Source organism: Camelus bactrianus, chromosome 17 (genome assembly GCF_048773025.1).
Source record: "Camelus bactrianus isolate YW-2024 breed Bactrian camel chromosome 17, ASM4877302v1, whole genome shotgun sequence".
NCBI classification, from domain to species: domain Eukaryota; kingdom Metazoa; phylum Chordata; class Mammalia; order Artiodactyla; family Camelidae; genus Camelus; species Camelus bactrianus.
This window is the reverse complement of record NC_133555.1, coordinates 2,166,252-2,669,602: the sequence shown is the minus strand read 5'-3', so window position 1 is coordinate 2,669,602 and position 503,351 is coordinate 2,166,252. Positions and strand designations below refer to the sequence as shown.

Below are 503,351 nucleotides of genomic sequence, written 5' to 3'. Positions count from 1 at the left end.
TCTGCCATGTCCCCCGGGCCAAAGCAGGCTGTGGGGCCAGCCCGATCCACATGTCGGGAAGGAGACGCTCCTAACGGGGGGGAGCAGCACAGCCACCTAACAGTGGGCGCGGGACGGGGGCACTCGCCCACAGGGCCCGTGTGGAGACAGTCGCACCTGCTCTCCTGAGCAGGAACAGCCTCAGCATTGACCACACAGTGGGGACAGGGCCACTCCGTTTGATGGACCCTCCCACCCCGAACCCAGAGCCTTGGTTTCTCCACCTCCACCAGCTTGGTCCTGGAGTCAGTCTTAGGTTTTGTCTTGTCCGCCCCCTCCATCAGCAAGTCACACGTGACTGCTCTCTGTCTGCACGCCCACCAGCCACTGGTGTGGCTGAGTCTGCCTGAATTCTTACCACACCCAGTCCTCTTCTCCCAGGTCACACTGCTGGACCACGCTTCCCCTGTCCCTTGCACTTGGGAGTGGCCACGGGACTAGGCTCTGGACCATGAAGCAGGGGTGGTGTGCTTGACGTCTGGACCCATCAACATCTCCCACACTCTTTCCCTTCCACTGGCTTGACACAGCCACCCAGAGGGGTCATGGAGTGTGGGCAGTGGAGCCCCAGAAGGAAGGGCTCTGGGTCCCTGAATGGCCACCTGGAAGAGAGCCACCTGCTGATCCAGAACACCTAAGGGCAGGAAATACATGCCTCTTGTGGGGAGCCACTGAGATGTGGGAGTTCATCTGTGACAGCACAGAGCCCTGCCCTCACTAGCCTCCAGCCACAGAGGCCTCCCTTCTGTTTTGCCTGCCCCCAGGCCTTTGCACATGCTATTCCCTCTGACCTTTGCATGGCTGGCTCTTTCTGGTTAATAAGACTCAACTCAAATGCCAACATTTCAAGTATGTACTTCCAACCACCCTGGCTTCCAGCCCTATTCATCCACTATTTTTTTTTCTTTGTGGTATTTTCCACTATCTGAAATAATATTTCTCACTTATTAGAGGGTGTACAGTATAGTGGTCAAGAGCATGGACCGAGGAGCCAGATACCCTACATTCAGACCTGCCTCTGCTATCCACTGCTGTGTGGTTTTGGTCAAGTAACTTAAACTCTCTGTGCCTTCATGTCCCAATTCGTAAAATGGGGGCAGAAATAGAATTATCACAGTGATTAAATGAGCACAGTGCCTGGTACACTATAAAGGCTGAGGAAGTGTAAGTTTTGAGTATTACATGTTTATTAAGTTTCCTGAGTGCAGGAGTTCATCTGTCTTTGTGGCCACTGGCTCTCCATAGCTGGGGGTTAATATTGGTTGACTGAGAATGAATGACAGTAAAATGGACAACCTAGAAGAAATGGACAAATTCTTATAAATGTACAATCTCCCAAGACTGAACGAGGAAGAAATGGAAGATATGAACAGACCAATTACCAGTAATGAAATTGAATCCAGTCATTAAAAAACTCCCAACAAATGAGAGTCCAGGAACAGACGGCTTCACAGGTGAATTCTACCAAACATTTAGAGAATAGTTAATTCCTATCTGTCTCAAATTACTCCAAAATATTGCAGAGGAAGGAACACTTCCAAACATTCTATGAGGCCAACATCACCCTGATGCCAAAACTGAACAAACATATCACAAAAGAGGAAGATTATAGGCCAGTATCACTGATGAACATAGATGCAAAAATCCTCAACAAAATACTAGCAAACCAAATCCAACAATACGTCAAAAGGATCCTACACCATGATCAAGGGGAATTTACCCCAGGGCAGCAAGGATTTTTTTAATATCTGCAAATCAATCAATGTGATATAGCACATTAATGAACTGAAGGATAAAAACCATATGATCACCTCAATAGATGCAGAAAAACCTTCTGACAAAATCCAACACACATTTATGATAAAAAAAAAAAAAGTCTTCAGAAAGTGGGCATAGAGGGAACATACCTCAGGGGGAAGGGTATAGCTCAAGTGGTAGGGCGCATGCTTAGCATGCACGAGGGCCTGGGTTCAATTCCCAGTACCTCCATCAAAAAACTAAATAAATAAATGAACCTGATTACCTCCTCCCTGCAAAAAAAAAAAAAAAAAAGAAAGAAAAGAGGGAACATACCTCAACATAATAAAGGCCATATATGAGAAAACCAAGCCAACATCATACTCAACACTGAAAAGCTGAAAGCATTTCCTCTAAGATTAGGAAAGACAGGAATGTCCACTCTCACCACTTTTATTCGACATGGTACTAGAAGTTCTATCCACAGCACTCAGAAAAGAAATAAAAAGAATCCAACAAATTAGAAAGGAAGAAGTTAGCAGATGACATGATACTATACACAAAAAAACCCCAAAACACCATGAAAAAACTTCTAGAGCTCATCAATGAACTTGATGAATCTGCAGGATACAAAAGTAATATACAGAAATCTGTTACATTTCTATACACTAACAATGAAGTATCAGAAAAAGGAATTAAGGAAACAATCCCATTCACCATCATATCAAAAAGAATAAAATACCTAGGAATTAACCTACCTGAGGAGGCAAAGGACCTGCACTCCAATAACTGTAAGTCACTGATGAAAGAAGCTGAACATGACAGATAGAAAGATACACCGTGTTCTTGGGTGGGAAGAATCAACACTGTTAAAACAGCCATGCTATCCAAGGCAACATACAGATTCAATGCAATCCGTGTCAGGTTACCAATGACATTTCCCCTAGAATTGGGGAAATTCTAACAAAAGATGCTAAAATTTGTATGGAAACATGAAAGACTCCAAATAGCCAAAACAATCCTGAGAAAGGAGGACAGAGCTGGGGGAATCACGCTCCCTGACTTCAGACTCTACTACAGAGCTACGGTAATCAAAAGAGCATGGTACTGGCGCCGAAACAGGCACACAGATCAATGGAACAGGATAGAGAGCCCAGAAGTAAACCCACACACCTATGGTCCATTAATCTGCAACAAAGGAGGCAAGAACACACAATGGAGAAAAGACAGGCTCCTCAACAAGCGGTGCTGGGAAAACTGGACAGCTACCTGTAAATGAATGAAATTAGAGCACTCTCTAACACTGTGTACAAAAATAAACTCAAAGTGGATTAAAGACCTGAATGTAAGACCAGACACTATAAAACTCCTAGAGGAAAACATAGGCAGGACAATCCTGGGTATAAATCACAGCAAAAATTTTTTTGAACCAGCTCCTAGAGTCATGGAAATAAAAGCAAAAATAAACAAATGGGACCTAATTAAACTTAACAGTGTTTGCACAGTTAAGGATACCATCAACAAACAAAAAGACAACCTACAGAATGGAAGAAAATATCTGCAAAAAATGCGACTGACAAGGGACGAATTTCTAAAACATACAAGCAGCTCATATAGCTTAATATAAAAAAAAAAAAACAAACAACCCAATCCAAAAATAGGCAGAAGACCTAAACAATCAATTCTCCAATGAAGACATACAAATGGCCAAAAGGTACATGAAAAGGTGCTCAACATCATTAATCATCAGAGAAATGCAAACTAAAACCACAGTAGTACCTCACACCTGTCAGAATGGCCATCATCAAAAAGAACACAAATAACAAATGCTGGTGAGAATGTGGGGAAAAGGAAACAGTTGTGCACCATTGGTGGGAATGTAAATTGGTGCAGCCACTGTAGAAACCAGGATGGTGGTTGCTCAAAAAATGAAAAATAGAACTACCATATGACCCAGCAATTCCACTCCTGGGTATATATCTGAAAAAAATGAAAACACTAGTTCAAAAAGATACATGTACCTCAGTGTTCATCACAGCATTATTTACATCAGCCAAGATATGGAAACAACCCAAGTGTCCATCAATAGATGACTGGATAAAGAAGATGTAGTATACATATGTTTGTTTTCATTTTCTTTTTCATTAAAGGTTATTACAAGATATTGAATATAGTTCCCTGTGCTATACAGAAGAAATATGCTTTTTAATCTATTTTTATATATAGTGGTTAGTGTTTTCAAATCTCAAACACCCAAATTTATCCCTTCCCACTCCCTTTCCCCCGGTAACCATAAGACTGTTTACTATGCACGACTAGGATGTTATCCTGTACACCAGAAACTGACACATCGTAACTGACTATACCTCAATTTTTTAAAAAAGATTGCAACAAGAATAAATTGTACAGCACAGGGAATGACAGTCATTATCTTGTAATCACTTTTAATGGAGTATAATCTGTAAAACTACTGAATCACTATGCTCCACACCTGAAACTAATATAATATTGTAACTCAACTATAGTTCGATTAAAAAAACAAAATTTAAAAAGAAACAAAGATGTACACACACACACACAATGGACTACTACTTAGTCATAAAAAGGAATGATTTTTGCCATTCACAACATGGATGGACTTGGAGGGTATTATGCTAAGTGAAATAAGTCAAAGAGAAGTACTGTATGATATCACTCATATTTGGAATCTAAAAAATAAAACATACCATTGAATATAACAAAAAGGAAACTGACAGATATAGAGAACAAAGGTGTGGTTACCAGCAGGGAGAGGGAAGGGGGAGGGGCAAGACGGGGGGAAGGGATTAAAGGGGACAGACTGTTGTGTATAAAATAAACTACGAGGACATCCACACAGCACAAGGAATAGGGCCAGCATTTTATAATAAGTGTAAATGGAGCCTAACCTTTAAAAATTGTGACTCACTACATTGTACACTTGTAACTTATATAATATTGTACATCAACGATATCTCAATTAAAAAAAAAAACAGAAAACAAAAGGATGAATGAAGATCTGGAGGCTGTTCCCAGACTCATCAGGCCCCGGCCTAGGCCCAGGCTGGTGGGCGGTGGGCTTGGGCGGGTTTCTAGAGCCCAGGGGCTGGGGGACAAGAGGTGGCCTGCCCTGAGGCCTGCCCGCCTGCTGCAGGCGGATGGCAGTACAGGGACTGATTGAGCCCCTTGACGTTGCCATAGGCACATCTGCTCCAGTGACAAGGTGGCCAAGTGGTTGCCATGACGATGCTCCTGGCCCCAGAGGAATGTGCTGGGACAACGGGAGAACTCTGCAGCCACGCCGGCCCAGTCCCCAAGGCGGCGACCCACCTCTGACCCAGAGAAGGTGTCACACCAGTGATGTGAGCTTGCACGCAGACCATGGTCACGCACAGACACTGAGCAGGAGACCCAGAGGGACCTGCACGCCCGAGGGCCACACGCCAGGGGAGAGACCAGACACCCCCAGGGGACTGCAAACACACATCCGCCCTGGCTGGAGCCCCTGGCAGACCCCCACGAGAGGCCCTGAGAGTCGCGCACAGGCCGCCCCAAGGGGCACAGGGTCCCACTCACAAGACGCACACCCACTCAGAGGCCAGACTCGGACTAGGCAAGCCGTGTCACCTGGGAGGCCACGGCTTGACCTCCGCCGTTCACCCGTGGTGCCAGGCCCGCAGCGTGCGCGCGTGTGTGCGTGTGGAAGAGCGAGCACCTCTGAGGCCTGCTGCTGCCCCCGCAAGGCCCCTGCTCTCCGCCCCAAACGCAGGCCTCCGACCACCGCTCGTCCCTTTACCTGGAGAGACGGGGCGAGGTGCCGGCGTGCCCGGCGCCGGGGTGGCCTCGCAGCGAGGTGCACGGGTGGTCCAGGCGGGGCCCCCGCGGCCGCGAAGGCCCCCGTCGACCGGAGCGCGGCCGGGTCGGCCCCTCGGCCACGCACGGCGGGGGCCCGGGGGCTGCGGGCCTCGGCCTGCAACGAGCCTCAGACAGTGATTCTCAGGGGAGGTCCCGGGACCTCCTCCGGGAGCCAGGAGCCCGGAAGGGCGAGGCCCTTGCACGGGAACACGAAGGCAGCCGCACCTGCCCCGCGCGCTCCCACGGGCGCCGCGCGGACTCTTCCAGCGGCTCCGAGACATCGCGAGAGCGGGAGCGGCCCGCTGGCGGCTATTAGCCGCGCGTGCGAGAGGTTCGCGCCGCTCACAGCGCCGCTCACAGCGCCGCGCTTCCCGGGCTCATTGCGCTGGTTTGAGAACGGCTGTTTCTCATTAAAAATGCATCATTTATGTAAGCATAGTGGGTTCGTTATCACTGAAAATGAATGCAGAAATGTTTCTATTTTTTCTCGGCTTTAATTTCAATTGCTGTAAATTTTGCAAGATAATCACATGTGCAACAGCTCTAGGTCTCCAATAATTTTTAAAATTGCTAACAGGCCCTGAGCCCCACCCCAACCCCCGCGGCATTTGAGACCTGCTGCCTTAGACACGTGGCTGGCAGCTGATAATAGTGTCTCCGCTCACCCGAATTCAGTAAATACTGTAAACAGGGAGGGTATATCGAGCCCTTACTCCAGGCCCTGAGCTGAGGGCTTCCGAAGGGCCGAAGGGCTGACTCATGGAGCCCTTACACCACTGCTAGGCGGGAGGAGCTGTTAGGATGGAGGAGGAAACCCAGGCTGCGTTTCCAGGGACCTGATGAGGGGCAGGGCCCGTGATTGGCAGAGTCAGGACTGAAGCTGAGGCAGTCCGGTCGGAGAGCCCCTCGGCCTAAACCCCACCGTCTCCGCCCTCCCTGTGCCTCCCTTTCCAAATAAGATACAGGTGCCCGGTTAAACTGGAATTTCAGATGAGCAAAAAAATTTAGCACAAGTATGTACAAAGCGTTACATGGGACATACTTACACTAAGTCATCATTTATCTGAAATTCAAGTTTAACTGGTGTCCTAGAGTTTTATTTGCTAAATCTGGTGACTTGAACTGTGTCAGGCCTGCCCTGGGTGCTCAGGGCCCCTGCCTCCTGGACATCTGTCCTGGGCAGCATGTCCTAGCCACTTTTTGGCTGTGCACCTTGGGGGCAGAACCTCCACCTCTCTGATCTGCATTACGGCCCCTCTCCCTAGGGCAGAGAGGAGGGGGTGGCAGGAGCTGAGTTCTTGTGGGCACTTTTCATTCTAGTAACATTTCTCCAAAAATTAAGTGTCCACAATGTCCACACACCCACCCCTGCATCCCACACCCCAGGGCTGGTGTGGCCAACACTGAGAGGTCCTAGAGCCACTGCAATCTGCCTGCCCCACCTCTCCCCGCCCTGGAAGACTGGGAAGGGCTGTGTCCTCTGCAGCGTTGCTCTGACCCTCTTGGGTCTCCAGGGCTGAGGCAGCAGGTTCTGGAACATTCACAGGTCCTGGGGCCTCCCCACCACAGTGACACCCATTTTACAGACAGGGGAGCTAAGGCGTGGTGCCCAGGGCTCATCATTTAGCACTAAATTAGGTGCCAGGCACTGCATCCTGAAGCACTAGGCCCTCCTTCCTGCCCCCTCCCAGGACCACCTTCTGGCTGGAGCTGCCCCAGCCCACCTGCCGGCCCAGTGCGCACACCTGGACGGGGGCAGAGAGGTGACTGACGGCAGACACTCTGACGCAGCTCTTGCCCTGGAAGGCAGCCAGGACTGTACGTCCGTCAGGGACGCGGCAGTGCTGAGTCAGTGCACACACCGGTGGACTTTCTCACTTAATATATAATTACTTCCTTGAGTAAGATCCTTTCTCCGCCAGCCTGGCCCCCTCTCTGCTGTTTCAGTTTCTGCCTTTGCCCTCTGAAAAGATGATCGATTGATGCAGTTAAGCACCAGCTACAGGCAAAGAAGGCCCAGGGTGGCAGGGACCCCGCAAAGTGCACTCGGGAGAGAACTTAGATTGCAGTCCAGACAGGGCAGTAGAATGTTCGAGAGCACAGGAGCTGTGTGATCTTACACAAGTTGCTTAACCTCTCTGGGCCTCAGCTGCCTCATCAGTTACCGACTGGCAGTGCGGGCCAGGCCCTTTTCCAAGCACTTCACACACAATCTCACACGTAATCCTCTCCACAGGCCATGGGGACCATCATCAGCTTTGGTATATGTGCTTACTGTGGCTCAGGTCCCCCAGCTCTCCGAGCCCCAGGCCCCCTTCTGGGCACACTGACCACTGTACTTCTCTCTCTCACAGCCAGACTGGGAGCAACTCAAGGACAGGGACCATGTCTGACCTTGCACCAAAGTCCTAGCACCCACACAAAGCAGGGCACTCTGTGGACACTAAATAATGCTTAGTGGCTGGATGGTGATTCATTCATTCATTTATCGCCAGCCTTTTGCTTTCTTCCCCACTGGGCTATGATGTCTTCCAAGTTAGGGATTATTTCATTCTGCTCTGTGGACCACGTTCTCAGCACCTGCCCAGCCCGAGCAGGCCCTAATAAATGCTTGTTGACTGAATAACAGAACAGGCCTTTGCACATGCTGTTCCCTCAGTCTGGAATGCTCTTCCCAGACATCCCCATGGCTCAGCCCGTCACCTTCTCAATTAGGCCTGGCCACCCTACTTAACACTGAAGATGCCTTCCTCCCTCCAAGACTCCAGCCTCCCTTCCCTTACTCCTGTTTCCAGCTTCTCACTCACTCTTGTGTTGACTGCTTATATACAGTCTGTGTTCCCACCACCACCAGGAAAAAAGTTGTTTTTTTTTTTAAACGTTGAGCTCTGGACTCCCCATTTTGCATAATTTCCCCAGTGCCTAAGACCGTGCCTGGCACGCAGCAGCTGTTCAGTAACACACACTGACTAACGGAACATGTCCTGTCCTGCCGGTGACTGCTCTGTGGTGTGGGGCCGGCTCCTTGGTCCCTCCAAGCCCCGGGTGTAGACTAACAACAGTAACAACAATAACAGTAGTAGAGGAGGTTGGCTGGGAAGGCAGTCTCTGACGCTGCCTGTATCCTAACTCTGTCCACCGGGCACGTGCAGGAGGCGCGCTCCTCCCGTGGGACTGGCTGTGTGGCTCGCATGGGCCAGCCTGAAGGCGAAGTGATGAGTCTCGCTACCAGGGGGCACTTTAAGAGCCGGAGCAGCCCCTGTCCCCTTCTCTCCACCACAGTGACTGGCAGGGTTCCCGATGCTGGCTGCTCCGTCAGCCTGACTCAATGACGCTGAGCAAAGCCATAGCTGACCCATTCTGGACACGTTGCATGAGTGAAAAATAAACTTTTGTCGTATTAAGCCGCTGGGATTTGGGGCTTTTGTTACCGCAGCATAACTCAGCCTCTCCTGACTGATGGTCCTGACGCATGGGATTCCGCGGTCTGCGTGCTGCCCCGCAGGGGGTGGACCCGCAGGAATAACAATGACACCGGCTTATCAGCGTTGTGCGCCTAAAGCCCCGGCGGCCCCGCCGTGTGACTGGCACCGCTGCTGCCCCGGTGGCCGTCGGGAGAGGCAAGACACTCGCCCGGGAGGCGAGGCCGGCGGGCAGGCCGTGAACCAGGCAGCCTGGCGCCAGTGCCGGGACTCCTCACAGCGAGCCAGCCTCCGGCGGTTCTTGTTTCTGCCTCTGATGGTCTTAAAGTTCCGGCCACTGCAGCCCGGCTGCCAGCTGGCCGCCCGAGGGAGGCTGACGGCTCAGCGCCTGGCCTCCCCGGGCTGGCTGGGCCCAGGCTGAGGGCGGGGAGCGCCAGGGCCGGGGGTCTTGGCTGAGGCAGCTACGTGGGTGAGGGTCTGCTGCGTGGAGAACAGGCACCGGGACACGGCTTCCGGCTGCGGTGAACCCGCCACATGCCCCGCTCATCTGTGTAGATCAGTCCAGGCTCCTTGCGGGGGGGGGGGGGTCTCCCCTTTCTCACACTGGGCTCTCCATGAAGAGCACCCAGAGCTCTCAGCCCCCGACCAGGAGAGAGTGAATGTCTGCTCACCTGGACCTTCTGGTCAAACTGTCGGGGGACAGAGGCCCAGAGCAAAGGCCTCACGGCTCCGTTTGCCTGGATTTAACTTTTGCAAAACCGGCTTCTATGGTTAGACAACCCCCTTTGAGAAGACTTCCTTATTTAAATTTGGGGTGATGGGAGGGTTGCCCCATGTGCCTGGGGAGTGGGGAGAAGGGAAGAAACATCAGCTGGTCAGGAACTTGACATGAGAAGCCTCACTTATGCTCCTGAGGTGGGTCTCACTGTGCCCATTTCACAGGTGGGAAGCCCAAGGACCCTGAGCAAACGGGCAACGTGACTGAAGTCGCGGGGCTGCTGGGTAGCAGAGCCAGGACTCATAACAGGCTCCTGAGGCGGCCAGGGGGCACCCTGCAAGACCGCCTCTGGCCCGCCTCGCAGCCACCACCCCTGCAGGAGCCGCCCCCTTGACGGGGAGCTGGGGCGGGAGCTGAAACCTCCCAGGACAGCTGCCTCTGGGGTCAGCCTGAGCTCCCGGCACGCAGTGACCTGGGCCAGGGCGCCCACCTGCCAAGCCTCAGTCCCCTCAGCAGCACAGTGGGCACAGCAGGGATTCTCTGCAGAGGAGTGACGGGGCCAGGTGCACAGAGGGGCTCAGTACCTATCCACCCCAAGTGCTCACGGGTGATGCGTACCCAGCACCTGCAAGCCCCACCGCCCAGACAGCACTGCAGGTGCCATCAGAAGGAAGTCCTGGAACAAGTGTCCCAGAGCAGAAGTGCTGAATCACCTGGGGGCGGCACTTCATCTGCATAAGCCCTAAGAGTGGCTCGTGATTGGCTCCACCGGCTGCCACTCCACGCATGGCACCAAGGCCCTCCATGCCCACGCTGGCACCTGGCAGAGCCCAGCCCCCTCCCTCCCCGCCCCGTGGATGAAGGTGAGACTGCGCTTCTCTGGTCACTGGTGAGTGTGCCCATCTCTGCACGTGCTTCCAGGCCTTTTCTGTATCCTCTGCTTTGAATGGCTCACTCACACCTCTGGCCCCTTTTCCCACCAGGGCCACTACCTGAGATAACCTTCCTGAGCTTCCTGCCTGATCAACCTGCCTGCTCCCCTGGCACCATCCCCTGAGGAAGCCGGCACTGGCCCCACATCCGCGGGGCTCCCTGGACTCCGGCGGTGCCCTGCACTCGGCCTCTCCCTGCCGGGAGCTGCATTCTCACCCGTCTGCTCCTCTGCCTCATTCCTTCATCCACTGAATTCCCATCATAATCGGAATAAATCCAAACTCCTTAGCACAGCCGGAGGGGCCCCAGGGTCTGGCTCCTGCTGAAGTCCACCTCTCCTGAGTGGCGTCCAAGCTGCCTTTGACCTGCCACGCTCCTCCCCACCCCGGGGGACTCTCCTCCTCCCAGGCAGGGCCCTGTCCATGAAACCTGGCCGCAGCTGCCCCGCCACGGGCCACTGCAGACTTAGGGAAAGCAAGGAGCTCGCCTCTGTGGCACGAAGCCTCCGAGATGCCGAGGTTTCGTTATTACAGCAGCTGGAATCACCAACTGGAGCAGTGGGACTGGGGCCGTGTCCATCTCACCTGCAGGGGGCCGTGCCCAAAGTCTGGTGGAAGTGCCCAGGGGTGGGATAAAGGGGCTCTTCCCCCTCCTGTGCCCTCTCCAGGCACAGGAAGAACGCCCTGTTCCTTTATGCCTTCAGTAACTAAAGGTCTAAAGTAAAAGACATTTTCTTCTATGCATGGCTCCTTCAGAATCCTCCTCCCAGGAGGGAGACCCCAGGACCACGTCTCCTGCGTCTGCATGAAGGCAGACTCACCCCAACCCAGGCCGGCTTCCCAGGTTGTTCTGCTGACGCCACCACCCACACACGTAGACCTACCTCCTTTTTAACAGTTGCGGAATCTTCCATAGCGTGCAGGTACCCAAATTATTCCATCCGCCTCCCGTGATGGACACGGGGAAGGATTCCACTGGTTTCTCCCCCATCACAAACAGCATGGTCACAAAGACCCGTGAACATTTCTCTTTCTGCGTGGGTGTGAGTGAGTCTTGCTGTGAGACTGCCTCCCAGAAGTGGGCTTTCTGGGTCAGACAGTGGTAGCTTTTCCACTTTGATGGGCCCCCAGGAAGGGGCTGATCATCTCACAGGAAGACCCTGGGTCAACCATGGAGAGTCGCTGAAGTAGCGAGCCTTCCTTTGCTGGAGGAATCCAAGGGATTCTAAACCCCCCCAGCCAGGGTGCTGCGGGGGAGGGGCGGCCATCCACCCAGGCCTGGGTCGTCCTGGACCGTCTTTCACCTGTTCCCACTCGCAGGTGTTATTTTTGTACAGACCTTTTGGGGGTGACCCCGGCTGAGACCTGCATGAGGTGCCTTTGCAGCCACGATCTGAAGTTCCCTCTCCTGGGGGACCTGCTGAGCCCAGCCGAACCCCAGCCTGAGGATGGAACTCCCCCGTCCTCCCCCGGGACTGCCTGGGAGGCCCACACGAGTACACACAGCCTTGTGGAATCAATGCCACTGGTTGTCACAGATGTTCAGAGGCAGGGGTGCTAATTTATGCTGACAAGTAGGAAGGGGAACATGGGAGGTAAGGATGTGCAGGCTGGGGAGGTGGGAGAGCCCCATGCTGGGTCGGGCGAGGAAACGCATCCCAGGAGAGACTGAGCAGGAAGGGGACTGCAGGACATTTAGGGGCTCCCGGCAGTGAGACATAAGGAGCTTACATCAGGTTTTACTACAAGATCCTATAATGCTGTTGAGAATTTCCATCATCAGTTTCCTGTATCCTACAACTCTCCTTTAAAACGCTCTGATGTGTGACTCCGAGCCTCTGATTCTGTATTAAAGCTCCCGGGGCTGGGGTGGGGGGTGCGGGGCTACACACAGCAGGTGGCTTTGGAACGATGCTCCTGGAGATCAGATCCAGCTCCTGTGAGTGGTGAGACTGCGGTCGCTCTGCCTGACAGCTCCATGCCTCGCTTTCCTGGCTGGTCAGTGGGAAAGAAGGTACTGCTCAAGGTGTCCCAGGGAAGGTTTGAGGAGCTGACATCCATGCACTGCTGTGAGGGGGCCTGGCACACTAGTCTCAATGGCCAGGAGTCCAAGAGCCACGTCTGGGCACTGAGGCCTGGGCTGTCCTGAGCTGTTCTGAGTCTCCGGTCCTGCAAGTGTCCGGGGCTCCGGGGCCCAGGTCCACCGGGTGGCCAGCCGTCCGCCACAGACAGCTCCTGGAGAGCAGAGCCAACATGCGGAGGGAAGGGCTGCGGGAAACGGGCCGCTTCCTCCAGCAGCACACTGCGGACGGCCAGCCATTCTCAGGGCTGCTCCTTGGGAGTCCTCCTTGGGTGCCTGGCCAATGTTTGGACAGCTTGAGGGGCACAGGGGCCGAGAACGGGGAGACGCAGAGAGTTAGACCCGTCCAGGCCAGCGCGGCCCCATCCTGTCCATCCCCTCGGCAGGGCGCTGCCGGGCAGCCTTCCTGGCCACACGCTCAGCAGCCAGGCCCACGGGGCCCCCAGGATGTGGTGCTGGGGCTGGGAACATAGTAACGTCAATAATAATAATTAGTGTTGATTAAATGCTTAGCAGGGAGGGGCCAGGCACCATTCTTAGCGAGGTACACAGAGTATTTCATTTACTCTTCATAACACTCCTGTCATCACTGCAGTTTTACAGATAAAGAAATTGAGGCAGGATTGAGTAATTTTACAGCCCAGATGGTCCAACTCTCGGCTCTACTCTCAATACACCACATACTGCCTTTCACAGGGTGATGGTAATGATACCAAAAGATGGCATTTTCTGAATAATCTGTTGCATGTACCCCATTAGGTGGGTATCCTTATGAACCCCATTTTTCAGCTAAAGTAAACTGAGGCACAGAGAAATGGAGCCACTTGCCCAAGAAGATCCAGTTAGAAAAGGCAGCAGCTCAGATTCAAACCTGTTTCCGTCCAGGGCCGAAACCCATGACGTTACGATATGTATTAGCTTCCTCTCGCTGCTGTGACAAGTGACCACAAATGTAGTGGCTTAAAACCACACAGATTTATCTACTCTCTTACAGCGCTGGAGGTCGGAAGGCTGAAGTCACTGTCACTGGGCTGAAGTCAAGGTGTCGGCAGGGCTGGTTCTTTCTGGAGCCTCTGAAAGGAGAACTTGCCTCCTTGCCTTTTTCAGTGTTGAGTGGCCACCTGCATTCCGTGGCTCCTGGCCCCTTCCTCCGTCTTCAGAGCACATCACTCCAATCTCTGCCTCTACCACCACATCACCCCCTACCTTCCTCAGATAAAACCACTGCGATGACATCGGGCACACCTGTGTGATCCAGGACCGTCTCCCCAGTTCAAGACCCTTAATTTAGTCACATCTTCACAGTGCTTTTGCCACACGAGGTAACATACTGATGATTCCAGGGACTTCGACACAGACATGCTTGGGGCTCACTCTCCTGCCTCCCACACCGAGCTTATGCTCCGTCCTGCTGTAGGGGAGGCAGTGATCTCCTTGTCCGTGGAGGTATGGAAGCCCATCTTAGGCCCACTCAGACCCCTGGGGGTGGGAGTCCCAGGAGCTTAACTCAGCCCTGAATGTCTCAGTACTCATTCTCAGCTCACCTTGCACATTTCAGGATGGAGAAACAGAAGCATCCCTGGCCCCGAACCTTCCTACACTGCTGGTGGGAACGCAGTTTGGTGCATCCACTGTGGAAAACAGTATGGAGATTCCTCAAAAGACTAGGAATAGACTTACCATGTGACCCAGGAATCCCGCTCCTGGGCATATATCCAGAAGGAACCCTACTTCAAAATGACACCTGCACCCCAGTATTCATAGCAGCACTATTTATAATAGCCAAGACACGGAAGCAGCCTAGATGTCCACCAGCAGATGACTGGATAAAGAAGATGTGATATATTTATACAATGGAGTACTATTCGGCCATAAAAACTGACAACATAACGCCACTTGCAGCAACATGGATGCTCCTGGAGAATGTCATTCTAAGTGAAGTAAGCCAGAAACAGAAAGAAAAATACCATATGAAGTCGCTCATATATGGAATCTAAAAAAAAAAAAGAACATAAATACAAAACATAAATAGACTCACAGACATAGAATACAAACTTGTGGTTGCCAAGGAGGCGGGGGGTGGGAAGGGACAGATGGGGATTTCAAAATTTGTAGATACTGACAGGCATATGCAGAATAGATAAACAAGATGACACTGTATAGCACTGGGAAATACATACAAGGTCTTGTGCTGGCTCACAGCGAAAAAGAATGTAACAATGAATATATGTATGTTCACGTATAACTGAAAAATTGTGCTCTGCACTGGAACTTGACACAACATTGTAAAATGACTGTAACTCAATAAAAAATGTTTTAAAAAAAAGCAGCAGCAGCAGCACCCCTGGCCCCACCAGGCCCCCCGCACCGGGCCTGCACTTCTCTCCAGGGGCTTCACTCCCAGGGCCGTGTCCCTGTGATGTGCATCAGCCCTCACTCCGCCACCTGCTGCGAGACTGCCCAGGGCCCAGCTGGGACCCCTCCCTCCGGCGCCAGCACAGCGCACGCCCCACGCAGGTGCATGGAGAGACCAGGCAGCAGAGGCTCAGGGGGCGCCTAGGGACGGTCTGGGCGGGGCCTGGGCGGGGCAGGTGCCCAGCAAGCGCGCCCGTGTTCGCTCCCTGCCAGGCGCTAAAGCACGCCACCCCAGAGAATGTTCTGCACCGCCTGGTGTGGCAGCCACAGGCCACACCTGGCTACTGAGACTGGAAATGTGGCCTGAGGAGCTGCAGTTTCCATTTTATTTTTCTTAACTATGAGTAGCCCCGTGGGGTGAGTGGCCACTGTATTGGACAGAGCGGCTCTGAGGTCGGCCAAGGACCCGGCTCTCCCACAGACTCAGACTCTGTGCGGGGACAGGCCACAGTTTGGGCTCAATTCTCTCAAGAACCCCAAGTTCTGGCCTGAAAGGGGGCCTTTTCAGCACCACCCCCAGCCCCCTGAAAGATGTGGTTGTGTTGGGGGCTGAGCCTGGTCCTCCTCGCTGTCCCCCTGGAAACACCCTCACACCTGCAGTCCCACCTGTGTGCAGCTCCGACAGGCCTGCCGCCACCCCTGCCGCGTTCGCTGAGGGCCCACTGTGCGCTGTGTGTGCACACGCCGGCCTGCAGCAGCGGGGGAGGCACGGTCACGATCTCCGACCCGCAGGTGAAGAGAGGGTTCGCCCAGGAGAGCCCGGCCCCGCCAGACGGCACATCCAGGCCTCCCACGTGCTGATGCAGAGACACTTCTAGAGCAAAGGCGCCCAGCTTCTCGGGGGGCAGGAAGAGACAGGATCGGGGCCACCTGAGGTGACAGCAGCACCCCCAGTCTGCTTCTGGGGCCGGGTGCCAGCCCGCCCAGAGCCGGTCAGGGGCCCGAGGGGCCGCCGCAGGCGGAAGGCTCCGTGGGCAGAGGAAGGGCAGCCCCTGGCCGGGCGGGCCCAGTTCCATCCAGGGCCGGGAACAAAGGGCCTTCACGGGGTGTAGCCCAGGCCAGGGCAGAAGAATGGTCAGGTGCACCGAGAGGCGGGTTCACGTGGAGGGAAAGAGGCTGCCGTGCGGGCCCGGCTGGCACGGGGGCCCAGGTTCCGGCCGCGCCCCCCGGGCGGCAGGCAGGCGCTGGCAGCCAGTGAAGGACCCGTTTGTGCGCCGTGTCAGAAGGGAGGGCAGGCCTTTTAAGGGGGGAGATCGTGTGGCCCGATAGCTCGCCGGGGCCTCTCCCTGGGGGGGCCGGGCCCCCTGTGAGGACTGTCGGTCATTGTTAGCCGCCCTCGTGTGAAGGAAAACGGGACACAGGTGGTCAGCTGATACCTGTGCGATCCGGCCACCGGGACCAGCTCCATCGGCTGCGGCTCCAGTTACGCGGCCGGGACAGGTGAGGGGGGCGCCCGCCCCGGGAAGGGCCCGTGGAGCTGCCGGCCCGGCTGGAGGCCGCCTGCACGTCCATGCGGGCGGGATGAGTGACCCTCCCCGGGCCGGGAGACCCCTCACTCCGAGAGGAGAGGATGCAAACACACCCTCCAGGACCACGTGGCCACGTCCATTCAACGATCAAAGTGGAAGAGGCAGTCAAGGAGAATGTAGGGAAATTAAACTGTGTGTGGGGAATGGAGGAGGCCGCGCCTGGAGTGTTTGCCAGTTTCCAGGGTGTAAATGCAGGTAGGCACCGGCCACAGCAGCTGCTGACCACTCACACTGACCCCCTAACCAGCTCACGCGGGCATCCGTGGCCACTCAGTAATGGCAGTCATGGCCCAGCTGTTAAGGTATTTAGTGCTGTCAGCATGCTCAGTCCTCCAGTGATAGCTGTTCCAATAACTATCACCTCCATCTTACAAGCAAGGCACAGAGAGGTTGAGTAATTTGCCTGAGGTCACACAGCTGTGACATGGCAGAGATGGGATCTGAGGCCAGACTGTCTGGCTCCAGAGTCTGTGCTACTGACCACTACTGTCCCCTCCCCGCCCCGCACAGCGTGGTTGAATAACTGCCATTTACTGCAAGCTAGCGATGGGCTGGCCACGCCACTGGGTGAATTCTCTCACTGACCTGTTCCACCAGATGATGGCTCCCATGGTCACTCCCATTTTACAGAAACCAAGACTCAACTGTGGGATGTGACATGCCTGGGGCATTAGGCCGGGTCCTGGCCAGAAGCAGGAAGCATAGCCAAAGGGGTGGTTACTATAGGGGCCAGTTCCAGAGGCTCGGGCAGCGGCTTCAGCAGGGCTGTGAGGCACCCAGGGGCTGGCAGTGGCGGGGAGCTGTTCTCTCTGAGGCCTGAGGGCCAAGGGCCAAGGGCCAAGGGCCACAGCAGGAACCACGCATCAGTGGCCACCTTCAGCCCTGCAGGACGGGCTGGGGAGCCCCACTCACCCTCTGACCCCATTTCAGGCAACTGAAGCCAGCAGCTCACCCAGGCCTCCAGTTGGCACCTGCAGAGTGGAGAGTGGCCAGCGAGTTGTTTTTAAATGATTTTACAAATTAAAGATGCCCTGACAACATTTTATATACGTACATACATAAATATGTATATATGCATATGCTTGTGAACATGCACATATGCGTGTATACATGTGCACACACACTGCACATGTGTATCTGCGATCATCTGTATACACACGTGTATACACATGTGCGGACACGCTAGGTACATGGGTGTGTAATGATGCGTGCGTATGTGTGCACACACATGCACACACACACTCCTATACATACACACGTACATGTTTGCTTCCAGACTTTGTGGATCTCCCCTATTACTTCATGGGGTCACCTGAGGGCCAGGCCCTGGGACAAAGGAGATGGAAAAAGGGCTGGACGCAGAGGTACTGAGCAGGGATGAGCCGTGGGTAAGGCCGGGACACAGAGAGGAGGCTGAAACTCAGGAACTGTCAGAGAGGACAGGACGAGCTGCAGACCAGACACACAGTGGCTGCAGGGCCAAGGGTAGGGTGGGGAGGCCTAGGCGGGACCACTCAGGAGCCAGAGCCAGGTGGCCGGCAGATTCATGCGGGTCCAGGCGGGACACAGATGTCCCCTCAGTGGCCGAGACAGAAGAGCTCCGGATGGAAACACCACATACAGGGGTGTGAGCAGGACTCCAGGGCCCGCGGGGGTCAGAGCAGTGCTGGGCTGGCCACAGGGCAGAGCCGTTGTCATCCTGGGCTTGAAGGGCGGGGCAGGATGGTTCCCAGAAAGGGGCTGGAGCCACGGGAGGGGACAGCAACTGTCAGTAGAGGAACACAGCCAGCTCACTGACCCTGGACGGAGGAAGATCGGGAGTGAGGGCCGGCCCAGCTGGCAGCAGTCAGAGCATCGAAGAGAAAGATCTTTGGAGCCATTTAGACCAGGGCTGAGTGGGCTGTGGCCCTGCAGCTCCCTCCTGTCCTGGGGGCCTGTGGCCTCAGAAGCCTTGGACCAAGCATGCTCACAGACAGGGTGTCTCACAAGCTGCCATGAGCTGCACACGTGCGGGGCCAGGTCACCTCCGTGTGACCCATGGGCAGGATAGCAAGCGGAACCCAGATGTTAGATCCAAATGGAAGAGGTGACGACACCAGAGTTCCAGGGCCACGTGGCTGGGCAGGCGCTACGGGCTTGGGGCTTAGCACGACCGACACCCTGGATGCCCGGGCGGCCACTGCCACTGCTACCAACCTGAACGCCCTGAAGCCGCACGCCGCCCCGCCCAGCTCTGAAGCCTCCCGGCCTCTACCTTAAACTCCCATATCCGTGGGATTTTCTAGAACCTCCGCCAACAGGGGTGCAAGCACCACCACCCAGCAGGGTGCCTTAGGGCAAACCGCTCTGCCCTCCGGACGGGACTCCAGCGCTGCGCTCATCGGTCCCGGGGTTTTGTCTGCGTGAAAGGAGTCCCCACGCTCCATCCACAGCAGCTGCCGCTGTCACTGCTGCTCTGTGGTCACACGTGCTACCATAATGCCGTTTCCAACAGAAATATAACGCAAGCCACGTAGTTCATTTAAAGTTTTCTAAAAATTAAAGAGACTGATGCAATAATATATGTTGTTTAACCCAATGTAATCCCAAACACTATTTCAACACACAGTACCAGCCACATTTTAGGACTCAGTAGCCATGTGTGGCCAGTGGCTACTGCCCTGGAGGGCGCGGGTTACTGAATGCACCAGTGAATTGCCGGGAGGAGGGTATAGCTCAGTGGTTGAATGCGTGTTTAGCAGACACAAAGTCCTGGGTTCTATTCCCAGTACCTCCATTAAAAAATATCATCATAATTTAAAAAAAAAAATGAATGAATGAATATAGGTTTGCCTCAGGCTGGGGCAATTGAGAGACTTCCTGCAGGAGGGGGTGTTGGTGCCAGATACGCAGGGTGAGCCGATCTGGACGTCTGGGGATGGGGAGGGTCGCCCAGGCTCACGTCCTCCCTGATCTACAGATGGAGAGACTGAGGCGCAGAGAAGCTGTGAGCAATTAGCCTTGGCATGAGCTGCAGAGAGAACACACAGTGCTCAGAAAGTGAGTCGGGAACAGGTGATCCGTAATGCCAAGCACAGGGTTGAGAAGGAGGAAGGCGGGCGGGAGGCAACAGGGTTAAGGAGACAGGGAGGGCAAGGGGAAGGGGAGGATGAGGAAGTGGAGAAAGGAGGGGAGGGGAGTCCTGAAGGGAAACCATCCCTGGCTTTACGAGATCCGGCTGCATCCTGCTGCTGCTTAAGATGCTCAGCCTGCTGTCACCCTGGTAACGGGAGAAAAATCACAGAGCAATTTGTAATCTGTGGTGGTTCCTGCTGCTTCCTGGGAACATTGTTCCCTGTCGGAGGCTGCGTCTCTGAGCAGGAGGGGCCCTGCGAACCCCGGAGTCCAGCCCCCACCCAATGCCGGAGACCATTTGCATCCTGCGTGAGGCTGTCCATTCACAGCTCCCAGAGCTCCCTGAATGGGGAGCTCCCTCCTTGCTGGTCGGCCTGCCCTACCCTGAGCCAGCTTTGGGCAGCCTGCAGGACTCCAGATGGAGCCCAGCCAGCCCCACGGACCGAATGATGTTTTCAGACTCCTCCCAAACCTGGTCAGATCCAGGAAGGGTCTGCATAGCCTGAGGCACAACAGACACCTCCCTCATTCTAGGTTTAGACCTTGATTAATGGGACCTGAGTCCAAGTTGACCCAGCTATAAGCCCATCCTCCCTGCTCTTTTTGTGTCTGTTTCCAAGTGATCTCATCCTTTGCTAGGAGACACCCACCCCAGTGAGATCAGGCATCCCAGCGCCTGTGTGTCCTGAACACTTGAAGGTCTCACAGGCGAATTGATGAGGCCGACGTGGAGCCCTGATTATCCCCCAGATCTCCTTGCTCAGACCGACTTTAGCATCGGTCCTCACCTTTCCTTCCCCTCCCCTGTCTGACCCTCGAAACTGTCATTCTTCCTCCCCACAAATAGATCTGGACTCCATCCACTTCTCCCCTCCTCCTCCACTGCCAGCCTGGACCCCCTGTCATCCCCTGTCCGGGTGGCTGCAGGCGCCTCCTAGTGAGCCTGCCAGCTCCTCTTACCCTCCCACAAATACTCTCCACGGAGCAGCAGTGACACCTTCCCCTGCTTAAAACAGCCCGTGGAGCCTCACCCACTGGGAGGAAAGTCCAGCTCCTCACCACGGCCTGTCTCCAGCATCATCTCCTGCCCCTGTCCCTCCCCCTGGCTCCCAGCCACACAGACCCTTTCTCTTCCTGGGCTCTGTCCCTGCTCAGGCCACTGGCACGTGTGCTCTCTGCCCCAGACACCTTCTCAAACTCTGCTGTCCAGCTTCAGCTACAGCCCCCTCTCAGGGGCCCTCCTGGAGCCCCCGTCCATGCTGGCCCCTGCTTCCCACCCCTCCCCCAATCAATGATTTCCTCACTACGTCATTCTCATCTCCTCCACCACCTGTGCACATTTTCTCGGGCATCTGTTTCTCTGTCCCCTCCTGGTTGACGCATCCCCACTGGGCTGGGAGCTCCTAGGAGCACGGACTGGTCTACACCACCTGGTGCTCGGCACACAGCAAGTGCTCAGTAAACGCTCCAGGGATGAGGGCCCCCACATGCCCCCTGTGCACCGCGGGCAGGTGCCCAGGACCACAAGCTTCAGGACCTGCTACGCACTCACCTGGGATGCGCGTGTGTTCTGTGACCCCGGGCAGTGTGAGCGCATCCCCAGGTGCAGACACTCCGGTTGGCCTTTCTGGGACACCTGGGTCACCCTGCGGCCTCCTGGGGGCCTTCCCCCCAGACACTGGCTGGGCGGCCTCTCCTCCCCTCTGGCACCAGCAGGGCCCACACAGCTTCTGGGGTCAGAGGCAACTCCAGGGTCCAGGTCTGGAAGCTCTTGGGGGGCAGGGGTCAGAGGTCCATGCTTCTCTAGGCCAGCCCAGGGCTGTCAGGGCTACCGGGCTGAATCTGGGCTCCAGGATACAGGATGCCCCAGGGTCATGGCTCAGGCAAGCGTGTCCTCAATCATCTTTCTCCATTGTCCCAGCTGCTCTGTGACCAGGTGCAAAAGCCATTCTCCCATTTCACAGATGAGGAAACAGACTCAGTGAGGAGTGATTTGGTTGCCGTCACACAGCACGTACAGGTGAGAAGCAATGGGACAGGCATCCCACAGCAGGCAGACCCAATCCAAGGTCAAGCAGAGGGCAGACTTAGGAGCCTCAGGGCTGGACCCCGCAGCACCCGAGCAGGTGCCTGGAGGGCTCGTGGTTCAGGCCGCTGGGAGGGTCCCCAGACACCTCTGGACCAGGAGAGGAGGGCCTCAGACTCTGGAGGTCACTTACTCTGTGACCTTGGACAAGTCCCTTCCCTCCTCCAGGCCTCAGTCTCCAATTCTGGGAAATGGAGCCACCAAACCAACCTACTGGAGCTGGAGGGAGGCGCAGAGGAGGCCGGGGCATGGGGGAAGAGGAGCCGGGCAGGGATGGGGAGGGCGCAGGCATTGCACACCTCAGCTGCCCCCCGCCCGCATGACCTCCTCCGAGGTCATGGCCTCCCGTGGCTGCGTAACTCGCTCTGTGGTCCATTACTGCCCGTCCCAACTCCGGCCCTGGAAGCTGTCCAGTCACAAATGGCAGGTCAGGCGAGCCTGCGGTTCTGAGGACAGGAGCCTCCTCCTATCGATAGGGTCTGGCAAGGGTGGCATGGGAAAAGAGACACAAGCCGTGTCCACACCCGCTCCCTCCGCCCTCCGCACCCCGGCCTGGTGACAGCCCTTGACAGCTAGCAACGCCGACCTCCCGGTCCTTGATGCCAAGGCCCTGGACTTGCCCACAGGAAGCAGGGTGGGGAGGCCGAGTGACTCACCCCGAGGTGCTCATCACACAGGGGCACCCCCTCCTGGTCCAGGCCCTTCCCAGCTGCCTCTCCCTGGGTCTTTGCCCCGGTGGGTGGCACTCTCATCGAAGTGAAGGAGCCTTATAGATCTTTGAAGAAATTGGAGCGGCGCGCCCTCCTCTAGCTAAACCTCTACAAGAGATGGGTCCAAGTGTGGCTCAGCCACTCCCTCCCTCTGTGTCTGTGAGTGGGTCTCTGTTTCCACATCTGCAAAATGGGTTCAGGAGGGGAGGTTTAGCAAAGGAAAACAATCTAGGACTCCTTCCTGGCTTAGGAGCTATCCGTCTGGTCCATCTGCGACCTGCATCCCCCCACCACCCCCACCCAAGCCCTCCGAGGGGGCAGCACAACACTGTGTGGTCTCTGCTGCGTGTAGACAGGGGAGGGGCTGCGCCGGGCCCAGTCTGGGGGCCGGGCCCCTGGGGTGCTGCTGCAGGATGATCTGGGGGTCTGAGAGGCCTGCCAGGGTGCCTACACCCGACAGCCATGAGCCAGGGCCCCAGGGAGCACGTTTTCCCTCTGTATCAGCAGGTTGTGGAGGGAGCTCCAGAGAGGAACTGATTCCGGGAGGTGGCGGCCTGCCCGGGGTCCCGGAGCCACTGCGTGAGCATGCCTGGTGGTCCCCTTCAGAGCCATGCTGTCCAGCACGACAGCCGCCGGCCACGTGCGGGCCCCAGCTACTTGCGACGGGACCAGGCTGCACTGAGATGTGTGGCGGTGCCCAGTACCCCAGCCAGACCTCCAGGGCTCAGCAGGAAAGATGCAAACTGCCTCAGGAATACTGTTGTCAGTACAGACCCCGCGCTGAACAGACACCGTGCTGAAGTGACCCTCGGGGTGGAGCTCCATAAACTACACTATTTAAATTCATCCCACCTGTTTCCTTTCACTTTCTCTTAACGCGGCTGCCCAAAAGCCTGAGCTGACTGAGGCCCGCACCGCACTTCTGCTGCACGCACCCGGCTCCCTGCATTCGGGGGCCCCCCAAGCCACGCCTCTCGCACTCCTCGATGTCTGGTTACTTGGCTTACGGCGCCACCACCGCAAGCTGGAGGCGGCTACACCTCTGCCCCAAGGTCACTGTGAGACCCAAGAGAGGGCCGGAGTGTCAGTGCTCATGGCAGACGCTCAGGAACACCGGCTGAAGAAATCTGTTTGTCTATTTTATATATAGTAGTCAATATCTGCAAATCTCAAAGTCCCGATTTCCCCTTCCCACCTCCTTTCCGCCGGGCAACCATAAATAACCTATAAAGAAAAAGATTATGAAAATGAATATATGTAAGTGTATATGAGACTGGGACATTATGCTGTACACCAGAAACTAACACATTGGAACTACCTATACTTCAGTTAAACAAACAAAAAAAGAAACCATGGCTGTTGGATGGGGATTGGTACTGCTGCCCCTGAGGCCCAGAGAGGGAAGCATCTGTCCCAGTGCCACACAGCAGGGCACTGGGACCAGCAGCCTCTCCGGGGTGCAGGTCTGGGATCCCCTCCACCAGCACCGGCAAGTCTGGGCCTCGTGGCAGGAGGAGGCAGGGAGGGAGGCAGCTGGGGGCCCATTTGAACACTCAGGTCCAAGCTCCAACACAATGGGAATGCTGACCAGGCCAAGGCCGGGTGGCCCCAAGCAGGCGGCCCCTGTCTGCTTAGCGCACCAGGCGGAGGCCCCGCCCCTTCCCAGAGAGGGTTCCAGCAGCAACCATAATGTCCCGATTGTGGGACAATGCCATGATGGAGGGCCCTGTCACATTTTTGTCCCCGTTACTGGGGTCCCCATTCACGGCCACTGTCACCGCGCTCAGAACAAGCCAGGCCTGGCAGCCTCCTTTGCATTAAAATGGGATGAGAAATAAGCCTTCTCCAATGCTCAGCTGGGCAGAAAACGGGATTAGGCCGAGGGACGGGGCTGCAGGCCCCTGGTGGGGGCCGCCCCGCAAAGGTGGTTTTGGGGCGGCCTCAGGGCCTCACCCCCAAGCCCTTCTCCCTGGGCCTCAGTTTCTCTGGATCTAAAACAGAGAGAGAGAAGAAGATTCCAGACTCATTGAATACCTTCGGACATGGTTCTGTAGCTGAGAAACTCCACCTTGACAGTAAAAAACCCACATAAAATGGGACAAAGTAGAGTTGCCTCAGTTGGTTGGTGGCAAAGGGGCACAGGGGTGGCAGACACATGCCTGTGTGTCCCTATTCTCAGCCTTGAGGGTGTTTCCCATCAGAGCCTCGGAGTCCTGAATGGAGGTGCAGCCACAGGGCTAAGGCTGTTTCTAGAGCAGCACAGAGCAGGTGCTCGGCCCCACGAGACCGAGGAAACGGCAAAGCGTTGAAAGTAACGGAAAGGCCCAGCAGTGGGGGCCGGCCCAGGCAGTAGGGGACCTCCCCACCATGGTCAGCTTCACCGCTGGCCCGTCAAGGCGAATGTCACACAGAGATGCCTGTGCAGCCTGGCTTTGGGGAGCAAAAATCAGACCAGCCCAATCTCTCTAAATAGGGGCCCCACTAAATAAATCAGGAGGTCTCCATACGTGGGAACTCTATGCACCACTAAAACGAATGGGGGTGGCCTGTGAAATCTGAAATGGAGAGATGTTTAAGAGGCATTAGCAAATGAAAAAAGGAGAGGCAGACAGGTGTGCTTAGAGGGCCTGCTTGTAGAGAAGTATATACTGCATGTAGATGCACAGAAGATGTCTGCAGTGAAGCACAAGAACCTATGAACATCTTCTGGGGAGTTTACGGTTGAGAAGGAAACTTTAATTTTACCCTCTGTAATTAGTTACTGTCAGACAAGTCAAGGGCCTCCTGAGCTGGGTGCCTCTAGAGCAGCCAGCACCTACCAGATACTGCCCCAGAGGAGGAGGGGAGCAGCCAAACGTGGACAGAAGATGAGAAACCAGCTGGGTTTTGAAGGATGAATAGGAGTTCTCCAGACAGATCAGCAAGGGAAAGTTTTCAAGGCGAGGGAGCGGAGACTTGTGTGCTGGTGCCTGTGCAGAAGCGTGGGCTCTCCTGTCTTCCACTTCATCCCCAGTACATGGTAGGGACACCGAGCTGACATTTCTTGAGTGCCTCCTGTGTGCTAGGCACTATTTTAAGCCCTTCCTATTTATGAACTCATTCCACAAACTCCCAGGTAGGCAGCACACTTTACGATCATCCCCATTTTACAGAGAGAGAAAAGAGGGCGTCAAGAGGTATGCTAGTTCAGAAAGCTCCCAGGTGCTGGACTGGGGTGGGACCTGGGTAGCTGGTACCAGAGCCCACATCCTAATCCGGTGTGCTGCACTGCCCCTCACAGCTGGAGACTGTGTGGGCTGACCCTGCAAACTGGGAGTTTAAACATGTGCATGATTAAACGTGTGCATAATCTCTCTCACACACGGAGAGGCTCAGAGTGGCCCCTTTCCCCGCCCATGGCCAGTTAGCTGGCTAGGGGCACAGTGCAGATTTCAGTCACTGGCTGTCCAGCCCTGAAGTCCAGCTTGCCCTCAGCAGGGGCCCTGCCTCTGAGACGTGCAGGCAGTTCAGCGCCGACGGGTGCCACGTGGGATGTGGTTACGGGAGAGCAGGTGCCCTGTCCGAGGCTCTCAGGTTCGCTCTTTAGAGCACCGTGCAGCCCAGATGAGACACATCAGCAGCCGCTGGTTTCCGACCCCTCACCGGTCCACCCACTGTGGGTGCAGAGGAAGCCAACCCGGCCGAGCCCCTGTCTCTGGCTGCCCCCTGCCCAAGCCAACCGGCAGGCCAGGCTGCCTCTCGCACCTCCAAAGCCTTCCGGATCCAGCCCAAGTCCCTCCTGCTGAGGTTTAAGCCTGGGCCTTGGCGGAGGCCATGCTTCATGGCGGGAGGGCGGGGGGGGGGGGACGCACAGCAGCTGGCACCTGCAGCCCAACCTTACACCACTCACCTCCTCGTGCATCACAAACCAACCAGAGGGCGCCCCCAGCACCCGGCCCTCGCCCGAGCCCCAGCGACCTGGCCGGGCGCTCATGCTAGATTAGACGGCATTTACGGCAGCTGGAAGCACGTTCGAGCTGATTGCCCTATAATTTGTATGCAGTTGCAGGTCATTACCAAAATTACAATTAAACGCTGGCACCCTGTAATTAGATGTTTTTATGAATTAGGTCCTGAGGTCTTAATGTCAGATTTCCAAGCTCTGCTCCTCCCCCAGCTGCAACGCCCTTCCCCTGCCAGCCCGGGCCCGAGGCCCACTCCGGCTCTGCTGAGACCCCGGGCTGGCTTCAGCCAGCGGCTCTGCCACCTCCCGGATGGTGGGCACCAGGGCCAGCTCCTGCCGTCACCCACAAGAATGTCAGCTCCTGGGGGACAGGCGGCTTCCCACAGCCCTCCGCCCAGCTGCGGTCGCCCCGTGTTGACTGAGACCCTTCCACGTGCAAAGCACTCGCTAGTGGCTGAAGTTACAGCGCCGGACGCATCACCTGCACACAACCCTGTTCTGGTGGAGCTGATGGTTAAAGTGACCACAGAAGCGAGTCCCGTGTTTGGGGTATCCGGCCTGTTAGAGCACACACAGGTAAAGAGTGACAGCGAAGTGGGGAGGACGGTGTGACGCGTCCCATGGAAGCAGGTGAGCAGTTCCAGCCGTGGCGCCCCGTCTCCCCGAGAAGTCACAGGTCTTTGGAAATGAGGCAGTGAGCCCGTCAGGGACAAGCTTCCCGCAGAGAGGACAGCTGTGCCAATGCGGGTGGCAGGGTGTGCCCCAGCAAAGCCGAGGAGCAGTGAGTGCCCAAGGGCTGGTGAGGGACAGGAGGCCAGAGAGTCTCAGGGTCCGGATCACAGGGCCTGGCAGGCTGCCAGACCGGGGCCGCTGTTTGAGAGGTACTGGCTGAAGGAATGGCGGAGGACCAGAGGGACGCTGGGAGGCAGCCTGACCCCACTGCATGTGCAAAAACACTTTGAAACATTTCTTTACTTTCTCTCTCTTTGTGAGCTCTCATGTCCTGAGTGCCCTGTCTGTGCCAGGAGGTCAGCCAAGCTCTGTGTAAATGTCGTCCCACATGCCACGGGGAAGACGCTACTCTCCCCAGATCAGTGAGAAACGCCATCTCAGAGGGGAAGGGCCCAGCCGGGCCCAGCATCACTGTTGGAGCCAAAACCTGTGTCTCGCGGCCTCAGGAGCGAAGAGCATGGACCCAAGCCAGGCTGCTCGGGTTCAGGTCCCAGCTCAGCCACATCCCAGCAGAGCAGCTTGGGCAGGCCACTGAACATCCCTGGGCCTCAGCTTCCTGGCCTAGGAAAGGGGGCGACACAGCATGGACATCAGAGGGTCGTTGTAAGAGAGACTCGGCCCAGTGCCCAGCGCACTACAAACAATTAAGACTGTGAATGAGCTTGCCATAGCTCTGCCCCTCTCTGGCCACGTGACCTTGGCTGAGTCCATCCACAATCGGGTGGGGGTGGGGGAGGGTTGTGGGATATGGGTGGGGAAAGCAGGTGTTGGTATTGGTTACGGCTGTGGTGAGGACATCAGAGCCAGGCCTACCAAAAATGCCCTCCTGGTGACCTTGTGCAATGATGGGGCTAAAAAGAGGCAAAAGTAAAATTCTCAAGACTTGGAAGTCATAGTTATATCAAATGAAAAGTATTTTAAGGCCTACCTGAGAACTAATTGGAATCAACAATAAGATACTGTCTTATAGAAGATAGTGCCTAGTTTAGGTCATATTAACTAAGATCTATACCCAGCACTAGGGAGGTGACCATTTCTGTTCTGTATTATGCAGAGTCCTCCCGGAAGGAACAGAGTCCCACCCTGGAGGAGAAGGAGGAAAATTGCAAAGTACGTTCCGAAAAGGGGAGGATATGGGCTGGAGACCCCAGTCCGGGAAGAGCCAGAACTCTAAGGGAAGGCACAGGGAGACAGACTCTAGTCTCTGCCAGGAAGAAGAGAATCCTCACTGTTAGGGCTACGTAGGGACTGAAGGGGCTGCCTGGGCAGAAGGCCGTGCAGGCAGGGGTGCAGGTCAACCTGCTCCGGGTGCTGGGAGCAAATTCCAGCCCAGGGTTGGGGTTTGGGCCCTTGACCCCTCCAGGAGATCTGGGTTTGTGGAGGGAACACAGCGGGCAGCAGAGCAAGGTGGGCTGGCTTGCAGACCTCAGAGCCCGGCCTCAGCATCCCTCCAGTCCTCTGTCATTGAATCTGGCTTCTCTGGGCCTCAGTTTCCCCATCTCTAATGGTTCCCACCTCACAGGGTCATGGCGAAGATTCGTGACCATGTGCAGGTGAGGAGCTGAGAGCAGGGCCCAGCACTGCTACTGGGGAGGGGCCCAGGCTGCAGGCTCTGTGTGTGAGAGCCTCCCCACCCGAGATGCTATGCCATGCTTCCTTGCACCCCCAGGCAGGATCCCCCACGAGGCGCCACCACCACACAGGGCAGTGACAGGGTGCTTAGTGCCTCCACCCTGGCCTGTCGCTGCCTGCCCGGCTGCACTGCTCGCGCCCCGGCTCCGCCCCGACCCCACGATGCATCCTTCCTCATCCTCACGACACAGAGAGCCTCTGGGAGGGCCAGGCTGCCCTCCCCACCCTCCAGCCCCAGAACCGGCACGACTTCCCGGACGGCAGCTGGGCAGGGCTCAGGAGCAGGGTAAGATCAAAGAGGCCCCAGTGAATCCCCAGAGACCCCCAGCCCCTCCCCAAGTCCCCGGGGCAGCCCGGCTCAAACCTGGCACAGGTGGGGGCTCCTGGGCTGCACCCGCCAGGAAACACCCTGTCTCTGCTCTCCAGGGGACCCCTTCCCAGTCGGGCTGGTCCCCGCCACCGGGCTGAGCAGGAGGGCAGCCTGCAGATATGAAGACTGTGGGATTTATGTGCATTTTTCGTGTTTTCACATGAATATACTTGTATATATTAACCCATTATTTTTCTCTCCCTGCCCGCCTCCACCTCCATCCGGTCGAGATACAAGGCACATGCATCTTACCATCCAAGCCACAGACGCCTGTGGTTGGTAGAGCGCAGGCTAAGCATGCACGAGGTACTTGGTTCGATTCCCAGCACCTCTGTTTGAAAAAGGGGAAAAAAAGAGACAGAGAGAAACCAAGTCACAGACGTCAAAGGGCTTGTGGCTCTGCTGGAAGAGACCCAGTGACAGACACCACGCAGCTGCATTGGCTTAGGCGTAACTACCATTCTGTCACGCCTTTGCTCAGAAGGGAACACGTTACACACGTCTGGGGAACCTGGCAGGACGAACCACGGCTGAGCCTAACACCCTCCACCCCAGTCAGTCAGGGACCAACGTTCCCCAGGGTCCCACCCCATCGGGTTCGAGGAAGGCTTTCCTGGGAGCAGTATTCCTGTGGGACTGGCAGGCAGGTGGACGTGGCCCCGGCGTGGCCCGGGCCGACGTGGCGGCATCCGCAGACATCCGCACGAGCTCCCATGTCACTCTTGGGACCCCGTAGCTTCTCCGACCTCCCTGCTCTTCCCATGTGGAAATGTGTGTCCCAGCCAAGGTGGGAAAGTGCAGGAGGCTGCGGGGATGGTGGGGGGAGTCTTGGTTCGAACGGCACCAGCTCCTTCTCATCAGCGGGAAGCACCAGACAGATTCACACCGAAGGTCGGTCCAACCCAATCGCTGACCGGCATCCTTTTAAAACGTGAAATAAAACATAAACAATAAAAGACCTACGAACAGTCCCAAATGGGTAGGGGCGAAGGAGACATTTGAAAAACCCTGCTCTAAGGCAGCTGAGTATTCACTCAGAGTTCGAATAGTTCTTAAAAAATCAAGACACTTGAAAGTTGTAATGATTCTAAACTTTCTCCCCTCCCTTGAAATCCCCCCAAAATGCCCGAGGAGACGCGTGCCCCAGAGGGGCTGCCCAGAGCCCTTCCAGCAGGAGGCCGGCCCCGGTCCCCCTCTGAGCACCACCGCCACAGAGCCCCGGGGAGGCTGCGGTCCCCTCCAGGGCACTGGGCCCCCCCGACAAGCCCTCTGGTCTGGCTCCCACCACCACCAGGGGCCTCCGGGCCTGCCCCGCGTCCCTCCAGCCTTTGCCCAGCTGCCCTCGGGCCCCACTCTGCCTCCCCCTCCCAGGGGAAGCGTCACTTCCTCCAGGAATCCTCTGCGCAACCCAGACAGAGGCCGCACTCACCTCTGGAATCCCCCAGCCCCTCTCTGACCGCCCCCTGCCCTTGCCTCACTTCGCTGGAATTCTCTGAGACCCCTCTCGAGGACAGGGACCATGCGGTGTCCACCTCTGTGTCCCCAGGCTCCTCTGGCTCCTGCCCTCAGCCCAGAAGACGTGAGGACCTCCTGCCCAAGCCAGCCAGCTCCTCCACTCCCACTGCCCCCCAGGGGGCCTCGGTGAAAGCGGCGGTCCCCCCAGGCTCCCCCACGGCACGGCTCACCCAGTTACGTGGTCCGGCTCTGGTGTGAGCCCGCCAAGGCGGCAGCTCCCCCAGCCTCTCCAGGAGCCCATCAGAACCTCTGGGCAGAGTGAGGGCCTCACAGGACAGATGCTCACAGGCAGAGGGGCAAAGTGAACAAGAGACAGTGCTTGGCCTCAAATCCCTGTTGTGCTCTGTCCCCCCCACCCCCATGCCCGTGGACCCCAGCCCTCCTCCTCCTCCTCAGCCCACCCCAAGTGCAGAGGCTCAGGAACAAAGCCTCGGGCAACTCCAGACATAGCACGGGCACCTCGTCCACTCAACAAGCCACCGCCATGTGTGCTGGGGTACAGCAGAAGGAACAGGCAGGACTCTGTCCCCTTCCTGGGGGCCCAGGTGGTACGCAGGCAGGCAGGCGGGTGAGTGCAGGGGAGAAAAGAGATCAGGGTGACAGTGCTACCTTGTGATTCCAAATTTTCTCACAGCTGCTTTGAAAAAAGTAAAAAGAAAGACAAAATTAATATTAATAATATATTTACATGGAAATAATCTAAATGTTCATTGACAGATGACTGGATAAAGAAGAGGTGGTGTGTGTGCACACACACACACACAAGCACACAAGATGGAATATTACTCAGCCATAAAAAGAATTAAGTAGTGCCATTTGCAGCAACATGGATGGACCTAGAGATGATTGTACTAAGTAAAGTAAGCCAGAAAGAGAAAGAAAAATATCACATGCTATCACTTATATGTGGAATCTAAAAACAATTACAAATTTTATTTACAAACCAAAGGACATAGAAAACAAACTATGGTTACCGAAAGGAAAAGGATGGAGGAGGGATAAATTAGGAGCTTGGGATTAACAGATACACACTACTACATATAAAACAGATAAATAGTGAGGACCTACAGTACAGCACAGGGAACTCTATTCAATTTCTTGTAATAACATATAATGGAAAAGAGTCTGAAAAAAATGAACACACGTATGTTTATGCATAACTGAATCGCTCTGCTGTACACCTGAAACTAACATTGTAAATCAACAACACTTCAATAAAAAATAAAATTAAAATTAATTAATTAAATTAAAAAAGAAAACATATATATATATTTAATTTAATCCAACAGATCCAAAATATTCTCACAGTAACATGTAATCACTACCAAAAAATTACTCATGAGATGTTTTACATTTTTTTTTAACGCTCAGTCTTGGAAATCAGGTGCATATTTGGCCTCGATTCTGACTCGCACATTTCAAGTGCCTGGTGGCCACTGTCTTAGAGCAGGACTAGAGGGTGCAGATCACACCAGGGTGGGCAGGGAAGGCCTCTTGGAGGAGGTGATTTCTGAGCAAGGACCCTGAGAAGAGGGAATGAGCCTCCCAGGCAGTGGGACGGTGCCTGGCATCGGGTGGGCATCCCCCCAGAGCCAGCGTTACCCACAGCTCTGGGCGTGTGAGTGTTCAGGTGAGACTCGCCCTCCCCAGATGCCAAAGGTCTGGGATCTTTGCTTCCCAAAGAAAGGCAGGGCGCCCTCCAGCCCCAGCCTCCCTCCCTCCCGACAGGGTCCGCATTCCTGGAATTGCTGCAGGTGATAAATGACTCCAAAGCCAGGCTGCCCTCAGGTGTTCTGACTTGGGCGCCGCCACTTCCTCTGATGGGTGGGTGGCTGGGTGAGTCCTCCTGCCAGGAAGCCCCTCCACTCCATCCTGGGCCCTGGGCTCTCCCCTGCCTCCGACCCGACCCTGTGGGGACAGCCCTGCCTCTGACGCTCAAGCCCTGGACGGTGGGCGAGGCCTCCTGCTCTCTGGTTTGGTCCAGCTCCCCACCCCGGTCCCCGGCACTTCTCTCCTCATTCATTCCACAGCGTGAGGGCCTGCTCTGGGCAGGCCTGCGGCAGGCCACGGGATACGGGAGTGGACAGGACAGGCGCCTGCCCCCGTGGAGCTGGCCCTCCGGGTTGCCAGGGTCACCTAGCGACCTCCATCCCTCGTTTTATGGGGTGCCCAGAGCCCCCAAGCCCTCTGACCAGGTTCCAGTAAAGACCCTCTTTCTCATCCACTTTGCAACTTAGGACAACAGATTCTCAGGGGCCCGCCTGCTTCGGAGGGTGTGACCCAGAGCAAACCCCACAGGAGGGGTTTAGAATGGATACAGGAGGACTTGCCCATCCCCTGGGGACAGACCCTGAACTCAGAAAGGGGACGACCTCCCGCTGCCTCCGGAAGGTGAAGGGAATGCTCTGAAACGATGCGTGACTGGAAAGAAGAGAAAAGGTCTGCTGGCCAGACCCCGCGCACACTACCCGTAGCTCTCTCCTGGGGGCGGGGGGCTGCGGGTCCTAAGAGGCTTCTTTGCCTTTAGCGCTTCCATTTCCCAGACTTCCCACCGTGCTTACATGTCTGCTGCACACTCAAGGGTTTAAAACGAAAAAACAGAAATGTGACAAGACAATCCCGGTATTAACCCCGGGACCTCTTAGAGCCTCCTGCAGTCTGCGTCTCGCTGGCAGGACCGGAATCTCACAAGCCCAGGGAGGGCTGGGGGCAACTGGTCACTCTGACCCAGGAGCCAGGGCAGCCTGGAAGCGGGGCACTTTTCCCTTCTGGAAAGGGACAAAGGGGCTGAGCAGAGAGTGCCCTGTGGGGAAGACCAGGCTAGACAAGGAGCGGCTGGCAGGTGACTTGGGTGTTGGAGGCTGAGAAGGACATAGGGGTCAGGGGACCCAGGGACCTGCATCGGTCCTGCAGGCACTGGGGAGCCACTGATGGTGTGTGAGCAGGAGAGGGCTGTGGTTCGGGCAGCACGGGCATCTCCCAGGTTCCTCTTCCCTTCTGCCCTGTGACGTCTAGCCTGCACTTCACGGTGGCACACGGATACTGGGCCTTCTCTGAAGGGCTGCACGATCCTTGGTTAAAAGCAGTGGCCCCAGAGCCCAGCAGGTTCAGGTCCTCAGGCCGCACTTTCCAGCTGTGTGTGGCGCCCTCGGGACATGACCCAACCTCCCTGGACTCACCAGTTCTTCAGACCAGGATGGAGAACGGCCACAAAATACCAGCCTCCTGGATGGCATGCTGGAGGCGTTGGGTGAGTCAGAGCATGTAAAGCATCAAAAACGGGAGCTGGCCCACAGTAAGCGCTCCATAAATGACAAATGCTCATCACTGCTACGTCCCTGTTACCAGCAGCCTCCCTGCCTCAGTCTCCCCACCATCCACATCCCCTGCACCATTCCTGCCTCAGTCTCCCCACCATCCCCGTCACCTGCACCATCCCCCTCACCTGCACCATCCCCCTCACCTGCACCATCCCCGTCACCTGCACCATCCCCCTCACCTGCACCATCCCCCTCACCTGCACCATCCCCGTCACCTGCACCATCCCCCTCACCTGCACCATCCCCCTCACCTGCACCATCCCCCTCACCTGCACCATCCCCCTCACCTGCACCATCCCCGTCACCTGCACCATCCCCCTCACCTGCACCATCCCCGTCACCTGCACCATCCCCCTCACCTGCACCATCCCCCTCACCTGCACCATCCCCGTCACCTGCACCATCCCCCTCACCTGCACCATCCCCCTCACCTGCACCATCCCCCTCACCTGCACCATCCCCCTCACCTGCACCATCCCCGTCACCTGCACCATCCCCCTCACCTGCACCATCCCCGTCACCTGCACCATCCCCCTCACCTGCACCATCCCCCTCACCTGCACCATCCCCCTCACCTGTACCATCCCCCTCACCTGTACCATCCCCCTCACCTGCACCATCCCCCTCACCTGCATCATCCCTGCCTCAGTCTCCCCATCATCCCCCTCACCTGCACCATCCCCATCACCTGCACCATCCCCCTCACCTGTACCATCCCCCTCACCTGCATCATCCCCCTCACATGCACCATCCCCCTCACCTGCACCATCCCCCTCACATGCACCATCCCCCTCACCTGCACCATCCCCATCACCTGCATCATCCCTGCCTCAGTCTCCCCATCATCCCCCTCACCTGCACCATCCCCGTCACCTGCACCATCCCCGTCACCTGCACCATCCCCCTCACCTGCACCATCCCCCTCACCTGCACCATCCCCCTCACCTGCATCATCCCCATCACCTGCACCATCCCCATCACCTGCATCATCCCTGCCTCAGTCTCCCCATCATCCCCCTCACCTGCACCATCCCCGTCACCTGCACCATCCCCGTCACCTGCACCATCCCCCTCACCTGTACCATCCCCCTCACATGCACCATCCCCCTCACCTGCATCATCCCCATCACCTGCATCATCCCTGCCTCAGTCTCCCCATCATCCCCCTCACCTGCATCATCCCCCTCACCTGCACCATCCCCGCCCAAATCTTCGAGAGTTTCTCAGAGGCAAAGGCTCGGAGTCTGTCAGCTGGCAGATGCCAACAACAGCTGTCCTGGGGCCCTGAGGACGTGGCATCCCCCAGCTCACTCCCTCTTGATCCCCTGGGCCTGCACAAGCCGGGCCGGGCCTGTTGTGAACCAGCACCGGGAACCCCAGGTTCAGCCACTTCCCGTCACCTTTAATCTCTGACCACGTCAGAGGGCAGGGTGGGCACCGTTCGTTCTCACCCCCTTTTTACAGAAGGGGACACTGAGGCTCAGAGGGGGAGGGACCTGCTGTAGACCAGGCCCGCCTACTGCGCTGTCCTATCCCGGGGCCCCTGCAGGGCCCTATGCAGGCCTGGCACCCACCAGGCCCTTGTGATGCACCTTCCAAGGCAGAGGGGACCCAGCTGGAGAGGCAGCCATGTGTGAGGTGTGGAACGAAGGAGAAACACTTTGGTTTCCCAGAATGTTCTCGGGTCCCGGGGCTCCAGGTGGTGAGGGGTGGAGATGGGGGCACCTCTGGCCTTTCATGTGGAGCCCAAGGCCCCTCCCCCAGGCCTCAGTGGGGGGCCCCACCATCACTCACCTGGAGCCATAAATGAGCTGGTTCTGAGGCCCACCTGCTGCCTGGCAGGTACGCTGGGACCCACAACGGGGAGCAGTCCAAGAAGGAAGTATCACTCACCTCGAGCTGAACTAGGCCAGACTTTTGAGGCCCCATAAAAGCTCACAGACCTTCCCTCTGCCAAACCTCACCTGCCTGCAGGTTGGCCACCCCTTCCCCAGCCCAGCTGGGGTGTGAAGCTGGGAAGCCCACTGAATATCCATGAACCAGAGACTGGCCCTCTCTGGGCCTCAGTTTCCACTTCAGGAACGGGCAAGGGGAACATCCCAGGGTGCCGGAAGGAGAGGGCTCCAGTCTGGGGGCGTGGCACCAGGGGTCCACGATGGTGCCCGCCCGGGGCCTGGCGTGGCCCGGCGAGGCCTTCCCGACTGCGGGGAGGAGGCCGGCAGCCGGCAGCCGTCTCTGCGGTTCTGAGCTGGAGTCTGCCCCATAGCAGGCAGGCTGGCTGGGTGGTCCCGGGGAACCCGGCCCAGACGCCAGGCCCAGCCTTTCCCTGGGGCTGCGTGGACTCTGTCTGCTCCGCCGGTCCCTCAGGAGAGGTGGGAGCCCTGTGTACTGAGCACCAGCTGTGTGCAGTCTCCGACGTACGCACCCTCATGTTGCTACAACACAGAGGCTCAGAGAGGTTGGGCCCCAGCTCGGGGTCGCTGGCCTCAGAATGCTGTATCCCACCTGAGGTCCAGATCCCGGGAACCAGTTTCCAGCAGCTGGGGCCCTGCCTGGAGGGAACGCGAACACGGCTCTCCTTGCACTGTGCACCCAAGTGCCTGGGCTTCAGAAGTCGAATTTTCTAGAAAAACAGGTATGCAGTGGAATGGGGCCACAGCCTGCCCTGGCAGAGGGAAGCCTCCAGGTGCTAACTGCCCCAGTAAGGGACTACGGCGTGTAGTTCTTCTCTTCTTTCGTTCTTTTTCTCCTTTTCTTTTTTTTTTTTTTTTTTTTTTTGTCTTCAAGGTAATTTGCGAACCCACGCTAATTTATTTTCTCCAGAGCAGCAAGGATGGCTACCTGTTTCACTCTCCAGCATCCCACCCCATCCCCCAAGCACACCTGAACGAAGAGGGGCCGATCTGAGAATCCTGGAGATGGCAGAGGGGATAACTCAGCTGGCAGAGGCCTGGGGGAGGAACGAGGTGGGACTGGCCCCTGGGAGGCTGCCCGTCCAAGATGCAGGGAGAGAAGCGGAGATTAGAGAAAGCAGGAGGGCTGGGAGCAGGCAGGCTTCCGCCTGCCCCACGAGTGGCAGGCCGCTCGGTCTGCCTTCGAGGAGAGTCACCTCCCGATCATTGCGACAACCACTGTGGCAGCGTCACCTCTGTGCTGTGCTCTGCACAGAGGAGAGGCCAGCCCAGACTCAGCCCTCAGCCTGAGCTAAGAACATTCAATCACTCACTCGCCAACAAAAACCATTATCTTCTGGTCTGAGCCTGCCAGTCCTTGAGTTAGGACTTGTGCAAGGCCCAGTCCATGGCAGGAGAGACTATCTGCCAATGGGAGGGAGTGGTGGGGCAGAAGGAAGCACAGAGGAGACACTGGAGCAGAAGCCTGGAGAAGCTTCACACAAGAGGTAACGTTTAATCTCAAGTTGGGCTTTGAGGGGTGAGTAGGAGTTTGCCAGAAAGAGCTGAGCAGATAGGGCATTAAGGCAGAGAGAGCAGCAAGTGCAAAAGCACAGAGCTAGACAGAGCTGGTAGTGACCAGGGGACCACGAGTAATTCCAGATGACTGGAGCAGAAGGTGGCCACTGAAGGTGGATGTGGCTGTCAACAGTAAGACGCTGGACTCACAGGGCCTCAAGCAGTGCTTCCCAACCTTCACCCCATCCCTCGAGGGTGTACAGAGGGGTGACAGCGTGGGTCGGCAGCTATGGGAAATACTGCTGAGGTCAGAAGCTACTGCGATGGGGGTTCCAGCCACTCAGCTCTACCTGCCTGAGGCCTGAGGGACGTCCTAACTCAACACACCTATAACCAGTCACACCCACTAATAAAAAGTATTATCTAAAACATTGGTGTTGACTGAACAAGAAGTTCCAGGGGTTGAGTGATGTCAGTGAGGTCACAAGTTTTTCTAATTCCCACTCTGCCACTCTCTGCCTGCCATGAGATCTCCCCTCATGGTCACGAGATGGCTGCCCCAGCTCCTGACAGCACATCACCTCAGGATAGCAGCTCAAGTAAAAAGTAAGGGAAGCTATAGCAAAAAGTCTTTCTCTATGCATACCTCTTTCTAGGAAAATTATCCGCAGAAGCCCCTGGCAGTTTTTCCCTTAAATACTACCAGCCAAAACAGAGTCACATGCCCACCCCTGAACCAATGCCCGGGCAAGGAGAACAGGACTGTCAGGATCAGCTAAGTCCAGTCAGAACTCATCCTCAGAATTAGTCACACAACTTTCCCCAAGAACAAAATTTTAAGAACAGGAAGGACAAAATTGTATTTGATCAACCCTTAATATTTTAAACATGTATTTAAGGAAACTTCTTTACTCTATGTTCTCTGACCCTGTTACATTTTTCTTTTCTGTTCTTAACTCTGTCATTTCATATTTCTGTGCTTTCCACATTGTCTGTTTCCCCACCAAAATGTCCGTCCTGTGAGATCACGAACCTCTGTGCTTGGGTTTTACTAATTGCCTGGCCTCTAGAGCATGGTCTGGCACGTAGCAGGTGCTCAGTTAAGTAGATATTGAATGAAGAAACCAACAAACTGGAGGGTAGGAGCAGGGACGGAGGTCAGAACAACCAGCGGTCCAAGTCAGCAAGGACCTGAACGTCCTGCGGAAGACGGACCCACGGAAGGTATGGGGAAGACTTCCTCTTGGCAGAAGGTCAGGGGAGGACTGGAGGAGCCAGAGGCCTGGAGACCAGCAGGCTTTGGTGCCATGACGCGGGCCAGAGCAGATCGGACCTGAACCAGGCCCCTGACAAACAGAGTGGCTTTCTGACAACTTGCCCTGTCCCAGTCTCTCAGATACTGACTCCAACCCTCCCTCCTCCCACAATGTCTGTCCTCAGAGCTCTATGTCCAAACCCTCCCCACCTGCAGGGCCCTGCTCAGGCACCCCCCTCCTCCAGGAAGCCCTCTCTGCTGCCTACAGACAGCACAGGGCTTGTGTGCACCTTAGATCTGAGCCCCAGTCTGTGCTCCCTTCCATCCCCTCCCAGGGCCTTCAGTGCACACGGCAGCAAGTGCTCTGGCAACATCTGAGCAAAGAAATCAGAAACCTAGAAAGATGCAAGCTTCTGGAGGGCAGAGGCTTTAGGAGGCCAAGGGATCTCAGGTGCAATGCAACGCCAACCCACAGAAGATACTGGAAGCACACGGCGCTAGACGGGCCTGCAGCCCAGCTTCCCGGAGTGGGAGGAAGAGTGGTGGTCACGAGGCCTGGCCGAGGACTACAGGGAAGTCCTGCCCGCCGAGTGCCTGCCATGCATCAACACTCCATCCCACCTCACATCCAAAAGCCCCGCTTAACAGAGGGCAACACCGAGGCTCAGGGAGCCCCGTACCCGAGGCTGGGCAGAGTCAACCCTCATCCTGCAGCTGCCAGACTCTTTTCTAAACCAGAATTTCTCAAAGGGAGTTTTCTCCCCCAGGGTCATGTGGACTTTTAAGGGGTGCTTACGATCGTCCTAGTAGCTGGGGGTGGAGCTACTCCCACTTAGCAGACAGGACCCCAGAAGCTGGACATCTCAACGCACAGGACTGTCCCACCAGGAAGAGCCGTCGGTACCCCTCTGTGATTTCCAGAGTCTAGAATCTCACTCTGTTTTGCACTTAAACACAAGGCAGTTTTATTATTTTTTGCAAGGTTTTTAATACCCATGAACTTGACAGGGGTAGGACCACTGTGTAAATCAAGGCAAGGCCATGTTTCCTCCCTCCCAGGACCTTCCCGCGAGTCATCACCTTCTCATAACATGACCTGCAGCTCCCAGTGCCGTGGCCACAGCTGTGTCGGCCTGCACCGGCTGCCGCTGTGGACGTGGCACAGTCCACGCACAGGGGTAAGTTATGTGTTAGCCCTTATTTAATAAGTGGCACGTTTTCCAGTTAAAAGTGTCTTATTTCTCTCGAATCTAAATGCACTCACTGTAAACAGGCACAACCATTCGACAACTTTATCCTCTCTTCCAAGCATTCATGTAATGACACACATTTATTTCATGACTAATGATTTTCTTCTTATTTCTCTTTAATGTTACAACTGGGGCATTATATTGATTTGTTTAGATTACAGGTTGCAAGTAGGTAGCATTGTCTATGAATTTGGTTTCAGGACGGAAGAGGGACTATTGCAATATACTTTATGGAAGCTGGACGGGGCCGCAGGTCTCAGCTCCAAGCCACGGGGCCTTGGTCCAGAAGAAGGGTCACTGGATATGCTTCACAGACCTTGCATTGCGGGCCCTCCACAAACACGTTCAGGGACTCCGCTGGATCAGGCCTTCTGTTGGTGAGGGAGGGGAGACACAGACGGTGAATCAGTCCCCAGCGTGTCTGTGGAACAGGCGGGGGGTGGGGGGCTGGGGACTGCAGGAGGTGCAGAGAGCCCCGAACACAAATCACAGCTCTGCCAACATCACTAGCATCTTCAAGGCTCCCTGGTCGTAATGAGGAGAGTCGCGCTCCTTCGGGACGAGAGGAGACACATAACTGGGCAGAGAAACGGAAGGGACAGGACAAGGGCTTGGAGGGCGTGACTTCCGCAAGGGACTGGACGAGGTCAAGGGCAGTGTGCGCGGCTCAGAAGGAAACTGCCTGAACTGAGCCGAGCTGATTATCAATAAAAAGAGATACAAGGCAGGAGGTGATAACACTTCCATCCTGGGACATGAAAAAGGTGAAGGAAAGCACTGCCCCTGACGTGGCTCGGCCACAGGGTGGCAGTGTCGGCACAGGACAGCTTGGTTGCTGCGCAGGCTGCGTGGATGCTGTAGGGGAAGCAGGTAACTCAGGGGTTTCCAGGAGGGTCCGGAGCCAGGCGGTTACACGTGTAAATTCATCAAAGGGCAAGGGTCTTGTGATTTCAGCACTGGCTGCACTGTATTTTACATTTGTGGAATAAAATCTTTAAAAAGTGCAATTGGAATTATGTGTGAATTTTGTAAATAAGTTCATTTCTTGCAGATACTAACTGATATACATAAAATAAACAACAAGTTTACACTGCACAGCACAGGGAACTATATTCAGTATCTTGTATATGGTGAAAAAGAATATGAAAATGAATATATACCTGTTCACGTATGACTGGAGCATTGTGCTGTGCACCAGGAGGTGACACAACATTGTAAACTGACTGTACTTCAATAAAAAATATGTATATACAAAAAAAGAGAAATCTATGTGAATTTGTATGTCACACTGGCTTGGAATGACTACTGTTTAGGACCCTTTCAGGTGCCAAACCCAAGCTCCTTATGTATAAAGGGGCATTTTTTCTCCCTAATTGAAAAGGCAGAGAATAGCTCAGCCTTCGGGTGAGAGCAGGAGTCAGGCGACATCACCAGCACTGCCTTCTGTCACCTCCTCCGTGGGGCCTCCTGCTCTGTGCCGTCCCTGGGCTCAGGCAGGACCCCTGCTGGGGAGCAGGGAGGGATGTGGAAGGATCAACACTCCCTGCTTTCCACTTCAGGTCCTCGGGGGCGAGAGAGCTCCCAGAGCTGGGACTGAGTCTGCTTATTTCTGACCGGCCAGGTCTCGGCCATGGGATCCCCTGGGACCCAATCACTGTGGCTGGCACGGTGACACGCAGGCTGACATGGGCCCGTGTCGGAGCTGGGGCAGACCCACCAGAAACACAGGGCTAACCACTGGGGAGGACGGAATTCACAGGTGAAGACGGGCACTTAACAGAGACGGGGTCACGGGTACTGTAGAGGTCTGACCGCTGCTCAGGCACAAATGCACTTAATTTACCGCCACGTGCTTCACACTGTGGAGACGGCCCAAGGGGATGAGGGTGAGGAGGGCAATCCCAACCTAACGCTGACTGACGCCTCGCTGTGGGCCGGGCACCTCTCCAGCCATCCCCACGGTCCTTATCTCCACGGTAGGCGCTATCACGATCATCTCCGTTTTACCGAGAGGGGAGACCGAGGCACAGATACTGCAGGTAACTTTCCCGATATCCCCCAGCCACGCAAGGGTTCAAAGTCAACCTCCCCTCCACCAGGTCACGGGCCACTGCAAGTCTTTCCGGAAGCTTATCAGTAGCTGGGGTGACAAATCCCAGCACAGCTAGCTGACACGGGAGCAGAGGCGAGGGTCCAGGCGCGGAGCACGCAAAGAGCTGTCACCGTGAGGAGACGGCCCAGTTAAAAATGTGCGCAGGCTGTGAACAGACATTTCTCCAAAGCAGATGCTCAAAAGGGCAACAGCACACAGAAGATGCCCGACACCTCCTCAGCCACGAGGCCGCGTCAGTCACAGCCACACTGAGATTCCACTTCACAGCCGATGGGCCACTTCAGTCACAAAGACGGATGGTGAGCAGCGTTGGGGAGCGTGTGGAGAAACTGAAAACCTCACACACTGCCGGTGGGGATGCAAGACAGTGCAGCTGTGGTGGTCAGCAGTTTGGAGGGCTAAACATAAGTCATCACATGTCCCAGCAATTCCAGCACATACTCAAGAACACTGAAAACATTTTCACACAAAAGCTTGCACGTGGATGCTCACAACAGCACTAGTCACAGTAGTCAAATGGTGGAGACAACCCAGATGTCCGTCAGCTGATGGCTGGGTAAACATGACGTGGCCCATCCATGCAGTGGAATATTACTCAGCCAGAAAAAGGAATGAAGGACTGACACCTGCTACAGCAGGGATGAACCCTGAAAACATTATATGAAGGGAAAGGAACCAGACACCAAGGAACCACACACATTGTGACCTAACACTGCCTAAAGATTCCATTTATAAGAAATGTCCAGAACGGGTAAACGCCCAGAGACAGGGAGTAGGTGAGTGGTTGTGGGGGGCGGGGCATGGGGAGTGGCTGCCGAAGGGTTCGGGTTTCTCTGGGGTGATGATCTTCTGGAGGAGGTAGTGGTGCTGGGGGCAACCCCTGTGAATACACTAAAACCCTGAATTGTACACTTTAAGATGATGGATTTTATTGCACGTTAATTATATATCAATTTAAATAAAGACTAAACAATAACCCCCCAATCATGTGGACCCAAGAAGAACCAGGACACCCTGAAGACGAGGGTCAAGGCCGCGCCTGCGCAGATACCAGGTGAGTTAAGAGCCCCAGTAACCAAGGCGGGGGTGCCCAGGCTCCCGTTTAGATCTGGTGCCAGCGCTACCGCACTAGCAGGAATGTTTTCCTCCCATGAAGGGCCGCCACAAAACTACCGCTGAGGACACGCCCCAGGCACCTGTGCGCTCTCGTTCCAGCGGCCCGCCAAGCAGTAAACCGCGCTGCCAGCAGCACGCCCGGCGCGGAAGGCAAGGCCGACGGGGGCTGGAGACAGCTGTTGTTCAAAGTGGGGTCCGTGGGTTTCCTGCCGGGGGAGGCTTAGGCCTTGCTGCGAAGGGGTGACAAGGGAAGTGGCACTACTTCGTCCGGAGTTCCAGCTCCTCTGAAGGTCATTCGAGAAGAGAGTAGCTTGCCCGGATTTCTTTAAGATGCAAAGACTTGGGGTGTTTATGTCTCTGGCATGTTGAAGGGCTAAAAGATTTAGAACGATTTTAAAATATTGGGGAAAAGACTGATTCACAGAGGTTGCTGGCCATTAGACAAGACATTTGGCTAAAAGGATGGACAGGAGTTTGTGAGGTCACAGCTACCTAAGGAACAATGTCACTGCCTTTCTACAAAGTATGTGGAAAATAACCTTTTAAGTCTGCATTTCCCACGTCCCGAATTCCCTCAGTCAAAATTCTGATGCGCTCTGGTGGCATCACAGAAATTCAGAGGCACTTTTTCAGTCCTGAAGGCCAGAATTTATTTCTATTTTTAAATGCTCAAGACACTTTAAAATGACCCAAAGACGGTCAGGTTTAATACAAGACCATCCTGAGGTTGTAGCTGTTGGTTCCTTTGTTGCTAAAGGCTCGATCTGATCCTGGTTAACTACACACCCGGATGACTCTTCTGGTTGGGTAGTGGTGGTCTCCTCTGACTCCCAGCATCTTTTACAAATGGCCGTCAGCCCACGAGCAATGAACAATCCAATACCAGAAATAATCATGAAAGGTCTGCTGATTCCACCCGGACACCCTGTCTGCACTAGCCAGTGAACCGGCTCCTCTGATGATCAGTTTGGGTAGCTGAGATCACAGTAAGTCTCACCTGGTACTAAATGCAGCCCTTTCACTACAGGAACCAGAAAACACCCTTCGAGATTAGATGCCCAGGAGACACCTTGTGCCCTCTGTGTGCACCAGCCTGGGGGACGCCCGCGCGCCAAGCCCCTGGTCTTAGGCTGAGTTCTCAAGGGACTTCTCTCCGAGCATTTGATTTTAGAACAAGATTCCCAGGGCTAAGCAGTCTTCTGCACTTTTACTCCAATCCTACTAGCTTTGAAAGCACAAGGAAAATCTCAAATGAACAATCAAGATTACAAATGCAATGACTGCTTTGCATGAAACGTTTTAAAAATCACATAGAAAAACTTCAAACCGTTCTTCAATCTGCTTAGAGAGTGTTCTTATGATCCAAAGTCATATGTTCCAATTTTTCTTATTTTATCATTGACAGCTGCCATCATGGAACCTACAACAAGATGCCCTTTTATTTAATTAAAAATTATTTATAACACACCAGTGAGCACCAAAAACAAGTCTTCCAAGGCCAGACTTCTCAGCTGAGACTCAAGGCAATTAAAAACCTAAAAACTAGGAGTTCCCACATGTGTAGGTGGACAACTTTGCCAATGCTAAACGATGCCAAAGTCCATATGGCATTTGAGTATGACTCAAGCTGAGTATCTTTACAACCATCTCGAATATATCACCTAATATGCACAAGATTTAGTAAAGAGATAAAGGCCAGATAAAACACAGTTTTAAATGTCCACATTCTTGTCTGATCTTTTCTCCACCTGCCCTCCAAATATTACCGTGAATGCAAAAGGCATCAATTCTACCTTTCAGCAAATTTATTTTCATTGAATCCTTGTCAGAGGGGTTTTCAACTATGTTTTAATACTATGTGAACTGTAGAGCATTGCTGTCTTTTATCTCAAAGAAATTGAAGAAAACGATTTTAATGTGAAAAAATTTCAAAGGTGTTTGCTTTGAAGCACCTGATGGCTGAAAACTTCCCAAATCTAAAGAAGGAAACAAGTATTCAGGGACAGGAAGCACAGAGGGTCTCAAACAAGATGAACCCTACAGACCTACACCAAAACATATTATAATTAAAGTGGTAAAAGTTAAAGAGAAGATTTTAAAGGCATCAAGAGAAAAACAAAGAGTCAGTTACAAGGGAATCCCCATAAGGCGATCAGCTGATTTTTCCACAGAGACACTGCAGGCCAGAAGGGAGTGGCAAGATACATTCAAAGTCCTGAAAGAGAAAAACCTGCAACCCAGGATCCTGTCCCAAGCAAGACTATCCTTTAGAATAGAAGGAGAGATGAAGAATTTCTCAGACAAGCAAAAACTAAAAGAATTCACTTATACGGAAACTATCCTAAAAGGAATATTGAAAGCTATTTAGAGATAAATAGAAAAAAACATTTAGAGATAAATAGAAAAGAAGCAAGAATCTATAGAAAAAAGAAGATTGCAGTTGGAAATGTGGTGGCAACGACAATACACAGCAAAAGAATAAACATGAAGATGTGAAAGAGGACGTCAAGATCAGGAGCTGTCGGGGAGGGGAGCAAGAAAATGCAGATTCGCTTTCTTTAAGAACGTGTCTGAGCCTGTATGATGACAGTATAAAATAAACAGCAAGGTCCTACTGCACAGCTCAGGAAACCACAGTCAGCGGCTTGTAGTGACCTGCACTGAAAACGAATATGAGGCGGCAGGTATGGTTTGGTGGTAGAGTGTGTGCTTAGCATGCGTGGGGTTCCGGGTTCAGTCCCCAGTACCTCCATTTAAAAAAATAACAATAAATAAATAAACCTAATTACTTCCCCCTAAAAAAATACCTCGTAAAAGCAATAAATAAATAAAATTAAAATTAAAAAAATTAAAGAATATGAGAAAGAAGAATAAAAACACTTACATGTGTGTTTAAAAAAAAAGAGTCACACTGCTAGTACTTTGATCCCCAGCCCTGTCTGATCCCGACCACCAGTCCATAACACCTCACAGAGAGAAATTCCGAGTCTCTTAAAAACGATAAAGCAGGCAGCGCAGATTATGCAATGCAGCCATTCCCAAGTCGGCTGTGCAGGGGTCCTGGGGGAGCCTGTTACAGACACAGGGTTCTGAGTCCCACCCACTTCGATGCCAGTGGGGCCGGGCTGGGGTAGGAGCAGGGATTCTGGTTTGTACACGTGTAGCTTTCCAGGTGATTCTGATGTCATCTGTCCACAGACTGGGTGGAGGAAACATCATCCTTGGAAGCCAGGAATGGAGGCTGCCAATTTGGGCAGAAGATGAAGGAGTTATGACCCTGACAAGCAACATCCTCAGTCAAAGGTGCTCCCGAAGCCCTGTGTACCCTCCCCCGCCTGGCAAGGCACATTCGCCCCACAAGTCATCCAGCCGCTCCTCACTGCTGCCCCTTGTGCAGATGGGGGCCCGAGCTGGCCACACACAAGTTAGAGGCAGGTCCCCCCCACTCCCCCACCACTCTCTGCTCAGGCTGACTGTAAAGAGGGTTTCAGCTCCAGCCCACGTTGGCGCATCAGCGTTGACACAGGGCAGAGGGGACCTGATGACAAGCTCTCTCCAGCATCCTCAGTCTTTGCCTTTCTGACTCTGGCCACTTTTGCAGCCTCATTTCCAGGAAGAACTGTTTTCCCAATAATAAAGCTAACAAGGCACCAGGCTCCATTCTAAGCACTTTATACAGATGGGCTCACTCCTCACCACAGCCCCACGAAGTCAAGATTGCATCCATCTCCGCTTTATAGATAAGAAACCTATGGCTCAGAGAGGTTAAGCAACTTGCCCAAGGGCACACAGCTAATGAGTGAAGACAACCAACCTGATCCCAGAGCCTCGGCTCCTGGACACCACGGCTCACGAACATTCACTCAGTCCCGCTCCCATGCCTCTGGGTTCAAAACAGGATGCGCAGCCCCAGAGGTTGTGCATGCTCCATCGTGGAAGGGAACACGCATAGAAACGTCCATCTCTGTAATACTTTTTTTGTGCATGTGTATGTATAAGTATTAATATATATAATTAATAAATGAATAGACACTAAAAATAGAGATCTATACTCAATTTTCTTTTTACCAGTACGGGTGTGCTACCAAAACAGTTTGAACCCCACTTGTTAAAACCACCTCTGTTTTTGGTAGAAGGGGCCCGATGCTAACCACAGCTGCCTCACAGGGTTATTCCGAGGCGAGTGAGCAGGTATGGGCAGGGCTCACAGCACAGGGCCTGGCGGTGGGACACGCTCGATTAATTCCAGTGGTGGTTACTGTTTCCTCTCCCTTGCTCACCCACCTCCCCAGCCACTCACCCCCTCCCCCGCCCATGTCATGCCCACCTTTCTTCAGAGACATCTATTCAGCGCCTGCTAGGATCCAGGGCCAAGGTCAGTCCCTAGGGACCCAGAGGACACTCAGCCTTGGCCCCAGCCCTGGGGAGTCCACAGTGACCGATTCAGGAACAGACGGCAACTGAGTGCAGGGAGGCTAAGCGTCTTTGAGAAGCCAGGATGGTGAGGGTGTGGCCCGTGGGAGATGCCAGGGAGCCTTCCTAGAGGAGGGGCCTGTGGGTGCAGCCCCAGTGATACCGGAACTCGTGTGAAACAGAGAGCCAAGCCAGCTGTGAGTCACTTATTTGCACCTACTGTGTGACAGGCACCATCTCAGCCTTTCAGGGCACAGCAGTGGGCCAGACAGACAGCCCCTCCGGCCTCCTGGAGCTGACAGCCTTGTGGGGGACATAAGGAGTAATGAGGAAACTAGAGCGCAAGTTAGAAGGAGAAAGATAAGAAGAAAAATAAAGTAGGAGATGCTGGAGGCCCTGGAATGGACGTTCCTGCGACAGGAGCATCTGAGTCAGGACCTGAAGGAGGTGAGGGAGCCAGCCACTGAAGGCAAAGTGTTCCAGGAGGCGGGAACAGCCAAGTGCAAAGGCCCCAAGGCAGGAATGCGTGGGCACGTGTCCAGGAAGCAGGCCAGAGGGAGCTAGGGGAAGGGAGGGGATGCAGAGGGGCAGGCCAGTTGATGCAGGCTGCAGGCCCTCAGAGGGCTTGCTTGCTGCCTGAGAGGAAGATGGGAGCCATGGCGGGTGTGGGGCAGAGGGGGGATGCAGTGTGACTTCTGGCTTAGCCCCATGCCTTCTGGCTGCTTACGGAGGAGAATGGGTGTGGGAGGTGGGGGACAGGGAGCCCCGACGGGAGGCCGGGCCAGGATGCAGGAGCGGCCCAGGCCCCAGGGCCCAGCTCTGAGGGAGGTTCCGCCGGACTCAGTCCCCCCACCCTCCCTGCACCCCAGCCCAGGCAGCATTCGCTCCGAAAGCCCTGCCAGCTTCCCCCAGGAAAGGCCCAGGCTAGCGGAAAGAGACGTTCAGAAGCCGCCAACCCTGCAATTACCCCTAAGATGGATTCTTCTCCCTGACAGGGTGCAGGAGAAACCCAGCCTGTTATTACCGCGGCCTAATTACAGCGTCTCGGGCGGCGATGCTCGCTGAAGAGAAATGCCGGCGACCTGCAAAGCGGGGCTAATCGTTCCCCTCCTCCCTCCTCCTTTCTGTCAGAAGCATTCAATCTGCCCGAAATAATTACACATCTTCCCCGAGAGGCTGGGAGATGGGCTCTGCTCTTTTCCTGGGGCTGAAAATTCAGGGACCTGCATCTGAAGTTGCCAGCAGGGAGCTTGGACATCTGAATCAAGACCACAGGGAGCCTGGACTCCCTGGGCCTGCTTCCCAGTCCCAGGCCCATCGCTGCCCTGTCCGGGTGGGGCGCTCCGTCCAGGGCACCTCTCACCATCCGAGCAAACAGCTTCATGTCTCAGAGCCCCCACGTCCTTGTCGGCTAAATGGTTGTCATACCTGCCGTGTGCAGCGTGGGTGACGCCCCAAGGCAGGCTCTGGCGCGGAGCAGGTGCTGATCTTTGGTGCTTACGACGCCAAAGTCACCTTTCAGACGTGAAGGCGGGTCTGCGTGCTGAGCGTCTATGAGATGCCGGGCAAACGATGTTGAGTTAGACTGTGTGGAACGAATGGTTTCCTCTCAACGACATCTCATAACCAAACTGGAAAAGGGAGGTCATTGTTCCTGTTGGACAGAAGAGAAAACCGAGGCCTAGAGAGGGTGGGCAGTTCTCCCAGGGTCACGGCCACACAGTGGCAGGTGCATATCGCAGCGGGTCATGGGGAAGCAGAGTGACTTTCCTGGAAACGAGGCTTCCAGCAGCAGCGCGCGGCCACGCGGCCTTGAGCATGTTTCTCTGCCTCACTGGGTCTCGGTCTTGTCGCTGACCTTAGGGCTTCCCATCCGTATGGCGACATGGGGGGAGACCTGGCCAGTCAGTGAGGCTGGCGTCCTGCACGACGAGCAGATTGTCCCCCTGACCCTTCCTTCCCCCAACGGCTCCACGGAGAGCCTGGTGCCCGCCTGTCGCTGGTGCCTTCCACGCCTCCTTCCGCCACCACGAACCTCAGGCTGGGCATCCTGAGACCAACCTGCTCACTCACACGCCACCGTTGCTTAGACGTCGCTGAGTTTATTTCTGCCACTACCTTTCATTGTTAGTATGCGATGCTGGAGTGGTTTGTGTGAGTTTTTAAGATAGTTTATCAAGTTTCCACTTGTTTAGGTAAAAAAAAGAAAAAGTGAATGTGCTTAAAGGAAGGTCAGCCCAAGGACAAGAACTCCATAATATGGTAAAACTGGGTAGGGGCCCTGCAGCCCCAGGACCCGTCGGGAGAGCCTTGAACAACTGGACACCAGAAACCCTCCCACGTGGGTCCCCAAACACATAGGGAATGGTCACTCCTGGTCCCTCAGGCTGACCCTGGCCCAGCGGAATGGCCGCTTCCACTGCAGTGCCTTCTGCCGACGTCTCGCCTCAGTTCCCCCAAGGGGAAAGGACTGGCCGCGGAGCCCTCCCTTCCCAGCCTCTTCCAACCCCAGGCCCAGGTCCCAGGCCAGACCCCGGTCCCCCAGGTGCCACAGCTAAGTGAGATGTCAGCCCTCCGTGGCCTCGTTTAGGCTGATGGGCTAATGAGGGGGCATCTGACAGCCCCAAAGACCTGATATGTCTATTTTCAGGAAACGTAACATCTGGTTCCGAGCCCCGGCCCTCTGCCCCGCGCCAGCTGCCCGGCCGCGGCCCTCCCCACCCCGTCTGCGCCTGACAGATCGCCCTTCTGATATCTTTATTGTCGCTTTGAAAAGACGCCAGGGGACCCCTGAGCCGCCATCCTCTCCTGGAGAAATGCGCCCTCCAGGGCGTTCCAATGTCAGCCAGGTTAAGGATGTGACACCAGCGGCAGTTCCTGGCCAGAAGTTGCCCTGTCACTCGGCCGTCTCCATAAATAATGCCCGGCCTGTCCGAGGGCTCCCGCTCAGGACCCGGAGCCGCAGGTGCCGGGCGAGGGCTGCCCGTCCACACTTCCTGCCGGAGGCCAGGTGCTTAGACCAGCTTCGGGAAATAGGCATTTCCGGAAAAAGCCACCAATAAGTAAAGTCAAGCCCCCGGGGCGCCCCCCCCCCAGCCTGAGGCCGCGTTCAGTGCTCTCCCGTGCTTCCTGCAGGCACGCTGGGACGATGTGAGTGAACGCCCGCCTTCGCCACCTCCTCACCCGCTCCCACGCGTGCATCCGTCTACAGGACAAATGACCTGGCTTGTTTAAGAAATAAATGGCATGAAAATAAAAAGGGGGAATGTTACAGATTAAAAGACACATAAGAGACTCATAAACCAAATGGAATATGTCAATCTTATTTGGATCCTGGTTTGACGAAATCAGTTATAGGGGAAGAAACCCCACTCTTAGCATGAATAGGAACAACTGAATACATTCTGAGTTAGAAAACGTTAGGGAATTATTGTCCATTCTTTCAGACATGACAATGGTTTTGTGGTTACTTTTTAAAAATCTGTATCTAAAGTCTGGGATTTCCTAGAAATTATTCCAGGCCACTCCACCCCCACCCCCTACACAGAGACACGGACTTGCGGGTAAAATAAGGCGGAGCGTGACGAGGGCTGACTCTGGGTGGGGCGCGGAGGGTGCGCTGCTGTGCAGGGACTGTGTCAGATCTCTCGTTCTGATGGCTCTGTCGCTGCCCGTAGTTTTGCCTCCTTGGTGCAGGCGAGGTGCCTCAGAGACGTGCAGTCGCCTGGAAGTGGCAGCGCAGGGCCCGAGGCCAGGACTACGTGGTGTCTTAGTCCTGGGGCGCCCCAAAGACACTTCCCACGTTTCCACGGAGGTGGGCCCTGAACCCACCTGCAGGCGGTCAGACCCTCATGTAAATGCACGTAACAGAGTGCCCAATACCGTAATCACATGTGTGTAACCGCCACGTAACTTACTGCATGGCACAGCTGTATGTTATGCTTACCTACTTGGTATCATGCAACGCGTTAGATATGTTGTAACATGTAAATACGGTGCGATACGTATTATACAACCTTAGGCCGAGTGAGTACGATGTGCCAGGTGTTACATGTGACTCTATTTGCACGTAATAACCTTGGGGAGATAGGTGTATTAAGTTGTGGTTTTTTAACTGGGATACAATGACACAAACGCTGTGGGAGCTTGAGGGGCACAGTGATGGTGCTGACTGGGTGCATTGACACTTTGCAGCATGATCATGGAAGCGGCAGTCTCCACTAACACCTGTATCACGTTACATAATTACCATTTCTTTTCTGTACTGAGGACAATTCAAATCTAGCCTCTTGGCAACTCTGATGTTTATAATACAGTGTCATTGACTAAAATCGTCGCCCTGCTGTCTTATGTATCTACTGGTTGCAAGTCTGTAGCTTAAACAACACCTCCGTCGCCCCTCCCCCAGCGCCTAGGAACTACCTCCTGCTCTCTGTTTTTATGGCTTTGAGATCATGCAGTATTTGTCTTTCTCTGTCTGGCTTATCTCACTCAGCTTAACGCCCTCAAGGGCCATCCCTGCTGTCACAGGTGGCAGGGATTCCTTCTCTCCCTCGGCTGCAGAGGACTCCAAGGTATGTACGTGGCCTGACATCACAGCTGGTGCCCAACACTTCCTCCCTCTCCCTGGTTTACTTCTAACAGCTGCTATCATATCAGACACGACATGATGTCACGTAAAGGACTTATTTGTCGTGTGTGTACAGAGTGGCAGGAAATGTCATCGGTTCTGTTCACTCCTGGCACACTATAGGACCCAAGTAGAGCTTTGCTGGGTAATTAAACAAAACCCGGATTTACACAGACACAGAGACAGCTCCCTGCTCTCAGCAGAGCAGAGACCCAGGTGTCGAACCACTGTCCTCCCGCCACGTCGGGGTGAGCCCTCCCAGAGGAGCTCCGCATGAACGTGCCCAGGGATCACGGGGTTCACCACTCACCCCCCTCCAGGAGCCTTCCCCCCACCTTCACTGCTGTGACCGTTGTCTGCTCACCAGCCTCAGTCCTGGGGACTCAGGTGTGAGCAGAGTGCAGGTCCCTAAGCTTGGGGGCCTTCCTTTCATAAACAGAGAAGCAAACCAGAGACAAAAACTTTTTAAACGACCACAGAAGGAGAGTAGAGACTTAAAAGGAAGGAAAACCAAATTTGTGATGGAGAATGAGAGAGACACACTTTATGCTGGGTGGTCAGGAGAGCGTCTTGAGCAGACGACATTGGAGGTGAGGCCCCTGGAGAATTGGGCGAGACCATTGCAGGCTGAGAAGAGCAGGTGCAAAGGCCCTGAGGCTGGGCAAGCCCGACACGTGCAGGGGCCAGAGAGAGAGCTGTGTGGCTGCAGAGGAGCTTGGGGAGGGCATGGCTTCGCCCACCCTGCAGCGGAGGTGAGGGTGCCAGGACGCCAGGTGGGAGGGCATCTGCTCTCCTCGCAGATCAGGCTTCAGGGTCCCAGACATGGCCGCTGAGGTGGCTGCTGGCCTGGGGGAGCAGCCAGGACCCCAGTTCCGTGCCCACCACTCAGAACCCTCTCTCCACCTGAGGCCTCGGTTTGCACAGCCACGGCACCTGCGGTCTGAGGGGTGGCCTGCGGGGCCTTCCAGCCAAGCCACCCGGGATTCCTTCTGCCAGGAGGGCGGAATCACACAGGGCTTCAGGGGCGCCTGCTCCCCTGCCTCCCCCACCCCCGCTCAGTGCCCCACATCCAAGAGAAGTCTGTGCCTGAGACACCACTGAGGCTCAGCCTTGTGCGCGGGCTGCCTCCAGCCTGCCCAGCTAGCTGGCACAGCAGCGCCTCCAGGCTGGGCCTCGGTGAAGCTGGAGTGAGGGGTGTCTGGAGCCGTGGGTGGTGCCCGTGCCAAGGGGCACTGGCCACGGAAGTGACGACCTCAGCACTGGGAAAGCAGGGAGGACCAACGGCTCTAACATCCCGAGTTGTGGTCGCTATTGGGGTAAAGACGTCCCTGACTGAGGCTGCACGTGTGAAGCAAAGAATGGAGAAGGTCCAAGCTATTCACACACTCCTGGCCACCCTTAGGGAGTTAGGATTAAAAGTAAGAGAATAAAAAAATTAACCAAGGCGGTAGCAGGCACACTGTGGGCGGGTGTGTGTGTGCGTGCGCGCGTGTGTGCAGATTTCAGTTTGCGCCAGGCAAGTTACCAAACAAAGAAACAATATTAACAACTGTCAGAGTGGAAAAGTCAGAATCTAGAGTCATTATAATACATTAATGAGAACATCCAAAGGCTGAGAGGGCAGGAGAAAAAAGCCACAAGTGATAGAGCTGCAGCTAGACAGACCGACCAAGGAGAAAAGATGGGGGACACAGAGTGACCAAACCAGGCACGACAGAAGGGGCGCTCCCCCCGGCCCTGTGAGAACTAAGAGGGTTGTAAGGGAGCGCTACAGGCAACTTTACGCCAACAACCTAGACAATCTAGGGTCAACAAATCACCAAAAGTTAATTAAAGAAAAATATAATTCTGAAAGAAGTGTAGCAAGTAAATAAATAACGATTAAAACCTTCCCACGGGACAAGACGGAGTAGCCGCACTTCCGCCTGCGGCTCTGTGTGCAGGGTCCAGGCAAGACTCTGAGAGCGGGAGAGAAGAAAGCAGACCAGCTAGAGAGCTCGAGACTCAGGACCGACCCGCCAGAAGCATCGAGGTTCCTTCTTGTCTTGTAGGTCTCACACCGGGCGTGGAAAAGCCAGCGGAAACACCAAGGGGTGCAGGAATTTTAAAGCCCTTCAGAAAGCCTGATTTCTGCAGCCAGAGAACCAAGAAGGACCAAATCTAGCCAGGCAGAACACTTTTAGGCAATCACCGCCTTACTCCAGCCAAACCACCCTCCTCCGACATGGAAAAACGCCCCACTCCTACCAGCAGAGCGCGAGAGGACGGCCAGAACTGCCCCCCCGCCCCGGGCTGGTGTCAGAGGCGGACAAGAGGAAGGCAGGGCTTCCACCCCTGCCTAGTGGTGGTGAGACGCCTCCGCTCGGCGTCGGTGGAGACCCTGTGGGGGCAGCAACACAGACACCCCGCCCCGTCCGTCTCATGTCAGCAGGCGCCTAGCGGGAGACTTCAGCGCCCGGCAGCACCAAGGCGCTGGCCCTGAAGGTACCAGGGAAGCCCATGCCCCCGGCAACAGAGGGACCACTCGGCTTCCCCGACAGCGCAGGGTGGGGGGGCCCTGCTAACGCCAGGTGTGTAAGTGAGGTGCCGACACTCAGCGTGACGCACAGCATGTCCCAGATACCCCTGGAAGCCTCAGCCAGAAAAATCTCAGCCTGAAGAAGACAAGACACAAAAGACGCCCACCCGTAGAGGACACAGGGGTCAGAGTGACCCGGCGAGCACGCCAAAGCGGCTTCAACAAGCAGCTGCGAACACGCCGGGGACAAGCGGGAAGAAGCAGAAAGCCTCAGCGGAGAGATAGGAAGGCTCGGCGAAGAGATGGAAGACATATTTTTTTTAAATGGGGACTTCATAGCTGAAAAATACATAACTGAAATTTTACAAGCTCTGTGCGTGGGCTCCACGGCAGAATGAAGAGGACAGAGGAAACGCTGGTGAACCTGAAGACAGAGCAGCAGACACTGCTGTATCTGAACAACAGAAAGAAGATAAACTGGGCGAAAAAAAGGCCCATGAGACGGTGAAAAAAGCTCTTACATTTATGCCATCAAAGTCCCAGCAAGAGAGGAGAAAGACAGTGGGACTGAAAAAGGATTCAAATAACAGTCAGAAATTCTCTGTGTTTCGCAAAGACACAAACTTACAGACTTAAGAAGTCGAACAAATGCCAGATAAGATTATCTCAAAGATATTCACACAAAGACACGCCAGGATGAAACTTCTGAAAAATAAAGATAAGGAAAACAATCTCCAAAACAGGTAGAGAAACACAACACCTTCCCTATAAGAGAAAAACCATTCAAGTGGGAATGGATTTCGCACTGGAGACCCCGGAGGTCAGAGGGAGCAGCACGGTTTTCAAAGCGCTGAAAGGAGGGAAGCCCTAACCTAGAGTCCTGCACCCAGCAAACGCATCCCGCAGAAACGAAGGCAAAATCAAGACGTTCTCCGATGAAAGGAAACCCAGAGAAATTACTTAAAAGTGGCCAAAGGGAGGTCTTTAAGGAAACACAAATGATAAAAGGGATTTCGGAACATCAGGAAGGAAGAGCAGGAAGAGGAAAAAGTGGGTCTTTCTTCTCCTGAGGGTTTAGATTCCGCTAGCTGCTCGCAGCAAAGCCTGCAGCACTGTGTGATGTAGTCCTCAGTGCAGGTCGAGGAAATGTGTGAGACCACTGTATTGTAAGCAAGGGAGGACAGACGAATGTAAAGAGAGAAGGCTGCTGACACTTCATCCACACTAGTAAAAAGCCATCACCAGGAGGTTATGATAAATCCTGTGTGTATCATGTGATCTCTGTAGCAGCCACTAAAAATTTATACAGAAAGACAGACACAAGCACACGGCAGGTAAATCAAAACGGGATTCTGACAATGGTCCAGGTAACCCCCAGGAAGGAGGAACCGGAAATGCAGGAATGAAAAACAGGAAACAAATAGGAAATAGGATGGCAGGCTTAAGTCTTTAAATGTTCAATAGTTAATTATATTTCATGTAAATGGAATTAAATCAAATGTAAATTAAAAGGCAGACTGGCAACTGTAGACTTTTCTGCAAGAAACTCACTTAAAGACATAGGTAGGCTGAAAGGATGGGAAAGTTGCATTATGCAAACACTCGTCCAAAGAAAGCAGGAATGGCTGTTTAACATCAGCGGAAGTAACACCACGGAGCTACAGTGACCAGGACTGTGTGGTATTTGGTGAAGAGATGGACCCGTGAGTCAATGGAGTAAAACAAAGGACTCAGAAATGGACCCACACAAGGTTTTTGACAAATACCCAAAAAACCATTCAGCAGAAGAAGGCTGGTCTCCTCCACAAATGGTGCTGTGGCAGCTGGGTATCCACAGGTAAAGAAACGGACCTAGACGTAAGCCTCACCCCTCCTCAAAACTGGACCATAGGCTCACACGCAAACCACGACACTAAAAAGCGTCCGGGAGAAACCCTAGGGGAAAGACAACCTGGGCTTCGTGAACAGCCCTGAAATATGATGCCAAAGCATGACCCACAGAAGGAAAAAAGTCAGTTTACTGAATTCTTCAAAATTTAAAACTTACGCTCAGCAAAACTTCGTTAAGAGGATGAAAGAAAATGAACAGACCAGGAGAAAGCATTTGTGACCATGCATCATGCCAAGGACTCATATCTACATGATGTAATTCTCAAATCTCCACGACAACAACAAAAAAGGAGAGCGAGAGAGAGAAAAGTAAGCAGTCAAATTTAAAAATGGGCAAAAGACACAAAGAGACATTTTCCCAAAGAGTCTATATGTGAAAGGATGTTCGATGCCATCAGTGACAGGGGAACAGCAAGCTAAGGGCAGGGTGGACTGTCTCTGCACACCTGTTATCACAGCTCACATGGAGGATGGTGGGAAATGCCAGTGAAGATGGAGAGAACCAGGCTCTTTCGCACGCTGCCCGTTAGCACAAAAAATGCTGCAGTTTCCCTGGAAATAGTTTGGCGCTTTCTTTTGAAACTACAATCCAACCCCACAACCACACGTCTGGGCATTTCCCTTAGAGAAGGGAAAGTCTATGTCCGCACCAAAGCCTGTACACAGATGTTCACAGCCGCCTTCTGTGTCACAGGCAAAACCTGGACTCAACCAGAATGTTCCTCAACAGGTGAATGATTAAACAAATACTGACACATTCACATCAGGGAACACGACTCAGAAATAAAAAGAAATGAGCTACAGCCACGTGCAACAACTTGGATGGAAGTCAAAGGCATTACACTGAGTAGGGGACGAGCCAGTCCCAGGGAGCAGACTGTACGGTTCCGTACATACGTGACATTCCCAAAGTGACGAAATTATAATCATGGAAAAAAGATGCGTGGTTGCCAGGGCTTAGGGTGGAGGGGAGGGTGTGACTGCAGCGGGGCAGGTTAGAGTTTCTCAGGGATAATGGAATATTCCTGTATTCTGACCGTGACGATGGTGACATGAATGTGCGCATGCGGCAAATTCCACAGAACTGTAAGCACGCTCCTCCCCCCGCTCCCAGCCCCCCGCAAAACGCGTGCATGTAAAAACTGGTGCATTTGGATAAGGCATATAGTTCAGTTTCGTGCACTGCGTCACTGTTAATTACCTGGTCGGGGGCGTTGTATTGTGGTTATGAAGATGTTAGAGTGGCTGGGGGAGGGGGCCAGGGGAGCCCTCTGAACTGTTTCGGCAACTACTATGTAAGTCTAAAGATCTCTCAAAACAAAAACTTTTAAAATATGCAGAGAAGTATAAATGAGTACTGATAATACTAATACTGCTATAATTAATACTGAGGTGTTAAAATATACGTGGAATTAAAATAAATGACAGCAACAACATAAGAGTCAAGGAGCTAATTTGAATTCAGATATGCCGAAGAGCTTGCGCTGTCCAGGAAACGGTGAAGCGCCAGTTAATATGAGACTTGGATAAATGAAGGATGCGTATTGTGATCTCTAGGGTAACTTCTGAAAGAATAATAAAACAGTGTATACTTTCCAAACAGAGGAAAACAGAATAATAAAAAAATTCTTAAATAGATATGTAAGTGTCACCAAAGTCGAGACTAAGGAAATGGCACAGGTTGGACAATGAAAGAGTGCTTGGTAAGATGCTAAATTTACACCTAAATGTAGCGACCATTACAGAAAATGCAAATTGACTCAAAACCTCCAATTATAAGAAAAAGATTGCCAGATTGGATTCTTAAAACTATCACTATATGCTGTTTTCAAATGAACAAATGAACTGACCTACAAAACAGAAACAGACTCAGACATAGAGAACAAACTTCTGCTTAGCGGGGGGACAGGGGTGGGAAGGGATAAATTGGGAATCTGAAAATTGCACCTCTTGGGAAGTGATGGAAATGTTAGCTATCTTGATGGTGGTGGTGGTTTCATGGGTGTGCACAGCTATCAAAGTTCATCAGATTGTACACCTGAGATGTGTGTAGCTTACGGTACAGGAACCAACCACAATAAAGATGTCAAAAAAAAGACACATAAGAAATAAAAGGTAATTGACAGACTGAGAGCTCAGGATGGAGCATAAGCAGGCCAACAGCAAGACCAAAAGTCAGCAGGTGCGGTTATGTTATTACTAAGCAAACTGGACACTAAAGCAAAACGTATTAGTAGAGGTACAGAGTGGGGCACTTCGTGCTGTTAAAAACGCAAGGAGCTGGAGAAAAGCCGAGGGGCAGGTGAGGTGTGTCTGAAGCCCGTGGGCCCTATGATGAAGAAGATTTTCGCGTTGGGAGTCAGAAGGGCGAGTCGCCTTTGGGCTCCTCCACCAGCCCTCAGGGAGACAGTAATAGCGGCAAGTCCCAGCCTGGGTACCACATCTGAGACCAGGATCTCCAAAAGGTGCCCAAAGCTGCCGGCGTAAGGGATGTAGTCAGATTCCATTGCTCAGGAAAAATGGCTTGAATGACTGAGACAGGTGAACAGTTTCACTTAACACAAAAGAAACCAGTAAAAGAGGAATGGAGGAACAGGGAAGACTTAAGACATGTAGAAAACAAAAAGTCAGGTGGCAGATGCAAGTCCAATTATACCAGTAACGGCACTAAATGTGAGTGTATGAGATGACCCAACCAAAGGCAGAGGTTGTCAGGCTGGACTTTAGCAGTGAGCCCCAACTCTCTGTTATGTACAAGAAAAACACCTTAGGCTTGAAGACACAAAGAGACTCACAGTGAAAGGAAGGGGAGAGATGCATCACGCAAACACAGCAACCACAAGAGAACTGGGACGGCTATCCTAACATCAGAGAAAAACAGACTTTAAAGCAAACCATTACTGGAGACAAACAGAGGTTAAAGGAAGAGCTGATCCATCAGGAAGACATAATAACTATAAACATACGTGCACCTAACAACAGAGCCCCAAAGTACACGAAGGAAAAAGTGACACAATTGAAGGGAAAACATAGCTACATCAATAAAAACTGGAAATTTCAATAAAAATCGTTGCATTCAAAATGAATAGTACACTTAGGCAGAAGAGCAAAAAGGAAATTATTTGAACACCATAAACCAACTAGACCTAACAGACACCTGTGGAGCACTGCACCCAGCGACGGCAGGACACGGGCTCTTCTCAAAGGTACGGGTACCCGTGGAACGTTCTGTAAGTCAGGCTACAAAACAAACCTCAACACATTTAAAGGGATAGAAATAACACTAACTATGTTCTCCAACCACAATGGATTTAAATCAGACATCAGTAACAGAAAGAAATTTGGGAACCCCACAAACATGTGGGAATTAACCAACACACTCCTTCACAACCAACGCAGCAAAGAAGAGGTCACAGGGGAAATTAGAAAACACTGTGAGGGAAATGAAAAATACTTCAAACGGATGAAAACAAAGACACAAGATTCCTAAACCCTGGGCTGCAGCCGACGCTGTGCTGAGAGGGAAATCTGTAGCTGTCAGTGCCTAGACTTAAGAAGGGGGACGATCTCGAACCAAGAACCGAACCATCCACCTTAAGCCTCTGGGACAAGAAGAGTCAGTTCTTCTAAAGTAAGCAGAAGGGAGGAGATAATAATGACTGAGAAGAAAATTAATGAAACAGAGAACAGAAAAGCCACAGAGAAAATCCAAGAAACCAAAAGCCGGTTCTCGGAAAAAAAATCAACAAAACTGACGAACTGCTAGACTGGTGAACCAGGAGAAAACAGAGGAGACTTGAATTACCAGGGTCAGCAGCAAAAGAGGGGACATTACTACCAAGCTCACGGAAGTAAAACAGAACACTGCGAACAGCTGTACACCAGCAAATTCGATGGCCTAGAGTAAGCAGCAGAGGCTGGTTATATAAAGCTGGGACACAGGGGAGGGGCTGGGGGCCGGGAGTGAGCGTGGTGTTTCCAAGCAAACCCCGTTCCTCCTGCCCCAGGTTGTGCAGAGAGGGTCCTGGAGATCTAGGGTCTCTTCCAGGCTCTGCCACCAGCCAGCTGAGCCCTTTGACGCCCTCCCCGCTTTCTGGGCCTGTTTACCCCTAAGATGACCATGTTGTTGGACTGGATGAAATTTCCCCAAAATGTGGGTGTGACAATCTGCATTAAATACACTGAGTTCCAAGGTGGGAAAGATGGTACCCATCCACATTGTTTTAGTCCTTGTAATTAGCTCACAGAAAAACTGCCAGCTTGGTGCTGCAAGCGTCAGCTTCCCTCTAACATCTGCTGGTCCCCCTGGAACAGAGAGCAGGCGGACTTCGAGTGCAGGGGCCTCCCCCACAACAGGACCCGCCGGGACTTCTTGGCCTGGTCTGTTTGCACGTGTCATGGCTACCTTCTGCTTACAGGAAGTGCTGGAGTGTATTTTTCATTTAAATTCACTTAAGTAGAAAAGTTAATTTGAAAACTAACATTTAGAGGGAAAAAAATCATGCTGTAGGAAAATGTGCATTGCGCACATCAGATTGTCTTTAGAACAGGGAAAATATATCAAACTCACAGTCTGTATTGTACTTAGCGACACAGACTAATAGTTGTGGCCCACGGGGAGGGGCCAGGTGGTGGGAGACGGGGCCAGAGGCAGACTCACCCGAAAGTGTTCATTAAACTTTTTGATTTTTGAACCATGTGAGCAGAACTCAGATCCCCCCAAAATTCAATGAAAAGATAAATTTAAAATTAAGACAAGCGTGAAGTAAATGACAGGAATGCTCCCTCCCAGGGCGGAACATCTCCAAGGTGGCGCCCAAATGGGCGAGGTTAGAGAGCGGCTGGGCTGGCCAGGGGCTGCGGTCCCCGCCGGCTCTGGCCACGGCAGTGGGGTCAGATTCCCAGGCACGAGGCCTACACCCCACCTCCACTGGGTCCCGGGAGGAGCCTGGGCGAGGCTCCCTCAGCCAGTGGGGATCCTGTCCCTGCACAATGCCCTGTCTGTCCGGTGCCCGGGCAGGCCGCTGGCCAGGCACTCCCTCCCGTGCTTACCCCCGGACTCTCAGGCCCCCACGTCCCTGCCAACCCCAGCCTGCCTCCCTCCGGGAGCCTCTGTTCTCATGTTCACCTGAGAAGGTAATGACAAGAAACAGCCCAGCTCCTCCCCTGTATCAGGCCCTGCGCAAGCGTCTCTATACATTCCCTCATTCAGCCTGCAGTGCAGCCCAGTGGGACACCATCTCCATCCTCCTACTCCTCCTCACCAGCATCACCAACATCGTCCCACTTTCCAGGCGCTCACACAGACACAGGTCCGGTAACTTGCCCGAGGACACCCAGGGGAAAGGCAGAGCCTGGATCTGAACCCAAGCCACTGAGCCCTGAATCCAGAGTCCCTAGCTGCTTACACAGCCAGCTGGACAGCCCAGGGCTGTGTGAGGGCCTTGGGTCTCAGACTGTGGAGTTCCAAGTGGGACCTCGAAGCCCAGAGAGGGAAGGGCCCTGCCCAAAGTCACACAGCAAGTCAGTGACGGGTAGGACAGGCAGGAGGCCAGACCTCAGCCCTGGGTGATGGAATCCCTCAAAAAAGACTGCCCCGTCCACAGGGGCGTCCTCATGCACCTGTTTCATCAGAGAGAGGGTGCACGCACAAGTGTGTGTGTGTGTGCCCATGCGCGTACGCCTGAGCCTAGATTCCCAATAGGGCAGTTCTGCTGCCAAGTGTCCACTCCTCACTGCACCCGGAGCCCCCACCCCCGCAGCCAGGCCCCCTCCTCATTGTTCCCGTCTCACCTAGAAGAACACACGCATTTTTCTGTTGGTGACACACCCTTCTCCCCGCCGCAACCCACCCAGGGGAAATTGAAAAGAAAAGAAAAAAGCAGCCAGGAGATTGGGGTTGGAATGTATGTAGCAGGGAGACCCAGTCAGGCAGAGAGAGGGGCCGAGACTGGGGCTCCCTTGAACTTGAGTGGGGTCTCAGAGCCTCAGTTTCCTCAACTGTAAACAGGGTTCCCAAAACATCCTTGGTGGCCCAGTGGTCAGGGTTAAACAGATTTACGTGAAATGGCCTCGCTCAGTGCCTAACACATAGTGGGTGCTAATGGAGGTGAATTTCTCTTCTCTGGGCCTCAGCTTCCTCATCTGGAAAATGGGGGTAATCGCACCCCCCACCGAGGTTTGTCAGGAGGATTACATGGGTTAACAGCTGTGAAGCACGTGGGAGGGGACGTCCACGCTACGTGACCGCACGTCCTGATTTACAGCCTTCATCCCGGGCAGTGATGAATAGTGCCCCATTTGTGCTCAAACAGTCCTCATCTGGAGGAAAAGCTACATACACCCTGTATCAAAACGCTAAATAAATAAATCGTAAACACACAAGAGACCGTGGCCTCCCAAATCCTTGTCCCCCTGTGCTGCTCTTCTGCACAGGACCCAGTCTCCATCCGGTCCCTGCGTCTCTCCTGGGGTGGGACTGCCCCTCTCAGAGGACAGGACCCCGCAGAGGCTGGGAGGAAGTGTTTGGGGCTGCCACCCAGCACAGACCAGCTGAGGCCTTGTACAGCCGGGAGGACTGAGGCCCGGAGGGTGGACTGCAGGCAAGTCTGTGGGGTTGAGTATCTGGGAGGGAGCGTGCGGTGTCGCCTGGCGCTGGAGATGCCCGGGCGGCGGGCCACCTAGTCCGCACTGTTTGGACAGATGTGATCCCTCTGGCCGAGGTTAATGTGATTCCCACTGGCTGGGGGCTGGGGGCTGGGGGCTGGGCCCACCCGACAGTAACTGGATCCTGAACTCCTCTTCCCAGCCCCAGACACTCCTGTCTCAGGATTCGGCAGGTGAAGGCGGGCAGGCTGGCTGGTGGGGCCCCCGAAGCCATCCTTATGTCTTTTTCATGGATGGAGAAACTGAGGCTCAGAGAGATCACACAGGCCAAACAAGATGGCGCCCCAGGGCTCCACTGAGAAGACAGGGGTCCCAAATGCACAGGAGATCAAGCTGCCTGTTGTAGAAATGCCATTTTCATTTTTAGTTTTAAATAGCCCTTCAAGGCAGGCCCTTCTCCAACGGAACCCTTGGTGTCAGCAGCAACTCCGTGTTTCAGTGGTGGTGTCCCATTTCTCAGATGCAGAAACTGAGAAGCCAAGAGGTTTGCTGACCCGGCAGTTGGCAGAGAAAGGAGAAGGACCCAGGAGAACTTGACTGCAAAGTTCACCCCACCCACGTCCCATCGTTCCATCGTAAGGCGCCACCCAGCCCCCTGCGTCCATGAGTCTCCGGCTTGCTCTGTGTAGCCCACAGCCTGGACCGAGGGAGGGCCCCTCTCCTCCTCTTCCCTGCAGGAGCATCTGAGGGCAGCAAGGCTCAGGATGTGGGGGGCTGTGCCTGAGCAGCATCCAGCTGGGCCCTTCGGCAGCTGAGGGTGGGAGCCCCCGTTCCCAACTGCTCCCGCCTGAATGGCCACCTCCCACCGCGGAAACCCGGGCCAGGTCCAAGTCCAGTCAAAGGACCCAGCAGCCCCGCTTTCATGCCGCTCCCTTTGGGGAGCTCAGTACTGACCCCAGCTCTGCCCTCTGCCTGCCCCACCCGCCCCAGAGCAGCCCTGCCCAGGCGGGGTGGGGGTGGGGGGACAGGAGCAGATGCCAGTGGGCTCTAAATGCCAGGAGAAGTGTGAGCGCCAGCTGAAGCACGGTCGGAGGCACCAAAGGCGTAAGCCCAGGAGTGGTGGGAGCTTTAGGAAGGACATCCCAGCGGCCGAGCTGAGGGTAGGGGAGCCTCGAGGAGGCAGGGAGGCTGGGCCAAGGTTCAGGACGCAGGAGAGGAGGCCAGAACTGAGGCAACCCACGTGGTAAAAGAAAGATAGCAGGGATGAGGCACAGAGAGCCTGGGCAGAACATGGGATGGCATGGCGGGGAGTGCGGAGGAGGGCACCCAGCTGCCCAGAGGCTCCTCTGCCTCACCCTCCGCCCCCACCGCTAGCCAGGCCACCCCAGGGCCCACAGCAGCCAGTGTGGGGGCAGCTGTCTGCCCTCAGGCATCATCCCCTGACTCAGTTCCCTCATCCTTCCTAACGGAGCTAAAACGAGTAAAACTTGAAAGGGTTAAGAGCCGTGTCGGGCAGTCAGCCCCCAAAATGAATGTTGCTGCTGTCACCGGTGTTATTCCCCGCTTCTGGGCTGAATGAGCGGCTGGGGCACCAGGCAATGAGGGGCGGGGGCAGGGGGAGCAGGACCGGGGCAGGTCCCTCTGAAGCAGACGGGGTCTCCCGTCCAGCCCAGGCAGGAATTACCATCACAAGGCAGTGGTGAGCTCACCCAGCCGCCCCGCTCAACAATACACAATCAGCCCATAAATCCCCGGGGATGCTGAGAGCCCGGCTTCCATTTGAATATGAAAGGGTGAGAAACAAAACCGCATTCTGGGGGCCTGGGGCTGGGACGGAGGGAGGGCGGCTGAGCGCAGCCAGGCTGGGTGCGCACACGGGACGGCGTACACAAATACACACACACACACACACAAGCGCGCAGACACGTACACCTGCAGAGACACACAAAAGCAAACAGAATCACAGACACACACAAAAGCACATGGGACACCGCCCACAAACAGTCCCCTTCTGCCCCCTCCACGGCTGAACAGTAACAGCAAGACAACAGTCACGGCCCAGCTGAGCAGAGCCTGGACGGCGCACAGCCCACACCCTCCGTGTTCAAGACTTTTTTTAAAAGAGTGTTTTTTTTTTTATCTCAAATTCATTTCTTGGGTCCGACTGTGACGGAAGTTGGATCTCAGTCCACTTGGGGACACCCACCTTTCCCCGGAGATGTGCACCCCTCAGCCCGCTCCTGTCTTTCGGAGGACCCTCCGGCCTGGCGTGCCTTCTCCCGCCCGGACGGGGAGACCCCACCAGGCACTGCTCCCGCGGCGCGCAGGCCAAGCCCGGCTGCTATCAGGGCCCCGCAGCCCACCTGCGGCCTAGGCCTGGGGGCCTGGTGCCCGCCCGGAGCGGGAAGCCTCACTGCGGGTCGGGAGAGCTGCTGGAGACTCCAGGCTCTCGCTGCGAACGCAGCAGAAGGTGCCGCGGGAAGAATCCGGGTCCCCGGAAGTCGTGCTGCCTCTGCACCACCAGCTGTGCAGCACGCACGGCCTCGCTGTGCTCATCGGTCCCCTCGTCCGTGACACGGGACAGGGTTCCAGGAGGTAACACGTGTGGAGCGACCAGAACAGCACCCAGCACAGAGTACGCGCCCACGAGAACTTCCATTCCTAGTGGGTCTACGCTTTCGAAACCCCCAAAGCCAGGAAGACGCTGGCTCGCTGAATTGCGGGCAGAAGACAGGGAGGGCCCAGGGGAAGCGCAGACCACCTGGGGGAGGGAAGCTCCCGGTCAGTATCAGATCTGCGTCGCTCAGAGTCTCCCCCGCGCCCAGCCCCACACCAGGTCCTCCACAGTCAGGAGCTTCTGCAAACCTCCCGACAGCCCTGTGAGGTCCCGCCCCCCGCCCTCACCTCCACCGTCAAGGTGGGGAACTGAGGCCCCGCAGGCAGCACACCTGGCCTCCGGTCCAGAGCTGGTAAATGCCAGAGCTGGGGATCAGGCCCAGCCTTTGAACACAGACCCAGACAAAGGCACACATGCGTGTGAGACACGTGCACACACACCGACACAATTCCCCTTTGCAGATCAGGCCCAGCTCTTGGGCTGCAGTGTGTCCCTTTTACAGACAGAGAAACCAAGGCCCACTGAGAAGACAGCCACAGAGCTCGACACGGCCCCGCCCTCCAGGCCTCCTTCCCCACCACCACAGCACAGGGGCGTCTGGGGGAGGCCTTGGCCACGAGGCCTCGAACGCCCCAGGAGCCTCACACAACCACGCATTTCTCTCACGGATGGAGGAGCAGCCTGAGAGGGCCTCCGTGGTTCATCGCAATTTCTGCGGGGTGGTTTTGGGGCCAGGGGACAGCAGGGGGCAGAGCTGGGACTGAAGGCTGGAAAGGGGGGAGACTGGGTGAGGGGGAAGTCAGTGCCCCTCATGAGGACGCCTTCTCCTAGTCAGGGAGTCCAGAGGAAGGGCGAGTGAGCGTCCCAGCAGGGGAGGTGGGCGAGTCAGGGTGGGGGGGCTCCCCGGGGGCGGCGGCCAAGGGGACGTGGGGACTCTGCCCCGGAAACATGCACTGTAGCATCTCCAACAAGGGCCATCATCAGGTTGCCTGGACTGAGTCAGAGGCCAGCGAGCAAAACGCACCCCTGACGGTGGTTCCCAGGGGACCCTCAACACCACAGGATGCTCTGCTACACGTAATCTTGGGGGTGCCACGTGGGAGGCTCCCCCCACCACCCGGACTGCGGGGCTCGGCAAGCCCACCTGGTCTGGCCATGTGGCCCCTGACCGCTGTCTCCTGGCTGGACGTACTTCTCCCATGCCAGCCCCGTTCAGGTCCTCACACGCAGTGCGGCTCGCTCCCCCAGACTCAGGGTCTCAGCCCAGCCTGGCTCCATCCCAGGACCACCCTGGTCTCCACTCTTTGCCCATCTGACCCCTCCCACCTGTGAGCTGGAGCACACCGTTCTCACCGCACACCTGACTGTCTCCGTAGCCCTCCCCACGTCCCCCCGGGTGTGCTGTGTGTCTGTCTGTGTCTGTGACGTCTGCTCCCCTCGGAGACTGTCAGCTCCGGGAGGGCTGCTCCCACGTGGCACTGAGCCTGGCGGGTGAACCACCCCAGGCAGGTGGGGTGGGGGACCCAGGACGAGAGTTCTGTTGTGGAGCACAGCGGACCAGAGCTGCCCCCCAGATCAAACTCAAAAGCTTCTGGACAGCGAGGGAACCACCAGTGATGCTAAAAAGGCAACGCACCTAATGGGAGAAGCTATTTACAAATCTATCTGATTTTGGGTAACCAAAATACATAGGAACTCTAACAACAAAACAGGAAAAAAACTGAACAACTTGATTGGAAAATGGACAGAGGATCTGAACAGACATTTTCACAAAGAAGACGCACAAACGGACAACAGGCACATGAAAAGATGCTCAACGTCATAAATCACCAGGGAAATGCAAAATGAAACCAAAAATGAAGCGTCGTCTCACACCTGTTGAGAGCGGCTGTCATCAAACGGACGAGAAACAACAAGTGCTGGCGAGGACGTGAGGAAAGGGAGCCCTGTGCGCTGCTGGTGGGAAGGCAGACTGGTGCGGCTACAACGGAGGCTCCTCAGAAGACTAAACACAGAACTGCCGTGGGGTCCGGCAGCCCCACTCCTGGGGACTTCCCTTAAGGAAACAGAAATACTAACTCAAAAAGGTACTTGCACCCCCTGTTCACAGCAGTCAGGACATGGAAACCACCTCAGTGTCCATCACAGGGGGCCGGGTAAGAAGCTGTGGCATGCGCTCACACACACACACTGTTCATTACTCAGCCATGAACGAGAACGAAACCTTGCCATCTGTGACCACATGGACGGATTCTGAGGGCACCGTGTTAAGTGAAGTAAGTCAGAGAGAGACAGACAATGACCATATGATCTTTCTTACACATGGGATCCAAAAAAAAGCCCCAAAACTGAACTCATAGAACCAGAGAACAGACCGGTGGTCGCCAGGGGCAGGGGTGGAGGGTGGGGAAACGGGTGAAGGGGGTCAGAAGGGACAAACTTTCAGTTCTAAGAGACGCAAGTCCTGGGGATGCCACGTAACTGTGGTTAATAAGACTGCATTGCGTATTTGTTGCTGAGAGAGGGGATCTTTAAAGTCCTCACCTCAAGAAAAGAAAACTTGTCACTTCACGGTGAAGGAGGTTACCCAGACTCACCGTGGTGATCCTTTGGCGATTTACACACGCATTGAATCGTTATGTTGTACTAACGAAACCAAAATAGTGTTACATTGTGTGTCAGTTACATCTCAAAAGAACAAGTGTGTCCACTGGGACCTCGCTCCTCCTGGGAGCCTTCCCCAGCTCAGCCCCTTGCCGCCCCTCCCCCGGGCTCTGTGCGCATCCCCCAGGCTCACGGTTCTGGGCCTTTGGCTGAGAATGCCCATAATGACAGCACAGGGAGCTCGCAGAGTACATCGCAGGTGGTCGTCCGGCCCTGGCCTCCCTCCGGAGGAAGGGACCCAGATGTCCCCTCCTGCTGCCCGGACAGAGGTGGGACTGGACTGCCCCACCCAGGGCTCTGGATCTGAAACGTGTCTTGAGGGGCAAGGGGCTTTGGACTCATTCCGGAACCTCAGGAGCAGTGTCCCCACATGGTCCCTGAGGCCCTGACAGGGCTGTGTTCTCTGGCCTCAGTGGCCTTGGTTCCAAGTACCCCGAGCATGGTTCTCCAGCCTCCCTGTCCATTCCGCTGAGCCCCTAAAAGCCTTCTGCAGCAGTTAGGACACCTTCAGCTGCGTGGAATAAAGTCCCATTTCCATGCTGGACCAGACAGGGTTTTCCTCTGGAAGGGGACAGGCCAGGGCTGGGGCAGCTGCTGGAGGAAGTGGCCAAGGGCACAAGCTCCTGCCGGCTCCAGGACCACCATCCTTCGAGGATGGCAGGAGGAAGATGGGAAGGTGAAGGGGCAGGCCTGGCTGGCAATTTTAGGAAAACAACAGCCTTTTAAGAACCCACTAAGCAGACTCCCACTTACATCCCATCAGGCAGAACTGGTCCCAGGGGCAGGGAGTCTGGGAAAGGAGTGGCAGGGGTCCACAGTCCCTCTGAGCCAAATTGGGGTTCAGTCGCAAGGAGGGAGGAAGGGAAAGACGTGGGGGAGGGAAGTAGCAGCAACCAGCTAGCACACCTTCCAGAACACTTCTCTTCCGCCCAGGCCAGGGCAGCTTTGGGGCCATCGTAGCTCAGATCTGCAGCCATATGGGGGGGACTTCATCCAGTCTGAGTGCCAGGAATCCCTCCCCAAGGGTGACATCCAGGCTGAGGTCTGAAGGGTACCGGGGTGAACTCGGCAAAGGCACGCAGGAGGCAGAAGGCACAGGATGTAGGTCCTGAGGGAGGAGACAGCCTAGGATATTTGAAGAAGAGGAAGCATGATCTGAGAAGAGAGAGCAGGGGCCGGTGAGAGGGGACAGAGGGTCAGAGAGACAGGAGAGACCCTGGGGCTGTGGTGACAGGGTGTCAGAGCCCTGTCAGCAGTGGGACCACCCGCTTTCCCGCAGAAGAAGAGCCCAGCCAAGCTCAAAGTGGGGCAAGACAGGTGTGTGCATTAGTCAGGACAAATCAACCTTGTAACAAAGAGTCCCCAAGTCACAGTGCATTCAAGCAACTACAGTTTTCTTCTCAATCACATGGACTCGGGCAGGGGGCGCAGGGCTCAGCTCCCTCAAGTCACCCTGGGGCCCCATCTCCTTCCATTCTGCCCTCCTCCACCTTCAACACGTGGCAGCCAAGTTCACCTCAGCCTCATCCAGCTTGGGCCTGGATGTGGAGGATGGTGCAGGGCCTGGGGGCCTGCAGGTGGTGAGTGCCCCTCCGCCAACATTCCTTTGGCCGTAACTCAGTCACACAACCCCAGCTAAATGCAAGGGAGTACGGCCGCGTGGAGCACCCAGGGGGACAGGAAGCGACACTGACGTCTCTGTACAAGTGGTAGTCTTTGCCATAGTCCCCCCCTCCAGCCAACACACATCTGTGAGTGTCCTCCCTCCTAAACGTAGAAGAAACTCACCGTCTTCCCAGGGAGGCACCCAGCGTGCCATCCGGTCACTGCACGGCCTGGAGGCCTCTGAGCTGGAAAGGAAGCCACACACACGCACAGTGCACGGTGGTGGAGTCGGGGTAAGGTAACAGTGAAATCTCTGATTCGGCAGAGGGAAGGATGGACCACCGCCTCGAGTTAACCTCGGGGGACAGCGACCACGCAGGACGGCCCGTGACTAGGCTCTGGCCCTGCTCCCCTGGAGAGCTCCTTGTCCATTTTTCTCCATGTCCCCTGGCTCCACCCTTTAGGAGTTTCTGAGGTAGGAGAAGGGTAGTACGTCCCTGCTGGCCGCTGTAGAGTTTCCAGAGAGCTGGGGGCACATGGGTTACTCTAAGCTTCAGTCAAAGACTCTTCTTGTGGCCCAGGATCAACATGTTGTTAGCAATGCAATCCCCTCCAAGCCTAGTTTTCTGATCTATTTGCTTCTGGTCAGTTCCGTGAGCCCAAGTCTAGCCCTGTTTGTTCCTCCCCCGCTTCTCTGCCTCCCTGCCTCGCCCTCCCCACTTAACCCCAACAATCCTGAGCCAGGCAAGTGGGTGGAAATATCACATCCTTCATCCAATCTTCAGGCAGCCCGAGGGTTTTCTTAGTCATTCTTACTGCTGTTTCAGATGCAGAAGCGGCTGGCTTTTCCAGTACTGAAAACCCCTGTCTCTCTTCCCTTTTGTTCCTGCTTCAAACCAGCTGTTGCTCTTTCCTGTAATATCTTGCCAAAAGCAGCCAATAGTGGCCAAGACACACTAATCTGTTAATTCTTTTCAACCACTTCTCCCAGAACTATAGGCTCAGCGCCCACGTGCTCGGCCTCCCAAGTTATCCCCAGCAGCGGGTCTCCCAGAGGGTCGACCCCTTCGTCACACGGACGCCAGATTTCAAGACTCTGGTCCGAGTTCCCGCCGGGTCCGCCACTCCACAGCCGAGCCAGCGTCGCCCACCTGAGGTCTTACGGGGACGCTGCACTTCCAAAGTGTCGGGAAGGACAGCCGTAACAAAGAGCCCGAAGCCTCAAGGGCGCATCACGACCGAGGCCTTTCCTCCCCTCTCTCACAGCTCAAGGCGGACTGGCCAAGGAGCACAGCCTCGCGCGCTCACTTGGGGACCGCCCCGTGCAGGGGCACCTGTGTGGCCTGGAGGCCACCCCGGCGTTGTCCGGCCGGTGAGCAGAGACAGCCATGTCGGGCAGGACGCCTTTTCTGGGCCAGACCTGGAAGCAGCGTGCATCCCTGCTGCCCACGGCCCCACGGCCGGAACCCAGTCCCCAGCTGCGAGCCGGCCTGCGCTCCGCCCAGAAGCCCGGATTCTGCCGGGACATAGGCACCCTCCAGGGATCCCACTTATGTGACACCTCCCCCCACCTCCAGGGCGTAACTGGCAAGTGCCTGCCCTGCAGTCTGCATAAGCCTCCTCCTGACCCTCTTCCCTGAGGGTGGCAGCGGCTCCCGGCCATTTCCTGCAGCTGCCACCATCTCCACGTGCCCAGCACGGCGCTTCCCAGAGCCTGGCCCCAGAGACGCGCTCGTCAGCGTCAGTCAAAGATATGAACACCGGCGGGGACCTGGGCTCCCTGAAGCAGGCGGTCCCACTGGTTAGCCTTCATGCCAGCCAGGAAGATGCCTGGGACACCCCCACCCAACACCTGGCAGGCTCCGGCCACGTCTTCACTCTGCCTGCGGTGTGACCAGCAGCTCCATGTGCGTGTAACTGGAACCCCTCATGTGCTGTCCCGGCTTCACTCCCGTGGGCTTTCCAGAAGCTACCACGTGGGACAGAGCAGAGCCAGAGCCATGCTGGCACGTGGGCAAACCTGGCAGTGCAGGGAGGGCCGGCCACTCCACGGCAGACTTGACCAGGAATGATGGGAGCCCCTCTTCATCCCTCAGGGCACAACCCCAGAGGATCTCAAATGCTCCTCAAGGGTCCCCAGCAGGATGGGTCCCCTGTATACAGAGGAGCAGTTGGCTCAGTTCACCCCTTTGGACTGCCTTTCCCTTCCCGTCCTCACTTACCCCAGTCTTCCACTCCTGGTCCTCAGGAGCTCACCCCAAAATAAATCACCAGGGCCTAAACCCTTGCCTCAGGCTCTGCTTTTGAAGGGAAACCCAGACTGAGAGACCAAGGGGCTTCTCCACACTGGGAGGCCCATCAGCCCCCAGAAAGCTGTCTGCACGGGAAGGACTCCCACTTGAGTCGCGTGCTGGAAGGATGGTCACTCCCCTGAGCTCCCCCAACCCACCAGCCCAGCCCACACCAGCCTATTTGGCTCCAAAAGTCGTCTGCATCCCAAAGTTCCCTGCTTTGGGGACTGCGGCAGGTGTCCGTCACACAGCAGGAGGACCAGACCCTCAGCCCGTCATGTCATTCAAAGCTCCCAAAAGCACGCTCTCACCCATTCACTCTTTGACTTCTTTGTTCCCTCCTCAGCATCACCACAGACTCTCACATAACAACTCCACTGCTGGGGGTGAGCTGTGCCCCCCCCCCGCAAATTCATATGTTGAAGTGCTAACCCCCAGGACCTCAGAATGTGGCTGTATTTGGAGATGGGGCTCTTGGAACAGGTAATTAAGTTAAAGTGGGGTTATTTGGGTGGGCCCTACTCCTATCTGCCTAGTGTACTAATTAAAAGAGATTAAGACACTGACAGCACAGAGGGAGGACCACGTGAGGACACGGGGAGAAGACGGCCATCTGCACGCCACAGAGAGAGGCCTCAGAGGGAATCAACCCCGCAGACATCTTACCTCAGGTATCCGAGACTGTGAGAAAAAGTCTGCTGTTGAAGCTGTGGTGTTTGTCACGCAGCCTGAGCTGACCAATACACCCACCTCCCCAGCTTTGCCCCACCCTCCGCTTGCCTCCTGAGCTCACCAGATCCTGCCTCCTCCCAGCGTTCACACACCCCCCTCTCTACCTGGTCCCCTTACCCGGTGTGGAGCAAGTGGATTTCCCTTTCTGCACCTGGGAACCAGCATAAACCCTCCTGACTCACTGGAGAACTGGAGGCAATGCATGCAAATCACCCAGTGGTTCTAATAAAGGCGGAGTGTTTTCAGAAACAAAGGACTCTATCTCAACAGCTCTGCTCAGAGAACCTTCCGGCTGGCTCTGAGCGGGACCCTGCCTTCTCGGGGCTCCCCTTCCCCACTGTACCCAGCCCCGAGGAGGGAGCAGCCTGCAGGGACCTGGGCTCCATGATGGGGCCCCTGAGCCCCTTCTCTGGCTCAGCCTCAGCCTCTCCATCCATATACAGCACAATTTTGACCCCTTTTATCCAGTCAAGCCAGGCTCGGGAGACAACACACTCACTGTGTCAGCTGGCCCCAGTTTGGGGAGAACACCCTCCCAATCACTGAATATGCAAATGGAATGCAAATGACCAGCTTCTAAGCAGAAAGTGTTCTCTTTGGCATCCTTTCCGGCCTGCTTTAGTGAGTGGATAAAAGTACCCATGAGTGGCACAGCAACGGTCGGCATGGAAACAGGGCTTCTAGGGTCCTCCAGGAGCCGTCACATCACCCCGGAATCCACTATGTAAAACATCTCCTCCCTGCAATCTCATCCACACTTGAGGTCGGCACTCCAGCTGGAGAGAGGGCTCTCCTGGCCACTGGAGATAAGCAGGGATTCAGGAGATTTGCCCCCAAATAGACTTCTGCTCCCCCAAAACACACTCTCAAGTCACACAGCCCTGAGTTTGAATCTCATTCCCAAATGCCCACTTGTGAGACTTTGGGCAGGTGGCTGGTCTGTGAAATGGCTGCGTCAGGGGGCGCTGGTGTGAGGACCACGGAGCCGGAGGGGGGTCCGCCCCGCCCCCAGCGCAGGACGGGCTGCCAAGGCCAAGGGCCCGGCCCAAGATGTGTGCTCTGTGGGCCCAGAGCCAGGTCCAGTCCGACACAGAGTAACCACTCAACACACCTTCTGCCCTCCTTCCCAAATCCTCCATCCATACATCTCATGGGCTATTCTTATTCATATTCCAGGTGAAATAAAACAAGTTAAAGCAGAGCATGAAATCTGAGGAGGATTCCACCTTAAGGGGAAAAAATCCACCCTTGCAAGAACAAATAGCTGGAGCTGGTGTATGACTCGGGTGAAACTGTCACCCCCAAGACAAGTCCAAACTCTTCAGCGTTATGGAAACCCTGCGGATTGCTGTGCTGCCGAAAATTTATGGCCCCCAAATCATTCCTAAAAGACAGTGCACATTCCCGACTGCGGGTTTCCTCTGGTTCAACCAGCTCCCCTCTCCATGCGGCCACGTTCGTTCGGGGCGCAGGTCACACATCCTGCCTGAAGTGTCTGCTCGCTGGGGCCCCCGCAAGGCCCCTGCACATGGTAAACACTCGACAAACGTCTTCTCTGTGTGTCTGCCCAGTGGCAGCACCAAAGGACAGGGTGGGGGTCCCCTTCTCCTGATCCCACCAGTGGGATCGCAGTTCCAGCCACAGGCTCCCGGGGCGGGGGTGGAGGCACCTGCCCCCTCCCCCTCCTCAACAAAAAATGCTTTCACCCTCGAACAGGAAAACCAGATCACACTACCCTGAAAGGGGACTTCTAAACTTTTAGAAACTTCGACCCTGAGTTGTCCAGATGAGGGAGCCCAGGCTCAGGACATGCAAGGAACCCTGCCAGGGCCACATGGGCGGGGCTGGGTCCGCTCCCAATCCCTGGGACCCAGAGCCGGGCCCATCTCACTCTAGCAGGTCTTCAGGAAGCATCTGATGTCCAGGGTGGCCGGTGGGGAATTGAGGCCAAGGACCCAGCCCCATGTGGCAGCGGCAGGGCCCTCTCCACGGGCCCTGGGGGAGCCCCTCCTAGAACAGTATCTGTAGCCACCCAGCAGGAAGGGCGTTAGGGTAAGTGAATCCTTTCACATCACAACTGGCCTCAGAGGGAGACAGGTGTCCCTCGCTCAAGAACCCCCATGGACCCCGGTGCCACGGTTTGGTCTGGGCACCTCAGGCTGCTTCCTCGGCCCCCTGCCAGCCCCCAGCCACCCCTGCAGCCCCTCCCAGACTAGCTGCAGTCTGTCCAGGTACCCCTCTCATTCCCCCCTCCCTGCTCCCTCCCCCTCATCTTCAGACCCTCCTGTCCCGACCCCCCTCAACAACCTGGTCCCTCAGGAGGCCCTCCCTCAGTCGGGCCCAAACTTCCCTGGGCTCACTGAGCACCAGGCACTTCCCACACCAGCCCCCCACCTTCCCACAACCACCCTGATGTGAGGCCTCCAGGGAGGAGCAGCCCACAGAAACGGGGGCCAGAGGGGTTAAGTAACTTTCCCAAGGTCACACAGCTGGAAAGGGCCAGATGCAGGACTCACACCAGGCCCCTCTGGCTCCCCAGCCAAGCTGCCCCCCCCAGGCCCACTGCCTCCCTCTGACATTTCCTGCATTTCAGCTCATCTCCTGTGTGCACTTTGAGGGGGAGCCCCAGGCTCTCCTCCTGTCCCCACCAAGCTCAGCTGAAGTCAGCCCCAACGCCCCCAAAGCAGACGAAATGCCGAGAAGGCCTGTGCTGAGCTCTCTCCAGGTGCCACATGCTTTAGTCCATTCTGAGGATCAGAGAGGCTGAGTGATCTGCCCAAGGTCACACAGCAGATGAGAAATGGGGCAGGCATTCCAAAGCAGGTCAGTTCAGGCAAGTGAGGGGTCTCAGACTCAGGTGCCTCCGGGGCCAGCAGAGCACAACGATGAGGGAGCTGTCTCGACGGGGGCGCCAGGGCTGGGGAACGTGTCCTCCTCTAATGGGGAATAGGCCCAGCTCTGGCCGGAGGTCAGCAGGTAGGGACACCAATGTGACCAAAGTTTCTGATTCTTTAAGAGAAGGTGGAAACCAAGGTTTTCATGGGAAACCTCTCATTGTGAACGCTGACCCACACCTGCTCTGAATAGTTTACGCAAAACAGGGCACAACCAAGAAAACGCACCTGCCGGTCTGACGCCAGCACTGAGGCCCCTGCTGCGGGGTCTGGGATTCTCTGGAGGGAGCTGAGGGGCAGTTTGGAAACAGCAGCCGGTGGCTACACAGTCGCTGGGCAGAGCCAGGGCCCGCCAGACCTTCTGCAAGGGGGACGGAAAACTCAACAAGCAGACGCTGCCCGGCTCTGAGCCCAGGAGCACAAGCCACGGGGCAGCTGAGGGAGAGAGCAGGGACTGGGGCCAGAGGCCTCTCTGTGTGGCCGGGAGGCAGACCTGACTGGGCCTTGATTTAGCCACCTGCAAAATGGGGAAAGAAGAAAATAAAAATGCCTTCTCTCGCTTCTGTCTCTGTAAAGATGACAAAGGCGCAATGGGTTAAAAACATAAGGAGCGACAGGTCCCTTCCCGGTCCTGAGCAGAGCTGGCCGCCTGAGAAGCTGGGCTAGGCCGGCAGACCCAGGACTGGGAGCCTCCTGGCCGACAGGGGACAGGCCCCCTGGGCTCAGCAGGCTGTCACCACTGCCCCGGCTTCCCTCACTGCTCACTTTGAAGTTCAAAGAATGGGCCTCACCCCTCCGAACCTGGCAGTAAATCAGGCAGGAGAAAGGAAACTGTCCACCCCAGCTGAGTTACGGCAGCCACAGTGAGACAGCCCCCACCCTCTGGGCCGGCCGGCCCCACCCTTACCTGCCCTGCCAGCCCCCTCCTGCCCCTTTCCTGCCCCGGTCGGCCCCTTCATCACCCCAGAAGCCTGTCACCCAGCCGGATCCTCCTTCCCCTCTGCCTCCCAGGGTCTTGGGCTGGGGACCCTCTACCCCGTCTCCATCAAGGAGTAGTTTAGCCCATGCTTGCACACCTCTTGTGATGGGGAGCTCACTCCCACTCAGCCAGCTTTGATGCAGACCAAGCTCTCCCTTCCACGAGTTCACGGTTGGCTTCCCAGTGGCTTACCCATCTTTGCTCCTGTGGGCTGGCCCCATGCTCTGGGTCAGAGGCCTCCTCCTCCCTGACCCCAAGACAGCCCTGCAGAGACAGGAGACCACATGGCCCCCCTGGGTGGCTCTCACTGTCTCAGAGCTACTGAGGGTGGTCACAGGGGACCCACGGGCTTGCAGGGGTGAACTCGGGGACGAGGGTGCACATGGTGATTTGCAGGGCGGTGGATTCGTGGGCAGATGAGTGGGTCAGGGATGGGAGGTGTGGGGGTGGGACCTCAGGGTGGCTGTGGGGACGTGAGAACACGGGCCTGAGGGAGCAGGCACAGCAGTGCGTGTGCATGCGTGTGAGTGTGGGTCAGCGGGGTGCGTGCGTGCAGGCCGGGCAGCAGGGCAGGAGGGTGAGGACGGGGTGTATCAGGGGAGAAGGCACAGGTGTGGAGGCTGTGAGCCTCTGGAGTACGTGTGAGAATGTGAGTGCGAGGGCATGTGTGAGTGTGTGAGAGAGAGGGTGGGGGCGTCTGAGGGAGCACGGGGCTGCGGCCCCCAGCCCCCGGGCCGGCCGGGCCTGGTGACACCACTGGGCAGGAACAGCCCTTGAGCTCATCTCCTGGACGCAGCCGGGAAGGTGCTGAGGGTGAAGTCCGGGCTGCGGGAGGAACGGCCTCCGCAGCAAACATCCTCAGCCCAGGGACCAGCAGCACCTGGAGGGTGGGGCGGAGGGGGGGCCTGGCCCTGGCAGCCCCGGGATCCCAGGGCTCCTGGGCCGGGGTGACAGCACAGGGCGGGCAGTCATGGCTCACGTCAGCCCAGCCGCACGGCCCTGGACAGCCCCAGAAAGGAGGTGTCCACACCCCCTCCAAGGGACAGTGAGGGCCCGTGGCCTTGCTGCTCTGGTCCGGGCGGTGGGCACTCCCCTCCCGCCAGCCAGCCACGGGGGCAGCGGGGTGAGGCCCAGCTTCCTCTGGGATCCTCACCTGCTCAGCTCTGAGGCAGCTGAGACCCTGGCCAGCGCCCGGAAGCCATCCTTACCTGCCTACCTTCTCTGGTCTCACATCCAACCACCACCAAGCCCTCCTGGGTGATCTCTGGGATCCGTCCCCAGCTCTCAGTTGCTGTGGCAACCACTGGAGTTCAAGCCACCATCGCCTCCCAGCCGGACCACACAGCAGCCCGCTTCTTGGCCTCCTGCCCCGTCCTTCCCCACTGACACACACCCCCACAGACACAGGCACGCCCCTGCCCACGAGGCCCTTGAAGGGACACAAACATACACCTGCTCCATGCTGGCCTGCTCAAGCGAGGTTCTGTGTCCCTCCCCACCAAGCCCCAGGCCAGGGTAGGGGTTAGGGGCCGAGGACTATGCCGAGGCCAGCCCCTGCAGCCTAGGAGGGGCCAGCATCCCAGGACCACCCGAGGGGCCGTGCAGGCTGGAGGCCTCACCTGCCCCGCCCTCCCCCTGTCCCACGGGGGTGAGGTGGGCTCTGTCTCAGTGCACTGGTTCTCGGGAGTGATGGCACGCCCTGGTGGGGATGAGACGAAGCCTCAGGCCACGGGGGTCAGGAGCTCAGAAGAGCGCTCTGGGCAGCAGGCAGGGTGTGGGGGAGTCTAGAGACCGCTCTTTGATGTGGCCACCCAAATCTGGGGGCCCCGTCACTGTGCCCGTTCCCATCAGGGGGAAAGCCTTTGTCTAGTAAGAGGCTGAGAGTCACCTGTCACCTCTAGACATAAAGTAGCTGAGTGCAGTGCCAGACACAGCAGGTAGTCAGCAAGGAGAAAGTCACTGAAAACAGAGACACAGAATGTCCGAGCTCAGAGGTCAGTGGGGTCACTGAGGCCATGAGTGCAAGACTCAGAGGCCCACGGGGGCCCAGCAGCGGCCACAGATGAGGGAAATGGGCCCTGGGAGCTGTTGGGGGGGGGTGCTGGGGAACCCGTGCCCCGGATGCAGGGGCCCCGTCCTGGCACCAGCTGACCTACGGCCCTGCAGAAGGATGGAGCCAAGGTGCTGGATCTTCCTGATTTCAAGAGAGGCCAGAAATCCACAGCAGTGTGTGACAGTCCCAGTTTGTAAGATCTGCTCCTGGGCTGACTTCAGGAGCAAGGCCCCACACACCGGGGACTCAGAAAACGCCGCGGCCCGGCGACGCCCAGCGCCACGGCAGAGGCCAAGGCAGCCCTCCACCCGCCGCCCAGCCCAGGGCCCGCAAGCGGGGTGCCGCCAGGTTGCTGAAGTCGTGGGTGCCGGTGGTACCAAGCCCAGAGCCCCCTTACCGGGCGGCGCCCATCCTCACCCACATCCCCTAGGTGGTGAGCGTCAGAAGACACCAAGGCAAGGGACCGTCAGTGTCGACCTGGAGAAAGGTCGAGGGACCGTCATCATCAGCATCTCCCCTAAGCAATTTCACAGCCAACCAATCAGCAAAATGAATCAGGCATCCTCCAGGCTGGGAGGCCGCAGGGAACACACCCGGCCCAGGGAGATTCAGCCCTGCAACCCTCCTTCCCATCCTCCTCCCTCCCCACTTCCCTCCTTCAATCTGTCCTTTCTTTCCGGATCATCTCTCAGCCCCTCCATCCTCCCAGATCCTGGTTACAGTAGATCTGACACACACAGAACAAATGAAAGTTCCTGGGACCCTAAGAGAGAAAGAGAGGACAAAGAGCCCTAGAAAAGTCCCGAAGAGGGAAGTACTGAGTCAGACGGCAAGAGAAGGCTTTGGGAAGGAGACCTCAGACTGCGCCCTGAGGGAGGAGGGGGCCACAGGTGCAGGGGATCTGGGCTGGGGAAGGGCAGGGCTGTGACTGGGGCTGGCAGCCTCCAGGCTCCCTTTTAATGTCCCCAGTGTCTTTCAGTGCCTCCCCTTCCCCATTCTGGGGGCTCTCTTGGCAGAAGGGGGTACCCACCTCTCAGCACCAGCTTCTGCCTCTCCTGCCCAGGGCAGCCCCCCCCCCCCATAAGCATCTTCAGGAGAATTTGTGGTTAGACAGAATGGATTTCAGATGTTGCCTCAGGGAAGGATGCTTTTGGTGGCAAGTAACAGGAAGCCTGATTTTAACTAGTCTAATCTGTAAGGAGGATCTCCTAGATCATGTAACAGAAAATTCCAAAAACAGATGACTTCAGGCATGGTTTGATCAACGCTCCAGCTTTGTTTCTCTGTGACTCTCTCTTCTTCACAGTCCTTTGGGTGTTGGCTTTGCCCTCAGGGTGACTTGTCCCCATGCACTGGTTGGCTCAGGCACTCACTGGTCCATCACTATGATACAGCGATGGGATAGTGCCTACTGGCTTGGAGTGTCTGTGGTAGGCCTAGGGAGGAGACAGGGACCTCTGACACCTAGTGACCACTGCTCAGTGAGGAGGGGGTGTGGCTGCTGAGGCCACAGTGAGGACCCCAGCAAGCGCCCAACCCTGTAACACATGCTGAGTAAGGCGCTACCTCCTCCATCACAGCATCCCCCTGCCTGGGCCTCAGTTTCCCTTGCAATGGTACAAGGGGCTGCCTGGATGGCGTCTCTAGACCTCCGCCCACCCCAGCTCCCAGAGCTCAGGTCCTGATGAACCAGTCTGCGTCTCCAGTGGAAGGCTGGAGCCCATGCCTGCCACTCGTGGGACAGACTGGACTCCACAGGCAAGTGCTTCTGAAAAGAAAAAAATGTAGGGCCTTTTTTTGCATTCTCCCTGGGGAGATTTCCAGAGCTGATTGAGGTGGGTGAATGATTTCCTCGCCCTGCCAAGCTCTTTAAAAGACTATAATTGCATTTCTAGTGACCAATTTTCAGCTGAAGTCCCCAGCGAGAGCCAGGATATAGCGAACTCCACCTCACACATTCCGAGGCCATCTGTCTGCTGCCCGTCCACCTCCCGTCTGCAGTGGCCCTGAAGTGCCCATCCTGGCTCGAGCACTGCACCATCCCATAGAGTAGTCGATAGCCACATGTAGCTGTTTCAACTAAAAATTCGGTCCTCTGTCACACTGGTCATATTTCAAGCTCTCAGCAGCCATGTGGCTACTGGCTACCATACTGGACACGTAACATCTCCGTCACTGCAGAAAGTTCCACTGGCCAGCCTATCTCCAGTAGAAATTCAGTGGGAGATCTCAGTCCAGCCCCTCCTCCCCTCTGACCCTCAGTGTCTACCTGTCCTTTCCAACTGAGCCTCAGTTTTCTCTTCTGTAAAATGGGGATGATAGGGCTAGCCTTAGAGGAATAAGTACATGAGATAAGGGCGAGGAAATGCTGAATCCAGGGCCAGCAGTCACTGGAAAATGCTCCAGCATTTAGGCTCTCCCCAGTTCCAGGAGCAGGGGGAGGGACTGTTTGAGCAGACATCACATGGCAGATTTGGCCTGATGTCCACACAAGAGTCAATCCTCCTGTTTATTAACAAGACCCTCACTTTTCACTGGGGCTAAAATGCATCGCCCCAGAGAGCTAAGGATGATGGCTCCCTCCTAATCATGACATTCTCATCACCATTTGCCTGCAATTGGTCAAGAGATGACCACATGACATCAGGAGAAGTCCGCTGGGGGCTTCTGGGAAAATGTTGCCTCCCTGATGATAGACAAGCACATGAAGAGAAAGTCCCTTTGTGCCCTGCTCTCTCACTTCTCGCTTCAACTCTATCATGCCTGGTGCTTTGGCAGCCATTTTGGGACCATGAGGCACAACACTGAAGGGAAATGGAACATTCAGAGGGTGGATGGGGAAAACTGGGTCCCTGGTATCTGTGTTGAGCCCCTGAATACACATGGCCTCCCTCACCTCCAGACTCTCTGTATGGTGATAATAAATGTCCTTGATGGATCGCCTTCTTGCAGCCAGAATCACCCTGAGTGATTCTCATTCAAGAGTGAGTCAGAGTGTTCCAGGCCAGCAAGATGCACAAGTACATCCTGAGCAGAGAGAACAGGGTGTGCGAGGGTGCAGAGGTGTGGGAGGGGTGCTGCCTCCTGGGGGAGGGGTCTGCACACAGGGCCACATGCGGGAGTTTGCCCTCCGCCTGCACGAAGGTCAAAGGTTGGGGGGGGGGGCTCTGGAGTGTCTCAGGGCATGGCTGGCTGTGAGTTACAGGGTGAACTCTGCCAGGGTGGCTAGGACTATTCCCACGACCACTCCTAGCTGCAAGGGAGGCTGAGAAACGTAGCCCTTCACCTGGGGGCAGTGCAACTCTGAACAAATCCGAGTCCTACTATTAAGAAAAGAGGAGTATAGATATTGGTTAGGTAGACGGCGAAACCCACCATGGTCATCTATATTTTTCTCTTTCATCCTTTATAGAATTAAAAAGTACACAAATGGAATGGGGCATGAAGGCCCTGCGGGTTCAGGGTAGCTACATTCTCTGTGTCTGTTCCCTTTGCAGCTTTGTCTCTGGCTCCTTGAAAAGGGACCGAGGGCCACTTGCATGGAGGTGTCATTATCCCCCTTTACAGGAGAGGAAACAAAACTCAAAGAACATCAAACCACTGAGTCACTGGGCCTAAGGTCATTATACCACAGAGGAGGAGACGTGGCCCAGAGACACTGGTGACTTGCCCAACACCACACAGCAAATCCACGGCTAAGCCTAGAGTCCAGATCTTGGAAGACACATTTCAGGTTGAACCTCATCTGGGCAGGTCTCAGCCCTGAAGGCTGTCTGAGGCAGGGGTTCTCATTCTTCAAGAGACTGAAGTTTCGTATCCACATCAGCCTTAGATGTGGGTTCCAGTGAGGTGGGAGGTTACAGTCACCTCTGAGTCTTGCAGATGCTGTAAGGTCAGGGGAACGGCAAAAACAATTAATAATAACTTCCGATCAAATTCAGGGTGAAACTGGTAAACAATGAACTTGAGAGTTGGAAAAAAAATGTCCATTTCCTTAGGTCAAAAACATTTCAGCAGGATGGGTTTCCAGTAGACCATGAAGACCTGAACATGCCCAAAATATGTAATCCCTTAATAAGTGGCCGAGAAACCCCGTGCTGGCGCCCTAACAAGCTGCCACCCGAATCACAATACAGTTTCAGCCCCCAGAGAGGAATTAAAGTCCCCGTTATTAAAACGCGTTATTTATGGCTTACAGAAAGTCTTCCAGACCCCTGGCAGCTCAGGAATGAGCTCAGAAATTAACTCTTTGATATTATTATCAGGGTCAATTCATCTCTCTGAATTCTTTACCCTATGTTCTTTTATTGTGTTTTTATTTTTTTCTGAAAGGCACATACAGGAGACGAATTTCATTCCAGGCACACAGGAGTGACGAAGCTGGCTGGGGAATTGCATTAATTTCCTCACTGATCAACCTCTGATTCATCCGTCCTTTCTACAAAGACAGAAATGACTTCGGGTTTCATTGAAGGTGGCCGTGAGGACAGGAGAACCCGGCAGGAGGATGGAAGAACCCAGGAGGTGGCCGGGATGCAAAGCACGAGGCTGGAGAGCTCCTAAAGGACCACCTCATCCCACAGAGGCTCAGAGAGGGCATGGGCCTGGCTGTGGCCACACAGCAAGCCTGTGTCCCAAGGCCATGGGAGGTGGCAGGAAACCAGAGAGCCCTGGGGCCAGTGCCATCCTCCTGAAGGCCCTTGGCAAAGCTCCGATTCTGCCTGGAGCCTGTTTTTCCATCTGTAAAATGGCTGCAGACAAGAGCCCAGTGTATTTCAAACATTTTCAGTGGTTGAATTTCCATTTGTTTTTCAAACAGAACCATTCAAGGGATCCCCAAAACATAAAAAACAAAGAAAGAAAAATGCAGCCATCTTGCTCCTGGTCCATCCAGCACATGCCCAGGGACCACAGGAGCTCTGTGCTCCACAGAAGCTTGCTTGAACTCAGGCAGGAGCACGGAGGCAGGAGGGGAGCACGGAGGCAGGAGGGGAGCACGGAGCCACAGCCAGCATGGAATTCAGGTTCTCTGCTTGTGGGGAGCTACTCCTCTGCCCCTGCACTGAACTCCCGCTGTGCTAGCCCTCAGCAATAGCAGGGGACCCCTCCCCGAGCTCCAGCCGGACCACTGCCCCAGGGCCCCCACTGCAGAGATGGGCTCCTGCCAGGAGGCCAAAGAACCCACCTACCTTGCCTGATTCTGGGGGCTCCCAGCCCCCCACCAGCTCACCCTCCCAGAGGCCATTCTAAGCAGGGCTAAGTGTGGGAAGCTGTGGGTGGCAGAACCCTGGCCAGAGGCAGGCAGGGCCTTGGGTTAGGTCTTATGCCGGCTACCAGCTCACTGGGTGACCTTGGGCAGGTCTCCCTCTCCAGGGCTCCTTTTCTCGTGTCTCTTCAGGCACCACGCCAGAGGGCAGAGTGGCCAGGATTATTTTAGGCGCAAAGGGCAGCCGACTCAGATGGGTTTGAAAAATGGAGATGTAGGAACCTTTGTGCACAGGGGGAAAGTAAGCAGGTGAGGGCACGATGCCAAACAGTAAGCAGGTTTCTCGGAAAATTAAAAACAGAACTACTATGTGATCCCACAACCCCACTTTCAGGTATTTGTCCAAAGGACAAGAAAGCAGGGTCTCAAAGAGATGTCTTCACTCCACGTTCATCACAGCATTATTCACAACAGCCAAGACATGGAAGCGACCTGAGCGTCCATCGGTGGACGAGTGGATGGAGAAGATGTGGTACATAAGCAAGGGAACATTATTCAGCCGTGAGAAAGGAGGAGATCCTGCCATTTGCGACAGCACAGATGGACCCTGAAGGCATTACTTAAGGGAAATCAGCCAGGCAGAGAAAGACAAACACCACACGGTTCACTCGTCCACGGAATCTAAGAAAAAAGCCAAACTCACAGAAACTGGAGCAGAGAAGAGCTGCCAGGGGCAGGGGAGGGAACGGGAGAGGCTGGGGAGAGGGCCCCGCCTCGGGCTGCAACGCAGCACGTGGTGCCGCCGCCGCGCTGTGCAGCTGCCATCGGCCAAGACGGCGGAGCGTAAACGTCCCCACCACACACACACCAGAGGCGCATGCGCATGGCGGCCACGTGTTGATGAAGAGACGGGAGGCACAGCGCACGCCTGTAGCGAAGCATCACGATGTGCGTGGTTTCACTGGCCAGTTACACCTCGGTAAAGCTGGGGGGACGAAATGAAAAATAAAAAACGGGAAATACTGGCACACATACATGAAAATCTCAGTGATGGAGTCGGGCTCAGGCAAGGCGGGGCAGCTTCCTGAAGACGGCCTCAGGACTGGCTTTCCTTCTTTCAGGACATTTTGATCTGCGTGGCTCGTCCTCAGGCAGGGTCTCCCCCACGGTGGCAAGATGCCGACCAGCAGCCCCATGTCCCTAGGAGGCACGGCCCTGGGGGTGCCGAGCAGAGCCTCAGCGCTGGCCCTGACTGCCTGCCACGGGAGCACCCCGATCCCCGTCCGGCGCCGTCAGGACACGCTCTTCTCTGACTGGCCAGGCTTGAGTCACAGGCTGTAGTCTGAAGCCCGGAGTGATGGTCCACTCCCCCATCAACCCACGTTATCCCTCAAGATACTAAATCTTCCCCGAGAAGGCAAAGTGGATGCTGGGGAGAGTGAGCCCACAGAGGACCACCAGAGAGAAGTGGGGTCTCCAGCTTGCTCAGGCACAACACCCTGACCTCAGACTACGGCTCACGTCAGCCCCCAGCACCTGGTGCACAGGACAGCTCAGGCTGCTTTGGCGGAGGGAGTCAGGTGACCCAGGACCCGTTCACACACTGCCCTTCCTTCCTCTGTGGACCCCAGCTGGGATGTTCAAGGACCCATCCAGCTGCCTAGAAGAGACGCTTCAATGGCTTCTGAGGGCTGGAACTCACGGTCTGTACCACCAACAACAGCGTACGGACAGGGGCAGCTCACCAACCTGCCCCTTCCTGCTGACAGACCCCCACTTCGTCTTGCTCTACCTCCCATCTGACAGCTAAACCCCTCTCAGCATACCATCTCCCCATCCTCTTCCTGCCCCAGTCAGAGCACCCACCCTCCTGACACTCGCTCCCGAGGTGCCACTGTCTGTTTAGTCTTCACTCCAGACCATGGGCTTTGCAAGGGCAGCGAGGGAGCCTGTTTTCACTGCTGTGCCCCCAGCTTAATGCAAGGTCAGTAAATATTGGATGGATGGACGGACGGATAAATGGATGGATAAATGGGTGAATGAATAAATGGATGGATGGATGATGGATGGATGGGTAATGGGTGGACAGACACATGGTCAGATAGACAGAAGAATGAATGGATGGACGGGTGGATGGATAGATGGATGATGGATGGATGGATGATGGATGAATGAGTGAGTGGTGGGTGAACAGACGGTTGGCCAGATAGACAGAAGGACAGACAGATGAATGGATGGATGGATGAACAGATGTATGAGTGGAAAACACATCTCTGAAGATAACCTGTCTCTTTCCCAGAAACCGGGACTGGGAAAAAGCATTTCTCAGAGCTGCCATCCTCCCTCAGCGTCACACGTACACATAGGGCCCTGGCCCTGCCCTCTGACCCACAGACTTGCCTGTACCCCAGTATCTACCCACTTCATTTCAGGAAAGCTCTGCAGATACTGGGCAGACAGTGACCAGGACCCCTGGGGCTGCCTCCCTAAATGGCCCAGCTCCTCCGACTGCTCCCCATGAAGCCAAGTCCCTCCTGCCTGGCAGCCCCTCAGGACACACTGCAGCCAAGGATCTCAGCTGCAGCACCCAAGGGGTTCTGAGGAGTACAAGGGTGAAGGCAGCAATCACCTTCCTCCTTCCAGGCTGTATGCCTTAAGTAACACGGCGTGGGGCGTCTGCTTTTCTGTACCACACAGGAACCAGCTCCTGACCACCAAGGACAGTGCTAAGCCACATCCTCTGGTCTGGACACATGCCACTTGCTTTGGGGACCCACATGTGCTGGCACTGACATTTATTTCTAGTTAAATTCACTTCACATCATTCTTGCCAGAATGGTCTTGACAAGACCATTCTGATTCCTGAGTCCGTCTGTGGCCTGTCCATGGCTCTGGGCCATGTCCACCCTGGGCAACAATCACCATGTCCTCCAGACAGCCACGGGTAGGACACAGTGGCATTCTCCCTGGAGAGGCCATGCCAAGAGGGAGAGGGAGAGGGAGAGGGGAGGGCAGGGCAGGGTCCTTGCGGTCAGTGCCTGACTCAGACCCTGACCCTCGACCCCCACCAAGTGTTTTCTTTCCCTCCTCTGATGGTCCCTCACCCCGCACTTGGGGCTGCCAGAAGCTTACAGAGACTCAACACTAATTTCCCCTCAAGAACTACTCACAAACGTGGGACAAAAATGCTTTACAGACGGGGAAGCTGAAGCCTGGGGAGAAGGTGCTCCGTGCCCGAGGTCTCCCAGGGCGTCCGAGGCAGACTGGCAGGCTCCACCGCCCCCAGACCAGGGGCTGGTCTCCGGGCAGAATCCCTGCTCCATCCTCCATGACCCTGGCCAATGGCCTCTCTGGGCTCAGTCTGCCCAGCTGTAAAGCGGGGATATCATAGGACTTACCCGTACCACCCGGGGGTTACAGGACTAAATGAGACTCCACCTCAGGTGCAAAGAACAGTGCCCCGGCACAGAAGTGGCCAAGGACTCTGCACGTTTAAACTACTGTGCACCGGACATGGCGCCGGACACCTGGCACGGATTGTCACCCTTCTTCCTGATCACGCACGTGCCAGTTAGAAAGCATTACTCGCACCTTACGGCTGAGGACACGGAGACTCGGAGTGGAGGCCAGGTCTGCTGCACTCGCCGCCTCTCCAACTGCTGGCCATGTGTTCTGTTGAACAAGAGGCCAGAGTGTCCACTCTTGGGTCACTGCCACTCTGCTTCCCAGCTCATGGTCCTCATTCTCATTTCCAGGCTCTCGGGAGAGTGTGGGGAAGGACACAGGGGAGATCCTGCTTTGTCTTGAAGAGACCAGGGTGACCCTCAGCCAGTCCACGGCTACCTTCCCTTGGAGCCCCCATACCGCTGGGATTGCCGGACCTTATGCAAGTAAACAAGCACATAAAAAAGATAAATTCTCCACGTGAAAATCCTATGATGGGGACAAACAGGATAACAAAGAGAGGGGGAAGGTATTTATTAGCTGAGATGGCCCAGGAAGACCTCTCAGGAAACAGTTTGAGTTATTGAGGAAAAGATGGGTCATGGCTATCTGAGGAGCTTCTGGAAAGAGGAAACAGCAGGTGCAAAGGCCCTGAGGCAGGGGTGTGTTTGGCATGTTGAGGAACAGCGAGGGGGCCAGGCTGCCTAGAATGGACTAGAAGAGAAATGAAGACTGCCTCAGGGTGGTGTCAGTTCTTCCAGAGCAGAGGAGATGGTGTTTGAAGGATGAAACAAACCTAGCACGGATCCCTCTTGATCCCAGGACATTTTGCATAAAAACTAACACACCAGCTGCTGGGAATATGAGAGTCATGCATTAAAAATGCAGATCCTTTGACCAGGCAATTTTAGCTGCAAGAGTGATCAGAGGCATTTAATCACAGTGGGAAGAACCTAGTAAAAACTTCCTCTCAGTGGAGGATTTGGCTGCAAGTACCATTACACCGTGTCAAGGCCGTGCGCAATGATGCTGCCGAGAAATGGTTACCAACACGGGGAGACAAGTACTATATTCTGTCAAAGGAAAAACGGCGTGGTCCTTTTATTGAAATATAAATATGTACACGCAGGCCCAGCAGAGAAGACTGGAAGTGCTAACAGCCATCTCCAGGGGAGGAAACTGCAGGCAAGGCATCTTGCCTTCCTTTTACCTGGGGTTTTTCCCCTTGAAGTTACTTCAATTCCCGTGAGCTAAAATGGGCCTTTAAAGACATGCATGGCTTTGTGGTTCTATAGCCAAGACGGGGTCCAGGGCTGGCGGGTGCCGGGCTCTGGGAAATGCAACAGATGTGGCGTTGCCTCCATGGGTCAGTCTGCCGTCTGCAGCCCTGACTCGTGATGCGCTGATCCCCAGCTGAGTTCTCAGACAGGACACTCCTGGGGGGTCTGGAGGGAGACTACTTGGCCCTGGGCTAACATGAGGGGAGGGGAGGTGTGGGGGCAGGGCTGGGAAATCAGTGGTCAGCATCCACGGAGCGGTGCTCTCGGGTGCCCAGCCCTTTGTCAAAGCTGCCCCACACAGCCTTCCTTCCTGTCCCCAGCAACCTACTCTGGGGGATACTGTTGTCCCCAGAACCCAAAGTCAGGCTGTGAGGACTCCAGAGGACACGTGATTGGATGAGAGGGTCAACTTAGAGCCAGGTGTCCACCTGTCCACTCAACCTCTCTCAGCTCCTGCCACAGCCTTGTGATGGGAGACTAGGCACAGAGAGGTCAAGCAACTTACCAGAGGCCACACAGCCTGCAGGTGACAAAGCCTGGGGCTCCAACCCCCACTGCACACCCAGCTTCCACAATGGGGGATTCCAGAGGGAGCTGAGAAGACAGCCACCCGCTGTCCCTAAGGACTTAATGGGGAAACCGAGGCAGTTGCAGGTGGTTGCTGGGAGCTGCCCGTGGTCCCCTCTGCAGGCACCCCAGCCTCTCTGCCTGGCCCTCCAGAGACTGAGGGTCTCGGGTGGGAACTGATCCAAGTATCCACTGGAGGTGCTCTCAGAGCCACGGGGTCCCAGGAGGACGCCCAGAGAGGGGCAGTGACTGGCCCAAGGTCATACAGCACAACAGCCTGGCGCGGCCCGAGGGCCTCCCCCCGCAGGCTCCACAGGCGGGAGGAAGGGGGCTCATCAAGGAGAAGGAAGGAGAGCCGTGTCTTCCAGGCAGAGAGATTCCTCACGTCTGGCGATCACGTCACCGGCCGGGACGCCGGCCCCTGGAGACACCGTCCCCATCCTTCATGACCTCATCTCTTGGCTGGGCCCCAGCGCAGTGCCCGGGGCCTGGAATCAATACCTCTTGGCAGGGCCTGAGGCCTCTGTATCTTCCTGCCGCCACCCCCCCCGGGTGGCCCTGCCCCGCCGCACATTGGCACCCCCCCACCGCCTGCCTCCCGCTCCCAGGTGGGGAGTTAAGACAGAGCCGCCCCCGCTCTCCGCAGAGGGAAGTGAGCCCCAAGACCTTCCAGGGGCTCAGACTGGTCCCCCCGCCTGGGCTCTCTGTGGGTGACAAGAAGCAGCCTCTGTTCAAATCCAGATACTTCCCACGCTGCCTGATGGGGCGGAACATAACCTGGCAAACAGTAGGCACTCCATAAATGCTCCCTAAAGTCTGGAGCTTAATAAAGCATGTCCAGGGCCATTGCTGCTCTTCACAGCCATGTGCAAGGACTGCACTTCACAGATGGAGAAGTGGAGGCTCGGGGAGGATCGCCCTGGAACAGCTTTGGAATCCAGCACTTTCTGACTTCAAAATGCAGCTCGAGGTTGCATTTCAGTGTCCGGGCTGGAAGGCCCCTGAGAGCACCTGTCACCCAGCCTGCTCCCCGGTCACAGCGGGGAGAGCCAACCAAGGCCCAACGGGGTCAGGGGACTGCCAGAGGCCACAGAGCGAGTCAAAGACAAGGGCAGACTGGGGCTCGGATGCTCTGCTGTGGAGAGGGGGTGCCAGTGAGAGCACACCTTCCCACCTCGCATCCTGGGCATTTTGTTCAGGGCGCACCCCACATGACGCACCTCACTCACACCAGCCCAGACTCCCCCCTGGCCACGCCCGGCGGCGGGCAGGGCCGCGTACTGGCCTTGAGAGCGAGTGGCCGCTGCAGCAGGCAGATCACCCCCCACCCCACCCCACCCCGAGACGTCCGCGTCGCATCCTGGAGCCTCTGACTGCGTTACCACCCACGGCAAGGGACACTTCCCAGATGTGGGGAAATGAAGGGTGTTGACATGGGGACACTACTCAGGTTATCCAGGCAGACCCAACGCCATCACAAGGGTCCTTCAAAGGGGGGAGAAAGAGGCAGGTCAGAGTCACAGGGACTTAAAGCTGCCCCTCCCCGCCCCCCCCCCCCCCCCGGCTGGTTCTGAAGGTGGAGGAAGGGGCTGTGAGCCCAGGAATGTGGGCACTCCCTACAAGCTGGAAAAGGCAAGGAAAAGATTCTCCCCCAGAGCTTCCAGAAGGATCACAGCCCTGAGAACACCTTGATTTTATCCCCATAAGACCCATTTTCTGCCCTCCAGATGTTAAAGAGAATAAACATGTTTTAAACCACTAAATTTGTGGTCATTTGTTACAGCGACAACTGCAAATAATACAGAGGCATTAACGACAGAAAGAGGGTGAGTCATCAGAGCAGTGGGGCTGGGGTGATGGAGATCCTGGCGCTTACAGCCCTGCATCGGGGACCCTGGGCAGGCCATCCACAGGACAGCACTCCATCCCTCAGGAAGGCCACACACCCATCTCGGGGCAGCTGTGGACACTGCGCTACCCTGCCCCACCCATGGCATCTGGTTAACATGCACGCTGGCCAAGAGGAATGGACCCCAACCCTCGCTCCAGGGCTCTCGTGACTCAGCCAAGCTGGGCCGCCCCATCCCCCTCCATCCCCAACCCCAGCCCCAACCATCGGTCCAGAGAACCCAGGACAACCAGAGCATGGCATCCTCTCGCCCCAGGAGTCGGCACAGGAATGGCCCAATCCCTGCAAAAGCCAGCACCTCTGCCGGCTCTGCTGGAAACCCTGCAAGTGAGGGCTGAAACCTCTGCAGCCACTCTGCCACGCTGAGGGGGTTAAAAAACAGAGGTGGCAGAAGTAAGAGAATCACACTGAGAGAAGCTGGGGCCTGCGCTGGAACAGTGTCTGCAGAGAAGGCGGAGGGGCCCAGACGAGGAAGACTGAGGAGACAGGACGGGGAGCTGGGGCTCCGTGCTGCGGTGGGAGAGAGGGGAGCCAGAGGGAAACCAGCCACCAGCATCCCATGTACAGTCCCCCCACAGCAGCGAGGGCACCCCTGAAGCTCTAGGTCAGATCGTGACCCTCCACTGTTCGGACCCCTGTGGCCCCCACCGCACGCCCAGTAAGAGCCGAAGCCCTTATGCTGGTTACAAGGCCCCCGCAGCCCGGTTCCGTGACCTCCCTGACCTCGCTTCCTGCCCTCTTCCCCTTCGCCCAGCCTGTTCCGCCCCAGGCCCCGCGATATAACACAAACCCGCCAGACGCATGCCGCCTCGGGGCCTCTGCCGGGCCGGCCCGCTGCCCCGCACGCCTTCCCTCAGGCGCTTACTTGGCTCCCTCCCTCCTCTGCCTCAAGTCTCTGCCCCAGTGTCGCCCTCCTGTCAAGTCCTTCCTTGGCCCCCAGCGACTAAAACTACAGCCCCTGCCGTCACCCCCACCCCACTTCCTGCTTGGTTTTGCTCCCATCTATTCACTCATATTTTTTGTGAACTGACTGCAGCTCCCCGAGGGCAGGGAGCTTCTCCGCTGTGCACCCAGCGTCTAGAAAAGCAACTTACACACAGTAGCCGCAAAACACACCTGAATTACAGTCGGGAGGCCTCCAGGTGGAAGCTCCGGCTCTGACCCCGCCCCCACCCGACCCAGCGCCAGGAGCCCGCTCTCGGGCGCCCCCCACTGGCGGAGCCGACCGCGGAGCCACGCCTCTGGAGTCTGCACTGACAGCTCGGCCTTAAAAAGAGCAAGCATTCCTGGGCGGCCCCCTCCCGCCGCCCCGGCCCGGCCTCCGGCGCGCGCAGGCACGTGTGCAGACAGGCCAGCACGAGTGGATTCCAGGAGCCGAGCGAGCAGCCTGCCGAGCCCAGAGAGGCTGCCCACCATGGGGCACCGCCAGCTCCTGTCCTTAGAGCGTCCGAACTTGCTACCCGAACGCGGCTCCTCAGCACCTAGGCACCCACACGCACGCGCACGCACTCCATTTGGAAATGCTGGACTCTTACAATTTTGAAAACTTATTTCAATTTAGCCCACATTCTGTTCTTGAAGGTCTGGGACGTGACAAATTGTACATTTCCAGACCCTCAGACCCCTCGAGAGTCAAAGCATAATTGCCCCTCGAGATCATCCTATGGAAGAGTCAGCTGGTGGCCCCGAGTACCACCCTCCCCCTTCCTTCAACGACTTTCAGCTGGGCTCCCAGAATGAAGCCCTCATTCCCAGCCTCTGCACATCTAGGCGTGGTCTAAGCACTGAGCAGTGGGATGTAAGAGCGTCCAGTGTCAGCTTCAGGAGCCCTTGTCAACAGACATGTGATACCCACACCTTGCCCCCTTTTCTTTTTCCCTCCTTCTTCCTTCCTAGTTAGAATTCAGACGTGATAGCTGGAACTCTGGCAGCCATCTTGCACCACAAGGACCAGATCTCCTCCTTGGTTTCGTGGGGCCAGGAGCTGGAAGGAGACTGGTCCCCACGAGACCTGGACCACATACCCCTACACTTGGATATGAAAGAGACAGACATTTCTCTCTTGTTTCAGCCATAGCTCTTCATGGTTTTCATTTACAGTCCAACCCACTTACTGCATAGATGGGGCACGTGGACCTGATTCGGGCATGGACCTGTGCAAGGCCAGATGATGAGTCAGGGCAGGGCCAGAGTGGAGTGAGGCACTTGCCTTGTCTTCTTGTGAGCCCTGGGCTGGCTCCTCTGATCTCTCCTCTAATGCTTTTCAGGATCTTTTTCTCCCAAGGTCACCCAGGCCAGCCCACTGCCTTATTCTCACCCACGATGATCCCAAGGCCCCCACAGGCAGCCCTGGTGGAGGCATCAGGCCGTCTGGGCTCTTTCAGGGCATCTGCGTGAGCCTAGGCAGAGCCCTCCCCATCTATGGTCTGCATGTGTGCTTGTCAGCCCTGGCGGCTACCCTCCACGTCCCCTTTCCCAGGCCCCGCCCAGGCCCCAGGATTCCTGGGTTCTGATTTGCCCTTAAATCTTAAGACCAGAGGTCCTCAGGGGTCCACCTGCCCCAGCCCCTTCCTTTCCCTGGCATCCGTGGTGGAGCTGGAATTGGCCCTGCCCTCTGAGCTCCCCTGGGGACAGGGACTCCCTGAGGATGGTCCTCTCCAAGCTCACGGGCTTCTGATGCCTAGCTGCTTCTGAAGTCTGCATCCCAGGAAGAAGTTCTGCAGGAGAGAGGAGGGAGGGAACGCAGACTCACTGGGGTTCCCAAGGGCTGGGTTTTTATCTCCGTGGGTAAGGGCGCTGCAGAAGCCAGCCCAGGCCTTGCACGGCACGGGGTGGGACCCAGTCCCTGCTGAGCCCTGGCTGTGCACGATACAGAATGCTTATTTAATGTCCATAGCAACCCTCTAAGGCATACCCAACTGTTAACCCCATTCCACAGACAAGGAAACTGAGGCTTAGAGAAAGTTGTCCACAGTTACTCCCCTGACAAATCCAGGTTCAACCCGCACTCACTCTGACCCAGCTGTGCCCCTCGCACCTGGAGCGCCCCAGTGCTGGGGTCTGCGCGCGGGCCCTCGGCCTCCCGGGGCCCCTCCCTCAGCCCGCGTCGGGACAAGACTCCGACTTGCAGGAGAAATTATGAATAAGGCGAAAGAAAGTTGTCCTGGCCCCTGTGCATGCCTTAAGTATTTAAATTCTTTTTTATAATTATCTCAAATAGTAATTACTGCAGGAGCAGATGCGCTTATCGCGGACAAGAAACCACCTGCCTTCCCATTTTTGTCAAAAGTGGAAACACTGACATTATTTTCACGATTCGTTTCAATAGCTGTTTTCACTGTAAATACCACCTTAACCACAAGAAAAAATACCCTGGGAGACGCTGGAGGTATTCGAGGTTTCGGGGGAATGACTCGGAGGGCTGTGGTGTCTCACGAGGACGGCTTCCCCCCGACGCCACGGGGAGCTGGGCACCCCTGGGAGAAGGGTGAACCCCGACAGGGCTCACTTGCTGCTCCCCCAAACCCCTCCACCCCTGGCCCCAACTCCCACCCCCACCGTCACCTCCAGCTGCCTCCCCCAGACCGCCCACCCTCCGGAAACACCTCATTCACCCCCAAAGAACATCAAAATCTCAAAATCAAGGGGCGCCCCCACAGGCTCCATCGGAAATGAGGGGCCCCCGCTCCCGGAGGAAGCTCTAAGAATTCAAAGGCTGGAAAGGACAGGGTTTCCAAGAATGCAGCATTCCAAGATTTTCAGGTCTCTGGGCTCGCAGGGTCTGGCCCCGGGGAAGCCAGGGAGAAAAAGGAACGTCAGGGCCACAGCCTGAGCCCCTACCCCCACAAGCTCCTTCCTGGACGGCTGCACCAGCTCAGCTCACCTCCCCCTGTGCCGGAGCCGGCTGCTCAGGGAGGAAGGGGACCTCCCCGGGGTGCACAAGCTGGGCCCGTACGGTCACTGTGGGAAAGAGGGTCCAGAGCTGGGTGAGATGCAGAGGACAGGGGCCTGGAAGGGGGAGGCCCACTGACAGGGCAGGACAGGCTGTGGCCACAAAGCCGGCGTCCTGTATCCTAGTCCCGTGTCAGCCGCAGGACGGCCTGGGCCAGGCCAGCGACCCTGGCGGGGTCCGCATCTGACAAACAAATAGGCAATCTCAGAGGAGCCTCTTGGCCTGGTTCCTGGGGGTCTCATGAGCATCGGTGCTCTCATCTGAACAGCAGGCCTCTCTCGGCTCTACGCCCCAAATCATTAATGTTATTGTCCTTACTAATTACTACCACCGAGCATTTACCAAGCTCCAGGCTCTGTGCTGAGTACCTGAAACGCATTATGCATTTGGCCAGTTTGCAAGATTTCGACGTCATGGTCCTGCCATCACCCCCGTTTTACAGATGGGCAAACCAAGGCTCAGAGAGTGTAAGCAAGCTGCCCGAGACCACACAGCTAACTGGTGGAGGCACACATGACTGTGAACAGACAGCGTTACTGAGACCTGCGGCGGCCCTTAGTGGTGGAAACCTGTTCCCAGATCACAGATGTGGGCATCCAGTCTCCCGGGAGATCCACTTTACCTGAGTGGCGGAGCCAGGATTTTAGCATGTGTCCCTGCCGGTCAGAAGGGAGAAGCTTGAGAAGAGACCAGCAGGGTGGGTGCAGAGAAGCGGAGAGGGAGGGGTCCAGTATCCAGCCCTGTTTCCTGAGGGGGTCCTGAGAGCCTGCACAGCACTCAGATTCAGCCCTCAACTGCCCCAGTCTTTCCCAGTGGTGTTCTCTGCTGCCCCCGTGTGGTGAAATGAGTCAGTGCAGCCTCTGGGAGACAGCTTTGGGGTCCTGGAACCACCTTGAGTGAGGAAGGAGTGACTGGACTGGGCAGTAGGCAAGGGGGCCTGGGGTATAGGGCACAGTCCCTGTCTCTAGTCTCACCGAATTCTCTCCAGCCCCACCAGCGCCTTCGTACTTCCTGGCCTCTGCCCTTACAGGTTGCTCGGCCTGGGATGCTTGCCTTTCCCGAGGCGTCCACCTTCTCATCGTCCAGGTGTCTGGTCCTACGACACCTCCTCTCTCTAACCCAGGCCCCTGCTGTCCTCTCCGCCCCGGACTCTGCTCGGCTGTACCTTTTCACCTGACATCACATTCTAAATTTATTCGTTCACTGTCCATTTCTCCAGCAAAACAATGTCACCTCCAGTGTCTGGAACACAGTAGATGCTCAAGAATGACGTTTGAACAAATGGCTGCATGACCATTTCCATCAAATGGCCATTCCAACTTGCTAACCCCCAACAACGGGGCAGCTATGCCTAAAATGGGGGCACTTCCTCACAAACTTGGGCTTTGTCTTCCCAAGGGTCCCAGCCCGAAGGTGCCAACGCACAGGCCTAGCAGGCCCTCCTGCCCCAGGACAACCCTGCCGTTGGAACCCCTGAGTCTGCGTGTCTCCTGGCTGAGCCACTCCCTCTGCTCATTGGAAGAAGTCTCCAGGAGTTGCTGTCCATCTCAGAGTCCACTGAAGGATCTGGAGCTGAGCACAGGAACCAGGGAGCTCAGAGAAGAGCAAAGCGGGACTGGACACCTCCTCCCTCATTATAAGTGTAGACCTTTGGTAACGTGACTTGACAGACACAGACGCGCACTCAACAACATGCCCACGCTGCCCAGCTGGTCAGGGTTTCCCAGACCATGGTCTTGGCCACACAGGCTGCACCTTCAACAGCTCACCTGCTGGGCACTCGCACTGTCCTCTTCTTCCCAGAAAGAGAAAAGTTTGAGCCAAATGTCTCATGGACGCCTCCAGCCATCAGGGAGTCACACGTCGACGTTTCTCGACCCCCTGATTCTCTGCACCTCCGATTGTGAGTCTCTGGGTTTCTAAGCCGAAGAGTCAAACCCGCTGTGAGAAGTGACAATAATCTCTGCTCCACAGAGATGCTGGCGTGGGCCCATCTCACAGGCGAGGAAACCGAGGCACCGTCACAAGCTGGTAAGTGGCAGAGCCGGGGTCTGAACCCAGGACAGGCTCTGTGCTCCCGACCACCCTACTCCGTGCTAAAACTCGGGGCGCCTGCCGGAATTCCGGTGCTGGGATTTGAAAGCTGCCATACGACAGACGCCCTGGAGCGTGTGCGCTCCCTCGTGGAACGTTCTGGAGACCGCCTCCTTCGGATCTCCGCGCAGAGCTCTCTGGGCGCCCGTGCCCTTCAGAGAGGTGGCCCGGCGCTTCCTCGGGGCCACGCGTCCGTCGGGGGCTCCCGGGCACTCCTGCGGGAGCCGTGGTGATGGCGACGCCGGGCGTCGGCCTCCCCTCCCCGGGGCAGCGGTGAGCGCCCAGGCCGGCGGGTGAGGTGGGCGGCCGAGGGGACCCAGGCCCGCGAGCGGCCGGAGATCCGCGGCGCCGCGGCGCCCCCTGGCGGCGGGCGGCGGCGGGGAGCGGGGAGAGCGGCGCGGGGCGCGGGGCGCGGGGCGCGGGCGGCGGGAGCAGCAGGGGTGGCCCTTCCAGGGGACCCGGGCTTCCTGCTCCGCCCCAGGTCCGGGCAGCAGCGGGGACGGGAAGAGAGCGGCCACACCCGAGCCCGGGGTCAGGGACCTTCCGGCTGCCGGGAGGCAGGGCAGGGCTTCCTGCAGCGCCGGACGCTGGAGGGGGGGGGGGGCCACAGGAGCGGAGGGGGCATCTTCAGTGGAAACACGCTGCCAAAGCCAGGGACGCCCACCCAGCGGAGCCGCATTCTGCCCCGTGGGCCTGGGAGCTGGGAGAGGGCCCAGCATCGGTCTTCTCAGAGCAGAGCTCTGTGCAGACCGAAACGCCAGGGCGGGGGGCACAGGGAAGGGCTGGGGACATGCCCCAGGTCCAGATGCCTTGGGTCCCAATGCCCCCCATCCACCCCAATTTGTGACCTCTGCCCTTTCATCACATGCCTCACAAACTAGTGGAGCCAAGGGCAGGCTGGAGGGTGAGGAGGGTGGCCAGCCAGGCCCCTCCACAAGCACAGACCTCAGGCAGTGTTCTTCCCCGAAACCAGGCAGCGGGGCCCCCAGAAGGCAGCTTTCCCTGGATGGAACAAAGGGAGGTGGATGCTCCCTCGGCTGGAGCCTCAGCCTCTGTTTCCATGGCAACCTCTCCTCCAGGACAAAGCGAAGGCTCACAATTACCCACATCACGTTGGCAGGCGGCGCCAGAGGGAGGGCCCAGGCCTCAGGGCACAGACAGGGAAACTGAGGCCTAGAGAGGGGCAGTGCCATGTTCCAAGTCCCCCACAGAACCCCGGGGCTGTGCACCAGGGACCTCAGACAGTAATCACATAACTAAATATGTAGGATAGTATCAGTGAACGTGCTTTGAAGGAAAATGTAGAAGGTTAAGAAGACAGGGAGTGCTAGGCAGTGGGCTTTTTTGTAGATGTGGAGTCACAGAAGACCTCTGTGGGAGGTGGCGGTTGAGAAAAGACCTGCATGAAGGGCGGGCAGGAGTCTTACGACTCCCTGGGAAGCCAGTGTTCCAGGCAGAGGAAACAGCAGTGCAAAGGCCCTGGGGCATACCAGGCCAGCTCAGGAACAGCAAGGAGCTGTCAGTGGATGTGGAAGCGAATAAGGATAAGGTTGGGGCCAGGACTCAGAGGGTCTTACCGCCCACAGTTGGGAATTGAAATTTATCCTGGGTGTGATGGCAAACCAAGGGGTGGGGGAGGCAGGAGAGAACAGGCAAGCTGTTTAATGAAACTGCTTGGGCAGCTGTGAAGAGAAAGGGCCATGCAGACAGGAGGGGTATGGATCAGGGAGGGGCTGAGAGCCCACCGGGAGGCCCTGCACAGATCCGGGTGAGAGCTGCTGCTGGCTGGAGCCGGGAGTGTCCTGAGGGCTGGATGTGGGAGGTTAGGGAGGAGGAGAGGCCAGGGAAGAAGTCGGGTTCTGGAATGTTCTGTGGGTCCAGTAGGCAGGGCTCACGGATGGTCTGGATGCTGGTCCTGAGAGGAGTCCAGCTGCTCCAGATTTCTGAGCAACTGGGTGACCTCTGGCGCCACCTCCTGTGCACCCCACCCCCTCCCCGATACTACTTAGCTTCGCCCACTCACATTAACGGGTATCCAGTGGACACACACTGTCCGAGGGCCCGAGGGGGTCTACTGAGGTTAACACCAGATGAAACTGAGGCCCAGGGAGGTGGGATGTTTTAGCCAATGTGTCTCAGCTGGACCAGGCTGGGCTCGCCTCAGACCCCATCAGTCAGATACTCCCCCTCCCCAGGGGTGGTGGGTGGGCTTCCCCGGGGACTTCCGGTCCCACAGCAGTGACAGGGTGACCTGTACAGGGGGGCTGGAGTCTCAGAATGCCTCTGCTCCTCCTGCCCACCTCCAGGCCAGCCTCTGGTCCTCAGGCCCTGCCAGGCCCCCTGCACGGATGCCCCAGTGTCCACCCAGGATATCACCTTGGGGACCAGCTCTTGGGGTAGGGGCATCAAGGCATAAATCCTGCCACAGTTGACAGCACCCCGGGGCAGGCACAGAGACTCACCGTCCCCTTCCTGTCCCCGCCCTTCCTGGCGTGTTCCACAGGGTCAGAGTGGCTGGGATGGGGAGGACAGGCACATAGACCTTGGCCCCAGCTGGGCTGGACCAGCCTTGAGCTTCCAAGCTGATAACTGGACCGAGAAGAGGAGGAGGCGTGGTCCAGCACTGACCTTTGAGGGCCCAGAGTCAGAGTCACAGACAGCTGAGCCCTCCGGGGACCCATGTGGACGCAACAACCTCCCCTTGCAGAGCATGCAGAGGGGGACCTGGAGCAGATGCACGTCTGTTTATTCGTTCAGCAGACGTTTACTAGTTTATCAGCCCACTGTATGCTGTGCTTTACGATGCTCAGTGCTGGGGAAACAGAGGTAATGTTCATCTGCGTAAATCCTGAGCAGGGCTGCCCTGTGGGGCTGTGGGAAGGTGGCAGGGAACAGAGCAGGACGCACCAGCTCTGCGTGGGGCGGGCAGAGCGGAGCGCTGCAGGGTGAGCCCGAGTCGGCCAGGCGCTCCCAGCACAGGGCACGGAACGGGAAGAGGCAGAGAGCTGCTGCGGGGGCACCCGAGGGAGCAGGGACTGGCTAGCGCCTTCCCTGCTGCAGTGCTGCGGACAGACTGGCAGTGACGCCCGGCTGTGGAACGTGGACGTGAAGCCTGGGGTGGGGGGGCATGAGGGGTCTTGACCAGATCGGCACTAGAGAGGGATCAGCGCTAAGCATCTCTGGGAGGGGGACCAGTGCTGAGCGCCCCCTTCGGGCTCAGCTCAGACACTGCCTCTCCTGAAACGGCAGGCAAGGACGCTGAGGCTCAGAAAACCCAGTGTCCCACCCCTCATCATCCACAGCCAGGCTCCTTGTGTGGCCTGAGCCAAATACTCAACCCCTCTGAGCCTCAGTTACTGCATCTTAAAATGGGATGATCATGGGAGGGAGGATGAGTTTGGTGACACAAGAAAGGGACACATGGAGCCCACCTGTCTCCCCCAGAGAAGGCAGGGCAGACCCCTGTACCCCCATGACCACATGCCACTCCTGGAAACGCTTGGGAGGATCTCTGGGGGCCAGAATGACTGGGCTGAACACAGAGCTGTAGGTCAGGCAGCTGCCAGAACCCGGCCACCAGAGATCAGACACCCCCCACTCCCACGGCACCCAGGTTCACACCCCCTGCCCCTTTGTCACTCAAGTGTGCATATCTAGACGATAAATTATAGGGTCAGCACCCCACGCTGGGCACTGGCCCGTGTCGCCCTTCCTCCCGAGAGGGGTCTCGAGCACGGCGTGTGCGCACGTGTGCCGTGCCCATGGGTGCCTTCGTCTGTTCGCCGTGTGCCTTTGGCAGCCTAGAGGAGCCTGTAGGTTTTAAATGCCAATTAGATTGAAATTATAGTTATCAAAACACTAAAAAGAAGTCTGCACTGCGGGCCTGCTTCTGCACACGAGGAGTGACACTGGTCAGGCGGCAGGCGGTCATTCCAAAGTCCTGCCGCGCCCAAGCGCTATTCTGAGACATGTGAGATGTAACGAGGACACAGCTAATGGCCCCGTGGTTTGGTGTCTGCGGTCACAACGAAAGGAAACGCTACATTTCCACTAGAGGTCAGTGACAAGCAAAAGATGTCACTCTGTGCATCTGTATTCACGGACCCCCTGCTTTCTGCTATCGGGCCCGGCCCAGCGCCCTGCCCCACCGCGCCCGCACGGGCCAGCGCAGAATCTCCCCGTCTGCGTCTGCGCCTGCGCAGCCAGCTGCCCGCAGTCCCGCGATCCACCGCCAGGTGTCGCCGCGTCCACCCACCTCCGCAAATCCAGACCTCACTTCTAGCCTGGCCAGTCTCCCGCAATTCATCTCTACTCGCACCCCGATTCTGCACCTCAAAACTTCTGCTGTTACCCCAACACCTCACACCTCCGTGCCTTTGTGCCTGCCGGTTCCTCTGCCTGTAGTGCCTGCCCTGCTATCCACCTAGGTGACTCTTGCTGGGTGGTGAAAACCCAAAGGAGGCAACACCTCCTCCAGGAAGCCTTCCCTGATGCCCATGTAATCGCCCTTCTGAATGTCTACAGCCCCCATGGCTTCCTCATCATTGCGATGACTGTCCAAATGGTCACACCTGTTTCTGCGTCCAAATCCCACCAGATTGTGAACTTCCAGAGCCTGTGTAGGGCAATGCTGTGATTTTTTTTTTTAATTTTCAGAGCAGTTTGGGTTCACAGTAACATTGTGTGGGAGGTGCAGAGTTCACATATGCCCCCTACCCACACACGCATACAGTCTCCCTGACCATCAGCACCCCCCTAGAGTGGTGCATTTGTTACAACTAATGAGTCAATATTGCTGCGTTATTAGTAACAAAGTCCATAGTTTACATGAGGGTTCACTCATTCTAGGGGCTTAGAAAAATGTCTAATGACACGTGTCCACCATTATAGTATCATAAAGAATAGTTTCACTGCCTGAACATCCTCCGGTCTCCGTGTATTCATCCCTCCCTCCCCCCCAACTCCAGGCAACCACTAATCTTTTTGCTGTCTCCATAGTTCTCCCTGTTCCAGAATGTCACAGAGTTGGCATCATACAGTTTGTAGCCTTTTCAGACGGCCTTCTGTCACTTCGTAATATGCATTTAAGGTTCCTCCATGTCTTTTCATGGTAGCTCATTTCTTTTCAGCGCTGAATACTATTGCACTGTCTGGAGGGACCACAGTTTATTTATCCATTCACCAGGACAGCTTAGTTGCTTCCAAGCTTTGGCGATTCATGAATAAAGCTACTGTAAACATCCAGGTTTGGGCTTCCGTGTGCACGAAAGTTCAGCTCGTCTGGGCAAACACCAGGGACGAAGATTACTGAATTGCATGTTAAAGAGTATTTTGAATTTTGAAAGAAACTTTGCAGAAACTCTTCTAGACTGGCTGCACAGTTTTGTGTTCTCACCAGCAGTGAATGAGCGGACCTGCAGGTGCACATTGTCCCCAGATCTGGGTTTTATCAGCATTGAGATTTTGGCCATTCTAACAGGAGTATGGTCAGATTTCCTTATTTTAAGCCGTAATTTGTAATGACAGATGACATGGAGCATCTCTGTACACGCTTGTTTGCCGTCTGCAGATCTTCTCTGGTGACGTGTGTGTGCAGATCTTTGGCCCATTTTTAAATTAGATTATTCACTATTCACGCTCTTACTGTTGAATTTTCAGAGCCTTTTATATTTTCTAGGTAACTGGTCCTTTATCAGCTGTAGCTTCTGCAAGCGCTCTGTCCCTTGTTTTCTCATCCTCTTGAGCCATGAGCTTTTGCAGTCAGGTGCACCGGGGTCTGAATCTCAGTATGACCTTGGGCAAGTCACGTGCTCTCTCTGAGCCTCGTTTCCACTTCAGTGGAATGGGAACAGAAGCCCCCCTCACAGTTGCAGTGGGATGAAAGGAAACCTTAGGGATGCAGAGCCCCCAGACACAGCGGCTGAACCCCTGCAGTGCCGCCAGGAGCCCAGGCACGTCGGTTCTCTGGCTGGTGCACTTTGCCCGCAGTTCCACCATTAAAGCACCTAGCCGGCAATGGTGGTCCCGTCCATGGCAGGGATGTAAATCCAGGCAGGTCAGTAAATCCGTTTGGCAGGAAGATTCTCGTGGGTGGGAATTCTTGGTCCCACAGATGGGGCAGAGGAGCAGACCCCGGGAGACCTCAGTGTTGGGGCCAGGGACACATGCTGTTCAAGGGGGGTGGCCACGCTGCCAAAGTCAGGGCGCCACCCAGGCCCACATCCCCTCGCGGACCACTCCTCACTCGGCATCCAGTGCTCTCCCCATCTGGCCTCCCTCACACCCCCAGCCTCTGCTCCAGCCCCACCCTTCCCTCCAGCCACACCGGGCCACGGTCAGGGTCTCTAGTGCACCCCATGAGGTACCACAGCCCTCCCTGCCACCAGAAACACCTTCCCCTGTCCAAGTCCATCCCTCACCATTGGCTACAGGCAGAGCGGCTGGGCTGGGCTGTAGCCACAAGAGGGCACCATTGCCTGGCAGATGCCGGAACTTCTAGCTTGTTGGAAGGAACCACTTCCATCCCACTGGCTTACAGAGCAGCTTCACAAAATCATGGCATCTGGGTAAGACTGAACCTTAATGGTCCCCTCCCATGTCTAGCCAGACCTTCCAGTCCAGCTTGCACACCTCCTGTGATGAGGCACTGCACGGGCATCGCAGGGCAGCTCCTCCTGGGGGAAATGAGCTTTGTCGGGGTCTGTTCTGCAGGAGCCACGAGGTTCGAAGGGGCCCAGGGGCTACCAAGTCGAAACAGTCTAAGAGAACAGGTTCACCTCAGGAAACCACGAGGAGAGGGGAGATGGGGGTTTCCAGGAAAGCTCAGAACCTACAAGTTTAAGTGACCTTTCTCCATATTTAAACGCTGGCTCAAAACTTTTCTAAATACTGTGCCAACCAAGCAATGGGGCAGCTGGGCCCTGGGCTCACTGGAGGGGCCCTGGTGTGTGTGTTGGGGGGGCTCGGAGACGTGGGTGAGGCCAGCCTCGGGCACCCACGTGCAGTGCTCCGACACCCCGTCCCGCACACGGGCCAAGGGCACGGCCGGCCCCTCCGCTTGGCACGTGTCAGAAGGGAGACCATCGCCGAGGACACAGCTTACAGGGGCTGCCTGGAAAACGTGACCACCACGTGGTGCAGGCCACTCCCGGGCTGTGTCCAGAGAAGGCCTGACTCGGGCCCCGAGGGCACGAGGACACTGGCAGCGGGGTGTCTGGTGGGGGGCGCCCCGCGGAGGGCGCTGCAGCATGCATGGCACGAGTTTAACATGGTGCTGAGTGCAAAGCGATTACGAGACCCAGTGACCCCATAATGAGACCGTCAAAGAATTCAAAACACATGCAGAAGGGGCGCAGTGTGGGAGGAGGAAGAGGAACTTCATGGCAGAGAAAGCCGACCAACGCACTCGGCCCGGAGACGGAGGTCAACCCCCAGGGACGTGTCGTGTTAACAGCGGGCGTCCTGGGTCTGGTCTTCCTCCCCCCAGATCCACCATCCCCCTTCTAGTCACCAGAAAAACACAGACAAATCCAACAGAGGTTATCTTAGCACCTGCCTGGCCAGTCCCCCAGACTGTCAAGGTCACCCGAAACAAGGCCCGTCTGAGAAACGGTCACAGCCAAGGGGAGTCGTGACACCGGTCACGTGGCGTCCTGGATGTCGTCCTGGGACAGAAAAGGGACCCCACAGGGAAAAACTGAGCAACGTAAAGGAACCCGGGGCTCTAGTTAATAACAACGTGTCAGTATCGGCTCATTGATTCTGACAGGCGTAGCTAATCACGAAGGATGCTCACAGGAAGGAAACGGGGCTGAGGGGGGCCACCGCCCCGTCCGCATGTCTCCTGTAAATCTCGCCTAAGACAAAGGTTTATTTTTTAAACGCACACACGCCAGGCCGCAGTCCTCATTTTCTAATGCTCCTCCCAGCCCACAGACGGGAGGGTGCAGCCCGGGGGCGCAGGACGGGGAGGTGCCCCAGACCCCAGGGACAGTCCTGGGTGAGGCCAGCGTTCTGCCCCAAGGCCTGAAAGCCACCAGACAGTGGGCCAGCAGCTGGGCACTCCCCGCACAGCCTTCTGTAGGTGGGCTCTCGGGCTACCCGCCGTGGGTCCCAGGAGTGACAGTGAGGCCCAGAGCCTCCCACTGAGGGGCTGCCCGTCTCCAGCTGGTCCCAGGCTGGCTCTGCCCAGAGAGGGCTGGCAGGCTGACTGCGGCCAGCCTCACAGGCACCAGGAAGACTCAGCAGGGGAGGTGGGGGTGGGCTGGAGGCTCTGGGACTAACCCTGTGTTTCTGTGTGATGGGGTGGGGGGCTCTGCTGCCCTCCCAGAGCCTGCAGAACAGAGGGCAGGCAGAGGGACAGAGAGCATTTGACTTTAGTGTGAATGTCACAGTTCTGCTTGATAGGGGCCCAGTGGACTTGTCCAGTCTGCTGAGCGAGTCCTTGGCTTGCCCCCAAGATAAAGAAGACGGGGTCTGGATGTGAGATAGAGCTGCAGTGATGAGAACCGTTTTGGGGGCCCTAAGCACCAGGCGCTGACATCCCTAGAGGAGTCAGCGCCTACCTGGTCTGCCCTCACACCTACCATCCCCCTCCAGACAGCAGCCTTGCAGAGCTGGTCCTGTCACCACCCACCAACATTTCAGCAGCTCCCCACTGCCCCGAGGATTAGATCGGGGTCCCCCTCCAAGGCTGGCCACGCCCCACCCTCCAACCTTGCCCCTCACTCCTCACCAAGTGTCCAGCATGTCAGCTCAGAAGCTTCGCACATGCTGTTCCCTTTGCCCGGCACACCCTTCCCCACTTGTTACTGCATTCTGCTGGACTCTGCCTGTTCAGTTTGACAGAAAACAACCAAACTTTTCCACAGAAAAGAAAACAAAGCGGGCAGCAGCTCCAAGCCTGCTGGCCCCTCAGGTTCAAGGTGAGGGGACAAGGGCATCACCCCGTCTCAGCACTGCCGGCCAAGGCCTCACAGCACCCCCTGCCTGGGCTCCACCAGAGGCCCACCCCGGAGCCAGTCACAGCGTCGGGAAACCCAGCTTCGACCCAGCACAGACGGGCTCCATCGTGCGGGAGGGCGAGTTCCCGAGCTGGCAGCGAAGGGCCGCGCCCAGAAAGGACGCTGAGCTGGCAAACACACGTGTCCACAGCCCGCCCCCAGATCCCCCAACATCCATCCGCCCCTTCCCCCTACCTGAGAGCTCGTAGAAGTGCACTCAGGTCCCTCAAAAGCACGCAAAGCACTGCCTCACCCAAGCCAAGCCTGGCTCTCGGGTGGACGTGCAATCTGGACACAGCTCCTCTTGGGCAAACCACCCACACTCGGGTGCACGGCAGAGAGAGGGCAGCGGGGGTCACAGTACCCCTGTCCTCATCCTCGGATGTGTTCAGGTGAGACCAGTCTCAAGCTAGACTTGTCCCTTTCCTTGTAGGGCCGTAGAGACAGCAGCCAGCGTAACCCATCACCTTGCTTCCCTCTCCCGGGACCCTGGGCGGGCCGCGGGCAGCCTGGCCAAGGCCCTCACCCCACGCGACAGGAAGCACGACGCTCTCGGCCCTCGCTTCTCTCCACGACTCAAGCAGGCCCCACGTGGTGGCTGCCGTTTCCGACGCCCCGACTCTGGTACCGACTTCCTCAGAGGCTGGCGAGTGGCAAGTTGAGGGGAAACCCGCCTGAGGCGGACCCATGCGGGGGGCTCAGGGGCCCGCGCAGTCCATCCCCAGAGCAGACCTCATCTCCCTCCCGGGGGCTCAAGCCTTGGGCTTAGATCAGCTGGTGACAGAGACGAAGTCACAGCTACGTATTACCTCTTCGTGTTTATCCACTTGCGTGGGTGTTAGTTCAGCTTCTGCCCAAAAAAGATGCCAGGACCTTGTCAGGGGAAGTGCTCACGAGACAAAACGGGGAGCAGTGTGACCCCGAGGGAAGGAGGGCAGGGTGCAAACGTCCCTGCTGCCGATCATCCGAGGAAAGTGCCGTGGGACCGCCGGGAGCCCTCCCCCGACAGCCGGCCCTCAGAGGAGCCGAGGAGCCCGCGTCTGCCTGGCGGGACCTGCCTCGGTGTCCCCGTTGCGCTCGGTCCCCGGGTAGGAGAGCCTGGTGGGAAGTGCGGCCTCACACAGAGCGGCAAAGGCTTTCGAAGCTTGGCAGCCAGGGTCCCTGGGCAGTTACTCGCCAGACTTGGAGGGCTGCCAGGTGCGGTCTCACGCCCCCCGCCCCCCATTCCCCACGCAGTGTCAGGTGGGCCGTCCATCCGTCAACCTAGAAGCCAGCAGGGGCCCTCACCCTCTCCATCCTCTGCGTCAAAAAGCCCCCTCGCCCTCAGCTAATCACCTTTCCAGGGCTTGGGGGCTCACCTGCTGGGTCTGCCCAAACCTGGGGATCCTGGATAGCTTGGTATCTGACGCCCCGACAACCAGGCCTGTCTGTCTGTTTACAGGCAGGATGGGCAGAGCACCCGAGCTCCCCCGAGTCCCCCCCCGCACGGCGCCCTGCCCCGTCGGGTGTGAGCGGCCCTGCCCCTGCGCCGACCAGGGTCAGCCCCCCTCCACGGGGTCCCCACTCCACGCTCCTGGTCCCGGCACGAGGAGACCAGAGCTTGGGCAGCAGCGGGAACAGCCTCCCTCCAGGTCCTCTGACCCTGGGAAGCGCACGCTCACAGTAGCAGTAAGGACAAAGCCAGTGGCCACGGGGGCGATGGTAAGTGGGGCCCCTCCTGCTTCCATTTCTTGGCGCCCGGACGGCTTCCCCCTCCTTTGGGACAAAGCGTGCCACGGGGTCTAACGCTGCGCCCTAAGTGGGCACGCTCCCCCACCGAGGAGGTGGTGCCAGCTGCACCAGGCCGGCTGCCCGGGCCACGTGTGCTGTGCACGCCCAGGGGCTCCCTGCTCACAACCGCTGGGCTCTGCCCTGGGGAGGGAGCAGGACCCCGGTCAGAGCCTATGCTGCCCGGAGGGTCAGACACCCCTAAGTCCCCAGGCAGTGCTGCTTGCTGGACAGGCGTCTCTACCAGGATGGAAGGGCCAACACTGTCACCTGCTACAGAGCGGCCAGTCAGCCTCGGGGCTTAGGGACACGCTGGGGCTCGGCGTCCATCCCCGTGGCACTCAGAGGCAGCAGTAGCCAGATCCACTTTGGTGAGAGACAGTCCACACCTTGGGCCCGCTGTTGCCCTGCCTCTGTCACCATGGCCTCCAGTCACATCATCTGGGGTGGCCGGTGAGGAAGACCAGCTAGTGTCACCCACTCGGCCATTCTGTCCCCCCAGGCGGTCAGCGTCCTTCCCTGGTGGATGCTCACTCATGGGCCTTGAGATGCGAGACAACCATCTTCCCACATGGGCCCACTCCCCCCCACGCATGGGCCCCCACCCAGAATCCTTGTCCCCAGTCACCCCGCCCTTTTCTCTTTGGGCCTCAGACCAGACTGCACGTCAACATCCACAACCCAGGAACCTGAACGTGTTCCCATACCGCGCCCCCCGCCGGGAGGATGGCCCCGCCCTGCTGCCTCCCAAGGGCACATCTAGACGCGGCTGTCATGCAGGCCCCATTCATCTCCCACTTGCACAGAGCTGGCCCTTCGTTAACCGAACTTGGGGATTTTCTTCCTCTTTCGGCTGCTTGTAGAGAAACCGGCACGTGGCGGAGGGGACAGGCCTGATGCCACCGCCGTGGGCACACAGAGGTCTGTGCTACCTGCTCGTGGAGGCCTTACACCTCAGGTCCTGCTCGGGCCTGACCTGGACAGGAGAGTTCCATCTGACCGTGGACCGCCATGGGCCTATCCAATGTCCTGACAGACCCAGCTCCTAGTGGACAGTTTCAGGTGCATGGCCACTTGGTCCCCACGGTCAAGAGCACATAACATACCACGCACTGGTTCTGAAAGGGTGGATGGCACAGTATCGCTCTCGGACCCCAGGGGCCTGCACCGGGAGTCCCCCACGGGGCCGCCACGCGCTCCGGCCGCAGCCCTCCGCACCGACACCCCACGCCTCCAGCTCTGGCCCCAGTGGCCGTGTGCATCTCCTCCGGGGCCTGCCGCAGAGTCCTTCCCTGCTCCAGCCCCACTCAAGGCGGGCAGCCCTCTGTAACACCCTCAGAGGTGGCCATCTCTTTTGTCCAGGCCACAGAGAGCCACCCTGGCAGTGAGTTTGCCACCTCCCCTGGGCCCCTTGCTGGGGTGTTAAATCCTGCATCCCCAGAAACTGCCCCGAAGTCAATGAAGCCGTGTTCCTCCTGCCTTTAGTGCTGGCTCTGCTGATCAGGGGCCCTCAAAACCCAACCCTGGGGGTCCTCCCGGCGCTTGTGGGCATCAGGCAAGGGAAACCCACCCCTGGGTCCTCCTGGCGCTCGTGGGCGTCGGGCAGGGCTCCTGCTGTGCTCTGGGCGTTCAGCCTCCCCCCTCCCTATCCAGCCTGGCAGCCAGGAGGGGAGGGCAGGGGAGGGCAGCTCCCGCGGGGGCACCTGCTGCCTGGCAGGGGACTGGCCCCGAGAGCACAGGAGACAGGGGCCTCTTTGTGGGCTGCCACCGAGGTCCACTGCCTCTTCCCCTCAGCTGGCCCCTGTCGACAGCTCCAACTCTCTCATTATCCCTCTGCAGGTCAGTACAACTGCATGGCCACCAGCTGATTCTGCTGACTTTGTAAAGGGTGTTCCCTCACTTTTTCCCAATACCTGCATCACTGCATCAGTCCACCAGGTCACGCTCCCAGGTCACCACTAGCAAAATCTTTAGCAACTGCGCTGCCCTCTTGTGCCAGATTCTGTGTGCCCCAAGTACCAACCAATAAAATCTCTGGACCCCCAAGTCTCCGGTGCGCTTCCCCAGCGGGCAGTGCTCTGCGTGGATTATCACACACCAAGGCTGGGAGGAGGTAATGTCGCCCGGGACTCAGGGCAGGGAATAATCCGCACCTCTGTGTCTGGACTCCTCCTGGACCCTGCCCTGCGTGTCTCCCTCCTCGGCCGACTTTGCTTTGTATACTTTTGCTCTAATAAACCGTAAAAACAAGCGCAGCACCTTTTTGAGTTCTGTGAGTCATTCGAGTGAAGTATGGAACCTGTGGGTGGTCATGGAATGAGCAGGCAGCTGAGCTGAAGTGGGGGCCCTGGGAACCCCCAAATTGTAGCTGGTGTGTGAAGTAAGATGTGATGGTTAACTTCATGTGCCAACTTGACTGGGTCATGGGGTGCCCAGATATTTGGCTAAATATTACTTCCGAGTGTATCGGGAAGGGTGCTTCTGGCAGGAATTAGCATCTGAGTTGGTGGATTCAGTCAAGTGGCCGGCCCTCCTCCATGTGGCTTGGGGGACACCGTTCAACCTGCTGAGGGCCTGAAGAGAACGAAATGGCAGAAGGAGGAAGGATTCAGCCCTCCTGCCTGACTGCTGAGCTGGGACCCTGACCTCCTGACCCTGGTGCTCCTGGTTCTCCGCCTTAAGACTCACGCTGACCTGCACCAGCAGCCTTCCTGCGTCTCCGGCTTGCCAACAGTGGATCGTGGGACGTCCCAGCTCCCTTAAAGGTGCAAGGCAATTCCTTGTTTTATACGTACAGACACACGTACGTACGCTACTGGTTCTGTTTCTCGCGAGAACCCTGACTGCCACACAGGGCAGCTAGGAGGGGATTACTTCCCGCAACCGTGCGACGTGCCACACTTGGTGTCGGAAGTGGGATTCACTCACTGACGCCAACTCACTAAAACATGTGGTTTAGGAACAGAAAGAATGAAAGGGTGGGGGATGAGGAACCTGTCTCCTGGGTGGCCATGGGGCACACACGATACGAAATGGCCGATGTTCTGCAAGCAGTTACCGGAGGTAAGAGTTACCAGTGGAATTTAGAAGTGACGACTCCAACTCCTGAGGAGCTGGCTCACTAGATGTATAAGGAATGCAAAGTAACAAGAGAAAAGGCAAAATCTACAGCCCCTTGGTCGCTGTGATCTGTAAGGGCTGAAATGAAGGGAAGGGAGAGTGTCGCAGAAATCCCGGTGCTGGACCAAGAGCCTCAGGGCCCCTACGAAAGGCGTGTGCTTGGGCAGCGGCTGGCGCTGGGCTGGGCTGGGTTCTGCTTGGCCTGAGCTACTGGCCTCAGAGCCTCCCCTTTAAGGAAAAGTTATGCTAAGATAAGAGACGGGGGAGATGAGAATGCCACGTAAGAGAATGAATAAAGATGGGAAGATGGAGGAGAGACTGAAGGGGCCCATCCAGCAGGATGCAAATCTTTAAATGGTTATTAAGAAATGGGAGGAGTGAACTGGACCTCAAGGGGGCCAAAACAAAGGTCTTCACGCAGCAGTCTTGGAATCTGGGTGGACTGATGGGAGCCCCCACTGGTCCCCCAGCATGGAAGGCCCGTGTGAAAAATCTGCTTTATTCACTCTAGTTTGGAAGAACTGAAAATGGCTAAGATGACCACGAGAAATCTGACCTCATGTTGCCTGTGGTGATGGTCTAGATACATAATGAAGGCTGACCCAGGGCTGGAAACTCAAAGCCACGAGCACATGTGTGGATACAATGGCCAGGGGGTAAAGAGACTTTTCTGGGGCTCCTTTCACGGGAGCAGAATGCCCTGGAGCCCTGTGTTGGTGTAGTCCCAGTGGAGTCAGACTGGGAGGGAAGAGAGATGCAGTGGTTGATGAGACTAAGGTGGGCACTTAGAGGAAACTGGAGTGTCTGAACAGACACTGCATGACGTGACTGCATCTCCTTGACCTGCGCTTGTTATGAGGGTGGATCTTGTGTCCAAGCAGGGAGCACGTCCCCTAGCTGACCACAAAACAGGAGCTCTGAAATCTGCCCCTCAGGCCACATGGATCGCACATGAGAAATATCTGGCGGACAAAACGTGTGCCAAGACCGACACCTGGCCAGTTTCTCCAGATCCTGGAGGACACGTACTCCACATGTGGGAACACGCTAGCTCCTCTGTAAAACTGGTCCGAGCAGCCCTGGAGAGCCTATGCAGCCCGGGGCCCGCGGCGAAAGCCCGTGAGCACCGCTCGAGCTGGGATTTGGGAGCAGGAGTTTTCCACTTGGCAGTTACTGGCTGGGGGCTTCGGCTGAGGGCGCCCTTCTGACCGAAGGCCGTACAATTGTCTTGCGACCTGAAATACCCACGACGTCCTGGTGCTGCGGGAGGAGCATCAGTGGGGAGGGCAGCGGCCACCAGAGCTCCTCCACAGAAGAGAGCTGGTTTGTGCAGGAAGGCGCTTCAGGAGGCATGCAGTGAGGGCCTCAGGACGGTCGCCAGCAGGCAGAGCTCGCCCCGCCAGCTGTGGACTCACCTGAGGGGCGACCAGACCCTGTGGCCACCTGGGTGGTGCCCTATGAACGCTCTTGATTGGCCAACAAAGAACGGCCTGGCTTATGGACAGCTGTTTCAAGGTGTGTGGACGACATCCCATGTGCAAGGCTGCCCGGCTAATGGAACAAGACAAAAACAAATCAGTGGGCGGAGCTGCGGGCTGTTGGCCCCCGTGTTTGGTTCTTCACTGATTCCCAGGTGGTGGCCATGGCCTGGCCATGTATTCAGGCAGAGGGTAATGAAAACCTGGCTATTGAAGGGATGCCCATGGGGACACAGCCTAGAGAACTCACTACGTGGACTGGAGGGTTGCCTAAAAGCAGGACATGCCACTGTCCTTCAGAAGAATGCCCCTCCCGGCTCAGGTGACTGGCACTGCAGGCAGGCGTCCTGATGTGTTCCTGTGGGGTGCCGGGTCCACGACATGAACGGACCGTCACAGGCGGCAGCAACGCTGGGATGGGCTGAATGCAGACAGGCTCCCCTCGCTCCCGCTGAGGCACAGATGGCCGTGAGGTGGAACCCCCGGGGAAGACGGCCTGCCCACGGCTGGCCAGACGCACTGCCTACGGAAGCCCCAGGAGGCGACACGTGGGTCCTGCCAAGAAGAGACATCTACTCTGGAAGGCGCTCTGCACGCCCAGCCCAGTGCCGGACACAAATGCTTGGGGCGCCCTAAGGGCGTGGGCACGGGACGCAGGGTGCCAATCCAGACCACCGAGTCACATTTCTTCAGACCAGGGGGCACACGTGACAGCCCAGTGTCCAGAGCTGGGCAGAGAGACGTCCTCCTTGGAGCAACGCTCAGGTGAAGGATCAGAAGGGCGTTTAGAAGCCCCGGGTGTCTAGCCTGGCGGGGGGGGGGGGTGTGAGGGACACAGGCAGGAAGGGCTTCCTTCATGCCTTCCTGCGTCTATATTCACACTCAACACCGGGGGCCAAGGGTCCCCACCAGACAGACCCCTCCGCTCTTCCAGGTGGTCTGGGGGAGGGGGCACGCCGCTGTGGCTGCACAGTTCTCCCCACAGAGGACGACGCTGGTATGACACTTCCTCCTCCCCCACCTCACATTATCTCAGCTTTCTTTCTGAGTATCTGATGCAGCTGTCCTTGGCTCAAGGCTGCATTCGTGGGCGCAGGAAGCAGGGGTGCCTCCTAAGCCAGGAACTGCACCTAGACTGTGACTGACTCACTCTTGGTGTCAGAGTTCCCAAGGGCCACACGGGGAGGACGACACCTTCACCCCGTCTAGCAAAACCAGGGTTGACAGCGAATGCAGCTCTGCTGCCTGCTGGTGCAGACGGCCCTCTGGTTCTGCGTCCGTAACTCCACCTACACAAACGCCGTGGACCGCGGGGGACACACTCGCTGGACTAGTGTCCAGACCAGCATGATGGCCAAACCTAACATCCCTTCCAAAGGCAGAAGAGCCGGGGAACAAATGGAGAGAAAGGGCATCGCAGCGGAGGATGCACAGGCCACGCAGCAAGGGAAACGCAGCCTGGCGCTTGTCCAGTGCGATGGGGCTTGGAGAAAGAGGGCGTCGTCTCTTAGCTCCGTGATGCCAGAAGCCTGAAAGGGGGCAGCTGAGCTCACATCTGCCTCTGGGGCCTGACAAGGTGGCGTGGAAGCTGTGAGCCCGCGTGGCCCTGTCCTAGGGGACGCGGTCACACGACAGATGACTCATGACCGGGGGGGGGGGGCTCCGTCTCATTCTGCATGTTACTCCCTCCCACTACGATATGGCATACAGAGCCCCGGCACTGTGAGGGAGGTCACAGAACCGACAGTGATGGCCAACGACGCCGGAACACCGAGGCACAGCCTCCGAGGAGGTAACACCAACGGAGGCCGGCCGGCCTGAGGAAGCGCTGGGCGAGCTGAGCGTCAGCTCGTGCCCACGCTGCGCGGCGCCACACAGGCCCGTCACAGGGCACAAACCGTGCGAGGCCAGGAGGCGGAGCAAGCGAAGCTAAACGCAGACGTCCGGTTCCTGGACGGCACCCAAAGTGACAGGCCAGCTGAGGTCCGCGCCCGGAGAAGGAGAGGAGGGAAGAGGGGACGGGTAGGGAGCGAGGGGGAGAAACAGGATGAGCAGAAAGGGTCAGAAGCCAGCACGTTTCCGCTGCGACCCGTTCAACAACCCAACGTGACGTCCGGCCTGGGGCCCGAGGCACTCAGACACCACTGTCCCCGCAGACACTTCAGCAAAGGAAGTGCGTTTTCTTTTTCCACTTTTTAATTTTATAACCCTTTTGTACTATTTGAATATATATATATATATATATTTGCAATGTATGCATACTACGTTTATAATTAAACAAAAAAAAATGACTAAAAAAAAAGGTAAAGAGCTAATCACAGTGGCACATGAAACAGAGTATCATCTTTGGGGACAGGTCACCCAGTTGAGTCCAGAAGCTCCAACATGGTCGCGGTTTCCAGTCTTCGTCACAGCCAGCCAACCCCACCCCTAAGGCACCTGCAGCCTGGAACTGCCCTCAAAGCTCCCCCCGGGGTGGAGCACAGGAGAGGCCTGAGTCAGCAAAATTAAGTTAATTTACAGAGTAAACCGGCCAGGTGCCCGCCCGGCCCCCAGGCTCCACTCAGCGGTCAGCCCCGCAGGGAGGTGCAGGGCCGGGCGCAGGACCAGCGGGGGACCCGGAGCTCCACGCGCCCTCGGGGCGGCGGTGCCTCACAGAGCGAAGGTGGTGAAGAAGATGTGCATCTTGGCCAGGAAGGTGGTGACGGAGCCCTGCCGCCAGAGCTTCATCTCCACGTCCAGGGCGAAGTCCCGCGGCTCGCGCACGGACCGCTGCAGGAAGACGACGCCGGTGTAGGCATTGAGGCGGCGCGTGCCGAAGTAGCCCTCTTCATTGCCTTTGGTGATGGTCAAGGCGATGGTGTCCCCTGCGAAGGCGGGCACCGGGCTGATGCGGAAGATGTGCGCCGGCACCAGGAGCCCGGTCTGGAAGTTGAGCCGGTAGTGCGTGATGCGCGCCGGCGCGTTCTGGCACTCCATGAAGTCGTGGCACAGGGCGCGCTCGCACTTCCTGCGGGACGGACGCACGGGCGGTGGGCGTCAGCGGGCGACCTCGCGCCCGCGCCTCCACCCCACGTCCACCCAGCCCGGACTCGGCGCCGGCCTCCACCACCAGCTCTAGCAGCCCCGCTCTGACAGGTCCCCTAACCTCTCTGGACCTCAGCTTTCTCATCTGGAAGATGGGTTAATAGCCTTGCGATTTCACTGGCGGGATGTGGTGAGTTTATAAACATGCAGGGCTCAGCACAGTGCCCGGCAGGGTTTGCCAGCAGCTCGTACTGGTCCCCGAGCTCCTTCCTGCCTTCCTTCATGCTTACCTTCCTGCATCTATTTCTCCCTTGCGCACTGCCCCTGTGCATGGATTCCCTGGCCACGGTGTTTTAACTGTTCTAGTCATTTTTCAAATTCCCTTTTCTTCCATAATCGGCTCTCCTGAGCCATCTCCTCTTCTAACTTGGGATGGTCTGCCTTTTTCCCTCTCTGAGCACCAGAGAGCTCCGAGTCACACCCACTGAGGAGACAGCCTGGAGCCTCGGCCACGCCAGGTGACAGTGATGACAGGGCCTCCACCAGACACCACAGCGCCCACAGCCGCAACTTCTAAGCCCAGGAACAATTTGCTCTCTTCTCGGCACCACAAGGCACTGTCACCTCCATCACCAAATCCCTGTCTGAAACCTCAGTGCCTCCAACATGGGGCGCGGCTGGGGCTCCCGGGCTCTGCAGCTCCAGAGGACGGTCTGAGCGGAGTTCCCCAGCTGGTGGACGGCAGCGCACAGCCACGCGGGGCTGGAGTAACACCGTGCAGTGCCAGGCTACGCCACACACTGCGTAAACTCACGGCGTGCTTTCACTCATCCAGTCTTCGCACCGACCCTGGGGGTGGCGCTACCATGCACCCCATGCTGCAGACGGGGCAACTAAAACCCAGAGAAGGGGGGTCCCCTGCCCAGAGGCGCCCAGACACACCTAAATGTCCCAACACACCTGCACTTGGACACTCCCTGGCAGTGTGTATCCTACTGAACACGGCACACGGCAGCGGGGCAGGCGGGGGGGGGAGGGGGGCTATCACGGGCGCGCACATGCTGGGAAAGGCCGCCCGGGGGCGCTGCATGCACAGACGTGAAAGAGGAGGCAAGGCAGAGAAAGCAAGCTTCGGACAAACTAGCACATCCGCGGGACAGCACCGCCGGGGAAGATGGACCCTCTGACCCCGCCGTCCACAGTCATGCAACTAGTTTTGGCGGAGCAGCAAGAGCGTTCGCTTTGTGCTTTTATTTTTGAACATTTTTGTAAGCATGTGTCACTAAAAACCTGGAAAATAACCAGCAAAGGAAAACACAGCGGGAAACAAGTCGGGCGACAGGAGAAACAAGAGTACTTGATGGACGTGCAGGTTTAGTGAGGAAAGGACGGGAACACGGTAGAGTGCCGAGAGGCGTCAGCAGGGAGCGTGGTCGCCAGCCTGGGAGATGGCCCCCGGTGTCCTGCCTCTGGCAGTCACACCTTGTGTCCCCTCCCAGGGGACACCCCTCCGCAGTGCGGGACTGTGTGGCCAGGGGCAGCAGCGATAACACGTCGCTGTTAAGATTAAGTCAGTTTACGAAGGACTGCCGCTTGTCCTCTCGACGACCCGTGCTGGGGCAGCTCCAGCCCCACAGACAGGCCTGCGTGGCGAGGCGCTGAGGCCTCTCACCCGGAGCCACGAGTGGGCTGCGGGTCCTGCAGGCCCAGGCGAGTCCTCAGATGACACGGCCCCAACAGACCCTGAGCAGACCCCCCAGCTCAGTTGCCCCTTACTCGTGCCCCCCCCCAAAACTGTGAGGTAATAACTGCTTGTCATATGCAGGGGTAAGTCTGGGGATAACGCGTTACACAGCAGGAGGTAACTGACACGTTGCGCGCGCGTGTGTGTGAGAGAAAGAGGAGGAGAGAGGGGGAGGGAGGGACTGAGGGTTCCTGTGAGCCTTCCTCCTTTCATCTCTAGTCCCCAGACTTTCTGCAAGGTGTTTTTCTGCACCACTGATGGTCACTCAGGCCACAGACCTGACAGTGGGGCCCGTGAGGAGCAGGAGGTGGTGAAGGCAGGGGCCACCGGTCACTTGGCCTCTCCCTGGGCAGCACGGGATCGTGCAGGGTCCCCAGGCCTGCGCCTGGGGTGGGGCACTCACGTTTCGGAGACTCGGACGTAGTTGGGGGGACACTCGAAGCGCAGGCAGCGGAAGCCACCCTGGATGTTGTGACAGGTCTCAGCCTCAGAGCAGTTGTGGGTGCCCAGCGCGCACTCGTCCAGGTCTGGGGGGAGCAGAGGAACATGATGGGAGGGATCCCCCAGGGCTGGAGACCCTCTTCTGAGCCACCCATCCGGCCCTGGAGGCCTGGGCCTCAGAGCCGCCCGTCCTGTGAGCACACAGCTCACCTGCCCGCACACGCACCCTACCCCGTCCATCCACTCCACACCCAGGAGCCAAGCCTGGCGCCCTTGTGGTGCCAGGACGGACCCATGCGACATCCGGCCATCCCCCAGGCCCTGCGCTAGCCTGGCCAGGGAGGAGGGGCCAGGGAGAGACGTCCTGAACACAAACAGGTGTTCAGCCTGAAGCACCTTCAAGAGTGAAAGTCACTGACATGTCTGAGCTTTACAAGAAGTGCCCGCACCGTGTTTTGCCACCACCAGGTGAAACAGAGCCTTGGTCCCAAAAATGAGATCACTCTCTAGGAACATAAAGTCGAAACTGCTATTTACAGCAGGTAACACCCTTGTCTTTTACGGAACCCATACCAATTATTTTTTAAATTAAAAAGCAGGCAGCTCTGCGCCAGGAAGCCAGCTCCTGGGACCCCTGAGGATTCTCTTCTCCAGGCTTCTCCCTGGATAGGTCTCCTGCCTCTCAGAACCACCCCACAAGATCTCCATCCTGCTCCCAGGGCAGGGCCCAGAGCGGAGGCTGAGCCTCGAAGACTGAGCTGGGTCAGGCAGCAGGAAGACTGCCACCTCCCTCGTCCTAGGCATAGACCTTGGTTAATGTGGCCACTGGTGGTGTCAACCACTCTGTTTATGCACTTGGGGTCAGAGCTCCAAGTGCACAGCGAGCTGTGTGAGGCCTTCTGTGCTTATTTGCGAGGGTGGGCCCTCCCTCACCCTTGCAGGACCTCCCGTTGGCCGTCATGGTGTAGCCGTGCTCCGGACATGCGCACTGGTAGCTCCCGGGCACATTGATACAGCGGAAGGTGCAGAGGATGCCGGCACCCTGAGCGCACTCATCGATGTCTGCCAGAGAGAAGAGCAGCCCCTCGTGAAGCCCCGGACCACAGGGCCCCACCACTGACGGTCATCCTGTCCCCGCCACAGCCTGGGGGCCCGTCTTACAGATGAGGACAACAGGGCTGAGGAGGGAGAGGGGCCTGTGGCCACACAGCACACGGGACCCCATTCCAGGGCCTCCTCCCTCAGGCTGTTCCTTAACTGCTACTCTCTGCTGAGGGCCCCTCGGGTACCAGACAGGAGCTGGACATAGTACAGCTGACCCTTGAACACCACAGGTTTGAGCTGCACAGTCTGTGTCCAGGCTGATTTTTTCCCCAAAAATTCTATAGATCTACACCACCCGCCCTTGGCTGAATCACAGACGTGGAACCACGGATACAAAGGGGCGACTGGAAAGTTATACATGCATTTTCGATTGCAAGGGAGGGGAGGCCCTAACTCCCACATCGTTCAAGGATCAACTGTATTTAATTTCATCCTTCATCCGGCTGAGGTCAGGACCATCATCTCCACTTTGTGGCCGAGGAAGGGTGGCAGCGGGAGCCTGAAGTCGGCCTTGGGAAGCACGTGCCCCGGGCGGCACAGCCAGGAAATTGCAGAGCTGGGACTCGAACCCCGACCTCAGGCTAAGGCTCTGTGTGGCCCGTGTGTCGCCTGCCAGGCGGGGACTCTCCAGGAGCCCGCACGCGAGGCGCAATGCTTCTCGGGAAGGGGCCCCAGGCAGAGGAGAGGTACCAGTGCAGGAGTGCCCGTCCTCGGCCAGCTGGTAGCCCTGGCGGCAGTAGCACTGGTAGGAGCCGTAGATGTTGGCGCACTCCTGGCTGCAGCGCTGGGCCTCACACTCATTCACATCTGCAGAGAAGCCGCCAGTGGTCAGGGTGGAGCCCCCCAGCCCCGAGATAACGGCCAGGTCCCAGCTCACCTGGAGCCTGATCTGGAGAGACCACTAGTTCCAGCCTCCACTTGGTGCTGATGGAGGCCCGGAAAAGGGCAAGGAACCTGCCTGGGACACGCAGCTGAGGCAGGGGCAGGAATGGGCTTGCTGGTAGAGTCTTGGCCTGCTGCCTGGAAGAGGCAGCCACAGGTCGGGCTCGGATCCCCCTGGTGGAGAGCTAAACGGTGCCCCACTGAGGGTCCACGGGACTTGGTACAGATGGCTCTGGGAGGTGTCACCGAGGTGCTGACAAGGACCTGCCCTTGACCCCCGGGGGATAAGCGATGTGAGTGAAGGATGGGGAGACGGAGCACCCCCTTGGCTGATCTGCTCTACCAGGCCCTGAGCTCTGGGGGGCCATGCTGGCTTCATCTCTGAGCCTCTGATGTCCAGCCACATTGGAGGGGTGGAGAAGTGGCCCGAAGCAGGGGTGGTGGGGGTGACGGCGGAGGCTGGGGCTCGGGGCCCAGGGCAGTGGTACCTTCACAGCGCTTGCCGTCGGCAGCCAGCCGGAAGCCAGAGGCGCAGGAGCAGCGGTAGGACCCGGGCGTGTTCTCGCAGGTGTGCTGGCACAGGCGGCTCGGCGAGGCCCAGCACTCGTTCACGTCTGTGGCAGGGGCGGGGCCGGCCTCAGTCGGGGGCAGAGGTGGCCCGGAAGCCAGTTCCCTCCACCCCGGGTAGAAGGGCAGCTGCATGGGGAGAGGGACCCCAGAATCCAGGAGGAAAGACAGGGAGGGACTAGGAGAGGAAGCGGTGAGGACGCTGGAGGGAGATGGAGGGAACAGAGACACAACAGGGCCAGAAAAGAAGGTGACAGGGACAGAGAGCAAAGCCTCAACAGGACAGTAGGAAGGCGGACAAGCCCAGAGGCCTGGGCAGAGCAAGAGGGTGGGGGCAGGGGCAGGAAGGAGGCCGCCAGCAGGCTGGCCCGGGGGGCCCCGGGGCAGGTGGGCATCTCTCAGGGTAGGCAGAGGGGGTCCCAGCCACCGGTCCCCACCTACCGACGCAGGCCCGGCCAAAAGCGTCCCACTGGAAGCCGGCCTTGCAGTCACAGCGGTAGGAGCCGGGGAGGTTGCGGCACACCTGGCCCTCGCCGCACTGGTGCGTGCCTGCCTCACACTCATTCACGTCTGCGGGGAGAGGCACGCAGGGCACCCTGAGGCCCGGGCTCTCCCCCGGCTCGGGCCTCCCGCCGCCCAGGGGACCAGGAGGCCAGGCTGGCGGGGAGGCGGGCCTTACCCACGCACTTGGTCCCGTCCTGGCTAGCGTGGTAGCCGCGCCCACAGATGATGGGGTTCCTCTGACACGTGTAGGAGCCCACCGTGTTGATGCAGCTGAAGCCGGGCCGACAGGGCTCAGAGAGGGACGTGCACTCATTGATGTCTGTGGGGGTGGGTGCAGGTGATGGGGAGCCCGGTGCAGCCCCTCCCCAGGCCCCAGCATCTGACTCTAGTGCTGCCCTAGGCCCCAAACCAGCCAGGTCAGGGCTGTGAGCTCAGACTGTCCCAGGACCCAGGGGCGCCCCCTCCCAGAACCCGAGCACTGTTGGCTAGGTTAAAAAAATTGAGATACACCAGTCCTATCCCACACGTGGGTAAACTGAGGCCACGAGAGACGCAGCTCAGCCCAGATGAGATCATCATCAGCTCAGGATAACAAGAGCTTCCATCCTGCACCTGCCTCCTAGGGCCCAGGCACTGACATGTCATTCCCGGGTGGGGACCCTGACGCTGGGGGAGGGGAGGCCAGCGGGCCGGGCCCCCCCATCCTAAAGCCCTCGGAGCCCCGCGCCCACGACGACCCCCGCCGGGATGCCCAGGGTGGGCAGCGCCCCTCCCAGGCCCCTCTCACCCACGCAGTTGCTCTCAGGGTCCTGCAGGAAGCCCTCCATGCAGCGCTGCCGGGCCTGGCAGCGGAAGGAGCCCTCGGTGTTCTGGCACACGGAGCCCGCCTGGCAGCCGTGCGTGCCCAGCTCACACTCGTCCACATCTGCCATACAGACCAGGGCCAGCGTCAGGGGCCCCGGCCACACCTCCCCACTGTGACCCTGACCGTTGCAACAGTCTCCTGCATTGCGGGAGCGGCGTGGCGCGTGCCGGCGTAACCACGACATCACCCTTCCACCGTGGCCCCCGGCGCTGTCCCAGCCCCCAAGATGTGCTATTTAGTGCTCAGGTTAACCCAGAATCAGGGGCTGTGATGAGCCCCTCCTCACACAGGGGAAGCTGAGGCACAGACAAGGTTCCACAGCTGGGGCGCTGCTCCCAGGCCTGCGAGCCTAACCTCTGCCCCGCCCCCTGGGACGGAAACGGGGGTGTGTGCTCAGATCCCTAAAGTCGCTCCTCCAGGCTTGTCGGGGGCTGGCACTGGCAGCAGCCAGTCTTGGAGCTCCTGAGGACGGATGGATGGTACCCTGTCCCCACCTGCAGTGTGGTCACAGCAGGGCACAGGGGCCCTCACTGCTGGGCAGCGCCCCACGGCTTACAAAGTGCCAGCCCTGTGCTCAGAGGTACATCAGGCTGTTTTCATAGACGAGGAAACTGAGGCACGGAGCAGAAAAGCAACACAGAGGGCGAGTGGCATGGCGCCAACCCCCGCCACAAGGTGTCAGGGTTCTCCGAAGAGGGCTTGTCCGGGGTCTGCGTGTGCCCTCGTGCACGTGCACGCAGGTTGTGCGCATGGGTGTGCGCATGGGTGTGCCGAGGGGGCTGGGCTCATCTCCCAGCTCACCCCACCCCGGCTCCACGCCCAGCTTAGGGCGGACCCGGAGTGTGAGTGTGTTCATCCGCCTCCCTGAGCTCTCGCCCGGCCTCAGGGCCTCTTCTCACAGGCAGCCTCCAGGCTTGCAATAATGAGGCACTTCTGTGGGTCTCCCCCTCCTGGGTCTCATCTCATTCTTCTGGACGTTTTCAGTTAGAAATAAAATGCCTTCCGTCACGTGTGAAAGACTTCCAACTCCTCGCCTAACCAGGGCTGCCGACGCTGCGCCCCCTCCCGCTGGCACAGGCTCCCGCCTGAGACTTCCTTTCTGCTCCTTGTGCCAAGACCCCTGTCTCCTCAGAAATGCCTCTCACTTGCTGCTGCCTCTGCCTGGAACACCTTCCCCAGGGGCATCTCACCCTGCAGGTCTCCACCTGGACATCACCTCCACAGGGGGCTAGCCTCTCTGGATCCCCAGCTAAAGGAACCCCCAGCCAGCGGCCACCCGCCATCCTGGTCTGCCTGTGTGCCCCTGCCTGCTTCATCAGGAGGTCAGAAACAAGAGCAGGTGCCCACCAGTAGCCCTGACACCGAGAACCCAGGCACACAGACCAAGCTGGGGAAGCATCTGCTGAAACGGTTCAGTGGGAATTCTCTCTCTTCTTAGGAGCCTAGAATTTTCTGGTTAGAAGTGATCCTTCTGTGCCATTCCACCTCAGCACACCCACAGAGGAGCGAGGCGTGGGGAGGGGAATAACTGACACCCAGACACGTCTACCTTGACCCTCCCACCAGTCTCAGACGCCCGCCCCGCCCCAAACACCATCCATCATCTGTGGGGTCTTCCCACCGGCAAGAAACCCAAGTGCTGAGAGCTTGCCGGAAGGGGCAAGGCTTTGGGCAGGAGGTGGGATGGGGCGGGGCAGGGGCGGGGCAGGGGCGGGGTGGCAGGTGGACAGGGCGGGGCTTGGGCGGGCCAGGAGGCGGGAGGTGGGCGGGGCCTCCAGCAGGCACGCCTCACCTGTGCACTCTCCATTCTGGAGCGCGTAGCCGGGCTCGCAGGTGAGAGACTTGTAGCAGCGGAAGGAGCCCACCGTGTTCACGCAGTGCTCGTCCCGGCTGCACATGTGAAGGTCCGTCACACACTCGTTGATGTCTGCGGGGAGGGCGAGTGTCAGAGGCTGCAGGCTGCTTCCCGGAAGGCGCAGAGCCAGCTGGCCCCGCCCTCAAGGTGCTCACCTCCCAGCCTGCAGCACAGTCGCTGAGCCCTGCCTATGCAACCACTCACTCAACAAAGCTTCATGGGGAGCACCTTGCATGTGCTGACAGCACTGTGCCAGGCCCGAGGAGCACATGGTGAACAAGACAGACAGAAACCCTGTGATGGTGCGGAGGGACACCAGACGAGCAAACGTGAGAAGGAGGTGGTCGTGAGTCTTGTGGAAGAGAGTGGGTGATGGAGACCAGGGTGCTGAGGTGCAGCGGGGGTGGGTGCCACCTTAAGTAGGAAGTCGAGGAAGGATCCTCAGAGCAGAGGGCACTTGAGCAAACATCCGACGAGGTGACAGTGAGACGAGCACATGTCCAGGCAGAAGGGACAGCCTGCCAGGCAGGTGGGGGCTGGCCAGGAGGGGCGTGGCTGCCGGGGAGAGAGGAGTGTTAGGAGATGCAGGGGAGGTGGGAGCCATCGAGGGCTCCAGCAGAGGAGGGAAGTGGGCTGAGCAACTGGCTCAGTGGAATACTCAGAGGTGAGGGGCTGTTAGACTAGGTCATGGGGGGCTCAGGCTGCCATCCATGGAGGCAAGTAGCAGTCGGGTCTGGAAATACTGCAAAGGTCAACCCGACAGGATCTGTGATGGGTGAGGTGAAGGAGACAAGAGGCTGCACAGCTTTTTGGCCAAGCAGCTGGACAGGTGAGAGCACCTGGGATGGGGCCAGCTGGGAGGCACAGGCTCGCAGGGGAAGGCCAGGAGCCCTTGTGGTCACACCAAGTTTGAGGGTCAAGAGGCAAGCAGAGGAAGGGGTCTGCATGGAGATGCTACCTTGGAGTGGTCACTGCCGAGGTCACCTGGGAGACAGGACACAGAAAAGAGGCTGAGGACTGCCTCCTGGCATGAGCAGGTGGGGAGAAGCCAGCAAGGGAGAGAGAGAGAAGAAACACCAGGGAGGGTGGGGGAGAACCAGAGAGACGGCCACCTCACACGTCCCCGCAGGCCAGCCACCACAGGTGCCCGATGACACCCTCGTGCCTGTGCACCCTGGCGGGGACGTGCTGCAGTCATTGCCGATCCATTCATTCCCTGGACACACCTGAACTATTCTGTGCCAAGCCCCAGTGGCCACGCCATGTGTCGGCCTCAGCCTCTGCCCCCATGGAACTGCCAGATGGCAGGGGAGAGAGGACAGGAGGGATGGAGATGCTGTGTAGAGAAGTTGGCCCGGCCCGGCCGCGGCCAGAGCGCCACCCGCTCTGGGTCCCAGGCTGTCAGAGTCGCTCTCACAGGGCAGTGATGTCTGAGCTGAGCCTACCAGGGTGGCAGGGACCAGGTGGACAGGAGACAGGGCCACGGGGCAGGAGACCCTCCCAAATTCACAGGTGACCAACTGGGGTACAGACCCGGCTAACCCTGGTTTGGGTGGGGATGAGGGGGAGTGAAAGGGAGAGTTCTGGGCCTGCAGGTCTCCAAAAATGCTTGGCTGGGCAAGATACAGATTTCTGAGGTTCAGGCCGGGTTGACAGTAGGAGACACGGTCCCAGGACCCCAGAACATCATAGGCCAGTGTGCCCACAGCCTGGGAGGAATTGTGCTGACAGACAGCAGCAGACACCACTCACTGAGGCTCACAAGGGATCAGGCGGCTTACAGGAACTGCACTTCCATCGCCCTGAGATGCTGTTTCACAGACAAGGAAGTAAGTCTCGGGGGATGTGACTGGACTGAAGTCTCCCAGCCTGCACGTGGCAACAGCAGGAACAGAACCCACAGTGCCCAGCTCTCTCCCCATGGCTGCAGACTGGGCCCCAGATTCCAGGGCTCCCATCTTCTCAGAGCCCACCTAGAACACTCTGCCCAGGGCCCAAGACAGTCCTCGAAGGACAGGGCATAAAAAGCGAACAGCAAAGCACAGGGGATTCCCGCGTGTCTGCTACACGACCCCTGGACTTGGCACCGCCCAACACTGCCCCACGTCAGCTTACACGCCTCCAATGATGGGGAGCTCACTACCTCTGCAGGCCTCCTCTGCATAACACATTGGCCGGATCATAACCATGACGTCAAACACTGGCAAGCTCTTTACACAGACTCGTTTAATCACCACAGCGACCCTTGGAGGTGGGTGCTATTACTGTGTCGTCCCGCAGGTAAGGAAACTGAGGCTCGGAGGGGGTAAATGACGCATCTCAGGTTTTACAAAAGCAAGCGGCAGAGTGGGTTTGCACCCAGGCATTCTGGCTGCAGAGGCCACAGCCTTCATCCAGGCACCTGTCTCCCACCTCACCAGCCGGGGATAACGAATCATGCCTACAGCTCACAAACGCACCGCAGGAGACACGTCTGTGGATGAGGAAGGGATGGACAGTGAGTGCTCACGTGATGAAATGAACACGCAGGTGGAACAGAAGGGCTAAGAGGAGAGACTCGAGGTCTGTGCAGGATGAATAAGGACAGAAAGACCATAAACTTTGCTGAGTGGAATGTACCTTTGCTCTGTAATCCCAGAGCCTGTTTCCCAGCTGCCCAGGGACCCCTTTAAGGACGAAGCCTTCTCTCCGGGCCATCAGGGAAGCCTGCACGCCCGCATCCTGGTGGGGGACGCTCACCGGCCCCGGGGGACCGCCTTCCCAGACGCACACACAGACACAACCCAGACAGGAGCTGCCACCCCACCACTGACAAGCAGACTCCGGAGGAGGCATGTTGTGCCGACGGCTAGAGGCCAGGGGCAAACATGTCTGCGCTGGCCGCTCAGCCCGGCACCACGGGCCCATCTGCCCAGCGGCGGCGGGTGAGGAAGAGGACATGTCCAGGCTGGGCATGGTCCTCAAGGGCAGACAACAGACGGGGGTCTAGGCACGTGCCCTGAACACACAGCACTGTTCCTGTCTCCACACCTCTGTTCCAGCTGCTCCTTCCTCCCTGCACACCCTTCCCAAGTCCCAGCCATCCAGGGACACCGGTGCACACTTCTTCAGGAAGTGTGTCCAGATGCTGCCGGCTGGAACGACCTCTCCTTTGGCCTGTCTCTCTGCCCCAGCAGTTCCCAGTCGGCCCCGATCCCCCACTACTTTGGGTCTATCTCTGTTCGGGTCCACAATGTTTCCTCCACGAAAACACCAGACCCCAGCTGCGGGGGAGCAGCAGGTCCTTGCCGCGCACAGAGCACATCCAGAGCCCGGCCCTGGCGCACAAGGGCACGGGCGGCAGGGGGGCAGGCGCAGCACCGGGCACTGGCCCATCCGCGCGCCGGCCGGGAGCTGGGTACCAGCCGTTGCCAGTCTGCCAAGCCCCAAGGTTAGCAGTGAGGAAACAGGCTCAGAGAGGGGGGCTGTACTGCTCAGGGTCACGCTGCAAATGAACGCCTCTCTGGAGAGCAAAGCTGGGGCGGCCGGACCCCAGCCCCATCCATTTGGCCTCTGAAGGGACTGGACGCGTCTAAGACCATCTTAGCAGCTGACATCCCGTGTTCACTGTGCCCCGGGCTCTGGCTAAACCATACTCAGTCACATAATCCCCAAATGGGGGGCAATGTCCTCAGTGCTCCTTTTTCACAGCTGGGGAAACTGAGGCTTGGGAGGAAGTTCAAGGTCACAGACACACTAGGGGGTCCTGCTTATAAGCCAGGCCTCCTTGCCTCTGAACCCACACACCCCATCCTGCTGCCCACACGTCTCAATGACCTCATCTCAGTGACCAGCCAGGTCACTCCTCAGTGCATTTCTGACTCAGGCCCACCCCTGGGGAAAGCAGCTTCCCAGCAGTGTCGGTGGAGAAGCAGGACAGGACACCAGGACACGAAGGGCAAGACACGGAGCGTGGGGGCCGTGCTGAGAGCTCAGATGCAAAGGGCAGGCCCTTTAGCATGTGGCCGCAGTGTGGCGGGCTGGGTGTGGAGCAGAGCAGAGAGCCGGGACGGTGGCGCAGGCGGGGCCCTGGCTTACCCACGCACTTCCTGTGCACGTTGAGGATAAAGCCCTCAGCACAGAGCACTGTGTGGTTGACACAGTAGAAGGATCCCAGTGTGTTCACACAGAACTGTCGCCGGCTACAATCGTGAGCACCCAGCAGGCACTCGTCTTGGTCTAGTGACAGCCGCAGGAGGAAAAACAGAAGGGCCGTTAGAGGGGCGTGGCCTCCAGTGACACAGATAGACCCAGTGACAGATGGGGCAACTGGGACCCAGACAGAGGCAGCGACCTGCCGAGGGCCTCCCAGTCCATCAGAGGTACCTCCGGGCTTTGGGCCCAAGTCTGAGTTTGTCCAGTCAAAAGATGTCGGAGCAGGAGCCCTAGCAAGGACAGGTAGCAGGGTGAGGCTCAGAGAGGGTCGACAGCCTGCCGGGGGTCACACAGCCGACGGGACCAGAGGCCGTCTCCCACCCCTGCTCTGGAGACACTCCACCTCCATGGGCGCCCAAGGGAGCCACACGATGGCTGGGGTTGCAAACAAATGCTTGGGGGACAAGACAGGGACATAAACAGGATAAGGGGCAAGGGGGGTTCTACTCCACCGTGGGGCCTATGCTATGTCCAAACAGAGACCTGGGCTGGGGGTTCCTTGTGGACACATGCTACAAAGTTTCAAGAGAAGCCTGAACTCTGGACATTTTTTAGAAATTCTTGAGCTCCCGTTGTTGGTAACTTGTTTGATTATTTTAAACAGGGTAGAGCTCAGCGGGACGTCCCTGCAGGGCAAGCTGCACCTCCGACGCCATCTGCACCCTCTGGCCTGAACCCCGCCACCTTTACTGCCGGGGGCCCTGAAGAGAGGAAGGGAGGGACACGGAAGCCAGCCACGGCCTGGCGAGGCCCGAAGGAGTCTGGACCCAGGAGAGATGCATGCCTCATGTCTGCAGGGCCCTGGGAGATGGGGAGCAAAGCCAGATCTGCGCCTAGCATCTGAGAGAAAGGCCTGCCAGTCACCACTATGCTGTGTGCCCTAGGCAAGTCTCCCGCCCTCTCTGGGCATGAGCATGGTTTCCATCTACACCAGAACAGTCTCAGCCACAGAGCTGGAGGTGGGTTTCAGCTGCTGGCAGAGATGTGGGTCTTTTGCCAGACAGACTTAACCCTATTACCCCTAGACCCCCCTCCAGGGTCCCGTCTTCCGAACTTGAACCTGAACTAAAGCATTTCCTAGACCATCTGCAGGCTCCTGCCTGCCCTGCCTCCAGACACAAGGAGATGCAGTCTCAAGGTGTCACTCACAGTGGGAACCACCCCCACAGGAGTCACGTCGATGGCCCCCTTTCACGGGGGAGTTCCCAGCCCACAGAGGCCCCAGACCGAGCGGGGTCGCAGGTGAGAAAAGGACATGCTTTTAGACCCTCTTCGGCGCTTCTGTGAAGGTAAAGTCACCAACATCCACTCCTTGGTTACAGAACAGAACTGAGAGTGCACCACCGGCTGGGGGCGACCCCTCCCCATCGGGGCCAGCGGGAGGGACATCCTTCCTGAGACAACCGAGCAGGCTCTGCCCCCTGTCCTGGCTCCACCCGCGGCTGGAACAGGACAGGATGGTCACAGACCAACTCAGGCCACTCAGACGGGGGCGCCCCCGAGGACAGAGCTAGTCAGAGTGTCGGCTAGGGAGCCTGGAGCCCCTCCCCAGACCTATAGGGTCAGATCTCTGGGGCCACGTGGAATTCTCAGGATCCCGCAGTCCCTGCACCCCAGTTTGAGAAGGTCTGCTCCAGGGAGTGGCAGGGCAACAAGATGGGAGCGGCGGGGCCGCGGCCCGCCAGTGGGCCCGCCCTGGGCTGCACGAGCACCTGTGCAGGTGACGTGACAAGCCCTTGTTTCAGGGGCTTAGTTCATAGCTTGTCATTACAGCAGCCAAACCTGCTCCCTCAGTGATGCAGCGGTCTTAGACCCGGCCCACCTCCACCGCTCTGGGCCCGCCCTGGCCAGCTCAGGTGTGCGCGGGTGTGCGCGGGTGTGCACTCACCTTCACAGGACACGCCGTCCGCCATGATGGCGTAGCCGGGGAAGCAGGAGCACATGGCTGTGTCCCCGACGACACTGCACACCTGCTTGCAGGGCCCGTTGTCTGTGAGGAAAGCACACAGAAATGAGAGACCACCAGGCCCAGCACCCCAGGCTCCAGCCTCCAGGTGGAGGGGCTGGGAGCCAAGGATCCCCATTCCATACCCTCCTTACAAGGTCACCCCTTAAATCTGTCCCACGGCTGGCGCCTGAGACCATGTTCTGGGTCTGCCTCCACCCCCACCAAACCCCTCCTTCAAGTCACAGTGATGAGACACAGAACTGAAGCGCAGGAAAGGGGGCAGGGGGAGGAAGAACAAAGAGAACTTTCCACGCATCACGGAACGCAGGCTCCCTGGCGCGTGGGCAGGCTAGACTTTTATTCTCTCAGCTTGACAGGAACTGAGATCAGAAGTAGCTGACGGCCATCGTGGGGTCACACACGCTTTCCCCAGGCTGTGCTCCGATTTCTGTCTCTCTCAGCTCCTCGCCCGACCCCACACGGCAGGGCCAGGCGATCCCCAGAGCAGAGGCAGCCCTGGGCCGGGCAGCCCTGCACACGCCCAGCCCCGCAGGGCTCACCACCTGCCCGCGGCCCGCCTACCTCTGCAGGTGTTGGGCTGTGGCACCGGCAGCGCGATGGTGTTGGGAGCCACCTGGGGCAGCTTGGGCCTCGGTGCAGACTCCTCTGCAGCCTCCGGCTGTGGGCCATCATCTGTCACAGGGAGAGCAGACAGGAGGCGGGTTGCACGTCTTCAGCCAGGCCTCAGGCCCCAACAGGTGCCACTCCGGGCACTTGGCAGAGGGAGCCTCGTTTCATCCCCCACCCCCACCTCACAGGGGAGGAAACTGAGGCTCAGGGAGGAACGTAGCTCAGACAGAATCCATCTCACAGCAATTCAGGGCGGAGGCGGGGTGGGGGGAGGCAGGGAGAAGGAAGAGTTTCTAGATTCAAACGAATCTGTCTAGACTCAAATGGACCAGGCGGTGGGGCAGGCTCCGGGCTGCCTGCCGGGGAGCGCTGGGAACACAGCTTGGGCTGGTGGGGCCTCTGCGGCCCAGGCCCTGGCCCTGCACTTGAGTCCAGGGCGGGGTGCCGGGGCTGCCACTCAGCCGGAGCTCCAGGAAGGAGACGGTCTGCCTGGCCTCACAAACCCAACGCTGGGGACCCCTGACACCTGCGGGTTCCAATATTTGGGGTGGTGGGAGGAGAAGTATCCCGCAGTTCCCATGCCAAGAGCACCACCTTCTGATGCCAAGGCCCGCCCCTGCGCCAGCTCCTGCCCCGACCATCTGGGCCTCACCTGGGCGGCAGGTACGGCCGTCATCCTGCAGCGAGAAGCCGGGAAAGCAGGCACAACGGTAGGAGCCCACGGTGTTGATGCAGAGGTGCTGGCACAGCTCCCCGGGGAGAAGCAGGCACTCATCCTGGTCGTCGCCAGGCAGACTGTTGGGCAGCTCAGTCTCTGTGCCCAGCGACAGGGCCTCCCGGCTCGCCAACTCCGCCTCTGAAACTGGGGCGGGGTCCACACTCATCACAGGAGTCGGGTGGGGCCCAGCAAGTGGCTGAGACCACAGGCCCTCGGGAAATCAGATCAGGTCCCCACGAGAACCTTCTGTGTACTCAGCTAAGACAGCATGGTGGATGAAGGGTGGATGCATGGATGGATGGAGGATGGATGGGGGATGGATGAAGGACAGATGGATGATGGATGATGGATGGATGGATGACAGATAGATGATGGATGATGGATGGATGGGTGGATGGGGTGACGGGTGGTGGAGGATGGACCAGAGGATGGGATGGAGATGAGTGAAATGGATGGGTGGACGAGCAGATGGGGAGGAAGACTATGGATGCGTAGGTGAACAAAGAAATAGGATGGTGGGTGGGTGGAGAGTGGAGGGAGATGGGTGGTGGGTGGCTGGGGGAGGGGACGGTGAGTAGAAAACTGAGTGAGGTCACCATGTCAGAAATAACAGGGCAGAGTTCATCATCAGAGGTCACAGAACTCAGTCCAGAGCAGACCTTGTGCCTCAAGCCATAGATGAAGGTGGACCAGGGTCCCCGCAGAAGGCCAGAGGGCACCCAGCCTTGCCTGGCAGCCAGCAGCTCTCCCCAGTCACCCAGCTGGCCCATGTGCCCGGCCTGGGGAACAGCACCCACCTCTCCGTGGCGCAGCCTCAGGCTCCGGAGGTCGGCGCACCTCAGGTACAATGAGGGGCTCTTCGCCCTCACAGCATGAGAGCATCACGTGGTTGCAGGGGTAGCCCAGGTTGGGGTTGGACTCGCAGGACTGGCCCTCAGCCCGCACGCGGAGCCCCAGGCCACAGCAGTCACAGCATTGCTGGAGAGAGACCCGCTGTCACTGCCCAGCCAGCCCCTCAGGGCCCTCCCCATGGCCTGCAAGCCCCTGGGACTCACTCGGGGCCCCTGGCTCAGGGGAGGGGCTGATAAGTGGGAGCAAATTCACCCCTGTCTGAGTCTTCTGCCCGGGATGTGCTCTCCAGGACAGAGGTGTCATCTGTCCCCATTTCCCACATCGGGCTCAGCTAGTGCAAGTTTTTTGCAATAATTCATAAACGGCCTCTCATGAAAAGAACAAGTTAACCCCCAGCCACACCCACTAACCACCCTCATGTTTACTAACAGGCCACAAGTCTAGCCAGGCTACCTAAAAGACAGCATTTTCAGGGTCCCTTGAGGTTAGAGACAGGAGCCACTGGGTGAAGCTCTCAGGAGAGCTTTAAACCCAGGTTGACCCAGCTTGAAAGTATATCTTTTTTGCTCTCCTCCTTCCTCCTTTTTGGAACAGGTATGATGGCTGGAGCTCTAGCAGCTATCTTGGGTCATGAGGTGACCTTGAAGATGGAAACTACGAGCTACAGATGACTGAGCAGAAAAACAGAAGCCTGGGAGCCGGAAGATACTGTGTAGATCCACTCCTGTCCCAGACTGCCTACCTCCAAAAATAAAGTCTAATTTGTTTAAGCAACTGTGGTAGAGTGATTGCAACAGCAGCCCCAGTTGTTCACTCTTCACTGTCACTGTCTTTGCAGTCTGACACTGCAGTTCCTCCCCTCAAAAGAGAGGCCGCATTTTCCAGCCTCTTGACTGTGCCTCACAATCTGCTCTGGGCGGCAGGATGAGGCAGAAGTGAGGGTGCCTGATCTGAGCCTAGGCCTCAAAAGGCCTCACCCGCACCTACTCCCTGTGCTGGAACCCTGCACAGCCCCCACCTGAACAAGCCCAGGCCAGCCCGCTGGAGGCTGAGACCGCGTGGAGCAAAGAAATGGTGTCCCAGCTGCGGCTGTCCTAGACCTTCTAGTGCCACAGAGCCACTCGCTGGGGCAGACGTGAGCGAGCCCAGCCAAGGTCAGCTGGACACGGCCCAGGACAGCAAAACCACCCTGACTCATGAGCTGAGCTGGGCATGAGCCACTACTCTGGGGATGGTTTGTTACACAGCAACAGCTCAGTGACACTCCAGACTGCATCTCCCAGTGGTGAACACATCTGTGTACTTAACAAACACTTCGTCTGCAGGACCTCTTGGCCCTCACGACCACCCCAAGACAGGGATTTTTATCTCCATTTTGTAGATGGAGAAGCTGAGGCTAAGGAAAGAGGACTGGTCCAGGATCAAACACATAAACACAAATGGAATTCTAAACTTGCCCATCACCAAGATCCTTTCCCTAACATCAGCTATTTTGGGGAAAAACTGACCCCAACGTGACAAAAACCAAAATCAAAATCGTCTGCCGAATGGTGCCCTCCTCCTGAGGTCCCTGTGACAGGCATGCTCCCGACACTGTGGTTTCTTCAACTCCTGCCTCTTTCTTCCCCCAAATACCTCCTTCTGTGATATTCTCTGAAACCACTCCACTGCCTAGTCTGCCCTCGTTCTCTGCTGCACAGCCAGCCAGCTGCTGGCCCCCCGTGTCTGTCTTCCCTCCTTTGCAATGTGCAGTGGGCACATGATCTCTAGGAATACAGACTACATTCCCAGCCTTCCTTGCAGCTAGGTGGCCACCAGACTAAGTTCCAGCCAATGTGATGTAAGTGTGAGTACTGTCTGCCCTCAAGACAGGGGCTTTCTTACACCCACGGTCACGGCAGCATTATTCACTGTAGTCAAGAGGCAGAAGCAACGTAAGTATCCATCAATGGATGAAGGATAAATGATATGTGGTCCTTCCACACAGTGGAATATTACTCAGCCCTGAAAAGGAAGGAGAGTCTGACCTATACTGCAACATGGATGAAACCTTGGGGACAGTATTCTAAGTGACAGAAAAGAATGTGAAGGCAGCATGAAGGTGGGGATTTTCCTGTGTTACCCACTTCTGCGTTCTTAATGCCCAAACCAGGGCCCAGCTTGCCTTGTACAGGGAAACGCCACAGGTGTCACTGTCCTCGTCCCCGCAGGCCTCGCCCTCCTTGGCCCCCATGACGCCGGCCATGCAGCTCTTCTCCTTCAAGTAGGACACGCAGCAGTGCTTCTGGGCCGTCCTGCAACAGAGGCACACCTCAGCCCTACCAGGTGCCCCCCTCCTCCCAGAGACCCCCTCCAGGAGGGACCACAGGCCCCACAGCAGGATGCTGCAGCTCCCAGAAGGGACACCCCATCAAGATCTACTGCAGGTAGGGCCAGTGCTGGTGGGAGGGGCATCAGCAAGGCCTGCACATTCCCACCAAGTGACCCAGGCTTTGTTCTCAGTGCAACCAGGAAGACTCAGGCCTGGGCCCCACTGGGCCCCGCTGGACTCTGTGCTCAGTATCCCCAACCAGCAAGGGAGGGAGGGAGTCCCCCCAGCCCCCCACAGCCTGAGAAGGAAAGGGAGACCCAATCTCAGGGAGGGCTGGGCGGGTCGGCCTGGAGGGGAGTCGTCTCCAGGGTCCCTGCTCATGACTCCACCATCTGTAGGGCCACCCCAGGGCAGAGCCAGCACACGAAACAGGGGGCGTGAAGAGGTGGGGTTCAGCCCCACTTGAGGAAGGGCATGTCCCAGCAAGGGCCACCTTGTGATGGAACTGGCTGTCTGTGAGGTAGTGAGTCTCCCGTCACAAGAGGGATGCAAGCACCAGACCACTAAGCTCAAAACTCCTGAAGGTGCAACCTCTAATGCCCAGGCAGCCCGAGCTGGTGGGACGCCCGCAGGGAAGGGGAAGGGACGAGGCTAGAATTTAAATGTTTCTAAAGATACGAAAAAGAACATATATATATATAAATAAATGTATAACTGAATCACTATGCTGTACACTGGAAACCAAACACAGCATTGTGAATAAACATTACTTCAATTAAAAAAAAAAAGGGAGGCTGAAAAATAAATAAATAAACAAATGTTTCTAAAGAAGGCATCATGGGCTGGACATCAGGAAACATGGGGTCTAATCCAGGCCAAGCTCCTGACGAGCTGTGTGGCTTTGGGTGAATCACATCACCTCTCTGAACCTTATCTTCCTTATCTGGGAGGAGGAGAAGGCCAGAAAAGACGGCATTCCTAAAAAAAGAAAAGGTGAGTGGCTGCCCAGGAGGTCTCCTGAGCCTGGCACAGGGAGGCGTGGGTGTAAATGCTCCTTTGCTGAGAGCACCATGGTCAGAAGAGCCATGGGCACGGGCAGCAGCGGATGGTGGGAGGCCAGCCTTCTGGAGACCCCAGGGCAGCAAAACAGGGAAAGAAAGAGGGCTGAACGCTGGCGAGAGAAGCACCTAACTGTTCCCAGGTGATAGTGGCCCCTTACCACCTGCTCCCAGGTGGGCGCTCATCACTGCTCTTGGGGCCAGTCCTGGGCTCCCCGCAGCTGGCCCACAGCAGCCACATCCCATCACCCTCATGCACCTGGACGCAGGTGATCCGGGCGCGCACCATGCACTAGGGAGCCCAGGGCCAGGCACGCAGGGAGCCGGACACGGCGGATGTGCAGCCCTGCCTGCGCGGGTCCCCGCCTACCTGCACACGTCGCCCTCGGCGCCGCTCTCGGGGATCTCCAGGCACTCGTCATTGTCGATGGCCCACTGCTGTCCAGCTGCACAGCACGTCTCCATCAGGTCCTTCGTGGACACTGTGGGTGGCAACACGGGCAGAGTCACCACCTGGAGGAGCCGCAGGGTTCCCAGGTGTCTGGGTCAGCAGGTACGGAGATGCTGCTGGCGCCCAGCCAGATCCCAACACTGGCAGGTGACTCAGCCCCCAGCTGCCTGTGCGGGCGGACCGCTAGCGGCTCACGAGTGCACCGTCCTTTGCAGAACTGCCGGGGGGGTCAAGTCTACCCCAGGGGGGAGGGGCTGGGAGGAATATGGTCCACTAATGGGTGACGGAGGTCCAGCCCCATTTCAAAGGGGACCACCCTGTGGGGCCACTACCACCCAGAGCGCCCCGCAGGACAGGAGCACAGTCCAGATCCTTCCCTGCCCTCTCCCTGGGCAGTTTCCCAACATGAACCACCTCGTGCACAAAAACCCCCAACTCAGCTCCGCTTCTGAGGGACCAGACCTAAATCACCCAGACCGGACAAGACTGAGAAAGCAGCAGTGGCAGCAGAGAGGGGCATTCAGAACTCATGACAGAAGGCTACGGGGAGAATCCACAACTCCTGAAGAAATCGCTGGGGGAAGGGTCCCTGGCACTGATCTTGGCTATGATGCTTTGGTCGTGACACCAAAAGCACAAGCAACCAAAGCAAAAACCAACAAGTGGGGCCGACGCCAAACTGCCAGCTCCACTCAGCAAAGGAGCCGCCATGAGGCAGAGGCAGCCCACAGCGCGGGAGGAAGCGCCTGCAGGCCGTGCACCTGTCAGGGGTTTATCACACAAGGCATATAAGGGACTCACACAACTCAACAGCAAAAAGAAATACTAAAAAACGGGCAAAAGACCAAAAGAGACATTTTCCCAAAGACACAGAAGCGGCGGCTAGGTCTGTGAAAAGCCGCTCAACAGCAGGAATCGGCAGAGACAGGCAAGTCGGAGCACAGCCAGAGATCAGCGCGCAGCTGTCAGGACGGCTTTTACCAAAAAGGCACGAGACAGCAAGTGCTGGCGAGGCTGTGGAGAAAAGGGGCTCCTCGTGCACTGGGGGTGGGGATGGAAATCGGTGCAGCCCCTGTGGAGAGGAGTATGGAGGCTCCTCAAAAAATTATAAGTAGCACAACCATGTGATCCAGCGATCCCACTTCCAGGTATTTATCTGAAGAAAATGAAAATACTAACTCAAAAAGGTATCTTCACCCCCATATTCACTGCAGCGTTATTTACAGCAGCAAAATGCGGAGACAACCCGAGTGTCTGTCAGTGGATGACTGGACAAAGACAATGTGATACATAATATATACACACACACATACATCCTTACACATGGCAGAATATTACTCAGCCACGAAAAAGAACGAAACTTTGTCATTTGCAACAACATGGATGGGCCCTGAGGGCACTATGCTAAGTGAAATAAGTCAGACAGAGAAAGACAAATACGGTGATATCACCTGTATGAGGAATCTAAAAAAAAACCAAACTCAGAAACAGAGTCAAATGGTTGCCAGGAAGGGGCAGGGGGGTGGGCTGGGCTGGATACGTTGGCCAAGGGCACAAACTTCCATCATGAGATGAGTAAGCCCAGGGGACCTGAGGCACGGCATGGGGCCTACAGTTAACAACACACTATCACATACTATAAAGCTCCTGTGCGGGCAGAGTAGATGTTAAACGTTCTCACCACAAACAAGAACAGAACACGGTAACTGTGTGAGGTGACGGATGTGCTAACTAACCTTACAGTAACAATCCTTTCACTATACATCTGTGTATCAAAGCATCACATTGTATGCCTGAAACTTGCACAACATTATATGTCAATTATATGTCAAAAAAGCTGGGAGGGGTGAGGATAAAATCCACAAGTGAAAAGGAAAACCAACTGCATAAAGTGTAAAATACCTGTGCGGCGAAAGCCAGCCCCGGTCTCACCGCACCCCTCACTCCCAGCACCCACTGCGTCCACACCGTGCGAAGCCCTCGTGTGTATTTATTTATGAACCTACTCTTCCACCTGCCTGTCTCTTTCCCGACAATATCAGAGCCAGGACTTGAGCCTTGGTGGCCGCTGAGAGTGGCGCCACCATTCCATGCTTAACCCTCTCTCATGACACTCTGGGCACGTGGGAACCTCACTCTGCTTGAATGCCTCCAGTGGTGGGGAGCTCACCCCACCCAGGCAGCCTGTGCCTTCTGCACAGCTCAGCTCACAGTGCCCGTTCTCTGACGGGACTGCATTCTTTCTCCCTAAGCCTGCTCCAAGATAGCCTCACAGAGATTAGGCAGTTGCAACAGACCCCTGGGTCTCAGCCAGGCGACACGAGATGGGAGCCCTATCAATCAGGGTAACAGTCACAGCGGGGACGCCCTGGGTGCCGGCCACCAGCCAGGCGTGAGTCCGAGCACCTCCAGCCCCACAGGTATTACGGGTGAGCATGACTACCAGACTCACTCCACAGGTGAAGTGGGCTTGCAAGCCCGAGCCTCAACTTCGCCTCCCCCTCCCCATCTCTGGCCTCTGCTTCCCTATGTCTGTGCACAAGCGACCTGATGCAGCCGATCCTGAAGGTCCTCCCTGAGCATCTAAGCACCAGCCTGAGCGGAGGGTCCGCTTCCCCATGGGCTGCCTTCCGGCCCCTCCCAAGGTTTCAGCCTGTGCCTGGAGCCTTCCCAGCATCCTCTCCTGCCTTCCCACCCTGGCCCCCCCCATTTCCAGGCAAAGGAACTCAGGGGCATGGCCCCTTACGCTGGGAGGGCCAGCCACTTGGAGCAGGAGGGGGAATCAGCACAGGAGCCAGGTACCATCCAAACCCTGGGCGGCAGGGCCAGGCAGAGCCCAGCTTCTCGTCCAGAGGCTGCTCCCCAGGCACCCCCTCCGAGGTACCGCCTCTGTCTCTCTCGGGCGATTTCTCCGCTCCTGGGCACCCACTCTTTGAAGTTTCAGCCCCAGGGCCTCCTCCTGTTCCATCCACACCCCGACCCGGCTGATCTCATCCGGCCTCTGAGCTTCACAGGTCGGCCCCACCTCGCCCCTCTTGCACGCCGTCTCTGGCTCGAGACTCCGGCACACACGCAGCTGGAGAAGCAGCCACTACCAGGCACTCCCCTGGTGCACCCACAGCCAGAATCTGTTCAGCAGCAGGTTTCCCCCAAACCACCTCCCCACAGGTCCTCCCTGCGCCCATCTCAGGACCCTCCTGGGCCCATCCCTTATCCCTCACTTCCCTCCTCCAATCCATCACCCACGGGGCACCCCAAAGGTCACCCACCTCGCCCCTCACTCTGCCACCATCTCTTGTTCCAAGAGGCTCCCTGCTCCCCTGGGTCCTGCTCCAGTTCATCTTCCAGATGGTACCAGAATGAATGTTCACAAGTATAAATCAGACTGCGTCTCTCCTCTGCCTACAGCCCCCTGGAATCCTGTTTCTTTACAAAGATTTACACAGTATGGCCCTGCAACCTCCCCACCACATCTCCCTTCTCTGACCTCCTTTCTCACTCACTCTCTCCATGTGAACCCCTCAGGCTCTCCCTGCCCCAGGACCTTTGCACGCACTGCACTTGCTGCCTGGAATCCTCCGCCCTCTCCCTGTGCTCTGCCCCACGCTCTCTCTACAGGGCTATCCTCCTCCGGGGCTCTCACCTCCTCAGGGAGGATCTCCCTGACTTCCGAATCGAAACTAACCTGCACGCCAACCCTCATCATATCACCCTGTTTTCTTCATAATGCCCTGGGCCTTCCCCAGCCCTGAATCATCTTGGGGAGCCCTGTGGTCCAGAGACCCCACTGCAAGGCCACCGCCCTACAGGATGAAGCACCCCTCCCTGGTGTGACAATCAGGGCTTCACAGCACAGCCCAGACCCAGCTGGCACCCTGCTCCCCCAGCCGCACAGGCTTTTCTGTTCTGCTATGCCTTCGCACGTGCTGTTCCATGCTGGGAATGCCCTTCCTCCACCTTGTCCAACTATCGAACGTCCAACCACCCATCCCTGAGGAGCCAGTCTGCACACAACTCGCTTCCTCTCCATCCGCTGTGCTCCCGCCAGCCCACCTCCACCCCGGGCAGAACCAGCACCCCCTCCTCCAGCCTCATTCACAATAGCGCCTGGGACGTATCTCCACCAAGGCGTCACTGTCAGTGGCATGCCAGCCTTAGCCACCAGACAGAGAAGGTCTCAGGGGCCAAGAACGGGTCAGAGTCACTTCAGGGTCCGCAGTGCCCAGCACAGACCCGGCGCCTGACAGAACCCGGGGCTGGGTGGGGTAGCCGGCCCTTGGTGTACAACATCCCTGGCAAAGTTTACATCAACAACATGAAATCCAAAAATGTCCTTGTATCTTCCCTCTGTACCATCACCGTGAGCACAGGGGTCCAGCCAGGCCCACCCCTCCCGGACTGGGGGATGCGGCCAAGTCACTCGTCCTCTGAGTCTCCATCCCCGTGCCTGTAGAATGGGCAAGCAACCTCTCCTCACCTGCGTTTCGCAAAGACAGGAGGCGAGAACGCGCAGTATCTGGCCAAGGACAGTGACTAGCACCTCCGCACCCCAGCTCGTGGAAGGCGTTTGGTGACTGCTCTCCAATTAATTAATTAAAACACGAAGGCAGAGACCGACGAAAGGATGGACCAGACAGTAATCCCTTCAGCAGAAGAGTAATCCCGCCCCTGCTCTCCTCTGGGTTCTCACAGACTCCCCAGTTTCTGTCCGCTTCGCCCGAGCTCGCCCTGCAGGGGGCACGGCCTTCCTCACCTGCCAGCTATTCACAAGCAGGTGGGCAGACAGATGAGGGCCACCTCCTGCTGTGACAGCGGCAGCCTGGCCCTGCAGGCTCTCACTGGCCTCCCAGGATGAGCAGCGACACAGGCCAGGGCCATCCCAGCTTCCGGACACTCTGCCTCGGTCTGCCCCTCGGAATCAGGATGCCAGGCCCCGCCGGCTTGGAGAGCCTGACCTTGACGCTGGCAGGAACCCCACCTCTACATCCCAGAGCAGCAGGGGGAGAATAAATCCAGCCTGGAAAACGACCGCCCATCCTCGAGTCAGGCGGAGATACCCAAACCCAAAAACAGTGATTTCGTGCCCCGGTCCATGCCCAGGAGACACGGGCGCCCCGTGGTCTCCACACCCGGGGGCCTGCAAACAGCAGCCCCGGACTGGAAGCCACCCGCACACCCACGGACAGAAGGCGGACGCACGTGCACGACGCTCGGCGACCACCGCGACGCGGTGAGTCAGCAGACAGGGCCCCAGGGTGAAGGAGCAGCCACCGCAGGAGGCGCCACTATGAAAACGCGACTGAGAGAGGCAGTGTGATTTGAACGCTCTAAGACAAAAGACTGAAAGAGTCTTTTAAAAATACGGCCCAAAACGGCGGCAGAAGCCAGACGCGAAAGGACAGGTGTTACATGACACCACCGACATCAGGTCCCTGGAAACGGGCCGTTCACAGAGGCAGCAGGCAGGGCAGAGCAGGGCGGAGGGGACGGAGGGGGGAGTCCTGGCTGACGGGGCGGCGTTTCAGCTCGGGAGGATGAGAAGCTTCCGGAGGCGGATGGGGGGTGGCTACAGACCACGTGGATGTTGTGCTCAATGCCGCTGATTTGTACCCTAAAAACAGTCAGGGAGGCCAATTCTATGTGACGCGCATTTTACCTCAATAAAAGAAAACGGCGCATTGCGGTGTAAAAAGGAAAAAAAAAGTGACCCAGCCCTTCCCCTTCCAGAAATCTAACTGCTGGCAGACGGATCCCAGGCGCAGACCGCATGGCCGGGGCACGAGCTACGCCCGGACTTGTGACAGCAGACGGAGGTCCAGAAACACCCACAAGGCGGGGGTTACGTAGCTGGTGTCACATCCACCCGATCGCAGCCAAGTGTTGGAAAGAACGCGCTCCATCCGCACACACTCGCGGGAACAATTTTTCTGGACACACTGCCGAGAATGAAGGGGGAAAGCTCGGGTCACAAGCCAGCGCTGAGCCTGTAAGAGGACACGTGGACATACACAGAGGATTTCTGAAAGCAGACGGACCCCGGAAACTGGCACCAGCGCTTGCCGCAGGGAGGGCCTGGCCCCGGGGAGTGAGGAGGCAAAGCGACACGTCCTGCTGACCTCTTCTGTGTCGTTCATGTGCTTTTCCCATCTTCGGCAGGTACTGCCCATTCAAGGAACTCGCTGTTCTGAGAAGATCCTGAGAGTCCAAGGATGCTAAATAACCTCCTTTGATCACAAGACCGTGGGTGCCCAGAACAATCCGGGCCAGAGGTCATGACCCCTCGGGACAGTCCCCTCTCCCAGACATCAAAGCCCTGAAGAATGGTGGCTTTGGAGATGCGGCAGGAAGATGCTATCTATACCTGCCGGTGGGGGCGGGGCAAGGCGTGGCATCTCCACCAGCGCCCTGTTTGCACAGGATGTTTACGAGGCCTGAGAGAACAGCCCAGAGGGCACTGCAGCTCTGCTCCATGTCTCTGGGGGGCCGAGGGGTCACCTGCAGGCCCTGGTGGTGCCTGGAATCCTTTGATGATGACTGGAAGATAGACAAAGAAGGATTCCTGAGCAGTCTTCTTGCCCCCGGATCACAGACACAATGGCCGAGAAACAGCAGGACCTGTGGGGCTGGGCCCACCCAATCCAGCCCCTTGGAGATGCCTTCCTCGACCGCCCAGGGGAGGACGGCCCCAGCCCCCACTGCCCTCTGCAGCACCTCCCACGGCTTAGCTTCCTTGTGTGGGTGTATACTGCACCCCATGCTCGCCACCCCGGCCTGGCCCGGGACCAGCCGGATCTCCCCACTGGGCAGGCTGCCTGCCAGGCCCCAGCCTGCAGCCCCTGCACCTTTCCTTCCAGCCTGAGAAAGAGGGTCCTGTCCGCACCCTCATTTACCAGTGAGCAGGCAGCAGCCCGGAGGCGGCCCCAGCCACACTACGAGACCGCAAAACGACTACGGAACCACAGCCAAGCGAGGCAGCGTGCAGACAGCCTGATGCTGGAACAGAAAAGACTGACTCGTGAGCAGCCCCTTGGTTCCTGACGGAGGTGGCAACGCAGGCCGGGGAGGGCGGCCTGGACCAGACCTGGTGCGGGGGCAGCTGGAAAACAGAATGAACTCCGGCTCCTCCTCACCCCACCCAGCGCAACAAACCTAAGCCTGATCCGATGTGAAAGGTGAAACAAGTTAAAATGTCTGGCATGTAACAAACGAAAATCTCTCTGTGACTCTGGGGGAGAGAAAGATTTCTGTCAAGGGGCACTAAATACACTCACATAAAAGTGAAGATCAACACATTGTATTTCATAAGATTAGGAATCTGGGTTCCTCGGACGACGGCATTTGCAGTGGACTCATCAGCAACTGTCATTATGAGAGTGGAAAGAAAAGCCCCAGATCAGACAAGACACCTGTGACCCAACACATGACGCAGAATCAGAACACATCAAGGCCGCTTGAGAATCAGCAAAATAAAGAAGCCCGATGCAGAAACGGGCAGAGGACAGCAGAATGGCCAACAGTGATATGAAAATGCACTCAACACCATAAGCTCCTAGGGGACACAAGGTAAACCATCACGAGACCCCACGACCCAGCCACGAGGTCGGCCCCGACGAGAGACAGGCCGCACCCAGGGCCAGCAAAGGCGGGGGGGCAGCTGGACTCACACCCGCTGCCGGCGGGGATGGAGACTGGTTGGCAGGGTCGGCTGAAGCTACCAAACCCTCGGACGCAGCAAGGCTTCTCCCGGGCAAACACCCTGCAGACACTCACACAGAACGTCCACAGCCACTGCACTCACCACGGCCCCAAGCTGAAAACAGCCCAAACCTCCATCCACACCAGGAGAGACAGACTGTGATTTATTCCTACGATGGAATAATAAAAAGCAACTTCTGAAGTGAATTACTGCTACATGCAGCAGCATGGACGAGCCTCCAACACGTTACCTTCAGCTGAAGACGTTAAATGCAAGCAAAAACCATACCATGTGGTTCCCATCACACAAAACAGATCCAGCAGGCAGGAGTCACTGACGGCGATAAAAAGGCAGCGTCGTGGCCTCCACGGGGGTGGGGGGGGGGGTAGAGCTGGCTGAGAAGGGGAAGCTCTAGAGCGCTCGCAGTGCTTTCTGCCTTGACCTGGGTGGAGCTGCCCGGAATCCACTGAGCTGTCCTGTGAAGATCCCTGTGCTCTATCTGCATCGTACTTCATAAAAATGTATAATAAAAAATAAAAATAAGAAGTTTCAAAGGGAGTACTGTTACCTCAATCTAGACTAAAAGACACTCAGTAACCTGCAGAATGCTTTAACACAAAATTTTAGAAAGAAGGAAACCCGAGAGAAAACAACCAAACATGAACCAAAAAATGGCTCATCATCCGGATGAGAAATTACTTTACACGGCGGGGCATACACCACACCATGGGGGCAGGGGTAGAATTCTGAGCACAGTCTGAGTACCAGATGGTTCTCGGGAGCTGGCAGGTGTGTTAAGTGCAGGGCCACGGTGTGCAGCGATGTGGGAGAATGTCTACTTCTTAAGAGTTGCAACATACACAGTCGAGACTGAAATGTTTTCATCACACACGCACGCACGCGCGCACGCACGGCACCCCCACACTATCTCCACGGGCCCCCAGGGAGGAGTGGGGGGTCTGTCACCGACATTTCAACGGGCTATTTCTGTTGGTACTTTTATAATCAATGAAAAGCCAACTCCGTGCAAAAAGAGGAAAGTTGCTCGTACAAAAAATAGGCTCCCCGATCAGGAACAGTGCAGACACCTGACAAACTCAGCTGTCAGGAGAAGCGCGCGGCCCTGGTGCCGTGCTTAGAGGACAGTGCTCGGAGAGTCACTGGACACATGGAACCTGCAGGCAGACGCTGAAAAACGGAACGGGACCAGCCTCATTTTCTGAGGAAATAACTTTCCCAGAACAAGGACGGAACAAAGAGATCCAAACACTTGGACACGGGAGTGGACAGCTCACATCCTAAGAATGAACCAGTCACTGGAAGATCACTCTAGAATCAGATCACTGCAAGCATCCTTCTAACCGAGTGAGTGACCAAGCCCGGAGGCCCAGGGGGCCGGCCGTCATCTAACGAGAGCTGTCCCTCCCTCCACCCAGCCACTCAGGCTCGCCCTGGCCACGCTCGCCACCCGCTGAGGCTCCCGGTGGCCCCAGATGCGGGGGGGCACCCGCTCCCTCGCTGAGCTCCCGGAGGCCTCGGCAGACACCCCCGCAGGGATTCCCCCGCCGCTGCCAGCACCGCCTTCCAATGTAACTCAGACTTCAGTCCAGCCCAGCGTGCGGGTTTCCAGGACCTCACCCGGACACTTGGGACGCTTTCCGTCCCTCCTCAAGAAGAGCTGTGAATTTTCTCTCTTTCATTTTTAGTTTAAGAAACTGCTGTGACCCCAGACTATACTTTGGCTCAAACCAGAGTTTGATGGAATTCCAGGTTCTTGGGATAGCATGTTGTTTTAGAGACAAAACTTGTAAATGATTTCATTTTATTTTACTGTTCTTTCCAGATAATTCAGCTGCCAGTCCATCATTCATACCCACAGTTTAACGAGAAGACATTTAACTATAAGGCAATTTTGGTTTTCCCAAGCCAGTATTTACTATAAAGAAATGTAAACATAACTTTATTTTTCCTCTTAATAAAAGTGGTTGGTTTAAAAAACATAAAAGTTTAAAATATCACATAAATAACTGGACATGTTTTTTGGTGGCAAACAGGATGCAAAGCTCCAGAACAGCTTGCTGCAGAGCCCCGGGTGGCTGTTGGCCTGGTGGGGTTGACATGGAACTCTGGCCCAGAAGAGGCGGTGAGCATCCTGGGACCGGCTGTCAGGTAAGACAGAGAGGCTGTACCCTGTCTCTGGGGCTGCGAGTCTGTGACCTCAGACTCCCGGTGTTACCAAGCAGGATGCCCCAGGGCCAGGCTGGGGATCTTCTAGAACCAAATCCCCAGTGACCCAGCCCCACGAGTTTCCATTCCTCTTAACCCATATACTCAGGCCATGGCCCCACTTAGACCTTGACCAGACCTCTCCCCCCGACCCAGATGTCTCCATCCTCTGTCCTGCTCCTGCCACGGCCTGCAGTGACTGGTGAATATTCAGAGAGAAGCAATAAGCCCCATCAGAGGGGCTCAGGAGAGATGGGTCAACACCCACATCCATCCACACGGAGGGCCCTGGACTGGGTGTAGTGGCAGCAGAGCTAAACGTCGGAAGCCTGCTCTGCCTCCCACTGGCTGGGAGACCTCAGGCAAGACCCGCAGCCTCTCTGTTCCTGCATCCGGGCTTTAAGCACCAAGCAGTGACAGTCAAGGAATCAGGAGACCTTCCGGGGCACTCACCTAGCACCTGCCGGCTGCCCACCTGCCACGTGGGGCCAACTTGGTGGAGAAGAAACGAGCCCAGCCGCCCTCTTCCCTGATGGGGTTTCCGCCTCCAGCCCAGACCTTAGCCCCGGCTCCCTCTGTCCACACAGCCCCTCTCTCTGGGAGTCAGAGCCAGCCTGGACACCTCCAGGATGGGCCCACAAGTGGCCCTGGCCCACTGACCTGGGGTCGCCCTCCTTGGGAAGCACCTCGCCACACCCAGGCCTGGGAGGTGGCATCCTGCAGACATCCTGATGCCTCTGCAGCCACCAAACCTGCGGCCTGTGCCCGTCTGGCCCTGATCCACCTTCCGCCCTGCCCACTGCTGACGGAGCCTGACCCGGAGGGGCTGCAGCTCGAGTCCCCGTGCAGGCATGGCCACCTCCACCTAAGGCCACAGCGCTTCCCAAAGCCTTGGCTCCCACCAGGCTCCCCTGCAGGCCTGGGGGTGACAGCCCCACTGCTGCTGCACCTTGCCTGCTGGCCCCTCGCCTCACTCACCCCGCGGGGGCCTCTCTGTGACACTGCTGTGGCCGTGAGTGTGCACCACCTGTTTCCTGGGTTTCAACCACCGGGCAGGGGGTCTGGAGTGGGGCACACTGGCCTGGGAGTCAGAACTTCGAGGACCCCATCCTCTGAGCTCGCTCTGAGTCTCTGGCCAGCCCCTCAGCTGCCTCTGGGCCTCTGCATCCCAGAGGGGTCATTCGGGGGAGCTGGTGCCCTGAGAGTCTGAACTGTGGCAGCCAGCTGGTGCCCGCTGCATGCTTTACTGGGGCTTTAATACGTGTGAACTGGTTGCCAACACTTACAAATTGGAAGATTTTATATAAAATTCCAGATCCTGGCTTCTTTTGGAAAATCCAAAGTTATGGGCCACGGCGGGCCTCCCCTGCTCCAGGGCAACACGTGGGGCCGGGGGGACGCTGAAGCCGTGTCCTGGTCCCTACGGCCCCACGGCCCGCGGCCCCCCACCCCGGGCACCTGTTTTTGCTTCCCGTCGTGTGCGGCCACAGGTCACAGCAGGGATGTCCACCTGTGGCGGGAAGGGGGGGCTCTCCACCTTTCTGGATCCCACCGGGTCCCCAGCACCTGACAGTCTGGTCCAGAGCGTGGGGCCCGTGAACTATCACGAAGCGGGTGAGTGGGGCGGGGGGGGGGGGGCGGGAAGGGAGCCAAGATGGCGCCCCCCGCCCCCGCAGGCCCCCTGCAGCCAGATTCTGTTCTTTCAGCCTCCTCTGCCCTCCGCCACATGGACCCCAGAGAACCCCAGAATCCCAGGCTCTGCGCCAGGGAGGGAGCCTAGGGCTAGGAAGGAGCGCAGGGCTTAGGGCCTGCCCTGGGCCCCGCTTTGCCCCTCATGGGCCAGGGACACGGGGCAGTCCCGGAGCCTCGATCTGTAGACAACGGGGAAATTCTTACTCATGGCAGGCAACCGGGCAAACCCTAGGAGGTGATGGGGCAGAGGCCGAGGGTCAGTAGTCAGCCAACACCTGCTTCCCCGCCTCAGTGACCCTGGACAATTCACTTAACCACCTTGTGCCTTAGTTACCTCGTCTCTAAAATGGGCGTAACGCCAGAGCCCCCCCCCCCCCAAATCACAGGGTGTCACGAGGCTTTAACGCAGCAATACATGTCCAGGGACGACCACAGGGTCTGCCACTGAATAAATGCTCCCCCGTGTGAGGGTGAAGGAGGAGACCCTCCCAGTCCCTGGGACGTCAGCCCCCAAGCCAGGCTGTGCCCCTGACGAGAGATCTCAGGACCCGGCATTTGCTGACTCAGCTGGCAGGCGCTGAAACAAAAGTGCAGGGCGGGGAGGGAACAGCCAGACGGGGCGGTCCCTGAACATCTGGAGGCAGCTGCAGTGACAGGCGGGGTGGGAGCAGGATGTGAGCAGCTGAACACCCCCGCCCAACCCACAGCCCGGCCCCTTTGCCTCTTCCCCAGAGGGACAACTCCTGGCCACCAGAAAAGACCTACATCTGTTCGCTTAAGCAAAAACAAACCCAAAGCCCACCGCCCAGGGAGCAGCAGCCCTCGGGCGAGGACAGGGGAGGACCTGCGGTCACAGCAGCCGCTCTGGGCTGGCCGACACCCTCTCCCTGCACCTCTCAACAACCCTGGGAGCAGAGGGATTACGCTCCCATCTCCCAGATGGAAGCACTGACGCTCAGAGAGGGTGAGCGCACTGCCTGAGGCCACACAGAAGGGCAGCAGAGGCAGGGTTCATGCCCAGGGATTCAGTCCCTGAGGACTCAACGGACTTATCCCCAGCACGACTCGGCCCCGAGCCCACTTGCCCAGTATGGGGACCGTGGAGTAGACAAGGAGGGTCCAGCAGACCCAGCCCACGCGATGCTGACCTCGGCCAGAGAGAAGCCTCCTCCTGGCAGCCCCCGGTGCAGGACAAAAGACCCCCAGGCCACGCAACCCTGGCCCGGCTTGGAGCGGGCGCTGGCAAACAGATGATGCCAACACCGTGTCCAAGCAAGCCACAGCCCAGACCTCTGAGCGCCAGTCCCCAGCAGCACCCAGGACTCCGGGGGGCGCAGTGCGCAGGAGGCCAAAGACGCTTGGCTCAGCCTCAGGACGGCTGCAGCGGCTGCCTCGGGCTGGACGTGTGAATGGGAAGCAGCCGAGAGCGCAGGGGCCCATTACCCTCCCAGCAGGGATGGAGTCACAGCACCGAGAACACCAGTGTGAGTGAAGCCCTGCCTACCACGTGGCAGACCCCAGCCCCTGGTGCCCAACACCCGCTTTCTTCCAACTGAGGACATGCTGGGTGAGCCCACTTCACAGATGAGAAAACTGAGGCCCAGGGCAGTGAAGCAGTTTGCCTAAGGTCACACAGCTAGCGAGGGGCAGAGCAGCCTCACCCCTGGGGGAGCCTTGTACCAGGCCAGAGATGCCTGAAGTATCGGAGAATCTGGGTTTGGAGCAGGGCCCACCACTTACTCGCCGCGGGGCCGTGGGCCCAGGCTCCCCCCGTGGGAAGGGACCCACCGTCAGGTCCTTCAGGGACTGAGATAAGGCACGAGGCCTGAGTAGATTCACTGCACTCACCCCTAATCCTCCTCCCTGCCTCTCACCCGCCCTTTGCCCACTGAGAGGAGCCCTCGAACCCCGGCCGGCCTCGCCACGGGCTGGCAGCAGAACACAGCTCTGAGCCCAGGCCTGGAGTCCTGTGCGCATCTCATCTTTCACGCGGAGCCTGTTTCCGGGACAGGACCGAGCACAGGGAGCAGAGGCAGCCAGCCCGGCAGAGACCATCCCAGCCCCGCCCAGCCCCGGGCAGCCGCCAGCCGGACACAACACTCACAAGCGAGAGCCTGGCCGACGGTGGCCGCGCCGGCCTGGGGCAGGGAGCCCGCTGACCGGTGGACTTGGGATCAACAAGAAGTGCCTACTGTGCGCCACAGAGGTTCCGTGGTTGCCTGCCACTCACACTACTGTGGCAACAGACCATTCGTGCCATGACGAAGGTACAACCCAGCAGGAAGGACTGGCGCAGGTTTGGTGAGCGTGACGGAAAGAGCACCCCGCAGCCCACGTGCTGCTGGTGGGGTGTGGCCAGACTCGCTGGGGAGCCCTGGGCCGAGGCCGGGGACAGGGGACAAAACGCACGTACAAACTAACACCACTGCAAGGTTCCTCCCACTGGCCAAGCTGGGGACATGCCACGGCCCCTGCGCGGTTCTCTCCTGGGTGCTGTTCACCATCTAACGCAGACTACACACGCTCATAGTAAAACGACTCGTGAGCCCCTGCCGTCCCGCGGAACAGAAGCCCCCCAGGGGCGAAAGCTGCATCCGTTTTGGTCACAGCTGTACCCCAGCCCCAGAACTGTGCAGTAGGCACATGCTAAATACTTGTTGAATAAATAAACTGGGGAATCAGGCATTCCCCTACGTGGCAGGTGTCAGCAAAATCTGGCCCCCCATCTGCGGAGGGCAAGCAGGCAAGTTCCCGGGTTACACATGCGAGTCCTGTGTCCCCCGCCGCGGAGCCCCCAGGGGCCAGCGCCCCCCAGAGAAAAGCGTTAGGATGACCATCATCAGGTTGGTGTTTGGGAGCAGCCCCACAGCCCTCGGCAGGAGAGTGAACCACCAAACTGGGGTCTGACCGCACCGCGGAGCAGCTCTCAGCCACGAAAAGGGCCAAGCACAGCGCCCGCAACTTGGGGACTTAGGAACCCTGTGCTGAGCACAAGAAAGCAGACCACGTGGCCCCATCTACAAAGGTCCGAGAGCTGCTGGCATCAGGGCAGCGGTTCCCCGGGACGGGCACGGAGGAGGGGGCCTGGGTTGTCTCGGGCTGTTTCCCGCTCTGAGTGCTGGTCACACAGCGTGCTCATTTGTGAAACATGTTACTGAGCTGTACGCTTCTGCCAGGTTCTCCTGGTTATGCTTCAATAAACATCTTACAAAGAGAAAATGAAGACACGCACGTGTGTTCTGCCCCGGCGGGTCCACGGCAGAAAGACGTTCGCTGCGGCATTGCTTTTAATCAGCGATGGAAACAACAGAGCACCCGTCAGCAGGACAATCACTGGCAGCTGGGACGTGCAGACAGCGCGGCGCTGGTGGGGACGGCAACTGCCCACGTGCTGGCCAGGGCAGCCCCAATGTGTGGTGCGAGTGGAGAAAAGCACAGGACAGCAAGGTGTGCACAAAATGCTGTATTTGTGCAAAATAGCACACACGCCTCCACGCCTGTCGCTGTATGGACCAGTGGCTCCGAAGTGGGTCCCAGGCCCTGGAGGGTCCCCGAGACCTGGGCAAGGACCCACGGGGTCAGTGTCGCTTGCAGAACAACACTGCAGCACTGGTCTCCTTCACGCTCTTTCTCCCGTGAGAACACAGTGGAGTCTTCCAGAAACTATGACACGGTAACAATGCACCACTCTGGTAGCTAGCAGAGTGTGCACTTGTCCATCCTGTTGTCTAGAATTTTCTAAAGGAAGCTCAGAAAAAGCTGCTCAACCTCACTCGCCACAGGGGAAACGCAAATCAAAACCGCACAGCTGGCTCTCTAGGACAGCTGTACTCAGAGACAGACAGTAACCAGGGCTGGCGAAGACATGGAGACCCCGGAACCCTCGTGCACCACGGGGGGAATGTCAAATGGTGCAGCCACAGCGGAAAACAGCCGGGCGGTTCCCCCGATGGGCACACACAGAGCGCCCTGCGCCCCAGCAATCCTACTCCCGGGTACATCCCCAAGAGAAATGCAGACATCCGTCCACACAAACCACGTAATAAACAGTAGCAGCAGCAGCGTTCGCCGCAGCTGCAAGGTGGAAGCCCAGCGCCCGTCACCTGGTGCATGAAGAATAAACAGCGTGGTCCGTCCACGCTCTGGGACGTTCGCAGAAGGACGGACGCGCTGATTCCGGCGACCACGCAGAGAAGCCTTGAAAGCACCACGCCACATAACCAGAGACAGTCCTTGAAGACCACGCCCTGCACAATTCTGTGTCCAGAATGTGCAAGTCCACAGAGACGGGGAGCAGACTGGGGGCCGGGCCGGGGGAGGGGAAGTGGCTGCCACTGCGTGTCGGGTTTTCTCTCAGGGCGATGGACGCGTTCTCAAATTAAGTTCTGACGATGTTCACAGCCCTGACGAAAACTGCTGAACTGTACGCTTTAAACGGGAGAGACTTACAGTACAAGAACATCTCAGTAAAGCTGTTTTGGAAGCAAGCAAGCAAGCATAGTTTTTCAAAATTAACATAAAGAAACCGGGGTAGGGGGAGGTGGACGAGCACCTGCTTAGCACGCCCAAGGTCCCCACACCACCATTAAAACTAATAATGGACTAAAATAAAGAAACCCATCCCGGGCCTAGCCTTGGCCCCAGACCCTCACTACGGGAGGTGCTGGGAAGTGCACCTGCTTCCTCCAAGCACCGTGAGCTCTGGGGCAGCCCAACACAGGGAGCGCCCAGCTCCAGGCCGCTGAGACCCACTCCTGTCCCAGGGCCCCCATGGGAGCCATGAGCCCACCCCCTCCATGGGGAGACTGGGCCCCACCCAGCTCTACTGTGACCTCCAGAAAAGCCCCCTCCCCTCTCAGGATGCCAGTTTCTCTTCCATAAAACACAATAACTCTCTCAAGGTTGCCACACGTGCTCCCACCAGAGACCCATCCCAGCTGCCAGCCGGGGCCGGGCCAGTGAGGAAACCAAGGGGCACGGGCCCCGCAAAGCGCAGGGCACCTGCCCAGTCTGACGGGCAGGCCGTCCCTTCTCAGCTCCCCCAGTGGCTGGCCCAGGCACGTGGGCATAGTGGTCCTGCAACTGCCAACTGTCAACAGAAGCCGGAAAGCTGGGATTTATATGAAGTCTTCCGATTTCTAAATGTTTGCAGCAAAATTCTAGTGCTTCCAAAGATGCTTTGCAGAAAGAGGGTGACAAGTGACAGGCGCGTGCACTGTTAGCAGGACAGCAGGTGGAGGTGGGGCTGCGCCCGGCTGTGCCCTCCCTCCGTGCAGGCCCCACTCTCCCTGCCATTTGTCAGTGAGGACACTGGGGCTCGGAGGGGTGGCATCCCAGGCCCCAGGTGACACAGCGAGCGAGGGCGAGCTTCAGCCCAGGACTCACCACAGATGCGCAGGGGCTGGGGGAGCCCAGGCCCTGGGCCTGCCAGTCCTGCTGCTCTCTGCAGACCCTATGAGCCCTGGCAGGGTCAGACAGCCCAGGTCGAGGCCCGTGGGCTGGGGGTGAGGAGGGGAAGTGCCTCTCCTGGCAGGGCGCCCCCTCCCCATCCTGCAGCGGAAGCCAGGAGCTCTCGTAGGAAGTGATTCTGTCACACAGCATATGGGCTCCGGTGTCCAGAATCCCAGTCTGGCTCCCTCAGGTCCCCAGGTCCTGGCTCACGGACAACTCAGAACCCACGCCAGTTTAATTTCCCACAAGCCAAGCCTGGAGGCGGGAGGGGAGGGGCTGCAGGAATCCTCTGGGGAACAGGGGAAGGACAGGCAGGTCTCCCTGCTCCCTGGAGCCATGACCTGATTCTGGGGGCCTCAGAGGCCCACAGACACTGAATGTCCAGCGCTGGCCCTGCCCCTGCGGTCTGCTCCCTGAACCCAGAGGAAGTGCTGCATGACGCAAGTAAGATCGTACAAGCTGCTGCCTGACACCCTCTGTGGCTCCCCACGGCCCTTGGTAAAAGGCCCAAATCTTCATCCTGAAGATAAACACCATTGACCTGGCCCCTGCCCCTGCCCTGGCCTCTTCTCACACCAGACACACAGCCTTCTCTCAATCCAGTTCACTCCCTCCAGCTGCAGGGCCTTTGCACGTGCTGTGTCCTCTGCCTGACACACTCTCTTCCCTCTGCTCCCCACCTGCCGGTCAACAACCCCTCGTGCTCAAGTATCACTTCCTCTAGGATGCCCTCCCTGATCCCCAGAGGAGCAAATTTCCCAGAAGGACTCACAGAACACACCTGCGCCATTCCGTGGCCCTCGTCACAGCTCAGAACTTCACACCCCTGTGACTACGGGGTTTCCTCCCCCACTAAACCCTAAGGTCCCCAGGCCAATGGCGACACTGGGTTTCGCTTAGCCCTGTATGTTTGGCATCTGTCACAGCCCACGCACGCTCCGGGTACACAGAAATGACTGTCAGGGATGACGACGTGAAGAAACCCGAGGGGAACCTGGATCTCCCGCTTCCTGCACATGTGTCCGTGGGCAGGTGGCCTGACCCCTCGGCTGTGCACCGGGGGCGGCTGTGAAGATTACAGGTGCTAATTATCTCAGTGCTTATGGCGGTGCAGGCAGAAGTCACAAGCATGATCTGGTGTCTGCAATTAATACACAGTTACTTGAGTTTTAAAGTTTCTCCACTAATCGGAATGTCAAACCTTTCTCAGACCCCTGCCCTGCAGCACCTGGTGACAGGACACCCCGAGGAAGGGGCCCCTCTCCTGCTTCAGGGACCCGTGGCCCGCAGAGGTTCTGCTGGAGTCTTTTTCCAGGATGGGGGCTGCCTCCAGCTGCTCCAGGAGCCCCTGGCCTCCCTCCCTTGTGGCCCAGGAGGGCAGAGGGGGTGGTCCCCGGGTCCCCCTGCCATGCCAGCTCCGCGGTAGAAGGCGCCCTCACACAAGCCCCGGGTGACAACAGATGTCAGACCCCCTCTCCCCGGCAGGGAGCCGGGCATGTGGCTTCCATTAGGTTGCATCTGGACACACTCAGAGGCCGCCTGGCTCCCTGGCAAAGCTCCAGCTCAAAGACAGGACCCCCGCCTCAGCAGGGCCTGGGGCAGCGGCTGGAAACCTCCTTCTCCAGGCCCCAGGGCTGCCATGGCAACGTGGCCGGGGGTCACTTCCGGCCCCACTGCCCGCCTCTCAGCGGGCCCCACGGGCAAGCAGGACCGGCTACCACCTCTCCAGTTCTCCCCCCGGAGGTTCCTCCATCCCTCGGGGCCCCCCAGGGCTCCCCCAACAATGGCAGCCAGAGGCTCTCGGGCCCTCCCTCCCCCAAGGATGCGCCATCAGGCCGTGCACCCACCCACCAGGCCTCCCACGCTGCATGCACTTGGCTGTGACCACGAATAAATCTGTGGCTGCTTATTCCCTAAATCCCCCCGCCCCCGGCAGACCCCAAAGGGGAGAGGCCGTGCCCGCCTGGTTCACCGGGACAACCCCGCGTGCAGAGAGGGCGCGCCACACGGATCTGCTGAAGAAGTTAAGGGGGTGGACTGAAGAGCAGATGGTGAACAGTAATGGGAAACATTTTTAATTACTCAGCAGTGCTAAGCCGCGCGCTGAGCTTGAATGAATTAGCTCATTTAATCCTCAAAATACCCCCGCGAAGCAGGGCCTTCTCTGCCGCTCACAGATGGAGAAAACGAGGCCCCAACATGGGGAGGCCCTCTTCTGAGTTACACGGTGGTGGGTGATGGGGACCCGGGGTGAGCGGAAGGCAGGTGGAAAGGGGTGGCGGGTGGCAGCAGCCCTGGTTCATGCGGCCAGGGCCAACTCCTGGGACCCGCTGACATCCACCCCCTCCCCGCCCCCGCCCCCAACTTCCCACACCTTCCTTCCCCGCGCCCCCGAAACGCAGCCCGTCCACGCCCTGCTCCCGGCTCGGCACGTGCAGGGCCTCTGCCGGGGCCGCCCTCGGAGGGGATCGGGGCACCCAATCCGGCCCCTACCCACAAGCAGCCTTCATCAAAGGCCACACCCCAAAATCCATTTGAGAAAGCCCAGGACAGAGGGAAGCAACCTGGGGCTCCTGAGAACAAAGCAGTTTTCCAGGATTCCAAGGCCCACAACCACAGAGAGGCCTCCAGCAGCGAGCGCAGCAGGCAGGGGGCGGGGGGCTGCGTCCATTTTGGAAACCCTGGAGGCTGCGATCCGGAGCCAGGCCTGCGAGCCCACCCGGGCACACGTGCACTTCATTACAGCCCCGCCCCAACCCACGCACGTGCCCCGCCCCCTGCAGGCTCAGGGCGGGGTGGGGAGGAGCCCCCAGAAACCCACTGCCCTGGTCCCAGTCTACCACCTCCCCCTGTGGCCTGCCGTCACTAGCCACACCGCTCCAACCTCGACCTGGTCACCCTCCCAGCTTGCCGGGAGGATCAGGTCACAACCAGAGCCTGGCACCTAGTAGGTGCTCAGCGAGGGGGGTCCACCGTGAGCAGGCCGCACCGCGGCCTATGGGCCCGGGGTCCTAAGGGCTGGGGGAGCCCACAGACTCAGCCTTTGCACACAGCAATGCCCAGCGAGGGCCACAGCTCTGGGCAGAGCAGAAAAGCGGGGCAGCCAGGCAGCGGCAGGGTGGGTGCGTGGGAAGTCTGCAGAAATCCCAGAGCCCCTCCCCCAGGAAACCCTCCTAGACACCCAGGCATCCCTCACTCACAGCCCCCTCCTGGAGACCAGGGCCGCATGGGCCAGCTCCTGCCTCCCCAGGGCCCACTAGGGCCCGCTCACAACTGATGCCTAATGAAAGTTTACAGAGTGAGCAATACAGGATTGAAAGAGAAACGGACTCCCAGCTGTGGAGAGAAAGCTCCAGAAAACCAGACACTCCCCAGGGCTCCTGCAGGGGAGGCAGGAAAGCAGAGGGGGCTCAGGGAAGGGTCAGACAACACACAGAGATTCAGGGTTAGGGTTAGGGTTAGCATCCTGGAAGAGATGCTGCCTGAGTTCGCAGGGAAGAGTGTGAGCAAATGGGTGGAACAGAGGGGAGGTGAGAGTGTAGGATGCTCATGGGACACAGGGAACTAGCATGAGGAGGGATGACTGATAAAGGGGTGACCAGCAAGCCCCCTGGTTCACTCATTAATCACCCAACGTTTACAGAGCACCAACTGTGTGCCAGGCCCTGCTGGAGGCCCGTGGGCACAGCAAAGAAGATGACACATGAGGTCCCTCTGCTCATGGCACTAATATTCCAGTAGGAGAGACAGCATTCGACAGGAAATTATGTGCTACAAGGTCAGGTCAGGTGTTACCAGGAGAAACAAAAGCAGTATATGAGGAAGGTGGGGTGGGACCACCGTCTTTTAGCTGGGTGGTCAGGGAAGGCCTCCCTAGGGAGGCGACCTTGAACAGAGAGCAAGTGGAGGGAAGAAGCAAGCCACATGGACACCTGGAAGAGCATTTCAGGGAGAGGCAGTGGCAAGTGCAAAGGCCCTGGGGCTGAGAGGTGCCCAGAAGGGGCTAGGAGGCCAATGGGGCTAAGCAGAGTCAGGGAGAGGGAAAGGGTTCCTAGGAACTAAGTGTTAATGCCCCTACCTCCAAATTCACACATTAAAATCCTAATGCCTGACAGGATGGTAGGAGCCTTGGAGATGGAGCTTGGGGAGGTAATCAGGTCTCGAGAATGAAAGCCTCACACTGGGATTAGAGACCATATAAAAAGAGCTGCCAGTGCGAGCTCCTCCTCTGATCTATCTCAGATGAGATGCAGCCTCACCTGCTCCACCAGGTGAGGACACGCCGAGCAGGCAGTGTGCAAACCAGGAAGCAAGGTCTCACCAGACCACCTCCATCTTAGGCCTCCCAGCCTCCAGAGCTACGGGAAATAATCTGTTGTTCCGCCACCCTGTCTATGTATTCCCGTTACAGCAGCCAGAACGGACAAGGTGATGAGGGAAGGTCCAGGAGGTCCCAGGGGCAGGCTGTGCAGGGCCTCTGGCCCCGGAGAGGACTTTAGTGTCTTCTCTGAGCAGGTGGGAGCCACAGCAGAATGCAGAACAGAGAAGGGACGAAGACCACGTGTGTGTTAATAGGACCCCTGGCTGGAAGGGGCAGCAGACCAGGTAGTGGGCTCTCACCAGGAGCCCCCACAAGAGGTTGCACCCCTTCTGCTGCCCCCTTGGGGACCAAGAGTGCAGCCATGCCCAGAGGCTACTGTCAGAGAGGGTGTAGGCAGGCAGCTACATCGCATCTGTGAGCTCCCACTTCCGGGACCCACAGACTCTGCTGGGCCCAACCTGAGCCTGAGCTAGACCACTCCTCCAGGACCCCCACCCCAACGAGGTTCACCCGAGAGGCCCTCAGCCACAGCCCTACCAGGCAGCCCAATACCTCCCGTGACAGGGACCCCACCCCACCCACCACGCCATCCCCAGGAGCTGAGCTGGGAGGAAGCCCTGTCTCAGAGCCTCCCGCCCCAAGCTCTGGGGGCTGGCCTGGGCCTGGCCCCGCAGACCTGGCTTCCCCTGCTCCAGACCCAGGGCATCCACCAGCTGAGCGCCCCTGGAGGAACCAGGAAAGAGTCTCACCTTCAGCATCACCTCTAGGGACAGAATGGACAGAGTTGGGGTCTGTGTCTTTTTCAGGCCGAGAACGGGGCAGAACCAGTGGCTGCTTGAGCTCTTCCTGGGTGGGTGGGACCCGGGCTGTCTCGTGGCGAGAGGTGGTCAGGGTGATGTGGGGGCTGGGCTCTGTCGGGACTGCAGGAGGAGAGTTCGGTGTGGCTTGTGACTGGGGGACACTGGCTGTGCTTGATGCTGGAACAGGCCGGGCTCCCTCCTGCCCGGCGCTGCGGGGCGTGGCCTGGGCATCCGGGATGAGGTTCTCTTCGGGCCCTGCCCTGGCCTCCGCCCGTTCTGCTTGGACAGGGAGACCAGGCCCGGCCGGACCTGCCGTGGGCAGCCCATCCAGGCCCCTGGGGCCACCTGCTGCTGGCCGCTCCTGGACAGTCAATTCCTCCCTCTCCTCCTGCCTGTCCTCTGTCACCCTCCTGGCCTTGGCCTGCACGGGGGCCGGGGGACCCAGGGCAGTGGCTGCCGTGGGCCTGGGGAGAGCGGCCGGCCAGTGGGTGGCCTGGATGGCTGAAGGTGGCTGGTTCCCGCCTCCCAGAGCGGCCAGGGCCCTGGTGCCTCCTTGGAGCTCGTCCGGCAGTGCTGCAGCAGCTTCTGCCTCCACCACCTCCTGGTCATAGCTGTAGGGGTCCTCGTAGTGACGTTCAGGATCACTGTCCTCAGCATCCGAGAAGTTTCTGGCGGCGGCCGGTACAGCCTCGGCGTCTCCGTCGCAACCGGGAAGCTGGTAGCAGATGAGCTCACCGCCGGCGTCGGGGCAGTGGCAGGCCTGACAGGGCGACAGGTGGACGGTGTGGCCGGCGGCGTACTTGCGGCCATTGTGGATGCAGCCCACCTGGCCACACTGCGGGCAGCTGTCAGCCACCACCACGGCCTCAATGCAGTTGGGCGGCAGCTCTGGGCACAGCATGAACTGGCAGCTGATCTTGCCGCCGCCGGGCGGGCAGGAGCACTCGGTGCTGCCGAAGTCCACGAAGTAGGACTGGCCGGCGGGCACGCGGCCGCGCACGAAGCCGCCCTGCAGGCAGTCGTAGTACTGGTAGCCCTCGCAGGCACAGCCCCGCTGCACGCACGTGGCGCAGCAGGCGCCTGGCTCCAGCGCCTCCTCGATGCAGTTCTCTAGCGGCGGGCACTCGACGCCCGTGCAGTCCTGCCCCGGGGCCGCCGCGCCCGGGCTCAGGGCCAGGGCCAGCGCCAGCACCAGGGCCAGCCAGGCTCCTGCAGGCCCCCTGAGCAGCGCCATGCCCGCCAGATGAACAGTCCCTCTTGTGCAAGGCCCTGGGGGAATCAGAGAGGACAGCAGTCAGTGCCCCACGGGGGCTGCACATGGCCACGTGTGCATGCCCGGCACACACGCCAGCACGTGCACACGGGGGCACAGCCTCAGCCACCATCACCCATGCATGTGCACACGCGCCCACTCATGTCTGCTGGGTGCACCGACAGCACCATCATCACCCTGCTGTGGACACGCCATCGCAAGCACAGCCCCACTAAGTCAGCTGACCCCCACCCTCACCCACCTTCTGATATGTGCCCCTCAGGGGGACCCTCTGCCCAGTCTCTCACACCCACAGGCACTCACCCGACACATGTCCAGCACCTCTGGTGCACCTGGGATCTCTCACCTTCAACAATGGGCACCACAGTGGCCCGGCCACAGTCCTCCACGCACACTGACCTGCACCGTCTCACCCACAGCCTCACCCACGTGCCAGGACACACACAGTCCGACACACATGCACACACCGACACCCAAACAACTATCTCCCCTGAAAACCCTGCCTGCTCCCTAGTCATCCGCCCAGAGGCCCATGGCTGCCGGCCAAAGGACACGGTCAGGTGGACGCTGGGCTGGAACGAGGCCCTCCCAGGCCTTGGCACACCAGCCAGGCCCCCCGCTGCAGCCCTCAGACCCCAGGGCTCAGGAACACCCTACAGCGGACCCCTTTGGGCTGCAAGTTTAGCCACAGGGGTGGCTGGTGCCAACCTTCTCAGCAAACCATTCCCAGAACTATCCTGGACACTGAAGTCCCGCGTGCACACACACCCCAAGTCCTGTCTACTCTCCCCGCGCGAACAGCTCCCGGTGCTCTCTGCCCGCTCCCCTCCCGGCAGCGGCCCTGCCGGGCTCCAGCCACACCTCCCACCCGCCAGGGAACAAGCCCGCCCCTCCCTCCCACCCCAATCCTCTCCAGCCTTTCCCTGCAAAGCCAGTGTAATCCAACAGCAGGCTTCCCAGCCTCTCGGCCAGCAAGGAACATTCTAGACTCCCAGGGGGAGACACCCTGAAAGGCCCTCCCTCCAGGGGCCCTCACGTGACACTCCTCGTCCTCTACAAGCCCTCAAATATCCCCTTCTGACCGCTCCTCTCTCCTCCCCACCCCCATCCTCACAGAAGTCACTGGTCCGCAGCCGGGACCCGGCCGGACTGGGGGCCGGGCGGCACCCCCCGGTCACAGACAAGGGCTGCCTCTCCACCCACTCCGGCCCCGAAGCTGTGTGTCATCTGCAGTCACTGCTTAAGTTGTGTGATTCAGAAAGAAAAAAAAAAGACAAAGCCACACCCCTAGTATTTTAAACTTGTCATTTTCAAACCTGGAAAATACAGTGCAAACGTCTTAAACGTTTTTAACAAAGAGGAGGAAGGAAACAGCCCGCTGCCACCCACCTCCTGGCTGAGTCGGGGAGAGTGCGTCCGCAGGGCAAGGGCCTGGTCCAGCAGAGCAGTGACAGCCCAACTTAGCGCCCACACCGCCGGAAAGGAGGTCTGTCCCTGCAGCCGGTCACCCGGGACCGACTGAACAGGCCCTCCTGCCAGCGCCTCCGGGACTGGGCTGGATCAGCCAGTAAGGCCGCCCCATGGCCACCCCGCCAGCCTGGTGCTCTCGTGCAGGGAGGCAGGTATGGGACCCACAGCCACTCAGCAGATCACTGAATGCCAGGCAGCCAAGAGCATAATGAGACCCCAATGAATGAAAGCAAGGAAATGGAACAGGAAGTGGCCCGGGCTGTGGGAGAGCCTGTTTTATACAAGGTGCTTGAGCAAGGCTTCTCCAAGGAAGCAGCATTTGAGCTGAGACCTGAGCCAATCAACGGCCACACCATGTGAGCATCGGGGAGTGGAGCATGTCAGGGGGCAGGAACAGCCCGTGCAAAGGGCCTGCGGCAGGTGCAGCGGGAGGGAGGTGGGTCACAGCAGGGGCCACCACAGTGGAGCCGAAAGAGCAGCGGTGAGGCTGTAACAGCCACATGAGCTTGGCTTCCAGCTCTCCTGAGAGCCTGGGGCAACCTGATGGAACGCTCTACGTAAACCGGCTGGTCTGCCGCTGTGTTGAGAATAGGGAGCTGCATGCTGTGGGAGAGGATGGTGGGAGGGGAGTTGTTATGAAGGCAGAACCAGCAAGATTTGCTGATGGGCTGGATGGGGTCTGCGGAGAGGAGTCCAGGATGCATGGAGATTTCGGCCTGAGCGCCTGGCAGGGTAGGGCTGGGCTTCCCGAGGCAGGGAAGCTGTGGGAGGGGCCACAGACCCGCAGGGGAAAGGCACAGCCCAGTTCGGGCCAAGCCGAATTTGAGATGCCCAGAGGCCACCCAAGTGAGGGTGGTACAGATGCCACTGGGGATGGCAGCCCAGAGGCCGGGGAGTCTCTGGACTCCGAGGGCCGGCACGCATGTCCCCCCGGGCTGAGCGGCCATCTTAAGAGGATGGGGGCTCTGTAGAACGGGGGCCCCTGATCCTCAGGACAAAACAGATGCCCCCTACACGGAGATGGGGGTCCCAGGGCCTCCCTCGAGTCCGTTCTCCACGGTGTCATTTCAGGCAGAAGCTTCCCCCCACCCCACCTGCCTCCCCCAGTCACACCCTCACAGGGACCGGGCATCCCAGGGGCAGCACCCCTGCCCCAGGGGGCAGGCTTCTCCCACAGGAACTGTTCCCAGCCGGACCCACCGCAGCCCACTCCCAGCCCCCACTGCGGCCCAGTTCTGCCCACACCCGGGTGAACCCAGATCGTAGATCCACCCACTGCCCCCGCCCCAGGCCCAGAGGAAAGAGAAAGGACGTCAGGTCCCCGCCTGGTGTTCTCATTTGCTGTGCAACCCTGAGCAAGGCCCTTGCCCTCTCTGAGCCTCGGTTCTGCATCTGTACCCAGTGGAGAGACTCCACCACACCTTCGGTCATAGCTGGGGGCCTGTGGGCACTACCTAGCCCACAGACTATATTTTGTTTGTCACAGTGGGTTTTTAGATCTAAATTAGTTACCTGCGCTTACAAATTGTAAATGTTCACAGGAAAATTCAGGTTTCTGACTCCTCTTAGAAAACTCATGAGCCCTGGCCATCCTAAGATGTCACAAGGGTGTGTCCCCCGTTCCCCATGAGGCCTACACCGTGGCCTCTCTGCTCATTCACGTGGCTGGCAGTGCTTGAACTTGGGGTCCCCCAGGCCCCCCTCTGAACTGGGAACCCCATGCTCACTGTGGTCTCCAGCTGGGAGAAGGGAAGTCTGAGGCCTCTGTGTGTGGCTCAGAGCCCAGTGCTGTCTGAAGATGGTGTGCCCACTGGGAGGGGGCCGAGGCTGGCTGGGATGCATCCAGTGGGGAGGGGGCCAGGCCCCCTGGGGGGGCCCCTCCTCCACAGCTGCTCTGGCTAGATGAAGGCCCTGCAGGTGTGTCTGCAGGGCGGGGCGACAGCTCTCAGCTCCACGTGGGGAAAGCCGTCTCAGGTGAGAGACAGGCCCGGCAGCTGCAGGGACGGGGAGCTCCCCGTCCCTGGGGATAAGCAAGCCAGGGCTGGGAACCCTCATACAAGTGAGAGGCAGGACACGACAGCTACATCACTGCTTCTCGGGTCCGAAATGCTTCCCTCCCGGGGGCTCCTACTGCGTATTCCCACGGGCCCCGCAGGAAGTGGCCCCCTGCACGTCTGGCTTCTGCCCAGACGGGCCCCCCTCCTATCTGAAAAGAGGAATCACGAGGGGAGGGGCTGAGAAAGGGGGCCTGACCTCCCCGCAGGGGTGAGGCGGGGCAGCCAGACTGTGGTGACAAAGACCTGGCAGCCAGGCTGCCCAGCGCCTGTGGCTGGGACGGGGGCACACACTTGGAGGGAGGGGCGTCGGGGACCAGGGAGATGCAGAGCAAGATCCCACAGGCCACGTCAGTAACAACGAGACTCTGATGGTTACAGTGCCAGCTGGACTGAGTGACCCGGGACGGACGCTCGGGAGTGTGGCACACACGTGACTGGGGCCACACATGCGAGAGGGATGAGTGCCGAGCTCTGACGCCTAGGGCACCTCCCAGAGAAATGTGCAACACGTGGCCCCCGGGTATTCTTCTGGAGGCGCAGGGGACACAGCAGGTGCAGCGACTGCACTGGCTCCTGCCTGCCCCGCCCTCCTCCACCCAGCCCTGCACAGGCAGGTGGACCTCCGCCAGCCACAGCCCGGCTCCCACATCCTCCAATGGCAACCACCTACGATGGGAGATCAGAGGGTCTGGTGGGGCTGCCCCCCCTACCCCAGGGCCACAGCTCCCACCAGGTGACCCTGCGGGATCCTGCGAGCTGCCCCACCCCACAGGTTCACTCCACCCCACCTGCAGCTCTGCTCTAGGTCTCTCCACTAACCAGCCCCTCCTCCAGTAAACCCTGCGAGTGTCCTGCTGGGACCCTGACAGACACATCCCCTCAAGGACCCCACAGAACTCAAAGCCAATGACTCGGGATGCAGAGAGCAGTGAGGATGGACACCACAAACACAGCACTGAGTGGACAAGAAACAGAACAAGACCGCACACCCACCCCCGCTCCCCCAAGGTCAAATACTGTTTGCAAACAAACAGCTACCCCGGAACAGAACTGGGCAGCGCCCACAGCCAGGGAGCCAAGACAAGGGGAGGAAACCGACCAATAACATCAGAGCAGGCCCTTGCCGAGAACAAGACAGCAGCGTGTTACCGGCTGAGGAGGACAACTGACTCAACTCTGGGCTCCCGAGGTCTGGCTGAAAACACAGAGCCCGCGTCCGGTCCGGGCCCTCTGCAAGCAGGAACCCACCTCGGCCGCAGGCAGCGTTCAGGTGGGAGCACGCATACACCCGGCCAACCCACACGCTCATCCCCACTTTGCTGCGGCGGGTGGAGGGTGGGCCTGGGAGACTCAGAACTGTGACTGCTCTCACAGGGGGCCCAGAGGGACGCTGACCTCTGTAGGACGCCTGGCAGCTTCCACCTAGGTCTCAGGGCACCAAGCCACCGGGGAGAGGTGGGACTACCCTGACAGGGGGGCCCCATAAGCCCAGCTGTCCACTCCTCCCGGTCACAGCGCTGGGCGTGCGGGTGAGGCCATCCCAGACGCCCGGAGGCCAGGAGAATACCCGACGTCCCCAACCAATGCCTCTCGGAGCTGAGGAAAGGGCCGGCCACGCCTGTCTGAACTCCTGGGCAAAACCACCACTGCCCAGGTCACCCAGCGCCTCGGTCCAGAGCACTGGACCCAGCCAGCCCCCAGAAGACAGTCCAGAGGGGCGACCTCCCACAGGACAAAAAGCCCCATGCACTCAGGACACAGCAGATGCCATGCTGGGTTCACGCAGACCTGAGACGTGACAACCGCCGCAGGCGGGATCCCACCAGGACCCGGAGACAATGACGGCGGAGGCCACGCCAGGCTTGGGGTGGGGCTGGGGGATGGACCAAGGGCCAGGCGACGTGAAGGAACGGCCGTCACCCTGTGGGCTGTGACAGCTGCGGACGCCGGCGTTTCTGCACGGCTGACCCTCTAAGTACCACCAAGCCTACGATGTGTGTAACACACTTCAGCTCAAACAAAGGCCATGCGGCCAGCTGTTCCCAGAGAAGAACTCCGGCGATGGGTGTCTGAGCACCCCCTCCGGCTTCACTCTTCCCAACCTTCAGATGGGAAGGAAGACGGAGCCACCAACACCAGTGCTTGGGAGCGTGTCCAGCTGTGGGGGGCAGGTGGCTCAGGCAGGAGGAGGTGGGGGAGCTTTGATGATCAGACTAATGCTGGGGATGGGGGCCGCTCTCACAATGGGAACACGGGCAGGGTAGGACTGGATCGGGCAGGGGCACACTCAAGGAGGGTCTCTTCCCAGGCTGTCTGTGGAGGCAGGTGACTGAGGGCACTGTGGGAGACACGAACACGGTCCCACTGTCCCATGCTTCCCCCACCACCACCACAGGGTAGCTGGGGGTGGGCAGGGGGACGGGGGGCCAGCATATCAGAGTGACCATACTTCAGCTGCCCTCATGTGCCCTGGCTGTGACCTCCTGTCTCTGCCCCCCTCACTGCCACCCACTCCCAAACACAGACCGCATCCCTAAGTAAGATGACCCACCCCTGAAAAGTGAGCCACAGCATCCGTCCACAGACGGCCCCAGACGCAAACTCCTTGAGCTGGCAAGGCCACCCGGGGCCCCCCGCACGGCCCCAGGGCATTGCTTCATCACCAGCGCCACCGCCACCAAAAGTGAAGTCTGGCCTCACGTGACACTGAACCATGAGGTAAGGAAATTCCTCCTTTTTTTCCAGTTCTCTGAGCCTCCTGATTCTGACAAGAACAGGCTTGCCAGAGTGAGCAAATAAAGACACAAGGCAGCAGTTATAGAGGAATTTCACACAGCAGTGCATCACTGTTTAGTAGAAAGAGTGTCCTGTGCAATATTGGGGCGACACGTCCCCACCATTTATCTGAAGTCCCAAGTTAACTGTCATCCACATCTCTACCAGGCAGCCTCAGGTCAGAAGAACGTCTCAGGCTGCTGTGGTGTGGCTACGAAACTTTGGAAGTGTTTGCAGGGACCTCCCATCTAACCAAGAGGCAACCACAGCACAGTGCTGAGGGTCCACGCAGCTGCAGACGGCAGAGGGGAAGTGAATACTCCAGACCCTTGCAGGCAGGCCGGCTACAAGCACGCAAGTCATCAGGGCCACCTGGGCCGCTGGCCAGCACCTCCTGGGACAGCGCGGCCCCAGCTTCTCCCAGAAGCCCGCCCAGATGGCTGCCCGCTGTCCCCAAGTCCAGCCAGAGGGTGGTCACAAACCAGCCACCGAGCCATCTATCCATGGACCATGTCTGGGGACCCACATTCTATGGTGTTCTTGAAACTAGCTGCTGATATTATAACATGGCAATGTTATTAATTTATCATGAATTTAACATTAAAATCAGAACATTTTACACCAAAGCTCGATTCCCATCCCTTCTAGGAAAATCAGAAGGTGGGTCCATGGCGGGGCTGAACTCAGTAGTCCACGGAGGGACCAGGCGCACTCTCCATCACCATCACTGGGCTCCCTTGCTCCTCTCTATCCTCCTGAGCCCTCCTGGACCTCCCCAGTCCACACACGAATGGGAGAGGCCCAGGGGAGGCAGGAGTCCCTGCTCCCCCGACCGCGGGCCAGGGCCACCGCCTGAACAGCCCAGTGCTCTGAGTTAGGAGCTGTCTCTCCTCCAAGTGGCAGACACTGGGAATTTGTCCCCTCCAAGGAGCCCGCTCCCACCCAGGTGGCCTGGCAGAACAATTGTATCAGAATCCACGCATCCCCACGGCCATGCAAGACATCCAACCACGGGAGGGAATGCAGAGTTGCACGCTGTCTTCAGCTGGGACCTCCCGGAAGCAGGCCCTGAGCTGGGGTGCTGTGCACGTGGTTTCCTGGGAGAACTCTTGAGAGAAGGGAGCGGGAAACGGGACGGCAAAGATGTGGTCTCAGCTGGCGTCTGACAGCAGCCTGAACCCACTGGGAGCCCTGCAGCGAGACTGGCAGCCCAGGGCTCATCCCAGTCAGGGACGCCGGTGCGTCATCGGCCGCGGATGGGATGAAGCGGGGAGCTTCACCTCCCGGGCCGATGAGGGGAGGCAAAAGCTGTCGGCGAAGGGCAAGCATCTGGAGAAGGGTGCAGGGAGAGCCAGCAGCAGCTGGGGAACAGGGCACCAGGGGAGGAAGCAGGGGGCACCAGCAGTGCCCATGGGCTCTGGCACACACTCACACACGGACACTCACACACAGACACACAGCCGTGCAAGAGCAGGTCAGACAGTCTGGTCCGAGAAACTGCCCCCAGACCTACCTTTAGCTTCCAATTCCAGCTGGGAGGACCCCAGGCCCAGCGAGGCAAGGAAGCAATGTACAACAGCTGTGTTTGCGCCCCTATGTTCACCGTGGCACGATTCGCAGCAGCCAAGAGGCAGGAGTAACCCAGGCGTCCATCAACAGGTGAACGGATGAACCAAGCGTGGTCTACACACACGACGGAACAGCATTCAGCCTTAACAAGGAAGTTCTCGGGGGAGGGTCTGGCTTGGGGGTAGGTAGAGCGTGTGCTCATTAGCAGGCACGAGGTCCTGGGTTCAATCCCCAGGACCTCCATTAAATAAAAAATAAATAAACCTAATACCTCAGGAAAAAAAAATTCTTTAAAGGAAGTTCTGATACATGTGACAACATGAATGAACCTTGAGGACACTGTGCTCAGTGAAATAAGCCAGACACAAAAGGACAAGTACTGGGCGACCCCACCTACCTGAGGTCCCTAGAGGAGTCAGATTCACAGGGACAGAAAGCAGGGTCGTGGGTGGGTACGAGGGGCTGGCGGAGAAGAGCGGGCTTAGTGGTTGATGAGGACAGGGTTTCAATTTGGGAAGAAGGAAAGGTTCTGGAGATGGAGGGTGGCGATGGCTGCACAATAACGTGAATGTACTTAATGCCACTGACCTTCACACTCAAAAATGGCTAAGACGGTCCGTTTCACATGTATTTTACTGCAGTGAAAAATAACAAAACATGTGCATTATGGAGCCAAAAGTGAATAATCAAAGAAGACCCACCAGGAAACAAGGGCTGCCCCCGAGACCTCCCCTTAGTAGTAAGCTTCCTGGCAGCCAAGGCCAAAAGGGAAATTAGAGGATGACCTGGTGCTCCTCCTGTGATAAGAGGAAGTCATCTAATTCACTGGGAAAAATAAACTCGTTCTTGGCACAAAACGTCAGAGGGATTTTAGCTGTTGATCAGCTAAATGATATTAACTATCATTTCCTCAGAGCCGACACAACACCCAGCACTGGGCTGGGGGCCGAGGGGATGTTTATTTTATTTAACATTATTTATGCTCTACAGATAAGAACTCAGGCCCAGACAGGATGAAAGAACTGCCCATGGCCACAGCAGCAGTAAAAGGCGGTGCAGGGGTTTGCAGCCGGGTCGGCCCGGCCAGGGGGGCCCAGCTGGAGCCCTTCAGTTTGCAGATTCTCACTGCACACCTGCGCCTGCCAGCCCCCATGTCAGGCACCGGGATGAAGCCGTGAGCAGGACGCAGAGGCCCCACCCTCATGTGGCCAACACCCTAACAAAGGGAACAGACAAATAGCAAACAAGTACGAAGGTGAGGGCCCCACCAGTGGCCAAGGGGGTTGTGAAGGACAGGGCCTGGTGTCCCCCCTGCCAAGAGTGGTCAGAGCAGGCCTCACTTAGGAGGTGACACTCAGCTCGGACTTGCCTGGCACAAATGTGGTGGCTATGCAAAGAGCTGGGTAATGTCAGCAGGCAGCACTAACAGCACATGCAATGGCCCTGAGGCAGGAACCAGCTTGATTCACTATGGCTGGCATGCAGGGGACACGGAAGGAAGCGGGAGGAGGTGCAAAGAGCAGCCAGAGGAGAAAAGGGGTGGGGGGCAGGGGGACATGAGAGTCAAGGAAGGAGGGAAGTTAAGAAGAGGAGACCAGACCCCCAGGAACGTGGCAAAGGGTCAGTACACTTGGTGAACACTGTCCCAACTGGGTGGTGGGGCCACCCTGGGTCAGGGAGGCAGAGGGAGTATCCAGTCCCAGGAAGCCCAAAGCCGGGTAAAACCTTAACAGCATCTCGGAGGGAATGCAGATGCTGGAGGCAGAGCTAGGAAGCCACGCCCAGTGGGCACCCTGAGGGTCTGGTGGCCGGTGCCTGGTGTGTCAGGCGGGAGAGGAGGGAAGGACCAAGGGAGTTGGGGGGGGGTGTCCTTTGGGTTCAGAGGTGTGGTTACATGAGCCGTTAGTCAATTGTGTTCTGACTTTCACCTACTTTTTCTATGCATGTTTTCTCACAATAAGAGACTTTTAAAAGAAAAGGGCGGATGAGAGTGGTCCAGAGAAAGGAAACAAGGCCAGAGTGCGCGCTGGCAGGAGCAACGGAAAGGAGGGGTGGAATACGAGAAACAGCCACAAATTACCAAAAGAAAAGCAATCAAGCTTGGATTCCACCTTTAAAGTCCCATTTTCCTTCATTTCCTTGTGGGCAAAAATCTCATTATTGATGCCATTGTTTGTAAAAGCCCAAGACAGGAGAGCAGGCAAGGCTGTGGACACAGGGGTGGCCTGAGACCCCCCAAAGAGGAGGGGACACAGGGTGGGACCCGTGGAGGGTGCTGGGGGCCCCACGTCCTCACAGGCTCGTGGCCCCCAGGGACCTCCAGCGGGTGAGCTCATGAAAACACTGGGAAAATCCTCCTTCCAGCACAACAGCCAGGATTTTTCCCCCCTCCCTGCCCTCTCTTTGCTAATTAAGAAGAAAAAAAAAAAAAAAAGTCAAATGAATAAAAAGCTCCTTAAGCTACGGGTGAGCACTGGCCCTGCCTACATAACCCCTAATCTCATTAGAGACATAAGCAGGTGAAAAATTACAAAGATGAATGTCTGTGACTTACAATCAACCTCTGAGAAAAGAAAATGTTGCTTTTGGCACCAGGAGGGAACTGAGATTTTCCTTCCCCACAAGGCACAGCTCTGGAGAGAGGAAACACGCGTCCGGCGGAGCGATGAGAAACGGCGCCCCCACGGCCAAGGCTGAGCTCACTGCTCTTCCCATCAGGTGTCCCTGAGCCCTCCACTGGCTACAGACAGACAGGTGTCCGGCCTGCCCGCGGTCCTGCCCACCGAGGACCTGGACCTGAGGTGGCTTCTGGTCACTCGTCATATATTCACTCTCCTTCCACGAACAGCCCTTTGAATTTCATTCTGGGGTCCACACCACTCCACTGTCACCCCAGTCAGTGCTTCTCACTCCTCCTGCAACAATGCCTAACTCAGTGATGGACGCCAATTCAGGTGATTCATCGGGCAAAGGCCTCCCTCTTTCCTGCTGTAGTAGGCATGAGATGGTTTAACTCCCGACAGTCCCTGTAGCCATCCTGTTGTCAAGTGGAAACTGTCTGAGGCTGGAGCCAACTCAAAAAACAAAAAAGGAAACATCAAGAGACAGAAAAAAAGAGAAACAGAGTCACAATGATAGTTGCTAAGCACCTGGATCTAGCCATGCCTGAAGCTCCCTGAAAAGCTGAAGCCATTTTGCTTAAACTAACTTGGACCAGGTGTTCTGTCACTTGCAACCAAGAGTCTCAACCAGATACATGGGATAGGGGTCTTACAGGCCCTGTGGAACTCATTCATGGACTCTGGGTTGAAGGCCCCTGGCCCCAGGACAAAGTGAAGACTCCAAGGGTGGCACTCAAAGTCCTCCACCATCTAGCTCCCACCTGTCTTTTCTAACCCATCTCCCCCTGCTGCCCTCCACACACCCAATTCCTGCTAAACTGGAAGACTCTGGTTCCCAGGTCCTCATCTTGACTCGAATCCTTATCCCAAACCAGGGTGCCCTCCTTCCTGAATCTCTCCACACCCAAATCATGCCCCCTCCATTAAGGCCAAGCCCCAGGGGTGGGTGGGTGGGTGGACGGATGGGTGACTCGATGCGATGGATGGATGGATGAAAGGATGGACGGGTGGATGATGGGTCGATGAGTAGATGGATGGCTGGGTGGTGGATGAGCAGATGCACAGATGGACGCATGGATGAGTGGACGGATGGGTCGGCGGGTACCGGATGGAATACGGATGGATGAGAAGGTGGACTAGCAGATGGGTACGTGAACTGGTTTGTGGATGGACAGTTGGAAAGAGATGGATGGGTGACAGACGATGGTCAGATCATGGATAAGTAAGTGAGTGAGTGACGGCAGGCGGCGGACAGCGGATGGACGAGTAACTAGCGTGTGGATAAATGTCTGACGGTCGGGCAGGTGGGTGGGTGGAAAGATGGGCGCGGAGACAGAGGAGGTGAGGATGGGAAGACGGGTTGATGGTGGGAGCACCCGCTTGAGGACAGACAGCTGAAGGGCGGCTGGACGACTGGGCAGGTAAGGGTCAGTGGACAAGTGGAGGCGGGGGTGATGAGCGGGGGGAACGTTCTCCTGACGCTCGGCCACTGCTCTCCCTACCCGTCCTGAAAACCCGGAACAAGGCCAACAGCTCTCCTGTAAACAGAGATGAACAGCCTAAAAGCGCGACCCCGGGTCAGACAGGCCTGTGTCCGCAGCCCGGCCGAGCTGCCTCCTGCCGTCCGACCCTGGCGCGGGGCTCTGGCTCTCGGCGCCTCCCTTTCCCTGTGTGTTCAACCAGGGTGCTGCGGACGAAATTAAAAAGTGCCCACAGAGGCCAGCCCAAGACACGGTACAGCCAGAGCTGACAACAGTCCCACCCTATTAAAAAACTGTCCCACGGCCTAGAAGAAAGCTGCATCCTCTCCCGTTTCATGAGACTAGGGAAGTCCTGATACCAAAAGCAGGCGCAGCTATAGCGAGAAGGGGGCCAGACAGGCGGTTCTACCTAGGAGTCCAGCTGCCAGGCCCTGAACAAAACATCAGACAACTGAACCCAGCAGCCCATTACAGGGGTAACAATATTTTGTGCCCAGACTCCCTCAGGAATGCAAGGCTAGTGCAATACTGAAAAATCAATGCCATTCATTAGAAGAAAAAACCCTACGTGATCGTCTCGGGAGACCCTAGGAAAAAGTCGTCAAGAAACTTCAGCATTTTGCAATTACGAGCTCTGCGTAAAGGAGGCTTCTCCTGGCAAAGGGGGTCATGGACCAGGCCCCCAGGGGAGGGCTCCCCGCAGCAGGCCCCTCCGCAGGGTACACTGCCCTTTGGGGGGTTTAATTCCTCCCCTGAGAGGAACACAAAGATGGGAGATAAACCCCATTTGGGGTCCACCCCTTGTCCAGAGCCTCCTAAACTGTGGCTCCGCCCCTTCTCACCCCTGCTCCACCCCTGCACCTGGGTCCAGGGTGGGGTCCACCCACACTGAGAGACGGCTCCGGGGAGGTGAGGGGAGCCCCCGGAGCCAGGCCAGGGGCCCCCTTCTCACCCTACCTCTGGGCTCAAGCACACAGTCTCCTGCTTTCTCTTCCCTGTTTGATACAGGATGTGTTTTCAAGGGATGCTGAGAGACGGAGGGTCCCTCCATGAGAGATGCGAGTGCCCGCGAGGACGTGTGAGCATGAGTGAGCGGGGGCGGGGGCTGTGAGTGCATCCCCGTGCTTGTGAAGTCTGTGTGTGGGGTGTGCGCATGAGGCCTGTCTAAGCACGCGTGAGCACGTGTGTGGCTGCGTGTGCCCGAGTGAGCCTGTGTGTGCACGAACATGCGTGCTGGGCCGCCCTTCCCTGGTGGGTACCAGCACGGGGCAGGGAGTCCTTGCTCCCCGAAGCCCCTGACCGTCCCCTCTACCCAGACCATGCTGCCTCCTGGAACCCTAAGGACTTGCTTCCTGCTCCCGCCGCACCCCTGCTCCACCTCGTTCACAGCTCCAATGGCACCACGTGTCCCACCCGGCCTCAGTGTAGCCGGCCCCGCACTTGGTGGGTGGACTGATTGATCAATCTGCACAGCCCCAGCTCAGGGCAGACACAGGACGTGGGGCAGGGTGGTTGGACTGGAGGTCAGGCTCCCGTCTGCTCATGGACCCAACCACAGTGGCCTCCCAGCTACACTGAGAGGACTCAGGAGGTGTAGTGACCCCAGCACCAGGCAAATAACGGGCATTCAATACACAGCCTACAGACAAAAAATGACCTACCCCAGCTCCTCTAAATCCTTCACAGCTACTCAAGTCACAGCCCATTCCCTTGTTCCCTCTGCCATGCACACCCTTCTGCCCTTTAGCAAACTCCTATTCATCCCTAAAGACCCAGCTCAGTATCCCCTCTTCCAGGAAACCTTTCCCCAGAGTTTATGGCTGCCTTTTTTGACCTCCCTGCACTCTGTACGTGGAGTCCCTAAGTCTTCAGAGTTCACAGAAGAGAAGGATGTAAAAACAAGAGGCCGAGAGCAAAGCCTTGAGGAGTAACAGACGTGCCCACATCCTGACCACCTGGGGTAGGAGTGACTGGATGGGAGGTCAGGACCCCACGGCCCCACGCCCAGTCTCTACTTCCCCATCTGCACCAGAATGCCCCCGGACGGTGAAGAGCTGCTTACTTCCCCTAGAACATCCTCACGTTTCCTTGGGGTGGGTCCACCGTGCGAGAGGGGGCCTGGGGAAGAAACACGCAGTCCACCTGTGGGGAGCGCAGTGGCCACAGTGTGGGGCTCTCTGCCCCCTCCACCTGGGGAAGAACCCCAATTTTCCCACTCCTGGGCTACGTGGAACCCAAGAGGGCCAATTAGAGGCCTCTTCCCCCAGTGAGAGTGACTGGTCAGGGATGGTCACACAACCCAGTCACGTAGGCCCATGCTGACGCCCCTGGGCTGAAGGGAGGGAGCTGGAGCTGTGGGCCACCCGAGTGCACATGGCAGATCCTGGCTGAGAAAACCATGGAGAAGGGAGACACAGCCCTCATAGCATCATCAGAGGCCCTGGATACAGCCGAGCCTGAAGCCAGCCCCTGCACATTTCAGTTCCACAACATTTTTGCTGCAACCAAAACAATCCTGACAGTCATGATGAGGGAGCAAGAGTGGCAACTGTGCTGTATCTGCTGCTGACTTGACACCCAGGAGATCTGGGTCTCGGGGTCACTAGACTGTGTCCCGCAGGGGACACCTCCTTGGGCAGCAGCTGGCTTCACTCAGTGCCCATCCACAGGGACTAAGGCTGGAGCCATGTCACTGTCAGGACTAGGGGACCCCACCCTGGGCCACAGCCGACTGATCGGCCCAGGGAGGCAGTCTCAGTGGCATCAGGGCCCCCAGCCCTTCACTGACAATGCAGGGACCCCCTCCGACACCGACAAGACCCCATGAGGGAGCCTCTCCCCACAGTGACGGGCAGGCCCCTCCTGACGTGGGAGCAAGGGGAAGCAGCGTGAAGGGCGAGCCGGGTCGGGGTGGGCCCCATCATCCCCGCGGGATCCCGAGGTCTCGGGTGGAGGAAGGTCACTCCCCCCAGCCGTGCACGGGAAGCCCCAGCCATTCTGCAGGGCAGGCACATCCTGCCTTGGGGTCAGGCGGCTGATGTCACCACATCCTTTCCATCCCCAGCCGTCCCTTAAACGAGTCTCTCTCATGCATGGGAGCATAATGTTGGGCACTCGATTTGAGAAAACACATTTGGAGGAGGGTGGTAAGAGGACGTAGCTAATGAGGGCCTCACCAGCCATGACTGCGGTGTCAGGGGTGACACCCACCAGAAGCAACACTAACGACTCTGCTCACCTGGCGGCCGCACTTTACAGTTTACAAGGCACTTTACAGCTTACTTTCCCATTCTGGCCAGGCCTACACCCCCACCGCCCCTCACCAGGCTCCATGGCCCCGCCCTCAGCCCTGGCCTGAGTCCCGGCCTGTGCCTCAACAGCACGGACCCCAGCCCCAGGCCGCCCCAGGCCAGGCTGCCTCCAGGCCGCAGGGCCCTGCCCAGGCAGCAGGGCTGTGCACACCACTGGGGGTGCAGGGGACACCCCAGCTCCCATGTGAGAACAGAGACCAGCTACCACCAGAAAACCAGGGACCTGGTCTTGAAGAAGACTCTGCCCAGCAGAAAACATGTCAAGGGGGGCCCAGAGAGTGGGAAGGGGTCCCCAGGAGGTTCCAAGTGAGCAATGGCCAGTGGGGCTGGAGATGACCTTTCTTTCAGGGTGAGGCCAGATCTCAGGGACAAAGAGGAAGCGCCAGAGGCCCGGTGGCGAGAAGCACCTGTCTCTCCCGGCGCGGAGCACTGGGGTGCTGCAGACATCTCCCCGACACCCGCCCAAGGCGGGAAGGGCAGGGCGGGGCTTCAGTCCTGCTCTGGGGCCGTCCTCTTAAGCGTCGGGGGTCCTGCTGACTCAGGGCACGTGGTCCTGACTTCCATCTACACTTGTGATAAATGGTCTCCTTTCAGAGTAAGTATACGTATTAAAAATCTGTTACATGTGAAGTAAAGGCACAGGAGGCCGGGGAACCCAGCAGACAAGACGGCACGGCAGGATGCTAACGGCCACTTCATCAGGACAGGAAGCAAACGTGTGCTGGCTTTGTCCCCAAGACAGGGCACCAGACCCGCACACGGTGCCCACAGCCAGACCGCGTACGAATCGGTCTGCTCCAAGGAGACGCAGGGGATCTGAAGAGGAACCCAGCCGCCGGGCTGGCACCAGCCCCCTGGAAGGGCTCATCTCTCAGCCCCGAGGGCTCGGAAAGCTGACGTGAAAACCTGAGCAAAGCGTGGTGGTCTTGAGGACAAACGTGTGTGTGTGTGTGTTCACACGCGCCTGCGTGTGTCGGGGGCCAGGGAAGGCACCGTGTGGTTGTGCACATGTCAGGGCCACCGTTTTCACCGTGAGGAGACTCTAAGAAGGACAGAATTGTCCGGAGCACCAAAAGCTCACTCAGTGACCACAGACACGGCTGGAGGAGAGACTCAGGCTGAGGCAGAAGGAACTCGGGGCGGTTTATCAGGAAGCGGTGGGCCCAGGGCCGGGTCCAGACCCGACCCAGACGATGGCATCTCAGCGATCAGAGGAGAGGGGGTTGCGACACTCAGTAGAACCCAGCTCACTTGTGTCCACTAAGCATGGCACACTGGCCAAAAGCCACTCTCAGGGCTTTCCACACACCCTCAGCCCTCACACCGACCCCCTAGGGCAGATGCCACCAACAGGCCCATTTTACAGATGGAGAAGCTGAGGCCGCCCTCACTATCCAGGGTCACGTGACTCAGGCCCCGGCAGGTGCATGGGCACCCTCCCAGCTTCCCTGGCCTGCCCTGGTCCTCTCCCCACCATCACCCAGCACCTCAGAACCCTCCTCCCACGCTTCAGGCCCTTCCAGGGCACCAAACCACAGCAGAGTCAGGAGAACTGTCCCCAATCCACAGATGGGGAAACCAAGGCCCTAGGAGAGGAGATGGCCTAGGCCAGCAAGGTCTGCTTAAAGGCAAAGGCCTTCTGGGCACATGAGTGATCTGGCTCCCACACTCTTGGCCAGACCGGGGCTCTAAACGCCCCCCAACCCCCAGCTCCGGGCAGACGGGCAGGCAGGTCCACTTCCTCACCGACACTGACCCGGGTGGGGTCGCTCTGACCACCCACATCATAGCAGCACCACTCCCACCCCACAGAAAAGCCAGGTTCCCCACCCTCGAGGAAGGAAATAACCTTTCTCTGGACCCGCACTTTCTTTGCAATAATCTCCATATATGAGAAGACAGAGGCATGTTTGCAACGTTTCCAAATTCCAACAACCAGAGGACAATGGTGCAAAATGACGCATGGCTTGACCCCAGAGGGGCCCCAGGAAGGGACCAGCCCAAAGGAGGGGAATTAGCGGTGCGTGCGTGCCATGGTACCCAGTACTCCGGGGCCAGACCCGGAGGTGGACAGACCTGGCTCCCGCCCAGCCCCTCCACCTCACTTGCAGTGTGGCCACAGCCAGGCCTGCCTCTCGGAGCTGTATCCCTGCCCTGTCACCCTTTCAGGCCCCCCGCCCGCCAGCTTGGCCCTCCAGGCCCACCCCACACCTGGGCTGCCAGAGGGCCCCTCCGACGCACTGGCCCTGCCCCTCCCTTGCTCAGAAGGGCCCCAAGGCTGCCCGTCATCCACCCTCAGACCAGGACTCGAGGTCCTACGTGTCAGGGTCCCATGCAAGAGGCCAGCCCCCTCCAACCCACCTGTCTGAGTGAAGCCAGGTTTTCTCCTGTCTGCCCCTCACCTTCACGTCGGTGTCGGTATCACTCCCTCCAGGAAGCCCTCCCTACCACGCCCAGGCTCCCAGCGCCTCTGTGCTCTCTTCCAGGACAGCCCTGACAGAAGCACTTCAGACCTACCTCCATGGTCCCCGCGGCCCTCGGGATGGCCACAAGAGGGACCAGGGGCCGGCCCACGCCGGAAGCTGCTGCGAGCGCTGTGTACCAGGAGAGGACCCGAGGCCCTGGGCACACGGCCCTGACAAGAAAGGAACCCGAGTCCAGCCAGCCTCTCCTAGCTGCTCCCACACAACGCCTGGCCAGGGCTCCCGACCGTCCCGGAGGGAGGCCGTCACTCCACGTCTCCCCCCGCCCCACGAGGCCCAGCCCTGAGCCCCAGGCTGCTGCCACGCTCCAGCCGGCTCCCCTCCCAGCAGATGGGGACGGTGGCTTAAAATCCCAGTCAGACCTCACCCCTCCCCAGACTGAACCCTCATCACATCCTCATCACACACAAAACTGAAAGCCCACTGTACCCGCAGCCAGGCCGCCCTCCCTGCTCAGGAGTGTCCCATCCTCCAGCGGCCCCAGGGCATCTGCCCCTGCTGTGCCTCCTGCCTGAGCGTCCGAACTCCACCTGGGCGTCCACGCCCCTGGCCTCCTCCGACGCCCGACTTAAAGCAGTGCCCCCAACCCCATCCCAGCCCCAGCCAGCTCAGCACGCTGGCTAAGCATCCGTCTGCCCCCCCTCCAGGGAGCCAGCTCTGCGGGGGCGGAGGAGGTCATCTCGGAACTGCCTTATCCCCGCAACGGTGACCAGTACGCAGGAGGTGCTAGGCGAAGGAGCCAGTGATCTCCTGTCCTCCTTCCAACAACCCTAGGAAAGGGGTTATGATGCTCATTCGACAGATGAGGAAACTGAGGCTCTGAGGGAGTCACTGGCCCAAAGGGAGCAGGGCCTGGAAGCGGCAGAGCTGGGATCTGAGCCTTGCAGGGCACCAAAGCGGGGACTTCCCTGGGCCCCGCGGTCCCCTCAGCTCCAGTCCGGCCAGCAGGGGGGACAGCAGCAACAGGCTGGGAGTGGAAGGCTGAGTGCTGTGGTGCACGCCCCACAAAAAGCCAGCAGGCAGAGCAGCAGGAGGAAACACCCACAGGGACGGGGAAGAGAGGAAGGGGGCATTTTTGCCTTTTGTCCAACCGCCAAACTTCACAAAGAGTGACTTTGTTAGCATCTGATTTTAATCGCAGTGGAAACCTTTGTGTACCACGGCAGGAAGAAGTCAGTCTGTTCTACAACAGGGTCAGTAAAGCAGGGAACCTAGAAACCATCCTTGAACACTGAACTAGAAACTCACAAATGAACAGTCACCCACCAACCGCCCAACTGCTTCTGAATTTAATTTGATGTCTGAACAGGCAATACAGGGGCATGGTCAAAATCCAAAAAATACAAGAAAGCACACAGCGGAGTGTCACTCACCATGCACCCTTATCCCCACCTGCACGCCCCCTCCAGGGAACCACAGGTACCACAAGTACCACTGCAACTCACCACAGCGCTGCCTCCCAGGGTTTGCCTGTGAGCAGACAAGCAAACATGGGTTTACACCCCTTCTTTGACACAAAAGGCAGCATCATTCAGCACCTTGTTTTCCTCTCTCAAGAGATCTTGAAGATTAGCGCCTCCTTGTTTTTCGAGGCTGCATAATATTCTACTGTGAGGCTGCACCAACATCTATTTGACTAGCACACATCACCCTGGATCTCATGTGTCTGTCAACAGGCCTGTCCCCCTTACCTACCTGTAGCATCTCCAGTGTGAGACCTGCCTTCCAGCACAGGACCTGACACAGGGTCTCAACCCTTCTGTCAACAGCCTCTCCGCGGAGGCACAAAAGAGCTACAGAGAGTGTCTTAAAACAAAACTCAGATCTCACTTCTCCCTGGACTGAAACTTTCCAGTAGCTTTCAAACTCCCTGCCCCAGTCCCTCTCCTTCTCCCCTGCCCTGCTGCCACCTGCTCCAGCCTCCTCCCTTTCAGACCCTCACACACCCCAAGCCTGGCCCCACCTCAGGCCCTCTGCACCAGCTGTGCCCACTGCCTGCACCCTCCCCGCACACTCCCTTCTCGGCTCAGAAATCCCCTCCCCCAACGGCCCTGTCCTCCCACCCAGGTTTGGTTGCCCTGTTGGCCAAAGTGCCTTTATAAATCTACACGTATCTGAAATCAACTTAATTCATTTCTCTGTTGCCTGACTCACCCCACCTCACCCTCCAACTAGAATATTTGCTGCGTGGGGGCAAAGGCTGTGTCTGGGGTGCCCACCATGGGATCCCTGTCCAGATCGTGCCTGGCTCAGGATGTGACTCCCACACTCTGCCCAGGACAGCCAGGCTCCTGCTACAGAATTAGCCCTGCAGGTGCTAATGAAGGTCTTGGGATGGGTAAAGCATGGAGCCCAGAATCCTGTCCAGGCTGGAACTGCATCCCAGGGCAAGGTCTTCAACTGGGGAGCCCCCTGGGGTTCAAGAAGCCGGAGAGGGGGATACAGCCAATCACCTCCTGGTAGCAGACCCCAAGATTCCATCCCTCACGCCCCACTTCAGGTCCCAAGCCCTGGAAAGCCATCAGACAGCACCCACTTTCCAGAAGGGAAGACTGAGGCTCACAGAAGGGAGGGACAGGCCCTCTGCACCACCCAAACAGCCAGGCCCAGCACCGTCCTCCTCAGCAGGAACGAAAACCTACAGGAGGTATAAAGAAGAGGCCAGGGGCTGCCCACCATCTCCAAGTCCCCTGCACCACCGGTAGGGTTGGTCCTCATTCAGTCAGTCAACAAACGTCCAGAAGGCCACACGGCACGGGGACATCCAGCTAACACGAATTCAGCAGCATACATGAGGCAGAGAGAGAGAGCAGGGTCACAGGCACTAGGACTTAAAGTAATGAAGCAACTCCCCACCCCATGCCACCCACCGAGAGGCCGCCAGGGAGCCTGAGCCTCCTGGGAGATGGGGGCCGCCTGTCCCCACTGCCTGAGTCCCTCCTGGGAGAGCGTCTCATCCGCCAACGCCGGCCGGGGGTTAAGGGAACAATGCTCCCACTCGCGGCCCCCTAATGCAAGGCACACACGGAATTCTGATGCCCGACAGGACACAGCACGACCCTCCTGAGGCCCCGCAGACTCGAGGGACACGGGGCCTTCACCCGGGAGACCGAAGGGTCCCAGCCACGGCAGGACCAGAGCTGGAAAGTGTGCCAGGCGCCAGAGGAACGGCAGCAGCCCTCGGTCACGTGAGATCCCCCCCCCCCCCGCCCTGAACTGAGCTCCACCTTGACCCCCGCCGAGAAGGCCCCTTCACTTACTCAGGAGCTGGTCTACAAGCATGTATTAAACACCTACTGCATGTCAGGTGTGAACCTAGTTTGGGGAATTTGCCCAGGATTAACGAGACCCAGTCCCTCCTCTCATGGACTCGTTGAGAGGTGGGCAAATAACTTGGCTTTAGGGTCAGAAAACCCTGCATTGAAATCCCAGCTCCGCCCTTTGCTTGCTGGGACACTCTTTCTAAGCCTCAGTTTCCCCATCTTTCCAATAGGCGTAAAACTGTGACCTTGTAGGACTGTGGACAGGATCTGGGGAGGAAAGAAAGGATGGGGCCTGGCTCTGAGATCACTGCCTTCCTCCAATAGGGCCCCCAGGCTCCTGACCCCCAAAGTCCAGCAGACGGTGCCTGCCACCAACACGACGCCCCATGGTCCACGCCCCTGGCACACCCCTTTTCACTGACACCTCTAAGGTACACCTGAGCAGTACAAGGCTCACCCAAGGGTTCCCCAGCCACGGGTGAGGGGGACCAGCCTAGGTGTGGTGCGGGCAACGCAGTAAAAACGGCCCAGTTTACCCAGCAGGCGCAGCCAACGCAGAGGTCTACACAGGCCCGGCAGGAGCCCAGAATGTGAGGCGGTTTTGGTGGGAACTGTGGCCAAGCAGCCTCCTGCCCCACCCGGGGCAGCAGGCGAGCAGCACTAGCCGATGGCACCACGCGGGGGTGTGGTCTGGAGCCTCCAGAACCTGTAATTTTTCAGAAGACGGAAATCCGGACTTCTATGTGAAATCTGCCGATTTGTAAATGCTGGCAGCTAATTAAAATTTTAAAAATAATAATAGCATGATAAGAGCCAAACAAAACACGCAGGGCCAGCCTCAGTAGGGGCTGGCAAGTTTGCACCTCCAGAGTAAGAGCCTTTGACTTCAGTGGTCCCCAGCCTTACTCCCCATTACAGCCCTGGATGCAGGACGGGAGGCTGGGAAGTCGAGGGGCAGTGGTTCCCGGTCCCTCCTTCCTCCTGGTGCGGACCTTCACCCACATTTGCATGTGGGGAAGGGGAGGCTCAGAGCCCCAGTCATTCGGCCACAAACACATGGGAGGCCTGGACATCCAGGCTTGCTCTCCGTGGGCCCTGGACTGGCACCCTTATTTGAGGGACCCTGGGAGATGACCAGCACCCAATTTTTTTCTTTTTCTGGCCTCTCAGGCGACACCTGCTGGCTCAGACCAGCTTTGGAGCAGCCCAAGTGGCAGTCACAAACTGAGCTGGGACAAGACCTTGCGACAGCAGGAGGGAGAGCGGGCAGGGGAGAGAATGCAGGGCAAAGCGGGGAGATGAGCGGTGGGGAGTCAGGCCCACCCGTGACTGAAGAGCCCCTTCCCTGCGCTCCCCCCAGGCACCCAGGCCCCCCTGTAAGGGAGCCTCAGCCCAGAGGCTCCCCAGCCAGACTCTGGGCCCCACCCGACTCCGGACAGCATGGGACGGTCCCCACCCGGAGGAGTGCCAGAGTGCAGTGTTAAGGTGACTCTGTGTGCAAGATTCACGGTGACTGGGGCTTGTGTGTGACCCCCCCATATGTGAGAGGCACGTGTGTAACACATGTGAGAGGGATGTGTGTGACACACACGTGTGCGTGCGTGTTAGAGCCACACAGGGCTTCACAGGCACAGCCGTCTGATAGCGGCATGCGTGTCCGGGAGACGCCCGTGTGCAAGGCACGTGTGTGGGAAGCATGCGTGCGCAAAAGGGACGAGTGAGAGCTGAGTGTGAGGGGCCGGGCATGCGTGAGAGGAAGGGGGCTCTGAGCGGGCACGGAGGTGCGCCCCGCGGAGCGTGCGGAACTTCTGCGGCGGCGGTGGGGGCCGGGGGGGAGGGGGAGGGGGATGAGCGCGCAGCTCCCGGCCCAGGCCTCCCTCCCGCGGACTTGGGGTGGGCGTGGGGGAGGCGGCGGGACCCGGGGAGGTGGGGGGAGGCGGCGGGACCCGGGGAGGTGGGGGGAGCCCTGGCGGGTGGGGGCCCTCCGCGCCCCCCGGGCCCCGGGGCGCCGTCCCCGCGAGCGGCCCCGGGGCGCGGACCGCGCGGCGCGGGCGGGGGCCCGCGTGCACTCACCGCGCTGCGCTGCGCTCGCCCGGCCGCCGAGCCGTCCGTCAGTCCTCCTGCCCGGCCCGTCGTCGGCGCGTCGAGAGCTCGGGAGCCCGGCGGCGGGCGGCGCGGGGCGGGGCGGGGCGGGCGGCGGGGCGGGCCGAGCCGGCGCCGGGCCCCCTGCCCGCCTCCCCACCCCACGCCGCCCCCCTCCGCCTCCGGGGCGGGGTCTCGGCCGCGGCCGGGGAGGGGGCCGAGCCGGCGCCGCGGCTCCTCGCCCAGCCGTGCGGCCGGGCTGGACCGGACGTGGCCGCCGCGCGCGTGCGCCCCGCGCCCCCGCGCCGCGCCCCCTCGCCGCCCGTCTGACCGCGAGTCCTCGAGCCCGCCCTGCTGCCCGCTGGGGGCTTTGGCCCGGCCGCCTCAGCCCGCCTAGGCCTCAATGTCCCCACCGGGAAGATGGGCCTGGGGACGCTGGGAGGGCCTCAGGGGCTTGCGAGTAACAGTGACGAGAGGCAGGCCCAGCCGGGGTCACCTCTCATCCCCTTTCTGCCTGCTCCCGGGGCTCCCACAGGCCACCTGGCCAGGTGGCATCAGGGCCCCAGCCCCTGGCCCACATTGGTCCTTTTCCTGCGCCCACAGAGCTGCCTGTAGCCACTGTGTGACCTCAGCCAAGGCCCTTGACCTCTCTGAGCCCAGCCTCCTCATCTCTTGAGCAGGTTAACCCAGGGCCGTGGGTGGGGTGCCACGGAGAACCCTGTGTTATGTCCTCAGCACAGGGCCCCACAGACAGCAAACCCAACAAGTTGTCAGTACTGTGACTGACCCCACCGCGGAGGCAGGATGGGGCATCCACCGGTGTCCCCTCCCGGGGTTGGCAGCCTTGGAGCCTGTGCCTGGTAAGAGGCCCTATGGGGCACAGGCTGCCTTCCCAGGGCCTCCCAGGGCCTTCCTCCTGGCCTAGGGCTCAAAACCCACACAAGCGAAATCTGGTACTGCCAGAGTAGGGCACGTGTCAAGCACCAGAGCAGCCCAGATGAAAGGGGCACTGGGCCCAGTGCAGGCCTGCAGCCTGGGCTCAGGGACCCCACACCCCGTCCCTTCCCTCCACCAACTTAGGGTCCGGAAGACTAGTCGAGCCCAAAGCGAGTAGGGGTCCAGGAAGTCTGACCATCCATCTGTCTCTCTGCCATCTTTGTTTTTTATTGCTTTCTGTCTCTTTATAATGTGGTAAAACTCACCCTTTACAGCGTGCAATTCAGTGGCATTTCGAGCACTCACAACTTGGTCTCTTATCCTCTCTCAGCCACTCCCTCTCCTCTCTCTGCTGCGTGAATCAACGTCTCTCTGTATCTCTAGGCGTCTCATTCGTTCGGAAGGCCCACGTCTCCTGTCTCTCTCAGGGCGTCTGACTCTTCACCCACCCTGCCCCTCCTTCTCTGTGTCTCCCTCTGTCTCCATCTCAGCGCTGAGGTCTGTCTCTCCACCTTACTCTGGCCTTCTTGCTCTGTGCATTTCCCTCCGACACTGTTCTGGGTCTCTGTGTCTCTCTGGGTCCTGAGGTGCCACATTCTCTAGGACCTGAGGCCTAGACCAAGACCTCTGGGCCCACCTTCCATCCCTGCCAGGGGACACATGGCCCAGTGGTTGCCACCTCACACCCAGGCAGCACCCACGTGCCCAGAGAGTGCCCACCTCCTACCCCCAGAGCCCAGGACTGGGAGGAGGCAGCCAGGAGCAAAGGCGGAGAGAAGGGAAGCCACCTGCCCAGGGTCACACAGCTGGGAGGAAGGGAAGCCAGGAGGTGCCTGGGGTCTGGACGGGGTTGGCCGCAGAGGAGGAACCAAAGCCTGCACTGAGAGCCTGGGCCAGGCCACTGGCTTTCTGTGTCGCCCTGGGCAGGCCCTTGCTCTCGGGCCCTTTTCCCCACTGGAGTCTGCTTTCCCTCGGTGCCTCTGCACTGGCTCTCCCCTCTGCTGTCCTGGAGTGCCCTTCCCCCTCGTCCCCATGGCTGGCTCCCCCGTGATTAGATACAGGTGCAGTGCCTCAGACCCCCACGGGGACAGCAGCTGCCCCTCCCCTGGCCACTCCTTATTCTCTCTACTTCTCAGAGTCCTTGTCACTAGCTGCCTTCTAAACATTCCTTTATAAGTGACCACAGGTAAGATGGCCCGGTAAGGCCTCCACCACCCAGCAGCTGTGTGACCTCGGGCAAGTCCCCTGACCTCCCTGGGCCCTGATAAGCTCAACTGTAAAATGAGCTGAATGACATCAGGGACTATCTCCTGGGGTTGTTGGCAAGAGTAAATGAATTGAGATCGAAAAGTCCTTTGAACGGGGCTCAGCCCCAGGGTGTGCCCAGTAAATATCTGACAATTGAGGGAGTGATAGACTGAGTCCTGCCTTCTGTCGGCAGACCTGAGAGGCGCCGGGCTTTGCCTCACGTGAGCCTGGGCGACTCTCTGCCCCGATGTGCTTCGTTCCCGCTACAGGTCTCTGGGTGGGGGGGAGAGGCCTTGAGCCGAGATTTGGCCTCCCCTTCCCGCCCACCCCCAAGGCTTGGCCAGCTTTCCAGGAGATAAAGTGGAGCTACTTCCCCATCCTCCGTTATCTGAGCTGGAGGTGCACCGAGGCAGCCGTCCCCTTGGAGCCCTGCCAGGGCTGTTATCACAGACAGAGTGCACATCACCCACCAGGAATCTGGGGGCTGGGGCCCGGATGAGACGCAGCTGGAGGAAGTTCCAGGGCGATAAGAGTGGTTCGGAGTGGGCAGTGGCATTTCTCACGTTGGTGGCAATGTCAGCAGCCTCCCTGGCACCCAGGCGCCAGGGCTGGTGGGCGTGGGGCTCCCCTGCACCCCGGGTCAGCCCAGGTGGGGCAGAGGAGGCCCACGGGGCTTCCTGGGTCTGCGTCCTCGCCGGGTAGCCCGCAGTGGGTCACGGGGCAGTGCCTGACACCTGAGAAACCATAACAATAGTAACCCCATGCCCCACACAACCACCGTGCAGGGCTTAGAAGCACATGCCCTGAGGCCAAAGGACCTTGGTTTAAAGCCACACCCCCGTGTGACATGCCGCAAGTGGCTCAAGCCTCTGGCCTCGTGGCCTCGTCTGTAATGTAGTCCTGCCCCACAGGACTGTTTTGAAGATGCTCAGAGTGGGTCTGGCACCGGGTGAGCCCTCGATTCAGTGCTGTTGTTGGTGCTGACTGCAGACAGCCTAGACTGACGAGAGCCAGCAGCAGTGCCCAGACCCTCCTGCATGCCTGGGACCTGGGAGACAGTGTGGGGCCACCGGCTCCCTGAGCCATGGGCCTGTGCTCCCGCCAGCTCTTCCTCCGCTGCGGCCTCTAAGGGCCCAGGGGACCCCCTTTTCCCAAGGGTGGGCTCTGCGCTGGGCCGGCTTCGTCACAGCTCTTGCCCCACATTCAGCATCTGATGTGGGGCAGCTGTCTGTCCCCAGCTGCAAAGGAGACTAGGAAAGCGTGTGTCTGGGCCCGGCCAGGCTCCGGGATGTTCCATCAAGATGGAAAGGACATTCAGAGCTGATGAGCAGGGATTTTCAGACAGAGCCCCACCCCCCACCCCACCCCCGCTCACCTGGGGCGGCACTGCCTACCACCCCTCTGCTCAGCAAAGACCCGGGCAGCACAGCCGACCTGAGCCTGAGGATAAGGCCATCCTCTAGGCTCTCCCGGGGACGTTCTGTTTCTGTGAAATGCCCGCATCCTTGCCCTACCCCACAACAGTGAAATCTGAGTCTCCGGAGGGTGCCGCCGGGCATGAGTATTTTTTTAAGCCCCAGCTGCCAGGAAGGTGCTGCCAAGTTTGGAAAACACAGCCTCCCTGCAGCCTTCTAACGCCGTCCCTCCCCAGGGCCGAAGAGGCTGTAGACTGGGGACGTGCCCCCCTGGGGCCCCTGGAACTCCCTGCTCTAACAGCCCTGAGTCCCAGGGCCCATGCTGGCCTCTTCCCTTGATTCCTGCACCCAGGAGTGGGCCACACCCCAGGTCCCAGGGTGGCCAGGCAGCTGCTGGCAGGTGGCGTGGATGGAGCGCAGTTATGCGGGCACACAGCCCCTAGAACGCGGTCCAGGCCCACTCTGGCCTGGATCCCCACCTCTCCAGCCTCATCACCCAGGCACCCACTATCCATACCCCCCAGCATCCTACTCATCAAACCAATGAAAGGTTGACTGCACTGGGAACCCCCCCACCTCCCTGCCTTTCCATCCACCGTGGTGCCGGGCCACCTGGGACCGACACTATCAGCCACCCCCACTCTTCACCTAAGAACTGTAGAAACGTGACACCGGCCCATGGCTGCCTGGCCAGACTACCTTCCCAGCCTCCCTGGCAGCGGTAGGACTGTGGCAGTTTGAGGCCATCGAATGAGGGCAGAAGTGGTGTGGCCTCTCCCTTCCCTTTCCCCTTCCTGCTGGCTGAAGCGAGGGCCTGAGGGTGGACACGGAGCCAGGGCCCTGCCTTGTATACCAGGTGGAAGTCACGCTTGGACGGAAGGCACCCCTGAGCATGGTGGAGCTGCCACGCCTGGCCCGGACCTCCACCTAAAGGAGGAGCGAGCTCTCATACACACTAAGCCCTGAGCCTGTTAGGCCTGAAGCCATCCCATTCCTGGATTTTTTGGTTCCACGAAAAATCCCTTTGGAGCATCAGCCAATTTAAACTGGGGTGCTATTACCTGCACCTAAGAGTCTTGGCTAATAGCATGAGCTTCAGTGAGGCGACATCACCTACCAAGCCTGGTGCCAGCACTTCCCAGGCCCACTCTGGACGCCGGGTTAGCCCTCAGGGATTAGTCTTTATGTCACCCAGGCTCTCCCCAAGGGTGCTTGGCCTTAAATAAAGGGCACATGGACTGGAATGAAAAATAAACTCATATCTGTTAACCATACACTGCGTGCCAAGCATTTTAATAGGCAGCCTGCACTGATCAATTTGTGTGGTCCTCTAAACAACCCTAGAGTTAGTAGGTAGTCTTACCCCCATTTTACAGACAGAGAAACTGAGGCTTGGTGGCTTAGCTCGGGCCCCAGCCCAGAGCAGCCCGAGTGCAGAGTCCACACGCTTTCCCTGCCCTTCCAGAGGCAGGAGAGGAGCACTTTGTAGTGGGGCAGTGAGTCCCCCATCCCTGGGGTGTGAACAGCGACTGGGTGACCCCTTGGCAGAGTGGCTGGAGGGGCTAAAGCATGTGGAGTGGGATGTGCGGGAGAGGAGATGGGGAAGGCTGCTAAATTTTTTCTCTCACTCCAGGGTTTCTCTACACTTTCCCAAGATGTCTACTTATTCCAGGAAAGCTGCCCGGCTGACACCTCCCATCTGGGAATGGTCAGCCCCTACCTCCTGTGGCCTCGCTCACTTGTGACTCACCCCCCGCCCATCCCTCAGCCTGGTATGATGAAATTTCTGGCACTTCTGAAAAGTTCTGGTCACCCCAGACAAGACGTGGCCCGGCCTTGTAATCAGGCCAGCTTTCCTGTCAAGGGGCAGAGCGAGGCGGCCAGGGCGCTCAGCTCAGAGGCTGGGACCTCCCTAGTGGGCTGGAAAACTAGGCCGAAGGGTCTCAGGGGCAGCCCAGAGACAGGAGGACTAACCCCAGGGTGTCTCTTGCTCACTCCAAGACTCAGTTTTCCCATCTGTGAAGTGGGAGCAGCTGACTCTGATTATAATAAATAAGTTCAGAAACACATAATAAAACACTCAACACCAGCAAATCTCCCTTCAACCTCTTTTGTTCTATACCTGTGTGTATATGCGTGAGCAAAGGTATGAATGCATGCCCACAGTCGAGTTCTAATGAACACTTTTTCTGCTATGTTTTTATGTGATACAGTGTGGCCAGTTTTCTACATCAAAACATACATCTACACAAGCAGGTTCAAGCTGTCCAGGGCTCCGCTGTCAGAGAGCCACCGTTGATCTGGTCCTCCATTGAGGATTTCCACTTTTCTTTACAATAAAAAAAAGACTTGAAGGATATCCTTGAATCTATATTTTGGGGTACCTGTCCATCTCCTGGAAGTTGCAGGGGTGAAGGGCGGGTACATTTTTAAATGCTTGTGATGGAGCCTGCCAGAGGGACACAGATTTCCTCTCACCAGTAATGTGAGGGCGCCTGCTCCCCACCCAGTCCCGGGCCCTGGGCATCCGTGGTCCTCTGGTCTCAGTCACTCTGCCACATGCAGATGGGGTCCCCTTGTCTGAAGCTGACCGTCCCTGTAAATGTTTACCAACCGTTTGTGTTTCTTCCCCCGTACAGGGTCTCCACTCACTCTCGCGACTGAGGTATTCATCTTAATCATCGCTGAGAACTCTGTGTAGCAGGAGCGCTGCCCTTGTCTGCACTGGCCCACGCGGCAGACGCCTCCGTCTTAACTTTGAGTCTGTATTTTTTTACTCGTAGGTCTTGTAAAACTCGACCCAGAAATTTCCAGAATTTTCTTTTGTGCTTAGAAAGGCTTTCCCCACCCTGAGATAGACGTAGTAAGCTTCCTCTGTGTTCTCCCAGCTCTATTCATTCATCCGTCCATCCATCTATCCTTCATTCACTGTTACCCTTGACTCTAACACCCAGGCCTCTGGCTACCTGTGTCCATAGAGCTGGTGGCTAGGCCCTGAGCACAAGGCCTTCTCAAGGGACAGGAATTTCCAGTCATTCCTGGAAACCTCCCCTTCTAGGAATGTGGGGAGGGAAAACACGTCTCTATTTAAATAGGGAGCGAGCGTTTGGCCTCTGAGGCTTCAGATGCCCCCCAGTCACTTGGCCAGGCTCCGCCATCTCCTGTCACCAGTGTCCTTCCGAGATGCACTGGTCTGAGGTCTCCCGGCCTTCTCCTGCTCCCTCCCTAAGAATTTCCTTGCACATCTAATACTATCTTGGCCAAATTCGTTTGGGCATCCTGACACCCAAACTTGTGCAGCGATACAGACAGGAAGCAAAGCCGCCCCGGCTCCACACAGCCCGGGAAGCGCTGGGCCGGCCGCGCCCCTCGCCCCCCACACACTGGAGGCCCAGCGCTGCGTGCCCAGCCTGGACGGGTGACGACACTGGCACTCAGCACTGAGCTTGGGTCCGCATCCAGGCTCCCTCTGTCCCACCTGCCCCCAGCAGCTTGTGCGAGCCCCAGGCCCACCGCCCACCCCACCCCCACCCCGGACTCCAGGTCCTCCGGTCTCGGCCTCCCAGACCAGGGCCCCAGCCCCCGCCCAGCAGGCTGTTTCTTCATCCCGCCCTGAGACCCCCGGGCCCCACTTGGCTGTAGTGACGCCGGGGGGCAGGGCCCCAAACACCCTTCCCTGAGTGGAAGGAGTCCAGACCCTCCTGCCCCAGCTCAACCCAGTAGAAGGAGCCAGAAAATGGGGTCTTCGGTGTGGAGAGACAAGTCTCCCTCCCACGGAGAGGGGACTCCTCCCTGGGCTCCAGCCCACACTCTGGTCTTCAGATCGTCCTGCTCGTCCTCAGTCAGAGCCCCGGGGGTACTGCCTTCCCCCAGGACCCACCCCAGCTCCCCCAGTCCCCGTGGCCAGCTCAGCCTGTGCCTGTCCCAGGGCTGGGCCAGCCGCTGAGCACGAGTCCCTAGGGCTGTCTGTGCAGCCCAGAGAGAAGATGTGGTGTTCACTCGGAGAGCTGCGGGGAGCTGCTAGAGAATTTTAGTGGGAAACGCCAAGGTGCAAGGGTCCCAGTGGGAGTTTGGACGAGGGTGGTGGCATGAGGGAGCGGTAGGATTGAAGAGATACTGAGGAGAGAAACTGCACAGACAGGTGTGATGCTGGGAGCCAGGGAGAGGGAGATGCACGGATGGTCCCCCAGCTTCTGGCTCAGGTGCCACTCACGAGTTGCTGAGGGGTGCCGGGCTGGGCCTTCTGCCACAAGTCACAGTATACTTGACTCAAAGAGGCTTAAGTCAAAAAAGGGAGATATTGAATTCCATAATGAAAAAATAGAGAGGTGAACTTCAAGCATAGCTGGATCCAGGTGCTCAAATGTCTCCAGGAACAAGTTTCTCCCCGACTTGTCCCTCAGCTCTCCTCCCCTCTCCTCCATTTTCCACCAAGAGCACCTCTCCTGGTGACCAAGATTCCCAGCAGCTCCAGCCCACAGCCCTTCAAGTCCAGACAAAAATGAAGCACTAGCCCGCTGGTCTTAAGCTTCTCTCCAGCTGGAGGGGCTTGAGTCAGGTGCCTGGGCCTGGACCAGTCGCTGCAGCCAGAGGAGCGGGCCGTCTGATGGGCTCAGCCCAGGTCGTACTCTCTCCCCAAAGCCTTAAGTGGGGTGACGAACCTCTAAACGGAAACTGGGGGCTGCTGGCAGATGCTGGCAGGGAATCTATGAAATGACCCCGACAGGGCAGGTGAATTTGCATCCTTGGGTTTGAAGTCAACGTCTTCTACATTCGATTTGGATGCTGTCGGCACACGTGTTTAAAGTATGTTCTCTGTAAAACTGTCAACAGGCACAGGGAGACTTTGTCAAGCTCGTCAGCGATGGGCTCTCAGGCCCCGAGCCAGTCCAGCCAGTGACAGCCCAGAGACCCCCGGACCTCTCACGGTCCCCGACTCTCGCCGGGCTGGGCACCAGAGGCCACGGCAGCCCCGTGGAAGCAACATGGGCCTGATGGGAGCCTCGTTGCCTGTGGCTGGTGACTAATAATAAAACAAGCAGGCTACACCCATTGCAAAAATGTTAAGCCAGCGGGAGAGAATGTGACATGAGCCCAGTGGCTGATTCCAGTTATGTGAAAATACCGGGAGGGATTGTGAAAGACAGGACCTTCCAGATCCAGATGTCCTCTCCCAGGCCCCTCCCCAGTTGAAGAGTCTCCCTAAGCTTCCTTAAAAGTGTGACTAGCTCCAGGTGCACCGCTGAACTGTTACGTAGTTTGGGCTGTTCTGAACTTGATTAAAACAGACCTCCTGTAAATGGTCCTCTTTGCACTGGGGAGAGCGCCTGGGGCAGTCTGCAGAGGGCCTTCGTTTCTTTTCAGCACTGTGTAATAGTCCACTGCCCCCAGCAGGCCAGGCGAGCCTCTGGTCTATGGACATTTAGGCTGTTTATTTTTCCCTGCTACAAGCAATGCTGCTGTGACCACCCTTGCACCAGTCCTCCTGTGACATTTGTACCAACCCCCTAGGGCCAGCCTCCAGGAGGGCAGCGCTGGGTCACGGATGCGCACGTGTTCAAGCTCACCAGCTCAAGCCAAGCTGCCGTCTCCGAGCGTTTGTACCAACACGCGCTCCCGCCCGCTGCTGCTGTGCGCTGCCGCTCCCCGGCAGCCCTTGTTAACACTGGCCCGTGCAGCAGGTGTGAGACGGCATCTCAGTGTGGCTTTACTTCACGTGTCCCTCGTCACTAACGTGGACGAGCATCTTGATGTGTCTGCCAGCCATCTGCATTTCCTCTTGCAGGAAATTTCTGCCCGTATCTTTTTGTCCTTTAAAATAGAGTTTTCTTCTCGGGGACTACTGATTTCTAAAGCACAGTCCGGCCATGTGACTCCCTGCCTTTAGCGCTTCCGTGGCTCCCCAGGGGCCTTAGAGTAAAGCCCACGCCCTACGGCCAGGCCAGCACGGCCCTACAGTGGTTGGGCTCCCGTCTGCGCCTGCCCTCGATAGAGCGTTCCCGACTCTCCTCTCAGTCTCCCCTCCCCCCCGCCCCTGCAGGGCTACTGCCACTGGCTTGTCCACACCCTGCTCCCTGCAACCTTCCAGCTCCTGCTTGTGCTGTGCCGCCCGCCAGAAACACCCTCCGTCTACCCACTGGCCCCGCGTCCTCGCCTGCTTGCTTCTCTCTCAGCCCTGGGGTCCCAGCTAAAACATCCTTTCTCCAGGAAGCCCTCCTGGCTTTCCCCCACCCCTGCCCAGACTGAGGGGCCGCAGTGCCTGTGTGTTCTGTCCCCCAGCACTGCTCCTGTGTCAGGAGGCTCACCAGCCTTTGCCACCAGACACCAAACTCCCTGAGGGTCAGGACTGTGACCGTTCAGCTCACTTATATTGCCCGTAGTGGGAATGTGTCTGCCCAGAGCCAGCTCTCCAAAATGCTCTGCAGAAGACAGGGATGGACAGGGGCAGCGTGGGGCTGTTAAAGAAAGTGGCTGCACTGACACAGACCCGGGGCAGGGGGGCCCAGGGACCACTAGGAACAGACATTAGGGTGGAGGAGGGGAGGGCACAGGACTGGGAGTCAGGGAGCTGGGTTCAAGTCCAGACAAGTTCTCTGGACAAGTCTCTTGCCTTCTCTGTTTCCCCATCTAACAGAGGCGAGCCCTGGCCTTCCTCCCATCACAGATATTTCCCTGGAGGGCCAGTCTGAGGTCTGACCCACAATTTCAGGCCTAGGGAGCAGGCGGACCTTGGACAAAACAAAGGGACCGTGTTCTGGGCTCTTTCAAATGACGTCCCAACAACAGCTTGGCTGCAGCTGAACAAAATCACACGCGGGTGGAGGGGTGGGGAGGAGGGGTGGCGGGTGGCGGGGTGGCGGGCAGCATCCCCAGCACGCCCTCGGCATCTGGGCCCCACCAGAACGCCAGACACACGGACTGTGAGGAGAGCACCCCTGCCACCCCGACCCGGCCCGGCTGTGCCAGGCCCTCGTCTGAGTCTCCTGTGGGCCTGAAGCTGCCAGTCAAAACATGCTCCCTCTTTGGCTCATGCAAGGCTCACGCCAACCCTCCAGGCAGGCACTGCCACCAGGCCCGCTTAACAGATGAAGAACTTGGGAGTCTTGGAGGTCACGGTCGCAAGCCCTCAGACACAGCCGGGGGGCAGGGGCTGGACCACGCGCCACTGCACTGCCCAGAGGCTCCCTGCCCGGGGTCACACTGCGGTGCCCTGCAGGGCTCTCAGCAGTCAGGGAGGGGCATCCTGGCCTTCCCCCAGAGAAGATGGGGCATTGGTACAGCCTCCCTCAGCAGATCAGACAATGGATAGGGTGGCTGTCATCGCCCAGCCGGCTGGACAGCTTCAAGGGGAAGAGCAGGCCTCAGCCCCACTCACCACTTCATGTCCGGAAATCTGCAAAGTATCCACCCACGTCGTCCCCACCGCCTGCCTGCCAGCCGGCAGAAGGTCTCCCGTGGAGAACCTGGCTCAGATCCCATCCACCACCCGCAAGCTGTGTGACGTGGGACAAGGGGCTCCCTCTCTGGGCCTCCGTTCTGTAGTCTGTGAAATGTGGGTGAGGCCTGTTGGGGGAGAACCATGCGTGCGAGCGGGCCCTGTCTCCCCAGCAGGCCTGCCCGTGCTTCCCTCAGCTGGAAGCTGTTCGAATACCCACGGGCAGACCAGATAGGCCAGGGGTCACAGAGCGTCCACACAGCTGCAGACGATACTGCAGGGAAAGCAATTTACGGCCACACACGGCAGCGTGGCTATCTCTCACCAACTCGGCCAAAGGGATCGGTGTGAAGGATTACGCACGGAGAAGCCCACTGTTTATGGAGTCCTGGAACCGGCAAAACGAATCTGTTCCGCTGGAAGTTGGGAGCGGATACCCTCAGGGTGGCTGTGACTGGAAAGGGGCACAGAGGGGACTTTTAGGGGCTGCTTGGGCTCTGTTTCTCAGTCTAGGGGCCAATTTTGTGAGTCTATTTGGCTTGTGAAAACCCAGCACGCACACATGATGCTGGAGGCAAGAGGGGTTACCCCAAGACGGGACTGCCGTTAGCTGTGGCGTTCCCCGAGGTCTGCTTGTCTTTCTATTAGGTCTCCAAGGGATGGCAGAGAAAGGTCCAGTGGCAAACAACATCCATTCCCTGCCGGCCGCCCTGTAGCCCCCAAGGGCGGTCACTGCGGCCTCCGTGATCAGCCCTGCCCACAGAGGGCTCCTGGCCCCAGGGCTGCACCTGACCCATGAGTGCAGGGCCCCTGAGTGCCTGGAGCTAACTTCAGCCCCTAACGGGCAGGATGGCTGGGGGAACACCTGGCTTCCTTGCCCCCTCGGGGACCTCTGAGGGGTGCTCTGCACCGTCCTTTCAGGTCCCTCCCGCTGGCTTGGGCCCCAGGTCCCCCGTGGTGACTCGCTCGTGAACACGCCCCCTGCTGGTGACTCTCCTCCTTCCCCTGCCTCACACCCTCATTGCGCTTTCTGGGGTCACTCTGCACCCAGATCCTTGCTCCAGGCCACCTTTTGTGTCCACAGATGTCAGGACAAGGGAGACGGGTGGACAGATTAGCCCTATCTGGGAAAGAAGAGGCGGGAAGCCAGCCTCAGATCTAATCAGGGCCCCTGTGTGGCCTGCGGTGAGTCACCGCCTTATCTGAGCTTGTCAGTAGCCCAGGGTGTTGAGAGAGATTTTTGTTTTAGCAGGAACTGGGGCCCAGGACCCAAAGCTAACAGCAGAGAAGCACCCGAAGCCTACATTCTAAAGAGAGCCAGGAGTCAATGGGGGCCAGGCATAGCCTGCAGCTCCAGCCCTGCCCCCAGGGGCCCCTCACGCCCCACCCCACCCGGCTGAATCTGTAGACAGCCAGGAGGACAGGGGTCCACAGTCATCAGGACTGCACACGTTCCTTGCAGGGCATAAGCTGCACTCCCCTCCCCCACAAGGCCAAATTAAAGCCCCCCAAAGCCAAACCCCCAGGAGACTGGGTGAGTCAGCAAGGATATAGGCCCCACTCTCAGTTTGGATCTCATCTCCAGCAAGGGGCTGGCGGCCCTGTGTCCTGGGCCCGCGGGTGCGGGGGAATGGCGAGGGGAGAGAGTGGGCGGGGCAGAGAGCGGCCACAAGGACTGTCCTCGGTGCCCACTGATGGTCACCACAATAAGGGGCCAGGCATAGCTGCCTTGTCAGCTCCCCACCCCAGAGGGTCGCCTGGTGATGAGGGACCACAGCTACAGGGGACACTGCAGGGTGCAGGGAAAGGGTCCAGCTGGGGCCCGGTGCCCCAGGTCAGGGCTCTCCGCAGAGGAGGCCTCTCCCTAACAGCACCTTTGGAAGAATCACATGTGCCCATGAACGTGATGGTGGGGCGGAAAACAAACCAGGGACACCAATGGGCGCTCAGTGCAGCCCAGGAGGCTACAGAGGCCAGCAGAGGAGGCCGGCCTCCTCCCTGCAAATTCCCACCTCCGCACACTGGATGCAGTGAGGGCTGAGGGCAGGGGAAGGCCAGCCACACCCTCCCCACCCTGACCCAGGCCACAGGCCACAGGCCACGTCCAATTCGGGAGGGGACAAGGGCAAGGAGATTTGCAGGGCCTGAACCCAACTCTTCCTAGCTAGTTCCTCTGGGGTCTGCTGGAGGTGGCGATCAGGGGACAGCAGGCCAGCGGAGCCTGGGGGCAGCACAGACGGAAGGAAAAGAACCTTCCAATTTGTTCCCCAGCGAGTGCTGCTGCTCAGTGAGGCAGTGGCAGGGAATTAGGAGGCTGGGCCCTGTGAAAGAACAGGGGCTTCATGGGGGCACAGGGGTATATGTGGAAGAGGCACCAGGCTGTGACCCAGCTGCAGGAGCCCCCCACCCACCCACCCCACAGGCTAAGGGGATCTCTGCCCCCTTGGTGACTTTGCCAGTGGCCACCAACCTCACACATCAGGACCCCCTCCAGAACCCCCCGGGCTGCACACGTGGGCTCAGGCCCACTCAGACCCAGGAAGCTGCACCCGCAGTGACAGCTGGCCCCGGGTCGTGGGGCCCCGTCCAGCTTAGACGGCTGAGCTGGAGAGAGCATGGCGGCGGGGAGCATTACAGACACAGAGGACCTCCCCCAAGTACAAGGACAGAAAGGCCTCATCCAGAGACACAGACGCAGAAGTCCTGAAGGTGCACAAGCCGGACCCAGGCGTCTCTCAGAGAGAAGGCTCACGGAAGCACAGCTCACCCGGGACCACGAGCTTGGCTCGGCCCAGACGCGCAGGCGGTCTGGTCAGCGCGGCAGCAAAGGGGAGGTGACAAGTCATTCCGCCCTCTCTGTGGGGCTGACTAAAGCAGCGTCATCTCGCGGACTGGGGCGGAGAGGAGCTCCTGTAACCTGATGAAGTGGGTCAGTATGGAAATCCCACCTCTGTGGAAGGTTGAAGGCAGGGCTGGACGCGCCCACGCCCAGCATCCCGTCTCACCTGGACCGCGATCGCTCTTCCAGACAGCAGCGTCCCTCAGCACCTCCCGGGCCAGGCCCGTCGCTGTGCCGACGTCGGACAACAGCCCTGGGTCCCCGCCCGGTGGAGCTGAGCCTCTGTGGGCTGTGCAGAGCCCTGCCCTGGGGATCGGAGAGCAGGCCGGCCCCACGCCAGCCCCCCAGCCTGCCTCTCCCTTCCCCACGTGAACACCGCGACCACTGTCTTCAAACTGCTGTCATTTATTCATAACCCATAATTGCAGTAAAATACACATAACATAGAATTTGCTGTCTTAACCACTGTTAAGTGCACAGCTCAGGGGCATCAAGTTCACTCACACTGTTGTGCAGCCATCACCACCATCCACCCCCGGAACTTTCCATCTTCCCAGACTGGCACTCCGTCCTCATTAAACACTGACCCCCCGCCAGGCCCCGGTCCACCATCCTGCCTTCCGTCTCTGCGGATGTGGCCGCTCTAAGGACCTCACATAAGTGGGCTCACACACTGCTTGTCCTTCTGTGATGGGCTCACCTCACTGAGCGTAATGTCCTCAAGGTTCCTCCATGCGGCAGTAGGTGTCAGAACGTCTTCCTTTCTAAGCCCAGAAAAGGCTCATATTCCATTGTATGTTCAGACCAGATTTTGCTTTTCCATTCATCTGTCGATGGACATCCGGGTTGTCCAAGCCAGCTTACTTCAGCCTGTTGTGAAGAACACCGTTGTGAACGCGTGTGCTCGGATGTCACTTCAAGGCCCCACTTCTAATCGCAAAATGGAAACACTTCACGTACGAACAAAAACGTGTCCCCACCGAGGAAAGCACTCCTCTCAAAGTCTGCATTTTCCCCACTTTTTCAGATTTTAAACCAAACAGAAACTCCACGTGGTCAGAGAGAACATAAGTAACTCAATTTCCATCTCTCCCATCTTTATAATCCCTGTGCAGCCCCTGACGATTGCAAATCCACTGTCTAAAACAAGAGTATGTGGTCATACAAGCAGAAGGGTCTCCAAATTCACCTTTAACTACCTGAACACTCCGACAGTCACCAGCTTACCCTCCAAACACCTGCTCACGGCTGCATCCACATGTGCAACTGTATCACGGGCATCTCTGTTAAATTCCGTGCAGGACAGAATGCTTATTAAAAGACACACTGTCAAAATACGCTCACGTGAAGAACCTAGCACCTGCGTTACTAAAATGTAACAGTATCCACAGCAGTCGTTTAGCACAGGGATATGTTTTATCCTTGCCCTGCTGTCAGGATTTCTGGAGCACGGCGATCATAAAAAGCAGACTGCTTTATTATTGATTCAAATCACGTATGGGCGAGGCACCCCATGTTGGCGGTCCCGGGTGGGGTGGGAGCTGTTTCTAACTCCCGCCCTGGGTCCGCACAGTCCTGTCAGGTCTCTGGCTGTGGGGAAGGGTCCTGCTAGCCAGGCTTGGCCCTGGGACTACCACGCAGGCCCTGTGGCTGGAGCCTTGGTCTTGTTTGCCCGGCTCACTGGGCGGGGGGGTTCCCACCTGGGTGACCAGCAAGCCTCCGACCTGAGTGGTAGCTGGGGTGGCCTGGGGGGACGTCTCTGAGGATGAGAACATTTCCGGCTCTGCCCTGTTACCCCAGAAAGACACTAGTCAGGGACCCACTCTCTGTCTCTCATTTTCACAGAGCAGATGGCCAAGAGCCCACCGCTGCGGAGACATGACCCAGCAGCTGAGCCCCGATGCCAGCAGGGAGGCTGTGCCCAGCGGGCAGCCTGGATCCACTCGGGCCTGCTCTGCTGGGCTGATGACCCTAATCCTGAGTGCAGACGGGGCCAGCCGCAAACCCTCCTGCTCACAAAAGGCCTTTGTTCTGCTGCCCTCGCCCCGGCCCCCATCTCGGCCAGGGAGGAAGGAGGCTTCCTGCCCAGCCTCTACCACTGCCAGGCCCTGTGCCGGCCAGCCCTCGTGCCAGGGAAAAGGCTGGGAAGGTCAGACATGGGTTCTGGTGTCACGCCCAAGGGGGCTGCTCCTGATGGCCACACGCCAGCTGCATGAATCTGGGTTTGTCCTTGAACCCCACTTCTTGAACAGAGAGATACTCTAACTCCCAGAGCAGATCTGAGGGCAACAGGGGAGGCCACGGGTCCCCTGCTCCTGGCTGCGTCTCCAAACCCTCTGTCTGAGCCCCACCATCACTGTGTCCCTGATCACACTGAATTCTTACCCGGTAGAACACTTACAGGGGTGTTACCCAGGGGTCCTCGAATATTTTCCCCTCAGGATCCTTTACTAGGGCTGCCAGGTTTAGTACAAAAGTAAAAGTACAGAATATCAAGTTTAATTTGAATTTTAGATACATGACAAACAATTTTTTTTCACAGAAGTATGTACCAAATATTGCCTAGGGCAGACTTGCATTTTATCTGGCAACCCTATCCTTATCCTCTTAAAAATTACTGAGAACCTCAAAGGGCTTTCGTTTGTGGGGTTATAAATACTGAAATTTACTGTATTAGAAACTAAAATGGGAAAATTGCTAAAATAGTTGTTTGTTTTCAACATAATAATTGCTTTTGTGAAGAAGAGCTACATTTTTCAGAACAAAAACATTAGTAAGAAAAATGGCATTGTTTTGCGTTTTTGCAGATCTCTTTAATGTCTGGCTTAACTGAAGATAGCTGGGTTCTCTTATCTGCTTCTGCGTTCAATTTACTAGGACATGTGATTTTGCTTGAATTACGTGAAGTCAATCTGGCCTCACACAGACACTGTAGTCAGCAAGGGGAGGTTTATTCCAACAGCCTTTTCAGATCATTGTGAATAATTTTCTTTGCTCTCACACCAAAACTCAACAAATGATGATTTCCTTTTTTTTTAAATCGAAGTATAGTTGGTTTACAATGGTGTGTTAATTTCAGATGCACAGAAAAGTGATTCAGTTATGAATGTATATATTTTCTCCTGTTCTTTCTCATTATAGGTTATTACAAGATTTTGAGAATACTTCCCTGTGCTGTACTATAGGACCTTGTTATTTCTCTATTTTACACATAGTAGCTTGTATCTCCAAATCCCAAACTCCTAATTTATCCCTCCCCCAACCTCTTCCCCCCCGGTAACTGTAAGTTTGTTTCCCACGTCTGTGAGACTATTTCTGTTTTGTAGATAAGCTCATTTGTGCCATTTTTCCCCACATATAAGTGACATCATACGATGTTTGTCTTTCTCTGTCTGACTTGCTTCACTTAGTATGATCATCTCTAGTCCATTCATGTTGCTGCAAATGGTGTTATTTCATTCTTTTGTGTGGCTGAGTAGTATTCCATTGTGTATACACACACCACAGCTTCTTTATCCAGTCATCTGTCAAGGGACATTTAGGTTGTTCCCATGTCTGGGCTGTTGTAAATAGTGCTGCTATGAACACTGGGGTGCAGGCATCTTTTCAAATTAGTTTTTTCCAGATATGTGCCCGGGAGTGTGAATGGTAATTTCTTAAGCTTCAGTTGCTATGTGGAGTCTGAAAACACATGAAGGAAACTTTCAGTGGCCCACCTCGCACTGTGAATGGCTCTTCTATCCACACGAGATTTTATAGCAACCTGCACTGGTCGTTTGAGAAACATCGGTTTCCCGGTCTTCCTAATGTCTACGTGTTTCACTAAATAGCTACTAAACTTCACATTTGTTAACAGCACTGCTTATCTCATGAGCAAAGTCTTAAAAGTTTGGTCTCCTGGTGCCCGTGGGAGTTTTCCAATATTGTAATTTTCTAGCTCAAATTGTACCATTGCCAACAATCACCACCACTCATTTCCCTCGAAGTGACAGCTCACTTCATTCATTTTCCAGAAAATGTTGGCCAAATGCCCAGGTCTGAGGAACCCGAGACCTGGCTGTTCTTTCCGTAAAGAGGCGGCTATTTGAGCCAGTAAGTCAAGCAGCCACGTGGGTGCTTTTCCCTAGGACAGCCCTGGCAGTCGGGGGCGCCTTCCGTGCACCTCCCAGGCCATCCCACATACTGGGGGAAAGATGTGTACTCACGAGCCACACAACTAAGAAGCGTTGCAGGAAAAAAAATGTGTTACAGCTCGGTTGTGACAACAACCTGGATCCGGGCAAGAGACCAAGCAGCACTCGGAGAGTGAGAGAACTCAGGTTTGTTACACCAGCAGGCCCAAACGAGTTAACACCCCAAGCTCTGGACCCCGTCTGCAGGTTTACACCGGCTTTACTAGGCTGCCAGTTTACACTTTGCAACATCATATGCAAATAAGGTATAACAAAAGTTGACTAATTAGGAACAAGCTTTGTAGAACTGGCCCAATCAGGAGGGAGAGAAATAACCAATCAGGAGTGAGCTCCATGCAAATGAAGTACTACAAATGGACCAATCTGAAGTTAGGGAAATGGGCCAATCAGGAGTGAAGGAAATAACCAATGAGGCGTGAGCTCAGGGAACCAATAGAATTCTAGGTGTAAGTTAGCCATTTCAGAGGCAAAAAGTGAGACAGAGGCTGTGGGCCGGGGAACCGGATGGTGCTGGCAGGAGAGCAGTGGCCCTGCCTGGGGGTCCTGCCGGTCTTTTTATGGGGTTTCCCGTCTCATTACATCCTCACTTTAGCAGGACATAGCGCAAGGCAGCCCTGGTGAAGAATCCAATGACCGCGACGGCAGCTGTGCTGCAGCCCTGCTCCATCCTGGGCCCTCCACCTTTTCCATCATCTGTGCAAATAAATGTCAGCGAGAGAAAACAGCAAATCTTAGGATTCTTAGGAAGACAGTTTGACCTCGTGGGCCTTCTAAGAGGGTGTGCGGACCACACTTTTGAGAACCTCTGTGTTATATACACTTGTTTGTGTCTCCACCACTGGACAGTTGGCTCCAGGAAGGCTGGGTCTCTGTCCATTTCCTCTGCAGCCCCAGCCCCTCCACCAGCATCTGGCACGCGGTCAGTGCTCACTAACATACCCGGGGGGAGGCCGATGTGTCCTTGAGACGCAGGATTGACCACCACGGCTTCTCCTTACTGCCCAGAGGGACCCACGGCCATGACTCTGTGTGTCTATTTCCAGACATTTTCCTGTGGGTTTCCAGGCATGTACACACCCCTATGAAATATGGAATATTCATTCAACACATTCTTACTGAGCACTGACTCTGTGCCCATCACTGCTCCAGGCACTGGGGACCCAGCAGATGACAAGACAGATTCTCTGCTGTCCTCGGGCAGACGGCTTAGTGGGAGCAACCACTGTGGACAAGTACACAGACAGTGCATCCAGTGGTGACACACGGAGTGAGGGGACAAGTGGGAAGAGACAGCACCGGGGGAGGGGGAGTATTTAGTCGAGAGTCAGGCCCCTCTGAGGAGGTAGCATTTAAGCAAGGAACTAAATAAAATGCAGGAGTAAGTCATGTGGATGTTTAGGGACAGAACAGCAAGTGCAAAGGCCCAGAGGTGGGGACACGCCGGCATTCTGTATTAGTCAACAATACACGGGGTTCCAATGAAAAAATGGGCAGAAGACCTTTCTCCAGTGAAGACATACAGATGGCCAGCAGACACTTGAAAAGATGCTCAATATCGCTAATTATCAGAGAAATGCAAATCCAAACCACCATGAGGGATCACCTCATGCCAGTCAGAACGGCCAGCATTAGGAAGTCCACAAGCAATAAACGCTGGGGAGGCTGTGGAGCAAGGGGACCCTCCACACTGCTGGTGGGGATGCAGTCTGGGGCAGCCGTTAAGGAAAACAGTATGGAGATTCCTCAAAAGACTGAAAACAGACTTACCCGAGGGCACGCGGCTGCGCAGGGCGGAGGCAGGAGGGGCCCCAGGGTCTCGGTGCCGAGCGCCCTCTGGCTGCCTCAGGCTAGGAGGGCCCGGAGATCGGGGAGGGGCCGCAGGGGGGCCGGCAGCTCTCAGTCACAGGCCCCCTCTGCCCCTGAGCACACAGACGCTGACTCCCCACAGGCACCCGGGGAGAAAGCGCTTTAATGACCCCATTTCACAGGCGAGGAAGCCGAGTCTCAGGGAGGGCATCTCACACTCGGGGCGACAGGGGCGCGGACTCCAAAACCATGATTTTTTTTCCTCACAGTTTTCAAGAGACTTCTCCATTGAGTGCTGGCATGTTCACATCAGCAGACGAGGGACACGGCTTTTTTTCCAACACCTTCCTTGAGATACAACTCACATGGCACACAGTGCACCTGGCTGAAGTGTGCGACATGGTGGTGTTTAGTGCATTTACCGAGTGTGCAGCCGCCATCGCTCATCATCCCCCAGACGAAACCCCGTGCCCAGCAGTAGTCTCCCCACGTTTCCTCCTGGCCCCCAGCCCCCACTCATCTGCTTTCTGCGTCTACAGAGGTGCCTGTTCTGAACGTACACCACGAACAGAGCCACATCCCATCAGCCTGTGTGTCTGGCTCCTTCCCTGGAGCGGGGCCCTCTCACGGTGCGTCCACGTCGTGGGTGCGGAGGGGCCGCGTGCAGTTCATTTGATTGCCTGTGGATGGGCAGCTGCACTGTGTCCACTTTTTGGCACACGTTGATTTGCACAGAACTGCAAACCACGTCGCCCGTCCACGGCCACACAGAGGCAGAGTGCCTCCCTACTATTGTAAATAAAATAGTCCAGAACTGAGGCCTGAGTGAGAGATTTCACACCACGATGGACAAACGTTTTGTCATTCTTTAGATCTGTTTTATGACCTTTCTGCTGCCCCGGATTTCCAGCAGTAGAGAACACTCTGTAGGGCCCGCCCCCGTGTGCCCTCAAGAGGCTCCCTCAGTCCCCGCCCCCGGGAAGAGTCTGCCCTGGCCCCGAGACCCCACGGCCCAGGGTCCCGTGGGGCCATCAGGAAGGGGTGCTGGCACCGGGCCTGCCGGGGGATCCATCCAATGGCAGATGCCCGGGTGTCCCTGGCCACACTGCCAGCTTCCCCCATGACAGATTTTGGCCTGGGCCCAGGATGCGTTATCTCAGGGTTGATACCTTCCCTATGGAGCCGTCTGGGTGGGGAGGGAGGCTGGGGCCTCCCTAAGGGGGCCACTGTACTGTCCCTACCTGGGGATCTCGCTCAGGCTCAGCCTTCCCTGCCCCCAGGCCTGGAATCCCTCCCATCCAGTAAGGAGTTCTAGGAACAGCCTGCTGGGCTAGAGCTGGGCAAACAGGCCCGGAAGAGCTGGGGACTCTTTCCTACATCTCTGTGGTGTGCAAGGTACAGGGAGGGGCAGGGCGCTCCTCAGAGACCTCCACCCTGGGGGCACCAAGGAGGGAGGTGCACCCCATCCCAGCCTGGCGCTGCCGGGGTTGCGGAGGGGAGGTGGGAGGTAGGGGCTTCCGAAGCCCCCAGGGAGTAGAGGGAGGCGGGAGAGTGCCTGCTCACCAAGGTGCGGCTGTAGGAGGCGGGCAGCCCCAGCCCGAGCCAGCCGGTACCTGGGGGGCAGCCAGGTGTCACTTTAGTCCTCCCACAGTGAGCCCCACAGTCTCACTCCGGTGACTCCACACTCACTTCCCTCTGGTGGCCCCCACGTCTTCACCAGATTTTCTAAACAGTCCAGCCCTGGTGCTGTAGGACCTGGGCAGGACCCCCATCACACGGGGGCCAGGGTGTTGGAGAGAGGAAGGTCACCCCCCCCACCCCAAGGCCTGAAGCTGCCCATGAGGGAGGAAGGGACTTGGAGGCACTGAGATCCAGCCCCACCCGCTCAGGAGGCCGCCCTCCAGGACCAGCCAGTCGTGAGGATGACCAGGGCTGCCGTGTCTAGGGAAGCAAGGACACTGCAGGGAGCCTGTGCCCTTCCCCCTGCCCGGTCGTGCAGCTGTGTCTGCCCGGGGCCACCTTCTTCCAGTGCACTGGGGGCATGCTGAGGTCTGGGATGCTCTGTGAGGCTCGGTCCTGGTCCCGGCTCCCTGGCTCTGCCGGGTGACTGCCACCCCGGCTGGATGCCTCTCCTCACTCTCAGCAGGTGCCCCGCTCCCGGCTCTCTACGTGTCCAGCCACCACGGGGAGCTCCCTGAGCTCGCTTTGTGCCAAGTGCCCTGTGGGGGGGTATTTGCTCGCTGCCCGCGGGCTTCCCAAGCCCTCAGTGGAGCGCACCGTGTTTGCTGCAGCACCTGGCCAGTCGCCCCTGGCACTGGGCTCAGCAGGCAGCGCCCACTCTCCGTCTCAGGCCCAAGAGAGCCGGCGGAGCCCTGCCCTCCAGTTCCTGGGATGGACTCAAGTTCCCACGGGCAGAGAATCTGTCCCTGGGCTGGCATCGTTTTGGGTGGGGGACAGCCGAGGGCTGGCCTTGAGGTTTCCGGGGATTTGGGACCAGAGCCAGCACCAAGACAGCCCCCACCTGCATCCGCAGGCCCCCTAGACACAGATGGGAGGGCGGGGGGCCAGAGGCACCCAGCACTGATTGCCTGCAGGCCTCTGGTGCGCCTGATGGCCAAGTTGCACGTGTCAGGGGCATCGCTTCCCCGCTTTGGAGAAGAGGAGTGGGAACTCAGACAGGAGAGGGCCCTGCCACAAGGGCACACAGCCAGGAGTAGCACAGGCAGGAACACAGCCAGGATCCAGTCTCCTCAGGACTCCTCACGCTGGCCTCAGCCTGCCTGGGCCTGGGCCTGGGCTGCCCGACCGGGCGGGGTCAGGGCAGCAGCTCCCCCGTCAGCAGGTGCGGCTCGAGGTCAAGGCTGTGGGCCCCGGGCTGACGATGCCCCCGGGCCCGAGCGCCCACGGCGTGGCTGTCTCCCTGCGGGGGCGCGTCTGCCAGGCCTGTGCCTGGGCTCCTGCCTCCACTTCCCATGCTGCCTCGCAGGCCGGCCGGGCTGCTCCCACTGGCTCCAGCAGGCAGTGTGAGGCCCCACCTGGGCCCTGCCCCGCTCCAGGGGCCACCTGGCCCAGGAAAGGCCCTCTCCCTCCCCCAGGGCCCCTGGCCCGTTCTGGGGAATATGGTCCACCCTCAGCCCAGACCTGCCCGGGAGGGGAGGGGAGGCGGGAAGCCAGGAACCCACCCGGGCATCCTCTTCCTCGGAATGGCCATGTCTGTTTCTGCCTCTCAAATTGCCACCAGGAGTCTGAAGTCCTGAGTGGCTCCTGGTGCCCGGTGCTGCTCAGCTGGTACGGATGCCCTGCCCCGCCCCCCACCGCGGTGCCCGCCCCCGCCTTCCTCTGTCTCACAGGCCTTGAGTGGGAAGGGCAGAGCCGGCCAGCTCCGCCTCCTGGTTTTTGGGTGGAGGCAGAGGCTGGAGGGCCACAGAGCATCAGGCCTGCCCCTGACCACCCAGTGCATGACCCTGTCAGCCAGGGGCTGTCCCAGGCCAGGGAACAGGGGAGCCAAGGAGCGGGTGGGGCCACCAGGGGCCAATGACCGCTTTCTCTTCCGAACAACAGCAAGGGACGGCTGCCAGACGGGTGCGGACAGCTTGTTCTCACAGCGGGGCCCAAGGCCCCGGGCTGACCAAACCTCTGCTCTGCTGCACCAGACATCCGCTCAGCGACGGCCTGGTCCCCACTCCAGCCTCAATTTTTAATGCTTTGCTAAGAGAGCTGGGACATGGTAGTATCTGGGGGCCTAGGCCCACCGTTTCTGTGGCCGATGAAGCTGGCAGGTGATCTGTCCCCTGCCTCTGGGGGCAGCCCCCAGGCTGGAGGAGAAGGAAGGGGAGGAAAAGCAGTGGGAGGAAGGGTGGGAGGGAGGGGACCTGCTCTACCCCGTGAGTCTAGGCTCACAGCGTCCTGCACGCATGCACGGCACACAGAGGCTCAGAGATGGGACAGACCTGCTTTGCTGCAGCTGCAAGCATCAGAGTTAAGACTAGAAGCCTGGCAGGAACGATTTATAACTGTAGCAACTGTGGCGATGCACTTCTGGGGCATTCATTACGTGCTAGGCATTGTTCGAAGTGCTTTGCACAAGGGCCAACCTACTCACTCCTCACAGCAAGGCTAAGAGGTGGGTCCTGATATGATCTGCATTTTATGGATGAAATTGAGACCAAGGAGGTTGTCACTCATCCCAGGTCAAAGGAAAGTGAACTCCAACCAGCGCTGTCCACGATACCCCAGGGCTTGTCCCTGCTCACGGAGGGTTCCTCCCACACCCGCTGGCGTCTCACCCCGAGCCCCCCGGCTTGGCTGCCAGCAGCTCCTTGGAAGCTCCAGGTGGAAAACAATTGTGGTGTTGGCCCGGGGCTGCTGGAGGGGCCCAGGTTCCCTTCTCTGTGTCCCGCAGAGGCCAAGCAGCCATACTGAGAGACCTAGGAAGGGCCTGGAAGGGGGCGGGGGGGACGGGGACACTCAGGATTCAGAGGCAACGTTGGGGCCCCCCTCCCAGGTGTGGGACAGGGGAGGTGGTCTCCAGGCTGCCTGGGCGGAGACGGCTCCTGGCCTGTTCCCCCTCAGCCTGCAGGGCGCAGACTGCTGAAACACAGATGGAGTGGTTACAGCACACCTACTATATGCCAGCAGGCCCTGGTCTGGGGTCGGTGCTGGGGGCTGGGGATACCCGGTCCCTGACCCCTAAGTGCCCGATTTTTCCCCAAACCCCAGCAATCTCGAGGAATTCACCCGAGGCCACAGATGCTCAGTGATTCACATCCAGGGGACCCAGGCCCTCTGGCCATGCCCTGAACCCACCAGCCACCGCCCCGGGCTGGTCTCCCTGCACTGAGCACCCACCACCTGCTGGGTCCCTCCCACGCCCACCAGACCTCCTGAAGACCCCTCAGGGAGGTGTCGGCTTTCCCTTCTTTTGTTTTAAATGGAAGCACTGGGGCTGGAACCCAGGGCCTCGTGCATGCTACGCACACGCTCTACCACTGAGCCACACCCCCAGCCTCCCCATTTCTGAGAAGTGGCTCTGAATCGGGGAGGAGGCTTATCTGCACGCCTCTAGCTGGAAAAGGCGGAGCCAAGACCCCACCCCAGTTCATCTGACACCAGAGCCCAGAGTCTCCCCCAAACCTTCCCTGGAAACTCCTGGCATTTAGAGTTGTGGGAGGGAACTCTCCTGAGCCAGGCAGAGTGGGGTCAGGGCCCTGGGCACCTCCCCCCGCACTGGGGATGCCTGGGGGCTGGACCTCGGCCGACACCATCCTTTTTCAATGATAAGTTATCTAGCTTAAGCAACACACGGGTGCACTCTCTGAATAATTCTGGTCTGTCCTTTTAACAACAGCACAGTTATCCTTAACAATGTGAGAGGAAGTGAGGGCCACACGATGCCTTCTCTGTGTCCCTGACCCCCGCTGCCAAACATTTTCAGGCCACAGCACAGCGGAGTCAGAATCTAGGTGCTCACTGCGGCGGGGGCAGCTGCCACACCTGTGAAGGGCCCCGAGCTGATATTTTGTTGTGTCTGCTTTTAATGGCTATTCGGTCTCCTCTCTTACAGTTGGACTGTTATTTCTAAAAGCACGTAGGGTTTGCTCTGGGAAGTGGCAAACAAGCTTGATTCATCTTGTCAGTGACTGGATGGTCGAGGATTCTGCCGTGAGCAGAGCTTACAACAAAGGGAATTCATCAGAAGAACAAATTTCACCAAGTACCGCTCGAGATCAAGACACTCTGGGGACCCAAGAGCATCCCCAGAACTGAACTCAGGGACCTGACACACCATGGCTACCAGTCTGGACGGTAGTTTTGTGCCAAGTAGAGCAAGGCTCCACTTCCTCAAGACACTTTACTGCCATCTGCTGGAAAACTATCCTGATAAATACAAATTTACCGCAGTTATTATGTGAACAGCACACTTCAGAGTTGTCTAGTGCACAACTCACACAGCTATCCATGGCAGCCCTGTCTCAGCATCACCTGGATTCCCTCTTTCTCCATCGTGTTTTATCCTCTTCTCCCCTCATTTCACTCCTCCGCACCTTAGAAGGCTTTGACTTTGTGGCAGAAGTAGGACTGCTCTGTAACTCATGAGACAAGGTCCCTTCCCCTCCCACCCCCAAATTCAAAAGTCTAGGTAAGGATTCTGGTCCAGCTTGAGTCACACTGCATCACTAAACCATCTCTGTGGTCAGGGGAAGGGGTGGGTGTCGGGCAGGATGGGCAGGTTTGTGCTGCACAATGCGCCCTGTGACGTCTGAGCATGGTTGGTTTCTTGCACACGTGGACCCTCCCCCCACATCTGCCCCGGGGGGCTCTGCTCACCTTGGGTTTCCAGGGACCCCGACTAACAGATGCCACAGCTCAAAATGTGCTCCTGCCATCACGGCAGCAAAGGGGAGGGCCCTCGAGAATCACCCACTGGCTCAGAAAGCTTCCACCTGGGGGACACATAAGCCACTGAGCTCACGGCTCGTGAAGCAAGTCCGCGGACACATCCGATTTCTGAGGGCAGGGAGCCGCGGCCCTGCTGGGCCGGCCGGGGGGGCTGGACTAGGATGGCCTGAACTGGAACCACATTCTACTCTCTGGGCAGCGGGGGCTGGGCTGGGGGCGGGCAGGGCTTCCAGCCTGGGGCTGAGGGGTAAGAGGCCCTCCAGGAGGGGAGCGGAGTGCCTAAGCAAACGACCGTCTGGGGCAGCAGCCAAGAGTGAGCCAGCGGAGCCGGGGGTGGCGTGTGAGTGAGCACAGTGGACGCCGCCGCCGCCGCAGGAACCAGGGGACCCTCAGGGACCGGAACTCCGGGAAGGGGCACGCACAGCCTGCAGCCCAGGGAGGAGAGCTCGGGTGGCTGGGCCCAGGCTCCGCAGGCAGGTTTTAGCCACAGAGGTGCTTTGTTTCCCCTCTGGTTCTGCGGTGGCTGTGGGTGGGCGGGGGTGCCGGGGCGTCACTGATCACCCACATCCCTGAGAGCTGCTATAGGTGCCCCCCTGAGGCCAGGCCAGCTCCCCCCTCCCAGGAGCACCGAGGTCAGGGGCCCAGCCAAGCCAGGCACCCCCTCCAAAGCCTCGGCCCCCGAAGGCACCTCAGGATCCTTGGAAAGGAGATGCAGGCCTTTAAAAGGACGATGGGCCGGCACGTGATCAAGGACCTCGGGAACCAGATGGGCGGCTGCCGGCCTGTGTTTTCGGCACATTCCTGAGCTCCGAAAGGAGAAATAAAAGTGTTCCCTTGTCTGCGAGCTGAAGAGACAGCAATATTGTGGTGTAACTAGGACCAGATGGGCTCCAGGAATTTCCAAAGGCCTTTTCGCATATTAGACAAAATAGCCTCCCAGCCGCACACCATAACTCTGTCTGGCCGCCTGGGTATCGGTTACTGCGACGTCCAGCGTGCTGAGCGTCCTGGCTGGGGGTCCCAGCAGGGAGGGGCCCTGGCCAGGCCCTGCCCGCTCCCCCTGGCCCAGCGGGAGCGCCCCTGGCCTGTGACCCTTCCCCAGATCTCCAAGGCCAGGGCACAGGCTGACAATCTCACACACAGAGTCAGAAAGGGATGGGAAGTTCCAGAAACCACCCAGCCAGATGCCCCACCCCAGGTCCTCGCTGGCACATCCCCTGGGAGGAGTGGTCATGGTCATGGGGTACCCAAATGGGGCACCTGCAGCCGGCTGGGCCCAGGCTCTGGGACAAGCAGGGGGGCGTATCCTGGCCGGGAGACCCACCCTCCCTGCACCCCCGTTCCCCCTCTGCAGACGCAGTTGTGTGAGAAAGAAGCCGTTTGACACACGCTGGCCGCATGACCTATGCCGTGAACCAGTTGTGTTGCATCGCTGCAGCGATGATGCCCTTTGGGCGGCTCTGGCCCTGAGCACATCCTGCCTCGTTCCTACCTGAACGGGGTCATTTGCTAATGTGCACTGAGCACCTGCCTGCACCAGGGCGTCTTCCCAGGAAAGGGCCAGGGCTCTGGGCACGACTGCCTCGCAGCAGGCCGCACAGCTATCGGAGGAGCCAGGTCTAACCACTGTGCGCACTGCCTCCCGACGGGTCCTCCCTACGCAGCGAGGCCCCCATTCTCCTGGTCTCCATTTCCTGTCTGTGCCACAAGAGGCTGGGGAGCGAGCCAGGAGGATGCATCCCACACTCTGGACCCTAATTCTGCCCTCAGGTGACCCAGAGACTATAGGCAGGCCCACCTCCATCACATGACACAGGCCTCTGTAGAGGGAGGGCCAGCCTCAGAGTGGGTCACCAGCCTAGGCTCACCCGCAGGTCAGTGGCAGAGCAGGTTCAAACCATGGCTGGCCAGCTCCGAAGTCCACATCCTTTCTCCAGAGACACCCCCCCCCACCGGGCCGGGCTCAGGGCTCCTGCTTGCCCTGTCAGCGTGCATTAACCCAACAAGGCGTGCAGAGGAAAGTGCCCGGGATGGTGGCGGAGATGATGCCTGGCCGCTCGGTCCCTACAAGGTGGCCTTAAATAACCGCCCTTCTCAGCTGGGCCCTGACACCACACCCAGGGAATGGGGGGCTGCCTGCCCCTTCAGGGTCCCATCACATCCAGACATCGGGGTGCTGACGCCTGCCTCTCCTGGGATGGCAGGAAGGGGCATGAGCCAGGGAGTGGCCGAGGTCCCAGTGCGTGGCGGGACGCGATGCTCCCCCTGGTACTCTCATTGCAGTCCTTGGCCAGAGGGTCTGGCTGGGGGAACAGGGCACTCGTTTCAGAGTCAGGTGGCCTTGGATCCATTCCCTGGCTTTGCCATTGTCTGTGTGATCCTGGGCATGTTGCTGCCCCTCTCTGAGCCTCCGTCTCATCTGTGAAACGGTGATGATGACTGTTGCACTCCAGGCTTTGAGCGCTTCACAGACATTAACTCATTTAACTCTCACAGCAGTCATCCCCATTTGGTATTGTCCCCATGTTACAAATGAGTATGCCAAGGCACAGGGAGGTCAAGTTGCCCAGCCGGCAAGGGGAGGGGGTGGACTCAAGGCCGGGCTGGTGAGAGATGGGAGCTCATGGGTTAACCACTGCCCTGCAGCCCAGCTGACAATCACGGGAAGACGTCGCTCCCAGGGTGGCACCGGGCCTCCCCACGCTGGCCCTGGGCTGGGAGCGCAGCGTCCCCAGCCAGTATTGGCTGAGCTCAATGAAACCAACTCACGGGCAGGCGGCCCTGAAGGAGTTCCTGGCCCGAAACCCCAGGCCTTTGGCTGAGAAGCCAGGGAGGCATCTCAGGTCTTCAGATCTGCCCAGGAGCCTGATAGGCTGCGGGGGGCCCTGCCTGTGCCCTTTCTTGATGCCCCAGGCAGCAGGCTGGGTGTCTTCAGGCCTGCCCCTGCCCCTCACCAGACTCAGGCACGGTCCCCGCCAGGGGCTGAGTTACAGTGGGGCACTGCTGCCCCAACGCCTGCTGGAGAGCCCCCCACCGGCCCCTGGGAGAGGAGCCCCCTCCTCTCAGGCCTCAGTGGACACACCAGCCAGGCATGGCCTAGGGGAGGGGGGACGGCCACGTTCACAGAGCATCTCCTTAGTGCCAGGCTCCGAGCTGCCACCAGGGTACCTCACCCCCGTACACCTGCTCCAGCCTTGCAAGCTCAGGACCATGACCCACCAGGATGGCTGAGGAAGGAGGTTCTGAGAGGCTGTCACTTGCCCAAGGCCCCACATCCAGGCCTAGTCCCAGCAAGGCTCCCCCGGGGGTGGGCTCGGGCTCCAAGGTCCACCCACTCCCCAGTGCACGGTGGGGGCGGGGTGCTCCTCCCAGGTCAGGTTTTCAGGAGGCCCTGGGGCTGCCTTGTGCAGAAACCCCACATCCGCCAGGTGTGGGGGCTCCTTTTTGGAGGTGTTTTTCCAGGCTCTCCCTGAAGCACATGTCTGACCCCACACCTGCCAGCCTGTCCCCGCTCTCACCGGGGCCGCAGCTTCCACCTGCCAGGCCTGCCCCTCGGCCACTTCACGAAGCTGGCATGTTCCCCGTGAGTTTTTATGACCTGGGGTACAGTTTGCCAAGAGCCAAGTACACACATCTTTAGAACAGATTGCAACACTCCCCCTGAGCTACCAGAGCATCGCCCGCGTGGCTAACATCCCCTGGGTGTTTGTCCCTAGGTCGGCCCTTCAGGTGAGCACAGTGTCCCTGAAGGCCTCAACCGCGGAGGAGGAAGGGGCTGTGGCTTCCAGAGCCAAGGCCTGGGCTGGAATCCCACTCTCCACCTACTAGTTGGGGACCTCGAGCAACTAACCCCCCTGTGCCTTGGTGTCTGCATCTTTAAAACAGAGATAACAGAGCCTTGCCACCCTTCATCCTCCTCGCACCCAGCACGGGGCCGACCTGGACCCCTGCCCACCGCCCCAGATGTCTTCGTCTGATGTCCGTGTCCCTGGCACTGACTCTCGAGGGGCTGCCACGCCCCACCCAGGCCATGCCACTAACGCTGGGGGTGCCATGGTCCCTCTGCGAGGCTGAGGACAGGGTCCTGCTCCCCACCTGCTGGGACCCCTCTGGCCTGGCCCGGCCACACGGATGCTCCAGCATGTGCGCCCAGCCCAGGGCAGGGAGAACCCCGGCCAGGGCCCCCAGCCGCTTCCCACACGGTGCCGAGCCCCCATCGCTGCCCAGCCCTGCCGGCCCGCCCAGCCCCGCCGGCCCGCCCAGCCCCGCCTGCCCCAACCCCGCCTGCCCCAACCCCGAACCCCTCTCTGTCTGGAGAACACTTCCCTCACCCTTGCCAAATCTGAGGCAGCTGAGAACAGATACTCTGGAATCTGGCAGAGCTGGGGTCAGATCTGGCTCTGCTTTTCACTAGATGCATGGCCCGGGCAAATTCCTGAATCTCAGTTGCCTCCTCTGTCAAATGGGAATAACGACCTTCTTCATAGGACAGAATTAAATACGCCCACCCATCGGGCAGCGACCCCACGCCAGGCCTCGTGCTCTGCGGTTTTCCCACCTTCGTTTCCTTTCATCCTGCGGAGGAAGGGACTCCCCACCTCAAGAACACATGGCAGCCAGCTCTGATCAAGAAGAGCCTTTATGAGTCTCTCAAACATGGGCTCCCTGGGGACAAGCCAGCCCCTCGCCTGCCCCCAGAGGTCGCCGGCTTGAGTAGGAGTTGAAGGGGTCTTAGGTGCCTCGAGTCAGAGACAGAGACCACGGGAGGGGTAGGGAGGGTGGGGCGTCCAAGCCATGATTAGTGCCTCAGGGCTGGTCCAGGTGGTCAGCATTTTCGACAATTGGTGATCTTGGGACCCTTCCCGGAAGCACCCCCAACCCCGGCAGAGACAGCAGTGAGGGGGATAAGGGAGAAAGTGGGCGAATTCAGGAGACCCCCAGGTGGCGAGGAGCACACGTCCCACACCCACACTGACCATGGATGGACGGCCTTCCCGCCCCACCCCATCTCATCACGAAGAACACACCCCGGCAAGGAGGAGTGTGCACCCCTCCCCATCACTGTGCCAGCTTCCCGGGGAGGGGCTGAGCATCCCTCTCAGAGTAGAGCTGAGGACAAGGTCAGAGCCCACCTGGGACCCCAAATGCAGAGCGCAATCAGGGCCCAGCACTTTGGGTGAGGCCAGCAGAGGCTGCAGCCCCTGCCCTCACCACCTGCAGACCCTCCACTCTCCTCCAGGAACTCCAGCCTGGCCTCACCCGCATCCCATTCCCGCCTGGACCTGCAGGACCCAGCATGGCCACCTGCACTGCCCCGATTTCCCCGTCTGAGCCCCGCCTGCCTCTGCCCCCTCAAGCCTCCAGAGCTGAGGCCTGTCCCTGAGCCACGCATTCTACCCCCCAAACTGCCACTCTCCCTGGATGGGCAAGACACTGTGGAGATCCGGGTTTGGGGCCCCTCAGGCCTCCCCTCCCGCGCACTGCCAGGCAGAGGCTCTGGGAAAGCTGGTCCAGCCCTTGCTCTGCTGGAGGGTGACAGACGGGAAAACCCACCTGTGTCCCCCTCCCTGCCGCCCGGACATCCAGGCCCAAGGCTCCTGCCCGCTGGCTGGGAATGCAGGGACCCCCCCTCCTCCCGAGGCCTGGCTCCAGCACCCCTCAGCCCTCCCAGGCCTGGGACGAGGAGATGAGGGTGAAGATGAGGAGGGAGGAGGCCCAGCCTCAGGAGAGATAGAAATGTCCTCGGTCTGAAACGGTCGTACTGTTTTGTTAACCAGAACACCCCACCCCTGGGGGCCCTCCCTGTGCCCGGGGGCCTCACCTGCCCTCCTCCCTCCTGGGAGAACCACTGTCTGTCTGCACAGGGCCTGGTCAGGCCATGACCGTGACCGTGACCGTGTGGGTTGTGCTGGGACTCAGGACCTGCCCTCTGCCCCCGCCCACAGAGGGGCCTGGAGACCCCCGACACCCAGTGGAGAGAGTGGAGCTGTGCGCGAGGCCCCCCCACCCCTTGGTTGGAAAAGGAGAAGCACTGAGGGGCAGGTGGGTGGGCAGCAGGCAGGGAGCCGCTCAAGGGCAGTGCAGTCAGGGCACCTCCGGGGGCAGCAGAGGGGTGTCTGAGTTCTGTGCCGAGACGCTGGCTGCCTCAGGCCCGATGAGCCCCACGCCATGCAAATTAAGGATGGAGTCGGCGATGATGCGGGCCGTGCGCTTCTGGTACCCGCCCGAGGTCACCATGAGGATGGGTACCTGGCGGCCTCGGACCATCCGGAACACCAGCTCATCTCGCCTCACGACGCCCTGTGGGGGGGATGGGGAAGGCCTGGGTCCTCGGGGTATCGGGAAGTCCTGCTCCAGGTCTAACCCTGGTCTGGACTGCTGCTGCTTCAGCTCATCCCCTCTGACATCAGGAGAAGCACCAGGGCTGCCCACCTTCCCTGCTGCTGCTGGGTCCCAGGAACAGACCCACCTCGGCCCCAGGGCCAGGACTCACCTGCGGGCTGATGGACAGCCCCCCAAGGCGGTCACCCTCGAGGATGTCCGTGCCCGCATTGTACACAACCACGTCAGGCTGATGCTCCTTGAGGGCTCTCTCCAGGTTCCTCTCCACTTTACTCAGGTATTCGTCATCCTCCGTGCCCCATTCCAGCTCCACCTTCCTCCTGATGGCCTCTGCCAGGGTGGCAGGAAGAGCCCCAACATGCAGAGGAGGAACACTGAGGCTCGGGAGGGCAAGGTCTGCCCGTTTCCCTACCAGTACCCGAGGCAGAGCTGGAACTGCTCTGCCCTCAGCACTGCCCGACCTCTCACCCTCTTATCCACCCAAAGCCAAGCTAAAGAGAGCAGAAGTGCTGAAACACAGACCCACAGGAAAGGAAAACAGGATCACAGATGAAATGCTGCCCTGGGGACGCAGGGACCCACAACTGGTGTCTGATCTCACTCTGTGAGCCCTCGCCTGGATGTGTGGACACCCCAGTGCCTTCAGGTCCAAGTCCGGCACATTCGAGATTCAGTTCAGAAACGGGTTCTGGGGGCCACATCAGTGGCTGAGTTACCCACAGCAGACCCGCTGGTTCTTCCTGCATAAATGTCCCCCCCCCACAAAGCTCATCTGAGAGCCTCTGCCTTTTGATCAATTAGTCTAATCCGCTTGTATTTTTTGTAATCCCTCTTATGTATGAACTGAAGATTTCTGCCATCTTACTTCATATGTTCTATTTATGTATTTTTCCCTTCTTGTTTCTTTTTCGTTCTTTCCTGTTTCCTACCAGACAGCTGCGTGCCTAAGAGAAGAGCATTTTATTCTTCTGGTGGCTACCCCAGTATGAGGACTCACACATGTGTTTCACGGGCAAGTTTGTGTGGTATTGGGTGTGTCCAATGACCTTGGTTAGTTTAGGTCTCAGTTTCCTTGTCTGTAAAACGGGGACCGTCCCCACCTCAAGGGGATGCTGAGGACAACTAAATGAAGTGACCTCTGCAGGGCCCAGCATGGAGGAAATACCCCAGAGAGAGAGCCTCATCCAAGCCAGAGTGCACTTGAGGCTGAGGGCGGGGGCAGCTTACGCTTGGCAAGGCGGTCGCCGGGGTAGATGTGGCGATTGTAGACGTCCATGATGTACACGCGCTTGTCACCCATGAAGTCCCGCTCGTGCCCATTGCCCTGCGGGGAGCACACGGGCGTGCTCACAGGCAGGCGTCCTTGGCCAAACCAGGACTCTCCTCCACACCCAAGGAGATGCCCCAGGCACCTGCAGGCCAGTGGCAGAGGCCCAGCTTGAGGCTTGGGGATGCTCCTTGGGGAGGCGGCCCACAGGAAGGGGTCGTGTGTCCGACAGAGGCTGATGGGGAGTATGGGAGGCCCTTGGGGACCGGGCCCCTGAGACCCCAGCCCCCACGGGACACTCACCTGATGGGCATCCAGATCCACGATGGTGGCCCTAGAGACGCCCTCCACTCGTTCAAACAGAAACTGCCCGGGGTAGAGAGGAGGGTGAGGACCCACACAGACTGGAGGATGCAGCCCTCAGGGACCCCCATTGGTGAGGGGGTGGGGTGGGAGCTTGTACATGCTGGGGAAGGTCAGGCCACCGGGCAAAGCCTCCACCACTCAAGAGAGCTGTGTGGCTCCACAGGAGCATGCGTGCATGTTCAGGGAAGGCTCCCTGGAGGAGGGGGCGCGTGCTGTGCCCTGAAGGGCTGGAGATCAGGAGGTAAGAGGAACATCAGGCTGGCCCTCAGAGAGAGCCCAGGATTCCTGGGGAAACGTGGAGGGTGCAGAGCCGGGAACCTCCCCTCCAGGCTGTGCCCGGAGCTTCCTTCTGCAGTCTCTGCCTTCCTGCAAGGCCCAGCCCTAAAGCCTCCTCCTTTCCCCTACCCTCCAGGAAGGCCTCCAGGGCGACCCTTCTCCTAATGGCTGGGGCCTGCGGATCTGCCCCCTCCTCTCTGAGTCTGTGCCCTGGGAGGACAGGACCCACGTTGGCCCATTCTGGCTCCCAGCACAAGGCCGGGCTGGGGGAGCAGTGGGGTCAGTGCCAGCTCTGCCCCTTTGGGCTGTGACCCCACCCGTCTGGGCCCCAGCTTCCCCGTCTGTAACATGGATTAATGGGTGAGCCCTGGATTCGGAGGCTGGCACAGGGGGAGCCCACAGTAAATGCCCGCTGCTACCTTCACCAATGCGATTATTACTTCTCTCGCCCCCTTGCTCTTCTGGAGCAACCCTCTTCCTCTCATAATTTAATACTGACAAGAAAGCTGCTCCCCGCCAGTCCCCTGCCCTGGTTGAAGGCTGTCCTCACCCAAGGGCACAGGCCCCACGCGAGAGGACGTGTGGGACCTGGGTCTGGGTCCCCACCTGGCTGAGCGACCCGGCTGAGCTCCCTCCCCTCCTGAGCCCCAGTTCCCTTCTCTGCAATGTCGGGTGAGAACTCCAAACTGGGGGGCTGTTCCAGGGAAGCTCCTGGAGGCGAGCCCCCACGTGCTCTGGGGCGCACCTTAATGGCCAGCGTGATGTCCGCGTAGGCGCAGAAGCCCCCGCCCCGGTCGCTGGAGCAGTGGTGGAAGCCTCCACCTGCCAGGACAGACATGGCTCGGTCAGGGCCGGCTCAAGGGCTCGGCCCGGGATCTCCCGCCCCTCTTCCCTCCCAGCCTCTCCCCAACCCCCCACGCCCCCCCACTCACCCCCTAGGGACACCTCTGGGGGGGCAAAGTGAACTTGGTGCCTGGGCACAGACAGTGCGTCATCACGGCCACCCCTGCCCACAGCTAGACGCCTCTCGGATGTCCCTGCAAGTCAGCCTCCAATGCCCACCCCCCCGCCAGGGGATGGGAGCTCATCCTCCCCAAGGCAGAGAGCTGTTCCTTGTCCCCACAGGGCTGGGGCCTGCCCCCTGCGACTCCCACACAAGGAAGGGGCAGTGGGGCTCTGGGGGACCCGTTTACCTTGGGACCACCAGATTCTGTGGGTGGTGGAAGGGGATGGTCAGAAGGGCGCCCCCTGCTGGTCATAGCAGCCCATGGCAACGGGGAGGGCCCTGGAGACCAGGGTTCAGCCCCCTCTTTCCCCAACCTTGAGACCACAGCCTCCACACCCACAGAGCCCCACTCCCCTGACCTGCAGGGGCCTCTGACATTGATCCCAACAGCCGCCCCACCCAGCAGAGTGAAGCCGGGCCCAGGGGTACAAGGGGCTTGTCTCTTCCACCACCCAGGAGGCCATGATGGATCATAACCATGAGATTACAGCCAGTGGTGAACTCCCACCTGAGCACTGAGCTCGCTGAAGCCTCCCTACGGCCCTAGGAGGGGGCACTGCTATCACTGCCCCCATTTTACAGATAAGGAAACTGCAGCACAGAGAGGGTCAGCAACTGGCCCAGGATCACACAGCTAGATAACAGCAGAACCATGATTCAGACCCAGACTGGATCAGGACCCAGGCTCTTAAGCAATCTCAGGCCACACCACCTCCCATGGGGAGGGCTTCCGGCACACCTGTGGGAGCCCTGCTGCAGACACCCAGCCCATGCGTCACTCATCCGGCTTGATCAGCAGAGTATCATAACCTCATGGTGATGCCAGCCCTCCCGCTGCGCACCTGGCCTCCCAGAGCTCAGCGCCAAAGGTGGGGCCCCTGCTCTGGGGCGCTGGGCGAGCCACCAGGCCTCTCTCCACATCTGTTTCCTCACCCATATAACACAGCTGAGAGCAGTACCAGCCCACACAGGAGACTGGACAGAAAAGGGATTTGCAAAGTGTGACGTGCTGAGCCTCCCTGCCAGACAACGACGGGGACAAGGAAGACCAGGCGAGCAGCCCTCGCGTGAGACAATCCTGCAGAGTCCAGGGGCCATGCTAGCCCTCAGGGTGTGGCACTGGCCCTAGCCCTGTCTGCCCAGTGTGACGTGGCAGACAGAGCCCCCACAGGCTGTCCCGGGCCCCAGGAGGCTGATGAAGGGTTTGAGGGGAGCATCTGACACTCTGCAGGATTTAGCCCCAGGCAGAGCTGCCCAGGCTCTCTGGAAAGGAATGAGCTTCCTGTCACTGGAAGTGTGCAAAGGCGAAGCTGGGAAGCCTCCTGGGGGAAGTCTTTCAGACCAGGGTCCCACCTGGTCGGAGGCACTAGGTGGCGGGGGGGGGGGGGAGGGTCCCTCCCCAGCACTAGGTAGCTGCACGTCTGCTCCAGGGTCCTACCCTCTGGCTCCCTCAGGGCCCAGGCCCGGCCCCAGGGCACTCACCCACGTTGATGGCCCAGCCTCGCTCCACGGCCAGCTTCCCCGCCTGGGGAGACAAGCACTGAGTGAGGCTGCAGGAGGCTAGTCCTTCACTCACTCACTCACTGACCCACTCACTCATCCCATCCACACCGTTTCCAGCCCCCTCCGAGGTGGGGGTGAGCTGTGAGGTGGGGGTACAGGAGGCACCCCCCCCCCCAGCACACTCCGGATCGGCTGGTTTATGAGACATGCAGTGCGTAAGCCCCTTTGCAGTTTTGGGAGGAAACTGGAGAAAATTAAAAGTTTCGTTCCTAGGACTGCACATGAGCTGACAAGGATGCTAATGTGTCTTTCAAAGGGAAAACAGACATTTCTGCTGTGGAAATACTGTGGACTTAAGACTGAAATCCTGTAGGAAATCAAAATTTGAGAGTGGGCAGGACGATTCTCATAAACCAAAAAGAATGTACAAATTAGCAAAGCTTAAAAGGAAACTACAGGGATCACAGGCGTTGGTCTAGGTCTGAGTTAGGTCATCCAACTTAAATCTGAAATGCGCCTCTTCCATCAACGCCGCAGCCTGCGGCCAGTTTTAGGGAAACCTACACACAGGGTGCGAAAGCCAGCTTTGTTCTCGGCTGCCACACCCACCATCGCACTGAACTCATTGGGTTTTGTTTCCATCTGAAATCTGCAACCTCGGAGTCAGTTTTAGGACACACTCCCTGGGGGTGGTGAGGCAGCATCTTAAACACCAGCAAACACAGTAACTCCAATAGGCGGTCTTGGGGGAGGAACATTGACTCCTAATGTCCCAGATGCGGAGCCTTTGGAAGAAAGAGCTCTTGTTGCTGCCTTACGTACTATTTAGAAGATTTTGCTCAACCACTAAGTGAGACAGGGCATTCCGGATGGAGAGCCTGGGCAGACAAGGGGTGTGGGGAAGGATCCCGGGGGCCCCTGCCCACCGCTGCTGCTCCGTCCGCCGGCCCCCCACCTACCATTATGGTTCCTCCCGTCTGGGTCCGCAGGGGCTTCAGCACCTTCCTTTGCACGAGGAAGTTGGGCAGGAAGATGACAGGGGGGATCTCCGTAATGGCTGCAACCGCAAAGGACCACTGTGGAAAGACACGCGGGTCGTTGGCCTCCCTCTGCCCGGTGGGCCCAGAGGCAGCAGTGGGGGAGCGGACTCCCCCTGTGCCAGCTTCAGGGTGCCTGGGGAGCTCCCCACAAGTGCAGCTCCTCGGGTGAGAAATGAGAGCTCTGGATTCGGTGCAGAGACATTGGCACCGCGTTTACCGAGCTGCGAGTCAGCCCGCCGACCTCCTGCTCCCAGGCCCTCTGCTGCCCTCTAGTGCCCAGAACAAGAGCTGCCGGCGACTCCAGCTCACTGGGGAAAGGACCCAGCACTGGCCCAGCCCGCCCACTGCACACAGGGGACACTGAGGCCCTAGGGGAAGGATCTTTCCTCCCAAGGTCACAATGAGTCACTGACAGAGCCGAGTCTGGAGCGCAGGGCTCCGGCTCCCCAGCACAGCACACCATCTCCAACCACTGGGAATCGGAAGTCCCTTCCTAAGGGGCTGGACGCCCTCATCTCTGCTGCTGGGGCGGGAGGATCTGGGGCACCCAAAAGGCCTCTGCACCACGATCAGGACACAGCTTTCCCTACCACCTCCAGGGGCCTGGGCAAGCGTCCGGGCACCCTCATCCTGGACCATCTCCTGCCTGGCTGAGAATGCCTGAGGTCCAGGCCCCTGCTCAGCACCGACCCCAGGCAGAGCCCTGCAGGGGCCCCGGCACGTGGGAGGTATTCACGAAGATCTTGCTGGGCGCCAGGCCCCGGAGGTGGGGCTGGTCCTGCGCTCACAGATGGACATCTGCCAAGCTGGGAGGCGCTGACATGCCCTATGACAGCTATGCGTAGGGTGGTGGGGGGAGAAAAACAGTCTGGGTGGGGGTGGGGCGAGAGGCTTTGGGAGATGGTGACGTCATGCTGAGACTGCAGCTGGACGGCAGTTACCCAGACGCAGGGGTCACGGTAAGATGGTGACCTCAGTCAGGGGCTTGACACCTGTAAGGAGAAGATGGCGCAGCTGGGACAGGGCTGTGCTGGCCGCTGGTCGGAAGGGCCTGGTCTGCCCAAGGGCGTTCAGAGGGCATCCCCAGAGCAGTGGGAAGCCGTCAGACGTGCGCAGCTCCCAAGCTGCCGCAGTGACAGGACCAGCTAAGGGAGTAACAGAGGCAGCCGCCCCCGGGAGGGAGTGAGGGCTGACGAGGGTCTGGGGGAGGCGAGATGGGTGGGTCCAGGCAGCAGGTGGGGACCCAAGGCAGAGGGCCGGGGCCCAGAAGGGGAGCCCATGGGAGGACTGAGGGCAGGAGGGGTGGCAGGGTGTAGGGGGGGCCAGAGGAGGGCAGGCAGAGAGAAGGTTTTCCTAAGAGAGGCCCTGAGAGGGAGAACAGGAAGATGGCTCTACGCTCACCCGTCAGGGGGATTTAGGACGGGAGGGGCCTGGGCCTGTTCCACTGTGGGGTGGGGAGAATCAGCAGAGAGGAGCAGGGGAGGATGGGGCAGAGAAGTGGGACAGGACCCAGGGCACCTCTGCCAGGGGCACCCATGAGAGGCCAGGGCGGGGGGCAGGACAGAACCCATGTCAGCCCCCAGAGGGGCCCCTGCAGCTTCAGCCACCAGCCAACAGGGGAGACTTTGGTCAGGGTCCAGATGTGCTGCCCCCAGGTTGCCTGCACCGCTGCCAAATGCCCACGTGGCACCTCTCCCAGGCAGGGAAGGCTGAGGACGGCTGAAGACTGGGGATGCTCTCTCTGCTTCCTCACTCAATGCAGGAGCCACGGAGGGCGGCCCCAGGAGCAGCACTGCTCGTGGTCTAAGAAGAGAGAAGCCCGCGGGCGCCCCATCTCTTCTGACTGTAACACAGAGGCACCACGGGGCCAGGGAGGGTGTGGGTTGGGAAGCTAGAGCTGGGAGGAGGGAGTCTAGACAGCTGCAAGACCCGTGTGTGTGTGTGTGTGTGTGTGCGCGTGTGTGTGTGTGTGCGCACGCATGCACGTGCTGGTGGGTGGGGGCACCTGTGTGCATGTGTGTGGTGGTGGGCAGACCTAGTGAGAGGAAGGCGGCTGGCTCCACCTGTCCGTCACACCAACCCTACCCCTCAGCACAGGCCTGGCATGTGGAGGCACAGAACCACTGTTCTCCATGAATAAGTGAGCAAACAAATGAGCCACTGGAGTAAAACGGTAAGTCACTGCCTTCCCCCACCCTCAGCAGCCAGTGGGGGGTGGAGGATGAGAGATATTGAAGCCATATCTTGAAAAGGAAATGAAGAAAGCAAGTTCATTTACAACAACATCAAAAAGAATAAATTTAACCAAGCAGGTAACAGACTTGGACCCTGAAAACTACAAAACATTGTTGAAAGAACTTAAATAAGATCTAAATAAGTGGAAAGACACCCCGTGTTCATGGGATGGAAGGCTTAATATTGTAAAGATGACAATACTCTCCTAATTCATCTACGGATTCAGCACAATCCCTATCAAAATCCCAATGCCTTTTTATTTTTTTTTTGGAAATGAAGAAGTTAATCCAATAATTCACATGGAATCTTAAAGGACCCTGAAAAGCGAAAACAGTCTTAAAAAAGAACAAAGTTGGAGAACTCACAGTTCCCAATTCCAAAGCTGACCACCAAGCTTCAGCAATCCAAGTGGTGCAGGCTGGGCACACAGACCGAGGGAAGAGACCAGACAGCTCAGAATTAACCCACACATCTGTGGCCAAGTGACTTTCCAGCAGGGCCCCCAGGCCAGTCAATGGGGAAAGAACAGTCTCTGTAACAAACGGTGCTGGGAGAACAGGGTGTCCACACGCAAAATATGAACTCGGACCCCTACCTCACACCACATACAAAAATTAACTCAAAATGGATCAGAGACCTAAATATAAGCTAAAACTATAAAACTCTTAGAAGAAAACATAGGGGTTAATCTTCATGACCTTGGGTTTGGCAATGGATCCTTAGATACGACACCAAAAGCACAACCAACAAAAGAAAAAAAAATACAAATTGAACTTCAGCAAAGTTTAAAAATTTGGAACATCAATGGAGTGAAAACATAAACCACAGAATGGGAGAAAGTATTATTTATAAATCCGGGATATATAAAGAACTATGACTCAACCACAAAAATAACAAACAACCCAATTTTTGAAATGGGCCAACAGACACTTCTTCAAAGGAGATATGTAAGCGGCCAAGAAGCACATGGAAAGGTGCTCGGTCATTAACCATTAGGGAAATGCAAATTAAACCACGATGAGATACGGTTCACACCAAGCTGGCTTCAGTTAACAAAACGGAAAACAAGCGTTGTGGAGCTACAGCGATGTTGGAACCCTGTGCGCAGTTGTCAGGAACACAAAATGTGCAGCTGCCGTGGGAATCATTTTGGCTGTTTCTCAGAAAGTTCAACAGAATTACCTGATGGCCCAGCAATTCCGCTTCTAGGTGTATCCCCGAACTAATTGGAAATACGCACTGAAACAGGCCCTTGTTCGTGAATGTTCACAGCAACAAAGGTACAAAGGCCAAAAGCTGGAAAGAACTCCAACGTCCACCAGCCGAGGAAGGAATAAACAAAATGCGGTCCATCCACGCGACAGACCAGGACTCAGCCATCGCGAGGAGTGAAGTGGAGACACCTGGTGCGAGGGGAGTGAGTCTTTCTTTTTCATGGATGTATAGTCGATTTACAAGGCTGCGTTAGTTTCCGGTGGACAGCATAGTGACTCGGTTACACATGTATTCTTTTTCAGATTATTTTCCATTGTAGTTTATTACAAGGTATTGAATATGGTTCCCTGTGCTGTACTGCGCTGTTCATCTATTTTATTTGTAGTAGTGTGTATCTGTTAATCCCAAACTCCTAACATATGTCCCCCCTTTCCCCTTGGGTAACCATAAATTTGTTTTCTATGACTGTGAGACAATGCCTGGACTGGACATGGGTCTCACCTTTGTGTCAAGGGCATGTGGCCCTACGTCACTCTCCCGTGACACCTGGGACAAAGTCCAAACTCCTCCGCGGCCTGCAGAGCCCATGGCCCAGTGCTGCCGGCCTCCCTGACCACTTCACGCACCCCCTCAGTGTTTGAATATGGCTGCTTCCAGGGGGGACCAAGTCCCCTCCCCCTCCATCCCTGAGACTCTGCAACATTCTTCCCTTAAAGCCCCACATTATCACCTGCTCCTCATTCTGTGGTCTCAGCTGGCACATCACTTCCTCTGTGAAGCCCTCCCTGACTACTCAGGCCAAATGAGCACACCTCCGCCCAGTTACCCTTTTTCTTTTTTTCCCTTCAGAGCCCTTTGGTGCTCTCTGAAACACAACTGTGTGGTAACTTCTTTATTTTCAGTCTTCTACAATGAAAATGCAAAGCCTTGGGAGCAGGGAACCTAGCTTACTCTTCTTTTGTACTCAGTACATAGTGAGTACTCCCTATAGATGTGTTAGACGACTGAACACTTCTCCTTCTTAGTAGGTCATATGGAAATCATCATGTTTCTCTTTTTGCTCTGGCTGCCAGGGAGCTTCAAGTCAAATATATAGCTCAATCATAGTGTCTTGGTTGTGCTGGCATACCTGAATCCTCCTCCTGTCCTGGACCTCAGTTTTCTAGTTGGGACTCTGCCTGTTAATACTTGTTTTTACTACTTATCATATAGTAAGCGGTCTTCAGGCTTCTGGGGGCCCAAGGCCAGGCATGCAGTCAGCTCTTCAAAAGGCCCTTCAGATGGATGGGGCCCTGGAGCCTCTCCCCTGACTCCAGCTTTGTCCCGGCATACTCACTCCCCCTGGCCCCACCTTGCTCCAGCTCAGTGCCTGTGCCTCCTGTAGCCACCCCTGCCCTCCCCCTGGACTCTGGCACCCATGTCCTCCTGGCCCAGCCCCTGGCCTATGGACAGTGATCATGCATGTCCGGGCCCCAGGAAACCAGGGCAGCCAAGTGCTGGGCTTCCTGCCAAGACCTTGCACACCTCTCTCTCCCAGGAGCCAAGTTTCACCCTCTTCCTGGTGATCCTGAGCTCACACTGTCGCAGCTCCATCTAGAATTCTCACAGCTCAGGGCCAGAGCTGGGGCAGGAGGGAGGGCAACAGCTATGACCAGGACCTGGGAAGACTGGACTGGACACCCTGTCTCGAGTCCCCCCCAGGCCTGCCAGACTTCCCAGGTGACCTTGTGCAGCAGTGGCCCCTTTCTGGGCCTAGGCTTTTTCGTCTGCAGAGGGGAGGGGCCTGGTGACCTCTGGAATCCTCTCTGGCTCTGAGTCTGAGTCCTGCTGGGGAGCCTAGCAGTCAGGTCAGGGCTCCCACACTCGGGGTTGAGGCCCTGTAGCATCCCTGACCCCGCCAGGTTCTGGGGCCACCCTGGCCCAGCCTCCCCCCTGCCCCCACACAGGACTGACTGAGCACCTCCACCCTCCTAACTGTAGCCACCCTCGAGAGCTGTGTGGATCCTCAGGAAGGAGGTCACTGGCAGGCAGCCTGCAGGCGCAGGTCGGTCAGTAGGTGGGATTTAAAACAATTTTTAAACTCATTTTGAGTTGCTACATTAAGGAATCAGGAACTGTCTCTTAGTGATCTGAACTTCTGGCTTCTCTTTAAAAGTCAGGCCCTTGGCCGTGCTGCGCCCACCATGGAGTTGGGTGGTGGCCGCTGGCCTAGGAAGGGTAGGAGCTCTGGTTCGCCTCCCGACACTACCCACCACCCCTCCTGACCTCTTGTCTATGTCCCCTGCTGGGCCTTGGGGTGTAAAAATGAGTTTTCAGCCCAACAGTTTTGAACAAGTCTTAAGCAGTAGAAGCCCTTAGAAGAAAAGCTGAAACTTCAGCCCAATATAAAAGCAGGCCCAACGGGAACAGCTTTGGCTGGATGGGGCCAAGGGGCTGGGGTCCCCCATGCGTCATCCCAGCAGGGGTCTCTGAGGCCTGTCGACAGAGCACAGACTGAAAGTCACTGAGATGGACGCCCCAAGCCCCAGTGGAGGCTCCATCTCCACCAAGTGGCCATCCTGCTGTCACACTCCCAGGGTGGGGAGCTCACCACCCCTGGAGCAGCCCGACCCCGGTGTCTCCTCTTGGGGACCAGAGACTCACGTGCTCCCCCTGCAGAGGGACAGGAGTGGAGCCCCCCTCCCACTCTGGCTGCCCCTCCCAGCTGGCAGCCCCCAGGCCCTATACCTTGAGCTCGCTGAGATAGCGCCGCGTGTGCACCACCAGCAGATCTTCGTCCGAGGCCTCCCGCGCCTCCACCAGCATGCTGTCCGACAGGAGCTTCTCTTCTGAAAGCACAGAGCAGGCACCTGCATCCCCGCTGGCCTCCAGGCAGGCCCGGCCCAGCCCCTCCACAGGCTGCAGACTCAGTCTCAGACAGCTCTGCCCCAGCAGAAGGTGGGCAGTGGGAGAGCAGGGCCACCTCCCAGGCCTCGGGCCAGGGGTGAGACCTTGTGCACAGTGAGCCTCGTGGGCCCCAGGCCGCTGACAGCCGGGAGATGAGTTCAGCTGTGACTGACCACCTTTCAGAGGCGGGTGGGGCGGGGTTGAAGGTTGACTCTCAAGGGGAGAAAAGCTCTTCTGATCAATTTTCCCTCCACCTTTGGAAGACATCATGGGAGGCTCGGTGTGCTATGGCCCCTCTTTAAATACGCTTGACCCTTGTTCATCTCCATTTTTTTAACCACTCCCAAACCCAGCAATCAGTTTCACAGCAACAGGAAGCACCCTGAGCCGAAATACACTGTTGTTTTCATTGCATTTATTTTTTTGAACATGACCTTCGATGTGTGGCAAATAAAACTGGCTTTTTCTATTTAGAGGACGTGATGTTCCCTTTTAAAACAAATTTATTCAAGTTTTTAAAAATGAAGGCTAAGTCACTACAAAACAGGAAGGAAATGATGGAACCAGTGGTAGGAGGCGACTGCAAGGCCCCGAGAGTGGGTTGCAAAGGACTGATGTTTGGGGAACACTGCGTTGTGTCCTCACCCCTCACACACACCACACAGGATTCGCTCCAGTTTGCAGAGGAAGAAACTGAGGCAGAGAGCTCAGAGGCACAGTGAGAACAGGACCATGATGCTCTGGGCTCAAGGGAAATTGAAGGATGAGGTTAGACTCTAAGGGACCTGTTTTAATGTGTCACCCTTAGAAGGCAACCCTGGTAGAGACCAACTAATTCCATATATTTCCCACAAATAGCTCCGCATACAGCAGGTATCCTCCCACCCTGAACATTCCATGGCTCCCCACTGCCTTCAGGCAAAGGGCCAGCTCCTGCCCTGGTGGCACCCAAGGCCTTTCACCCTGTGGCCCTGCCTCCTTTCCACCCACATCCTCAGAGGAGAAAGGCAGGAACTCAGGAGGACTGTCAGCTCAGAGATGAGGGGGACAAGGAACCCCTCTGTACAGCTCCTGAGCGACACAGGAGCCCAAGGGGCACTGTAAGCTTTTCTTCTTAGTATTTTTCTTTAAATACTCACTCTGGTCACTCTTGCCAATGGAAAATCAGTATCACTTACCATCAATAGAAGTGAACCAGAAATAAAAACGAAAGATACAAAATCAAACAACAGTGTTACGAATCTCTGATTTGATTCTATTCTCTGCAAGGTGCAGAGCCCTAGGCTTGCCCTAGATTTGTTACAAGGGAGGTGGGCTAGCCACAAAGTGCAACTTCCTCTAAGGTGTGATCAGAAGGGCTGTGTGATTTAAAGATATTCAACTCTTCATTCTGTGCTAGGTGGCACTGCAGGGAACATTTCCTACCTCCCTCAGTTTAAGAACCCCCAAGACAGGGAATAAGAACATATTTTTCACTGGCCCACTGTGAGGCCTGAATCTTCCACTTGAACCAGACCCCTGGATTACAAGCAGCAGTCGAAATAGTGAGCTCCCCAGAGTATCACCCTGTGCAGGGGATGAGCCGCGGAGGGGAGGAATGTGGAGCTGAGAGTTCCAGACCCCACGCTCCCACTTAATGGCTGTGTGACTTTGGGCACATTTGCTAACCTTCCTGGGCCTCAGTCTCCTCCATCTGTAATCACTGGGGCTGGAGCAAAGGCTGTCCAACCTCCGGGGCCCTCTGAGCTTGTAGGCCATGGACATTACATTCCTCCAAACTTCCTGGAGACGGCTTCCCTGGGCCCATCATTCATTCATCAGCTCCCCTTGTACTGGGCCTCCAGGGACAGAGACGGGACTTAGGTCCACAGCAACGGGGAGCCAGTGAAGGTGGGATACAGGGGCATGTCATGCTTCGAAGTCTGGAAAGATCGTCTTGACAGCATGTGTGGAAGGCAGTCTGAGGGTTGGAGCTGGGAGGGTCTGAAGCTTATGTTTGGGGAAGACAGCACGGGGTGGTGGCAATGGGCAGAGGAAGCAGAAGTAGGGTCCCGGGGGGCCTTCCATACCTTTCAGGAAGCTGATCACTTTGCCCCATTTTCCTGCGTCAAAGGGGTGCAGCTTCTCCAGGCCCATGAAGGTGATGTTGTAGCGCGGCGAGTACACGATGGGCCAGCGTGTCTCCGGCACATGCTGGTACAGCTGGGTTGGGTGTGGCCTTCCGTGGGCACAGGGACAGACAGGGACATCCTCAGTGTGGGAAGCAGCCTCCCCTTCTGCGCCAGCCGGCTCTGAATGAACAGACAGCCCTGACCCAGTACCACTAGCTCCCGCGGCGGCAGGCAGAGAAAGGGTCACTTGGCAACAGCAACAACAACAACACTGCGGGTTCCTTTCTGCACGGCTCTTTCCCACACTATCCAACCCAGTCCCCGCAGCAGCCCTAGGAGGGAAGCACCACCATCGCACCAGGGGCCCCAAGAGGGGACCAGGTGTGCCCAAGGTCACACAGCGGGTCTGTGGAGCAGTTTCTGTGCACCCAGGTGGGTCTGGCCACGAGACCTCAGCGTCTCAACCCCACATTATAGCAATTACACTGAGTAGCTGTGTGACCTTAGGCCTCACTTTCCTCAACTGTAAAACGTGTGGCTGTTAGGAGGATTGAGATAACGCATTTAACCACTGAGCATAGAAAGCGCCCTATCTCTGAGAGCTGGGGGGACAGTTTCCGGAAACAGCAGGTCGGGGCTCACGCAGGCTGCGGCCCAAGCCAGAGCCAGGAATGGGGGTCACCTCGGACCCCGCCGCGCAGCGGACCCCCCATCCCAGCTCCCCAGCCGCCGCACAGGGAGCAGAAACCCAGTTGCCACTGCGGGGGCCTCCGCACAGCTAGTGGGGCCCGCGGGCAGACGTCAGAGCTGCGCATGTCGCGGGCCGCCGCCAGGTCGGGGCTTGCGGCCAGCTCCCGTCCCGTGGGCCGCAGATTAGTGGCGCGGGCAGATTAGGACACGCGAGGCCGGCCTGGGCACACGCTGCCCGAGCACCCCTCGCCCGCCGTACCTGGGCCCGCACCTGGCGGGCTCGCCAGGCCGCCCGCGCACTGGTGCTCCCGCCCACGGGGACCCCTGGCAACCCCCGGTGCTTGGCCCCGTGCCCCATCCCGCGTCCCTACCCCAGCCGCACTCACATCCCGGGGCCGGGCCCTCCCTGCGCTGCCACCACTCCGCGACCGGGCGGGGCGGGGCGTGGCCCCGCCCACGACACGCCCCCGGCCTCGGCCGCCTCCGCTGGAGGCGGAGCTCCGAAGGCTCGGCTCCGCCCGGCCCGCGCCCGCGCTGCGTCACAGAGAGCTGGAGTCCCGCACGGGGCGCTCCTGCGGGAAGGAGGCCACGCCCCTGACGCCCATCAAGAGCTAAATCCCGCCTTCCGCAGACAAATATCCAATGGGATCGCGCCTGGCTCGGAAGCCACGCCCATTGGGGGGATGGCCGCACGGGTTTTCTTGACCGCGCGTCACAGAGCTGGAACGGGCGTCATCGCCCCGCCCCAAGGGAGGGGCCATCACATGCCCCGCCTCCGGCGGCGTTTCTGCACCGTCTCAGCCTGGGCGTTGGGGGCCGGGCTCCCCTGAGGACTCCAAGGCGGAGTGGCGTGTGGCACTGAGCACGCATCCGCGCTCTGGGGTCTGTTTCCACGAGTAAAAGGGGAGAGTGGGGCCGTGTGCCCTGGCCCTGACGTCTCCGACCTAAAGGGATGCACGGCCTCTCTGACTTGAGGCCAACCCCCTCACCTAGCCCCATCTTCGGTGTCTCTGACATGAGACAAGCGCTCCCCAGTCCCGTAGGCTCTCTGAGCCCCAGTGTCCTTATCGGAAGAACCAGGCTGCTGATCCAGTCTTCAGCGTACAGTTGTTTATCTGCACACTTCCCCCTCCTCCACCCCGGGAAGCCAAGACGAGCCGGAGCGACTGCTCAGAGTGCCTTGGGGCTGGACCCTGGGAGGGGGCCCCAACAATAGAGCCCCAGACGACGCAGACAATGAGCTTCTCTGTCGGCCCAGCTGCCCCGCCCACCAAACAGAAGCAGCTGACCCGGGGGCTGCCAGGAGCAGGGCAGCTGGGATCCCTGGTGGCTCCATGAGGACGTTGGTGTGGCAGGGTGGGGCACAGACGTTTGAACAGTGCCCTCCATGTGCCTATTACCCGACTGCATGATGGCACTGGGTCATCACAACCTAATCCCAGGAGGCGGTACTCTCATCACCCAATGTTATCATGAGGTAACTGAGGTTCAGGTCTGGATTAAACCCAGACTCGGCCACCTGCCAGCGCTGTGACTTTGGGCCACTGGCTTCAGTTCTCTGGCCCTTCATTTCTGTGTCTGCAAATGAAGTGAAGCCCGCCTCTCCACCCCATGGGGAAATTGAGAGAATCAAAGGAGACAGTCATGCTGATTATTATTTAAATAGCACGTAACATATGTTAGGTTCAATTCTAACAGGTTTATGCTCATTTGATCATCACAGCTACCCTAGGAGGGCAACTACATTTATCCCCATTTTACAGATGAGGAAACTGGGGCACAGAATGAAGTAATTTGTCCAAAGATCCAGGATGTGGACAGATAACTACAGCCACAGAAAGAAAAAAGTAAAAATAATAACAAAGGAGAAAGTACACTCAGTGGCCCTGTGTCACTGAGAGAGGGCGACTTCCCCACAGGGAGCTTGCCCTGTGGTTTAAGAAGCCACATAGATGAGCCTCTTTTCAAGAGACCAGAGATCTGGGGCAGAGTGGACCAGGGAGAAGAGGCCTAAAAGAGTGGGACTATTCTGGGTAAGAGGGTTTTTTGAAGTTGTGTCCTGTGTGTCCCAAGGAGGAGGGTGATCTGGGGAGCTGTGGGCATGGGAACACCTTCAAACCTCCATGCCAGCTTGAACCACCAACCCACACTATTACCTGTGGGCGAAATAAACTATGTTATTCATGCTGAGTGGCTGAGGGCCTCTTTGGTACAAAATCCTAGTCTGTCTGCTCATCAAGACACCGTGATGGGACACAGCAACAAACCCACCCGGCAAGACCCAAAAAACTTTATCAAGCTCCCAGGCTAGGGAGAGGGACAAATCATCATGATTACAAAATGTCCTAAGTGCTGTGAAAGGCATAAGGTGGGATGGTGAGGGAGAATGCTGGGCCCCCATTCAGACAGCAGTCAGGAGGGCCCCTTTGAAGAGATGACTGTGTTTCACATTTTAACCATGTATACCTTATTCTAAATGTCAGTGTGTAAAACAAAATCCCGAATGGACTGAACACTGTATACCTATCTTTTTCCCCTCTTTCATGCAATCTTGGAATTGTGTGTGTGTGTGTGTGTGAATAAAGATAGCTATTGAATTTTATTTTTAATATATTTGAGGGGGGAATTCGGTTTATTTATGTATTTATTTGATGGAGGTACTGGGGATTGAACCCAGGACCTCGTGCACACTAAGCGCACACTCTACCACTGAACTGTACCCTCCCCATTGGAATATATTTCAACTGAAAATGAACAAGCCCCCAAAATGTAAGGCTTCTTTACAACAACACGGTCATACAAAGGACAACATGAGCTGTGGAAATGCACCGAAGGTGAGTCGTAATTGGCACAGGCCCCATATTTTAATCCTACTTGATACTGGTTAAATTGACGCAGTGTTAAAACCATACCCTTGACGTTCAAATAAGCACCTCTATGTCCACTGCGCTGCCGCACCTGACAGCCTTATGCACGTTTAACGCCACAGCAGCAATTACAACAGTAATATTTGCTAGTTATTTGTTAAACCCTCAATGAGGACCAAAGCGCTGACAAATGTGTACAAGGTGTTTTGTTGTTTTATTGATGAAGAGATGATTTTTACACAAGCAGAGGAAAGTGCAAGTCGAGGCACGGAGGCCAGAGGAGCTTGCAGTCAACAAGAGAAAAGCGGGAGTATTTTATTCCCACCACGTGTAACTGTACGTACTGGGCCGTACTGCGCAGGGTCCCAGCAGGAAAGAGGACCCCCTCGCTAGGGTTTGTTGAAGAGTTTGATGAAGCGGTGATTTACCTGAGGTCTGGGGGAGAGCTAGTGGGAAGAACAGGGGACGGTTCTCAACAACAGTGGGGAGCGCTCCCCTCTAAACCTGAAGGGAGGAGGGGAGGAGTGGTTTCCTGGAACAGGCGAGAGCTGCAACTATGGTTCAGAGGTTCCTGAGAAGAGCAGCGTTTAGAGACAGCCAGCCCCTGTGAAAACTGTGGGTAGGCGGGGAAACACCCTCCCGCCCTCTGGTGTCCACGGGTGCCTCTCATTGGCTGTCTCCCCCTCCCACTGGCTGAAGCCAACTAGGAGCCAAGCAAAGGAAGCCCAGGTGGCTGGTGTCCACAGAGTTCAGCTTCGTTAGGGGACAGAGCAGGGTGGGAAACTGTAGCAAGCGGATCTGGGGGTGGGGTCGAGCAGAAATAACCACTGGTGGTGTAGGCGACGGAGATTTCTGCAGCCCTTTCTGAGCCAACTCTTTAACAGGAGTGAACTGGACTTGACAACTGACCCTGTCCCCAGCACTGTTGACCCAAAGCACTCACGGAGACTGCCACCATGGAAACCTGATGCTCTGGCTTGACCACCTCTGCCTACCGTCCATACCCCAACTCAAAGAGCTGGTCCAACTGTGACCAGGCAGTGCATCTGGTGGAGCCATGGTACAACTTGTAGACCCCTGGCCTCAGCCTCAGCCAGATGAGTTTAACAGGGCCTTTAAGCAGGGATGTTTGGATACCCTGGGTGGGATGAAGGCATCACTCCCATCTCTGGGCTCCTAGCAGTAGTTGGCTCCGCCAGGGAGGACTGAGCCCGAGGGAACACCACAGCCATGAGATCTCATTAACCCACAGCACTGCCTGGCCTCTGTCACCTGAGGGCCCGTGAGCCCAGCAACAAACAGCGCACACGCACTCAGGGTGTCCCTCCGCTGCACAAGTGGAGGGACACGCACCTCACAGCCACAGGCACACACCTACCACATCACACCCAGACACACACGCAAACACATGGACCGGCACAGGAGCACCCTCAGCGCAGTCACCACGCCCAGCCGGCCTCAGCCACCCCTGCCAATTCTTCCAACCTTCCGTCACCGGTTTTCCTGATTGTCCCAGGCTGACAGTGAGATGTCCCAGTGTGCCCCCGACCCTTTCTGGAATGGGGTCTTCATCAAGGTGCCTCTGCCCCAGGGGGGAAGTTCCTGAAACACAGATACTGAAAAAAAGGAAAGAGACCGGGCAGGAGGGAGGGAGACACAGATACAGACGTGACAGACAAGTGACAGTAGGATATAAATGTCAGCGGCAGACTCAGGTTCTGCTGGGCCTGATGTTTATTCACTGGGGGAGGGGCAGTTTTTCCAAAAAAGGGGGGACTAAAACTATGAGTACAAATTAGAGACAGCTTGGAAGGGGCCTGTGTCATTGAGAGTCCTGCAATTTGACAGCAAACTGTTTCCATCACATGCACGAAACAGACGTGTAGACCCACAAACACATGCAGGAACACAGACACAGGGGCCCCGGCTCCACACACAGCTCCAGGCGTCAGCTGCTATCAGGGGCTGGGACCCTCTGGCACCAGCCTTCAGAGACCCCTGCAGCCCTCACTTAGAAAGAAGGCTTCAGACCAGCTGCTTCCACACCAACAGAGCATCCTCCAGACCCACCCCAGCCTGTGCACTTGCTGTTTCAGACCAGTGGCCCTGCTCCTACCTCCTCACCTGCACCCCCAACTCCAAGCTCACCTGCCCAACAGGAGCTGGCTTCACACCAGATGGGCAAGACGAGGAGGCAATGGGAGGTGCCTCTGGAGAGAGTCTGGGGAACACGCCCACACACACTCACACATGCACGCACGCACAACCGTCACACATTTGTCTGGAATGCAAGAGATCTTGCGGGGTTTTCTTTTCCAAACCAGGGAAGCATAAAGAAAATGAAAATGGCCTGTAATGCCGCTGCACGGATGGTCCCACTGGCATTTAAAAAATAAAGTTAATGTACGCATTATTTAGAAACGTACACACAGTTAGAAAACTCAAGCAGTTCCAAACAGATTATAAAATGAAAACCGAACCCTTTCTACCACAGTCCCTCTGCCCGGAGATGATCGCTCTTCACTTTTCCTTCCGGATCCTTTGGTACGCCAGCATTTTTACTGATAAGAAGAGAATCACACGCTGCCCACTGCTTTGTACCCTGCAAGCTCTGTACCTAAAATACATCTCTGCAGATCTTTTCAGATCAACACGGCCGAATCTCCACCTTCTTTTTAATGGTGTACCTTATTTCCATTGGAGGACTGCATTCTCTGGGGACGTGTGTTTACTTCCAGTTTCTTTGCTCTTACAATGCCCTAACAGCAGCTCCTTAGTGCCCCTGGACATACAGTATTTCCATGAGGCCAGTTATAAGTAGAAGCCCTGGGACAAAGGGTCTGTGAGTTTTTAAACAGACTCACAGACACAGAAAATTTATGGTTACCAAAGGGGAAAGGGTGGAGAGGGATAAATTAGGAGTTTGGGATTAACAGATACAAACTACTGTATATAAAACAGATAAACAAAAAGGACCTACTGCATAGCACAGAAAACTATATTCGATATCTTGTAATAAACTGTAATGAAAAAGAACCTGAAAATATATGTATATATGTATGTATATGTATATCTGAATTGCTTTGCTGTACACCCGAAACTAACATTGTAAATCAACTACACTTCAATTTAAAAAATGTTAAATAGGGGGTTGGGCAAGAGCTCAGTGGTAGAACGTATGCTTAGCATACATGAAGTCCTGGGTTCAATCTCCGGTCCCTCCATTAAAGAAAATTAAAAATTAAAGAATTAAAAGTAAAATAAAGATAAAATAAATTTAAAAATGTAAAAGGGCCTGTGTGTTTTTAATTCTGGCAGAGATTGCCAAAGTGCTCTTCAAAAAGGTGGCACCAATTTACAGCGTTATTCACAATGTAAGAGAGTCTATCTCCCTACACTCTTAATTTTGTCCGTCTGAGGAGTGAAAAGTCGTATCTCAGTGCTTTGTGACAGCTTTATTGAGATAGAATCCACATGCTCTATAATTCACCCATTTAAAGTGCACATTTTCATATTTTTAGTATATTTAGAGTTGTGTAACTCTCAGCAAGATCAATTTTAGAGCATTTTCATCACCCCCCCCCCGAAAAAAACTCTGTAATCATTAACAGTCACTGTCCCGTTTCCTCCCTCCCTCCAGCCCCTGGCAACCATGAATCCACATTCTGCATCTATAGATTTTTCTGGATACTTCATAAAAATGAAATCATATAACATACGGATTCATTCATCACTGTGTCTGACTTATTTCACTCAGCATAATGTTTTCAGGGTTCACCCATGTCACAGAATCAATCAATTACTTCATTCCTTTTTATGGCAGACTAATATTCCATTATATGGCTAGACCACATTTCGCTTACCCATTCATCAGATGATGGGCATTTGGGTGGTTTCCACCTTTTGGCTGCTGTGAAAAATGCTGGTTTGCACATTTGTGTTCAAGTTCTTGTGTGCACGTGATTTAATTTCTCTTGGGTAGACATCTCGCTGTGGTTTTAATAGGTATTCCTTTGAATTTTGAGAGGCTAGGCCTCTTCACGAATTGCCTGTTCAAATCCATTGCTTATTTTACAGTTGGGGTGTTTGTATGTTTCCTAGTTGTGATCTTGTGAGTTATAGTAAGAGATACAACTGGTCTCCATCCTGTTGCCCCTGGCACAGAGCTCCAAAAACCCAGTGACTTTCTTGAGTGACAAGACCCTTAAAGGTGTCTTTCGTTATGTAAATGAGGTGACTCTAGGAAAGTAAGTGCAGTGGGACGGGTTGCCATGGGAGCCAACCTTGAGGTTAGAAGGTTGGACCTTTAAGTACCCTTCCCCCACCACCGCCTCCAGGAAGGGGAGAGGGGCTGGAGGTCGTGTTCAATCGCCAGTGGCCAATGATTTAATCAATCGTGTCTATGTATGTAGAGACCCAAGAGGATGGGGTTCAGGGAACTTCTGGGTTGGTGAACACGGGGAGCTTCAGGGAGAGTGGCGCCTGGAGAGGGCACAGAAGCTCCATTCCCCCCACACCTTGCCTGTGTGTCCCTTCCATCGGCTATTCCCGAACAACAGTCTTTTATAACAAACCAGTGATCCAGCAGGGAAACGTTTCCTAAGTTCTGTGAGCCACTCTGGCCAATGAATGGAATCCCAGGAGGCGTGTGTGGGAACTTCTGACTTCAGTCTGTTGGTCAGAAGCACAGGTGACACCTGGACTTGTGACCAGTACTGGAGTGGGGGGCGGAGGGCAGCCCCTAACCTGTGGGATCTGACACTATCTCCAGGCAGCTGTCAGAACCTAGATGAACTGTGGGCCACCAGCTGGTGTCACAGCACTGCTTGTGTGGGGGAAAGAACCCACACACTGCGACTGGTGGGCAGAATAACTGATGTCAGCATCGTACGATTAACTTGACTTTTTTCCTAACCAAGAAAATGTAGTCCCTGGTGTCCAGCACACATGTTCCGAATGTATTTTTCTAGTTTACCACTTGTCTTTTGACTTCAATTACCACATTTTGTGATATTCAGAAATCAAAAGTTTGCATGTTTTTAAAGTGACTAGCTTTTTCTCTTCAGGCTTATAACCAGCTTTGTAAGGTCTTTCCCACCATGACTATAAATGTATTCATAACTTCTCCAAGAACCGTCATGGTTTTTCCTCCCCCTCCCTCTTCTTCTGGAACATTTAAGACTTTGATCCATATGGGACTTATTCTGGCGCCAGGAGTGAGGATCCCATGGTCTTTCCAAGGATCAAGTAAGCATCTCAGCACAGCTAAGTGGAGAAGCATTCTCGTTGCCACAATCTGAAATGCCGCTTTACCGTGAATTACACATCCGTGTGCACGCAGACCTGCTTCCAGCTCGCCAGCCCAGGGGTTCCCAAACCTGGTTACATAATAGAACCTCTGGAGGCATTTAACAAAATACAAATTTAAAATGTGTAAATGTAATGCCATTTGCAGCAACATGGATGGACCTAGAGATGATTGTACCAAGAGAAAAAAGTCAGAAAGTAAAACACCGTATGATACCACTCATATGTGGAATCTAAAAAAAGACACAATGAGCTTATTTACAAAACAGAAACAGACTCACAGACATAGAAAACAAACTTATGGTCACCAGGGGGTAAAGTGGGGAGGGGGATAAATTGGGAGTTCAGGATTTGCATAAACAGACTACTATATACAAAATAGATAAATGATGAGGTCCTACTGTATCCACAGGGAACTATATTCAAAACGGTGTAACAGCCTGACTCCACACTGGATCTGTTTCTTTTGCTTCGGCCCTTGTATTCTATCACTTTTGCTACAAGTTAATCACAAAAGGGACGTTGCCTATATGCTTAACTTAAACGTAACGGCCCTTCTCCAGGAGCCCTGCCTCTCAGGGAATGAATCTTAAGCTAAAATGCTTTTGTGGCATTTGTGATGAAGCACCATCTTCTCGGTCAGCTGGCTTTCCAAGTAAAGTCATTACTCCTTGCCCCAAGGACTCCCCCCTCAATTTTTTTTAATGCTGTTATGTTTATTACTTTTAAATTTGTTGTTGTTGTTAATGGAGGGACTGGGGATTGAACCAGGCCCTCATGCATGCTGAGCACGCACTCTGCCACCGAGCTGTACTCACTCCCCTGCCCTGCACCCCTTGATTTATGAGTCTGCTGTGCGGCGAGCAGTACGAACTCAGACTTGGTAACATTTGCCTCCACCACCAGCTCGTGACCTTTTGGAGCACAGGGTCCACGTCTGACCTGGGTGCGTGTGTGTGTCTAATCGTCGCTCAAGACCTGGGCGGCAGCTGTTTCTCAATACATGGCTGTAAACTAACAACTCGTTTCTGGCCCGGACTTGTCTGACAAGAGTAACAGGTTGTCCTGGCAAACTCACCTGAGCCTCATGTCAATGAAAAAGCTTGCCAGCCTATCAGTAAACAAAGGACGCTGCGGCCATCAAGCCATCAGCTGCTACTGCCGCCCCCGACAGTGAGCAGAGGGAACTCAGGATGCGGACAAGCAGGCAGCCAGGCCTCCGCTGCCACCCCCAACGGGGTCCCCTGAGGAGACTCGGGGTGTGGAAGAACAGGACATTGGCCCTAGCCGGCTGGGGGTAGATCAAAGGAGTGATGTAAGTGAGCCCAGGCCTTTGCGCCTTCCTACACACAGACAAGCACTAAACTCCTTACCGTGAGCTGGCTGGTTTTCTTTAACGAACAGTAATGTTTTGATGTTCCAACTCCCTGATCTTTGCTGCAGAAGCTCCTATACATCCTGGCTTCTACTTTACCACTTAGGAACAGTCACTGAGAGCGGTCTGCAAGGCTGTGTCCGGGCTCAAGTCCTCAGGGCGCCTGCCAAACAGAGCACAACTCTCAACTTTTGGGTTGTGCATTTTATTTCAGTTGACTCTTACATCCCCCCACCTGCCACACACACGCCTAAAATCCCAGGTGGCCGTGTTTCTCCACCAACAACGACTGAGAAAGGATCAGGCTTTCTTTTCCACCCTTTTCTCTGCTATCTCTGGTCTGCGGGGCAGACCTGGCAGTGGTCCCTTCCTTCTGTCCCTTGCTGACACCACTCAGCTTTGCTCAGGGCCACGTGCCTTGCCTGGGTGACACCCTTGTCTTCCCAGCCTCCACTGGACACTGGCTGGCCAAGGAGGCCCAGCAGACGTCCGCAGGACACCAAGGAAAGTGACGTGCAAAGATGCCGCACCAGTAACTGCCCGTCTCAAGTTGCAAGAAGAAAGTAAACTTCTGTGTTTCAGTCATCAAGAAATTCTCTTTTTGTTACTTCTGCCTGAAATGGGTTCCTAACTTACACAAGCTACACCAGACGCTTTGTGAAGTAGCCCATCCACACTCCCGACACAGCAAAGCCAATGAACAGGTAGGAATGAACCTGATAATATGGGAGGGCAGAGGAAACAGTCTGAAAGTTAACAAGATTTGGCCATTCTTTTGATTATGGTTTAAAAACAACATATAATTTACCATCTCAACCATTTTGAAGGTTACCGTTTATCGTGTTAAGTATATTCACATCGTTGTGAAACAGATCTCTGAACTTTTCATCTTGCAAACCTGAAACTCTGTCCCCATTAAACACTAACTCCCCATGCTCCCCTCCCCCAGCCCCTGGCAACCCCCGTTCTACCTTCTGTCTCTACGATTTTGACTTCTCTAGGGACCTCACAGAGGTGGGATCACAGAGTATGTCTTTTTGTGACTGGCTTATTTCACTGAGCATACTGTCCTCCGGACTCACCCACGTTGCAGCATGCCAGGATTTCTTTCTGTTTTAAAGGCTGAATAATGTCCCGCTGTACGTATACAGTGCATATTCCACTGCAGGGAAAGTGCCGAGGTCTCATGCTTGGCCATGGTCAGGCCCAGACACAGCTGTCTTCAGATTATTGGATCACAGGGCTGGTGAAGCTTTGGTGGGAACAGGCTCCAGTGGTGATGTCCGTTGGTCCTCATCTTAGGACACTCAGTCAACAATTGCCAAATCTGCATCATTCCCATCAGCACCACCAGCGCCCCGTGCACAGAGGTGCACATGGTTTAGGCAGCGGCCGTTACCTCGGTCTTCCCAAAGGCTGGTGGGAAGGCAAGAGTGATGCTCCTTTTTGCAGATGAGAAAAATGAAGCTTATAGATATTCTCACTTAGCAAGCATACTCGAAGCGCAGAACTCTTTTTACTATACTGGTTTCTTCTCTATGAATATTTTAAAAATTGCTGACATCCGGTGACCCATCCTGGAACAACCGAGCTGAAAAAAGTAACCTAAAAGAAATGTTAAGCCACTGTATAGAAAGGTGCTGCTTTCTGTCTAGAAGCCGTAAAACTGGAAAGTGCCCAAAGAACAGACAATGAGGCAAGCATTAAGCCAGGGAGCAGGGTACTTTGCAGTTCAGAGAAATAAGTTCTGTGATGCCTCTGGGGAGATACAGAAATGTACTTCTTAACCAAGCAAAATTCAGGGGAGCCCAAGTTCGTAAATGAACACTGACCCCTGTCACGTGAAAACCGTTTCCACCGCACTGGCTGACTGCTCACGTGCGCTCACATCCATCCTTATCCTTGTCTTGCCATCCAGCTTTGCATTCAGCTGATGGTCAGTGGTCAGCAGTGGTGCAGCGCTGAAGCTGAGCAGAGAGGAGAGGCCGGGGTGTTTCCCCTCCTCCACCCTCTGTGGTCCCAGCTCCTGCCAGGAAACCTCTTCCTGCGGTTCTCTCTCCTGCCGGGCAACCCCAGCTCCTGGGTACCACCGGCTACTTAACACCTCCTTTCTCCCTAGGAATGGCAGTGGGCTCCTTCTGCGCTAGTCAGTAGTTACCGCACTGTCCCATTTGCCCTCCCAGCTCCTCCATCACCTGAGTAACCAGTTCCCTTGTTAAATTCTATCTGAGGAGTTTAGGTTTTCTGGCTGGACACAGGCTAATATCTACACTGATTGGTAAAAATTAGGCTTTTTTTTTTTCAGATAATAAAGATGATTTGTGCTCATTGTACAAAATGTGGAAAAATCCAGAAACATGTATAAATGAAATAAAGATCAGTCATAATCCTACGACCCAAATTCAACCACTGTCCCCATTCCTCACTTTTCTGAACACACGAGATTGGATCCTATATAATTTTATAAGCTGCTTTTTCAACTAACAGCATAGTACAGGATTTCCCCCTGCTGTTTATGGATTCCTTGTAAACACTGCTTTAAATGGCTATATAAAAAATATAACACATTGTATATATAACATACATCATCAGCTGAATGTTTACTTGACTACACAGTTTACTTGACTACACTATCATACATTCAGATGTTTTATAATTTCTTACTAATATGAATAATGCTATAGTTAAAATCTTTTTGTATATGGGCTTGTTTTTCTTTCCCCTGAATTAAAAATTGCTTCCTTAGCTAAAGTAAACCAAGGGTGTGAGCAACTTAAAGGTCTTAGTGCACACTGTCAAATTACATTCCACAAATATGGGACCCATATGTTCCCCAGAATCTCACGGGAGGACCTCGCCCAACACTATGTAACAGCACCTCCTGTTCCTAGGACTTACAGCTCTTTTTCTGGTAAGAGAACTGATCTTATGCATCACACAAAATGTCAAAAATCCAAGTGTGTCTAGGAAGACACGGGGCTCATTTCCTACATGCAGGCCTAGGAATATAGAAAAAAGCCATGTATCAGCTAGCTATTGCCATATAACAAATCACCCCCAGACTTAAGACAACATTCATTATTTCTTGTGAGTTTAGAAGTCAGTTGGGTGGTTCTGCTAATCTGGGCCAAGCTTGGCTGATCTTGGCTGCAGTCAGCTGGGATACCTTGGCCGGGATGACTTGATCTTCTGAGTTAGCCTGCCAGTAAATTGCTCTGTGTATCGCTTACATTGTTCCAACCAGTTGGCCCAGGTATGTCCTCATGGCAGTGACAGGATTCCAAGAGACAAAGGCACATTGATCAAGGGTTTGTCCCAGCTTCTGCTTCAATTAAGCCTTCATTACACTGGACAAAGTGGGTCACGTGGTCAAGCCTGTAGCCAGCATGGGACACCACTACCAAAGTGTATGAATATTGGGAATCAAGAAAAATTGGCAAGGGGCGGGGGAAGGATATAGCTCAGTGCTAATGCACATGCATAGCACACAGGAAGTCCTGGGTTCAATCCCCGGTGCCTCCTCTTAAAAAAAAAAAAAGAAAAAAAGAAATATATCTAATTACCTCCTCCTCCAAAAAAAAATTAAGGAAAAAAACAAGAAATACTGGGGCCATTATTGCAATTATTCAACTACAAGTTGCATCCTCAGCAGATGGGAGCATGATCTCCATGGCAACCAGCAGGGACTACTCCTGAGGCTCAGATGGGACAAGATGACCTCTCAGTGGAGGCTGCTGACTTGCCCCCAACACCTGACTTGGCACCACATTTCATCCCCAGGAGTGGAGGTGTAGCCTGGCGTTAGGAAGAGAGGACTCTGTGAATGGCCAACCTAGAGGAATGGGATCTAGAGACATTAAGCTGAGGTATGAAAATTAAAGAACGGTACAAGTCTCGCACACCTGGGTTTATAGACTAGCATTTGAACCCACTACAAACAAGAGAATCATGGCCTTCGGTGGACTGGAGGGAGGGCAACACGACACTGGAATACTGTGAAAAACTTTCCAGTGTTGGAGGGAAAAATTCCCCACTGCCTTGGAAGTGCCCGTTTGGAGCTCGCAAGACCCTTAAGTATCGACCAGCACAATCCCCTCATTTCACAGCCCAGGAGACAGAGCCCAGGAGCGCAGGTGACTGGTTTGAGGCCTCGCGGGGAGCCGATGCAGGGGGTGAGTGACCTGAGTTCTCTCTGCTGCGCAGGCTGCGGCTGGGGTTTGCTGCAAACACTCAAATTGCTTCTTAATTGGAGTCTCCTGCTTAATTAGCTGCTTCCTGAGCAGCCTGTGCTCCCTGTTTGGCAATCTAAATCAACACCATCTTCTCTAAATTGGCGTGACCTCACTCTTCTCAGCAGCTGCGCGCTGGGATCCGCTTCGTGGTTTTGCCCAGAAGGGCCGCTGGGAGGGGCTGGGGCAGGCAGGCAGCGTTCTCACTGCCATCCCGGCTCCAGGGAGCTGAGAGGACTTGGCCACCTCCCCACGAGGGTCAGGACCCGAAACAGGCCGACTGGGCTCAGTTCTGGGTTTGCCACTAGCTCCCCCGCCGTGTGATCTCGCCCAAATCTCTGTCCCTCTTGGGTCCTTGGTAGCTACCAAAGGTCTCCCCTGATTAGGGTTACCAGGTTCAGTCAATAAAAATTCAAGATGCTCATTTACATTTGGATTTCAGTAAACAACAAAGAATTTTTAAATGTAAGTGAGTCCGTGTAATATGGGACATACTTATACTAAATTTTTTTGGGTCATTTATCTGAAATTTAAATTTAACTAGGCATCTTGTATTTTATCTGACTCTACCCTAGATGGAAAATTCTTCTCCATTCTGCTCTATGGAGGCACCAGTACTCAGACTCAGAGCAGAGACTGGGGTTAAGGCCTGGGTGTAAATCCCATATCTGCCATCCGTTCCTGTGTGACCTTGGGCAAGTCACTTCACCTCTCTGAGCCTCAGTTTCCTGAATTGTAAAATGGCCATGTCAATCCCTCGCTGGTTCTCTCTGGAGACTGATGTGAGTGTAAATAAAAAATAATTAATTAAAACCCCTTTATAGACTGTAAAATGTGCTGCAAACTTGAACATTTAGTAAGAAGCTACTGTAGGTAACACGCCCTACAAACTATTTTGAGCAACAGAGATAACAATGCAATTAGGAAGACATTTGTGTAAGAAAAGGAAAGCCTGAGACTACCGAGTCTTCACCGAATCCTCCCCTAGGGGGAAATTCCAACACGAATCTGAATTATGACTGCAATGAACTGATAAGGAAGTAGCCGCTTTAGGGAAAATTAATCCGTGAGTCACACCTGGGCTTCATTCCAGAAAGAGAGAGAATAATTCCTTGCACAAACTTGGCTTTCAAATTCCAATTTCAGAGGAGACCTGACTAATCTGAGGTGATCAAATTAATCAATTTGGGTGGAATCTTTCCCATCTTCCCTTCAGGCCTCGGAGATGCCTCTGCTGTTAGGAAGAGCAGGTGTTCATTTCCACCTTCCAGAAGCCTAGACTGACAGGGTGACGTCGGTGGATCCGCCTGCCCAGCCCCCTCTTGTTAAAAGGACCTGTCTTAGCCACCCAGAATATGAGGGGACATACTGACGAATTCCACATTGATAAGGGATTTCTATCCAAGTTATGTAAAGAACTCCTACAAATCAGCAACAAGAAAAAAACTCTACTCAAAAATGAGCAAAGGACTTGAATAGATAGTTCTCCAGAGAAGATATATAAGCACATGACAAGATGTTCAATGTCACTGATCATCAGAGCAACTACACTAAGGTACTACTTCATACCCATTAGGATGGCTGGATGTACGCGCCCCGCTGATGCCTCGCACCATGGGACTCCCCACCTACATTTGAGACCCGGTAGCCATGCTTTACGGGTAGCCTGAGCGGGGCTTCAGGGGCAAGGGTCTCCCACACCCTCCCCCCCCTCAAGCTCACTCCTCTGGTGGCACTCAAGGCTCTCTCTGACTTGGCACCCCCAGCTCCTTAGCCCGGAACACCCCACCATGTGACACTCTCTCATCCCCGGGAAGCAGGCCCCCCACTTCCCTCCTCCTACTCCTCCTTCCCGACATGCCTTTCTGCTTGGCTCACTCCCATCTCTCACTCATTCACTGAGTATCTACAGGAAAAGAGCGCAACACTGCTCCTCAGAGACACGGCCGATTCCTGTCCGCCTCACTGGCACCTGCCTCGCTCTGACGGCCTGCAACGGCCCTTGGTCTGAATCAGGAGTAAAGAGCATCCTGTGATGTTTGGGGCAGCAGGGCTCCAGCCTGAGCCTACACTGCACTTGCCGTGGGGGTCAGAGTCCTCCAGGTGCATCCGATGATGAGGGCTGAGGAGGGGTCACTACATGGCCATTTTCAAGCCTTAAAGCTACACATGGGCCTTCTCTGACCTCCAGTTTCCACGTGCATAAAGGGCAGATGGTCCATCAACAGATGACTAGATAAATCAGTTGTGGTATAAATATACAATGGAATACTACTCAGCCATAAAAAAGAATAAAATAATGCCATTTGCAGCAATATGGATGGACCTGGAGATTATCATACTAAGTGAAGTAAGTCAGAGAAAGACAAATACCACACGATATCACTTCCATGTGGAATCTTAAAACAAAATGACAAATGAACTTATTTACAAAACAGAAACAGACTCACAGATGTGGAAAACAAACTTATGGTTACCCAAGGAGGGAGGGATAAATTAGGAGTTTGCGATTAGCAGATATAAACTACTATATACAGAATAAAAAATAAAGCACAGGGAACTATATTCAATAGCTTATAATGACCTATACTGGAAAAGATTATGAAAAAGAATATATAAATGTGTAACTGAACCACTATGTTGTATACCAGAAACTAGCACAACATTATAAATCAACTCTACTTCAATTAAAAGGAAAAAAATGTGGATGAAAATAATAATGCCTGCCTCACAGAGCTACTATGAGACTGAAGGACATAATTTGTCCATGACTACTATACCCATGTTACCACTTACACGCAGGAGTTACATACACATTTAACTTGCAGCAAATCAAACATGAGAGAAAGAGAGAGCGCTTACTAACCCCTAACCCTTTCCTAGTTCCCACCCCAAAGGGGCTCCACCAGCGATCAAAGCTGCTGCGGAAAAGTGGAGACATTTTGCGTTGGGACCAAACTGCCTCCTGGGCACAAAGTGATCAAGATCTCGGCCCGTTCACTTTTGAGATTCCACTGTTGTAAGCCTGTCCGACAGGCTGCGGTGTTCCTGACTGAAGACCCCTTGCAAGAGTACACACGTAGAGCCACCAACCGAGAAATCACCTCTGGGGCATATGGACTTAACACCAGGCTTGTTGTGTGGAGGGGAGAGGAGCATGTATTGAACCAGTGCTAGGAATCCCGGGATGGGGGGCATGATCTGGGGACAATGGCTGAACACGAGATTATGAACCCAAGCCTTAAACAGTGTGAGATGGCGCTGTGGCCAGAGCAGCCAGGACGAGGGCAGCCAGTGCACAGGGCAACATTGCACATCAGAAATACCGTGTGGCAGGGATGGAAGTAATCTCAACCAAATCAGGCCCTGAAATAGGCTTGGTCAGGTTCTCTTTTCAAGAGTGTCTTTGGTGGGGAGGGTATAGCTCAAGTGGTAGAGCGCATGCTTAGCAGGCTCAAATCTTGGATTCAATCCCCAGTACCTCCTCTAAAAATAAGTAAAGAAACCTAATAACCTCCTCCCCCACCAAAAAACAAAATAAAAAGAGTGCCCTTGAATTGCTGGACAGAGTAACCCCTCAAAACTTTCCAAAAATTCAGGAAGAGAAATAACTAGTATGTGCAGGCTCAAGTCTGTTTTAATTTGAAAAATTAGAGGTGAACTGCATTCGTGCCCTCAAACTGCTAAATAAAGCACAAGCTACCTTTCATTTTGTTGTTAAATCATCTTTTAAATGAATTTCTCCCCTTTAGTTACAGTCCCTACCTGAGGTTTCTCTTTTCCTTTTCTGGTTTGCGCCTAGATCTGCAGCTGTGACTGCAAAATCATGGGCTTAATTATTGGGATGAGGCTTAATTACCTCTCACTTAAAATGGAAAGGGGAAACTAGGCCAGGTGCATCTAAGATAATTAATTCCAATTTGTTTCCCAGCCTCAGCATCCATCCAGGACTGCCAAGCTGATCACTTTGTCAATACTCCTGAATTCCCTCTAATCATGGACCAGTTTCCCACAAAGCCTCAGTTGTGCTGGAACTCTGTGCAGGGGGAGGGAAACTCAAGACTGGGGGCTGGCAGAGAGGTGATGCCCTCTAGGGACTCTCATCTGTGTTGTTCCCCATATCAGAACCCTCCTCTTTACTTATTGTCCTCTCAATACCCATCCTTCCTGTTATAGCATCCTTTCAATTGATTGGGATAAAAACTTGGCTGCTATAACCAGAAATAACAGCAAGCTTAAAACAGCTAGAATTTTATTTCTCTCTCATAAAAGTCAGTGTGTGTAATCCAAGACAGGTAATCCAACTCTATGCATGGCTCTTTGGGTCTAAAGCAACTGCCCCACATATATACAGAAGAATCTCTAATTTGAAAAGACATATGCACCCCAATGTTACAGCAGCACTGTTTACAATAGCCGAGATGTGGAAGCAACCTAAATGTCCATTGACACATGACTGGATAAAGAAGCTGTGGTATATATTTATATGATGGAATACTACTCAGCCATGAAAAATAATGAAATAATGCCATTTGCAGCAACATGGATGAACCTGGAGATCATCGTACTAAGTGAAGTAAGACAGAAAGAGAAATACCATATGATATCACTTGTATGTAGACTCCAAAAAATAAAAATAAAAATGACACAAAGGAACTTACCTACAAAACAGACTCACAGACTAGAAAACAAACTTACAATTACTAAAGGGGGTAAGAGGGTGGGGAGGGATAAATGCGGAGTCTGGGGTTAACAGATGGGACACACTAACTGCTATATACACAACAGGTAGGCAACAGGTCCTCCTGCACAGCACCGAGAGCTGCATTCCACGCCTGTGACAACCCACAATGACAGAGTGTGAACAGGACTATACATGTGTGTATAACTGGATCACTTCGCTGTACACCAGAGACTACCACAACATTATAAGTCAACTATACTTCAATTAAAAAAAATTTAAACAAATGAAAGACTGCCCAGCTCCCACCAACTTACCCCCTGCCCGCTCTGCACAAAAGGATAGAAAGAAGTGAAAGTGACTCAGCCCGGAAGCCGCCGGAGCCTCTGCCTTTACCCTATTGGTCTGGAGCAGTGCATGTGACTCTGCTTACACCCTATTGGCCAGAAGCTCGTCACATGACTTCTGCTGCAAGGGAGTCTGGGAAATGCGTTCAGCGGGGCCGCCTTCGGGCGGGAGGTCGGGGAGGTCGGGGAGGTCGGGGAGGTCGGGGAGGGCTGGGGGGATCCAGGGCAGGCGTGTGTGGAGCCGATGCTGCGGCCGGAGGACGAGAGCCACGTGCTCCGTTGCAGGGTGGGCCCCCAGGGAACGTGTGTGAGGGAGAGGGGTGCCGTGGAGCAGCCTGGGGAGGGGCTGTCAGGGGTTGAGGTGGGGGCGACTGGGCGCGGGAGCAGCGTAGCGGCCGCGCGGTTGCAGGGAGGCCTCGGGGCGTGGGGTGGGGGAGCTGGTGGTGGAGGTCGCTCCGGAGCTGGGATGGCGCCTCGGAGACGGGCCAAGTTGAAGGGGGTGGGGGTGGAAGGACACCAGCGCGCTTTTGTAGACACCCCTCCGGCCCCCGTCTTTGGATGTGCTGCCCCCCAGAAAGGAGGGCCCACTTGGGCCAACGCAGCCCTCCGCCGCCTCCATCCAGGACAGCGCAGGGAGGGAGGGACCCAGCTGAGCTGTCAGCGGGCGGGCGTTCTGGAGGCGAGGGAGACGCAGCTCAGCACAGGAGGGGCCTTCTGGGAAGGGACCTAGAGCGTCCATTAGGTCCTCCTGCTCCTCCCACCAGCCCAGTCAGGGGAGCGCAGAGAGGCCTGGGAGGTAGGTTCGGCCAAGCCAGCTCTGTCACCCAGGGTTGGTTCCTTCAGCAGGGAGCTATAGTCATGTGTGGTTGGAGGCCGTACTGACTGTCCTGAAATGCGGACATGGGGAGTGGCCCACTCTTGCAGCAGAACCTCTGGTAAAGGTCCCACTGCCCGAACCCCTACCACCAGCACCATGGGTTTCAGCGTATGTGGCCAGCGTGTTCGTCCAGGCTCCCAGTCATCCCGGAGCCCCTAGTATCCTTCCAATAAGCCCCTCTTTTGGGTTAAGTGAGCCAGAGCTGGTATTTGGTCTTTGCAACCCCAAAGCCCACCCAATTCGGTGCATTTTTGAGATGGTTCGGAAGCAGAGTGTCAGAGTGTGATAGGTTTTGAGCCCACTGTGGAGCTCGGTGAGTAGGGTGTAAGCAAGAAGCAGTTTTATTCTTTCTCAGACCACGCCTTTCCAACATGCTCTGGGGACATGTGCCCTGCACCCTTTGTGTGGATTTCATGGGTTTTGGTTGCTTTCTTGTTTAAAAATTCCAAACTCTGCCCAGTCCACTAATCGTATACATCTCCAGCCCTTTCTGCTGAGGTTGCCCTACCTTGGTAGGAAACTGTGTTGGGTAAGGTCTTTCTAATGACGGCCCAGGCCTGGCCCCTTCCCAGGAATCCACATATTGGTCCAAAGGGGACCCACTTTGCTTTAGCCGAGAAGGGCAGGCCCTCCTAACAAGACCAGTCTCTTTGCACTGCCCCCAGGCAGAGTAATCAGAGCTTCACCTCTCCTGTAGGTGAGTAGTGGAGTACCAGTGCCCTTCGGGGTAGTTTGCCCCAAACCATCAGGGTGCATCCTGCTTCTACTTTGTGAGGCCCCGGGGGCCACGGGGTGCAGCCTTGCCTTGGGATCAAGGGAGTGAGTTTGCAGGCAGGAAGTGGTTTGCACCCAGGTATTCCTCACTCATAGGTAAGCAGGAAGCAGGTCACTAGGAAAGATCAAAAAAAAAAAAAAAAGAAAGAAAAGAAAGAAAGGGAGCATCTGAAATGGACCTAACGCAGCATTTGACCTTGGCCTCTCATTGTGCATGTGGAAGAACTGAGGCCCAGAGAAGCGCAGTGACTTATGGGGTGCAACACAGCACAGGAGCAGGGAACGAAAGGAAGCCATACCGGTCTCTGAGGCTCCGGGCATGCTACTGTGCACTGCCCCACCTGCTCTTGCCGGGCTCCAAGTAAATCACACCCTTTCAGCTCATCGGGATTTGTGAGACTGGCTTTTTGGTAACGTATCCGCTCCCCATGAAGAGTCAGACTGAAATGTCTCCACTGCGGTAGTCACAGGATACGGTATCGAGTGGTCCACCTTTAAGTCCCAGATTCTTCGTCTACCTGACGTGTGATTCTAGGAGTTACTTGGTCTCTCTCAGGCTCTGTTTTCTCATCTATTAAATGGAGATAATTATCCCTGCCTTACCAGACTCGGAGGCTCAAGTTCCCTCTTTCCGCACATACCCTGCGGAAGTCCTGGGCTAGCTGCTGGGGTTGCAGAAATGAGCAACAGCAGCACAAACCCAGACTACTCCTGCCATCAAGGAACATATGTTCTAGGTGGGAGAGACACACAGAAGACACTAAGGAAATACGTAAACAAGCCGTTACTGCTGTGGAAAAGATGAGACGGGGTAATGTGGTGAAGTCTGAGACAGAGGTGGGGGGTCACTTTGTCCTGCGAGACCAGGGAGAAGGCGATGTCTGAACTGGGACCAGAATGATGAGCAGGAATGAATAGGCAAGATGCGGGCTGGGGAAGAGAATTATTGAAATGAGGGGCGGGCACAGAAGTCCTTTGCAGGCTGTATAAGGTGGCCCCAAAGGCCTGCAGCTGTCGTTCTGGGGCAGCTGAAGGATCGCATGACCAAGAGGAAGGCCAAGGTTGGCGCTCTGATCTTGGAGCAAGGCCTTCGGCTGTGAAATGTGCTCCTCTGTGAAACGGAAGTTAAGATCTGGGAAAGAAGCGTGTTGGGGAGGGGAAATTTCCCCTCTACCCGCCATGAGTTCTTGTGGCTGGACTAATAATAAAACGGACACAAGACACATTAACAGGAGAAAAATAAGCACGTCCCATTCATACACAGGGAGCTCTCATGGAAATGGGACCTGGGAAGTGGCCAGAGTAGGCAACTTTTATACTTTTTAGGGAAAACAATACATTTGAGAGGAATTGACAGGACAAAGAAATAGATTTGGGTACTTAACTTGTAAGGAATTTGAGCTAAGTTTGGGCTTGGGTAGTAAATTAGTAAGGAAGTGGTAAGGTTTTTGTACGCAGCCCTCCTGGCCCTGAATTCCTTGTCTCTGGTGATCAGGGTGCCTCTGTACCTCCTGGTGCAGGGAGCACACCTTTCACCTGGAGGTTTATGTCCTGCTTTCAGGGAGACAGAGACAGGGGTCAGTGTGTCCCTCTTGCATCAGCCTTTTCTTCAGTAACTTTAATTTAAGATAATCAATATGCCATTGGGGCCTACTTTGAGGTGGCCTGCTTTGGGCCCCAACTAGTTCAACCTCAGAGAGGTTAAGATAACCTGGAAAGGTCCCACAGCTTCAAGCCCAAGCGTGGTGAATCTTACAAAATTAGCCCCAATCTTCCACTGGCCTCAATATCTACCTGTTTTTTTAAAATTTTGTGTAAAATGCACATAACATACCATCTTAACTATTGTTCATCGTACAGTTTAGTAGTGTTAGTTACCCTCACTTTGTTGTGCAGTCAACCTCCAGAACTCTTCACCTTGTGAAACTGAAACTGTCCCCAGTAAACACCTTTCCATCTCCCCGCCTCCAACCCTTGGTGACCACCATTCTACTTCCTGCCTCTATGGATTTGACTCCTCTAGGGACCCCATGTAAGCAGAATTATAAAATATTTGTCCTTTTGTGACTGGCTTATTTCACTTACTGTGCTCAGGTTTCATCTGTGTTGTAATGTGTCAGGAAGAAATTCCTCCCTTTTTAAGGCTGAATAATATTCCACTGTATGTACAGAGCTCACTTTGCTTATCCATCAGTCCATCAGTGGACACTTGGGTTGCTTTCCACCTTCTGGCTTTTGTGAATGGTGCTGCCATGAACGCGGATGTGCAGGTCTCTCTTCAAGACCCTGCTTTCACTCGTTTTCTGTATGTGCCCTGAAGTGGAGTTGCAGGATCATATATTACTTCTATTTTTAACTTTCTGAGGAACCACCATCCTGTTTTGCTCAGCAGCTGCCCCCTTTCACATTTCCACGGACCCTGCACAAGGGTCCTAGTGTCCCCACGTCCTAGCCAGTGCCCGTTACTTTCTGTTGTTTTGGTGGGAGCTGTCGTGATGGGTGTGAGGTGGTATCTCCTTGTAGTTTTGCTATGCATTTCCCGAACATCCCTGCCTTTAGCAGGGTGACCAGGCAGATCTTCCCATCACGAGGTGGAGTCTGTGGTGGTGTACACTCTGCTTCGGTCGCTACAGCACCCCTGGAGTGAGGCTGTACCAGCTGCCAGCCTGGGCCAAGAGGAGGCCCTCACACCTCCACCCTCTTGCATGAACAAGCCCAGGCTGTTCTGCTGGAGGATGACAGACATGCGGCCCAGTTACTTCTGTCACCCCAGCCAGTGGCTGGCCGGCTGCTGGGCACATGTGAGGCCAGCCCAGCTGATGCCTGTGGACTGTAGCTCGGACCAGCCAGGCCTGACTCGGATCAGAACCACCCTGCTGACCCACAGAGGCGTGAAGGATAATAAGTGATCGTGTTTTCAGCCGCTGAGTTTGGGGTTGGCTAGACATGAAAGTCTCTCACTGGCCCCACAGCTTTCATTCCCCACGTTCCTTGGGCTCCTGATTGAGGACAGAGCAGGTGAAACCCTCACCTAATTCCTGGAAGAAAGCAGACCACCCTCTCCTGGCATCTAGGATGCAGGTGGAATGTGTCTCTTGGAACCCTAACCTGCTCTTCCCCCCGGTTTTGTTGCGATGTAGTTGACATGCTCCAGGGCTGGCTCACTTGTGTGGCAACAACACCACCATGGCAGGTTTAGCTCACATCCAGCATCTCAACTAGATGCAACTAAAAGAAACGGAATAACCTACAGTGGAAAAGAATGTAGGTACATGTGTCTAACTGAATCGCTGTGCTGTACACCGGAAACTGACTCAACATTGTAAATCAACTACACTTCAGTAAAAAAAATTTTTAAAAAAAGGAAAGAAATGGGAAGAATTCTCCTTGTAGTGAGAACTCTTAGGAGTTACTCTCTTAATACCTTTATACCGTACGGCCGTGGTAACCGTGGTCGTGTTGTGCGTGACATCCATAGGACTTACTTATCTTAAAACTCGAAGTTCGTGCCTTTTGAGTACTTTCCTCCAGTTCCCCCCTCCTCCCTTCCCCTCTGGTAACCACAAATCTGATCTCTTTTTCTGTAAGTTTGTTTTTGTTTTGTTTGGTGGTAGATTTCACATGTAAGTGAGACCATATGGTATTTGTCTTCCTCTGTCTGACTTACTTCACTCAGCACAATGCCGAGTGCACCTCACGGTCCACCCATGATGTCACACACGGCAGGATTTCCTCTTTTTTTAGGTGAACAGTAATCCATTGTGTATGTATGTACATAGACTGCGTCTTCTTTATCCGTTCATCCGGCGATGGGCCCTTATGTTGCTTCCATAACTTGGCTGCTGGAAATAATGCTGCTGTGAACATGAGGGTGCGGATATTTTCAAGTCAGTTTTCATTTCCTTTGGACGTATTCCCAGAAGAGGGATTACTGGATCTTATGGCCGTTTTATTTTTAATTTTTTTAGGAACATCCATACTGGTTTCCACAGTGGCTGCGCCCACTTGCAGCCCCGCTGACCGTGCACAGGGCTCCCTTTTCTCCACGTCCTCACCAGTGTTTCTTACTTCTTCTTGATGATGGCCATCCTAGCAGATGTGAGGTGGTATCTCACTGGTTTTGATTGCGTTTCCCTGATAACTAGTGATGCTGAGCATCTTCTCACGTACCTGTTGACCACTCATATATCTTCTTTGAAAAAATGTCTTTGTGGGTCATTTACCCATTTTTAAATTGGATTATTTGGGTTTTGGTTTTTTTGCTGTTGAATTATATGAGTTGCTTATACGTTTTGGATGTTAGCCTATGTCTGATAAGGGATCTTTTTTTTTTTTTTTTTTGCTGTGCAGATGGTTTTTAGTTTGATGGAGTCTCACTTGATCATTTTTTATTTTGCTGGGAACAGAGGCTGAAGGTGAGGGGGCATGTGAAAAGGCTCAAGCAGGTGAGGGACATGGTCAGACACGTGTTTTAAGCAGATCACTGGGTTGACAGGGCCCCCCCACCTCTCCCCACCCCTTCATTGTCTTCCCAGGTGGCGTCAGGTCTTGGCCCTGACTGCCCCCTCCCTGCCAGGCCCTTGGCACACTCTGCTGATCACCCACTCCATGCTGGCGGCTTGGGGAGGGCCCCCGGGGGCCAGCACAGGGCCTGGGACAGATGACCAAGGCCTTACCTGCCTTCCCACCTCGCAGACCTTGGGCAGGCGGTCCAGCGGTTCTGCACTTGTGTTTTCTCATCTGTAGAGTGGGAAGGGTACCAGCAGCTGTTTCACCAGATGCGGAGAGGGTCCAGGGATGGTTGTAGAAGGGAGACAGTGACCAGGGCTATGCTGGGCGTCCGCACAGGTTTAACTGATGCATTATTAAAATTAAGTTTGAAATGTGAAAAACTGTATTTTAATTCAGGTGTGATACTCAGACCTTAAGTACAGATGCAGGCACTCCTGCACCATGTTGGGGTGTGGAGACACCCCTTCACAAGCCAGCCGTCCTTTTCCAGTTAATGTCCCTCCCCACTAGAGGCCGCCACTGCTCTGCTTTCTAACAGGTTGGAGCCCTTGTGCCTGTTCCTTGACTTGGAGTCAGTGGAATCACACTGTACGCCCTGTTTCCGCGGCTGACTACATTTCATTCAGCGTTATGCCCGTGGCGTACGTTTGTGTCTTCACATGCGCCAGTAGTTCGCTCTGTCTCACTGCGGGCTGGCCGCCGCTTCAGGAGCATTCAGGCATCCTCCTGCATTCGGGCGACTCCAGTCTGGAGCTGTCATGCATGAGGCTCCCATGAACATTTGTGTACAAGGGTTCTGGGTGGACATATCATTGTACTTGGATGAATACCCAGCTGGACTTGCTGGATCACAGAGTTTGTTTAATTTTACGAGAAATGGCCAAACAGCTCTCCAAGCAGATGAACCACTTCAGACCCCCACCAGCAGTGTCAGACTTCCGCCATCCGCAGCCTTGGGGACACTTGGGGTTGTCACTGTTCCAGCTGTCGTGGTGGCTGGGACATCGTGTCTGATTGTGGTATTGGCTTGTATTTCTCTGATGACCCATGATGCTGGGCACTTTTCCATGTATTTATTGACCATTTGTGTGTCTTCTATGAAGTGTGTTCATTTTTTCCTACTTTTTAAAAAAATTGGACTCTGTCTTTTCGGTATTTATTTTTTTGGGTTGTTTTTATATTCCGGAAATTCTGGAAACGATTCCCTTGTCAGATGTAAGTATTGTGAATATTTCCTGTCAGTTTCTGTCTTGCTGATTTTTTTTTCACTTTTAAAAACAGCTTTGGGGTATAATTGACTTTTAGTAAATGACACAGTTAAAGCGTACAATGTGATAAAATTTGACATATATACACTGTGAAAACCAAAGCCACAGCCAAGGTACTGAACACACCCATTGCCCCCCGGCAGTTTCCTCGTGCCGCTTTTTGCCCCCTCCTGATTCCTCTGTGGCTGACGTGGCTCACTGTTAAGCAGGTTGCTAGCCGTGTTCATTTCGTGGACGCACTTTGTTAGTTTTCTTCCTGCTTTACTGAAAGCTGTTCTCATGAGTGGGTGTTGAATATTCTCAAGTGCCTTTTCTGTCTTAATGAGCTGGCCATATGACTTCCCCCTTTTATGTCCTTAATGTGATGATATACACAGATTGAGTTTTTATATTTTACTTATTTTTTCTTTTATTGTTTTTGTTTTGGGGGGAGGCAATTAGGTTTATTTACTTGTTTATTTTAAGGGAGGTACTGGGGATTGAACTCAGGACCTCGTGTGTGCTAAGCACACCCTTTCCCACTGAGCTGTACCCTCCTTCCCATACTGATTGAGTTTTGAAAGTTAAACCAAACTTACATTTCTGGGATGAGCCTTCCTTGGTCATGACGTATGACAGTTTTGTGTATCATTGGATTCTCTGTTCTAATACTTTATTAAGAATTGCTTTGTTTAAGATAGATATTGATCTGTAATTTTCCCTGCTTTGTCTGGAGTCAGAGTCTGGCATCAGGGTTGTGTTGGCCACTAGGAAGAGCAGGGAAGCACCCTCACCTCTGTGTTCTGGAAGAGACGGTGTAAATGAGTGTGATTCCTCCATGAACGTTTGGCAGGACAGCCCCAGAGAAGCCTTTCTGACCATGAACGTTTGGCAGGACAGCCCCAGAGAAGCCTTTCTGACCATGAACGTTTGGCAGGACAGCCCCAGAGAAGCCTTTCTGACCATGAACGTTTGGCAGGACAGCCCCAGAGAAGCTTTTCTGACCGGGGCTTTTCTCTGTGGGAAAGTTTTTTTAATTACAAATTTAATTTTTTTTAACAGTTTAAAGATCATTCAGATGTTAAAATTTCTTTTTGTGTCCATTTCAGTAACTTGTGATTTTCAAGGAATTTGTTAGTTTCATCTAGGTTGTCAAATTTATTAGCATGACGTTGTTCATAATGTTGACTATTTTAACACTTCGTTTCAGTAGACGAAAAAGTAAATGAAACATCAGTAAGGATAGAGAATATTTAAACGAGACTATCAACAAACTGTCCTAACTGATATTTATAGACTATGACAGCGAACATTTGCAGAACACACATTCTTTTCAAGTAGTCATGAAATATTCACTGCATATAGTCCACATGCTGGACTATAAAAGAACTCTCAAAAATCATGTTAAATTAGGTGTTAATAAAGATAAGCTACTTTCCACACCCATTAGGATGGATACTATTTTTAAAAGCTCAGAAAGTAACAAGTGTTGGCAAGGACGTAGAGAAATTGGAACTTTCGTGCATTGCTGGTGGGAATGTAAAATGGTGCAGCCACTGTGAAAAACAGGATGGCCGTTCCTCAAAAAATAGAACATAGAATTACCATATGACCTGGCAAGTCCACTTCTGGGCATGTACCCAAAACAATTGAAAGCAAGGTCTCAAAGAGGTATTTTTCCACCTCTGTGCACAGTAGTACTGTTCACAGCAGCCAGAAGATGGAAGCAGCCCAGGTGTCCAGCAACAGATGATGGATAAACTAAATGTAGTCTCTCCAGGCAGCGGAATACTGTTCAGCCTGTAAAAGGAAGGAAGCTCTGCCACTTGCTGCAACACGGATGAACCTTGAGGACGCCACGCTCAGTAAAGTAAGCCCGTCCCAAAGAGATGCATACGTGTAATTCTCCCTATAGGTGGTGCCTAGAGGAGTCAAATTCCTAGAGACAGAAAGTAGGATGGTGGGGGCCGGGGGCTGGGAGAGGGGGGGTTAGTGCTTGATGGGGACAGAGTTTCTGTTTGGAAGATGCAGTCGTTCGTTCTGGGGACGGATGGTGGTGATGGTGGTGATGGCTGCACAACAGTGTGAGTGGACTTAGTGCCCCTGAACTGGGCACTTAAAGGTGGTTAAGAAGATGATACTTGTGACGTATCTTTACCACAAGTAACAATAAAAAGCTAACTAACCACAAAGTCTCAGAAATATTTGAAAGTCAAACAGTCCACTTTTGAAGAAGCCGTGAATAAAAAACTAGGTCATGAGGGAAGTTTGGGGATCTGCTGAGCTGAAGAGAGTGAAGCCAGCCGTTCCCAGTGTGAGCAAAACCTGGGAGCAGGGCTTGGAGGAGGTGAGTAGCTCTTGTGATGGTTGATTTTTACGTGTCCGAGCGACTGGGCCTCGGGGCACCCAGACGTTTGGTCAGTGTTGTTTGTGGGTGGGATTAGCACTTGAATCGGTGGACTAGGAAAAGTAAATTGCCCTCCCTGATGTGGGCCAGTCAGCTGAAGACCTGCAGAGAATGAAAGGGAACTTTGTCTGCCTGAAGTCATCCTCCGCCGAGCTGAGACGTCACCTCGGTCCTCTCCTGCCCTGGGACCAGAACTCAGCCCGTGGGTCCCTGGGTCTTGGCCTGCAGCATCGTCCCTCCTCCGTCCCCAGCTTGCAGACTGCAGAAATTGGGATTGTGCAAGCTGTTCCTGATAATAACCGTGTTTAGACACACGCACACACGTGTGTACACACGCCTGCAGGTCCTACTCTGTTTCTCTGGAGATCCCTGATTCATACAGCTCTGAAGAGCCCGGCAGAAAGGAGGGAAGGTGTGCGATCAGCTCTCAAGGGCAGGGAGGAGGCTGGGATGACGTGGTCCAGGCCCTGCAGCCAGGAGGGGAAGAGCCAGGCCTGGAGTGCAGACAGCCAGGCTCTGGAGTCTGGGCCTTGACCCTCCAGCCCAGCGATGTCTGTGCGTCTCCCCTTCCCCCCGAAGCCTGCGTCAAGCTTGCAGGGGAGCAGCAGAGGGGGAGAGGTGGAGGTCAGACCCTGAGGGGTACTCCCAGGGCAGAATTCAGGCCAGGGCATGGAGGGAAGGTACAGGAAGGCAGATTTGGGCTGACGTGGGGCAGAGGAGAAGCAGCTGGCTTGGATGGTGATGAGCCCTCTGCCCCTGGAGGTGCTTGGGGACCAAGTCCGACAGTTCCTTGTCTGCTGTCTCAGTCACAACCTCTCACACGTTCGAGCCAGGATTTAATAGACACTCTTCAAGGAGCGATCACATTCTATCTAATCTATCCTGTGTCGTTAAAAGATGATGACTATTCCCGAGTTGTAATTTTCTGGTCATTGGTCTAAAGACCGTGAAGAGACGTTACACAGGAATGTGACGTGTCTGAAAAGGAATAATGAAGTCAGCAAACAAAGTGCCCTTGCCCTCGGGTAGGTGGAGAGGGCGTTCTGACCTCACCTGGGTCCCAGCCCCCAAGCACAGGAACGGCGTGCATCCGGGCCAGGCTCCAGGTCAGGCTCCGCGGGGCCACGGGCGTGTCACCCTCCCTGCCTCTCCAGGTCTCAGTGTGCTCAGTGTCCGTAAGGTGGGAACGGTAACAAGAGAGTGCACTTGGGTCATTTTGTTGGGGGTGGGGATTAAGTTTATTTGTTTGTTTTTAATGGAGATATTGGGGATTGAACTCAGGACCTAATGCATGCTAAGCACACGCTCTTACCGCTGAGCTGTGCCCTCCCCTCTGCGCTTGGGCCCCTTGAAAACACTTTCCCGTTTGCTGTACCTAGTGCCCTTTTTTTTTTTTTTTTTTTTCTGAGGATGAAAAGATCCCAGGTGAAAATGGCGTGTGAAAAGTCAAAAGCTGAGGTGCACCTGGAGCCAGACTTCCTCCTGCCCTGGAGGAAAAGAACCTGATTTTTAAAGTCCCAGTTTCTCAGGATGCTGGCCCTTTGGCTTCCAAGCTCAGCCCACTTTTGCTGAAAGACACACCCAGTTCTGGGGCAGGCAGGCATCTCATCCCACCTCAGGGGTCAGAAACTGGCGTTTGAGAACAACAGAACACTTCCCAACAGCTCCTGGCCACGCTTTTGAGTTTTGGGGGATGACTGATACCCTTGCGTGGGCGTGTCCCTGAGCCGACCTGAGCACAATCAGAGTGCGACTAATCAGTGCAGAAGAAACACAGATGGATCCAGTTCCTGTTTGCATGGACACCACACTCAGAGTGAGAACAAAAACAGGACGTGAGTTCTAATTTAAAAATACATATATATGTCATTGAGAATACTTTTAGCAGTGGCCTGGATGTTAGGAGAACTGGGTTTTACTTCTTACTCTGCCCGCCAAGTGGTCATGTGACCTTTTGAGAAGCCACTTGCCTTGCTCAGTTTCCAGATCTGTGAAATGGGCTTGGTTTCACTTACCTGCTCTGAAATAACAGAAAATGTATATACTGACGTCTGCCCTCAGTTCCTGGCGCAGAGCTCCCCAAACCCTTTCAGTTTCCTAAGTGATAGAAGAAGGAGGAGCATCTTTTGTTCTAGTGTTTGGCTCCTGACCCCAGTTCCTCACAGAGCTCTCAAATCCCTTGGAATTTCCTGGGTGCTAGGAGTGTGTTTTGGTCTAAAGACCTGATGCTTGGGGGACTCCTGCATGGGGGCTGGTTGTCAGGAAGACCAAGCTGTGATTAGAATCTGGGAATTCTCAGCCCCTCCCTCTCACCTCTGGGCAGGGAAGGGGCTGGGGATTGACTTAATGGTCAGTCATGCCTACGTAATGAAGTTTGCATAAAAATCCCCAAAGGATGGGGTTCACATAGTTCCAGGTTGGCAAACACATCCACGTCCCAGGAGGATGGCACACCCACCTCCACGGGGACAGGACCCCCCCCCCAGACCTCACGGTCGGGATCACTTTGTCTGGTTCTTCCTCTGTATCCTTTATAACACCCTTTCTAATAAATCGGCGGTGTAAGTAATTGTTTCCTGGAGTTCTGTGAGCCATTCTAACACATTATCGAACCGCAGGAGGAACCTCAGTTTAGACGTGGTCCTTCAGAAGTATAGGTGACAAACAGAACTCAAACCCCTTAAATTCTGGGACCTGAAGTGCTCTCTCTAGGCCTGGAGTGTAAGTGACACATGATATTTGTATTTCTGTGTCTCACTTACTTAACATGATCATCGCTAGGTCTGTCCATGTTGCAGCAAATGGCATCATTTCATTCCTTTTTGTGGCTGCATAGTATTCCATTGTATACATATACCACAGCTTCTTTATCCAATCATCTGTCAATGGACATTTACGTTGTTTCATAGTTACATGTTCATTTATAACATGGAGTTCCTCACAGCGTCTAATGCACACATCTGGGACAAAGATTCAGTTAATAACACATGTGGCATGTTTACGACGGTGCTTAGAACAGCCTGTATTCAAGTATTAATTCCACCAGGAGCCCCTGACTCATCATGAGACAAAAGCACCTACTCAGATTTCTTCAATTTGAATTGTTTGCCAATATTTAAAAATCAGGGTATTTTATATAAAATCTAGATTTGTCATTTCTTTTGGAAAATCAGAAGCCCTGGCAACACTGGACTCAGAGTTCCCATGGTAATCAGTGATATGCTGGAGATGAGTGGAGGCCATCTCTTACAAGAAGGATTTGCAACCTCTACAGTTTGCCACAGTCTCCGCCACTCCCTATCGTGACTCCCTGCCAGCTTTATGTTACACATAAATAAAACTCACACGCAGGAAACAAAATCCATTTTAGGAAACTCATTTCACACACAGTCGTGCCCACACAGGAATCAAGAGGAACTTTAGGTTTTTCCAAAACTTTCCTTCAAGGTCCCTGAAGGGGAAGCCATGGCTGTTCTGTCAACCTTGCTGTAGCCTTCAGGTTGCCTGTCCCCCACCTGAGACTCCTGTCAGAAGGTGGGTGACTCTCCAGGAGATACCCCAGTCTCCCTGCCTGCCCGTGGAGCAGGTTTAATCACGTAAGAGACCAGCCAGGTGTGTTTAGCTGAACTGCAGACCACATCACAACATTTACATCATAAAGGTACAGTTAGACTGTGGTAAACTGGAGTGTCCCTTAAGTCACAACCTGGCTTGACCGGATAATTTAGGTTCTGACGTTTTGCATCCATTAGAAACTTAAATGAGCTCAAAATTTAATTAATTGGGGGGCGTTGTCTTTTCTGCCATTTTTACCCCATAGGCCCTGAACACTTCTTACAGTACTGAGAAAGGCAGTGTCCGGGAGGGGAAGTTTCCCCTCTCCCCCTCAGCGTTCCTGTGGCTGGGCTAACAATAAAGTCAACACAAGGCACATGAACAGGAGAAAAAGAAGCAAATTTTAATTCGTACTCCAGGAGGTCTCATAGAAATGGGATCTAAGAAGTGGCCAAAAGAGGCAGCTTTTATATTTTTTGGATAAAGAAATGGTAAATTTGTGAGGAACTGACAGGACAGAGGAGCTGAGGCTTTGGGTGCTTAATTAGGGAAGAATCTAAACGGAGTTTGGGTTTGGGGTGGTAAGTTACAGAAGTAGCAGGTTTGATTATACAGACTCTTGGCCCTGAACACCCTGTTTCTGGCAGTAAGGGTGTCCTGCCTCCTGAGAGATTTATGTCTTGCTCTCGGGGAGACAGGGAGGAGGGTCAGAGTGTCCCTCTGTGTCAGCTATTCCTTAAGTAACTTTAATTCAAAATAACCAGTATGCCACTGAGGCATATTTGAGGGCGGCCTGCCCTGGGCCCCGACAGCAGAGAGCACCCTTATTTGAGACTCCTTAGTTCCTCTTCTACCATTATTATCTCGGGAAAAAAGATAAGTTGGGTGAGAATGAATCCAAACTCTCCACCAGCTGAAAATTAGAATTACTGGAATATGGTGTTCGAGTCTGTCTGTGGAGAGCTGAAGAAATAAGTCCGAAAAGAGTCACAGATCAATGAACAGTTCCCAGAAGAGAAAATCCAAATGGCCAACCCACGTGAGAGGATCTGTGCACCCTTTTCAATAACCAGGGAAATGCATATTAAAACAGCAACACGCTGTCTTTTCTCACGGATCAGATCAGCACAACTTTCCTGTATCAAGTCTGAGCGAAGGTGGAGGAAACGAGCTCTCATGCTGCTGGTGGAAGTGTAAATTGCTTCAGCCAATCCGGGGAGCTTTTTGGATGAGATGCCTGCAGGCCCTTGTTGGAAATCGTTGAGACCAGATGTGTTTCAGAACTTTTTGTTTCTGTTCGTTTGTTTGTGTGTTTTTTAGGTTTGAAAGGTAGAAGGTGTGGAAACCATTTTTACTTCACCACTTCCAGTGAGCTCAGAAGCAGCGCTTTGATTTCTCTGCAGTAGAATGTGAATATTCACACGAAAAGGGCTGATATAGACCTTAAATAGCCTCAACCCATAGGTTAGTTTTCAGGGTCAAAGGGTGTTGTTGCAAACCTATGGGAAAAAGTGGTTTTAGAGGGTTCTGGGGGGTTTTCGGAGTCATGGGGAGGGATCTTGGATCTGTGCTGAGTAAACCTGAACATGGGTGTCTTCTGTGACCTAGCAGTTCACGTCTAAGTCCATTCCTTAGAATGCGGGACTTGAACTTTTCTGAGCACAATCCCCAGTAAGAAACACAGTTCACCTGCAACCCAGCTCACATGTATTTGTATGAGTGAAACAGGAGCTTCATGAAACAGCGTCTGCCCTTCCCGCGGAGCGGGGTTGGGGGACGTCCTCTGATGTCTTCTACTTCCTGTTTCTCTCTTTGAGTCTTTAACACGTACTGGGCACAATTCTAAGCATTCTTTCCAATATTTCATTTTTTTTAAGTGGTTGGATTACAACAAAAGACAAGTAACCCAATTAAAAAATGGGCAAAGGACCTGAAGAGTCGTTTTTGTGAAGAAGATATACAAATGGCCAATAAAGACATGGGAAGATGTCCAGCATCGTCAGCCTCCAAGGAAATGTGGATGAAAACCACAGTACCACTGCACACCTCCTGGGTCGCTCACGTAATGGACGGACAGGCAGCACCAATGGCGGGGAGGATGTCGGCGGTCCGCCCTGTTAGGTTTAGTGTTTGGAGCCTGTGAATTAAACCAAGAAAGGGCAGATTAGCAAGGAAAAGGACAGTTTTATTCATGTATGTACATGGGGTTCACAGAAAAATGTGAACCTCTTAATAGCTAAAGACTTAATAGGGGAGACAAGGGGAAGAGCTCGTACAGGAAGAACAGCGGACGAGAAATAAGAAGGTTGTGACCATGTTTGTTTGAGCAGGTGCGAGGGGTCTGGTGCTCGGCCGTCTCCCTGTGGAACAGCGACCCACTGCAGGCGCGAGCTCTGAGCCTTCGGTGGGAAGCAGCGCCTGCTGGAACTTAATGGCATCCCTTCGTCTCATTGTGTTTATTTTATGGCTACTTCTATTTCGGCAGCTGATACTGGTTTTCTATTTACAGAGGTGACAGAGTTTCCTTCTTAAATACTTTGATTTAAAGACAGACAGGAACTCGCAGTACAGGTGGGAGCCAGATACTGTAAGGTTTTTCAGAGCCTTAGGAAATGAGACGTGTGGAGGGCGCCAACAGAAGTCGTTTCCCCGCCGTGTTTATTTATCAGGTAGACAGATCTGGGCTCCCTGCCACCCAGAGGGGCTCTGGGTCTGGGGCGGCACGGCCTGCTCAGGTCACGGCCCACTGTCTCCTTGAATCTCAGACAAAGTGCTTGATACCCAGAGAAGGGGGCACAGGAGGGTGGAAACAGAGCGCACAGGGAAGGCGGGCTCCGCTCCGACCCTGGGTCCCAGACAGGGCCCCTTACCAGGATGGCGGGCAACTGAAAATGGGGGAGGGGGCGGGGTTAAGGACAACATAAAGGGGAAAATCTCAAATGAGGAAATGTCCTATCTACCATTTTGTTGCTTCCCATGGGTGGTTCTCTGCTGGGGAAATTTCCTTACTACCTTAAATTAAGCACACCGGCGGCCAGCAAGCTGGGCCTACCCAGATTACTTGTTAGCTCTGTTTCTGTGTTTCCTTTTTTGTTTGTGTAATTAAACTTCTTTAAATATTTTTTTAATATGTATGTATTTTTAATGGAGGCACTGGGGATTGAACCCAGGACCTTGTGCATGCTGAGCATGCGCTCTGCCGCTGAGCTATTTCTCCCCCACCTACTGTCTCGTAGACGATTGGAACTTCACACACACTTTAAAGGAATAATACAGAGAGACGCCATACACAGTCTTTCCAGTCCCCCCATGGCGACTTCCTGCAGAACCGTATGGCAACACTGCAGCGAGGACGTTAGCACAGACACTAACCTTCCAGCCCCACAGGGGTTTCACGTGTTGTCCTTTTTCAGCCACAAGACCCCCCACCCCCACCCGGTCTGGCCGCACCCCTGTCAGTCACTCACCTGTTCTCCGTTTCTGTAATTTTGCCATTGCAAGAATATATATAAACGGAATTATGCGATGTGTAACCTTAGGCGATTGGCTCCCCCCCCACACACACACACACTCAGCACAATTTCTTGTAGACTCGAGTTGCTGAGTGTCAGTAGTTTGTTCCTTTCTTGCTGGGTAGCATCCTGTGTGGATGGACCAACGCTGTTTGACCAGCACCCGTCGAAGATCTCTGCGTTCTTTCCAGTTTGGGGTTACTATGAATAAAGCTGCTTTGAATATTTTATGTATCAGCTTTTGTGCAAATGTAAGTTTCCACGTCTGTGGGGTGAATGTTCCAGAGTGTGGGTGTGTGTTTTAATAAATTAATTGCATTCGTTTACAACCGAGATGTTTCACCTACAAACCCACGTTACCGATTTCTCCTCAATCATCAGAAGATATGGAAAGCTGGGTCTGTAGGAACTCACAACCCCAGTGGGCCAGAGAGCTTCAGACCCCTGACACCCTGCCTGGCCCCTTGTATCTGCTTGCCTGCTGGGTAGGGCGCCCGCTCTGCCGGCTGAAGCGGGCAGAATTGGAACGTGAGTTATACCATGACTTTTAAGTGTACACACACACACACACACACACACCACACCACACATTTGCCTGCACAGGTGTGAAATCTCTCTGGAAGTACACTTAAGCAGGAAACACTGGTTGCCTATGGGAAGAGTATTGAGTGAGGGGACAGTAAGGGGGAGTCACTTTTACTATGCTCCCTTTTAAGTCTTTTTTAGCTTAAACCATCTATTCTTTACTAAAAATGAGTCAGTAGAACACGCCCCCAGGAGCAGGAAGCCCTCCTCACAGACCCCCCTCTGGGCTGCTTTCTCTGCACAGCTCTCCTTTCTTTGGACTGGAGAACCCATTGGAATGTTCCTGTCGGCGCACCTGGTTCCACACAGGGGCGAGCCCAGCGCGGAGACCTCTAGCGATTTCCCCTGGTCTGGGGGCCTTCAGGCTTTGAGGGTGACGTCCCGACACCCTTCATCACCATCCAAAAGCCCCATGACCCTTGAGAGGCAGGCTCAGACCACCTGGGCCTCTCTGAAGCCCACTGAGGTGTCTCTGCTCAGCCCAGGGGCCACCTCCTTCAAGAAGCCTCTCCCAGCCGGGCTGAAATTCAGCTTCTCCCTCCTCTCACGCGCGAGCATCAACGTGCCTCCACGGTTACAATTCGGCGTGCACTTTCGGGACCCTTCCCACGGGCTGGGGCTCTAGTCTTGACCCCGCCGGTTTCCCTCTCGCTAGGCCGGTCCCTACACCCAGCAGACTAACATTTTAAGGGCACTGGTGCACCAGGTACCCGCCAAGCCCACCCCCTCGTGTAATTCATGACAAAGACAACTGCAGACCCGAGAGCACAACCTGTAGGCTGAATTTAAGAGCCAAGATTTGCGCGCGCAGCATTCAGTGGTGCCGAACGTTCTCTCGGGGGCGAGGGCAGTGTGCGCTCTGGCAGCGTTGGAGCCCTAAGTCTGCCCTTCGGGTAACCTCCCTATGGCTTCCGGAAGACAGTGGGTGCCGTGCAGAGAACAAGGGCTTTGGGATCGGAGAGCCCCAGTGTCGCCCTTCGTGGCCGAGTGGTCTTCAGGCCAACTCGCCGTGTTTCCTCCTGGACAACTGGGGATCTAGACGCCGCCCAGGCAAGGATGGGAGGAGGAAGCACCCACGGGGCCCTCAGTGCTTCAGCAGGTCGCTTGGGCCCCTCTTCTGGAAATCCTGGGCCGGGGCATCGGCGCTCCGCCTTCCAGGTTTGCTGGGTGCCTGTCCCTCTGTGCGTTGACTCCCCTGCTTAAGGTCTTGGGCGCCTAGTAGACTCGTTTGTTGGGCCCTGGCCGGGCTCATTCGCAGGAGGCGCAGAGCAGGGCTGAATGAACGACTGTGGGGTGGCTGAGAGGCTCCATATCCGGGGGCAGTGCCGCCGGAGAGTCTGAAACCAAACCGCGGGGTACGAGTGTGGAGGCCAGAAAGCCGTACCGGGCTTCCCGTGTGTCCTAGGGATGCCCTGCGGGCGCGCGCTCCACCCCTGCTTCCCCGCCCACGGGGGCTCGAGCGCGCGCCCCAGCCCCTCCCTCCGCCCCGCGGGGCCCCGGGGCCGGGGGGTGGGGTCGCCGCGAGCCCAGCCCCCTCAGTTCCCGCGCTCGGGCCTCGCGGGGGGCCAGGAAGTGGCCCGAGGCCGCGGCCCTCGCCCCGCCCCCTCCCCCTCCCGCGCTTATCACCTGCCGGCCGGGCGCGCGCGGGCGGGGACGAAGGGCGCGAGGGGGAGCGCGCGGGCGGCCGAGCGCCGGGTCGCGAGAGGTGAAGCGCGGCGAGGATGGCAGCGCGGGGCCGGGGGCTGCGGCCACTGCTGCTCGCGCTCTGGGGGCTGCTGGCGCTGGGCCCCAGCGCGCCGGCGGCCAAGCTCAACATCCCCAAAGTGCTGCTACCCTTCACGCGGGCTACGCGTGTGAACTTCACGCTGGAGGCCTCGGAGGGCTGCTACCGCTGGTGAGGCGCCGGGCCGGGGCGGGAGGCGGGCCTCGGGCGCGCCGCAGGTGCGCGGGCGCGGGGAGGAGGCCGGGCACGGCCAGGGCGGGTCTGGCTGGGCCTGCGGTGCGCGGCCTTCAGGCCGGGCCGGCGCGGGGAGGCTGGGAGCCGCGCGTCCCCGACAGGCCGGCGCGCAGCAGGTGCGCCGGCGCGCGCTTCCGGGCGCCGGGTTGGCGGCCAGGGGGCCGCGGCCGGGGCGGCTGGTCGCGCGTGACCGGGCGGCGTGCGCGCGGGTCGCCCTCACTGCGCATGGCGCCGCCGGGGCCTTCGCGGCGCTCCGGCGGGAGGGGAGCCTGCCGGTGGGCGCGCAGGCGGGCAGAGGGGGCCCATCGGCCCGCAGGACTCGGGGAGGGCGTGCGGCGCGGCGCGGCGCGGCGGAGGGCCTGCCTGGCCCCGGTCTTCAGGGAGGACCTTCTGCGGGAGGGAGAGGGTCGCCCCGGAGCTGCTGGGCCCTGCGTGCGGCACCGCGTGGTCTCACCGCCTTCCCAGTCCAGGCTCCGGGGGAGGCGGTCAGGTCCCTGCAGAGCCGCAGGCTGGAGACGCTGCATTCTCGAACGTGCCTGGTGTCGGGGACTCATCCGTGGCGCCGGACTGGTGTGGGAGCTGGGCGTGGGGAGAAGCGGGGAAGGTGTGTGTGGGAGTCCAGTCATACGGCTGAGCGTCTTTGGGAGAAACGCAAGCCTTTGATGAAAGGTCTTTCAGAGGAAAGTCTAGGTTTTTAACAGATGAGAAACCCGTTTTACAGATGAGAGATGCAAGGTAGTGGTTGGTGACTCACCCCAGGTTGCCGCGATTCCTGGTGTCCTGGAAGAACTCAGGAATTCTACACCCATTGTGGGGGCTGTGATCTGGGACCTCCAGGAACTAGTGAAACTAGGGGTCCCCCCACCCCCACTTCCCAAGGTAGCTGGACAGGGAGATGTGGTCCAGCCCCGCCATCCTTTGGACGGAGAAGAAGCGGCCTCTGGGCCTCGCACCCAGCAGGTTTCCTCCCAGCAGGGCGGAGGCAGTGCCGGGTGTGTCGAGGCCCTGCCACCACTCACCGCCCCCGCCTTAGAGGTGAAAAGGAGGGGTCCTCCCCCCACGCACGCTACACCCTTACTCCTCCCTTTTGTTCCCTGTTTCAAGGCTGGTTAGTGTTTAGCAAGGTGTGACCACATTACAGAGAACCGAGCGTGCGTTCAGTGTGTCGGGATAGTAACCTGTGCACAGAGGCAGCCTGGTACCCGGAGCTCAGGCCACATTCTTCCTTGCTTGCACTGCAAGCACCTGGGTTTTTTTTCCCCTAAGACCACCTCCTGAAACACGGACAGGCCGTGTCAGCCAAAGGCACTTTTTTTTTTAATTGAAGTATAGTCAGTTCACAATGTGTGAATCTCTGGTGTACAGCATAATGTCCCAGTCATGCATGTACGTACATATATTCGTTTTCACATTCTTTTTCATTGTAGGTTACTACAAGATGTTGACTATGGTTTCCTGTCCTATACAGTATGAACTTGTTGTTTACCTATTTTATATATAGTAGTTAGTATTTGCAAATCTGGAACTCCCAGTTTATCCCTTCCCAGCCCCCTTTTCCCCCTAGTAACCATGTTTGTTTACTATGTCTGTGAGCCTGTTTCTTTTTTGTAGATAAGTCCATTAGTGTCTTGTTTCTACTTTCTTCCCAATGTATTTTGGATTTAGTGCCTTCAGCATCTGAAGGGTCATATTTTTTCTGGTTTGATGTCAGAGGCTGATCGTTGCTTTAAGTTTTCTGTATCCCTGTCCAGGGCCCTGTCTGGTGCGAGGACATCAGCTGTTAGTTGGTACTTTGCAGAAGATCGTGTTCCTTCTCTGGTTGGAGTGGTCTGTTCTTTGGTACCATGGGGGCAAGGAAGGAAGCTGGCTGTTGAGTAGCTGGCTTTAGACGGCCCCCTGTGGATGGGTTTGTATGCTACTTCCTCTGAGATTCTAAAGGTGGTTTTTTTTTTCTTGAAGTAACAGACTTTTTTCCTTTTTTTCTAAGTGCATTTTCTTTTCTGAGAAGAGCTGATGGATTTTAATTTACTTGAACAGCTTCCTAGGAGGAAGGGGAAAAACATGCCTAATCTCTGATGCAGCAGAGGAGTGCTAAGTACCTTATAACTTGCTTTAAATTTGATCCACAGTTTTTTCTTTTTTTTTTTTTTGTTTCTGCAAACGTGTGATGCTTACCTTAAGTGTCTCGGAGGAGGTGTTTGGCAGTTGTGATTTCCCCTTTAACTTCACAGGAGAATCTTCTGTCAATCAAGCATTGGAAGCGTGCTCTGTATTTTTGGTAGGCTGTTCCTGGCTCAGTCATGTATTGCTTTAGTTTTTTGAAGAGCCTCCTCTGGAGGGTTTAAGAGTGGGTGTGCAGACGGCTCTGTCTCTGCAGTCACATACACCTGGGAGGAAGACAGCCTCTTCTCCCAAGTTCATTGTTAAGACTGGGAGGTGAAGAACAGAAAATTAAACCCCTCCTGGACCTGGGAGGAATTTTTGCTCATCCCCTGAATTGGCAGCTAAGCTCCCAGTTTACTGGCATCACTGCATGCCTGAGCCAGTGGCTTTATGTTTACTTTTCCTGTTTCTCGATTTTACGGCACCAAATAATTGGGCAGTTTTAAGGACAGAGGCCCTCTAGTCAAAGCTACCCACGTTTCAGCCTGAGCCTCAGAGCGGAAGTGTAGGGTGGGACGCTGTGCGGAGTGATGGTCTCGAGTTGAGCACGAGCCCGCGGAGGGCCGGAGCCGCCTGTGCCCTGCTCCCCGCCTCCCCCAGGGGCCGTGGCCTCTGGCTCCTGTGCCGGGCCTGAGCCAGCCCCGCCTCTCACACCCGGCATTGCTGCTTGTGTGACAAGTTCCCGGTTCCTTTCTGATACTTTGTTATTGAACGTGCTCCGTCTTTCGGTAGTTTCTCTTTAACGTGCCCTTTGCGTACTAAAGGGCACTGTAGAGATGGCAGAAGGAAGGAAAGAGAAGTACCATGACCCTTTGACCCTAACACGGCCGGTCACCATTTTGTTTTACTTTTACTCACTTATTTTGCCCCTCGAAGCTCAAACCTGGCCTTTCGGCCAGTTGGTAACCTCCTTCTCTGCCAACCGCCAGTGCACGTGGAGGCCCGGCTGCTTCTCTCTCTTGCTGCGTGATCTTCGGGTTTCTTCGGCGTCTGAGCGCCGTCCTGCTGGGTAGATGTCCTGTCGTCTGTTTAGGCTTCGCCCTGAGTTGAAGTCGAGGTTGTTCCGGATTCTCTGTCTTGGAGAAACTCAGTGTCGTAGGTTGCTTCCCAGAAGTAGAGCCTGAGACTGGGTTTGGTTGCCGGGGGTTAGTGAGAGGGTGCTCTGCTGGGAAGGGGGGGGGAGCCAGGATGTGGTGGCAGAGAGTCTAGCCCTGGACTGACCCTCGTGACCCCGGGCAAGGAATTGCACTGCAGGTTGCCCTCCCTTGAGAAGCCGCTGAACAAGCTTTGGAATTTTTTCGCCCACTGTCAGCCAGCCACTGGCTGCCTCGGAGTGGGGGGCTCCCAGGCCTCTGGGTGAAGCTCCCTGTTGGCCCAAGTCTTTGGGTGAGGAAGGTGGTGGGTGTGAACTGTGAGCGGTGGCCCCCAGCTGGGTGGGGGAGGGTGGGCCTGCCTGGTGAAGGGCATCTGGCAGGGCGTCCGCAGGCCCCACTGTGCCGAGCGGAGCCTGAAGCCTCATCCTCCTCTCCTGGGCCTGAAAGTCCCCCCGGGGCACCGTGGAGCTGCCTGATGCGTTGGCCAGGCTTGGTCCTGAATCAGGGTGCCCCCCTCACCGCGGCCCTGGTGCCTCTCCGTCAAAGGTATAAAGATTCTCGGGGAGGCAAGTGGGAGCCCTGTCTGCTCCCCAGGCCCCCAGGGGCACGGCGGGGCTCAGCCTCGGCGTGTGTGCTGAGTGCCAGGCAGCTCAGTTCACCCCACAGTCCCTCTGTACTTGCAGACCATGACTGGGGGAGGTCTGAAGCCATGCGCATCACAGGGTCCCCCTACCTGTCCCCGATCACCCTGCAGCCCTTGGCCAAGTGAGGCTGGGGAGGAGGGGTGAGGTGAAGGGTTTCCTCTGGGGCCTCGGAACTCCTCTGCACACTGAGCAGGGTCGGACCCCCTCTGGCCCCACTGCCTTCTGCTCAGAGCCTGTGGGGCCAGAGGCTGGGCACATTCTGGAATCTGGACAGGTGAGGCAGCAGGACCTGAGGGAAACTGGAGATTCAGGCTCTGAAATGCAGATTAAAAACTTGCAACGTGGAGGGATAACCTAAAGAGTGGCTTCAATTTAACCAGAGCTGCACCATTCTGCACCCCCTTCATTTGGTCTTCCTACCCGTGTGCAGTGCTGTCCCTGACACCCCGTGGGGGGCCCTGTGTACCCTACCACACCCCTCTCCTCCCTCCTTCCGCCCTGGGCCTCAGGCAGTGGGCATCTCAGCCAGGGGTCCTATTGGGCACGATTTCTGGCCATTAGAGATTTGAGCAGAGACACCAAAGCCCCCGCAGTGCCAAGGCAGAGCTGGGTCCTGCCTGGTGCCCCAAGACAAGCCCTGATCAACACAGGTGGCTCACAGGTGAGGGCTGGGGACTTAGCTGGCAGTGGATACCTGTGACTCTTCTGGTGAGCCGGGTCCTGGGGCTTGAGCGAGTCGATGAGGCCCCGTGTTCCTAGAGCTCGGGTTTGCTGCGGGAGTTGAGTAATAAACCAAGATGAAGTGAGTGTCTGCATTTCATGTGACAGTGAGTCTGGGACAGCGGCGTGCGGGGACAGGGCTGCTGGGTGGACAGTGCGGTCAGGAGAAGCCTCGCTGGGGCTGAGCAGGCCGAGCAGGGCCCGCCAGTGCATGGGAGCCGAGGAGGCGCGTGTGCCGGGGGAGGGTTGGCTGGAGGTGAGGTGGGAGAGGTCGGCAGGGACTGGGCCGCAGGCGGAAGACGGGAAGGGGCTGTGGGCTCCGAGCTGGCAGGTTAGCCTGGGCCTGGCTTTCCGCTTGGCACCCCGGCCTGCCGGCTGCCTGCCTCCCAGGTCCCGCGGGGCTGCTGGGGCCTCGCTCAGCCCCCACGCACCGCATGCCCGCAGAGGGAGGCCACAAAGTGTGTGTTCACTGAGTGGGCCTGCCTGGGGTGGGGGGTTCTTCCTGCTTCCTTTGCGGGTCCCCGCTCTGCCCCTCGAGGTGGCTTCCGCTCTGCAGGCCCTGCCTCTGCCCCCACCCACCCTTTCTTTGCTCAACCGTCACTTCTCCATTTCCCACTGTCGCTTTCGGGCCTGACTCTCCACGTCCCCGGGTTCCCCGCCCCCCTGCTTGTTAGGAGTGGGGCGAGGCTCCCAGAGCACCAGACACAGCCAGTGTGTGACAGTAGGAATTTCAAAGCCCACAGCCAGCCTGCTAGAGACCCTCAAATGCCAATATGTTGTTTACTATTTTTTCTTTTAAAAACCTTTTTTGATAAAATCTGCAGATCATAAAATTAACCAACTTCAGCATTTTTAAGCATCCAGTTCAGTAGCATTAAGCTCACTCACACTGTTGTGTAACCATCACCACCATCCATCTGCAGAACCTTTTCATCTTCCCAAACTGAAAGTCCATCCCCATGAGCCACCAACCCCCCTCCCCGAGCCCCTGCACCCACATTCTAGTTTCCTTAACACCCTATGGTACCTGCCTGTTTCCTTTGCCAGCAGCAGTGTCTCCCCCTCCCCCCAATCTAGTAACATTGTTTTGATTCATTTTTTTTATAGTTTTTACACTAGTGATATAAGGTTTCCTTTTAAAGTACCTTTTCAATAAAGAAGAATCCACTTGAAAGTAAAAAGTAAGAAAGATACAAGGGTTACTCGGATGTAACAGATGGGGAGAGACAGGGGCCCAGAAGTGGGGATGGGCTGGCGGATGAGCCGGTGTCCAGGCAGCCGCCCCCGTGGGCGGCCAGAGGCAGGGACTTTGAATGTTGCAGGTGGGGGTGGCAGAGGGAACCAAATGGCAGAACCAGCTTTTCCTGGTAATTCCTTTGCCTGTTTTGCATGTGATTCCCCACTAAGTCCCCAAAACAAATACCTTCTTGGCAAGCATGACTCCCCACTGCATGAATGGGGAGCCGTGGGGAGCCACGGCCAGAGCCTCACGGCCAGCTAGCGGCAGAGCCACGTTCACAACCAGGAGGCAGGCTACAGCCAGCCCGGTCCTGGACGCACAGGGAGACGTGCCCGCCCTTCTCATCCATGGCTGCTTTACCTGGGTCCCTTCAGGAGTGTTTTAGGAAAGCCGATGACATGTTAAGAAGTAGCATTAAGGATGCATGTGGGGCAGGGGGTGATGGGGGAGGAGGGGAGACTTCTGCTGCTGGGGTCTGGCCCCCCCTGTGGACAGCCCAGGTCTGGGGAGGCCTTGGCTCTGTTTTGAACGGTCTGGGTGCCTTTAGCACAAGGGGGAGGGCGGGGCCGTGTCTGGACCAGGGGTCTAGAGCCAGCCCGGCTGACCTGGTTTTCCAGAGACATAACCTTGGGCTTGTTACCTAACATCCATGCAGGGCTTCCCTCCTGTATCCAATGCAAGTTTTGATAGGACTGTTGGGGGCAAATGAAATATTTGTGATGTCTTTCGTTACGCGCCTGACACATGATGAGCATGCAATAAATGAAAGCGTTTGGATGAAATTTCACTTGTCTCGTCTCTTCCGACCATAGGTGACAGGAAATTCCACCCAAAGGAGTTTAAATAAAACAGGAACCTTGTTCTGCAACTCGTGAAGCTGAATGCCCCCAGAGTGCATGGGGGGCCTGGTCTCAGTCCTTAGGTCTCAGCCTCGGCCGGGTGGGCCCCTGGGGGAGCAGGCTGATGGTTCCAGCCCCGGAGCCCCAGGCAAGTCTGCAGGGACACATGCCAGGTCTGAACCCCTCCAGCAGGGGGACACATGGGCTTGGGCCTGAATCTTTGCTGGTGGCTCTGAGGATGTCTGCAGTCGGGGGCGGGGCGTGACCTCAGGGATCAGGGTCAGGCTTCGTTCAGGGAAGTGGATGGACAGGTCAGGCACAATGGTGACAATCTAGAAGGACCTATATGCTCTCCTTCCTTTAAAAAGCAAAGTTGTTGTGATCAGACTCTCACCCAGCACCGCGGGGCCCTCTTTTGGGCACCCTTCCTGTTTCCTGGGCCTGCACCTGAGCTGCTTCCTGTGCTCAGCCCTGCGATTAGAGCTTTGCGTCCGTATCCTGTCTACTCCACTCAACCCTTCACAGCATTCCATTTTTATTCCCGTTGTGCAGATGAGGAAACAGGCCCCGAGAGGCTGGCGTGTTTGCTCAGGGGCACACAGCTGGTGAGTGGCAGCACCCTGCTGTCTCAGGCCTTCGCCTTCCCCCAGCTGCTGGCAGCGAGTGAGGCCGTGCCGCCATCACCAAGTGCGCCAGGGGCTGGGGAGAACTCTCAGAGCTCCTCCTGTGGGCCTGGGGATGAGCGGGAGGGGGGCCGACGTGCTGACCGCCCGCCGAGATGCACAGAACAGCAGGTGTGCACGCTGGCAGTACGCACCCTTTGTGAGGAGTGGTGGTTCATTCAAACTGGGGACAACCGAGAGGTATCCAGAGACTGTTCTTTTATTAAAAACAGTGTCCTGAGGGAGTGAGATGGTGAATTTTATGTGTCGCCTTGGCTGGACCATGAGGTGCCCAGTTACTCAGACATTATCCTGGGTGCGTCTGAGGGTGTTTCTGAATGCGATTCCCGTTCAGATTGTTGGACTTTGAGTAAAGCAGATGGCCTGCCACGTGCGGGTGGCCCCGTCGCATCAGCTGAGGCCTCGATAGAACAAAAGGCTGACCCGCCTGCAAGTTAGAGAGAGCTCCTCCTGCCTGACAGCTTCAAGTCTGGGCTGAGGCAGCCACCCTTGCTGGGTCTCGGGCCAGCCGCCTCTGGCTGTGTCAGTGTTGGCCAGACGTGAGGTGCTCCCGCCTGCTGTCCCCTCCTCCTCCTGCTCTGTCTCTCTGCGGGGCTCGGGGTGCCAGGCAATTAACCATCATGTGTGTAAAGAATGGCCCGTCCTCCCTGCACAAAGAAGGTGCTCCTCAAGATCCTGGAGGCAGAGGCATTCCAGAACTGCACGCGTGGCCAGCTCTTCCCTTCCCAGGCCCGGGAGAGGCAGCCTCCATCTCTGGGGCAGCTGCCAGGTTTTTCCAGAGCCGCGGGTGTGGAGACAGCACTTCTGTGGGGCCACGAGGTGACTCGAACAGCAGAAAGTGTCCAGGTTTGGGCTTGGAACACCTGGGTCCAGGCCCTGGCCCTCAGAGGGGCCCTAAACCTACCCCCTCTTCCCTTTGACTTCAGTTTACTTTCCTGGAGGATGAGGGCCCAGCAGCCCTCTCTAAGTTACATCCGGAGTTCGACAGGAGGTTCTTTTATTTAGAAGTTAGAATGATACACAGAGGAACGGAGGATAATAAAATGAACACCTGTATTCCTACCGTCAGAACCGGCCGCTGTTGACCGTTTTGGTATTTGTTTCCCGTCTGGCTTTTGGGGGTGAGAAATCACACGTTGCAGGGGAAGCTGCAGCCCCTCCCAGCTCTCACCCCCGCAGCCTCCATTCGGCGTCCGAGTGCTGTGGGTAGCTTTCCCTCTGCAATCCCCGGCACACACTACCAGACGTGTTTCTTCGCTGGGTGTTCCCGAACTGCACCGCGTCGGGGACACCAGATTCCAGGCCCAAGGAGGGCCAGATGGTCGCAGGATTCTGTGCTTGCTTTGTGCCTCTTAGAGGCACAGCCAAAGCACCCTGGCCTCCAAATGTCCCAGAAGGAGTCAGATAACGGAAAATAAGCCTCTGCTGATAACGGAAACACCGCCCTGGACTGTCCTGAACGCGCTGTGGGGGGTTGGGGTGAGCCGTGCAGCTGCAGGTGCGGGTCCTGGAGCCAGTGAGGGGTCGGGGGTGCACCGGGGGGCTCAGTCCTGGCCGTCTGCCGTCTGCTGCCAGCCTTCTCAGCACTGGCGTCTGACTTGAGGTGCTGTCCAGCCCTCTGGCTCCCCTGTGAGGAGGGGGTCTGGGTCCCGTGACCCTATCACAGCATAGGTGAGCAGGTGCAGGTACCTGCGGGCTGGTGTTGGAGCGGAGGCTGCGTCCCCCACGGGGAGCCCCACCTTCTGGCTGGAGCTGGCTGCTGGCCTGAGGGTGGAGTGGGTGCCTCCTTCGCAGGCAGCTGCTTTGGCTGCTCTGTCTTATCTCCAGGCTGCATGAACTGCCCGTGTATCTGCCCTGAGTGTGAAGACGTGTGACTTTCTTAAGAGCCACCGAGAGCCCTCAGCACCTGCCGCCTCCCAAGCCAGGCCCTGGTGCGGAGAAGCCGTGCCCTGGAGTGGAGAACCGGGGGGGCTGGGGTACCACTCGCCCGCCTGGTGCGACCTACAGCTGCTCACCGCATGCGACTGTGAGCACCGGGAGTGCCGCCGGGGCCATGTGTCGGAAAGATGATATTTGGGTTAAATATATGTGTATTTTCCTTTAATATGGCTTTTAAACATGGACTTGAGAAAAGGCTGTGTTGGCAGAGCACAGAGGTTTTTAGGGCAGGGAAGCTACTCCGTGGGACACTACAGTGGTGGACACGTGCCATCATACAATTGTCTGAACCCCTGAATGTGCAGCCCCGAGGGTGAGCCCTCGTGCGCACGATGGCTTCTGGGCGATAATGATGATTCTCGGTGGGTCCGTCAGTTGTGACAGGCGCACCGCTGGTGGGGGGTGTGGATGGTGGAGGCTGTGCGTGGGGGGGAGGGGGGTGTGGGATCGCTCCCTACTTTCCCTTCAATTCTGCTGGGAACCTAAAACTGCTCTAATAAATAAAGCCTATAACTTAATTTCACCTGTTATTTTTTAAAGAGGCTATTGGGGAATTCTAAATGCAAGTTTCAGTATTTCTATTGGACGGGGTGGCATGGGGCTGTCCCGGACCTGTCCGAGCCCCGCAGCCTGGGAGGCACCATGTGAGGGTGCAGGGCTCCCGGCCAGGCTCCGAGGGTGCGGGCATCGCGGGGGCGGCCGTGGGCGTGGGAGGAGGGCTTCAGAGGACTTGGGGCCTCTTGGACTTGAGCTTGGGCATCCTGCCCTTGTCTGTACTGACTTCTTTACTGGGACTCTGCCTGCGATGAACTCACTGCCCCGAGGGAGCTCCGAGAGAGCTGGTCCTCCCTGTCTTCTTCCTGAGGAGCCTGAGGTTCTGGGGGGCGGGGCAGTGGGGCGGGATTTACAGCCCAGACTGGGAGCCCAGATCCCTGCCTCCCAGGGGCCGTTGAACAAGACACACCACACTGTTTCTCAAAGGTAGGAGCTGCAATCGATGAACTGTCTTATTTTTTCAAATGGACTTTATTTTTTAGAGCAGCTTTGGGTTTATTAAAGAATTGAGCTGAATTTACAGCAATTTCAGCCCCCACATATAGCCCCTCCAGCACCCCCCGAACATTGCCACCAGGTGGTGCATTTGTTACAGTCGATGAACCTCCACGGACACAGTGTTACCACCCAGCGTCCATCGTTCACGTTACATGGTTCATGGCTGACGTTCATTCTGCGAGTGTAGACAAAGGTGAAGTGACTTGTCAGAGTAGTTTCACCACCCTAAAAACTTTTTGTGCTGGGCCCGGTTATCCCTCCATCCCCCTGGCATTTAAAAACTTTTTAAAAATATGGAATAATTTAGATTTCTAGAAGGGTGCTGAGATAATACAAAAGCTCGTGTCTCCCCTTCCGCCAGCTTCCCCTGGAGTGAGCATCCTTCCAGGCCAGGAACACTGTGCAGAGGAGGAAATCAGCGTCGGTGCGTGACCTCGCTAACCCAAGACACCGGTGTACTCACCGGGTTCCTCTCTGTCCCTGGAGCGATGCCGTGTTTGTCTCCTTGGTCTGCTCCGATCTGTGTGCCTTTCCTGTTTTGTTCCTGTTTCCACATCAGATTTGTGTGTGCACACGTGCACATGTTGGGGGACGTCTGACGCCCCTTGAAATGATCTTGGAGCAACAGAGCTGCTGCAGGTGATGGCCTGCTGCAAGGCGCGTGTCCCCTCTTCACTGGCTGCGTGTTCCTGTCCCTTTGTTGTCTCCCTGAGTCGCCAAAATGCCCTTTTCTCAGAGGACGTCTCCCTGGGAGGGGCCGCAGTGCACTTCCCTGGGGCTCACATTTCTTTCCTCCACCGTAGGGGAGGTCTGGTCTCAGAGTAGAGACCTTGGTCTGTCTCTGGGTGCGTGCCCACGGCGTTAGTGTCACCGAGCATCCTTGGTGTGCTCGGAGAGGCCGCTGTGCCTCCCTGGCCCGGGAACACTCGACCTCGACTTGGATGGAGGTGTCTGTTTGGGTGTGTTTCACACCGTTGGTTTTTTAACACCAGGTTGTTACGGCCAGTTTCCTTCTGAATAACCGAGACACTGATGTGAGTTAAAGCACAGGGAGGGGGCGGCAGCAAGGACTCCGTGCCGGGCGGGCACGTGCCTAGTGCAGCCCTAGGGACGGTGGGTGCCTTCGCTGGGTCCCTCCCACCGTGAACCCACTGGGGACAGCACCACGCTCTGCTCTGTGAGGTGAGAATCCGATGAGAATGTTTGCCTGCTCAGGAGGGTCCAGCAGCTTGTCATCGGCCTCAGGAAAACTGAGCCCCTCACTGTGGCCTCTGGTGCTCCCTGACCTCCACAGCCCCATCTCCTGACCTTCACACCCCCATCTCCTGACCTCTGCACCCCATCTCCTTGAGTCCCAGGCCTCAGATGGCACTGGCCTCCCTGTTCTTGGGGCTGCTGGCTGCTCCCGACCCCAGGCCCCTGCCTGAAACACCGGGTCTTTGGGTAGTGTTCACTGGGGGCCGCCCTCGGAGGAGCTCCGCGAGCAGCGTGTGCCGTGACACCAGGGTCCCTGCCCGCCGCGCGCTTCCGTGCCCCCAGCTGCCTCCACCGTTACCACCGCGTCCTAGACGAGGAACCTCCTGTCTGCTGCGTTCTCCAGCCCAGGACTCCGTGGGGAGCTGTCTCACGGACTTCGTGGCCCATCTGCGCGTTCACCTTCCGCCTTGCCGTGACGCTGGCCCCGAGCGCGCCGGCCGGGGCTCTAGTTCCCGCCCCGTCGGGGAGCCCCACGTTGCGTGGAGCCCACTGGGGCCGCAGGAGGCGGGTACTTGGCCGGCCGGCCTCTCCGGGGCCGCGAGCAGTGCCCCTGCTGGTAGAGTCACTTCCCTCCCGCTCTGCGGACGCGCCTTGTTGGGCGACTGCTGGACCCGGAGGCGTCCCCCAGAGTCCAGGACGCTGTTTGAGGCCCCCGGCGGGTCATGCAGGGAGGTCCACGCGCTCCGGAGGTCGTGCTCCTGTTGGAGGGGCCTCGGCACAGCTGCCCTCCTCCTCTGGGTCTGAAGCCGGGGGAGACGGCCCGCTCTGTCCTGAGGGTCGGGGCTGTAGCCCCGGCTTCCGGTCTCAGAGAGTGAATCCTCGTCTTCTCGCCGCAGGTCGTCCACCCGGCCGGAGGTGGCCAGCATCGAGCCGCTGGGCCCGGGCGAGCAGCAGTGCTCCCGGAAGGCGGTGGTGCAGGCCCGCCTGTCCCAGCCCGCGCGCCTGACCAGCATCATCTTCGCAGAGGACATCAGTAAGCGCTTCCGGGGCCCGATGTGGCCCCAGGTGGGGACAGGGGACGGGGGACGCCCCACTGAGCCCTGGGGCCACGGGGTGGGGGGCGGGGGATGCCGCGGAGCCCAGGCTGGGCTTTCCCTTGTTGGGTGGGAGGATGCCCACAGGAGGGGGACACCAAGCAAGCCGCACACCCCTGGTGCCTCCTGCCAGCACCTTGTGCTGTTTCCCTCCCGAGGGGCAGTTTTCACATCTGAGTTACCGTCTGTCCCCCAAGCCCCTCTTAGCAGGCATCAGTTCAGAATGAAGAAAGTTGTGCAGCCTTTCACGCCCCCATATATAATTGACCATGTTATTATCGTCAAAAGCTAAAAAACCATTTTCTGTCATGTTTTCCCCCACTTAACATGATAGGCAACACTCCCCGTTTTATTATGAAATTGTATTTTTAACGGCTGAACTGTGTTCTTAACGAGAGGCTGTGCTGTAAGCAGTCCCTTCTGTGGGACGTTTACATTGCTGTCAAATGTTTGTTTTGGTGCCACATAGGAAGATGAATATTTTTATGCAGAGAACAATTTGGGGCTCTTTCAGGCTATTTCCTGCCACGAATAGATTCCCAGCTTCACTGGGTCGCAGCATCCAGGTGTTTTTAAAGCTTTTGGTCAGGGGCTGAGTCGCTGTCTCACAGAGTTAAGAGCACACAGTTATTTTTTTATGGCACCTGGAGATGCTTGGAATGATTTTGTGTCACGTGCTGTTATGTTTACACCTGAGAATTCTCCAGGTAGTGCCACTGACGAATCGTATTGATGAAGCAAATAAAAAAACTCCACGTGCACCTGCACACGCTCGGGATAGTCTGGTGCAAAGACACCAGTGTACACAGGCACGTGCAAACACACAGACTCCGGGTGTAGTTTCCTGATCTCTGTGCGGGGGCTGGCGTTCAGAAGGGCCGCGTCCTTCCAGACGCTAGCGCACCACACCAGAGCCCTCCTCACAGAGCTCAGTGCTTACACCCCTGACAAAACTAGAAATTCTTGGAAGAGGGTTTTGCACGCAGCTTTAACGCTGGTGCTCACGATGGAAAAGTACAGGACGGGTGACTGGTGCCCCTGAAGCCATCTATCCTGGACGCTGAGCTGACCACCAGGCGTGGCTCCTGAGGGTTGACTGGTTCTTCCAGCCCCGTCTTGTGGGGGTGGCTTTGTTGGTTGCCCCGGTCTTTGCTGAAGCCTGAGGCCACCTGACGTGTGAGGCCCTGGAGGTGGGGTGGCTGTCAGGGCACCACCCGCTGAGCCTCCCGCCCGCCCCTCCAGCCACCGGCCAGGTCCTGCGCTGTGACGCCATCGTGGACCTCATCCACGGCATCCAGATCGTCTCCACCACCCGCGAGCTCTACCTGGAGGACTCACCACTGGAGCTGAAGATCCAGGCCCTGGACTCTGAAGGTGAGGCTGGCGGCCGGCGGGCCCTGTGTCTGCCACCCCTCGTGGGCGGCCTGCTCACCTCCCGTGGGGGGTCTGCTCCGGCCGGGACGGGAACACAAGAGAGGGCGGGACCACCTCAGAGGGATGCCAGGCCCCTGGTGGCATCGAGGTCCCACCTGCTTCTCACGTGCGCTGGCCTTGGCTGTGAGACCTGTGCAGGGACCAGCAGGGTTGAGCACGTCTTTGGGAAGCCGGTGATGGGGGCTGGGAGGGGCTCCAGGGGTCGCCGTGCTGGAAAGCAGAGGCACTGGAGGCTGGGTGGCTTCCTGGTCCAGACCGCAGAGTGGAGGTGGGTGTTGGGGGGGGGGCGCGTCTCTGCTGCTGGCCCCACGCACCGTCTTTCACTTTTTGTTGTTAATGTTCATTTTAAAAGAAAGAAACTCTAGTCCACCCTTCACTTCTTAATAGAGCATCAGCTCGTTCCAGGCTGGGACCCTCCTTGGAAGGCTGTCCTGGCTGTAGCCTGACCTCTTGGTAAAGGAATGAATGGAAGTTTGTAGGTTAAGACTCTTGTTGAAGAAAGTAGGTCAGGCCAAACATGTCTTTCAGATGAAGGATCTTGCAAAACTTCAAGTCCAAGCCGAGTCTCACGTTGTCTAAAGCCTTCCCTGACCGCTCTGGCTCCCCTGCCCCTGCTTCTTAAAAAGATTTTTCTAGGTTGGGCTTTCTCGGCCCAGGTAGTATTGGCATTTGGGGCCGGATCACTCGTCATGGAGGGAGGCTGTCCAGGACGGTGCAGGATGTTTAGAAGCATCCCTGGCCTCTACTCACGAGATGGGTGGCACCCCCAGTCGTGACAACCAAAAATGCGTCCAGTCGCTGCCACGTGTCCCTGGGGGCAGAATCAGCGCTGTGGAGCGTCTGTCAGAGCCCTCCTCCCTCTCTGTGCTTGTTCTTTCGGTCAGCCGCCTGGCTTCTCTGGGGTGCCCTCTGATCTGTGACCCTGAGACACTGTTGCTTACCCAGTCGTAAGGGCCTGGAGAGGGTGTGTGGAGGGCTCAGCCCCGCCGGGCTCGGGTGCGCGTGGGTGCTCAGCAGGCCAGGTGCTGACGGAGCACGTGCTGCCGCCTGGGTTCTACCGAGTCCCGGGTTCTGCCGGGTCCCGGGTTCTGCCGGGTCCTGGGGTGCTGCCGTGGGGAGCCCTGGGCCTGTGCCCCCAGAATCTCAGGCCCGGTGGGGGTGCATGTGTAGTTCAGGTCCCACATGCATCCCAGCAGCTGCTGTTTGTAATCATGTTGGGTGCGAAGTGTGGAGGGACCACAGGTGGGAGGAGCGACCCCAGGGAGCTCGGAGGCGGGGTGTGGAGGTTGGAGGTCAGGGCAGGCTCCTAGAAGCCGAGGTGTTTGACTGAGCCTCGAGGGGCTTGGGGTCTGCCAGGTGGGGAACGCTCTCTCATCCTGGACAGGCCCGGGATCCAGGGTGTGAAAGGGCCTCGGGTCAGAGTGGGCTTTGCGCCTGGTCTTAAAGCAGAGAGCGCCGAGGAGGGGTCTGTGCAGTGAGGTGACGGGGGCTCATGTGCAGGACCTGGGGGTCATGGGCTGTTCTCGGGAAAGGAAGACCAAAGTTCGAGGCAATGCTGGTGCCAGGCACTCTCTGAGCCCCTCACACATCCTGACTCGTTTCACGTCCAAGTGAGGGCCTGGGGCACAGAGGGAACACACACACATACACACACGGGCACACATGTGTACACACGGATACACACATACACTGATACGTGTTAGCAAAGCAGCTGACATTTGTATTTATTTTCTGTTCCATACCTCTCTGCCCCACGTATTTCTTCAAAATTCATTCCTTTAAAGAAAAAAATTAATCCTTTGAAGAAGTTAAACCTCCCTCCATGTGCACACAGGTACACACAGATACACGCACACAGTCACACACACGGGGCACCTTTCTCTCTCCGCCAGCAAGCTTAGCACTCAGACAGAGTTGGAATCAGTTCTTTCCTTTTTGGGCGCTGGACTTTGGGCCCAGCGTTCAGTATGTTGAATTGCTCAATGTTTTTCTGTTGCCCTCCTGGGACAGGACGGAGGCACGCCCTCGGGGGACTGGACTTCCCTCGTTCGCATGAACGCTTGGCACGCAGCAGGTCCAGTAGCTGCTTTGGGAACGGACAAGGCAACCCTCAGGCGGAGGATGGCTGGCCCGCCCCTGCCCCTCGCCCAGGCCTGCAGCCCCGCCAGACAGGCAGGTCTTGGAGCCTGCTGTGTTTGTAATCATGTGCCTCACACACCATCCACTCTGGGAAGTCACCGTAAGGAGCTCTACCGGCTCCTGTGGTTTTATTTCGTCACCAGAAGTCAGGGCCAGCCTCACGCCGGGCCCCGGGCCCCAGAGGGCCCCGGGCTGGCTCTAACGCTCCACTGCTGCGTCTTGAAGTTTAATAGGTTCACCTTGGGACTTGCGTTTGGTGAGCAGGTCTGATGGGCCCGTGGAGCAGGCGCTGGGCCTCGGAGCCGCAGTGATCTGAGGTCCCGCTTCCCTGCCACCCCTCTGCCTCCTGGAGGGTCCTTGGCCACTTGTGCCTGACCCCTCGTGTCCCGGGCCCGGCCTGGCCTCTCCTCCCTATCCTTGCCCTGTGACCATGGCCACCTTCCATCCCCCTTGGTGGTCTGGCTGGGTGCACGCGCTCCAGGGTATGTTGGGGCAGAGTGTGGTGGAGGGCTGGCCACACAGGGAATGTCTGCATTTTGGCCAGAGTGAGCCTCTCCCCACCCTCACCTAGCTTCTAGCACGTCCTGTGTGTGGTCTCCGAGAGGCTCCGCGTGCGGATCAGCGGGGAGGCAGGAGAGGGGCCTGACTCGGGTTCCGCAGAGCCCGCTCCAGCTGGGCTGCAGTGTGTCCGTCAGCGGCTGGCAGGAGGGGACCCTGGCTTCTGCACTGAATTTCTGGTCATTTCCCAATCGGCAGCTGCGAAGGTGTTTACGGAGTGTTTAGACCCACCCTCAGTCCTGTTCCTGCAAGAATCATGGCCCGGTTACCTGCTGGGCCCCAGTGGTTCTGAAATCTGGTCCCAGGACCTCGGAGCTGAGGCCAGTGGTACGAGGTCCCACCCCTCCACCCTGGGACCAGGCTCTCCGCGTCTCGGGGAGGAGATGAGCTGGGCACGTGAAGCCAGACGGTGGGGTTCTGCACTTCATTCCTCAGTTTCTTTCCCAGCACAGGGGCGTGGGGGCGGGATGAATGACTTGGTCTTGGGAGCCACCGCATAAACTGTGGAGTCCATGCCGACTGGGGGTGATGTACGCGCGGTTAGGAGGTGTGGTGGGAAGGACATGGCGTTCACCTGGGGCAGGCCTGGGCTCTGGGCGCTCAGCCCCTCACGGTCAGGTGACCTGTCACGGTCAGGTGACGCGTGGCAGTCAGGGGACCCAGACCCTCTAGGCCTCGTTCCTCCCCTGCTTAGAGGGAGGTGAGCCCCTGCGGGCTGCGTGTGTTACCGCCCCCTCCTCTGGTCCCGGGGAGTTAACTCGGGTGCCTCCCCCATCTGCTCCTCCAGGAAACACGTTCAGCACCCTGGCCGGGCTGGTGTTTGACTGGACGATCGTGAAGGACCCGGAGGCTGACGGGTACTCGGACTCACACAACGCGCTGCGGTAAGAGGTGCCTGCCTTTGCTGGCAGCGGGGAGGGCTGTCGCCTGGCGCGTGTGGGCTGCGGGCTTCCGTCATCATCACGACGTCCCCGTGACGATTCCCGGGTCCCGGCCAACATCCCCAAGACCGATTAGGGAAAAGCGTCCGGCTTACACAGCCATGCAGGCCCCTCGCCCCTGCTGCCGCCCGCCCGGGCTGTGTGCCGCGGGGAACGGTCGAGGAGGCCGAAGAGGAGACTTGTCTAGGTACTGAGAGGTGGTGGGGTGCAGGCGAAGGGGCATGTGGCCCCAGCATGCGGTGACCCAGGGAACACAGCTCTGGCTGAGAGGACCTTCCAGCAGGGACAGCCCTCCCGGTGCAGGAGCCCGTCTTCCCCGGCCTGGGGGCGCAGGTGTACTCCTTGCGAGGTGGACTCATTACCTGTCTTGACTCTCTACCAATCCTCCCAGCAGCCGCGTGGGCTTCCGTACCCCGCCCACCTGCCTCGGGTCGGTAAGGCGCGGAGCTGCGGAGCTAGAACTTGCTCTCGGGTCTGCAGGCGTCCTCCCTGTGCCAGTGATCGGTGACCACCGCCAGCCCCTCCTGGCTGTTCAGCGTCACCGCGGGAGAATGAGAGGTTCAGATCCCGATGCACGGCCTGTGGCCAGGGTTACCACATGCCGGGCAGCGCAGACGTGTGCCTTCGTCAGCAGAAAGCTCTGTTGGCCAGTGCGGGGCAGACCCGAGGGGTAGGCTTACGTCCCCTGCCAGGCCGCGTTGCCTCGCGCCGCACCAAGTGAACACTTTGAAGAGCATGCTCCCTCTGTGGGGGGGAAGACGTGAGGTTTAAAATTTGCAGCACTTTTCAGCCCACAGAGCAGTTGCGAGAGCAGTGCGAAAAGTGGATCCCCGAACTGTCGGCGAGCAGGCGGCCCGCCCACTGCCCGTGAGCCCGGCTGTCTCGGTGTGCGCTGACTGCCTCTGAGGGCACTTCCTGCGTAGCCACCACACGGTCTTTAGGGTCAGGAGATTAACACTGAGGCCTGTCGTCCTCGGGGCTCGTTGCAGTTTGCCATTTTATCCCAATTGTGTCGTTTGTAGCAAAACACCCAGCCCAGCGTCCCCTGCTGTGCGTTGCCCTGTCTCTCGGGCTCTGTCAGCCTGGAACAGGCGCCTGGTCCTTCTCTGACCTTTGGGACTGGACACTCGCGAGGGCTGTAGTCCGCTTATCTTACAGAACCTCCCCCAGTGCGGTTTCTCTGGCGCTCCTCCCGCCAGGCCCAGCGCTGCGTCCTTGCGGGAATACCGCAGAGGGACCGCCTGCTTTCTCGTTCCATCGTGTCACGCTGCTGCTGGTCCCTTGCTGGTGCTGTTCACCATCATCACTGGGTGGGGTGGCTGCCAGGTGCCCCCCGTGAAGTCGCTTTCTTACCCCCTTGCAATTGATAAGTATTTGCTCCTTTAAGAGTCCAGCCCGGGGCTCCAGGAGATGTCCGGGCTCAGCTCACAGCCATTTCCACCCTCATGCCCCGGGGCTGTGCAAGCCGGCTTGCCCTCCTGGGTCCAAGCTCTTCTGGGGGCTGGACTGTCAGCTTGTCTCCTGGATGAGTGCTGGGATTTCTGGTGTCTCACTGAGCAGGGACTGCTGGCTTTAGGTCAAAGAGGCCTGGATTCTGGCCCTGGCCTGGTCATGTTCTGCGTAGCCATTGTCAGGGATGGTCACCCGCTGAGCAGAGGGCGGAGGCGTTGTACCCACCTGAGGGTGACGGGGTGGCAGGCATGTTGGCCGGGTGAGAGCCCCGCTCTGGGCCCGGCACACACTAGACGTTCAGGGGATGCTGGCTGCCTGCCCCCTGCCCTGCTGCCCACGCCGCCAGGCCTGTTTCCCGCCACGACAGCCCCCTGAGCCTCCAAGCACTCAGTACACGAGCTGAATGCTGACTGGAATCCAAGATGCGTTGGAACTAGAGTCCTGGATTTTCATTAACTTCAGCGTCTGACCCTCTGGGAAGCTGGGCAAGGAAATAAATCACCACGAAGCACAGCGCCCAGCAGGTCCTGGAGAGAATGAAAGCGCGTCTGACGGATTGCTCTCGCTGGGCAGAAGGGGGCTTGTGCGTAAATCGCCGGCTGCCGGGGAGAGCCTGTGTCCAGAGCCCCTCAGGCCGGCCCTGCTTACCAGCCTGTGCTCCGGGAGGCCCACCCCACCCGACCTGGGGCTCCCCCCTACAGCCGAGCCCCAGGGAGGTGGGGTGTGACGTGACCCCCCTTCCTGACACTGGAGAGGGAAGGCGTTGAATAGTTTCCCAGACGACAGAGCTGGCCAAGGGGCGGGGCTGGGACCAGCAGGGAGCCCGGGGGGCTGTGGGCTTGCTTCCCGGCTTCCGTGACCCCCGCCTCTCACACCTGTGAGCCTGAAGCCTCTCGATTAAGTGGGTGGTCCTCCCGTTTCAGTGCCTGCATTTCATCATGATCACAATTGGATTTTTACAAAATGCAGATCCCCAGGCTTCGTGCAGACCGAGGGCTGGGCCTGGGACTGAGAATCTGCACGTTTCGCAGGGACGCTGGCAGCTCTGATGCCAGGAGCTGCAGGGACACGTCTCGAAGCAGCTCTGACTAGGGCCACATCATTGCTTTGGTGTCTGCTGCCGTGAGGAGGTGCAGGGTGCGGGTTCCTGGGTTCCGCACGGCAGGCTGACCGCATGCTCCCTTTCCAGCATCCTGACTTTCCTGGAGTCTACCTACATACCCCCCTCCTACATCTCAGAGATGGAGAAGGCGGCCAAGCAGGGGGACACCATCCTGGTGTCCGGGATGAAGACGGGGAGCTCCAAGCTGAAGGCGCGGATCCAGGAGGCCGTGTACAAGGTGGGTGGGGGGCGGGGCACCCTGGGCTCTGGGGTGGGATCTGCATGGACTCTGGGCTTCTGCCAGGGCAGTGAGATGCCCCACCGTGAGCGTTTCCCTGTTCGTGCAGTGGGAGCTTCAGGCGGTGATGTGTACCTCTGTCCGTCTGTCTGGCGAGAGCCACGGTCCAAGGAGAGGTGGCCTGGTGCCAGGGTGCCGTCTCGCAGACGCAGGTGCCTTCTCCGCCCGCAGTGTCCGGGGAGGCTGGGAGCAGTGGGACCGGTGTCGACTAGCTTGTTTCCAGCGCTTGCCCTGGGCCTGGTGTGGGCACACATCTGAGTGTTTGGGCTCCCAGAGGCCTGGCTGTCTCACCCGGGCCCCAGTTTGAGTCCTGACACTGGTTGCTGGGTGGCCCCATATGTGGAGGGCTCGGGTCATGCCCAGGCTTCACCGCAGCTGCTTCTCCATCAACGCCCCATTTTGCAGGGAGGGTGAGTCGGGTGGCAGGAGAGGACAGTGAGGAGTGAGGTGGCCAAGGCCCGGTTCCTGCCTGGTTTTTGTGAGCACAGGTCTACCCTGGCCCGGCCTCCCTTGGAGCTGCAGACCTGGGGTCTTCCTCCCGTTTGCCTGGTTCCTGGAGCCCTGGGGGCGGGCGGGGGCGGAGAGATGGGAGTTTGCGGCACAGTGTCTGCTGATTACTTTCCAGGGTGATGGACAGGTGGAGTTCTCTGCAGAGCCACCCTCTTCAGTGGTCTGGCCGCAGTCTGGGGGTCCTGGAGGGTCAGCCTGGGGCAGCCGTCTCCGGGGGAGTCCCGCCGCGTGGCTGGGATCACAGAGAGTTTGTCTCTGTGTGTTCTGGGCCCGCCCAGCCCCTCTGAGCTGCAGGGGCGGCCTTGTCCTGCCTGTCCGGCAGGGAGGCTCCCTGGCCCAGGGTGGTGCCCTGTGTGGTTGTTGTTTCCTTTCTAACACGTCAAAGATACTGTTTAGCTGACTGGATTCTTTGTGTTGAGGTATAACTTATGTCCAGCACTGCACGAGTTCCAGGTCTACAGCGTCACGTTTCAATGTGTGTAAATCCTGTGAAAAGGTCACAACACGTCTGGTTAACAGTCATCACTCCACACAGTTACGATTTTTTTTTTTCTTGTGATGAGAAGGTTTAAGATTTATTCCCTTAGCAGCTTTCAAATATGCACCAGTGTTGTTCACTGCAATCACCATGCTGTGCCTTACACCCCCAGGGCTTACCTACCCTGTAACTGGAAATTTGCAGCTTTTGGCCCTCCCCACCCATTTTGCCCACCCTCCACCCCCACGTTGGGCCACCACTTATCTGTTCTCTGTGTCTGTGAGCTCAGGTTCTTTGGTTTTGTTTTGCTTTTTCGATTCCAGGCGTAGGTGAGATTATATGGTATTTGCCTTCCGGTGTCTCAAAGGGGAGGACCTCAGTCAGCACGCAGACCCAGGCTGGTTAGAGGTCAGACCCTCAGACAGCAGCTTTTAAAGGAGGCACGTGTGTCCAGTCCTGCAGGACTGGGAGCACAGGCCCTGCTGGCCCCGGAGCCAGGAGACCTGGAGGTGTCCTGTGGGAGGCAGTCCCCAGACTAGGCCTCCAGACAGGTGTCCAGGCTCCTTTCTGGGAGATGCCAGTGAGCTGGAACGAGGCAGAGGGAGGATGCCGGGGCAGCACCCTGGGCCTCTGTCCCCTGAGAGCCCCTCTGCGGCCCCACCTGTGGACAGCCCTGAAGTGTGCCCCCCAGGCCAAAGCCTCTTTCTAGCAGGGGTGCCTTTTGCACGTTGGTCTGCTGTGTGCCAGTCTGTTGTGCGTGCAGCGCGTGGGGGCGGTGGCCTGCCAAGCCCTGCCAAGCCCTGCCTCTGACTGTTACAGGCACATTACAGCAACAGAAGCCCCCGGCCACCAGGGGGACTCCCGGGGCAGCTGCTGCAGGACTGCAGGCACCGGGTGTACACCCTGGTCCTAGACACGTGTGAGAACCCCACTCCGAGAGATGCCGTGCTCTGGGGCGCGGGGAGGAGTGCTGCCCTCGGGTCTGGGAGGGTGTAGGTCAGCCCTGGACGTGTGTTTAACGGGGCCACCCCTCTGGTGCAGCCGTGATAACTCGCTAATGGCTCCTTTCCAGAGCGGTGGAGCTTGGGTCTGTGCCCGGGGGCGGGAGCTGGTTAAGAATTCTGTCCTCGTCGGTGCTGGTCCTGCGGGGCCCGTGAGCCTAGGCCCTGCTGGGCACCAGAGCGAGGCATGTAGACGTGTCCTCTGGCGGCAGCTGCCAAAGTCAGGGCACCAAGAGGGCCACACGCGCCTTCTGTGAGAGGCAGGTGAGCCTGGGTGGGCGGGGAGGGTGACAGTTGCACTCACCCACGCAGGAACCCGAGAGCCCCCTGCACACCTGCCCCTCTGCGCAGGCAGGCAAGCCTCTTCCTCAGAAAGGCCGGGTGTGTGTCGGTCTGCTGTCCGTGCAGTGCCTGGAGGGGAAGGGGGTTCCTGCTGGGAACTGTGTCTCCAGTTACAGGCGCACAAGCCCCCCGCCCCGAGGGGTCCCCAGTGCAAGGTGATGAGGGGTGTCTCCTGGGTGGACAGCTGCAAAGACCAGCTGGAGATGTCAGGGTGGGAGCAGCTGGCGTGTGTGAAGCTCTGGAGCACGGCAGAGGGAGGGCGGGAAGGGGCCCCCTGGCTGGAGCAAGTCCGCGGGGAGACGAGACTCACGGGCCGTCTGGGCACTTCTCAAGGGCTGCGCGTCTGCGCTGGGCCCCGCAGAGCCCGTCCTCAGTCCCCACAGCCCCACGGCCCTGGTGGGTGCGCGCCCTGGTGGTCTTCACAGCCAGAGGCTCTGGGGGCTGGTCTCCCAGGGCCTGGTCGGGGTGCCTGGTCTGGGGTGTGAGCCTTTCGCTCCCCGGGGAGCAGATCCGGGTTGGGGCTCCCTGTGACTGTGGTCTCCACGCGGGGGTGAGACTGGGTCTCGGTGTCCTGCTCACCTCATGGTGGTTGCTCTCTTGTTTGTCGGGTTAGAAGGGTCACCCCACCAGTTTTTAGGGTTTTTTGGAGGAAATTGTCCCACACGTAGCTTTAGCTACCGTGTGTCCGTGGGAGGAGGTGGGCCCGGCGCCCTCCTACGTCCCCATCGGGGACGGGAACCGTAGCGTGCTGTAAGGTGAGGAAACACGTAAGATGTTAGAGCCGGTGTGAAAGGAAATCCAACGAACTCACGCGCAGATGCAGAACGGGCCAGCGTCCACAGGACAGCAAGCGGCGGCACCTCCGCCAGAGGACGGGTGCTTGCGTGTCTGTGGACGAGAATGCTTTGCTCTGCCTGCAGCTCTCTGCAGCTTGCAGGGTCGCCACACACTCCAGGGCAGTGGGAGGTGCAGCCCCATGGAGCCTGGCTTCCTGGGGGTGCACTGGACTTGATACGGGGTCTGCCTCTGGTGCAGCGTCTCTCGTGATGCTTCCGGCTGAGGTGGTCGGGGGGCTGAGAGGTGGGGGCTGGGAGGGGCCCGGGGCAGGGACCGAGCGCTTGGCGGGGACGCACACCCCTCCCCCTTTTTGGGTTTGCCTGCGGTTCCCCCACTTTGCTGCCTTTGGGGTTTTGTAGATGGAGCCCTGCAGCCCCGCGCGGCCCCTGTGTCAGTCTGGATTGCTCCTGGCTCCTTACTTGTCTTTCTGCCTCCTTCAGTTGTAAACTGAGCTACAACCTCCATGATACACAGTGATGTGCTGGGTCTGCTTTGGCAACGACCTCTGGGCTCTCGCTGGTTATACCCCAAGGGTTCGCTGGGGCTTGGGGTCCAAGGATGTTGCCTTGTTTTTTTGTCTCTGACTTCCCTGTGCTCATGAGAATGGACCAAAAAGCCCTCAAGATTCTTTCTCTGGCCTCCACCGACCCCCACTGCCGACTCACCTCACCTTTTCCACCCTCTTCCTTGTGCTAAGAACGTACGCCCCGCAGAGGTCAGGCTGCTGATTTTGGAGAACATCCTTCTGAACCCAGCTTACGACGTCTACCTCCTGGTGGGGACATCCATCTGCTACAAGGTGCAGAAGATCAGGCAAGGGAAGATCACAGGTGGGTCCTGGCTCAGCTCTGTGCTCAGGGCAGAGGCCCCCCCCCTTTCATTATGGTGAAATAGGTGTAACAAAATTTGCCATTTTAACTGTTTTTAAGTGTTAGTTTTAGTGACGTTGATTACATTTACATTTTTGTGCAACCATCGCCACCATCCATCTCCAGAACATTCTCATCTTCCCAAACTGAAACCCTGTGCCCAGTAAGCACGAGCTCCCCAGCCCGCCCCCGGCCCGGCCCCCAACGCCTACTTTCCATTGCTGTGACTCTGACTCCTCTCAGGACCTCGTGTAAGTGGGATCGTACCGTGTCTGTCCTTTTATGTCTGGCTCATTTCACGAGCAGAACGTCCTCAAGGTTCCCCCGTGTTGTTGCATGGTTCAGAATGTCCTTCCTTTTGAAGGCTGAGTAACATTCCGTTGTCGGCAGAGACCACATTTTGTCCATTCGTCTGTTGGTGGACGCTTGGGTGTCTGCCTCTTGGCTGTTGTACGTGGTGCAGCTGTGAGCTTGGATGTGCGCACGTCTCTCCCAGACCTTGATTTCAAACCTTTTGGGTTTATATCTCTTTGTTTTAAGAATGTCAGAAGCCGTGAGCTTCATGTTGGACTGGGATTTGCCCCTGGTCTGCCCGTGACCGCTGGGCAGCCTTGGCAAGACACTGCCCGCCTCCCCCCTGGGGCTCAGTGTCTCTGTCGGAGCCTTCCTGCCTGCACCGAGGGCGGAATGAGTCAGGGGGTGTGGACTTGCTCTGGAAACTCTCGAGTGCACCATACTGGTGTTCTTCCTAAAGTGCTGTGGGTGTGATGTGTTTTCGATGGTGAGTGTTGCTAATGCAGCCCCAGCCCTCCCAAGAATTACTGTCATCATCATCGTTCTGTTTAGTTTACGCACGTTTCAGGGTCAGAGCTCAGGGCGTCAGGGGTCTCAGGACACTGGGTAGAGAAGGTTGCACTAAGGCCCGAGGGCTTGGACGGCGTTGGGCAGGCGCCTCCCCGGGTGGGGGCTGCTCCGCCTGTGGCGCGGGTACCGGTTAGGGCGCGGTGGGCGCTTCAGCGTCCTCGCGTCTTGGGCTTGCTCCATAGATGGGTCTGAAAGTCTGGAGGCAGCGGGTCTGGTCGGTCATTACCATGTGGCAGGGGCCACAGCCCTGGGGAGGACACGGAGCCATGGACAGGCCCCTCCTGACTCGGGGCCCAGTTCTCTCCCGCACCAGTGCCCTGCTGAAGGGCAGCAGACGGGGTTTCCCGGGTGTCCCCGTGTGCTGGGCGGGGACAGCACACAGGTGGGATGTGTACGAAGCCAGGCTGGGGTCCTGGCCAGAGCCTGCGTGTACCCCTGACTTCAGGGAAGCAGGTTCTAAAAGCACAGGGGTGGACCTGGGCGTGGCTTCTGGAGACTCTTAGAGGGCAGACGGCTCGGAGGTGGACTTCTCAGGACACTGACCCAGTGTCCTCAGGAGGAACGCAGCGGGGACAAGCTGGAAGGCCAGAGGGCGCCAGGTGGGGCCCTTTGGAAACGCAGTGTGACACCTGAGCACTGTCACGAAGCGCCTCCCACCTGGTGGGGACGGTGTGGGGACGCCCTGCCAGGACGGGCGTTTTCCGAGTGTCGGACTTCTCACGGAACCCAGCAGCTCTGTGAGGTGTATTTCATTAACATCCTGTTTTACAGATGAGGAAACCGAGGCATAGAACACCTGACAGTCACAAAACTGTCAGGTCCTTGGCCTTCATCACCCCTGAAGGATCGGGTGTCCCTGACACTGCAGGAAGGAAGAGCAGCTTTCCCTTCTCCCGGGGACAGGGCGGGTGGTCCCTTTGCGGGAACCGGGGGAGCGGGTGGGGGGCTGAGGCGGGGCGGTGTGCCCAGACCAGGGGTTTTGGGGGGATTTAATGGAGAGGGCTTAAGAGCCCACCCCAAATTAGTTCGGTCTCATGGCCCAGAGGAACAGCGCATCCCAAGGGACCCGGAGAGCTTTCGGGTTTGGTCACTGCCCTACGGCAGACGTCAAAGAATTGGAGCTCACGGAAGATCCCCTCAGACAGGAGACGGTTAAGCTGCCTCCGTTGCATCTGTGGGGTAATGAGATGGAAAATTCCAAAAATAAACACTCCTGTGTGATTGCCGGTGCCGGATGCCATGCGGGCTGGAGTGGATTCCAGACGGATGCTTTGTGAGAACCAGAGACGGGAGGCAGCAAGGGTCCACCCGCCACGAACAGGACACTCGGGTGGAAAGCCACTGTCCATGTTTTTAGATGGATTGCTGTGGTTTTTTCTAATTGAAATATAAGTCACGTCACTGTCATTTTTAATAGGCTGCTAGATGGGAAAGTCAGGGGAATGGTGTCGGTATAGGGGAAATGAATTGCAGCGAGCCTGCCTTTCACGGCACCCTGCCCGAGGCTCGAGAGTCACGGGTCAGAGGGCAGTTACCCCAAGTTAGTTCTTCGTGTTTTCTGTCAGCCTTTCTTCCTTAAACATGTAATTTTTCTTCTTTGCTTTGCTATTTTCTTCCCCCATGTGTGTGTATGTTCTTTTTTTTTAATTGAAGTACAGTCAGTTTACAATGTTGTGTTAGTTTCTGGTGTGCAGCATAGCGATTCAGTTGTGTGTGTGTGTGTGTGTGTGTGTGCGTGTATTCCTTTTCATATTCTTTTTCATTACAGGCTGTTACAAGATTGTATATAGTTCCCACTGCTATACAAGAGGACCTTGTTGTTTATTTTGTATATAGTAGTTAATACCTACAAATCTCGAACTCCCAATTTATCCCTCCACCCCCAACTTTACCCCCTGGTAACCACAAGTTTTGTTTTCTATGTCTATGAGTCTGTTTTGTAAATAAGTTCATTTGTGTCATTTTTTTAGATTCCACATATGAGTGTTATAATACAGTATTTTTCTTTCTCTGTCTTACTTCACTTAGTATGACAATCTCCGGGTCCATGAATGTTGCTGCAAATAGCATTACTTTATTCTTTTTCATGGCTGAGTAGTATTCCACTGTATAAATGTACCACGGCTTCTTCACCCAGTCACCTGTGGATGGACACTTCGGGCACTTCCATGTCTCGGCTGCTGTTGATAGCATTGCTCCTCCCACATTGTCATTCCCGACGTCTACCTTCCTTCCTCTAAGGGGCGGCTTCTTTTTCGCAAGCCCATTTGTGGGGCGCCTGCTCTGTGCCCTCACTGCTGGGGGCCTCAGTGTCAAAGGGCTGCTCGGGTCCCCGGTACTCAGAGCCCAGTGTGGGAGGAAAACAGTTGGTCCAGCGAGGCTCCAGCAGACTCCCTGCGAGCGGAGCAGGTGGCAGAGGAGAGGAGGTTGGCTGGAGGCGGGGTGTGTGTGATGCTGGCGGGGCCGTGTTTCCGCGGGCACAGGCCTCCCTCAGTCCTCAGTCTGCTGATGCTGGGGTTGTAGACCTGACTGGCTCAGTAACCAAGTTATTAGACAGAACAAGATGTGGGAAAGACATGCCGGTCGAGGGAATCGGTGTCTGAAAAGAACTTGAGATTTGGGAAAGGTGGAAATTCCTGAGATAAATTGTGCTGAGGTTTGGAAAACCAGCTGTGTAGGTGGGTGTCGGGCTGGGATTCCTGTGTCAAAGACTCAGGTGTGGAAGAACCTAGGACCCAGCGCAGCCTTGAGCTGTGGCTGCCTGGACCTGGTGCCTGCTGGGGCCGGCATGGGCTGGGGCTGGGGGTTCTGGCCGTCAGAAGCACATCTGGAGGTCAGCCGGGGTTCGGAGGGTCGGAGATGGAGCCTGTTGAAGAATGCGGCCTCCTGGCCTGCGGAAGCACCAGGGGGCGCCCTGTGCCCTCTGCAGGCTGGAGCCCCGGGAGCAGCCTTCCTCTGTTTGTGGGCAGACGGTGACCTTAGCACCTGCGAAGCCTTCTGCACCCAGCGCCTCTTACAAGGGGTGAGCTCCTCCTGCCCGCCGCTCAAACACCAGTGCAGAGAGAGGCTCGTGGTGCTGGAAAGGAAAGTCTGCTTTGTTCTGGGGGCCGGTGTGGCGGAGGGAGGGCAGACTCCTGTCCAAAGGCCAATTCCCCCCCCCCCATTGACAATCAGGGAGCAAGAACTTTTACAGGAGGGGTCAGGGGGGCACAGGTGGAGGGAGGGGCCTTGCACAGGGCAGCACAGTCTGCTCCCACAGTCATCCTGGCAGTCAGCCACACGGGGCTCTGATCAGCGTCACGGTGATGGTTTTAAGTACAGTTAACCTTCAGTTCCAGGGTCGGTTTGTTCCCATTTCTTCGAGGCCAGTTCTGGGAGCTGTGGCAGCTTCTGTCCTGGCTGCAGTCTGGTCAGCGTGCGGTTGACTTCTTCCACCTGGTGGGGTTTTGGTATCTGCAAACCAGCTCAAAGTTAGGGCTCAAAATATTATCTGCAGCCCTTGAGGAGGAACTCAAGGTCCTTGCCCTTTATTTTTCTTTTTAATGGAGGCACTGGGGATTGAGCCCAGGACCTCGGCATGCCAAGCACGCACGCTGCCACTCCCCTCCCTCCGTGACTTTGTTTAATGACTACACTGTTATTATTTTCTCTTGCTTGACTATTTCCCTCTGTTTCTGTATTTTCTTATGTCTCTGATTAAACCTGCTCTTTGACCGAAGTTCTTTTCCAGACGAGAGGCAGGCGGAGGATGTGCTGGGAGGAGGGCTCCGTCCTGGGAAGACCCCCCGGGACCCTGCTCTGTTTCAGGAGGGTTTACAGAGTCCGTGAGACAAGCCCCTTATGCTCATCGTCTCCAGGCTTTGCGAATGTGCTTGCATCTGCGATGTGAGAGGTCCTTTCAAGAGTCAGTGTATTTATTTCCCGAAAGGGCCATTAAACAAGGGAGTAACCTCGTGCTTTGTAAAGCACCGCCAAGGAATGCTGCTTTGTCGAGCGGTGGCATTGTCTTGTTACTTTTGTCACGACCCGTGTCCTCCATGCACTGCTGCCGTCTTCCGGTCTCTGGGTGCTTGGTCTGAAGGAATCTCAGCCCCGCCTGCCTGCTTCCCTGCTAGAGGCAAGGAGGTGGGCCGGGGCACTGAAGGCTTCTCAGCGCTTGTGTGGTCAGAGCCCCTGGGGGCCCATGCAGGCACGCGGTGCGGGGCGCCCCCAGAGCTTGGCTCAGCACATCTGGGATGGGGCCGGTTACTTGCAGTTTCCCAAGTGATGCTGATGGCCCAGGGACCACCCTTTGAGCACCCTCTGCCCCAGGGAGAATTCTAGGGGACTTATGGGAACACACAGCAGATACCCCAGGACAGGAAATAGGCACGTCGCCTCCCTTTCCGAATCCTGGGAGCTCTGAGGGCTGCTCCAGCTGAGACTCCTCCAGGATCCTTGTCCTGGGCGCCTCCCATGGCAGGCCCTGCCAGGGACCCAGTGGTGAGCAGAGAAGCTGTCCTGTCCGTGGTGCCTGAATCCTGTCCCTCTCTGGTGACAGAGGGCTGGATTGTGGCTATGCCCACAGGCACAGTAAGCGGGTTATTTGATAGGATATCCCACGGACTGGGGTGCCGGCATGTCAGAGCCACCCTGCTCTCTTGTCTGAGTCCCAGCTCTGCGATGGTCTTGCTCTGGCCTTGATTCCCACGGTCCCCCCATCTCTAGGATGGGGGCATCGGTAGCGCCTGTCTCGAGGACTGTGTGGGATGAAAGGGTGATGTGCCCATGAATCACGTTGCACAGTCCTGCCACAGCCCTGTCTTGATTGCTCTGTCAGTAGCCGTCCAAGTTAGAAGTGCTGGCGGGCTCGACCGCACAGGACGCAGAAGGTGGATGCAGAGGCAGCGGGTTGCGGAAGTCGTTCTTGCCCAGCAACGTGGTTTCCCATCCTGGCCCGGGCTGGGCAAGTTCTCCACAGTGCGACAGGGCGGGGAAACACGAAGGGTGGTCAAGATAGCAACAGGAAATTATCTGCAAATTATGGGCCCAGCTCCCAAAACCCCGTGGGACACGATGGAAAGCACCTTTTGGGGGGCCCTGGAGGATGCACGGGTCCAGGGAGCCCCATCTGCACCCCTCAGTGCAGAAGCAGAGCTCACTCACTTCCTTGATGAACAGAAAAAGATGTCATGTTGGTATTCTGCAAGCAGCTGGCAGGTTGAGTCAGAGGCTGTGCTTAATTAAAAAAAAAAAAAAAGCTGCTCACAGCATCCACAAAAAAAGGATTGCCTCCAAAAATTCATGGAGAATGTCAGCTCTGTCCACACACATGGAGAATAATATTAACATTTAAAGTGTTGAAAAATAAGCAAAAAAAAAAAAAAAAAAAAACCCAAGCAGCCGCCCTGACAGCAGGGTCAGGGACTGGTTGAGGGGGAGGTGACATCCTGGCGTTTAACATCTCCCACCCCACTCTCTCCCCGCCCTGATCTTCCCCGCGTCTGGGAGCAGAGCTCTCCATGCCTTCTGACCAGTACGAGCTGCAGCTGCAGAGCAGCATCTGGGGCCCCGAGGGAGACCCGGGCCGGCCCGTGGCGGTCTTGGCCCCGGACACGTCGACGGTCACTGCGGTCCAGCTGGGACAGAGCAGCCTGGTCCTTGGCCACAGGAATATCCTTTACTCAGGCCGGCACGCTTGCAGGTGCGTGTCCTGCACAGGAGATCTGCTGTTTGGAAATCAAGTCACTTTTCTCCCGGAGAGCTCGGCTGGGCTAAAAATAGCCCTGTTTTCCCTCAAGGTCTGAAAATCAGAGAGAACAAAAATAGCCCCACGGCTGAGCGGAGACGCTCACCTCTGCGGGTGACTCACCGGAGAGGCTCTGAGGTGGGAGCTGGTGGCGGAGCAGAGCCCTACTCCCCACCTCCAGGACCCACTGTGGTCTCGTCCCAGGGCCCGGCCCAGCCTGAGCCCCACTCCCCACCTCCAGGACCCACTGTGGTCTCGTCCCAGGGCCCGGCCCAGCCTGTGCCCCACTCCCTGCCTCCAGGACCCCCTCTGGTCTCATCCCAGGGCCTGGACGAGCATGAGACCCACTCCCCGCCTCCAGGACCCCCTCTGGTCTCATCCCAGGGCCTGGACGAGCATGAGACCCACTCCCCGCCTCCAGGACCCCCTCTGGTCTCGTCCCAGGGCCCGGCCGAGCCTGAGCCCCACTCCCCGCCTCCAGGACCCCCTCTGGTCTCATCCCAGGGCCCGGCCGAGCCTGAGCCCCACTCCCCACCTCCAGGACCCACTGTGGTCTCATCCCAGGGCCCGGCCGAGCCTGAGCCCCACTCCCCACCTCCAGGACCCACTGTGGTCTCGTCCCAGGGCCCGGCCCAGCCTGTGCCCCACTCCCTGCCTCCAGGACCCCCTCTGGTCTCATCCCAGGGCCTGGACGAGCATGAGACCCACTCCCCGCCTCCAGGACCCCCTCTGGTCTCGTCCCAGGGCCCGGCCGAGCCTGAGCCCCACTCCCCGCCTCCAGGACCCCCTCTGGTCTCATCCCAGGGCCCGGCCGAGCCTGAGCCCCACTCCCCACCTCCAGGACCCACTGTGGTCTCATCCCAGGGCCCGGCCGAGCCTGAGCCCCACTCCCCACCTCCAGGACCCAGTGTGGTCTCGTCTCAGGGCCCGGCCCAGCCTGTGCCCCACTCCCTGCCTCCAGGACCCCCTCTGGTCTCGTCCCAGGGCCTGGACGAGCCTGAGACCCACTCCCCGCCTCCAGGACCCCCTCTGGTCTCGTCCCAGGGCCTGGACGAGCCTGAGACCCACTCCCCGCCTCCAGGACCCCCTCTGGTCTCGTCCCAGGGCCTGGCCAAGGCTGTGCCCCACTCCCCGCCTCCAGGACCCCCTCTGATCTCGTCCCAGGGCCTGGCCAAGGCTGTCTCCACACTGGCTGTGGGTTGTGCTGTCCCAGGCTTGTTCGTGTGCCCTGAGTGGTCTCCAGGATCCTTGCAGACGTCGCCCTTTTGGCGTGGAGGAAGCGCTGGGTGGTCACTGGTTCTGGAAAAGGCCTGTGCTCTGTGTGGCCGCGGGCAGGGGTGTTCGGGGTGTTTGACCCCCTCTTCTGTCCCTGTGATGTCTCAGCGATGATGATGATAACCAGGCCGTGGGAACCAGCCGGTTTACTTGCCCTTAATAAAGACCCCAGGTATCCGCATGCAGGGCGCTTCCCGGTTACCGAACAGCACCGTCTACGTAGTTGAGCCTGGATACTTGGGTGAGTGTGGGCATTCTGGGGCCTCCTGGATGCTGCTCATTTGTGATGACAGGAGTTTAAAAAGTAAAAGCCACAGGGAGGCCCGGGCCAGTGGCACCCCCACCTCCACCCTTGCGGGGGCTGCTCCCCAGCCCTCCCCCCGCCAGTGCACGGAACAAGCAGAGGGTAGACGGAGGTCAGGCAGGTGGAGGGCGGAGGGGACAGCTTGGGTAGCAGCGTGGGGGCAAGAAGCACACAGCATTGCAGGGGCCAGAGCCAGAGGCCCGGGAGGGCAGGCCCGGCTCACAGGGAGGGAGTGCTTCAAGCGCACACCTGCTGTGCATTCAGACTGCAGACCCTGCAGATTCAGGACGGAGATCTACTATGAATCCGGAGTGTAGACTCACTGTGGATTCAGAACACAGACCAACTATGGATTCAGAGGGTAGACCTACTGTGGGTTCAGGGCGTAGACTCGCTGAGGGTCAGAGCTAGACCCACCGTGGACAGGGTCAAGTTTGAATGAGCCCTGGAGCAGTCATGGGCACATGCTCAGGGTTGGTCCTGGGGGATCTGAGGTCAGCTCGGGCGCTGAGGGCTCAGGGACGATGCGGACATTCCATCTCACCGTCAAGAGCTGCTGGCCCCTCCCCAGGGGAGGGCAGGTGCGTGGAGGGCCCCGTCCTCTCCGTCCGCTGCCCCTGCAGCCCCAGTGCTGAGGCTCTGTGCCCTCCTGTTTTGTAGGGTTCACAGTCCACCCCGGTGACCGGTGGGTGCTCGAGACTGGCCGCCTGTATGAAATTACCGTCGAGGTGCTTGACAGAACCGGCAACAAGGTCTACCTGTCAGATGTGAGTGCCCATCCCACCCGGGCCGGTGGGGTTTGTGAAGTGGGGGGGGGTCCCGGGGAGCAGCCCCCAAAGCAAGAGGGGCGCCGAACAGGCAGGCTGTTGGGTGCTTCCTGGAGGCGCTGCTGGTTCCACAAGAGACACTGATGGACGTTGAGCATATTGGGATCCTGCACACCAAGGCCCCACTCCCTACGCGGCTGGAGCAGGGAGAGGGGCGGCGGGCAGCCAGGTTCACGGAGGTGGGGATGGGGGAGGTGGGGTCCGCCAGCTGGGATGCCGGCCACCTTGCTCGTGGGGCCCGGGGTTCTGAGGGGGAGGCAAGGCTCCCCTCTGGCTTCTGCATGGAAGGCCTTGCTCTCCTTCTGTTACTGAGAAAAAATACTTGGTCTATCACCGTTTGGGAGATAAAATAGCTCTAAGGATTTTGATGTCCATATTTTGTGTTTGGCCGTTTCCTTGTTGGGACCTCAGGGTCTGAGAAACCTGACTGCAGCTTCGAGCCCCTGAGCCCCAGCCCGGTGGCTCGACAAGAGCGCCAGGTCATGGGTTCACACAGGGAGGGCGGCCTGGGAGGGGTCGGAGCTCAGGCCCAGGGCTCCATCCAGTTTGGCGCCTCCCGCTTGGCCTGGCCTGGCTGCTGTTTTGGGGTCGCACAGGCTCCTTCCTGTGCTGTGACGTCCCCCAGTCGGCCAGGAAGCTCCTCTCACACGTCCTGCCTTTCCTTCCAGAACATCCGCATCGAAACTGTGCTTCCTCCAGAGTTCTTTGAGGTGCTGACTTCTTCCCAGAACGGGTCATACCATCACGTCAGGGCAGTCAAGAGGGGCCAGACGGCCATTGAGGCGGCCCTCACCTCCGTGGTGGACCAGGCAAGTTGGCACGTCCCCTCCCCGCCCAATCCTGGGACCTCTGTGGGCAGAAATGTCAACCCAGGCTGGACGTGAGCCCCAGGGGTCGGGATCCCAAGCTTGCGATGCTCTCCTGGGTGCCGAGGGGGTCCCTCCTGCTCTAGGCTCATGGTGCTGTTTGGGGGCAGGGGCTTTGGCCTGTCCCTGTCCCAGTGCTGGGCCACAGCCCCTCCTTCTCCGCCCTTTGCTGGTTCCTGGAGACGTGAGCCTGTGCCTCTGGGGTTGGGGCTAGAAACCCTTGTTGGGGAATCAGTATTGGGCCCGTGTGACCAGCTGTGCACCGACTGGGACCCATGAGCATCCCTTGGGCTGTTTTGGCTGCTCGGTCCTTCAAAGGTTTTAAATTTCCCCCACGTTTACAAGGCCAGTCAGTTTCAGTGGGAGCAGATTCTACTGCTGGGAAGCTCGGTGTGGGTGTTCTAATCTTCTGCCGCACACACACCCCTCCCAGACCCGTCAGAGGCGGAAATGGCCTGTGGGCCAAGCAGCGAGTCCTGCCAAAGTTGCCACTTGCGCTCTGAGGACTTTGGGCAAGTTGCTTTCATCCCCATGCCTCAGTCTCCTCATCTATGAAGTAGGGGTGACCACGTGCACACGTCGGGGGTCTGTGAGGGTGCAGACGAGCAGTGCTTACTGGGGTGGCTGGTACAGCGCCACGTTACGCCATCTCATGGAGACTGAAAAGGCTACCGAGTACCTGCATCTTCCTACCCACCCCCTCCCCGCGATTTCAAAGTCTACCCTTGGGACCTGATCCCCAGGGAGGAGCGAGGGTCTGCTTAAGTGTCGACCTGATTGTCATGGTATCGTGTTGCAGGATGGAGGGGTCCACATGCTACGAGTGCCTGTATGGAACCAGCAGGAGGTTGAAATTCACATTCCCATCACCCTCTATCCCAGCATCTTGACGTTCCCGTGGCAACCAAAGACGGGCGCCTATCAGTATACAGTCAAGGTAGCTGGGAGACCCCCACCTGGGCTCATTCCTTCGGGGGCTTCTGTGGGGTTGGGGCTTTTCATGCATTCTGTCTCTGTTCGTATTACCTTCCTGTGGTTGGGAGAGAATTTAGAATCAGAGTTTTTATGCTCTCTGTATTTTCTGAGGTGTCCATCTCAGCGCTGTGTCTTGGTAATTAGGACAAACCCTGAGGAGTAAAAGCACGATAAAGAAAGGCTGGAACACGGATCGAACTCCACACACTTTTGTTTTTGTAAAAAATTATTGTTTTCCGAAAGCAGTGTGAGTATCTTCAGAGAGAAATTTGAAGTTCGAGGGACGATGTTCCGAGCTTTGTCATTTACCAGGTGTTCTTGGTCTTTGATGGTCACATGCCCACCTGGCGTCAGTTGGCAGGGCTGGTGCCCGTCTGGGCTGGAGCCCGTGTGACCCGCCCGGTCCCATCGGTCCCTGCTGACTGTCCGGGCGGCACGACAGGTGTCCGGTGTGTGCCCTGAGACCCGCTGCCCCTTCACTCAGGGATGTTGCCTTCCCGGCCTCCCTAGGGTCATGGGGTGGTGGCCCCAGATCTGGGAGGCCACCAGGCTGTCCTTTGCTTCATGGCAGACACTCGGAGTGGGCAGGGGTCTGTGCCAGGAGCGGGCAGCGCAGCCCCATCCTGCGCCTGGCTCTGCGGCGGGGGTCGTCCAGCTCCAGCCTGAGCTTGGCAGGTGCTCCTGGGTTCTGGGGCCCCTGTCATGGGCACGTGTGTATGCGTACGTCAGCCACAAGGTCCCCAGAAGGTGAGGACCAGAAAGAGACACTGGAGACAGTGGGGTGTTGAGGCAGCTGCCCGCCGGACGCTGGCTGACGCCACATTTCCCCACGTGGTGGCAGGATGCTGACCGTCTGTGGGAGAGAGAGGGTGGGTGACAGACCAGGCGGGGGGCTGACCCCATGATGATTCCCCCCCAGGCCCACGGCGGGAGCGGGAACTTCAGCTGGTCTTCCTCGAGCCACATGGTTGCCACGGTCACAGTCAAGGGTGTGATGACCACAGGCAGTGACACTGGCCTCAGTGTGATCCAGGCACACGACGTGCAGAACCCACTACACTTCGGGGAGATGAAGGTGAGGCCTGGGGCCCGGGCAGCCGTGGGGAGGCTCGGGGTAGCGGTCAGCAGCCGCCTGTCCTAGCCAGCCTCAGGCTTAATTCAGAAACATCCTGTCATCCTCGGCCTTGGACTTGGGGTCAGTGGTGGGCGAGGGATCGGGCGTCAGGCCTAGCCCTGTCCTAGCTCATGGCCAGATCAGGGAGGTGGCCGTGACATCCCACACTAGACAGGAGGTGGGACCAGAGGGGCCAGGGCCCACTGAGCTGGGGTTTCCGGGAGACAGAGAATGCAGAAACACGAGGTAATCAAGGAGCCTTTCTGGAAGATTCCTCCGACCCGAGGTGGGCATCGCCAGGTCGGATGGGCCGCTGAGTGTTGGGCTGTACCTTCACACCCAGACTCCAGGAGACCGGCCCGAGTCCTTCCTTCTGGCTCCTTCCTGCTCAGGGGCTGCACCTGTCATTCGGCCCCGAGTGTTGCAGGACTTAGCAAAGGCCGAAGGTGGAGTGGTCACCTGCGGTCAGCCTCTGGCAGCCCCACCTGGTGGCCTCCTGACCTGGCTCTTTCCCAACAACCTGACCCTGATCTCAACCCCTTTTTTTACTTCATTTAGGGCAGAAATCGAAGCTCCAGACATAGTGTGTCCAGTCCCAGCCTTCTCCTACACTATCTGGGGCGTAGATGGACGGGCCACTATGGTCTTTTTGTTTCAGTCCACACACGCCCACCTAAAAATCTGTCTCATTCCCATGGAAGGAAGGCTGTAACAGACACCTGAGCTGCAGTGTAATTGTCAAATATTCGGATAAACTGTGACCCGCTTGCCCCCTCCCCCCCCAAACTTCCTCATCTCAGTAAATGTGCCCCTTTCGCCAGTTGCTCGGCCCAAAGCCCGAGAGGCGGTGTGTGTGATGGTCAGAGCCTGGCTTCCGGAGCCGACCTGCCTGGTCCAGTCTCCGCCGCGCTCCAGCCATGCAAGTTCTTAACCTCCCGTGCCAGGGTCCCTTTAGGTAAAGAGGTTGGTGACAGAACCTTCTTAACAAGGAGGCCAAGAGGATTGGATGAGTTAGCAGTGTTCCTAGAGTGGAACTTGGAGTGTGGGAAGTTTCGTTTTGTTTAAATGTTACCTGTTGTGCACCTCATACACATTTGTGTCCAACGTGCTGAGCTGTATGTACATGCCTCAGGACCTTTGCACGGACCGTCTCTTCTTCCCAGAATGCTTTCTCCCCAGACTTTTGTCTGGCTGCCTCTGATGTGGCTCCCAGGTCTGAGCTTCTATATCACCTTCTCAGAGAGGTCTTCCTCAATGGCTCTGTCCCTGAACGTCACCCGGGACCCCGGCACACACTGTCACGTCCCCCAAGCTAGGGCTTCTCTCAGACACTCCTTGGTGCCCAGCACACAGCACCTCTCAGGAAATCCACACAGCAGTCTCCTCCTGTCCCGCAGAGCCTGATATCTGCGCCCCATCCTGCAGGTGTACGTGATTGAGCCCAGCAGCATGGAGTTCGCACCATGCCCAGTGGAGGCCCGGGTGGACCAGACCCTGGAGCTGCCACTGCGGATCAACGGCCTCATGCCTGGTGGGGCTGACGAGGTGGTCACCCTGAGCGACTGCTCCCACTTCGACTTGACGGTTGAGGTGGAAAACCAGGGCGTGTTTCAGCCGCTCCCAGGTAAAGCCAGCAGTCGAGGGGTAGAGGGGGCGTCGGGGCTGGGTTCTTAGTGTGTGCCCCCCAGATTCCTCCATAGAGAGCTTGGGGCAGCAGCGGGGTCATAACATGAGAAATGTCACTTGTCCCCTTGTCCACCATCAGCAGTGGTCTGGCCTGAACCTTACTGCCCTGTGACCCCGCCGTGTCACGGGGCTTTCTGAGCCTCAGTTTCCATGTCTCTAAAATGGGTGTCATCCTAAATAGGGTCACGTGTCACGGTGCTCACTGCAGTGCCCTGAATGCAGTGGGTGCTCTGTGTGTAGTGTTGGTAGGGCTTTGATGAGTGACAGGATGGCAACCCCTGTGACTGTGAGGTCCTCCCACCCAGAACGCGAAGCCAGGCATGTTGGTCTTTTCTCTTCCGCACCCCTGCACATGGCTGGGGGGTGTCAGTAGTGACGGTGTCGGTGGCACTTGGTTTATGCACTTGGTGTGTGATCTCACTGGACATCACACCCACCATGGGAGGGGCTGTGACTGGGCCATGTGTCAGACGAGGAGACTGAGGCTGCTGCTGCCCAGGATCCCAGGGGGCACGGGGTGGGCTGGAGTACAGAGCTGGCTGTGTGACCCTGACCCAGAGCCTTCTGTCGCCCCAGGCTTTCAGTGATTACAGTGTGTTGATGTCGGAGCATCAGTTGTAACAAGTACCACTGGGGGGGGGGGCATGTTGATAACAGAAGAGGCTACAAACTATGTGGGCAGGGAGTACAAAGGAAATCTCTGTGCCTTCCTCTTAATTTTGCTGTGAACCTAAAACTGCTCTAAAAAAATAAAATCTTATACCTGCACCCCAGTGTTTATAGCAGCACTATTTACAATAGCCAAGATATAGAAACAACCTAAATATCCATCGACAGATGACTGGATAAAGAAGATGTGGTATATTTATACAATGGAATACTACTCAGCCATTAAAAATGATAAAATAACGCCATTTGCAGCAACATGGATGGACCTGAAGATGGTCAGTCTAAGTGAAGTAAGCCAGAAAAAGAAAGAAAAATACTATCTATCACTCATATATGGAATCTTAAAAAAAAAAAAAAGGCAAATGAACTTATATATAAACAGAAACAGACCCACAGACATAGAACATAGACTTGTGGTTGGCAGAAGGGAAGGGGTGGGAAGGGATGAGTTGGGAGTTCGAGATTTGCAGATACTGACTGGTATTTATAAAACAGGTAAACAAGTTTATACTGTGTAGCACAGGGAAATATATTCAATATCTTACAGTAGCTCACAGTGAAAAAGAATATGAAAAAGAATGTATGTATGTTCATGTATGACTGAAGCACTGTGCTGTGCACCAGAAATTGGCACAACATTGTAAACTGACTGTACCTCAATAAAAAAAAATTTTTTTAAATGAAGTCTTAAAAATAAAAGGCATTCTATGGAATGGAGAAAATGTTTGCATATTGTATGTCTGATAAGGGGTTAACATCCAGACTACATCAAGAACTCCTGCAAGTGGACGGCAATAAAACAAACAACCGAGTGAACAAATGGACGAAAGACTTGAACAGACATGGCTCCAAGGATGATGTACAAGTGGCCAACCAGTCTATGAGAAGCCGCTCAGCGTCTCCACTCACTGTGTAACTTTAAGTCAAGACCCCAGGGAGCCAGCACCCTGACACCCATTAGGACGGCTCCTCTCAAAAAGAGAAGAGCAGGATTGGAGAGGACGTGGAGATGCCAGAACCCTGGTGCGCCGACCGTGGGAATGTAAACGGTGCGGCCGCTGAGGAAGACAGAATGGAGGTCCGTCAGAAAATTAAACGGGCTTTACCGTGTGGTCCAGCTATTTCTGGGCACATACCACAGATGACGAGGCAGGATCTTGATGAAATATTTGCACATCCATGTTCCTAGCAGCATTAATTCATAGAGAATTGAGGTGGTGGAAAGAGCGGGGCATGGGGAGTTGTGTTGAGTGAGTTCAGAGTTTCAGTTTTGCAAGATGAAGGATGTTCTGGAGACAGACAGTGGGGATGCTTGCACAAGTGTGGAGGGACTTAATGACACTGAACTGGAAAGATTGTCACTGTGGTCAAATGTTATGTTAATGTGTATTTTACCAGATTAAAAAAAAATTAATAAGGGATGGAAAATACCCAGTATCAGCAGGGATATTCCGCAGCCACTGGTAGCAGCGTGTTGGGAGAGATCGGTGGTAGTGGCGGACGCCAAGCGTGCACACGTCCCTGTCCACACTCCCCTCCTCGGGGCGCACCCGACCCGAGTGCTGAAACATGTCCCCAGAGAAAGGCGCACACCTGCTCACGGCGGACGTCACACAAGTGTGGATGGAAGGTCTGCCACGTGCCAAACACATGGCGGGGTCTCAGTGCCAGTGTCGAGGTGAAGGGGGCAGGTACGAAGGGTTCTCGCTCAGCGACTCCCTTTGTGTGGATACACGGCCAGCAAAGTCAGGCTGTGCCGTCAGAAGTCAGTGCACAGTGCTTTTCTCCTGGGAGTGGCTCGTGCCTGGAAGGGGCCGTGGGAGATTGCAGGGGTGCGAGTCGTACTGTGTCTCGCTCCCATTCCTGGATACAAAGTGTGTTTTGTGGGGGAGGGGGCAGGAACATTGTGAATCGTGTGCTTATGATGTGCGCTTTTTCGTGCAGGAATTATACTTAGAACTTGTAAGTTTAAACACACTAGATTTCGTTCCAAGCCCAGAAAGAAAGAGGGGCTGTCTGCCTGTCCCATCTTTCCCTGCCGAAGCAAGTTCCCGGTGACCACGTGGTTCTTCTTTTGCAGGGCGGCTGCGGCCGGGGTCTGAGCACTGCAGCGGAGTCAAGGTGAAGGCGGAGGCCCAGGGCTACACTGCCGTCCTCGTGAGCTACAAACACGACCACATCCACCTGAGCGCCCGCATCACCGTGGCCGCCTACCTGCCCCTCAAGGTGAGCCCTGGGCCCCTGCCTGCCCCTGCACCCCTGATGTGAGTTATTCACGTGCTCTGGTGAATTGGTGTTAAAACATCAGTTGTTCAGAATAGCTTTGGACCAGCTTCTCCCGTGAGTTTCAAGCTGAAATTGGGCAGTGAGAGGAGCAGAGCCTCCCCAGTGGCTGACGGTGAGCGCTGACATCCACGTGGATGAAATGATGTCCACAGGGATCAGGACAGAGCCAGGTTCCTGGTCCACGCTGGAGTCACCCTGCAGGGTCTCCACAGAACCCTGGGGTGGGGGCGGCAGCCCTGACATGTGGTGCAGATCCTGGGGCCTCAGGGCCCTGGGTCGGTTCTGGATCTGCCACTCACCTGACGTCAGGTCACCACCAGTGTCCGGGTGCCCCACGTGCATGGTGTGGAAAGCACTTAGTGTGTCCCCTCAGAGCACACTGCCTTTGCTTTGACACCGATTCCCGAGTTTGACTCCAACTCTGCGACTTTGGCTGATTTGATTTCTCTGGGCCTCAGTTTCCCTGCCTGTAAAATGGGGCTATCACAGCACATACCTCATGGGATTGTGGTGAGGATTAGCTCAGCTCAGCCACACGGGCTTAGAATGTGCCTGGGAGGCAGTGGGTTAGTTGTTAATGTGAGCGCCTTCCTCCAAGGCGGTGCCACACAGCCTCCCACAGGAGGCCCAGAGAGTGGGGGCTTGCCCCTCCTGCGGGGGCAGGCCTCTCAGGCTGGGCCAGTCCCTGAGCCCAGCACCAGTCTTGAGGACAGCCATGGTCCCCTTGGTTTGGGATATGTTTTCTCCTTCCCACCCATTAGAAGCAAGCTCAGTGACTTTAGAATCTTTCATCTCTGAACCCCTAGCCCTGGCGTAGTGCCTGCTGCAGAGCAGACAGCAAGCCAGTAAAGGTGGCTTCCTGACTAGAAAAATTATAGTTAAAGAGAGAAGATGTCTCTTCTTTCATCTTTTCTCTGCCTTGGTATCAATTAAGATCAGGTGTATTTGCAAGGAACAAAACCCTAAATAACAGTGGCTTAATCAATAGAGAGTTTATTTCTCTTTCACACAGGGCTAGTGTGGCAGCTTCACAGTCATCAGGGACCCAGACTTCCATCTTTCTATGGAATTATATGGATTTTATCCCCAGGGTTGCCTCAGAGTGGCTGCTGGGGCTCCAGCCATCACACCTGCATTCCACTTAGCCAGAAGGGGAAAGCGCTCATCTCTCAGCTGAATTAGTTGCCTGTGATAGCCTTGTCAAAAGTTTAAAAGAGCAGTTTCCACCTGTACCTCATGGCCAGAACTTAATCCATTGGCCACAGCTAGCTATAAGGCAGACTGGAAAATAATTTTAGCTGGGCAGTTTACCACCCTAATAAAATGGAAGTTGTTTCTCTGAGGGAGAGGGGAGTGTGGAGACTAGGAAGGCAGCTAACAGTTATTGCTGCTGCCTGTGCTTGCTGGTCCATCCATCAGCTCACTCTGCAGACAGTCCCTGGCCCTTTGCTGGGACGAGGCTTGGGCTGGCGAGACAGATCTAGGGGAAACCCCACCCCCTGTGCCCGGGAGGCTGCGGTCCACGAGGAAGGCAGATGCTCAGACAAATGTGCTGAGCAGAGCAGAGGTGACGAAGGCTCCTGCGGGCACAGGTCACCGGTGAACGCAGAAGTAGGAGGGTGTGGAGGCAGTAGCTAGGTGGTGGGGAAGCTAGAAGTGTGTGTGTACCTGGGGTGAGAAGTGCAGCTTCGGGAACTCCCTGGGTCAGTTTGAGGAAGTTTGAAATTCTGGGTTAGGAGCTGGAAAGTCTTGTGCCCGTGGGCAGCTGGTGAGGTCAGGAAGGACAGCCACTCTCATGAGACCCCTGTCGCTGGCCCGGAAGGTGAATGGGGGTGTCTTGGAAGCGCATAGTAAGGACGCCCCCCCACTGGCAGAAGAAAGACCCTCCCCAGATCTTCCGGGTACCCCTTGGCCCACCCCGACTTACGTGTAACCCCCTCTGTGTACTTGGACTGGAGGCAGCGGGGGCTGTGTTGCCGCTCAGCTCACGCCCTGAGCACTGAACACCCAGTCGCTCTGCAGCCTGGCCTCCTGCGGCAATCTGGACGCATCCTCTCACCCGCAGGCTACTCTTTGGGAGCCCTATGTGCCTGGTCTGGGGTCCCCACGTGGCCCCTTCATTCCCTTGATGTCAGCGTGGGCTGTGCACCTGGAGCCTCCGGGTCAGCCAGGTATGGGGGGCCGTCACCTCCGACTGCCACCCCTGTCTCCGTCTCTTGATCCTGGGCTGAGGCACACGGATTGCATCTCCGAGATCGCAGACTGCCCACGCCAAGGGCCTGCAGGTGACCAGCCCCACCCTCCCGTGTTGCAAACCAGGAAACAGAGGCCCCGAGAGGAGACGAGAGGAGAAGTCTCATCTGCGGTGCAGGAACCCTCCTCTGCGCTGGGCCTGTTCCAGGACCTGCGCTTTGACAGCCCTGAGCAGCCCGGACGATTCATGGGTGCCCTTCACTAGTGCTGATTACCAACCTCCCGCCCTGGCACGGGGCTCGTGACACTTTCATGCTGAATGGGGAGAGAATTATGCAGGCAGGTGATCAGCGAGAGCTCTCCAGCTGTAGTCAGCGCACACCGTGCTTTCCCACCACCTCTCCCGCTGGGCTGGTCGCGAAAAAGTCCTCCGGTCGAGTTAACGGCCACCCGCCTTGTCCATGGCAGAGTTTTTCTCATTGTGACGATAAGACATGAATTGGGGTTGGAACAGCCCCGGGCCCACCAGCTGGGCAAACTGCGATGATTGCTTCCCCCCCGCCGGGACTCGTGCCTTCCAGCTGTAAAATGGGGCTGACAGGTGGCAGTAGTGACAGCTGATGGTCGTGAGGGTCACTTACCGAGCACAGGCTAGATGTGCGTGCAGGGCTGTCATTCACGGCCCCTTGCATCTGTACGGTGACGTTGTGGGGCAGGGGCTCTCACTGTACCCATTTTACAGGATGGGGAGACAGCCTGGTCAAGGTGAACCTGCTTAGCGTCCCGCAGCTGACAGCCAGCTTTATTCCAGCTGCGGGACAGAGATGCAGATGCACTGTCGCACGCAGGAAGCCATGGTGGGTAGCGAGGAGAGTGGTCCAGCCCAGCACGGAGGTGACAGGTGATGGGAGGGCCTGCCTTGGGCAGAGGCTCCGAGAAGGCCTCCCTGAGGAGGTGACATTTGCACCGAGGCCTGAGCAAAGTGCAGGAGCAGGCCTCGGCTGTCTTGAGGAGCGAAGGGAGGTCCAGGGAGGAAGGGTCGAAGGCCCTGTCATGTGCGGGAAAAGGGCCCTTTTGATGGTTTCTTTGGTGGGCATGTGGGCAGATAGAGTCTATGAGGGGGCTCCTTGGAATTGTGTGTGTGTGTGTGTGTGTGTGTGTACATCTGTGTACACACGTGTTCAGGGAGGGATGACCGGGGAGTTGATAACTGACAGCAAATTCAGAAAAGTGTTCATATTGTGGAAAAAAGTCAAAAGGACGGAATTCATTGACAGGCGGTGTCGTTCCTTTGCTGGGGTTGAGTGTAAGCACCCAGCCCAGAGCACCTGAGCCCCACGGGTCACCCTGCCCCACCCACCTCCATGCTCAAGGGCACGTGCATCTTAAAGCTGTCACTCGGTGCGATTCCCCCTCCGTGTTGAGGTGGCAGCTGGCCGGGCGCTGCCCCAGGTGCAGGACCGAGCTGAGCGGGTATCAGTTCGCACCTGCAAGGGCTTCAGGCTCCTGGCAGCTGGGGGACTAGGATGCTGCCCCCGGGGGTGAGGGCACGGTCGGGGCTCTGATGAGCAGTTCAGCGGGGGTGAGCGCAGCAGCCTTGGCAGTCACACACGTTGGACCAGACCAGGAGGAGCAGAGAGGAGGCTGGCGCCAGCTGGGCCACGATGCTTTGGCTCAGCCCAGGCTCGCGACATCCCCAGGTGTCCTGGTCTTGGCTGCAGAGGGGTCTGGGATGGGACGTCTCGCCCTGAGCAGCGTGGGCACTCAGAGCTTCCAGGGGTCCAGGGGAAGCTAGGCCTGGAGGTGAGTGTCACATAGTCCGTGTCCTGGGCGGTAAGCCGTCAAGGACTTGCTGGATGTGTGTTCCTAGTAGCCTCCACGTGCCCAGGACGCCAGCTGTTCTGAATTGGAAGCTGCCCTGGTCTGGTGCGGGCGCAGCAGCTGCGTGTCCTGTCTGTGCCCCCGCAGACACCGCTCATCCACCGGCCTCCCTTCGTTGCTGAGCAGTGACTCAGCCCAGGTCCCCAGGTCCCCACCCCTGCAGCCGTCACCAGCTGGCAGAACTGGTACCTGGATTAACAAGTGTTTGCAATCCTGGCCTGAAAGACACTGGGAATCACGAGAGGTTAAGGAAAGAATTACCCCAAGGAGGGACTGGTGTGGGGTTGGTCTCCCAGCATTGAGATCACCGACCTGTCACAGAATCACTTGTCTCCTTTCCTTCTCAGTTTTAGGGTTTGCTCTTTTTTAGCTTTATTTTATCTAAGTTGTTTATGTGGTTCCAAAATTAAACCTATGTTTGAGGTACATCCCTGCCCTGCCTCTTGTCAATGACTATTTTGATTAGTTTCCGCATTCTCCTTTCAGTGTTTCTTTTTGCAAAAATTGCCAAGAATGATTGTATGTCCTTATGCCCTGCCCGTTCCTCTCTTACGCAAAAGGCAGTGTCTCCTGTTGTGCACGTTGCTTCTTTGCTTGGAAAGTAAGGAAAATAAACTGGGAATCTCTCCTTACCCCCCCGGGAAGATCTTTGTTGGCCATTCCACTCTACAGACAGACCGCAGTTTACCTAACCAGCCCCCTGCTGAGGGGCATATGGGCTGTTTCCAAGCTTTTGTTCTTAAAGATAACTCTGCAGTTCGTAGCTTTCTGCCTCTCTTTTGTGTATTTGTGGAGGTGTGCCTTCAGCATCGTTTCCTAGAAGGAGTCTGGTTTGGACAAGGGCAGGTATGGTATGCCTGTCATTTTAGTAGCTGTTGCCAGACTCCCCCTTGGGGGCCGCACCATTCTTCTGTCTTCCTGGCAGGGTGTGAGAGCACGTTTGACAGTAACACTGCGTGGTGTATTTGAAAGCTGCTAAGAGAGTAGATCTTAAACAGTCTCATCCCAAGAAAAAAAAAAGTGTGGCATTGTGTGGTGACGGGTGCGAACTAGACTGACCGTGGCGATCATCTCGCCGTATATGCAAATACCAAATCATTACACGGTGCTGGTGAAACTGATACTAGGCTGCATGTCTTCCATGTCCCAGAAAGTAAGTTACCCAGTTAATTTCATAAAGGAGGCCATGTTTCTTTACAGACCCACCAGCAGTGTGTGCGCTCAGACTTTTGGATTTTCCCAATCAGATGGCTGAGAAGTAGTGCCACAGTGTAGCTGTAATTCCCTCTTTTAAAAGTATTTTAATTTTTTCTGTACGGATTTTTCATTTCTCATCGCACTGTGGGTACAGGAGGAACAGACACACCCTTCCTTTCATGAGCCCACAGGCCAGTCAGGGAGACAGACGCCCAAACAAATCATTTCTTAACACCAAGGAAAGCAGGGACCAGAGCAGGACCCCCCCACCCTGGCCGGCCGGGCATCACCAGCTGAGGGAGGACGTGGGGGCTTCTTGGAAGGAGTAGGCCGGGGGACGAGGGCCTGGGGACAGAGTAGTCTGACAAAGGGATGAGGGGGAGAGGAGGCGAGGCCGGGTGGGGAGAGCCCGACCCGGGGCAGGTAACCGAGGGCAGCAGGCGCCCGGCGTAGTTCCGTGCAGCGGGGTCGTGCTCAGAGCTGTTCAGGAGGGGACCTCTGGCTCTTGGACCCTAGAGCAGAGGGACTTACAGGGAGGCAGGTGACGAGTAAGGACTTGGTGGTGACCTCGCTGGGACCCTCGGGAGTGAGAGATGAGCCAGGCCTGGGCAGGGGGTCCGGGGAGCAGGGCAGGACCCCGCGGAGGGATGCCGTTCTTGGAGCTCCCGCTGTGTATGTGTCTCCTCGCGTGGAGCAAACCGTGTCTCCCCGGAAGAGCTCTCCTTCCTGCCGCTGCTGGGCGGGGCTGCCAGCCTCTCCTTCCGACCCCAAGCTCTGCCGCCATCCACGCGGGGCAAGGGTGAGGCCCCGACAGACCCACTCCTAATATCCACTCTTTGATTCACCCGCTGTGTGCCGGGCGCTGTTCTGGGTGCTGGAAGCAGAGCGGGCAGGAAGGTTGTCCCTGGAAGCACGGGGGAGGACAGCATAAGGGAAACGAGCCACCAGGTCCTCCAGCGCGAGCACAGCCCTCGGCCTCCCCTGTCCGGTGTGTTTCTTTTTAGGATGATGGTTTTATGCTTTTCGCAACAAATGTTTGTGGTCAAATTGTACGGTCATTTTTGTACCCAGCTCTTTGGAAGCACTGTCTTGGGGCCCCGCAGAAGGTCCGCTGAGTAGACATACGCGTGTGCTTAACCAGCCCCGTGCCGTGGCTCTTGTTCTGCTGGTGCCCTGCTGTGATGAACCACGTGCTGAACGTCTCTCTGTGCGTGGACTTCCTCCTCTCCTTCCTGCCCTGTCGTCGGGTTGGAGTCCAGGCGGGCAGTTCCCGGGTTCAAGAGCTGTGGGTATTTTCAGGGCTTTTACCAGATTGTTTTACAGAACGGGCAGGTCAGTTAACCCCCTGCCCTCCCCAGCGGTACACTGGAGCCAGGACAGATTCCTCCCGAGCATTCGGATACCTTTTTTTTTTTTTCAGTTGAAGTACCGTCAGTCACAATGTGTCAGTCTGTGGTGTGCAGCACAGTGTCCCAGTCATGCAGATACACACATATATTCGTTCCCATATTCTTTTTCATTAAAGGTTATTATAAGATATTGAACATAGTTCCCTGTGCTAGACAGAAGGAACTTTTTTTAATCTATTTTTATATGTAGTGGCTAACATTTGTAAATCTCAAACTCCCAACTGTATCCCTTCCCACCGTAAGATTGTTTTCTATGTCTGTGAGTCTGTTTCTGTTTGGTAGATGAGTTCACAGTGTCCTTTTCTTTCTGTTTTCGCCTTTGGATCTTGACGATGGCCCTGGGGGAGCCTCCCTTCCCGCTCTTCCCATAGAGACGCTGACTTTCCTGTGATCCCGCAGGCCGTGGACCCCTCCTCCGTCGCCTTGGTGACTCTCGGCTCCTCAAAGGAGATGCTCTTTGAAGGAGGCCCCAGACCGTGGGTCCTGGAGCCTTCCAAGTTCTTCCGGAACGTCACCTCCGAGGACATGGACAGCATCAGTCTGGCTCTCTTTGGGCCCCCAGCCTCCCGGAATTACCAGCAACACTGGATCCTGGTGACCTGCCAGGTCTTGGGCGAGCAGGTACAAGGGCGGCCACCCCCAGACCCACCTTGCCCAGAGGAAGGGCTGGAGATCATGTTCCCTGAGGTCCCTGCTATGCCCTGCAGCATCGTTCTGTCTAATCCTTGCCCTGAGAGGCAGCTGCAGCTGCTGTACCCATTGCACAGACAGGCAAACTGAGGATCAGGGCAGCAGGATGACTGAGTGAACACCAGGTGGGATGAGTGTGGTGCAGATGTCAGGACCTCAGTAGAGCTGACCGGTCCTGGCTCCCTTTCCACACCTGGGGTGACCTCCCCTCTTTCCAGGCGTCTGTACTTCGCACTGTGAAGTCAGGGCGGGGAGGGTGGGGATCAGGGTCACAGAGTCAGATGCCTCTAGGGCCAGGTGGTCTTGTGAGTGAGTGAGACTCCAGACCCAGGTTGGGCAGATCTTTTTGGTGTTTCAGGATAAACTGAGAATCCCGGTTTTTCTTTGGAAGTATTTTCTTAAATTATAGTTGATTTACAATAGTATATTAATTGCAGGTGTATGAAATATCTTGATTTTTTTTTTTTTTTTTTTTTTGATGCTGAAAACCAAAAAAGGCTAGGAGCCTTGGTGGACCAAACGCAGGGCCTCTGTGACCTGGAGCCCGCAGGGCTGGATGGGCTGCACGGGCGGCAGCTCTCCCCGGTCCCCTGTGCCCGCTGTCCCCGGCTCAGCGCTGCGTGCTCTTCAGGCTGTGGTAGGGGGGTAACCCTCTGTTCTGAGGGTGCCAGGAGGCAAGAAGCAGTGGGGAGGCCGGCCTGAATCAAGAAAGGCAGGAGAGAGCCTGTCTCTTGGAGGGTGAAGGACGCCATTGTGTGTTTAACGGTGCGAAACGCAGCAGTCGATGGTGAAACAGACACCCGCCCCCCCAGGCGCCCTTACGAAGCCAGACTCGCCGAGCTCGGCTTGCCGTGAGCAGAGAAGGGGCCCCGTGAGGGGCTCATTGCACACTGGCTTCGTTTGGGAAAAAAGCGATTAAAGAGTAAGAAAAGTAAATTACATAATAATAAATAATACCACAGTAAGACTAAACTTAGTCAAAACTTAGGTTAGAGAAGTTCCTCAGCGCTGACTCGGCTCAGCCACCTGTGTCCCCCCGACCACGAGAGCTGGGTGCCCAGCAGGGTCGCCCAGGGCCCCCCACCCGGATGCGCTGTGTGCCTTGTGGGACGTCAGGGCTCAGCGAGGAAACTGCCTGCCGTCCTGCCTCGTGGTCAGTGGAGGGGGCTTTTGGCCTGGACTGTTGCAGCCTACAAGTCGGCGTCACCAAGGGGCCGGGGCCCCCTGAAGACAGGCCTTAAGCTGGGCTGCTCCAGAAATGAGGGCCAGGCTTGACTGCTGAGGTCCCGGCTCTGGAAGCAGACAATCTCCCTGTCTTTCCTCGCCCCTTGAGCGTCCATCTCTGCCTCTTTCTCTACGAGCCAGAGTGAGGGCGGGGCCTCCAGCTCGTCCTTGCCGGCCCCGCCACGTATGCCTCAGCTGGTCCTTCCCCGGGGGCCTCAGTCCCTCAGACACACTCTCCCTGACCTGCTCCTCATTCAAGTCTGTGTGGACTCCTCATTCCAAACCCACAGACTTGTCAGCCTGCTAATGCAGCCCTGGGGTTTCCATCGGGTCCTAGGAAGCCGCATGGCGCCGCAGACCCCCTCTTCTCTGGGTCCAGGAGCAGGCAGCAGTCCTGGCGGGCGATTGCAGAGGGTGCCGGGACCCCGTCGGAAGGTCTCTTGCATGTGTCCCTGGATCCTTGTACCCCCTTGGGACCGGATGTCACCATCGTCCCCATTCTATAGAAGAGCACACTGAGTCCGAGGGGGCCCCAGGGGAGCAGGGGCCCAGACTCGGGGTGTCTGACGGCGGCTTCTGCTCTGCCAGGTCATCGCCCTCTCCGTGGGGAACAAGCCCAGCATCACCAACCCGTTCCCCGCGCTGGAGCCCGCCGTGGTGAAGTTCGTCTGCGCCCCGCCGTCCCGGCTGACCCTCACGCCCGTCTATGCCAGCCCCCAGCTGGACCTGTCGTGCCCGCTGCTGCAGCAGAACAAGCAGGTGGTGAGTGGCTTTGAGGGGTGGGGCACAGCCCGGAGCCACGCCCCCACCTCCACGCTCTCCCTGCACCTGGGCGCTCTGTCTGCATTCGACACGCGGGGGCCCAGAACCCGGAGGGCTCCTGTGCATCTCAGCTGCTGGGGCAGCGCCCAGCGGAAGTGAGCCTCTCCGGTCCCAGACTGGCCGCCTCCCTGCGTCATTCTCCTCTGTGACGAGGTGCTAAGATGGGGTTCTTGTCCGAGGGCAGGTGTGTGGTCAGCGCAGGAGGTGACCAGCCGCAGCCTTCTCCTCGGTGTGGGGGTAACCGGCTGTGTTTCTGACACCACTGCGGGGAGAGGGGAAGGTCACTGGGGTCCCTGAGAGCAGGGATGTGCTCCACCCTGAGACCCTGAGACCCTCAAGACCAGACGACTGGATGTGGAGGATTCGGAAGGCCTCTGGGGGGGGGGGGGTCTGGCGTGCACACGCCCTGCTGGCCGGCCCCGGCCCCGGCCCTTCTCAGAGTGGGGTCGGGCTTCTTTCCTTCACCTGTCAACCTGTGTTTGCTGGACCCCTCGCTCCCTGTGCCAGGCACATGTCCGGTTCTGGAATGCAGACTCCCTGGGACAGGGAGGCTCCTGCCCTCAGAGCGGACAGGGAACCAGCAGGCCCACAGCAGACCAGGTGGACGGGAGGGCGGGAAGTACCACGGAGGAGGTGAAGGAGGGCTGGGACCAGGAGCCCCTTCAACGTGAGGGGCTCACGCAGGCTCAGGCCCCTGGGTGGGGTGTCTGCCGAGAAGGGCCGAGCTGAGGCTGCCCCAGGCAGGTAGAACCACCGTGCAAAGGCCCCGAGGCCAGTCTGGGTTCTCTGCATCCCTGCTGCCCACACACACATCAGCACCGTTGTGTGTGCCTCGTTCCCTGTCCCTGGGGTCCAGACCCACAGACAGACCCTGCTTCTGTTCAGCTCCAAGCTCAGTGACTCCTCTCCCAGCTGCAGCCTGCGGTCAAACCCAGGGTGTATCCAGCCACAGTCCAGCGGGGTGGCTTCGAGGGCCTGTGTCTTCTGGGGCCATCTCTGGGCGTGGAGCGGTCTCACCTCTCCATGGTTAGCCTGGCACAGTCTGTGTGCCTCCTCCACGCGTCTAACAGAACCTGCAGCTGGGGCAGCGAGATCCTGGGGAGGTGCCAGACTCTGGTGCCTGGGACTTGGGAGCAAGCGGCCAGTCTGGCCTGTGACTCTGGGCCTCCTGTCCTTGCAGCTGTGGTCCTGCTTGTCCTCCTGCTGCTCTGGCGGTGGGTGGTGGGCTTCACTGACCACACAGCTCGGAGACAGACAGGCGTGTGGTCCCCTCCGCGGGCCCCTGGGGGCTGGGGCCTGCCGGCTACATTGCGCGCGGCCTCAGGGCACTCTCCCGCCTGCCCCGCAGGCCCTGCAGGGAGCATCCTCTCCTGCTCCCTTTGATGGGAGGAGACCCGGGGCTCTGGGCTCGTTGCCGTGACGCCTGCGTTCACCGCCTGCCCAGGCCGGGGTGTGTGTCACAGAGGGGCTGTCTTCCCTGAGCTCAAAACCCCTGTTTGTTCAGGAAAGACTTTGGGGGCTGAGACGAACGTCCTGGAAGTTTTACATTTTAAATCACTTTTATGTACTTAGCACATAGCCCTGTGGGAAGAATGACATCATACTAAGTCTGGACTCCACGGGGAGACCGGCCTCTGGGTCCCCCGTGTGTGGGGCCGGGAGCCGGGGAGCAGCTCTGGTTGGCAAGCCTGGGTCCGAATGCCACCGCCATGCAGGCTGCCTCCTCGGAATGATGGGGTGACAGTGGCCCCCACAGTCACTTTGGGGTAAGCGGGATGGGACACAGGCTGTCAGAGCGGTGACGGTCACTCTCTTTATGCCATTCTCTGCTGAAGCACGCACCCGGAGCGGGAGCCAGAGCCCCCTGTGCCTGCAGGCCTGAGACCACCCGTCACTCCACCCTCCCCGACTCCATCTGTGCTCGAACGGCCCCATGGGTCTGACGAGCCGTCCCTCCGGCTGGAACTCTCTCCCCACTGGGCCCCTAGCCCCCCGCCCGCCTCCTTCAGTTAATTGTTCACACGCTGCCTTCTCGGCCTTAAACCTTATCTGAAGGTGCACCCACTCAACGTTTCGTCTTCCAGTTCCGATGTCCCCACCCCCAGGCAGCCAGCATCATCCAGCACTGGAGACTTTACGCACAGGCAGACCTCGGAGACGCCGCGGGTCCGGTTCCAGACCGCCGCAGCACAGCAAGGGTCACGGTGAAGCGAGTCACACGCACTTTTTGGTTTCCCGGGGCATATGAAGTTATATTTACATTACGTTGTAGTCTGTTATGCAGTAGCATTATGGCTAAAAAGACTACGTGCAGACCTTAATTGAAAGCCCTTTATTGCTAAAAATGTTAAGCACTCTCTGAGCCTTCAGTGCTTCATGGCGGTAGCATCAAAGACCCCGATCACAGGTCACCAGGACAAAGACACGTGATGAAAAGGAAAAAGTCTGAACTAGTGCGAGATTTACCCAAGTGTGACACACTGACACGAAGTGAGCCAAGGCTGTGGGCAAAATGGCTCAAAGCAGCGTCGCCCGAAACCGTCAGTTTGTAAAGACGCAGTATCTGCGAAGCAGAGCATCTCCGAGGTGTGCCTGTGAGTCCTCAGAACAGGGGCCCGGCTCGTGGTGGGAGCTCGGTCAGCGGTGGATGAACGAGCGAGCCGGGGACCCCCACCCGGCCTGGGCCTGTGTCCCTAGCCCCTCCGCCCTTACTCTGACGTTCATGTGCCTGGGGAGCCAAACGGGTGCTGAGGACGAGGCCGGGGGGATAGCCAGACCTGGAGAGCGGTGCCCCTGCAAAGCCCCCTCCGTTCCAGCCTGTTCAGCCCCAGGTTGGCCCGACCTTCTCATTCTCGAAAGAACCATGTGTCTACGTGCTTCTCTCCTGTCCTTAACCATTGGCTGTTCTCCCAGCCAGCCGTGTCCGGCCTTCTGTCGGCAGTGACCTCAGGGTCAGCCCAGGGTTGTGTCTCGGCTGAAAGATGACGGGCGGGTGACGAGCGCGGCCCTGGAGGGGCTCGTGTGCATCGTAGATCTTGCTTGGACACGGACTTGCCTTGTGCTCCATCAGTCTGGGACTCCAGAGCCAGTTAGGCAGGGCCCCTGCGATTTACGGTCTCACCGGGGACCTCGAGGAAGATGTGTCCCTGCCATGCATCCTGGGGCAGTGTCAGTTTCCCCCTGTGCCCCTCCAAAGCCGGAGGCTGCCGTGTCGTGTGTGCAGAGTAAATTACTGGCAAGGCTAGACGCCAGAACGGGGCTGACCTGTCGGAGTGACAAAGAGGGACCGTACCCTGGCCTGACCCCGTCCTCGGAGCAGCTCACCCTCCGTGCAGCTCACTGCCAGAAGGTGACAGGGGACTGGGACAGAGCTGCCACCCGACTCGTGCTCTGGGGAGGCTGCATAGCTTCAGGGGAGGCCTGCCGGCTTTAAAATCAGACCAGCAGGGTCCCACTCCTACACCTGTGTGACCCTGGGCAAGCGGGTGGCAAGAGGCGGGCGTGGGGTTTGAGTCCAGGCTGTGGGACCCGGACGTCCATGGAGCCTGGAGGGAGGGGAGGACCAGGGTCCGGGCAGAACAAGGCCGATTCCACACGGGGCTGCCCTGGGAACGAGAGCACGGCGAGCGGCAGGAGGTGGGGTTTGGAGCTGAGTCCGGGCGCCTGGCGCTCCCATGCCTTCCTTTCCCTGGGGCCACACCCTCCCCTTAGTGCGTGGGCGACAGCTCCCTCGTCACCGGGGAAGGTACGGACGCGGAGAAGTCCACTCAGAAAGGAGCGCTGCAGTCTGAGCGGCTCTGGGACATTGTTGCGGTGTGGTTTGCATTCCTGTTAAACCACAAAGGGTCATGTCCTGGGGGGCTGCGGCGGGCATGGGGCAGGGAGGAGGCGGTGAGGGTTTGGGGAGGTGAGGGCTGGGAGGAAGAAGGATGGCCTGGCTGGGGTGCGGCGGCCGAGGGCAGGCTCTCCCAACCAACCTCAGCACCACTGACACTTTGGGCTGGGTCCTCCCTCCCTGAGGGGCTGTCCTGTGCACTGTGGGGTGTTCGGCCGCACCCCAACCTCAGCCCACAAGATGCCACGTGCATCCCCTGCAGTCGTGACAACCACAAACGCTCCCCGGCATCACCAAGGCCCCCAGTGAGCACCAGGGGCTGGAGTAGGAGGCCGGGGGCACCTTGACGGCGCAGCCGTGAGCACCCTCATTTAGGGACTCAGCCCACTTCCTCCCTGCGAGCCCACCAGGCACCGGCCGCCCCCACACCATGTGGTCGGTCTGGGGAGGCCACAGCACGTGACCTCGGCTTCTTGCAGGTTCCAGTCTCCAGCCACCGCAACCCCCTGCTGGACCTGGCTGCCTACGACCAGCAGGGCCGCAGGTTCGACAACTTCAGCTCCCTGAGCGTCCAGTGGGAGTCCGCCAGGCCTTCGCTGGCTAGCATTGAGCTCGACCTGCCCATGCGGCTGGAGGCCCGGAGCGACCAGAGCGGCCAGAAAAAGCTGCATGGTGAGTGGGTGGACGAGCCGGGGCTGCGGGCTGTGGGCTGGGGGACCCCACCCCCACCCCCGCCCAGGACTAATGCTCAGAGAGCAGCTACCTCCATTAATCCCCACACGTTCGGTGAGGTAGGAGCAGGAATCTCCCTTCAGAGGTGGAGAAACAGGCTCAGGGCGAGTGGCGGGTGAGCTCACACCCCGCCTTGTGCACAGGTCAGCCTGGCGCCAGCACCTGCGCTGAGCCACGCTGCTGTCCAAGCCCCCGGCAGGCCGGGTGCGAGTCCGCCTCCTCCAGCGTCTCCGAGGTGCTCCAGGAACATGCTGGCCCCTGCGGGCTCTCACAGTGCACGCTGTGTGCACACCGGCCACCTGCCTCTAGACAGGGGCGACTAAAGCTACTGGCAGGCAGGGCAGGAGGAGCTGCTTCCCAGGCAGCAACGGGCCAAAGTCCGACGTGGGTTTCTCTTCCCTTCGCTCAGGTCTGCAGGCTGTTTCGGTTCACGAGGCCTCGGGCACCACCACCATCTCTGCCACCGCGACTGGGTACCAGCAGTCCCACCTCCACGCGGCCAGAGTGAAGCAGCCGGTACCAAGCGGGGCCGCCAGGGCGGGCAGTCCCTGTTCTGCCCTGATTCTCCTGTTCTGCCCGGCGTCCCAGGGTCCTGGGCCCCTCGCTGGGCCGCACCCCGGTCACCACCCCTCTCCCTGACAGGGGTGCCTCCTGCCGGCCTCTCTGCCTCCGTCTCCCCTGCCGCATGCCCTGCAGCAGGGACTGGAGGGACCTGGCTGACAGGCAGAGGGGCCCCGCCACCCCACGCCTCGGGGGGTCAGGCCTCGGCACAGCCTCCGCTCCCACATGCTCTCTGTCCTGCGGGCTCTTCTCTGTTCACATTGCTTGTTCCTCACTTCCTGTGGCCTCTGCTCACCTGAGGGCCCCCCAAGAGCCCCCTCCCATCTCCTTCCCCTTCGTTGGCCTCACAGTCTGACTCCTGCCATCCATGTCCAGTGGTTTCCCTGGACTGACCTGGGGCAGAAATCAGAGACTCACAGGGGCACCAGCCCGCGGGGCCGAGGGCTGGGCTTGCTGTCCTGCACCCCCTCCTCGCCCCAGGCCCCTTCCCTCACACACGGCACCGCAGCTGCCTGTCGGCCGCGTGCTCCCACCTTCCTGGGGTGCGTGTTGACCATCCCCGCTCTATGCCTGGCAGGTGGGATGGGGCCCCCACCTCGGCAGGAATACAGGAGGCCTCAGAGGGATGTGGCCCCTTGGGCTCATCTCGGCTCACGATGGTGTGACTGGGGCTTGTGTCCCTGACAGTGAGGTCCCTGGGGCGACACCAGCACCTGGGGCCCCGAGTCCTGCTCTTCAGGGGCACAGGCTGGGGGGCGGGCCGCCTGGACCTGAGGGTTCTGACCTTGTCCCTTCAGCACGATGCCCTCACGCCCGTGTCGGCCTCCGTCGAGCTCGTCCTGGTGGAGGACGTGCGGGTGCGTCCGGAAGAGGTGACCATCTACAACCACCCCAACGTGCAGGTACGGCCTCCCCCCACCGCCCGGGCGCGCCCCTGGGTCCCCTTGCCTCTGACGCCCGCCTGGCCCCACCCACAGGCCGAGCTGCAGGTCCGGGAAGGCTCCGGCTACTTCTTCCTCAACACCAGCGCCGCGGACGTCGTCAAGGTGGCCTACCAGGAGGCCAAGGGCGTCGCCACGGTGAGTGTGGGCCCACCTCCGCCTCCCGTCGAATTTGGATGGATGGTGTTTCAGAAGCTGGCGCCTCCGACGCGCTGAGCAGGGCCTCGAGGTGCGCTGACTCACTGTTTGCCGAACTCCTGTTCGGCCTTTGTGGTTGTCACCCCGTGTCCACAAGCGGCCCACACTTTTAGCTGGTGATGGATTCCTTCCAGTCAGCCTTTCCATCAGGATTAAAATAACAGGACGTGAGGGCCACTGTGAGGCTGTAAAGAAAAGCGCGCTAGGAGAGGCGTCAGCGTTTTCTCTGCCTCCCCGTCCTCCTCCCCGACGCCCCAGCCGAGCCCGCGGTGGAGGAGCTGTGCGTCGCGCCGTTCAGGCTCTCGTCCTAGCTTCATTTTCCTCTGAGCTGCTCTGTAGGCTGGCTGCCTGTCCGCATGCAGCCGTTTGTACTCGGCCGTCCTCTCCTTGGGGAGCCTTTGGGTTATTTGCATCTCTTTACTTGTTAAGCATAGCCCTCTAGTTGCAGCAGAGAGTAAAGAGTAAAGCAGACCCCCACACGCCAGCGCCCTAAATGCCTGCACGTCGGCAAGTGAGTTAGTACGCGGCCGTGAAAACAGAGCTTTCTCTAAAAGGAGACTCTAGCTACCAGAAGTCACAACCGCTGGCCGCCAAACCCAAGTGCAGCGTCGCCCACTCAGTGTCCTGAAACCGCAGCCCTGCTGTTGCCTTTGGACCGTTCCGAGCAGATGTCAGGACCTCCTGGGTTTATTGCCATAAAGCAGAGCAAGAAACAGCCGCCTCCCGGCACCGTGAGCAAGTGTGTGTGGTTGGAGGGAGCCTGAGGGCCGCCGGGGGCCTGAGGTCGTGGAGGCCCGCCCCAGGCACGTCTGTCCTCTCTGTAAAAGAAAGAGTAAGTCCCAGCCGTTCCTCCCCCACGTAAACGAGTGTTCACATCAGATCCTCCACATGAAACGGAAGACTTCAAGTTGTAAATAATTCCAGCTGCTTGAACTCTGCCTGCTTTGATTTACTTCTGGAGATTGAAAATATAAACTCCTCTGTTACCTAGAAGAGGGGAGTTTCAAGCTCAGGAAAATGTGTGCGTTGCCAACAAAACTTCTACTCAGATTTCCCTCCCGCCACGTGGTTTGAGTAAACCTTGAGGACGCACCTGTGGCCAGAGAGCCCCTTCCTCCAAGAACAAGGGCTCCTAAGTTGCCGTGATGGACTAGGCTGCCGCCTCAGGTAGTGAGCCCTCTGTCTCTGGAGGCATTCAAACAGCAGCTGGGGAGCTTGTCTGAAAGGCTCAAGGTGGGATTCTAGCGTCAGAATCAAGCTACCCCAGACCTGTGAGGCCCTGCTGAGCCCTACGATGTGCAGCCCTGTCCGCGGCAGGCTCTGGGACTCTCCTGGCCAGGACAAGTGTGACGTCCTGTTTGCAGATCGTCCCTAAGAGCTACAGCAGTTCTTGTCCGATCTGTGGACTGGCCTTTGCTCACATGGCTTGTCTTCCGTAGCTCTTAATGAGCAGGGCAAGTGCCCCCCGCACACAAGCCAGGACATGTCTGGGATGGGGTGTGGGAAGTGCGGCGGCACCCACGCGGCAGGCCCCACCAGGATCCTTTTGCCCCAGGAGGTTTCCTGGAGGCTCCTTGGCCCCCGCACCTCTGCTTCCCCTCACTGCGGGCCTGTGCGGAGACCTCTGTAGCTCCAGGTGGAACCGAGTTCTGGCTCCCTCTGTGTCTTCTGCGAAGTGCGGGAGGAGTTTTTCAGAGTGATGACAGCCGGTGACGGGTCCTTGCGGCTTCTCTCCAAAGGCTGTTTCTGAAGGACGTTTACACATTTCTTTGGCACTTCCAGCTGCTAATTAGCAGCATTCTCATTTCCTTTAATCACAGAGACAAGGAACTCACAACAGGGCTTCAATTAGCTCGGGGAAGATGTTTCTTTCTTTCCTGCTGCTGTCCATTCAGATGCAAGAGTGGCTCGTGGGTGTAAGTCGGCTTCCGAGCACCTCTGGAAGGGGGCCTGGATCTCCCGCCCCGGGCCGCTGTGGGGCTGGTGACGCCTGCACTGCACTGCACAGAGGGCCCATTCTGTTCACACGGCCTCCAAGCCCTCTGCACGCTCTGTCTCCTCTTTGGCAGGCCCACGCATGGAAGCATTTACCTGATTTGAACTCAAAAGTTTCTTTCTTCTCGCCAGTTCCTTATGTTTCAAAATAAGCCGAAGCGGAGGGAGAGAGCCCCCTGTGCACCGAGCGCTCGCACCTTTCATTAATGGGCTCACTCTGCAGAGATGGGGGCCTGGCTCACACCGGGCTGGTCCAGGCACCGGGGACTCAGGGATGAGGGGTCAGACGGGGCCCCTGCTCTCGGGAGAGCACCTCCTGGGTCCTGGGCGTGTAGCCAGCCCTGGTTGTGCACATCGAGCAGGTGCATCGGGGAGGGGACCCTTCCTCTAGATGGGGTGAGTGGCAGGGGGAGCCAGGCCATGAGCTCAGGTGAGCCCTGCTGTTTCCCTGAGAATGGTGGTGGATGGAGGTCCCAGCCCCCAACCTGGCCCTGTGGGAAGCCTCAGGGCTGGCCGGGGCCCTGGGTGAAGCTTCTCATCTCAGTGCCTGTGATTTCCGTGTGGCCCAGGTCACCCCCACTGGCCTCGAGGGTGTCCGCTGGGGGCACAGCCTGGCCACCACAAGAGGTTGATGGGCACACATGGGAAACAGAAGCTGACTGCACTGCTCACATTCAGAGGTATCAGCAGAGTCCTGACTTTCCTACAAATGCCACCTGCCAAGGGGCACGTGCCAAGTGTGATGCCAGGGAGGCAGGAGCAGCGGTGACGTGGCAGCCTCGGGGCCCAGCGGGTGTGGGCGGACGGCAGGCGGGCAGAGCTGCCTCTGGCTCCACATGCAGCATCTCCAAGGAGATGAGAGGACAGGACCCTCCCTCGGCTCTCAGGTGGCCCCGTCACCACTTCAGAACGAGAGCTCACTCTGGATGTGGGTTTGCCTACCTCCCCCTGCACACGTGTGCCCTGCAGGTCCGTCAAAAAGCAAGAGCGTCTGGAGACTGGAGGAGCAGGGGTGTGACCCAGTGGGGAGAGGGCCTGGCCCCCTCGATTCCTGCAGACCAGTGTGTCTCTGGAGTGGCCGGTGGGCTCGCCCTTAAAGTGCTGCTTACTGTCCAGTTGGCCCGAGGGGGCTGATGTGTGGGGACGGCAGCCCCTCCATGGGTGACCCCTCTGCTCCGCCGCCCAGAAGGCGGCCTGACGTCTAGCTGCCGGAGAATCCAGTGAAAGTGGAATTGATTTCCCTGCCGCCAGTCATCTCTTTGTTTAAAATGTGCAAAATGGCTCTTTGGAAGGAGAGAAGGAAGCGAGAATGCCTCCCAAGCACCCTGCGTGGGTCTGTCCGCGGTTGGCGCAGCGGCGTGTGATTTCTCTGCACCGCCAGGGCCACTCCCCGTGGCAGGAGCTTCTGCAGGAGAGTCAGATCGGGGCCTCGGACCGTGTTTTCAGAGGAAGCTTCTTTCTGTAATTTTTCAGTGGCTTCTCTCTGGGGGACGTGTAGTAAGCCCAGTGACTCGTCCTCCATAAGGCTGGAGGCCTGGTGGCCCCCAGCCCTCAATCCTCAGCGTGTTCGATACCAGGCTGGCGTGGCCAAGGCTCAGGTCCCACCACCATCTTTTCAGAGCGCCAGTGTGACTTCCACTCTGGGAAGTTTATAACCGACTTGAGTTGTGGTGTGGAATAAGCCGGGCGCCCTTCACCTGTGTTGGTGTGCCCTCGAGCCCAGTGATCCTGGCCAAATCCTCAGCCTGGCCAAGCTGCCAGCCCTCCGTGTCCCCAGCCCACTGCGGGCAAGGGCCTCTCGGCCCCGGCATCTTCCTGCCAGGCCCCCGCATCCTCCCCTGCCCGACAGTTCCTCTCTGGCTGCTGGTGGCCTCCGGCCCTGGGAAGTGGCCAAGTGTGGGAGAAGGAGCCCTAAGCTGGAGGCTCAGGCACTGTGTTCCCTCCCCAGCACCACCCTGCAAGGCTGGGTTCCCGTACGCACATTGAAGGCGTTGGACCAGAATCAGCACTTCCCAAAGAGATGAGGGTGCCTGGGGTCTGCAGGCTTCTTTCAGGATTCCCGGGTCCTGTCCAAGCCAAGACGAGCTGAGCAGGCTGCAGTGTCCGGCCTCTCTGCGTTAACTGGCGACTCAGAGCTGTGCGCCGGATCTCGGTCTGCTCAGCACACTCCCCGCCTCGTGTCGGGGGCCAGTCTGTGCCGGGTGCTTGCTTGGTCCTGAGGTTGCGGGAGGGGAGAGGACAGCCTGCAGGGAAAGGATGCGCAGGAAGGTCTGCGTCAGGACGGAGTGACAGGTGGTCCAGCTGCACCAGGAGAAGCGAGCAGAGGGGGCGAAGGTCCTGACCGTCCCGCGTCAGGGGAGACTTAGCTGAGGGGGACGCTTGGATGTGTCTAGAGGGTGAGTGTGAGGCAATGGGAGGAGGCGCCCCCGATCTCTGAGAGGGGCTGTGCGGCCCTGAGGCGGGCAGGCGGGTCCCAGCCGGCTAGAGCGTGCCGGCCGTGGGGGAGGGTGGCTTGTGACGTCGGAGCCATGGCGGGGACCTCATCGTGTGTTGAGGATTTGGGCTCCCTCTGGGCAGCCTTTGAAGGCTTTTAGCCTGGCTGTGCTGGGGTTGTGTGGTTGTCTCCATCTGGTTCTTCCCCAGAGGTTTTTGATATTGAAATCGTGGCTTTGCCAACACCGAACGGTTCACTGTACCCGACTCCCACCCCCGCCCCCAGTGAACATAAGACCACAGGCAGCAAAGCCAGGGCCAGGGGGAGACGGGAGGCAGCCGCGGGGCCCACCCACTGACCCCATGGCTCGCCTCCTCCTGTGCAGCCCCCAGACCAGTTGAGATGCACACCTAAGCAGTACGACAAGTGACTGCAAGTCCCTCTGCTGCAGGACACAGTGATTCTGCTGCAGCGTGTCTGGGGAGAGAGCCCTCTAAAGGTGGGGTCCCCGGAAGGAGGTGGAGAGAGGGAAGATTTAAAGGGAGGCCTTTGTCAGTGAAAGGCCGGAAAGCAGGCGCTCGGACGTTCCACTCAGACGTTTGGCCGGGGCTCTACTTCAGACCCAGCAGAGGTGGAGATGAAGGTGGCCACGAGGGAGACCCAGAGAGTCACACGGAGGACGTGGTGGCCTCTGCGGCCCGTTCCCAGGTGCTGAGGCTCTGGGAGTTCACATGAGGGCTTCTCAGAGCTTCATTTGGAGATCAGCCGTCTCACAGCCTGCCAACCCCTGGCCTGTGGATCGCGGGAGACCCCGTGGGAAGCTGCAGGGGCAGGTGGCCTGGACGGGAAATACGGAATCCAGGGTGTGAATCCTCAGTCGGCCCCTGAGACGCTGTGTCCTGAGGAGCAGCTTCTGTTTTCTTCTTGTAAATGGCGGAAAGTTGAAATCAGTGCTCTCTGAAATCTATCTGGGCACCAGCATTTTACATCTCCAACCCACCCCTGATGGGCAGTGGGGGCTCACGATGAGGGGTGGGCAGGGCAACGTTTGGGGGAGGGTCTTCTGAGCCTGGGCCCGGGGTCTCTGGGAGATGGAGACGCACGGGCAATGGGCTGCTGCTGTGAGCCCGTGTGACCGCGCCCACCTCCGACCCTGCAGGTGCACCCTTTGCTCCCAGGCACCTCCACCATCATGATCCACGACCTGTGCCTGGCCTTCCCGGCCCCCGCGAAGGCTGACGTTTACGTCTCGGACATTCAGGAGCTGTACGTCCGCGTGGTGGACAAGGTCAGTGTCGACTTCCTGACGCAGCTCCATCCCCGTGGACGCGCAGAAGCCAGGAAAGCGGTGGGGCTGCGGGGAGGGGTTTTCCTCGCGTCCTCTGACGCCTCGCCACCGTCCCACCGGGCCTCACCCAGGCTCGCCCGGCGCCTGGGGCTCCGTGCAGACACGCCTCCCAGGCTCTGGGTGTTCATCCCGGCTGGCACCAGCAGACCCGGCTGGAAGCCTGGCTGGAAGTTGCCCCCACATTGGCCCGGGCTCGGGAACCCTGTCCTCCGGCTGGGACGGGCTACATACCTTGCTGAGCGTGAACTTTCTCCCCAGCGCGTGGGGTTTGGATTCTCAGGAATTTCAGTGGCAAATGAGTAAAACGTACCAATGCCAAGTGCTTTTGCCAAGTGAGTTCATAATAGGCCTAGGCTGTTCTTCAGTGGAAAGAGGGCGTTTTTATTTCCCCAGTTGCCTGGCGTAGCCGCACCAGGCTTCACAGAGGCCGCGGTCAGGTGCTGCCTTCGTGGGGTGAGAACAGCTGGGGACTCAGGGGCACTCACGCAGCTCTTCCCCTGAGAGCCAGCGTTCCCTCGGCCTCGGATGTCCTTCCTGGTCTGTGTCCCTGGTGATTTGCTGTCCAGACGTGAACTCTTCCACTAAGCGTTCCCCAAAGTTCTTACAGCGTGTATCCTGTTCTGCCAGGCGTGAGCCGCTGAGGCACGGAGCACCTGTTAAACTCCCCGTGTGCCTGTCGCTAGTCTAGGTGGTGGACAAGCTCGCTAACCGGATTGTTAGCTGTTTTTTTTAATTGAAGTAGAGTTGACTTACGACGTTGTGTGAGTTCCTGGTGTGCAGCATGGCGGTTCAATACTCACGCGTGTTCCTTGTCAGATACTTTCCCACTGTAGGTTGTTACGAGATGTTGAATGTAGTTCCCTGTGCTGTGCAGTAAACCCTTGCTGTTCATCCATTTCCTGTATAGCAGTTTGTACCTGTGAACCCATGCTCCTGACTCAACCCTCTCCCAGACCGTTAGTTCTTAGGAGCGGGCCATGTCGTTTCTGCGCCTTGGATACAGTAAAGCACTTGGTCATTTTCGTCTGTTGATGGGCTGAGAGTCTGGCGGTCAGCCTAGGTCTGTGGGTTTGAGGTTGGTGATGCTTTTGCACAGAGCCGCATGGAACCCCAGGTGGTGGGCTCGGTCCCTCGAAGGCCACCCCGAGTCTCTGTCCCCCGCGATGTAGGTGGAGATTGGGAAGACGGTCAAAGCTTATGTGCGCGTTCTGGACTTTCACAAGAAGCCTTTCCTGGCCAAGTACTTGACCTTCATGGACCTGAAGCTCCGGGCAGCCTCCCAGATCATCACGCTGGTGTGAGTCCTTGCTGGGGTCAGGAGTCAGAGGAGGGCATCTCGGGGCAGCACTGGGGGGCACATCTCAGCCCCTCCCTCTGCTCCAGGGCCCTCAACGAGGCCCCCGATGACTACACCGCCACGTTCCGTGTCCATGGCGTGGCCATTGGCCAGACCAGTCTCACCGCAAGTGTGACCGATAAAGCCGGACAGAGAATCAACTCAGCCCCACAGCAGATCGAGGTAAAGCTGTCCCTCTTCACGCCCCGTGGGACGCCCAGCCCTGCTGCATGTTAGGGTGGGGCAGGGGGAGCAGGGCTTTCTGTCATGGGCTCGGGGTTTAGGGACAGTCCAGGAAGGCACGTGGAGAGGCCATACTAAACTCCACCCTGCGGAGCCATCTGGCTAACAGAGGGCCTCCACCAGTCCTGGGGGTCCAGGGGCAGCAGGAGGGAGGGCACTGGGTAACTTTGCTCTCTCTGGGAGGCAGGGGGGCGTGGTGTGTCAGAGGAGAGGGGGGACTTGTCTCAGGACAAGGGAGGGGCCGAGCAGTCTTTAACCCCTGATGTGCTGGAAAGCAGTGGCTGGTGGAGCTGCAGGCGGATGTGGGCGCGTGTGGAAGCACGTCAACAGCCGGGGGCCTTGGAAGCGGTGGGCTCCTCGCAGGGCTCCCGGGGCAGCAGGCCCCAGACTAGGGCGCTCCGGGGGCCAGCATCTCTCAGCGCGTGGCTTGGTGCCCGCACAGCCTGAGATGCTGGCATGAGCCGAGGATGGCAGGGCTCAGAAGGCGCATCCAAGTTCATCCCTCAGTGCCAGCGCTGGGCAGCTCCTGCCGCGTCCTCCGCGGTCTCGGCCACGTGGGGCTGGTGGGCTCTGGGTCAGTCTGTGTTCTGAAGCCGTGGGTGTGGGTTGTGCTTCTGCCCTTCTCCTGGTGAGGAGAAAGTCACTTCTGACTATAAACGGCACAGCCCTGCAGAGACATCCTCACGCACAAGGCAGCCCCTTGGCCGGCTGGCGCGTTCTTGTGACGTTTCCGTGCTGCTGCGAAGTGAGCGTTGTAGGGGTGCCGGGGGGTTGCGGGGTGCAGGAGGAGGACGCTGGGGCTTTGCCCTGCTGCAGAGACCGGGGCCTCCTCATCGCTGTGCCCGCGTCCGGCTTTCCCCATCTGAAGCGGAGAACTATTCTAAGGCAATTTGTCAGTAGAAATTTGGAGACGTTTAGTGAAAGAGGCAAGCTTCCAAAGGAGAGTTGGGGACGTCTCGCAGTGGATTGGAAACTGACGCACGTCAGAATCTCGTGGAGGGCTCATTAAAAGGCGGATCGCAGGGCCGCGTCTCTGACCCGCAGCTCCGAGGCAGGCCGGGGAGCGGGCATTTGTACCACATCCCAGGTGGCATCCACACCAGCAGAACATGCCTCCGTGAACCGCAGATCCTCGGGCCCAGGGGTGGGCTGAGGTCTCGTGGGACCTCTTGGCTCCTCAGAGTCGGCCAGGACCCCAGGCCCCCGCCAGCCCCTCCTCAGAGTCAGAGTCGTGCACTGTGCCTCCCTGTCTCCAGAACCGTGGAGTATGACTGCCCGTCTGCGTGAGCTTGGAACACAACAGCCCCCTCTCTCTCTTGTGTCTCCACATGCAGGTCTTCCCCCCATTTAGGTTGATACCCAGGAAGGTGACGCTGATTATCGGGGCCACGATGCAGGTGGGTGCCCAAGGCCACATCCCCCCCACCGCGGCCAGCCTTTTGCCATGACCCCTTGGAGCCCCTCAAACGGGCTAAGGGTGGGCGCTCTGGGGTGTTGGCACCCTTGCCTCTGAGAACGAGGTGGGGGCCGGCCGAGGGGGCGGGCTGACGGGCACCACTGCTTCTCCCCATCCAGGTCACCTCCGAGGGCGGCCCCCAGCCTCAGTCCAACATCCTCTTCTCCATCAGCAACGAGAGTGTGGCGGAGGTGAACGGCGCCGGGCTGGTACGGGGGCTCGCTGTGGGTAACGGCACCGTGTCCGGGGTCGTGCAGGCCGTGGACGCCGAGACCGGCAAGCTCGTCACTGTGTCGCAGGTAACGGCGGGGGCTGCACTGGACGCGGGGCCTCAGGCAGCTGGCAGGGCTGGTCAGCCTGATGGGGGGAAGCCCCGTTACTGGGTTCGGGCTCTGCCCCGAGGACCACCCCTCCCTGAGGATCTTGCTTGAGTCAGAAGCCCCTGCCTGTCGCCCGCCCACACTGGGGCCGGCTGTGCACTCGCACCCCAGAGGTTGTCCTTCTCCGGACTGAGGGTCCCTGGCTGCTCCTTAGGGGACAGGGTCCTGAAGCCTGTGCAGAGTGATGGTGGCAGTTGTGACAGCAGACGCTGCTCTAGTCCCACTTCCTCTAGTCCCCCAGCACCCTCCGCTCTGCCTGTTGGTGGATGCTGGGCCCAAGGGCTGAGCTGGTGCCCTTGGCCACTCCACAGCTGTTCTCGGACCTGCCCGAGTATTGCTGACATCAGAGCCTCCTTCCTTCCCTTTGTTCGTTTCAAGCAGGGCTTGGAGATGCTCTCGTACAAGAGAAGGGGGTGTTGTTGGCTCTGACAGGCTTTGTGGATTACGTGTGTGTTTTCGGAGGCGTGCGCTGGCCTGGCTGCCATGAACAAGGATAGCTGGACACCAGTAGCTTTTCAGACCTGGGTTTATATTTCCAGGAGAAAAGGAAACCCTGACCCTCCACTAGACTCTGCTCAGCTGGAGGTTGTCCCCCAGGCCTCCTCTCTGGGTGAGGGGCGTTTCCTAACTGCTTCTCTGGGTCAGCAGAGATGCTGGAGGGTCCCCCACCCCACGTCGGTGGCATTGACTCCCAGCAGGCGAAAGCTGGGATCTCTAAGTCTGACCGCTTCCTTCTTTCCCGGGGGTGGCACTTCTGTGGGCCTCTGGAAGGAGAGGGCAGAGCACGGCCTCGTCCTGAGAAGGACTCCGGGCGCTTGGATTCTGCCCCATGTCCTTTGCCCGCGGTGACTTGAAGCATCTGCTTTGTGGTCAGTGCCACCCTGGAAACCTGGCTCTAAGAAGTGTTTTGTTTCGTGCAATGTGACTGTGGACAGGAGCCTTTTCAGAGCCCAGTCATCCCATTGGTTGTCCAGAATTGGGCCCCTGAAAGCGGTCCCGAAATGCCGCCACGTCCAGAGCGTCTGAACACACAGCTGAATGGGGAGCTGGCGCCCGCTGCCCCGGAGAGGGGAGGCGGGCTCCGAGCCAACACTGAGTTCATTGATTTACTGCTTGTCCCAGCAAGGGCCTCGGGTAAGCCACAAAGCTCTTTTGGGTTGCAGGGGTGGCTACCCAGAGTCTACCTGTCCGTCTTAAGGAGACAATAAGCATCTGCACGTGAGGCTTGCCCCTGGCCGCACACGGGGCTCAGAGAGACGCCCTGGAGAGTGGAACGAAGGCCCAAGGAGGCCCTGCTTTGTTTCCTTCTGAAGAAAGGGTTGCAGCCTCAGGAACTGGCCCATTTTTCTCCCCCTGGGGGCCTACGTGGCTGAAATGGCAGCTGGCTGGAGAGTCGGCCTGAGGGGCACAGAGCCCGCAGTCCCTCCTGGCCACCGCTCCTCTCCGGGCTGACCTTGCTGGGCCACCTCTCTCCGTGCGCCTCCATCTGGGGGGCCGGGCCCTGGCTCACCTTAATGGATGGAGGGGCTGCACCCCCAGCTGCATCTGAAAGGCGCCTCCTTGAGCCCAGGCAGGCAGGCGCTCCGCCCGAGGTCCGTGTGTCCACAGAGAGCATGTGATTCTGGTCCGAAGCTCACAGCTCTATCTGTAGTCCAGGTCACCCTAAGAATCAGCTTCCAAGGCAGAGGAGATGGTCCAGGACTGGCAGGAGGAGACTGAGCAGTGAGAAGGATGGAGGGAAGGAAGGGAATGGATGCTTGCTGAGCACCTCCTGTGTGCCTGGGGTTAGCCCAGGTCACAAGGCGCAGGAGGTGGGCTCACAGGAGCATGTGTGAAAGGGGCCTAATGGTTTTGGTAGTGTAGGTTCAGCAGCACTGCCACAAAGCCAGTAAAGTTAGCCTTTGGCCAGATTAATAGGAGTATGGAGTTCAGAATGAAGGAGAGTATAAGGTCTGTTCTAACCACACTCTGCGTGGCTCCTGCATTAGTTCCTGTATCTGCTCAGAGACCAACAGGCTGGATTTAGGGTTGGGAGAGTCGGAAGCCTGTCCTGTGAGGGCTGCCTGGCCTGGAGAACAGTCCCTGCTCAGTATCCCTACGTTTCTGCAGTGCTGACCTGAGCATCTGGGTCGGACAGGTCTGTAGGCTCAGAGGACCAGGCTGGCACCCCCAGGGGCAGCAGAGGCAGCAGCCAGGTCCAGGTGAGGCAAGCGACCCAAAGAGCCAGGCCTCCCCGGAAAGAGAAGCATCATGCGGGAACTCCTGTGGCGCCTTCTAGCCACGTGACTCTGAGCCGGCCTCGGCAAAAGCCTCCTTGGTTGGAGGGGTCCCTTCCCGAAACTCCCGTTGTAGCACACAGCCCTCACCCCCAGCCCGCCTGAGCCCCAAGCCCTTTTCCTAGGATCTCGTGGAAGTGGAGGTGCTGCTTCTCCAGGCGGTGAGGATCCGCGCCCCCATCACTCGGATGAGGACGGGGACCCAGGTGAGGCGGGAACCTCTCCAGCCCCTCTGGTCTGTGCTCCCTGAGCAGCCCCTCGGCAGGTGTTAGGCTCGGGGTTCTAGCTCAGGGGGAGCTTGGGGGCTGCTGTCAGGATGCTGTTCTTCCTGCTGGAGCAATCCCCCACGCCCTTCACCTGCTCAGCCCTGTTCACCTGCGGGGTCCGGCTTCACTTCTGTGCCTTTCCTGCTGCAGAAGGCAGCCTGGCGATCTCTCCCCGGGTCCCTCGCCCCTTTGACACGTGGCACTTGCCGTGCAGTCCTGTGTGGGCTCAGACAGTTAGTGGGGTCTGCGTCCCCACTAGCCTGCCACCTTCCCACACCTAGAGCAGCGCCTGGCACCTCCCAGGGGCAAACATCCGCATGGCGCGTCCTCTTCAAAGCGCTTTCTGGATGTTACTCCGCACGGTGTCTGGACAGCCCTGCGAGGTAGCTCCTGGGTCGTCTCCACGTCAGAGGAGGAGAAGGGCACCTGGAACGCTTTGGGCGTCTGCCCAGGGCACACAGCCAGCCAGTGGCAGGACTGGGCACCGACTCGCAGCCTGGCTCAGGGTCTGTTTTCGCCTTTGGCTGCGTCGTCCCCACGTGTGCCCTCTGGACGGCTCTTAGTTAGTTCAGGTTGTCGGAGACTGAATCCCACCCGTGCCTGCTGCTCGTGAGCAGGGGCTCCCACTAGACTGAGAGAGAGGTGAGCAGGGTGAGCTGCCCTGCCAGGGGGGTGCAGGCGTCCCAGAGCCCTGGGGGTCACCCAGGAATGGGGTCTCTGAGCCAAGGTGTGACAGCCCACGGTCCAGGACGGACGGGGGAGGGGCTGGTGCTGCCATCTGTCCCTTCCTCTGTGTCATCACACCCCCCTGAACCTGTGCCGTGCCTGTTTCTCTCTCTCTGGGAAGACTGGGGCTCAGCTCCCAGTGCCCCACGGAGACAGGAAGGTACCGGGCTGTGCCCCAGGGCTTGTGGGGGCTCTGGCCGTGGCCTGCAGGGGTCACAGGCCTGGCTTCTCCCCGCAGATGCCTGTCTACGTCACGGGGATCAGCAACAACCAGAACCCTTTCTCCTTCGGGAACGCAGTGCCGGGGCTGACCTTCCACTGGTCTGTCACCAAGCGGGACGTCCTGGACATTGGGGGACGGCACCACGAGGTACTACCTGCCAGAGCCCTGCACCCTCCGTCCCAGGTGGCGTCGGGTGGGAGGGCTCTCACCACATGTCTGCCCACAAGGCCCGCACGTCACACCCAGGCCGCCCTCTCGAGGCTCCCGACTCCTTCTCCCAAATCTGCCACCACCGTCCCTCCCCGGGGTCCCTCCCCAGGGTCCCTCCCCAGCCCTCGGTCCTGCTCGTGTCCAGGAGCGCAGCTCCCAGCCCCTCTTACTGAGGTTCCCAAGACTGTCCGCAGCCTCCGCCTTTTAAAACATTTCTCTCTTTTTTAAAAAATAGAAATACAGTCAGTTTACAATGTTGTGTCGATTTCTGGTGGACAGCATAGTAGTTCAGTCACACTTGCTAACCAACCACTGCAGAGGCCTTAGTACGGAACCTACCAACGGAAGGCAGCAAAAACGACAGCCTTGTGGGGAAGCCACAGATTTCCAGAATGTCTCAGGGTCTTGGTCGGGGTCCCCACTCTGTAGCTTCTGACCCCCTTTCCAAGATGACGCCTGGCAGCCCTGGGGTTTTCTCCAGGTTTACCACGGGGCCCAGCCCTGTCCCCGAGGCCCCCCTAGGGGGTCCTCAGCCCCTCCTGGTCTCAGCTGGCAGGCGCTGCAGAGGTGGTGCTGCCCCAGGTTCTGTGAGCTGGACCCTAAGTGGCGGGGGAAGGTACCCAGGGGGCCCAGCCAGGGGGGCCTTGGTCACGCAGGACCAGTGGGGTTTGTTCAGGGGGGTTCTTGTCTTATCCATGGACAGTGGGGGTAGGGCCTGGGGAGGGCGCCAGGCATGGGATGATGTCTCCTAGAGGCTGCCGGAAGCTCGTCCGATGCATGACCAGCTCCTCCCCCGCCCACTCGGTGGGACCAAAGTCCTGTCCTCAGTTTGGAGGAGCTTCCCCAAACTGTTCCCATGGTATCCAGGCGTGTGACTTGTTCACAGACATCCTATCATGGGGGCTCTGCAGGGAAACACCCACGCCTAGAGTTACCTTCGTGATTTGTCAAGGCTCTGAGAAGTCTTGCGTGAGGAGGCTGGCTAGTGTGGCTTGGCCCCGCATCTTCTGCAGGCCCCCCTGGATGGTGTGAAATTGCAGCGTGGGGTGCCCTGTGCTCATGCTGGGGTGACTGTGGGCTGCGCTCCCTGGCTAGCAAGTCCTGACCTGAGCGGGAAGGCAGCGGGGTGAGAGCTGGCAGGCAGCTCAGGGGTCTGGGGCTCCTGTGGGCTCTGCCCTTTTAGGGAGCTGGGGCCCTGGGGTACCCCTGAAGGCATGTTTGTTGTCTGTTGCAGGCGTCGCTCCGGCTCCCGTCACAGTACAACTTCGCCATGAACGTGCATGGCCGGGCCAAGGGCCGCACCGGCCTGAGGGTGGTGGTCAAGGCTCTGGACCCCACAGCAGGGCAGCTGCTGGGCCTCGCCAGAGAACTCTCTGATGAGATCCAAATCCAGGTAAAGGACAGGTGGGCAGAAATGGCCGTGAGTGGGAGAGTCGGTGCCAACTCAGGGGCCCTGCGGGCACATGGCCATCCGTCTACCGCCCGGGGCTGGGGCTGGGGTGTGTGAGGTGCTGTGGAAGCCCAGACGTGACCCCAGGCTTCATGGAGGGGCGGGCTTGGCCAGCGGACCGGGTGGAGGGCGTGGTGCGCGCAAAGGCCTGTAGGTCTGAAATAGCTTGACGTGCTCCCGGAAGGGCAGCTGACTCAGCTCCAAGTCCAGGGTGCCTTCTGGGAGGAGGAGGCTGGCAGGTCATCTGAGCTGGGCACTAGTTTGCTGGTGTAATTCACAGATGCTCAGAGCCCCCACACCTCGATGTCTCCCTGACCCGTGGCCATGTGCCATGGCGCTGGCCCTGGGCTTTCCTGCCAGCTGCTCACAAGGGAGGGGGAGGTCCCAGTGGTGCCTTTACCTCCATCTCAAGGGGACGACAGAGGTACACGCCTAAGAAAGGGAGGAGGAACCAGTGTGTCCGTGTGCGAGTCTCCTGTGCAATACGTGTGTCCGAGTCAAAATCAGCGATGCAGCTTCACTGGGTGCCCCCCACCTGGCGAAGGGACTCGCCTGGCACTGGAGCCCAGTCCAGCTCCCAAAGGCTGTGCACCACGCACCGTGTAGGAAGCCCCGCCACTCACAGCGTGCCCCGTGGCTCCCCTAGCCCTGAGACGAGCGTGGTGGGGATTATTGCTTCCAGACCCTCTTTACAGCTGAGGAAGTCGAGCTTAAGTGTATGGTCGGGACATAGCAGCGCTGGGAGGGAGGGCAGGTCAGTTTCCTCTTGCAAAATCATCCGTCAGCTCAGATGGTTTTAGACATAGGCCCTTGGGAGAATCCAGCTGGTCCAATCGAATCAGAAGCCAGCGGGGAGCCCAGAGCTGTGCTCAGCGTCCAGTCTCAGATGCCAAGGGTGCTAGCACCCCCGAGGGTCCTTGGAGAAGGGGACTCAGAAGGGTGACATGCAGAGACTGGGTGCAGAGAGGGGTCTGGAGCTCCCAGGGAGGGGCTGCCTCCGTGGGCTCGGGCGGCGGTGGGATGGCAGGTCAGATTCCACCCACATCATCAGGTTCACTGTCCGCTGGCCTGGGTCTGCCGGGTGCCCTGCACCATCTCTGTGCGGGTCCTGTGGGAGCCGACAGTCGAGGGCAGCGGGGGCGGAGGGGCTGGAAGGAGGGAGGCTCTGGGATGGGCACATGCGGGGCAGTGTGCCTCGCTGAGAACTTAGAGCTTTCTCCAGGCTCAGTCCTGGCAGGGTCCCACCGAGAGGACCTTTGGCCGGTTAGTCTGCGAGCCGCCTTCCACACCCCGTCCGAGAGCTCGAGGAGGCCCGTGTTCCTGGCTCCGCCAGCAGCCCTCATGGGGTTCACCAACACCCTCATCACACCTTTGACCTCTTAAAGGCCGGCCCTCGCCATCACGGCACCAGCGACCTGACGGGTGCTGGCGTCAGGGTCTCTCACGTCTGGCCCCCGGGCCCTGCCGCTGGGAGGCAGGCAGACGTCGCAGGAAGCACAACACGCCCTCTGTTCCAGGTGTTCGAGAAGCTGCAGGTGCTGAGCCCTGAGATAGAAGCCGAGCATGTGTTAATGTCGCCCAACTCGTTCATAAAGCTCCAGACCAACAGGTGCGTGACTCGGCGCCGGGCCTTGTCCAGGCGGGAAGCCGCGGCCCATTTGTCAAGGTTGTCAGGAGCCCTGGGTGCTCTGGGCACAGCTCCCGTGTCGCGCTGGCAGCGGTGCAGCCTCAGCTCCCGCAGAGGGGGCCCCTCTTCTCTCTGTGGCCCAGGACCTTTCACACCTGCTTCAGAAATCCAGGTTTTCAAAGAGGGGAGAGAGCCGGCCTCGGGGTGGTCAGCGTTTCAAGTGCCCGTGTCTCAGGACCTGCCACTCACTGTGAGGTCGAGGAACGAGCCGCTGGGGCCTCACCGGGGGGCGCGGGAGAACACGGCTCTAGCCCCTCCCGGGCGGTAGGGACACGCCTGACTGCTGAGAAGCGAGGTTTGGAGCATGTCTGCAAACCTGCCTCCTGCTTTGCATGCTAAGGTGACGCTTTGGGTGGCGACGCTCTGTGTGAACTGCAGTTGCAAAGTCAGGTGCCTTGAGGGCTGTTGGAGACACACACACTCACACGTGATGGACGAGCCGCCCAGTGTGTGAGCTCCGGCTCTGCCGGGCTCCGGATGACAGCCATGCCCTGAGGAGTCTGGCGGGGAAGAGAGGAGCGGAGCGTGAGGGGGGCGGCTGTGAAACGAGGTGCGGCGTTCAGTCTGCGCCCAAAGAAGGGCCTTCCATGCGAGGACAAACGGGAGGCCCGGTGGTGGAGGTGCTGGGGCGGGGTCTTGAAGGGTGCTTAGGGGTTCCACGGGTTAAGGTTGGGGGTGGTTGATGGGGGCAGAAATTGGAGGCAGGAGCAATGTTAAAGTCACCTGGGGAGGGCCCGGGGGCTGCGGCACAGAGGGCGGGAGCCGGCAGCTTTTCCTTCCTGTCTTCTCTTCATAACATGAATGAGTATGTAAACTAGCATAAAAGATGCACCATTTGTGTTCTGCCTCCTGGTGTGTGTATCTCAGTAGTTTTCCAGACCACATTCTTAGCAAGTGGCCTGTTTGTTATCTAGTTATCGGCCTTGGAAATAGGGCACGGCGGGGCCGGGGCTCCCATCTCACGGCTGAGCAAACCCAGGTGGGCAGGGAGACCCGTGTGCCTACAGGCGTCCACTTGTCCATGGGCTGTGGGGACAGCCTTGGGGTTCCGTCAGCTCAGAGCCCCCACCTCTTCCCGCCGCGCCAGGCTGCCTTCTTTCAGCAAAGGCAACAGTCTGCCGCGGAGAGATCCTTTACGGCAGGCGTCCGGGCAGCTGCCGAGAGACCCTCAGCCCTCATGTCCTTCCACAGAAGATGCTGCCCTCCCAGGAGCGCTGGTTTCCCAAATCAGGTTTCCCGTCGGCGACTGAGGAGGCCGCAGCAGGCTGCCTGCACGTGGTCCTGATGCCCAGCGGGGTCAGGACTGGGCCTTCTCTTCTCCGGGAGCAGCGGGACCCCCGAGTCCCAGGCCCCTCATCCTCACCCCTCCTGCCGCTGCTGTCTGTGAACACGGGCCTGTTTTGTTTCCCAAAGGGACGGCGCAGCCTCTCTGAGCTACCGTGTCCTGGATGGGCCCGAGAAGGTTCCCGTCGTGCACGTCGACGAGAAGGGCTTCCTGACGTCGGGGTCTGTGATCGGGATGTCCACGGTCGAAGTGACCGCCCAAGAGGCGTTTGGGGCCAATCAGACCATCATTGTTGCTGTCAAGGTGGGATCACGTTTGCTTCCTTCCTGGAGTAATAAAAGCAATGGGACTGTTGTCCCCTCGCGGGTGTACAGGCGAATGGACTCCCTTTCTAGCTGAAAACTTGGAAGAATTTATTTAATCCCTCAGGCGAAGGTCCTAGGTAAGAAGCTGCAGCGTCTTCTGGCCGTCAGAGCCAGAGATCCATGGAGATGATTGACTGCAATGACCTCATTCATAGGTGGGGAAACTGAGGCCCAGAGAGGTCCACGGTTTGCTGGGACTGGCACTCCGGTGTCCTGGAACCCGGCAGGCACCTGAGAGCGTCCAGTGCACGTGCTGGGTCCTGACCCAGAAACCATTACGTGACAAATGAGTTCCTTGCAGAATGAGATGCCCCCCCTTTAGGCAAGGAAACTGAGACTCGGAGTGGAAGTGACTTGCTCAAGGACACACAGTGATTGCCAGCCAGTGTCCAGGCCCCGGCCCACACTGGCCCGGCCCGGGTGTGTGTCCTCCGCGCCCATCCAGCTCCTCCGCGTCCCTCTCCCCTTCTGAGCTCCCTAGTGACAGGACTGCCTCCTTGGGTGTCCCTGGTCGGGTCCTGGGGTTTGTCCTGTGGAGTTTTCTTTGCATATCTCATCACAGCCACTTTCTGACCCTCGGTGACAGAGAAAACATACGACCGCTTTAATACTCGGGTCGTGCTTGGGTCGTAGGCCTGTTTCCTTACTAATGTCTCTTTGTTGCAAGGTGGGTGTCTGGCAGGGAAGCCTACACCCTCATTTTTGAGTAGGTGGAAGAGACTGACGGCTCCTCCTGTGTTAGCAAATGTGTTGAGCACCAGCTGTGTGCCCGCCACTGGACTGCTGACCTTTGGCAAAGAAATCGGGTCTTTTGGGGACAGCCTTTTTGGCCAGGCTACGTTTTGTCTGGACTCAGAGGACCAGGACTCCCCTTGAGGAGCCCAGCTTCCTGGGCCCCTGAAACCCATCGCCCCACCTTTCCGTCTACCCTCCCTGGGGCCCCTGCCCCTGGCTCCTGGCCGGGTGCGCAGAGGCCCCGGGGACGCTGCCTCCGTGCCTGGAGTGGGCTGGTCTCTTCTTCAGTGCCTTCAGTGCCCGGAGAGCCAGGCCCTCTGACGGCACTGAGCTCTCAAAGCCCAGGGCGTGTTTGCAGCATGAATGATGAGCTGGTTTTTTCACAGTTGTGGATCTAACTCCTGTGGGTTGGGTTTCCTCAGAGTGAGGCCAGCCACCACATGGGGAGGGGGACAGTGTCACGGGCTGGGATGCCCTTTCCATGACCCCTCAGTGGGTCCAGCCCCCAGGCCTCCTGAGAGGGGTACCGGCTGGAGCAAATGTCTGGTCCTTGGGAGGTGGCTCTCCAGGGAAGCGTTCCTGGCATGGTCGTCACCGCAGCTGCCCGCTGTCCCCAGGTGTCGCCTGTTTCGTACCTGAGGATCTCCATGAGCCCTGCCCTGCACACCCAGAACAAGGAGGCTCTGGCGGCCCTGCCCCTGGGAGTGACCGTGACCTTCACCGTCCACTTCCACGACAGCTCTGGTGACATCTTCCATGCGCACAATTCCATCCTCAACTTTGCAACTAACAGGTAGGGTGTGGGTGCCCCCTGGTCCCCACATGAAGCCAGGTCCCCACTGGACCCAGATTTGGTTCATGCAGGGGACAGGTGACCACGCGGAGAGGCGAACGTCACTGAAGGGAGAGTTTGTTACTTTCAGTTTCCAAGGGCGCAGGGCCACGGGGAGGCACCAGGCCCGGCCAGGCAGAGGATGGGGGGAGGCGTGGCCAAGAATCTTCATTACCTCACTGTGTAGAATCGTTCAGCAGGGACGTCCCCTAACAGGCAGGAAGCGAAGCGCAGATGCTGGGCTCTGGCTGGAAGGTTTGTGATAAGATTTGGGCAGCCATGACAGCCGGGCCGCAGGGGAGATGCAGACAAGCCTGGCCGCTGGCCTGGCCCTGTAGTCAGTGGACACAAAGCATCAGTTACACCCTCTGCAAAAGCTGGTCGGAGAAGGCGCCAGCAAGGAAGGAGTGCGATGTTCCCTGATGTCTCCTGTGTGTAGGCCCTTTTGTGTGCTGTCTCACTGACTCCTCCCTGTTGCCCATTTGTTGAGGCCCAGAGAAGTCAAGCCACTTGTCCAGGGCCACACAGCCAGGAAATGAAATGGGGTTTGAATACTGGGTCCTGTCGGGCTCCAGGGGCAGTTTTTTTTGGCTGACTCTCTGAAATAGAACTGCAGCCTCAGGCTTAATGTGAAAAGGGGGTCTCCAGGAAGGAGAGCCATGGCCGCGGGCTGGACCTGTGGTTCTCAAGGTGTGGTCCCCAGCCCAGTCACCTGGGAACCCTTAGAGACGCACGTTTACGGGGCCAACAGTGTGTTTTCACAAGGCCTCCAGGTGACCCTGCAGGCTGAGAACCACTGTCTTGGGAGACGCAGGCCCAGCTTAGAGGAGGGGAGAGGCGTCTCAGACCCAGGAGGAAGGAGCAGGGCCCCAGAGTCTCCTGGGTGCAGGAGGTTGTGTCCAGGTGTTGGGGACCACTGTGGCCTCGCCTTCCCACAGGCCCTGCCACAGATGCGTCCCCTGTCACTGAACACACCCAGGGCCGGGTGCTAGGGCAAAGAGTGGGGCTTGGAGCGGGGCCTGTGAGCTCGGGCAGGTCACCCTCCAGGCTCCATGTCCACACCTGCCACATGGGAATGTAGCCTAGCCCCTGGGCCATCAGCTCAGGCTGTGGTCCTGAGGGCCCCTGGCAAACCATGGTGCTCCATGCACACAGCAGGGCGTCTGCCGGTCCGGGGCGCAGGCTGCCCTGGAGGGAGCGCAGCTACGTGTCCCAGTGCCCCCGCCTCCCTGCGGAAGCCACAGGCCCTTCCGTGGCTGAAGCATGTGACTCCAGGAGACCAGTCAGGGCTCAGGAGGCAGGAGGCATGATGCAGGGAGGGGATGAAGCGGAGACCCCGACCTCCCCCGCCCCCCTAGCCTCCCCTCTGGCCCCGTGGTGGCTGCTGACACAGAGCACCCGCCGTGCACTGGGTGCTGGTCTGAGCGCTTTCCAGCTGTTCACCGGGTCTGATGCCCACGTCAAGCCTGTGACATACGTTCCTGATCAGCGTATGAGGCAGCAGACGGGGGCGATGTCACTTGTCCCAGTTACACCGCAGGGGGCGGCTGGTGCCTCCCCGAGTGTCCTGGTTCCCTGCTGGGGTTGGGGGGCTGGAGCACCGGGTACAACACTTTCCTCTGGGCCTCGGCCTCCCCTCAGGACGTGGGGATGATGCTGTGGGTCCCCCCGGGGTGGTGGGTGAGTCAGGTTTATGTGGCCCGTGGGTCCCTCACCCGGAGCAGCTGCTTCATGAACAAGAGTTGGGGTGGTGTCTGGGTGCGGTGGGTGGGCACATCGCCCAGTGGGGACCTTGGGCAGCTCCTCCCTCGGAGCTGGGAGCCCCCCTGAGACTGAGAGCCTGCGTCTCCTCCTGTGCCCAGGGACGAGTTTGTGCAGATCGGGAAGGGCGTCGCCAACAACACCTGCGTGGTCCGCACAGTCAGCGTGGGCCTGACACTGCTCAGAGCCTGGGATGCGGAGCACGGGGGCCTCTCCGACTTCGTCCCACTGCCCGTCCTGCAGGCCATCTCCCCAGAGCTGTCCGGAGCGCTGGTGGTGGGGGATGTCCTCTGTCTGGCCACGGTTCTGGTCAGCCGGGAAGGTAAGAGCACTCTGGCCGAGGGGATGCTTGAAGCCATGGGCACAACCAGATGGGGTGGATGCCCTGGGCGCTCGGCCTCGTGGGGGGGCAGGTGCTCAAGTAGAACCTGGGGGTGTCCTAGAGCAGGGGCCGGAAGACTGCTGCCCCCTACCGGGCTTCCCGTGTTTGCTAAGAGGACTTCATTGGAACTTGGCCACCCTGCTGTGTCTGTGCATTGCCAGTGGCCCTTTTCACGCTGCCTCTGCTGGGCTGAGCGGTGGCGTCAGAGACCCTCGGGCCTACACGCCCCAACATGTCGTCTGGCCTTTGCAGAGGAGGTTGCCACCCTGCTCTAGGAGTTTTCTGCCCGTGTGGAAATGCCCTGCAGCTACGCCATCTGCCCCGGCACCACGAGCCACGGGCACCAGAGACGTGGCCGGGGCAGCTGAGGTGCTGGCGATCTCATCGGGGTCGGCTCCGTGGCCGGGGCTGCTGCGCCAGGCCGCCAGCCCTGGGAAGGAGCCTCGGCCCCACACAGCTGTAGGGCCAGGGGGTGACTTCCCTCGCCGCCCATACATCCTCGAGCCACAGGGACTGTTATTTACTTAGTTTTTTTTCAAATTGACTCCCTTTTTAAAACTTAGTTAAATTCATCTTTAAAGGAATAAATTTAAAAAGGAATAAATGAACATTGCCTTTAAAGAAAAACATATCATTAGCTGCAAATAGAATGTGGCTATTAAATTCTTTCATCATATTTATTACATAACGAGATTGGTTTTTCACTAAGGACCGCTGTCTAGTGACAGCCCTGAGCTGCACAGAGGGAGTGGCTGAGCAGGGTGCGGGGACAGGGACAGTACATGGGGGAGGTGGGCAGCAGGCTAGCCCTGGAGGGCCAGCACCCGGCTCATCCCAGGATGGGGAATGACCGAGAGAGTCCAAGCAGGGAGGCGGCGTGTGGGGCAGGGCGACGGCTGCGCAGAGAGTAGGGGCTCTGGGAGAAGGGAGGTGGCCCCAGGTGTCCGCAGCCAGGAGCACGAGGGGAGGCGCCGTAGAGCGCAGAGGCAGGGCGGCCAGGACACTGCCCAGGTGACTGGGTGAGACGGGGTGGCTGGAGGGCCAGGCGTGGGAAAGGCAGGTCACATGTAGGCTTCCTGTCCCAGGTGTCCCCGGGACCTGGAGCTCGTCTGCCAGCAGCGTCCTCCACGTGGACGCCAAGACAGGCGTGGCCGTGGCCCAGGAGGCAGGATCTGTGACTGTTTTCTACGAGGTCGCTGGGCACCTGAGGACCTACAAGGAGGTGAGGCTTGGGGTGCTCGTGGCAGACCCTCTTAGGATGGAGCCCTAAGCTTTCAATACTGAGCGATTCTCTTTTCTCTAAGAAAGAGGCCCCAGCACCCTGGGAGGCGGTCAGGATGGGGTGTCACGACCCTGCTGTGAGGGCAGCTTCCCCCCTCCTCCCGGGGTAGCATCTCCCCTGTTCGCCATGGTGAGCACAGAGGTGGCCTTCTGGGGGATCCCAGTGCTCCCGCACTGCAGCCTTGAGGCTGAGCCCCAAGGGCAGGACTGTCCACTGGGGGTGTCCCCTGGGAGTCCCGGCCATGGGTGGCCCCGCGTGGCCATTTGGCGTCACCAGCAAAGTTAAACTCCCCCAGCAAGTCACCTTTTGAGTCTTTCTGAAAGTGAACAAAATTGCTCTCCTCCTATTTCTCTCCAGTCAAGAGTGAATCAGTGAGCAGAGCCTGGCCGCCTTCCACGTGTCTCATCGTTAGAGCCAGCGTGTGCTCTGTGGAGTCCAGCAGTTTAACCTAATAGCGCACGTGTTCAGTGCGGCAGCTCTGTGGCTGGGGCAGCCCGCTGCGTATAGAGACACCTTGGGGCTAATAAAGCGACACCCTCCCAGAAGCAGCCCAGGCAGGGCCGGGGCAGGGCGGGGGTGCTGGCAGAGGAGGGCACGGCCTGGCAAAGTTGTGCGGGGCTCGAGAGCAGAGCCCTGGGGCTGGATCCTGGGATGTAGGGGCTGGCATTGTGATCAGATCACGACATGCCTTCGATTCCGGGTAGCTCCTGGAGTGGTTACGCATATGGGCTCTGGGGCCAGGCTGCCTGCGTTCACATCCCAGCTGGGCCACTGAGAGGCTGTGTGACCTTGGGCAAGTTATTTAACCTCTCTGTGCCTCAGTTTTCTCACCTGTAAAATGGGGATACTGTTACTGCATGAAACACTCTGAATGGTACTCAGCACACAGCAAGCGCTTAGTAGGTATTGGCTGCCCCTGCTCAGGGTGAGAGAGTGAAACTCATGCTGGGCGCAGTGCAGGAGGGGTTATCGGAGCTTTCTTTAAGCAAAGACCATTGCAGATCAGAGGTGTGTTTGGAGAGACGGCCGGTGCCTGGCTGAGTCTAAGGGCCTGAGGGGAGGGGAGCTGCTGCAGGGTGGCAGCTGGGAGGTGGAGGCTGGGCCCTGGCTGGTGCTCCCGGGTGGGTTTGGGGAGATCGGGGAAGGAGGGTCGTTAGAGCCTGGTGACTATTTGGCAGTGGGGCTAGAGGGGAGAGGAGGCCTGGGGGATGAGTCTCCAGGTCTGGCTTGGGCAACCAGGTGGGTGATGGCCCTTTGCAGAGAGGGGGGCACAGAAGGGGCTGGTGCTGAGGGAAGGGGCTGGTGAGCTGGAGGGGGTTGTGGCTCTTCCAGGTGGGGCTGGTGGTGACGCAGCTGAGAGGGCACGTCTGGAGCTCCAGGTGGCTGGGGGCAGAGTGGTGAGGGAGGGTCTGCAGTACAGGCAAAATCGGAAGCCCTGGGAGTGGCGGGAACACGCAGGGCCTACCAGAGCAAGTCGGGAGTGGGGTCAAGGCCTTGGGGCCTCCCCCAAGTGTAGAGGAGGATGCGGGAGGAGACTGCAGATTGGGGTCAGGAGCAGAGAAGACGGGTGGAGGGAGGTACCAGGGCAGGGGCACGGGGACCGCTGGTCAGTCCAGAGGTGGAGGAGCCAGCTTCCAGTCTGCGTCCAGTGCTGCAGGGGCCCTGGGGAGGAGGGAGACCCCGTCCCGGCTCTCGCGGGGCTCACGTGGCGCATGGCAAGTGCTCAGTGCTGCCCAGAGCCTGGATGGCCTCCCGCCCGGAGGCGGCGGGGAGCTCGTCCTGCCTCAGGAAGGCGTGCGGCGGGGTGTTTGGGTGCAGCTGTTGGTGGGGAGGGGGTGGGCGGGGAGAAAGCCTCGAAGGCCAGCGCGGCCCCCACCGCCAGGCGGTGTGAACTACGTCTGGCCGGGTCGATTCATTCTGAGTAAGTGACAGTGAAGTGAAGTGGCGTCTTCTCTTTTTGCTGAGAGATGAATTAACCAAATTGACGTGCAGAGATGTGATTGTCGCTGCCAGGGGAGCCCAAATCGGCCTCCCACCTCCAACTGCCAAGTGAATCCAGGCAGGCTGTTCCGCCCCGGCCTGCTCTGCGGCTGGCAGCAGCAGCGGCCGTTCCTGTGGGGAGTCTGAGCAGCCTGGGGCCGCCACATCCCAGCCAGTCTCAGTTTGTCCCCTGTACCTTGAAAAGGGCAGTACCCACGTCACAGATGCCTGGCCATACACGGGCAGCGCTCATGGACGCGGCCTTGGCTCCCTCCGCAGATCGTGATCAGCGTCCCTCAGAGGATCGTGGCCCGGTATGTCCGCCCCGTCCAGACCGGCTTCCAGGAGGTTGCGGCCTCCAAAGTGATGGTCACCGTGGGAGACCAGAGCTCTAACCTGAGAGGTACGGGGTGGGGAGCTCGGGTGGCCGTGGGCCCTGCGGGCTGGGGAGCGGGGCGGGCGTCTCGTGCCCTCCGACGACTTTGGTCTGCTCCTCCTACTCACGCTCGAGCCAGCACCTAACCCAGCTGGCCCGAAATCCGAGTCCTGCACAGCAGAAGCCGCGAAGGGACCTTCCTGAAGGAGCCCGGCGTCCAGAAACTGCCTGTTTCTGGGCCGGAGACGCGCCATCCGCCCCAGGGCACCCTAGCAAAGCCGAAACTCACCACCGTCCATCCCAGGAAGTAATGGCTTAGCAGGCCTCCCCGCCGACTTCGATTCTCCCAAGTCACGCACAGAACATTCGACCTCACCCCCTGCCCGTGACTGCCCTGGACAGCAGCTGCCAGGAACAGATACATCAACACAGGCTGTTTTTAACCCCTCGACGGGTAGAATTAAGTACCACCGTTCTTGTTCTGATGCTGCTTTACTGCGTCCGGGACTAGCGGACAGTACTGCGCACTTACCAGAATGGTGTTCAGGGCATTAGTGGGGACTGGCACGCTCCTAACATCCAGGAGTAAATTGCCCGTCTCCCCTGTTGACAGGGACAGAAAACACGCACCAGTGGGCCTGACCCATCTGCCGTGCCACTGGACGCGGTGTCAGGAAAAAATGCTGTGTTTGCCCCTGATCCAGAATCACCCCTCCCTGCATAATTCGTCCTCAGCTTTCAGAAACTGCAGTGCCATCACGTCGGGAGGAGCGTGGTGTGGGTGCCAGTTCGCGGGCGGCCAGCCTTTGTGTGGCTTGCTCGTGCGTCCTCCTGCTGGAGGTCTGCCTCGGGGGACTCGGGGTGGCGGCCAGCAGGCCCACGCCCTTCTCCCCTCTCCAGGCGAGTGCTCCCCTGCCCAGGTGGAAACCATCGCGGCCCTGCGCCCAGAGTCCCTCCTCAGCTGCCAGCTGCAGTTCAAGCAGGACGACTTTGACTTCCCAGCACGAGAGGTGTTCACCGCAGAACCGGAGTTTGACGCTGCTCTGGGTAAGTCCGCCAGTGCTGGAAGCCAACGCTGACCTGCACGGAGGGTTTGCCTTCAGTGCACCTGGCTCACGATGGCGAGCTGTCTGGGGTCGGGATGGGGGCAGTGTCCTTCAGGAGCCCAGCCCGAGACTGGTGCCATCGTCACCCTGGCCTCTGGGTCACTGTGGCCACCGGGAGGGGCCGGCGTCCCTGGGCCAGGTCTTGGCCACTCTCAGCAGCCACCAACCCCTGGCAGAAAGGACTCGGCACAGACTGGGAAAACCTGGTTCCCAGCCCTTCCTGTTGCCGGCCTGACGGGGTGGGGGGAAACTGAGAGGGATGGAAGGGTCCTTACTCAGTAGCCGAGGGCCAGGCGGCATATAGAGAGTGCAGCTGCCCGGTGACCGGGCTGTGGGTGACACCATGGGCTGGAGCGGCACCGGCTCGCTCACTCCCAGAGGCGGGCCGCCTGTCACGGGCTGCCGTGGGCAGTCAGAAGGACGGTGCCTGCCACGTGCTCTTGCTGCGTCCTCAGTGGGACCAGCTGTGATAAGAGTGACTGGACGAGCGTGTGGCTCATCTTCAGATCTTTCCAAGACCTTGCAGCCCCGCCTTCCCAGGGGAGATTAGCGGCCGCATGATGCGGGGCCGTGAGCCCAGATGCAGCTCCCAGGGGCCTGCGAGGCCCTCCTGTCCTGTGCTCGCTCGGGCAGCAGCACTCAGCATCCTGAGTCAGGAGCTGTGTCCTCAGGGCCCACTGTGTGCAGGGCCTGGGCTCAGAGCTTCGTGTAGGGTAGGCACTTGGTGGTCCTGGGCCCTGTGTGTTCCCCCCCGCACAGGGGTGCAATGTTACCCCCGCTTGACAAGGGAAACGGGGCCAGCAAGGAAGCCAACTCGCCTGGGGGCACCTGGCCGGTGGGGCATAGAAGGGACCCCCAACCAAGGCATCCTGGTTTCCAAGGCCCTGCTGCACGGTGTTCATTCAGCTCATTCACCTGCTGTGGGTCAGGCACGGCCCAGGCGTGCACAGAGCATCCTGCTGCCCCTGGGCCAGCGGCTGTCCAGGAGTCAGCCCCGCTCAACACGCGGCCAGCACTGGGCTGTGCTCACCATTCCCTCGCCCTTGTTCTGAGCCAGGCTGGCCGGGCCCTGAGGGACAGGGGCTCGGGGGACGTCAGTGCACTGGGATGTGGTGAACAGAGGAGCCAGAGACGGCGAGGGGAGCGCTGGTCACAGAGCGGGTGTCCAGGGCGGGCCGGGGCACCGAGGAGGGGCTTCCCAGGAGGTCCCTGAGGGTGGCGGTGCCTCCCCTGGGCTCTGCAGGGTGAATAGGAGTCCTCCAGTCGGAGCAGCAGGGAGGAGGCACAGCCCCAGGCTGGGTGGAGAGGGGACGACGCCCTGGTCTCCGCAGGCCGGTACCTTTGCTCCATCACGATGCTCAGGCTGACGGACAAGCAGCTGAAGCACCTGAGCATGAGGAGGACGGCACTGCTGGTCACTGCCTCCATCCTGGGCAGCCGTGTCTCCGGAGAGCAGGTCGGGGCCGAGGTACCTTTCAGCCCAGGGCTTTACGCCGACCAGGCCGAAATCCTTTTGAGCAACCACGACACCAGCTCCGAGGTCAAGGTCTTTGGCACCGTGGAGGTTCTGGAGAACCTGGAGGTGAGTGCTGCCCTCGCAGAAGCTGGGACACCGGAGAGGGTCAGGATGAGGCAGGACCAGGTGGAGTGTGGAAACCCTGGACCGCCTCTCTTCAGGATCAAAAATTTAAATTAAAAATTCAAAGAAGTTAACACCCCCCTTTCCTTTTCCCATGCTGACCGTCAGCCAGTGTGAGTGCACGAACTGTCAGGACAGCTGCCCATCTCCTCAGCTGGAGGAGAGGGGCGGGGCCTGCCCGACACCCTGCGAGCGCTCAGCGAACATGTCCCGTGTTCCATGAGTGACTTCAGGGCAGGAACGCAGGCTGCCGGGGCGGGAAGTAGAGTTCTAACCCCTAACTGATCGCTGATCCCGCACACGGGGACCATTGTGTGCCCGTCTCTGGGCCTGGGTGTCCCTGGCTGCCGAGTGGTGGTGCGTGACGCCACCAGCCTGGGGCCCGGCAGGCTGGGAGGAGGGTCAGGGCGACGTGAAACAGGCTCGCTGGCGTCTCCGCCGCTCCCTCCTCTGCGGCTGAACGTCTTCAGAGCGAGACAGGAGTGAATGCGCTGTGGGGCGTGGAGGGCCCACCAGGCTCCGGGCTGCCCCTCGGGAAGCTGGCCTTGGGAGATCACGCATGTCTCTGTTTAAGGGGCACTTGGTTAGAATCCCGTGATACTGGTGTGTCCTTTCCTTAGACACGCCCCAGAATGGCGGCGCGTTCCTCTGGCTCTGGGGCCACAGGCTGACAGTCAGAAGGGCCCGGGCAGCGTTGCTGGCTGGGGAGGGTGCCTGGCGGGGTCCCCCCTCAGTCTGCAGGTTGGGAGGGCAGCACGGCCGTCAAGCCCAAGTTCAGCCTCGGCGTCTCTCCCAGGTGAAGTCAGGGTCCCCAGCTGTGCTGGCCTTCGTGAAGGAGAAATCTCTAGGGCTGCCCAGCTTCGTCACCTACACGGTCGGCGTCTCAGACCCCGCGGCCGGCAGCCGTGGGCCTCTGTCCACCACCCTGACCTTCTCCAGCCCCATGACGAACCAGGCCATCACCGTCCCAGTCACTGTGGTCTTTGTGATGGATCGCCGAGGGCCTGGGCCTCGTGAGTCGGGGTGGGACACCCTCGGGGAGGGACAGGCCAGAGCGGTCCAGCAGGGAGCGGAACGGGGGCGTCTGGGGGCTGCTGGAGGAGCCACAGCGGCAGATGCCCCCAGAGTGAGTCACTGACGCGCTGTCCTGCAGGCTCTGCTTCCTCGGAGGCCAGGGGGCCCTGTTACAGGGGACTGGAGAGCGCCCCTCCTGTGCTCGCCACTCTGCGGGGCCCCCCCCTCGGGGTAAAGCCCAGGCACCCCGACGCTCCCGCAGGCCCCTGACCCCTCGCACGCGCTGCCCCAGCCACGCTGGCCTCCCTCCTGCTTCTGGAATCCGGGCAGCCCCCAGTCGACCTCTTGGCATTCGCTGTTCCCTCTGTTGGGGAGGCCGGTCCCCGGGGCCCCCGCCCCCCCCACACACACACACACCGCTGTGCCGCAGAGCAGGGAACTCAGACCTCACTCGCAGGCCCTCCTGCCCTCCTCCTCCTTCCACAGCGCTGCGGCGGGCAGCCCACCTGCACGGGGATTGATGTGATTAATTATGGGGGTTTCCGCCGCCCCTCTGCCATGGAAGTCAGTATGTGAGGACAGCGCTTAGAACAGGGCCCACCTGACACACCGTGGGCGTGGGCGCTTGGCAGTGGATGTGTGCCTTTCTTCTGCGCTCGCGTCCTAGTGCCTGCCGTGTGCCGCGCCTGGGCTGGGCCGATGCCCGAGAAGCACCCCCTCTCCCCCAAACGGGGTGGATTCCAAACGCAGGGAGGAAGGATGGAGTCTGAAGATCTGGCGGGGGGGGGGGGCACATGGAGTGGCCTGGCCTCTGCTGGGGGGAGGGGCTGCTCCCACTGGATCTGGACTGGGGAGCAGAGTGGGAGGGCGCAGTCAGAGACCCTGGGCTGAGTGCAGGTGAGAGGCAGCCGCGAGGGGCCGCGGGGAGCCCTGGGCGCCTCAGGGCAGGGAGGTGACTGGTTGGGAGCCTTCGGGGCAACCCACTCCCTCCAGACGCCCCCAGGCAGGCCTCTTCCCCCCTTGAACGGGGCAGAAACTGAACCTCCCGCTGACCGCTGACCGGTGGGCTGTCCCAGGAAGCAGGGTCCCAGGTGGAACCAGATGGGTTCAGGTAGCCCGACCTGTGAGGTGCCGAGCACTGGGTGGCAGGGCCCGCCCTCTGACCACGCGCGTCACGGGACACGGGGGCCCCGTGGCGGCCTGGGTGACTGTCTTTCCCGGCACGGCAGACGGCGCAGGCCGCTTCCAGCACTTCCTGGACTCCTACCAAGTCATGCTCTTCACGGTCTTCGCCCTGCTGGCCAGCACGGCCGTCATGATCATAGGTGAGCCGGCGCGCTGTCCCCCACCCATGCCGGTTTGCTTCCGCCTCCAGCCCCAACTCTAACCACCTCACCGTCTGCAGCCTACCACACGGTCTGCGCGCCCCGGGAGCCCGCGCCGCCCGCCCTCTCCCCGCGAGCCAGCCCACGGCACAGCCCCCACTGTGAGTAGCCACCCTGGCAGAGCTGGGGCTCAGAGGAGGGGTCCTGGGGGGAACCCCGAGTCTCAGAAGGCCTGGCTGGCCCTGGGCAAAAGCTGCGGCTGGGGCGTGAGGCCCGGAAGGCGGGTCCGGAGCTGGAGGAAATGGGAGCTGGTGGGCAAGGTCCCCGGCAGGACCAGCTGCGTGGAGGGCTGCGGCTGGGGGCTGTCTCTCCGGCGCCCCCTCTGCTGCGTCCCTCACTGCGTTTCTCTCCCCTCTAGACTTTGCTGCCTCATCGTCGCCCATGCCTTTCAGCGCGCTGCCCCCTGTCCGCCGAGCCAGCCCTCCTTCGGGGCTGTGGAGCCCGGCGCACACATCCCACTAGCCTGCGGGGCTGGGCTGGAGGCCGCGCTGCTGGCCTCCACCACGGGGACGCCGGCCGGCCCGCCCGCCAGCCCGCGCGGCCCCCGGCCCAGGCCCGCCTCGCTGCTGCCGCCGCCCTTGTCAACTGGGGTCAGCTCCGCCCGCACGCTTCTCCTTGTTGGGGGGGGGGTTAAGTTTGCTCTTCGGGTTTTTCTGGCTTTGCTTTCTTGTTTCACTTCAGAGTTTTACAAGGCGGGGACCCGGCCCCTTCCTCCACCTGGTGGTCGGGATTTCCAGGCGGTGCCCGCTTGGGCTTTGATTTTCTCCGTCCCTACACCCCCATCTCAGGGCGTGGGGCAGGCGGGAGCGCGGTGGAGACAGCGTCTGGGGCGGTGTGGCCGCAGTGATCTCAGGGAAGGACTTGTAATTACTGTTTAACTTGTGTGGGTCCACCTTCCTGTGGAGACTACATTTCCCCTCGTCTGGCTCCTGCTGGGGGACGGGGAGCAGGCGGACGTGAGGGGCCGTCCCGGCGCCACCACTGCGCAAGGAGCCCCAGGGACGTGGCACCGGGGCTGCCCTGGCTCAGCTTTGCGGGGGCACCTGACATGGGCCTTGCGCCCTCCTCGGCCCCTGTGAATGGATGGCAGTCCTCTGGTTCTTTGTTCCCTGAGCTGGGAAGCCCCTCCCGGACTTGGCCTTGACCCGGGGGACAGCCCGTGGGTCTGGCTCATCCTCCTGTCCGGGCTCCGCTATCAGCACAGGGACTTCGGAGTCCCTGCTTGGCAAATGTCCTTGGGCTGGAGATGGGGCCCTTCTTGCGTTTGCTCATTCTGAGACGCCTCCTTGTTCTGCCGGAGCACAGAGACCTGTGTTATCTGTCCCTCCTTCTGTCCGAAGCACCTCAGCAGATCTGAGCCAGGGCCGCCCACAGGACGGCCTCCCTCCAGGCAGCTCCCAGGGGCCAGGGAAGGGGGAGCCGAGCCAGCCGGAAGGAGGCGCAACTCCGAAACTCCCTCCTCCCAGCCCCTCGTCCACGCAGCAGCCGAGACCTCAGGACGCGGCCTCTGCCTGAGGCCGGGGCCCCCCAGGACAGTCCAGAGCCTGGACCCCGTGGACCGCGCCATGGGGACTCCAGCCCGCCCTGAGCCACGCGCGTGAATCCACCTCAGTCCTGGGGGCCGGGCCACGCAATTTATTTTTTTTATGCTGGAGACAGGAAGAATTGTGCCTTGCGTAACACTTGAGCTCAAATTGACAACTCAGATGTAAACAGGCACGTCTCTATTTGGTTTATTTAATAAAGCTCTGTCTAATTTCTTAAGTGAGCGTGATTACTGCTGGAGTCACCCGCGTCCTGCCTGGAGTGACCCAGGCCTGGTGACTTTCCTTCCCTTGGTGTGATTTGGGAAACAGGTCTGTCCTGCTGGCCTCCCTCCTCTGGCTGGACACCCAGGCCTCCCACCTCCAGGAGACTGGCCCGCGATCAGGGCGTGTGGCCAAGGGGTCTGCTCACAATGGCCCACCCAGGGCCCCTAGATGTGTCTTCCCTGTCGGAGGACCTGGCAGCCCTGCCCACACGTCCCCACGTCCCTGGTGTCCCCTTAGCCCTCCCTCTCCAGCTGCTCCTTCCCTGAAGCTCTGGCTCCCTCCGCTCTCCTCTGAAGCTCATCTGCCCGGGTCCCAGTACTCTGCTCAGCCACCCTCTCCAACCTCCAAGGTGGGACACCGTCCCTGTTAGTTCACTGTCCCTGCCTTGCTGGCCACTGCTCGTCTGCAGCCCCTGCCTCTCATCTCCCCAGCCCCTCGGGGCTGGTCCCCCCCAAGCAGGCCGCAGCCTCCACCTGGCACGCACACGGGGTCATCCGAGTGCCCTGGGAGCAGGGCCTCGCATCCACGAAGCAGGGGTGGAAACGGAGGCTTAGTGACATTAGCCGCCCCAAGTCACAGGCCGCCCACAGGTGCCGCTGGTGGAGACCAGTTGTCCCCGACGTCACTCAGTGTCCTCCTCAGGACCCGAGCCACTGAAAGGAGCTGGACAGAGCAGCCAGAACACACTGGGCGTTTCCCAGCCCCCTTTGCTGCTGGAAGACAACGTGGGACGACTTCGGGAGCACAGAACAGAGCGCCCGGAAGGAAGGGGTGTCCTCCCCTCTCTGATCCTGTCCCCTGGCTCAGCAGACCCGGCAAGGATAGTCCGGCCACCAGGGTCGCTGGGCCATCATGGCCACGGCGCCTGCACCCCGCCCAGGATGGCCCCTTGACAGGAGAGCCAGACCCCACCCCGGCTGACGGAGCTCCTCTGCCCAGCCCTCCCTCTCTGGGCCCCACGTCTGTCCGCCTCCAGGGACCCACCTGCGCCTGCATGACCTGGGGCCCTCCTCGGCCCTCCTCGCCCATTCCCTGCTCCGGCCAGTCTCTGTGCTCCCATGAATCCGTCCTCTCCTGTCTCCTCATCCGCCTGGCCTCCCCACTGACCCCCCTGCCCCAGCCTCTCCCATCTCTGAGGCCTGTCCCCGCCCCGTGCAGCTAGCTGCGGCAGCCCTGCCTGCCCTGGGATGGCGGGTGCGGCCCCTTCAGGGCACATGCAGTCAGCTGCAGTTTCCCCAAGAGCTGTGCACCCTTTACCTCTGCCCTTTGTCCCTCTGGCCCACCCCATCCTGTGCCCCCTACCCCCAGCTTTGAGATCAGATAGAGGGGAGTCCAGTCAGGATCCACTCCCTCTCACCTCGTGTTCCCACTCTAGGCTTTGGTTTTCCCCTCTGTGAAATGGGTTCAGCGGTGCCTGCACAGTTTTGTGAAAATAAACAAGGCAAGGGGCGTGAGGCCTGTGGCTTGGGCAGCAGGTGGGTGAGCAGGGTCCCTCTCCTGGAGGGGGCGGCGATCTGACTGTCAGAGGGGGAGGCAGCCGCGGCGCTGTGTGGAGGGCCCTGGGGAGCCGGAGGTCACGGGGCACACCGTTCGGCTTTCTGTTCCCAAACTAACCAGGCAACTTTCACTCTCTAAAGGGTGCCAAAAAGTGCTTTTAGCACCATTTAGTGCTAAAAATATAGTATTGCATATAGATTTTTTTTCCTTTAGAATTCCTAAATTTGGCCCCAAAATAACTCTGTTTCTCTCTCTTTCTGTCTTCCCCTGATTTTCTGTGTATCTGTGAGGTGGGGAGAGGGGAGGATACTGGAAATGTTACATCTCAAGGTCGTCTGACACGCCGACTCCAAGGCGGCCCAGGACCTGGGCGCCCAGGTAGTTTAGAGATGAGGTGGCCGGAGGTGCAGGCCCACCGTCTGGGGCCAGAGGGAAGAAAAAAGTTTCATGTAGGAAAACACAGGCTGATCTAACAAGCCTGCCTCCCCACCACCTTCTGCTCAGCGTGGGCCACGGTGAGGATGTCTGCTGGGCTCCAGCTTGGGGGGCAGCACGTTTTTAAAAAGAAACAAGGAAACAAATGAAAAAACCACAAATGCAGCTTCGGTTCTCTTTACCCTCCGCCTTCTGTCTGTTCCCCTCCCTTCTCAGAGGCAACTGCTTTTATAAATTTGCAGCACGTCCTTCCAAAGCAACTTGGACGGTGAGTAACAAGCATCGGCCGATTAAGCATCACTGGTCTGTAGGCTCTTCCACAGTTTTACCTGATTGTGGTCGTCCCGTGTCACGCTCAGCAGCGTGCTTCTCCCTCGTAGGTGTCGGGTGCTGTCCCACCACACGGCTGCGTCTTCATTTCACTCTCCCTTCCCCGGCTGTGGGGTGTTTGCTATGCTGAGCAGGGCTGCAGGGAACCGCCGTGCCCGAGCCTCCATGGGCCCAGCAGCCAGAGTGTTCACAGGTGGACGCCACGCGGCAGAGCTGCTGGCGCTGAGGGTGGGCCTGTCACCAACCTGGCCACGTGCTGCTAAATTAATTTCCGAAGCTCTGCACCAGGCGTCACAGCCACCAGCCAGAGCTGGGAGATTGCCTCCCTGGTCCCTGCCAGCACGCCACATTGCCATCCATGTGTGTCAGTATTGTCACTGGTTTGGGGGGTGAAACAGCGCTTTGTGAGTTCACTTCAGAAGCTTTGACTCCTGTGAGGAGGAACTTTCTTACTGGTTTGTTTATCGGCCAGCCGTGTTTTCCTGGTGAGCTGTGTCCTCCACGCGGAGGTCTCCTTGCCTGCTTCCTCCTTGTCACTCCGGGAGGGGTGCTATAAAACACCTGCTCGCGTGTCACCGCTGTGCTGGCCTATGGGTGGCCCTTGCTGCGTAGCAGACGCCGCCCCGTCTCAGGGACGCGAGTCAGCCAGCGTGGACTGCTCCTCCTCGGTCTGGGCCCGGGGAGCGGTGGGCCCGTCCGTCTCTCATCCTCTGGTCGCCCCAGTGGGCAGGACGGGACACGTCCTGCTCAGGGCGACAGCCAGGAGCCAGCGAGCCGGCAGGGACACGCGGCCCCCCGAGCCCGGGCCGGGACGGGCATGCCGCCGTCAGCTCTGCAGCCTCGTGGACAAGACGAGTCCCAAGTCTGAAGCTGGAACCGAGAGGAGGGAGCAGACCCTCCGGCTGCCGGGCGGCACCGCGCAGCCGCAGGTGTGCACGGAGGGGCCGAGAGTCCGGGTCACGAAGGCAAAGCTCCGTGGGTTGTCTTTCTCCTTCCAGGTCTGCGGCCGCGCTTGGTTAAGACACGTGGGTGTTTTATACGTTGATATCTGGTCTGAGGAAGTTTGCTTCCAGAGTAAACATTTGAAACCCACGAATCCAGGGCAACTCCCTCATGGTGTAGACAGGAAAGCCGAGGGCCCAGAGGGAGGGGACTGGCAGGGCCGCCACCCGAGCAGCACGCCAGGCCCGCCCCCGCCAGCAGGTCCGTGGGCCTTTCTCCCCGCAGTTCAGTCTCGGGGGCCCGTGTGCTTCTCAGCGTCAGCACCAGACGGGGTGAGCGTCTCCCCGCGGGAGAGAGAAAGCAGGAGAGCCGAGCCAGGCCCCAGGCCGTGGGCTTGACGAGCGCCTATTATTTTGTTAAGCTTCGTGTGGTGTGTAATTAGCAAATAAACTTCGGGGGAGGACGTCATTAGCAGACTCATCAGGTGACCACTTCACGTGGGGAGCACGTACTGAAGGAAATAAAGACCTTTTACAGGAACCAGGAAAATGGAATCCCATTTCCCCATTGCATCCTTGCTCTCAGGCAGGGTCGCCGGGGGCTGCAGCCCCACCAGCGCACCCCACCCTCGCCCCGTCCTTCTCCACAGTCAGCAGGCCAGACTCTGGTGGGCAGGGCCCAGACGCCAGTACCACCAGGGGACGCTGCCCTTGGACCCTTCCTGTCACCTCTCTGAACCTCAGTTTCCCCGTCTGCAAAGTGGTAAGTGTCACATGAGCTCCACCTGTGTCCTGTGTGGGTTTAGTGAGCTCCTGTATTGAAAAGCCCCAGCAGGGGTCTGAGCAAACATTTGGTGTTCAGTCAATGTGAACATTTCTTCCTTTGTCTCCCTGGTGGTTGGAGGCAGCTGTCCCCCCCTCCTGGGGGCTTTGACACATCATTCCCTGGAGTCCCCGTCACCGCTCAGCGGAAGCAAATCAGTCATCAGGCTCAGGCTCATGAATGTGGGGGACGGGCCAGGCATGTGGCCCCCCAGTGCCAGGGGCTGGGGGTGGAGGCGGGCAACCTGCGTGCACGGCCTCACGCACTTGGCTCCAGAGGGTCCAAGTCGTAGTGGCTCCAAAAATCCAGCTTTGGGGTGATGAAACCTTCCACTGTATAAATCATGATAATAAAATTGGAGTTTAAGAAATATGTGAAAAACAACTTACATGGGCCAAAAATCCTGCCCTCAGACCACCAGTTTTCAAACTCTGAATTTCTTCATAAATGGTAAAATTTTGACACGTGTGACTCCGAACCCCACTCCTGTGGCCCTGACAGACATTGCTAATCCATCCCAGGGCTCCTTCCTGCTCGAGCAGGACTCTCCCTCGGAGTTCCCCCAAGTGCAGCATTCTGGCAGCCGCAGCCAGTCCGCTGGTATCGGCAGAGGAGAGGAGGCCCATCACCCCCCTAATCTACTCCGAGCCCCTCATTTGAGAGACGGGAAACAACTGGCTTTAGCTCACCCGTAATCAAAGATGTGAAGGTATCAGCTTTCCTCTGGCAACTGGCCCGGGATGGACACAGATAAAAGGAGAGGCTGAAAGATGCTGTGTGTGCTAGAAAGTGCAATTTTTTTTCCTCTTCAAAAGTGTAGGTTTGGGACTGAAGCACCTTAAAATGCAGAAGAAGCAGGCAAATGCTGCAGCCCAGCTCTCTGCTCCCACTGCAGGGAGAGTGGGTGGGGGGTTGGTGGGCAGAGGTGGGGGGTTTACCTGTGTAAATGCAATCACTCCGTTAAGTTTTCGGGCACCACTGAAGTGACCGTCCCCATCCGTGGGGGGAGGGGAGTGGGAGCTCTTGGTCTAAATCAAAGGAAAACGATCGAGGGCTATTGGCTGGGCACCCACTTTGGAGGCAGATTCGTGTCAGCTGCCAAGTCGATAATTTTGTTCGCTGAGCCAGGAGGGTCGCGTTGCAGTTATCACCTCCAAGGGATGCTGGCATCTTGTCAACGCCCTGCTCCCCGAGGAGCTGTCTCTGGATGGGCAGAGAGGGAGTCGGCCAGGGCTCACAGCACCTTCTCCAGGTGGAAGTGCTGTGGCCTTGAGGAAGGGACCTTTGAGAGCCTCGGTGGAGAGCCCTGGGAGGAGGGGAAGCAGAACCGGGGCGGGAACAGTGGGCATCTCGGTGGAGGGGACAGTTTGAGCCTAAGGTCAGAAACTTCCAGCCTCATATGGGGACTGTACTGAGCAGCAGGGAGGAACTGATCGTGGCCTGGGTTTGAATCCTCACCCACTTGGAACCGAGATATAGCACACTGTTCTGGGTAGAAAAAGCTTTTGGTTCCCAAACCAGGGGATGAGGGATAATTTGGGATGACTTCTGTCTCTCCCAGTCCCCTAACATCCCTCAGGAGGGCGCATGGCTGGGTTGAACTGTTCTGAATTTGGGACGCCCCAAGAGTAGAAGCCAGCAAACTTAATTCTTCCCAAACTAACAGGACTCTTTTTTTAGGCGCCTCATATTCCAAATTACAAAATGGATAAAACCCATTCAGTAAAATTTCACATAATTTCAGATTCTGAGGTATTTAATTTGATAATAAAAACCTCAAGTCCTATTGTAAAATATTCTAATTATGGTAGTCCTCACTGAACCTCGCCCTGGAAAAAGTTCACTATGTTCTACTTCCTATTAATAAAAACATTCCTTTAAACAAAGTTTGAAAATTGTGGAGCTCAGTGTAGAAAGGATGGGAGAATAGAGTTTTGTCACAACCCTACGAGGGAGCAGATGAAAAGTTGTGACACCTCTCCTGGAGGCAATGGGGAGCCATGGATGGTGCCTGAGCAGGAGTGTGACCCGGTTGGAGACTGGCGATGAGGATTCCTCCAGGGGTAAGGCGTGTGTGTGAGTGGACCCCCTCGGGGTAGTGGACAGGATGACTGCTCAGCCCGGGGAGAGTGGACGGGCTGTATTTGGGGAAAACGCGTGCCCTCACCTGGCCTCTGCCCCTTGGCCCTTTAACCGGGCTCCCCTAGGCTTCTGCTTCTGGTCCTGACTGTCCAGCGGTCCTTCCTCTCTCTGGGCCTCAGCACCCTTCTCAGTTCTGAGCAGGTGCTCCAGCCCCCAGAGGCTGAGGGTTCCGCCAAAGGAGCAGACGCAACGCCCGGGGCCCCCCTGCCGGCTGGAGCCGACCCTCTGGGAGCACCGCTGCAGCCCCGGGGCTGCCCTGGTCTTGGCAGGAGGGAGACTGACTCGGCTGCAGAGCCACAGCTCAGCTGGGCTGCGCCGGCCGGCGGTAAGCTCCTTTGCCAGTCACGGCCCAACGTAACCGACACGCCGCGGTGAGGCTCTGAAGGGCAATGCAAGCAGCCCCCCAGCTCCCTGCCTGATTCGGAATGTGCGGGCCAGGCCGTGGGAGGTTAGGCCCATGGAGACCACAGGCCACGGACCATGGAGTGATGCTCGGCCGGAGGGGAGGCTCCTGATGTGGGACCCCTGAGCCATGCTGCTTCGCCCTGGTCACCCCTCTCCCCCTACTCCCACCCCAAGTCCGCTGGGGGCTGCAGACGCTCCCGTCAGCCCCTGGGCCGGCCGGTCTGTCCCTTCCGTGAGTCTTTCTCCCTCCTCCCCTGCCCGGCTCCTCCTTCAGGACAGCGGTCTCTCCTCTTCTGCAATTTCTCTTCTTTCTCCTCCCCCCCCCGGTCCCCTCCCTCCCCCCCTCCCTGTCACACCCCACAGCCCCGCTTCTCAAACTCCGGCCCTCAGATCAACAGCGTGGGCTTCCCCTGCGAGCTGTTAGGACTGAGCCCCTCCGGCCCCGCCCCAGACCTGCTGGAGCAGGACCTGCAGCTCAACAGGACCCCCAGGTGGCTTGTGTGCACTTTTCTAATTACAGAGTAATCGGAGCTAACTGAAGTAGCAAATAGAGACAAGAAAGGAAGCCCCCCCCCCGTCACCCTCTGCTGATTGCTCACTCCGCTTTCAGCTTGCTATTCTGTCTTCCCAGATTTTTTCATACAGTCATCCCTCAGTATTCACTGGCGGTGGGTTCCAGGACCTGCTCAGATACCAAACTCTGTGGATGAGGAGGGCTGACTGTACATATGTGTTTTCTTACTGAAATGTCAGCGAGCCTGTGCTCTCCGCTCATGCAGCACGTCGCGGGCACCGTGCCACGCCAGTAAGTACGGTCTGTAGCCATTAGTCATCGTTCAACTGAGCACCTACCAGGTGCCGGGCACTGTGCTAGGCTCCGGGTTGACATCAGGAAACAGGACAGGTCACTTCCTGCCTCTGTGGAGCTTACATCTAGTTGGGGAAAGAGATAAACCAAGAATCACACTCACCCAGGGTGTGCAGAGGGAGCTGCTGCTGTCGGCAGAGGCCGGTTGCCTGGAAGGGATGCAGCGTGAGTCACCCAGCCGGTCCCCGGGGGACGGGTGCCCAGCCTGTCCCGGGGCTCTTGTGCTAAGAGCAGCACTGAGCTAGACGTCCTCGGTGTACGTGCTGGGCACCTGTCTGGCCGCCCCCCTAGGACAGCTTCCTACATGTGGGCGTGCACTTTCTCTGGCTGGGTTGTAAGAGTTGTTGAGCCCAAATCCCAACCTGGATTTAATTTCTGAAAGTCCCTCCCTAAACCAGCCGCCCTGACTCTGGGGCTGTCCCTGCTCCAGTGGAGTCCACTGAGGACAGAAAGGGCAAAAGCAGTGGAGGGTCCTGCTGAGGGGCAGGATGGGCCTCGCAACCCTGAACTTCTCTCACTCTCTCAGCCCAGCCTGCACTGGCCGCTGGGCCCCCAGGAGGATTCCGACTTCTCCCTGCACTTCTGGAGCTCATGTCGGATGTGGAGACAGGAGCAGGAGCAGTCCTGAGGGAGCTGGGAAGAGGCCCCAGCTGAGTGTAGGGGAGGGGGTGGTCAGGGAGGGCTGCCTGGAAGAGGGGATGCTTGCTCGGCCATCTTGATGGAGTAGTAAAAGGTTTTTCTCGTGGACAAGGGAAAGAGGGAAAGGTTCCCAGAAAGGGGGAACAGCAGTTGCAAAGACGACCAGAGAGAGGACGAAGAGTTGTGTGTGTGTTTTGGAGGGCACTGGAGGTGGCAGAGAAGGGTGTATCAGAGGTCAGGAGAGTGTTGAGGTTGTGGGGCTGGAGCAGGGCTTCTGTGGGTCCGTGATAGACATTTGAGTGAGTGAAGTGAGTGACCAGGTACTGTTTTCTACAAGCAGGTTCTGGAGTCAGAAGGCCTGGGTTCAAGTTCTGAGTTCACTTCTCATGTGCTGTGTGACCGTGAGCAAGTTGATGAAACTCTGTGCCTCAGTTTCTTTACCTGGGAAATGGAGGCAATGATGGCGCTTCCATCGTTTAGGCTGAAGAGGTGCGATTGAATGAGTTAATTAGTGGGAAGTACTGGGAAGGGTTCCAGGCACACGAAGGTGCAGCCAGAGCCCAAGGCCTGGTCACCCCTCCCCTGCGGGGGTGCTTGTGGGTAGTCAGCAGCGCCCAGCAGACACGCACGTGCCTGGCCCTCCGCTCGGCAGACGCGGCTTCTCTCGTGGGGCTGGCGCCGTGGTGGGGAGACAGGAAAGTGTAAATGGACAGCATGGTTGCAGAGATAATGTTAAGGCCAAGAGAAACAAAAAACAAGGTGGCAGGAGAGAGGACAATGGCAGAGGGGACATGCTTCCGTTTGGTGGTCGGGGAAGACTTTTCTGCAGCAACATCTGAGCTGAGATCTCAGAGCCACGGAATCAGCAAAGATGGAGAAGTGGGAACCTTCCAGGTTGAAGGAACAGCACGTGCAAAAGCCCTGAGGTGGGAGTGCTACCGGCCTGATCATGGAACAGCCTGGGGGCTGTGGGGCTGGAGTAGGATTGCTAGATTTAGCCAACAAAAATATAAGGCCTGCAGTTAAATTTCTGAAATTAGAATTTCAAAAAAATAGCAAATAATTTTTTAGTGTAAGTATGTCCCATGCAACATTTGGGACACACTTACACTAAAAAATTGTTTGTTGTTGACCTGAAATTCCAGTTTGACTGGGAACCTCTGTTTCATCCAGCAATCCTAGGCTGGAGGGAGTGGGGGAGGGGAGAGTTGAGAGGATGAGTCAGCAACCTGGGGAGGCTTGGCCGGCCTGGGGAGGCAGCTGGATTTCATTCTAAGGGTCAAGGTTCACAGGGCTCCAGCCTCCAGCCTGGTCCAGGTGCTAACGGGTGGGCGTTTTAGCAAGCGGCTCGAGTTACCCACGTTTCAGAGAATTCTCCGAAAGATGACTCATCCCAAGTAACAGACGAGAGAGCTGGGGCTGCATCCCCCTCCTGGGAGACGAAAATATCCCTTATAGAAACGGAGGGAGGGTAGGCGGCCGGGGGAGTACGGAGCGATGTTAAAATTAGAACAACCGTGTTCTCCTAATTGGAAATGCAGCGGGGGCCACAGGAATCTGTAATGGGCTTCCTTGCAGAATTCTGCAAGGGGGAGGCCGGGGTCAGCTGTATAAACGTTCATGAGGAGCAGGGAGAGGCTGCCCCACCCCAGGATGCGCCCGTCCACTTCCAGGAGAGGCTCAGCTGGAGGACAGGGGCTCCTCCCTGCTTGGCCACAAGCGAGGTGAATCTGGGCCCTCAGCCTGCCCTGCTCTCTCTCAGCCTCGTCTCCCCGTGTGTGGAGGGGGGCCCTGTCCTCTGGGAGATGGGGGAGAACCAGGTTCAGGACAGGATCCCAGAGGAGCACGCCCCCCTCGGCCGAATCAGGGCCCCTTAGGCGGGCTCTGCCGGCCTGGAGTTTGTTAAATGAATGGAAGAATGAATGAATGAAGGGGTGGATGGATGAGAGATCGTTGGCCTCCCCTTCCTTCTCCTGGCGGGGCTATTTTAAGCCTCCTGCTAGGCCCCGCTTGGGCACATCCGCACCGTGTCACATCAAACACATTAAAAGGCACCCACATGCCTCATTAAATAGAATTTATATATAACTATACAGCACGGAGTCGAGATGCAATTGACTAGTTGACTAATGTTACCTTCTGTGGACATTTAATTACACATTCATTCATCTTGACATGTCAGTGTGTCCTCCCCCCATCTCATACACGGTCACGCGCCCCTGACACGCTCCCAGCTGCCAACACTGTGCTCCGGTGGCTCAGGGAGGGGCCTCATCTCGGGGCCTCGGACTCCCCACCTGTAAAAGGGGAAGGATGGATGAGGTGGCACCCCACCCCGTGCTCCCGTGGGGAGGACTGTGAGAGCCCCCTCCTTCAGAGGCAGTGGAGGGACAATGACTGCAGCTCCTCACAGGAGGGCGCCAGGCTGGGTGGTTTACACGTGACCTCATTGAATTCCACGGCCTCCAGCGTCCCCCAGGAGTGGGTGTCCTTATCCCCATTTCACAGATGGAAAGGCAGAGGCTGGGGGAGGTGAGGACAAGCCCTGTGGGGCCCTGAGGCACCTGAGACAAAGTCCCCAAGGTTGTGAGGAGATGTGCACCTTAAACATCATGGGGTGACGAGGACAGACAGGGCCATTTCCGGTCAGCATGACAGCATGACGCGGAGCTTGTCCACACGCTGACTGGTCGTTTTCACCTCCCTAGGATTCTGATTGGAAAGAACCAGCCCAACACTCAGTGTGGCATGACAACAACCTCTAACTAAAATGACCGTTTTTTCCTTCTGTTTTATTTTATGGATTCCCTTGTAACGACAGCAAAGGATACCAAGTTTCATTTCAGGCTAAGTGTATTTGATAAGAAACCTCTTAAACGAAAAATAGTTTTGTCCAAAACAAGGAAAGAAAAAATTCAACTCTGCACTTGTTGTGTACCCAGTGATGGTGAAACTCATGAACGCAGCATCTGAAGGACCCAATTTGGGGTTCCACTGGGTGAGTTGCCATTCACATGCTGTGTGTCCTCAAACAAATCGCTCCCTCTCTCTGGGCATCCCCATTTGTAATAAGGATTGTTACAGACAAGCTCCAGTGCTGACGATCTAATGCTGAAGACTCCTTTTTCTGATTGTCTTCTCCTTTGAAAGGCAGATCAGCGTCTTCTGTATAGGTCTGGCCGACAGCGGACCACGGGCACTTAGAGCAGCCCTGAGTCCTGAGAGGGTGTTCTGTGTGCACGGGCTCCAGGAGCCTGCCCTGGGGACAGGAGACCCCAAGCAGGGCCTCAGTCCCACAGCGGGTTGTGTGCACCTGCTCTAAGCATCGCTGAAAGCAGAACGTTGTAGCCAGTCACCTGCTCCTAGTAGGTAGGACCTTCGGGGGTGAAGATCCATCCTGATGTGCAGAAACAAATGATGCATAAGGTGACTGCAGTCACCAACCAGCCCTGTCAGGACTGGCCGCTAAGTGCTCCTCAGACCCCCAAGCGAGGTGGCCTGACGGCCAGCGCTGAGGACTGGCGGCGCGGAGCATCGGGACAGGTGCGCTGGGTGGGGAGGCGGCCGGCAGGGGCTCCGGCCCCCAGGGAGCTCTTGAGATGCCGTAACGCTTGTAAACACACGTTTACAGGAGTCTCTGCCTTTTGATAGCGGAACGGGAAACGTTCGCTTTATTGTACTGCAGAGCTGCTCTGGGCTTACTTGGCCATCTTACGTTAATTATGATTAATCAGGATTTCATTTTGTTTCATTTTTTTAATTGATCGAATTCTCTTTGTTCCATTTCCCCCCCTCTGCTGCTCTGAAAATTATGCCTTCTATCTCTGTTTTTCTAGTGGCCACGTTCATACTTTGAACACACATACTTAGGCTTCTAATCGTATCATTTAACGCTGTCTCTGTTCCAGCGTGGCCTCTGCAGACGTTGAGGAAACCGCAGGCGGGGCCAGGCAGCGTGGCCAAGGTAGAGTTAGGTCACACGCGCCTTCCCCGAGCCACGCACTTTGCACACCACCTTCCCACCAACAGCCTTAACTTATCCTGACAGCAGCCTGGAAGGGAGGGTGAGTCTCTCCGTTTACAGATGAGTTCAGTGACACTTCAGAACTGAAGACAGTGGCCCAGGGCTTATTAACAAGTTGGTGGCCAAGCAGGATTTCTAAGTCCTTGTTCTTTCTACCATCTTTTGTCTGTCTGTCTGTCTGTCTGTCTGTCTGTACTGTCCACCACTTGTCTGTACTTCCTCAACAAACGGCCAAGTGAGCTGGAGCGTGAAGACAGACGGATGCTGGAGGTCAGGGTGAGAGTGTGCAGGGGGAGGGGAGAGCCCCCCATGGCCGGGAGGCCCCTGCTTCCTGCCAGGGAGGGCTCTGGGTGCCCTGTGGAGCCCTGGGTGGGCGCCTTCCTGCCCGCAGGCTCTGGGGAGGACACCTGTGCTGGTTCAGGGTGGGTAGGGGTGAGGGGTGCCCCCCTCAGTCACTCATTCATCCGATGCTTCCTGAGTGCTTCTTGGTGGCAGTTCGTGGGAGCAGAGGTTCAGGGATCAGAATCCGGTGGAGGTCAGAGGAGATGGGCAGAGAGAACATACTACCTGGAGATCATTTGATTCTCTTTCAGTGCACTTACTATCATGGCTGTATTCTGAAGAGGTAACACATATGCATGGAAAACAGTATCTGAACTTTACCAAATGCTAACGAGTCAGTCTTTCCACACCTAGGGCACCGTTACTTTCATAAAAGGTAAAACACACATGAGGAGGTGTAACAAATCCAGGGGCAGCCGCCTTCAGCATTATCTGGAGCGCGTCCCTCTGGGAACGGTCTATGCCTACTCAAGCACGCAGTCCTGCATGCTCCTTCCCGCTTCCACACGCCAGGAGCCGCCCACGTCTCCTGCTCCGTGCTCCCTTTCATCGCTTCCTTTATTCTGAAGGTCACCCTTGTCAGTCCACAGAGCCCAACCTTGGCTCCAGCTGCAGATTTTCTGCAGAATGGACTTTCCATGATTCCTTTGAGCCAGTGAGTGGGTTTACTGTGGAATAAATTCCTAAGCTCGGCATTGTCAGGTCAAAGGGTGTGTGCATTTGAAATGTGGAGGACAGTTCGATTCCCTTGTTGTCTTCCAAGGAGTGTGTGCTATTGTCGTGCCGTCCGTGACGGAGAGTTAGGGCTGATTTTCCCACAGCCCTACCAAACTGGAAACCATCTTTAAAAAACAGCAGGAGGAAGAGCCTCGGAAGCTAAAGGGAGCTTCCATGTGGGCTGGGGGAGTCAGGGAGGGCTCCTGGAGGGAGGTGCCACTTGGATTGGGTTTTGAAGCATGCATAGGAGTTTGTCAGTCTGAAGAATGTGGGGAAAAAGTATCTAGAAGAAGGAACAGCATGTACCAAAGTGCCAAGAGTTGGGGGTGGAGAGGAGGGGACGCAGATGCCAGGGAATGAGGGGCGGTGTGTCTGTGCCTTCACCCTTTTCTCCTCTGCACCCTCCGCAGCAGCCTTCATGTCAGGGAGCAGCTCTGTGGAATAATCAGCAAACCACTGGAAACGGGCAGGGTGGGGAGAAGCAACACACAGAGCCTGGAGTTTAAGGTCAAGATGGCCCCCCGCTTCTAACTCGCTGAGTGGCCTTGGGCAAGTCACTCCCCTCTCTGGTCTTAGCTTCTTCATTCGTAGAGCATGCCTGAGAACCCACACCCCGGACTGTGACGGTGGCTGCCGCCTTCCACCCGAGACAATTGCAGCTGGGAGGGGCCTGTCCCAGAGGAGCCCCAAGTTAGATTCTTCGGATGGCCCTTAGAACGCTGGCAGCTGATATGCAGTTTTTAAAAGCACGGCCATCTTGGGCTGGAACGGCCCGCTGCCGCACCTGCGTCTGCGTCCTGGGGTCCAGGTCTGTCACGGGCACTGAGAGCCACATCTCACCGCATCCATCACGACAGTTTAGACGGCCATTCCGTCAGCAGAAGCACAGGGATCAGGGCTCCTCTGGGCCTGGAGAGGCTGGTTCCCCACTTCCCTGCCTCGCCCCGCATCGCCCCCTCCAGCGGGGCCCGACGGAGACGCGCGGGGAACGGTCCAGCTCCTTAACTGAAGCCATTTTGGTAGCTAATGAAGTTTTACTCGTGTGACAGCTTTAGTGAGATATAATTAACATACCATGCAAGTCACCCTTCGAAAGTGTACAAGTCAGTGCTTTTTAGTACCTTCCCACAGTTTTACAATCAATTCTGGAACATTCTCATCACCCTAGAAAGAAGTGCTTACCTACCCACCACCCGCCCGCCCCAGCCCTGTGCGTCCGCTCTGTAGGTTTGTCTGTCTGTCCCTGTAGACCTGACTATTTGGGACATCGCATATAAATGGAATCACACAACATGTGCTCTTGTGAGTAATGCCATCACCACATTCAGGTACAAGTTTTTGTGTGGATGTGTGGCTTTCAGCCCTTGGCTGGGTACCTCGGAGTAGAATTTCTAGGTCATACGGTGTAAATGCTTCAGTGTTTGAGGAACCGCGGACTGTTTTCAAAGCAGCTGGACCATTTTAGATTCCCTCCAGCAACGACTGAGGGTCCAGTTTCTCTACATTCTTGCCAACAAGTATTATTTCTGTATTTGTAACGTTAGCTAACCTACTAGGTGTGGCGTGGTAGCTCGTCTTGCTCTTGATTTGCATTTCCCTGCTCCCTGGTGATGTTAAGTAGCTTTTCATGTGCTTTTCATCTGCTTAAGAGAAATGTCTGCTCAGCTCCTTTGCCCATTTCACATTGGGTCGTCGTTTAAATTATTGAGTTGTAGAGGTTCTTTATACACGCTAGAAACAAATGTCTTATCAAATGCGTGATTCACAAAAATTTTCTCCTGTTCTGAGCGTTGTCATTTCAGTTTCTTGACTAATGTCCTTTGAAGCACAAAATTTTTAATTTCATTAATGTCCAGGTTCTCTAGTTTTTCTTTGGTTCCTTATGGTTTTGGTGTCATGTATAAGTCATTGTGATTTGTTTTATTGAAGAAGAGTTAACTTACAACGTTGTGTTAGTTTCTGGGGTACAGCACAGTGATTCAGTGATACATACATATTCTTTTTCATATTCTTTTGCATTATAGGCTATTACAATTCATTGTGACTTGATTTTGCATTTCCCTAATGACTAATGGTGTTGAGCATATTTTTGTCTGCTTATTTGCCACCTGTATGTCTTCTTTGGTAAAATGTCTGTTCAAATCTTTTGCCAATGTTTAATAGGGTTGTTTATTTTGTTGTTAAGTTGGAAGAGTTCTTGAGATAGTGCACACACAAGCCCTTGGTTGAATGTACATTTTGCAAGTATTTTCTCCTGTACGATGGCTTGTCTTTTTCTTTTCTTCACTTTTAACTTTTTATTAGCTACCATGTATGAATTACAGCCACACAATGTGATACTCTTTCAGGATGATGGCCTGAATCATAAAACTGCAAGTATGAGATGGACTCTGTGCATTTCAGCAGGAAAGTGTGTGTGACAGCCAGTCTCCCTGTTTATCTTTTACGATTCAGTGCCTTCAGGGACGTGTGGCTTATCTTTTTCTTAAGAGTGTCTTCTGAAGAGGAAAATATTTTTTATTGCAATGAAGTCCAATTTATTGATTTCTTCTCTTTCAGAGTTGATGCGTTTGGTGTCTTGCTTAAGAAATCTCTGCCAAACTCCAGGCCATTCAGATTTTCTCCTATTTTTCTCCCTAGAAGTTTTATACATTGAGCTCTCTCTTTTAGGTCTCTGCTCTATTCCCAGTTAATGTTCACAAACACCGCAAGCTCTGAGTTGAGGTTCCTTCTTTTGCATGTGGATTTCCAACTGCGCTGGCAACACTGGTTGAAAGACTGTCATGTCCCCCATGAGGCTACCTTGGCACCTTTGTCAAAACAAATTGGCCACGTATGTTTGGGTCTGTTTCTGCACCCTTTCCTGTTCTGTTGACCTTTCTGTCTAGCTGGACATCGGTCCTCCTTGTACTGATGCTTTATAATAAGCCTTGAAGTCACCTGGTGTGGGTCCTCCGACCTTGTTCCTCTTTTTGGCAGTATGAGTGGGGCAGTTTCTGTTAGATGGGTCTTTTCTGCGTGTCGCATCCATGACCCCTGCTCGTGGAGTGCCAGAGTGCTCCCAGTCATCGTGGTGATCAAAAAGTCCCTTATTTCCAAAAGTCCTGATGGAGCGCAGGATCAGCCTCCCCCCACCCTGCAGGAGAAACCTCCTGAAAGGAACAAGACTCAGATGAGCATCAGCAGCACTGGAGGAAAAACAGAGAAGAAATAGAGGAAAATGGAACAAACTCTTCCAGGTTCTGAGGAAACTGATTTTGAACCAAGAATTCTATACCCAGCCAAACTGTCAATCAAGTGTGGAGGCAAAATAAATAATTTCAGACACACAAGGCAGGACTCAAAGACCTTCCCACTGGCTGTCTCTGGGAGACTCACTAAAGGATGTGCACAGCAAAATGGAAAACAAATCCAAGAAAGAGAAGACGTAGGATCCAGGAAACCATGGACCCAGTCCAGAAGTGTAATGCTGAGAAATCTCTGACGAGAGCCGCGTAGCTGGCCGAGGTAGCTGCTGGGCCAGATTACAACAGTGAGTCAGAGAGCGCTCAGAGGAAGGTTTTTAAGGAGAAAAATGAATATCCTACAGCAAATGGTAATATTCCAAAGATCAATGATCTTACTGATACACTGAGTGTGGATAATAATAGTAAAAATTAATAGACGCTTCCAACATGCCTTCCCTTCCCATCTCCTCCTCCAAATTTTTGTCACCTTTATTTTCTTTGGAGTGTGTAGCTGCATCTTTTTCTTCCCCCCTGCATTTCAATTTAAATGCCTCTAGCCTTGTATTTATGTAATGATAGTACTGGAAAAGCCTAATACTGGGTTTTCAGGTTTAGAACCTCTCTCTATATAAAGCACGGAGACTTTGACTAGAGTTCCAGAACAGCATATAAATCGCATAAATCTTAACACAGTCCAAGGAGCAGAGTGAGACAGAGTTGGGGGGAGGGGAGAGGAGGCCTGCTGCAGGAGGTTTACTGGGCAAGCCCTCGGGCTCAGCACCAGCCGGGGGAGCTCCCCCCTCCCCCGTAATCCTCACTCACATGTCCCAGGACGTAGGCCTGAATCTCCTTCACTCCTGAACACTTGCAGAGACCCCACATGTGTTGCCAGGGGCAGGTCTCCCCAAAAAGCCAAGAGAAGCCAGGGCCATAGCCCTTTTGGGGGGGCTCCTGGTGTCTTTATAAAATGAGGAAATAGACTAGGGTTGCAGAGGTGTTGGTGTATTTTCAATGTATAAACTGGAATGAGAGACACTTTACACACATGAGCAGGATGTCATATAATTGTGCCTTTCACAAAATAATTACAGGATTGATAAAAATATTAATTTCTGGAGCATCACAAGGAGCCTAGAATGAGGGGCAAGTTTAAAGGTCACTGCTAAGAGTTTTCGCTCAGGCTGCTGTGTGTATAACCTCATCTGAAGGAAAAGTGCTCGGTGGATTTGAGGACCCCAAATAGCCCCACTGTCATTCTGTCCCTCTCCATAGGCCGTGCCCAGGGGCCCCCCAAGGAGGGCTCAGGACCCTGGAGGGTCTGGGGTCTCGGCACACAGGGCTCACCCCCTCCTGGAGGTAAAGGGACATCAAGAGACGCGGGCATGGGATACCGCGTTCTGTCAAAGCCAGGGTGATGCCAGCCTTAACGAAGGGACCATCAAAATGTGCTTTATTACAGTTTATAAATCTATGAGATGTAGCTAAAGCTTTCCCCAGAGGTAAATTTATAGCCTTAAAATACATTTACTAGAAAACAAGAAACAATGGAAATAACTGAATGCTTCCAGAAGGTAGAAAAATAACGTTTAGCCCTACAGACATTTGAAGTGTGAAAACGACAATGATTTTTAAAAGTCAAGACTTAGAAAACACGGCTGCTGAGGAAGCCGAGGCCCAGAGTCAAAACAAACTGCTGAACTTGTCCAGGCCAGCGTTGCGGTGGGTCCGCGGCCTGCAGGCCATCGCACCAGGCCCCGGGAGGGCGCGGAGGGCCCAGGCCCGGCCTCGGCGGCTGGTCCGCATCGGCCTCGCGGGGTCGTCGGCGCCCCCGACCGCTTAGAGCGCCGCCGGGACAGGCCAGGAAGGTGTCTTGCTTGTGCAACACAAGGAACCCTGCGCTTTCGGAGACTTACATCAAAAAAGATGTCACGGCGCTGATGAGTTCATGAGTTGTTTTCCTGCTCACACGCCAGTCGTCGGCTGATAATATGAGTTGGAAGTTTTATTCTGCCGAATTGCTGCTTTGTGAAATTTGGGCATCAGCGCGGCCGGAGCGGCGGTGCGGAGGCGCGAGTCGCACCCGGGTGGCGGCGCGCGGGGCGCGGGGAGCCGGGCGCGGGGCCGGCAGGCGGCGCCCTCCCTCCGCCGCCTCCCGCTTCCCCCTCGCGTCGCAGCCGGCACTTTGCAAACTCCTCGCTCGCCCGCCCGCGGCGGCCGCAGCTCCGCGCCCTGCCCGCCCCGCCGCGTCCGTGGGGCCGCGGGCGGCGCGGAGGCGCCGGGGGGCGGGCGCGGGCGGAGGCGGGAGCCGGGCGCCGAGGCGGGGCCGCGCCAGCCCCGCGCGCCGCGCCCCCCGGGCCGAGCCCCGCGCCGCGCCGCGCCGCGCGGAGCCGCCGTCCCCGCCGCGCAGCCATGGCCGCCCCTCCGCCGCCGCCGCCGCCGCCCCGCCGCCGCCCGCTCGCCTGAGGCGGGACCATGGCGAGCGCCGCCGAGCCCCCCGGCCAGGCGGCCGAGTACCTGCAGGAGCTGACCCGGATCGTCGCGGCGCAGCAGGAGCTGCTGGCGCGCCGGCGGCGGCGCATCGAGGAGCTGGAGCACCAAGTGGCGCGGCTGAGCCGCGAGAACGCCGGCCTGCTGGAGCGGCACCGGCGGCACCTGGCCGCGTGCGCCCGCCGCCCCGACCCTGGCCCCGAGCCGCTCGGCGCCATTCCGGAGCTCGGCGGCCACCGAGACAAGTAAGCGGGCACCGGAGGCGGCGGGCGTGTCGGGGGCGCGCGAACTTCTTGGGGGCCCCACTCCCCTCGGGGCCGGGCTGGGGAGCGCCCCTGCCCGCCAGGAGACTCTGGGCGCCCTGGCGTATCCCCGGCGGGGTCGCGGCCCCGACCTGGGGCTCGGTCTCGGCGGGGACTGAGCTCCCGGGGAAAGGGGCTCCGGGGCGCTGCCCTGCGCTCCCGCCTGCCTGGCTCTCAGCAGCCGGCCGGCTCGGGACTCGGGCTCCCGCGACCCTGGAGCTCGGTTGCGGGGTCGGCCTCGCTACAGGGCGCAGCCCTGGGGCTCTGGGTAGCGGGGCCAGAACTCCTGACCCGGAGATCCGGAAGGGAGGGGGCGCGGCAGGCACGGATCCCGCCCTCGAGCCCGCCTGGGTCACTTGCGGGTCGCATCCCTCCCGAGGGGACTCTGTGCAGCCTCCAGCCCAGGACGCGCCTAGCCCTCTTCCCTGTGGACGCCTTCGTCTCTTCTTCGTGGCTCGGGGTTAATACCCTTCCCGTCTCGTTCCGGGATTACCCGGGGCTATTTCGGTTCAAGGATTAAGCAGGGGACGGGATGGGGCGGGACTGCCCAGCCATACTGGCCTCGGCTTCCCGGTCGCGCGTTTGCCTCCCGTGGGTCCGAAGTCGCGTGTGCGGCCCCTCTCCGCAGAAGTCCCGGCGCCCATCTGGGGCGGGGCAGGGAGCACCGAGCACCGGCTCGGGCGACGCTGGGGTGGGGTTCCTGCGTGCTCTGCACCCTATCTAACCCCTTGGTCCCCTTGTCTTTGGGACCATCTGGCTCACACTCCATGGACTGGGGCGGAGGGGAAACGTTTGTGTGTGTGTGTGTCTGTCTGTCTGTCTGTCTGTCTGTCTGTCTGTCTGTCTCTGTCTGTCTTGGCCGTAGGGGTAGGGGGGTGTGGAGTGGTGGTGGTCCGCAGCTTCCGGAAAGGTTCCCTGGACGGCTGGGGGTGAGCAGAAATGATAGGGAGGAGTTAACCCTGACTCCAAAATCCTGTAGAGGGAGGGGCTCCTGACTCCCAGGAGCCCAGGTATGGTCATCTGGTCATCCCAGATCCCGTGTCTCCCGCCCCGACAGGGCTGTGCAGGCTGCACTCATGGGGCAGAGGCATCCCGCCTGCCGCCCACTTCCTGCGTAGTTCTGTACAGAGCTACCGGGCTCGGGTGAGGGTGGGGTCAGGGCGTGGGTCAGCCTGGTGGCTCTGCGGTGGCAGGCCAGCGGCAACTTCTCCTTTCTGTTTATCCTGGGAGGGAGGAGTGAGGCGTGCAGTCGCTCCTGGCTGGCGTCACGGAGAAAAAGGAGACCCCTGCCCTATAGGTCCACCCGTGGCTCTTTGGCGCCTCTCAGAACCCCTTCTTCACTCAGTCCCTTCCACAGCAGTCGTGGGTCACCTGGTGTTCATTGCAGGGCGTGAGCCCTTATCCCCCCTCCCCGCTGCAACCCAGGCAAGGACTTAAAGAGCCAGGGGCCCAGGTGAAGTTGTCAGCTGCCCAGGGAGGCAATGCACCAGGGCAGGGACATGCGCCCTGCTTTCCCAGGGAACGGTGACACGCGCTGTCAGCAAGTGCCTCACGGCACCATCCTGGGGGGCTGGCTCCTTGTTTCCTTTCAGCCACCCCTGGTGACCAGGTGTGGGCGGGAAGATTCTGAGGCCTGCGTGGGGAACCCCCCCAGTGCCGAGTGTGGGCGGTGACCTTGGAGGGACCCGGGGTGCTAATGCAGGACTTGTTCTGTGAGTGTCCAGCTCTGTGTCAGCCTGGCTTCGAGCCCACGATAGCACCCCTTTCCAGAGAAACGGCGCCAACGGTTCTCGGTAGAGGGTAGCTTCTCTGACTTGAACGTGCACGCGAGGGCCTGGGGGCCGGGCTAGCACGCAGGTTCTGACCAGTGGGCCTGGGGCGGGCTCGAGGGCCTGTTTCTTTCTAACAAGCTCCTGGAGGTGTGGCTGCTGCAGCATGAGGAGCGGGGCTGTGGGGCCCCTTAAGACAGCACTCTGGGCCTGATTTCCCTCATCCGCCTTTGCGGGGAGAGGATGCAGGAGCCGGGGGCACGTGTGTGTTTCCTCACATCCTGGGGGTTCTGGCCCCTGCAGTGGGGGCTGCCTTTCCAACCTGGATTTGAGGGGCCCCTGCTCATCGGTGGAGCGAGATGATTTATGCCTAAGGGGCATGGATAACCAGCCCCCCTGAGAGCATCCAGCTTTTATTAAGTGCCTACTGTATGTGGAGCCATTAGTGATGTGCCCGAGACCCAAAAGGGGGTGGAGAAGATGGGAAGGGAATCCACAGCCTTGCACAGAAAAAGGGACGTGGGCAGGTGAACAGGTCGTGGGGCCAGCTCTGCATTGGGCGTGAGCCCTTATCCCCCCCCCCCCCCGGCAACCCAGGCAAGGACTTAAAGAAGAGCCAGGGGTGCAGGTGAAGTTGTCAGCTGCCCAGGGAGGCGTTGCACCAGGGCAGGGACATCTTAGCCTTGGGGGGTTTTAATGCACAAAAACGGGAATGATCATAGCTGCCTCCCATGATTTTTCTGAGGATTAAGTGAAGATGATGAGCGAGGAGGAAACCGGTACACAGTAGGTGCTTAATGCATGCCACTTCCCTCCCTTGTCAGTCAGGTCTCATTTCTTGGACCAACTGAGCACAGGTAGGAGGTGAGTGAACTTCCTGGCAACCTAGGTGAGACCTCTGGGGGCTTGGCATTCCCCCAGGGGACTTGGGGTGGGGAGTGTGGCTCCCTGGAGAAGGACCGTCCAGAAGTTGGCGTGCAGTGGGGGTTGGCCACCTGCAGTTGAGACTGGAACGTCTGTGTGCAGGCTTCCCAAGGCGACGGGCAGTGCAGGGCCCCAGCATTGGGGTGCTTTTTCCCAGTACTGGTGTGCCCACCCTCTGCAGACAGGGGCCCTTGTGGGCGAGGGTCCGGTGAGCATGTCAGGCGAGGCCAGGCCAGGCTTTTTTCCCTGAGCAGCCTCCTGCTGCTCCAGCCAGACTCAGGAGCCTGGTCCCGCGGGCCCTGGGCAGGGTGCCCCTGCGTGTCCAGTGGGTGCAATGTCCTCCGGGGGGCGTGTAGGCAGACGCTGCTGACCAGGCTGGCGCTGGGACGGCAGTGCCCTGTACAGCCTCCCCTAAGCAGTCCTTGGGAGGGGTTGCTGGACTTGGGGAGCCTTTAAGCCCAGAGACCTTTAAATCCTTTCCCAGAAAGTCCTCCTCTGACCACTGCTGAAAGAGGGCTTCATGAGTCTGCTGTGGGGCACACAGGGAAATAACAGGGAAGAGGCAGGATGCCTTTGGGTGCACGGCGTTACTTAGCTGCTCTCTTCTGACCTCAGAATTCACATCGGCTGTTCAGGCAGCTACGTCCTAGTGAGCTTTCTAGAACTGCCCCCGCCCCCCAGGGGTTCAGGCACGTCATGGACTTTGCTGAGTGGGGGAGGGTGTGGGGAAGGGTGTTGATTAGGCTCCCCATGTTTTCTTAGAAAGTCAGCTTGCACTTTATCGGACACCGCTGGTATCGGGGAGCACGCAGAGGCGCCCGGGGAGCAGGGCGAGCGCGTCCCGGTTCCACCTGCAGACGGCGTCCCACGTGCCCGGCCCTGCGCCGAGCTCTGCATTTCACGCAGCTCAGCGCGTGGCCCCAGCGCTCCTGGGAGGGGGGGGCAGTTGCCTCTCCCACTTGACAGACGTGGAAACTGGAGCTCAGAGAGGGCCTGTGACCAGCTTCGGCCCTCCTGCCTGGCTAGTGGTGGCGGCGGGACTGGGGCTCCGGTGTCTGGTCCCAGGGCCCCTCCTCTCCTCCACCCACCGCCTGCCCTTCCCGCTGCCCAGTGAGCAGATAACGTCCGGATCCTGCGTGACTCCCAGCCTCCAGTGCCGGAGGACGCCCTGCATGCAGGGTCCCCGTACTGCCTGGTGGCTCTTGTCACCGAGGCTGGGCCCTGGGTGGCCGTGTGGAGGGGCTGGGATGGAACGAGAGGCTCCCTGGCAGCCTCTGCTTCTCCAGAGTTTCCCTGCAGAAGTCAGCGCGGCCGGCAGAGCTGCAGACCGGGTCCCGTGGAGCCGCCTCCCGCACGCTCTTGGTGCCCCCAGCCCTCAAGTGCTGAAACATCACTCAGGGAGGACGTTCTTCTGAAGCTCGGAGCTAGTGACTCACTCTGGAGGAGGTTTCCAGTGGCATTCAGTCTCTGTTGACTTTCCAAACAAGTGCTCCTCCAGTCTGTGGTGACATTAACCGTGACGGGGGCGCATCAGTTCGGAGGGAAGCTCAAGGGTGGCCAGTGACGAGGGGGCGGCCAGAATCAGTGACGCGAGCAGCTGTGCTCTGGCGGGTCCTGGCCTGGAGCCTTGGGAAGCACGCCGTTCTTCGGGGCAGCCGCAATGCCCCAGACCCTGGTCCTCAGTCTGAGGTCCTGGCCATTTCTGTCCCCTCTCCTCTTCCCCGTGGAGCAGAGGCCGAGAGAGGCTGAGGGGGCTTTTTGGATCTAGGAGGTGGGGTGGGGGCAGAGGGAGAGCCTGTGTTTACATTCTCATTCAGTGATGCTCTGTTCTTGCAGCCAAGACAGAGCCAGTGTCCAGTGCTAGGGAGGACGCCCCCCGCCAGGGACGGGCCACAGCCTGCTTGTGGGGGTTGGCCTGCTCGGACACAGTGTGCTCAGCTCCAAGGGAGCAGGGTGAGCAGTCGTTTTTTCCAGCAGATGGGGGAGTTGGCAGAAAGATGAGGGCTGTTCCTCTGAAGCTGTCTCCCAGCCGTCTGACAAGCTGCACGAATTCTTCTTTTACAACTTGGAGGATAAATCTCGAAATGCGCCTTTATCTTGCTCAGGTGGAGAGAAACGGGGGGCAGCGTGGTGGGTGAGGTGAAGTCACGATCAGCTCTGGGGTTCGCCTCCGCTCCCCGGGTTCAGGCCTCCGAGCCTGCGGGGACCCCCGGGCAGTGCCCGGGAGCGCTTGGACTCGACGGACAGCCCAGGACTCGGGAGTTTGGGGGCGTCTGCGTTTACTGTCAGGGGGTGCTATTTGTCAGCGGTTTCGTCTCTGACATGGTTTTGACAGCTGATCTCTTTTTTTTGTTCTTTGCTTTCTGTTTTCGTAAGAAAGAGCCATGTTTTGCCTCACTTGGGGAGGGCACCGTTCTGAGCTTGTCAGTGTAAGCGTCACAGAGCAGTGGAAAAAAACAAACCAACCAGCCGGACGTTGGGCAGAACTGGGAGGGGGGACGTGGACTGACCTAACTGAAACGGAGCAGGAGCTACAGATGGGGCCACGAGGCGGTCCGGGGCCACGCTCTTGGCCTGGAAATTCAGCAGGCCTCGAATCTGCCACCCCCCACCCAGTGCAGGCGAGGCAGCGAGGCCTTTGGAGTGTGAATCCTGCTGCTCCCTAGGGGTGACACGTTGGTGGGATATGCCAGACTGGTTATTACACGTGCTAAATGCTTGTCTTTTATTCAGTGAAGAGCTGCAGCCTTGAGTTTTCCAAATGCCTCCCCACACCCCAGCTTCCCTGGCAGTCTGTGGGGACCCTCTGGGTGGCCTCACGCAGGATCCCATCGGCCTTGGCCACCTCCCAGGAGGACAAGTCCCTGGGGCACGTCCCCCGTGTGAGATGGGAAGGCTGCCCTGTTCCCGGAGGTCAGACGTGGGGCTGTGCCATCCTGGCCCCGCAGGGGGCTGTGACCGGTGGCTCGGGGGAGGAGTGGCTCGGGTATTCAGGGTGTCCTGGAGGAGTGCTTTCCCCAGCATTTTATTCTGAACATTTTCAAACGGGTGGAAAAGTCGAAAGAACTGTGCCAGGCAGAACAACCCCCAGGTTCTACACCGAAGGTTTTGCAGTGTTTATTACACGCCTGTCCATCCGTGAGGGTGTTGGAACCACATTGAGGCAGGAGCTTACATTATGCAGCAGCGCCGAGCATGACCCAGGAGCCGGGCTGGCACCGCGTACTCGCTGTCTCCTTTTGTGCACTGACTGTTCCTGGGGAGTCACCTCGCCTGGTTCTGGTCCTTGAACTGCAGCTCCCCCGCCGCCTCGACTCGGAAGCACGTGACTTGTGACGGCGACCTGGAAAGGGAAGGTGCCAGGGACACTGGGCCCGGTAGGAAGTGGGGCCAAGTGGCGTGCAGTCCCAGGGCAGAAAGTAGATGGCCACCCTCGGGTGTTCACAGAGGCTTCCTGGTAGAGGTGACGTCGAGCCAGGGCTTGAAGAGCAAGAGAGAAGAGGATGGTGTCAGGCAGGTGAAACAGCACAGGTGGAGGCACTGAGGCAGGAAGGCAGGCGTGTGTGGGACTGGGAGGTGCTCTTGGGGTCGTGCCAGGCCTGTGAGTGGGGACGGTGGGCCAGTGAGGCCCAGACAGGCACCGACAGCCTGGGGCGCTTGCTCAGAACCCAGACTTTAGCCTCTTGTTGTGGGAGCCGGGTAGGCGGGCTCACTCCAGCCAAGCTGTGCTTTGTCTGAGCCTTGATGTTAAATGCTTGGCTTGGCTTCCTGGCAAGATTCACAAAGGATCAGGACAGAATCCTGTGTTTTGGGCACCTGGACTTAGAATCTTTCATGACAATCAAACTACAGTCATAATCAAGCCAGTCCTGGTGCCGCGGGCCGACCACCTTCTCCTGAATCTCCGTTGATGCGCCAGCCCTGTGCCCCTTGTGAGCTGCTCTCTGCTCATTTTGCAGACATGAACACTGAGGCTGAGGGAGGTTAAGCAGTTGCTCGCGGTCACCCAGTGGCAGAGGCGGGATTCGCACCCAAGTCTGCCTGCCTCCAGCACCCGTGCAGTTTGCCTGCCGCCGCTCTGCGCTCCGCTCCACACAGCTCGCTGCGTGATGTCGTGTTTGGGGGGACACGGGGGCCATTTCAGGATGGTGCCCTTGTCAGCTCACCCAGGCTCTTGGCTTCAGGAATAGGAACTGACTGATGCCCACCCAGGACAGCCCTGGCTTTTCCCTTCGAGTGCCGGGTTTGTCCTGTCTCTCGCTGTGGCCACCTTGGGGAAATTATTTTACCACCAGGAACTTGAGTCCCTTTTTGGAGAAATGGTGGTGGTGGCCCTCGTAGGCAGGAGGCGACTCCCAAGCTGTCAGGTACCAGCTGGCCCGGGCGGCCCACTTTGAATTGGCCCATTTCCCTCCCGAACACCTGTGAAGTGGGGTTGTAAAGCGCCACCACCCCACAGAGTGGCTGCAGGGATACACCCTTCGTGTGTGTGAGCGCGGGGCACCCCTCGCTCCTGCCGACGTTGGTCACCGTCCCCGCCTTCTCTGTTGAGAAGAGATGTGGTGTCAGGGAGCAGTCGTGGGACACAGAGGCAGAGGACCAGGGCTTGGCATTCCTCTCTGTTGTCTGCCCGCCTTACGCACTCCCACTGTAGCGGACCTTGAATCCAGCCCTTTAGTCCTCTGGTACAGCCTCTTCCTCTGTTGTGGGGACTTAATGCTTTAAAACAGAAGGCTGGGATGGGGTGTGGCTCGGGGGCAGAGCGCGTGCCTAGCATGTGTGAGGTCCTGGGTTCAATCCCCGGCACCTCCACTAAAAAATAAACAAATAAACCTAGTTATTCTCCCCCACAAAAAGCTTAAAAAACCCGAGAAGGATGGCTCCCTGCAACGAAGCAGAGGCCTCTGCAATGTCCTCCCCCTCGTCCCCTGCAGCCCACCGCCTGCTCACAGCTCTGCCAAGACCTCTTGGAGGCTCCGCCCCTCCACGGACAGCAGGCCTCAGTCACACACGCAGCTCCCCGGGTGTGAAAGCACTCCGCCTGAAAGGGGCGTCTGCGGTCGCTGCCCAGCCCGCTCTGTCCCCACCCACAGGCTGCTGTGCGCTGGGCCGTGGGCTAAGGGCCCGAGAGACACCTCTGTGCCGGGGCCTCCCCACTGCCCTCTCTCCCTGTCGGACAGAGGGCCCTGCGGGGCTGCAGCGAGGACCAGGCTGGATACTGGGAGGGGAGGCGTTCTGAAGGTCTTAGCTGTCGTGTGAATGAATGTTTCCTCACCCAGAGATGGGGTGGGAGGGGTTGTTACTTCCTCCCTTGTCGTGATGAGCAACAGTGCCTGTGGCTGACCCGTTCACTGCGAACACTTGCTGCAGCTCTGTGGGGTTGGTACCATCACTCTCCTGGTTGCCCAGATGGGAAACAGAGGCACGGAGAGGTAAGGAGCCGGGAACACCGTGGTGAGAGTGAGGCGGAGCTCGGCAGTCCCCCCCGGAGCTGTCACCTAGACACTTTAGAGGACCCTTTACCTTGCAGTCTGTTGTTTACAGGGAACGCACCCTGTGTCATATGTCCTTTTTAACATACTGAGCCTCGTTTTAAGGTCTGACCCACGATCTGTCCTGGTGAGTGTTGTGTGCCTCCTGTGGTTGTCGGGTGGAGGGTCCTCGCTTGTCTGTTCGGTCTGGTTGGCTCACAGTGTTGCTCGCGTCTTCTGTCTCCTGCTGACCTGCCTGCTTGTCCTCTCATCGTGGAAAGTGGGATTTGATGTCTCCAACTGTTGTTGAATTGTCTGTTTCTCCATTTATTTCTGTCAGGTTCGCTTTGTGTGTTTTGGGCTTTCTGTTATTTGGTGCATACATATTTATAATTATCGTGTCTTCTTGATGGATTGACCCTTTTTTCATCATAAAATATCCTTTCTTGTTTCTGGTAACTTTCTGTCATAAAGTCTACTTTGTCTGATTGTAGCCTAGCTCCTCTGGCTCCCTGTCACTTCCTGATGGTGTGAAATACCTTTTTCCATCCTTTTATTTTCAACCTATTTGTGTGTTTGAATCTAAAGTGAGTGTCTTGCAGACAGCATGTGGTTGGATTATGTGGATTTTTTAAAGCCCATTTTTTCCAGTCTCTGCCTTTCGGTTGGTGTGTTTAATCTACTTACATTTAGTGTAATTATCGTTCCAGTGGGATTTACGTGTGTGACTCTGCTATTTTCTATTTGTCTTAGATCTTTTTTCTTCCTCCATTCCTCCCTTACTACCTTCTTTTATGTCAAGTAGGTATTTTTCTAGGGCACCCCTTCATTCTCCTGTTTCTCTTAGTACACAGAGGACCTTTTAGAGTAAAGTAGAACTTGTTCGAGCGTCTCTCTCCTCGCCCTGAGAGAATGACGGCAGGGGTGGGAACTGGACAGTGAGCCCAGAAGTGACAGGCCCCAGGAGAAAGCTGCTGAACCGGGGGATGGGCCCACGAGTGTGGACCCTAGCAGATGTGGTGGGCTCCGAGGGCCCAGCCCAGAAGCTCCCTTGGGGACAAGGACAGTGAATTATTTGTCTCTGCTGTTTTTATGAGGGGCCCTGCCTCGGGGGAGGTTTTAGTGAGTGTGTGCTGAATGAATGAGGGAGGGGATGAATGACTAAATGTTCTAGGTATCTGTGACTATGTAACCGATTAAAACCTAGAGGCTTAAGTCAAGCTTCCCATTATTGTATCTCAGATTCTGCAGGGCAAGGGTTGACAGGGCTCAGCTGGTTGGGTCTTCTGTTCCCTGTGTTGTCGATGGAAGTTACTCCGTGGTGTTCACAAAGTGGACGGAGTCAGGAGGGTCCAAAGCAACTTGACTGATGTATTTGGGCGCTTGTGGACATGTCTGGAAGGCTGGCACTGTGGACTGGAGTGTGTGCACGTGGCTTCTCCAGCAGGGGGACCTCAGAGGGGGTGGGCCTTTTTACGGGGTGGCCCCGGGATCCCAGAGCCAGCGTTCCAAGACCTGGTGGGAGATTTGAAGCTTCTTGTGGCTCGACCTTGGGATATTTCTGCCATGTCCTGCTGGTCATGCAGACACTGAGGCCAGGTTCGAGGGGAGGGGATCGGGCTCCCCAGTGGAAGGAGGAGCAAAGATTTGCAGCCACTGTCAACCCCCCACCTTCCATGCGCTTAGGCCCCTGCGTCCCCAGCTAAGGCCGCTGAAAGGGTCGCTCCTGGCCGGCCCACAGTGGGGCCCAATGTCTGCCTCTCCCTGCATGGAGCTGGCAGCCTGTCCTGCCCTGGTGGGGTCACTCTCCATGGGGGCCATGCATCTGAAGGGCATTCTCCTTCCTCAGTCCATCGGGAGCCAGCACCGGGGCTGAAAAAGCTTCCCAGCCTCCCACTTGACCAGGGAGCAGGCCAGACCCCCGCCCGGTTACTCAGGGAACGCCTGCCCACTCCTGTCTGCACCCTCCTCACTCTGAGCTGTATTTTTAACTCCTGCCATATGCGAAGCCGCCAAAACACCCGGGGAGGAAAGGGGGTCTGGAGGAAATCACCGCTGGTGCCTTTCTGGTAAGTGCAGGGATTCAGAGCGCCACGTCCTCCTTCCCGCCCTCCCAGCATCGGGGGCGTTCTGAGCGGCGTCCCTCCTACCTGGGGGGCAGCCATCCTGCGGGGCTGGGGGGGTCCCTCCGCTTGGCTCCTGCCTGCGGGGGCAGGGCCGTCACATGGGTGGTGGCTGCGGAGGTGGGGGGTGCTCCGAGCACCCCCCCACCCGGTGAGCAAGGGGTGCGCCCTCTTCCTCCTCTCTCTCCCTTCCCCCCCTCTCCTCGGTCCTCTTGGCACAGAGGGGCATTTCCCTGGAGACACTGTCTTGCTCAGAAACCTGCCCCGGGGTTGGGGGGGGGCTGTTCACGCCGCCGCTGACGCCAACGACGCCGCCGACGCCGCTGACGCCGGACAACGCCGGTGACGCCCTGACGCCGGACGCCGCCGCCGCCGCCGACGCGTGCGGTCTTCGCGCCCCGCGACTTGGCGCGGGCTCTTCCCTCTGCCTCGAGCGCCCCGCCGCCTCCTCCGTTCCGGCCTCTGGAAAGCCCACATGTCCTGTAAGGACCGGCCCTCCCCTTGGGCCTTTCCATGACTTTGGTACACGTTACAGTGGCTCTAGTCCTAATGTCTGTGCTGCGGCCCTGGGCCCCCCGGGGCCGCCCGCCTGACTCCCGGTGACGACGCCCTGCCCGGCTGCCTGCCCCCCGCCTCCGCGGGGCTGGGGCACCAGACCCCGCTTCCCTTCGGAAGGGTGCTCTCCAGCAAACTGCTCTATTTATAAGGAGATGTCTTCAGGAGGTCCCCGACTGTCACGTGGACAAGCCCAGGGTGTCCAGCATGGAGTGTGCACGCCCCCGGGGCGAACAATACCCCCGCTTGAGGTACAGGGGAAAACGTGGGAACTTCTGTTCCTGTTGCTCATTTAATTTCATCCTTCAGTGGGGTTTTTTTGGGTTCTTCTGTGACATGCGTGACATTAGTGCAGTTGTGCCTGCACGTGATTAGCGAGTCTGCAGGGACAGGAAGATTGTGCGGGTGTGCGCCCACAGACTCGGGGGACTGTGCGGGTATGTGCCTGCGGGCTCTCCCGGCAGGGGAGACTCATCGGGAGCCTAGCGGCCGGCGTCCTGGACCACGGCCGGGCTGTCACTGCTTTCCCCCGGGAGGCAGCTACTTCAGTAACATAGGCGGAATAGGTGTGTGTTGAGCACCTGCTGGGTGCCAGCCAACCCCTCCTGTAACCTGCGCGGCCCCGCTGTGCAGAGGAGGAAAGGGACACTCAGAGGGGTGAAGCATCTTGCTTGGGGTTGCACGGCTCGTGAGCGGCAGGGCCAGGTGTGACCTGGTCTTGTGACCCCAAACCTGTGGTGGGAGCTGTTTCTCTGGTCTCTGGGAAAGGGGTCCTGCTGGCAGTGTCCGGGTGAGGCATGCAAGGCCCCTTCCCCACGGAGGGGACTCGTCCTTCGTCCCCCAGAAACCTGAAAACCCTGGCCAGGAGGAGAGGACGAGGGTGGACCTGGAAGCAGTGGCCAAGCGGGACTACCTTCTTGTTTAGGAAACAAGCTGCCTCTGGGCCCCGAGGGTGAGGGCGGCAAGGAGAGGTGCTGATTCTTCACCATCTTCCCCAGTTTTCATTCACCAGATGCCAGAAATCCCCCCCGCCACCTGCGGGAGGGGCCCAGAGGGATGGCAAAGGCAGCTTTGTCTTGTCCGCACATCAGCCCGCCTCCTCTGCAGGGACTGTACTTGGTGTAGAAAGTGGTGTCTCTGGTTTCTCCCCTAAACTGGCTCTTCACGCCCAATCCAGCCAGTGTGTACGGGCTGGGCTGCGTTCTGTGCGGACGTGCGCAGGGTAGGCTGTTGGGGGTGCAAGGAGGTGCCCAGGGCTGGTGGGGAGGCAGGTGCCCTGGCCTCTCCCCTGTGCAGGGGTCGACGAGGAGCCTCCCTGGGCTGGGGAGGAAGGCGGGTGTCAGGAGACGGCGAACCCCAGGTGGGCACACACCCCCTTTCCCACTGCCCTCGGGGCTCCACGTCCTGGGTTCTATCTGTGTCCCTCTAGGAGGGGTTGGCTTTTGATTTCTTCTCAAGGTGACAGCTTCAGCGGAAGCTCACAGTTTTTCTCCCTGAATGGCTGTCTTTGCTTTAATTTGATTGAAGCGGACTGCTCCCTCCCCACATGTGTGCTGGTGGCTGCCCCTCTGTGCATGGGCCGGGCCACCCTGAGCCCCTGGTTCAATGAGAAGGACCCCAGCCAGGGGGTCTGGGCCTCGGGGACCCGTGGGCTCAGCCTGGCCCGGCTGCCCCGCAGGCGGAGTTTGGCTTTCTGCCTGTGAAAGGCCGGCTTTGGTGGGCTCAACCTGTGCCACGCCCTGGAGTACTTTCCGCAGTTGAGACACCTCCAGGGCAGCTGTCTCGGGCTGCCCCATCCCATGGGGAGGTCAAGGGCCATGGGGCCTCTCATGCCCCAACTTGCCAAGCACAATTTGGGCCATAAAAATTACTGAGGCAGGAGCATGCGGGCCTGGGTTTGGGCCCTGGCCCTGTCCTCGCAGGCTGGGCGGTTTCCTCACCTGGAGAGTGGGCAGGAGCGTGGAGCCAGAGTCCTCCCTGTGGGACACAGGGTCAGCACAGCATCGCCAAGGAGTGCTCGCCCTGCACGAGTCAGTACTACTTGGGAAGTTGTGGCGAAGATAGTAAAAGGGTATTGGAGGGGGTGGCCCCTGGCCTCAACGGGGAGGATGTGTGACCCAGGTAGCTGCCCCCCAATAGCTGCTTCCCCCCTTTCCTTTAACATTAAAACTTTTGTTCTCTCATGTGTTATTATGTTCTAATACGGCCATGATGCCAACAAGGATAAAGACTGCCTTTCTCAGCCTCCCTGGTGGTTGGCTATGGCCGCATGGCTGCCCTGGCCAATAAGAGGCAGAAGTGTGGCTTGCAGCTTCCGGGAAGTGTCTTTAAAAGGAAGGGGTTGTTCCTTTGCCTGTTGCTCCTCCTTCCTGTTGGCTGAAATGAGAATGTGATGGCTGGGGCTCAGGCAGCCATTTTGGGTTGTGAGGACAATGGCTGCACCATAGGGATGGGAGGGCAGTGAGGTGGGAGGAGCCTGGGCCCCTGATAACCCGGGGGGAACTGCCTCATACAGCCTGGACTACCCACCTCCAGATTCTTACATGAGAGAATAAAACTGAGTGTTTTAAGTCCTTGTTAATAAACAGCATGGGAGTTAGGGGCGCCGACCCTCTGCACAGTCGAAAATCTCCATCTGCGTTACAGTCAGCTCTCCGTGCCTGTGGCTCTGCATTCATGGGTTCAGCCAACCTGGGTCATGTAGTAGTGTAGTGTGTACTATTGGGAACAATCTGCTGCTAAGCGGACCTGCGCAGTTCTAACTCCTGTTGCTCAGGGGTCAACTGTATTTACTTTCGACCCTCTTAGTCAATCCTAAGGTTACAACGGGGCTGTGATTTGAAGATGTTTGAGCACATGTTTGGGGGCCCGAGACCTCAGTGTTTGAGCCAGTGCGGGTGGGGGTGGGTCCTCCTAGGCCCCTAATGTTGACATAGTTGCTGAATTTAATCACTCAGCGGATGAGGGCTTAATGACTTAACACAGTGTGAGATACGGAGGTGGACGGTCAGCCAAGCCCTCTGAACCCTGACCCTCAGGGGATGATGGATGTCTTGTGACAGGGCACCACGTGGGCTGTAATGGGGGCCAGCAGGGTCCTCTTAGGGGAAGAATCTATGGGCTGGCCAGGCTGCCTCTGCTCAGGCCAGGAAGAGAGACAAGATGCTAGCCTTTTGGGCAGTGGGAAGGGGGACACCTGGCCACTCCTTCTGGGCCTTGGTCACTCCTCAGGGTCTGGAGTTGGTGTCCCCACCCCTTTCCCAGGGAGAAAGGGCAGCTCCCAGCCCACTGGCCCTTCTGCTCTCAGCTGCGAGAGACAGAGACAGACATGGCCAGGGAAGGCCCTGTAGGGAGAAGAGACACAGATAGACTGAGAGGTGGTTGGCAGCTGTGTTTGACCCTCGCTGTCTCTTCCTTGCTTGCTTCTCCCCTGTGTGGCGTTAATGTAGACTCACTCATTGATTCATTCACCCACCTAGCACTTGCCGAGCCTCCTGAGTGCCCCCCTGATGGGAGGGAAGTGAGGGGGGAGGGAAGGAGGGAGGGGGGCAGGGGAGGAGCCAGTGCTGGGCACCCGTTGGGAAGTGCCTCTGCCAGGTGTTTTGAAGGAGCTGTGTCTGTAGGTTGATTTTGAGGCTAATGAGATTCATTATGGGAATCGGGTGGAAGCAGGTCTGAGCCCCAAGCTGGCTCCCAGACAAGGGGGGAGTGTTCTTACAGTTGCTTCCAGCCCTGCCCCTTCCCCTGGGCCCCCCCGTGTCCCCACCCAGGTGTGTCCCCACCCAGAGGTGCCTCCCAGCCCCTCAGCTTCTGAAGGCCCCACACAGCTCACCAGGGGAGGGGCCTGCTCGTGATTCTGCTTTGGTCTGAAAACCAACTTGAGTTTGAAAAGAGAAACTGTGACAGGCAGCAAGGTGGGGGTGGGGCACAGAGCCTGCACGTGCGGCCTGGAGGACGAGGAGGATGCAGCCCTGCTGCAGGGTCTGCAGGGTGGTCACTCCACGGAAGGTGAGTTTGCCGGGGCCCCCCTCGTCCTCCCCACCGCCGGCTCAGCAGGCGAGGACAGGAGCTCTGATCTATTTATATCAAGTCCAACAAATCGTCTGATCTCAGGGATGCTGTTCAAAGCCTTTGTTGTGCCCACCTCTTGCACGCTGGCCTCCCCAGCCGGCAACTCAGGAGCCAAATGCAGAGAAGGGCTGGGCTTGAAGGGCCTCCTCGTCCCTATGCGGCTCTGAGGCTGGGAGCTCGGCCAGGGTCACTGGCTCGTGGGCTCCAGGCCCCTGCTCTGATCTTCTGTTTCTCTGCCGCAGGGCAAGGGGGAGGCTGGCAGGAACACGTGTCAGTACAGCACCTACTATGTGTGCAAGCACAAAGGAGGGCGGCTTGTCTTACTTTTAAAAATTGTGGTAAACATACGTAACATAAATTTACCATTTTACTCATTTTAAGTGTGCAGGTCAGGCACTAAGCACATCACACTGTTGTGCAACCATCCCTACCATCCATCCCCAGCACCTTTTCTTCCCAAACGGAGACTCTGTCCCCACTAAACACTAGCTCCCACTGCCCCCCAGCCCCTGGCCCCCACCGCCCTCCTCTCTGTCTCTGTCAGTGTGACTCTTCTAGGGACCCCAGATGAGGGAATCACACAGCACTTGTCCTTTGTGACGGGCTTGCTTCACTGAGTATCATGTCCTCAAGGTGCATCCATGTGGCAGCAGGTGTCAGCCTTTCCTTTCCCTTTAAGGCTGAATATCATTGCATTGAATGGATGGACGACGCTTTGTCTGCTCATCTGTCAGGGACTCTGCGGTTGCTCCCTCCCACCTCTCGGCTACTGCGAATGATGCTGCGGTGAACGTGGGTGTGCAAATGTCTCTTCAGGACCCTGCTTTCCATCCTGTTGGCTGTGTTCCCAGAGCTGGAAGGGCGGGTCACGGGCTGAGGTGCTGGAGACTTTCAGATGCAGGAACTAAGCCCCCGTGTGACCCGCCATGGTTGGTGTTAGTGTCTGTGTTGCACAGAGGAGGAAACTGAGGCAGAGGGTGGGAGGGTGAAGAGAGGAGTGGGTGCAGAGCCGCTGCACGACCCCTCTGTGTCCCAGCTTTGAGAGAGATGTGTGGCCGACTCCCTTCTTCTGGGGGTGGGGCATCCCTGGGGCTGGGCGGCCTCTCCCTTTCCTGCGGGTTCTGGGCAGCCTGGGCCCTGTGAGACCCAGCTCCACCCTCACCTGCCCCGGGCTGGCCTGGTCCCTACCGAGGGAGCCTCTCTCTCTGCACCCGGAGCAGCGGCCCAGGGCCTCATGCGCACCCACCTGCCTGCCCGCCCGCCCTGCACTCCAGGCTGACAGTGATGAACGTCCCTCCACCGCTCCAGTTATTAACTCTGCTGCCCAGGGCTCTGGCAGCTCCAGTCTCGGGGTGCAGTTTGGGTTAGGAGCTTGTCGGAGGCCGTGGCCCCTGTGGCCGTGTGTGGGCATCTCCCCCTGCACACCATACAGCCTCCCCCATCTGTTTCTGCCTCTGGGCCGGGTGAGGAGGCGAATTCATCACGCCCAGGCTGGCCTGGTGCATCTGTCATCGCCGTCCAGCCAAGGCCTCTCTCCGGCTCTTCCCATACCACGCCCCTCCTGGTCCTCCCCTGGCATCACGACCGCCCTCCTCTGCCTTCACGGAGCCTTGTCCCTCTGTCCCCACTCCATGTGCACAGTCATTTGCTCGCACGGTCCCTGTGGGCAGTTGGCTGCTGCGGGGCTGGCCTTCTCCCTTGCGGGTGGGGTCCTCACCCAGAGAGCCCCCAGACCTCACCTCCCACCTGGGCTCTGGTGACCCGTGGTGGGGCCACAAAGCTGGTGGTCCCGCCCCAAGGCAGGACATTTCTGGTGCGTGCGCTCTAGACCCCGGGGGTCAGGCTGGGCAGATCCCCGCCCTGAGCCCCTCGCAGGCTCCCTGGAGGGCACCCCTTGGTTTGTCCAGGCCTCTGCGGCCTGAACCTGCCCTGGGGCACCTCCGTTCTCTTGCTCGTGCACTTGGGCTTTGCAGGCCTGCGGTGCTGCTGGTGTGCGCCCAGCGCCGCTTCTCCCCGCTCAGAGTCCCGGGGGGTGGGCAGTGCGTGCCCCACTGGGCTTCCTCCTCTGCAGGGGTGTCTGGTGAGGGCGCCCTCCCGCATGTCACCCACGGGCCCGCGGGCGTTTCCTTGGGGTGGCTGCCCAGGTGGAGCTGCTGCTCACAGGGGCACGTCGATCCTAACCAGTTTCCTTGTCAGTGAAATGGGCTTAATGTTCGTACCACAGAAGATTGTTGGGGGTGAGATCCTGGCGTGTGGAACACGGTCCATAGACGCCAGCTGCTGTTGGCTTGTGCGACGGGCCCGGGCGTGAGTTCAGATCTGGTGCCCATTGCCCGTGACACCCAGCACACGAGGGGCTGGCCTGCCCCGACCCGGTTTTCCAGCCACATGAAGAGACCCTCGTCTTTGTCACCTGAGTTTACAGCAGGGAGTGCAGGGTGGCTTCAGGAGCTTCTGATTTCCCCAGACAGAAAATGCACCTGCTCATGAAACTTGCCTAAGAAGGACGTGCTCAGGTGTTTTACAAACCCAGCAAGCCCGGAGCAGGGCTCTTCTACACCGGCCCCAGCTGGCCAGCCAGGCTCGCAGCAACCAGGATCACACCTGACAAGCCTGGAGCTTGAGTTATGCAGGGCACAGAGCCACCTGCCATGACCTGCACAGTGTGCTGCTCTGAATTCATCCGGGGCTTCGGGGTGAGGTGTTGGCTCTGTGAGCTCTCTCGGGACCCAGCATCCCTGGCACCTGTGGGACAGACAGGAGCCCTGCGGACCGACGCACAGCTCCCAGTTACTGCCGTGCAGGTGGTTATGGAGGGAGGGGATCGGAGGGCTGTGGGGGACGTCAGGCCGTGACATAATCCCATCAGGAGCCTCCCACAGCCGATGCCTCCGGGAGCTCTGGAGCTGGGGTTACCCTGCAGGGATATTCCTAATCGGGGCGAGGGGACACCTGCTGCAACATGACCTTTGTCCCTCTGTGTGGACCAGACCCTAGATGTCTGGGAGTCACAGCCTTGGCCACAGGCGGCTCCCCGAGAAGGACCAGCTGAGAACCATCGGCAGCTGGCACCCTGGCAGGGGCGGCATGAGGGCCTCGTCCAGAAGGGGGACCAGGGCGGCCCCCACAGCGCCCACTCCAGCTACCTGGGCTGATCCTTCCACAGCACATCACCTGCATCCCTTCTGCTGTGCAAACCCCTCTCCCTCCTGTCCGCTCCTGTCTGCTCCTGTCCCTCTGAGCTGGCAGGTCCGGCCCCCCCAGATCGCACCCAGCCAACAGAGGTGTCTGTTTAAAACCTGAGTCAGTTGCCAGTGTTTACAGATCAGGGGATTCCACATAAAGCCGGAGATTTCTGCCTTCTCTACATCCTGAGCAGTGCCCCCTCCCCTGCACGGGAGGCGCTCTGGCTGCGGGGCAGCATTGCCCCCGGACCGCGTGGACACGCTGTCCCCACTGGCTTTCCCTGCCCAGGGTCCTGACGGGGGCTGGCGGCCCCGCCCCTGTGAGCTGCAGGTCGATTTTAGGCTCTTTATTCCTCACTTACTCGTTCTGCCCGTGTTTGGGGTTCTGACTGGGTGTCAGGCTCTGCACTGTTGCCTGGGCCCCCTCTCCTGGGGAACTTAGGTCCTAGTGGGAACAGGCACTCCAGGGAGAAGCAGGGCCGTAGGGACTGGAAGGTCTAGCAGGACCCAGAGGAGGAGGGTGACAGGGTGCAGTCTTGGGCTGCCTGGTCAGGGAAGGCCTCCGGTGGGTGCCCTTGAGCCTTGGAAGTGAGGGGTGAGAGGCGTGGGGTCTGGGGGTGCCCACTGCTCTCAGCAGCCAGTCCCTGGGGGCCAGGATGGGCCACTGCTGAGGCTCCTCCATCCACCTGTGCCTCCTGCCACCATGGGCTTGCTCCGCCCAGATGACCCTCCTCCCCTCAGCACTGAGCCACCTCCTCCAGGAGGCCTTCCTGGCTGGGCCTTGTGCCCCCGTCACCGGGACAACAGCTTGGTTGTCTGTTTCCATGCCCATGTCACTCACCTGGAGGACCTTGGGGTCAGGGTCACGGTCATGGCTGGCCTCTGGGCTATCTTAGTCTCTGTGCCTTCAGCCGGGCTCAGTGCCTGGCCCAGAACAGAGGCTTGGGCTGGACGTCTGGGAGGAGGCAGCTGTGAGTCAGGCGGACGAAGGTGGATGGAGGTGCCGGTGAGGCACACTGGTTCTCAAACCACCTGGGACGCTGGGCTCATGCCAGGTGGTAGCGATGCCCCCAGGAACCAGGGCTCTTGGCCACCTTTCCCACAAGCACATGTTCTGACCTAAAACGATCATTTGGTGAAACAATGGAAAGTCTTACCTCTTACTGGGTGGAAATGAACAAGGGTGTTGTGGGGACAGATGCCCCTCGGGGGTTAATGCCGTGTTTTACTCACCAGCCTGTATGGTTTCTGCATCGCTGCACAGCTTCCCTCCTCGGCCTCCCCCTAGAATGTCAGCCCGGGATCAGGCAGCCCCCTACCTTTCCGTTGGCTTCCAAGGAGCAGAAAATGTGAGGCCACAGAATATCGTTAACGAGCATCGTACAAATTAAGGCTCCTGGCTAGGGGATTGCAACTTCCCTCTGCCCTCCACCCTCTCCCCTGCCCTGCTCCCCCCCCTTCTCCTCTCCCCTGCCTGGGTCCTCCAGGGATGGGGAGCCAAGGCCACTTACTGAGATCCCGCACCTGGTCTCGCCTCTCTGGCAGGGGCGACTTTGGCTGGGACGCTGTGCCTTCTCCCTGCCAGCATGACTGTTCTAATTAGTCATATTTTGCAAGTAGATCCGCTTAATTGCAAGCAGCACTAAATATTGGTGTATAAATAAAGTCATTAATAACTGTATGTGCAGAAATTTCTCCCGCCAAGCACACGACAGCCGGACCCCTTTGACCATCCCTTGGGTGATCTCAGCTGGACAGTGATGTTCCTCTGGCCGCCTCCCGGCACTTATCAGTAACCACAGGTGACAGCAGGTGGAGGAGAGTGATGGAGGTGTCCTATAGGGGAGGAAGAGCCACAGTGGGCAGGGGGCCCTCGGGACCCGAGGAGATGGTTCCAAAGCGGGGAGCCCTGAGTGGCAGCAGCGTGGCGGGTCTCATGTGATCATCGAGTTAATGTACACTTGAACAGTGAACAGTTCTGCTTTAAACGCTGTGTTCTTCATCCCCTAGCCCAGGGGGCCGGCAGTGTTTCCCTGATCCCCATCTGTAGAACGCAGATGGCAGCATCTGTCTAGCACCCTGGGGATTGTTTATTTCTTAGTGTGTTTATTGGGTGCCTCTATGTGCCAGGTTCTGGTCTCTGGGACCATCATGTGCCTGCGTGGCTGAGGGCAGCCGAGGTGGAGCAGAGAGGTTGGTGGGGAGCCTGGCCAGGAGGGCGGGGATTAGGGTTTTGCCCTGGTTGCTCTGGAATAAGGTCCAAGTGGTCATTTTAGAAGCCCTCTCTGTGGTAGGAATTGCTTCCAGGGAGGCAGGGGCGGGGGCTGCGTGGTGGCCCAGGGAGAGGTGATGGACTTGGCAAGGGAGGCACGTGGAGGTGGTCCGAGCCGGGGTGGGCAAGGCCCAAGACTCACAGCTGGGCTGGGGGCGAGGTGTGGAATCACGGAAGACCCCCTGGGTTTCTGGCAGTGGGTGGTGGTCCCAGATCCCGTGGGCAGGGCGTGGGGGAGGGGCAGATCCAGGGGGCGGGGCGGTGTGAGGAGGCCGCGCTTCTCCCTGGCTGGAGTCCCCTGACTGTTGTCTTCTCTGGGGTCTACTTTTTTTTTATAGCCAGTTTTCTTAAAGAGTATTTTGGGTTTGCAGGACCATTGAGCATTCATGACAGAGAATCCCCATAGACCCCTGCGGGCCCCCTGCGTTAACGTCTTGCGTTAGTGGGTGCGGTGGGTCACAGCCTTGGAGCCGGCGCTGCCACGTTGCTGTGGTAAGAGCCCTGGCTCTGGGGGGCTCGCTCTCGGTGGTGTGCCTGCTGTGGTTTGGGGAAACGGGACTCCATCCAGAGACCCAGAGCAGCCTCACTGCCCCGAGCACCTCCCGTGCTCCCCCGTTCAGCCCTCCCCCTCCGCCAGCCCCTGGAAGCCACTGACCTTTCACTGTCTGCACAGCTTTGCCTTTTCCAGAACATCAGAGAGTCGGAATCGCACGGTACGTAGCCTTTTCAGGCTGGCTGCTTTCACTTAGTTTCCTCCGTGTCTTTTCACGGCATGACACTCATTTCTCTTTAGTGCTGAGTAATGTCCCGTTGTCTGAATGGACCCCGGTTTACGTGCCACCCTTTTACTGAGGGAAGTCTCGGTTACTTCCAAGCTTTGGTGATTATGGGTAAAGCTTCTGTAAACATCCGGTCGCAGGTTTTGTGTGCGCAGAAGTTTCAGTTTGTTTGGGTAGACACCAAGGAGCGTGATTGCCGGATCCCATGGTGAGAGTAGCTACAGTTTTGGAAGAAACTGCTGAACTGTCTTCCAGAGAAGCCGTGCCATTTTGCCTTCCTAGGGTTCAAGGTGTTTGACCCCTTCAGGGGGCTGTGGGTTCCCAGAGCCTCACAGACCCGAGGGCTCTCCCCACTGCACCCCAGCACCCCCTGCCCCATCTCCCTAGTATCTCAGCCCAGGAGGGCGGTGTGGAGCCCCACCAGATGGCCAAGGTCTCAAGTGAGCACACCCCAGGGAACCATCCTGGAGTCTCTCCCACCGGGTGGAGCAGGGAAGGTGGGAGGGAGGGAAGGTGGCCTGGGCTGGGTCTTGTTTGGAGGCGAGGCTGGCGTGCTTAACTCCGCTGGGGGCTGCGTAGACCAGAGCGGGATTAAGTCACCCGGCGTGTGGTCCAGATGTCTGTCTCGTACGCACCCAGGGGCAGCGGGTCTGGGAACACTGTGATGGAGAGCCGACGTTCAGGGAGGTTGCCTGCACAGAGCCGGCACCCGGGGACTACCTGCTGAGTGAACTGTCCCCGAAGGCCACTCTGGGGTTGGTGAGAACCTTTCCCTGAGGAGCAGTGGGATTGTGCCGGGTTCAAGCCTGCCCAGGCCCTCCCACCCAGCCACAGACAAGTTACTGACCCCCTCGGCTTCAGTCTGCCCCTCTCCAGTGGGGACAAGGGTGGGATCAGAGTCCCGGTTATGATAGAGGTTGGTGCACGGTGCACTCAGCGTATGAAGTAGCGATAATTATGTCATGTATAATTATGTGATGTAATTAAATAACGTGACTTATAGATTTTCTTTTTAATTTGGTAAAGTGAACGTAACATAAAATGTACCACTTTCCCCAGATTTCAGTGTCCAGTTCTGTGGCATTAAGTCCATTCACATTGTCATGTGGCCATGACACCCGTCCCTGGAGCTTTTACATCTTCCCAAAGAGAAGCTCCAAACTCGTTAAACAAACGTTGTTATATACTGTGCTATAATAACCCATGGTTATTGTGTTTTTTCCTGAGACGATTTCAGCCAAGGGTCCACCTGTTTATTACGAGAGTTTCTCAACCTCGGGGCCTCTGACACTTTGCCCCAGGTAGTCCGTCTCTCACTGGGACCCATCTGTGGGGTGTTTAGCTGCTTCCCTGGCCTCCACTCACTAGATCCAGGAGCACCCGCTCCCCCGTCCTGATGCTGGAAAGTGTCTCCAGGCCAGTCCAAAGCTGCAGTCCTGGAGGATGGGGGGTCTGGAGAGCTGGCGCACAGGGAAGACGGCCACGCCTGGTGGGCTGTGCGGAACACGGGGCAGACGCCGAGGGAGTAGACTTCTGGTGCTCTGGTCACACGCAAAGTGCAACTGTGTCGGGAGACGGTAAGTTAATTGGCTTGACTTCAGGACTCACTCCACTCTGTGTGCACCGCATCACCACACTGTGCGCCTTGAATACACACAGGTTCTGTCTGGACATGTACGAGTAAATGAAAAGTCTCCCGGTGCCGCCCCTGCCCCCGGGGCTGGGCTGTAAGTGCCTCTGATGAGATCCGCTGGCTTGAGAGCCGGAACCCAGTTGGGAAGGCGGGCTCCCCACTGGGGAGCCGGTCAGGCATGAGACCCGGGGAGCTCCTCCAGCCACCGAGAAGGCCCCGTTGCTGCGCTTGGCCCCCGGAGCCGTCTGTCCTCTCCGGACTTCCTCCTGTGTGGGGAGACGCTCTCGGCCTGGATGCCGCCCCGGGTGGCGCTGTCGGCATCCAGGTGCCGGTTCTATGTTTCGGTTTCGGGTGCAGGCCCCACTGCACGCCGCAGCCCCGGGGGGAGCTGCTCTCTCGGGCAGCCCAGGGTCAGGGCCCCAGCCCAACAAGGAGGAGCCGACCTCCAGGCCCCCTGGGAGCCCGGGGCCGGGGAGAAGCTCCTGCAGACCCGCCTCCCAGGGCCTTGGAGGCGGTCTTGACCCTGTGGGGAGGTCGGAACGAGCCTGGTGAGGCCCTGGGGTGGCTGGGAGCCCGGAGGAAGCCCTGGAGCGGCCCCCCTTCCCGATCTGGAAGCTTCTGCTGAGGCCCGAGTGGGGCCCACTTACCAAATTTGCACTTGACGCTGACCCAGGAAGGCTGCTGATGTGTGGGATCCAGGGTGTAAGTGATTCTGACACCCCTAACTGCTGGGCAAAAGCTCACGGAGTGAGAATGACGAGAGATGAGTTGACGGGAGAGCGTGGAGGGGAGGGGAGCTCGGGGTCGGGCCAGGCGGCTGATGGCCCGAGAGCCCGTGGGGCGTCTGCGGCGTGTGTGCAGGATGGCTCCGAGAGCAACCTTACCCGAAAGGAGCCCGCCCTCTCACCATCTCCATCACTGCGGGGGTTTTGAGTTTCCTGTCGGGCCCAGCCCCCCTTCCTCCTCCACCCCCTCCCCCATCCGCTCTGACTCAGTGGCTCAGACTTCCCAGCACACCGGATCAGTTACGGGGCTGTCTTCCCAAACTAGAACAAGGGGTCTGTGCGTAATTCAAGGAACGTCTGAGTACATGATTGTACCTTGTGTGTGGATTTGAAAACCCAGCATCCCCATGAGACAGAACTCCGGTTCAGCCCTGGTGAGTTAAAGCCGATGACGGAGCTTGGCAGCGGCGTGACGATGTGTTTTTCAGATGAGCTACTTGACTGAAGTAGGCCGTCCTCCCAGAAGCGAGAGCCTCAGCCTCAGGAGCCCAGCTAAGTGTTGTCACCAGGAGACTGCACGCCCCCACGCCCCCACATGCACCCACACAGGTGGGTGACAGAGACACAGGCCAGGACAGCCAGGGGCAGTGGGGACCCCCGACCGTGCGGCTGAAGTGCCAGCCTGGCCCTGCTGGCCACAGGTCAGGGCGAGTCCCTCGCTCTCTGAGCCAGGGGTTGGGGCTCCCCTGCGCCCACTTGCTGGTCAGTACGGTGTGGTCACGTGCATTGCAGCGGCGAGGACGCCCATCAGGAAGGCCACCGTGCCTCACGCTGGTCCCCTCCGGGCTCCACAGAGGCCAGGTGACCAAGGGCGTGGGGACCAAGCCCGGCTCATCACGCTCTCCTCCAGGGGGTTTCCCGTGTCCAAGCGCCCAGCCCCGCGCTGGGCCTGGAGCTGTCTTGGTGACTGTGGCACCGTCCCTGCTGCCTGCGTCCCCCGGGCTGTCCCTGCCCCGCAATGGGTGTTTCTCACACACACACACACATTATTGTGGTAGGATACACGTAACATGAAATCGACCGCCTTAGTCACCTCTGCGTGTCCAGTTCAGTGGCACTATGTGCGTTCACACTGTTGTGCCACTGTCACCGCCACCACTCCAGAACTTCCTCACCTTCCCACGGCAGTCCGTACGGGTTCGCTTTTGCAGGTGTGTTGTCCCACAGCTGCCTCTTCCACACCAAAGGCCGCAGAGGCTCTCACGGTCTGTGTGTGTGAGAGGGGGGCTCTGCCTCGGCCAGCGGGGTCCTCGTCCGAGGTGCTGCCCCCTTCTCCGGTGAGCCCGGCTGGCTGAAGGGAACTGTCACCCAACACGTGAAGCCACGGGAGCTCTGCCCGGCCCCTCTGTCCCGGATGCAGCAGGTGCCGTCTGTCATGAACGGGGCGAGAGTCCAGTCTCATCCCAGCGCCTTTCCCGCTTGAGGAGGAGGTCGCCAGAGCCCCCAGGAGCCCCCAGACCAGCCTGGGAGTGAGAGGCCGTGACCTTAAGGGCTGGGGAGGGGCTCAGCGTGTAAGCCGCAGCTGCATCTTCATTACTAGAGGCCACCAGAGCTGCCCCACCTGCTAGCACAGAGGCGTCGATGGAGAATGGAGAGGGAATCGCTCTGGAGCAGCCTGAGGTCCCGACAGCCCAGCCCCGGCAGGTGCTGGCTCAGCCGCAGAAAGCCTCCAATTTACACAATTAGCAAAGCCTGCTTTTGTCTCTGCTTAACAAAGTCCTGGAATTCAGCATTTTCCAAACGGAGACATCTGCAAGGTGTAAGATGTAAGATCATGACGTTTCATGGTCAGTTAAGTTTGGGGAATTCCAGGTCTGTCAAGTTTCTTTGCTGCAGGACTTCTCAGAGCCTTTAGGGAGCTGCTGGATGTGCGGATAAAGCAATGGATGAGAGACAGCTGGGCTTTGCAGCACGTTCTGGTCTCTTCTGACTGGTGCTCAGTTTGAAGATGGAATCTCATCTCACTGCAGCCTGTGTGCTGCTGAGTGGAGCCTGGAGTGCCAAGCGCAGGTGGATTGTCACAGACGGAGGTGGCTCTCATGCCCTCAGTAAACAGCTCGGTCCAGCGTGGCGAGTGCCCCTTGGGGCTGGAGTTCCAGTCAGTGAACCTGAAGGCCACCCCCACGGAGTGGGACAGGATTTGAAAACATATTTGCTGGTCGCCTCTGCCGGCTCCTTCTCTCCAGTTTGGGCTGCATCTCCCTGGGTCGTTTATGAAGATCGTACTGCAAGTGCCAGGCACTGGGCTACCAGACGGGGTCCTGAGCCTAAAAAAGTGGCCGTTCCTGCTCTCAGGGTGCTCCTGGCCCGCCCTGTGGGAGGGGACGTGAAGGAGCCCCCTGTGAGGCATTTTACCTGAACTCAGTAAGGCCAGGTTCATCCACATGGTGGCCTGGGCACACTGGCTCGGAGTTGACTGGTGACAGAGGACCGAGGGGTGAAAGACGAGTGTTGGAGGCAGAGTCAGAAGCAGGGGAAGGGTTGCGTTTGTTCTGTGGGTCCTGACGCTGCAGAGGGGGCAGCGGTGATGGGGTTTCTGCAGGTGGTGGGTTGTCAGAGGCACGGGAGGTGAGGGGTGCCGTCACCATCCTGCACGGGGCCATCACTGTCCGCCCAGCAGCTGTCCTGGGCCACCTTGACTCAGGCCGGTCCACCCACAGGAATGGATCTTTGATGACAGAGATTTCCCGACCTTTCATATTTTTAGTTTCTTATCAGCAGAACCTTCTCTCCAAAGGCAGCCTTCTGTGGAAGTGTGCCGAATAAGTCAGAGAAAGCAGAGACGCCTGGGAGTGCGGGGGACAGAGCGAGGGCCCCCAAGGCAGTACCCCCCGAGCGCGGCATCTAGGGGAGCCTGGCGCGTCAGCCCTCCGCCACCGGGAAGCCTCTCCGTGGCAGGCATGGCGGGGGCTGGGCCTCGGCGCCTGTGGGGGCGCTTTGCTGCTTCCACAAGCACAGCCCTCCCCAAAGCCCCCGGGGTACCTGAGGTCCGGCCGGCGGGGGTGGGGGCGGCATGGGTTGAGGCCAGAAACCCCAGAGGCAGAGAGCCGGCATGGGAGGCTGAAGGCGACAACTCTGCCCCTTCCGCTGTGTCTCCGGCCCCAGCCCAGGCCCTGCGTGGAGTTGGCGCCTTCCCAGGTCTGCATCTCTGTGTGTCGGGGGGTCCTGGGCAGAAGGAGCAGGTGTTCTTGCCTTGAGAAGGTGTGTGTTCGGGGGGGTGCATCTCAGCATGATGGCAGAGGGTTCTGGGATTCGGAAGTGCCTAAAGATGGGGCGAGGGCACTTGTCAGGCAGTGAGCCTCCCGTCACTGGAGTGTGTGCGAGCAGGGCAGAGCCGTGGCAGAGCCGGGGAGGAGTGGAAGCTTGGAGGGGGTTCACCTGGGCCTCGGGGGCCCTTGCTTGATTGCTCTCTCCTCCACTTTCTCCAGCAGGCTCCTCTCGGGAGGCCGCTGGCTGGGGTCACTCAGAGCGTGGGACTGGAGTCAGACAGCCTGGGTGCTGATTCCAGTACCACCTACCACTGTGGGGCCTCAGTTTCCTCATCTGACAAATGGGGGTGAACGTGGGACCCTCCTCTTCGAGCTGAGGTGAGGGCGCCGTGATTTAACACACATAAGGCACCAGCTTTCCTCTTTTTGGAAAACTCTCCAGACTTTCTGGGTGATGTGAGCTGGGGAGGCGCATTGCAGGTGCCCTTAGGACCACCTGGAACCATAGTTTCCCCACGAGTGAAGACAGGACACAGACCTGGGCTCCACCCCCGGCAGGGGGCCAGCTCCTGGAAATGTTGGCTAAGCAGACAGGCTGGAGGCTCTCACTTAGAAAATTCTGGAAGATGGGAGTCGTCGGGGTTTCCAGCCCAGCATGGCCAGGCTGTGGAGGACGCAGCCCTGGGGCCGGGCTGCCTGAGACGTCGGCCTTTGTCTAGAGCCAGTCTGGGCTCTGATCTGCTGAATGGCCCATCACAGGGCCGTGTTTCCGGCTCTCTCTCTGCCTGGGGGCCAGCAGGGTGGTCTCGCCCTTGGATGTCTCTGCATCAGGACGAGGGGCAGCTCGTGGGTGTCAGCTGAGCCTGCAGGGTGCTGGAGCTCTAGGTCCACCGTCACAGCCACCTCCCCAGGTCCTGGCGGGGGACCCGCTGGCCCCACTGTGCAGGAAGCAGAGGCAGACAGCAGCTGTGTCACTGGCGGAGGGGCCCGTCTGTGTCTCAGAGGAGCGTGACAACGGTTTCACGACCCACCTCCCCAGCTGGTCCCAGCCCTGTGCTCGCCACCCACCTCAAGTCTCTTCCTGCCTCATCCCTTCCAGTGACAAGTGCTCCATGTTAAGCCATAGTGGCGGTGACTTGAGACAGTTCTGACACAAGAATAACCTGCTTGGGCATTTGTCACCAGCAGGGGCTATTTCCTTAGCCACCCAGGCCTCCAGGGTCCCAGAGCCATGCCCAGGGGCGGAGAGGGCAGCGGGCTCAGAGTCTTAGGACAGGTGGCTGCCCCAGCGTCGGGCGACAGCATCGCCCTCCCCTCTCAGAAGAGAACCCCCTCCACCTGCTCTCACGTTTTCACATCCCATCTGGTCCAGCAGCCAGCCCTCCATCATCCCAGCACAGCCCCCACAACCAGCTCAGATCACTGGGGGACATGGAAGGGAGAGGCCCAGGGATGGGGGGAGCATCCACCCAGAGAGGGTCCCCCCGGGCCGTCTCACTGGGGATTTTGTGGTTGGGGATGGTGTGGGGCTTAGAGACCCCAACTGTGAATAGGGATGTTTCTGAACAGATCTGGGCTCTCTCCTCCTCTGAGCCCTCGGAGGAAGGTGCCTGCAACTGCTTGCATGGCCAGTCCCTGCAGACGGGGCCGACTGTGTCACCCTGTCACCAGCCAGGAGGGTACAGTCACCCTCTCTGACCCCAGCATTGGGAGACAGCTGGGCCCCAGTGCCTCCCTAGAGAGCCAGGAGCAGGGGAGGCGTCGCTGGAGAACCCCCACCTACATCTGATGGGGCCCCTCTGAATCCTTCCCTGGTTCTGATCCTATAGAGACACTGGATGTTTTTTATTTTATTTTATTTTATTTATATTTTAATTGAAGTCAGTTACACTGTGTCAGTCTCTGGTGTGCAGCATAAGGTCCCAGTCATGTATATACATGCATATATTTTTTTCATTAAAGGTTATTGCAAGACATTGAATATAGTTCCCTGTGCTATACAGAAGAAATTTGTTTTTTTTAATCTATTTTTATATATAGTGGCTAACACTTCAAATCTCAGACTCCCAAATTTATCCCTTCCCACCCTTTTCCTCTGGTAACCATAAATAAGATTGTTTACTGTGTCTGCAAGTCTGTTTCTGTTTCGTAGATGAGTTCATTAGTGTCCTCTTTTTTTCTTTTTTCCTTTTTTTTTTTAGATTCCACATATGAGCGATCTCATATGGTATTTTTCTTTCTCTTTCTGGCTTGCTTTACTTAGAATGACAATCCCCAGGTCCATCCATGTTGCTGCAAATGGCATTATTTGAATTTTTATGGCTGAATAGTATTCCATTGTATAAAGGTACCACGGCTTCTTTATCCAGTCATCTGTTGATGGACGTTTAGGCTGTTTCCATGTCTTGACAATTGTAAATAGTGCTGCTATGAACATTGGGGTGCAAGTATCTTTTTAAATTAAGGTTCCCCCTGGATATGTGCCCAGGAGTGGGATTGCTGGATCATGTAGGAAGTCTATTTTTAGTTTTTCGAGGAATCTCCATACTGTTTTCCACAGTGGCTGCACCAAACTGCATTCCCACCAGCAGTGTAGGAGGGTTCCCTTTTCTCCACACCCTCTCCAGCATTTGTCATTTGTGGACTTTTGAATGACGGCCATTCTGACTGGTGTGAGGTGACACCTCATTGTAGTTTTGATTTGCATTTCTCTGGTAATTAGTGATACTGAGCATTTTTTCATGTGCCTGTCGATCATTTATATTTCTTCCTTGGAGAATTGCTTGTTTAGGTCTTCCACCCATTTTTGGATTGGGTTGTTTGTTTTTTGAGTGAGCTGTTTATATATTCTGGAGATTAAGCCCTTGTCAATCACATCACTTGCAAATATTTTCTCTCAGTCCGTAGGCTGTCTTTTTGCTTTGTTTATGGTTCCCTTTGCTGTGCAAATGCTTATAAGTTTAATTAGGTCCCGTTTGTTCATTTTTGCTTTTATTTCTATTGCTTGGGTACACTGCCCTAGGAGAACATCACTGAGATTGTGTCAGAGAATGTTTGCCTGTGTTCTCTTCTAGGAGGTGTATAGTGTCTCGTCTTATGTTTGTCTTCAAGCCGTTTGGAGTTTATTCCTGTGTGTGGTGCGAGGGAGTGTCTTCACTGCGTTGATTTCCGTGCTGCTGTCGGCCTTTCCCATCACCACCTGCTGAAGACGGTCTTTCTCCGTTGTGCACTCGTGGAGGCGCCTGATAGGTCTCGTCCCTCAAAGGACATCACATACGTGAACACACAAAGCTGGCACATCTCATGGAACCCTCGGAGCCTCAGGATGCGGGGCGTGGGATGGGAACCCCGGCTCCGTACCCAGACCCCCATACTGTTTCCATCTTTCCCCTGTGCCGTGGGAACAGCCCACATCTCAGCGCTGGCTGCTGGCAAACTCACATCCCATTTCAAAATAAACCCCGGGAACAGTAGTCTGGGGGAGAGCGAGTAGATGTATTAGCTTTCATGGTGAGAAACCACAGGGACCGGAATAACAGGATATGTTTCTCATTAGCTGTGAATGCCGGAAGAGCGAGGAGGAACACTGGTATTTTCTGTCCTTAATCAAGCCCAGCGAGCACTGTGAGGTGCAGGGCTCCCGCCGGCGCCCCCATCCCCGCTGTCGCTGTGGCCATAGCCTGCTGAGGATGTGTTTCCTTTTTTTAACCCCAGCCAGACCAGCCTCCAGACGGGGTGGCTTGCAGGTGCCCCATCATCCGTCTGCCCAGCTGCGAGAATGTATTCGCATCAGCAGCAACAGGACGAGAGAACGCGCAGGGGAAGTAACTTCAGAGGAAGGGGATTGGGATGGGCTCCCAAAGTGAAGGGAAGGCCTGTGGGCTTCCTCTCAGAGAGAGGTCACAGCTGCGCCCGCTGTGCGTGAGACCTGGGGTTGTGACTGCCCGGCCGAGGACAGGGACAGCTCTGCCAGCCCAGGCACAGGACGGGGACGCCCACACCCTGCCCCCAGAGCCCCAGGGCACTGCGGGCCTGGCGGAGAGTGGAGGGCATGCCTGCCCCGGGGAGGTGTGGGCAGAGCAGAGCAGGGCTGGGGAGACCCCGGGGGGGCCTGGAGGTGATCCTGGCAGAGTGGGTCGGGGTCTTCCAGGGAACTGGGAGTGGGGTCCATCAGGGAGACAGCAGATGCAGAGGCAGGGTCTGACGGCGTCTGGCGTGTTGGGGAACAGTGTATGTGATGGGAAAGGTGGGCTCCATCCCAAAGTGGGGGGTGGCCCGGTGCCTTGATTCTGACCCCCTGGTAGTGGAAGAGCCCCAGAGGTGCCTCCCCTTGGGCGAGGCGTGCCAGCCTGTTTGTGGGAAGACCACGCGTGAACAAGCACACGCAGGCACACACACACAATCTGGGCAAGTTTTAAAGCATAAAATTAGTCATACCCAGTCTTCAAGAGGTAGAGGAAGCTTGTATTTTTTTAAAAAAATTCCATTCAGCTCCCAGAAGTCACATTGAGAGCATCTGTTTCGCGTTGTCAGTGATGGTAACAGCAGAAGCTTAAATAGCGCTCACCCAGTGCCAGGCCGGCTCGGAACACGCGGCACACTTTACCTCATCTCACCCTCCCGGCCACCCCGTGGGGGTTGCGAGGTGCTCGGACGACCCCCAGTTACAGGGGAGCCTCAGAGAGGCCAAGCACCCTGCCCGCGGCCACACACCTGTGAACAGCAAGCGGAGGTGCTCAGAGCTGAACCAGGCACGAGCCATGGGGCCCACGCCCTCCCCTGGGGAGCCGAGTGCCTCTTGTCTTTGTTTCTCAAGGAAAGGACAGGATTCTTTAAAACCAGAGCTGGAAGCTGAGACGGGCAGGAGGAATTAATGAGAGGCTGGGAGGACCTTCAGGGAACAGGGAAGGGAGGCAGGAAGTTCTGGGGGCTGGTGTGGGGCTGGAATAGGGGAGAGGCTGATTTGGGACGGACCCTGTGCCCTGTGACGTGCCCACTGAGCCCGTCCCAGCTGCAGGACCAGCACTCGGAGGCTGGGGGGCGGCGAGGACGCCCCTGGCAGAGCTGCTGTCCTACCGAGCAGCTGTGGGTGGGGAGCCCTGGGCCGGCCCCGCCAGGACCCACATCCTGGTCAGCCCTGTGGGACCCCTTGGCACAGGGCGGGCCTCTGGGCAGCGAGGGGGGCGGGAGGCTACAGCGGGCCGGAGCCAGCTCTGAGGCTGTGCTGGCCGGGCTCCAGCAGCCCCCACCTGAGTGGTCTTGGGCTGCTGACTTCACCCCAGCTTCCCCGTCTGCACCAGGCGAGGCGGCGGTTCCTTGGGGGGGGTGTGGAGGGTGAGAGTTCAGGAGGGATCAGCAGGTGCCACAGGCAGGGCCGCAGGGCGGCAGGGCAGGAGCCTGATGCCAAGCACAGGTGTGTGGCTGGCAGTGAGCAGCGCAGGTGTCCCTGCCTGAAGAGTCCCCGTCAGGGTGGGGGAGGGGCAGGCCGAGAAGGCAGCGTTCCTCAAAGTGTGTTCCCTGGAACCCTTGAAGCCAGGTCACCGGGGGTGGTTTTGAGCTGCAGATTCCCAGGCCCCATCCCAGACCTGCAGTCTGGGTCTCTAAAGGACGCTGCCCTGGGGTCTGCATTGCCAGTGAGCACCCCAGGTGTGTGTTGTGTGTTGTAAAACAGACATAATATATAAGTTACCATCTTAACCATTTTTCAGTGTTCAGGTCAGGAGCACTCAGCTGAGTCCCGCCAGCCTCCCCACCCGTCTCCCTCCCGCCTTCATCCCTCAGCAGCGCCTTCCTGCTCCCAGGCCCCCCTGTACATGCCGCAGCCCTGACACCTGCTGGGCGACTGGGTTTACAGGGGCCACGTGTAGGGGTGGCCCCTCCCGCAGTGGCCCCACGGCGGGGTTGTACAGGTGCTGACCTGTCACATTGATGCCCCGAAGCCTGGATTGTCTTGGCCATGCGCCCACTCCTCGGGTGCCCGCTACTGCACAGGCCGGGCACGGCGCTGGTGTCACGTCATCTGCTGGGTGTGCTCATCAGCCGTGACCTTCGTTTCAGGGAGTCAAGGAGAGGTTGTAGAGTGTTTGCCTACCAGATACGTTGGCCTGGGACTCCTGTACGAGCCCTCAGTCCCACCACTGTCCCATCACTGAGAGGGTAAACTGAGGCCCGGGGGGGCCGAGACAATGGGCCAGGGTACCTGTGAGCCAGGTAGGAAAGCTCGGGCTTGGGGACATCAGCCCTGGGAGCTTTCTGCTGCCCGCCTCCGACTGCTCGCTGCTGCCCCGTCCTCTGTTGAGGGGAGGGTCCACCTGTCCCGCCCTGGGTCTCCCTGTCTACTCCTCCTCCCTGTGGCTCAGCCGCCGCTGGTGGGTGGTGCCTCCAGCAAGACTGGTAGTGACACTGGTAACCCGTGGGTGAGGTCCAGGCATTCCTGAGCAAGGCAGGAAGGTGGGGGAGGCAAGGTGGGAGGCGTCGGGAGGGGCGGTGACCTGCAGGAGCGGCTAGGCAGGAGGCAGGGGATGGGAGAACCACCGGCTCACCACCCATACAGGCTCGGAGCGCCGGCTCACAGGCGATCAAATCTGCCTGCCCTGGTGACCCTACAGTGCAGGGTTCAATCCCCACAGCCCAGGTGAGGTCTGAGCATGTGTAGCTGGCTACGCTTAGGTGCAGGGCCTACCCCCTGCGCTGCTCCTCTGCTCTCTGCGCTGACTGACCACAACAGACTCCTACCGCGTGCCTGCCAGCCCCGTGCATGGTATCAGGAGCAACTGAACTTTGAGAAGAATGAATGAATGAATGAAGAGTGAGTCCCCCTTGGTGGCTTCCTCTTGGTGAGCCCTGCTGACCTCTCAGCCATCTCCCCTGTGTCTCCTGCACTGGCCTGGTCTGTGATCCATGATGTGACAGCCGGTCCTGGGCAGTCTGGGACAGTCAGTCTTGCTACTGTGTTGCCCATTTGTCTCTTGCACTGCTGTTTAAATCATCACACAGGAGGCTGCAAACACCCTAGCGCTGGGATGGGGCTCCCGCTCTGCGTCCCGAGGTAGCAGTGCCCGGCCCGTCGTGTGCTGAGGGAGCACTTGGGGGCTGCATGGCCTGTGTCTGGGACAACGGCAGTACTAGTGATGGTCAGCATTTAAGTAGCGATCAGTTTGTGCTAGCTGCTGTCATCCTGTGTGTCGTGTGCGCATGAGACAGCATACAGTCGTGGCAGCATGTTGTGATGCTAGATCTTGGCAAACCAAAACAGTACTAGAGCCTTCAAATTGGCAAGTAACTTACTTAAGGGCTGTTTAGGGCCAGAGGGGATCTGAACCCAGCCAGCCCAGAATTTGATACTACTCTGTGCAATACTCTGTTGACCTTGTGAGAGAGTCTGTGTATGCCAGTGGTGCCAACTAATGGTGCAACTTTATTTATTCTATAATCTGTACCCACGCCTACCCTGTGCCAGGCCCCAGGCTGGGCTCTCGTGGTTAAAAGACAAAGACAGGCAGACACTCTTAGGGAGTCCTCAGACTAAAAAGGAATTGTCCTCAGAATCACAAGGAGAAAATGGGGTGTGTGAGGGGCTAAATTTAGCCTAAGCAGCCTGGGAGAGCTTGCCGAGAAAGTCATATTTACGATGAAGTCTGAAGACAGAAAAGGAGCCTGCCAGGGACTGAGTGGAGGGAAGAGTGTTCCGGGCAGTGGGAACAGCATGCACTAAGGCCCTGAGGTGAGCATACATTTTCTTATTTGGAGAACTAAGAGGCCAGTGAGTCTGGAGCACAGAGCGCAGGGGTGAGAGGGCTGAGCTGGAAAGGGAGGGGCGAGTGGAAGCAGATCACGTGGTGCCTCACAGGCCACACAAAGGGGTTTGGTGATGTTTTCAAACAAGATGAGTTGTTTTTTTTTTTAAAAGATGTTAAAGCCTTTGCAAGTCACAGTAAGATTTTGGCTTTTCAGAGTTCCAAGGTCTATTTCAGTGTAAAAACCAGTGAATGTCATTGCTATAATTCTTCACATCTGCTGTTCACCAGACTTCTCATGCACACTGCCCTTCATTCTGACCCTAGCAAGAGGCGATCGTCACTGCCCGCCCTAGTTGACAAGGGAGGCTCTGCAGGGACGTGACTTGCCCAAGGTCACGCAGCCGGTCTCAGGGTCAGCAGGCATGTTCTCCCAGAGCCTCTGGAGGGGAGTGTCTGCAGAGGGGGGAGGCTGGCCCCCAGGGAGCCCAGCGCCCAGCCCAGCAAGGCCTGTGCAGAGCCCTCCTCCTCTCTGCTCCGCTCCCTGGCTGCTCCATGCGGATCTTTCGTGAACTTAAAGCTTTTGGCAAGTTCTTATGACAGTGTGTTCCTGGGAGCTGTGCAGAGACAAAGCAGCTCTGAACTTCTTAGCAAATGTCATCAGAACCTCAGCTTGTCCCCAGATGACAGGCTGTGGGACTCTCCGTAGGGCTGGGAGCAGAGAAGACTGATTTTTCAGTTCATTTATTAGCGGGAGCCAGGCTGCCTGCAGCTCACGAGTGAATAAATCACAGCTCTTGCCACCGACTTGCAGAGAGTGTGAGGTCAGCAGCAGCTGGGGGAGGACGTTAGGGCTCCTTGGGCCGCGGGCCAGCGCAGGGGGCTGGGGGCTGCGGGGAGAGCGTCTCCCCACCCCACCCCGCTGGAGGGCCACTGGGGCTGGGGGTGGGCTCTAGGGGGATGGGGAGCAGAGGGAGGGCAGCCCGGCTGAGGAGTTGGGCCTCAGGCCTCGCGTCTGGGTGGCTGGCCCCAGCTGCCCCCGTGGCTGCGGAGGGGACCCTGCCTGAAGCTTGTGTCCCTGTGGCTTCCTGCCTGGACGTGTGATGGGTTCTGTTCCCCAGTGGACCTCTTCCTATGGGATGTCTAGCCCACCCAGCCCCCCATCTCACCCCTGCAGGCCTGTGCGTGGAGCCAGGCCCCCATCAGCTGCTCAGACATCTGCCCTTGGCCTCTGGGAAGAAGTCTTCAGAATCCTTTGTCCGTCTCGTTTCGAGCCCAGCACAGGCAGGCTCTCCTAACCCTTCCTGCGGGCTCCCCACGGGCTGGCCTGCCCCGCGCGCCGGTCACAGACGATCTCTGTGGTCCTCTGGACGCCCCCGGCTGCGCTCTGTCCTTCACCCCCATCTCATCCAGCAGCACATCCTGGTGGCCCTCCCTTTGGAATCGCCCAGCGTCTGACCCCGCCCACCCCTCTGCCACGCCCGTCTGGGCCATGGTACTGCCAGCCTCCTAAGTGGTCTCTCAGCTCAGCTCTCAGCCACAGGGTCCCTGTAAGACTTGAGTCGGCCCTCATCCCGCTCTGCTCAGCCCTCCCACAGCTCCTTCCTCACCCAGGGTGACTGGGCACAGGCGCTGTGCCATCTGTCCCCATCACCCCTCCATCTTCCCTGGCTCCCCCTCCCGTCCCCGACTAGACTGTGAGCCACAATGGGGCCAGAATCTTTGTTTTGTTCCCTGACATCCCCCAGTGCCTAGAATGACTCCAGGCACGTATTAGGTGCTCAGAGATTATTTCCTGAATGAATGAGCAGTGATCCGTGGTAGGGACAATACTATCACTTTGCAGATGAATAAATTGAGACACAGATAGGTTAAGTCACTAACCCTGGGTCACACAGATTTGGGATTCAAACGTCAGCAGACTGGTTTCACAAACTCCGTTCTTAAGTCCTAAGTTGTATTACCTTTCTAGTTAAAAAGTGATGAATTAATGAGTCAAATAGTTTTTCTAGATTCTTCTTGCATCCTATGCACTAGATCATCAAACTTTTTCTTGCTTTTGAGTCTCTTTCCTGCCTCCATTCCTTTGCACTTGCTGTTCTGATTAGAATGCCCATTCACTTGGAGAACTCCTATTCATTCTTCAAAACCCAAGCCAAATGGCCCCTTCACCATTCAGAATTCATTTTTCTCTTGTTCTTGCTCTCATTGCCCTGTGGATACCCTTGATCAGAGTCTTGGAACCTACTGAATTATGTGTCCTTCTGAATCCCCACTTTGAGTCTCTTGATGGCAGGGGGCCTTGGTGTATTTTATTTGTCTCTCCCAGCCTGCATCTCACACGTTAGAAACCTAATAAATATTTGTGGAACGTGTGACTAGAAGTGTTTCTGGCACTTACAGCCTGCATTTTGAATCCTATTTATGATGAGCTTTCATTTGAACACTGCCCATATGTTCCAAGAGAGAAAAATGGGCCCACATCATAACAGAGTCTAACAGAATCCTATCTAGTGCTGACTTTCCACGTCATTCATTTAGAGGGAAATGCTTCTGGTAAAACACCATTCTGTTGTTGGCGTAGTAAACACGAACATTTCATGTAATTTGATGTAGAGTTATGTGAAATCCTCAGGATCAAAAGATATTCTGGAGACCAGAAAACCACTTGGTCAGAAGGAAAGTCTGCATGGTTAGGGGGTACAAGGGACATTAATGTCCCAGGGGGTCTTGCAAACCCTGGTGGTCCTAAATGCACTAACGTCTAACCAAAGGTCATAGGTGTGGACTTTGGGGAGTAAAACCTTCTTTTGCATGAGAATTTGACCTTTGGTTAATTTTCTAGCTCTGTTTTCCTGGGAACCAGATAAAGGCAGACTGTCACCTCTGCCGCCGGGCAGTGTTTCTTAAGGTAAAATGTCTCCTGGTTAGTAAATTGCATCTGGGCGGGTTGGGGGTGCCCCATCGTAGTACCTGGCAGGCTGCCAGGCTGGGCTTCGTAGATCCCAGTGACTACATCCGTTGTGGGGAGCCTAGGTGCTTTGCCGGTGGAGTTGTTAGTGGAGATGCTGGTCCCCGTGGGGCATGAAGGTTTTAAGGCAGAGAGGCCCCCACACCTGTCTGATGTATATCTCGTCTCCCCACCTGAAGGGTTCCCTAGAGGTGGGGGTGATGGTGGAGACACCCCCCAGGGGCTGTCACAGAGGAGGAACCCTGCTGGCAAGCTGTGTCTGTCCTGGGTCCTTTTCCGTGGACGGTGCCTTGGGATAGGTGTGTAATTCTGACCGTGGAGTTGAGCCCTAAGACACGCTCCAGCGGGCACCGCAGGAGTAGATGGAAGGTTTACCAAGTACTAAGTAAGTGGTCGTGATGCCAGCACCTAGGGGTCTCAGTGGAAAAGGGGCGGGGCTGAGTGTAGTCACAAGGCTGAAGCCCCCACATTGTGTCCAGCGCCCTGCCGGGAGTGCAGGCATCCTGGTCGCCACTGAGCAGGGGCCCTAGGCCTGACAGACTCGTGGTTTCTCAGGCCCTTCCACTGTTCCTCCCAGGCCTGGTACCTGGGTATGGTGAGCATCCTTCTTCCTTCTGACCTGGAGTGCTGGAGCAGGGCCTGTCTCCTCCCTGCCTCTGGCTGGACCATAGGGGGCACTCCCAGCCTGGGTGGGGAGTTGGGGGTGCTAGTTCTAAGGGCCCCCCTTGCTCTGTGCTGCCCCAGATGGACCGTACCACCTCTTGCCTCCCCTCCTAGTCATGCCTCCTGACAATCTCCATTTCTCAGATGAAGAGCTAGAGGTTCAGAGAGGTTAAGTCACTTGCTCAAGGTCACCCAGCAGCTTGGTAGCCACGTGAGAACTCAGCCCCACCATCATCCAGCCCCAGAGCCCAGCTCTGAACCCCACCTGGCACTGATCCGCCTCTTCCTCCCGAAGCTAATTAATGTCCTGTGACTCTAAATCAACGCTCCCCTCGGTGGGTGGCTCTGGGCAGTGAATTTCTAGGGCACAAGATGTCCCTCTCTTCCCTCCTTCTGCTGGAGTCTGTCAATCCAGAAAATGCAGAAATGGGCCAGGTGTGGAGTCTGGAATGGGGCCCAAAAATTAATAAGCTTTTCCTCTTCCCCCAATGGCTTTGTTTTGACTTCCTCTGCAGACGGCCGCCAGCTCCCAGGTGTCCCAAGCGTATCTCTTGGAGGCAGAAGCTTGGATTCTGGGGTCTAGTGTGACTGGTGGGGAAGGGTGGGGGCAGGCTCGGTGAGAGGAAGTTCTCCCGGGTCCTTCTGAGGTGGGGGGCGGACTCGCCCGCCTCTCCCATCCATCCCCAGGTTTGCCAGCCCCGAGGAATTCGGCCACACGGTCTCTCTGCACCGGAGGGTTCTGCTGAATGCCTAGGACAGATTTGTCACTCACCGGGGGTGGAGTGGGTGGGGACCCCCTTCGTGGCAGAGGTGGAGACAGAGGAGGGTGGCTGCCTGGCTGCAGTCTGGAGTTTCCATCTTGGCGGGAGGATTCGCGCCTTTAGGGTCCCTTTGAAACCTGAGCACCTGTCCTTCTGTGACTTCCTACTGCAGCCCGCGACTCTGGCTCTCGGAAAAGGCCAATTATGCAGAAAGCATTTATGTTTCCATTAAGAGATTACACTCTGGGGGGATTATTTACAAAGCGTGGAGGGCCCGGCAGGCCAGCACCCCACCTGCATGCTTATGGAAAAGCCTCCCCTACTGATCTCTGCAACAGGGTCTTCTAGAATAAGGGTTCTCAGCCTCTCTCCGAAAAAAGACCCCTTTTTGTCATTTCCAATCCATCGAGCTTGATGCTTTGGGAAAACACAACATCCTGCTTCGGACGTCAGAGTAATGTGATGGCTCAGAAGTTTCTGAATATTGACCCAGTTTCTGCTCGTACCGCGCTGTGGGCTCTTAACCTTGTCTCTTGTCCGGCCCTGAGCTCGCTGGCCTGTTGTTAACAGTTCTTGGGAGTTCTGTGGGAAAGAAACGTGTGCCCTGCTTCCCAGCCCATTTGCCGTTGCAGTACTGGGTTACGGCCCACCAGGGTCCATACCCCAGAGTCTACCTTTGTTTTTCATTTTTCAGCTTTATTGGTCTAGAATTGTTACAGTTTGACTGCCCATATACAATATATTGCATTTAAATACATATACACGATAAACTGCATGTATTTTTTTAAATTTACATATATGTACTGTTCATTGTTTCTAAGAACGTTTAGGGCTTTAGCTTTTTAAACTTACATAGTTATCAAAGGAATAAAGCCAACCACAAAATGAGAATTAATTCAAAAAAATACATACAGCCCGCTATTAACAGCAACATTCTTTACAATTGCCAAGACGTGGGAGCACCCCAAGTGCACATCGACAGATGAATGGACGAGGAAGATGCAGCGTACATCTGTGGTGGTGCACAACTCACCCATAAGAAGGAAAGATGTTTTGCCATTTGCAGCCCTTTGTTCACTTTTTTTTCTCTTCACTTCAAAAACCAGAATTTTATAATTGGCATAAACATTCCAATTGCATCAAAAACAACAAAATACCTAGAAATAAACCTAACCGAGGAGGTTACCTATACTCTGAAAACAATAAAACGTTGATGAAGGAAGTTGAAGATGATACAGAGAAATGGAAAAATGTCTTGTGCTCTTGGATTGGAAGAGTCAACACTATCAAAATGGCCACACTGCCCAAAGCAATCTGCAGATCCAATGCAACCCGTCAAAATACGACATTTTTCACAGAACTAGAGCAAACAATTCCAAAATTTACATGGGACCCTGAGCTGCCAAAGCAGTCTTCTGTAGGTCTTTTTTTTTTTTCCTCTTTCTTCTTTTTGTTCTCTTTTCTTATGGTTTGATGACTAGAGGAAGTCCTTTAACATCTGTTGTAAAGCTGGTTTGGTGGTGCTGAAATCTTTTAGCTTTTGTTTATCCGTGAAGCTTTTGATTTCTCCATCAAATCTGAACAAGAGCTTTGCAGGATAGAATATTCTTAGTTGTCCCAGAGTCTCCTTTGAGAAACTTCTCTGGTGGGTGAGGATACAGAGAAATCGGAGCCCTCCAATTTCCGCACTGTGGTGGGAATGCAAAATGGTGCAGCCATTATGCAGAACCGCACAGTGGTCCCTCCAAAAGTTAAATAGAGTCACCATGTGACCCGGCAGCTCCACTTCTGGGCGTGTTCCCAGAGTAATGGAAAGCAGGGTCTTGAACAGATATGTGAACACCCAGGTTCACAGCAGCCAGAAGATGGAAGCAACCCCAGTGTCCCTCAACGGGTGATGGATTAAGTGTGGTCTGTCCACACAAAGGAATATTATTCAGCCTTAAAAAGAGAGGACGTCCTGACAAAGGCTACAGCATGGATGAACTTTGAGGACATTATGCCTAGTGAAATGAGCCAGACACAGAAAGACAAATACTATATACACTCATAAGGTGTATATAGTAGATACACACACACACACACATACACACACTCTCACCTGAGGTCCCCAGAGCAGTCAGATTCCTAGAGACTGGAAGGAGGATGTGGCTGCCAGGGGCTGGGGGAGGGGAGGGGGCTAGTGTTTAATGGGGACAGAGTCTCGGTTTGGGAAGAAGAAAAGGTGCTGGGGATGGATGGTGGGGATGGTTGCACAACAGTGTGATGCCTTAGTGCCCTGACCTGCACACTTAAAAGTGGTAAATTTCACGTTAGGCATCTTTTAGCACTTAAAGAAAAAAAAAAATCCTCTCGCGGTGGCAGGGTGTGGGCGGGGCAGGCCGCTTGTCCCATCTCCTGGGGGAGCCTGGGTGCATCTGGAGCACACTAAATTGTGAGGTCGGGCAGCTGCCTGGCCCCGAGGTCCTTTGTGAATCTCATCACCGTGGGCACCAGGCCTCGTTTTCCTGATCACTAATTGCAGGCGGAACGTCCCGTCTTGTGGCAGATGCTGGTGTCGGCAGCACCGCGAGCAGGAGGCCCAGCCCCTTTGACGCAGTCCCTGAGCTGCGTGTGGCCCCAACTGCAGCTCTGTGGGCTGGGGAGGGCCACGGCCTGTCCAGGTGTGTGTTCCTGGAGGCCTTGGGAACCGTGCTGTCTGAGCTCGTGGGCTCCCGGGCCCAGTGTTGTGTGGGGAGCGGGGAATGAGGTGGCCAGGTGTGCTGCTGGGGTAGGAATCCAGCTCTGCTCCTTAGAAGGGTGGGGCTCCCACGCCTGCTTCGCAGAGATGCTGCGAGGGATGAGGGAGGCGGTCTGTCCCTCCTCTGCCTTTCCTCTGGCTCCTCCCACAGGGTCTGGGGACTGTCGTCCTTCTGACTGAGCTGAGGGGCCTGCAGAGGACAGTGGACCAGGGAGCCAGCGAGCCCACCCGTGTGACCGCTGCCAGGCAGGCATGACCCTCGGGGCACTGTCCCAAGGTGATCCCACCAGGGGAACAGGTTGGGATGGCCTGGCCTCTGCCCTCGACACAGCACTCAGGGGCAGAAACATCCCCTCCTGTCCCCCTGTCTTGGCTGGTCTCTGCTGGAGGCCGTCCTCCGGTGTCCGCATCATAGGGGCCCCCCAGCGGCCTTGGAGCCAGACAAGGTGGGCTCCTCCTGACCCCCCTGCTCACCGGGCTCCCTGCCTCCCTTGGACTCATCGCTGCCCCCAACCCTGCACCTTCTCTTCCCGACAGGGTAAGCAGCTCGCGATGCCATTTTGAGAAACAAGGTTGATTGCCCGTGGACCGTTCCCAAGCTGGCAGCTATTAATAGTAACAGGAGCCTGGCAGATGAGCCCAGTCCATGTGGTTCTGGATGAAGGGGTGTGTGAGGGCTGGCTGGCACAGCCAACGGAGCCACTTGTCCCAGGACATGGGCATCCAGGTGGGCAGCACCCTTCACATCTGGAGAGAAGGTTCTGTCAGGGCTGAAATGCACCGTCGGACATCTCAGGGCCTGCTTTTTGGGGAACTGCTCCGAGATCACAGGTAAACCAGAGGAGTAAGTCAGCTCCTGCCTTCAGGCTGTCCCTTCCTTTGGTCCAGAAAATAGGCTTGATTATTAATTAGTCATTTGATTCAATATGAGTAATTTTATTAGCACGTCCTCTTCCCTGGGTGCCCAGATGTTGATGAGAGTCCATCTCTGTCCTGGGCGATGTTTCCCAAGTTTGAAATCTGGGGCTCTCAAAAGAGGGGGCGCTGAAGCTGGCCAGCCCTGTCCCTGTGGATGGGCCCCTCCTGGCTGGGTTCTCGCTCCACAGACACACTCATGTCCCAAAGTCACTCTCCCTGCCTGCCTCGGGCAGCATCAGTGTTGTGGAAATCATCTGCGAGCAGCTCGGGGAACCTTGCTGAAGTGAGCGATGATCTGCAGAGGAAGATGTGCCATCTCCCCCTTGTAATAGGTGCCTGGTGGCCATGTGGCTGGCAAGGACCGTCCCCGGGCCGGGTGGACCCTCTGGGGGTAGCCAGGCCTTGGGTAGCGCTGCTGCTGCTGTGGAGCAGAGAGCCCTCGTTGTTCAATTATTTAACGTCCTAATGAGTCCATTTTTCACGTCCTCCGCCGGCTCCCCCAGGACCTGTGGGTGGCATTCAGTGCACCTGTAGTGAATATCAATGAGGCAGCATTCTGCTTGGTGTGTCTGCTTAATGCTCTTTCCCACCAGGGTGGGGCTGGGCGGGGGCACCTCCCAGATGGCCACAGGGCCACCCCGACCTGGGACCTCCAGACCCGCGGAGACTTGTTTCCAGAAGGGAAAGGCCCTGGGGCGACATCACAGTGAGTGACCAGGGAGGGGCCCTGCCTCTGCGCAGGGCAGGCGCCAAGACGGCGGCACCGGCCGCTGCCCCTGGGTTCCTCCTGCTGGAGAACCTGGGGACAGGCACTGGGAGGCAGGCCGCCGGGCAGGAGGGGCACTTTGGCCCTCGGTGCCCGGGGAGCCCTCGGAGCGTTTGTGCCTGCGTTTGGGGGTGATGCGGCATGTCACGGCTTATAAGGCCCCTCCTGCTGCTGAATGAAGAGGCGAAGGCCCGGAGGGGGCAGCCAGGCCGGTCGGGGGGCAGGTGCAGCAGTCCATGGAGAGATGCTGCTGGCCTGGCCCAGAGTGGCTTGGCGGCAGTGGGGAAGAGCAGGTGACTTGGGAGGTTTGGGCAAGGGTCAAAGTCACTGGGGGTGGGGTGGGGTGGGCGTGAGTACACAGATAAAATGTGGTGACCGGCTGGGAGAGTGGGAGCCCCTGATTGTGCCGGCCCCTGGTTGGGGTGACAGGGCGGGTGGTGGCCACTCCCGAGATGGCCCAGGCATCCAGCCACTCACAGCACCTTTGCCGTCTTCACGTCCTCAGCTTCAGCCCGGGGACTTGGTCACACCAGGGAGGCTCCTGGGGCAGTGGTCACGTTAGTTACAGCCTGGTAATGGCTCACTGTGCTGATTGATTGGATTTGATCAGGTTTAATGGGTCTTTTATGCTGAAACTTGACTCAACGTGAAGGACGTGAAATTTAAAGGAGCCCTGGGTAGATCCCCCCCCTGCAGGCTCATGAAAGTCACACGAGGACCTGACAGTTGCCTGGGATCGCAGGGGGCCCGGGAGAGAGGGAATCGCTGGGAACGAGGCAAAGTCGGACTCACACGTCCCACCTTCAGACTTACTACAGGGTAATGGGGACTGTGTGAGCCGGCACAGGACGGATGGGGAAAGCAGCGGGCAGATAAGCTCGTGCGTCTGTGGCCGGCTGCTTTCCACCGGGGCCGAGACCATTCCGAGGGGAGAGAACGGTCTTTTCAACAAACGCTGCTGGGACAGCCGGACATCCACGTGCAAGGCCGGATTTGGACTCTTCCTTCAACATGTGAACAAAAATTACCAAGTGGATCAGAGTCCTAGATGTAAGAGTTTAAAATAATGAAACTCTTACGAGAAAACGGAGGGGTGGGTCTTTGGCGAAGGATTCTTAGCTGTGATACTAAAAGCCTGGGCAACTGAAGAAAAAAGAAGTGCCATTGAACTCCATCAAAGTAAGACTCTTCTGTGTCTCGAGGAGCACTGCCAGTAAAGTGCAAAGGCGGCACACAGAGTGGGAGGAAGTGTTTGCAGGGCTCGTGGAGGACGTGTGTGCGGAGTAGATGAAGACCCCCCGCAGCGCTCTCGGCCGCAGGACCAGGAGGGGCCGCTGTCCTAGGCGGGGGTACCGGGCACAGGCCTCCCTGTGGGCGTGGGCCGTGGCTGGGTAGAACCAGGGCTGGGGGGCTTCCTCACCTTGTGGGGCCTGTTGGAAGCAAAGGGTCCCGGAAGCTGGGAGCCGGCTGGGAGCTACTGCCGCCGCTGTCCCGGACCCCTGGCCAGGACGGCCCACGAGCAGGGGCTGGTGTGGAGCCTTGGGCCGGGAGCAGAGCTCTGGGTGGAGCCTCTAGGGAGGGGCCTGTGCGTGAATCCTGCATCCAGACTCGGAGCCCCTGCTGAGGAACAGGGCCCCTGGCCGCCCCTGCTTCCTGCCCGCCCACCCCAGTCTCTCCCAAGCTGCCTGGTTCATCTGCACTCATTGAAACCCACCAGGAGCGTGTGGAAGGGTGGTGTCCCCGTGGTCACTGTTGTTACTCTTACTAATAGCCCTCTTTGTCAGCATGTCCTCTGTGCAGGGCGGTGTTCCAGGAGTTTGACTTTCATTATCTCATTGAATCTTTACAACAGTCTTGGCCAGTACAACTGTCCCCATTTCATAGGTGAGAAGACCGGTCTCAGAGAGGTTACGGACTCTGAGGTCACACAGCATAGACGTGGCAGAGGTGACATTCAGGTTCTGGGCTGCCTGACTCCAAAGCCAGTGCTCTCAGCAACAGCCCCCCCGACACTCCCAGGCGTTTGAGTAATCACAGCCACCAGGAGCCGACAGGCCCTCAGACGACGGGGCCCTGGGGGCGTGGGAGACACTCAGGCCAGGGCGAAGGGATGGGGGAACACGCATCTGGAGTAGAGGGACTGTGGCGGCAGGGATATGGCGTTTGAGATGGGCTTCAGTATTTTCATCAGCTTGGATGGAGGGCAGTGAGGGCAGGCTTTCCAGGAGAAGGCAGGTTCAAGGGCAAAGGCTTGGAGGCTGGGCAGTGAGATTTGAGTTGAGATCGGACTGAGTGGGACAGGGGTGAGGCAGAGCACGGGGGCCCGACGTGGCCCTCAGGGATGCGCCTGGGGGGCTCGGGCTTCTCCTGGGGTCCGTGGAGGGCCAAGGAGAGTGGCTCAGCCGCAGGCCCTGGGCTCTGACACTGGGCGCTGCTGAGCACCCTGCCCCTGGAAGGGAGTTGGAGGGTGGACCCACCCCAGCATCCGAGTCAGGATTTTTGTAAATGACCTGGGGGGGGGGAGCAGGTGGGATCTGCAGGGGCCCCGAGAGCAGGGGAAGGACCCCTGGCAGGGGTGTTCCCTCCTTCCCTTCAGTAAACTTTATGGAACATGTACACTTGGAAAACCTGGGCTCAGGAACAGAAGGATGAGGTGCTCACCGCCGGGAAGCCTTTCCTCGGTCAGTGCCGTCCAGCCCGAGGTGAGGCCCCCAGCACCCCAGGCATGAACGCAGGGGCTTCATACACACTTCTCCAGCCTGCAGTGATCAGACTGGGGCTCACTGCTCTCCCGTTCTTCTGTCTTGTCCACTGACTGAGCTCCCGAGGGTGGAGATCATTCAGTCATTCAACAAGCTTGTACTGCATCCGTGCTTCATGCAAGACACTGGGACTCCAACAGAGAGCAGAGCACACGAAATCCTTGCATTCTAGGGGACTTTTGTTACCTCTCTGTCCCCAGCGTCCAGCACGCACCCCACAGGCACTGGGGAAGGAGTGGTCATCGCTGAGTGAATCTCACCAGCAGGGATATATCTGTGTCCGTCCCACTGTGTTGGATGGATTCACAGACTGCTCCCCTGCCCCCAGACCTCCCAGAATCCTTAACCAGGCAGTCATCCTTTCAGTCGGAGGCAGGCCATGCCCTCCACGTGGATGGCATTTATTAGAGGTCCTTGAAGCCTGCCTCCTTCCCTCCTCCTCCTAGGAATGTCCCCTTGGGATGGAAGCCATGGAGAACCCGCCCTCATGAGTCCTGAAAATCCCCGAAGCCCACCTCATCCCTGGGAGACCTGCCCTGAGCCTCCTCCTCGGTAGGAAAGGTCAGATCAGAGCGGAGATGCCCAGGCCCTTAGTGGGTCTGGAGGCTGTGATCGGCAGGCTTGCGGTGGCCAGGGGCCTGGCCTTGTCTGTGTCAGTTAGAACCATCTGGAGTAGTTAATCTCCCCAGGGCTGGGCACAGTTCTCCACGGGAGGGAGCAGGTGGTCTGGCAACTCTGAGCCTCTGCACAGTTGGAAGGGGGGTGCTTGGAGATTGGGGTTCCCTCGGGCAAACCCTGACAGCTTCATTCAACACCTCCCCCTACCAGCACGTGGGTGACTGGACAGGGGCAGAGCTGAGATCATCTAGGGAGACGGTGGAGGGCCTGCTATGTCCAGGGGTGGACGGACACACGGGATCCCCCCACTGGGGGTGCTACTCAGGGGCCCACTGAGGGCTGGGAGGAAAAGCTGCTCCCCTGAGGGCGCATCCCTGCGTTTGATGGAGCCGGGATTCGACACCCTGCCAAGGCTGATGCTCGCTGGCCAGGCAGTGCTTCCTCCCGCTGGGAAACCAAGGCTCAGAGAGGTGAAGCAGCCTGCTCAGGTCACACAGCAAGCATGTGACCTTGCTGGGTGGGGATTCAGTGAGCTTCCAGTGCAGGACGTTCAGGGAAGCCCAAGCGATGTCCTTGCTTCTCTGTGGTGCCCCGAGAGGGGTGGAGGCGGGCGCCGTGGCCCGGGGAGCAGGGGAGGCCCGAGGCTCCGGTTCTGGGTGCTGCGCTGCTGCCAGTGCTTCTGAAAGTGGGAGAGAGCCTTCTCCATGGAGCAAACGCGGTGGCACCCAGAACAGGCCCATGTCCCAGGGCTGTTAGCGGGAGGGAGCCGTGGTCTCAGAGCCCCACCAGCAGGCGGCCAGTCAGAAACCCATAGCCCAGGAAACCAGAGACCCTGCCCTGGGGTCCCCTGAGAGGCACAGACACAGAGTGAGCCGCAGACAGAGCCCGCGCCCGGGGGCAGGCGGGCCAGGGCTGGCAGAGCTGACGCCCGGCTGCAAATGCCCACACTGCCCTGGTTTAGAGACAGGCCCAGCCCAGCCCACAGGAGGGTCCTTTCCTGGAAACGACTTTGCAAATAGCTTTATGCTTTCCCACCAGTGAAGAATGAAAGTTCCTGTCTCAGCATTTGCGTTGTTCGTCTTTTCAGTGTGGCCCCTCTCATGGGTGTGCATGGGGCCTCCTGGTGCTGCCCCTGCGTTTCCCAGTGACCGAGGATGCGGGGTTTGTCGTGGATTCCCCAGCCTTTCGACTTTCCTCCTTGTGAAATGTCTGGACAGGTCTTTTGCTCATTTAAAAAAAAATCGAATTGTCAGTTTTTTTTGTTTTTGAGCTGTGGAAGGTTCTAAAACACATCCGTCATGGTTGCGGGTTCTTTGTGGGTTGTGTGTCCGGCGGTACACACATCCTCTCCCACTCTGTGGTTCGTCCTTGTCCTCTGTATCTGGTGTTCGGGTGAACAGAATTTCTGTTTCACTATCATTCAGTGTCTGTCTTTATCGCATTTTTTCTTGCTGGTACAGGGTTTTTTTTTGACACCACCTGCATTTTGTGTGCTTTGAAGTATGTGTCAGGCACTGAGCTAGGGCGGCAGGTCTGCGGTGAAGACCCTGTCCCTGCTGACCAGACATCCACAGCCCAACGGGAGGAGATAGACACATAGTTCATCAGTGACCCCCTTGAGGGTGGTGATGGGGAAAGCCCTTAGGACAGTGGGTGTGCAGAGGAGAAGCCCCTGACTCAGTTGGGGGGGAACATGGATGGCTTCCTGGAGGAGGTGACATCTCAGCTGAGCCCTGAAAGATAGAAAGAGAGAAGGCAGACAAAAGAAGAGGACAAGAGGGGTAGGAGGATCCAGGCAGAAGGGATTCCTCAGGTAGAGGGCAGAAAGTTCTGGAACGCCCTCCTCTCTCACCCCAGCTATCCCAACAGCGTGCAGGCAGCCCCAGAGCGGCTCGTGCTGCAGCCCCTGACCAGTGTGACTGGGGACCTTGGTGCCCAAGCTTGAGTGTCTTACCACGGCCTGCACACCGTCCCCCTGAGCTCTGTGCCTCCAGCTTGCAGCCTTTCAGGTTTGGGAAGGAGGGTGGGACTCGCAGAGACTCAGCCCTTACTCTGTGCCTGGAGGGGACAGCAGACCTGTGGGTGTGGGGGGCCACGCCCACCACGTTGGAGCCCGCGGAGCATCTGCCCTGAGCTGCCCGAGCTCGTGAGACGTGGTGGGCTGTGCGGGCGCACCTAGGAGAAAATAAGGCCAGAACGGTGGGAAGGGGGAAGGAAGGGGCCGTCAGTAAGCCGACACAGAGTCATGGTTTTATGGGGCCATGTTCTTAGGAGATGTGGGCTGAAATCTTTAGGCACAAAGTATCATGGTCCTGGTCCTGGTAAATAAGTAAGAGTTTTCATGGTATTCATTTGAGCCATGAAATTGCTGGTTTTAGAGGTCAAAATGGTCACATATCAGCAATTTACGCTGATGTAAGGTTATACAGCTTAGCGTTCAACCTAAAGCTGTTTTTCAATCACTGTTTGAAAGTATTTGTCATATGATAGGAAAAAAGAATCCCACCTCAAAAAAAAAAAAAGCTCAAAGAACATAATGAAATATTCTCATGATGACTTCACGCTATAAAGCAACTTAATAAGACCTCCAGTTGGAGAGCTTGGAAATTAGAAGTTAAAAAAAAATCAAAATGAGATGAAAAGGGTGATTGAAGACCTAAGGAAAAGAATTGAGGATCAAAGCAATATTTTTAAGGAGTGGATAAATGAATCAGGAACAGCGAGACTGGAATGGAGGAAGTGTCAAAAAAGGGAAAGCTTAAGAAAATCAGAATGAACGCAGCTGAAAAAAAGACAGAGACAGAAAGAGATAGAAGCAATTAAAAGACACGCAGCCGGTGCAGAAGAACACTCCCGCGACGCTCGTAGCGTAGCTGATGTTCCTTGAGTCGGGGAGCTGGCGGCCAGCCAGAAGATGGACCCCCCCCCAACCCTGTGATGTGCGTACTGCGTCCAGAGAAGCGGAGAACTGCACCAGCGGACAGGACAAGCCCCCGGTGTTCTGGAAACTCTTGCTCAAATCCTCAGTGCCGAGATGTGTCGACGCTCGGACAAAAGGAGGAATCCCCGGGCATCCAGGCAGAGAGGACGCATCACGTACAAAGGACAGAAACACCAGGCTCACCTCGCCTCTGCCGCCCCAGTGCCAGAGAGGACTGGAGAACGGTCTTCCAGGCTCTGAGCCTGGGGGAAAGGGCGTGTTCCCAGGGAATAACGTACATACACAACCTTGCTGTTGTTTATGTACAAATGCAACAGGCAGACTTCCTCAAAGATGGACAAACAAGAGGGATGCATTTGGTTTGTAAATGAACCAGAATGAAGATCCCAGAAAAGGAGACACTTTGACAAAAGACTAGTGCTGAACATTTAATCCGTTTATTTACAGAATGAACGGGAAATCCAGTTGTGAGTTTGATATCCTGGATGATGTAAAAATAATAATGGAGCTCACAAAAATCAGGAGGTAGGGGAGGATGAATGGGATGGATTCTGAACGTGTGGTGTCCTCATCTTTCACCTGCTGTGGACAGTGTCCCCAGCTCAGCCCAGTGCCTCACCCTCGTGCCCTTCTCTGGGTGCTCCCTGCCACTGCCGTGCTGACGTCTCGTTCATCGTTCTCCTCCAGGAGCCCAGCAGCTCGACAAGGTGGGGAGTCTTCTCTGTCTTGTTCACTGCTGGGTCCCCACTGCCTTAGAACAGTGCTTGGCATATAGGGTGCTAACTGGCTGGCTGGCTGGACTAGTGGGTGGGTGGATAGATGGATGGATGGATGGGTGAATGGCTGGATGGATAATGATGACAGGATGGGTAGATGGATGGGCAGATAGATGAAAGGATGGATGGATAGATGGGTGGGTGGATGGATGATGACAGGACGGATGGATGGAGGGATGAGTGGGAGGAGGGATGGGTGGGTGGATGGATGGGTGGGTGGTGGATGGATGATGGGTGGATGGATGATCACAGGATGGATGGATGGAGGAATGAAAGGACGGATGGGTGGATGAAAGGATGGATGGATGGGTGGGTGAATGGATGAGTGGGTGGATGAATGAGTGGGTGGATGAATGAGTGGGTGGATGGATGGGTGGGTGGATGGATGGGTGGGTGGTGGATGATGGGCGGGTGGATGGATGGGTGGGTGGGTGGGTGGCTGGATGGGTGGGCGTCCAGGAAGCATCTCTTCTCTGACAGTGAGGCATGTTTAAGCTGTGTGGCAGCAGCTTGTAGTCCTGGGTCGTGGTGCAGGAGAGTGTTCTTAGTCCCACCTGGCAGTTCTGATGGGCCGAGTGGCTGAATGAGTCTGCTGTATCCTACATGGAGGAGAATCTGTGGCACAGAATGGTCCCTAGTGTTTCAGGGTGGCTTCAATTTTGAGTTAGCTGCTATGGCACCTTAACTGCTATGTGCTTATTTTTCTGGACGGGAATGGGAAACGCATGCTGGCCTGGTCCCCCTCGGGCACAGTGGCCGGCACATCCAGGAAAATATTTTCTGCAATAACTTGTGACTTAGGAGAGGGTGCAGCCCCAAAGAGCACGAGCTCTGCTGAGTGGAGCCGCTGCCAGGTGCTGCACGGCGCCGGGGCTCCCAGGCCCCTGCCTCCCACCCAGTCCTCACAAACCTCCTGAAAGCCAAGCATCGCTGTCCCCATTTTGTAGATCAGAAAACTGAGGCTCAGCCCCGCTCCCCTGACGAGCTCCCGGCTGTCTGGGCAGGTTTCCTCTCCTCCCTGAGCCTGTTTCCCCAGCTGTAACAAGGATAAGAGCAGCCTGCTTGGTAGGACTGGGGGCGCTGGGGGGGCCGAGACGTGAGCGTGGTTGCGACCGTGCTTCGCAGGGGGTCCAGCCCCACGTGGCTGCTGCGTCGTTACGCTGGGGCTCGGGGGCCGTGCCGTAGGCTGTCCCGGCTGCAGCTCCGATGGAGGAACTGTGCTGTGACTCCTGAGACCCTTTCTGACGCCAGGGCTCTGTGATGTCTCTGATACCTGAGCTGCTTGCTAAGTGATTTTTTTTTTTAATCACAGTCACACCTGGAGGCCATGGGAGACACAGGAGGCTGCACCCACGCCCTGCAGCTCTGCCTGGGCTTTGTTTGAGTCTAATCTTCCCTGGCCAGCAGGAACTTATCACCGTGGCCCATTACGGTGGAAATGCCTACCTCCTCACTTCTGAGGACCAGACAAGACCTGCCCGGGAAGGGGCTTCATACACAGCGGGGAAGGTGGAGCTGGGACCTCCCTGAGAGCCCAGTTACACCGTCAGTGTGGCCTGGACACACACCGGGGGACCAGGGCGGGAAGGCTGAGCATGGGGCAGGGGATGCCCCCAGTGAGCCCCCACAGATGCCCTCTGGAGTCCCTGTCTGTTCGCGGGCATATTCTGGACACCCGGCACCCAGTGGATGCTGAGTAAATATGGGAGGAAGGAAGGAGGGAAGGAGGAAGGGTTAATTTTTGGACTTGGGGTCACTGACCAGGGTCAGTCTTCTGCTAACAGGCAGCACTGCCTGTCAGTTTACTGGAGTCTGTTGTTATTCAGCAGATGTGTTCCTGTACATGGATTTAAGCTGCCAGGTCAGGTGAATGGGTGAATGGATGATGGCTGGGTGGATGGATGGATGAATGGTTGGATGGATGGATGAATGGTTGGATGGATGAGTGAGTGGATGGATGATGGGTGCATTTTTGTTCCTGCTGCTGGAGCAAGGTCTGTGTGTTCTCCAAGTGACCGACCCTCACGCTCCTGGATGCTTGCTGCGTCCTGGACGCTGATCACACCGCTTTCTCGTGGCCGCCCTGGAGCGCGGGACTCCCCAGGTTAGGATCTGGAGTCTTCGCAGCCTGTTGGCGCCCCAGCCAGGAGTGTGCACATGGGCAGAGAGATGGGTGTCTGGGGATGCTGGGGAAACCAGGGTGCACTTGCGGGGAGGACTGATGTGAGTGAGGACGAGGGAGCCAGCGGGGCTGGTGCAGCACCAGGGACGAGCAATAGCAGGGAGCTGGAGAGGTGTGTGTGCACGTATGGGTGTGCATGTGTGAGGTTCAGGGAAGCTGGTGAGCACTGTCCCGCTGAGAGAGGACTGCCTGCCCGGGCCGGGCGCACAGGGAGGGGCGCACCGCTGCAGGCTGGCAGGTGGGGGACAGAGATGACCCCCAGCCCCTCTCTTCTTTGTCCTTCCCAACTCCCACCGGGGCCTCCCGTTGGCTAAAAGCACTCAGACAAGAGCGCAGGGCAGCCTGGCTGGTGCCTCTGTGTAAGTCAGCCTCGCAGACACAGAGATGCGCAGGGGAGGCGCCTGTGAGGTGGGCGTGGTTAGAGACACGCCCTACAGGGCTCTGTGGGGAATAAACAAGTCGTCGCCCTGTGAGGTGCTCAGAGCGGTGGCCGGCAGCCCGTGCTCCCGTGAACGGTCATTCCCCTCACTGCGTGGTCCCTTCTGCCCGTCACTGGAAGCATCCAGCACAGACTTTCTTGTGTGATAAAATACACATGACATAACACTGAGCACCTGAGCCATTCTCAAGTGTCCAGCTAAGAGGCATCAGTCGTGCAGCCGCCACCAGCGTCCATCTGCCCAAACTGAAGCTCTGTCCCTGTGAACCTCTCGCTCCCCGCTCCCCTCCCCCCGCCTCGGGCCCCCTCCAGCCCACTCTGTGTCTGTGGAGTCGACTCCTAGGGACCTCGTGTAAGTGGAATCACACAGGCTCTGTCCTCTGTGGTTGGCTTATTTCACGCAGTGTCTTTGAGGTTCAGCCACGCTGTAGCACGTGTCAGAATCTCTTTTGTTTTCTAAGGTGAATAGTGCTCCACTGCATGTGTAGACCACAATTTGTTCATCCAGCATCACTAGGGAAAAAATGGTTGACGGACTCATGAGACCCCCCTCCCCTCCCAGTAACTGGGACTCACGGCGAAGGCCCCCCCGAGGGTTCTCTGGCCACGGCTTTACTGAGATGTGATGCTGGTTTGATACACGAGCCTTGTGAAGTAGTTACCACAGCCAAGTCAGTTAACGCCTCCACTGCCTCACGGCTACCTTTGTGTTTGTGTGGGGTGAGAACACTTAAGATCTACTCTGTCAGCATCATTTAAGGATGTGACACAGTATTGTTCACTGTCATCACCCCGCCGGACACCAGATCCTCAGGATTCACCCACCTGGAAACTCAAGAGTCTGTGCGCTCCGGCCAGTGTCTCCCCTCCCCACCCCCAGCCCCTGGGGACCCCGACTTACTTAGGTTCTTCATGGGTGTGTTACCATCTTTCTCTGCCTGGCTTCCCTCACTCGGCGTGACGCCCTCCAGCCTCGTCCACGCCCACGTTGTCAGGAATGGCAGGATTTCCTTCTTTGTGTGGCTGGATGGTGTTCGCAGCCTCCCCAGCTACGGACATGAGCTGAGTGATCAGACGCACTACGTTAATGTCAATGTTTTTCTTATCAATGCAAGATAGACGCACGGTGGAAAGTTTGGAAAATCTAGGCTAAAAAATCTGGCCCGTCAGCCTTTGGAGCACTGCGGTCATCATTTCGGTGTGGTCCCTCCTGGTGCATTTTTCCATCAGCTTGCTTTTGCTGACCCAGTAGCAGAAGATTCGGGGTTGTCCTTTTCTTCAGAGTAACAGCCCCCCTCCGAGGGCACAGGATCTAACTTTCACGGTCCCCGCATCAGAGTGCTTTGCAGGTGGTTAGTCTTGACCCCAATTGATGGCCGAGGAGTGTAGACTGGGACACTGGAGGGGACTTGTCCAGGGTCACCCGGGGACAGATGGGCACAGCCAGCTGGCGTGGGAGCCGGAATCTGGAGCCAGGCTGTGTCGGGACCCTGGCCGGCCGTGTCCCCGCGCCACCCTCACTGTCAGAACGGAACATGGGCCTTTCCCCTGCTGCCCGGGGCACCAGGACAGGGCTCCCAGTGGCCGCAGAATATTCCAGTAGGCTCACACTCTGTGGGCGCTGAGCCCCACCAGATACCAGCTGCTGGATTTGCTTCTGGCTCTGGGTGACCACTTTCCCGCCCTGCGCCTGCCTGGGTGGGCGAGCTCTCGGTCTGGGTCTCCTCGGGGCCGACATGGGGTTCAGCCGTGGTCACGGCCCACACGTGGGGGCCCTCTTCCCGGGGAAAAGGATCAGCCCGCTCGGGCCCCGGAAATTGCGAATTAAATGTTTTATTTTTACAAGAATGCAAGCCTTATGCTTTGGGGAGAAAAAAGCCCACAAACGGGCCATAACTGGCAGGAGAAGGAGAGAGTAAATTAACTTTTAATGTCTGGATAGCTTGCTGACCACAGGACCAAATTACAGAAGCCCTCTGCGGGGGCATAAACGGAAATTGTCGGAATTAGGGAAACAGACAGGCCGCTGGCCCCCCGGTGCTTTGGACGGGCTTGGTGCTTCTCTGCACCGCTTTCCCCAGGAAGCGCTTGTGTTCTGGCAGCAGCCTGCGTTGCTCACAGGGGGGAAGCCGTTCCTGGGGGCTCAGGGAAGCCCCCTCCCAGCAGAGAGGCCAGAGGAGGTCGGGCTGCCGGCGCCAGGCACAGGCTCTGCTCCTGCCCCGTGACCTTGGGCAGGTCGCTCGGAGCCCAGGGTCCCCCTTCTGTTCACCCCCGGCGACCTCACAGGTAGCCTGGTGCTGAAACTCTGGGACTGGCCTGCGGTGAGGCTGAACGTGGGGCGGCCCTCACTGCCCAGAGGCCGGGAGAGAGGGCTGGGCTGGAGTGGGGCTGGGGCAAGAGAGAGCTGAGGCAAGACTTTCACAGCCTTGACACGACACCAAGTTGCCAAAATCTCATCACGTGGCCACTCAGAACCTCAGCTCCCACCACTGCCACACGAGGCTGTGTGGCCTTGGCCCTCTTCCATGCCACCTCTGGATCTCAGTGTGCCCGTGGGCACATGAAAGGGGCTTACAGGTCCCTAGCAGCTTAGGGCCATGCCTGGCAGTTCCCCTTGCTGAACCTCGGTCTCCTGTGTAAAGTGGGCTTTACCACTGACGACCTCGCGCAGTCGTGAGGGCCTCAGGGCCTAGGTCTGGATATTCCCCAAGGGGCCGCTGATGGGGATGGCTTCATCTCAGGGGCCCTGGTCACTCTCCAGCCAGTGACACTGGAGGTCCCTCGTTGGAAGTGGGCTCCCAAGTCACGCCTGCGGCTTGCGCTGAGGTTGGTTTGCGTGGGGCGTGCCTAGCCGTAGACACTGGCCTGGGGGCCGGGGTGAGTGTGGAAGCCCACCCTCCCTGCAGGAGATGGGCCAGACCGTGCTCTGTCTCCATACTGGAAATCCTGGGGGAATTTGGGGAGAGAGCGCCTCTCCTAGCTCCGGCCGGGCAGGCCAGCCCATCTGGCCGGTGCCCCGACCGCCGACCGGCCTGGCAGGGGGCTGCCTTTGCCGAGGTGCTCTTGGTGCCTCTGTGGATGCTCCTTGTGGGTCTGCAGAGTTGACGTTTTTCAGTCCCATTCTGTGCAGGGAAGACAAGAGCTCGCTTGCATCTCTGGTAAGATTACTGCAGGTCCCAAGAGGCCCGCCCATCTCTGCAGCACCAAGGGGGCGCTGCCTTTGAAGGGACCCCCACCCCAGCCTGTGATCCACAGACCCCCAGGCCCAGGTGGTCCTCCAGGCCCAGGGGAGGCAGGCCTTGGGGCGGGGTCCTGTCCGCAGCAGCCCTCGGGGGCCCCTCGGTGCCCCCTCGTGTCTCTGCCTGATATGATGCCCTTCGTGGTCCTGGGATGGGGGTCTGCTGGCCTCTGTCACCCCACCTGGACCCCTACCGTGACTTCCGCTCTGCCCTCTGGGCCCACAGGCTGCCTGCTCCTCTGCCCGGGCTCCCCTGCGTCATCTGGGAGACAGTTGGCAGCCCCGCACCCCCGGCTACTCTTCCCAGCTCCCACAGGGTGGGGCCCGAGCTGACCACAGGACTCGGGGGTGGGGAGGGGAGGGGGAGGGACACGGACTAGATGGCGTGCCCTCCCTGGCCCATCTGGGGACATTGGCGTGCCCCACAGAACAGGGTGTCCGCCCGGAGGGTTAGCCTCTCCAGCCGTGTGCAGGGGGTGGGACACGTTCGGTCCTCCGGTTTGGAAGGAAGCAGGGAGACGGGAGGGTGCCCACAGCCGCAGTGCCACCCCTCACACCGGCACCGTTCCCGAGGAGACGGAGCTGAGTGCCGGGAGCAGGACACGGGGTGCTGGGGTGCAGCCGGATTCAGGGGGCAGAAGGGCTGACTCGGCCTGGGAACAGCGCTCCCAGCCTTGTGGTTAAAGTGACGGTGTTCCTGTGTTATCTCTCACGGACCCTGTGGGGCAGGGTGGCCCGGGCTCCACCACGGCTAGGGCACCAGCTGGAAGGCGCGGGGCTGGGGCTGGGGTCATCTGTCGGCTGTCACTCTGCTGACGATGCCGGTGTCATCTAAGGGCCTAGCTGAGCCTGTTGGCTCTAACACCTGCTGCACACGGCGTGGGCGTCCAGAGCATGGTGGCTGGGCTCCACGGGCGAGGGTCCTGAGACAGAGAGAGACAGAGAGATGGGCCCTTGTACCACGTCCAGCAGCACAGTCAAGAGGCAGAACGGTCCCACCACCACAAGGGCCCCTCGCATTGCCCTTTTATCATCGCCCTCACCCCTTCCCGCCCCCAGACCCCTGCAACAACCCCTCTGTCTCCTTCTCTATAGCTCTGTCATCTCCAGAATGTTCTGTAAGTGGACTCACACGGTGTGTCACCTTTGGGATGGGCTTTCTTCACCTGGATAATGGCCTTGGGACCCACCCAGGTGGTCGTGGACCACCCCACTTTGGGTAACGTTCCTCAGCGTGGACGCTGCACGGTCTGTTTAACTGTCGCCCGCTGCAGGGCACCTGGCTTGTTTCCAGTTTGGGGTTATTACCGATGAACTGCCGTGCATGTTTCTGTGCAGTGTTTGTGTGAACGCAGGTGTTCATTTCTTTGGGATGAGTGCCCAGGAGGGTGGCTGCTGACCCTTGGGAAGGTGCGTATTTAGTTTTATAAGAAATTGCCGGACTGTTCCAGAGTGGTTGCGCCAGCTTGTATTCCTCAAATTCTTCCCAGCATTCGGTGTTAGGCTATTTTTTATTTTTGTCGTTACCGCTGGTGTGTGGTGACGTCTCACCGTGGTGTCTCACACTCCGCTTCCCTGATGGCTAGTGATGCTGGAGCTTTCCGTGTGCTGCTTTGCCGTCTGTCGTCTGACGAGGTGAAGCGTGTCTGTCCACCTTTCACCCATGCTTTCGCTGAGCTGGTTGGTTTTGTACTGTTGAGCTGTGCACCCTCTCCCTATATTCTGGATAAATAAATCCTTCACTCCTTTGTCTGGTGTGTGGTTTGCAAACATCTGTCCCCATCGATAGCCTGTCTTTTCATCCTCTTCACAGCTCACTGAGGCCCGCCTTCCGTCTTTTCCTTCTGTGGGCCGCGCTTTGAGTGTTAAGTCTAAGACCTCTTTGCTGGCTCCAGGTCTTGATTTTCTCCTGTGTTTTTTCCTAAACGTTTTACAGGTTCCCGTTTTTCATGGGAGCCGGAGGTCCACACAGAGTTGACCTGGATGAGGCCTGCGGTTCAGGTCAGGGGTCACTTTGACTGCCTGTGGATGTCTGACCTTGGAAGTCGCCTGGTGGCGTGCTTTCCTCTGCCTTTGCTGGAGAGGCAGCGGGGGAGGTGGGCCGGTTCCAGGCGGGGAGCACAGACCCCATCTCCCAATCTCTGGAGCAGACCATCCACCCTGGGGTCACACCCTTGGGTCTCAGGAGGGCTCTGCTCCTTCGAGATTGGATGGCTGTAAATTTGTGCAGAATTAGTTGAGGTGTGTCTTTCTATGAGCTGGTCCTCGGAAGAGTCGGCTCAGCCAACCAGGAGCTGACAAGTGGTGCTGGTGCGGACACGAGTCCCCGCTGCCGGAGGCTGGGGCTGCGGGGCGAGGACGCCAGTGCCGGCCGGCGGCATGGTCCCCTCCCGGCACCGCGGCTCACAGGTCCGTAGTACCTAGACATCCGATGTTGTCACTGCCCGCTGAGCAGCACAGCCTGGCCGATGTCGTCCTGACCGGGCACCCTCGGACCAGAACTCCCTCGCCGAAGCCACGAGCAGGTGGATTTGAAATCATCACACCCCAGGACATGACGCGCGGTCCAGCATGACTTAGGAATTTCCTCGATATCTAAGAGTGAAGAATAAATGGATGCAAAGCCAGCTGCGGTTCCTGGACGCCGGGCGGAGTGACTATGATGCAGGAGTTCCAGAAGCCAAGGCTGGGGGTGCAGCCACGGAGCCCGGGGGGCGATGATGTCTGAATGTTTCTGAGACCGAATGGAGGAAGCACACAGCCTCCCTGGGTGTCACACACACTCACATTGTACAGAACACAATGAGTAAAACCTGTCTGTGCGTCCTGTTGCCTCATGGTGAAATCCAAACTCTTCCGCACTTCCTGCAAGACCCGGGTGCCTGCTGAGTGCCCACCTCACCGGCCCTGTTCCTCCCCAACCTCCGGGAGCTCTGAGCTCCAGCTGATCTGAATGTCTCGAGTTCCCTCAGCACAACCTGCTGTTCAGACCTCTCTCCTCCTCCTGTTCCCTCCTCCTGGGAACCCTTCCTGATCCTCTACCTGGAAAATGTCTGCTTATCCTATCCAGACTCAGAGGAGAGGCCACCTCCTCCAGGCAGCCCTCTCTGATCTCATGAACTGAGTCAGTTTTTAACTTTTCTGCTCCATATTTTGGTCCAAGAGACACTTTCAAACTGTGGGTTCACTCGTCCCCCAAGAAGAGTGAGCTTCCTCCTCCGATGTCTTGGCTGCAGCCTGTACACAGCCAGTTCTCTCCAAATGTCTCTGGTGGTTTTTGCTTATAATACAAAGGACAGTTAAGTTGCGAGTTACTATTATAATAAGAATGGCAATGGCAATTCTCATTATTACAGTTTTGGGCTTTGGGGTGGCTGTGGTGTGTTTTTTGGGCTGGTGTTTGCTGGGAGGGCCTCTGTCATGCCAGTTACAAGTGGACAGTTATTCCAGATGATGGGTCCCCTGCCTGAGCGTGGTTTTGTTTGGCTTTGTTTTGTTTTAATCCTTAGAATGGAAATGAGACCCTGTCTGGCCCATTACCTGGGGACGTGGTTAAACCATCCATAGTCCTGGAAGCTGCTTGTTACAGAGCAGACAGGCCAGTTCCCAGGCATCCGGGTACCACACCGCTGCTTCGGGACAGCAGACGCAGTTAGTAGGGGCGAGCCTACTGGCCCACATGAGAGGGGAACTGCCCACTGGCATGGGCGGGAGGGCGTGTGTGCGTTTGCAGTCGAGACGGACCCTGGCAGCTGCTGCATCGAGGTGACCCAGCTGCATGCGTGCTGTCTTCAAGGTGCATGAAACAATTTATTTCTGCACCTCCCGCCGTTTCCAAAGGGGCGTTTGGGGCTGGAGGGTGGAGAGTCTGTCATCTTGCCGTCCTGCCTTCCGTGTGGGAGGGGAGGCTGGAGCACAGAGCCTGCATCCTGGACCTGCTGGCAGGGGCGTCCTTGGGGACACATGGGCACCCCAGCCTGTGCTCCAGGGCGCTGGCCCGTTGGTGGGGTCCCCGCCCCTGAGAGGAGTTATGACACTGACCGGCCGCTTAAAGGTTATTGCCCAGAAGAACGTTGTCAGTTTTTTATTTTTATTTTTTCTCCAAAACACTTACTGATTTTGTGAAGTTAATAAGTCTAAAAGGATGTCGATGCCTCTGGGGAGGACGGGGCCGGATGAGCTCAGGACCTTCCCGCCCCGTGTCCACGATGCCAAGATTTAATATAGGAAAGGAGAAACATAATAAAGGAGCTGAGGGGTGTCTGCCCGTCTGCGAGGAAGGCGGCAGTGCTGTGCTCTGGCCTCTGTCCCCGGACGCAGCTGCTGCCCGAGCCCGCGGCCCTGGGGCGCGAGGCCAAGGCCAGGCCAGGCCAGGCGCACTGTCGCAGGGTCGGTCCCACCCGGACGGAGCCTCTTGGCTGCACAGAGGGGCCTCACGGAGGGTCCCATGTAGGGATGCGCTGCGCTCTGACTGGTGTGCAGGCTCCCCCAAGGCCCCCACCAGGGCGCTGCCAGGGCTGTGCATCTGGAGCACCGGCCCTTCTGCATGTGTTTCCTCAACACTGTTGTCCCCAGCAGGCTCCCACCCTGCCTCCGCGTCCCTCACCCCCGGCCCGCCAGACGGGGGGGAAGCTCAGGGAGTGCGTATGGGGGAATGCACCTTCCAGGGCGTCACAGAGACCGGATGGGGCGTGTTCAGGAGGGCTGACAACCCTTCTCTCCCCAGCACCGCCAGTCACAAAGGGGCCGGCTCTGGCGCTCTGCACCAGGCGTTAATCCTGACTCATGGGGAGGTCCCGGGGTCCCAGGGGAGAGGGGCCGGTGGGGCTTGAAGCAGCTGCTCTTTCTCAACTGATACGCTAGTGTTTCTGGATTTTAACAACCAGGACTGCTGTTCTGGAGTGTGTGGCCTGCCCTGGGGACCAGGACCTTCAGGACAGTAAATAAACATGTACTAGGAAGTCCAGGTGGATAAAAGAGTGAAATGATGCCATTTGCAGCAACGTGAATGAACCTAGAGGTTGTCATACCAAGTAAAGTAAGCCAGACAGAGAAAGGTGAATATCGCATAGCATCACTTACATGTGCAATCTAAAAGAATGGCATGAATGAACTTACTTGCAAAACAGAAACAGGCTCACAGACATGGAAAGCAGACTTACGGTTACCGGGGGAAGCGGATGGGAGGGATAAATTAGGAGTTTTGGATTAGCAGATACAAAGTGTATAAAACAGGCGAACAACAAGGCCCTGCTGTATAGACAGGAGCTGTATTCAATACCTTGTAACACCTGTAATGAAAAAGGACATGAAAAGGAATATGCGTACACACACACACACAACTGAACCCCTGCCGTACGCCAGAAGTTGACACAACATTGTGAATCGATTCTACTTCAATTAAAAAAAAAAAGTCCAGATGGAAACACAGCTGTGGGTGTGCCCTGGGGCTCACACATGGCAGAATAAGCAAACACAACAGGAAGAGGAGGGTCCTTGAAGGGGAACAGAAAAGGGGTCTGGCTTCTCCCCACGGTGCCTCAGTCTGGGGACCCCCGTCAGCTTCTTCCTCTCGAGCCTCTTTCTTTGTGGCATCTGATAGCTCCAGGCTTGCAGTGGAAAGAGGGCACCTCTTATTCTGTAGGTTGACCCATGTCTGGGGCCAGATTCTCATTGCTGTGACATTGGCCTTTGCTCAAAAGTCGGGGTAGTTTAGAGTATGAACTCTGGAGCCAGAAAGCAGTGTGCAAATCTTGGCTTTGCTGCTGAAGAGCTGTGTGACCTTGTGCAAGTCACTTACCTCTCTGAGCCTCAAATTTCCTCATTTGTGAAGTGAGAATTATAACATCTCGTCCACCCCATAAGGTTCCATTGTGAAGATTAAGAGAGTTAGGAAATGAAATGTTCTTATAGCAGCGCCTGGCATCTAACTGATGCTCGCTACCACTCTGTCCTGTCCTGTCCCTGAACCGGTCATGAGGGCTCAGGAGAGCAGGGCTCTGATTGGCTGGGCCTGGATCACGTGCTCACCCCTGGACCAGAGGACTGGGCTCAGCCCTGGTGAGACCCTCCAGGTGGAAGCGAGGGACGTGGTCAGGACACAGTTACGAGGAGGAGGTCATGGAAGGAAGGCGTGGAGAGGGTTCCAATCTCAGATCCTACAGAGGCTGTGCTCTGAAAGGCAGATCTGCGGACCAAGAGTCATCAACGTGTTCCAGGGCAGAGAGGATGGCGGAAAATCGGAGACAGAGTCAAGGTCAGGAACCAGAAGAGGAACTGAATTTGCACGTAAACGTTCATCAAGCACCTGCTGGGTGCAGCTGTCACTCGAGGCCCTGGGTTCAGCAGTGGGCAGGCCAGGAGCAGTCTCCCCTCTGCTGCCTGATGGAGGAGACAGATAGTGACTGAGTTAGCGAATAAAATACAGTCATGATTCAAAACTTCGTATTCCATAATATGTTTCATATTAAAACAATTCAGAACACATTCAAAACCAGGAAAACAAATTCGTTCATCAGACGTGCACTGAGGGCTTCTGCTGTGTGGGTACCGGGAGTGTGGGCTTCACCCCCTCGGGGTCCCTGCTGATTCCCTGTGTTGTCTGTCTCAGGACACCAGCCAGGCTGCAGGAGAAGTGAACTGTCTCCCAGTCTGCCTGCCCGGCTAGACTGCCAGCTCCTTGCGGGGCTGGCTGCACCTCTGCTTAGTGGAGGGCCTGGGCCGCAGCACGTGCCTTTGGGGTGGGGGTGGTGGTGGAATGTATGGATGGATGGGTGATGGACAGACGGACAGGCAGATGGGTGTATGGGTAAGTGGGTCAATAGATGGAAGCTATAGATGGGTAAGTGCGTGAGTTGATGGATGGTTAGAAGGATGGACGGACAGATGGACGGACGGACAGACGGATGGATGGACAGATGGGTGGGTGGATGATGGATGAATGGATGGATAGATGGATGAGTAGAGGCATAAATTGATAGGTGAGTAGATGAAGGAACTTGCTCAGATATTCCATTTGCCAACCAAATTCTTCCAGCCCAGGTGCTTAGACTTAAGGGACACCGAGTCCAAGGCAGCTTGATGTCGGAGAGTTTATAACATCCAAATGTGCTTACCCCTGATCTGATGCCTTCAAGGGGACTTTGACTCTACTCCTGACTGCTGGATGTCTCCTTTGGCGTTTGGGGGCAGGTCCCAGGGAATGCTCAGTTCCAGCTGAAATTAATCCCCCGTGGAGCGTGGGTTGCAGAGGGGTCAGGTCCTTCCTGGTTGCCCCAGCTGCTGTGCCCCAGACGTGGATGCTTCGTACGACCGTGGCCGAGTGGTCGGGCCACCACCTCCCTGCTGGCGTCAACCCTGGTGCCTTCCTGGGTCAGCTCCCCCACGTCCTTGGGTGGTCACAGAGCTGGCAGTCCATTCTCCAGGCGCCCACTCTGCCCAGGAAAATGCCTCAGACGTTGCAGCCGAGCTGATAAGTGGGTCATCTCAGAGGGCCGGCACCCTCCAACCCAAGCTATTGAGTCTTTTTTTAAACCCCAAAGTCGGCAAGTCTTTGAAACGTCGCAGAGCCGTTTCCCAGATTTTCCCACCCCTTTCCCCAATGACTCCGTGCCAGGTGTCGGGTATTTCAAGCAGCCGTAAACACCCTTTTTGTCAGACTTTCCATTTCTGATGATGACTGTGTTTATTCAGATTCTGTCACTGTCCTTTCTTGATCACAATTCACAGTCTAAGAAAAGATCTCTTCCAAACTCCTCCCCCCCAGAGGCAGGCCCAGTGCCGGCCCAGTGGGACGCTCTCTCGGCACTGACGCTCCGGGCGGGGAAGGGTAGGGGGTGCGGGTAGTCCACAAGTGAATAGGACATGATTCGGGAGCACTCAAGGAAAATGAGCAGGGGCAGCTGTGAGAGCTATGGCTCTGAGGGGCCCCCTCAGACAGGGTTGCTAGGAGTGGATTTCCTGAGGAGGTGAGGTTTGATCAAAGCTGGAGTGAAGAGGCGGGCGGGACACGTGAGAGTCTGGCAGTGGGAACGGCAGGTGCAGGGGCCTTGAGGAAGGACTGTGCTCTGTGCATCCAAGGCCCTGCCCTGGGAGCAGCCGACAATGGCATCAGAAACGAGAGGAGTCCCGGGGGGTGGGGGCTGGGGCAGCGGGAGGCCAGAAGCTTCCTGGAGAGGGAACGTCAGGTAGGAGAGCGAAGGGAATGTGGATTTACCTCCTCACCGGGAACTGGTCTAGGAGGGAGCACACGGGCATACCTACGCGTTTGGCTCCAGGAACTCTGTTGCAAGTGATGGGATGGCCAATTCAAACGGACGTGAGCAGAAGTGGGGGGTGGGGCGGGGATTCATGTATCAGTTGATGGGACTGAGAATTCCACAGGAAGGGCTGGTTCTAGGTGAGGCTTAATCCAGGTGTCAAACAAATTCCTCAGCACCGTGTGTGTGTGTGTGTGTGTGTGTGTGTGTGTGTGTGTGTGTGTGTGTCCTGGCTCACTTCTGGCACGCTGGTGGCTTCTCTCTCAGATGCACTCTCTACTTATAAGCACCTACTACGTGCCTCACGCTGTGCTCATTTCTAAGAACACAAAGATGTGTTAAAGCCGGGCTGCGGGGCCAAATTCTGTAGTTTGATTTACAGGAACGCTTCGTGTGGCAGCTGGGCCATGTCACAACCTCACGCTGGGGCCTGGGGACTCTCTGAGCCTCAGTTCCTCGCCACTGTACCTGTCAGGGTCACTGGCAAGAGCAGGTCACTTCCCGTGTCGGAAAGGTCCTGGTCAGGGCTTTGGTGCAAACTCGGTCCCCATGCAAGTGAGTTTCCTTCCAGGAGGAAGGGAAGGAGGGGCCGGAGAGGGAGATGAACTTGATCCTGTTTAAAAAGCAGCCCCTTCTTAACAAACAAACAAATAAATAAAAATGAATAAACCTAATTACCTCCCCCCCCAAAAATAAAAAAAAATTAATTAAAAAAAATTAAAAAACAGAATAAGAAAGCAGCCCCTTCTTAACGTCACATTTAAGGACAAAATTGTAAGTTCTTCTCTTTTTTTGAACAAAATAATTTAGTTATTTTTCATTGAAAAGGTGATGCAGACATATATCTAGAAACTTAAACATTATGAAAGAACACAGGGTGGAAATTCATGTTTCCTCCTCATTCAAGACTTCCAGGCTCTCACCATGGAAGCAACACTGTAACCAGCTTATACCATGTTCCAGAATGTTCTGTGCATATTTAAGCCTACACGCATGTATGTGAGCAGAGAGACATGCATATATACATACACCATTATTTTCACACAGGCAGAGGCATGCCATGTAGATTATCCAACATCTTGATTTTTTTCACTTAAATGTTTCTTAACGACATATATTTTAATAATTGCCTTCTAATCGATGACAAATCGTGTTACATTGACATTTTACTTTTCATTTCTTTATGATTGAGGTTGACTCTCTATTCATATGTCATAAACGATTTGCGTTTCTCTCCTGTGAACGGCCTCTAAGTTCTTTGTCAATTTTTCTGTTGGTTTCAAAATTGTGATATTCTTAGGAAAGAATACTCATATTCTCAATGCGTCCTAATGACTGGAAATTGCTCTGTGGGCTGAACTAGTTCGCCTGGGGCCTCGCTGTCCAGGCCTGAGACGGGCCATGGGGGGGCTGCCTGGTGCGGGGGGCCTGACTGCCCGCAGCCCCCTGAGGCCCCCTGCCTGTTAGTGCTGCTCTGGAACCTTCCGGGGGAGCTGTCATGACTCCCCCCTGTGCCGTTCAGGGTGAGAAGAGTGTTAAACCCTCTCCCCTGAGTGCTGACGAGACCTGCTGGTCCTCTCTTTAAATTTCTGCTGAATGTGTCGACCTTGGCCAAAGAAGTTTACAAGCCAGGAGTGAGTTATGGTGTCAAAGCCCACCACGTGTTATTTCCTCAGGAGGGCGCCCCTGGTGGGGCCAGGTCCAGCTGAGGGTAGGCGCCCTGCCCAGTTCTGCCCTGAAAAGGAACAAGACAATTGTGCCTTGAAAAGTGGGCCAGTTAGCATCCAGGTTGGGTCACACCGGGGTCCTAGAGATGCCTGTTCCTCGGAGGATGGCTCTCCTGGTGTGTCCCGCAATTAGGGTGTGGCTCTAATGCCACCCTGCTGTCCCGTGATCTTAGGTGGCGCCCTGTCCTCTCCGAGCCTCGGTTTCCCCCTTCGAGAGTCCTTTCAGCTACAGTAACATCCTGGCCTTTATATTTGGATGTGTCCACTGTGGAATGGGCAGTCTTCCGTTGGTAGTGACCTCCCTGTTTGTGGAAGGAATCAAGCTGTAATTTCAGCCATTATCATACAGCGTACGTTCATAATCAGGTATTTGTTGAGATGCTCCCATGTGCCGGGCACAGCACTAGGCCCCGCCGTGAGTGACCCCAGGGGACTTTGTCCTCTGGAGCTGACATTCAAGGCAGAAGGCAGAAAATAAACAAGGATGCAAAGAAACAAGAGCTTCACAGAGTGTTAGGTAGAGAAGGGACCATGGCAGGGTGTGACGAGGGAAGGCGAGGGTCTGGAAGACTTCTCTGAGCTGAGCCCTGAAGGGAGAGAGGGTGCCATCCCTTTAAACAGCCAAGAGAAGGACCTTCTAGAAGAAAGATTTTCATGCAGGGTCCAGGGCCAAGAAATGCTGACTCAGATGCAGGTGGGGGTGTGGGGGACCCGTGCATCCTAGGGGTGGGGTGGGTTGGGAGGGCTCTGTGATGGGTGGCTGTGGGAGGAGAGGGAAGGAGAGGACCCGCGAGATGCTTTGGGCTTGCCAGCAGGGGAGATGACACCGGTTACTGAGATGTGGAGGCCAGGAGAGGAGGAACCAGGAGTCTGGTCTGGCTGCCTGCGTTTGAGCTGCCCATGGGACAGCCTGATGGAGCTGCAGAGTGGCGGTTAGGATCAGAGCATGAAGGTCAGGGAGGGCCCCGGGCTGGAGAGAAGAGGGTCCATCCGATGGAGGGTGTTTGAGGCCCTGGGTGGGGGTGAGGTCACCAAACTGGAGGCGGGCTCCCCAACATCCTGAGAGCTGGTGAGGGGAGGAAATGAGGGAGTGGTGCTCAGGGAGCTCAGAGAGGAGAGGCTCCCAGGAGGTCAGTCATAGCCGAGGCTGCTGGAGGGCCAGAGTGACCACTGAACATAACAGCATGGGGGACCCCGGGGACCCTGACAAAGGCTGCGCCATGGTGGGCTTGTGGGCCTTGTTGCACCACCAGCAGTGATAGCAAGTGGAGCACCCGCGTGTCTGTCAGGAGGGAGGCAGGAAGTGGGGAGGAGCTTAGGCTGTGCCGTGGACGGGGGAGGTGACAGGTGGAGTAGTGTGTGCGCTGGGAAGGCTGCTTGCAAGGGGACATGATCAGCCCAGGTGACAGGTGGGCAGAGGCTGTTCGCACCTGCCTGACCAGATGGGGCAGCTGAGGCCATGCTGCAGGTCAGAGCAGGGCCAGGACTCACCCTGGGCTCAGTGTCACAAAGCCACACATGGAGAACCCTCACAGCTGCCCGTCCTGCAGTGTGAGTGGACGTGGTGGCCCCTCAGATCCCCCAGATCTTGGTTAGGGCCCAGGGGTATTTCCCCCGCTTTGAATTTACTTGCTTGTCTACATGTGCGTCTGTCTTGAACTATGAACACCTGTGACCCCATCACCCTGCTCAGAATTAGAGCATGGCCAGCAAAGTTGCCTCTCCCTCTCCATGTTTCTCCCGTCCTGTCCCCATCAACCCCCCCCAGGCACTCCCCAACCAGATTTTGTGTTTATGCTTCCCTTCCTTTTTTAAAACTTCAATTTCCAGTTGGTCATTGCTAACAAATAGAAAACTATTGGCGATTGTGTACTGACCTTGCCGAACTCTCTCATTGGTCCCAGTAGCTTTCCTGTAAGTTCTTTGGACTCTTACTTACAGAATGAACGCATCTGTGAATAGAGACAGCTGTGTTTCCTCCAGTCCAGCCTGCGTGCCTTTGGTTTCTTTTCCTCGCCTGTTGCGTTGGCCACGATCGCTAGCGTGAGGTTGCACAGGAGTGGGGAGGCCGCACGGGCTGGCCTTATTCTTGGTCTTAGAGGGAAGACTTGTTCTCATGCCACTAAGTGCGATGTTAGCTGGAGGCTGTTGCAGATGCCCTTTCTCAGGTTGAGGAAGTTTCCTTCTGTTCCTTGTTGGCAGCGCGTTTCCATCGTGAATCAAGGCTGAATTTTATCAAGATCTTTTCTGTATCTGTAGATATGATCATACAGTTTCTCTTCTTTAGCTTGTCAGTGTGATGAATTGCGTGGACTAATTTTCAAGTGTTAAATCAGCCTGGCTGTTGAATTTTATTCACCAGGATTTTGTTGAGGGTTTTTGCATCTATGTTTGTGAAGGATGCTGGTCTGTGGTTTTCTTTCTTGCAGGGTCTTTGTCTAGTTTGGGGATGAGGGTAAATGTTAGCCTGATAAAATGAGTTGGGCAGGGGTCCTCCCTTCATGTTCTGGAAGAGTGTATGTAGAGTTGGTGTTATTTCTCCCGTGTGTGTTTGATGGAATTCACTGGAATTTAGATCTAGGGCTATTCGTGTTATTTATGTCTTCTTGAGTGAAATTGGACAGCGTGTGTCTTCTAAGGAATTAGCCCGTGTCATCTAAGTCGTCAATTTATCCATCCTTCTCCCCATTAAAACAGTACCGAGCATGTCGTAAATATTTTCACTGCCTCTGTTGCTGTCACCCCTGTACTGAGCACTGTGGCCCAGGGGCCGGGGGCTCTGACTGGCCAGGAAGGGTCATGTGTCCAGCCTTGAGGTGGGAAGCAGGCTCGGCTCCAGCCGAGGCTCACAGACAAGGATGCGGAGGGCTGGTTCCTCAAAAGAACCTTGACAGAAGACGGTGACCAGGAGACAGGGAATGGGTACTGGTCAGGCAGAGCCAACACACGCCCATGGCCAGGCATGGGGGGAGGAAAGCTAGAGATATTTTGAATCTCAGATCCTACGAAAGCTCTGAAAGGCAGATCTGCAGACCAGGAGGAGCTGATAAGTTCAAAGGCAAAGAGAATGGCTGAAAATGGGAGACGCCGTCAGGCCCAGGAGCCCCACGGAAGTACACCCCTTTGGCATATAAATGCTTATTAAGGACCTGCTGTGTGCGACAGCCACACTAGGTCCTGGGGTAGAGCCACAGACAAGACGGGAGCAGTCATATTCTCATGGAAGCCTCATTCTGCTGGAGGGACGGACAGTAAATGTGTTCGCTGATAAAAGATAGTCATAATTCAAACTTTGTATTCCATAATATGCTTCATATTAAAATCTGATTCAAAACATTCAAAATCAGGAAAACAAATTCGTTCATCAGACGTGCACTGAGGGCTTCTGCTGTGTGGGTGCTGGGAGTGTGGGCTTCACCCCCTCGGGGTCCCTGCTGATTCCTCTGTGTTGTGTGTCTCAGGACACCAGCCGGGCTGCAGGAGAAGTGAACCGTCTCGCAGTCTGCCTGCCCGGCTAGAGGAGCCGGCTGCACCTCTGCTTAGTGGAGGTCCTGGGCCGCAGCAGGTGTCCAGCACATGCCTGTGGGGTGGGGGTGGAGGGGTATGTGCTCTGGTGGTGCTCGCTGGAGTGTTCTGTGAGTATCAACAGGCCAAGTTTGTTGAGAGCCTTGTTGGCGTTTTTCTGTCTCATGACTGATCTTCTCTGTGCTTTCTGTGCGAATCACTGAGAAAGGGTGGTTGAAGAGGAGCTCGGATATTTACTGATAGAAAAAAATGAGAGACTGGCCAAGACTCAAGTCGCCTGGGAATCTGAGTTCTCTGGCGCTCGGTGTCTGTCCCCAGGCCATGTGGACGATGGGTGCTGGAGGACAGACACCCTAGGGTGGCCGAGGATGCCCCGTCATCTGGGTGAGCTCCACCAGCAGAAAGGCCTGCGGGGGACCCGCATGGCACAGACCGGGCAGGCGCCACGTGCCGTGTCCTCGTTCTCCGCTCCGGGCTGTCAACGGAGTACCTGTCTCACCTCACCCAGGGGCCGTGTGGACAGACCGAGGCCCAGGGCCCCCACGGCGGGGGCAGGGTGGGGTGGGGCGAGGGCCCAGGCAGTGTGCTCGGCAGAGCCCACCGCGGGCTGGAGCCCCGGGGTTACCGCGCTCAAAGGAGATGCTGCTGCTGTGTCCCAAGCCTCGGGCTCGCGGAGGGAGGCCCCACATCTGTGCCCTCCCTCCTCCCTGTCCCATCTCGCCTCTGCTGCTGTGATCTGTCAGGGAGGTGCTGGCTCTCTCTCTGCTCAGCCCTGGTGCGGAGACGGCACAGTGGGTTCCCATGCTTCCTGCCTTGTCCCTGCGGGTGTAGAACCCGGACCCCCGCTAGGCAGGGGGCACAGAGCACCTGGACAGGTGGACAGGGCCCCAGCGGAGAGGGGAAGGCCATGGTGGGCTCACCATCCAGGCGAGTTTGGGGCATCTGTTGGACCTCCGAGTGGACGTACCAAGGCAGCCGGTGGGTACCCGGGTCTCGAGGCTGGGAGGGAGCTCGGTGCTGACCGTGGGTTTGGTTTCCAGCCCACGTTGGTTCTCGTGGAAGATTGAAACAGGAGACAGAGCCTTCCAGGAGGCTGGCAGGGGCGAGGCCGCCGGGGTGGGAGCACAGCACAGGCTGACAGCTAGAGGCTCTGGGATTGGCCTCAGAGCCCCCGGGAGGTCCAGGCTGTCTCTAGACCCGAGGAGGACTCGCCAGCCCACCCTGTGCAGGGCTCTGTCCTCCTCTGGGGGCAGGAGGGCCCTCCATCCAGCTGGGTGAGGCTGCCCTGGGCCTGGTGCCCAGGGCCGGCGACACGGGCTGCCTTAGGTGCCAAGTCCATGCCTGTCGCCTGCAGGGCTCGGGGCCAGGGGTGGAGGGCTGCCGGGCCCATGGCTCTGGGGGTGGGCACAGGTCCGTGGTTCAGCAGGACCAGTGGGAGGGGCCGCAGGGGCACAAAGCCTCGGGGTCCACCCACCTCCTCACTCACTCAGTGTGGCCGGAGTACATTAAAGATTGCCCGCCAGGTGTCCACCGAAGAGAGGACGGGATTTTGTTTCAAGGTGACAGTGTGATCCAGGGCTGCAACGTGCAGAGAATCCCGAAGCCCTTGGCAACTCCCCAGGTTGGGTCAACGCCAGTTAATTCCTTCCAGACTATTCTTAGGGGAGCGAAAAAACTCAAAATGCCAGGGAGCTGAGTTAAAACTGGCCTTTCCGGGACATCATTTGAGGACTTTTTTCTCTTCCTCCTGAAAGTAACAAGGCACAGGAGGGTTTCTCCAGGGCAGTCTCGGCCTGCCGTGCGGTGGAGAAATCACACGGAGACTCTGGGGTCCAAGGGAAGCACCTTGAGAGGTGAGCATTTATCACTCCCGGTTCGCAGATGGGGAAACTGAGGCCTGGGAGGCTGAGGGACTTCCCTAGGGAGACACCGTCTGGCTTGATGTACCAGCCCAGAGCAGACCCGGGGATGGAGCCCGGGGCCAGCACATGCCCGCAGTGTGACCTCGTGGGACACTTTGCTTGTCTGTACAAAGGGGACAACAGCAGTCCCCACCCTGCAGAGCTGTCAGGTGAGGAAAAAGTGAGGTCACCGGTACAGAGACCTCAGAACACGTGGCCCTCCGCCCCGCCTCTGCACGTGTGGTCGCTGTGATTTCTGTGTTCTCACCCACTCCGAGTCCTCATCGCACCCCGCTGCCGGAGGGCGAAGTGCTCCTCCTGGAGCTCCGTTTAACCCTGTCACTCGTCTGCTCAGGAGCCTGCCATGGCTCCCTGTTGCCCGGACAGTCTTTCTCAGCACTAAGTCCCACGCACAGCATCGCTGTTCTAGCCCCTCTCCTTGATTCAGCTGCTGCTTGTAGAAGACAGACCTGCTGTGTGCGGCCCTGCTCCAGCACCTCCCGGCCGTGGCTGCAGCTGCCCTCAGCGCCCCGCTTCGGCAGCCCGGAGGCTGAGACCCCACTGTCCTGGGAGGACTCCGCTGGGAAGGAGGGATCTAGGACAGGAGAGTTGTGGTGAGACAGGAGATGCCTGCAGCAGGGGGGCTGCGCATCCCGTGCAGCCACCCCCTGGCCTGGGTCTGGAGAAGGGGACGCTCATCTTTTGTCCCTGTCTAGGAGGTGGCTGCCCTCCGGTCTCCTCCCAGAAGCCTCTTTCATTGCCTCCGGTGGCCCCTTGGCCTGGACACTTGCCACCAGCTGTGCCCCCTCCGGGAGCCTCGGGCACACCCAGCCCTGGGCAGGCGGCTCCCTGCTGAGCTTTGCTGAGATCCCAGGACCGGGCACCCAGCTGGGCCTTGCAGATGCTTCCTGTGAAATGACAGGGACCGACAGACAGAAGCACGTGTGGCGTGGAGCTCCTTTACCTACGCAGCACAGTTCGCCCTCACCTGTCACTGACTGGCCAGGACTTGCTTTAACAGGGGGACTGGTCAGATCTTAGCGTCTCGGCTTCTCCTGGTGGCTGAAGGGGCCTTGGAGACAGTCCAGGCCCTCGTTTACCCCCACACGACCTGTCCAGCAGCCCAGGCTCTCGCACACCTCCAGGGACAGAGAGCTCTATCTTTAGATACAGCCATCCATCTTGAGATGCCTGTAGTTTTCGTGACGGAGGACCACAGTCCATCCCCTGGGGCTGGGGGGCGTCACTTCCCTTGGGGGCCCTGACTCCACCTGCTCCCCTGCCATGGGGCCACTGCGCCGACCGAGGGCCGCTGCGCTGGCCACTCCTCACCGGACGCACTCTGGACTCCCCCCAACCCCCACCCCCACCCCCACCCACCACCTGAGACCAGACCATTTTCATTTTCAGGCAGGTGCTCTAGGCTGGGCTCATTTTGGTGGCTGAGACAATGCCTTAAGGGAACGGTCCTCCAGAACTCCAGATCCCGCTGACAAGGACCCATCCCACGCCATCCCTGGAGCCGTCCAGGCGGTCTGCTGGGAGGAGGTTCCAGCAGAGAAGCCGGCCTGGTTGTGTGATGAAGATACAACACTTGCTCGGGCTTGGGTGGAGCCTGGCTGGACGCGTAATCCTCGTTCTAAGTCCGTCCTCCTTTGCTGAACCTCGTCGCTCCCGAAGAGTTCGTAATCCCCGCCAAGGGGACAGCAGGAGCATTGAAAGAGGGTGGGGCCCGGATGGCGCCGTTTCTAAGGCTCCGGCTCGCTGCCTTCAGCCGGATCCAGGGGGTAGCCGTTGTCTTGCCGCAGGTACGTTTGATGATTGAACGCTGACAGAGGAAGTGTCTTAGGCTTCTTACCCCGGAGCGGAGAGCCAGGATGACCGGTGTCATCACGCACGCTGGCCCCGGGGCGGTCAGGGCCGCCGGGCTCTCTGAAACACGTGTGCTCCCTGCTGGTGGCGCCCTGATTCAGAGCGTCCCCGCCCCTCCTCTCGCGGGAAATGCACGCTCTTCACAGAAGAGTTAACAAGGCCGTGAGAAACCGTCTGGACTCCCTGAGCTTGCGTCTCCCGCCACGTGAGGGAGGAAGGGGCATTTGCTCGTTCATCATCTTCTTTGTTCACGAACACTTACTTCACCACCTGCCTTGCATCAAGCCCAGAGGTGCAGATTTGCTTATTTTTAATTTGTTCCTGCCTTATTCCCAGAGTCCTTTCCTCGTTCCTTCTCTGGATTTGGATATCCCAGTATTACAGACGGGGAACTCGAGGCTCAGGTTGGGCAGCGGGGAGGAGCGGTGGCTCCCAGAGCCCCGTCACCGAGTCGGGTCCATGTGTCCTCACCCGCACCAGCAGGGCTCGCAGTGACAGTGGGCCCTGCGGGCGGCCCCCAGCACACAGTGGTGGGTCCTACCTCGGCCTCCCCCACTGGCCGACTCTGGGCGGCAGGAAGCCGCATCGCCCACGGAGACGATGGGTCTGTTCCTGAAGTGTCTGCTGTTGTGTGAAATCGTGAGGTCTGACTGTGAACTCAGAGGACAATGCTTGTCACTCTCCCTGGTTCCCTGTTGTCTTCCACTGACCTTCATCCCGGTGTGCCCTGCCAGCTGCCCTGCCACACTCCCCACTCACCCCCAGGGCCTCCCTGGAGACCTTCACGCCAGGGTTCCCTTTAGCCCAGCTCAGCCTTCCTGCTGAGAGAACACATGACTCACTGAACACTATTCCCCAAACACGCGTTTATCCCTCGTCAGGGGCGCACGGGTGCCCTGCTGGACTTCAGGAATTCAGCAAGGAGTGTGGGAACTTACCCAGTGGGAGGCACTGCAGAAAGTCCATGTGAGTTCAGGAGGGGCATGGTGGCCATTCTGCCCATTGGCTCAGGGCCAAATTCTGCCCCTTCCCGCCCAGCCGCCTTCCTGGCTGACTTTGCAAAGAGAAGGCTTGCGTCTGACTCCTGGTCTGTCACTGCTTTTAGCCGTGTGACCTGGGCCCGTGGCTTCCCCTGGGGAAGCCTCAGTTCTCTTGTCTGTGAAATGGGGGAGAGGCTATGCAAATTATAGGACAAACCCACAATGCTTTGGGGCAGTCTAGGGGGGTGTGCGCGGTGCATCTGAGATGCTGCCGCGATCAGTGCTCAGGGAATGTGCTCTGCTGGCTCCTCCTGTTAGGACTATTATTACTCCTTTTGTTCAAAGCTGGTGTGATTCACGGAGACAGTGGAGGCTAGTGGGTAAGGTCATAGGCTTTGCCGTTAAACTTGGATGTCAAGTAACTGCCTGCTCTTCCACCTGCCTGCTGTGTGACCTTGGGCAAGTCACTTAACCTCTCTGAGCTGCATTTTCCTTATTCACAAAATGGGGAGGCTGATTCTCTTGAGCCTTCCTATATGTGCTTGCATGTGCTGGCATAAGGACAGGCTTCACGCATGAAGCTGCTCACCCTGTTGTGCTGGAAGAGTGGGGACGGAGCCGGGATGGACAGGGAGCGGGCGGCGGGTGCAGGGCAGACTGAGCTGGCTCCTTGCACACCTCTGTGCTGTTAAATTTGCTCCAAGGAACACACCTTCCTTTTGCAATTACAACAAGCTTAGATGAAATAAACGTGCTAGTGTCTTCCCAGAGTACAGTGAGATTGAATCGAGTTAGTGCCTGGACAGTGATTAGCTCAGAGTCTGGTGTGTGGCGGGTGCTGAGTAATGTTAGCTGATACAATAATGATAATTAATTATTAATTAAATAATTACAATGGTTGGTAATTTAAAATAAAACGTAGTAACAATCATCACCGTTACTTTTCAAGCAGCTCTGTGGTCATTAGCGTCTGTCGGGTAACTCTGAGATAATGGGGTCCTCTTTAATATTGGGGGGATGGTGTATCCAGAGGCCCAGGGATGCTGAGTGCCCTGCTCCAGGTAGTCGGGAAGGTGAGAAGCCCCGAGTGGTTCTGGGCAGGGCAGCAGCCCGCTGTGGGCAGCCCCCACAGCCTTCTCCAGTGCTGCCAGCTTGTGGGGGTGCGAAGGGCAGGTGTGTCCCTTCAGTCTGTTCGTGGAGATGCCCTTGAAAGTTTAAAAAGACCTGAGGGGCCAAGAGGGGATGTCTGGGTGGAAACTGAACCCAGGCCAAGCCCCGGAGCCTGTCACCGTGGCCCCCAGCCCTCCCCCAGCCCAGACAGGCTCGCCCCAAGGCCAAGAGGTGGGGGCTGCCCTTGCAGGCCGGCGGCTGGGCGGCCGGGGGGCTTCCTGTGGGCTGCTCCCTGCCTGCAGGCGGGGACCCCCAGCCCCAGCCTAGGCAGAAGGGGAGGACTTCGTTTTATTTTCAGACGCAGAAGACCTTCAAAGAGGCGTGTAGGCGTTTCACAGAATGGGTCTCTGTAGATGTCGTTTGCATAACAAGTGTCTAAATCATCAGAAACCGGGAAGGAACTGCAAATGAGGACGAGCAGAGATACCCTGGAAGCAGGCCTCTCAGTACCTATTTCAAGTTTATGACAACGCCCTTGGGTTTGGGGTTCTTGAAAGGCTGGGGAGAGGAAGTGCAAAACAGGTCTGTTTGGGGTGCTGTGGGTCCACGCCTTGGGGGGCGCAGAGCGTCCAACGGGTATAGCTTGGGGGGTCGTTTTTCAAGAAAAAGAACCCAGAGCTTCGTGTCCGGTCTCCGAAGGGGCCATACAAGTGGGGCCTGGTGGTTTCAGCCTCCGCAGCATCCCAGGAAACCCACCTCTGGTGGTGAGCCTGGCCCCGGGCTTTAGGAGGACAGCCTTTCCTGCGCGTCCGCCTTCCGCCGCCCAGGGCTGTGTGACCTTGCTGGACGTCTCCTGTGGCCCCCCCCCAACCAGTGGTTTCACCCCAAGGCCCCGGACGTTAACATGACGAAGACGGGGAGGGCCTCCTCCCTGGGGAGCCGTGAAAGGCGTGAGGCTGTCTGAAGTCTCTGGAGGGGCCGCTGTGCCGTATTTAGATGCCGTTTTGACTCACGCTCCCGTTATGCTACTTAATAGCCAGCTAATGCATCTCGTATTTTCATTCTTTGTTTTGAAGCTGATTGAGTATCACACAAAGATGCCGGCAAAGTGGTAAAACCTCTCCTCCGACTGGAGCAGCCCTCCTCTCTGCTGGCTGCAATCCCCCACCCCCCACCACGGCCCCCACTCTTCTGGCCTAGACTGTGTGCGCCCAGCATGTCTGGGTGCGTGTGTGCGTGTGGACACCTGTGGGGTTTCTCTTCCCTCCTTAGTTTGTGCTGAACACCCTGACACAGAAGCCTCAGTGCTCAACTGGTGCATTGCTTTGATGGCTTTAGTCTTAGCTCCACTGTGGCCCACCCCCATCCAAATCAAGTCAGCTTGAGGTCCATCTTGACCCAGGGGCTCAAACTATGACACTGGCTGTTACCTTAGCCCTGCTTTCCCTGTTGGCCTCCCTGTCTGGTCAGTTAGCTGCATGTAGTGGCCTCGGCAGCCCCCAGAGGGGAGGCAGCTTCTCGTCCACAGTAGCTCTGTTGCAAGTCCAGGCACAGGGTTCCCGGGACCTGGTCACATGACCACCCTTGGACAGGCTTCTGAAATGAAAGAGGTGAAGTCTGCTGATTGGCCAGGCCTAGGCTATGTGCTCACCTTTTGGTTCTGGTATTACAGAGGGTTAACTTCCCCTAAAACACACGGACTAGGGATGGCAACAGGGGTTGGGGGTGGGTCTTCAGAAGGAAAGAGACAGCACTGGCATAAGATGAGGAGACAGAGGGCAGGCAGGACGCAGAGCCACAGGTGCCCGCCACCCCAGCCAGGGCGGCGGAACGTCCTGGGAACTGAAGGGGTGATGTCACCCCACACCTAGTTGGGAAACCCCGCTCAGAACCGCTAGGAACCACACACACGTCAGGGGCCATGGAGCTGCAAGCCGGGTGGAGACAAGGCCCGCAGCAAGCAGCGCAGAAACAAGAGCAGGCTTTCCTGCTGGGGCTGCAGGCCTGGGCAGCCGGGGTCTGGGCAGAGGCACCGGTGCCCGGGGCTGTGTCGGCGGGGAGCCCGGACACTGGCAGGAAGGAGCAGGCAGGGCGAGGGGTTCTGGGGGACACTCTGGGAGCCCGTTAGAGAGGCAGCAGGTCAGTCCCCACCCCAGGCCTCCTGCATCGGAATCTGCATTCTATCCAGGTCCCCAGCCAGTGCATGTGCGCTGTTCATCTGAAGGCGCGTCTCTCGTCCCTTCACTCTCACGCTCAGGGTGGGGACTCGTGTCGGGTCTTCAGTCGGGCTGTCTGCAGTGCAGTGTGGCCGTGTGCATAAAGGAGCCTTAAAACATTCGTGCTCTTTGATGGAGCCCGTATTTCTACCTCTGAGCTGTAACTGACCAAAACCAGCAGAGGCAGGGACAGAGGATGGTGCACGTGGAGACGCCCACTGCAGGGTTATTTACGGCCAGAAGCCCCCACATACCCGCAGATGGGAGGGAGGATCTGAGCGTGACACCTGGCACAGCGAGGGCTGTGTTACTGCTTGACATTTTGCTTGAAAATAAATCTGCTGGGAATGGGCAGGGATGTGGTGATGAACAGGACAGACAGCGTCCGCCCTCTTGGGGCTGACCTTCTCTGGGGAAGGCAGACAGTAACCAGGCGGACCAGATTGTGACAGGTACACAGAAGGAAGAATGGGGTAGTGCAGGAGAGAATCGTGGCCGGGTTTGGGGACGGTTACAGGAGAAGCCCGTCCAGGAGCTGGTGCTGAAAATGAAATCCAGAGATGAGAGGGAGCCAGTGGGTGAACAGCCAGGAAGAGGCGTTGAGGCAAAGGGAGCAGGGGTTACCGAGCTGCTGGGCTTGGGGAGCTTGGTGTGCGAGGGAGGTGATGGAAGATGTGGGGCTGGCGCAGGACAAGCCGGGAGCAAGCTGGAAGCTGAGGAGGGCGGAGAAGTGAGCAGGGCCAGACCCCTCAGGCCTCGAGGGTTTAAGATGGCAGAATAGGCGGTCCCAGCCCGCAGGCCCCCATGGAAACACTGACTGACAACCACCTACAGACGAAAATACCCTGGTGAGAGCTCTGGATCCAGGGGAGCGGCTCTGGCACCCCCGCGAGCCACAAAACGCGAGAGGAACCACACTCTGCTGTCGTACTTCTCCCTGAGGCTGACGGACTCGGAGCCCAGAGAGACCTAGCCCACGACTCCTCCCGCAGGACAGGGAGCGCGCAGCGGAGGGTCTGGCTCCCCAGCCTTTTGGGGGAATATCTGAAAACCCTGTTGGTTTTCTTGCACCCAGAACACCCAGGAAATCAGCGTGGCTGGATTGTCCAGGAGCAGCTAAGAACAAAGCAAAGTGTGCACACCCCCACAGCCGCAGTCCCCTGCGGACGGTGCCCCACACGCTCCCACGGGTGGCGCACGGGCACCAGCAGCCAGGGGAGGCCTCGGCCGCTTGACTCTGCAGGACTGAAAGGAAGCACCCCCCGAGACTGCTCCTTCGGAGGGGAGGGACGAAGCGGCCCCAAGCCCGTTATCCCAGCGTCTCGGGGCACTGTCCTGTGGGAAGAAAGCAGGTGACTCTTGGCACTGGACATGGCTCCATGGGGTAAGAAAGCACAGAATCTAAGGCACACCCCTCAGAAGGGGGGCAGGGAGGTGGAGCCTGCACCGAACGCCCTGGGCTGTCAGGGCACCTCCCTGCGGAAAAGGACCTGACATTGGTGCAGCCACTGTGGAAAACAAGATGGAGATTCCTCAAAAGATTAAAAATAGACGTACCTTATGATCCAGCAATCCCACTCCTGGGCATATATCTGGAGGGAACTCTAATTCAAAATACTGTGTGCACCCCAGTGTTCACAGCAGCACTGTTTACAATAGCCAAGACATGGAAGCAACTTAAATGTCCATCGACAGATGACTGGATAAAGAAGCTGGGGTATATTTATACAATGGAATACTACTCAGCCATAAAAAAGAATGGAATAATGCCATTTGCAGCAACACAGATGGACCTGGAGATCATCACGCTAAGTGAAGTAAGCCAGAAAGAGAAAGAAAAATGCCATATGACATCACTTAAATGTGGAATCTTTAAAAAGACACCGTTGAACTTATTTACAAAACAGAAACAGGCTCACAGACATAGAAAACAAACTTACGGTTACGAGGGGGGAAATGGGGGCGTATAAATCAGGAGTTCAGGCTTACTACCATCAAGCTAATTAGCACATTGTCCTTTCTGTGGCGCTGTGTGCACCTTGTGTCTGTCTCCTGGGGAGCGTCCGCGGCATGTCATGTGTTAGGAGCTGCAGTCATCCTGCTGGGCGTTGCCTCTCTAGACTCACCCGTCCTACAGAACTAGGCCTTTCACCCTTGACCAACATCTCAGAATTCCTCCCACCCCAGCCCCGGCCCAGTGACACGGGGACCTCGTCTCCTCCCGGCCACCTGCTGCAGGGAACACACCACCGCTTCTGTTCGGCATCGTCTCCTGGGCTGTTTATCTTCCTGACCTTGAAGTGCGCGTTGGCCAGCTCTTTCCCCAGGCCAGCACAGCCCCAGGTAGTTAAGCCCCGGGGCTGGGGCACGCACAAGCGAAGTCAGAGCCAGCTGTGCCAAACGCCGCCGCGTGTGGCCGGCGCACGTGCCTGGAGGTGCTCGTGAGCGTGTGCGTTTTCCTGGAGTGCGGCCCGTGGCTTTGCGCAGATTCGCTGAGGGGTCCCACCCAGAGGGATGCCACAGTCATGACGATGGTCTGATTCGAATCCCTCTCTGTGCCGTGGCTGTGGTGGGGGGAGGGGGACGGTTTCTCCAGCCTCTCCGAGCCCCCCTCTGAGAAGCCACGGTTTATCGTGTGTCCCACTCACCACCTGACTTAGCCGGAGTCTGGGAATGCAGGCACCCCAACTCACCTACTCTTGTGTTTTGTGTTTTCAACTTTCTCTTGGGGGAACCGTCAAACATACACGGAAGCAGGCAAAGCGGTAAGAAGACCCCCGCCGTGCACCCAGCTTCAGCCGTTACCCGCTCGCGGCTGGCCTTACGGCATCTGTCCCCCGACTCCTTCCGCCTTTCGCATTTCTTTTCAATTTTTCCTATAAACCAGCACCTGTACTGAGGGTGCTTGTGTGCTAAGTATGGGGGAGGGCGAGTTTTCACGCCGCCAGCTCACCTGTGGAGCCCCAGCTCCTAATTCCGATGTGCGCACGTGTGTCCTGCACACGCCGGGTGTCCTACAATTCAACCCAGTTCTGCCACTGTCCACTGGAGGCCGTGTCAGACCCCCCTGAGGAAGGGCTCAGCCCCACAAGGCTGCCTCCACGTGAGGTGCCAGTCGCAGACCTGGGTATTTCCCTGTGCGTCTGACCACCAGGCTATAAATCAGAAGCTGCCAACACCTCCTCCTTGGGTTCGATTCATTTGCTGGAGCGGCTCACAGAACTCAGGGAGCCGGTGTATGCACCAGATGACTGGCTTATGATAGAAGGATGTGAGTCAGGAACAGCCAGGTGGCGCACTGTGGGGAGGGTCAGAGCTCCCGTGCCCTCTCTGAGCGCACAGCTGTCCCAGCGTCTCCTCGTGTTCCCAGACCCAGAAGCGCTGACGCCTGTCCTCTTGGGTTTTGGGGGAGGCTTCATTACATACACGTGACTGATCACATCATTGGCCATTGTGGGTGATTCGACCTCCAGCCCCCCTCCCCTCCCAGGAGTCGGGACGGGGCTGAAAGCTCCACCCTCGGGTCGCGGATCGGTTCCCTTGGCGACCAGCCCCATCCTTAGGTGCTTTCCTGAGTCACCTCCCCAACATGAACCGGTCCTGGTGGAAGGGGCTTGTGAATAACAGGACACCGTTTCACCTTCACGGCTCCGAAGCTGAGACCAGAGACCACACGTTGTAACACGTGATGCTCCCGGTGCTCTTACTGCTCAGGAAATGCCGGGCGCCGGAACTGTGGGTGAGGACTCAGTACATCTGAGAAGTGGCTTCTGGCCATCTGAGTGGCCAAATACCTATTTCTTATAGATCAGAGTATCGCTCCTGGGTAGCCAGTCCCCGGTCAGGAGTCACACAGCAGGAGCGCCTGCAAGCCCTGTGTCCCCTTCCGTCACCCCCGTCACCTCTGCCCAGACTTCTACACGAGAGTCTGCTTTGCTGGCTGCTGAGCGGGTAGGGTTGGCAAGTCTGGGCTCAAAATGCACCTGGGCGCTGGCCAGTCGTGTGACCAGCACTTACACAGCCTCCGGGACCCTCCGCCCCCGTCTATGCAGGGGCACCTTGCCGGACCTGCCAGGTGGCTGTGAAGATCACTGATGCCATGTGTCAGCCCAGCCCAGGGCCTGGAACTTAGGACCAAATAAGGAGTGTCTCTCCTCATCACTGTCCTTGGCATTATTTCCAGTTTTGTGCCTGTGCTGAGACAGGAAGTGGCCTGTGGCCGTGGCAGGTGTCGTGCGGCCACCACGAGAGGCGTGGGCAGCAGTATCCAGGCACCAGCAGCAGCGTCCTCCAGAAGCGGCCCCATGCCGGCCAGTCCGCCAGCTTGAAAGGCACCCGGGGCAGCGTCTTCACTGACACAGCGGGTGGGGGAGGGGCAGGGCGGTCTCCTGAGACCAGCACGGCTGGGGCAGGGAGAAGCGTCCCCTGGCCTCCGTGCTGACGGGGACGGGCAGCCAGTCTGCAAGATGACCAGAAAGGCAATTTGCCCAAAGAAAAGGCGCCTGACTCTGGGTTAAGTGTGTTTTTCTTCCCCAGCCTCTGGCCATAAAACCCATCGGGGGTGTCCAGGGATTAGATCCGCGAACGCGCTCGCTCTCACCCTTGGCTCCTGCAGGCGCGGGGAGCCCAGCCGCGTCTTTAGCCCTGAGCTGTGTGCATTTAATCCCCAGTCCCTTGCCCTTGGTTTCTAGAGCGGACGGCGGTGCTGCTGACGGATGCCGCGTGTTTCCTCGTCTCTGAAAGTTCAGGTGTGCGTGATACGATCTAATTGTCCAGTTTCTTGACATTCAGGCTTGTCTCCTTTGTAAAGCCGTGTAATTGATTTCTGGGTTCTTGAAAATAGAGCTGGGAGTGGAGAAATATGCTGCAAATACCAAGCAGGGGAGGCGGCGGGGCCGGCCGCACGGCTTGCCGTCGTTTATTCAGTCACTCATTCGTCCATTCAGTCCCTGTCTCCCAGAGCCCAGTGCACAGAGTTCTGGAACCACAGCCCCCCAACTCTGGGGTTGCTCCACAACTCCTGGGAAAACAATGACAGTCGCAGGGAGGGGCCTGAATGTCAGGGGAAAGGAGCCTGAAGCTTCCAGGGGTGGCCGGGGCTGGGCTGGGGCAGCTGGCTGAGGGCTGGAGGAGGGGCCCCGGGCGGGGGGACTCCTGGGCCCCGGGCCGCGCGTCCTCACGCGGGTCCCCTGCAGCGGACCGTCTGCACTCTAATTGCGTGTTCTCTCTCATTGCAGGTCTGAAGGAGAAAGCGCCCGCAGTGTCAGGTATGTGTGTCATTGGCCTCTGTCCGTGTGTCTGCGTCCTGGGAGCGGTGGCACCGGTGAAACCATGTGCTTTGCTTTCTCTCCGATGAGATCTGGCCCTGCCCACCGCCCGGGCACCTTGGTTGTGCTGTGCTGGCTGGTGTCCTGGAGCAAGAGGGCCAGCTTACCGCAGGGGCTTCACCTGGCCTGGTGGCCCTTCCCGTCAGGGCTGATGGAGGTTCTCCTGGGCTGTGACCCATGTAGGACCAGAAGCTTCCCAGCGCACAGCCCCTGGAGCCAGGCTGGGCGGGTGGGGCAAGTCTCCTTGGTGGAGGCCGGTGGCCTTGACGGTGCAGGCATCTCCACGGTGCACGGAGCAGACTGATGTGCACGTTCCCGGACTTGCGGCCGAGACCCCTCCACCTCCCCGTGCTCCCCACCCTTCTTGGGGACACTGCCTGGGCCAGGCCAGCCTCAAGGCTTGAGTTGGGGGACCAGGAAGGCCATGGGGCCTGGCAGACAGTGGCCTGTGGTGGGAGAGGGGCAGGAATGAGAGGCAAGGAGGCAGTTTCAGAGTCACTGGCAGCAGATGGGGTATCCGCATCTTCCCGTGACCAGGCTGGGGAGAGAAGAGCTCGTCCCGGGCCTGGAGCTGGGGGTGTCAGGCAGGCTGCCTGCAGAGCCAGAGACAGAGGTGCGGGTGGCTGCATACTTGGGGGCTTCCTGGAGTCAGCAAAGTCCCAGTTCTGTACCCAGGCACTCGGCCCAGGAGACACGGGTGGGGTCTCAAGCCGGGGAGACAGAGCAGGAGCAGCTGGGGGCAGTGGTCACCCTGCGCATGAAGGAGCTGGAGGAGATGCCCTGGGATTCAGGGTGTCCAGGAGGTGCAGGAGGAGGCCCGGTGGATGTTCTGGGACAGCCCAGTGCCCGCAAAAGCTGCTTGAGGGGGGGCCCGAGGCCCACCCTGGAGCATGGGCAGCCGTGAGAGAGGAGGGCGCCCTTGGCCACTGTCGGGGAAGAGGCCAAGGTGTGCTGTCTGTAAACAGAGCCAGGTGCAGGAGAGTGTGTGCCTCATGTTACATTTTGGGTAAGAAAAAGCCAGATATAAGAACGTGATTTCTTACTTATAACGTTTGCATAAATGAGCAGTGGCAGGTGACACAGGCAGCTGTTAGAATGTTCCCTCTGGAAGTGGGGACAGGAATGGCCTCCAGGCTTTTCAAGGTCCCTGTGCTGTTGCTGGGCTGTGAGTGGTACCCATGTATGACCTCTCAGAAAATTCACTGAAAATCAAGAACTGTTTGTGGCGGGGGGTGGGGGGAATTGCTGAGTAGTGAGCCTCCCGTCACTGGGGGTATGCAACTGTGTTGGAAGGGGATTCACACGGGGGTAGGAGGCTGAGGTCCCGCTGGCCCGCTCCTTGCCCCTTTGGGATCTGATAACCCCCCTCTCTGTCTGACACACTCAACGATGGCTGAGATGGGGCCCTTCACCAAGATCTCCTGAGACCGGAGAGTTCAGCTGGGCTCCTCACGTGGGGTGCAGGGAGATGTGGAGGTGTGTGCAGGATGAATGAACCCGCAGGATGGCGAGCGTCTGGCCCACCCCCCAACCTCCGCCTCAGCATCCTGTGTGTGGCTGGTGGGGGAGGCGGCAGGGATGTCAAGAAAGTGGTTTTTGAAGTCAGTGCTGTTGAAACTGAGCCCTGAGGAGGGAGGCGGATTCTCCGTGCGGGGGAAGTGGGGGACAGCTCATGCAAGGACCCGGGGCCTGGTGACTTGGCTGCGTGGTGGGAACAGGACGCGGGTGGGGCTGTGCGCAGAGTGGAACATATGTTCACAGCTCGGGCCAGACGGTTCTCAGCGGGACGCTCGGAGCTGAGGAGCCGGGCAGGGGGAGCTCTGCCGGCAGTGGGGCAGGGAAGGCTGTGTGTAAGCTCTTCAAGGCTGGAGACCCCACCCAACGATGCCGGCCCACGTGGCTGGGTGCTCTCCCGGGGCCAGACCTTCAGGGCTCGTGGTGAGACAGACTGCTAGCACTTGAAAGTGCTGGGTTCGGGTCCCGACTGGGCTCCGTCCTGTGCCGGGCCTGTGTTTCACCCCGGGCTGTCGACACGGGCGTCAGGCCTGGGCCACACGTCCCATCCTTGGCTCCCCAGTAAGGCCCTCCCTTTGCTCAGGGCCGGCAGCCCCCAGACTGTTCAGATCTGGCCCGCTCCCTCTCCCCGGCTTTGGGTCACTGGCCCCAGGACGGCTGTGGAGTTGGTTTTCGAGGGAAGAGTATTTGTGAGGTTGCCTACAGAAATGAGCCCAGGCCCTGCTAGGTGTCCTCTCCATGGTCCTCTGCCCTCTCAGGCCCGCCTGGAGGGAGTTGGGCTGAGGGGGACCCCCTGCTTCTCCTGCCAGGGTCCCCATTGCGAGTCTCAGGATGTCTCAGCCGGCACCTCCCACCTGTGCAGCCTGGTTTTCGGCTGAGGTCCCCCCCACACCTTCTGCTCCCGCCAAACGGTGCTGCTCTCCCGTCTAAATGCATCCACTGGTTCCCTGCCTGCCTTCTGGCTTGTAGATGTGTACCCTGGGCTGTTTCCTCCACCTCCTCCACTGGGCAACCTGCGCCTTTCCCAGAATCCCCCCAGTTGCCGCCTCCCTGAAGCTGCGGGGCCCCGTGGCTGAAGTGCCACCGGCCCCCCGCCCCGTCCGCGCCTGGTGTTCCACGGCTGCTGTGCTCACTTCGGTATCTACGTTCATGCCGCTCTGTGTCCTGTGACATGAGCACTGGTCTTGCTCCCCCAGGCAGAGTAAGGGGCCCGGGTTGAGGCCCTGGGACATTTCTGGTGGGGCCAGCACACGCCAGGCACACAGCAGGCGCCCAGGGCCTCAGCGGGGTGAACTCACCTTGGCGGCACCTACAGCCCCGGCACGACGGCTTCAGAGAAGAGGCGCAGACTCCTGCTTGTTTAATTGGATGCAGGACCCGTAAATACTTTCAGGCACTGAACTTGGAGGGAAAAGGAAAAGTGGACCATTCACCCCGCTCGATGGAGAACCCCTGCCGCCCCCAAACCCACAGCCAACCCTCCCTGCAAATACTGGGCAGAAGGGACCACCTCTCGTGACTCAGAGAGACGGCTCCGGGATTTCATTAGCCTAAGTGAGGTGCTCATGGGCCAGCGTGAGCTGATGGTCTTTGCTCAACGTGAGGGCAACGGTCCCTGAGGGGCCCCCTGTTTCCCACGCACTCCCCGGGGTCCCTGCGTGGTGAGGTAATTTCTCTTTAGACGCAAATGATCTGAGGCCCCCCCCCCCGCCCCTTTCTGCTTGGCCGTCCAGCCCCCTGGAGCAGCAGAGAACGCTTTTGTCAGGAGAAGGCTGTTTGAGAATCCGGGTGCACTGCTCTTCCCCGAGGCAAAACATGTGCGAGATCAGATGTATTCATTTTCCACAAACGCAATGAGTCATTTTTGACCATTTTGCAAACGTAGGACTTTGCGCCTTGTTACCGGGGAGTGTGTGTCTGCTTTTTGCTTATTCAGGGGAGGCTCCGGAGGACCCGGACTTGGAGCCCTTTCATGACTTATTGAGGGGGATGAGGAGAGGTTTGCAGAGTTTGGCGTTTGAAAAGAATGAGTAACTGCGCGGAGGGCCCAGAAGGAGTGCCGGTTCTGCGGCTAGGGGGCGGAGGCTTTCTGGGGGTGAGCCATTATCTTTTCTTTTTTCTCCCTGGCTTCCATCATCCCCTTGAAGTGAACTCGTGGTCACATACGTACCATTTAACGAGTGTTCGCCGCGGGTTGGGGCCTCGCCCCTGCGTGAGGGTGATTAGCCTCATTTGTCCAGCTCTGGGAAATTGAGGCTGAGAAACACTAAGCAGCCTCCCTGCGGTGACGTGGTTTTCAAGCGCAGAGCCAGGGTGTGGAACACCCGACCGCTCCGAGTCAGAAAGGGTTTTGTACAGCGCTGTATATAAAACAGATAAACAACAAAGGCCTAGCGTACAGCACAGGGAACTGTATTTAATTTCTTGTAATAACAAATAATAGGAAAGAATCTAAAAGGAAAAAGTACGTATGTATGTATATCTGAGTCACTTTGCTGTACACCTGAAACTAACATTGTAAATCAACTGCACTTCGATAAAAAATTTAAAAAAAAAGAATCGCCTGTGGGACTTGCTGAAAATGCAGATTTCCAGGCCTGGTCCTTACCATGTCTGACTCAGAAGGCAGCTGGGTGGCTGCAGCATTGTGCTGTACACCAGGAACTGATATGTTGTAAATGACTATACTCTGATTTAAAAAAAAAGAAAGAGGGAGGCAGCTGAGAACACTTGCTGTGCTGGGTTCACAGAGCTGAACTCTCGCCCCAGGACAGACTGGGAGCTGGTTCCAAGCCAGAGAGATGGGCGGGGGTGCTGGGGACACCCTGTCCTGCAGCCTGTCCGGAGGTGCTGGACTCGGGGCTGAGCAGGTGGCCTCAGAGGTGAGCACACATTTCTTAGAAATGGAAGTAGAGGCACGGCGTCGGGGTGGGGGTGGGGGGCACAACTCTGAATCCAAATCCTTTCTCCTCGTCTTCCCCGCTGTCACCACGGCTCGGACGCTGAGCTTGCCAGGCCTCAGATTTCACAATCCTTCAGCAGTCTGTAGTGAGCACCTGCTGTATGCATGTCCTTGGGCGAAGCACTAAGAGCATGAAGCCCCAACGAGATTCAGTGAACACCTGCCACCCCCGTGACGTGGAGCAGAGGCCTCAGCCCGCAGCCCACGGGCCTCTCAGCTAGGCTGTGGGTGGGGCGTGTGTGACAGGTGGTAGCGCTCAGTTAACGTCCTCTTGCTTTCCCCTCACCTCCTTGGAGTCCGGGGGGAGGCTGGAGGGAAGCCGGTGGTTGCCTGGGCGGGAAATGCCCTGGCTTGGGGGACGTTCCATTCTGGTTCTCCCATCCCCCCTTCCCTCCTCTGGGATTCTGCTTAGAGCTTCCTGAGCCTTCTTGTCCCTCAGGTCTGGCTCTGACCTCCCATCTCCTGAGCGGTTTCCGCAGGCTGGCCTTCCTGTTCACCAGCACTCCCTTCAGCTGTGTCCCATCCACTCTGGGCCCATCCGTGGGGGGCCAGGGCCCTTGGGTGGGGTCCATGTGTGTTCAGCCTCGTTCTGGAAGCACCGCTGTTCGTCCCTGGACACAGGAAGTAGACAGACCTTACAGGGACCAGATTTGAGTTGCTGGGCAAAGAATTGGCTTTGATATTTTAGAAGAATCTAGAATTCTGGCTGGTTGTCTCAGAAGCAGCCTCTGGTGACTGTCTGGAGGGCGGGCCAGAGCTGTTCGGGGCGTCGAGGCAGGGCCGGCCTCGCGCTCAGCTAGGAAGTGTTCTTTCTCCTGAATTTTCCTGGACGAGTTTGAGCAGGATCAGAGTAAGTTGTTCTTTAAACACTTGGAATTCACCAGTGGAGCCGTCAGTCGGGTCTAGAGGGTTTGTGTTCCATCGCCGATCCAGCCGCCTGACCAGCTGTGAGTCTATTCAGATTGCTGCTTGCTCTGTGGCTCGGTCCTGGCGGGTCCTGTGTGTCTAGGAGTTTGCCGTTTTATCCAGGTCACCCAGTCTGTAGGGAGTGCAGCTGTCCATGGTGCTCTCTTACAACCCTGTTTGTTTCTCTGCAGCCAGTGATAATGTCCCCACGCTCATTTCTGAGTGTAACGATTTGTCTCTTTTCCTCTTTGTCAGTGTAGCCGACCGTCTTGTCAGCTTTGTGAATCCTTCCGAAGAACCTTCTGCTCTTGCTGATTTTCTCTGTTGCTTTTCTGGTCCCTGTTGTCTCTGTTCTAGGCTTCCGTGTCCGCGTCCTCCTGGTAGCTTTGGGTTTCCCTTCCTAAGCTGTATTGAGCTGAGGTCTTGTTTTGATGTAACCATTTATAGATAAGAATTTCCCTCTTGGCCCTGCTCTGCTGCGCCCCACGTTTGGTATGTCCTGTTCCACTCTCCGTCGTCTCTAAGTGCTTTCCCATTTCCCTTGTGTCCTTCCTTGACACAAGGGCTCTTGAAGAGTGTGTTGTGCACTTCCCACAAACGTGTGAACTTTCCACTTCTCCTCTGTTGCTGGCTTCTCACCTCATCCCTCTGTGGTCGGAGAAGACACGCTGTGTGATCCCCATCTTCTGTGGTCTCCTGGGGTGTAAACCGCCGTCTGGTCTGACATACGGTCGGTCCCGGAGGGGGCCCCGTGTGCGCTGGAGAGGAGTGTGTGTGTGTGTGTGTGTTGGTGGGTGGGGCTGTGTGTGCCTGTCGGATCTGGTGGCTCATTGTCTCGTTCAAGTCTCCCCTTCCTCACTTGCCTTGTTGGGTTGTTCCGTCCATCGCTGACCGTGGGGCACTGAAGGCTCCGACTAGGAGGGAGAACCGACTGTTTCTTCCTCAGTTCTGTCCATTTTTGCTTCATATATTTTGATGGTCTGTGATTAGTGCGTCAATGTTTGTCTTCTATACTTCTGTACTGAGCCCCGTATCAATGTACAGTGTCTTCTTTTCTCTTGTGACCTTTTCTGATTTAAAGCCTGTTTGTCTATAGTTAGAACAGCCACCCTGCTCTCTTGTGGTTACTGTTTGCATGGACTGTATTTTTCTGTATTTTTCATGTTCCAACTTTTTGTGTCTTTGGAACTAAAATGAGTCTCTTAAAGATAGCGTGATTGGATCATGCGTTTTCATCCATTCTGCCAGTCTGTCTTCTGCGTGGAGAATTTAATCCATTTACATTTAAAGTAATTACTGACAAGGAAAGACTTATTTCTGTTATTTTGCTGTTTGTTTTCTATACGCCTCATGGCTTTTGTCCCTCACTTCCTGCATGGCCGTTTCATTTTGCTCTTTGCTGAGTTCTTGTGGTGACCCATTTTAACGCCTTTCTCCTTTCCTTTGGTGTATATCCTGTGGCCCTTTTCTTTCTGGTTACCGTGAGATTACAGTTAGTATCCTGAAGTTCCAACAGTCTGACGCCTGCACTCTTAATTCCTAATAAAGTAAGTATCAGTCTCTAGCAGCCCACATAAGCACAAAGCTCTTTGGGTCCTTTATTTATTTTTAAGAGTAACGGGGTCTTGAGAGCAAATAGTGAGGAAACCACTGTGGTTTGTCCCCAGCCGTGACTGGTCCATTTCTTGTTCTGACCTCACAAGACGCCCCTGGGATGGAATTACAGGAAACCTATCCACGCCCACGCCGGCCAGGCCTTCGGTCCCTACAGCCCAGGAAGCTGCGTGTGGTGACCTGCTGGTGCTGGACGTCCACCACATCACCATCAGCTTGTTTTTTCCTTTTATCCCCTCCATGTTGTTTGTTTATTTTTTCCTGTATTATTTTTCTTTTTTCCTTTTTCTTTGTTCATTTTCTCATTTTATCTTAGATTTTTCCTTAGTGTGAGTATTTTTAGTACAGTCAGAATTGTTCATGTAATTGGACAGTTTGTCCAGTTAGTGTAGTTGCTAAGGGTGGTTAGCATTGTTAGTCTAGGCAGTAGTTTTGTCAGCATAGTTAGCACCGTCAGTGTTAGTGCTAGTTAGCATAGTTAGTGTGATCGGCGTTGTTAGCAAGCATAGTTCGCTCTGTTAGTTAGTGTGATCAGTTGGCGTAGTCAGCAGGTCACCACGCTGCAGGGCCTCCCCGAGGCCTCCCCTGCTGACAAGGAGGCTCATACTGACTGTCGCCAGCTCCTCACGACCACTGGCCAAGGTAACTTCACCAGGCGATGTTGGCTCGGCACATTCTTTTCACATTCTTTTTTTTTTTTTTTTTAATTAAAGTGTAGTTGATTTACAATGTGTTGATTTCTGATGTACAGCGTAGTGATTCAGTTATACACACATATGTATTTTTCTTTTCATATTCTTTTTCATTATAAGCTATTACAAGATATTGAATGTAATTCCCTGTGCTGTACAGTGGGACCTTGTTGTTTATCTATGTTCATACAGTAGTTTGTGTCTGCTAATCCACAGCTCCGAACTTATCCCTCCTCTCCTTCCCCCCTGGGAAGCATAAGTTTGTCTTCTGTGTCTGTGAGTCTCTTTCTGTTTTGTAAATAGGTTCATTTGTATTATTGTTTAGATTCCACATATAAGTGACATCATATGATACTTGTCTTTGTCTAACTTACTTCACTTAGTATGATCATCTCTAGGTCCATCCATGTTGCTACAAAAGGCATTATTTTACTCTTTTATGGCTGAGTAGTATTCCATTGTGTGAATATACCACAGCTTCTTTATCCAGTCATCTGTCAATGGATGTTCAGGTTGTTTCCATGTCTTGGCTATTGTAAATAGTGCTGCTGTGAACACTGGAGTGTATGTGTCTCTTCAAGTTAGGGCTTCCTCGTGATACGTGCCCAGGAGTGGGACTGGCCCAGCACCTTCTGGCTGGGACAGAGGTGCCCGTCAAGATCTTTAAGAAAAATCAGCTCCTCTGGCCTCCAGGCGTTTTTCCATGAAGACCACAGCATGAAGGTTTAAATCACCCAAAATCACAAAGTTATTTGTGGTGACTGACTGGAGGAGACACGGTCAACCCTTTACAGGACCGCAGCCGCAGGACAGACAGGCCCGGGCACATGGCAGCTGGTCTCTGCCCTGCAGCATGGCCACCAGAGGGGACGGGGCGCAGGGAGCTGGGGCCAGAACGCCTGCTTCTGAGGACGAGGTACACGTGAGAACTGCAGACTTTGGCCTCAGCAGTGAGTCATCGGCAGAGCCTCTCATCCCCACCGGCTCCACCAGGAAGAAGGTCAGCGGCCTGAGGTGGACCAGGAGTCGGGGCAGAAGGCCACAGAGCCTGCCAGTCCCCCGCCCAGCCTGGGGCCCCCCTGCACCCACGGCACCAGCAGCAATACCAGCAATACCGGAGCCTCAGGAAAACCACCTGCCCCAGGGTGGGGCCCTGGGCAGCCAGAGGGTGTGACCAGCCTCGCCCTCTGGCAGCCAGAACCTGCAGGGTGGCTGGGAGAGTCCCGAACTGTTTCAGGAAACACCACAGCACGGTGAGCCCAAGGCTCCCCTCTGGATGCATAAGTAGGGAGTGAAAGGGTCACCTTCCACCGGACAGGACACCTCTGGCTGCAGGTGCCCAGTGGGCTCTGGGAGGGGAGAGCCCCGGAGTCAGGAACGGAGCCCCGCCAGCGATCCGCCAGCAGACGCAGTGAAAAGCACCCCCAGCCCGTGACTTCCAGCTGCTTCCTGAATTATGAATTGCATAATGCAATTTGTCTGGTGGACAGTCTTTCATAAAACATGACCTCAGGGCAGAGAGAGGTGGGTGGTGGGAGGGAGCAGTAAGAGGGGTGGGGCAGAGTCACCCACTCACATGTCTCCCGACGGCCGCGTCCGCCTCGCAGGGCGCTGGGCACCAGCTTTTAGCTGGTCACGTGGCCACCCACGAACTACAGAGCTCCCACCGCCTCCGCAGCCAGGCTGGTCCTGTGGCCACGCTCTCCCTCCAGGGCGGGAAGGGAAGAGACTTGTGCCGACTCTAGGAGATGTCCCAGGAGAGAGAAGCGGACACCGAGCTCTGAGGCGGGAGCCCCATCCTGGCCAGGGGACAATCTGGGATGACTGGGCATCAGGGGGAGGAGCTTCCTGGACCAGCCCTGGGCTGTCTGCCTCCAGATCAGGGTGAGGGAGATGGGAACTTCCATTTGCCACTCTGTGTGGGGCCTTCATTAGAGCAGCCGAGCCTCACCCTAAGCAGGACAGTGGTCTCAGAGGGGACATCTCTTGTGGTTCCCCTGGTCAGGCAGCTCCTGGGACCACAGCTGTCTGAGGTTTCCAGCCCTCTCTTCTGTGGGTGACAGCCAGCTCCCACCCACGCCCCTCCACACGCCCCGGGTGCTTCTCTGGAAACCCAAAGTGTGAAGATGGATGCTCCCAGCTGAGGCGGCAGGAGCCGACACCTTCCAGGGCACCACCCCAACACGCTCCCAGCGATGCACGCAGCTTGTTTGGAAATGCTCTGCGCTCTCTCTTTCCCTGCTAATATCTGCAGATTCTAATTAAATAACTCTGGGAACAGGCTGTCTCCTGCGCTGTGTAACTTGATTATTGCTGGGAAGATGAATTCGGAACTGATAACTTCCCCGCTAAGCTGACAGGTTTAAAGGCTTAATTTGAAAAACCAACCAAACCCCCTGCACAGTCTGCAGGCAGAGACTGGGGCTTGGCTGGGCCTGGCCCTGAAATCTTCGTTTGGGGAGAGGGATATTTAGGACTCCCGGGTGTCTGGTCCTGTCCATGCCGTTTCTTATCGGCCCTCCACTTACAGAGCTCGCAGTTTTACAGGCAAAGGAACTCTAATGTATACTAAAATATTAAACTTACGGAGGACGCGGTAGAAAGGTACACTGTTCACTCGTTCACTCGTTTACTCTAAGTGTCTGCAGAGTGTCTTGTAGGGCTGGCTTAAATAGAGTGTGTTCGTAGAGAATTTGCCTTGAGCACCTGCTGTGTGCTTGGTCCCCGGCTGGGAGCTCTGGGGACTGTGAGGAGGAGCAGGAGCCCGAGTGCCTGTTCACAGGAGACCGCGTAACGCCAGACGAGGAGGCTGGGAGGCAGAGAGCTTCTGGGCTTCAGGGAGGACACGTGTGACGGGGGGGCGGGGCCGGGTCTGGCGTGGCCTCAGAGCATCAGCACAGCGTGACCAGGTGGGGACAGGGACAGGGTGCGGTGTGCTTCGTGGGAGAGCGTGTGCTGTGGCTCAAGATGGTGGATGTGGGGGTGTGACCCTGTCCCCCTTCCTCTGTGATGATGGAGATGGTGATGAGAACAGCTCTCCTTGAGCCCCCGGGGGCCCCATTACTGCTTCTCTGTTACAGACGAAGACACTGAGGCACAGAGAGGGACATGGCTGCCCAGGGTCACAGAGCAGGGAAGCCTGGCTATAAGCCAGGCCCCACAGTTTGGGTCCTTGACGACTGGTTCCATGCTGCCTGCAGGGATCCCGGCCTGAAATGGACGTTGAAAGCAGTGTGACCCCCAGTGCCCTACCTGGTGCCAAGTTGCCAAGTCAGGAAACAGCCCTCCGTAGCTACTTGCACGCCCCCAGGGACAGGGAGCTCACTGCCGTTCCTGGAAGTTGGCTGGGCCTCCCTATGATTTGGCCCAGGACAGCCCAGGAGAGACTGGGGCAGCCACACGCCCCTGGAGGCCTCCGGTCCTCAGCTGAGCAGCTTGGGTCCTTCCAAATGTCCCTGGCAGGGGGCCTGATGGGGGTGACAGCCGTGCAGGCAGGCGTGCTGCAGAGACAAGGAAACGGTGGGCACAGTGCAATGTACATGCAGACGATCAGATATTCACTCAACAAACACTGGTTCAAGTCTTGCAGGGTCGTTGGCCTGGGCCTGGGTGTCCAGCAGTGAAGACGGCACAGTCCCTTGAGCTGCCGGCCTCGGGGGAAAGCAGTGCTCAGAGGAAACCAACCCCCCGCGCCCCCACTGCGCCCCCCACAAATCATCGCACTGAGGCTGCAGCCTTGGGTCTCAGTGGAGGGTAAAGGCAGGCAGGGGACACCCAGAGCGGGCACTGACCATGAGCCCGGGCACTGGAGCCGGATGGCCTGGGCTCCGTGATCTCACCTCTCTGTGCCTCAGTTTCCTCATCTGCAACAAGGGGTGGTAATTCTGGAATTTCGTCAAGGATTAAGTGAGTTTCTGTTTCTAAGGCCCTTAGGATGGTGTCTGGTCATGGATCAGGCTGCTGCGCCCCTCCACAATGGCCCTACTGTAAGGCAGGGTCTCCGGCCCCCATTTTAAAGGTGAGAAAACCAAGGCTGAGAAGGGTTATGAGACCAGCCTGGGCTCGCGCCTCCTCTTGCTGCACTGGTGTCCCCATTCTGCCCAGCTCTCCTGCGTTCACCTCAGCTCTCTGTCCCCGGGAACCACCCAGCAAAGTAGGTGCTGAGAATCTTTGAGCAAATTCGTGCGTAAATGCAGACAAACCCTCTCCCCTCCTTGGGCTCTCGGACCGTGGACTGGACGGGGATACCGGGCTCCCCGAGACTGCTCCAGGAGGCACAGAGGTCTGTCACCCCACACGGTAGAGGATGTGGGGGCCAAAGGCGCTGGAATAACCCAGGCTGGGGGATGTCTGGCAGGGAGATGTGGAGAGGCACAGAGAGGCCCCTGGAAGACAGTTTCCAGGCAACCGAGGAAGGGAATGAGGATGCCCAGGAGGGGCAGAGGCCCGAGTCCGGCCTGGCACCGCCTCCTGCTGGACACTGAGTGTTGGTGAGAACTGGGAGCAGCCCGGCCCTCGCTGGGCCTCCTCTCCAGTAAAGGGGGGAGGAGAGAAGGAAGCCAGTGTGGCTAACCCCCGGCGCTGCCCGTGGGCCGGGAGCTGCTTCAAGCATCCGGGAGAAGGCGTTTACAAATCACACATCTGGTAAAGGGTCAGCACCCAAAATACGTGATGAACGCATACAACTCAACAGCAAAAAGCCAGGCAGTTCAATTCAAAGGTGGGCAGAGGATCTGAGCAGACATGTTTACAAAGAAGACACGCAGATGGGCAACAGGCTCGTCCACGCCGCTGATCAGGAGGGCACTGCGAGCAAACCACCACGGGCGGAGCGCGTGCTCAGCATGCACGAGGTCCTGGGTTCCGTCCCCAGTGCCTCCACTACAAAAAAGCACAGCGAGGTGTCACCTCACCTGTCAGGATGGCCATCTTCAAAAGACAAGAAATAACAAGTGTTGGTGAGGATGTGGAGAAAAGGGAACCCTTGTGCGCTGCGGGTGGGAATGTAAACTGGTGCAGCCACCGCAGAGACCAGTATAGTGGTTTCTCAAAGAAACGGATCCAGCGTTCTCACCTCTGGGTGTTTGTCGAAAGGAAAGGAACTCACCACGCAGAGAGATAGCTGCACGCTCGTGTTCACTACGGTGTTATTTACAGGAGCCGAGACGCAGAAACAGCCTCAGTGTCCGCAGACAGATGAACGGATGAAGAAAATGTCAGATGTACACACACACACACGCACATCTAATTCAGCCGTGAAAAAGGAAATCCTGCCGTTGGCGACAACATGGACCTTGAGGCCATTATGCTGAGTGAAATAAAGCAGACAGAGAAAGGCAAACACCATCCAGTCTCACTTATGTGTGGCATCTAAAAGCAAAACCAAACTCACAGACACAGGAAGCAGGTCGGGGGCTGCAGAGGTGGGGGGGCACTGGGGGACAGAGAGGAGGGTCAAAGGGTGCAGACTTGCAGGTATCAGTGAGCAAGCCCTGGGAGGTCAGGGACAGCGTGGTGATGACAGTTAATCATACTGGATTGTGTGTTTGGAAGTTGCTGAGAGAGTCGATCTAACAGTTCTTGTCGCAAAGGAAAAAATGGTAACTCTGGGAGGTGATGGATGTTCACTAAACTTACTGTGGTGATCATTTCACAGCAGGGACGTATTGGATTATACCGTACCCCCTAACACAACGATCCATGACAAGTGCATCTCAGTTTAAACATGGGAGAGCAGGCAGAGTCTGGACTCCCTGTCGCCAAAGCTGCTTTTGCCTTGAGGCAGCAGCAGGGGGCGGTAGCTGTGACAGAGCCGAGACCGGAGGTCCCGCAGAGCCTGAAACAGTTCCTCTGGAAGACAGAAGATGCAGCAGCGACAGAGCGTGCCCGGGTGCGCCCTCAGCCCGGCCGTCCCATGCTCTGCCTCTTGCCCCCTTCAACCCCCTCCCTACCCTAAGAGGGAAAGTCTTCAACATTCCCATTTTTCAGATGAAAAAACTGAGTCTCGTTCTGCTTTTAATAACTAAGCAAGAGCTGGAGCCGGCTTTGAACCCCCGTGTCCTGGTTTCAAAGCCACATCTGAACCCTGATGCCTGGAAGGCAGGGTTCAGGCACTGGGGACCCTCTGCCTTCCACACTTACAGCCCAGGCTGCTGGGTGAACACATTTAATCCACGTACTCTGCATCTGCTCCTGCTGCTGCCTGGGGCTTCAGCCGCTGAGGTTTTATAGGTGAATCATCACCACCCGCCCTGCCCTCCTGTGGGGCGGCCCCTCCTAACCTCCTTATTCTAAATCTGAGCTCCCAGATCTGCAGAGCCGCACTGGAAGTGCCCCGCTCGCCTGTGTGGAGGTGTTGGCGAGGGAAGCGAGGGGCTGTTCGGGGAGGCCTCTTACACTGAAGGCGACACATGAAAGGGACAGTGTTTATGTCCGTAACAGGACTCAATTTGAAGCTAAGAACGTCGTCCCAGAGAGGATAAAAGCCCGGAGGCTGAAGGTTACAAGATTGCTGACAAAAGGGCTTGACGACTGGGTCGTAAATATGTAATTTAATTTTAAAAACCAGCCCCCTGGATGATGACCATTTGCCCTTTAAGGCCAGAACTGACCACCTGGCCCCTGGGCACCCCTTAGTTCTGGGATATGATTGTCTGGGCCTGGGGGAGTCTTAACTGGGGGTGCTGTCCTCTCAGTCATGGGCACACCTGCCCACATGTGCACCCGTGGACTGTGGTCCCCGTGCGTCAGGGCACTTCTCATGCCCGGCCCGAGAGGCCCAGGTCATAAGGAAGGAATGACACGTCTGTGGGAGTCACACTTGTGCCCTCTGCAGGGGTGACCATCGCACAGAGAAGAGGCCCCCACTTCCAGGAGGGGTGCTGGGGTCAGCCGGACTTCTGAGCCCCTTGGTTTAGCAAGCATCCTGGCTGAAGTCATACAGCGGATGCTGGATTGGGCTCCCACCCCCAGCTCACCAGCAAGCCCCTTGCCCATGTCCAGCCTCAGTTTTCTCCTCTGTAAACTGGAACACGGTCACCTCGCCCTCAGAGGTGGGGGTGTCCTGTGTAAATTACAGCACAAAGCGCTGGGCTGCTTTGGGCACCCTGGGGTGTGCGGGTCCAAGGCTGGGCCGGGGCAGGTGGGAGAGGCGAGGTGGGGGCCTTGCGGCCATGACAGCAGAGCTGTCTGGGAATCGGGCTGAGCGCATGTGTTCTAATATCCAGAAACAGGTAGCTGCCACCAGCAAATCCATTAGTGAAGGTCGCGTTTACTCTCTCTCATCAGTTACAATCATCTGTTTGAACAGAGGCCTCTGGAGTCTGTTAGCGACATGATTGTCTGTCACAGAATGGCTCTGCTCGGCCCCTGAAGTCCAGGGGCTCCTGCACCCCTGTGAGCGCACACCTTCTCCGGTCCTCACTCACTTACTCTCAGCAGCTCCCCGTGGCCAGGGGCCGGCCTCGCTCTGGGTGTAAGACTTCCAATGAGCCCCGCCCACCTGCCCCACCGGCCTGGGTCCCTGCAGCCCTGGGCCACCGGTGCCCCCAGGTCGTCCCCTGCCCTCCGCCTGGGCTGCTCCGCCAGCCCTCCTGCCCCTTGTCCGTGAACCCTCAGCTCCCCTGTCACTTCCCCTTGATGGGAGGACCGTGTCGGTGGCTCACTCAGCATCCTCTGCCCAGCCCAGCCCGCCTTCTTCCTGCAGATGCTCAGTTAGGAGGAGTCACGGTTGGTCCAGGCTGTCGTGGCAGCTGCTCCCCCCACCCACTGGTGATTGGTCAGGACAAGGTCTCGGGACCCAGTTCCGGCTGGTGCGATACTAGAGGAAGTCTCCAGGGGCTTCCATGAGAGATTGTCCTTCCTGAAGACAAAGAGGTGATCAGGGAAGAAGGGCCCCCTTGCTTCTGGCATGAGCGCTAACTGAGGAGGTGATGGCTGGAGTGGAGGCAGCCACACTGCATCCATGAGGGAGTGACACCAACACCCTGGGAGTGCTGGAGTAGAGAGGTGGTAGCATCTGAGTCCCTGACATTGTTGGGCCACCAGACCACCTCCAGACCTCCCATCTCTCATCTCGTCCTTAAACTTTAGACGTTTGGTGTCTTTGCAGTTTAAGCCACTCTCAGTGGGGTTTTCTGTCACTTCAGCCAAGCACTTAACCAACTGATACAGACTTCAACTCTCAGTTAAAAGTTCTGTCTTTAACCAGTTCCCCAGCAGACTTGGTTCTCTGCCCCTGTCCCTCCACCCTTCCCCCGTGAGAGCAGCTCTTGGGCTATGGTGCCCTGTCTGCCTGGCTGGCTCGTCTGTATTTCGTCTGTAAACACATCAGGCCTTTTCTTCTCTGTGCACCCTGAGCCTGCACACAGTGGGCCTTCAGAACCGCAGGGACCCTGACCCACCCCCACCATGGCCAGAGCCCCCATTCATCAGAATGCCTGCGGATTCGCTTCAGCCCAAGCACCACTGCTGGACCCCGCGGGCTTCCGCAGCCCCTACCTCGTGAAGAGTGAGGCCCCCTGTAAACCCAGGTTCCCGGCTGTCAGACCCCCCCACCACGTGCCCAGCGCTGAGCTGTGGTCTCTCCTGCGGCAGCCCCGGGAGGCCACGGTGTGGAGAAGCGGGTGCCGGAGCTGCGTTTCAAGGGAGACGTGGAAAGGGTGTGTCCAGGTGTCTAAACCCTCCCCTTCGTGGCCGCTGGCGGCCCCGGGGCAGCGGAGCGTCCGCGGCCCTCCGTGCCCGTGATGGCCGGGCTCCGCGCTCCCTTGCGGCTGCGGAAGCTGCTGCTACACACACCTCTTTCTGGCCGTTTGTGAATCCCAAGTCCTCCCACCCCTAAAGGCAACTTTGCGGCTCTGGAAGGGAAGTAGAGGGAGCCACGTGGAGGGGAGGGCAGACGATGTGGAGGTCCCCCGGGGCGGGCCCCTCCCCCCCTCCCCCCCTCCCCCCCTCCCCCTGCTCCCTGCCTCCTCTCCCTGCCCCCCTCCCTGTCACGGATGAAACTGGTCGTGGGAGAGTAGAGACCCCAGTGTGTTGATGGGGAAGGGTCCCTCTGAGGCAGGCCCAGTGGGGAGGCCTCTTTCTCTTGAAGTTTCTTTTTACTCTTTGAACATTTGGGGACATGAATTGACTCCCCTGGTCATCCCGTCACTGATCTGTCACTTCCCTCAGCTGCTCATCACCTTACTAATCCGTTGGTTCCGACTTTTATTTAGCTCTTGCTTTTCTGTTTTGTTTTTTAAAGAAAGAAGGGAGATTTATTTGGAGAACACCAGGGAACCCAAGAACACACAGAAAACATATTAGCTGGTCTTCCCAAAAGACTGGAGCCAGCAACTGGCAGGACGTGAGAAACCAGGTCGGCTGCGTTTCTCCCGCCATCCCGGGGCCATGCAGTCTCTCACCACTGCTCCTCCCGCGCATCTGCAGACCCTCCCGCCTTTCAAACCTGTTGCTTTCTCTCCATCTCCACTGCTGTGACCCTGTGGTGCTAGCCTTTCTGTCCCTGGGAAGCTGAAATGGCCTCCTGGTGTTTCTCCCCAGATCCAACCTACTAGGGCTGGAATGATCTATTAAAAACAGATAATTCACTCCGTGGTTTTCCACTGCTCCTGGGATAAACATCAAAATGTTCAGCCAATGTGGAGTTGGATTACGAAGTCACCCATGTTTAGTGCCCTTGGCCGCAGTGCCCCTCTCGTCCAGGATTCTACAGCCCTGCCCCTTGTTACTCCCGGGCACAGCAGAGGGGCTCGTGGACACTGAAAGAAGTGTGACCAGACACTTCAGAACCAGTGCATGATTTACCACTTCGTTTCCCTTTTCCCTGGCAACAGGAGTATCCACTGAGAGGCTGCTCTGTCGGCCTGGCCCAGAGGGAAGGTGGCACGGGGCAGAGCCATGCAAACATAAATAAAGCTTACTGAAGGCCACTGAGTTTGGGAATCATTTGTTACTCAGCATAACCCAGCCTAGCCTAACCGATACATGTAATCCGTGAGCTCTTGCTGTTGCCCCGTCTCTTAGCTAAAGACCCACTGGCCTTTCATAGTTGCACGAGTTGCTCCCTCCCACCTTGGAACATTTGCCTGTTCTTCTCTCTCCTGGGAAGGTTATTTCCACCCTCTTTTTCTTGGTTAATATTTACTAACCAGTGAGATCTCAGTTTAAATGTGAGGTACTCAGGAAAGGACTGTCTCATCTGTGTTCAATGTACCTTGAATTCACCTTGTTTGTCATTAGATCCCTTTTGCTAAATTATAAGTTCCAGGAAGACAGAGTTCAGGTATTCAATGCATGTGTTTTGGAGGCCCTGCTCCACCCCCACTTCGTTCCAGAACTCATGCTGAGGGTCTGGATGCGACCAGAGTGAATCAGCCGTGAGCCCTGTTCCCATAAAACCACCTCACGGCAGGGGAGACACACAGCAGCAGCAGTGTTTGCACCCACTGTGATCATTTTAGCAGGAAACAAGTGTAAAAGAGACTGGAGGGAAGGCAAGGGAGACTGCCTGGAGGAGGGGGTATTGGAGCCTGTTTAGACGGAGGACTTGGAGTTGTGCAGGTGGGGGGCTTGCTGGGGGGTGGAGTGGGGGGACTGTAGAGCAAGAAGGAGCGTGCCCAGAGTTTCCAAGGCTTGAGAGCGCCTGAGCCCAGGAGCGGGGGGGCTGGAGCAGACGTGAGCGTCTGGCATCTGTGTTCCTGTGAACACAGTTTTCTCGTTTCGGCGCCTCTGCAAGTGCAAAGCAGCTGGTGGTGTTTGCTCCTTGGAGCCTGCGAGCAGTGGTGATGACAGCGGGTTCCAGGCCCTTCCACATGCGGGTGTCGTGGCCCCTGTGCTCTGGGGGTCAGGTGGCCCCAGGTGGGCCTGTGGCTTTGTTCCAGGGCAGGGCCGCAGCAGGCGGCTTTGTCTCCGCCCTGTTCACTGGAGGTGTCTGGGTGCTGTAAGTTCCTGCCCTTGTTTTCTAAGAACCCACCCTGATTCTTTCCAGTAAATCAAGATGTCCTGGGCCTGCAGCCCCAGCGGTCATTTGACATTTGCATAAGATGAATAAAATGGAAGCGAGATGAATCACCAAAAACACCATGTGCTGGATATAACGTCTCCAATGTGATGTCATTATTAAAGTATCCTGCAGTTCTCAGGATGCAACCGGGCCAGTCCCGCTGCTCGGGGACAAGTGACCGCGGTCACTCAGCGTCCCCTGCTCTGGGGAGGGAGACATGTGCACACAGGACTGGGGCTTCAGGGCCTCAACGGGATGCAGCAGAAAAGGCTCCCGGCCCCCCAGTAGGTGGGAAGGTAGGCAGTGACGCTGGAATGTCACTCCCCTTCACGGCTTGATGTTCTTCGTTACGAGGGTGAACGAAGTGTGTCCTCACTCCCCGCTGTGAGGCTGATATGGTCTGTGGACAGTGCTCAGAAACACCCCCCTTTTCGGAGGACTCGTTGTCCTGATGGTTTTACTGATTTCATACCAGCTGTGAGGTGGAGCCTGGGGGGCCCCTGACCTGGGGGGACCCCTGCAGTCCTGCCTCCTGGGTCTTCTCCCTTCTTACTCTTTTCACCATTGCAGTTTCTGGTGTGTACAAGGGCCCCGGAGAGCCCAGTGTTGTGACCCTTGGATGCTTTTGTGGAAACATGAGCACAGAGGAGGGGGAGTCCACAATGACCACGTGACCATGCGGGGTGACCCCGACATGGAGAGCAGGTGGGACTTCCCGAGGGCAGAGTCTGTGTCACCTTCTTTGGAGGTCCCACTGCACACAGTAGGGCTGGCGGGCTGGGGCATTTCCCAGCGTGCCTTGGCCTCTCCCTCCCATAGGCTCCTCTGAACCAGCATGGCGACATTTCAACATATTTCCCTTAAAGAGGACAGTGGGGTGACCGCAGGACACCCAGGCTCTGTGCCCTGGAGTCCCGGTGGCCTAGGTGTGTTTTACCAGGTTGTGCTAAGTACTCGGAGAAGAAATAAAGCAGGAGGAGGGTGGGGGGTGGTGACATGTGCCATTTGGGAAGGAGCAGTGGCTTGGGCTGTTTGCTAAAGCAGTGCAGGACATAGGCCTGAAGGAAGTGGGGAGGGATCTGTGGGTGCCAGGGAAGAGCATTCCTGTCCAGGGAGCTGCACGTGCAAAGGCCCTGAGGTCGGGCTAGGTTTTGTGGTTTGGAGGCTGGTGTGGCTGGAATGGAGTGAGAGAGCAGGAGACTGGACCTGGGGGGTAGTCAGGGGCAGTGAGAGCTGTGTGGTTGCGGGAGGAGACTGGATTTTACCCTGAGTGTCCCAGGAAGCCACTGAAGGCTTTGAGTAGGGACAGTAAGCAGGAGAGCCCAGAGGGGTTGGGCATGGGGTTGCCAGGTAGACTGTATCTTGGGTGTAACTGTGTAGACTGAGGCCTGGGGTCCAGTCCAAAGGACAGAGCCCTGAAGACAGCTAATGTGGGGCCCAGAAGGCAAGAGCCTTGAGGCCAGTCCATCTGCCTGCAGCCAGGCCTGCTCGTAAATCCCAGAGCCTGTGCACGGAGGCTTGAACGCTCAGAATTCTGGGCTGCCCCTATCAGTTAGCGTCTGCTGTGTAACAGCCACTCCAACATATAACAGCTTATGACAACAACCACTTACTAGCTGAGTAGCTAACAGATTGGACAGGTCTCCTGGGCGCCCTCAACCCTGCGTGGTCCAACAGGGCGGCAGGGCCCATGTTGAGGGTCTGCTGACAGCCGGCTGCTGGCTGGAGTGACCAGGGCAGTGGTGACTGGCTGTGTGTCTCTCACTCTTCCAGGAGGCCAGCTGGGCTTCTGCATGTGACGTGACAGGCTCCCAGGAAGGTGGGCACATGAGGCTACAAGGCCCCTTGAAACCTGTGCCCAGTAGTGGTGCAGCATCCTGGCTGCCATGTCTGTTGGCTGGAGGCCGGAGCAAGTCACAGATACAGCGCAGCTTCAGGCAGGGGAAACTGGGCCCCACTGCTGCAAACAGCTGCCTGGTCGCAGTGCACAGGGCGTGGGGACGGGGAGACGGCGGGCACTGCAGTCCCCTCCAGACAGCTGGAAAGAGGCCTGCCACTCTGGAGGCAGGCCCTGGGCAGGAAGGTGACCCTAGGAGGGAATGCAGAGGACACTTCTGGGGGTTCAAGGGCAGCATGGTCAGGTGCTTAGTTTCCGGTGACGGTTTCTGCTGCCTGAATTCTGACTTACCCAAAATAAATACTATTAGCATCAAAATAACAAGCCAACTGGGATGTGACAACTGAGGACACAGAGCAGTTTCTACGCTGTGACGGTGCAGGAGGAAGATCTTCACGGCTTTCCCGTGCACCACGGGGGTGGGATCCGGAAGGCCAGGGCATGAGGTGGGCCCACTGAGCCTCGGGGACGGAGCCCACGGGGGCCTCCCCGGCCCTGGCGGCCGGTCGGGCGGCCTCTCCCTGGGGGGCAGTTGGAAGCCTTTGCAGTCTGAGGTTGTCTGTTGTATTTAGAAACCCGAGCATCCCAGAGTCATAAATTACCTTGAACTAGTTTGCTAACCCGTGTGACTCATGGCTCTTCAAAGCGGCCAGTTATGTAACTGGGTGAAGAAGGCACAGCCTGGTCCCCTCAGAGAGTCAGGGCTGAGCCAGTCCTGCAAGGGAGCCGGCCACCCAGGACCGCAGGGGCCAATGCGGGGAGATGCTATGGGTCCATGCAGTTCACTGGCATTTCCATGGAAACACATCCCAGCAAGGAGGAAGGGTTTACGAATTAATGAGGCCGATTCGCACTCCCAGAGTGTGGCCATGGAATCTGTGCCACATGGAAGGGGCAGAGGGGGCCATCTAGTTCAGCCTTCCCCTTAGTGTCCCTGCCAGGGGGTCACATCCAGTGCCTGCTTCCTCCCTTCCAGGGGTGGGGAGCGCATTACCACTCGAGACGTTGCACATCGACAAGAAGTTAGCTTCCTGCTGGTTCCAGCGCTCTCTTCCAGGGGCACGTGTGTATCCATGCCTGAGACAGCCTGGACAGAGTGACAGGAGTGACAGGAACAGGAGTGACAGGACTCCTGGCAGCCAGGATGGCTCCTCTAGCCTTTCGTTCACCACCACGGCCTCTCTGGACAGAAGAGGCTCTAACGGAGCCTAACATGCAGAGTGTCACCTCGCACTGCAACCCCCCCCCAGCCATCCAACATTGACATCAAATTTTAATATCAAATGATTGCAAGATTAAAATGTCTCCTTTCCTCGTCTCTAAACAGAGTTTCAGCCTCCCCCCATCCCTGTATTCAGAGAGCAGAGGCGACTCATGCATGCTGCGGGCATGGGGGGAAGTTCAGGTGTAAAGGAGGTTCTGCTTATAACGTGGAATCAGCCTCCAGGGCCCCTCGGCGTTCCCCGAAGTTTGCTGGAGAATGACACCCATTGGATGTTCAAAATTGGCTTCATACTGAATGGGAAGCCTAACACATCCAAAGAGTGGACACAATACGTGGACAGCTCCTTCCTGAGTTGAGGAGACAGAGCTGACCATCCAGGAAGATCAAGCTGCCAAAGTTTACCAAAAAGTTCCAGAGGTCTGTGAACAATGATGCGCCATTAAAATGGACAGCCTAGAAGAAATGGACAGATTCTGAGAGAGGTGCACTCTCCCAAGACTAAACTAGGAAGAAATAGAGAAATGTGAACAGATCAATTGCCAGTAATGAAATTGAATCAGTAATTTTAAAACTCCCAACAAAAGTCCAGGACTGGATGGCTTCACAGGTGAATTCTTCCAAACATTTAGACAAGAGTCAGCGCCTGTCCTTCTCAAACTATTCTCAAAAATTGCAGAGGAAGGAACACTTCTGAACTCATTCTATAAGGCACCTTCACCCTGATACCAAAACCAAAGATATCAGAAAAAAAGAAAATTATAGGCCAATATCACTGATGACCATAGATGCAAAAATCCTCAACAAAAGACGAGCAAACTGAAACTAACAATGCGTTACAAGGACCATGCACCACGATCAGGTGGGATTTGCCCCAGGGGTGCAAGGGTTTTTCAGTATCTGCAAATCAGTGTGATGCACCACATTGTAAATTGAAGAATAAAAACCATGTGATCATCTCAACAGATGCAGAAAAAGCTTTTGATAAAATCCAACATCCATTTATGATAAAAACTCTCCAGAAAGTGGGCACAGAGGGAACACACCTCAGCATAACACAGGCCACACATGACAAACCCACAGCTAGCATCATATGCTCAGTGGGAAAAGCTGGAAGCATCTCCTCTAAGATCAGGAACAAGACAAGCATGCCCACTCTCACTGTTTTTATTCAGCATAGTTTGGAAGTTCTGACCACAGCAGTCCGAGAAGAAAAATAAATAGAAGGAATCCAAATTGGAAAACAAGAAATAAAACTGTCACTGTTTGCAGATGACATGATACTATATGTAGAAAATCCTGTGCACGCCACCAGAGACACCACCAGAAGGGCACTAGAGCTCATCAATGAACTTAGTAAAGCTGCAGGACACAAAATTAACCCACAGAAATCTGTTGCATCTCTATGCACTAATAACAAACTATCAGAAGGAGAAATTAGGGAAGCAGTCCCATTTACCATCACATCAAAAAGAATAACATACCCAGGAATAAACTTATCTAAGGAGGTAAAAGACCTGTACTTGAAACACTATACAGCACTGATGAAAGAAATTGAAGACGATTCAAACAGATGGAAAGATACACCGTGTTCTTGGACTGGAAGCATCAATACTGTTAAAATGACCACACTGCCCATGGCAATCTACAGATTCAGTGCAATCACTATCACAATACCAAGGGCATTTTGCACAGAACTAGAACAAGTAATTTTAAAATTTGTGTGGAAACACAGGAGACTCCGAACAGCCAAAACAATCTTGAGGAAGGACAGAGCTGGGGGAGCCACGCTCCCTGACTTCACACGTCACTATGGAGCTGCAGTCATCACAGCAGTGTGGCACTGGCGCAGAAGCACACACAGATGAATGGAGCAGGACAGAGAGCCCGGAGATAAACCACACGCTTACGATCAATTAGTCTATGACAAAGGAGGCAAGAACACACGATGGAGGAAAGACAGTCTCAGTAAGCGGTGCTGGGAAAACTGGACAGCTCCCTGTAAAAGACTGAAGCTAGAGCGCTCTCTAACACCATCTACAAAAATAAACTCAAAATGGATTAAAGACCTAAATGTCAGGCCAGATACTATAAAACTCCTAGAGGAAAACACAGGCAGAACACTGACATAAATTGTAGCAATATTTTTTTGGATCTGTCTCCTAAAGCAAAGTAAATGAAAGCAAAAATAAACAAATGGGACCTTATTAAACTTAAAAGCTTTGCACAGCAAAAGAAACCACCAGCAAAACAAAAAGAACAGCCTACTAAATGGGAGAAAATATTTGCAAACGATTTGACTGATAAGGGATTACTATCCAACATGTATAAATAGCTTGTACAACTCAACTTCAAAAAAACAAACAAATAAACAAACAACCCGATTAAAAAGTAGGCAGAAGAACTGAACAGACTTTTTTTCCAAAGAGGAAAAAAGGCACATAAAAAAGATGCTCAACACCTCTAATCATCCGGGAAACGCAAATCAAACCACGGTTTGAGGTTACCTCACACCTGTCAGAACGGCCATCATCAAAACTACCACAAATAACAAGTGTTGGTGAGGATGTGGAGAAAAGGGAACCCTTGTGCACCATCAGTGGGAATGTAAACTGGTGCGGCCATATTGGAAAACAATATGGAGGTTTCTCAAAAACTAAAAATAGAACTGCCATGAGACCCAGCAGTTCGCTCCTGAGTATATGTCTGAAGAAAATAAAAACACTAATTCAAAAAGATACATGCACCCCAATGTTCATAGCAGCATTATTTACAATTGCCAAGACATGGAAGCAGCCTAAGTGTCCATCAACAGATGGCTGGATAAAGCAGTTATTATATGGATATGGATATAGATATAGATAGATATACACACATAATACATCATGATATATGCATGTGTGTGTATGTGTGTATATATATTTGTACAAAATTGTACATACACACACAATGGAGTACTACTCAGCCATAAAAAAGAATGAAAATTTGCCATTTGCAGCAACATGGATGGACTTGGAGGGTGTTACACTGAGTGAAATAAGTCAGACAGAGACAGACAAATATTATATAATATCACTTATGCATGGGATCTAAAAACTACAACAGACTAGTGAATACAACAAAAAAGAAGCAGACTCACAGGGATAGAGAACAAACTAGTGGTTCCCAGTGCGGGGAGGGAAGGGGGTGCGATCTAGGGGTAAGGAATTAAGAGGTATAAGCTATTAGATATAAAATAAGCTACAAGATATACTGCACAACATGGGGAATATAGCCGATATTTTATAATAACTGTAAATGGAATGTAACTTAAAAAATTGTGAATAACTATATTGTGCACCTATAACTTACATAATGTTGTACCACGACTATACTTCAATTTAAAAAAAGTACCAGAGCAGACTTCACTGCACAGAGAGAGAACTTGGGAGATCTGCAGAGGGGTCCCCTCGAGCAGTCGGCTGAACAGCACCTGTGTGTGAGAAAGCATTTAGGGCCCGGGGCATTAACGACCCAGAAGGGGTCAGGGATGACACCGTGCTGCACACGCAGGTACGGACGGGAAAGGCACTATCACATTTGGCAACCGATAAAAAGTCTGGGAGCATGAAAAGAAGCCATGCTGTATGTCCCATATGAGAAGAAAATTAATCAATCAAAACTGACCCCAAACAGACACTGATTACTAGGATTAGGAGACGAAGCCATTAATATAGTTATTATAATTGTATGTTCATGTCTATACATAACCAAATGTTCAACAGTTTATGTATATGGATATTTTTTTAAAAAACCCAAATCAGACTTGTAGAGATTAAAACAACAATGAGATCATAAATCATGTTTAAATAATTCAGAAGAAGTCAGAAAAAGGAGAAAAATGGAACAAAGGACCAATGGGACAGAAAGAAAACAAATAGATTTAAGTCTCAACATTTTCAATAATCACATTAAATATACATGGTCTAAACATCCCCAAAAAGGCAATGATTGTCAGATTAGACGGTTTTAAAAAGCAAGAACTATGTACTGCCTGCAAGAAACATCTTAAATATAAAGATACAAATAGATACAAATAGACTAAAAATAAAACGATGGAACAATCTGTAATACTAACACTAACCAAAAGAAAACTGGAAGCTACATTAGTATCAAAGTGATTTCAGAGCAAAGAATACTACTTGGGATAAAGAAGGCCACTCCATAATCCCTAAGAGATGATTCGTAAAGAGAAAAGCAGCAGTCTTGGGTCATTATAGCAGATGTTCAACATACACGGAGCACACTGTGGTAAGACAGCAGGGAGAAACAGATAAATCCACAGTTATGATTGGAAATTTCAACATTCCTCTTTTAATGCTGGATAGAACAGGTAGACAGAAGTCAACCAGGATGCAGAAGATCTGAGCAGCATTATCGGCCAGCTCTGCTTGTCTCCCATTTCACCCAACAGCCGCAGGTACACATTCTTCTCAAGTGCACCTGGAATGTTTGCCAACAGAGCCCAAAACTCTATGTGATGAAACTCATTTAAACAGATTCAAATCATACAAAGTAAGTTCTGTGACACAATGAAATTAAATTAAACATGAAGAACAGAAAAAAACCCAAATATTTGGGAATAAATAACATATTTCTAAATAACCCATTGCGGGAGAGGAAACCAAAACAAAGTCTGTTGAACTGAATGATAATGAAAACACAGAGTATCAAAATCTGTGGAATGCTACTAAAGCCATACATAGGGGGAAATGCAGGGCTCTGGATGCCAATATTAGAAAAGAATCACCTCAGATCAATGAACTTAGCTTCCACCTAAAGAAACAAGTTTTTTTTTTTAAAGAAGAGCAAATTAAGCTCAAAGTAAGTAGAAGAAAGGAAACAAGAATGTTCCAGTGGAAGTCAATGAAACAGGAAACAGAAAGACAGCAGAGAAAATGAATGAAGCCCAAACCTGGCTCTCTGAGATCAATACAGGTAGTAAACACTTAGACAGATTAATTCAGGGGAAAAAGAGAAAAGACACAAATGGCCAATACCGAGAATAAAACTAATGACATCACTACAGACTTGATACAAATTTAAAGAATAATGAGAGACTATTATGAACAGCTTTATGCAATAAATTAAAAACCTAAATGAAATGTACAAACTCTTTGAAAGATGAAAACTAAAAAATAGGTAACCTAAATATCTTTGTATCTATCAAAGAAAATTAAGATTTATTTTAAAATCTCACAAAGAAAATTCCAGGCCTACGTGTTTCCCTGTGAATTCTAGCAAACATTTAGGGAAGAAATAACACCAATTCTACACAAAATCTTATGGAAAATTGAAAAGGAGGGACTATTTCCCCAAGCATTCTTGAAGACCTGCCTTATCTGTTACCAAAATCAGCCAAAGATACACAAGAAAAGAAAACTACAGACCTGAATTTCTCATGAACATGTTGTAAAAATTCTAAACAAAATATTAGCAGATCTAACCCATTAATGTATAAAAATTTTATACCATGACTAGGTAGGATTTATTCCAGATACGCAAGGCTGGTTCAGCATTCAAAATCAACCAACATAATCTGTCATCTCGACAAGACTAAAGGAGGCATAAGTCATGTGATCATACCAGTGATGCGGAAAAAATCAACACCCATTCATGATTTTTAAAACTCAGATAAATTAGAATTCAGGGGAAAGCCTTCAACTTTATAAAGATCCACAAAAAACTTACAGGTACCATCATACCTAATGATGACAGACTGGATGTTTTCTCCCTAAACTCAGAAACAAGGCAAGAAAGCCCACTTCCACCATTCTCACTTAATGTGTTCTCATACCGAGCAATAAATCAAAAAGGCTTTTAAAAAGAGACTTACAGATCAGAAAGATCTGTGTCTTATATCTGGTATCTGTACAGATATCCCCACTTTCAGACAAAGTGATTGTCTCTATAGAAAATCCCAAAGAATCTACCAAAAAAAAAACCCCTTCTAGAACTAATGAACAAAATTCAGCAAGGTAGCAGGATACAAAATTCCATTTCTGCATAACAAAAATAAACACGTGGAAAGCAAAATTAGAAACATATGCAATTCATAATTTCTCCAAGGAAATTAGTTATGCATAAATCTAGCAAAACATGTGCAAGATTTGACACATAAAAATGCAGATGTAAGGAAACAAAGAAGACCAGAGTAAATAGGGAACTGCACCATGTTCATGGACTGTGCGTGGACTACGTGGGAAAGCTCAACACAGTAAGGATGTTTGTTTCCCAGAGTCGATCAGTAGGCTTAATGCAATTCCTGCCAAAGTCTAAGCAAGCGTTTTTGTAGACATGGACTAACTTATTCTCTAAAAGTTACATGGAGAGATAAAGGGCCTAAAATGGCTTAAAACGATTTTGAAGGAGCGAAGTAGGAGGCAAGGCTCGCTGTGGAGCTGTGGTAATCAAGACAGCGTGCTGTTGGCAGGGACGGACGTATGGGCCGATGGGACAGACGTATGGGCCGATGGGACAGACGTATGGGCCGATGGGACGGACGTATGGGCCAATGCAGCAGGACAGAGAGCCCAGAAACATTTCCAGTTGACTTTCAACAAAGATGCAAAAGCGATTTAATGGATAGAAAACGGGTGTTTCAACAACGGTGCTGAAGCACTTAAGGATCTTTAGGCTGAAAAAACGCGCCTGAGCCTAAACCCCGTACCTGATACAAAGTTTGACTCAACGTGGTTCGTGGACGTGCACGTAAAGCTATAAAACTTTGAGGGAAAGAACAGAAGAAGATCTTCCAGATCTAGAACCAGACAAAGCGCCCTTAGACTTGACTCCAGAAGCATGGTTTATTAAAGGGAACATTGGACGACTTCAAAGTCAAGAACTTTCGCTCTGGGGAGGGCTCTGATTTGCCATCCCTTTAGGGATGGTGCCTGGCCTCGTTGCATGTTAGAGAAATGCAGGTTAAAGCCGGACGACGTGCACACCTGTCAGGACGGCTACAATGAAATGACTTCCCGGACCCAGTGTCCGTGAGCACGTGGAGGAGGTGGAACTTCCGTGATCTGTCGGCGGGAACATGAACTGGGGTGACCGTGTTGGAAAACAGTTCAGCAATTTCTTAAAAGGTTAAACGCACCCCTGTGCTTTGCTTCAGCCATTCCACTCCTAGGCGTTTGCCCAAGAGAACTCGAAACGTGGTCACACAAAAACTTGGACACGAATGCACACAGCAGCACAATTCCTAACAGCCAAGAAGTGGAGATAGGGCCACCGGCCTTGGTCCTCCACGGGTGTGCCCCCCCACCCCAGGGAACCCCCTGCCCCGCTGTTTCTCTTGGCCAGGACACAGGGTGGAGTTGGGGCCTGGAATCTGGGATCCTTCTCTGCCAAGATGCCAGCGCACAGAGAACTTTATCTGGCACCAGCATAATTCCTGCAGGGGAGATGCCACTATGTCCGTTTTTATCGTCTGGAAAGTCAGGCCCAGAAGGACTATTCGAGGACACAAGCTTCTAAGAGACTTGGGTGGGATTTGATCCGGGCCGCTCAGCTCCAGAGTCCTCGCTCTCCACCACCACGCTGCACTGCCCACTTCTGTCTGTCTGTCCCCGATGCCTTTAGCTCCTGGGTGGGCTCCACCCTGTTATCCCCTCCTGCTTCTGGAGGGCAACACTCGGGCCCCCTGCCAGCACCTTGGCTCTAAATGCCCAAAACAAAATTCACCATTGCACTCGCCCCCCTCCTTAAATCCCTGAGAGCTTTTCGCTTAAAAGATATTGAATTTGTTCTTTTATTCATTCAACAAACATATTCTAAGTCCCACTAGGTGACGGGCGCTGAGTGCTGCTGTGGGTGCTGGAGATGCAGACCTGTGTGACCAGACCCGGCCAGGCTCAGTCGGGGCAGGGAGAGACGCTCACGTGGACACGCATGTCCTACATGCCTGTGCCCTCAGTGGGTAGCACTGTCAGGAGTGGACAAGGGCTGGCGACAGGTGCAGCAGGAGGGGGTCCAGGGGAGGTTCCTCTGAGAAGGCAATGACTTAGAGGACACCCGGGGGTCAGTCAGCAGCCATAAAAAGAGCCTGGGGAATTACATTCCGGGAGAAGGAGTCATGGGAGCAAGGCCCTGCAGTGGGCTGCGCTTGGCGTGTTTGAGAGGACGTGGACGGTGGATTCAATTGTGAGAACTGGGCGGGCAGGGGCACGGACAAGGCCAGGGCGGCCCACGGCCGGGTGTGGAATTGATCAGAGAGCACGGGAGCCATGGAGTGCTGTAGGCAGCGGAGGGCCGGCCTCTGGCTTCTTGTGGACTGAGAGCCGGGCATGGAGACCCCTTAGGAGGCCTCCCGGGCTCTGGGCAGATGTGCTGGCGGCCAGGCCACGTGGTGGTACAGGGCTAGTGAGTGGGTGGATTTGGACTTGGGGTCTGTCCCCACCATGGAGCTGAAGGACTGTTGGCTGATTCAGGGTGGGGCTGAAGGAGCCTCTGGGAGGGGCTGGGGTCCTCTGAGCTGGGAAGGCTGGGGGGGCCAGGAGCTCCCAGGACACACTTGCCTGACAGCTCCCCTGGTCGTGGGTCAGCCGGCAGGGTCATTCCCCATGACCTCGGCCAGTCACCACTGCGGGCAGCCCCCTGGTGCCCTTTCTTGAGCTCTAACACATGCAGCCCACGTGGCCCACCCCAGGCGGGGCTCCCTCATCCTGCACACTTCTAGCCCCGTGTGTGTAGGGGTGCTGTAAGCGTCCCACTTTACAGAGGAGCCGCCACCCAGCTGTCAGGTTTCCCACTTGTCAAAGGAGGACCTCAGGGTGCTGCAGTCCTGCACCTTCCAGAGATCAGCAGCCCACATTTCAACGTGAGCCCTCACAGTTACATGAGGGCCACCAAGGCCATGGGCACGTCCCCTGGCAGCTGCGTACCGGCCCTCATGGTGCTGTTAGTGGCCTTTTGTTAGAAGGCAGAGAAGGCTGACCTTCCCGCAGATGCCCTGTAGAGGTCTGGAATAAACTGCGAGGGACACAAATTTTAGGATGAACGCCCTCCGCTTGCCTGCTGGCCCGCGCTCAGCACCGCCTGGTGGTTCCTTCCAAGGCCTCCGAGCTGAGCTCGTGTCTCTGAATCACCCACACGAAGCCTCCCCGGCTGGGTTTTCCTTAATCGTGTGCCCAGTGGGTGTCTTGCTGGACGTGTAATTGCCTTCCTCGGGGAAACTAATTCCCAGGGCTGTGGATGGGCTTCACGAAACTGGTGGAGGGGAGCAGCAGCCCTGCCGGGAGCGCCCCGCCCGCCAGCCCGCCGGGAGCTGCGTCTCCCTGCCAGCCCTTCTGCTAGGCTAGACTGACCCAGAAGTCGGTCCTGTGGTGTCTGCGGAGGGAGTGCTGCGGCCCCCTTAAGAACCAAGAAGCCTGGTTGTGCAGAAGGGTGACCGTGGCCAGGTCGGTCACTCCTGCGCTACAGGGTCCACGCCGCAAAGTGAAGGCAGTCACAGGGACCTGGTGGGACCTGCTCCCCTGGGGGCCTCACTGAGCCCAGTGCTGAGGACATTGGGCAGCACCTGCAGGACACAGTGAGGGACTGGCAGCCCGCGCACCACCCTCCGCCCTATGTGGAACTCTGCCTGGTTCCTCGTCCCCATCACCCGCTCTCTCACTCATTCCTTCCTTCCCACAGTCAGCCCATTCCCCACTGAGCAGCCAGAGGGACGCTGATAAAACCCAACCCGTTCAAGCCCCTCCTGTGCTCGGCACCTCCCTGGGCCCCCTCCTCACTCCTTCAGAGACAAGGTCCTCCCAGCAACCCTCACGGCCCCGACTATCTGTCATCCCTCTGGCCTCAGCAGCTCCTGGGCTCCGAGCACACTTCTGCCCCAGGGCCTTTGCACTGGCCCTGCCTGCTGCCTAGCTCTCCCCTCCCCCAGACACCTGTGTGGCTCCCTCCTCTCCTCTTCTTCCAGTGACTGTCTCGTCTCCTGCAGGCCATCCCTGAGCTGCCTGCTTCATCTGCACCCCTGGCTTCCTTCCCCGGGAGGGGTTGCTGTTCATGGTGTGTGTCACCACCGGGCGGATTTGGCTAATCGACGTCTCCCTGCTGGCAGGTGAGGGCCCCGCAGGCGGGCCTGACTCTGGGCAGGTGCTGGGAGCTCTTGCCTGCCCCTCGGTGACCTGAATGGTTTCCACCCTGGCCTTTGATTTGGATGGCGGTCCCCTTTCAGCCTCTTGTCACCTCAGCGGTCCCCTGAGGCGGGGGGTTTCTGGAGGACTGCTCACCCCCAGCTCACGTTCAAGGTCAGCAGACCCGTCTCAGCACCCGTCCTGGTCGTGCTCCTGCAATTCCATGATCTTGGATCAGGGCACCTGCTCCCTGTGGGCCAGCAACCGCCAGCCCCCTTCTCTCTCCCCAGACCAGGCCCCAAGCCCTCCAACTTCCAGAGACAACAACAGCCGGCCTTGCGCCTGCCTGGCTGCCCTCTCGGGACCGGCCTTGGTCCTGTCGCGTCCTGGCTGCCTGAGCCCTTGGCACACACCATCTCAGGGCACATGACAGAAGCACGGCTCCGCTCAGGGCCCCGCCTCCCGGGGCAGCGAACACCAGTTCCCCACGGGCCACCAGGAAAGTCCACACCGAGTTTTAGGCTTTGTGGGCCATGCAGTCGCTGTCACCCCTACTCAGTCCTGCGGGTGGCTCAGCGGCAGGCGGTATGGAAACGAGTGGGCATTACTTGCAGACAGACACCCAGTGGCTGGGCCGTGGATGGGCCATGGTTTGCCGACCCCTGTGCAGAGTCTGCGACGGGTGCAGAAGAAGGGGCGGCCGCTGTTCTCACGACCGATGAAGCTGATCATGGGATGATGATGGTGATGGTTATGTCAGTGACGGCCCCCCCGGGATGCGGGAATGCGGGGAACTCGAGTCCAGGGCTTGCAGGGCGCTGGGGGTACACAGGTGGGACGTGACACTGAAACACAACTGCCTTCTGTTTCGGTCTGTTTAAGCTTCATTTAATCTGGGTCCGTGTGTAATCCCTAACCTAGCGGGGTTAGTGCTCGGGGCGAGGAAAGCTGGGATTCAGCTCAGGCCTGAGGTCTCCTGGAGCCGCGGCAGAGGTGGCTGGCTTCCCCGTCATTTTGACGGGAGCCTGGGCTGTGCCCCGGGGGCTGAGCAGGTCCCCTGCACCCTGCTTCGGTGCCCGTGGGGTTCCGCGGCTGGCCCTGTCCTGCTCGCTCCCGGTGCTCTGAGAGCCCTTGGCTCATCGCTCTGCTCAGCCCCGTCTCAGGTTGCATTGGAAGTTGTTCTTAATTAAATGGCTGCCTCCTCCCTCTGGACTGTGGGCAGCTCCTCCTCAGGGAAGAGTAAGCATTAACATCAATCGAGTGTGTACCACGTGGGGCCTTGGGGAGGCGTACAGGGAGCCCAGAGAGGTTCCACGCCTGCCTGAGGACACACAGCATAAGGGCTGCAGAGCTGGGATCTGGAGTGAGGGCCTACCCTCGATCCCCTGCCCCGCCTTCCCCGCGTCTCCTCCTCGTGGGAGAGGCAGGTGTGACAAACGCAGTCTGGAGTCAGAGAGACCTGGGCTGAGATGGCCCCCTCCCCGAAAGCCTCAGTTTGCTCACCTGTAAACTGGACATAGTGACAGTCCCCACCTCACAGAGTGGCCCTGAGGATTCAGTGAGGTTGGGAGGGAGGTGGGGGAGAAGCACAGAGCCCTTGCGCCCTCTCCCAGGGCCCTGAAGGTCACTGCTGCTGCAGGCTGCCTTGTCCCTGAGCTGGAGTGGCTGCGGCAGGCCTGTGTGCGGTGTCCCTGTGCCAAGGGGATGCCTTCCAAGGAACATGCCGCTGTGGCCAAAAACAGAATCCAGAGCCTTCCCAGGGGAGCTGAGAACCTCTGGGAGTGGCTCCCTCTCCACCCCCTTCCCTGGTCCTTGGCCGCCACCCGGGCAGGGCTACAGAGAACCAGGGAGGTTGTGCTCGGCTGGTGAGGCGGGTGGGGATGGCCCTGGACTCTTGGGCCCCCAGAAATGCTGGGCCTCCCCGCAGGAACCAGAGCCTCGGCTGTAATCGGGGTTCTGGGTCCGCCCTCCGTCCTGCAGGAGCCACAGCTCGTGCTGTAATTGGGGTCACAGGTCCCCACTTCATCCCACTGCCCCAAATCAGCTCCTCCTCACCCAGCAGGAGCTTTCTGTCCGCAGCCGCCCTCGTCCCGCTCCGACATTCCTCACAGCCAGACCACCGAGTTGCTCCCTGCTGGGGGTCCAGAAACTGCATCCACATCCCACCCACCGGCTGCTCGTTTCTTTCTTTTGCGAGAGCTTTTGACCATTTATTTTCTAAAAAGCGTCCATCGTTTCGGGGGGGAACCCAGAACTTGACTGGTCTTTCCTAAGCTCATTTTGCAGTTATTAATCTGTGTTAAACTGTGAACCACGAAAGGCAGGATGGGGACCACGTGGCGCTGTATTAGATTAACTCCGCTTGCTGTTCAAACCCCACAGCCAACTCTCTCCCCCTGCTTCCCATCACCAGGGAACTGTCCTTAAAAGTTTGTTCCTTAAGTTGTTGGCAGAAACAGATTTACAGCGAAGGAAGCTTTAGCTCTGAGCCCCCGGGTTCCCCGGATCCCTTTCAAGGATGGGGTTGGACGGACCAAACCATGTGTTCACAGGGCCAGGTGCTTTTTATTTTTTATTCACTTTTTTTTATTGTGGTAAAAATCTACGTAACATAAAATTGATCATTTTAACTGTTTTAAAGTGTCCCAGTCAGGAGCATTACGTACATCCACATTGTTGTGCAACCATCACCACCCTCCATCCCCAGAACCTTTTCATCTTCCCAGACTGAAAGTCTGTCCCCATCACCACGAACTCCCCCTCCTCCCCCACCACCTGGCAACCACCATCCTGCTTTCTGTCGCTGTGACTCCTCCAGGGACCTCATATAAGTGGAATCATCTAGTATGTGTTCCGTTGTGACTGGCTTATTTCACCGGGCTTAATGTCCTCAAGGTTCGTCCGTGTCAGAATGTCCTTCCTTTTTAAGGCTGAATAGTATTCCATTGTACGGATGAACCACACTTTGTTTATCCATCATCCATTGATGGACACTTGAGTTGTTTCCATGTTTTAGCTACTGTGACTAGTGCTGCTGTGAACATGGGTGTACAGATATCTCTTTGAGACTTTGTTTTCAGTTCTTTGGGGTGTCTGCCCCACAGTGGGATTGCTGGGTCATGGGGTAATTCTGTTCCCATTTTTTGAGAAACCACCAGACCATGTTCTGCAGCAGCTGCACTGATCTGCATTCCCACCCATGGCGCACAGGGTTCCAGCTTCCCCGCGCCCTCACCTGTACTTGTGTTTGTCTGTCTGCATGGGGTTTTTGTTTTCTTTCTTTGTTGGTTGTAGCCCTCCCAATGGGTGTGACGTGGTGTCTTGCACTGGCTTTGATTTGCACATCCCTAAGTTGAGCACCTTCCCCTGTGGATGTTTGTTATTTGTATATCCAGCCAAGCCCTTGGCCCATTTTTGAATTGGATTATTTGCTTTTTTGTGGTTGAGTTCTAGGAGTTTTTTATATGTGCAGATATCAATCCCTTATCAAATATGTGATTTGCACATATCTTGCCCCCTTCTTGTGGGTTTTCTTCTCGCGCTGTGGCTGTTGTCATGTCCTTTGATGTACGGAAGTTTCTCATTTTTCTGAATCCCAGTTTAACTATTTGTCCTTCGCGGTGTGTGCCTTTGGTGCCATATGCAGGAAGTAAGCACCAAATCCAGCGCTGTGAAGACCCCACCTGTGCTTTCTTCTAAGGCCTTTTCCGTTGCGGTTTGTTACAGGGCGTTAAGTGCAGCTCCCTGCGCTCTGCAGGAAGGCCTTGCCGCTCAGCTCCTTTAGGCACAGGAGTTTGTATCTGCTAATCCCAGATTCCTAATTCACCCCTCCCTCACCCCTTCCCCTTTGGTAGCCATACATTTGTTTTCTGTGTCTGTGAGTCTGTGATTTTTATCTCCTAGGTTTACGTCTTTGATACATTTTGAATGAATTTTTGTATCCCGTGTGAGGTATGGGTCTAACTTTTTGCTTTTGTGTGTGGATTCCAGTTTTCCGGCACCATCTGTTGAAGGCTGGCCTTTGCCACGGAGTGGTCTGGGCACCCTTGTTGAAGGTGATTTGTCTATGTATGTGAGGGTTTATTTCTGGAATCTCTGTCCTATTCTGTTTCTGGAAGCGAAGCTTTCCTGGGACATGGCCACACCCATCTGTTACGTATTGTCTGCAGCTGCTTTCGAGAGAAAACTGCCAGACTCAGGGTAGCTGTGATGGAGAACATTTGGCTCTGATAGCCAAAAATATGGCCTACACCTGGACCAGTCCCCCCGGCCGCCTGGCCCCACCGGGCCTCCCCGTGCTCACCCTCCTCTTTGGCCCTCAGCTCCATTTCTTCTAGGCCACCCGTTTTTCACTTTTTTATTTTGCAAAATGTCAAACCCATGGAAAAATGCAAACAGCGTAATAAATCTTCATGTGGCCTTGATGGAGTTTCCCAGCATCCTCTGCAGCGGCTCCATCCCTCTCTAGGAATACACACCCGTGTCCCTTTTTGCCAACCTGCAGGCTGCAGACACTAGGACCCCCCCCCCAACCCCCTGGGCACACGTCCTTAGGAAGAGGGGCTTGTCCTCGAGACCCACCCAGACAGAGATGACACTGACGTGGCGACCTCTTTTGCATTTCTGCATGACACACTAGCGCATCGTCTTCAGGACTAATTAAGCCGCAGCCAGCGTCCCCTGTGCGGCCCTTCCCCCAGACACCGGCCGTCCTCTCTCTGCACTGTGTCCTGACAGAGCTTTCTGTGCGCTTTTAGGCACTCCGTGCACTGAGCTGACAATGTTCTGTGCATGACTTCCCCTCCAGGGGCAGCGTCACGCGGTGCCCGGAGGGTCCTGCAGCTGGCTCTGTGCTCACGGAACTTTCCCACCGTCACCTGTGACCTGCAGCTTGGGATGCCCGCGGCACATCTTAGCTGGTCCCCACTGACAGGCATCCAGCTTCCTCCCCAGCTCTGCTTCCCTCTCACGTGGGCCCTCACCCACCCCTCACCTCCCTGCAGTGTGTCCACGCCTCCTCACCCCGCGGGGAGACCCCGAGGGCGAGGGTCCCACTCCGGGCGCTCCGCCCACCTCCTGTTTCCCCGTGGGCCCTGCTCTCGGTGCTGCACCCGCTGTCCTCTCTCTAACCCCCACACACCCCTCTGAGGGGTGCAGGTGTTATCTTCCTCTTAGACACACACGCTGAGCCCCAGAGCGGTCCTGGATCCGGGCATGGCCCCGCGGCAGCAGGGGGAGGCCGATGGCCCCGGGGGTCTGTGTGTTTAACTGCTGGCTCTTCAGAGTTGAACCCGTCCAAATGCCAGGACCCACTCAGCCCTTTCCTGACTGACACCTGCCTTCTCACTGCACCTGGAACCCGGCCTGGGGGCAGCTGACCAGGGCTCAGATCCACTCCGCCACTTCCCCAAGCTGTGTGACCTCGGCTGGTTCCTTGCCTTCTCTGAGCGTCCGTTCCCTCCCTGTGGAGGACGGCGGTGGAGGGTGCCCCGCAGCGCTGGGCACTCAGCAGGATTCAGGCCCCAGTGACTGATGTTCGGCTGCTGCGGCCTGAAGCCACAACGAGTTTATGAAGCTCTGGCTGGTTTTTAATCACAGCACGACGGAACTTGGCAGATTCAGACTCTGATCCATGTGACAGCGATGTCTCAGGTCTCACTCCGCTTTCCCTGGCCTCGTGGTGATGTGGGGGTGCAGGGTGGGGGACTTCTGCTCCCCCAAAGGCCCTCAGGCCTCCTCTGCCTCCCCGGTGCCTACTGTGCGCCAGGCCACGGCCCTGAGGCCAGGCCTTGGCAGCGAGCTGGGGAGAGGGATGTGGGGACAGGGGTGGTGGGAGTCTCCCAGCCCGCAGCCCCCCACCCCGAGCAGCACAGGCAGCCGTTGCCCGCCAGCCCACGCTCTGCTGCTGGTGCGCCGGCCGACCTGCGCAGGCTGGATTCCGCCTATGAGGCTGTGTGTGTGCCATGGTAGGTGCTCAGAGGTGGCCAGGCCACCTCCACTCAAGTGTCACATCCTCGGGGAAGCCCGCCCTGATCTCCCTACACAGACTGTTCCCTTCATAGCTCTCAGGGAGGGGGCAGAGCTTTCTGCACATCGGTCTACTTGTCTGTTTCCTGTCCCTCCACTGAGACTGATCACCGGCACCTACGTAGCACTTGAAGACGTGTGCAGGGTACTGTGTGCTGGGTACTGTGTGCAGGGTACTGTGTGCTGAGTGCTGTGTGCTGGGTACTGGGCTAGGCCTCTTTACAGGCATTAGCAGTCCCAACAGACTCACTTTTCAGACGGACACAAAGAAGTTCAGGAATGGCCCAGGTCACCAGCTCGCAGAGAGTGGGGCCGGCTGGTGGGCCGTGTGCGCCCCCGGCCTGTCGGTGCTGCTCCCTGGGGGCCCCGGGGGGTGCTCTGTGTTGCACTGATGAGCGCCGTTCCAAGTGCTGGGGGCCCAGGAGGAAGCCAGCCACAAACTGTGCACTGGGGGCACTGGGAGATGCCAGGAAAGACACCAGAGGAGGGGTGGCGGTTCAGCTCTGCCTGGAGGGTCCAGCTGGCAGACAGACGGAAGGCAGGGCGTCCGGGCAAGGGGCACAGCGGGTGCACAGGCAGGGCGGGTGTAGTGAGGTGGATGGAGGGGCCGGGCCGCGGTGGCGACGGGGAGGCGGCCCAGCACACAGGCCGGGGAACATTGCAAAATGCAAGATCACTCGGTGTGCTGTCAGCTCTGGCTGCTGCGACAAAATCCCACGGACTGGGCGGTTTCAGCGACGAAGTTTGTTTCTCCCGGGCGTGGAGGGCGGGTGTCCCGATGAAGGTGCCAGCTGGTCCACCGGCGTCTGGTGAGGGCTCTCTTTCTGGCTTGCACACGTCCCCTTCTGCGGGAGGACGCAGGGAAAGGAAACTGTCCGGCACCTGATCTCTGTTTTCCTCCTGAGGACACTAGCCCCAGCGCGAGGCTCCACCCTCACGGCCTGGTCTAACCTCATCGCCTCCAAAGGCCCACCTCCGCGCGCCACCGCCTGGGGACCAGGGCTTCAGCGTGTGAATCTGGGGACGTGAACCTTCAGTCCATAACCCTCAGCTGTCTTAAGCAGAGTTTTCTTACGGGGGAGATAGGTGCTTATGCACATCCTTGACAATTCTGGAGGCACAGGGTGTGGGCAGTCCTCCGGGAACAAGCCCAGAGCAGCGCTACGGGGCTGGGCGGGGCTGGGGGTCCCGCGGGCGCTGCCATGGTGAAAAAGTGGGGGGGGGGGCAAAGGGGCAGGCTGCCCTCAGCATCCAGGAAGTGCGCGTGCGACCCGAGTGTGTGCTGGGGAGGGCACCGCAGGGGCTGGAAGGCCCTGGTCAGGACCCCGCAAGCCCTGGCTGCAGGGAGTGAGGTCTCCAGCCCTGCTGTGCAGGCAGGGGGTCGGCATCACGGCGGCTCCCGTGTTCCCTGTGGCTTCCCACCTGCTTCCTGGACTCTCCTTCATTCTCCTCCAGCCCCTCTATGGTTCTTCTTGTGGGGTGACAGCTGGGCACAGTGATCCCCCGCAGCCCTCATCATCGCTTACTGCTGGGCCGGCTGTTCCCCGGTAAGCTCTTTAAGACGGGTTCATTTGCATCGTCTCTCTGATTGGTGTCCCGCCCCACCCAGCGTAAATCTCACAGGCTCCCTCTGCATTAGTGTCAGGGGCACAGGCAGCCCAGAACGTGCCTGTGATGCGGCACCAGGCCAGGTTTTTGTGTTCAAGAGACAGAAACCAACTTTGGCTAAAATCAAGCCAGAGAGAATTAGAGAGGAGGTCAGGGTAGGGAGGATGCCCACCCGGAGCGGGGGGTGGACGCAGAATCAGGCCCGCGGAAGTCAGAGCCAGGGCCGCTTGGTGGGGCGGGGGCTGGGACTGGCGGCCAGGCTTGTGCGGACAACCTGTTGGAACCACTCAGCTGCAGCTGTATGGGGTTTGTAGATTACAAAATATTCCAAACCCAGGGAAAATAAAAATAAGCCTGTGTGTGTGTAACGCTTCCTTTGTGCCCGGAGCCGTTCTAAGCACTTAATAAACAAAAACTCCTCGGACCCTGCTAACCCTGTACCTTGGGGTGGGTACGGGGTTTTTGGGTGAGGAGACTGAGGCACAGCGCTGCTGCCTTGGTGACCCGGGCGGTGCGGGCGATCCCTGCACATCCGCACGCCCACCGTCCAGATGCGCTGGTGTTTATTTTTATTCTGCCTTAAAAGGAGGGAGGGGGGAGAGAGAGGAAGCTGCTGCTGCCAGCTGCCCCTGCCCCTCCCGGGGTGGTGGTCCCCTCGGAAGTCTGAGCACTGGCCACGGAGCCCGTGCACTGAGGACCCTGTCCGTGACCCCACTACAGCACATGCTCCGGACATGACCATGCGTGGTTGCTGTCTGGAGGTCTGCATCTGAGGTCAGAGCCCCAGAGGGACACGTTGGCTGTGTGACCCCTGAGCTTGGAGGATGCCACACCCTCCCCGCCCACCTCCTGTCCACTGTTGCTCGTATTTACCTTCAAAGCATCTCCCGACTGGGGGGTAGTGACTGGGGTCCCCGGCAGAGGGGCTGTGAGTCTACAGGCCACTGTGGGATTTGTGAGATTCGTACAGATTCCATCGCAGGGAGATGGTTCTCTCTCCGCGACCTGCCCTGTTTGAATCCCTGTGGTGTCTGTAAGCTCTGGCTGCCTAAGGAGTGAGCAAGGCTGCACGTGCAGGGGCGGCTCCAGGGCAGCGTGCGTGCAGCTCGGGATTCCAGAAGGGTCATCCTCCACCCTGAGCTGCAGAGGGGGGTTCCCACCGAGACTGGCTCACGAGGGAACGAGGTAATTCCCTCGAGAGGGGAGCCGGGTGCGCGGCTGGGAAGCATCACACGACCACACTCAGCCGCAGCCTGGGCAGCGGAGCCAGGAGGGTGGGGCGGCGTTCAACTCCCGGACCCCAGACCCGTAGGCTTGCCTCTTGAGGTGCCCCTGAAGGAGCCCCTCAAGATAAAAACAAGGGAATGCCTCGCCGCCTTGCTTTATGGCCGCGGAAGGGCAGCAGTGAGGCTGACCTCTGAGGACAGCGGCTTCGCCTCGTAGTCGGCGTGGCAGCCGCACGCAGAGGACAGGCTTGTGGGGACAAGAGAGTCGTTAAATATCAGGGTTTTAAGGAAATGGGGTGGAGGGGTGCTCGTGGAGTTCTGGTCACATGAACAGTGAAGGCAAAACGCAAACCTTCAGCAGGATGTCAGGCAGGTAAAAATAAACAGCTCGAAAAAATGACTAGGAGGGAAGTCACAAAAAGGCAGGGACGTTGATCCAGGCCGCAGGCTTCTGGGTGACGTTTGTTTCTTTTGTGCTTCTCTGTAATTTTCTAGATTTCTAGATGTAAAAGACCCCAAGGTATTAGAAGCCGCAAGAAGGGCTGGTCACCTTCACTGGGTGGACGGTCGGGGGTGCTGTGCTCAGGGCCACGGCGGCCCGGCTGGCTCGGGGCGTGGTCGGGGTGGAGGGTGGGTCTCAATGCGTCTTACCAGCCAGGTTCTGAGCCCAGCTGGCAGCGAGGCCAGGACTCCATCACCATGTCCCTGCCCACTGGGGCTTACCTGGAGCGTCAGACCCAGCGGCCCAGGGTTCCCTGAGGCCCAGCAGTCAGCAGCAGGTCAGTCCTAGACCATGAGTGGAAGTCCTGGCAAGTCAGTCCACTGTGACAGCAGCAGACATTGTACCAGCTGCTGGACTGGGGCCCCTGCACGGCGCTGAGCAAAGCACCATTCACCAGCTGTGTGACCTTAGGCAAGTGACTTAACTTCTCTGAGCCTATTTAATTTCTTTATGCGTAAAGTGGGGATAACGCTTACCTGAATTGGTTGCCAGGAATGTTAAACCCGTGGGAAGCATCTAACCGTGCTGGCCACACAGCAGGCACGCGATGAATTGTAGTGGCCGTGGGGCTGTCGGTCCTGCGGGTGATGTTCAGCGCTTTTACTTACTTGAGTGGTCTCTAAATGGTCTGGAGCTCAGGGTTAGAAGTGGGAACCGGCTTTAATTTTCTCTGCCCACTGCTCTGACCCACCTGGTGGGACTTTCTTTCGGCTCCTGGATGACTGTCTTTAGACACCTGCAGGGTATGCGGTGGCCCCAGGTCTCTGTCCCTGGTCTCACCTGAGCCACCCCACGACTTCTCCACATTGAAAAAGGCACAGGCACTGTGTATAATATATATTACACGTATAAAATAGATGAACAAGTTCATACCGTAAAGCACAGGGAACTGTGTTCCATATCTCATAGTAACTTACGGTGAAAAAGAATATGAAAACGAATGTATGTATGTTCTTACATGACTGGAGCACTGTCCTGCACACCAGAAACTGACACAACATTGTAAACTGACTGTACTTCAATAAAAATGTATTAAAAAAAAAAAGAAGGCACAAGCGATGAGAAACGGCAGGGGTCTGCCAGCCGTGTGGCATTTTACATGTTCATCGGTGCTTTTGGTTGGCATGTCATTAGGACTTGAGCCTTTCCATAAAACCACCCGAGTCTTTGCCTGTTGTCATCATTCCCGCTCACTCTGCACGGCTGGGTGACTTTAATGGGCCACGGAGCCGGTAGTCGGCGTCTCTTCTCAAGCAGACCTGAAGTGATGTATTAGGGGGCAGGGGTGTACAAAGGAATTCCAGGTTGTGACCCCTGAGAGGCAGTAAGCGCGTCTGGGGCAGCGCGTGGCGGAGGCCGAAGTGAGGCAGGAACGGGAGGGGCCGTGCGGCCCCCGCAACTGTGGCCCCCTGAGACTGGGTCAGGACTGAGGTGGGGATGAGGGAGGGAAGGACGGGGGGGGGGCCCCATGGCTGCCATCTGGCCCCAGAGGGTGGTTCCCACCCAGATGTTGGGTCGGTCGCAATCCGCTGACTTCCTGGGAGGTTTAAGGCTCCACTCAGAAACGAAATCATGGCTCTGATTCTGCTTTATAGACTTGTAGGCCCAAATATAAGGTGCTGGTGAGGGGAGGCGGGGTGGACTCAGAGGGTCCTTAGTGATGGCCCGCAGGCTGCACTCACGGAGAGCCTGTCAGCTCAGGGCCCCCCAGGGGACTTGCCCCTTCCCTCCCCTCCATCCCTGGCTGGGGCCACTCCAGGTCTGCCCCAAGAGACCGGCCAGCTGTGCTGGGTTTCAAAGAAAGCCAAGAGGGCAGATTTCGCTCATTAATTCACTCAACAAACATCTCTGTAAAGGCTGTATGTCATGAAGTTACACGGGGCACAGGACACAGCCCCTGCCCTTCAGGCAGGGAAAGGAGAATGGAGTGACCAATAACCACAGCTGCAGAGTCAGACGGCCTGGGTTCGAAGCTCAGCTCTGCCACTCCCTGGCTGTGTGACCTTGGGCAAGTCATTTGACGTCTCTGGGCCTCAGTTTTCTCAGCTGTACAGCGAAGATACTAGCAGGGCCCACCTGGGGGACTGCTGTGAAGATTAAGTAAGATAATGTACAGGAGCTCTCAGAACAGTGACCGGTGCAAAGCAGTGCTCCAAATGTTGGCGAGTACTAACACGTAGCAAGGGCTCACTGAGCACCGAGCCTGTGCCAGGGACCGAGGGTGGAGCAGCGGTGGAGACAGGCACAAGCCCCTGCCCTCGTGGGGTGGTAGGCCCCGAAGGTGCAGGAGGCAGGCCCTCCTGAGGGTCACGCCCCCTATTTTTCCCTGCCCGTAAGCTGCAGCTTCTGGCCCCAGCGGGTCCCCTGCCAGTCAGACCCCCACTGTCCTGCGGCAGTGTTTAGAGAGCTTTTGCAAATTGCCTGCCCTTAAAGCTGCACTGGCCCTAGCAGCTGGGGGACCTTAGGGCAATGCCTTGGCCTCTCTGATCCTTGGCTCTCTCTCTGTAACAGAGGACCCAGTCCCTTCCCCAGGGCTGTGGAGAGGGGCAGGGAACAGGCGGGGACAGCATCCAGACGAGGGGTTGGCCCCTCCAGTGATGGAGGAACA

The 503,351-nt window shown here is 57.1% G+C and overlaps 4 protein-coding genes and 2 long non-coding RNA genes across 11 annotated transcripts; 4 read left to right on the top strand and 2 right to left on the bottom strand.

Annotated features, from left to right (window-relative positions):
* Positions 1–115,196: 115,196 nt before the first annotated feature.
* On the bottom strand, positions 115,197–182,891 carry FBLN2 (fibulin 2). Of its 2 annotated transcripts, XM_074344250.1 has the most exons (18): positions 182,736–182,891; positions 158,309–159,628; positions 136,093–136,204; positions 134,518–134,647; positions 132,299–132,479; positions 131,436–131,645; positions 130,736–130,846; positions 130,094–130,195; positions 128,089–128,229; positions 123,949–124,083; positions 122,079–122,216; positions 121,467–121,610; positions 121,229–121,357; positions 120,709–120,834; positions 120,029–120,145; positions 119,168–119,296; positions 118,197–118,320; positions 115,197–116,032 (listed from the first exon to the last, which is right to left on the bottom strand). In XM_074344250.1, exons 2-18 carry the CDS (start codon positions 159,591–159,593, stop codon positions 115,675–115,677), a joined length of 3,672 nt encoding a protein of 1,223 aa, XP_074200351.1. In that variant the 5' UTR covers positions 159,594–159,628; positions 182,736–182,891; the 3' UTR covers positions 115,197–115,674. The 2 variants fall into 2 exon arrangements, with proteins under 2 accessions (XP_074200351.1, XP_074200352.1); XM_074344251.1 differs by lacking the exon at positions 128,089–128,229.
* LOC123616301 (uncharacterized) lies at positions 179,473–191,790 on the top strand. The gene is made up of 3 exons (XR_006724290.2): positions 179,473–182,147; positions 187,977–188,115; positions 188,983–191,790. It is a non-coding gene; the product is annotated as an uncharacterized LOC123616301 (long non-coding RNA).
* A 21,846-nt stretch (positions 191,791–213,636) lies between these two features.
* On the bottom strand, positions 213,637–230,471 carry HDAC11 (histone deacetylase 11). 2 transcript variants are annotated; one of them, XM_074344248.1, is made up of 10 exons: positions 230,339–230,471; positions 229,221–229,369; positions 226,993–227,093; positions 220,735–220,851; positions 219,755–219,797; positions 218,012–218,088; positions 216,928–216,990; positions 216,585–216,681; positions 215,509–215,687; positions 213,637–215,315 (listed from the first exon to the last, which is right to left on the bottom strand). In XM_074344248.1, coding segments are annotated over exons 1-10 (1,044 nt in total). In that variant the 5' UTR covers positions 230,341–230,471; the 3' UTR covers positions 213,637–215,099. The 2 variants fall into 2 exon arrangements, with proteins under 2 accessions (XP_074200349.1, XP_074200350.1); XM_074344249.1 differs by having other exon boundaries at positions 230,324–230,448.
* Positions 230,472–257,850: 27,379 nt separating this feature from the next.
* LOC141573755 (uncharacterized) lies at positions 257,851–265,251 on the top strand. The gene is made up of 4 exons (XR_012499805.1): positions 257,851–258,038; positions 259,985–260,410; positions 263,451–263,594; positions 264,008–265,251. It is a non-coding gene; the product is annotated as an uncharacterized LOC141573755 (long non-coding RNA).
* Positions 265,252–267,840: 2,589 nt separating this feature from the next.
* Positions 267,841–357,023, top strand: NUP210 (nucleoporin 210). 4 transcript variants are annotated; one of them, XM_074344244.1, is made up of 40 exons: positions 267,843–268,121; positions 280,652–280,788; positions 282,092–282,223; positions 285,768–285,864; positions 288,563–288,713; positions 292,639–292,771; positions 299,168–299,326; positions 300,850–300,918; positions 301,642–301,748; positions 302,477–302,617; positions 303,474–303,611; positions 304,569–304,724; positions 306,189–306,387; positions 309,199–309,344; positions 316,484–316,705; positions 318,587–318,760; positions 323,135–323,327; positions 323,797–323,903; positions 324,746–324,850; positions 324,926–325,027; positions 330,676–330,804; positions 332,034–332,161; positions 332,248–332,383; positions 333,778–333,840; positions 334,019–334,198; positions 336,681–336,761; positions 337,786–337,917; positions 339,215–339,373; positions 340,948–341,039; positions 342,531–342,705; positions 344,120–344,295; positions 346,197–346,417; positions 347,563–347,699; positions 350,019–350,142; positions 351,016–351,162; positions 352,553–352,803; positions 353,657–353,873; positions 355,104–355,199; positions 355,280–355,360; positions 355,618–357,023. In XM_074344244.1, the coding sequence occupies exons 1-40, from the start codon at positions 267,949–267,951 to the stop codon at positions 355,719–355,721; spliced, it is 5,670 nt and encodes a 1,889-aa protein (XP_074200345.1). In that variant the 5' UTR covers positions 267,843–267,948; the 3' UTR covers positions 355,722–357,023. The 4 variants fall into 4 exon arrangements, with proteins under 4 accessions (XP_074200347.1, XP_074200345.1, XP_074200346.1 ...); XM_074344245.1 differs by lacking the exons at positions 299,168–299,326; positions 300,850–300,918; XM_074344246.1 differs by lacking the exons at positions 353,657–353,873; positions 355,104–355,199; positions 355,280–355,360; positions 355,618–357,023 and having other exon boundaries at positions 267,841–268,121; positions 352,584–352,722.
* An 18,857-nt stretch (positions 357,024–375,880) lies between these two features.
* Positions 375,881–406,498, top strand: LOC141573754 (IQ motif and SEC7 domain-containing protein 2-like). Its single transcript, XM_074344243.1, has 2 exons — positions 375,881–376,192; positions 406,100–406,498. Exons 1-2 carry the CDS (start codon positions 375,933–375,935, stop codon positions 406,188–406,190), a joined length of 351 nt encoding a protein of 116 aa, XP_074200344.1. The 5' UTR covers positions 375,881–375,932; the 3' UTR covers positions 406,191–406,498.
* Positions 406,499–503,351: the final 96,853 nt, after the last annotated feature.

Coding starts and splice junctions, on each gene's coding strand:
- LOC141573754 (XM_074344243.1), top strand. CDS start 375,933: ATGGCGAGCGCCGCCGAGCCCCCCGGCCAGGCGGCCGAGTACCTGCAG. Junction 376,193..406,099: donor CTCGGCGGCCACCGAGACAA/GTAAGCGGGCAC, acceptor GTTCTCTTCTAG/GAGGTGTATAGTGTCTCGTC.
- FBLN2 (XM_074344250.1), bottom strand. CDS start 159,593: ATGGCGCTGCTCAGGGGGCCTGCAGGAGCCTGGCTGGCCCTGGTGCTG. Junction 122,217..123,948: donor CCAGAATGGAGAGTGCACAG/GTGAGGCGTGCC, acceptor TCTGTATGGCAG/ATGTGGACGAGTGTGAGCTG. Junction 121,358..121,466: donor GGACGGGACCAAGTGCGTGG/GTAAGGCCCGCC, acceptor CTCTCCCCGCAG/ACGTGAATGAGTGTGAGGCA.
- NUP210 (XM_074344244.1), top strand. CDS start 267,949: ATGGCAGCGCGGGGCCGGGGGCTGCGGCCACTGCTGCTCGCGCTCTGG. Junction 342,706..344,119: donor CCATCATTGTTGCTGTCAAG/GTGGGATCACGT, acceptor CGCTGTCCCCAG/GTGTCGCCTGTTTCGTACCT. Junction 351,163..352,552: donor GGAGTTTGACGCTGCTCTGG/GTAAGTCCGCCA, acceptor TGGTCTCCGCAG/GCCGGTACCTTTGCTCCATC.
- HDAC11 (XM_074344248.1), bottom strand. Junction 219,798..220,734: donor AGACGGGAGGAACCATAATG/GTAGGTGGGGGG, acceptor TTGTCTCCCCAG/GCGGGGAAGCTGGCCGTGGA. Junction 216,991..218,011: donor ACATCACGCTGGCCATTAAG/GTGCGCCCCAGA, acceptor TACCCCGGGCAG/TTTCTGTTTGAACGAGTGGA.